Source organism: Candoia aspera, chromosome 11 (assembly GCF_035149785.1).
Source record: "Candoia aspera isolate rCanAsp1 chromosome 11, rCanAsp1.hap2, whole genome shotgun sequence".
In the NCBI taxonomy this organism is placed as follows: domain Eukaryota; kingdom Metazoa; phylum Chordata; class Lepidosauria; order Squamata; family Boidae; genus Candoia; species Candoia aspera.
In genome coordinates, this window is record NC_086163.1 from 23905723 (window position 1) to 24466067 (window position 560345).

General features: G+C 51.1%; 16 protein-coding genes across 24 annotated transcripts; 6 read left to right on the forward strand and 10 right to left on the reverse strand.

Moving 5' to 3' along the window:
* Nucleotides 1–32854: 32854 nt before the first annotated feature.
* On the reverse strand, nt 32855–395664 carry PIEZO1 (piezo type mechanosensitive ion channel component 1 (Er blood group)). The gene is given in 53 exon segments (XM_063313055.1): nt 32855–32870; nt 325180–325496; nt 326242–326437; nt 327197–327276; nt 327509–327631; nt 327945–328117; nt 328319–328411; nt 328800–328988; nt 329361–329508; nt 330119–330277; nt 330372–330586; nt 331121–331268; nt 331865–331991; nt 332459–332717; nt 332950–333138; nt 333749–334007; nt 334643–334812; nt 334814–334828; nt 335533–335661; nt 335753–335925; nt 336770–336856; nt 336992–337100; nt 337720–337820; nt 340269–340340; nt 341011–341099; nt 341744–341833; nt 342469–342637; nt 343441–343537; nt 343723–343966; nt 344274–344427; nt 345243–345347; nt 345925–346129; nt 346884–347084; nt 347354–347479; nt 347763–347939; nt 348447–348610; nt 349501–349598; nt 349783–349938; nt 350830–350978; nt 351640–351818; nt 352325–352436; nt 353568–353828; nt 354937–355040; nt 355599–355683; nt 356071–356154; nt 356785–356956; nt 358138–358351; nt 359566–359737; nt 363243–363387; nt 363623–363665; nt 365292–365414; nt 372740–372835; nt 395350–395664. Coding segments are annotated over 52 exon segments (7542 nt in total). The 5' UTR covers nt 395414–395664; the 3' UTR covers nt 32855–32870; nt 325180–325246.
* ZNF469 (zinc finger protein 469) lies at nt 83792–97455 on the forward strand. The gene is made up of 2 exons (XM_063313152.1): nt 83792–84005; nt 84051–97455. The coding sequence occupies exons 1-2, from the start codon at nt 83913–83915 to the stop codon at nt 96483–96485; spliced, it is 12528 nt and encodes a 4175-aa protein (XP_063169222.1). The 5' UTR covers nt 83792–83912; the 3' UTR covers nt 96486–97455.
* On the forward strand, nt 106617–183229 carry ZFPM1 (zinc finger protein, FOG family member 1). Of its 2 annotated transcripts, XM_063313046.1 has the most exons (10): nt 106618–106775; nt 144002–144133; nt 148490–148573; nt 166922–167055; nt 174357–174462; nt 175958–176167; nt 176560–176784; nt 177761–177856; nt 178755–178895; nt 179330–183229. In XM_063313046.1, exons 1-10 carry the CDS (start codon nt 106736–106738, stop codon nt 181618–181620), a joined length of 3459 nt encoding a protein of 1152 aa, XP_063169116.1. In that variant the 5' UTR covers nt 106618–106735; the 3' UTR covers nt 181621–183229. The 2 variants fall into 2 exon arrangements, with proteins under 2 accessions (XP_063169117.1, XP_063169116.1); XM_063313047.1 differs by lacking the exon at nt 178755–178895 and having other exon boundaries at nt 106617–106775.
* Nucleotides 201450–203961, reverse strand: LOC134504119 (thyrotropin-releasing hormone receptor-like). The gene is made up of 3 exons (XM_063313153.1): nt 203579–203961; nt 202409–202829; nt 201450–201836 (listed from the first exon to the last, which is right to left on the reverse strand). The coding sequence occupies exons 1-3, from the start codon at nt 203959–203961 to the stop codon at nt 201450–201452; spliced, it is 1191 nt and encodes a 396-aa protein (XP_063169223.1).
* ZC3H18 (zinc finger CCCH-type containing 18) lies at nt 211798–256314 on the forward strand. Of its 2 annotated transcripts, none has more exons than XM_063313048.1 (19): nt 211798–211917; nt 216140–216756; nt 220659–220743; nt 221469–221623; nt 222470–222562; nt 224792–224949; nt 226894–226926; nt 227861–227987; nt 228744–229024; nt 240479–240679; nt 241511–241636; nt 245056–245157; nt 247218–247361; nt 248020–248172; nt 249058–249218; nt 249963–250153; nt 251314–251407; nt 253138–253234; nt 255495–256314. In XM_063313048.1, exons 2-19 carry the CDS (start codon nt 216154–216156, stop codon nt 255697–255699), a joined length of 3009 nt encoding a protein of 1002 aa, XP_063169118.1. In that variant the 5' UTR covers nt 211798–211917; nt 216140–216153; the 3' UTR covers nt 255700–256314. The 2 variants fall into 2 exon arrangements, with proteins under 2 accessions (XP_063169118.1, XP_063169119.1); XM_063313049.1 differs by having other exon boundaries at nt 249094–249218.
* On the reverse strand, nt 273166–282540 carry LOC134503904 (cytochrome b-245 light chain). The gene is made up of 6 exons (XM_063312853.1): nt 282431–282540; nt 279489–279558; nt 277404–277478; nt 276563–276646; nt 275386–275467; nt 273166–274334 (listed from the first exon to the last, which is right to left on the reverse strand). The coding sequence occupies exons 1-6, from the start codon at nt 282486–282488 to the stop codon at nt 274152–274154; spliced, it is 552 nt and encodes a 183-aa protein (XP_063168923.1). The 5' UTR covers nt 282489–282540; the 3' UTR covers nt 273166–274151.
* On the reverse strand, nt 283884–292040 carry MVD (mevalonate diphosphate decarboxylase). Its single transcript, XM_063312958.1, has 10 exons — nt 291799–292040; nt 290857–290927; nt 289460–289574; nt 289075–289233; nt 288373–288572; nt 288124–288198; nt 287106–287324; nt 285986–286101; nt 284894–285002; nt 283884–284036 (listed from the first exon to the last, which is right to left on the reverse strand). The coding sequence occupies exons 1-10, from the start codon at nt 291878–291880 to the stop codon at nt 283956–283958; spliced, it is 1227 nt and encodes a 408-aa protein (XP_063169028.1). The 5' UTR covers nt 291881–292040; the 3' UTR covers nt 283884–283955.
* SNAI3 (snail family transcriptional repressor 3) lies at nt 296250–303341 on the reverse strand. The gene is made up of 3 exons (XM_063312988.1): nt 303150–303341; nt 299717–300343; nt 296250–296740 (listed from the first exon to the last, which is right to left on the reverse strand). Exons 1-3 carry the CDS (start codon nt 303262–303264, stop codon nt 296556–296558), a joined length of 927 nt encoding a protein of 308 aa, XP_063169058.1. The 5' UTR covers nt 303265–303341; the 3' UTR covers nt 296250–296555.
* Nucleotides 309523–316793, reverse strand: RNF166 (ring finger protein 166). Of its 2 annotated transcripts, XM_063313054.1 has the most exons (7): nt 316573–316652; nt 315362–315417; nt 314415–314571; nt 313476–313588; nt 313166–313280; nt 311886–311993; nt 309523–310757 (listed from the first exon to the last, which is right to left on the reverse strand). In XM_063313054.1, the coding sequence occupies exons 2-7, from the start codon at nt 315403–315405 to the stop codon at nt 310692–310694; spliced, it is 603 nt and encodes a 200-aa protein (XP_063169124.1). In that variant the 5' UTR covers nt 315406–315417; nt 316573–316652; the 3' UTR covers nt 309523–310691. The 2 variants fall into 2 exon arrangements, with proteins under 2 accessions (XP_063169124.1, XP_063169123.1); XM_063313053.1 differs by lacking the exon at nt 315362–315417 and having other exon boundaries at nt 316573–316793.
* On the forward strand, nt 316949–324769 carry CTU2 (cytosolic thiouridylase subunit 2). Its single transcript, XM_063313052.1, has 15 exons — nt 316949–317116; nt 317583–317657; nt 317894–317972; nt 318079–318138; nt 318275–318335; nt 318920–319029; nt 319788–320095; nt 320529–320664; nt 321190–321321; nt 321442–321533; nt 321948–322051; nt 322499–322625; nt 322820–322880; nt 323293–323351; nt 324144–324769. Exons 1-15 carry the CDS (start codon nt 317052–317054, stop codon nt 324193–324195), a joined length of 1521 nt encoding a protein of 506 aa, XP_063169122.1. The 5' UTR covers nt 316949–317051; the 3' UTR covers nt 324196–324769.
* Nucleotides 395665–397655: 1991 nt separating the features above from the next.
* CDT1 (chromatin licensing and DNA replication factor 1) lies at nt 397656–403576 on the forward strand. The gene is made up of 12 exons (XM_063313154.1): nt 397656–397790; nt 397980–398126; nt 398372–398475; nt 398543–398692; nt 399191–399435; nt 400725–400916; nt 401235–401380; nt 401531–401616; nt 401732–401920; nt 402055–402186; nt 402444–402645; nt 403203–403576. Exons 1-12 carry the CDS (start codon nt 397658–397660, stop codon nt 403364–403366), a joined length of 1890 nt encoding a protein of 629 aa, XP_063169224.1. The 5' UTR covers nt 397656–397657; the 3' UTR covers nt 403367–403576.
* Nucleotides 403577–404049: 473 nt separating this feature from the next.
* APRT (adenine phosphoribosyltransferase) lies at nt 404050–407620 on the reverse strand. The gene is made up of 5 exons (XM_063312667.1): nt 407487–407620; nt 406936–407039; nt 406355–406488; nt 406143–406221; nt 404050–404996 (listed from the first exon to the last, which is right to left on the reverse strand). Exons 1-5 carry the CDS (start codon nt 407573–407575, stop codon nt 404854–404856), a joined length of 549 nt encoding a protein of 182 aa, XP_063168737.1. The 5' UTR covers nt 407576–407620; the 3' UTR covers nt 404050–404853.
* Nucleotides 407621–409068: 1448 nt separating this feature from the next.
* On the reverse strand, nt 409069–444955 carry GALNS (galactosamine (N-acetyl)-6-sulfatase). Of its 2 annotated transcripts, XM_063313050.1 has the most exons (14): nt 444576–444955; nt 441178–441301; nt 440645–440719; nt 439123–439225; nt 436425–436568; nt 435074–435140; nt 434855–434982; nt 432021–432160; nt 430353–430456; nt 427631–427767; nt 425943–426045; nt 417760–417881; nt 412780–412897; nt 409673–410400 (listed from the first exon to the last, which is right to left on the reverse strand). In XM_063313050.1, the coding sequence occupies exons 1-14, from the start codon at nt 444705–444707 to the stop codon at nt 410314–410316; spliced, it is 1584 nt and encodes a 527-aa protein (XP_063169120.1). In that variant the 5' UTR covers nt 444708–444955; the 3' UTR covers nt 409673–410313. The 2 variants fall into 2 exon arrangements, with proteins under 2 accessions (XP_063169121.1, XP_063169120.1); XM_063313051.1 differs by lacking the exon at nt 425943–426045 and having other exon boundaries at nt 409069–410400; nt 444576–444951.
* A 161-nt stretch (nt 444956–445116) lies between these two features.
* On the forward strand, nt 445117–448617 carry TRAPPC2L (trafficking protein particle complex subunit 2L). 2 transcript variants are annotated; one of them, XM_063312949.1, is made up of 5 exons: nt 445117–445209; nt 445343–445515; nt 446337–446424; nt 446532–446611; nt 448449–448617. In XM_063312949.1, exons 1-5 carry the CDS (start codon nt 445177–445179, stop codon nt 448492–448494), a joined length of 420 nt encoding a protein of 139 aa, XP_063169019.1. In that variant the 5' UTR covers nt 445117–445176; the 3' UTR covers nt 448495–448617. The 2 variants fall into 2 exon arrangements, with proteins under 2 accessions (XP_063169019.1, XP_063169020.1); XM_063312950.1 differs by lacking the exon at nt 448449–448617 and adding an exon at nt 447376–447559.
* A 2130-nt stretch (nt 448618–450747) lies between these two features.
* Nucleotides 450748–463058, reverse strand: PABPN1L (PABPN1 like, cytoplasmic). Its single transcript, XM_063313155.1, has 9 exons — nt 462972–463058; nt 462613–462854; nt 456356–456527; nt 455958–456063; nt 454310–454377; nt 453944–454050; nt 453349–453436; nt 452470–452615; nt 450748–450787 (listed from the first exon to the last, which is right to left on the reverse strand). The coding sequence occupies exons 1-9, from the start codon at nt 463056–463058 to the stop codon at nt 450748–450750; spliced, it is 1056 nt and encodes a 351-aa protein (XP_063169225.1).
* A 3478-nt stretch (nt 463059–466536) lies between these two features.
* On the reverse strand, nt 466537–515425 carry CBFA2T3 (CBFA2/RUNX1 partner transcriptional co-repressor 3). Of its 4 annotated transcripts, none has more exons than XM_063312814.1 (12): nt 515129–515425; nt 492248–492394; nt 486317–486394; nt 480689–480930; nt 479442–479531; nt 474636–474817; nt 473549–473799; nt 472626–472711; nt 471444–471642; nt 470533–470601; nt 468858–469048; nt 466537–468562 (listed from the first exon to the last, which is right to left on the reverse strand). In XM_063312814.1, exons 2-12 carry the CDS (start codon nt 492366–492368, stop codon nt 468233–468235), a joined length of 1839 nt encoding a protein of 612 aa, XP_063168884.1. In that variant the 5' UTR covers nt 492369–492394; nt 515129–515425; the 3' UTR covers nt 466537–468232. The 4 variants fall into 4 exon arrangements, with proteins under 4 accessions (XP_063168884.1, XP_063168885.1, XP_063168888.1 ...); XM_063312815.1 differs by having other exon boundaries at nt 471444–471639; nt 515129–515282; XM_063312818.1 differs by lacking the exon at nt 486317–486394 and having other exon boundaries at nt 471444–471639; nt 515129–515282.
* Between the last annotated feature and the right edge of the window lie 44920 nt (nt 515426–560345).

A 560345-nucleotide genomic window follows, 5' to 3' on the forward strand; every position in this document is an offset into this window, starting at 1 on the left:
TGTGTGTTATGCCTCCTTTCCCGCTGCTAATTTTAATACACCCTGGGTTACCTCGCCTATTTATAGGCCCGAGGACAGAGGGGCAGAGCAAGCAGCTTTTTCAGCTTTCAGGAACTGCGTTTATGCCAAAGGTTACAGACAAACAGCCCTTGGCAGGACTTTTGAGGAGAAAGAAGGCCATTGATCAAAGTGCGTGGATAACAGAGGATGAACCATCACCCCAAGAAGCCAGCAGCGGGATCTTTGCTTGTGCCGTCAGAGCATCAGAGAACCTGTGCTAGATTTGACATGGGTCCAGTGATTACTAGAGCCAAGCTTGGCATGACTTCAGGGGGTACCAGAGCGGCTGCTCCCCCACAAAGTCTGCCTCTGGATCCCCTTGCAAAGGATCCATCCCCCAAGACAACCGTGGTCAGACCTGGAGACGACCCTTCTGATTTCCCAAGAGACCTCACGGACCCCTCCTTGTGATGGCAACACCCCAGTGGAAGGTGCCATTTTACTTTACCACTGTGCCCCAGTAATGGCATGTGGCCCTGCTGCCTAGGAAATGCTGGGCATTGAAGCTGACAGATCTGGAGGGCACCCAGCTTTGAAAAATTTGCTTGGGGGTTCAGAGCAGGCTGTTGCGTTGCTACAACTGAGGAGACAAGGGACCTTTGGCACACACGCACACCCCACACACACATTTAAAGCACCTCTCCCCTTATCCCTTTTCTCTGCACCAAAGCTGCTGCTTGTTCCTGGCATCTGGGTCCTTGGTGAGGAACTGGAGGAGAAGTGGGGGTGGATGGGGCAGGACAAATCTGCTGATGTTTATTATTTTTTTTTAAATCTTGTGGCTCAAATTTGAGACCTCCCCTTAGCTTCAGGGCCTCAGACCTGCTTTGTCATTTTATACCCCCACCTGCCTCTGCAGCCCCCACACCAACATAGGGCCTGCCCTCCCCATCTATAATAGAAAAAATATTTCAGGGTTCCAGGGTAGTGGGTGATTTTTAGCCTACCTCTTCTGGGTGCCGAAGAACACAAGAAATCCAAATATGCAGTTGTCAAGTTGAAGTTTCCAGGCTGTCTCTCAGGGTCTCCAGTTCAAAGAATTGGGGAGCAGGTGATGGAACCCCCACTTCTCTGCAAAAAGCTTTGGAGAGTTAGTGCCAGACAGAGGCAGGATGCAGCTAAGAACGGAGGAGAGATTACTTTCATTCACTTTTTATTGCAAACTGAACTTTGCCCTTTCAAACCAACCCATGAAGCAAAACCATTATCCTTTGAAAGTCAGCTTACCTAAAATTTGGAATGCAGTTCTCCAAACTCCCCTACAAAGGGCATATGTTAGGAGAAATAAGTTGCAAAAAACATGTATCTTGATTTATTTATTCGTGTCAGAAGCATCACAATTAAAATAAGGCATACTGTAAAACAGAATTTAAAATGTAAAATATAAAAGTTAAAATATATAAAAGTTAAACAGATCTTGCCCAGAAACTGGCAACATTAATTGCGTTCTGTCGCGCTGTCATGAGGTCCTCATGTATCTTGATCAACAGCATGTTAAAATATGAGCAAATTTATTGGAAAACAGCACCCTTTCATGCTCAAAGATGACAAATAAGAAAATAGATCCAGCTACCAGCCATGATATATTTCAAAATGAACTAAATGCATTGGAGGCATTGTAGGAAAAGAACCATGTTAGTCTACTTAGTCTACGGTAGCAAAAAAAAAAAATCAGGAGTGTGGCAGCACCTTTTCTGACTAACAAATCTTATGAAAAAGCAGATGCTTTCGTGAGCCTTTCATGCTTTTCATAGAATTTGTTAGTCGGAAAAAGCATTAGCAGATGCTTTCTGATCAACTACATTGGAGCAATTTTTGTTGCTGCTGCTTCTTGGTGGAACCAATACATTTATCATTATTTAAAGATCAGATTTCCTTCTTCCTTTAATTGTGAGCAGTCCACAGACAGTAAGCATTTGCCTCTTTATGAACCCACTGGTTTGAGAAGAACAATTCCATTTCTTGCAAGAACAGGTGACTCCAAGGGCTTTCTTCCTTGGATATCTTTTTAAAAAGTCCTTTTGATTATCGTTCTTGTGTTGAGCATCCACTGAGCTCCTGAAAGGCTTGCAGGCCCCAGCGTGTCAGCAGCCTTCCGGAGAAAAGGAACTGAAGCAGGTGTGACTAGAAACCATGGCCATACTGAAGAAGTTCAAATGCAGATCTGAAGCCCCGGGCCTTTTGCTGCTACATAGACTGGAAAAACAGGACTTGGCAGCAAGCCATTGGTGACAGAAGCTTCCACACTTGCGGGGAATCACCTGCTGCTTCAGATCCAGGGTCTTCAAAGAGCTGCAGCTACCTGCTTGAGAAAATTCATCCCATTTTTAACTTTTCTCTCTCAACATTTTCCCTCTCGAGGAACAGCCAAATCTTGACCTCCCTCTGTGGAACTTCTAATATGGTGGCCCAGGATATAAGTATTACAAACCATTATTAATTAACCTCAGTCAACAAGAGAAATGTCTGTTGTTGAGTAAGATGCTCTCTGCTATCACCCTCCAATCGGTGGCAGATCCTGGTGATAAATTCTCAGGGTGGGATACAGATTTCCCCAAATCAGAACAGAACATCTTCATGGCATTTTAGGGAGGAAAAATAGCAGTCACGTTGGTCTTGGTAAGTATCAAGTCAACGTTACCTAAGGGACTGTCTTCTCCCAGTTGTTTCTACCCGTCTAATTCTATCTGGTAGATTGGGCATGCTACGGATCCCGTCAGCCAAAGAATGTCAGTTGGCGGGGACTAGAAAGTGTGCCTTCTCCTCCATAGCGCCTGCCCTCTGGAATATTCTCCCCTCAGAGATTAGGATGTCCCCGACCTTGTTGGCCTTTCGTAAGGCTGTGAAGACCTGGTTATGTGCCCGGGCCTGGGGCCCCGAGCACGGTAATGGTCCCATTTCTTGGCTATATTAATCATTTTACATTGCTTACTTGGCAGCCATGTATATTTATTTTGTACTGTAACTGTTTTAATTGCAATTGTTTAATTGTTTTATAGTTTTTTATTGTTGTAAGCTGCCCAGAGTCACTTGTTGAGATGGGCAGCTATAGAAATTGGATGAATAAATAAATAAGTAAAAATGTTTAGTTCAACCATTTCTTAAAACATATTTTATTGTTAAAGTTACGGAACACAAAATAAAATAAGAAAAAAATACAATGGAACAAAAGAATAGAATTTTTAAAAAGCATGGTGAGAAAACTTTCTAATAACACATCCTCCTCATCCCTTCCATTTATGTCCCTGACTGCTAACCTCATTTAAATATTTGTGCTTTACACTGAACATTAATGATTGTTGGTTATTTTTGTTTAAGTTCTAGAAGCGATATTCCAAGTGTCTAAATCTGCCTTGCTGTGTAGTATGTTGTATATAGGGGAGCCATTCAATCATGGATCATATATAGAAACCAAAAGTAAATATGCCAAGCAGAGATCAATAACATAGGAGCAAATGTCAGATCATCCTGCTATTGACCTGAACCTGTCACATGTGGCTTTCCCTCAGAAGAAATCTTGCAACTTTCAAAGCAATTTTTCATATTGATTGGCTAAAAGGCAAGAAACGTAACGTGCAAAACATATAGCAATAATGGATTGCGGTTTGGTCTATTTTGTTATCTTTGAAAATCAAAGAGTGCAGTCTTCCAATTTGATATGGATATTTGGTTGAAGAAGGGGCTGTATATTCTAAATGAATGTCTTTATGGCAGTTGCAATGGAATATGGGCCATTGGTTCACTTGGCCTAGGATTGCATGGTCATTATTTTTATGCATACAGTAACTTCCCCTGGGAAATTGCTGAATTGGTATCTTACAAAATTTGGGCACGGTGAGCTGATTGATTAACTAGCTGGCCTTTTCCTACAAATCTATGCATCTGAACAGCCTGATCCTGCTATCCTGCTCTGATCAGATTGATGATGTATCTCAACAAAACATGGTTTTAGCTGATCAGATTGATGATGTATCTCAACCAACATGGCCTTAGCTCATGTTTAGCATGATCATAAGTCACTGCTCTTAAAGAAGAGCTATACTGGAGCAATTTCTTCTCCAACACACACATCTAAAGTTAGAGGAATTTGTCTTCCAGTGTCAGATCAGGTTTTGCTAGCGAAAATTGACCGAGTGGTTGGTCTCCATTCTTTCTTCTGTCCCCCTTCCATCCAAATTCAGGTGGGAGGCCTCTCATCAGGGGATGCTCAGTTCTGCCCTCCACAAAGCATTATTCAGAGTCACCCCCCCATTTCCCTTTCCCTTTTCTCTGTTGACCATTCTCTTTCCCTCACCTTTCCTCGATCTGTCTACCTCCTTGACTTCTGAGATCTTTAGTAGCCGTGATGTTGTTGAGGGATCTTGAGAATGTTTTTCCAGCTGGATTTTTCATCTTCAGTGAGCCAGAAATATTCTTCCTAGCTAGCATTAGTGGCATTTCTCTGCCCCACTTTAGGATACTTGAAGCCCTTTGCACAGACCTAAACATGGTGGACATGGTCCCATGAATCATCACTGTCATCATCTAGGCTGGTTTTTGCCTTAATTGTTAATTGTATACATGCAAATGCTATTACGTCTTGACAGCTAAAAAGATGTGAGAATACAAAATCAGAACTTTCTGTTCTTTTTTAAAGTAGTGTTTTGTAGTGCCTTAGCTGGTTTTATTAAAGCTAAAAAAAACTTGTAAACCAGAACGGTTTTATCACCTCACGCCAGTAGGTAAGGTTGAGGCCCTAGCCTAAAAGATGAATCAAGGCAGTCAGCATGGTAATCTGAACCCCAATTCTTGCTAGTTCTCCCTACATCCCATAGCTGAACTGATTTTGTATAGTTCTTGGATACTTTCATTACTTTTTATATGCTGTTTTAAATAACTTGCTGGTATTTGTTAGGCACGTTGACATCCTCAAGGAGAATGGTAGAATTCAAACCTTTTCTATCAGAGGTTATCAAGGTGACACACAATGGATGCCTCAAAACACTTCCTATTTTATACACCTAAAATAAAAATATGCAATGTTAAGTTTTCAATTGTAAACTCCTTGGAATGGAAACACGCCTTTCTAGTCCCTCTGCACTTATTGCTCCCAAAAGACCAAGGAATGCTTCTTGCCTGGTTCTCTTCTACGCCCAGTGTTGGAAGAAGAAAGCGTCCAGTTGGTTCCCATCAGCTCCAAGGATCTACAATGATCCATATGCCCTGCTTCCCTCTGGTGCAAACTGAAATACTCTGCAGCATCACCTTGACTCTCTTTTTATTTTGCTGAGCACATGGGTGTTCCTACAGAATCCTTTTCATTTCTGAACCTGGCTTGTTCATTGGAGATTTGGGGGTTGCAGACTTTTTTTTTTTTTGCAAGAAGGAATGGCTGCGTCAATTAGGAATATAATAACCAGACAGCAAAAAGCATGGGAGTTGGTCTGGGCTGCAAACAAAATATTGAGCTAAATTGAGCCTGGCTGTTTGTAAAAAAAATAAAATAAAATAAAACACTTTACTGGATATGTTTAGCCTTGTTTACATCAAAAATTATCATGGGGTGACAGTCTCTCTTTTCCAACATGCGTATCCAGGATCATAGCACGCAAAGTGCAATGTTTGGCACTGGGTGTTCAACTCAGCCTCCGAGAAATTCCAAGCCGTTCACGGCCACAGAGATGAAAATGGAAATGCTCAGTGGAGTTTCTGAAGGCAGAAACTGGGGCAGAGTTTGATCTTTCATAAAGTTCACATGATACCCTGAGGCACCAGGCAGCCTCATTTTAAACCAGCCAGAGGTGCAAACGCAGATTGTGGGTGTCGGCAGGTAAGGGATCCCTGCTGTGCAAACTCAGAAACCTGGGTTAATGGGTTCAATGGGTAAGCTTGTTGTCGGAGGCCATCCAATCAGCTGTGTAACTGGGTAATTTCAGAGTGGAATGAATGAACTTCTGGGGGTGATATAAAGGTTTTTTTATTGCCCTGTTGGAAATCAAGGATGCATCATCCTTCTTGTGATGAAGGTTGGAAGTCACTTCTTTATATATTTCTTTTCTTTTCTCTTTTCTTATTATATTCCTACTTTACTCTTTCTTCTTCTTTTTCTTGCACTTTTTACTGCTTCTTTCTATTCTCTTTTTTTAAAGTTTAGTTTGTATTAGATTTTACTATTATAATCAAAATTCCTTCTCTCTCTATCTGATGCTCCCTTCATCTTTCTTTTCTTCCTCTAAGAGGCACCTCCTCTCCTCAATTTCAGAAGGGTCTTTCTGCCAAGACAATTGGGTCAAATACCTGTTGTCTGTTTTGCCTGCTTTTCCTGTTGATTACAGCTCCCAACACTGTAAGGCTCTTGAATGTTTTTAGCTGTGATGTTCATTTGTGATGAGCAAGTTAACATGTCGACTTTTCCATCTTGGACGGCTTTTTCTGCAAAGGGTCTAGATCAGCATTACTCGACCTTGGCAACAATAAGATGTGTGGACCTCAACTCCCAAAATTTCCCAGCTAGCATGTTGGGGAACCTTAAGATGTGTGGACTTCAACCCCTAGAATTCTGGGAGTTGAAGTCCACACATCTTAAAGTTGCCAAAGTTGAGAAACACTGATCTAGATTATCCCCTTTTTGAGTCCTGTGCCATCTACCGCTCCCATTCAAAATGGCTTTTCTTTTCCATTTTTCCCAAATGAGCCTGGCTCTGCCTTTCCAAAATTCAAACTATACCCATGGGGGCCTCTTGACAAAGATGTCCCTCTTGACAGAAAGGAAAACAGAGGGAGAGCTCAGATACTGTTGCAGGACATTTGTGCCCCGTAGTGGCGGGTAAGGGTGAGTCACCCTTTTGGCATGGACCGTGTTGTGAGTACAGATGTCAGGCTGTCAGACTTGGGCTATTTTAACATCTTGAGAGATTCTCCAGCTTTGACAGTAGTATGCTGAGGGTGGAGAAGGGAAGAAAGAAAGAAGGAAGTGCCAAGGGAGGCATGGGGACTGAACCCCTGCCAGTTTCGAAGGGAAGGTGGCAGTTCTCCAAAGCCGCTTTCAAGTGGTTCAGCCTGGAGCCCAGAGTGTGTTGGTGAGAGAAACAAAACTCACTCCTTCACCCATCAGGAATGTCTGGCTTTTGGCTGCTGGAAGGGTGAAACTTGCCAGGAGGCACCAGAGAGTTGCAAAGCCTTCTCCTGGCGAGGTCGCGTGGGTGCCTGGTCAGGACCAGTCTTGCAACCTCCAGGGACTGTCCTCCTGCCCTGCTTTGCCAAAACAGTACTTCCTCTGCGTGGGAGAGTCCAGTGGGACTCTCAGATCTGGATCCCATATCTGCCTGGAGGATCCTTCTCTGTCTAGAGTAGTGTCTCTGGGGAATTCTGGGAGTTGAAGTCCACACATCTTAAAGTCACCAAGGTGGAGAATCACTGCTCTAGACTCTTTACCATTTGCTTGAATGGCAGTTCAGTTGTCACTAGAGACTTCCAGACCACATGGAAGGGTGGCAGGAGCAATGTTTTCCCTGGAGAACATGGCTCAAGGGAGTCTCAATGGAATTGCAGATTGTGTGGTGCCAAAACTTAATGGGCATGAGTATAATATATTTCAGAGAATCTCCTGTACCCTGGGACTCAATTTGCAATCTCACTATTATTCTTGTTATCTTACTGGTCCGTTGTGTTTATTGCCTTTTTTATTCTATCCTCCAAGAAGCTGAGGTCCAGGGGCTGAACTCTGCCCCTTCCTCCTCCTGTTTTCACAGCAGCCCTACAAGGAACATTAGGTGAGAATCAGCGACCAGTTCAGATTTTATGTGGATCAAGATCCTTGAACCAGCATCTTCTCTCCTTGAGTTCCAATATAGAGCAATATATACAGTGTATTTACAGTTTAGAGTACTGTCAACCTTCCCGGGTGGACCAGACAGGAAACATGACCAGATGAGCTAATTCTACATTATTGAAAGGCTACATTAACAGAATCTTGCAAGTCTGAAAGCACAAACCTCCCGCTGTCTCCTTTACAACCTGAGAAGCTCGGGAGGGTCCCTTCTGAGCCTCTTTCTCCCCCCATTATGCAGCTGCGGGCTCTGCCCTCTTTTATCTGACTGTTCCCTAGGCAGCATCTCTTCCCCCCATCTCCCAAGGTCTCTCCCACATACCATGACAGGTACTTAGTAAATTCTCGGCTTCAAAAAGACTGTAACCTAAATTGTAGAAGAGATGGAACAAGGGGTAGGAAGTGGCAACGGCACTAAGGTGTGGATGAGATCAAGTGTCCTGACATGCATTAGGCCTGGTTTTCATAAGGAAGGATATGGGAAGGGGTCATTGACCAAAGGAATCATGAAAAAGGTGGGTTTTGAAGTAAGACAGAAAGGTAGCATCTTTGAAATATTCCGAAAAGAGCCTTTAGGCTCTGCCTTAAGACTTCTTTTTCCTCACTTTTATCACTTCTTCTGATCAGCTATGAGTCCCTTCTGCCTTTCTGTTCCTTGGGGCAGAAAGTTGGGGATCAGAAAGTCTTTGGAGGAGGGAGTGAAGACACTGGGCATGTTTAGCACTGAGTGAGTGTTGATGTCACTTTTTAAGTTCCTGAAGAAGACCATGGCCTGTTCCAGTGGGCAGGATGGGGAAGAATGGTTTGATGTTACAGGAAAGCAGATGAATGTCAGAAAAATCTTAACAGGGTTGGAACTGATGGCCTCAGCTGTCCTTTCAATTCTGGGACATGACTGAATGCCCCTGGCAAGGCTCTACTGCCCTAGTGCGGTGTTAAGCAGATTGATTAAACGAGACCACGTAACATCTGCCTGAAAATGCTGCTGTGGCCATGGATGAGCTGTTAGGCCCATGGCAGCCCATTCTATACGATGCAGGCATTAATCTTGGAAGCCCTAAATAGCTTAGGATCCAGGTACTTGAAAGATCATCTCCCCCATATTGCCCAGCCGGTCCACTGAGTTTAGCTAAGGAAGTTCCCTTGCAGTAGCCAAGGGAAGAAAGTTTGGTCATGGCCCCCACTGAAGACACCACTGTCTACCCAGGAATTGGCAGAATATCTACTCCAAGACTCAACTGTCTTTCAGATTCTCTGTTGGAATCCTTGGTGCTCCCTGAGCTTGGCTGTTTGCTTGCAGACGTTCCATATATTCTCTTCTATTGGATTCTCTGTTATTCTCCTTTTTCGTTTTTCTAAATCAACTTTAACGTTTGCATGTCTTGTTCTTAAGTATTGTTGGTTTTGTTATGATACTTTTTTACATTGTTTTCACTCTTCTCTTGTAAACTGCTCTGGATTCCTCCTGGAGGAAGAACAATAAAGAAACAAAATATATAATAATAAATAGCATAATGCTAAAATGCTATGAAATGGGGCTCAAGGGAGTGAAAGTAGGCTGATTCTCTGAGTTCCCCAGTCCTTGTTTTCAATAAAGACAGATGTAAGTTCCTGGAGCCAAAAGATGCTTCTGGTCTCATGGGTGACTCTGAAGGAACTGATGTTTGATGCTTATGAGTTCCCTTGCCATATCCAAGTCTCTCCTACTCCAACCCTTTTCATGGTGCTCTCTTAGGGTGAGGATGAGAACATGTGTTGACTGATACCAAGAATGGACAAATGTTTGGAAGTCTTCCCCTCTGCTCTCTTACTGTTGCAGCCAGGTTGTCTGAATGGGTTACCCAAGAATAATGCAATCAAGCAATGGCTAGTTTAGCAAGCAAGAAAGGATGAGGCCTGGTGATATTGCTTATGGGATAACTCTGCCAACAAAAGAAATTTAACAGCACTCACAGATGGTAAACTCATCAGTGACTCATGGTCAAGTTAAATATATTGGAATATTACGTATCAACTGAAGATGGGCAGAAATGGTGGAGGACTCAGCTAGTAGGTTTCTAGACCAAACGGACTCCGAATCTGAGCCAACTTCAGGTTGACAAGATTGAAGAAGCTGGGAAGTCCATCCAGGCAAGCTGACCTTTCCCGTGAAATGTCTTCGAAGGATGGGAGACTCTTGTTTACCAAGGCTGGAAATAAAGCAACATCTACAAGAATCAATAGGGAACAGAGAAAACCCCACATTTTCTCAGTCGCTGGAACTGGGCAGTTAGTCAAGACTAAGCACAGGTCAACATCTGTCCTTTGACTTATTTAGACATTCCACGTTTTGTCCGAGGTTAAAAAAAAAAGTGTTATGCTTGTTCTGTTCTTCTGTTCTTTTATTGGTTGCTTGCTTTCTGGCAGTTTTTTCATTTCATCTGTTGGCATGGTTTTATCAAATAGTCCTAATTCCCTCTCTCCATCCCTGTTTTATAGCTTCTTTAAAGCCAAAGCCCGTTCCTCGAATTTGCTGTCCCAGCCAGGCTCCCGTGTCATGCTCCGTGGCGTGCATGCAATTTCATGACAGCATCTTGCTTGGCTCTGCTGCACCTCAGCCTCATGCGACCTGCGTGTGCAAGCCGCAGCAGCAGGGTGGGGCGATCCCAGCCTGTGATCACCCCTGTGCTGTGGACTGGGCTGGGAGGGAGGGGCAGAGAAAGACTCGCCCCCTGCCCCTTGCAGCAAATCTTCTCTTGGACAGAAATTTGGAAACACACAAACCCAGGGTGGAATCTTCCTCTCCATTGTGAGTTTTTCAAAAAATGCTTGGTAAACAACTGCGAAAACTCTCTAGCCAGACCAGGAAATCACTACAATATGTGTATGAAATAGAGCATCTGCTGAGAGAGTCTCAAACAGCCCTCCCTCTGCACGCAGCCGTCTCTCGTTAAGGACAGCCCCTCGCAGGCCTTGGGCTGGCTGTTCAAGCTGGTCACCTCCCGTCTAAATAGCATGAAGAGCGCACAAGCCATCTCCTTTCTCGCCTGCAAGGAGCCTCTGCCAGGCCTCTGCCAGTGCCAGTTTCCTCCAGGCCAAACAGTACGGTCCTCTTGCTTGCAGCCCCGGTTCTCCAAAGGGTTCCAGTCCCCTTCAAGCCCCAGAGAAACATGGGTATTCAGGGTGCCCTGTGGCGGTAGCAGAGGAACAAGGAGCACACCATAAAGTGCTGCTTTGTTCTGGCCCACACGGCAGGAGTGACAGAAGTGCTACTCCGGGGGAATCTTTCTTGGCACTCCTGAATTCCTCAGTTCCTGAATTCCCCTACCTTCTTCATTCTTCAGTTCTTGCATTCCCCTGCATTCTCCGGGGGAATCTTTCTTTGCACTCTTCCTTGCAAATCCTTCTTTAAATTACATCTCATATGAATTATGAGACCCTGTGCCATCCCTCTCTATTTACTCACCCCAGATTGGCTGGTCACTGGCGTCTCTGTTTGTGAGAGGTAGCTGGAGTACCTGCATGCACAGCCCGGTGCTGTAGTAAATAGAAGAACCAAGCGTGGTTTTACTGTCAAGGAGGGAAGGAGGGAGGGAAGGCAGGCAGGCTCATGGCACTTTATAAACTTCATTTTCTCCCTTCTCTCCAAAAAACTGAGAATTGAAGACCTTTGCGCTTCATGGGGCTATTTCTGCTGGGATTTGTTGGTCCTCACAGAAACTGCTCATCCTCTAAAAAAAGGACCTTTCCGGTCAGGGGTTTCCTCAAGGCGTGGTCGAAAAAGTCGAGGTGGTGGCCATGATGCTAGGATTGAAGCTCTGCCTGTTTTTTTATGTGGGTTGCACTAAAAGCAGGCAAAGCTTCTATTGCATGGCCGTGGCTGCCATCTTGACTTTTTTTACCATATCCTGTGGACAGTTCTGCTTGAGGTGCTTCTCCCTAGCCAGCCCCAGGCGGCCTTCCCCAGCCCTGCTCCCTAACTCAGAGGAAGTCAATCAATCAATCAATCAATCAATCAATCTTCATTTTACAGCCAAAAGGCCCGAAAAGTCAAAGGAAGTCTATTGCTAATCCTTTTGTGGGCCAGGATAGACAGCACAGCCTCCCCATCTTGACAGCTTCTTGTCTCTTTATGCATCCCAGGACATCAAATTGCACGCAAGGGTGTGCGACTCCACCCTGGTGGGATAATCCCACAGGCATGCAGAATATTTGCTGAAGAGCTGGCCACACACTGGAGCTGTGCTCCCCCACCCGTCTCAACATACCAGGGTTGCCTCTGTTCCAGGTGTGGACCCGGAAAGGTCTCCAGCACCAATGAATGCCTTGGGAATGGAGGCAGCGTCGCACTCCACAACACTTGGGCTCCTGGCCACGATCTGCATCTGGAAAACTTGCAGATGTGACTCTTTCAGAAACCTGCTGTGCAGCCAGGGGGTGGGGGAGTGATGGTCTTGCTGACACACTCCATAAAATATGTGACCTGGACAGGGAGGTGGTCGCTGCAGCAGGCTGCGGAGTCTGACCGCGGTGTTTTTCTTCAGAGGGGAGCAGAGTGAGATCTTTGATGCTGCGACTGGGGCTGTGTCCTTAGCCTGCTCTACCGGGCGGTGTCTTCTGCAGCTGCGCAATTTGAAAGCAAGCACATCCTGAGGCCGAGAGAAGAAAACATCCTCAGGTTTCTGGTCTGATTAGGAATGTGAATGTCATCCCATTTTCTCCCGAAGCTTTCTTGCAGAGGAGAAAAGGGTTTCCATGAAACTCTCCGGATGTCCTTGCACTAAGTATAGAAGTGGCCAAGGGAGGACCCTCCACTCTTTCGCTATACGGTCTTCTCCCCAGACCCAACCAAATCTTCAAAAGTCCCCTAGATCTCACCACAGTGTGATCTCCAACTTCTTCGTGGCCCACAGCGCCTTTTCGGAAGTGCGGCACCTTCCCCCAGAGGCTGAGAAGCAAGATCAGGATGGACTTTCCCCAAGCCGCGTTTTCTTAATCCTAAACAGGTTGCATTTTTTTCCCATCCGAAATCACATTCCCGTGATATTTCCCAGAGGGATAGACATTCCTCAGGCCCCTGAAATAAGGCAAAACTTCACCTATTTTATAAAGCTTTACGCATCTGAAAAAGAGAAATCTTGCAATGCTTTTTAAATTGCGGCTAGATCTTCCCATCCTTTTGGTCAGCGCTTCATTTTACACAGCGGGCTCTGCTTTCTGTCAGGGCAGTTCTGGGCAGGCAGGCGGGAGGGGAAAAAGAAAAAAAAAAGACTTTTCGATGCAACAGGACCAGGCCACGGTAGAAGCCTTATGCTTTCTTCCAGAGTGAGTCCCGTGTTCCCCTGATCTTGGATTTCTCTCTCCCACCCAGAATATTTCAGCCCTCAGCTGAGCCCATGAATCAGTAGTCACATACACAGGTCATCCCACATTCAGACAAGGGGTCCTCCAAGGCGCCTCCGTTCCTCCCATGCTGTCCTAACTCGGTCTCCAGTTTGTGGGGCCTCCAGACATTCTCACGGTTGCACCTTTAAGCACTCTCACCACCGGGCGTCTGAGGCTTCCGTTAGGTTTCCACGCTTTGCTGGGTCATTTTGTCGGCGTTTGTAGCACAAGGGTGCTAATCGGATAAGAGTGTGCAAGGGGAGATGCTGTTCTTGTAATTCCACTCAGCGGGCCTCAAGGGTTCCAGCGTGCAATGGGGCAACGACGATCAAGCTGTGAGCATTCTGGGCAAGGAGCCCAGGGCTCCGTGTGTGGACGAGGACACACACACACAAAGGCGCCATTTGTGTTTTGCTGGTTGGGTCCCACCACAATAAACAAGGGCTGAAACTTGATTCTGATTGAGAACTGAAGGAGAAAAGAGTTTGTGACAGGTGAATGTCGGAGGCACCAAGTGTTTTCTTCAGCTGGCCAATGTACGCAAGCTCTTATGCACATATTTTGCCTCCCCCCCCGCAATATTAAACTGGGGCCTGGAAAGGAAAGAGATACAACCTGTGTGGTATTTCTAAATGCCGTTCAAATGCTTACCAGGTCAATGCAGGGCCCAACTTGCTAGCTGCACTGCATGCATGTAACCCCATCCTGGTCTGAGAAGAGAATACTCTTTTTCATCCTCTCCCCCAAAGTTGGAGGGCTTTGTCCGCTACATACCCACACACACACCCATTGCACTGCCTGTAAAGGGGGCGAAAAATGTCAAGAAAGGGATTTTGAACAGCTCTAGCAAAAAATCTCTGATGCTGAATAAGCCCAAAATGGCTAGGATCAAACACAGGGGTCAGTTTGCACGCATTTTCTCTCCAAAGTGCATGGTTTGAAAAAGCATGTCAGCATCCCAGGAGATGGACAAGTTCCTACATTCAAAGGTGAAGGTGGCTGTTCCCTGTGCCAGATCTGCTGTCTGAGTGGATGTGGGAATGCAGATCTGAACGTCTGTGCTCCACCATCCTCTCCTGTAGCTGAGATGAGTTTGCAGCCTACAGTAATTAGATTTACACGTGGAAGTCGCCCTCTGGAGAAAACGTGGCTTGAACACTGCCCCCAGCCAAGTGAGGAAGAGAACTAATCCCTAATCAATAAAACAAAAGGATTGGGTCTACCTACAGGAGTCATTCCACTTCTGAGCCTTTAATGTGCGATTTAAAAACTGGCAGCCCTTAACTCTACTTTGGATCCTATTCAAGGACGTTTGAACAGTTACATGCCTACCGTGGACCCCATTTTTCCAGCGGGTGATCATTGCGGAACATTGACATTTAAAAGTCTGTTAGCAATTGGGGTGTTTCCGGGTGGGCGACATTTTGAAATTAGCATCCATGCCAGTGATTTTGGCCATACAGTGTGAAATTGAGATGCCTACATTTGGAATAAAAATGGAGTGTTTTTGTTCTCAAAGAATGCCTGTGGGGTTCCTCCGCTTCTTGGAAACGAAAATAACATGGGAAGCTGCTACTTTGCTCTGCCACTTCCCACTGAACAGAGAAAGAGTCAAAAGTATGTTTTAAAAGTCAGGTGGGAGCAGGGGGTGGGGGGCAAGAACCCAATTAGGGATGGGAGCATCTTTGGACCCGCAAGTCACAATCTTGGGAACACTTGGGTAGTGTTCAAGAGCTTAGCAGCTTCTGCACCAGAATGAGGCTGCATGTGACAGCAGAGATGTGTGTGCACGTGTGTGCATGCATGCACACTTTCTTGCTTGTCTGTTGGCCGTTTCACAGATCAGTGAAGGGCAGCAGAGCCCTTGGCACAAGAGAAGGTCACCAACAATGTTGCCAGTTGTGAACGCCTGCCATCTGGATTGCTTCAAGGGTGGAAGAGGGGCCCGTGGCTCCCCCCACCCCTTTCATTTGGCCCTGTGGGGTGCAGCAGGGAGAAAAGTACAGAGCGCAGGGCCCAATCGTATCTCAGCCAGGGTTTCCCGTCTCATTTCATCCCTGGCGGAAAATGTCTTCCGGGCATGAGTTGTGGACGCTGCATGTATTAATTGTTCTTGGCCCAGATTCAAGATGCAGAATTGCCCTCCCTTCCTTCCTTCCTTCCTTCCTTCCTTCCTTCCTTCCTTCCTTCCTTCCTTCCTTCCTTCCTTCCTTCCTTCCTCTTCTCTAGTGAGGAAACAGTTAATCACTCAGAATTTTGATGAGCAGGGAGCCTTAAAGTCAGTGAAAGAACCAGAGGAAAAGACACTCCAAGGGAACTATCAGAAGCATGCTAATGAGGTGAAGTCATCAGCAGACACCAGAGCGCCTTTTCTCCATGCTGCTTCCACCAAAGGGAACCGCTTTGCAAAAAGATGAGGGCAGGTGGGCTGCGGCCCCGCGGAAGGCCAGCGGAGAATATTCCTGGACTTCTTGCCTGAACGAGGGGGGCTCCCCTCTCAAAATCCTGGACTCTCGTGCTTTTTGACTCAGTCGTACGTATTTCTCTACTGAGTGTGAGTTGATTCCCCCTGTTCAGAAGACTCTTGAGGGAGGGGGCAGAGCAGAGCTGAGCAAAGAGGACTGGCATCTGCAAAGGGAAGCAGGTGAGGACCACCTTGTCTTGGAAAGCCCTGCTCCTCCACCTCTGGATTGTGGAGTTGTTTGCCTGCGTTGTGGGTGTATGTGCGGGTCTGTGAGTTCCCCCCCACCCCAGAAGAGCGTCCTTGCAAATGTCAGCCCTTGAGGAGCTGCACACCTGGAGGGTTTTTAACTCCAAAGATGTCCGGTGGGGTCTGTAAAGCTACGTGGTCAAAGAACACCCACTGATATTGTCTGCTTGGTACACCCAAGGAAGGGAATTGACCACCTGGTGGAAGAGGGGTCGGAAATTCCCGCTCCCCGCTTCAGAATGGAGCACCTCAAGGAAATATCCCAGAAAGGTAATTAAGATCTATTCTCCTGGTTTGGCTTCTTTGTACATTGCGGGCTTGGTTACTTTCCTGTTGGCAATGAACATTAAGGATATAGTAGGTCCTTTGCACCTGCATTCTGAGTTGTTTTGGTTTTTCACTCTTAATGTGTGCTGCATGTGTAAGTAAGTGGACAGTTGTAAAATCTATTTTCCTCTCCTCCTCCTCCCCTCTCTTGAAATGCCTGAGCAGAATCCGCCAATATCGTCTCTTTCGCAAATAGCCTTAAAATTAACGGACGCGTATTAATGCTCCGGTTTCTTTCCATGAAGTTTGCTTGACTCACTGAATTCCGCCCCTTGTCCTAAGGCTAAAATCCACAGCCTGCTTTCAAAGAAAAGTGAGCAATGCTTTGCAATTCCTCAATGACCGTATCTTGCTCTAGTCAAGTTTCCCTGTCCCCAGGCATCCCTCTTCTGCTCCTAAAACTCTTGGAAAAGCAATGTGCAAGCAAAACCTGCCACTTAACCTATGACGATGTGTCAATTCATCAGACATCTTTTCGTTCCCCAAACATTGGTTGCTGTAGGCGGCAGTCAAGGCTGTGCCAACTCTTTTGCACCAAGGAGCATTTTGCAAAGATGGATTGTCTCTTTTGTTATTTTATTTATTTATCTGGTTCATGTTGCTCTTGCAGGCTTAGGATGCAGGACAAAACCCTTTGAAATCAAACTCATTTTCTACAGGAAACTGTTCCTCCTGTGGATATTCAAAATAACTATACGTGATGAATGGCAAAGAAACTTTAGGACAGGGCATTTCCTTTGAATGTCCTTGCAACAACAATTCTACCTGAAGATATTGTGTGTATAGTTTTATTTCACAGATCTGGGCAGTGTACTGTTTTACGATTATTCTGTTATGCAGAATATGCACAACCAACTATTCGGCTGCACAGTGCTTAGATAATCACATTCCTTAAAATAACATGTATCTAGGGTTGGTTTCTGGAAGATCTTCTAGACTAACAGGTTTATAGTGACAGATGCTTTGATTCACTTGAGTCCTCTTCATCATTCTGAAGGTGGGAGTTGCATCCTTCCCATATCTTCATGGACAGCCAGTGAAGCTCAAAGTTTCTGAAACTTTCTGTCTTGGAGAGCCCTGCTAAACTGCACCCATGCCCAGGGTCAGGGCAGTGGACGTCCTACACCCTTTCTCACTTCCATAGAACGGAGTGATTGGAGGCTTCCCTCTGAAATGTAGCTTCTGAAAATGAAACAGCAGCTTCCAGGCATCTAAAGAGAGGGGAAATTGTCCTGAATCAGGGCATTCGCTGTGGAGTCAAAAATGTGTCCGGCTAACCTCTTCCATCCTTTCTCATGCACATGTCCTTGGAGGCAAACCTGTTCCAACATGGGAGAAGAGTTAGCTTTGATTATAACTCTTATTGATGGCAGGGCTTGAACATTCTTTCGGTGATGAGGTCTTAAATGTTTTTGTGGGGGATGCTAGTACCTGGTTATTTGAAAGGCTTTTCTCAGGAAGAACCACTGTTTATTAATTCCAGAGTCCCAAATTTCCTAAACATTCCCTCTGCGTTTTGGCCATGTTCTTTCTGTTTGTTGAAAATAAATGGGGGGGGGGTTCCCCTCCAAAGAGCAGAAAAAGTTGGTGCAGCGGGGGGGGGGTTCCCTTGTGTTGGCTGAAGGGTGAGTGTGAATGGTTTGTCTTGAGCAAAGTCCTCCTGGGAAGAAGGGCTGCCAAGGGGACCACCCGGGGATAGGAAGAGGAAAGGGAACGTCCGTGGTCCCTTGAAAAACGCCACCAAAGGATTAGAAATTGCTGCGAGAATGAGATAGAAAAACGGAAGCCTGCTGTTATACAAAACTTGGGGAAAGGGGAGGGCAGATTTTAGTTTTTTCCAAGCACATGTGAGATCCATGTGACACAGCTGCTCGTAGGAGAGTTCTCCCCAACCCCCCAGGGAAGGGCCCAGAGCAGTTGCTTCCTTCTTGCCTATGGATCGCGTGATAAAACAACTTTGTGTGCATCTTGGAAACTTCCCTGCGAAGTTGCCCGGGAATGCGTCTTTGCATAGGACCAAGCTCAGCGATCTCAACATGTGTGCAAACCCACATACCTGCCACAAAGGGAATCCTGCCGTGAATTTTTGTCGCTCTCATGTGGTCCACCCATTCAGGGTCATCATTAGGATTTGTTTTCTTATTTGAACGATGTGCGTAATTGCAGCACGAATTTTATACCAATCGCGATTGTAAGCGGCCCGGCAGAAAATAGAGTGCCGGTTAAGAATGGTTTAATCATTTAAAAATAAATAAACCCAAACGATTATGGTTCTTCAGATATTGCCTCTGCAAGACGTTGGGAAGGCGGAAAGTTTAGTGATTAATGGTATGCAGGCAGGGGAAATCACAGCTCACATCTATAATCTTTCACATCTGCAACATGGGAATAATCAGAGATGATGGAAGGATTGTCATAGTGATGCATGTGGAGTTTTTGGAGAACTTGAAATCTGTTATGTGGCTATTTTCTTTTGCTTTATTTATTTTATTTTATTTTATTTTAATACATTTATGATTTTTAAGGCCGCCCTTCAATAAAACTGTCAGGGCAGCCTCCGCAAAAAATGATTTAAAAAACACAAATCAGCTGTAGAGCTATGGACAGAGCCATAAAAATTTAGCAGAGGAGATAAAGCCCAACCTAGATTACATGGTAGAAGGTTTTGACAAATAAACATGTCTTTGCCTGATGCGGTAATGCAAAACCAGTTGGCACCAGCCAACCTCTTGGAGATGGCACGGTACTCTGGGCAGGCATTCTGCTAACAGTGAAAAAGCCATCTGCTGAGCTATCACTACTTCAGATGACAGGAAGGGATCTGGAGAAGATTTCAGACAAGCACACCATCTCCCACATCCACGGGTTTCCTCTTTATCTCCTACCAAATGTGGCCTGATACTCTTCATCTTTTCCAGTTGCCGTCTGCAATGCACAAATCTCTTTGCTGCGTCTCATCACCCAGATGGTTTCAACATGGTGTTGTCGGCAGACTGGGTGGCTCTTAATGGCCCTGGTGGCTGGCTGATGTTGGTGACTTTTTAAATTTAGTTTATGGTTTAACATCCACCCTCAGAAAATGAAATAATTGAGTAGCCAATTTAAAGGTCTTCTGCAAATCCAGCCAGTTATTTGTGGAGGCGCACATGAAAAGTTCTCAGCCTTACGCAATTATTACTTCTCAGAAGGAACCCCATCAGCAGGAACCTATTCTGCTAGTGTGGATGGGTGTCAAACTCGGATTTGGGTGTGAACTGTCCTAGCAATGCGTGTGCTTCAATCAGAAATGTCTGCACTAGCACTTCCATGGAGATTTGGGAACTGGCCCTGCCAATAAGTCAACCACATGTCAGCTTTGAGCGCTGTGAATCACATAAACCCCCTCCATGCAGACAGAGTTGGCTCAGTGCATTGCTTGGCCAATCTTCTTGGTTTCAAAGGTGAATGCTTTGCGGTTTGTTGTCCTGCTCGATTTGGGGGCCAATCTAAGGAACTGGAAGAAAGCTAAGTCCTGCCTCTGTGGTTTCTCTCCCTCTAACCAAACCACGATGCTTCTTCCGGAAGGTCTTCCAACAGTTTTAGCTCCAGCTGGTGTGGAAACCAAAATCCATGCTGGGTTTTCCACCACAGATCTCCTGCCTTTGCCGTGTGCCACTTGCGGAACAGCAAAAATGGAACCCAGCACTTCTTCATTGCCTTCCGAAGAAGAGCAGGGAAGCTGTTCGAAAGAAGAATGCGCCTCGCCCTTTCTGAGAGGATGGATTTTGACAACCCGCCCAAGAATAAATTTCAGACAAAGTCCAACACACATCCAAAGTACAATTGGGCAGGAAATGACATTTTGCTTTGGTTGATGGCTGCTTCCCAATCTCGCGTTCTCTACCGACAAAAAAGGATCTGAATGCCAGGGTGCTTTGTTCTGTGGTGTTGAGTGTCTTCTGGGTGGAATGGATGCCAATTCCATGTCCAGCCTTTGGAAAGAATCCCTTAAGAATTGCTCCCTTGGAATTTGGCTGGCAGGGGAGTGGATGCCCCTTGTCTGAGCAAAAGTTAAAAATTTATTCTGCAAATAAAGTCTGTGCGACTCTGAAAACAGAGGAGCGGTTTGAATTTGTCCATCATCTCCTCTGCATGACTCAGTGGTCCATCTCTGTGCTTTGCTGGAAAAACGGCACTCCAAGCATTGGGTGAAGGCTGCTTAACACGTTTAGGAATCTCAGGTGGCAGAGAAGCCTTTGTTCGCCACTTTTCTTTCTGCCCCCCCCCCCACAACTGCTTCAAAGGATGTAGGAAGTCAGGTTTTTTTCCTCCTGCTCATAAAATTCTCCAATCAGTGGTGAGGGTCTTGGATCGTTTTCCCCCCTCAACAATGCCAGCTCTAAGGATCCAGCAGGGACCAGAACAACCAACGGAGTGTGGCCCGAATCTTGTTGTCGAGGGAGGAGGGATGCTGCAAAAATAAATGAAAGATCATGGAACAAACAGGGGAGCAAACATGTGGATCATGAATAGGATCATTCGGTCCATTCTCGTTGGAGGGGTGAAAGGATTCTGTAGGTTATGCCCAGAAGGAATGTGGAACATTTCAAAGATCTGCTCTTGGAAAGTCCTGAATCCAATAGAATTGTTACAAGAGGGGGTGGCGGTGGCAATGCTCGGAAGTTCCCTTAAATGTGAGTCTGGTGGAATGGGGCTGGTTTGAGAGGGGGGAGGTCCACCCCCTGTTTTCCATGTAAACAACTCCAGGTATCCCTAATGAGAGGGTCAAGGCAGGGCTGCAACGGGGGGAGGCACCACGCTGGGGGGCGCCAAAATGGGCGTGGAATCCATGTTTGCCCCGGGTGACGCAGGCCCCAGTTGTGGGCCTGGGTCAGGGTCTGGGGCTCTGAGAGCAGACGAAACGACGGGCCAGAGGAACGGCTGTCACAGTCCCCTTAAAGGGCTGCCGCTGCTGAGTTCACAAGAGCTTGACAGTAGGCCCGCGTGGCCAGCCTCAGCTCTGCCATCCCATCGTGGGATGGCACTCCAAGCCTGCAAACGTCATCTTTTATTTCCATCCATGTATTTACTGGTATATTTCTACGCTCCTCTTCTCAAGAGTCACCAGGGTGATGTGCGACGATTCAAACAAGTGCACTTAAAATGGCAATCCCACTAGAGCGGTAAAGGGAAAGCCAAGGCTGAGTCTTGATGAAAAGATCTAGTGTCCAATGGAGATGAGAAAAGAGGAGGAGGAGGAGGAGGAGGAGGGAGGGAGGGAGGGAGGGAAGGAGGGAAGGAAGGAAGGAAGGAAGGAAGGAAGGAAGGAGGGAAGGAAGGAAGGAAGGAAGGAAGGAAGGAAGGAAGGAAGGAAGGAGGGAGGGAAGGAAGGAAGGAAGGAAGGAAGGAAGGAAGGAAGGAAGGAAGGAAAGAAGGAAGGAAGGAAGGAGGGAAGGAAGGAAGGAAGGAAGGAGGGAAGGAAGGAAGGAGGGAAGGAAGGAAGGAAGGAAGGAAGGAAGGAAGGAAGGAAGGAAGGAAGGAAGGAAGGAAGGAAGGAAGGAAGGAAGGATTTGCACCTGCTTGGCTCTGGCCCTACCCATCACTTGCTTCAGCTCCATCCTCCACGTGAACTCCCCAAAGATTCCCCCCTGAGAATGTGACCCCCATTTTAAAGGCCCTTTTAATTAGATGCTCTTCCAGATGAGGTGTAGCTCCATCAGTGGGGAAAGGCAGCCCCCTCCCAATGTTCCTGTTGGCCACTCCTGAGTGCCAGGTGCTGAGGCTGGGTTTGAGTACATTCACCCCCATCCAGCAGCAGCAGCAGCGTTGTGGGAATGCAGGGAGGAAGCATCCTCTTATTCCATGCTGATGGGTCTGCATTTCCATTTGAAAGCTTCCCTAAAGCTGTTTAAGAACTCTCTTGGGAACATCACCATGATTGTTTCATGCTTTGGGGGAAAAATGTAAAAGCAACATTCTCTTTCATCAAACGGAAAGAGAATGGATAGAAAAAATGGCAGAAGAACCTTTTTGTGTAACGCTAATAACTCCTGGCTGATTCTTCTGGACAAGAAGCAGCCGGGCGTTTCAGTCTTTGGCCCTGCTGAGAGGCAGATTCAAGGGGCAACAGCAAACAATACCTGGAGCATGCAGCTGGGGCAAGATCAAGGGGAGAGAGGAATTACATTGTTGGAAAGCGTTCTGAGCAACCTCCTAGATGAAACGAAGACCATGTTCTGGGCAGGGTTAACCCTGCAAGTGAGACATAACACAGGCTCTGTTCCTTGTCTGGCCAACCGCCGTGGAGAGGCAGGAAGGTCCCTCTGTTTTGATCCCATTGTGGACTGCAGAAATTATGAGCAGGAGGAAGATAACTCTATCTCTTCCTTCGAATCGGAATCATAAGGGCGGAAGGTGCAGCCCTAACTCAAAAGGGAGTCAATTGTTGGAGGTCTAGGACCTTCTTCTGGAGGACAGGATCTTCAGCTGTGGATTCCACCAAAGAGCCAAAAAAGGGAAGTAGCGAAAAGAGGAAGGTGGGGAGAAGATATGAGTTTGGGCACAATGGCAAAATGGACTCCCTTCCTTCTGGAAGAGTTGGACATTTTGGCTCCTTAGCCTGAGCACCCTTGGTCCTGCATCCTCCGTGCCTTGCAAGTGGAAAGACATCTTTGCAGCTTTTCCTGAGCTGCAGGGGAAGTGAGGTTGACACCCTGAGTTTACCCACACTTCAGACCTGGGACCTGTTTTGGCTCCATCTGGAAAAGGGTGAAGGCAATTTAGCCATGGGGATGGACAGATGGAAAGTTCATATACAGAGCATGTTCATCAGCCCAAGCCAGTCTCCACCTAACTGTCATCTCCCACTGGAAACTGTGCGGGTTCAAAGCCCTCATTTTGCCATGCACCCTAAAAACAAGGCAGTGGCTTTCTGCAAAGCCAGAACCATCTTTCTGAAAGAGGAAGCTGTGGTTGTATTGACCAGTCCAAATTAGGCAGATAGAGAAAGCTGGAGACACAGTATTCAGGTGAGCCTCTGGCTGTTGAACTTTCTGCATCTCGTCGGAGGACAATCAGGTGAAGCTTCCAGGTACCTCTGAGGCACAAGGAGGGGCACCACATCATGGCTGCCCTTTCAGAGCTCAGCATGTTCTTAACTCTGCATGATGATTGTCCAGCCAAGAAATTTCCCCAACTGCCTTTTGAGATTAGGTAGTGAGTGAGCAGAGAAGGCTCAGAAAGGCAGCCCTTAGATTTTTCTGGCAACAGCAAGCCTCTTCTGATTTCCCTGGGCTTTGCAAATATGAGTTCAGCTTGATTTTATTTGATAACAATATTTCTCTTTCCCTTGCCCTCTCTCTCCATTCATATTTGCTATTTAAAAACCTGTGGTTGGATTTTGTGGACATTCTGGCTCATTACGATGATTGGAATTTTTAAAAAGTGATGTTAGCTTTTCTAAAACACACACACACACACACTCCCTTTCTTTTCCTCCAAGGCCTTTTGATTTGTTTTCACTTCTAAGCCAATATCCTGCACAGCCTTACCTGGAATTAAATCCACTTAATTTCAATAGGTCTTACTTCTAACAGACATATATAGGATTGCACTGCAAACTTGAGTGTAGCCTTCACCAGGGGCATCGCTAAGGGAAGGAGTCAAAAAGGTCAAGATGGCGGCTGTGACAATGCAATTGCAGTCATCAAACTGATTTTTCGGTCTGCCCCTGATGGTTTTATGCTGTTTTCCTTTATATGTCTGTCCAGTATTTACTGCTTTTATTCTACATTATGTGTTTCTGCAAACCTATCTTTATACACTGTTTAAACAGCCCTGGAGACTTTGTTGCTTAATTATTATTTTAATGATTGAAATAAAGAGAAATAGTGTATTCATGCTTAAAATATACCAATATTGTAATGCAGTGTTTCTCAACCTTGGCAACTTTAAGATGTATGGACTTCAACTTCCAGAATTCCCCAGCCAGCAAGGCTGGCTGGGGAATTCTGGGAGTGAAGTCCATACATCTTAAAGTTGCTAAGGCTGAGAAACACTGCTGTGATGGAAATGAAGTGCAATTTTGTAACTGGTATAAGCTTTATTGGGTTCGCCTGAGCTTTAATGCAAGAAAATTGATAATACGTACCTTCAAATTTTCCCCCTTAAAATTGGTAGAGATTTATTCTTGGTCAACCACAGTGAACCTGTTATAAATGTGCTAATAGGGTAGGAATTAGAGGTAGTGGGGGTTAATAAAGATTTTCTTCCAGAAGTCAAAAATGGCATCTTAGATTGTAAGAAGACCACTCCAGTCAGGCACATGTTATGACGGGTGACTTTGATCAGGCAAGCAAATTAATGCTGAAACCTCTGAAAACTCATCCGCCTAAATGCATGGTTATTCTCCCTGTGTTGAAAGACAGTATCCAACATTTATTTAATCCTGATCTTACATGGACTTTGATGGTAAGCAGCTTACTAAAAGATTTTAGCATCTTATTGTTCCGTGGTTAAATATTATCTCTTTCTTAGTGAGGATACAGTATTTAAAGCAACAGTTTATTTTAAAAAAAGATCAAAGAAACTGTGTAGACAACAACTACATTGAAAAGAGTGTTCCAATGTCCCCCCGTCTGATGCTTTGCAGATGTGTTGGGACCAGAGTCCAGAACATCTGGACAGCTGTAGGTCAGGAAAGATTGAGTGAGCCTGAGCAATATCTAAAATTTCTTGTCCTACTTTCTGCTAAGGCGGTGCCTGGTTCGAATACAGCAGAAATAGTTGCCCGCTTCCTAATGTGAAAAATTAGGTTTCCGTGCCCGTCTTGCAGAGGGCAATTCCATGTGGAAAGAAATGAACCGGAAGCAACTGAACTCATCTCTGAGCGAGTTTCGAAATTTCGTCTTCAGGTGTACCGTGAGGAGGAGAGAAAGGTGAAATTTGGAGGGCTGCAGCCGTCCGTCTCTCTCTTCTTAGCACTATTTTCTGGTGTGCTAAATCCCTGCGACTGCAACTCTAAACAGCTGCTGCATCTTTGGACCATGCAAAAACAGCCCTTGGGAGACTTTTGCAAGTCAAAAGGCAATATGTGAATCCGTCTTGGGCCCCTGGGTAAAGCTCTGGTCTCGGTGGCATTCCGGTCCCCAGAGCAGTGTTTCTCAACCTTGGGGACTTTAAGATGTGTGAACTTCAACTCCCAGAATTCCCCAGCCAGCCATGCTGGCTGGGGAATTCTGGGAGTTGAAGTTCACACATCTTAAAGTCCCCAAGGTTGAGAAACACTGCCCCAGAGTATCACCAATGCTCCATGGTAGGGCAATCTGCTTCTTCCAGATGCTAGCAAAACTGTCCCCAGAATTCATCTACCGGCCGTTCCCGTGGTTTCTGTTTCCACTTCTTGTTTTTGCTCAGTGCCACTGAAACCCAAGGAAACTTGGCTTTGCTCTGCTTTCTGCCATGCAACTTGGCACGGAAGCCAACCTGGGGACTTTGGCAGTCAAAGGGGTGCTTTTGAAGGTTGCTGGCAAGCCTTGCCTGCCATGGCACAGAGCAACTCTGGCCCCAGTGCAGGGCTCAAATATTTGGGAAGGGGTCTTCAATGGAATTGGGAGGGGGGCAGGCTAGGTTCTAGCATGAGACAAAACAGAGAGGCTGAAACAATGATATTAATTAAAGGAAGCTAAAAATATTTAAAAAGTCTGCGAAGGAAAATAATGCATCAAAAAGGCATTATGTTTGGGAACTTTATGTAAAAATGTGTGTATTATGAGAACCGTACACAAAGAGTGTGCAATTGTTCATGAGGAGGGGTTTCCCTTTTTTAATTTCTGTTCTGCATGGCGAATGGATGTGGACACAGAATGACATGAACTGGGAAATGAGAAACAGAGTGAAGCTGGCAGATTGATCCACATTTGCTCAACGGTGGGAGGGGGGACACTTTCAGATTTTGTTAAGATTACATTATTGAGAATGAAGGAATCCTTTCAGAGCGCCCAATGAATACAGAATTCACCACCGGAGGGGTGATGTTACTCCTTGGCTATTGATGGTTTTAAGAGAGCATTTGGGAAGGAAAATATAGCAGTGAGCAGAATTTCCAAGTTCCAGGAAGAAGAAAGGCTTTGGGGATCCCTGAAACTAACATTTAGTTTAGTGACAATACTCTTGAAGGCAAATACAACATGCATGTTAAGTGAAAAGAGAAGTTACAAACATTACAAGTTGGGACGACCAGCATTTAGAATTCCCAGTTTGTTATGAGAATTAATACCCAGTTGAGGGCAAATTTTGGAATCTGCCTTAACTGATGCAATAGTTTTATAGGTTGTTTATATTATTATTATTATTATTATTATTATTATTATGGTTGGTTGCACAGTCTGCCAGATGTTTAGACTGGATTTGGCATTTTTGTCCACCTATCGAGTCCTTCCCAAGAACCTGGGATTGGCAGATGTTGTTGCATAACAACATTAAAGGCACCATTGCAGGATGCAAGCTGTTCCGAGTAAAGCTGCCTTTTGCAATTGACTGATGGTGATTTTGTCAATGCCGCTGGTATTCAAGTGGTGCTCCAGATGTTTTGGAATTGCACCCTATTAGTATTGGTACTATTTTTGCTTTCTTTTGCCACAGTCGTTCTATTTCTACTTGCAGGTCTTTGGGTTTTGTGATTTTCTCCAGTCCTTTCTCTTCTCTTCTGCCGTCTCCAGGTATTGCAATGTCCACTCTCCAGACCTTTCTGTCTTTCTTATCAACACTTGTTAAGTCTGGGTTATTATTATTATCACTATTTCCTTTTTATAGTTAGTGCAAAATGGTTACTCATTGTCAAGCCTATGCAAAAATATGGGATTAATTCTCATTTAGGAGGAATGGAAGGAAGGTAGAGACAGAGCAAGAAGAAAGAAAAAGGAGGGAGGGAAGGAGAGAGAGAGAGAGAGAGAGAGAGAGAGAGAGAGAGAGAGAGAGAGAAAGAAAGAAAGAAAGAAAGAAAGAAAGAAAGAAAGAAAGAAAAGAATTCAGCTGTCAAACTGGCATAGCCATATGTTGTTGAATTAAAAACATCCTAAACACTCAGGGGATTTCAAGTATGCTGATTTTTTTCAGGTTCCCATGGAAAATGCAAAAATTGTTTTGGTTCAAAGTTGACCGGCAAGTTAGGCAGCTTATTTGTTTCGAGCGAAAGCCACAACTGCGCAGAGGGTTCATGAGGTCTCTTCCCAGCCTATAGCAGCAGCTACTTCTCAGATACTTCCACAGGCTTGGTTTGGTTTGGAAGAAGCCCAGGAAGAGCCAAGAGAGAAGCAGCAGGAAGGGCCGAATCCTGCAGCCACCCTCCGGGATCCACCCCTGGAAGCGGCTGCCCCTGAAATGTTTCAAAGGGTTGAGTTCTTTCCACTGGCTTCAGGTCGGCTTGAATTAGCTCAGAAAGAAAAAAAGCCCTCAATATTCCTAAAGAGTAATCGGTGGCTCTTTAAAAATAATAATTTTATTTTTCACAAAACTTCATAGCATCAATCTTGAGACTGTCAGTCTGGACAGTTGCTGATCCGTTCCCTTCCAGAGAGCAACACTGCCATCTGTCAGAGAGAGAGGCCTCTGCAGTCCCAATCTGTGGAGACTGGGGTCAGCTCCAAGCAAGGGCCAGCCTTTCCTCAGTAGGAAAATCTTAGGAAAACTCTGAGCTGCGGATGCATTTGCATGCAAGCTGAATATCTAATTTTGCAGTTTGGATCCAGCAGGCAAAGAGAATCGTTGCAGTCTGTCCTTTTCCCAATTCCAGTATCCTGTTTTTCCCATTAAAAAGGCACAGCCAAAGAGATATCTGTGTTGCAGAAAAGGGCACACAAAAATACACAGCTTAATGAAAGCAATGCAAAGATTCTATTAGCAGAAACGGATTGCAAAGGTAATCGTGTGTCTAATGGTGTACTGTACAAAAATAAGAAATGTACCTCAAATAGTTAGGAATATATCTCCATTAAAAAGGGATCTGGGAGCCTGTGAGGGGTAAGGGGAAAGTCTGGCTGTCAGCCTTAGCGAATTATGTTGCACTGGGGGACAAAGAGTTTTGCTAAGGATGCGCCCAAACTGCTTTGCAGTTTCTCTGCAGCTTCCAGAACTTGGAGGACAAATTTAAACCTCATTCAGCTGGGTGAATTCAGCCAGTGACTTATCTCCCAACCCAGCACAGTGTTGTGGTGAAGATAAGTGAATTATCTGTGGCACATCAGGTTTCTCGGGGACAAGTGATGTATGAACACAATCACACTGAGATCATATAGCTACTGGAAGACTGATTTTCACATGTCACTGGAATTCGTTTTAGCATTTTTGGACCTGGGTATTTCAAAATTCCTATAGATGCAGACCAGGTTTTCAGGGTCTAGATATGTCCCTGGAAAGTATTGGGGGTCAAACCCTTCTCAAAGGAGATTTACCTTTTTCTTGTGCCAAAAGCCCAAGAAACATTGTGGGAAAGATCAAGTTGGGGAAATCTGCCTAAAGATGATGAATTTGTCTCCTAACATGATAACTGTGCCTAGAACAGTTTCTCTCAAGAACTGGAGACAAACAATAACTCCCAACTATTAAGGAGTTGTTTGATAAGATCTGGAAATATGTTTTCATTTAAGAAGTTACCCAATCATGCTTACATGAAATAAAGCAGGAACAGAGTATTTTTGTTAAGACCTGCAGCCTGTATATTAATATTTCTCATGACAACCTGATGCAAATGGGTGCCCAAAAATTTTTTTAGCAGTACAGTATGAAATTTCTTGGACAGTAAAATGAGGAGGATTTTGCGTGTGTGAATGTGAAATTAGACATAATTGTGATCTGAACCAATAAATAAATTGGAGTCTCAGCCTCGCAAAAGGTTGCGAAGGCAAAATGATAGCCCTGCTTGCTTTGTATGCCTTGTGGCTGGGTGTCAAGAGCCTTATTCCATCTGGACTGCCATTTCTGGGAGCAGCGAGTTCCCAGTTTATTTATAATCTTTTTTTTCCCCCTGTATACTTGTGCTCTGGGCCCAAAGCTGCAATTTTTGGAGCAAAGGGAAAAAAAAAAGATTACAGGGTTCTGTTTTGTTTTCTCGTTTGTTTTCGGATGGCTGTAACTTCAAAGCAACGTGAGTTCGAAGCAGCCTTGTTATTATGAAACGTACAGTTGGGGTCAGGGGTGTCCTTGTTGTGTGTCTTGATGGCCTCACCGCAACTTCCTTGAGTCAGAGGAGAAGAAGGCTGCCCTGACTGATTTTCTCCCTGGACGACTTTAGGGGTCCCCGCCTTCCCAGCCCAGAAATTTGTATCCCTCTTGCAATGCATCCCTTGGGTAGCACACTCCAGACATTCAAAATGTTCCTCATTGATTATTTCCCTAGTAGGAAAATAGTCCTCTTATTTCCTAGCTCTTCCAACAGCCTTGGTGGGTAGGCCAGGATGGATAACTGAAGGTCATGTGAAAAAGGTGCCTAAGAATTGCAGAGGGGGTTCAGTTTGACACCACAGAATTTCAGCTCTGGGATCTATGGCTGGTACTAGGATTCCAGATTTCATTGCACTACTAGATCAGTCAATCAGATTACCAGTGCTGGATTGTTTATGTTTTCAGTAAGGCTGGATAGAGAAATTTTCCTGTGGGTTCCCCCCTGCCCCTCCACCAGTTCCCGTTCAATTTCCTGAAGGAGAACTTTCTTTAGCAGCTCTTTCGAAGTAGAAGAGGATTTGGGAGAAATATTCCTGGGGCAGTTGATGTTCCTCCCTTATTTAGCGGACAGCTCGCCAGAAGGGATGGGTGGGTGGATCCCTGTCCTCCTTGCACAATCATCTTCCTGGCCATCCACACCCTTCCAGAGGCCTTGCCCTTGGATTCAGTTCCCAGGGGAGGTAGCCAGAAGGGAGTCATCTTGGGGCTTTTTCAGTTATGGGGCTCCCATCAATGTGGGGGGGAGGAGACCTGCCCTTGAGAAATGGTTGGAAAACTTCTCCCTCCCTTAGAAATTCAGTGAAAGCATCCACCCAATTTTTCTGCCCATAAGTCTGGTGGAGAATTACTCAAAAGTCAGAGATCCAACTCTGATTTTTCTCAACATGAGCTGTCTCTTCACCGCTCTCCGTTTCCATGACACCAGCAGCAGAAAGGTAGGCATATGTATGTCTGAGAATTTAGGGCTCCCTGAAATATTCACAGCAAATATGGGTTAATTTTGGAGGTGCTGCAAGGTTCTGTTTTATTTATTCTGCACTCTCTTGCTGCCTTTCGGACTTTTTAGGGTTACATCTTTCATTGTTGAATGTTCAGTGTTTGCTTTTCAATTGATATTGTTCACTCCTGTGCTCCAAGGCAGCCAACACACTTTCCCATATCTCAGGTTTGTGACAATTCTACTGATTGATTGATTGATTGATTGATTACATGCCATGAAGTCATTTTCAACTCCTAGTGACCACAGAGGTAGATTTTCTCCATGACAATCTACCCCTAACCCAATGTTTCTCAACCTTGGCAACTTTAAGACATGTGGAATTCTGGGAGTTGAAGTCCACACGTCTTAAAGTCACCAAGGATGAGAAACACTGCCCTAACCTGTTCTTTCAAGTCTCCCCACGGTGCACCAATCACCACTGTAACTGAGTCCATCCACCTTGCTGCTGGTCGTCCTTCTCCTTCCTTCCACCTTTCCCAGCATTAGAGCCTTTTCCAGAAAGCCAGGTCTTCGCATAATGGACAATTCTACTACTGGGCTATAAATCCACCTTATTTTATTTGTGTATTCAAAATACCTTTGCACAGACCTTTTTTTTTTCTCCTGAAAGTATAGAGAGCAGTGAATGAAGTCCTTTCCTTTGCAGGCCAGGAATTAGACCTGACTTCAAGAAAAAAAAAAAGCAGTATCTTGCCTGCAAAATCAAAAGAGTAACTGAGACACTGGTGGGCTTTCCTCTTCTCTTCCCACAAGAAAATAGTCACAACAAACCTGACTCCAGACATTAAAATTGTGGCCAGTCGAAGCTGTAAACATACTATTCCAGCCCAACAGACAGGAGAGGTGGGTGGCCAGGGAATGTAGAGAAAAAAGCAAATGGAGACATTGCAGAGGCGGGAAGGTAAGAGGTTGGGATGTGTAAACAGGTGACTCAAAGCTAAGGCAACAAGCTTGGCCCTTCTCTGCCAGGGCCAGGACGTGTTGCCATTCCCACGCCAGAAATGAGAAGAACCTCAGTGCCTTGAGCCCACACTGAATAGTCTCAGCTAAGAGGAACTGAAGTAGCTGTGGGGAAGAAAACCCCACTCTAGGGTCCCTTTGACTTTTCTCTCAGGAGCATTTTTGGCCATCTCAAGAGACTTGGTAGCCAACATCTGAGATACCTTTAACTTCAAGGTTTAGACTGTCCTTGGTTTACCAAGATGATATTTGGGGCACTTCTGCCCAGGGAGTCTGTCTCATTGTCTTCACACACACACACACACACACACACACATTCATTTCGTGGTTGTAGTCCTTGACTTACGACCATTCAGTTAGCAACCGTTTGAAGTTACGATGGTGCTGGGAAAAGTGACTTGCAACCGGTCCTTGCCCTTATGACCATGGTATCATCCCTGCGGTCACATGATCAAAATTCAGGTGCTTGGCAACCAACATGTATTTACAATGGTTACAGCATTCCAGGGTCACATGATCGCCATTAGCAACCTTCACAGCCAGCTTCCAAAAAGCAAAGTCAATGGGGGAAGCTGGATTCATTTAACAACCATGGTGATTCACTTAACAACCACAGCAAAAACTGTCATAAAATCAGGTGTGACTTAACAACCACCTCGCTTAGCAACAGAAGTTCCAGTCCCAGTTGTGGTCGTAAGTCGAGGACTACCTGTAAGAGTGTCCTCAGTGGTGTTCCTTCTAGTTGGCCAGAAGCAGAACTCAGAAGGAGAGGCAGTTAGTACCCTGCCTCCATCTTCAATCTTCATCCACTACACTTGAGGGGGGAGTCTTTAGAGAAGTCTTCTAGCCTAAAGCTTTGGAAAAAGTCTGCATAGTGGTCCTCCCAACATTTTCCTGGAGTGGAAGCTGAGCCAACTTACTTCCAGAATCAGTTGACCCCACTTTCCAAGACTGCCAGCAGGAGTCCCACAGTGTTGCGGGGCCATGCAAGAGTGCCAGATAAGTGTGTCTCTTGCATGTCGAAGGGGCCTCAATGTACCCCAGTCTTTCTGCAGGAAGATGTCCAACCATCTTGCAGGATGGACTGATTGGCAAGGAGAGGGCTACAAAGACTTTTTCCTGCTCAGAAAAAGTCATCTTAGTCCACGCTAACCGGTCTCCCATTATGGTAGCCTTCCCCATCCTTTTGCCAATTTCCACTCCCACCATCCTGGGATGGCACAGTGAACATGTTGGAGCCCGGCACTGCATGCCAAGGATTCCTGCTGCTCTTCTTCCTGGTCAGTTTCCTATCATGGATGCCGTGCACTTTCTCCATAGGTTTCCTTCCTCCTTGCTTCTTGCTCTTCCTCCTGCCACCAGCTCAAGGCCAGCTTTAAGCCAGGATCCCCGATTCCTGATCCCTTGTTCTTCAGTCCCTCTCGGCTTCCCCACATCTTTGTCATGTAAGTCTTATCATCCTGGGTCCAGTCCACAGAGCTGGAATAGATGCCCTGCCTGTCCCTAAATCCCTGCTAAATGAAGGCTCAATTGTCTTGGCTCTTATCAAGCCAGCCACCATTTTGATGACTCACCTAGCGGAGTCTGGATGGGCAACCTTGATGCAACTCGACACTTGAAACCATTCTGATGCTAATCAGGAATTTACTGCTTCACCAACTTCAGGCAATGCAGCCCTGATGCCAGGGACTGCAGCTGATAACAGATTGCCAAGAGACTGGATATTGAATATAACATTCCGGGCATATCTGTGGGCAGTAAACCAGTCCTGGGCACCAAGCCGCAAGCTGGCCTATGCATTACGTCATCCTTAAGGTCTTATTCCTGCACTTTGGTTGGTTGATTTGTGTGTTTTGTTTTTTGCCCCTGAGATAGTCAGACATTTATCTTGTGGAGGAGGGGCAGAAGAGAAATTATGGAAAAGTCCCTAACCATTTCTGTAGTTACATGAATATGGTGCAAATATTACCTCTGACAGATGAAACTAGCTGGTTGGCGAAATGCAAACAGATTTGCCTGGAAAATGATCAGTTTGACAAATTAGGTCATTGACCAAGAATGCTGTTTCATTGCTTCCCTGAGCCAAGGGCTTTTTCAGCTACTCAGGGCTTTTTCAGAAGTTCCACGGAAAAACCGACACAACTGCAGGATTCTCTTGTTCTCGAGCCCTATTGTGCATCATGTTAAACACAACCAACGTCTCAAGTCCACACACGTGTCATAAACAACAGAAGAGCAGTGGGGCTGGCTCAGGGCAAGGGTCCACCTCACCACGCGATATGATCGGATTCTGTCATGAGTAAGGATGGCGAGCAGGGGGCTCCCATCCAGACTGTTAAGCGCATGCGTAGCACTGAGGAATTGGTCAGCCATTCAAAGAGACACAGATCGGGACCGCCTTAACCCTTGGGGGTTATATGTCTGGGTTTTTCCCACGCTTCTTCAGTTTGTTAGGATTCCTGTTAAGTACTAGCAATAAATATTAGAGACCAGTTCCTTGTCTCAGCGTGTTTCCTGGCTGTTAGGACATATTCATTCAGGAGGAGCACAAGAGAGCCATGTCCTCTTCCCAGCAGCTGACATTTAAGATCTCCTGTGATTCAGGATTCTCTCCTGTGATTCAGCTTAGCAAATGGGCTGGATTAGTAGCTACCAATAGCCGTATTGTCTAAGAATTCACCCCTCTAATATGATTGCCGCCAGCACAACGGATGGGAGCAAATTATTGAATTTAAATTCCAGGTTGTCTCCTCTTTGCTTCCAGAGACATGAGACAAGTGCTGCTTAAATTAGATTAGAATCCGTGATAACCCTACATCTTCCTCCTCCCGAGGGACCGGCCTAGTCAGAACTTTGATCCCAGTGTTAAGCTATGGAGGCAGCCTGAGACTTTGAGGGGCTGTTTGACCAGACCAGGAAAATAGGGCGCTACTCAAGACAGAGCTTAGTCTTAATCCAGCATGGCTCTTTCTAGATAAATCATGGAAGGAACACATCTCTGCTAGATTGCTTACACAATCCGATGTTCTGGACCAAATCTCTGGGGTGCTTCCATCAATAACTGAAGCCAAAAGCTCCACCTAAGATCCTGGTGCCCAGAACAGCATCATCAAAACCACCAGAGGATGCAGTGCAAGTTCCTTTTAGCAAGGCAGTCAATGTTTTAGAACTGGGTACTCACTCATTCTCCCTTGGAATGAGTCCCAAAGTGTGTTATTGTTTAAAGCAGTGTTTCTCGAGCTTGGCAACTTTAAGACTTGTGGACTTCAACTCCCAGAATCCTGTGATCCAGCTCAATTCTGGGAGTTGAAATCCAGATGAAGAGGCATGTGCCCCTCTTCTGTCCATTCCACAGGCTGGTGGGATGCTCACCCTCCTTTCCCCAGGATGCATTGTACTTCAAAGCAAGCCAGAGGAACCTTTCTACAGGTGGTCCTTGCTTAATTAATTAATTAATTAATTAATTTTCTATCCTGCCTTTATTATTTTTTTATAAATAATGACTACAACTGGGACCGGAATTTCAGCTGCTAAGCGAAGTGGTCATTAAGTGAATCTGACCTGATTTTACGATCTTTTTTGCAGCAGATGTTAAACAAACCACATGGTCATTAAGCAAATCAGGCGGTTCTCCACTGAGTTTGCTTGCCAGAAGCCAGCCAGGAAGGTCGAAAATGGCGATCACATGACTACAGGACACTGCCATAGTCATAAATGCAAAACAGACACCAAACACCCAAATCATAACGTGACCGCGGGGGTGCTGTGATGGTCGTAAGTGTGAGGACTGGTCACAAGGCAGTTTTTCCAGCACCATCATGTCTGAACCATCACTAAACGAATGGTTGTTAAGTGAGGGCTGCCTGTATGTCCATCCTTCCCTCCTCCCACCCCAGGCCCAGTTTTCTTGAAACCTCTGAAGGCAATAAATGGGTGAGGAAGAGAAGGCTGGTGTTGTTTCAGACCAAACTCCCATCAACACTGCTGTTCCCTTGACTTTGGAGTGGCTTCAGTCATGCATGTCTGCATATGTTAAAAATATTTACTCCAGTGCTTTTAAAAAAAATGCCCCAAAATGTTGGGCCAGCATGCCAACACGCCATCTATGTGTCTAGGTGAACTTTGCAGCACAAAGCCATCTATCGGCCCGGTGAGGTTGGACATGGCCAGACTGGGTGTGAATGAAAGGTATCTCCCTGAATGGGTCCAAGCATGCTTGCTCCAAGAAATTCAAGAAACGCCCTGTCTCCCCTGCATTTTGTTTAAACAAGCAAGAAGCCTGTTTCGCTCCAGGAAAAGAGAGAGGTGAGCGTCATGAGAGGTCAGGGATCAGCCAGAGTTTCTGTCCCCTCGCGCTCAGGCGAATATTAGATGGGTGCTCAGGCTAAAGCTGCAGGTATAAGTGACGGGAAGGATCGATTGCTGATTCTTTTGGCCTGCCGCTCTTGGCTGGGGTCCCAGGGCTTTCCCAGCCCCCAACTGCTGAGCTTTTTCAGGGTCTTCCTGGGTAGGGCAGTGGGAATACAGCAGGGTGCATGGAATTTTGTGCCGGAGTGACTCTGTAGGTTGCAATTTTACATTCGCCTAGTAAAATACCGACGGTATTAGGAAGGCAAAGGGGTCATGCCTCTATCCAACTCATCACGCAAGTGAAACCTGAGCAGAAAAGAAAGACATCCCAAACAAAAAAGTATTTGAAGCTGTTCGTGTCCAGCATTCATCCTGGGCTGGTGAGTTTCCACATCTCCACACTGGCTCCTCTTCCCAAAAAACTCCATGGGCGAACTGGCCTTCAGAGATTTATTTTTTAAAATTCCAAAATTCTTAGCTGAGTTCCACCTTTTCTAAGACCGACCCCAAGTATAGTACACAAGAGGGCAGGCAAAACTTTGGGTCCTCCAGAACTCTTCATCTGGCATGAGAAGGGGAGACAATGAAGCCATTAGTGGGTAGCTAGGGCCACCAAGTGGAGCAGAGCTTAACACAGCAGAGAAGCTGTGCACAGAAAAAGAATATTAGAGTAGACTCTCAGTTAACCGTAACTCAAGCAACCAGCACAAAAATTGAACCAGAAAAAAACTGGCACTCTCAAGCAACCAGCAAAAAAAATCTGTATCTCTCTGCTGCCATCTAGTGGGTATTAGGGTTTAATAGTAACTGTCAAGCAACCAGAAACTACATGTATCTGGCATTTACCAATCCCCATGGGTGCTCGTTAACTGAGATTCTACTGTATCTTAAATAGCTTTAATGAGCACATCAGATAAACACGGGTTATTGATGTTACACACTCAGCCCTCCCAAGCATAAAGAATCACACACTTAGAGTAAGTTTAAAGGTAAAAAGAGTCTTACTGATTTTATTCTTGGTTCAGTTACATCCATCTTCAGTGGAAAAATTAAGATTCTTTGTTTCTTCTGTTCCCTAAACTTAATGAACTCTTAACCCTCATGGCTGCTAAGAGCTGTGTGCAGAAAATGGGATAAATCCTTCTTCAAGGCCCAAGCATGTGGCCATAATGGAGGGAGAGAGAGCAGCATGCATGCTGCCTCCTCAGTTGGTGGAAGGAGGAGGAAGAGAGAGAGAGGAAGTGGGAGTGGCAACGAACAGCTTCCTCGCACATAGAGAGTTGCATCATGAGATCAATTCATCTATATGCTAATGAGGCATGCTGATTTGTTAACATCTCCAACAAACAAAAGGGCACAGGTTAGACCAATGGTTTCAACCAAGATGGTCTGCACTTCAGAATCAGCCCCAAGATGGAACTGGTTGATTGCATGTGGCTTGCATTATGTATATATCACCTAGCGATGGGTTTGGGACTGTTTATCTCCCGGAACAATGCAGCTATAATTGTTTTATTTTGACAGTATGTTTGGTATGTAAAGAGCGGCGACACTGTCACAATGAGTGGTTTCTTATTTTTCAGCATTTTCTCTGAGATGGGGAGGTTTCACTGGCTCTGCAAGGGCAAACTTTGAATGGCAGCTGTTATTATTACTATTATTTTATTAATCTTTTGGAGAAGGCATTGAAGGGATCTTTATTTCTTCCTCTGCATGCCTCCTTTCCTGCAAACATTTTGAGAGCAACTGTAAAATCCTATCCAGGACACTGTAGCTATTCATGCCCTGCTAGGGGAGTAGCAATGTGTGGGTGAAGTATATATAGAAAGTGGAAGAAAGAGAGAAGAAAGACGAGGGTGTGTATGGATGGGTGGATGCATGCTGTTTATACAGAATTTTTTTAAAAAAAGACCCAGGGTGCATGGCTTAAAGAATGACTTGTTCACGATATGACCAAGAGAAAAATAATGACTCAGTTGTTTTAATGGATGCCTTCTGTGATACATGTGGAAGAAACTTTAGGCCATGTTTTGGAGAAGCAGAACTATATGGGAAACAAGCCATTAAGCAAAGAGGGGTGTTAGAATCGGGATGTAAGTTTTGTTCTTCAAGTTTAGGATGTTTAGGAAATGGGGCGGGTGGGGGGGGAGCTGGTCGATCAGAAATGTTGCAAGGAATGGCTAGGTTTTTGGAAAGGGAGATTACTGTCCTGAAGAGTGGACTTTGACAGTCTGAGAATTTGTGACTGCCTTTGCATATTACCCTTAACCAAGTCAGTCAAAGGCCAAGCCTGTTGGGTGAACCCTGTAGCCCACTCATTGCTGGGTGAGGGTCATGTCCAGTCTATTCTGAGGGTAACTCACTGAACCCGGTGCCTGGAGACATTGCACGAGAGGCTTTCAGCAGAAGAAGCAGACAGCTGTTCCAGATTTCCTTGCTTTAAAAAAAAATCAAAACTCAGTTTTCAGTCCTTTTCCCATGCTTCTCCAGCCAGACCGCCCCCAGATACCCAGGCTAAGAACTGTGGTGGTTGCAGTCCACTCCATCTGGTTGTGGATAGCCTGCTTTTGCTTCAGTTTTCTTGAATTGCTCCTGATGTTCAATGTCTCTTCTCCAATGTGTCCACATCTTTCTCAGCCTTTAAGAGATCCACAGCCCAGCTGGGCAGTCTCTTATTTCTGAGCAGCAATGGCTCCATTAGCCCAGAAACAGTCTCCCCGCTGTCACCCGCCAAACTGGACCTGCTAATTAAAGGAAATTTCTCTCCCTGATTCCAGTGGGTTCCTGCTCACTTTGGACGCACAGGAGTCTCTGACTTCCCCCACATGTCTGTTGCCGGCATCCTCCAGATTCAGTGAAAGGTCCCATTCATCTCGGCTGCCTGGCCTTCTTGAAGAATGCAGCCCAGGCTTCCACAGGATTCCCAGACTGAATGTCCGTAAAAATCCAGAAAGAGAGATTGCCAGATCTCCAATAGCTCACCCGACCTTTTGCAAGTGGCCTGGCTGTCCGGGGTATCAGGCAGGGCAATTTATGTCTTATGCCCTCAACCCTGATTTCAAGGAACGTGTCCTTTAGAAACTGGTGTGTGAACGGAGAGGGAAAAATAGACAGTCTGCACGTCCTCCCAGTAGCTACTGATTTCCCTTTAAAAAAAATTGAACAGGTAAAGGAAAGTTGACTGAAGAAACCAAGATTTAGGGCTGCACCTGTTGCCCTGTACCGTCTATTCTACCATTTCCCACTGGATGCTCCCAGAATTCCTATCATTTTAGCCATAATTCACTGGGAATTCTGGGCCAGATTGGAACAGGATTGTCCCTTCAAACCGGCATCACCTCTTGAGGGAGTCTTACTAACACTGGTCTCCTCTTTTCCACTGGATATGCCGGGGGTGCACCTGAGGTGGAAACGTCCCCTCCCCACCTTGAGGGACAGCTTCTCCTTGTACTTTCTGCAACATCCCATCTTGTTTGGAAGACTCTCCTGGTGCTGAGCCCCAAGACGGTGCAAGAAGTGTCATCCATTCTCTGGACCAAACGCTGGCTGGTGCAAGGATGGTCATGGAAATCAGATGATTGCAGAAAGCCGAACCCAGGCCACTGCGGGTGATGTCGTTCCATCGCTTTGCTATTTTGGTGGAATTGTTTCTAGCTGTACCTCTCTCTAGTCTCTGTCCTATTTTAAAGAAGTTTCTCCTTGTCTTTGGTAATATGTGAGGGGCCCGTTTGTATAGACCAGCCTTTCTCAACCTTTTGACCCTGGAAGTATTTCTCAGGCCTCGGGGAACCCCTGGACATTCAGGCTCAAATAGAGGCCGGACGTTGCACAATTATTATATGGGTTTCGTGGGTAGGCCTGTGTATATGCACTAACAGTGTTCTTCACCTAAAGAATGAAACGTACCTCTTTAATGTGAAGTTGCCCAGATTTGAAATATAAATCGTGATCTCCCAGGGTGCCACAGAACCCTGGTTGAGGAACCCTGGCACAGACGGAAAATGGTCTTGGGGGAATAGCCCCAGGTTGGAGAAGATGGTTCCTAAAATGCCTGGTTGCACATCTCAGGGTCACCTCCTTCCGCACCCTCAAGTGAATTTAGGCCAGCGCTGTTCATACTCAAGTCACCAGCTTCAGCCTGCATCTCCTACTGGAATCCGGCCTGGTGGCTTCTTCAACCGACTGCTTAGAAACGAACCGTGTCTTAACACATTGCAGTATGTGAACGCATCCATCGTGGCTGGTAACCAAGGATTTATGCCTCAGCTTGATATGTCGGAATGATGTAGTGAGGAGAGCTCAGTTAATTCCTTCAGGGGTGTTGGGTAGAAGCCACGATGTTGTCATGCAGGCCATGATACAATTAACGTGCAGTGGCGTCGTGATGGATGTGACATCACAAAGGACCAGTTCCACGTTTGTGCCATTCTGGCCAGCCTTGATTGACAGCTCCTCCCTACCAAGGAAAGGAATGCCTAATCATAGAAGACCAGCATCTGGGGGTGGCCTCTTCTGTCCTCAGCTTGTCTGTGGCTTCTTCGTAAAGGCCTCTTCCCACAGACAGAGCAGCGTCCTGCCTCCCCATGCCGTTCTCTGCTGCTCTACAAGGCTTGGTCAAGGGCGTGCAGGGTTAATCCATAGCAGGATTAGGAGCAGCTCTGGAGTGGTCAAGCAACAGAGGCTCGCCAGACTATACAAGACCATTTTTGCACAAGGCAGCAGAGGCTCAGTTGCCCGTCCAGATGACGCCACAGCTCAACAATGCCAGGCTGCTTCCGAGGATCACAAAACGATACACATTTTATTGCATACAAAGCGGAAAATCATGCTCGTCTTGACATAACCCCAGGCCTACATCTTCAAACCATGGAGCTGTTATGTCTGGACCTAATCCTCTTGCCATCAAGAAAGCCCTTTCCCGTCTGGGAGGACTTTTCTGTCCTAAGACCGTTACTGAAATTCTCCTTGATTTCCAAGATTACATGGCAATAACTTTCTATATTTATGGAACTCTGTAAAGAACCAAGTTTGAAAAGGAATCTGGCCACATCCTACAGAGAGCCAAATGTCCCCATATGGGGGTTTCCAATGACCCACATCTCTTCTTCCACCAGGAAAAGGGTATTAATTAATTGAGCGCCCTTATTTCTAAGTTGCCCCAATCACTTAGGACTCTGGGCAGTGAACAACACAACCGGTGTACATAGTTAAACCATAGTGACTAGTCCAAATAAATAAAATATGCCAGAGGACAAACTGGGGGCTGAATATCTGCTGGAATAACATGGTTTTAACTTGCCTTGTAATTCGGGGGCGGGGGGCGGGTGGGTGGTGGTGGCTAGGGATAAGATTACGTACCAAACTTCTCTTTCCTTTTCACAGTAAAAAGCCCAAAGCGGAAGATTGTTTCAGGCAAGCGCACTCTTCATAATTACCTGTTTTTATCCTCCCTTTCCTTATTTTGATGTAACCGGAGAAGGGAGATGCAGGCTCATTTTTCAGTGTGTGTTGCTAGAAAGCAAAAGTTGGCCTCCTCACCTGGAAAACCATCCTCCGGATCCCGGGCACAGAAGGAACGAGTTCAGTTTATTTTTTATTTTTGTGCGCCTTGAGGAACATTTCTTCCTTGTTACATTTCGTGTTTCATGTCTGGATTAAAACAGATTTGGGGCAAGGTTTTGCAGAGTCTGGCCTAGAGCACCCTCCAAGTTGGTGGATCTAATCCAAGATTGTGATCCGGATCCCTTCCCCATGTTGGTAACTGTAGACCCGATAATTCTGTCTCGACCCTTCTGGATCTGCTCCCTGTTGGAACAGTCTTTGTTAGGCCAGCTGCCTTAATGGTGGTTTTGTACAAATCAGAGTTGGCTGGGTTTGCAGGATATGCCGTGCCTTAAACCATGATTCGCAAACCACCGTGGCCAGGGTCTTTCATACACTACGCCGAAGTCGGACCCAGCCAAGGTATCAGATTCAGAGGGTGTCGCGTGCTTTCAACCTTTATCCCGTTTTATCGGAGGCTCCGGGGATAAAACACAATTCTTGGGAAGGGCCAGCGCTCCTCTCTCAGGTCCCCTCCACCCCCGCCCCGCCCCGCCCCGCCCGCCGCCGCCGCCGCCGCCGAAGATGCCTCCGAAACGCCCCTGCCTGGGCCGGGGGGCGGCGGCCGCGTTTCTCCAGCTGCCGGGGAGCTGGAAGCAGCGGGGGGCGGAGGGGGGCGGCCACTTGGTCCCCAAGATCTGGTCTGCCCCCTCCCCTCCCTTCCCTCCCCCTTCCCCCCGCCTCCGCCGGCCTGGCTTTGCAAGCCCTCTGTACATGGCCAGGAGGCTCTCTCCCGTTGCTGCTTCCGGCTTCTTCCCTTCCTGCGGGACGTAGCTTGGCTCGGGGCCGCTTCGGCGCCTGCCCGCCGGCCACAGCGGGGGCTCGCGGGGCTCCGGCGTTGCAAGGAAGCTCCGGGGCCCCTCCGTCCCGCTCCCCCGCATCCTTCGGCAGCCGGGCTCGGCGGTGGGGCCCGTCCCGCGGTTCAGACGAGCGGGGGAGGGACGAAGGGACGGTCCGGGCCCTTCGCCCGCCGCCTGCTTCTCCTCCCGGGCGGGCGGCCGGGCGCCCGGACGCGGCTTGCTACTGGCTGGGGCGGCGGCGAGGAGGCGTGTGCGCGGTCCCCACCCGCCCGCGGCCGCTCTGCAGCCTCTCTCGCTTCTCCGCGGCGGCAGAGCGCTGAGCCAGGCAGCTGCGCGCGGGGGCTCTGCCCGCCGCCTCTCCCGAGCAGGCTGCCGCCCCCCCCGGCGCCCCGCAGGACGCAGCAGCCCCCCTGCCATGAGGTAAGCCCGCTTCCTTTTGTCTCCGGTGCGGGGGGGGGAGGCCAGAAGCCCGCCTTTGCCCCCCTCGCCGCAGCCCCCCCTCGCCCTGAAGTGCCAGATCAAGCGGGGGGGGGGGTTTAACCCTCAGCCGCTTTGCACAAATGCAGGTGCGACCCTTCCTATTCTCCCCACCTCTTTTTCATCCTAAAGGTGATGGATTCCTCCTCCCTCTCCCCCCCCCCCATTTCTGCAAATAGAACAAGTTGCATCACTATTTGGGCAGGAAAGTGCGTGGGGGGGGGGGGGTTGACACTCTCTCTTGCCATTCGCTGCCTCAACCCGGGGAGACCCCGAGAGCGCGAGGTTTTGCAGAACGTTTAACAGGCGGAACGCGGCCAAGCAGGCCACCTTCTCCGTCCTCTTGCAGTGGAAGTGCGGGGGCCCTGCCTGCTGCCCCTCCGCCCCCCCCCCCCCGAGAGAAAGCCGGGCTTCTGAGCCTCCTCCCTCTCCCATGACAGCGAGCCCACGAGGACCTCGGGAGGGGAAGAGTTAATGACTCCTCTTGCCCCCCCTTCCAACCTTCTGGACTCATCTGCAAAAAATAAAAAGTGAGGATAAAACTGATCATCTGCTGAGCAGGGAAGCTGCCTTTGATCTGAGATGTTCCTCCTCGCAATTTCCGTCTTTTTCTCACACTCTTCTTTTAACCCTCCCTCTCCCTGGCTCCGGATGGGAACTTCCTTTTTTCCCTGGGAAGGAAAATCCAGAACCAACCTAGGAGGGACGTTGTTGGCCCTGGAAAACCTCTCTAAGATGTGGAAAGTGCGTTCCCAGCTAGATGGGAAGGGAACTCTATTTTCCTTCCCCTGCTACAGAAGGAGGTGTCTTTTTAGCATGTCCTGAGGGGACAGTCCCTGCATGATACTTCTGTTGGGGAGGGATGATTTAGAAGAGAAGCATGTAAGTCAGAGCCCCTAACCCATTGCTTGTTCAGTTCAGCTCTGGGTGTCTCCGTTATGTTCTATTTTTCACATTTCCAAGCAGTCGAAACAGAGACGCATCAGAGCCGAACACCGGGGGTTCTTTTAATTAGTCCTTCCCAGCCAGTATTTCTACAGTGTCTAACGGGGCAGTTTTGTGTGTGTTCATTCAGAAATCTGTCTCTTCCTCTCCTATGAACTATATCGAGCAGTGTTTCTCAGCCTTGGCAACTTTCAGATGGGTGGACTTCAACTCCCAGAATTCCCCAGCCAGGGGAATTCTGGAAGTTGAAGTCCACACAGCTTGAAGTTGCCAAGGCTGAGAAACACTGATGTACAGAAATCCCTTTCATTTACCATTTGGGACAAACACGCTGTGGGTTGCAGTGACGCTATTGACAGCCTTGAGGGGCACAGGTCGAACTGTTGCCCTGCCTCTGAAATGATTGTTGCGAGGAGCGGAAAAATCTCTCTTAAATGTCTCCACCAAAGGGCGGTCTTAAGAACAGAAGGGAACAGTTTGGGTTAAATGGACTCCTGTGAATTGCCCCTTGGTTGAATTCCTACCGCTTTTGCTGCCAGGAATGGAAAAAAGGATGAATGTGCATCTCATGAGCTGGAGTGGTGTGATGGGGAAGGACACAGGCCAACAGCAGGAGGGTGTTTCTAAGCTCACCTCCAGGCCACCGCTTCTTCTGTCCTCCAAATTCTCTGAAGCACTTTGAAGGCAACCCACAATTGTCTCTGATGTCTTGGCTTGGATAGCAGGACATTGGTGGACTCTTATCAGTTTCACTCCTGCTCAGTTCCCTGGCTGTTCAGGGGAGCTGCAAAGCCATCCAACCAGCTTTCCTCTTGCCAGACCAGATGGGCAGCTGAAGTTCAGGAGCCAAGAAGAAGGTGAGGGGAGAGTTCCCTTCTACAGGGAAATGGCCCACCCCCAAGATCTGCACATCTCCAGTCTTCCAGTTGGAAACTGCCTTGTGGGGGGTTCCTCTCGTTCAGCCAGATGCCATTGGCTTCAGCTGCTAAAAAGAGAGGATGGGAGGTGATCGTGGTGTGCAGGGCAGATCTGGCAGACTACAAAGGCTCTCAGTGGGGAAGGGCCCTAGCTGGGCTGGCACTGTTGGGAGTCTCAGAGGCTGCTGAAAACTTGGATGGCTTGGTGCCCAAGTGAAAATGTGGATGCTGCCAGAGAAACCACAATGTATGGAGGATTTTTGTTTATATTGCCACCATCCTTAATGTTTTAATGTAAATTTCAGCGAGGGGAGGATGCACTCTCTACACACCCAGGGATTATGGCCCGCTGGTTGGGGATGATGGAGTATTGTGCATGTATGGATGACGTTGGTTTGAACAGCTGGCAGACCCAGTTTCAAAGGCCTGCATTTACGTGTGGGCACTACAAGCCCCCTCCCCCATTTGAGGGATCGCCTCTGGAGCAGGAGTGACCCTTGAAGCAGTCAAGGGGGCTTAGCGTGGCCTGAAGAGGGACTGTGGGCATTGGATTGCCTTTGCCAACGCAACCTGGTTTGAAGTGTGCCAGGACCCCCATGCCACGAAGAAGCGTCCTTTCCCTTGGCCCTCCATCCAAGGCAGAGGCTCTCCTTAAGTGACTTTCCAGTTGTTTCTTGTGCTGAGCTGAGAAGTTTCCCAGATTTTTTTTCAACGGGAAGCAAATTTATATCTAAAGGGACGGAGGGAGAGAAAGAGCCAAACCTTTGCCCAACTGCCGTATTCCCAGTTGGGAAGCATAAGCGGGCATCGGTCTTTCTTACTGGGGATTTAGACCAGTGTTTCTCTTCCTGACTAACTTTAAGAGGCATGGACTTCAACTCCCAGAATTCCCAGGCCAGCATGCATCTTAAAGCTTGATGGCTGGGGAATTCTGGGAGTTGAAGTCTTTGTAACCTAAAGCCTGCTGGCTGGGGAATTCTGGGAGTTGATGTCCATGCCTCTTAAAGTTGCTGAGGTTGAGAAACACTGATTTAGACCTCCAAACTTTGTGAAAGGCAGAGGGGTTCTTGTTGGAGTCTTAAGGCTCACTGGGGATGGGGATGGGGGATGCAGGAAAGGGTCACCCGGTCTCTGGGTGACTTGAGGCCTTTTGCTGTCCCTAACCCAAACTAGATGGTCGTGCGGATAAATGGGGGAAGGAGGATAATTGTACTGTTGGAACTAGGAGAACGACAGGGATGGGGGGGTGGAATAAGACAGGCTCCTTATCTAACTCCATCTACCTGGTGCGGAAAGGATCAGCGCGTGCTCTGTGCCGCACGTCGTTCCTCTGTCCTTGCGCCTGGACCTCCTGCGCAGATTTGCTGCGTTGGCCGTGCGAGCTCTTCTCCGGAAAAAAGGGAGGACTTTCGCCCTGCTGGGATCAGGTGTGCCTCTGTGGCTCGGTGTCTCACCCCGGCCGCACACGCCCCACCTGGGCTCCCGAGCCGAGAGCAAGCGAGTGCTCCTCCCGGCTGGAACGCGTCATAAATAACCTGGGGCTGGCCGAAATTAATTTTCATTTTATTTTCATACTGTCTGCTGCTGGAAACGGAGCAGAGGCAGTGGGAAGGGTTCTGTTTCCTCAATTAACTGGGATTTGTCTCCCTCCCTGCCTCCCTCCTGTCAAATGGGAAGCAGTCCTTCAGCTTCTGGATTTGTAAAACTTTCTCTAAGTGCCAGCCCTGCTAAGACGGGGTGGGGGGTGGGGGGCTGAGCCTGAGTGTTAAAGAAATCTGAGTCCTTTTTGTTTTGTTTTGCTTTCTGCTTAACTCTTCACAGGCCCAGCTTTTTGCGGGGCAGCCTCTCTGGCGTACAGTGGTAACTTAGAAGAAGAATTCTGTAGCGTTTGAGAGGGTTGGGCAAAAGATGCCAACTTAACTGGATGGGGATTGGGTCCCAGCTCGTCATGCTATTTTTCTTTTCTTTTCTTTTCGGTCTTTTGTTGATTCTAATACTTCCGTGTCGTCCTCTGAAGGCAGCTTATGTAAAACAAAATTAAAAAAATAAGGTGCAGGATATACAGACTATTAGATCAACTAAGAACCAGCCTTATATAAACCAGTTTGTGGCATCCTGAGAAAAAGATTGAAAAGGTATGAAAATGGGCCAGTTGGATATCTCTTGGAAGGGTGGGGGTCCCACCAACCATCTGCTTAAAAGTCTCCCCCACCCCCGTCCCTGCCAGTGCCATAAAAATTAACGGAGGGGCTGATGAGGAAGGGGCTTGGAGGCTGAGCTGAAGACCGGGCTGGTCTCTAACAGCCTTCCTGGTCATTCCCTTTGGCCTCAGCCTCACAAACGGGTGACTCAGGCAGGACATCCCTCTGCCAAAAAAGAAATTGTTCTAGGGAATCACAAGCTGGTGTTGAGCACCGTTGGCATGCTGCATTTATTTATTCATTTTCTTCCCACCAACATCACAGAGAGTGGTCAGCAAACAATGCCAACAGACCCTAACTCTTTGTCAGTTGCCAAAACCATCAGGGACTCCCAAACTGGACCGGAGACACTTAGGAATCTCCCTGCCCTAAGATGTGATGGTAGCTGGCTGGATAGGCACCTTCTGGGAGGGTGGGCGGTATAGATTGTTTTGTGGAGGCTTTTGAGCATGGAATTTGTGCAAGGGAGTGCTCAGCTCCTGCCTCAACCCAGTGCGCTGAGCTGTCATTGGGATTTGCAAACTCAGCCATATTGTCCCATTCAACAAATCATAGTCAAGCCAACTGGGGAACAAGGAAGGGATTGCTGAGTGGGGTGGTGGGTGCAGGCAGTTACCCTGTCACTTGCTTGCAAGGTGTTCAGAGAAATGTGTTGCTTTTGGAACTTAATTTGGAAACTTAGGGCCTTGGATATTTGAGAGGAAGTATGTGATTTGCTTCCCTGGCCCCCCTCTTGACCCTGAGCCCCTTTCATGAGCACTAATTAGACAGTCAATTCTCTGGCTTGTTCTGGAAGAAAAGCATATAAAACTAAGCCTGGTATTGAAGTATATTTATATTCATTTGATTATCTTTCCTTACATTTTTAATATGAAATTATTAGTGAGCCCTGTAGCGGCATGTCAGTTGTTACACCAGATCGGAGTTTGTTTGCAATCCACCATAATTTTTCAACTCAGTGGATCATTTATACTTCACCTGTTGCAAAGTATCCATTCATTCGCAGAGGCAAAATCCTTGCCAGACATCAGGGGGACCCCCCATCTCATTTAGCATATTCTGTCCTCATTCATACTCGCTGAGGATGGGTTATTGGTTCCTGGTAAATGTTCGCTGGGCTGACTCTTGAGTTATTGCTACTACTATCTATGTGATGGTTTGAAATGGTTGCCTGACCATGTGGTTGCCCGTAGTACGTTGAAATCTCTAGCAGGTCTCCAAAAGGCTGTTAAAATAGCATAGCACCAAGAACAAGAACTGATTCCAAGTCGGAAAGAGCGTTGGGTGCCAGTTCAACCCTCTTCCAAAGACTGTGGTGGTAAATACACGGAAGCCCAGCGTCTAGAATATTCTGCTTAATCTGATTCATAGTTCCAAAGCACTTTGTTTGCCAAAATGGTACCAGTTTTCTAAAACAGCCAAGGTAGGCTCACACTGGCAATAGAGGGGTAGACAAGTAGAGAAGAATTTTGGCCCTCAACGCTGTTGTGTTTAGAATTCTGAGAGAGCATCGTTTCTTCTGTGGGGCTTATGGATTTAATTCCTGCCCCAGTTCTGGGCCGTATAAAGTCTTAAAGTTCACTGGAAAGGATGATTTCTAAGTGGAAACTCAAATGTTTGGGGCAGGTGGTTGATAGGCTAGAAAAAATGTTAAGCTTGGTAAGGTTGAAGGAATGAGGAGAAGGTGACAGGTTTGGTGGCTGGATGGATGGAATCAAAGGAGTCGCTGGAATGTCCTTGGAGAGCTTCAGCAGATTGTTGGAAACCACGTAAGTCAACGGGAATCAAACTAATTTGATGGTGTCTAAGTACCCTCCTCCCCTAACAATTACCTCAGGCCTCTTGAGCACAATGCTTCATCAGCACTCATCCCGTGGTAGGGCTTTAATGAGACTGTGTAGGATGGTGCAGCACGCGATGAGCTCTTGGGGCCTGGAGTAGACCCCTCCCGCTGACGGCCAAGGGCCGAACAATTCCTCATTAGCCCTCTTGCTCACCCTACTTTACGATGTCCATCGGTGAGTCATGCTACATTATGCTGGGCTTGGCATTTTTAATGATGCTTCCTGCAGTTTTACGCCCACTTCTCTTCGGAACAGCTTCCTGGGAAAGCTGATACAAATTTTGCATCCTCGTTATCCTGGACGAAGCCGAGGAATTCTATTGTGTGCTGTGAAGAGAAGGAGAAACGCGGCCTCTCTCCGCTCTCATTTCCCCTTGGACTGAAAGACAGGGCCGGTGCTTATGGGCTTTGAGATGTTTTCCCCTTCTTTCCTTTCTCCCTCCCCACCCTAAGTGGTGTTGGGACGCCATGGCACTGGAAGCAGCCTCTGGGGAGACGTTTTGCAGTTCTTAAGATTACGCATTCCGCAGGTGCAGGACAAGCAAGGTTATCCTCCCTCCTCTCTCCAACGCCCATCTTCTTATTCCCCACCCCATTTCCATAACAAAGACCTCAGCATTCAAACTTGCCCTCTCTTGACCTAAAAAGTGGAGGAGTTGTATTATTGTCATGTATGGTTAGCATGGAAAAAAGCGACTTTTTTCCTTCCACAGTTCCAATACAGTATATGCCCACACAATGCTTTTGAGCTGAAATGTTGAAATTGATACCGGTACAAGCGGCATTCAGACGACACACTCAGCGTGGTCTCTGAATTAACTCATTTTCTGGATTAACACAATACCCTGGACCATACATTAACCAGGAAGGGTGGGTTCACCCGGCAGGCTGAGCCCACGAAACTGTCAAAACTAAGCTTAGTGTGTTGTGCGAATGGAGCCATTAGGCTTTTATCTGGTTAGGTGTATTGTATGAACTCACAGCAGATGTCTGCTCAGAGGTGAGCACCATGCTGAATTTCTGGGCAGTGCTGAGGGTTGTCCTCTGCTTTCAGATCTGGTTTCATGGGACAATCCCTTTGAAGCCCCTGCAGTGTAATGTTTTGAAGGCAGCCACGTGAGGCTGAAATGGACTGCAGTTTGCAAGCCCAGCTGAATTCTGCCTCTCTTGCCCAGATACCCGGCTGCTACGGTACGCGTTCCTCTCCTGCAGTTTTATCATAACATCCCATTACTGATGGGGTTCTCTGTTTTTAAATGAGGTCCGGGAGCAATTCTTTCTGAAGGAAGAACATTTTGTCCTGAATGACGGATCTGCGTCTTATTAGCTCCATCCGTACACAGCAGTCCCTTTCCTTCTCGGTCACCTCAGTGTTTGTCAGCAGTCCTGGGCCTGTCCAACTTAATCAGGGCTAAGTAATGTGCAGGTTTAAACACTAGCCACTGTAGGTTTTGTTGCTTGAGCCTTGAGGAAATTCCTCCAAGGGCAGTGGAATGAAAAGGCAGAGAAGCGCTGAGTTCCCTTCCTTTCCGCCAGTGGGACTCTTGCCCTGAAAATAGGCCCGGGCCTCCTCTGTCCATCTGTCCCTGAAGGGGTTGGCTCAGGACCATCTATCCCCCCGCTCTTTTGGCCAGATTGCTTCCACCTCCCCCCCCCCCAATATCCTCCTCTTCCTCTCCCCACCCGGCCTTTCCACCAACAAAGCCTTGAACTGCACTTCAAAGTTGGGTTACGAGAAAGAGTCTGGCGTACCTTTTTAAAAATAGCTTCCATGCCCTGCCAAGTGCTAAATGAGTTGCAGGGGAGCGAGGAGGGGGCACGTGGAGATGAGTCCCTCCACATGGTGCTTTGATGGAGCAGCTCTGGAGCTGAGGCAGCACAGCCTTGCTGGGATCCCGAAGGTTGAAAAGTTGAGAGGGTTGAACTCCTGCATCCCACGTTTAAAAGGAGTTCTGCAAAACGCACGGACACCGCAAATGACCCCCGTAAATCTGCGCAGCTTCCCATGCTTGTACAGAACCATCCGTAGGTCCTTGCTTTTCCTTTCTTTAAATGGTTAGCTACCCTGCGTGGCCGTGAGATAGAAACGTGAGGTATATGTCATAAATCTGCTGCGTCTACTAATGAGGACGATGTGCAGGGAAGTTTGGAGAATATGCAATGGCAGGTTTATCCCTCCAACAGCCTAACCATCTGTCGTTTGACCACGGAGGCAGCAGAGGGGATAGGGGGACAGGTAAGCAAGAACAGCCCAGCTGTTTATTTCGTTTATGCATATGGGAGCTTAACTATAACCGGGGTGTTGTGCCCAGAATTCCGTAGGAAAGGTAGGCTTTGAGGGTGGTTCTGAAGGGGCCAGGAGATCCGACTCACCAGAAAGGATTCCAGGGAAGTGGTCTTGCTCCCAAGCAGAAAGCGGAAGAAAGGGTGCCCTTGAATGAAGCCGAAGATCTTCAGATTGCTAAGAGAAACAAGGATTCAGGACAAAGCGAGGCAGACACTCTCAACGCAGACAGAATGCAAGGGAAGTTGATATAGGTAGTCCTCACTTAACAACCATTTGTTTAGTGACAGTTCAGACTTACGACAGTGCTGAAAAAACAACTTACGACCAACCCTCACACTTATGACTCTCGCAGCGTTCCTGCAGTCATGGGATCACCATTTTCGACCTTCCCAGCCAGCTTCTGGCAAGCAAAATCAATGGGGAAACCATATGATTTGCTTAACGACCACGTGGTTTGCTTAATCCCCATGGTGATTCTCTTATTGACCGCCACAAAAAAGATAATAAAATCAGGTCAGAATCACTTAAGGACCACTTCGCTTAGCAACTGAAATTCCGGTCCCAATTGTGGTCGTTAAGCGAGGACTACCTGTATGCCCAGAGAAACAGATGCCTTGGGTTCTTGAAATGTTGGAGGCCATTGGCTTAGCTTGTCTGTTCCTAGCCAGGGGGGCACAGGATGCTGTTGCAGGACTCCTGCCCTGGGAGCAGCCCAGGGAGAGCATGTGGAGACGGCCTCCCCCAGCTGTTTCGGATGGACCTTCCTTTGGATGCAGGCCTACCTATCCCAGGTGGTGCAGAAAATTGGATCTTCTTCTTGCAGGCTTCTATACTGGGATCCTGGAAGGTCATGACTGCTGGTGGTCTCCCCTTTTTCCCTACTGGTGGACAGGAAGCGTGCCGAGGGCCCTCTTTTCAACCAAGTGAGCAGCAGGAGCCATGAGGTCTCCACAGCAGCTTCTCCTGAGCACTTTTCCCTGCCCCGGACCCCATTTGTGAGACACCCATGGGCAGGTCCTTTTGCCTCCCGGGCCCCAAGAGTACAAATTTCCGTGGTAATGCAAACCATTGTTTGGCCTTTCTCTTGCCCAGGGTGGGGCAAGTTCCCAACTGGAGGGAACGGCTCTGAATCAGGGCCCTTGAGGCCAAGTCTGGCCAGCCTCCATTTGCCCTCGCTGGAACTTGGCTCTCCAGGAACAGGGAGCCTGCATTTAAGCCTGGGAACAGCTCCCCTCTCCTGCCATCTGCTTTTCTTGGACAGCTATCTTGTACTTAGGGAGGCTGCTGCCTTGAGTAGTAATTATAATACCGTCCTGGCGTTTCAACCAGCGGGTGTTCCATGTGACATGCTGACAGGTCGGGGTGGGTCGGTGGGTGGAGGGACTCGGTTCCCTCCCCAGCTAGGTCCAGAAGCAAAACTAAAATGTGGGTTTTTCAGAAACACCACAGAGCAGGAGTGATGCAGTTAAGCCTTCGGGGAGAGTTGAGTAAGGGTGCCCCTCAGCCCGTTTCTTGGTTCTGGGCAACCCACAGCCCCGAAAGTGCCCCATGGGGGATGGGGGCTTAACGTTCTCCAGGAGGGCGATGGAGGCAATGGGTGGGGCCATGCCAGGCATGCAGGTGGGTTTTAAGGGGGGGCTTGCTTTCTGAGCACTAATGTATGATTTTAGGGGTTACCCTCCAGGTTTGGCGGGTATCCAAACCAGGAGTAACCTTGCTGCTGACTTCTGACAGAGTGGTGGGAGGGGGGCTGCCTTCAGCTGGGGACTTGACTGCACGCGCTGCTTTCTCTGAATGGAGAGACACTTAACTCCCCAACAGAGCACGTGACTGGCCTGCAGGAAGTCTTCGATTCAGTCCTTGGCATCTCCAGTGGAAAAGAGAAAGGAACGCACCGGGAATGCCTTCCTTTGCCTGGAATCCTGGTGAGATTTCGGCAGTCAGAGGAGATAATGCTGGGCTAAGTGGACAAATTGTCTGGCTGCCTGGCTGTGTTTGCGTAACGTAGGTTGCCAAGTCAGCCAGTTGTCCAGTTAACCGATTCGTCCCCCTGCATCGGCAGCAGCCACAACCCTCCGTGGCCTGGTCAGGTGGGGAGGGCCATTTCTGAAGGCGTCTCAGCGGCTGCAAAGGGTGGGCTGCTGTTTCATCTCGCCTCCCCCCTCCTGAATAAACAATAACTAGGGGGGGGGTTCCCAGTGGCATGGTCAGAATCAGCTCTATCGAGGACAGAATCCTGTTCTGTCCTGTTTTCACCCCCTTAAAAAGACGGGAGAGATGGAAGGCCTTAAGAAAAATGATTTTTTAGGATCTTCTAGAGCAGAGTTTCTCAACCTTGGGAACTTTAAGATGGGTGGCTGGCTGGGGAATTCTGGGAGTTGAAGTCCACACATCTTCAAGTTGCCAAGGTGGAGGAACACTGCTCTAGAGTGCAGGTGGATGGGAGAAAATGTTTAAAGAAACCAAATATTGTATAAATAAATAAAGCAAGTGGAACAAAGTCCCATGCCATACGATTTAGAATTGGGGACTTACGCCAGATTGATGCTTTGGATGATTGTGCAACATCATAACTTTCTGATCCTGACATTCTGATCAGGCCAGACCCACGAGGAAAATCAACTCCACAGGAAGGCTAAAATGGCTTTTATTGAGATTGACTGTAAGAACAGAACCTTGAAAGCCGGATTGTGCTGCACCTCCTCCCCCCTTCTTATACTCCAGCGGATTAGGGAGGTGTTTGCCTGAGCCAATTTTGTAGTTCTGGACTTCAGCCCCTTTTGTCTAGGCAAAACTTCCATCAAGATCCTCTTCCGACTCTCTATCATCATGTCACCCTTCAGATGATTAGAGTTGCTGCCCAGTACATCTGGAGGAGGGCTTGAGGAAGGCTGGTCAGGTAGTCCTCAGTGTATGACCACAGTTGGGACCGGAATTCCCATTGCAAGTCATAACTCGAGTCACCATGTTACTGGACCCAATTTTATGACCATTCTTTTGGTGGTCATTAAGCGAACCCAGCTTCCCCAAATGGCGAAAAAGTCACAAAACGTGATCACGTGACCGCAGGACACTGCAGCCGGTCGTAAATGCAAGCCGGTTGCCAGCGCCCAAAATGCGATCATGTAACTGCGGGGGGGTGCGACGTTTTGCCATGCTTGGAAGTGCTTTACAGGCCATAAAGTGCCTGTTCTGAAGCCATCATAACTTTGGACCGTTGGTAAAACAAAGGTTGTAAATCGAGGAGTACCTGCAGAGTTAAACTTGGAGCAGCGGGATTTGGAGAGCAGAGGTAAACAGCCTGAAATTGCACTGATGTTGTGGTTTTGGAGATGGGGAGAAGGGTCACCTGCTTCCTGGCATTAGAGCTGGTGGGTGACACAAATAATGCCCCACTTTCTGTCTGAAGGGGATTGCTCTTCCTGCAACTGGTTTCTCGAGCGCTTACACCGCAATGTCCATTCTTGCTTGAATTCTGACCGTCACTCAGACGGCAGAGCATCTCGAGGGCAAGAGAAAGAAAGCCTCAGGGCCAAGAGGGTTGAGGCAGAGGAGCATTCCCACCTCCAGGCAGGCAAGGTTCTTCTTCCTGGAAAGGCCTGCCGTTCCCCACCAGCCACAGGAAGTTTTCCTCGCCTGCATCTGTTGCCATTCCACACTTTCCTTTGTGCTTTCTCTGAAGGTCCTCCTTGCAACCCACAGATGCAGGCGGGATGCCCAGATGGAATGAATTAGACATCTGTTCTGCCGCAGCCTCTGATGAAGACAACGTGTTGATGGGGGGCTGTGGATGGAGAGAAGGAGACAGGAGCTTAACGATTGAAACAGCAGAGCTGATCCTTCCAGAAGAGCTTGCCGTGATGAGAGAAGGTGGCGGGGTGTCCAAAAAGCAAAATTCTGATTTATCTCTGGAGGTGAGTGATCAGAGTCCAGAGTAAATCAGGAGAGCCTAGCAGAGGGACCCTGCTTCTGGTTTCCTTGCCAACGATAAGAATATATAAAGAGTCCTACACTGTCCGGTTCATCACCTTGCTTTCTTCCAGAAGGCTTCTGGAATATCTCAAACACGTGGTGGTGGTCCTGGTGGTGGGGAGATCCCACCTATTCTTGCTATCATTCCCCAATAGCTGGTTGGCTACTGCAAGGTGTAAAAGGCAGGACTGGTTTGGTCTTGGCCAGATCCACCTTTAGGAGCAATCTTCTTCTGTTATTTAGACTCAGAAAAGTCCAAAATTAACATTCTCATGGAAGTTGATCTCTCTCAAGCGTTGTTAGCCAGTCTCACTTTGGGGCAGGCTCCCTGGTATGTGTGGCGTCCTCGGTGCTCTCTGAGCTGGGTGGTTGGCTTGCAGACGTTTCACGACCCAACTAGGTGACATCGTCAGTGCTGGTGAGGGTGGGGTTTGCTCCCTGCTTATATACGGTGGCTTGCCCTGCCCGTGATGGTGGGGTCTGGTTTCCCCGCTTGGTAGTTCCTCAATCAGGGCACTGTTGGCCGCTTGATTGGTTGCCTGCTTGGTGGTTCCTTGGTTAGGGTGTTGTCTCCTGCTTGATTGTTTGTCTGGTGTTAATCCCGGCTTATCTGGGTGTTGGATGCTGGAGAGGACGTGTTCTGGTCTCTGGGACATCTTTGGAGATTAGGGAGACCATATTCTCTGATGGCTAGCAAGTGTCAGCTGCAGCAGGCTAGTAGTCCTAAAGACTACGATCCAAGCCCACTTTTAGGTGAGCTTTATTCTTCAAAGGCTTCCTTTTTAAAAAAATCTGGCAGGTATCTGTAAGCAAAGCCAAGGACAGGCTTACTCTGCAACACCCTTGGTTAGTATGTTACGATTCAGCACAAAGACTTTTATCAACTTTCCCTCCCTGTGTATTTTTGCTAAGAATGACCTAAATGCTGATTGTATGGTGCGGAAGGTGAGGCCCGGCATTAGTAACAGAGGTCAGAAAAAGTTGAAGGAAGGGCAGCAAATCCTGCTGTTTTCACAGAGGCTTGAAAGAAAGCCCTTCTTTCTGCCCTGCGTGACTCAGAAGTTTGCATATAGAAATTGATATAAACAATAGCCTGGCTCTCATTTTGTCTTTGGTGTCACTTTAAAGCTTGCACCCACAAATGAGTCCATCAAATGTGTGGTAAATAAAGTTTCTCTCTTATTCTTGAGGGAGAACACAGGGGTGGTTTTCCAACTTCTTTAGTGTGTGCATCAAGACAATAAGCACCGATGCCATTTCACCCTTTTTGTTGTGTACCTTCAGCAAACTTCTGAGGTAGGCTCGGGGCAGAATAATGCTGGGATCGCCTACTGTTGTGTTGAATGAATTAATTGCCGATTCCTTAATGATGTTGTTGAGGGGGTCGCGAAGAGTTGGAAGCAACTGAATGACTGATCAACCACCAAGCTTTGGTTTGAGAGGATTTTTTCCGTAGACCCAGGGTCTCTCCAGCTGACTTTATAGAGCACGTTGGGGGCAGTGTCTCACTGCCATTCATTTTATTTACCTTAATTTGGTTATTTCCTTGTGCTGACCTCCCTCCCGTGTCATGTGGCCGGGGCATTAATCAGACCAAAGGAATTCTCGGTGTCAGACTGAAGAAGCTGATGAAAATATTAGCTTTTTGCTTTCACAGAGTTGCTTTTACGCTGTGATTCAATCCCTGAACGTTGTGAGGCTGTAATCAGTGGGGTCCTGGCACTCTGCCTCTCTCTGGGCCTGCCTGGCAGCTCCCTTTTCCTAGCTGAAAAGGCTCAAGCAGGGAACGTTGACCTACCAGCCAGCCAAGGCTCATCAAGCTGAAAAATGCTGCCTGTGAGGGCTGATCTCTGTTTCCCCAGAACACCAACCTGCCCTTGGTGCGCCTCTCCAAAAGCGTGCCAGTTTCGTTTCCATTCCCTCTCCTTCCCACCAGGAAAGTTAAACCTAGAATTTGCTCACCCAGATTCCACCCACGTCCCACCCGCCACAGAAACCAGGAGAGGGCCACAGCTCAGCCTCAGAGGGATCACACCTGTGCAAAAGCACCCCCAACGTCCACTTGTTCCCGTTGGCTGTGATGACTTAACAGAAGGGCCCAGACGGGGAGAAGGGAAGACAGGTGGTCACTAACTAACTAACTGAGGAGGAGCAAAGGAAGATGAAATGCCTTTTTCATCATGGAACAGAAAAAGAAACTGTGGCAGCGGCGACACAGAGCGGTTAGCTTGGGGCTCCCCAGTAAACGAAATGGTGGTGCTTCCACTCTGGAGGGTTTCTAAACAAACATCAGGCAAGCTTTGGGTTTGGCCAATTCTCAGCTAGTGGGCACAGATGAGTGGGCAGGGAGTTTACATACCATGTTTGGAATTCACTGTCTGTATAAGAATAAAAAGCCACTTTATTTAGGATTTGTCTGGTTCATTGGTTAGCCCACTTCTTGTGAGTGGTGTAATCTAAAGGGGAACAGGCGTTTACCAGCAGTGAGGGTTTAGAGCCATTCCTAACTTGCCAAAAACATTAAGTACATTCTGCAGACATTTCATTTTCAAGGTTGGTCAGGTCAGTCAGTTAAATATGCCTTGATTGATCGATTGATTGATTGAAATGGAGCCCAGGTAGATGTAACTGCAATTTTCAACCCTTATAAAGTCTTGTTCTTCAGAACCCAGTACAATTAAGCTTGGAAGACAGCAAGAGCCCTTTCCAAAAGAGAATGCCTCTTTTATACATGAACCAGGAACTGGAATAATGCTTTTTTCAGAGTCATGCTGTATCTTCACAGGCATCTTTTAAAAGTCAAACAAGCATTCCTTCCCAGTTTAGAATTTTTTTTCTCTCGTATGGAGCTTTATGGAAGTGGAATGGATTGGCTTGTTGACTGATTGGCAAGCTGAGTATGGCTAACCAAGAATTATATAACTAAGTAATGAAATATTCAAAACCATGTCAGCAAATGCATAAAATCAGTCAGGTCTCGGAGACCAGGTCCTACAACAGCATCTTAATGTCAGAATAAGGATTAAGGATGTCAGAATATTGTGCAAAAGAAAAGAATATCAAAGTGACTTGTTTGATCAGGGATAAGATAATACACATTCTTATGAAATACTGTAAACCCTTTATGGACTTTTTGCTGAAATTGGATAGAACTGGTAATGATTTTTGGATTTGCAGATGGAAAAGGGTTGAGATATGGGAAGAAGTGATCTATGTAATGTAACTTCAAAGCGGGAGGAGAGAGATTAAGCTTGCTTGTAACTGCTGTAAAGAAGATTGGAGGTCACTTCTTCAAATACCTTTTTCTTTCCGATTTTTCTCTTTCTGTCTCATTTCTTTTTTCTTTTCTGCACTTTCTATCCCTCCTTTTTCCACTTTTCCCTTCTTTTCTAATTTCATTTTGTATCATCTTTTATTACTGTTAACATTTTCAGTAAAAAGTATTGTTTAAAAAAAATCAGTCAGGTCTTCATGCTTGCTTCTCTGGAGGAGAATACCAAGGGTTTTCAAGCATACTTCTTCTCATTCTCTATCCTTCCAAAATTAGTTCTCTCCATTTCCAGGGCCTTAATTCTTTTCAGAGGAATTCAACCCTTGGCATAGTCCTCATCCTTCCCCAGGAAGCTCCAAGGAAAGATCTGATATTTTCTAGGATGGTTCATCCTCCATCTAGGTTTGGAGCGCAGAATCTTCCCGGGAGCATCCCAAGGCTATTCCTTTTTCTGACGAATGACCGACGCACCGTTGCCTCCAAGCACCAGATCCTGCTTTCCCCCAGCAGGGTCCCTAACCCTTGGCCAGACGACAGCTCGTTACAGCCCCTCTCGGCCTTCTGATCCCGCTGCTGGGAAGATGCCTGGAGTAGAAGCAAAACTGTTGTTGCTGAAAAGGTCGCATGGTGCGTTTGCAAATTGTTTCAGTAGTAGCTGCTTGCAATCAGAAACATCTGTTTGAAAAGGCAGCTGGCCATCGCTTGAAAGGAAGGTATCCACTTTGTTCGCAGTTATCTCCTCCGGAGCATCTAATAGGAAACATGAATTATGTGTATCCAATTATAAGCCCTTCTCCTTGAGCTTCCTGTCAGGCCTGGGATGCAGAGGGGGCTTATGTGATTACAGAGCCCCCTTGGGGGGGGGTCCACAGTAGCCCCACCTGAAGGATTCCACACTTGCTCCAAAGCTAAGCCTCTTGCCCCCCCCTTGTCAACTTTGATTTGCAACCCAACGCTTGGCATCTGTTTCTCATTGCAGCCGAGATCTCTGCTCTAGCCCAGAGCTGTTCAGCTCTGAATTTGTGGGGCAGAAAAAGTAACTGCTTGGCTAATTTCATGGAGGAAGGTTCACGGGGTCAATTGCCGAGTGGGGAGTGAGAACAGCTCCTCCCTGGAGCATCTCTAGCTGTTGGGGTTGGAACTGGGAGGTGGAGGAGCAGCCTGTTTCTGGTCTGTTTCAGTCTGATGCATCATTCACCCTTCAGTCTGCATTCGCCACATCGATTTCTGAAAATGGTTTGTCACAAACAATGTCTTCAGGGGTGGAAATGCAGAGCAATTTTTGAGAGGGACAGTGTGTAAAAACTATCAGTCACATACAGTCCAAAAGATGGTAGTTTGGGAACTAGAAGTCAGGTCAGTTTGCTTGGAAGAACAAAACCTCTTGACGAAGATTGGGGGATCTTCAGAATCTCCATTTGGCCATGAAACTCACAGTTGATCCTCAACTAGTCATGCGCTATCTCCCTCTCCCTCTCTCCTTCTCCTACCTCACAAGGCTGTTGTGGGGTTAAAGCAGGAGCTGTGTGCATGTTGCCTTGGGTTCATCGAAGGAAAGGTGGAACAAATGATTATGACCCTAACAAATGGGTTATGAGCATCTTCCAGATGTGTGGGCTTCTAGGCCAAGAACCATCGACAATAACCATCCTGGCTTGGAGTTCCAAGACTTGGTTGACACATCTGGAGAGTCCCCAGGCCGGGGTGCCTGGCATGGTCCGTGTCCCCATCAGTGGCTTAAAGCACCCAACTGCTACTGCACGTCAGGAAAAAGACCGTAAATGGTGGTCCCCACATCTGTCCTGGCTGTGCAGCAGCTTGGCCCTGAATTGTGCTGTCTGCTCAGGTGGCTTGGAGCAAGCCCCCTCCCTCCTCACCTGCATGCCCGAAACAGGCACCCTTGCACCGTGCAAATGTGCTGCAGTACAGAGGAGACAGCTCAGCTGCGTCTCGCCTGTCCCCGCTTCTCTCTTGCACCATTTCCCCTTTGCCCCGTGTCAGTGTGGCCCCGTTCAGTTTTGCACCAGTTCAGCTTGTGCAGAGCTGTCTCCCCGCCCTCTGCCATTCAGTCCTGAGGCTTGTGGCCCTGTGCAGTCCAGTCCAGACCAGTCCAGACCAGTGCAGTCCAGTTTCCTCTTCCTCTTTATTTTTAGAGGCTTGTGGCACCTTATGTTGGAGACCTTTCTCTCTCCCAGTCTGGCTTCCTGATCGCTATACTTAATTGCTTTGTGAAGGCCACTCTTTTCTCTGACGTGTTTTCCTTGCATGTGGTGGTGGATAGGGGGGGCACCAGGGCAGGAGGCTGGCTCTGACCATATATACAGCTAAAGGTCCTGTCCACCAATACGCAGCTTCTTTGCTCAGAAATGCAATATTAAACACAAATGATAAGCTAGATTAATGGCAGTGCCATGCTCAAGTCTGGTTTTAAACAGCAGCGGGAGGCTAAGGAAGCGGTATCCAGTCCAAGTACCTGAAAGGGCAAATGCTAAATAAAAGGTGGAAGATGCTGGCAAGGACTATTGAGAAGGGGGCGTGGCCACACCTCTAGACACACCCCTCCTGTAGCCACTCCCAGAAAGAGGTCACCTGACCTGAAAGAGGCTGCAAAGCACTGTAGATTTCACACACCACCTTCTTATGACAGGACGCGGATGGTTTAAATCGAAAATAAAACTGTTTTGGATCTAGAGCTCAAAGTAACAGTATAAGGTGGGCTAAGTATTGAGCTGGGAAGTAAACAAGGCCAGGTTTCTGGGTTCAACAGAAGTCCCTGGGTTGGCAGAACATCCTAATGCTGATTTAGACCGCTGGTGATGAGGATGCCCTACACCGTCACTGAATAGAATCCCCAAGTAGATTTTCTATTCACCAATGCAAGAAAAGTTGGGCTATACAATAGAAAAGTTAAACCGTCCCAGAAAGGTTAGCCTTTGTGTTGGACAAAGGTAGGATGTCTAGTGATAAGATGTTTTTTTTTCCTTCGGATGTGGCTGCTGCTCGGGATCCCTACATTTCATCCAATTTACATTTCCCGTTGGCTGCTGCTTCAAGGTGGGCGAACTCTGTTAAGATGAGCCGCAGAATGAATTGCTTTATGTGGGTCTGACGCCGATGCAATCAGTGCTGGGGAAGGTTAACTGACTTGGTGACATGTTTTAGGCTCATTTAAACTCCTGACAAGTAGAGAATTGCAATTGCTGAAATGTCAGTGGTGCTCGGGCGTTACTTCTGGCTGCCGTTCCTAAAGTCTCACATCTGTGGATGGCTTTGAGCAACATATTTGTGGAAAGTGAGGCACATAAATAAAGCTTCTGTGCCTTTGTGCCTGTATGTGTGTGCATGAAAGAGAGAGAGAGAGACAGGAAGAAGTATTTGGAGCATGGGACAAACACAGCAACTGGTTAGCATTATTTGAGGAATCCGAGGCAGAGAGATTCACTCGTTGTCAAAAGGTGGGGCCCGATCAACGTAAGAAAAGGGATTTGGGCTCCTGGATCTGGTTTTGGTCAACGCACTTCAAGAAGGATTCAGACAAAAGGGACGGGGTTCAAATAAGGACACCGAGGTTAACAAAACGGGGGGTGTTTTGCCATGAAAAGAGAAGACGGAGAAGGGATGGGGAGATGGGAGGGATGCTCTGGCCCTCTTCAAGTATTTGAAGGGGCATTGCACCAAGGAAGGCTGCTGTTCCCTATTGTCTTTATTACAGGATATGCCCCCCAAAAAGATGAATTGGCCAATGGGAGTGTTCCCTAATGGCTTTGGTTTCTGAGGCTGCAAAAAGGACATTTTGCTGCCATGTCAGCTGTAGGGAATTTAGCTGCCCCTTCCCTCATGGGTCTGGCTCATATTGTACTAAGCCCTCATGTGATTTGCTTGGTTTTGGCTTGGTGTGTTGTGTGAACCCAGCCAACTGTGACTTGTAAGCCACGGCTTGTGGCTTTTGATGAATCCAGCAGTTATGGGCATCTCGTTGAGCGCCATGTGTGAAGAAGCCTGGTTTAGCACTGGATCTAAGATACCCTGCAGGACTCTGCTGGCCCTTCCTGGCTGTTGGTATGGAGTCCCTTGGCCTGTGGCTATCTCTGGGGGCGGCTTGGATGTGCCTGGTGTCCCCCAGCATTGGCAGCTATGTAAGACCCCTGCTGTTCCAGCTGTTAGCAACTGGCTAGATGGCTGAGGCTGTGAAGCCAGGGAGGTGTGGGGACAAGCTCAAAGGAAGGAATTAGGGAACGATGGCTCCTCTTAGAAAGTCCTCTTAGGAAGGACCAGTCTTCCTTTCCGGGCCTTTAATTAGCCATCTGATTTGATGGTCGTCTTGAGCTGAGTTCTTCAGATGCTGCTTGAGTAATACTGGCTCAGCCAGCAGAGGAAGCCTCCAAGTTCTTGTTCATTGCTAAAGGTCAGATTCCTTGAGGAGGTTTCTCCTGAGCTGAGCAAAGGAGACGGGAGCCTAAACGCTCCTTGTTGTAATTTGCAGTTCAAAGTCAATTTCCCTGTGTATGCAAAACTGATTTCTGAGGAGTTTTCCAAGTAGGGCAGACCACTGGGAAGGCAGCAGCTGGGAGTCACAACAGAGTTAGAATGAAAAAGTGGTAGCAGCCCGGCCCTGCCTTTCTGTGGCAAATGCACACACACTGAGGGTGACTGGGTGTGCACTGAGATCTGTTAAAATTAATCGTGTGAGCCCTATGGGCAGGCTCCATCAAGTTTAAAAAGCAAAGAAGTGCTTCCAAACTAAACTTCCAAACCCAGAAAAAAGAAGGAAAAACTGATTCTGTCCATGTCTGTGACATGCTTCACCCACTTGGCATCATTGCCCGATGCCCCCTCCAAAAGGGCCCCTTTTATGAGAGGCTCTTTCTTCCAGGCTGAACTGAGCTGTTCAGGGAGTAACTGTGAAAACTGTTATCAGGCCTGGAAAGGCAGGAAGTTTCTCCCAAACTTTTCTTCGCATGGTGACCAGTTGGTTTCTGGCACCTGCTGCCACAAGGTGTGGTGGGAGCCAGGCAGAAAAGTTCCCCTTTTCCACAGTTGTTTTTTTTCCCCTCTCTCGGTTCTCCTTCAGTTTGTTGGAAAAATTCTCCCAGTCGCCTCTCTGGGAATTTGGAATGGGGTGTGGGAATGACCTTGGGAGACAGGAGGGAGGGCCACAGACTAGAGAATGGTCAGATGAGAGGCAGATGAGCCTGCAGAAGGAATGGGGACATGGCAAATGTCTCAGGAGGGACCCTCCCTAGTTTCTTGGGCCGTAAAGGTGAGAGGGAGGGAGAGACGTACTTCCAGACTTGCAAGATTCAATCAGTGTAACCTTATGATAAAGTTAGAGCTAGGACTTCTGGGCGTGCTTCTTGTCTGGACTACCTCGCAAGGCCGCAGAATGAGTGGAGGAGCTGGAAGATTCCAGTCAAAGATTTTGAAGCGCTTTGAAGAGGGGGAAGAAGGTCCCCGTAAAACATCTGCTCAAGAGCCCCCTTTAGAATGGTGGGGGATTGTGGAGAGTAAGGAGGATGACCTTGCCGGAGTTACGCAAGCTCCCTTACCAAAGCAAGGAGGGGAAAAGTGTATCTTAAGTCTACAACCGGCAGAAAATATGCGGAAGAGGCTCAGGCAGACACCTCCCTAGTTCACTGGAGTATAAGGAGGGGGAGGAGGTGCCGCACAATCCAACTCACAAGATTCTGGTATTAGAGCCCATCTCCATCAAAGTAGTTTTAGCCTTCCTGTGGAGTTGATATCCTGGTCTGGTCCTCCTGGTGGGGCTGGCAGTGATATTCCAGCAAACGTTGAATCATGTCAGAGGGGCTGAAATACCAGGCCCCACCCTGAGGTGTCTCCCTCCCTCCCCACGTACGTCCTCGGATTGCTCCGGTAGAGCCGCAGCACTCTCTTGAGCCAAGGAGATGGATTCAGATGCTGCCACCCCTCATGTTGACATAAGCCTGGGATGCCTCTTTGGCCGTTTAAGAAGCATTCAAGGAAACAATTTTTTTTTTTTGTCCTTTCCCTCTGTGCGGGCAGCAGGAAGAAAGCCTTTGATTCTCTTACCTCCTGATGTTATCAGCTGGGCAGCTGCAGTCCTTTGAAGTTTATTTAAGGGACTCTTGTTAATGTGTTGGAGGCTTCCAGGGTTGGGCTTAGGGGCCTGGGCAGCCCCACTGCCCCTGTGCCAGAAACCTCAAGGAGGACCCAAATGCAAGTTTTTGGTGGCAGCCCTGGCGGACAGGCCTGGGAAAGGCTCTTGGCTGTTGCTGCAACGCGGCTGTTAGTGGTCTATTTCCAAAACGTTTTCTTGGGTGCAGAGATCCCAGACTAGAGACAGAGACTCCTTTCCATTTTACAGTCAAAAGAGATATGGTGTGGAAGAAAAAAGGGGATGGGGTTGGAAAAGGAACATAGAAATATGCAGGTGCCAATTCTTAATGTTCTAACGATCAGACGTTCCTCTCTCTCAAAGCCTGCTGGGGGTGCTCCTGGAGGACTGTTGGAAGGAAGTCAGTGTTCAACATCTGAAGAAGTCCTAGCAAGGGCATCCAAGATGTGGGCCATGACCATGTAAGCAAAGGGTAAAGGCTTTGAGCATCACATGCCGCCTTGACCTTTTTGACACACACACACACCCTGAGGATGTCCTTGAATCCTAATACGGCTACTGTTTTCAGATGTCTGTGGCAGGCTAGCAAAGGCTTGGAGAGGGGTGACCTTAACATAACAGGTAGACTCATGGCTTTAAGTCAGCTTAGGACCATTTCTTTGGGTCTTACTAGATGTGGCTTCAGGTCCATAGTTGCAGAGTTCTTTGAAGACCAGCCGGTGGGTAGAAGAGCAGAAGAGGGTAGCCATTCTCCCATCTTGCTGGTGAATTTTCCAAATTCCTCTCTGGTTACAGTAACGCAGAGCCTCATCCTTTGACCATTAGACAAGCTGTTTCAGCTGAATGGATGGGTCTCTTGGGAGAGAGCTACAAGGAGCGGGTTTGCTGTTTGGTCCTGCCCCTGATGGTCCTCTGTTCTCTTTCAGCTTCTCTTGCAAAACCTTCTATTACAGAAGTCAATTCTTGATGTGTTAGATAGGTCCCATCCTTCCTGAATGTGATTGGTCACCTTTCATTCATCTCCTATGTTTGGTCTCACACCAACCCTGTGAGCAGGTCAGGCTAAAAGAATGGACTGCCCCATCCATCCACCCATCCATCCATCCATCCATCCAGGGCTCCACCACAGAAATGCTGTTTGAACCTGGGACTTCTCTGGTTCTTTGTCTGATGCTGTCGTCATTAAGACATGCTGTCTGCATAGGAAAATGGACTGGGCCCTCTATGCCATACCTTGGTCCCCACTAGATCATGTTGGCTAGGGATTATGAGCATTGGTCAGAGACTGATAGGGGGAAGGCTCACCTAGGAATCCATTGGTATCCCTTGCATATCAGGGCACGTGCCTGCCTGTGTGAATAGACGTGTGCCTCCAGGAAGCAGAGGCCTTTGTCTCTATGAACCGATCATTGTTCAAGGGAGATCTTTGCTTCTGCCAGCATCCTTGGCTTTGCTTTGAGTCCTAAGTGGAAGCAAATGGTTTAGAAGAAATTAAACATACCGCTCTATTTTTCTCCCATTAAAAATACATTTTATTGCTTTGCTTTTGCTGGGAGATAAAGGAATGTTCTGCAGTTGTTCCTCGTTTAGCAGTCCAGAAGCCCCGTCAATAAAGAAACAAACAAACACGCAGCTAAGTGGGCCCCTCGCAACACACAATGATGGGGCGCCTGCCAACCCTTCTGATTCCAAGAACAGGGACGATGGCTACTTTCTGCTGATTCAAATACGGGTTTTTCAAACTCTTCCCTCGGCGGCACCCTTTCAAGGATCTCTCTGTTCACATTGGGTAGATCTGCTGTACATCTGCATTCCGGTTCCGTGATCTGAAAAGAGATCTGCAGAAACAGCCTTACATGGATCTAGGTCCCATCACGCTAAGGCATCATGCAGCTTGATCATTCTTGGTTTGCTGTGTTGTGTATACTCTGCTGTGGGTGTTGGTAAGCTCGGGGGTTGTAGCTAAATGCAACATGTGAACCAAGCTGCTAAATGAGAGCATCTGCCCATCTAGTATTACATTCCTGAATTAGCCGTTTCAGACAGGGGTCTTTCCTACAGGTGCTGAGGACTGAGCCTTGGACCTTTTCCATGAAAGACAAAGGTTCAGAAATCAGCCCAAAGCATTTCAAGACTGTCAGGGTCATCCCACTGCCGACCGTCCAGGTGGCATTGACTCTCCTGGGACTCAGTTCAGCACCTCTTGTCTGGAGATGAGGGTGGCCTCTGACATTCTGTAGGAAAGAGCTAGTTTGTCCCCTTGGAGCTGTTCTCTCACACTGGTCCTGTCAACAGGTGTCCAGGTTTTTACCTGGCCCGCCCTGGAGAGCTTTGCCTGTCTGTTGTGGTGCAGAGGAAAAGAACGGACGATGGCCTGCCGCCTGCAACCCTGCACGAAGAGAGTTGCTAGCCTAGACTTAGAAAGAGACGAGTATCCCAGAGCATGTATGGATTGCAGTTTGGCAGCAGAGGGGAAATGCTGCCTCAGCAGATCTAGGCCTTGGATCTGAACTCAAGAAGAAAGCAAGGGAGCTCTTGGGTGGCATCTACAGGTGGGGCGGGACGGCCTGGATTGCTGCTGCCAGTCGGGGTTGCAGTCGGGGTTGGTGGACCAGTGGATCAGTTTGGGAGGAGGAATCCCCTGTGCTCCTGTTTAGGGCGGAGGGTCATTGTCCCCTCTCATCAGAAACAGAAGAGAGGCTTGCTTGGAACTGCTTCTCCAGGTGGCCAAACTGGTCCAGGTGCAGCCACAGCGGGGCAAGTGGAATTACTACCTGCACGTGAAGGCGGGGATCAGTTACGGGATTTCAACAGTGTGGGAAAGTGGTTTGCTAAAGGCTACAGTCAAGATGGCTACGTAGAGCATGTTCAGAGACAGTCTACCTCCAAACCCCAGGTGCCAGGGAGGAGGGCAGTGGAAGGATAGGGCCGGACGCAAAGTTTTGTGCAGAGTTCTTCCTCAATTTGGGATGGAAGAGAATTATCATCAGTGGAGTCCTGGGTGCTCTCTGAGCCTTGTTTTCTTGCAGACGCTTCATTGCCAGACTAGGCAACATCTTCAGTGCAAAAAGGGATTATCTTCAGAAGGTGAATTTGGGGGAGGGTGGGCCTATGTCATGTTTCCCATTTCAATGTTCTGTTAACATTGTAACGTTTCACATGTCAACTCATTTTCGGTGTCCATTCGCTTCGCTCGTTCCGGGTTTTTCCATTCCTCCGCCCTCCATTGTTTTGGAGCTTTGGAATGTGTGTTTGGGTTTGCGATCCTGTTCAAGGTTACTTTCCCAGGCGTGTGTAACGGTTCCTAGCACCTGGGAGGTGGTGCATACTGACGGGTGCTTGGGGCGGGACTAGCTTTCAGGCAAAGCTTTTAAGTTTGTATTTGGCGCGCTTTTGCTCATTCTCAGCTTTCTCTGTATTTGCATACTATTCCTTTAATAAATCAGTTATCTTTAAGCCCGAGCTTGTGAGACTGAGTATTTGGGATTAGGCAACCATTACAGCCTATGACATCATGCAGTTGTTGGTCTTTTACGAGGCTCAGACATGTTGTTAAGCCATGGTTTGCCCAACCAAAGTTTGCTGAATAAGCCACAGTAGCTGGTTGGCATACCTTATTCAGCTTACACTGAGCATGGTCAGCTCAGATAGGCAGACCACATGATGGCTTAATGCCCTGGAGCATCATTTACAAAACAGGATGTGCTGTTTTGGTGTGGCTGGTACCTTGGCTAAGCTCAAGAAGCGGTCTGTGTTGGTCTTGGTTAGAGCTGGGCTAAGATACCAGCCCTGAAGATAACCTTGGGGATCCCGTGGGGAGCCTGCGCAATGGTCGTACTGCATTTAGAGGGATGTTCTTCTCCCACCATCTTGCTTTTATTTATTTGTTTTAAAAGAGTTTTAACAGTTGCGATATTGTTTTAGTTGTCGGTTGTACGCGGCCCAGAGTCATGTTCCATGAGGCATTTGTTAAATAACTAAATAAATAAAATACCACCAGGGAATCCCAGGGCTGCACACGAGAAAGGAAGTGGCAAGCTCCCCCCACCCGCCCCCGAAGGAGGAAGCTACATGAATCAGCTCAGGAGTTGAGCTTCACTGGGAAGAGATTTTACTTACTGCTTGCTTTCTTCCGAAAAAATACAGAGGGGGGGGGGAACCCAGCCTCCCAAAACTGCTGCCAGGGGGCAGGGGACAGGCGCAGCTCTTGCTCCCTGCAGGCTCCCTCTGTGAGCTTCCAGGAGTTGCCAGGTGGGGTCGCCCTGGAGAAGAAGATGCTGCCCTGGGGGGGCCCTTGTCCTAGCCCAGGTTCAGGGCTCTTCCTGCACCCGAAGCGATGCAGCGGCCGTTGCTCCGAGCAGCTGGACCCTCAGCTCCCCGCCCCGTCGACCGCTTTGGGGGAGGAAGGGGCTGCTGTTTATGGGCTCTCCCCTCCCCACAGTGGACCCTCCTCGGGAAGGAGTCGGGTCGGTCCTTGGGCTGCTGCAGGCCCCCTCGCAAGGGAGGACCCGTCCCTCGGCTTCCTCCTCCCAGCTGTGTCAATACTCCCCCAAGAAGGAGCTCTTTGAACCCCTTTGTTTGGCCGGAGCGGGGGCTGTTGGGACACTGGCTGGATTTGACCTGGACAGCTGCGTCCTACGGGGGGCCGCCAAACAACGGGAACTGGAGCTGCCAGAAACTGCTCGCCAAAAGCCCTGCACGCGTTTTCCCTCCTCGTTACAAAGAGAGTCAGGCACATCAAAGGGAATGCCAGGGCGCAATAGAAGGGTGCCCTCCCGCCTGCCGGCCCGCCCCCAGAAGCTTTCCAAGGAAGCCACAGTTGCAATGTGGGGGAACGCAAGACTTGCAGACTTTTGGAATGCCCTGCTCTCTTCCCGTTCAAGGGCTGCTGTGGAGGGTTCCAACCCGGGACGGCTGGGTTCCGACCCTCTTACGCATGTCAGGTTCTCTTCTTGGTTCTGTGCTGAAAATGTGCGGCCCGTATTGTTCTACCAGCAACATTGGAGGGACTCCGCATGCTGTGGGGGAGTTGGAGGTCTTCATCTGTGCAGCTGCCTGATGCAAGAGGTACAGGCAGTCTTTGTTTACCAATCATTTAGTGACGGTTCGGACTTACGACAGTGCTGGAAAAACCAACTTGTGACCGGTCCTCACACTTACGACCATCACAGCATGCCCGCGGTCACGTGATCATGATTTGGGCACTTGGCAACCAGTTCACATTTATGACCATCGCACCATCCCATGGTCACATGATTGCCATTTTCAACCTTTCTGGCTGGCTTCCGGCAAGCAAAATCAGTGGGGAACCACGTGATTCGCTTAACGACCATGTGTCTCGCTTAACAACCACCACAAAGGTCGTGAAATTGGGTCAGATTTGCTTAATGACTGCTTTGCTTAGCAACCAAAATTCCAGTCCTAATTGTGGTCATTAAGTGAGGACTACCTGTACGACACCCATTGCCTGCCAACAGAACTAGCGCTGCCTTGGAGCTTTTGGATCCCTTGCGCTAAGTTGCTCGAGGGCTTCTTGTATTAGCCAAGGAAAGATACATGGACGAGGCGCTGGTCTACTCTCGCCTAACAGGTAGATTGGGTGATAAAGATGACGCTGCTCGTTATTCAGAAGTGCTTTTCATGCACCACGGCGCTATATTCACATTAACAGGTTTTGAATAATGATCCATGGTTTGCTGTCCCAGCTTTGCATTTGTAGAAGGCGGTAGAAGTGAGAAGAGCTGTGGATGGCTGTTTGATCCCCGCGCAGGGAAAGGAAGGGACAAAGAACGATGCCTGCTCCAGCTTCATCTTAGTCATGCAAAAGTTTGCACACACCGGCCAGTTGGGCAGCCTTTGACTGAGGCAGTCGCTTCTCCTATGAACTTGCCTGGGGAAGGATCTCAGAGAATGGCGGCCCCTCCCCAGAAACAGGATCTTCATCTGATACCGACCCGATTAGTTTTGGGGCACCTGCCAAAAATAATGTGAGTTTTGCTTGCAAATAATCTTGCCCTTCAAGCGGATCCTGAGCTTGATTATGGCTGTCTGAATTTAGTCAGTGTGAGATTCTTTGCTGCAGTCTGTGTTTGTGTTGGTTTTTTTTTGCGTTATGATGGCCTGATATATTAATGGGGTGCTTTTTTGCTGTCACTTTAATCTGGATTTCATCAGGAGAGTTTTGGCGGATGGCAGATCGGCTATGATGTCCTCGTTTCCCTTTGAGCTGAATTGTGGCCCTCTTTTTACCCTCCTGGGCCCTCCCATTTTTAAAAGGTAAATGCATAGGGCCAGGGACAGTGAAGTTGCTTTGGGATTTTCAGCACAGATGGCTCAAAACCAGGAGAGGAATTTCAGCCATTAATTCCCAGTTTCCTGCATACAAATCTGGGCCAGCTAGAGCTGTGTTTCTCAACCTGGGCCACTTTAAGAGGTGTGGACTTCAACTCCCAGAATTCCCCAGCCAGCATGGCTGGCTGGGGAATTCTGGGAGCTGAGGTCCACACCTCTTAAAGTGGCCTGGGTTGAAAAACACTGCTCTGGAGGGAAAGGTCATTTTAGGCCACAAAGCAAACCTGAAGGGATGGTTCTGTTATGCCAACCTACCTAGAGAATCTCTTGTAGTTGCTTGGGCATCCTGGGCACCTTTTGGATAGACCACCCCTTCACCCTTTGATCAGCTGGGCAGTGCCAGCCATTCTGGCCCATTTCCAAGCCTTCTTCCCCAAACGTAATGCTACAGCCCACACTTCCTCTGCTTTCTCAAGCTGGGGGCCCGAACTGTAGCAAGTGGGTGCCAAGGTTTTGGCTAAGGAGGGACCAACCACGTTCTGACTTGGCCCTTGGGGTGTAAGAGGGAAGGGGGGGAAAAGGCTGGGATGCTGAGAGCTGTGACTCCTTCAGCAGGTCTGCCCAGCTGGGTAAATATGTCTTTGAAGGGCTCCCAAGGACTCTTAGGGCAGTAGGCTGCAATCTGCTGCATAGTTGGCGTTGCATCCTCTTGCGCTCCTGAGTAAACCCGCACGGAGTTCTGTTGCAAGGGGCAAGGCTTTTGTCCTGCCAAATGGCCATCCTGGCTGGGCACCACGGGCGGTGAGCATCCGACGCAGGGGGAGGAAAATGCCAGGCTTAATCCGTGCCTTGATTAAACAGCAGCACCCTAATTAGGCTAGCACGAAAGGAGTCTGCTTTGGAGGAGAGCAAGCCAGTTTTTGCAAAGGCCCGTGTTTTGATTTTCTTTGTCACTCTTGATTTAGCAACATGTGGAGAAGAAGATTAAAGGCTGCTGCCTCTGTTGCCTGTTGAGGTTGGAACAGGCGCTGGACAAGCAGGTCTCTCGAGTTTTCTTTCTTGCTCCGGCAACTTCCTTCAGCAATTCCTTGGAATTTTGTGTCTGAAGCAAAAAAGAAGAGGAAAAAAAAAAACCCCACAAACACACACCAGAGAAAAATGGGCCTGAGTATGCCTGGCCCCTCCTGGTTTGTTCTCCGGAGGGAACCTGCGTGGGCATCTCTTCAGCTCTTACTTAACGTGTCTTGCTTGCTTTAGCAGTTGAAAGACGGGAGCAGGCCGTGTTGAAGCGTTGGGAGCGCTGTTTGAGCCTGGGCAGTGGTTCTGGTGGCGCTTTCAGCTTCTGGATGGGGCGTGCTATAAGCTGCCCACCACCTTTTTGGAGTTGGGTGGCCTTAACAAAACCGTAAATAAGTAAATAAGGATTATCTGAGGTTTGCAGAGTTGAGATTAGACTCCCCGTGTGCTGTTTTATTGTCATTCCAGCTTTGGGAGAAGGAGAGCGTGTGGGTGGATGCCCTCTTTGCTTGAGGGGTGTGGTGCTGGGCAGGGAACAGAACAGGCCCAGAGCAGAAACCTGCAGTCTGGATCAGGTTAACACAGTGTTTCCGGATAAGCAGACGGAAGCCAGTCGCTTAAGAACCTGGTAAGCGAGTCTTTGGGTCAAAAGAAAGCAGTAGAAATAGCTTGGCCCTTGCTAAGCCAAGAATGGACTTAGTGTGTCTGGAACAGTGTTCCTCAACCTTGGCGGCTTGAAGAAGTCTGGACTTCAACTCCCAGAATTCCATGGCTGGCTGGGGAATTCTGGGAGTTGAAGTCCACACATCTTAAAGCGGCCAAGGTTGAGAAACACGGCTCTGGAGTGTTGCCGATTTAGCATTGCCAGAGCTTAGATTCTTGGTGGGACCACTGGGGAGATGTGACCAGGACATTGGTAGCCAAGGAGACGATCCTTTCCCCCTTGTCATAAGCCAGAGCCCATTTCCGGGCCTCTGCATCTGTTTTTTCCTTGTTGTTTTATTCCAGCCTTTTAAAGAACTTCTGAGCTGCCTTCCCCTGCTTGGAGCCCTCCAGATGTGTTAGATGGTTCCAACACATCTGGAGGGCACCAGGTTGGGGGAGATTATTTTTGATTGTCATTTTCTTCCCCTCTGCAGGAAAAGAATATATATATATATATATATATATATATATATATATATATATATATATATATATATATGGATGGAAGAAGAAAGAAAGGGAGGGAGGGAGGGAGGGGATAGCTGTTTGGAAATGAGAGTGCAACTTGGAGAGCAGGGCTCTTCCAGAAGGCTTTGCACACTCACCCGCTAGCCTCTGAATTATCTAACGTCAGGCTGGCGTGCCGGAACAGTGAGCTGCCGCTATGCTGAAAATACTTCTCTGGCATGCACAGTGGCAGCAAAAGGAAAATATTTTCACAGTCCCCATTCTTTGGCCCTCTGAAATATTCCATTTTCATTCTGCGTCGGATGGAAGAAGAAAAATACACAGGGCTTCAAGGGAGGGGACTCAGCCCGCCGGGGAAAGTAGCCGCCCAACCAAACAGTGGCTCGGCTTGTCTGGCTGATGAATATCGGTCTTATTCCACCGGCCTCTTTGGTGGACGTTGCCTGTTTCCAGAAACCCCAGGCATCCCTAGCATTTCCCTTCCTCGGATTTTTTGGGTCAGGCCGGTCTGTGGCGTGCCATTGTCAGAAGACACGGGTTTCATGAAAGGCGGGCTCTGTGCTGGCCCTGTGGGCAGCTTCTGAAGGGTGCCTTTGCTTGCTTGCTTGCTGCAGGCGGCGTTTTCCCAGACAGATTGGCGATTCACGCTTTCTGACACTGATGGACAAGGAGAGAGGCTGGGGAGAAGAAGCCTTCTTTTTGGGGGGGAGGGAGAGGAGGGGGGACACTGGCAGGGAAAGCTGCTGAATTGCGTTCACGCTTCCTGGCCTTCCTTCTCCCTTGGCGTTTCAGCACGTGTTTCCAAGGGTTGTGCGGTGGGCAGGCAGAAAGGGCGGCTTGTGCCCTGCAGTGTGCCCGTTGGTGCAGGGGTGACGATTGGCTCAGGCTCCAGGGCCCATGGACTCCCCAGACAATTCCCCCCTCAGGCCTTTCCTGGGCTGGGAAAGTCATGAGAGATTCCCACTCCCCAGCATCCCCTGCCACAAAGTTCCTGGCATGGCTGGCAGGCTGGCAGAGCAATGCTCTTTTACAGCAAGGCTTCTGGGCCATCTGGGAAGCCCCCCCACCACCACCCCATGTGCCACTTGCCTAGTTTTTGTTCTCCTGAGTGGGTCTGGGGAGAGTTGTGCATCCAGTGCTGACTCGAACCTTGGAAAGAAGCGCCCCCACCGCCAACCCGGTGTCCTCCAGAAGGGTTGGCCTACAGGGGCCCCTGGGCACTGACCCCAGCCAGCCTGCCCGTCAGAACAGTGGAGACTCTAGTCCACCACATCTGGGGGGGACCAGCTTGTGACACACACTCTAAAACTCTAAAGCGCCTTGTACTCTACGGATTCAGTGCTTCCTTGCCATCTAACTACGTCTGCTTTTGCACAAAAGAGAGTCCTACCCTCTCCTTACCTGGCCCTGGTGCTGTCAAGCAGGGTGCACATATCTCCCCTTCCCTCCTCCTTCCTTCCTTCCCTCCCTCTCTTCTTCTTTCTCATTCTCTTTCCATTTTTTAGTCTTCCTTTTCATTCACTTTTCTTTCACTTTTCGTTCCTTTTCCTCTTTCTTTTCCTTTCCTCCTTTTCCTTTTTTCTTTGTCCCTCTTCCCTTCCCTTCCCTCCTTTTGCACAACCTAAATATTAGTGGAATGGCCCGGGGGTGGGGAACCCTAAATTTAATTTTATTTCAGCTACATTTAATTAAAACTGAATGTACTTGTTCCTATTATTCTCCAGCTTTATATTTCATAATTTCTTCCCCTTTTCTGGGTTTCAAAATTACAAGATTTGGGAACAGTAGAAGTGCTGGAGTGGTTTCCTTTAACCTAACATCACCCCACCCTCAGAATGTGCATTCCCTCTCTCTGCCTGTCATGAGTACTGATGGTGAGCTGGAAGGGGCCTCTATCCAGGGGGGAAAACGCATGCGTAGTACTGAGGAATTAAGCAGCCATTCAAAGAGACACAGATCAGACCCGGCTTGACTTTTGGGGTTTATCTGTCTGGGTTTTTCCCACGCTTCTCCAGTTTGTTAGGATTTTCTGTCTAATGTAGCAGTAATAAACACTAGAGACCTACTCCTCGTCTCAGTGTGGTTCCTGACTGTTAGGACACTGCCCCCCCCTTACCCCCCCCCCCCCCAGCATCTCCGATCAGGATCCAATGTCTCTTTCTGGGGTGTGGGTGCAGGAAGTGTCCCTAAGTTCTCTTGAAAGTGCTAAGCTGCAGATCAACATGTAAGGCTGGCGTGGCACCGGGCCAAGAATTAAAAGTTGGATTTGGCCTCTGTGTTGAGTTTCAGCCAGATGTGGCAGGACTGGCAAGTCTCGAGGACACGTGGGACATGAGGAGCTTGCAGGATGGGCCTGGCCGGGATTTTGCATTCATGGCTGAGCAGCAGCCTGCTGAGTGGCCCTGCAGGATTAATTCTGAAGAAATAGATAAATTGCAGCGCAGGAAGGCTGTGTGCAAGAGAGATACTGATCTCATGCCCTCTTTCCTTGGCAGGCAGTGGTCTGTGCACTGTACATTCAAGCATCGTTTTTAAAGGGGAAAGGAGAGAGAAGAAAATCAAAGGTGGGTTTGCCTCGAGTTATCTGGGGAAGGGCAAAACAAAACAAAACAAAAAACTTATTTAAGTAGGGAGCAGATGAACATTTGAACTAGAGAGTGCTGGGGGTGGGGTGAGTGTGTGCGTGTAGGTGTGAACTGGGCCATATGAAAGAGAAGTCCCATTCTGCCAAATGTTTCTAAGGTTGCTTAGTATAAGTTCCACTGAATCCAAATGGGATTCCTTTGCAAACATTTTGCAGAATGGGACTTCTCTTTCATATGGCTTGAGAGTCCAGCCTCTCAGTTCTGGGACACAAACCAGGGATGAATGTTCTCCGTCTCCTTTTAGCATTCTCTTACTGGGGGCCTCCACAGAAATGTCAGGTCCAAACTCTGTGGATTACTACAGGTGGATGCCGAAAGTCACCTTGATCTCTAATCCTAACCTGTGTCATTTCACTCTGGTTAGACAAGAGTTTCTTTTGGTGCCTGCCATCCTTTCATGGAAAGGTCACCTATTCCATCATTCCAGAAAAGCAGGGCAGACTGGAATTATATTCCTGTCCCAAACCTTTGCTTCTGGATGGTTAAACAGCAGAAGGATGCTTCAGAACCTGTGGAAGTGAGAAAGCTGGGGCCAAGGCATGTTACGAGTCTGTTTGTGAGTTCTCACTGCATATGAAGTTTGCTTTTGAAAAGTTTGACTACTTTTGCATAATTCTCCAATAATTTATGAACCTTTCCTGAAGTGACATGCCCTCTTTCTAAAAGCTATTCTTTGAACAGTTTTCATTAGGACGCATATAGAAAAGGTTATCATAAACTGTCCATTTATTGCTTTGTTGGATCTATAGCCTGGCTGGCTTTCTAACATTTGTATAGTTAGGTGTACATGTAAAAACAGTACGAAATTCTTTACATTGTTGTTTGGGTCTAAAGGGTCCAGGGCCCTCTGGGGGTGTCAAAAAATGTTGAGATGCATCTGATGAAGTGAGTGAGTTACAGCTGACAAAAGCTTGTGCCTTTTCCTAAAATCTGTTACTCAGAAAAGGAACTTGACTTTTTGGGATAGGAAGTGGAAAGACCTTCTCCTTTTCTTTTGCTGAAGACCGCAAGGGGCTTTTCTCAACTCAGCACCCTTCCAATCTGTTGGGACTGAGCTTCCAGAATTTCCACTCTGGTGGGAACTTGAGAAGTTGGGGCACCAGCATCTCTGGAGGGCCAGACCTTAGGGAAGGTTGCACCATGAGGACCAGCTGGCAGAGTGACCAAAAGCTGCTGTGTTTTTCTCCTGCGCTCAGAGCTGCCTTCGGAGATCAGACCGATGAGGTGACCCTCAAGAAGACAAGCAAGGCCCTAAGTCCTCTTACAGGAGGGTCAGACTCAAGGGAAGCAGAGCTTCCTATGGAATTCCACCTGGAAGACACAATTGGCAGTGGGCGAGTGGGGTGGGTGGTAGGAATGCATCCTTTCCCTTCTGTGCAGTTGGTTATGGACTGGCAAAAAAGGTTTTAATCGATTGAAGATCCTTTCCATGAAAGGACAGCTCCATTCACAAAATCTGGGGATTTACTAGTTTTGGGATTGTCCTGCAGGATGGTTTCATTCTTCATTTCAACTTGAGTAACCGCAGGAGGCAGCATTCAGCCGGCTTTGTCTCCATCTGCTGGAAATTTGTACAAACTCAAAATCACCCCACGCTGTTTCTCCCAGACTGGCCCTGTCCCGCTGCCCAGTGTTGATTGATCAGGAATGGAAACAGAATTTGGAATAAGTGCAGAATGTTTGGCTGAAGTGTTGAAGCTCAGAAACTATGGATGTGTGGGATATGCCTCCGAGCCGTAGGTCATTCTTGCTCACTCTGATGCCTCCAATATTGGTGACTTCAGCAACCAGGCTGGCTGGGAATTCTGGGCATTGTAATCCCAACATATCTGAGGAGGATGGGAGGGGAAGCGGGGAGGGAGAAGTAAGATTGTAAAATTGTGATGTTTTACTTAATGAACACTTTGTTTAACAACTGAGTTGCCAGTCTCTATTGTGGTCACTAAACGAGGATGACCTTAAAATAGAGTAATGTGGACTCAAAAAAGAGAATCCAGAGCTGATGTCAATTCGATGTGCACAACCATCCTGTGAGGTGGGCCAGTGGGGTGAAGCAGTGACTGCCTGCCATTGAATGTCACAAGCGTGAGGACATTTGCACCTGAGTCTTCTTGGCCCCACTGTAGGGAGGGCTATGCCCCCATCAGGACCTTGTGCCTCCTTGTTGTGTCCCTTGCTGGTCCTAAACCCTGATCTGTTTGAACATCTCAAACCTGTGATGGGACAACGGCAGACTCCCGTTCAGCCGAGCGCATCCCTCCTCCAGATTCTGCTTCTGCTGATGAAATTACGATGAATGCTGCTGATTATGGAGGAGGGATTCTGAGACGTAGCTTTTCTGGCAGCCCTGGAGATAGACCCTTACCTTGCAAGATTTATCAGCACGCTTCAGTAACTGACAATTCCTTAGCAAACGGCAAGCTTTAGAAGCAAAACGAGAGATAGTTGTTTTCTTAAATAATTGCCAAAATAATTCACCGTATATCAGCATTGAGGAACATAGAAGGGGCCGTAGAAAAGGTGGTCAGAAGCTCTTTTGCGTGGCCTCAGAAACCAGGTCCTGAAGTGATACTGTATGTTGCTGCTACCTGGATTTTCCTTAAACATAAGGAAAATGCCTTGATGGTAGGATCCGTGCCAGAGTGGAACTGTCCACTTGCAGAGGTTGCGGGATCTCCATCTCTGGATGCTTTGAAGAAGAGGACGGACAGCCACCACCTGAGGATGGTCGGTAGGATTTCCTGCACATTGCAGAGGGTTGGACTAGATGATCCCTGGGGTCCCTTGGAACTCCACCGTACCATAATTCAGTGATATGACAGCCCCTCAAAGGTGCTGCACTCATCCTGTTGAACTCACCACTCAGGAGGAAAATGGTTTGTGCGCTCGAATGCTTGTGTGAACCAAACGAGTTGCAATTATACTTGCAAGGAAGATGCATGTGGTGATGGGGGAGTTGTATAGATCCCAAGCTTAGGAGATGATGCTTATGGATATTTGCGTTTGGGCCTTCTCTTTCCTTGTAGGGCTCTGTGCTAAAACCCCACTGAGGGCTGCTATATAAACCACTATGACGTATTATTATTATTTGAGATTGCCATATTAGCTGGCACTAAAAGAGCCCTGCTGTTTGTACGCTGCCCAGAGTCACATGGTCTGAGGTGGTACATAATATATTTATTATGGCAGAAATGTGCATGGCTAAGAGTAGCCTTTTCCTGTCTATAGATGGAGCTGGAACGTGAGCTACTACACCCCCATACGCTGGAAGCCAGCGTGCTCTTACAGAGTAAACCAGTGTTTTTCAGCCCTGGCAAGTTTAAGATGTGTGGACTTCAACTCCCAGAATTCCCCAGTGGGCTGATATAAACAATGTGGACACCTCTGGAAATGCTGAGAGCAGATTGTGAGAACTTTCACAAAATGGCTGTCATGGGGAAGGGGCCAGCTGGCCAACTGCCCATCAACCCCTTTAGCCTCTAGTACCTCCTTAAGCCTTTTACCTGGGCAGGTGGTCATCCTTCCAGGTAAAGCTCTGGACTGCAGCCACCCATTTTATTTTCATACATTCTTCGGAGGTCCATGAGGCTTCTGGAGACATTTCATAAATAAAAATGGTGCCAGGGGGTGAATGAAAAAGTCAAGAGGGTGGCTGCAGGCAGGCAGAAAAGCCAGGCAGAGCTTCAATAGCACCATCATGTCATTTTTGACCACACCCTGCAGACACCCCTGGACTGGGTTTTTGCTCAGCAGCAGGACAGTTCCATTCATCCATCATCTATGTATCATCTATCAATATATCTCATGGGGAAAATCTATCTTTGGGGTCGATAAGGGTTGACACTGACTTGATGGCACATAGATAAATGGAAAACTTCTTGAAGAACAACGCTGGGGTGGGGACCGAGAGCCAGGCAATGCCACGGAGGGGGCTTTGGGCCCTTCTCTCCCTCTGCCTTGAAATGCCCTTCTCTGTGGCTGCAACCAGCCTCGCCAGCTCGTCTGCAGTGCCACTCCCAAACCCAACCGCCGTCCCAGCCCGGTGGCGCATCCAGGCCAGGATCATCCTGCACCTGCCCTGGATCCCTTTTCCAGCCCTTCCAGCCATGCAGCTGTGGGAGAACAGACTCTCCACACCCCACACCCTCTTCGGGGCTCGAAGGAGTCTGTGATCTGTGGCTGCAGCTGTGGCCAAGCCAAACAAAAATTCTTGACATGTTTTTCACCTTCCTTGCAGCCAAGAAGTTTGTCCTCCACGGGAAGTGAAGCTGATCGTCTGCAACAGCTGAAGAACGGAAGTCATCCAAGGTATTGCCAGTTGACCAGGAGGACCTGGCGGGTGGGCTGTCCTTGCCACAGAGGCACATTTTTATTCTTCCTCCAGAATGAAGCCATGCTCCTGCCACCCCCATATCTTTCACCTTCTCTGTGTAAAGACTCCACCCCAAGCCATCCTGCCTCTTGGCTGCTTTTATCCGTCCACCTCGCCAGCTGCCTGGAAACATTTTTTTTCCTCCCATTCTCTCTCTCTCATTCTCTCTCCCTCCCCCACACCTTTTTTTTTTTACAAATTAAAAAAATGACAACAATCCTCCAGGGCCTTTTAAAGAAGAAACTGAATGTTTAAGCTGTCTAGACACCGAAGAAGGGTTGGGAAAGGCACTTTACAAGAGAGGAAGCAATTTTTCATAACCTTAAGCCAAAGTTTGGAGTCCAAAAGCTTCTGTTTAACCTGCCTGGATATAATTTATGTCTTGATGAGCCAGTCCCTGCTTTTCTAGAGGTGCATCCTGCACCAGATGGAAGGGATGGCTTCTCCCCCCCCCCCCACACATACACACACGCCCCGCAGGGAAAGTGTTTAGAATGGATTTGTGATTGAAGGAAGGGAAGGAAAGAGGTCCTTTAATCTCTAAGGCTGACTTCCTTGGGTAAGGATGTGGAAAGAGGGCAAGGGGTTTTCCTCTTCTGAGCCAGCCCCGAGTGCCCTCCAGTGATTGTAGCTGCCTCTCCCCACCTCTCCCTGATATTTGGATATTTCAGACACCTTTCCAGACATCTGGCTGAGTTATGCCTAGGAGATGCCTGGCGCACTGTGCATTCTTCTGTGATCTAGTTCACACATTGCACTAAGCCCTAATGTGATGAATTTGATTTGGGATGCTGTCCAGCCTCGCCTTTGGGGGGTGATTCAGGACATGACGGTTAGCCAATCCATGGCTTAGCCTGAGGCCTGAATCTGAACCATGAGACCGGTTTTTGGTTGTTTTGAACGTTGTCTGCTTCCAGGAGCTGGATCCCAGGTTGCAGCAAGTTGGGCTCAGAGGTTAGTGAGGATGTAGTTTGAAAATGGACTTTTGCGCAGGCCTTTTGTGACTAGGAAAGGGAAGATACGCAGCTGAAGGCAAAGCCGCTGCTTTGTTTGCAGCAGGCCTGTATTAAATCAAGGGAAAGTCGTTGCTTGCAGGAGTGAGGAAGACCTTCGGTGGTGCTAGAAGAGGTGGCCAGCCAGAGTGGACACTGCTGGACGTAGATGGGTGAGAAGCCTGCCTTAGCTCAGAGCAGTTTCCTGTGCTTGGCTTCAATGCTTCTGTTTTTATTTTTTCTAATTTTTGTGACCTTTTTCCTGTTTACTGTCTGTGCTTACTTCGGCCCTGCTCCCGCTTTGGACAGTTTTTGGACTCCACTGCCTGAGACAGAAGCCAAGCAGTTATTTGTTTTGGTTCCTGCAGTCATGCAAGAGTCTGTGATGTAACAAATGTTGCACATTTCTTGGAAACCAACACTTCCTTTTTTTTTTTAACTGTTTCCAAAATGTGTCCTCTATGCAGCTTGATAAGCCCAGCTGTGACAGGGTAGCCCCTCCTGGCCTCAGCTGGTGAATCTTGGCCAGGAGCATCTCCGCAGAGTTAAATGTAATTCAATTTTAAACAGCAGTGTGCAGGCTAACCGTTAACGGTTCCCACTGGTGCACAAACATGGAGTTGTTGTGAGTGCTGACGGGGGTAGCATCAGCATTGGGTAACGGGGAGGAGGAGAGGGGTCTTTCTCCACTGTCTTCTGGAAGGAAATTCCTCCTGTCTGGAGTTTAGTTTGGGCAAGCAAGTGTGAAGCCCCAGAGGCTGGGCAGGTGGGCAGGGCAGGTCAAGGAACAGGGGGCGATGCTCCGCCCATCGTTTCTGCCGCGTTTTAGATTCCAGCTGTAACAAGAAGGAAGATGCGTGGAGGTGATGAGCTGGTCCTTCCGGGCCTACTGCATTGCCCATCAGTCCAGCCAGGTATTTCAAACAGCCCAGACATTTCCTTTGAACACCAAACTTAGTGGTGGAACAAACATTTCACTCTGCCCAGAAATGCACCTTGGAATGATGCATCAAATCTAGACGGGGGGGTGGAGGTGGCGTCTGGGCTTTGGAAAAACAGGGGGTTAGAGATGGGCCAGTCCAACCTTCTTTCCAACTCTCCTAAAGCAAACTTGGCTGCAGATATGGAGGGCGTGTTCATAAGCAGCATCTGCACCCTCCAAAATCAGCTCTGTGCCCCTGTGACTTCATCCCTGTCTGGCAGATGACTCCATTTCCTTCTGGCCTGGCTGCACTGGGGTCAAAATCCCTGTGAGTTCAGTTTTCCATCTGAAATGCTGCAGCTCCAGAGGCCTGGTGTTCTCCTCCTGGTAGGAACTCCTGCCACCCAGTGTGTGGACCAGTGCTTCTCAACCCCAGCCTGGCCCAGTCTGGGAGTTGAAGTCCACACATCTGGAAGTTGCTGAGGTTGAGAAGCACTGGTGTGGACTGTTCCACTTCCCTGTTGTTACCTTTTCACTGTTCCTTTCAACTGTGAGCAAAGGGGGGTGCCCTGGCAGCTTCCTCCCCATTTTAGCAGCCGCATTTATTTCTCCAAAGCGCCAAACAAGTGATCACAGGATGGATGAAGATGCTGGCCAGGTGGAGGGAGCTCCGAGGGCTTTCGTGTTTCAGGGCTGGCAGGGAGGAGGGAGGAGAGGAGATCAGATGCTCCAAGGGTGTGTTCTTGAGACACAAGCACACTGGATTCACCCTTGTGGGAGCTGGATGAAGACAACCAGTGGTTGGCGTGTGCATGGGGGGCTTTTCATTACCGTCTGCAGAATGGCCTGGCGTATCATTTTTCCGCTTGGCCAGGGGCCTTTTTCACTTGCATCTCTGTATTTGTTGTTTTTCTTTTTTATCTGTAAGCTGCCCAGAGTCGTCAAGGGGTGGGGCAGCCTCTAAATTTGAAGAAAAAAAAATTAAAAAGTAACTGAGAAGGGATGAGTCCTCAAAGGGGCAGAGAAGAGGACTTGAGGGAGAGAGGAAATGAGCTCCCGTGCTTTTCACACCCTCTGAGAATTGCTGACTTGTTTTTTTAATAGAGTTAAGTTAATCTCTGGCAAGGAAGACCCGAGAGACATGAACAATTCATCGCTTGGGCATCCATCCGTCCGTACGTCAATTTTTATTTGGTCATAGACCAGCCTTGGGCATCTCAGAGAGAAATGTTCTCCTCCCGCTTTAAGCCTGGCTTTTCTCCCAGGTTCCTTTTCATGAATGCACAGGGTGGACAGATTGCTCAGATACTGGGACATGACGCAGCCCTCATATCAAGCCGACCCTCTCCCGTCCATATCGATCCCTCAATCTCAAGGCAGCAGCTCAGGACTGCCATCCAACCGTCAGCAATCAAGTGCATGGAAAATGCAGGAGTGCCAGCTCCAGAAAGGAAAGGATGAGCGGGACGCTCATGGCAGAAGACTGGGGTTGTGGGGTGGGGGGGCAGGGGAGATAGAAATCCACAGAGCCGGGCTTATGAAATCAAAGCTGTGAGATAGAGGTTTCGCCTGACAATGAGCCTGCAGGCGGGACCTGTCCATCATCATCTGCTGCCGAGAGAAACATCTTGTAAGGCGAAGAGAAGAGCCTGCCTCGGCATTTTGCCAGCTTGCCCCTATTTTCCCAGTGGCCTCTCTTTCAAGCCTGCGGCTCAGTCCCTTTGCTCCTCTTTTAAAGTATTTGTTTCAACATGGCCTTGTGTAGCTCAGTTTCACTCTCCATAGCTAGGGTATGCTAAGCCATAGTTTACCTAACCACGGTTCATTGGATCAACCACAGTTGCCTGGATTTGCACAACAGGCTAAGCTGTGAGTCATGATCGACACAGGTTTGCATATCACCGTATGTCCAAAGCCAACTTGGTGGCTCAGCAGATTGTGTGAAGTAGTCCAAGGGTCTGTAAACCTTTGCCTTAGTTCTTTAGCCCAAAATCAAGAAGAAGATAGTCCTTAAGCTTTGAACAATATCTGAGTATTGTGAATCCAGAATTTCATGTGACCACAGACCTCCTGAAAACCCAGGTCTCACGTGGACCTTCTCTCTTACAGGTCTCAGATGGAATGATGTGACGAGCCCTCCCCGCATCCCATCCGCAGATCCTCTCCCGCAGCCAGGATGGAAGTAGGAGCTGTCCGAGAGGCCAAGATACCTCCCAGCCACTGGAGAAGGAAGGACAATGCTGGGAATGGAGAATCCTTATGCTGAGGGGCTGAAGGAAACAGGCTCTTATTAAATCTGGTCCTTAATGACACCATGGGAGAAAGCCAGCATGTTTATGCCACCCGTGATATTGAGTCTGGTGCCCAGGACAAAGTTCTCAGCTTCGAGCCGTTCAGCAAGAAAGATGTGGGTAAAGTTGAAGGTAGGCTGCTTGGCAGCTCCGAGTCCCAGGTTCAGAGCAAGAACGATAACGGGACCAACTTTGTCAGCCGCAAGGGCAAAGAGCCTCACAATCAACGGGAAGCTGTGATCCGCCCCCAGAAAGCGGGCAAAATAGACTTCAAGTCCCTCACCAACCGCCCCAGGTTTCCCAGCGCCAGACCATGGGGTGCCGCCACAGGAGCCCCCCCGTCCCCCCCTGGAAGGAGCCGTGGACGAGAGAAGAGCAGCAGGCGGTCTGGGAAGGGCGAGCGGGGCCATCAGCAGCTCTACCGGCTCACCGTCAGCAACGCCAGGCCCAACCCTACCATTGGCATCGCTTACCCCCAGCAGAAAATCACCCCGCCCAAGAAGGTTGAGGCTGACCAAGGACCGGCCGTGGGCAGCTACCGGTTCCACGTCCCCAGCGTCCCCACGAGAGAGCTGAAGCTCCAAGAGGAAGAGCTGAGCTTTGCCCGCTGTTTTCCAGAGGCTGCCCCCAGGCACATCTCCAGCAATTATACCTCGCAAGCTGCCGCTGCATGTCCGAACCATGGTTCAAAGATACGACCACTGGGTAGTGTTCCTCATGAAAACCCTGGCACCAAAGGGCTGTTCCCTTATTTGGAGTTCCAAGCCAATGGGGGTAACCTGTGGCCTCCCCCCGACAAAAGCTATCCTGGTGCCAGTAACGGACTCCCGGCCCCCAAGCTGAGCACACCCCGCCTTGGGCCCCTGTCCTTCCAGTTCCCCTTCTCACCTTTGCACAGCTCAGCGACAGACCCGTTCCAAGGTGAGGCTCATACCCAAGATTATAGCGATGTACCACGGGCCACCAGTCAGCCTTCTCATGGTGCTTTTGCCTTCCATTCTTCCTCCAGGGACTGGAAGGAGGAAGTTCTTGGCAACGGCTCCTACGACAGTGTGGAGAGCAGGACTTACGGGCTGGCTCCTCAGCCCACCCCGTTCCTCCTGCCACAGGCTCCGGGGCACTTGCCAAGCTATAAAGGAAGGAACGAACATTCCACTGACCGCGATGGTGCTCTTTCTCCCTCTGGTGCTATTGACCAAGTCCCAAGCACTTTCCAAGAAAACCAAGCTGTTTTCCCACCTGGTTTACATGCCTCTGGTCTGTCAAAGCCGATGGGTAAGAGGCCGACTTTGTCGAAAGACAGTGTAGCTAGTCCAAGGATACTGGATGCAGGCAGCTCTCTACGAAGGGGCGCGCTGTCAGTTTCTCTGCCGCAAGTGCACTTTCAGAGCCAGGCTTCAAACGAGCCCTCGGCTGGGAGCGCCCCTTCTGGCTCGGTGCCTTTTGAGAAGAGCCTTCCCACCAGCGTTCAGGCCCACCCCCGGCTCCTGCAGACCTGGGAGGGGGGCAAAAAGACTTACTCCCCCCTGGAGCAAAGCTCAGCAGTGTGTCCCAGTCCAGGCGGCACTCAGCTCCCGTTCGGGTACCCTTCTGCTCTGGAGCAAAGACAACACGTCAAGAAGGCCTGGCAGCATCTGCATCTCGCTTCTGGGATGCCCGGTCAGAACAGAATTGAGCTGTCCAGAAAGCTGTCCAGCCAGAAGCTCCCTTTCCCCCTCAGCACCTCAGAGTGGGATGGAAGCAGGAAACGGCCCCAAAGCCCCACCAGCTATCCCAGTAAAGCTCTGGGGACTGAGGAAAGGCAGTACCCAGCCCCTCAGAGCTGTAGCTCAGCAAGCAGCTTCTGTTTCGAGGGGTCCACGGAGGTGGAGACGTCCAAGAGCAAGTCCTTCTTCTTCAGCGTGAGCCCAGCACTCTCTTCCATCCCATCCCACCACCCTTCCAGTCCCCACATAGTATTGCCCCCATCCGCCTTAGCGCCATCCCCAAGTGGCTCTCCTCTCCCATCCCCTGTCCCCAACCTCACCAGCAGCTGCTCCTCCCTCTCCCCAACATCCAGCAGCCCAACCAGCCACAGCTTTGAAGATGAGGCTGCATTGGCCACATCCACCTGCTTCCACCATCAAGGCCACCCAAAGGATGGCAGTAAGCCCTTCCATGCCATGGAGCTGCTGGGTTCCAGTGCAGCCCCCTACCAGATGGCCAATCCTATCAAGGCCTTTCACCAGGAGCTTCTCTACAAAGGCATCTCGGAGGACAGCCATCTCCAAAAACCAAACACGGATGCCTCCAAAAGGTGCCCAGAGGGTTTTGAGAGCGAGCTGCCCCCACCACCTTATCCATATTCCTCCCGTCACTTCCTGGCCAGCTCACTGAGCAGCACGAGTCTTGACCAGCTGGATGTTTTCCTGACTTGCAAGCAGTGTGATCAGAACTTCAGCAACCTTTCCTCTTTCTTGGAGCACCGTCAGTTCTGCAGCTCTCATGTGGTCCTCCAAGGTCAGGCCAAAGACACCTCCCGAGGAGCAGAAGTCAAGAAGCAGCATCATGTCTCTCCTGAGCCTGCAAAGCACACACAGTCTAGCCTGGGAATGATCCTCCCTCCAGATCCGCATTTGCAACTGCTTGCTTTGAATAAGACTGTTGATTTCCTGGTGGATGTAGAGGGCAAAGGGGAATCCAAAGATGATCCTCTGAAAGCGAACCAGCTCAGTGGCCTTCCCGGGAACTTCTTGCCACTCAACACTTCCGACTTGGAGATAGATGATGCCAAACTAGACAGTTTGATCACAGAAGCTCTGAATGGACTGGGATACCAGTCGGATAACCCAGAAATTGACAGCAGCTTCATCGATGTGTTTGCTGATGAAGAACTGGCATCTGTGAAGGTCACCAGTGCTGGGACACCTTTCAAAGCAAAAGAGAACTTGACTTTGGGGAAGAAAGCCAAACATGTTGCTATGGATGAAAACACGAAGATGCTAAACTGCTGTGACAACCATCCTAGTGGGGAGCTAGCAAAAAGTAGGACATCAAAGCAACGTAAAGAGAGAGGAACAAACTGGCTCTCAGACCTTGGAGAAGAAAGCCTTGAAACAGTCAAGAGCACTGAACTGGCTCGAAATAAGGTTCCGGAGCCAACAGTATATGGGGGGACAGAGCGTGATGCAGGTACCCAACTGAAGATAGGAAAGAAGAATTGCAGAAGTTCTTTCCTGCCTATGAAGCAGGGGGGCCACACACGGTCAGATGTGAGGCAGACCGAGAACCCTGACTGCGCTTCTCTAGTGAGTGAACTCGAGCCTGATGGTACCCACAGTGTGGCAGGAAACACCATGCGCTCTAAGAAAGATGCCAAGAAGAGGAAGCTGCGCAGTGGCAGTTGGAGCAAGGAGCTTATTCATAAAATCGTCCAGCAAAAAAACAAGTTCCATAAACTGCACACCCAGAATAGCAAAACAGTGCCACTTTCCTTGCTCACCAACCGGTTCCTTCCAGAAACCAAAGACAATAAATTTAGCGAGTATGAATACATTTCAGAATCAGACGACGAGAGAGTGGAATATGCCAAGCGACACTGCAGGAGGAAGCTGGGCTCGAGGTTCAGTGGACGGCTAAGGAGTAGTTTGAGCAGAAGGGGCCAAGGAAGAGGAGGAAGGGAGAAGGAGAAGGAGCCGATACGGAGGAGTGGTCCAGGGAGAGGGCGGGAGGAACCCAAAAGGTCCGCAGGCAAGGAGCTTGAAAGGAAGGACGGTGTTGTAACGAGAACGAGGAGGAGAAGCAGCCAGTCTTCTGCCAGCAGTCGCCAGAGCACGGGCGTGTCTAGTGAAACCAGCAACAGCCCCCAGAGCACTGAGAGGGGTGACTCGGACACCGAAAGGGAAGGTGAGCGGAGGAGGCAGCTCCTGCAAGTTTCCAAGTCCATTGGACCACTTGATGTTCCTCAGAAAGAAACAATAAGAAAAAGCCACCGTGTCTGTTCTGGCTTGTCTGGAGAGCCAGATAAGGTCGACCCACCCAAAACTCAGCCAGCAGATAACGTGTTTCAGAAAGACAATCCAAACATTCCCCCAGACAAGGAAGGTGAAGCTTTGCTACAGAGCAGCCGGAAGCCACGTCACCCTGAGGCCACACCTGGAAAAGGTCCAGAGACCAGACGTCTCTGTCCTGAAGGTTCTGACCAGTGCAACAGACGCTTCTGTTGCAACAGTGAAAAGCCAAAGGTGGTGTCAGAAGATGCAGGGTGGCAGTCCGAGGAGACGGGGGATCCCCTCTGCTATCAATATGCTGCTGGTAAAGGAGGGCTCCTGAAAAACCACGTGGAAGAGCTCGCCGGCTCACCATCCACGGGCAAGCAGAACATTCCCAGTGAGGAGAGCACCAGCTGTGAACAAGTGGGCATCAAGGGGTTGAAGAGACAGAAGGAACTCATCGTGCCAGTCGGCTGCTTTGGTGACAATCCTGTCAGCACATCTGGGAAAGGCGTCAGTACGCTTCTGGATGCTGACAGTGCGTTTTATGACTGCAAAGAATTATCCAACAGCTATGGGACACCCAGTTTATTCTCAGGGCCACCAACCATTGAACCTTCCCCTAACGAAAATGTATACTTGTGTCAGGGAGACTTTGATGTCCCCTCGTTCAAAGAGAAGCACCATGACATCATGCCCTGTGAGTCGGATAATGCACCAAGTAAGGTCTCATCGCCCCTTAACTTTGATTCGCCATCAGTGTTTGGAGAATTCCCTATAGCTGAGTTTGATGCCAACTTATATGACAGCGTGGCTTCAAGCAAGGACAGTTACATTCCCTTTGAGTGTGCCAATCATCAGCTTGGCAAGATAATCCCCTTTGACCAGCAATATTCATCTTTTCTATCAGAAAAGGACTGGGCCTTGATGGAGGAAGTGTCCCCTGTGTTGCCCGAAGATATGCCCCAGATTCATAGACTGTCTGCTGAAAAACCAGTACCAAAGAGGTACCCCAGTGAAATCAACCCGTTGTCTCTATCTGAACGGCTTTCCGACTACAACATGCATTTCGTGAGTGGTTTATCAGACGATGAGCTGGAGATTAAAAGGTTGGTCACTGAGCTTGAAAGTCAGCTGCAAGCAAACAAACTTAATATGCAGGCCTCTGATGAAGACCAGGCTTCAGTAAATCACACCAGCATGGAAGCAAAAGAATCTACTCATGAGTTTTTGTCTTTAAGGCTGGACCAGCAACAAAATGGAAAAGGGTTATTTCTAATGGAGGCTGAGTATGAGAATGCAACCCTTCTTTCCACAAAAACATTTAGCTGTGAAAACGTAGCAAGTGAGAAAACACTCCTCCCAACTTTGGACGCTAAGTATGGAAGTCCCAACAATCCTTGGCCATGTGCAGGGTCCTTCAGCCCTTTACAATCAGCCACAGATCTGATTCTGGTAGGCCCTTTTAGGTCCCAAGGGGACCGAGACAAAACTGCTGAAAATCTGAAGGATATTGAGATCTCTGCTGAAGCTGACTTTGAGGAAATCAAAGATGCATCTGCTAGAATCATGCCAGATTCATGCCTTGAAGACCTATCAAACAGCACTGGGGTTCCAGACTATCCTGAACATATTATACAAAGTCCTGATTCAATCTTCCCTAAGTCCCTGGAGGACAGTGAGTTAAATTCACATGAGAATTTGCCACTGAGACCAGATGTGTTCCCAAAACTACCATCAGGGGAGAAAACATTTGATGACACCACAGAGTTAAAATCATATGGCCATGAGGTTCCACATTTAGAACCAGAAGTTGGCTTGCAAGATATTGACACTCTAGAATCAGATGGCAATGTGTCTTCTAGTGCACAAAGCCAAAATCCAGAAAATCATTCACCTGGAAAGCTGGAAAGCACAACGCTGTTCCAGAACAGTAAAGATGAGCATCTAGGTAAAAATGAGGAGACTGGAAGCCAAACTGTTTGCCAGGTTTTAATGCTAAAGGCCAAAGCTGACAATGGAAACACTCCTCACTTTGATGTGTTGACCTTTTCCAAGGAAATGGATGGAGAAGTCGTGTTCAAGTCCACTACGCAAGAGAAAACAGCTAATCCTTTGCAGCAGCTGCAGTTGTTTGTGGCTAGGACAGTTAAAAACAATGAGGAGGACTTGGGGATTTCCTCGTTCCCAGCTCAGCATCCCATTGCTCACCTGCCCACAGGTCAGAGCATTCCTCCAGAACCAGAAGAGGAGCCTGTGGACAAAGAGCAAAATGAAGAAGTGACCAGTGGCCCCACGTTGGAGAAAATGAGAGCGACTCTGTTAAAAAAGACCGGGAAAGCCGCTGAGCAATCTGTTCCAGCCAAACTGCTTTCCGAGCCAGAGAAACAGGCAGAACATTTTGATGAATGGGTCTCAGGCGTTTCAAAAGACTTGGCCCCACTGAACCCAGCACAATACAGTAATGTTGCTCAGCAGCAGCACTTAAAGGCTGAATGTTTGGAAGTGAATGGCCACACCGCACGCGCAGATGGTATCGCCCTGGAGCACAGTAACCTCTCCACGCCCGGCAACTCAGAAGTAGCCTCAGCACTCAGGGAGAAGAGAACACAGCAGAGTCAAGTTACAGGACAGGCAGGGGGGGATCAAGGAGAGAAGACCTTGGCATTTAGAGACTGCAGAAAATCCCCACTAAGCCCTGGATCTTCTGGGAAGAAAACATCACAAAGTGCTTTACCAGCCGTGCTCCAAATACACATGGCCTGTTGCGCTTCTTGGAACAAAGCCTGCTGTGGGGACCAAGAGTTGGGGACTGCCAAAGCCCACCAGGTAGAAGAGAGAGAAGAACAGCTGAAACATCTGCAGCTTAATGTGTCTTTGGCTCCCAACTACTCCCCTGAAAGTCAAACTGAGGATGCTCATCTCCTGCAGAGAAATGGCTTCTCTTCAAGAAATAACTCAGGTTCAGCAGAAGGCCATGACTTGGAGAAGCAAGTCAGTTACTATGCAGAAGGCTCTCAGGCTGGTTTCTCTCAGGATGTTGGCTTTGCTGATCAGGAAAAGCTACTGAAAGCTGACCCAGGAAATGCAACAGGCTCTGACTTCGGAGGGATTCCATCTGAAGAAAGTACAGGGCAGATCACTGCAGCAAGCCAGCAGGTTGCCTTCCTTGCATGCAGCCGCCCCTCTGTGCCAGAGAAGACCGCAGTTCCTCAGCAGAGTCCATCAGAACAGAAGGAAGGCAAAGGAACCCTTCCATTCTTTCCCACCTCTGACGCCATTTCTCATCTGCCCTCAGATGTGCCTGGCACTCTGGCTGAAGACCTCAACTGTGACTTGATGGAGCCTCAAAAGAATATCCCTCTACGTTACTCCTCATCAATCTGCTCCGGCAAAGTAGCCCCTTCTTCTGCTAAAACAGACAGACGTTTGAACTTACAAATGCATGACTGCAAATCTCCCAGCATGCTCCCTCTGAAAAGCAAGAAACATTCTAAAGAGCCCTCCAAGCATCCAGCTGATGAAGACAGTGGCGTGTTCTCTGTGAGGGATGGACCCAGTGGTTCTCAGGCCGCATCCCTGCGTGGCATCTTGCTCAACCAACTTCCACCAGGAATTGATTCTGTTGAGCTTAGAGGCGCAGTCTGTAATAAAAATGTGTCATTAACATCAAAACCCCAAGGGGGAAAGGACATTGGAAGAGAACCCCAGGAAGGAAGTAAAGATTCATCTCAGCCAGGATTTTTCGAAAAAGATGTTGATGTTCAGGAGGTGCCAGTTGTCATTCTGACTAAAAAAGCTGATGCCACTAGTCAGTTTCCACTGAGGGGATCCTCCAGGGGCCCACAGGATAGAAGCAACCATTTGGAGAATGAAGACTCCGCACTGAATGAGAATATGAAAAAGTCTTCTGAGTGCATGGAACAAGAAGGTAGCAAGGGTCAAAGTCTGAGAAATTATGCTAAGACTGGGCAATCAAAAGCAAAGAAGAGGAAAGGGTTGCAGATCACTTGTGATATTTGCTCCATTTCTTTTAGATCCAAAACTGGGTTGATGAGGCACAAAGCTGTGAAACATCAGAAGAAAAAGGATAGTGTTTTGTTGCCCGACAATAATTCGGCTCCACTGGAAAAAGCCTTAAAGACAAGCAAAGTGCTCCCCAAGAAAAGCATAAAGTCCTTCATGAAAGAGAAATCTGGTAGTTCAGACCTTTCAAAAGCTGTTGGCCAGTCCTTTCCTAAATCCTCCAGAAGACAAAGGAAGGAACCAAAGGGACCAATTCATGGACTATGTATCAGCAAGGAACTCAATGACCTAAATGTTATTTCATCAGACATAACTCATGAAGTCCAAAAGACAAATGAAATACGGCCCACCAGCTCACAAGGAGAGAAATCAGATGGGTCAGAAATCCGGTCCAGAAAAAAAACAAGTACAGAAAAATCAATCAGAGTGGTCAGTACCAAAAGATCAAGCCGTGGTGTTGGGGGGAAAACAAAGGAAAAATCAAGGCAAGCAAAAATAACTTCAGACAAAAATGAGGTCACTGTCTCTTTTCTTCAGGACTCTGAGATCCCTGCAGTTCATGGTAATGCCACTGGCAGCACTGATGACCACATTCTGGCCACCATCACAGAAGAACCAGGGAGCAGGTCAGAAGAGCAGGCCAACATATGTTTGCCCTTGCTTCCTCAGCCCTTGACAAACAAGGAATTAGAAAATGCTGGTGAAAAAACACCCTCAGCTCAAAGGACGGCTGAATTGCAGCTTCTTCAGAATGTAGAGAGCTATAGAGAGGAAGGGGAAGATGCAGAGCTGGAACAAAAAGAGAAAACCCAAGAGAGATGGTCAAGTAGGTCTATGGAAGAAGGTGAGAATGAACTGAACAAAAAGCCTGCATCAAAGGAGGGTCTGTTAGAAGAGATGGACTGCACAACTCAAAATAGTCCATTGGTATTCCTCACGTGCCCCAATAAGCTTTCACCACCCTGTCATCCTGGAACCACTTCTGAAAAGGGTTCCCCTAAAGCTACATCTGAGAAAGCATCAGGTGCCGATGCTCCTTATTTTGTGAATCCAGAGCCCTGGAGGATGGAAGAGCAGCAGCCACAGAATGAGTCTCCTGTTGATAATGCAGGAGAACCGGATCTGCCGAGCTTGTTTGATGATGACTCCACGTTTTCACAACTTTTCCCCAGAAACGACCAGTTTGCCCGTAGGAAATGCACACGGGTGTATGGGAAGCGCTCCAAGAAGCCTAAACCTATTGCGGAGATCATCGCAAAGCCAGAAGGCACGCCAGATATCTTCACGATCCGCATGGCTTCTGATCTTGGTGAAACCAGCTCCTTCTGCGTTACCCGGGAAGACCCTTGTGAATATGATACCATCTCCATTGACGATGCTTTGATGCTCAACATGTGTCATGGGAGTAAAGCAATGAGTGGCGACGTTAATTCCAGATGTACCCAAAACACAGTCCTGCAAGTGGATACTGGGGAAAAGCAAGTGGCTGATGATTTGAAAAATAACAGTGCCTTTCTATGCCCCAAATGCCCAAGTGGGTCTCTCCCGTGCTTCCAAAGCTGGGGTAACCTTGAGGAAACAGCAGAAAATAATTCTGCTGATGGGACGTTGCACAGCTCAGCCGTGGAGCTTGCTTACGGACATTCAGCTGTGGAAGACAGCCCAGAACCTCCTGGTCTGGAAGAAGAACCCTACAGCGCCAAACAAAAACCACCCTCTGCCTTTCGTACAATTGATGTGGAGATGTTGAACATGAAGTTTGAGACGAGGGACATATGTTTCTGCAGCACTGGAGAAGATCGTCTGAGTCCTACAGATGACGATTGCACCTTAGGTTTCAAGCCTACATCACTGTTGCAGGTCAGGCCCATAAAACGTAAGCTCGAAGAAGGGAAGCCGGGGAAACCTCGTAGTGATTTGAACCTCAAGAATAAGGACAAGCAGTATAAATGCAAAGTGTGTTTCCAGTGGTTCCTTACTTTAGGGGAACTGGACTTTCACAAGCTCACCCACAATCCCTCCCCGCCGCCAACCTGCTACATGTGTGTCCAGAGGAAATTCAGCTCGAGGGAACAGCTGAGGGACCATTTAAAGGAGAAACATGCCAAAAACAAGGCTGGCCTTTGGGCCTGTGGGATGTGCCTGAAGGAAATCTCAGAGGTCTGGATGTACAATGAACATCTGCGGGAGCATGCCACTCAGTTTGCCCGCAAAGGCCAGGCTCAGAAGTCCGTCTTGGGCCTGCCAGGCTGTTTCAGCGAAGAGGACGCTGCCGTCACCCATTTCCTGAACTCCATCATTTGCCGGAAACCCGGCAAGTTTTCCAAGCAGGCCGGAGGGGGAAATGGAGCACCTGTTGGCAGTGAGAGCAAAGGTCCCAAAGGGTTCTCTGGACAGGATTCCGTGCTCCACAAAGACTTGCTGGAGATCCCACTCAGAACCAGGCCACCCAGAGCCTCCCTCAGAGCACCACCAGTTCCATCTCCTGACCCAATCCCTAAGGTTGAGGGGGCCCAGAAGTCAGTGCCCATTCATCCTGAGTGCAAAGACCCCTCTCGAGATTGCCACCACTGTGGGAAGCAGTTCCCCAAACCCTTCAAACTCCAGCGACACCTCGTGGTCCACAGTCTGCAGAAGATCTTCTTGTGCCACAAGTGCCCCATGTTCTATCAGGAGACCAAGGAGCTCCGGAGCCACCTTGGCCAAGAGCATGGAATAGCTGAGGAAACAGATATCAAGCACACCACTCTCTACGCCTGTGAGCTCTGTGCAGACGTCATGCATGTCATCAAGAAGTCTTTCATATGCAGTACTTGCAACTACACCTTCTCCAAAAAGGGGCAGTATGACAGGCACATGGAGAAGCACCTGGTGGGCAGCAGCAAGACCTTCCGGTTCCGGGGCGTGATGCGGCCAGGCGCCTTTGCAAAATGCAGGGATAAGGAAGCCAAAGAGGAGGCCCATGTAAGAGCAGATGCTCCAGCAGCCAAAAGGAAGAAAGTGTCCCACCCCTGCAACTCCCCTGAACTGGCTTTGCCTGTGCCCTTGGATGGTGCCCAAGCATCCCAAGAAGATAGTCAGCCACTGCTGTCTGTTGGTGAGGTTCTGTCCACAGCCACTAGCCTGACCGTGCCGCCTTCAGCCCAGACCCCTATGAAAGCAGAAGGCCCAGGAAGTGATTTCTCCAATCTCTTGGTGGAAAGGGGGAAATCGCCACTTCACCACCTACTTCCCTCCCTTCCCTTTGAGCCCCAAGATGAACCAAGCAGCCCAGAACACATGGCTGCACTTTCTCCAGAAACATGGGCACATGGGGAGAGCCTTGAGGACAACCCAATTCTTCCCTCAGGCTCACCTGATGCACTTAGCGTTGATCTGGCCAGCATCACACCGAAGAAGACAACCGCTGCACAGGAAAAGCTGCCTCCAGCTCATCTCTCTGAGAAGTACAAGGGACTCGGTGTTCCAGAAAAAGCCACACTTGGCAGAAGGGTAGAACACAATGTCGGCACTTGGGAGACCCCATATCTAGAAGATCTTGCCAGCAAGGAGCCCAAGCTTTCTCCTGGAAGTCTGCGGTCTGCAGAGTGTAAGTGGTCTCCTGAAATACAGTGGGGCAGCCGTTCTAATATGAATGGACCTGCTCCTCAGGATGCTGTGAGCAAGTTGCATTTGCCAGAAACTGGTTTCCATGAGTTACCACTCAAGGACAAGACGACATCATCTGCCCTAAACCAGCCTGCCAAGGAGATTCCCTCAAAGAATGCCATAGGTGGCCAGGCCAGTGCTGAGAATACCCGTGATGTCCACTGCTCCCCAGGCAGTGCAGAAGAGGTTCAGAAGTGTTCCCTCCCGAAAGGCAAAGCCTTCCCAGAAACGGATGCTGCCGCTCACCCCAGAGATGGCAGCTCCAGCACTGGCGCAGAAGAGGCGGAACTCCGCTCGGTCAGGCCTGTGGGCGGCCATCTCCAAGGCGAGGCAGGGAGTGCTCAGAAGAACAACCCTTCTGATCCAAACAAGTTCCCAGAGAGACTGGCTGCGAATCGGCTGGCCAGTCTTCACTCCAAAAAACCAAAGGAGCATAAGTCTTCCCATCGGGGGAGCTCGGCCTCCCGTGAGAACATCGAGGGAGACGGGAGCAAAAAACGGAAAGCCCGGATCCAGGATTCTGTGAAAGGGGACAATGTCAGAAAGGTTGACTGGCCCACTACTGAGGCATTGGCCCTTTCCCCCCGAAGGAGGGACGCCCATTCCAACAAAGTGACCCCTAAGCTGAAGGTGCCTGTGACCGACAGCCAGCTGAGAAAGTTGGTGCTTGACCAGGGCTTCCAGAAGAAGGTCGAGATCTGCCACGCCAACGGAGAGTTGAGGCACAAGAAGGAGATCTTGGGCGGCAAAGCCCTCCACCCACTTCTAGCCAAAGACCCCTCCGCCTCCCTGCCCAGCTCGCTAAGCCGGCGCAGAGCTGTCCACGGTGCTAAACTCCCCAGTTCCCACAGTTACAGGACAGCTGAATCACAAACCCACCTCCTCAACCAGCTGTTTGGACAGAAATTAACTAGCTTTAAAATTCCTTTAAGAAGAGATACTTCTGAGTAATTTATGAGTGACTGATGGTGATCCTTCGCTGCTTTCATGGGGTTTGTGGGGTGGGGGGGAGAGAAATTATCAAAGCATTACATTCATTTGTGTAGCTCGGTTTCTCTGTCTAGCTTAAATGAACTTGCACTGCAGACTTTCAAATAGTTTTGCTTTGGGTCTTACTAATCTACTTTAATTCACCTGATTTATCATGCAAGCGCTAGAACTTTGATGTTGCTGATCATTCTCATGAACTCAAACGGTAATCGCTTTGGGCAGGGCAAAGTGTCAAGAGGAAATGTTTTATTGGAGACGTACTGAGGTTGCAAGGGTTGCTTGCAAATCCCAGCCCCTTTTCAGACGGTGTCTCTGTTATCTTTGTGCAAAGGATTTGAAGCCATGAGCTTCGTACCAGAGACAGCTTATTCATGAGGTGCAGTACGCTGTAGAAAGCATTTCCCCCCCTCCTCCCGAAGATTTTGCACAAATAATCCTGAATGATTTCATTTAATTGGGAACCAGCCTTAGGCAAGATACTTTTTATTTTAAAAAAAGTTATAAAATGAGCAGGCCACAGTGCTGACAGACAGCTCTTCCCAAGAATGTTGTGTTAAGGATGAATTGGTTCATTCAACAGACCCCCTGAAATTCTTCGCCTCTCTTAGACCACTGTGTAGATGTTGCTGAAATTTTGTTTTTAGAAGAGAAATGGGTGTGCGCCCTTTAACCTAGCTAAACTGCACCTTGAAGATGTATGACATGGTTCAATACTTTTAAAATATTGTTTTAATATTTTCCAGTGAGACAACTGTGCCAACACCACTCCCAGCCACGTACTAATGATTTCTTTGAAAAAGATTTCTGAAAAACCCAAACGTAATCATTTTTAAAGGCTTTCTGTATTGAGGTAGTCGCTAAACTTGGTGTGGCTTTACACTATGCAGTTAAGTGGTGCTATTTTTATTATAATGTGAATTCTAACAGGAACACACACAAGCATGTGCACAGACACACAAACGGAAGTAAAAGAAGAGCAGCTGCCTTTATAACCTGACACCCAGGGTGCAGGGCAGCATTGTGCACACGTTGCCCTGCAGTGCTCAACTCTGCAGCGTGTTTTACAAAGGTTTTGTCGTGAGGTTTGGTTCTCGGGCTGATCTGGAGGGTCCAGGCTGTTCTTGTGAGCTCTGTGGGGAGGGAGCAGAACAGTGCACTGAAGTGGTTCTGGGTTCCCACTCAGAATAATTTGCATACGTCTTGCAGACTAAATGATGTTTGTCTTTAAGGTTTTTTTTAAAAGGAATTAAATGATTTTATCTTGTTAATATCTACCTTTACAGTTCACTGTTTAAAAAAATAGTTCGATTATACATTTGGGTGCAATGCATTGCGTTAAAAGTTTTATTTTGGTATTTGTCAGAACGCAGAGGAAAGTGATCTTTTGAACTGTTTTTATAATGTCGGTGGGGTGCCGTTTGGGCCCTCCTTTTAATATTGTCAAATAAAATAAGGGATGAGCATACAAGACAGTACTGTAAAATGGGGCTGAGATTTATCCTCTCAAATATAGTCCAATATTTTCCCAGAAACTTGCCAGTCTGTGTGGCGTTTTTCATTCTTTTTTAAAGTAATTTTTATTATAGGAAGATTTTACATAGACGTAAAAAGCTACAGAAACATTTTTAAAAAGTAGGAAAAGAAAGAAAATATAAGGAGTAAAAGAAAAAGATAACAAGAAAAGTATCTAAAGAAGTGACTTCTCATCTCCTTGCAGCAATTACAATCACAGTCATCACCATCCCCACCTTCCCAACTTGCATATCATGGTTCCCTTCTTCCCATAAACAAACCTTTTTAATCAATAAATCCCGAAATCTCCAGTTCATTTTTACCCACTTTCAGCAAAAAGTCCATAGAGGGTTTCTGGCCTTCCACGAATGGAATTGTTCTGCGTGGCGCTTTCCAGGCAGCAACTTGCAACTTGCTCCAGAAGCTCCAATTTTCCATTTCGCCTACTATTGAACCAGCCATTGAAAAAAAGAACGATGATGTGAGGATGCCACATTCTGCTTTTTTCAGACATAGAAGAAGGAGGTGCCAGCCTGGGAAGAAGAAGACCTCTGCAAAGATGAGCCATGGGGCCTTCCTTGCGGGGGATGCCGCTGTCCAGGCTGCTCCAGGAGATCCCTTTTTGCACCATCGCCTTGGCTTGCAGATAGGAGCCCGCTGCTGCCTTTGGGAATGCAGGCAGTTTCTAAAATTTTGTGGATTGGCCCCTGGTAAATTGACTCTCTCGGGACAATCCCGGTCCCCCCTTTCTGGCCTCAAAGTGACCTTTGCAGGCACGTCCCTGAGGTTCGGGGAGAGGCCAAATCACAGAGACAGGATATTCTTCCATTAATGTTGCAATCGAAACATTTAAATGCAACGAGAGAGAGAGAGCCCCTGACGGTGGGCTCGAATCTGGCCACTTGGGGCTTGTAATGAAAACTGCAGGATTAATTTGATGCATCGATAGAATTGTTTTCCAAACTGTCCCTTTGTTTACGGCAGCTGAGAGTGCTCACCACCCACCTCTTCGCAGCGTGTTGCAAAGCCGAGATAAACCAGTCTGAAAATAATTAGTATGGCTTAATTTAAGGAGGGGAGGGGAAGAAAGAGCTGGAAAAATTTGCCAGGAAACGTACACTGGCTTGTGTTTTTTGCCAGCGGACTTGAGCAAGAAACCCAAGGCCGCTGGAAGTGGGGCCCCAAGGCCCTCCCTTTGCCAAACTCCGCTGCAGATGCAAAGCAAAGGAGGAACGTTTGCACCTGTGTGTTCCAGCGTTCTCTGGCCTTTAGATTAATAGCACTAAGTGGTTTTGAAAAGCAACAGGCTCTTCTGGAAGTCCTCAGGGAGGCTTAGCAAAAGCGGTTTCTCAGCGGCCAGTGAGGTGGGAGGGTGGCTGGGCCTCCTGTTCCTCGTCTTATCTGATTTCTTGCTTGTAATACCAGGCACAAGGGCTTTGCCTGGCCTGCAAGCCGTCCCCAGCAAGCCTTCCCTGTGGTCTCCACTTAGGGAGCCCTGTGAGGAGAGCTACCCATCAACAAGGGAAAGGCACAGGGATTCAAGACGGAGTTAGGGTGTTCACACAACATGCATAACGGGCCGTGGGAGGAGAAGGGTTCGGTGTGTTGTGCAAACACCCTAACTCAGACAACAGATCCAGACCACCAGCCAGGATGGAGTGGGATTTAACCTCCAACAACTCTGCGCCTTTGAGGGGCTAAAATTATTTTCCCTAGTAGTTGGGTTGCCCCTTCCCAAACAAAAATAAAATCCTAGAGAGGTCCATCGAGTTAGGGATTCTCTAGGACAGTGTTCCTCAACTGTGGGAACTTTAAGATGTATGGTCTTCAATTCCCAGAGTTCCCCAGCCAGCACCCTCCCTGTTTTCTCCCAGCTGGGCACGCTTGACAAAAACCTGGTACATGATATGGAGATTTCCAGGATCTCTGCTATAGCAAGTAATCAGTTTAGATCTCAGCTCTTGCTTGGGGAAAGAAAAAGTCCAGTCCATCGGTCAGACTCAGCTCCCTAAAGCCCTCAAGTTTGCTGAGCTCCACTTTATTGTTGAGTGCTTTGGGTGGATTTGACACTTAGAAGATTGCAGAATGCCAGTGCTATAATTCCAGTGAGGAAGGAAAGCAGAAAGGCTAAAACAAATGATGATTAATTTGAGCTGTTCTGTGGATATGCATTGGCCACAGGGGTTGAGATGGGTAATGGGAGACCCTGCCTGGGGAAGGGGGAGCAGGAAGATAACCTGGATCACCAGCTAAACTTCCCTAGTAATTGGAAAAATGCTGGCTTTCCAGTCTGCCAGGCTCTTCACTATGTGCCCCAGTTAAGCAATCACAAAGTTATGTGCTGGCCTAACTTTGGATGAGTTGTTTGCTTTGCTGAATGCACGTACCACCTCCTTTCCTTTCACTGACAAGATCACTGCCATCTCCCAACCTATTTGAGCATCACACAAAAACAGTAACAGGTTATAAGTTAATTAAGGAAAGGAAATCAAATCTTGAGGAACTTCTGAAGACCTTTGGCATGTTGAACCTGAATAAGACTAGGTGGGGATTTGAAGATCGTTTTCTTTAAAGAACAAAATGGGATCTAGTGGGCTTGAGATACAGAAGATGTATTGAGGCTTAGAAGCAATATTGTGTTGGTAAAAGCTGTCAAGCTATGAAACTATTTACCAAAGGATGGTGGCGATGAGGATCAAATAAGGCATTTCCGGGTGTTCCATGTACTTCCCAAGCATAGTCTAGTGATGTTCTTTGCATTACCCCTTTGCATTAAGTAGCATTATTTCCCATTCTGCAGGACCAGAAGGGGCAGAATTTGAATGTGGCTTTAAGCTACCAAATGCATTTGTAGCAGGAGTCAGCTCCAAGATGGGGACCTCATCTGTGGCTTTGTCTCTTAGCCCGTGCTATATTCCAGCGTGTACATTTTCATCCCCCACAAGCATCAGGCATAGAGGAGAGCATGATGCATTTGTAAAGCATTTGAAGGAGCTCCCTAGAATTCTGTAAGAAACTCTGGAGGACCCTTAGCAGGTACAAAGCCACAAATGGTTCTCTGTGGTCTCCAACTGAGAGCCTGCCCAGCCCACGGAGAGGGGCCGGACCCACCTCTCTCGGCGTTGTCATGCTCACACACACTGCAATTATCAGAAGATGCTCTTGTGCTGAATTGTTCTCAGCAGCGGCATCCTAGTGTCTTCCATGAGAAAAGAGAGTTGAGATGGAAAAAAGGACTCTCTGCCCCTCAAGGGGTCTTCACTGTCAAGGGTGTTGTGTCAGGACAGAGACCTGGAGCAGCAGTTTAAGCTGGCCAACAGATGGGGCGGGGAACAGAGACAGGCGCATCCTCCTGAGGATTTCAGGGAAGTGAATGGCAGCCACTTCCAAGGCTGGTTCCTGGGCATTTTCAGAAGGTGGCCCAGCCAGTAGATGGCAGACTTACCTATTCCAAGCACAGCAGTTGATTTCCAGCCTTTTCCATTTCATTTCTCCCTTTGTGAAGCAACTCATCCAACGTCATAGTAATGATGAAGCATCCCATTCGTTGATCCTTTCATGGCCGTTCCCCATTTTTGTTCCTTCAAGCAATGCCCCCTCCCAGCCTTTTTTTTTTCCTCCCAAGATTTTGCAAGGGTTAAACTGATAGGTCCATCCCAAGCGGCTCCAGGGCCATTTGTTCCCCAACTTAATTTGGGATGATCCCTTCAGGACGCAAAAAGGAGGCTTGAGTGCTGGGAGGCAGACCTGGTCCTCCCCTGCTGTTGTCAGAGAGATTGCAGTGACCCTGGCCTCTTATCTGCAGTGCATGCCTTTCACCACCAGGGCTCTGCCTTAGGCGTGCAAAGCGTGTCTCCAGCCGTGTGAAGGCTCCATCTTCTTCTTCTTCATCCCAGAGTAACTGCTGTCTACACCACCATGTGCCTGAGCAAGGCTCTTCCCCTAGCCCCCTCTCCCCCACCCCCAAATGAGTTTGACAAGTTACGGAAGGATGTAAATTAATTAAGGTACGACAATGAAGTCCTGCCTACAAGGAAAAGTTGGTGGAACTTGGTCTATTGCAGCCGTTCTCAACCTTTTGACCCTGGAGGAGCCCTTGAAATATTTACCAGGCCTCGGGGAACCCCTGCCCATTCAGGCTCAAATAGAGGCCGGAAGTTGCACAATTATTGTATTTGTTTCATGGGTAGGCCCATGTATATGCACTAACAGTGTTCTTAAAACTAAAAATAAAGAATGAAACTTACCTCTTTAACGTGAAGCTGCCCAAATGTGAAATATTTTTTTAAATAAATCGTGATCTCCCAGGGAACCCCTCGGGACCTCTTGCGGAACCCGAGGGTGCCGCGGAACCCTGGAGGAGAATCCCTGGTCTCTTGAGTAAGACTGAGTGAGAATACGATGCCTTTTTCAAACATCTAAACAGCAGGATGAAGTCTACTGTTTTTTAAATTCCAAGAAAGTAAATATGAGCTGGACCTAAGGAGAAACATCTTAACGATAGGAGCAACTGCATAACAGAGCCACTGATCTACAAAGCAGCCGTCTCACCTTTGCTGGAAATCTGGAGGCCTTGGCTGGGCAGCCTCACTTAAAACTCCTCTGCCTTTGATTTCTTGCACTGACCGTCCAGCGCAGCCTTCCCCAACGGGGCCCTGCAGATCTATGGGAATCCTAGGACTTTGGACCCAAGAGGAAGGGGTTGTCATTTCAGTTAACCCCAAGCTTCTTGGGAGGTGATTTTTGGCTCGTTTCCTACGTGAATTTAAAAAGAAAGAGATGCAGCATGGGCTGTGGCAAACTTTCCGTAATTTAAGCATAAGAAGCAGCACCAGGAAGCTGGGAAGGAGGTGCTTGCGATACAGCTCCCTGGCCCCAACCCTGGTCTGAGCATTGTTGTCAGATGGGTTTGGCTAACATTCAGCCATTTCTCCCCTTTCCTTCTTCACCTTCGGACATTCTCCGGCTCCGCCGATCGGCTCTTCCCCTTGCATGCCCCCCAGTTCCTCCCAGCTACGCACTCACCTTTCTGCATCATTCTGAATATTATCCCTGATTAATTGGTGCTAATACAAATGTACACAGGTCCATAAAAAGACGTCATTTTGCACACAATGGGAATTGCAATGGCTTGCATATTATCTCCTCTGCAGGCATGTAATTCAGTCTGCGGGAAAACATTCTATTTATTGGCATGCATTAGGAATCTCTACAGACACGGTCGAGCAGGACCATGCACTCTGATGCATGTGCATCCTTCCTTTTTCTGGCCCTCTCTCTCTCTCTCACCCACGCACACACACACATGCACACTCACAAGCATGACTGAGCTACACTAAGTCACTTAGAGGCATTCTTCGTATGGAAGTGGGAGGGAACATTTGGCCTTTCCAACTCTTTGCCTGCGCCCATCCCAGGGCTGAAGCAAAAATCAAAACGAGCTGAAGCAAAAATCAAAACGAGCAAACTGCCCCACTTCAGCAGGGTTTTCGGTGTAGGCCTTGTGCTGGTATCCGAAGAGATCATGTAACTCGGTGCCCTTCTCTAAATGTCTTGTCTGGTTAGCCATGTTGGTTGTGTGAGTGGTGATGGAATGGTGGTCCTAACATCTCAGGGAAGGCTGATGTAATAGTTTTCCTTCTGTCAGACCAAAAAATGGAGACTTTTCCATAACTGTCCAGTCAGTTACCATGGCTTGCTTTGCACCACATCCTATCCACGAAAAACGGGCGGTCCCTGAGAGTGGCCAGGTTCAGCCTTTGCGCCAGAAGGGCTCCAGCCAGGGGGGTTTCTAAGCATAACTCACGGCTTGGCATAATGCGTGAACTCAGCCACTTGTGGATTATTGTGCAATATGGGTGCCTTTGGGGAGGAGAACCACCACAACAAAGCTGCAGGAGTATTATTTTCAGTGTTATAAAGACTGAAGTATTTATAGAAGTACTTAGTGTTATACATATTAAACATTATTTTCAGCGTTATACGCACCAAAGTATTTGTAAGTATTCAGGGCTATAAATACTAGGTATTATTTTCGGTATTATAGATACTAAAAAAGAAGATATGTCAATAAAACATGGTTTTGTGTGATATTACCGACACAAACAGAAAGCAGCTGGAGGAATCGTAGTTTGGTCTGTGAGCTGCTTCCTGTATTTCAGCAGAGCCCAGGTGAACACGTGGAGTCTGGAATCTGGAGTATTTGCAACACTAGGGAAAGGGACTCCATTTTCCATGCTGAATTCACAGAGCTTTGCACCTTTGCAGCTGCCATCTTGCCTTTTTGACTATAGCCTGCAAAAATCCCAGGAATAACGCAGGCAACTGTGAAAGGACCATCCTGCATTCACTTCTGGGGTACAGGAAGGCAGGCCTCTTAACCCAGGGTTTCTCAACCTCAGCAACTTTTAAGATGTGGGGACTTCAACTCCCAGAATTCCCCTGCCAGCATGCTTTAAGATGTGTGGACTTCATTTCTGGGAGTTGAAGTCCACGCACCTTAAAGTTGTTATTAAGGTTGAGAAACCCTGTCTTAACCCCTTGCCTTTGAGTGAATAGGCTAGCCTTTGCTGCCCCAAACTTTAAAATCTTTATAGATTCAGGGTAAGATCTACCCAGAGCTTTATGATGCTACAGGAAAAGTGTGCTTTTTCAGGGTAGGGAAATTCGCATTTATTGCAAGGGTTACAGCAGTGTTTCTCAACCGTGGCAATTTTAAGACGTGTGGACTTCAATTCCCAGCATTCCCCAGCCAGCATGCTCCCAACATTCTGGGAGCTGAAGTCCACACACCTTAAAGTGGCACAAGTTGAGAAACAGTGGATTGGAGGACATGTCCCCATCAACTCCTTGTGTATTTTTTTTATACTAGTATTTCTATTATATTATTGTGACACTTACTTAATAGATTATATTGTTTTGATACAGTGGTGCAGTATTGATTAAAGTTTATTAACACTCTAATGCTTAGATAAAAAGGATACATATCAGTATTCATTATGACTTAGAATGTCATTGTTAATGAGCATAAGATTGTTTAGCTTTTTTCATCTGGAACTGAATATAAGTCCTTGAACTTTTTTAGCCTCTCTTCCCCTGTTCCCCCAGAAGGAAAGGGTATTCGCAGGATGAACCACCATCAGTAGAAAGTCCCATATGACGAGAGACCTGAATGGTACATTTTGGGGGATTCCTAGATGGGTGAAGAAGCAAAATTGGCCTGATCAGGCCATACAGGAAGGGAAAGAGTGGCCGGTCTTCTTTGCAGGGCAGTTACCCCGAATTCTCATCACCCCAAATTCCCTTCCTCCAGCAGCTCGGGGGCGATTCCAGAGCAGGCTTGTTCCCTTGATTGAGATGCTTCTTTGCAGGTCAGGTGATGCTGCTAAAAACGAGATCAGTTTCCAAGATTCAGGAAAGTTTGGGATTTTAGAGCATTGGACGCTGCTTTACCCACATACCAGACGCCTCTGCGGTTGCTAAGAGTCGACATGGACTTGATAGCACATAATCAATCAATCAATCAAGCTCTATCCAGGCTAGCCATACAATTCCCAGAGAAGTCCATGACCGTGGAGAAGAGGATGGATGGATGGATGGATGGATGGATGGATGGATCTTATATGGCCACCCATCTCACACACACGGGCTCCGGGCGACTTACGGAATCAAAGGCGGCTGGCAGCGGCGGTCGTCCCTGGCCGGGCCGGGCCGGGCCGGGCCGGGCAGCCGCTCTGGGCCCACGGGCCGGCTCGGCGGGTCCCGGCGGGCGCCGCGCGGTCCCTTCTGCCCGGGGAGGGCGGCTCACGCGGCGGCGGCCGCGCTCCTCCCTCCGCGCGGGGTCGGCAGAGAGCTCAGCTGCGGCCGAGCGCTGTTTCTAACAAGGATGTTCGACGATACTTTTAAACGCCCGCTGTTGCACGTGGGTTACTGTGCGCGGCCCCGAGGCCCTTCTCCCGAGCGGGGCGGCTGCGTGGATCTGGTCAGTCAATTCGGCCCGGGCCCGGAGGGCCGGCCACGCGCGCCCGCCGCCCGGCTCTCCCGCCCGCCGCGCCCCGGGCTTGCCCAGCCGTGCGTGGGCGAGCCGCGGCCGGGTCTCCCGGGGGCCGCCGCGCACCCCGCCCGGTCCCCGCACCTGCCGCGACCCGGCCCGGCCCGGCCGGACACGCGAGCTGTCTGTCTCGGGCGGCCCCGCCCCCGCCCCCGCCCCTTTCCGCGCGGGGCCGCCCCATCCGGGGGGCGGGTGCGGGCCGCCCTATGAACTGGGAGCTGCCGGGCCGTGGCCACGCCCCCGCGAGCGTCCGGAGCGCCGGCTGCCGCCCGGGCTCCATTGAGAAAAAGCGCGCGCGCGCAGAGGGCCGGTCCGGCGGCCGCGGCGGCGGCGGCGGCGGCAACAGCAGCGGCAGCAGCGGCAGCGGCAGCAGCAGCAGCCGAGGAGGCGGAGGAAGAGGCGGGGAGCGGCGAAGCCGGAAAGCCGCGCCGGGTGCCGGGGCGCCAGCGGGGCGCCGCGGGAGGCGGGCGGGCGGGCGAGGGAGCGCCAGCCGGCCAGCAGCCAGCCAGCCCGCCCGCGCCGCCGCCGCCGCCGCCGCCCAGCCCTGGGAGCGCCGGGTGGGCATGAGAGCCGCGTGCCGGCCGCCCCCCGCCGCCCGCCGCGCCCGCGCCCCGCAGCCGCCGGAGGGACTCGGAGCCGCCGCGCCGCGATGTCCAGGAGGAAGCAGAGCAAGCCCCGGCAGATCAAACGTGAGCGCCGCCGCGCCCGCCCCGCGCCCCGCGCCCCGCCGCCGCCCCCCGCGGCCTGGCCGGGCGGCCGAGCGGGGGCGCCCCGGCAGCCGGAGCCGCGGCCCGCGCGAACTTTGCCTCGGCCCGCGGCGCCCCTCCCTCGCGGGCCCCCCGCCCCCCCAGCTGTAACTGCGGGCTCCGCTCGGGGGATCCCGCCGGTGCGTCCGGGCGGGGCCTCCCTTCGGCCCCTCCCCGGGCTCGGCGCGGGAGGGGCTTCCTGACAGCTGCCCCGAGAAGGGGGCGGGCGGGGGCCGCCGCCTCTCTGCCCCGCCCCCGAGCGCCGCGATTGACAGCGCCCGTCCCGCTTCCAGGCAGGCCACCGCGGGGGGGGGGGCGGGAGCGCGCCCGCCCGCCTTTTCTCCGGGGGGCGTCCTTGGCGTCCCGCTCCGCCTCTGGCCGCTTCCCCGGCGCGATCGCCGCCCCGATGAGAGCCGCGATAAGCCCTTAAAATATTCCTTTCTGCAAGCCCCGCCGAGATAAGATCGCCCTGTCGGGACGGGCTGAAATTACGATCTTATCGCGCGCTTGACTCACTCCCGTTTGTTGCGTTGGGAAGTTTCATCTTGAGGGACTTTTGCAGCTGGGGAGGGAGGGAGGGAGGGAGGGAGGGAGGAACTGTGGGAAGAGGAGAAGCGTTCTGTGAAACTCCTAAGCTTGCATACTCCTGAAAGTTTATGTGGGTCGCAGAATCTGTCTGGAGCCTCTCTTAATTGCCTCTTTCTTTCTGTCACTTGTTCCACCTGACCCAGGTACCGCCCACCTGTGGGGGAAAGCCTCACCTGAAAAAACAAAAATATCCTCACCCTTTCCAATTACACCCAGAGAAAACCTTGCGCCGGGTGTTCTCCCTTCCTCCCCTCCGCAATTCCGGATAAAATCGCGCCTTCGGAGGTCCCGGGCTGACCCTGATTTTCAGCTCTGGGAAAGCAGTTAGAGGGGCCTGCGGAGAAAGAGGGGGAAGGACCGGGGTGGTTGTGCTTTTTAATATCCACCAGAAAAACTTTTCCACTGGCAGGTTTGGCAGCTTTTCATGGTCCCTCCCGCGCTCCCTCGCTCTCCCTTCCTGAGCAGATCTCAGCGACTGATAAGGCAGAGGAGATCTGGGGATAGCGAGGCTCCCTCTTACCCCCTACCCCGAGTGATAATGTGCTTTTATCTTCACTGGGAAATAATTGCCATTCTAAGCTGCATCTACCTGTTTGCCTGCTCAGGCGATTTATTCCGCTGATAAGACCCAGGCAAACTTTTTTTTCCTCAAAAAATTGGATGAAAGTTCTTCTCCTCTTCTGCCCCCACCCAAATTGAATTCCCATTAATTTTTCTTGATATTGAGCTATTCTTGCAAATTCCTTCTCAACCCTGGCTTCTTCCCTCCCTGGGCTGGGAATGAAGTGATTCTGTGTGTGAGCCAGATTTGCATAATAAGGTAGACCTGCTTGATGATTTTTGCTGGAATGAGATGAAATGCTGGGGGGTAACAGGGGAGGCAAAGCCCTATCACACCGGGTCCCCTGTCCTGCAGGGGGTGGTCCGATTCCCTCAACCAGAGGACAGGCTGCGAGGAATTTCCCGGACTTTGTTTATGCTGCTGTTGGGCCTCAAATGCCTTTTTCCTGGTGGTTCAGCCCTGGCGTTTATGGAACAGCTGCCCGGGACAGCTGAGGGCTTCTGGGTTGAACCACGGCTGGAGTCCCTAAAGAAAGCGTTTGCAGAGGGTTACCTTAACCACCATGTCGCCCACTTTGCTGGGCATACACAGTACATTGAACCTCATAGTACGTTGATGCAGGTTTGCAGAACAGGGCTATGCGAAGATGTGGGGAGTCTGTGCTTCAGCGTCTCGTGTAAACCCAGCCTGAACGGGAATGCCCTGGTCCAGACGTTGTACCCAGCCTCAGCCTGTTTGATTTGGACTTTCCGTGAACCAGGAATAACAAGCCACCATTCGGCTAAGTGGTGTGGATGGCACCAAAATAATCCCCATGGCTGAAGTTGGATACTTTTGGACAGGATTTTTTTCCCCCTACAAATGGAAGTGGGATGCGAATCAACCTGTACAACTCAAGAAAGCTTCTACCTTTTAATAAAACGGGTTAGTTGGAAAAGGTGCTACTAGGCTCCTTCAGATCTGGGGGGTTGTGGTGGCGGCAGAAGCCGCCGAAGGCCCTGCACGTCTTGCAGCAGCAGACTGCGCCGGCACTTCCAGGGGTCCCCGTCCTTCCTTCCGAGCAGGTGTTGCACTGTTCCCCTCTTTTGAGCCACCTGTCTTCCCCTCTCCCCCTTTCACCTTCCTAACCTGCTTTGCCCAGGGAGAGCTGTTAGCTTTTTGCCGGGCTGTACATTAATTTGCCCCCCTTCCTGGCCAGCCCTGCCTGAGAGGGAGGGAGCCAGAGGCGATCCGAAGATGGATCGGGGCCTTTGCCGAGCTGGGCAGCTCTGGGCATCTGCTGGCTGGCTCCCGCTTCAGAGCAGCGGCTCCCCCCCCCCTTTTTCCTGCTGCTTTCCAGAAGGGAGGAAAACCAAGGACAGCAATGGGGGGGGGCAGAGAGGTGGGGGCCAAACTGGTGGAGAGAGCGCAAGGGGGAAATCTGACCCCCGTTGCCCCTTCCTGTGAGACAGAAAGCAGAAAATGGCACTGGGGGGAGAGGTTGGGGAGGAGAGACCCTGTTTTCCTCGTTCCTTCGTTCGGTTTGGTTTCTCGCAGTCCGTCCTAGCAAAGGGGCAGCTGCCCCTTTCTCGTTTTTGCCCAAAGGCTGGTCATCGCTGTCCCCCCGGTTCAGAGCAGCCCACTTGTTTTGCTTGCTTCCTGGCTGCGCTTCGGTTTGGCCCAGGCTCCCCCCTCCAGCTGCCCCGTGCTGGATGTGAGAGGCTGATAACGTCAGAAGAATGGAAGAGCCGAAAGAATGGGCGATCTCTTTCGGAGGGAGGAAGTCTGTGATGGGCCAAAGCCGATTAGATAAAGATCTGCTGCTGGACTATATTTAAACCAGTGAGTTGGTGCCATTTTATTTTGGATGGCGTGCTGGATATGCCGCTGTTTGTTTGTCCTCGGTCTTTGATAAGGGAGTTACTGTGCCCGGTCTTCCTTGATTCGGTTGTCCGAAAACATTGGATTCCAGGGGATGACGATAAATATCTTCTCGGCCCCGCCCGTCAGAGACGTCCATGTCTCCTGGGCCCACGGCAGTTCACAGCTGCTGCCCCCCCGGAGACAGAGACAAAAGTCACCCACGGACAAGACTTCCACATCTCCCACCGCAGCCATCTCCTTGGCTCTTGGCTCTTGACCGTGGGATCCATGGGCAGTGTCCAGCCAGACCTAATTCTGGTCCTTCCTAGAAGAGTAAATCTCAGAAGGCCAGGCAGATAGGCCTCTGCCCCGGGACGGCCTCCTGAGCTTCAGCCTAGGGCAGCGTAGGAAACTCATGTGGTATCCTAAGGCCCGTGAGCGACATATTCCTCTGCCCCCTCTGGGTGGAAGATCAGTAAGACAGAGGGATCCTGGAAGCAGGCGTCTTCGAATAGCCTCTTCAGCTTGTGGAACTCGGGAAGGGCGGTTGGTGAACTCGGGAAAAAAAAAGACGCTGAAAACCATCCTTTTCAAGTGGCCTTTAACTAATGCTTTGTATTAGGCATGCACCCTTTTAGGTGATGTTTAATTGCTGTGGTGCCAGGAATTTTTGAAATATAGTTGACTAAACTATAGTTTATTTATTTTGTGGGGTTTTCTTACGGGGTTATATTACTGTGCGGTTTTTTCTCCCTGTTTGTTCATCACCTGGTACAGTTTTTTTCTCAGCCTTGGCAACTTTAACACTGACCTGGCATATACTTCATCTAGAACAGTGTTTTTCAACCTCGGCAACCTGAAGATGGGTGGACTTCAACTTCCAGAATTCCCCAGCCAGCATGGCTGGCTGGGGAATTCCAGGAGCTGAAGTCCACCCATCTTCAGGTTGCCAAGGTTGAGAAACACTGTAAATGCTAAATAGAATTAAACCTCCAGTTAAAAGAATTTCAGGCTGCTGTCAGGCTAAAAATCTTAAAACCCAAGCAAGTTGTTGTCAGAAAATATCTATTTTCAGTTTCTTATAATAAAGTAAACATAGCTTGATGTAAGCTGAGTTTGTACCTTGCATAAAGTTGTGGCTTGCTTTATTATGAAGAAGCCGCAATTAGCTGGGGTCACAGTGTACCAAGCCATTCTAGGTTTGCACTTTTTGGGAACCCAGACCTAGCGTAAAGCTTTTTCCTATGTGATACCATTTTCATAAATCACATTTAACACGACTGCATTGTAGCATAAAAGTTTGTCTCTTTTAGGTTAAGACCACAGTGGAATCTAAACATCCGTGGGTCAGTCCAGGTACTCAGCATCTCCAGTTTTGGCCTCAAGCTGGGGCAGACCGGGCTGTTTTCCCCCTCTGCTGACTATCTTCAGTCAGTAGCCATGAGGGTTTGATGGAGATTCCAGGCTCAGGAGCAGTCTACCTTGGAATAATGTTACTTGTGAGTCATGGAAGGCAAGCTGTCACATTTTGTGTGAGTGCTTTGCAGAGGCTTGGCGGCGGCTTCAAGAGAAAATGGTTATTTGAAGGACCGCCTCTTCCCATCCGGTTGGGCAGGAGAGCCATGCTCTGGGTCCCATCTGTTAGGGAGTGCCATCTGGCAGGGCCCAGGAGGAGAGCCTCTTCTGCCTTTGGAACCCCATCCCCCTGGAGATCAAACTGGCCCTGACCGACGCTACTGGCTTTTTGCAAAGCCTTATAGACTGGCCTGGGGCTCCAGATGTGGGGCAGAGCCAGGCTGTGGTTGGGTGTGAGCTGCCCAGAATCCTGAATTTGAAATGGGGAGGCCATATAGGTGGAAATAAATATATCAACAGGGAGGGAGACAGGCTTGACCTGGCTGCGAGGGCCTGGTTAAATCAAGAACTCTGGGCTGGGGCGAATATCTGTAGGACTGATCAAGCTTCCCAGGATGTCCGGCGGCCGAGAACAGCCTCCCTTCAATTGCCAAAGGGTAACCTGGCTGGCAAATCATGATTCAGGACAGTGGAGCAACTGGTTCAGTGACCTGGAGATGTAAGGGCACGTGCCCTCAGCATCTTCCTCGAGCGGATGCCTACCAGAGCCAAGGGCCTCCCCACGCCTGCTTGGGTCACCAAGATCCCTGCCCTCCTCCTCTCCCTGCTGGGAAGTTCAGAGAGTTAAGGAGAAGGAAGAGCTGGCCTGGTGACATTGGGTCGCAGCCCCGGCTGGACTCTGAAACGCCGCCTCGAGCATCGCCTGCGGGACCTTTTGGAGAGAGCCCTGGCCAAGGAGAACGGAAGCCTCTGGAAGGCCCAAGTTGGCTAGTCAGGAGGGCACTAAACAGCTGCTGAGACACCGAGGAGCATCTGCAGGCAGTCCTTTCCTGCCTCTCCTCAAGGCTGGGTGGAGATCGATGCTGCTAATCCATCACCATGGGAGGGGATGGAGGACACCGGCCCCTGCTCGTTTCTCCCTCTGCCTGAGAGCCTTCTGGGTCCGTCACTCTGCCACACAGGTTCCTCCAAGAAAGGGCTCCAGCTAGGTCTGGGCACAAAAATCCCTCGGCATATTTTTGGAACAGGTCCTCATTCAGCTCGACCAAAGGAAGCTTCCTTCCTAAATGTCTTCCCTGACCTCTGCGCGGATGGAGTGGGGGGCTTTTGCCCACTTGTGCTGAGTGTCGGCCCCGTGACATCAACAGCACCAGCTTTGTGGCCACTGGGGCTAGCCCTCCGCTGGCCAGGATTTCTGGGGCGGGGGGCGGGGGGGTCAAGCCAACATGCACCTCCTTGTACTGGGCCTGCTGCAGCTGCCCCAAAGCTGCCAGATGAACCATGAAACGATCTCCAGGTTTGAGTGGAACTGAGTAATCTTACCCATGGATAGCGATTTGTGCCCGGGCCACAGGAAGACCCAAGGAAGGTGGCTTTGGTGGTGGGGCGGAGGGGGCACTGTGGTATCTCTTGTCTCTGCTGCCTTCAGCTGGGGGTGCGTAGATGATTTTGAGCTTCCATCTTCTTCAGTTTTCAGGGTCAGAAAGCAAGCCTGTGGGGTGTCCATAAGCCACCCACGTGGGTTCTCCTTTGCCGCAGGCAGGTCGAAGGGGCATGATGCCCCCTGGCAGTTTGGTCGCGCTCTGCTCAGACCATTCGCTGCTGTCCAGAGAGGGGGGCCGCATGCGGTGGGCCTCCCTTTGGTCCCCTTTCTTGGTGGGCTGGAAGGGGCAGAGTTGCAGCATTGAAGGCTGTTGGCAGCTGGTGCCTGGCATGGAGGGATCAAAACATCCACTTCTGAGGAGGACGTTCAGTGGCTTTAATTTTTAAGCCCCCCCTCCGCCGTTTTACCCTGGCAATTTGCTACCATGGTTTTTTTTTTTTTGGTGGGTTGGCAGAAAGGAAGGGAGATTGCCACCATCTGTCAAACAATTACCGTCTTAAAGAGGAAAGATATTTATGTTAATCCGCCATCCTCTCTTTACACACCTCCTGATCAAGTTTTTCCTCCCTCCCTCCCAACAAAAGCTGCAGAACAGCATCAGGACGCATCTGGCAATATTTGTTTTGTTTCCCTCGCTCTCCCCCTCCTCTCGTGTCTCTTTTGTTCTGCTGTTTGATAGATGTGGACAGCTGATAATAATATAAAAAAAAAAAGGCCAGGAGCTGATCCTCGGCTGAGATAGCCGGGTACATTTATTAACTTCAAACATGGGAGTGTGGGCAGAGGGAAGAAAATGATCCTGTGTGTGTTTCTGCGTGCAGCTCTGATGGGGGGGGCTGATAAAGCCTGCCGAGCGATCTGATCTGCTGGGGGGGGGCTGTGTGTGCGCGTGTGTGGTGTGTACACGCTCTTCTTGCACTCCAAAGCAGGCACCCTCAACTTGGCTCAGAGGGTGGCTTTAAAAAACTCATTGAAGTTTGGTAGAAGTTCTCTTTCTCCCCCCCCCCCCCCACTTTCGGCCCCCTCCCTTCCGCTGTTGCTTTCTGCCAAAGAGATCAGAGCTGCTGATAGGCAGGGTTCTTGATCTCTCCCCCGATAAAGATTGCAGAGTCAGATAAAACGCGCTTTATCGCCACCAAGCAGATGGCAGAGGGATTGCCTACTACAATAGCAGACACTGGAAAGGAAGGGGGGGGGGCTGTCGCTATTTGTTCCATGGCCAATGTGATTAATGCATTAATTATCTGACGGAGGGGGGCTTTCCCTTACGCTCCCTCTGTAATAGATGGATAGATACAAAAATTCTTCTTCTATTTTATTTTATTTTTTTTCCAAAAAGCTCCACTCCTCTTCTGGGTCTGTTTATCAGCCCCAGATGTGACTTCATTCAAAGTAAGCTTTTAGATCCTAATCGGTGGTTCTGCTAAGTGTAGCAAATAGGTCTTTTAATAAACTTTAAAAAGCAGGTCTCCCAGGCTTGGGGATATTCCCCGAACATCCAGGGTTGGCGGCGCGCTCCAGCCAGCAGGATGGCTGTCTGGGGGTCCTCCTTGACCGGCACCAGCTCTCTCCGGCTGGAGTTGAACTCGGCCCTGGGCGTCCTTTCTGGGCGAGGAGCTTCTTGACTTGTGAGAAGAGGCCAGCCCCCGTGAAGGGAAGTGCAACGCGCCCACTGGGCCTGGCGCTGCCGCAGTTGCAGCATGAGAAGCTTTTTGCCCATGTCTGCAGCACAAAGTATCTCCCATTTGCACACTTTCCTTGGGTGAGCAGAGCCTGGGAAGGCGCCGGCGTTTCTGGCAGCTCCCCAGGAGCCGGTAAAAGCCCACAAAGAGGGGAAGTGCTCTGGAGCAGCTCCTGAATTTGGGTTCACCAGGGCATTGCCATGGGCCACCCATGGACCTCCGCCACCACCACCCATTGAGCTTGACTGCCTTCTGATCCCTGTGTGCTCTTGACTTCTGGGCCTTTCTGGCTTTGCCCCGTTAAATAAGGAGCGTCTGTCCTCCGAGTGGGGTGCGCGCATCCTGAACTGATGGATCCCAATGGCTTTGGGGGGAAATGACCATCTTGAAGCAATATTGAGGGGATATTTTCATTCTCATAGTCCTCCAAGACAAGCTCCCTGGCTTTTTTTTTCAATCCTCAGAACAAAATAACTAAAATGGACTAAAAAGGAGATTGGGCCCAGGCACAAAGAAATACATGTATATAGAAGTTACCCCAAGTCTCCATAAAGGCTGAAGATGCTGGCAGAAGAATCATTTCTAGCACGGGGTGGCCCACGGTGCTTGTTTTGTGACTGCGGAGTTCGCTCTGCGCATGCTCAGGGCATCCCTTTCTGAGGCAGCATATACATGTTCTGGCTCCCAGCCTAGAGCCTTGTTTGAAGCCTTGGTCATTCTCAGCCACCATACCGCGAAATGGCTTTGCCTTCAGCTTGGCTTCTTTGCGACGGAATGTATTTGTTGGGAACAGGAGCCACAGAAGAAGCGGGTGTTTTTCTTTTCTTTTCGCAAAAACCAATCCAGCATCTGTTTTTAGCTTGCTTCCTTTCTGTTTTGGTTTCTGGCCTGTCATGGGCAGTTCGAGCGTTTTCGTGTTGTATGATCCGTGGTCCCCTCGTAGTTCTCTTTGTTGACAGTAGAGTGTGGGATTCTTTACGGCGCTGGATGGTAGCATTGCAAACAATTGTGTGCAAATGGCTAGTCCCAGAGACACCTTTTTCTAGTTGGGCCACGAGATGGGGAGAAAGGAACCGGTTCGCGGGCAGGTGGCACTTTTTCTCCAGGCTGTAACACGGTTGATTGTTTTCCTGCATTTCCTGAGTGGCTGAAAGCGTGAATCCTGCCCACTGTATTGATGGCAGTAATGAGGTGCTAATTAATACACGGTGGGGAGGGTGGCGGCTCCGGCTTTGTGGAGCTGGGCTGTTTTTCCTGCACTGAGTGCTGACTTCACAGCTTCTTTCCCACAAGGACCCACAGGGAAGCTGAAGCCTCGTCAGCAGTCTCGGTGTCTCGAGAGACTGCTGCGTGGACAGTGGGGAAGCCCGGTGGAGAAGGGAGCAGAAAGGACTGGGTTTGAGGGTGGGGTGGGGGGCTGGAGGTGGGCTGCAGCTACGTCTCAGGAGCCTAAGGGGGCAGCTTTAGAAATGGGGCGTTTTTGTTGGTGCTCCTGGTGCTCAAGAACAGGCTGGCGTCCTGAAATTATGGTGGGAAATTGTCTCCCTTGCGACTAAGCCCGAGGAGCAAACTGGAGGCGTGGGTGGAAACCCCTAATCCACCAGAATGGAATTTGGAAGGGATGAGGATTGGAGGCTTTGAGGATCTGCAGATTTCCTTGCCCAACCTGGCAACTTTTGAAGGTATTCTGGTAATCTGTTGGATCTGAAGAGACGTGGTTCCTAAAATGAAACACAATAAGGCGGTGGAATGGATTTCATCTGCAGATGGAAGGTTCTGTGTTCCCGGGTTTTATAAATGCCATTCAAATAGAAAACTAGCAGCCCTTTCTGCCTTATTGCGGGTCCCCTAAATGGAAGGAGGGTTGTTAAAAGTGTGTGGATTTTAAAAAGCGGTTGGTCTCCTTCTCCTTGCATTATTTTCCTCTGTCTGCGGACTGGAAGGAGGGTTTCAGTCTTAATTGTCCCAAAAGGCAGATGAAGGGATACATCCTCTTTCTGGACTGCAGCACTTCTGGTTGCAGGTGGATTGAATCCTCTTACACACATGGATGTGCACGCACATGTACAAATTTTGTGTGTGTGCGCGCATGTATAGATAGATAGATAGCCATCAAGTCAATGTGATCTCTTAGCAACCACGGAGATAGGCCTTCTTCAGGGAGGTCTCCAGCCTTGACCTTCAGGTCTTCCAACAGGGCACTCATCACCACCATAACTGAGCCCATCCCCCTTGCAGCTGGCCGTCCTCTTCATCCCTTTCCTTCCAGCTTCTCCAGCACTGGAGGTTTTTCAAGAGAACCAGGTGAACTCGGTCCTCCCGTGTACACACACACACCACGTGAAGAAAATTGTTCTGTTACCAGAAGAATGATCCAGGTCCTTTCCCCTGGGATACCTGTTCCTTATGTTTCATTCACAGGAGGGGCTGGCTTTCATCGGTCAAAATGAGGCTGCTTCCTGGTTTCTGGTGTGTTCAGTCTTATATAACTTTACTGCTTTTTTCCCTACCGTTTCCAACTCCATTTGGCAGCAGTGGGAAGGTGCGCAACTAACACGCTGAGCAGGAAGACAAAGGCTCTTGCCGGTTGGATCATAAAATTGTAGAGTTGGAAGGGGGCTCCCAGAAAAGCCACAAGAAGTGGCTGTTCAGAGCCTGATGGCTGAATGGCGCCATCATCGGAAGCATCTTGCCATCCTGAATCTCTCTTGGCTGATCCTCAGCTTCAGGCTTCTCAACCTCTTTGTCAGTCTTCTGGTCCCAATAATCCAGACGCGAGGCCAAGACCCTTTTCTTGTTGTGGCTCTCCAGCAACCGGGAGGTAGACTGCCTATGCAAAGAGGGGTAGCCCTTGATGCCACGGCTATGTGTCCTCCCCCACCCTGGGAAGGATTTTCCCCATTCCTTCTTTCTCTGCCAGCAATGAAAACCATCAGGTGTTCTGGTATGGAGGTTTCAGCCTCTTCCATGGTGCCTCTGACCCACTGGCTCTCCTTTGTAGCCATCCCAGCGTGGAATGAAGTGGGAGCTGTTGGCATTGCCAATCTGTTGCTGCAGCCCCGGCTGGCAGCAGAACCTGTCCTGCAGAATGACAGGGAGGTTCTCCCCACTGGCAGCTTCCTGGCACCAGAATTGCCTCTAGAGTTCATGGGGCTGCTTCCAGACTGGACAGCAGAAGATTTACAAGCAGGGCTGTGCAGTTTGGAGAGGCAGAGAAAAAGAGAGAATCCGGTTTGTGCTAAGCTTGCTTGCAGCCACTTCAGAAGATGTGGGAAGAGCCAAACCCAGCCCACCAATTTCACAGGACACCATGTGACTGATCCTTTGCTGATTTGCTCTTAATAAGCAACTCATGCTTGTTTCATTATTTGGCAGAGGGACCCCTTGTTTGATTCAGCTACCCACATAAGGCTGACAGTGAAAATCCCGCCCCTCTGGAACCCTGCTCTTGGCCCTCTTCCGCTTCTAAAATTTGACAGGCGACCTCAGCACCCTTTCACGCTGACTTGTGACAGCAGCTTGGTCTTAAAAGTGAGCTGGTGGGAAAGTCTGTGCTCGGCGGGAACTCTGCTTGCCCGGGACCCATCCTTCCAAGTTGATTCCCTCCAGATGTGCTGGACGGCCAGCAGGAATTGGAGTCCGACCCATTTGCAAGATGCCTGGTTGGGGAGGGTCACTGTGGATGCTCCTGTGTTTCGGTTGGTGAGAACCCTGCCTTCCCCTGCTTCTGAGTCACTGGCCACCTAGTGAGTAAAGAGTCCTCTGGGCCATGATGCAAACGGTCCAGGCGAGGTGTAAGAGCTTAAGGGAGAAGGCTGAGCAAGAAGGGCTAATTGTACAAAGGCAGCAACATGATGGTTATCTCGGTTTTTCTGGTGGGACTGGCCGGGCGTTGAAGTCTTGGCCCAACCCAGCATTTCTCCAGGGATAGCATCACTCCAGGATCCTTGGGGCAAGGGGAAAAGCCAGTTGAACCATTGGGGAGCCCTGAAGCCGGGCCAGGTTGATTCTTTCCAGCCGGAATCACAATTTGACACGTTCCTAAGACAGTAACAGATCCAGGAGGGAGTTTTTGTAGTGAGAGGCAAAGAAAGCTGGATGTTTACGTTTTTGCTCCCCCCAGTGTGGTTGCAGGCTCTCTGGCTCTAGTCGTGATCTCTTTGCAAATCTCAGCGTGTGTCAAAATAAAATCACATGGCATTTTGGGCACATCTACTGGAAGTTTCATGTCAAGAAGTTTCCAGTGATTCATGGCCATAAACAGCTTGCAACTGGGGTTTTAAATCCAGATGTTTACCCTGTGTTTTCATGTCCTCTCTGACCCATGCAGGAAGCACACAGCAAAGCCATAAGTGCAGGCCGGAAAGTTGAATTTGAATCTTTGTGTGTGCGTAGTATTTGTGCTAGTCTGTGATTGCCCTATTAGAAGCAATTTTCTTTTTTTAACCGTATGGCATCGCAGTTCGGTGTTCATGCTGCTTTTTCTTGCTGGGAAATCCTTGTGAGGTCCAGCAGCCAGATGTGTAGACTCTTTAGCCGTGACGAGTCACGTTGCCCGGGGTGCACCGTGAGGAGGCTGGTCTACATTGCACCGAGTTGGGCTGAGAGAGTGCCAAAGGCAGGACTAGAACTCATGGACTCCTGGTTTCTAGCCCAGAACCCTAACCACTAGACCAAACTGGCTCTCATAAGAAGCAATATGCCTGCCCATTAAAACAGATCTGGGACTCCATTTTCTGAGAGAGAATCAGCAAAGAAACCTGAATGTGTAGATTATCTGGCAGATTTTGTAATGGGGATTGATCACAACTCTAAGCTGTGGGAGTCAGTTTTAGGGTTACAGCTTTCTGCTGCAAGCAAAGTGTTCCAACTAGTTCGCACGGTGTTTGCAAAGTTCAACTTGGAACCACATTTTCCTGAATCACAGACTGTCACAATTCTGCCTGCGAGTTTTCCAAGGGCAGATCCTGGCCCTTAAGTTCAAAGCCCAATTCCAGCAACCCTGTCAGTAAGACCAGTATGAAGCCCCATCTGTTGATGCATCTATGGATTTCTGACTTTAAGTCCACATCGTCTTAAAGCTCATGTAAACTTTTTCCTTCCTGGGCCGTTCTTAACGCAAGAAGGTGGCGAGGGGGGTTCTCTCTGAGGGAGGAAGGACTGTGTGACCGCGGTGGGATGAGAGGCTGGTTGAAAATACATGTTTTGTGTGGAGGAGTGAATAAGGAGTATTGTATTTCCTGCTTGAAAGCAAAAGAAGCACAGATTCCGGGATTCAAAGTGAGCGATATATATTATCAGTGAATAAAAGACTCAGAAATAGGACATGCCTCCTCGAATGCGTAGGGCTGGTCACCTTTAGATAGGTGAGTCCCTCTCGAGTGGGATCCCAAATATATTTACGTTTAATTTTATATTGATTTAAAACATTTATATGCCACCAGCTTTATTTGTTTGTTCATTGTAGTTATGCTCACTGTAATCACAACAGTCTCCCTAGTACGGGAATTACAAGTAATATGAGCATTTATTTATTTATAAAACACCGTTCCAGGGCTAACCGACTCCAGAATGACTCTGGGCAGCTGACAGCTTAAAAAAAGCAAGAAACATCACAAGATCAGGAAAGGACAAGGTTTAAATAGGACATCCACGGTGGGAACGGGAATCTGTGAAATTCTGAAGCCCTAAATGACATCAGAACAATTGAATTGGACACCCTTGGGCTTGCCAGACACTCTCCGGAGTAACTCAGTTTTCAGGAGTTTGGGGAAGATGGGCATGGTGGGGCCAGCCCTATTTTATTATTAAGCTTTAGAGCTGCTGGCATTTGTTTTTTTTTCCCCCTAGGCTGTTCAATCTTGTCCAATTCTCGAAGGCTGCCTGGACAAGTCCCTGCAGTTTTACTCCAGTGTGTTAAAATATCTGTAATAATGATTGGGAAAACAATAAGGCTGAGCACAAAAGGCCTAGGCCGATGCATGGGTTTTTAAGCCCCCTCTTAAACTGAGCTGCGGCCCCAGTGGCAGGCTGTTCGCCACCTGGGCCTTGTCTGTCGAAGATGCTTGTGGGCCTCAACGGTGCTCTTCTTGAGGGACAAATGGCCCTTCTGGTACCTCTGGAACAATGGCATGACTGAGGACTGGTGCCTTGATTTGGGTTTCAGGGAATAATGGCCATCTCTTGGTTCCCCTCTGAGCAGCCAAAGAGTGCCCTCATAGCCATAGAATGCTGTCCTGCACAAGTTCTTAATTGGGTTTTCTCTCTGGGCTCAAAATTCTCCGTAATATTGGCAAGCCTGCAGTTCAGGTCCCTTCCCGATGGGGACCATGAAGGCAAAAAGAATTGGCAAGGTGCAGAAAAGGCCAACCAAAAGTTTAGGGGGCTAAAATATCTCCCCTTTAAAGAAAGCCCATAGCAGTGGGGCTTTTTAGTGAAAAACCAATGTAGGTAAGGGAGATACGACCCAGTATATGGAACCACCATGATCTGGAAGGTCATGCATTTCCCTCTTGCTCGTAAAGCTACAGATCCGGGTTATCCATTGCAATTGGGTGTGCAGGAATCCAGGACTGAGCAAAGGAAGGACTTCAGAAGCGGTGGGTGGTGAGTTTTTAAAGGGGCTGGAGAATGGGTGAAGGACCAGGTCCCAACTGTTTCTACTCTTGATGGCTGTCTGTCTTCCCTGAATTTCCAGCCAGGGGACCTGGCAGGCCAGCTGCTGGGGACCTGCAGGAGAAGAGGGCAGGAGCCCCCCATCCCTGTCAGTGAGCCTTCAGATGCTTCTGGTTGGCCACAGAACACTGGGCTGAGCAGCCCTTGACCTGAATAACTTCAGGGCTCTCCTGAAGTTCTTGCAACATCTCAGAAAGTGATTCACTAGACCTTCCCATAAGACACTTGATTCACGCATCCCACTGAGCTGTAATTTTCTTTTAACGGTAGTTTGTTTATTTATTTATCTATCAAATTTGTCACTACCCATCTCCTCTGACCGGAGGGACTCTGAACACGCCACAGTGGCTGGCTTTCCACGATACCTACCTAGAACCAGGGCCAGACCAACCATGTTATGGCTTTCTACAAGACGCGCGGCCAGCCATTGTGCTAACGTGGAAGTGTTCCCTTCTGCCTTGGTGGTGGTGAGGTTTCCTGGGCTGAGCAGAAACCCAGCTGTTTCCCAGACGTTGGCCGTCTGTGTCTCTTTCTTGCTGCCCTTTTGGAGGAGGAGGAGGAAGGGAGAAGATGAGTCTTCATTGTTCTGTAGCAACGTGTTTTGGGGAAAGGATGAAACAGAGAGAGGAATGCAGCTGTTGACCTTGGCTGGAATAGGGTTAAGGAATGAATGTTTCTGAGTCATTTCAGATAAGGCCCACTGCCTCTTCCCTCTCTCTCTCCTCTCTCCAAAATATCTGTTATCTCTTCCCTTCTCACATCAACGAGTTTTGGTGACATCTCTGATTTGCCAGTAGAGAAAGGAAATGCCTTTTCTCTAATTTGTTAACAATCTCTCTGACTATTGCCCTGATGATTGCTTATTATGAAAGCTAGCACATTTTTCCCCCTCTCCCCTAGAGAGGGGGAAATTGGCCAGAGTCAGGCGTTTGTGTGCATCACGCCAGGCATCCCTTTTGTGAGACTTGATGGCTGAGTGTGTGAACAGGCCGCATCAGAAAGGGCCACAGATGCTGTCTCTGGCTGAGTTCATGCATTGCACAAATGTGGCAGGTTTGCATGTGGCTTAATCTGTTGTCTGAACCCAGCCAATTGTGGTGTACCATTAAATTATAGTTAAACAAATCTTTATTTAGAAATCAGCCCAGGTTGGCAAATGATGCTGAGAAAGCGTTGGATGCACCTCAGCCGTCTGTCCCAAAGTACTACGGTAATGTAAAATTTAATATCTTGTTTTCATTTGAATGCAATTAGAAAGAGGGCAGATTAAGTTTCTTCTCACCCTACTGGTTTTTGGGGGGTGGCGGCCAATTCAAAAGCCAAGTGCAAAGCTTGGGCTAATAAATACTGCAGGCCCCTGGCTTATCAGGTGTGTGAACCTGTTTTTTGACTGGGAGAGCGGTCCCTTGAAAGTCAGCAGTCGTGAGCTAGTGTAGAAATTCCAGACGCAGGATGCTCTTGGTGATCATCAGTAGGATGCAAAAGTCTGTTACTTTTGCAGAATCAGGTGGCTGAAATGAATGCTGTACACAGGCAGTTAGGCTCAGCAGCCAGCATCAGGATTTTAGGAATCGGTGTGGGGTGGAAATGAGGGTGTTGCATTTAGGAGCGCAGTTCAAGTGCACTGGGAAATTTTGGACCCGAACAGGGTTAGGGTGAAAACTAACTCAGCCCAGCCAAATACTGAAAGAGGAAAACTGATCTAACTCGGGACAAACCAGCTTCCTGTGTCCCTCGGATAAAGCAGGCGCTAGCAAGTTCAAAACAAGAGGGGGGTCTGCTTGAGGGCCCAAACAAGGGCAGAATCATGTATCTTTTCCTCCTCCCCCCCCCAATATTGATCCGGTTTGGGTAATCCAGAGGCCTCTCTGCTAAAGAGACCAACCGGCTGGCTGTGGGGTTCTTGCAGGCAAAGCTTGCCTTGAGGTGGGGAGGCTGTTCCTCCCTCCGGACAGAATGTTGCTCTGGGTTCCCGGTCAGAGCCTGCAGACTGGCTTGTCCCCTCTGCGGCTCCTTTCCAGCAACCCGGAAGGTGAGCCTGTGCGCGCGCGAGAGAGAAAAAGTGAAATCGGCATGGACACGTCTTTGCCTTTGGCCAGGCAAACCAGTTCCTTAGGACTGAGATGCCAACCAGCTGTGGCACCACAGGTCTCCCAGCCACCGTTAACGGCAGCCTTTGATTGACACCAGGTTGTTGACCACTTCCCAAACACCACCACCACCACCACCCCAGGGGCTTCTGGTAGATCCGATGTGTCCTTCATTTGGGGAATAACTCTTTTCTCCCTATCTGTCAACATCAGAGATGGCAATTTTGAGTTTGGGGTGCAGTTGAGGCAGCCGTTAAGCAGGGGGAGGGGGCATCTGAGAAGCAAACCTTGAATGTTTTGGTTGCTCTCCTCCAATGAAGTTCTGCAGTCTTCAGGAGTTTAGGAGGCAAAGGCCTAGTATGCATTCCATTTTTCTCTCCTCTTTAATGCATGTTTGTTCCACAGGGGCAGTCAGGGGGAAGAAAGAGAGGAAAACAGAGCAGAGTCATCAATGCAAGTAGTCCTCGCCTAACAATCATTCATTTAGTCATGGTTCAGACTTACAGCGGTGCTGAAAAACCAACATGCGACCAGTCCTTGCACTTACAGCCATTGCAGCATCCCCACGGTTACATGATCACGATTTGGGTGCTTGGCAACCAGTTCGCATTTATGACCATTGCATCATCCTGCAGTCACGTGATCACCATTTTCGACCTTCCCGGCTGGCTTCTGGCAAGCAAAATTCAAGCGTGATTTGCTTAACGACTGCCACAAAAAGGTCGTAAAATTGGGTTGGATTCACTTAATGACTGCTTTGCTTAGCAACCAAAATTCTGGTCCCAATTGTAGTCGTTAAGCAAGGACTACCTGTAGAAGATGGCAAGATTTGGATCAGGGATCCCCAACCTTTTTGGATGTGTAGGGGAATTGGAGGGCATGCTGGGTGCACTGTCTCCAACTGGCCAGCGACAAAAGTCACTTTCCAGGGACCAGTCTTTCCCGCATAGTGCAGGGCTGCCGCCCCTGGTCATTTCCATGTTCTAAGACTGCCTGTGGTCTATCAGGGCTCCAAAACATGCTTGGAAGTAAAGATGAGGCTGTAAATTAAAGAACCCAGAAAAAGTTCAGGCCTGGATCCTGGAAGCCCCCAAAAGAGAGATCCATGAGCACACTGGGGACCAAGACCCCACACCGTCTGCAAGCTCTGGGTGTCAGTGAGAGCTACCCTATTCAGGATCTCCCTCCTCCCCCCGTCTGTTGCCTTTGAAACCATCGTTTTTTTCCCCGAGAAATATTTTGATTAGTCTGCAGCAGCAAATAATGTTGCAAAACAAAACCCTTTTCGTAAAGCAGTGCTCTAGGAAGCCTCTGTGCGAAAGATGCCTAGGCGAATGGTTTAGCTGACACCACAGGACCCCCTGTTATTTCTTAGTGTGCTTGCCACTTGTTTCCTTGTAATACTGTTGTTCCTTTGTTTAGCCCTTTTGTGGTGGTGGTTCCTTTCTCCCTGCATTCATAGAGGTTCCTTGAGAGCCGTCTGGGGAAAAGGTGGCAGAGCAAAGTTCCTGTGCCCATGTGCAGCACCCTGCTCAGCAAGCTGAGTGTGCCCACGGGCAGCACCTTGGCAACTTGAAGATGGGTGGAATTCAACTCCCAGAATTGGCTGGCTGGGGAATTCTGGGAGCTGAAGTCCACCCATCTTCAAGTCGGCAAGGTTGAGAAATACTGGGCTAGAGAGAAGTGGGTGGCCTGTCTTCCCTGCATCCAAGCCAGAGGATGCAAGGGAGGGACTGGTGGTCACCCAGCGGTGAAGGCATCCTTGTGGCAAGTCTGCTGTGGTGCCTTGGGTCAACGCTGTCCACAGGACAAAGATGGAGTGGGCCCCAGAGAATGGCCCGTCCTTTCCCTTGCCTTCCTCATCCAGGGATCTGCATGGGAAGGGAGTGGTATTTTGGCCCAGGAGGCACGGGGCGCAGATTCCCCAAGTGCCTTTGGGAGGCCGTGTTGCGACACAGCGTTGCATCACCCTTCCTTCCTTAAATTAGCAACAGGGGTATTTTTTTCAGGTGCACAGGCAGCAGTCTTGCAGGGAGGGGTCAAAAAAGTCAAGATGGTGGCCACAACCATGCAACGAGAGCCCCACGTTGCATGCAGAAAAGGGGTAGGGCTCCAGTCGGACGTTGCAGCCACAATCTTGACTCTCTTGACCCCCCCTCCAGAATTTGAAGGAGATCTTTCTCAGCCTGATTTAGATATTTTGAGGACTGAATCCATATCTTGCCTTATTTGGATTCAGTCCAGGAGTGGGGGGGAAGAGATACCCCAAGGCTGCTTTCCACCCCTGAAGTTCTGGAGATGTGCTGGGTTTCAGCTTGCAGGATCCTCAGCCGACGTGACCTTTGAAGTCCACCTTGGCTGAGCAGCACTAGGTTGAACAAGGCTGACCCAAGCAAGAAAGACCCAGCATTGTGTCTGGCTGTGGGGAAGGTTCCGAAGTGGGGCTGAAGAGGGAAACGAGTGGGCGCTCTGTGGAGGGCTCAAGGAGGGGGTTCCCGTTCCAAGGGCCAGCAGCAGTCCTGGTGTTCAGTGGGCCCCCCTGAACCAGCCCGTTTGGGGGTGATTCTCTTGTCTTTACAAAACACACCACATTCCAAAGAAAACAGGCCCTCTGGCTCTTTGGCCACTCAGGAAAAGGAAATGGCCCAGCCCAGGAGACAGCCAGCGAGCGTCCATGCGAACCTGTTCCTTTGCTCGGCCCGGTGTCTGGGCTGACTCATCTGGTCCTCCTTCCGACGCAGCCCACTTTGCCTCCCCCACCACCCTGGTCCCCTTCTCCCCTCTTTTCCTCCCTTCCCTCTCTCTGTCTGTCTTGGCCAGCTTGAAGGAGCCCCTGGCTCTCTCCCCAGCCGAGGCCTCCCTCGCCGCTGGTTTCAGCGGATATGATAATGCGGAAAGTTGAACTGCCCATTACTGCACCACTGATGGGTGAATTGATAAGGCTTTGATAATGGGGGAGATTAGCCGCTCTCAGTAGCCAATCGCTCAGCCCCTTCCCCCATTAACATTCCCCACCACCGGCCGGCTCGGAGCTGCCGATCTCCTCCATTTCCACTCCTCCACTAGATAAGAATGGAAATACTGACTTCATAGCTCACTGATTAAAGTGTCTGGATTTCTTGATAATACACAGATAAATTATGTTTTTCAAAAAGAAGGTAGGGACGGAGTGGGAGGGGAAGGGGAGGGGAGGAAGAGCCTTGAGTCCCTTTCTTGGCCCTCCCTCCTCCTCCTCTTGGGCTCTGCCCCACGTTCCCACTGGCTCTTTTGTGGCTCTGCGCAACGTAACTGCAGCTGGACAGTGGCAAGGTTTTGCAGACACTGCAAAGGGAGGGGGAGGGAGAGAGCATAGGGTGCCCTTCCGCTGGGGAGGGGGGAGGCTGTGCGTGTGGGTCTGTGTCTATGAGTGCGCATCAAAGTGGGGAGGTTGCAGCGATGCAGGGATTGCCTCCCAGAGATACATGGTTCTGCACCCATGCAACACACAAGGTCAGCGCCTGTGGGTTCCTGTGGCTGGGTCCCCACTGGGCAATGCATGGCAGACAAAGGAAGCCTCGCTTCCTTCAGTCTGGCATTTGCAGATCTTCTAGTAAATGGCCCACCTGGAAGACAGATCCATGCTGGCTTCCCATCTCCAAGCAAAGGGTGGGATATGCTGGAATACTTTTCCCAGTCTGGCGTTGCCCTGTATCTCCCATCAGTCCAGAAGTACCATTGGCTGGTGACGATAGAGATGTAGCCAGACATCAGATATTAAATGGCAAATAGCCCCCCAGGGAGAGAGGGCCACTCGTCACCCCATAAAACCACAGGCTTGGGATTCCAATTGGATAGTTCAGCCTGGTTCCCGACTGGCCATTGCTTGGCGTTTTTCCTCCTCCTGAAAGGAAGGAGGGTTAAGTGCATTTAAACACAGGAATAGACCTGACATCACCACCACCACCACCACCACCATGAGAAACCTGCAGCTGCTGTTCAGGCATTATACTTTATGGGCTGCCTAAAATCAGGGAGGTTCTGTCTGAAAGCAAAAAATGGGGGCCCTGGACTAAGGGTCTCATTCGCCTGGCATTTGCTCCGGCCACGAGGACTGGGTCCCAAGAAGTGCTGTCTGCGAAGCTCTCTCTTTGCAGGTGCAGGATGAGACCTCCAGCCGGCCAGGGATCCATAATCTTTCAAAGCTATCATGTTGCAATTAAAAAAAAAAAAAAGATTCTCTCGAGTGCGGTGCAACTTTAAGGGGTGGATCTGCCCCTAATCTGGAGGTGTCAGGCAGCCCAAAGCATCCCATCTCTTTCCACCTGCCCCTGCCTTTTTAGGGGCATTGAGATGGGCAGGTCTTGGCTCTGTGGAGTAGGCCTCTAGGGTTTCATTATGAATGCTTGCAGCGCCTTGTTAAGGCAAGAGTGCCTCTGGGCTTGCACAGAGAGTCCTTCAGCTGTGAATAATCCATCACTGAGCAGGGATTAAGGGTAAAGCTTCTGCTACATCCTGCCTTGATATGTAAATAAAGAAGCCACAGTTCCATGCAGCTGTGTCCAAAGCTTGAGCACCTCTCCCCAAGAATAGGAGAAAGCTTTACCCTCTGGGGCAAGGCTGGCTGGGGAATTCTGGGAGTTGAAGTCCACACATCTTAAAGTTACTGAGGTTGAGAAACACTGCTCTGGGACATCCTGATTTTTTAGGAGTGAAGGAATGGCTTTGCGGACCCTGGCCACCTCTTTTCTCAGGGAGAACGGCTGTTCCTTCCAGAGGAATCGAGCCCCCAGGGAGGCAGGCAAGGCTCAGTTTCTAATAAATCCAGAAGTGTTTCTCTAGAGGCAACCACCTTTCAGCCTTGCAGGCGTTCTTTTGTTGCAGGGCACGTGATGCTTAAGGGCAACCTGCCCTCCCCACCTTTGCCTTCGAAACACGTTAGGGCTGTATTTCTTTGAAATCCATCAGTAATCCCTTTGAGAGGATGCAGGCTTTATTTCTTTTTATGGCAAAATAAACCATGGTTGCTGGACATACTAAGCCAGCTGACCTTTGAAAGCTGGGCCCTCCCATCTCAGATGTTCTCACTGCTAAATTTTCTAACTAAGGACAGAGCAGTATAAAGTTCATTTCCAACACGCTGCCCCATTCCGGTTGGGCTGTTCGTTTTCTCCCTCGCTCTTTTTTAAAGGAACTGTGATAAAAAGCAGAGATAAGTCCAGGGCTGTTTTGTGTAGGAGTTGATATCTTTGTTATCTATCTCTCTTTTTCACTCTCTGAGCAGCTCTGTTGTTTTTTACCCTTATCTCACTCCACCAAAATGCCAAGAACAGAAAACACACAAACCCTAGTGCCTTGATAATTCATGGAACTGGTGATAAAATGTTACCATTAAATTAAAATTGTACATTATATTTTTTTTAACCCCTCTTTGCAAATGAAGTCAAAACAACCCTGGGAACAACGCACATAACACGCACACACACGGGAAAGGGAGGAGAGAAAAATCCGCTGTTAATGTGAATAAAATAGCTGACTCCATAGTTCGGGGTTGTGTATCTGGAGTAGAAGGGCATAAATGAATATATTAGGAGTTGCAAGTCTCCGGTTGCAGCCCCACAGCATTGGGAAAATAGGAAGGAGTTGTTATTTTGAACCAGTCAGGACTGGGCCCTAGTCAGTCAATAGGGGAAATCTGGTTTCTCTTTTTATAGCTTATTTGAAGAATGCATAAATGTGGGATTTTTCCTCCTAATTCTCTTTGCTTCCTGTGTGCATTCTGTAATTGGAGGATACAAAAGTGTCAGATTTGCGGCAGGAAAGAGATGGGGTATGTTTACGTGACTTTTAAAGCCAAGTTTTTCTCTCCCTAGGGCAGTGTTTCTCAACCTTTGCAACTTTTAAGATGTGTGGACTTCAACTCCCAGAATTCCCTAGCCAGCTAATGCTAATGCTGGCTGGGGAATTCTGGGAGTTGAAGTCCGCACTGCAAACGTTGAGAAACACTGACCTAAGGGGTGCCCAACTCCTGTATTTAGAAAAGCCACCCCCTCCGTTTTTTGAAACAAGGGAAAAAAACAGAAATACAATACACACAGAAAACTGTATAAGCCTCAGAGACTTTTCTATTATTACGGGGCCCTAAAGAAATCTCTGTGTGAGTTGGAGCCGTTGGATTCTTCTCCATTGAAGCGAGTGGTAGTAAAGATTACGCACGCTGTCTCCGAACTGGCATCTTCCAGACCCTGGGGGACTGCAACTCTCAACGTTCTGGAAGACGTCACCCCAACCCCTGGGGAGGGCACCGGTTTTGGATAAATAGAACGCAGTTGAGCTAAAGAGTTTCCCAGGTGGGGGGCAGCCCCTTGGCGCTAGCGTTCTTCCAAGGTGTATGTGCGGTTCTGAACAGCTCGCCATCGGAGAGATTTTATCACAGCATTGGAGGCTTCGGAGGGGAATTGTTTTAGAGTGTATTTTATTGCAATTTTATTATATATATATTCTATATTGTAAACCGCCCAGAGTCCCTCCGGTCGGAGGAGATGGGCAGTGACAAATTTGATAAATAAAATAGATTTGGGTGGCCTTAGGAGCGTCCAAACTCCGCTCAGTCCATTGACCCGTTTGGCCCAGCTGGCCCTCTGAGGAAGAAAGCTGGAGAGAGAGAATAGCTGAAAAAGTACAGCTCTCCAGTACAGAACACTGCCCAGGTTTGTGAGGTCCCAGAGGCTGTGGTGGTGCAAGGGTCGTGCGGGGAAAGTCGGTGAGGACCATGTGTTCCCAGCTGGGGTGAACTGGATGCCAGAATCCAGGCTCCCAAAACAGGTCTGCAAAAATCCCGATCACCACTAACGGACAGCCAAGAATGAGAGTTTGGAGTCTCTCTCTCTCTCTCTCTCTCTGTCTCCTCATGTTCTTCTGGATTTTTGCAGCCCCTATCTGGGAGCCTGAGCCAGAACCCCCAGCAGGAATTCACCACACACCATCGTGTCATGGAACGGGGCTTTTGTGCTGAGGCGGTTGGCAGAAGGCCTGCGGGGAAGACAGTTCCCTGACCCACGCCGTCCCTTCCTGATCGGATTCTGCTTCCAGGCAGGGGTGGGGGCACACTGCAGGAATTTGCCAGAGTGAGCGCTCTTTGCATCGACGTAAGCTCTCCCTCACCGACAGCGGTTTGCTTCAGTGGTATTAATTGGGCAAGGAAACATCATGCCAAGATCGCTTCTAATGTCTTGCTGGTCCATTAGATGCAACGTATAATCCAACGAAAGAGTTTACATTAGCTTCGTGCACGCTTGGTCGCCTTGGTGTGGCTCGGGACCCTCCTGGTCGTGTTGTTCTCTGGGCTGTTTCAGTTCCTTACGACGCAGAAAGCCATGCTTTCCGCAAAACCTGGTGGTGGCACCTCGGGCCTGATCATGAGATCTTTTCTTGTTATTTCCGTGTATTGGGCATTCGCCCACAGCTGCACCCGCTGCCCCTCCTGCAGCGTTGGCCGATCCGTTGTTTGTGGCGTTTGTGGCGTTGGCGTAGAAGGATGGGGCGTTTCGAGAGCCCCGTTTTGAGATAACAACCAGAGGTGGATCTTTCAGATGGCGTGGCTGATGGGAAAAACCCCTTGCTTAGCTCGAATGCAATCTTTCCCCCGGGTTTAAAAAAAAAATAATATTAATAACGTGAGGTTTGCAGCATTGGTTCAAAGGGAAAGTGCCGCAGGGCGAATCTCCTTCTCTTCTCTCCCTTCTTTTCGGCTTCTCTCCTTCCTTCCTGGATCGTGGCCTCCCCAACTCCCCCACGCCTTGAGTCCCCTCCGGTCTGTCTGATGTGCTGGAGAGCTGGGGGCCCCTCCCTTAGCATCTATCAGTGCCTTATCGGGCCCCATCTGGAACGTAAAGCACTTCCTCACTTTCTATCGGGCCTCGTATTTTCTTCCCTATTATTCCTCCTCTTCGCTCCTCTCCCTTCCCTCCCCGGCTTGGTACGATGCAAGCATTTTCTCTCTCTCTCTCTCTTGCACTATTAGTATTAGTAATCGTGTCCCCTGAAGTGAAACAATCTTTTGTAATCTATCAGGGGTTTATCGGCCCTATCTGAGAGCCGAGAATGGCCGGCCCCTGAGATGGCGCCACACTCGAGCGCTGATAAAGTTACAGAGTTCAGTCCGTGATGAATGTTAAGTAACTGCACCCGTCTCCGATAGGATATGGACTTGGCAGAGGGAAGAGCCTGCCTGAAAGCAATCTGCCTGATAGCGGGGGGGGGGGGCTGCTTTTTCTCAGGCGCTGCTCCCCACCCCGTCGCTTTCCTCCCCCGGGAGCTTTGGGGCAGGCCGGCCGGGGAGGGAGGCAGCCGTGGCCGAGCCAGAAGTTCAGCTCTTCTCCTGACCTTTGGCTGCCATCTTGTCCGGGCAGCTCTCAGGACCGGTTCCAGGGAATTTTTCCGGGTTCCCCGTCTCCTTTCCCGGAGACGTCCACCACGCCGCCCTGCGTCTTACCCACTTTGGGAGGTGTCCCACGAGGTCTCGGCGTGGCCAGTTTTGCAGAAGGAGCAGAGCACAGCTTGTCTGCGGGGAGGGCGTGGAAGGTCGGGATGGGGGCTTTGGGGCTGAGAAGAAAGCCTGTTTTTCAAAGGCAGCCCCCTTGCTGGATTGTCGTGGCGCATCCGGAAGGTCTGGCTCGGTTCTTACCGTCCTGCCCTGCTTCTAAGGGCCATTTTGCAGCTTGGAAAAACTCCATGCCTCCAAGGTGTCTTCTCAGAAACGCAAAAGGCAATGCTCTTTATTAGCTGCCTGTGTGCAAGGAACAGCACTTGACCCAGCAGGTTACAACCTTGGAGAATAGCTTGGGAAGCATACATAGGATATACTTAAATTCAGTGCTTAAAGAAAAAGTGTTAGGTTTTTTTTCCCCTAGCCTAATGCTCTTTCCCCACATTATATGGCAGAGGTGCGCAACCTGAGGTTGGTGCAGCCCTCTAAGACAGCGAGAACTTGTTATCCAATTATAATTATTGATGGGACAGAAGGGAAGAATTATGATCACTCAAGAATAATCATATTCGCTATATTTAATGTTATCGTAAAAGGAAACGTTTAACTTTTGACTTAGCCGCGCCCATTCCTTTTTGGAATGTACCTTTTAGAGTCTACAGAAAGGCCAGCAAGTAACGTCACGTGCATCCTGACATCTTCATTCAGACGGCACCAATTCCCTAACTCACATCAGGTGATATGATGCAGAAGCCATGATTGTGCCTTTCAGCAGACACCCGAGGGCTGTTCTCTGTTTGGAAAAAAATAGTGCACCCTTGGAATAGCAAGGGTAGAAGTTCAAGTGTGTGTGTATTTCACTGATTTTAACCTTCAGGCAAGCCAAGCCTTGTGAGCATTCAACATTCCTCCACTTCACCTCTAAGTGTGAATGGTTTGAAGGTGGGCTTGGGGTGTTGAGCGAGTAAGAATTAGCTTCTTCGTATGCTGTTTGATTAAAAACATGAACTCAAAAGGAGTGATGGTTCTCTGGTAAATACTGATTGTGAGCCAGTGATCTTCAATCTTTTTGCACACAGGAAATGATTTTGCACCTTGGGGAAATCCACGGAGGGCTGTGTCCTCCTTGAATTTGTTTTAACCTCTATGACTCTGTTTCTCAACGTGGGCAAACTTAAGACGTGTGAACTTCAACTCCCAGACTTCCCCCACCAGCCATGCTGGCTGGGGGATCCTGGGAGTTGAAGTCCACCCATCTTGGGAGTTGAAGTCCACCCATCTTCAAGTTGCCAAGGTTGGGAAACAGTGCTCTATGAGATGCTTTCAGCTGGGCAACCATCAGAACTTGTAGCCGAATTTCTAGATCATGGGAAGAAATTCTTCCTGCTGTTGCAAGTTTGGGAATGTGATGGCTTTTCTTCAAGAGGCGGCGGTTTATGAGATTTCTCCTAATTGCAAATATAAGCCGTGGTCCCCAGTATACTTAGCGTAGCTAGACCCTAACCAACTGGGTCAGATCTCCCAATGAGTAACTGAGTCATCTGTGGACCACATTGAGTCTCCAACCCCTTTTTCCAGGAAGGGTCCTGCATCCCATGGATCCTTGCACCTACTGGCAAGGCTTCATGGCATCACCGGCCCCTTTGCCATTGGCCTGGTAGGCAGCAGCAGGAGTGGCTTGGCCCCTGCCACCAATCAGGGTGGAGGAGGTGGGCTCCGGGCAGCTGGGCATGGGCTTTAGATTGTGGAGAGTTGCTTTCTCAGCTGTTCTCTCTCTCCAGCTCTTCACACTGTTTTGGCAGTCCCACAACGCAGCACGCTGGGCCGGCCTGGGGCGAAATGCCCCCCGCCCCACCCCAGGGACGAGTTGGCCTCTTTTTTTATTGTTTTCTTTTATTTTTGATTAGGCATTAACCTCCTAAATGACCCAGTTAAATGGGAACCAGGCCATCTCATCCTAAGAAAAGACAGAGTCAAACCTAGGATGGAAATATTCCCTTTAGGAAAAAAAAAATGCCATGATGGGGGAACAGGGAGAGGGAAGCGTTGAGAATGAGACCAGGTGGAATATTTATAGGTTATGGAAAAGCAGATGGTCACCGGCATCTGGATCTTTGAGCCCTTCCAAGACGATGCCAAACCCTGAGCCCCTGCAGGGAAGGGGAGTGAAATTAATTGATTTTGCAGCCCTCCGCTCATCCCTTTCATTCGTGGCATGCTTAGTCTCTGGGCATGTGCGGAAGGGAGGTTCCCCTGTTGTCGCAGGGACCCACATAGGAAGACAGCCCCACTTTATCATCTTTGAGCCACAGCAGAGGGCTGATCATAACAAGTACACGTAAGACAGAGGAAAGATCTTGTTCACTTCTGGGATGGGCGTCATCCACATATTATCAGTTGCTCGCACCAGACTGATAGGGACATTTATCTTGGGACAAGTTTTCAAGAGTTTGGAGAGAAGCAGGAGGGCTCGAAACAAGCCAAGGCTCTTTGTGCCAAGGCTGGTGCGATCATGATAGGATGGGGCGGGGGACTTCATTTGTTCCCCCACTGTCCCCCAGGAGGTACCAGATCCTCCCTTTGCTTCCATGGTCGTCTTCATTTTAGTTAACTTTGCAGAAAAATCTAAAAGCTCAAAGACAATGAGGCTGTTTTGCTTGCCAGGGTGTGGCATAGTGGATATAAATTGGGGGGCTGCTCAGGAGAGGAGGTTAGAGCTGTACCTGTTGAATGTCAGAAATGCGGGGAGGGATGTTCAGTGTTGTGCTCCTGGCATTCTGAACTCCTCTCTTTTCTTTCTTGGCACTGAATTAGTGGCAACCTAGGAATTGTAGCCCTTGTATCTGCAGCAAGCCAACATTGTGTTAAAGTAACATGTGCAGGATGATGTCACGAGGCAAATCCTGCCTGCTTAAAGAGTTGTTTTTTGCATGGTGACACATAGTCCCATCATTCTCCTCTTGTCCCCCTTCCGACTTCCAGAAATAATAGCTTCTGTTGTCTCCACAACTCAGATTAGTTCAGATGTTAGAAGCTGGATACTGGTCTTCCTCAACAAGAGGCTTTCCAGATGCATTGGACTGCCAGGCCCATTTTCCCCAGCCTCCATGCCATTAATAGATTTCTGTGTCCAGTGGTGTTGGAACACAACTCCCGAAGTATTGGACTTCAAGGCCTCTGGTTCTAGAGGGCGCACTATTAGAGCATTGTTCCGTTGTTTCTGGAAGGACTAGCTGGGAAGAATGTGTGGCTGCCAGCAGATATGCACACGCGTCATAATTTGCACAGGGTGGGGATATCCTCATAGGAAGAAGCTTGGCTTCTGCAGGAGGAACATGGCTGCCCCATCAAATTGGCTGCTGGGGGCCAAAATGGAGAGAATTTAGGAAGAACAGGCAGGACAAGTTCCTTCTTCCTAGTTCATGTTGGCCATGCTGAACCTGCACGCTTCTTCCTCCTCCTCCAAGGGACATATTTTGGTATCTGTGAAGACATTCAGATGCGCAGGGCTCCCTGTTGGTTACTCCCCAGAATCCTCCTCCTCCAGCATATGCCATGTGTTTGTGGAACTTTCTGAAACGTCATGCCTCTCCTCTTACTGACGTCTTGGAAGGGGTTAGAAATGGGAGCAAGACAGAGGCTGAATTTTATAAATCCACTGTGCGTCAGGTCAAAAGGGTACTTTGTTTGGGTTGCCAGGAACCTATTGCTCACCTGTTTCACTGGGGAGCCCTAATTTCTCATCCTGCTGCTTTGCCACCCTTGGAATTCCCAGGCAGGAGGGCCACACCAGGTTGAGAAAGGCGACATGAATAGCCTGCAAGGGTGACGAAAGTGTCTTGCTTTTCACCCCCGTCCATAACAGTCTTGCTGCCTCCAGAGGGAAGGGAAACCCACTGTGGGCGGTAGATTTCTGATCATTAACAAAGTTGGCATCCTGTGGCCTCTTATCGGAGCTGTGTGTCTGGCCGAGAACTCTTATTATCTACCCAACATCCCCTTTGGTGGTCTCCCTAGCTGTCTGTTCATTTACCCATCTTTGACACAGATAGGCATGTTGTCAGCACTAAGTTGGTTGGCCTTAGGCTGCTTCTGTGGCAAGAGGCCTCATCCAGCGAATGAGCGGCATGTGGATCCTGGAGGAGTTCATGAGGGCACGGTGGAATTCCATTGGGTTTTGTGAATGGAACAGTTTTTGGTCAAGCTGGGAACATCAGCGTCCTGTCCGTGGTGGATTTTCCCCTCTGCAGATGCCTTTGATCAGCCCCTCTCTTTAGTCGCATTCCCACAAAAAGACTTGCGCTGCCCCTTTGCTATGAACAAGTAGTATGCTAGTGTGTGCAACCCACTAGCTCCCATTCCCCCTGCTAGCACAACCAGCTAACTCTAATTTAATTTAATAAATTGATTTAGTTCTAAGAAAGAAGACCCTCGCCCTCAATGGGCCTTCTCGCGAGTGAGAACCTTGGTCCATCTTGTCTCCTGGAAGGGATCTCCAAAAGCCAGATTTTTCCAGCCTGCCTAGATATACTGAGCAGGCCTTCTGCTCAATACCAGGGTCTCAGGAAGAATATCCCTTGTGTAACTTTCTTCTGAACTGAACTGGCATCTTATCCTTCCCGTTTCAGTTCAGAAGGGCAGCCCAGAGATTGTTTTGTCACTCTTGGCTGGTTTGAATAGTACCTTGAACCACTATTTCTTAGCCTTGGCAACTTTAAGATGTGTGGACTTCAACTCCCAGAATTCTGGCTGGGAAATTCTAGGAGTTGAAGTCCACCCATCTTAAGGTTGCCATGGTTGAGGAACACTGCCTTAAACCAGTTTTGAGAAATACTGCCTTAAACCATTCCTGGATTGTTTGGTAGTGACTCTAGTGTGAAAACTAAGCAAAAGTGAAGAAACTGTCAGCTGAAGCATTCACACAATCTATTCACAGAAAGCTAAGACCTCCAGATCCTGTTGAGCAGACTTGCAAATTATAAACGTATAATTCCTTTCACCACTGCCTACAAGTCAAGTAATCTATCCAGCAAAATTGGCATTTTTAGGACTGTACTTCTTTATAGGATGGGGAGACTTCCTTGTTTGCAAGCTCCCTTGCATTTCAGAAAACAAAAACAAAAAACGGATTAATGTGTCCAGGGCAGCAGTTCTGACTGGTCCATCTCTCTGACTGACTGGTTTTCTGCATGGTTAAATGGATGAGATTGAACCCACCATCGCTGGGCTGCACTCGTACGGCCCGGAAAGAATTTTGCTACATAGTTTTCCTAGATCCTTATTCCAGCAGGGAAGATCTCCACTTGTGCTGTTTATGCAACAACCACACCTCAGAACAGAAGCAGATTAAAATTTATCTACTACAGAATAAGAGGGAATTTGTTCCATCTCCATCTTTCACTTCATTTTAAGCCACCATAAGATTGTATTTGTCATGTGGGGGAATTCTGAGCTTTGCTGACAGCCGGACCAAAACAGACGGGCAGATACAGGAGAGGGGTTGAGATGACTCCCATGGATCACACCTTGTCTAGGTCTACATCAGTGGCCTGATGTTTTTCAGAGGGGAAGGGAAAACCCAAGCTGAAGATGCGGTGGTGGCGGGTCGTATCGGTATCTCACCATCTTCCAAGCCTTTACGGGTGGTGCCCGAGGTTTCTTGTATTTTGCCCTTGCAGTAGTCCTGGGAGGTAGATTCTGCTGAGGCAGTGCCCTGTCTGAAGTTGCAAGGTTGAACTTCACACCTGTATTTCCATGCTACAAATTCCCAGTGTTTTTATGTGCTGATTGGATGGAGAAATTACAGACAGCAGCCCTGGCTTGGGGTGATGTGAATGGTTAATTAACCCGTGGGCGTCTGGTGGAGGGAGGACAAGATGCATGATGACCCTTGCTTGCCTTCTGTTTGTCCTGTTTCCAAACGCCTCGGCCTTCCTCTCTCTTCCCATCCATCCAAAGTGTGCGAAGCCGTCCCATTGAGTTAAGAATCTTTGTCTGGTGGGAATGACCTCGGATAACAGCTGGGAGCAGGCCTTGTCCCCAAGACTTGGCTTTATCTCTTCAGGGAGGGTATATCTCTGCTGTCCTATCTTCGGCTGCACAGTGCAGTTCTGTTTGTGATCTCCCTGTTCCCCTACCAGAGAGGGCCAGGCTTTCATGCAGAAGGCTTTGCAGGGAGTGAGGAGGTCCTTCGGCTAAGCGTTCCCACCTTTGCAAAGGTTTTGCAGAGCCAAAGGCTTTTCCCATCCCTGCATGAAATTGCTCCAAGGAAACAGGTGTACTGCAGCCCCCGAGACGAGGCCAGGCTATTGCCCTGCCACCCCCACCCCGTTGATGGGTATGCAGAGGGAGGGAGGGGGAGGGAGTTGTCAGATTTGGCATGGAGTGGCTGCCTCCCTGGTCTCCAAGCTGGTGGGAAAGTTTGAATCTGTTGCTATTTTCTAGCTCTTATCAGACCGTCTTATCGGCGAGTTCTTGTCTGCAGGCCTGGTTTGGGATTGTCAGGGTCTCTCTCTTGGCAGCCTGGAAAAAAAACTCGCACTCTGTCTCTCCAGATAGGGTTGTTTTTTTTTAATTTACTGGATAAATGAGAAAGATCAAGAAAGGTTTTATTGTTCAGGCAACAGAAGAAGAAGTTTGGGGTGAGTGGAGTGATTGAATAATTAAACATCGAATGGAGATTTTGACGGAATGTCTGCCTCCTCCAAGTTCCTGGGGGAGATGTTTCGTGCCCCTCTCTCCGGATCAGGCCTCCCCCAGACCACCCTTTGGGGGCAGCCCTTGATTGTTTTGAACAGTTGGAGGACTTGGAGCCAAGTCGTGGCTCCTGCTAGGTCAAGGGACTTGCTGAAGGAGGACCCATCAGGGTGGGAGGGGAGGTTGGAAATGTGCACCTGAAGCCCCAGGAAAGGAAGAGTGATGTGGAAAATGGAATCCTTTCAGCTAAAGGCACAGGATGCTGGGGTGTGTAGTCCCACGTGTCTGGAACGAAACAGGTTTCCTGGAATGCTGCTCTCTATAGAAGACTGACTGTGTTTCTAGGAGAGCAAGGAATCTGCCTTAAATGGGGGGGGGGGCTTTGATTTCAGTTGCCACCTTGAGCTTAAGGAAATCTTTGATGATTCTTTCATTTGCAAAAAAAGGGAAAGGAAGCATTTGCACAAATGCTTGTGCCATCCTGGACAATAACGGGTTTATCTTTAACTCCATTCACCTAATTTCAAAAGATGACAAAACCAACATTCAACATACAGAGTGTGTAAGTGCACTAAAGTTTCAGTAAAGTCAATTTCTTCCCCCCTTGGCTGGCATTCTTACGAGCCCCGCCGTCTTCCGTTCCAGTTCCCACTGCCGTCACCCTCTTCTCCTCATCTTTTGCTTGTCCCACAGTGGAGCCAGCAATTTCCTTGCAATTAGGAGGAAAGGGGCTAAATATGAATATGAATATAAATATGGCTCTTCAAAATGGCTGTTTTCAAGGGAATTCTCTTGGCTGTCTTGGGTTGACTGACAACCCACCTTTTTTAGTGTGTCACCCGCTCTGTTGGCAGTACGTTTTAGACAAAAAAGGGAAGTGGATGATCCAAACTGGCCTTTGTGAAGGTTTAGAAAGGAGATGGAAGGCAGGCTGAGCTGAGTCCCCAGTTCTTAGGAAGGTGGGAGCCTGGTTTCCCTTTATTGTGGGAATGATGTACGAAGAAAGAATAAAATACAGCCCTATCTGCAAGTCAGGCAGGAAGGAGAAAAGGCAGGCTTGTAGAATTCTCGGCAGAATGCATTTCTTCGTGTTTTCAGATGTGGGGGCATTTGGGCAAGTCTCCTGATGAGCACTACATATCTTACTTCCGGAATTAGCAATTAGTCCCACCTTACCAGGTTTTCCATAACTCTTGAATCCTCTCAGTTCTAAAGTTTTTGCTACCTGGAACTTTTAAGATACATTCCTTAGCTTACAGGATTTGAGGAACACACTCAGCCAAACCATCCAACAGGATATGTACAAAGTGAACAAGTCCATGCACATCTGCGCCCTCGGGAGAATCCTCAATTTCAGCTAAAAGAAAAAAGAAGTTTTAATTTGTCATCCAAGGCTCTAGATCTGCTAAGCTGGGTCAAACTGCGGAGAAAGGGCTTTCTGATAGGAGCAGACTGAGATGGTCAGAGGATGGAAGTGGAGCGTGGGTATTGGACCCCTGCCCCCCAGCACCCATGTTTTTGTTCCAGCAGGAGAATTGGCTGTAAAACAGGGTGGGGGGCACAGAGGCAGGGAATCAGATATGGCACAGGGAAGGGCAAGAGCCATCACCAAGGGATGTTCATTCTGTCCCCGAACAGTTTGAAAGGGACATTTGCTGTCCATCGCTGACTTCTATCTTCTGCAATAAGGGAGATGGTTATGAAGAATGTGTAGGACGCACATCTTCGAGTTCTGGGCACCTCTGCAGAAGTGGTTTGGCACTGACATCTTCTGGGATTTTCTTTTCTTTTCACTTAGTCTGGCATGGAGATTTGGGGTTTTCTGGTACTCTTCCAAGAACTAGCCAGGTTTGACCCCGCTTAGCTGCAGCCAGGCACATGGCGCAAGACAGAACAGCACTTCGTTCTGTTACGCACAGGGCCACCGTGAGTCCTAAACGACTCGACGGCAACTGACAACAACAACAACGACAAGCTGCTGAGATCAGCCAGGGTTGGCCAGGTGGTGGGTCCAGCTGCTCTGGGAAGAATGTATAGGGAGCAACCTTGTCCCAGACTGACCAATCTCATCCTAATAGCTCAGTGTATCCAGCCCTTGTTCCTCTGAACCCAGAATCCAACCCCAGGGCTGTCTAGATGTGCAGCTCATGCTCTGTCCACAACGTAGGCGTCCTTCCCCAGGGCACCAGAGGACATCCTCTTGGGGGTTCTGCAAATGCTGGGCCTTCCCCTCTCTCTGCACTGGCACACCTTCGCACTCCTCCATCTCTCCCCACTCCCCATGGAGTCAATGGAAGGGGCAGAAAGCTGGCTGGCATCTGCACGGGTAACTTGGCCGCATCACCTCCGAGTAGCCCGTTCTTCCTGACAAGGGCTGTGCTTTTAAAAAGAAACCCGTGTTGTGAAAAAGAAGAAGAAGGGGGGATGGAAGGAACCCCAGTTTAATCGTCTGAGCGGGAGAATCTGGGAAGTGAGTGTGTTTCTGTGCTCCTTCCCACTCTGTAGAGCCAGCCTTTAGTAATTCAGTTTTAAAGCATGAAAAAAGGGAGTTGATGAAATTCTGCTATCAGCACTGAGCCAATATGCAAAATATCTCACCAAAAATCAAATAGCTATTATGTTTTCATTTCCATTTCAGCGTATTTGCTTAATGAAGAATAGACAGATCAGGCTGACGGAAGGAGTCTGCGTGAAGTGATAACTCCTCTAGGCTTCCAGCAATCCCACAGACATGATGCCCAACTTGCAGCCTGCTCCCTCCCTCCCTCCCTTGCGCCTCTTCCATGCTCTCCGTTCCCCATTTTCTTTCTCTTTTGCCTCCTTTCTCCCTCCTGTCTTCTAAAAGAAGAGCTCAGCTAACCGACACAGCTCGGCCCGGAGAAGCTGGGGGGCAAGGTCTCTGGGTGTGGAAGAAAGCAGAGGGGACCTTCAGAATAACAGCCCTTGTTTTTTCCCCAAGAAAAGAGTTGCAGATGTTTTAGGGGTAGTCCCGACCTGCCGAGGTCCTCTGCTGAGCGAGAAGCCCAGTTATCAGGTTCCCCAGGAGATTCACTGATTAGGTAGCAGCATTTTTAAGTCATAAATTATAGCTTATAAGCCACAAGGGGGTTACACGTTGTGCTAAACTGTGGTTTGCTGGATAAGCCACAGTTGGCGGAGTTCACTTATCACACTAAGCCATAAATCACAGATATCGAGCTGTATTGTGGCGAAAGGTGATGTGCAGACCCAGCTGCAGACAAAGAAGCATGAATGATGCGACCCCAGTTTTTGCATGCAGAAGTATGTGGAGATATTAACCTCTGGACTTGGCAGGCGGTCTTTGCAGGCACCAGATGTTCCCTCCATCTTCCTCTTGGCCAGCCCGGAAGGTTTGCTGAACCTTTCTGCATCCCAGGTTTCATAATGTGTTTCCAAGGCTTCCTTCTTGGCCAAAAGAGCTCTAAACTTGCTTTCAAAAATCAAAGTGTGGTTGGACGCTGTGCTTCGTGCCAAGCTGGGGTTTCCACATTGGGCAGAGAAGATGCCAGGGGAGGTTTTGAACTCCAGGTCTGATGTGCTCATCCTCTTTTGTATTAAGAAGAGAAGGGCCTGTACCCCTGCTAGGGGTCACCTACATCCTGTCCCTCGTGGGCCCCCCAGAGGAAAACAAAGCCCCCCCCACTGCATGAGAAGCCAAGAGACACCCCCCCCCATTCTTCCAGACCTCAACCACTCTCTGGGACTCCAGGCATGTATATTTACTCTGTGAGAACAAAGGGCCCATAATCTATACAAAGCAGACAACAATGAGCGTGAATAAAGAGCCTGCCAAAGAAGAAAAGGCAATTTATTCTAATGCTACTAATTTCTGTTCCAGCACAATTAAAAAAGCTCTGATAATATTCAGAAACAATCACTAGCTAACAAATCGTTTCTCTCACTGTAAATTCGTTAGGCTAATTTTTTCTTTCACGCCTTCACGCTCCTGGTTCTGATAAAGTTAACCCACTCTGTCCTCCTCCATTTCTCCTCTTGCCCTCTCCCCTTCCCCTGGGACAGAGGGAGCTGGGGGGCAGAGGTTACAGCCCCGCCCTCTGGACCAGCATCTCCCCAGTGGAGGTGTCTCAGTCTAGCAATAATGGCTAGCGTAGCTGCTTCTGAGTCCCCGGGTCAGAGACAGTCTTGGCTAGGACACCCTGATGCTTGAGAAGGCCTTGAGAAGGCCAGCGTTCCTCCTCATTGGAACCATGGCCTCCTGAGACTTAGAGGTTCTGGCATGTGTCTGCTGACCTGTGGAGGATTGAAAAATGTTTTCCTTCTGATTATGAAGATTCTAGATCAGGCATGTGAGCCTTCCCCTGCACTGTGAGGCCTGGTCCATCGGGAGGTCTATCTGGAGCCTTTCTAGCCTTGGGAATGTTGTGGTGCCCCATGTTGCTTCCTCATCTTGTCCTTGAAGCCCCAGTTGCAAAGGGAGTCAGTGCTCTTGGTTTGCTATACTAGAAGCCAGGAATCTGTAAGACAACTGAACATCCCCAGCAGCCTTCGCGGCCTGCGTATTTGGACATAATGCTGCCTGTCTCTTGAGTAGTACTGCCACAACCACGATTGTGTGCCTCGGTTCCCCTTTGACGTGGATTTAGTCTGTAGCTCTGGGTCCTGTATTTTGGCACTGTTGGGCAGATGGTGCCCCGTCAGCGTAGGCTGATATTGGGACAATGTATGGGTTGCGCAATGCTACCTCTAGATTATTGCTATTCTGCCATAGTGGGGATGGTATTTCTTCGTACTGGTTGGAGTGGTCTTGTAGCGAGACCACTGTCGTCCATCTGGGAAGGGGACATGGCTGACTGCCGAGGATGTGTTTTGCCTTCAAAAAGTCTCTGTTCTTTCCTGGTATCTTTGGTTTGCAAAGGAAACAGAGTCAGCTGCAAGATAGTGGCTGGAGGACAAAATGTCTCGGGGATCGGGCAGAAGAGAAGCTAATGACTTGATCTACTTAAGAACCCAACATGGAGAAAATACACATACAGGAATACATTTCTGCACTGAAAGTACTGCAAATTCTAATGCCAAACTAAAACTCAATGCAAAGCATCTGGCCCAAAGCACCCAGTTAATATTCTTTTTTTTTTAGAGTAAGGGATTTAACTCTACGGCAGCAATTTTTAAAATTTGGTTCTGGGGATTTACTGCAAATCAGGAGCCCTCCTGTAATTTGCCCAGAGATCAGCCACGTCTGCTTTTTGCCCTCTCCTGAGCAAAAAGATGTCCTTCTGCACTGCTAAAAAACCCCCTCCCTTTCCCCCTTTGTTTTATTTCCTCCTCTAAAGTAAATGGGGGGAAAAAACCATCAACCACGGAACATTTAATAGTAGGCTCTCTCATTGCTTTTGGGTGTCTCTTGATATTTTTTTGCCCACGGCGATCTCGGTTAGTGGAGAAAATCTGTCTATGGATCGCTAAGAGTCAACGACTCGATGGCAGATAATCCATCTGTCAGCCATCTCAGGGCTGTGGTGATTGTCAGGATTTGTTAGTGGGTAAGATGCGTGGTTGTCATCCTGCTCCGTAGGTTTTTAAGGTGGTGGGATCAGCACTAACCCCGGTCTTTCCGTTGCTCCTGCAGGCGCCTTGGGTGAGATGGGAGAAGGGACCGGTGCTCCGCTGGAAGACGACTGCCTGTCCGAGAAGGAAGGAAGCGCTTCGGATCGTGAAGGCTCCGTAGAAGGCGAATCTTCGGCCTCCACATGTAGCGACAGTGAGTGCCTTTGTCTGCTTCTGTAGTGGGAAGGGGGGCGACAGCTTGCCCATGCTCAGAGGCACCCTTGGATATTGCTGTTCGACATCTGCCAGTCCCCCCGGGAATGGACACGTGCTTTGATTGCAAAAGGTGTCTCCACGGAAAGGCTCCGACAGAAAAGTCCAGGTGGATGTCACCGTTCTGAAGGAGGTGGGCCAGAGGAGCAGCCCTTGAGATCCTGATTCATAGAGTCATGGGGTTGGAAGGGACCTTGGAGGTCTTCTAGTCCAACCCCCAGCCCAAGGCAAGAATCCTCGCGCCATCGCGGACAAACGGTTGTCCAGTCTTGTCTTGACGACCTCCAGCGATGGAGCAGCCACCGCTCCGGGAGGCCAGCTGTTCCGCTGCTTGACAGTTCTCGCTGTCAGGAAATTCCTCCTGGTTTCCAGGTTGGGTCTCTTTGAGGAGCTTCCACCCGCGGCTTCTTGTCCCACCCGCAGGGGCCACGGAGAACAGATCGACGCCCCCCTCCCTGTGGCAGCCCTTCAAGTATGGGAAGGCTGCTCCTGTGTCTCCCCCCCACCCATCTTCTCTTTGTTAGGCTAAACATACCCGGTCCCTTTAGCCGTTCTTCATAGGATTTGGCCCCCAGACCCCTTTTCATCTTTGCTGCTCTTCTTTGCACTCTTTTTTATTTTTATTTTTAGTTTCATTCTCGTGATACTGCTCCCCCTGATGAAAAGTTTCAAGGCCCAGCCCCGTGGACCAGTTCAGAACTATGATCTCCTTGCCGCGGTTGGGGGGGGGGGGTGGGAATGGCTGCCAAGGGCTGCAAAGGACGGGTGGCATGGGCAGTTGCACCTCTCAGCCGCTGGCCTGGGCTCAGCTCTGGCTCAAATTACAATCGGTGCACGTGGTGCTCCAACGAAGAGCTTGGATTTTTTGTGACTCCTCCCGGAAAGACGGCTAGGTGAGCGCTGACCTCGTAGCTCCCCACCACTTTCCTTTTTGTCAAAATCACCATTTGCGTGCAGAAGCAAAAGAGGCGGTGTTCCTTTCCTACGGGAGGAACAGAAGCCGTACTGATGGAGAAAGTTCCATGAGATGAACAGGGCTGGCTTCTTGGGCAGGATCCAGGCATGCCATTCTGCCCCTGTGAGTCAGTTCTTATCAGAGGGGAATGGTGGGGGGGTTAGATTTTTTTATTCGGCCTTTATTATTTTTATAAATAACTCAAGGCGGGGAACATACCTAATACTCCTTCCTCCTCCTAACTTTGCTGCTACCATGGCTGAGCAATGACCACCAGCATCCCTCATCGTTGGCACAGATGGCAGAGGCTCCTGGAAGCTGGTTCAAGCCAGGCTAGAGCTCACGGGTTCCTTGCCCACATCAGGCAGCAGGACCGCGCTCTCTGAAAAGTGGCTTTCTCCCCCTTTGTATCGCAAGAGCTCCCCGCTCTTAATTTTGGTTATCTGTCAGGCTTTTGAGCAGTCGAAGGCCAACAGGCAATCCCTCCCCTACGTATGTGGATATGCACGCGTGTAGCCGGACTGTGGGTGTAATATGCATTGGGTGCAGGAAGCGTGAGTGTGTATGCATTTATTTATTATTCCAAGTCCAGCAGTCTGGGTGGATATTTGGAAAGTCTGTGTGGAGTTTGGGGCCGGGGGCCCGAAGGTGGTTTTTGAAAGGCCAAGTGCCTCGCTCAGTGGCAGACTTTGATCCACCAAGTTGGTCTGCGGAAGGGAAGTCAGAGGTGCCTTTATCTGATGTTGAAGCTCTCTTCAAAAGCCTCCAGCGGAGAGTGGTGGGGAGGCGGCGGGGGGAGAAAGAGGCGAGCCGTGCGAGAGAGCTACAGAGGGAGAAATCTTTCCCGGCTGAGCGGCGCACCTGGCACTAGCGCGCCGTGATAAAAGGAGGCGATAGCGCGTGATAACCGGCCGGCTGCAATAACTGTTGCTCCTGTGGTGCATAGCAAAAAGCTTTCAGCGCGATGGATAACAATCAATATGCCAGCCACTTTGATTTATAGCCCAAAATAATGGGACTTTTATACCCGCCGATTGATTTATTTGATGTTAATCGCCTCCCCACCCTCATCACCTGTATTAATAATCGCCCATGGCCAGTGACGTCACGCACGCACACGCACGCCCCTCGGCGCCGCTTACGGGGCCCTGGATTGGAGCAGAGACGCAAAGGCAAACATGCCCTGTGTCCGCTAATCTTTCCCGCTGCCTTATGCAGATCGGCTTATCAGCTGCGTCTCGACCAGCAGGTAATGGAGAGAATGATTGCCCAGGTAGAACTGGCCCAGGAAGGTGGTTCTCCTTTGGGTCAGCCAGCTTGAGGGTGGGCCTGGGTTGTGGGGAGCCCCGGCCCCTGTCCTCCTCGGGTTGAACAATTTAAGCTCTCTTGCCAGCCTGTCCCAAACCTGTTGACGATTCCAGCCAGACAACATGAAAGTCCCAGCCCAAAAAAGCTTGTTCTGCTCAACCAGTTCTTCTCTCATGCCCACCAAAATATGTGTGTCTAGGCGGTGTGAGTGTACCACGGACCTTGCATTGGTGCGTGTGTGTGTGAGAATGAGAGAGGGAGAGAGAGAGACCTGGGACCAGGCTTCCCACATGTCCATTCTTCAGCTCATTCCACCTTCTTTCTGACAGCCTGCTTTCTGCAGAAAGTCCTTCCTTCACATCCAGTAGCGCTGAATCCTGTTTTAGGGGGTTTCAGTTGATTCTCCTGCTATTTTAGCACTGCAGCTGTTGTCGAGATAATCCTTTAACTGCTGGGGGACGCATGCATTATCTTTGATTACTAAGTCTCCTCTCCAAATTTATTTGCCGTTCTGTTATTTCGTCTTATCGTGGTCATCGCTGTTTTTAAGTATTGTTAGCCATCCTGGAGGGCAAAGGGGAAGGATGTGGCTTCTGCTGTGGCTTTAGGGCTCGGTGGCCCTCCAGCTAGGCTTGATAAGAGGCGGCTAGTCACTGGCAAGCCAGAGGAAAGGCGTAACGAGGGTCAGAGGGGCATACCTCCTTCAGCTTCCTCGTTGACCAAGTAAATATATAAATTGCCCAAAGATTTCTTGTTTCCAAATTGGGTTTCTGGGTCATGAGATGCCCCCCAACGTGTTCTTGGACAGCACTAAAGAAATTCCGTGGATTACGAAGGTGCTTTCTCTTGGTGTGGAACATGGGCTTTGTTTTCTTCTTCTTCATCCCCACCGTTTTAGGGGCTGTGCCAATGCTGAGCCCCAGAGCCCCAAGTGGAGCCATATTTGAACTCGAGGGGCCTTTAATACCTTCTGTTTTAAGGGGCTTCATGAGAGTTCGGTGTCTTTCACTTTCCTCCCCCGCCCCCCAGCCTGCTTTTCTGTGGCATCTTCCTGATCAAGAGGTCCGGTGATCAAAAAAGCTTACTCGTTTTGGTGGGGACTTTGAATTGGCCCAATAAGGGGGCTGATTGGTCACGATACGGGCGCTGGAGTTTTTCTTGCCCGGTTCCTGTCTGAATCATCTCTTGCCTGGCAGCTGGCATTCTTCCCTCAAAGCCCTCGCTGCAGTAGACTCCGGGTTCTTTCCTGAACCAAAGCCAAGTACATGCTGAGGATATATTTATTATTTATTACGTTTACAAGGCCACCCAACTCCGTAACAACCCCAGGCGGCATACAATAATCAAATCATTGTCAACAAAAGGTATAAATAGTTCCGTGTCGGTCTTTTTCCTGTTGGTCCTTCGACATCAAATGACCCAGTCCTTCCCAATGCCAGAGTGCTAACCCGGGAGCTGGGCTGCATTAATTCACAGTGAAAGTGGATGGATGGTCCTTTATTAAATGAAGAAATCACTCGGAGACCAGGTGTGCCAGGGAGAAAGTTATGTATAGCTCCCTTGGTACCAAGGATTTTTAAAAATGTGATCCCCATTCTAAGGTTACTATCCCCACCTTCAGTTTGATGTGGTACAGCCCCCTTCTTAGAGGAAATGATAGGTAGGTTGAACACCTCACCTGTTGTTTGGGGAAACCAGCAGTATTTCTGGATAGGAGGGTCCTAGCTCTATTAGTGCTATTTCCTTAAAGGATTTCCTGCAGGAAGAAGAAAAAGATAAAAGAAACCATGGGAAAACAAAGGAGGAATCCTCATGGGAGATCTCCTTGTGTGGACCTCCTTCGTGGTTCCATGCCTTGCCTGGAAATACCCCAAGACTTGGCATTCTGATGCCAACTCCTACATATTCACGGGTACGCTGGGTGGGATGGTGCCATGCAAACAGCTGAGCAGGGAACCTCCTGCCCTAACCATTGATCATACCTTCTTTGTGGGTTTTGAAGTGCGATTGTGATGTTTCCTCTTTTGATTTCAGAGGCTGAGTCCAAAGAGAACATGGAGAATCCAGAAGAGTCAGATAAGCCACAAATGCCAGAGATCGAGCTGTGGATGGGACCAGGTAAATTTCTTCCCTCTGTTTTCTCAAAAGAACGTGGTGCTCGGAATGGAATGTGACTATAAAAGCGGGTGCTTCCCAGCGGGCCAGACTCAGGTTGGTTCTGTCTAGCCGTGAAGGCTCATAGAAGACCAAGCTTTGGCATAGGAATTATCTTTCAAAACCGGTATTTAAAAACTTCTGTTAATATGTTTGGAAGAGCTCTGAAGGAAGGGAGCCTTTTTAAGAATGAACGGACTAACAGGAGTCCCCTACTGTTAGGGGAAGAAGGGCCCAATTGGTTTGCTTTCTCTCTGCGTCAAAAGCACGCCTATTGACCGTGGCAATTTGTTTACCGTAACTCAGTGGCAGCGAGCAACTTCCAAATACAGGTAAATTCAGGAGCTGTGAATATTGTGGAAGAGCCTAGTTCAGAGACTTAGGAAAGCAGGATCCTGCTTCTGGTGTTTGGTTTGGACTTTAAACTGTAAGTTGACACGGTGTGCAGGGAAACGGTTGGGTGTGCCAGTCTCCATCTGTTAACCGAAGAGTAAGGAAGTGTAAAAACAGAAGTGCAGATTTATGTGATATATACAGTGGCTCCGATCTGCGTGATGCGTGCAGTAGCTTGGATATAAATGAAGTGGCTTGGAGGATGACTTCGGTCATGCGATAGCACATGCCTCCCCAGAAGGAGATCCCAGGCTCAGCTGAAGTCTGAAGATTAATGCTGCCTGTCAGGGTAGGCCAAAGTGAGCGGAATGGACCAATGATCTGGCTCTCCATTGGCTGGTCCCATAAGTGAGCACCTGCCTTGTGGGCAAAAGGTCCCAACCCTGGCAATGCCTGCTTGCTGGAGAGCATCTCTCAGCATACCATCCAAAGGTCAAATGTGGGTCCAGAAAAGGATCCTGACACACCCTTTGTCTTGTTTGTGGGATGGACACTCAACATATACTGAGCCAGGCTGGAAAACGTCTTCTTTCTGCCTAGGGCCATAGTGAGGGACCGCTGGTCTCAGGAGATAGTGGGCCAAGCAGGCCAACGCTGTCCCGTACAGTTCAAGGCGGTTCCCAGTGTGTTCATCTGTCTTTCTCCAGGCAGCTTGGGGATACGTGCCTGGAAAATCGTTTTATTTTACCTTACGACGACTTTGCAAGATGGGTTAGGCCAAGGTCATCGAGGAAGAGAAGAATAGCCGTGCAGCGCCACTGAACTTCTCAAATCATTTCATTTGCGCATATGAACACGCATGCAGTTGCAGCCACATACATGTGTGGTTCTTCTTTCGTGGCTGGTAGAAAAAAGTCCACGCTTGCCTAAAACTGCCCACAAGCCTTACATACAATGAATGGAAGGTGGTGGCGAAGAGGGGGGGAGAACATTCTCCTAGCAAAGTCAGCTTTGTTCGATTTTCTGCTTTTAGAGCTTGAATACCTTCATCCGTTGTTTTTATGGGTTTTATTTCTTGAATCGCAAGGTGGGAGAATTACCAAGAAGATCCCCCCTGCTCCTCCTTGACCTGGGTCATTTTGGAAACACGCCCAACATGCAGGTGGCCTGGAGATTTCTCCCATGGCCTGAAGGCACTTTTCCACTCTTTCCCCTTGAATAGCATTTCTGACAATATTCATCTGCTTTCCCCTTTTCTTTCTTCTCTAACTCCCCTCCCCACATCTGGCTCCTAGTACAGGAAGGGAAATGTGTGTTCACAGCCAGGCTGATATCCTTGGCTCTTCCTGGATGCGTTGGTCGGAAATAGATCTGCAGAACTTCCGCACCTTCTCCTTGGTTATCGCTTCTCTCCCACCCTGGCCTTTGCCCTCTGCGAGCCAAGCCTGCTTGGCCCCTGGTCGTCAGTGGCAGTGATGGTCCTTGGCCTGGCCACACCAGGGCCTCCTTCCCACCACACTTTAAGCATCCTGGAGAACGACGGTTGGGATTCCTGCCCCCAAAAACACTGATCATGGATCTAATCTTTAACCAACGTTGCTTGTCGGATCTTCCCCCTTGACCGGATGCCCAATTTAGGACTCATCCACCATCATTCTTTTTTCCCTAATGGGACCAGATGTCGCAACAAGGACGGCGTAAGCAGTGAGTCCCCGTCACTGATTTCGCCACCACCTTCCATTCATGCTTCCCCACTTTTCCCAGATGGCAGTTGGCAGCGGGGGGGTGAGAGCTGGGTGTGCCCTCTGCCCACGGGCCGGACGGGAGTGAGTGGCTTAAATTCAGGTTCCACTCGTGTCGTTCTCGGTGATGGTAGGAGCAGAGCCTTCTCCCCTGTTTGGAACAAGAGAGGAGATTCTATCCAGGCCTTTGGGGACAGCTTTGGACCGAGTCCAGGAAAGGCCTGGAGCCCTGTGCCAACAGGTCCGGTCCCCTCTCCCACCATTTTTATTTAGAACCCCACAGGGTGGGAAAGGCTGTTCCCTGCTGGAGGCTGCCAAAGATTTCTGGGCTAACCAAAGGTTTAGCCCAGCAGCTGCCCCTGCATTCACCCCCACTCTCTGCCGCCCCTTGATGGATTGGTTTCCTGTCTGTTTTAAGCATCTGCCTGGGCTGCCAGGGACCCCCCTTTAAGGGCCACCTCCCCTTGAATTCCCTGCAACATGTGCCTTTTTCCTGACCTCAGTGTGTCTTGCTGACCTCTGTGCCCCACCCTTTGGCTGGAGGCTCAAGCATTGGCCATGGGGCTTGTGTGCCAAGACCCCCTTCGCATGGATTGCATCTCGGGGCCAGAATGGCCCAGATGGGAGCTCTCAATCAGGATCCAAAGGGCCTGGCTCAGCAGCAGGCGAGGACCCTGGTTAGGTTCCGATTCGCTTTCCCCTCGGAAAAATCCCGCAGGCCGGCCTAATTGGCCTGCATGTTCCCTGAGGCTGAAGACGGGGCTAGGAGATGAACCCTCTTTCCCGTAACTGAACTCCGGCTGGCTGTTTGCATTCTTTATGTAAAAGAGATTTTATTATCGCTCCGTGCAGCTCATCTCCGCTGCGGTAATTGGAGTGATATTAATTTCTGTGTGGCTGGGAGTTGATCTCGGTCCGGTGATGCCGGGTGATAGAGCCTTTCCTTTCTGCGCTAACCACCGCGATAGGCCTTCTATCAGTCTCCGCACAGGCACCGCACTTATCAGGAGGAGAATGGCAGAAAGAAGAAAGGGGAGGAAAGAGGACACTTTCGGTAGCCTGAGTTTTTTCTTTATCTGGCAGGATCCACTGTGTGTCAGCTCCGGCAGGCAAGAAAGATGCTGCGTGGAGGCCAGGCAGGGCAGTGGGGAGTTCGGCTTTCCTTCCTGGGACCAGCAAGTTTGGTCCATGCCAAACCAAACTTCCTCCCTCCCTCCCTTCCTCTCATCCCTCCCTCCCTCCCTCCCTCCCTCCCTCCCTCCCTCTCATCCCTCTCTACCTACCTACCTACCTTCCTACCTTCCTGTCATCTCTCCCTCCCTTCCTCTCCTCCCTCCCTCCCTTCCTTTCCTCTCTCTCTGTCTTCCTCCCTCCCTCCCTCCCTCCCTTCCTCTCATCTCTCCCTCCCTCCCCCCTTCCTCTCCTTCCTTCCTTTCTTCCTTCCTTCCTTCCTTCCTTCCTTCCTTCCTTCTTTTCTCTCATCCCTCCCTCCCTCCCTTTCATCTCTCTCTACCTTCCTTCCGTCCTTCTGTCTTTCCTTTTATCCCTCCCTCCCTCTCCTTCCTTCCTTCCTTCCTTCCTTCCTTCCTTCCTGGCAGCTTCAGGGAGGGGTACTTTCATGGCCCAGCTTGGCAGAGTTAAGTGCAGCCCTCCTCCAAGGTCGGATCCAGCTGCCTGCAAAGGCCCGGGGCGGCAGTGGTGAGACTCCCCGCTGAGGGGCCAGGCACGTGCTCCCCACTCCAGGCTGAGGCGCAGCTCCCGTTTGGCACGTTCTTCCTTTCTGGGGATGGGGTGGACTCTGCGGGACGGGCACCAGGCTCTTGAGACCACTTTGGGGTGCCAGCCACGGCTCCCTTTTGTCCCTGGAAAGGTGCCACAGATGGCTTGGGGCTGAGGACTGCCCAGCAACCCTTCCAGTCCAGACACGTTTGTCACGGCGGTCAGGCTCCGAGTTCAAGTCCATCTCTAGGTGCCCCGATCAGACCAATCACAGATTTATTGTTGCTGCCGCTACTCGGATAAAAGGAGGAGGGTCTTCTATATGAGCTGCCTCAAGCGTTCAGAGAAACAGCTGGATATAAAGCAAGCCAAAAGATGTGCACACGACCCAGCCAGGTCACAGGATGCACCTAAAACACCAATCAGCGCGTTGAGTGGGAAGAGACAGGGAGGTCTCTGAATAGCCCTGTGTGAGGGGAATTGTGTGGAACCTCCATGTTCAGAGGAAATCTACCTCTGAATAGCTGCAAGTTGGCAGCCAATCTCAAAAGAGCTTCAGGGATCACAGCATGGCTTAGGGTCGCTCTCCTGCCCTCTGCAGGCCCCGGGACTTTGCCCCCAAACTAGCAGACACGGCTGCAGGAGAAGCTCTTTGGGCGCCTTCCGTCCAAAGCCCCCTGCAGTTACTAGGGACCATCTCCCCTTGTTCCCCAATGAAGCCGCCTCTCTTGAGGCTTTTGCCTCTCGGTCCCACAGGCACAGACTCCGGGGGGCAGCAGAGGGGTGGGGTAGGGGGGACAGGAAGAGTTCTGTGCCACTGCTGCCCACTGTGCCAAGCGCAGTGAGAAAGTCAAGGGGAATGAGAGGGACGGGATTTTTTTTTTCCTTTCCTTTTTAATCTTCCGTTTGACCTTGCTCGCTGGAAGGGTCTTGGCCGCTTTAAAATTCTGATATGCAAATCGGTGATAGCTCCAATCTATAATCCTCAACTTGGGCACTGTCGCAGATTAAACAGCCTCTTGCGTTTGTCTCCCTGTCTCTCAAGCCGGCTGGCGTTGTCCTGAAGTGGGGGGACTTCTTGTTCTCTCGTTGCCCCCCAGGTGGAACTGGGATAGGAGGACGCTCCCGGCCCCGTGGAGCTTTGGAGCATCTTCCCAGAGAGGCCCCAGCGAGCAAAAGAAAACTGGTTGGGGCTCCAGAAGGCTGCCCACTCCATTTCCCCCTTTGCTGCAGAACTTCAAGGGGATCCTTGAGGACCAGCTGCTTGCCCAGGCATTGGGAAAAATAGAAAACAGATGCTGACGGGCCTTTGGGGGGTGGGGGTGGGGGTTTCATGTTCATCTGGAGTCCTGCATCCAGCGGTAGAGGTACCCCCTCCCCGGAAGAACCATTTCTTTTTCCCACCACATAGCGTGTGCTATTGCAGTCGTTTCAGGCACGCGTCGGCCCGATGCAGTGCCAACTTTTCTTCCGTACTTAAGTGCTCCTAGATTACTATTTCTATGTGTTTTTCAAAAGGGCACATGGATGAGCTCAGGCAATAATAGAAGAGGGAGGCTAAGTCCGTTTCTCAGCTCCAGCCAGGCAGTTGGCCTTACCTTGGAGTGGACCTGATTCTGGTCGGTCCCTTAATCTGTACGTCCCTTCCTTGCCTTGAAGTGCAACAGGAACACAGCCTCGGGAGGCAAAAAGCTTAGCAACTTGGAGACCGTAAACCAGATTTTTAAAAATCCTGAATACTTGATAATCTGAACCTAGATCGGTATGGTGTGAAACCTGCAGATCCTTCTTGATAGAGAAATGAAAATGGGTTTCCTAGGTTCTGCAGAGGTTTCTTCTTTGTCCTTCACTTGGCAAAGATGACCTCCCCCCCAACTTTGGGTGCTGGACACAGAAGATGGCTTCTGCTTCGCGTACTTAATTGTCCGCAGCACCATCGGTGTGTAGTTTCACGGAGAGAAAGGCACGGCCTCCATCCACGCCCTGGGATATTCTTGATATAACTGTAGGGACAGTTGTTGTAATACTAAAAAAATAAGCTGAAAATAATGGGAGGAGTCATTTGCATTCTCCTGCGACTAATTGCAGATGGATTGCAGCAGTGTTTCTCAACCTTGGCAGCTTTAAGATGGGTGGACTTCAACTCCCAGAATTCCCCAGCCAGCATGCCAAGGTTGAGAAACACTGGATTACGGCCTTGTTTTTATCCCCAATTAAGAACTTCAAATTGGCAGCAAAATGCAGAATTGACTTAAGACATTTTTCCACAAAACTTCAGATGTGACCACCTTAACCTTCTCACAGAATTAACCCAAAACAAAAAGAATGCAACTGGAAACCACCAGGAATCTGTTGTTTGAGTGGCAAGACAGATGGAGGAGCAGGCAGGAGAGACCAAGCTCCCTTTCTCTTTCATTGGCATGTTGAGCCAAGGTGGCCGCACCCTTCCTCTTCCTCCTCCTCTTCCCATCAAAACTCTTGATTGATTCTTGTTGGTAGCACACCTTTCACCTGCTACCAGTTTAGGTAAAGTCAAGTTTCTGAGGAGCTCTGCGTAGTTTCTGGCCCGGAACGTGAGGGTGGCCTTGGAAGACGGGGGGAAGAGATGCCACCTAGGGAATGATCAGATAAAAGAGAAAGGAGCCCAGGACAGAGTAATGGCCAGAGAAAGAAAGCTTAGGAAGGGCCCGCCCTAACTACTCTGGCGGTAAATAGGGAGGGTGGGAGATTTGCACTTCAGACTTGCAAGATCCTGTTTAACGTAGCCTTACAATAAAGTAGAATTGGCCCATCTCATCGTGTTTCCTGTCTGGTCTGCCTGGGAGGGCTGACATTTTCCTTGGCAGTAATACGACCTTCTGGGATGATTTTCAGCTTCCCAGCCTAGTCCACAGGCTGAGATTCCCTGCTGGCCCCATCCAAGTATTAACCAGGTTTGGCCCTGCTTAGCTTCTGAGCTCAGAAAAGATCCGGCTGGTGCTGCCCCCTCTTGAGGTTCTGTCGAATTACTCAATGCAGGGGCCCAAGAAAGGGGAAGGGGCTCAAGTGAACATTTTGCCCCCGGGGCCTCTCACAGGAAAAGGGTCCTGGACTCCGACAAACACCATTAATTGGCTTAATACCTGGCAAAAAAAAAAAAGCACCCCTCCCATACGGTGCTCTGTGTTCTTCACAACAGTCAAAATCACCAAGAGGACCGCGTTCTGCGGCAGCATCCCTGCTGCCTGAGCAATGCTCCTGCCCTGCAGATCGTTCAGGCTGAACACAGGCTTGGGTGCACGCCCACACCACACACGCCTTCAGAATATCCATCGGCCTCTTCAGAGAAAGTGGGGGCGAAATAATTAAAAAGTGTTGAGCCGCTGACCCAACCTGTAGCCTGGCGCTGCATTTTATTGTCCTATTCCCTTTTTAGGGGCTCCTTTCTTCATACACGGGGACGCAGTGGCGCTGCGGGTTAAACTGCTGAGCTTGCCGATCGGAAGGTCGGCGGTTCGAATCTGCGTGACGGGGTGAGCTCCCGTTGCTAGTCCCAGCTCCTGCCAACCTAGCAGTTCGAAAATATGCAAATGTGAGTCGATTAACAGGTACCGCTTCGGCGGGCAGGTAACGGCGTTCCATTTAGTCATGCCGGCCACATGACCACGGAAGTGTCTACGGACAAACGCCGGCTCTTTGGCTTTGAAACGGAGATGAGTACCGCCCCCTAGAGTCGGACACGACTGGACTTAATGTCAAGGGAAACCTTTACCTTTACCTTTTTCTTCACACACACCATCAGATATTCAAGTATACTTGCAACCCTTGCGTCTCTCTGCGCAGCTTCATTTGTCACCTCTTGTGTCTGTCTGTCTCTGGGTAAAGAGCTTTTACCATTAATGGCAGAGACCAAAGAGCTTGGTCCTTCTTTCCTTTCTCTTTCCTTCAATAAAATTGGGGGACGGCGGCTGATTTTTCAGCCAACCCATGCTGGACTTTCTCAATCGCCTTAAGTCACTAAAGTAATCTTGCAAGCAAGTCTGCAAGTGTTCCTAAATCATCTTCCACAAGTTATTTATTATTATGAGGCTGTTACATACAGGCAGTCCTCACTTAACGACCACAATTGGTACTGGGATTTTGGTTGCTAAGCAAAGTGGTCATTAAGCAAATCCAACCCAATTTTATGACCTTTTTGCAGCAGTCTTTAAGCAAATCACCATGGACGTTAAGTGAACCACGTGGTCGTTAAGCAAATCACATGGTTCCCTATTGATTTTGCTTGCCAGAAGCCAGTAGGAAAGGTTGAAAATGGCAATCACATGACCACAGGACACTGTAACAGTCATAAATGTGAACCAGTTGCCGAGTGCCCAAATCGTGACCATGTGACCACGAAGACGCTGCGACAGTCACAAGTGTGAAGACCTGTTGTAAGCCATTTTTTTCAGCGCTGTCGTAAGTCTGAACCATCACTAAACTAATGGTTGTTAAGTGAGGACTACCTGTATTTGCTTTGTTCCCATTAGGGCGGTGAAGCATTGTCCCCAGATGAAGTCCCACCCAGGTGCTGACATACACTGGCATAGTTTCAGCTCGATTGGCACACCTCAGACCCTCAGTGAGTGACTGGAAGATGGGTTTCCTGGGGAAGTCATTCAGGAAAGTCAAGATTCCCCCAACTTTTCTAAAATCTGCAGGCTGATCGCCTGGAGGTGACTCTAAGCTTGCTGTAGGTGAGCAGGGGAATAGCTCTTTATCAGCCAGTCCTGCTAATGGATGGGGCACGCTGGATATTTACGCTGCTTCAGCATTCCCGGCACAGTTAGGACATAGTAAGCCACCATAGGCAGGCGGGGTGTGTGTGTGGCCTAGGATATTTTGCATACGTGCTAACTGGTTTAATTTAAACCTGCATGATTGCTTTTGAGAAGAAACAAATGTTTCTATAGGTGGTTTTTTTTTAACGCAGGCCTTTTTTTAAGGGGTGCCCCCCACCCTACATCTCCTACTCGGAGGGCATGTAAAACGGTCCTTTTTTTTCCTGTAAGCACCTGCTCTAAAAATAATGATTGTGCTACCTGCTGATTAATGGAGGCGCCTCTTTAAAGGTGTAAAATGCGCGTTTATCAGTTAATGGAACTGATACGTGGACTGAGTGTCAGAGCCCCCCCACCCTGCAGCCCTCTCAATCTCAAAGGGCAACGCGATAGCCATCTGCCCAGCCATCCCGCTGAACTATTTGAAGTTGGGAAGGGCTCGCCCCAGCCGCGTCCTGAACGAGAAGGCAGGCCTCACCCTGGCTGGGGAATTCTGGGCCTTGAAGTCCACCCATCTTAAAGTCCCCGAGGTAGAGGAATATGGGAAGAGTTCAGCCTTTACACACACTCACTCTCACACACACACACACACACACACACACACACACACACGTCTCCAATGCGTGCCTTGGGGGTTGGTGTGTGTGTTCCATTTTGCCTTTTCAGCCAAACTACAGCGTGTTGCTGAGCCCAAAACTGCCAGAAAGCCTTTGCTGCGATCTCATTAAAACCTGGCGCTCTTTCTTTCCCTTTCCCCCAACCTCTATTTTTGCTCCATTTCGCTCCCCACCCCCACCCAACTCTCTCTCCTTCCTTCCTTCCTTCCTTCCTTCCTTCCTTCCTTCCTTCCTTCCTTCCTTCCTTCCTTCCTTCCTTCCTTCCTTCCTTCCTTCCTTTATCTCTGTTGTGACTCCTGTCTTAGCAATCTCTCTCTGCCTGAAGTTTTCTATGCAGACCCCCAAAGTTGATTATCGGGTGGCCGAGGGCAGCAGGAGGCAGGACAGCCCGTTCTGATGGACGGGGCAGGGTTGCCCATGATCCTCTTGATAAGCGTGTCTGTCTGTGTGTGTGTGTGCCTGCACACCCCTTTCTTCCTCTTCTCATTGGTATGTGTGGGTGGGAAAAATTATTCCAGCTATTTTTCTTTATCGCTCGTAGCAGAGTTTTACATGAGATAATCGTATTTGTTTTAGATTACCACGCTGGGGAAGAGGGCCAGGCGGTGGGAGCCCGTTGCATGCTGGGGATAACGTGGCCTCAATCCACCAGGCACGGGGTGTTTAGCACACCGCCACCCATCCTAGGCACCTCGTATCCTTGAAGGGCTGGTCCCGGGCAGGGTGACAGAGCCCGGTTTGAACCCCCGGTAGCCACCCACACTCTGCTTAGCCTTCCTGCAGGGCTGTGGCTGGAGCAAAGAGAAGAACGCACATGGATCGGCCAGGCGGCCTAGAGGGGGCATGAGCTCCCCTCCTCTGGACATCTCTGAGAGAAAGCTGGACAGCCAGCCCAGCGGTCAACGGAGGTTGACCAAGCAGAGTGTGAAACTCCACGGCCCCAACATCCAGTTTAGCCTAGCCATCCACGCAGCTCACATCACCGGGATGCCGCCGTTCAGATGGCCGCCCTCTGGCTCAGGGTTCAGGATCGGGGCCAGCAGCCTCCCCTCTGGCTGCCCCGTTTCTCAGCAGCCCCCACGCATTTCCCTTTCTCCAAGACTGTTGGCACCAGCGGTGTTCAGCTGAGGGAGGAGAAAGCCCCTGCCCCAGATGTTCCCATTTGGCAGATCTGAAATTGAAAGTCCTTTGGCAGAGCAAACTCTTGTGGACTTTGCAAAGCCTTAAAGCAGTGTTTCTCAAGCTCGGCCACTTGAAGAGGCGTGGACTTCAACTCCCAGCATTCCCCAGCCAGCTATGCTGGGAGTTGAAGTCCACGCCTCTTCAAGTGGCCGAGCTTGAGAAACACTGCCTTAAAGCATCAGGCATGTGGGCACATTTATTAAAATTTCCTTCATAAGTAGGGCTGGCAAGAAGACTCACGCCAGAGTAGCCTTTGAGTGCTTTCACGTTTTATAGCCCCCACCAAAAAATTGCACAGTTTGTAATTTGGAGAAGGACCTGTCGGCCCCAGCTTTTTCCATTCCCTAAGACAGATCTGAGGCTGGTTGTTCTCAGGGTAGAGGCAATGCCAGTCAGAAAGGCCATTCTGTTCCCTGCCCAGTGCACGGGGCTGCTCCTTGAAAATGGGATGACCACTGTTGGGAACGTGAATGCTTTCTCCTAGCCCTAAGCCCCAGATCTCACTTAAAAGCCTAAATCCCCTTGATCAGGGAGAAAATGGGGCTCAGATCCAGCCATGCCAAGAGCAGCTGCCCGGCGAGCGAGAGGGCGCTTAGATGCTGCTTTCTGTCATCTGGGATCGACCCTTGGCCTAAAATTTCTGCTTTCGAGCTGGGGCAGATAAACGCTGGGGGCGGAGAGGCGGGCCTCGGTTGCTACACAGGCTTGGTAAGAGCGCCTCCATTAATGGGGTCAGGGTTGCTGCGATAAAGATTTGCTGTTGTTAACTGTGTCAAAAAATCAATAAATCCCCAGCGATGCTCGGTTGCGATAGCAGAAGAGAAATCCCCAACCAGCTAAGCCGCGGGGGCTGGACGTACATTGGCTGGGGGGGGATGACGTTTTGCCGAAAACCACCCTCCACCCGAAGCAGAGGGAGGGCGGCTGAGGGTCTGGGGTACGCCGATCCACAGCCCTTCCTCCGGCCCTCTAGCCAAACTGCTCTCGGCCAGCCGGGATGCCCTTCTGAAGCAGAGAGGAGATCGGTGGTGAATCGGGTGCCCATGGAGGGCAGTCTGGACCATCAGCTGCCGAGCGGCCCAGGTAAGGGGCAAAGCTCTGCCAACAGAGGGGAAGCAGGAGCTGGGGGGTGAGTGCGAAACGGGCTGCACTTTGCCCCACTCTGCCACCTTGCAGCTTAAGCATGCGAGGGCGCAAACGTGCTTCCTTTCAGGGTGGCACCGCGAGTGGCTGCAGGGCCATCTTGGCCTGCCGGAGTCAGCCCTTTTTGTCTTTGTGCCACCTGTGGGTTGAGGGGGGAAGAACTTTTGTTAAACTCTGGCACTTCTTCAGCATGCAAACCGCTTCTCCGTTCACAGTGAACCAGGGTCAGAAAAGACAATTGGCATTTGGATTGTGCAGACCACATAAAGGAGTGTTGGTCCCTTTCAAGTTCATTGGCCGGGAATGAAATGCAGTTAACGGTTGGTTGGAGGTCTACTGAGCATATTCTGCCTGGTGGGCTGCCAACTGGCCTTGGCCTCCAAGCCTACCCAACCGGAGAAGCTGCCCAGAGCGAGGAGAACAAAGAGGAAGGGTCTCCCCATCCCCTCTCCCTTTTCTCCTCCCCTAATTTTCAGGGGCGGGGGACGGGGGCACCTTGGTTATTCCAAGTATTGCCCCTGATTACTTGGGCAAAGCCGGGATAATCCCTTGAGCCCCTTGAAGAGATTTTCCTTTTGTGAAGGGAGCTGAAGAGTGAAGGCAGTGGTGGTTGCAGGCAGCTTTAAAACTCTCCCAATCACCCCCGCCATCTTATCAGGCGATTGCGCGTCATTTTGCTAGTTGAGTTGTCAGGATTGTGTGAGTGTGCATGTGTTGCTTTAATTCTCCTCCCACATCAGGTTTTCTGTTTCCTGAAGGAAGGCCAGCTTCTAAAAATTCAATCTCCGAAGGCAGCGTTTGGCTTTCCCTGTCATTCATACCCCCTTTCCAGCAGGGCACCCCACCTTCCGAAGTTTGGTCCTGACCAGCCTTTTGTTGACTGTTCCCAGCATGGAAGGCTTCCCTGAGCTCTCCTAGTTTTGTTCTGGAGTTCCTTCCCTCTGTCATGGTGCTAGAACTTGGGTTCTCCCCATTAAACTGACCAGTGGGCAGAAGAACATCTACCTTCCCATCACTCAAACCATGGGGGTTTGCTTAAAGCTAAGTTGACTCCAAGGGAGGGTGGCTGCATCAGCTCCCAGAGGCACAGTGGTGAGTTAATGGCAGTGAGGAGACCCACCACCAGAGGATGGCTAGTCTTCACACACTTCTGAGTTCCTGTATAATACCTGGCTGAGCTTCAGCCAGGCCAGGAGCACAGGAAGGTGACGGTGGTCTTTTGAAGTCGTGTCATGGATTACGATGAACTTGGATGAAGCTGAGCGAATGCAGTTGTCCTATGCATGATTGGGTGCGCTGAGATCTGAGGGTCTCAGAGGAGATAGTTGCTTCGGGTGCTGGTTTTAGTTGTTAATTATCTCTGCTTGCATAATGCTCACAGGGGAGCAACCTAAGAGAGGGTGGTCTTCTCTGTTTAAGGAGGGGCGCTGAAATTTAAGGAGCGGATGAGGTGGTGAAGGACAAAGGACCAACGGTTCCATGTGGGCACAAGAGGAGCTGATTTTCTGTTGACTCCAGCCAGATGATGAAATTTGGCAGGTGCGCTTGCCAAACCCTTCCTGTTGCGCGTTCTTGCTGGACATGGCATGCTGGCTAGCCCCCCACTCCCAGAACTGGTTCTCAGCTGATCCTTTTTAGGGTGAGAAGAGCCAAGCTGATGGGTTGGGCAATCTGGGCTCTTCTGCAGGCTGTTTGGGTTCCCAGCATCCGTCACCTTTGTCCAAGCTGGCTGGAACCGCTGGGAATTGTAGTTCAGGGCCATCTGGAGGGTGGCAGTAGGTGAGATCAAAGGAGACATGGAGGGGCCGCAAAATGAGCCAAGTCTCCTCCTGTGAAGTGCACCGGGTCAGCTGGTTAGCAGCAATTTCGAAATAGGCAAAAGGCCGGACTTCGCGTGGATATTTATTATTCTTGCATTCATCTCCTGTCTTTCCTCTAAAACCATGTTTCTCCAGCTTAGCAACTTCAAGATGGGTGGACTTCAACTCCCAGAATTCCCCAGCCAACCACAGGGAATTCTGGGAGTTGAAGTCCACCCATCTTGAAGTTGCCACAGTTGAGATACACTGTTTAGATGCTCAGGCTTTGCAAAGATGCTCAGGCTATGCTGGCTGGGGAATCCTGGGAGTTGAAGTCCACCCATCTTGAAGTTGCCAAGGCTGAGAACCACTGCTCTGGGAGGTTGTGCCGTTTTTCATCCTCACAACAACTCCTGAGGTGGCTTAGACCAGGAGAGCAGATCTGGCCCAAAGCAAGCTCCACGATTGAGTGGGGACTTGAAATAACCCTGGCTTCTCCCAGGCCATCATCCAAGCTCCACCCACCACCCAATTTTCCCCCAAAGATCTGCAATGCCTAGGTGGTACGAATGATGCACATTGGCAGGGGACTGAGCTGGGTCAGGCCACTGAGGAGTAGTGAGAAACCAGATTGTATGAAGGTTTGTCTGGCTGGTCAATGCAGAGAGTTTGCAGGCTACCCAACCTGGGTCACGACACGGTACTTCTGAATGCTGACTGGCCTGGGTTGGGTTGGGCACCCATCCTCCACCAGCCTCACTGAGCTAGCCAGGCTCAAAATGGAGTCGCTGCGCCCCATCTCCCGGCCCCGCCATGCCAGCCGAGACCCTTCCGTTGTGCCACGAGGCACCCAAGGGACGCGAGCCTTCTCAGACGGCATCCCCGCGCCATCTCCTCCTCCATTCCTTCTGTAACTTCATTATCACAGGCGCAGGCCGATACCAGCCCAATTTGGTTAATGATCCCGGAGATAAGAATTATTCTGATAACTTCGGGCCAGCTGGCTTGCGGGAGCCAATCGGAGGCAGCTTGGCCAGGAAACTGATGGGGAGATAAGATAAGGGCAGAATTGTATTAACCTGCAGGGTGGTGAAACTGAGTGTCAGCACTACCGATCCCCAGATTAGGGCAGCGAGACGCAGGCACACACAGCCCGCGGGGGGTGGGGGAGAAACGGACTTTGTTCCTCGCGATAATCTACAACATTGTTTTGGCCATTAGGCCCGGCCGGACTGTTAATTGATGCATGCTCTTCTGGGTGTGTAGACCTGCGAGGTGGGGCCCTTGAAGGAAACTCAGATGGGGACATCATCTGCTCTTTGGAGGCGTGGTCCTTCCATCACTCCCAGTCTGTCTGTCTGTCTGTCCAGGCTCTGCAGAGCTTTTGGGTGGAAACAAAGGGGCTTCTCTCACAGTCCTTCTGGGCTAGGACAGGTCAGGGGAGCTTCCGCGGGTACCTGGCTGTTCCAAGTGGCTCCTGCACAGCTTTTCCTGGGGTTGTGAAACTGCATTGTGGTTATAAGCCCCAGCGCCTTTCCAAAACTCACCTGCAAATGGTAATTTTTAATAAAAGAAAGGCGGAGGTGGATACGTAGGGAGAGCACCCATATTTTAGGAATCGAATGCAATTTCAGTGAAAGCCAGTTTAGGGTTCACCCCACCCATTCCTTTGTCCTGGCCTCTTCTGCTTGTTGGCATGCTGCCTGAAAGATAATGCCCATCCCATACCAAGCCCTGATTGATGGTGGGAGACCCAAGCATGACAAAAGGCAAAATTCTGGGCTCGGGCGGCCAGCGTGGAACACGGATGGACTGGAGACTTTTAAGAGAGCAGAGGTCAGGTGGGTACAAGCCAAGAATGCCGGCCGTATCCAATCCCGCTAAGCACAAAAAATTTACACTGCAGCAAAGTTGTGTGGCAGTTTACTGACAGCCCCAAAGGGGAGAAGGCTCAGGGTACCATGAAGTATAGCCCTTTTTCCCCACCCAGCGCTGAATCCACCAGCAATACAGGACATCTAATAAATCCCTGGGGAAGTTCTTACAAGAAAGGCCAGCAAAATGTGGATTATTGGAAAGGCTCCGAATGTGAGATGGCCTTCCCTTGGGGTTGGGGGGCAGCCGTCCCAAGCCTGGGTCCCCACCCCTCCCTCTCTACACAGTGGGGTTTCGGGGCACACAACTGGGCTTGCCTGCTCCTGGGGTGATGGTCCATCTGGGTCCTTTGACCCATGGCCCCAAGAAGAGCAACCATTGGGCTGTTCTCTCTGGTCTCAGAGGGAGGGTGTCTCCTGCATTGCCCCCAATGTGGGGAAGTAGTTTGGTGGGCCCAGGGAGATGGGCCTGCAGTGATGAGCTGAAGAGTCTCTGGCAGGAACCGAGAACGTTCAAGCTGCGGGCCTTTCTCCGCCCTACCCAGTTGGTGCCCCCTGGCATCCACTTCAGCCCGTCACCAGGAGACCAGCGCTGCCCACTGTGCTCCTTCCTTTCTTTCTTCCTTTGCAAAATCCAGCAGGGATGGGGGGGTGAGGTAGGGAATTGCCCCTCCTCTCCGCTAGCCCTATTTTTGTCTCCTTCTGTCTGGAACGGCTGCCTCCTTTATCAGCGGCAGAGAGTTTTCTCTGGTGGGGATTGATACACAGAAGATGCACTGCTCTGACATGGAGAGTGTCAGGCAGAGGCTCTTATCGCCAAGCCATGGTCTCCTGACCCAAACGCAGCTGATTAGCCAGCAAGAAGCCGAAGGAGGGAGGGGGCTGTCGGGCATCCTGGGAGCCAGCTGGAAGTTGGAGCGCCGTGCAAAGTTGGCAGCAGCACCCCGTGAGGATCCCCGTTGCAGAGATGGAGATACTTCTGGCAGGCAAAGGCCCTGTTGAAGCTCCTCCTTCAGCAGATAGGGGCACAAGGATTGTCTCCAGTGCCCCATAGAATTCGGGGCAGGAGTTGACAAGGATCTTTGCTTTATAGGCTGTTCACCCACGTTTGGGGGTCAGACTGTATGTTGGTGTAAATCCTGACTCTAGAAGGGCCAGAAACAGAGCCATCCATTTCTGGAAGCCAGAATGGGAGAGGGCTGTGGGGAAAGGGCTTGGCGGGTACAAACATCCCTAAGGCCCAAGGAGCTCCTCTTTTCCCTCTGACTCAGATTCTCAAAAGCCCACGGGATTTTGCTCTTGATTTCTTGGGGGGTGGGCACAGGCAGGCGCGGGGCATTCAGAGGTAGACCTGGGGGAGAGACAGCTGCACCTGCCCTTCACACTGATCACTGACGAGAGGGTTGGAGATGCCCAGACCAGAACTGAAAAGGATTGTTCCTAACGGATTCCGTGTTGAAAAGTTCTTTTGCATTTTTTCTAGCTGTTCTTGTGCAGTTTCTTGTGCAGCTGGATGAAAGGAAACTTACTTTGGAGCCTGTGCTAAAGGAGAAAGGATTTGGGGGTGGCCTGTGGGGTCCTTGCAGTCACTAAATGCCAGGGGGTAGTCAAGGAGTGTGGGGGAACGTGTTGCACCATCCTCCGAGAGGAAGGTGCATCACAGGGCACCCTGCCGTCCAACCCAAGAAAGCCGGTCCCGGTGAGAGTGGCACACCCGGCCAGTGTGGTCATGAAAGCTGGTGGTGCCCACGAAGCGGGCAGAAACGTCTAGCTGTGGGGCCCGCTCCACTCCCCTCCCCTCTGATAAGCCCTGGCATTCAGGGACTTCTGCCTCCCTTCTCTCCCCCACCCCCTGTGTGTTTGATCTGCCCTGGTGAGATGAGAAATCTGATCTCAAGGACTTGTTTCCCACGCAGAAGGTCAGGCTGAACCCCTGCCCAGCACTCTGCTGTGAGTCCGTCCTCCTTCCCCGCAGTGGGGTTTGGAGAAAAGGGGGGGCACAAACGGGTGCCCCTTCCTCCATCCCCAGATGTGGAAAGAGGGGGCCTGGCGTCTTGCTTCAGCCTGCCTTGAAGTATTGCTTAACTGCCATCTTATCACAGGCAGCAAGATGGAGGTGCAGCTAAAACATTTTTAGGCCAGTCTTTCCAGCCAATTTACATGCTATCTACCCCATTAAGCCGAGAGGCTTATCAAACCATCAAGGCTATTACAGCTCGGAGCTGCCTCAGCCAAGGGTCCTAATGAAGCCCTAGAGAGACTCCCTTTTCAGTGGAGGGACGCCAGCAGCCTTTGACCATCACGCCCCCCCCCCAAAAAAACACTCTACAGGGTAACTCGAGAGGATCCTCTAGGAAAGTGGTGACGTCCGAGGCAGGATGGACAGAGGGTGCCCAGGCAGGGCAGAGACCGTCCTTGCAAATGTCATAGCTCAGCTCGGGTGATGGGGACTGCAGCCTGCCAATTCCTAGCCAGAGGCCTGGGATTGCGGGAGTTTGGGGTGGGCACCAGGTCAAGGAAAGCGGGCCGATCCAAGATCCTACGATCTTTGTGTGTTAGAAGATCTTGAAGGGTTTTGTGCAGCCCTCACAGTGGTGGAGCCCTATACACAGACGGCCTGGGAAGGCCTGGAACGGGTCCTTTTCCTCTTCTCCCTCTTGCCCCCTCCCTTCCCTTCCCTTCCCTTCCCAAAGGAGCCAGTGAGGAAATGCAGAAGTTTCCCAGGGAAGGCAGAGCGATGGATGGCACGCTAAGAATCTTGTGGCTGGCCTGATCTTCCATGCCTTTCTGAACTGGGGACCCTTCCCACCCCAGGAGGCACTCCATCCTTTGCCCGTTTTCCAAGAGGCCCTTCACCCTGACTGTCACAGCAGGGCAATGTTGAAGCGCACACACTTGCCCCACCCGCCCCCAAAGCACGTGGTGGTCCATGTCTGACTGGCAGAAACACTTCTTGCCACGGCGAAAGGCCAAGGGAGTCAGGTGCGCCTCAGTGCCGTGTCATGGCACCAGTGTGACCCATGCAGGATGGCCCAGGATGCCGCGTGTACAGGTTCTTCGCTGAGCCTTCTGCCTTCCCCAACCTTCTCTTTCCTCTCTTTCAGATGAGTTGGAGCTTCTGACCTTGCAGGCGGAGAGCAAGGTGTGCGCCAAGTGCAGCATCCCCGGTGGGGTGTTTTGGGGCCCATTCCCAGGAAATATCCACAGTGAACCGTCTTCTCCAGGACTGGCCGAGTCGGTGAGGTTTCCCCACGTACAATAGCTGATAACTTAGAGGAGAAGGAGAGTCCTTGCAAGATGAAGGCAGGATCTCCTGTCCCCAGTTTCCCCCCCACCCCCATGGTACAACAACCCTGTGAGGTGGGCAAGGCTGAGGGAGGGAGTGATGGCCGTGACCGGAAAATGTATCCAAATACAGGTAGTCCTCGTTTAGCAACCACAATTGGAACCAGCTTTCCTTTGCTTTACAGACCTGCAAAGGTCATCAATGTGAAGACTGGTCATAAAGTTACTTTTTCATCACCGTCGTAACTGCGAATGGTCGCTAAACAAGGCAGTTGCTAAATGAAGACTACCTGTAATAGTGATGACAATATTACACAAGGCTACCCCAGAATAACATTTCATTTACCTCACCAACTTTTTAAATGTTGCTTCCTCGGAGCAAACCATTGCCCAGCCATATATGGTTACAGAAATTAAAACAGTTCGGGTAAAATATTGACGGCGTGGCTAGCTGGGGAACTCTGGGAGTTGAAGTCCACACGGCTTAAAGTCGCCAAGTTTGAAAAACACCGCTTTAGAGTGTTGCATGCCACCCTGGTCCCTTCATTTGGGAAAAGGGCATAGTAGAATTACAAAAACCCCAGGAACGGAGGGGACCCAAATAATCGGGGTGCAATCCTGTCTACGAGGACCATCGCAATGTTTGGAGACTTCAATTCAGAAAGAGCCAAGGACAGGGGACATGCAAAACTCTGGAGGGGGTTTCTGGGAGCTGTAGTGCCAACATATTTGGGAGACCCTGGGGGCGGCTGATCTCCTGGGTGGCTGTTACAGAGGAATTGGGCAGAGGGCACGCCCTTCCCGAACCCCAGAAGTCTCTCTCCTCTCCCCGCCCAGCTTGGCAGGAGAATGGAAGGGAATCAAAGCCAGGGGTGGAGGAGAAAGGGGCATCGGCGGGTGGATTATCTCTCTTTTGGGGCACAGGCCCTTGTCCAGGAAAAATACTGCAAGATCGCTCAAAACCCAATGATAAGGCAACCACGGGGCCCGCCAAAAAGCCCGGCTGCCCAGCGTGATTTATAAGCAGACGCCAAGCACTCTGAAACGCCCTGGAATCCAGAAAGGGAATCAAAACACGGCTGAGCCTCCCCGCCCGAGAGAGACCTCCTCGTTCGTTTGGGCTCTGGAGAGAAGCAGGATGTTTTGCTCCAGCCCCGGGGCCTGTTGGGCAGCCCTTCCGCGTGGCTTGTCTCCCCCGTGGAGGTAATCCGGTGCCGGTGGCGCATCCTCCCTCCCTCCCTCCCCAGCGCCATCCCGGGAATCTTGGCCCGGGCAGAGCCAGGGGAGGCGGCAGGACATCTTGGGAGCCCTTCCAACTTCTCCCGGAGGAATATCGGCAAGCGCCTCGGCCTCCCTGCCTTCTCTCCCTCTCCGTCTCTCTCTGCTCCCCATTTATCTTTTTTTGTGCTGAATTAAATCCTTGATTAACCCTTATCTTGCCAGTTTGGCGGCTATCTCTTCTATGGCGCCGTCTGTCCAGACAACCGGTACAGGATGATTGATTTCTTAAAGATAGGCTGGTGCTTTTTTCTGATACTCCATTTATTGTCTAAATATTTTCGCTCCCGTTTCAGCAGCTTCCCTTATCCAGCCACGTTGACGATCCCCAGCCCTCGCTTTCTCTCCTTGCCTGCTCTCCTTTCCTTGGCATTGCCACTCCTGGGGGGGAGGGGGGCCATCTTGACTCCCACCTTGCCTCCATTTCTGGCCCTTTGGAAGAAGCCCCCACCTTCAGCAGTCCTGGGCAGGGGGAGGTTTCCCAGTTCACTTCTCCCTGAAGCTTTTTTGAATGGAGTGGCCCAGGATGAAACATAGTTCCTTGGGGGAGGGGGCAAAGCAGGGGCTACAGGCCCCTCCCTCGAACGGCTAGCAGGTATCGACTTATGGAGTGTCTCTCAAAGCTGGGATGGAGCAAGTCTGGCAACCAGCTGGTGTCCCCACCTCATTCATCTTTGACATGGAGATCCATTCCATTGGTAGGGAAGACCCTTTGAAGCAGAAGACGGGTGGTCGGTGGGCCTGTGTTCGTGGCACTGCATCAGCCAGGAAGCAGATCTGCAGTTAGGTCCTCCGCTGACCTCAGTTGAATGAGTGTCTCGTAGAGAGGGACAGTTGCCCAGTCTTCTGGAGAATGAAGCTGGGAGAGGTGGTAGGGTGGAGCAGGGTCTTGAATAGGCTGGAAGACAGGGATGAAACAGGCATGGTGACATTCAGCAGAGCAAAACGTTTAGCATCTGGGTACCAAAACAAGACACTGAAGACGTAGGTGTGAGATGGAAGAGCAAGTGTGGCATGTGTGATGTGGGGGAAGAGCTGGAACAAGCAGGGTGGCAGGTGGACCAGGTTTTGTAAAGCAGAGCTGAGAGACTGAGGATGCTTCCTCTCGAGAAGATTCTTGAGTTGCAAGACTGCCATTCAGAAGGCGGAATGGACTGGTTCTAGTGGGTGTGACCTGGGAAGAAGCAGATTTGAACTGAACATTAGGGAAAACTTCCTGGCAAGTGAGAGTTATTCAGCTGCAAACCGAGGGGCCAGAGGAGGTGGTGGGCTTGCCTCCCCTCGAGACGTTGAAGCAGAGGACAAAACGCCGCATTAATAAGCAGGGTTCTGCTTTGGAGATCCTGCCTTTAAAAGGCTTGATGATCTGAAGCAGTGTTTCTCAACCTCAGTAACTTTAAGATGCATGGACTTCAACTCCCAGAATTCCCCAGCTGGCAAGTCCGTGCATCTTGAAGTTGCTAAGGCTGAGAAACACTGATCTAAAGGGACGCTTCAGAGTCTGTCATTCTGTGAAAGTCCTCTTTTCCCTGGTCCTCTGGACTTGGGTGGTGCATATGTTCTTAGCATGGGCTTCCGAGGAACAACTGGCTGGCCGTTGCAGGGATTCAGGATGCTGGATCAGACAAGGCCTTTCCGTGGACCCCAAAGCTCCCTTCTTAAGCTCCTGGACGGGAGCAAGTGGAAGGAAGTCAGGTGTGCCTCGAGATACCAGTATTGTGCCCCTTACTGAAAATCCACCACCTCTGGAGGGAGTCCTCGCATGCTTCCAGTGTGATTCAGCAGCCCTCTGCAAGACGGAAATGCCGGCCTGGGCCTGGGCCGTGGGGACGTTCCTTTCTCTGTGCCCGCTTCCTGCAGGGAGATGGAATCATCTCCACGCTTAATGATTAACCAGCGTGACTGGCTCTCCTCTCCCTTGTTTAGCAAGGGGTCCGGGCTGCCCCAGATAAAGCCTCCCAGGCGGGCGTTGCTCAGATACAGTTTCTGATGGTTATCAGGCCCACTGCCAATCGGAGACACTGACCTCTTTGTTGAGGGGGAAACAAGGAGAGTTCTCAGCATGGTGGTGCTGCCCCAATCCCACTTCCTGCAGAGGGGCTGGCGTGGAAAATGGCCAGCAGGGAAGGCGCAACTTGGTGGCCGGTGTGCGTCTCTTGCAGATCTTGGTGCTTGCAACAGACTTAGGATTGCAGACCCAAATGGGATGCTGCTTGGAGCCGGACTAGCCAGGCGGTGGGCCTGAAGGACACGTGGCACGGAGCCTTTCTAAAGGTGGAGGGGGAGCCTCGTTGCCACACCGGGGAATCTGGGGGGAGTGCTGCCCTCTGAAATGAGCTGGTTTGGCCCAAGGTCCTTGGGGGTTTGTGCCCTTGTGCGTGCATTCCTTTCATGGCTGCACAGAGAGAGGTCCCTGCCCCAAGCAGTTTCCAATCAAACCCTTAACATAAAGGGAACCACAGCTAGAAAGAGCCAAGCCTGGAAAGAGGAAATACATCACATGCTGAAGTGTGGGCTTTTCCTGACTTTGTGATCTGGATTGTATCTCCCGAGTTTGGGATGCAGGAAACAGTGCAAGGAAAAATATACTAAGGAAGACACATTAGGGTAGTGCTTGTCAACCTTGGCAACTTTAAGATGTCTGGGCTTCAGCTCCCAGAATTCCCCAGCCAGCATGGGGAATTCTGGGAGTTGAAGCCCAGACATCTTAAAGTTGCCAGGGTTGACAAGCACTGCCTTAGGGAACACTCCTGCAGTACATAAGGGAGCAAGTGCATGCAACTGCAGACACAGGCAATGATACGCATTCAGATGTCTAATTGTCGTGCTGAGTTCTGCCCATTTACACCCGTTCGGTGCCAGTGGCCTAATTTCTCGCCAGAATGGAAAAGACCAGGAAAGCGTATATTCCTGGAGATGAGTGAATGTGTGAATCCACTTGCTATGGCTTAGAATTGTTTAGTCATCGAGTCGTAAAGTTGGATCCACATTCGCTCCCCAAACTGTCGATGCAACCACAGCCCATTAGAGTTGGGTGGTGAATAAATTAAAATAAATAAACGTATAAAATCCTGTATGGTGGACTGGGCTGAAAAAGAGGGGCCGGGGAGCTTGGGTCTGTCCTCAAAGTCCAGCTTCTTAAGTTCTACATTGCCCCAGCTCTTAATGATTTGTGACTGCTATGGTTTGTCCAAAAAGTAGGTTTAATTGATCCTGGCTTAGCATTCCCTGTGAACCAAGCAAGCACCCGGTCACTGAAGCCAATTCACTTGTTTAGGACTCAGGGGTGTCTCTGCATGAAGATCCTGCATCTGAGGCTCTTTTTTGCTCATTTAAAAAATGAGAGCCAGATCCTGGTCCTTAGGGCTGTGAAGGGACAGAGCACAGAGGCCATGGGGGGGGGGCGACCCGAGGGCTGAACCGGCCCCCGCCCAGTTCCACCCTCCTGACGGCGCTGCACCTTCCTTCTGCGCTGGGGTGGCTCCATTTTCCCACGCGCGCACTGGCCCACACGTTGTGGCAGGATGGCTACTATTTTTGTACCGTCAGCAAAAGCGTGGGTGTCCTCTGTGTGCGTGTGTGTGTGTGCAAGGAGGGGAGAGAGAGGAGCTTGCACGTGCGTGTTATTATCAAGCCTTGAGCACTCTGCTCCTTGGAGTGATAAGCCTTAAACCGACCAAGACTGTCAGTCTGAGTTGAGGGTTTAGAAATATTGGGACGAATAATTAGATTTCATATCGTTACTGCTGCAGCCATTGAAGGATCAGGCAGATTAATTTTTCCCCTCTCCCTCCTTCCTCCTCATTAATATTCATTAGCAGCACAGGGAGGCAGAGCGGCGCTGGGGCTGGGCAGGAGCGAGATGGGGCAGACGGCAAGGGGGAAAAGGGCCCGGGGCTTTCCTCCTTCCCCAAGGAGCCTTCCTCTCCCTTCAGAGGTGGGCTCCCTCGGGGTCTGTCAAAGGGGGCGCGTAGCCTTTCGTGGAAAAACAGTCGCGCCGTGGAACTGGCTTGCCCTCCAAAGTCCTGCTTTGGCTCCTGGGCCTGGACCCCTTTTTCACCCTCAGCTGCTTGAATGAAATGCAAAATGGAACCTCCGGGTTCAGGAGCAGTACGCCTCTTCCCCTGAATGCCGAAGAGGAAAAGGGGGCGCTTTTGCCCCTTGCTAGAAGAGCCTGTGCCTGTCCTGTTGGAAAGGGCAGGACGTTTTTTCCAGGTTCTGGTGGGCATAAAACGGGGCCTTGGAAGAGAGGAGCAGATCTCGGGAGCAGCGATGCACACTTGCTGCTGCCTGGCTGGAGGGTCTCCCCAGCCCACGGTGGGCGGCGGGAAGCAAAACGAAGCCTGCCTCTCGGGTCTGAGCCCCCGGGCACGAACGCTCGGGCACGTAAGCTGCACACCAGGTTAATACCCAGGGCGGAAATTACACTGTTCTGAGGAACCGCTGGTTTAGCTGGAATTTGGCAGTGGAGTATATTTTGCTTTGACTCGTACCTCCTTTTGAAAAGGGGCAGGTTGCTGGAACAAGATGCACCTAGTTATACGCGGTGGCCTCGTGTGGAACATGGAAATCTACAGGAATCCCAGCGGCTGGGCCCCATGAGGCGGTTCATGGGACAGGGGAGCCTCCTGGGGCCGGGAGGGGGCTCATCCACGGCCCCCCGACTCTCTCTGCCTTGGAAGCAGCACCCAAGGGGGCCCAGTGGGACCCAGGGGCCGCCCGGCTGTTTCTTCCCAACCTTTTGATTCTCCTGCCCCGCCTTTGGTGTCTCCTCCGCCAGTACCCTGCACTCCCCAGAGGGACCCCACGGGTGCCTCTCCCTGGACGGGGCTTTCCAGCTGCCTCTCATGCTGCAGAGCGGATGGCGGGTGGGAGTTCCCAACGAGAGAAAACTCAAGCCTGGTCCTTCTGCCATCCTGATCTCCTCCAGGGCAGAAACTTTCCGGTCCTTCTGTGGGATGAAGCCCACCAGGCGTGGGGGGGGCTCAGGCGACTGGCTTCTGAGTCCACGCCTGCCTGTCCTTCCCATCTCCGCTGAACATCTGTGGCTGTGTCACCAGGGCTCCATGCCGGTCAGAGGCAGGGCGCTTCCTTTTGTCTTGTTAAGTAGGGCTGAGATTGGCCACCCCCCACCAGCAGTCCCGTCTCTCCTCCTCCTCTGCCCCCTCTAATCTCCTTTCCTCCCTCCACACAACCAAGGTTAGGGGTGAAGTGCCTGTTTCCTCCCCAGCCAGCACGGCTTGGCCCGCGGGTTGCAAAGAAGAGGAAATAACAAGCTTGTTGTGTTCGTGTTTGGGCTGTGGTAGCAGCGGGGTCACTCTCCACAAGGGAGGCAGGCTGCCTTCGGGCGGGGGCCCGCGTTGCCCCTTGGGTCGGCTGTGACCCTGCTGCGGGGCAGCTGCCCTGAAGGGAAGTGAGCTCTGGGCTTCACTCCACGGCCACGTGGATCGCACCGCTGGAACGAGGAAGGAAGCCACCCGCTGACCCAGGCAGACGCACAAGACACGGGTCCGCATATCCCAGAACCCCCCAGCATTGATTGATCGATTGATTCAATGTTGATCTCTGCCTGTTGGGCCAGGAGGGGTGGGTGGGCTGTCCCTGGCATCGCCATCATTACCCCACTGGTCCAAGGCTGTTGCAGTTCTTGCTCCCTCGAGGCTGCAGCAGGCAGCTCAGGGTGGAACAAGGCCAACTCCCGAAATGGGAAGGCGCCCTGGTCTGAGAAGCACCCCTGATGGACTGGGGCAGTGTTCCCGTCCCAACATTTCAGCACTTCGGTGCAGAAAAAGTGAGCATTTCCCGGACTGCTGCCTTCCCAACCTGGCTGGTTCCAAGCGTGCAGGCCAAATGTTGAGATGGTTGATGAGATTTGCCACCTCAAGGTGGTCCCACGGTGGTTTGCTGGAGTTGAACCTGCTTTACCAAAGGGGAGCGTGGCTTGCACGTCCGACCCTCCTCTTCTTCTCTTCCCAGCTGAGCCCACCAGTGACCCTGATCCTGCGGGATGACACTTGCTGGCTGGCAAAGCTGTCTTTGGTCTCTGGAGAAGGGGACGCCAATTCGGTGATCTACAAGAAGGGTCAGTACTTGGGCAGCGACCCCTGCCTGATTTGGGGTGGGGAGTTGGACGAGAAAGGCGTTCATTCCAGTACAGACAAGGATGCTGAAAAGAAACCCCACCAAAGAGAAATAAATGTGTAGCGTTTTCATAAGCTAATTCTCCACAACCGGATGCTCCCCCCACAAAAAGGATATTGGGGAGAATTCCCAGAATGGCCACTGGCTAGCCTAGCCAAGGCTTGGCGGACGCGTTAGCCCAACATACCTGGAACACGTTGATTCGCGGAAGGTAAGTTCCATTTTTCATCAACAGCCAAAGGACACTTGACAGCAGAATATCAGTGCCCAGTCCTGGTGTCTGTATTTGCTGAAATAATGCCGTTAACTGTACTTGGGTCCAACGGTGTATCTCCGGCAGCAAAGAGGGCCGACAAATAGGAAGCGTCCTAAGGCAGATGGGAAGACAGGGAAGTGGGTCTACAGTACTGGATGTTTCCAGGGAGGACATCCCAGGGGTACATACCCACAAAGGGGTATGGGCCAGGGGCTTCCAAGTGGACAGGTTGGGTGAGCTCTAGAGGATTAGCAAGAGGGCCAGAAAGAACGTTGTGCCATTTTTTGTGAATGTGTGGTCCAACGCTGCCACCTCTCTTTGGCTGGGTGCATTGCGCAGAGTAGTCGTGCAAAGTTTCGGAAAGATCAGACAGGCATTTTGCGGCGGCGGCTGCTAAAAATGGACAGTGACGCTTCTGCCTGTCCTTTAAAGCTCTTATGTCAATTAGTCGTTCTTTAATTTGAATCCACAGAGACACCAGCTTTTCTCAATGACTAAGCAACTTCATCCTACGTTTTTGATGTGTAATTTTTGCTCAGGTTGTTTCAGTTTCTCGGGACACATGGCAATATCAGATTTTTTAATTCTTCCTGGCACATCATCCCAGGAAGCCTGGAAGGCAGAAGCCACTTTTTATACATTTAATAAATAATGACCTCCCTGACGCCCCTCTCCCCACACAATGTATAGATAGGGAGAGAGAGAGAAATGTAGATATAGATATAAAGTTTACATACAGTCTTTCATGTATAACTCTTATTTTTCCTTTCCTCTTTTTCCATATGCTGTTGGACGAGCCAATGAGCAACAGGTGGTTAACACATTTTTCAGGTCATTCTGCTGTTCATCGGGGTTGCTGCAGAATTCAGTTCAGAAAAACTCGTCATCAATTCAAACAGTTCCACGTCATAACATTTATTCTGTAGCTTTTCTTTCTTCATGCACCAGAAAGAAAAGCTACACTCCTAGATTTTTGCTCCGGGGGTAGCACTGTGAGACCAGCTGCCACAGTTCCCATTTTGCAGCCAGGAACGGAGGCTGAGGGAAGGTGACTTTAGGACATCTCCCCGGGGCAAAAATTGGCCATTTCACAAAGCAAGCAGGGCCGAGGCTGGACGATGCTGTGTCTTCCGACGTGTGACACCCATGATTGTATTTTTCTCTCCTTGTCAACCCCCAGATGACGCCATTTGGTGTAAAACCACCAAGCCTCTTTCAGAAGGAGAAGCGCTGAAGGCGTTTGTCATGGCTGAGCCGATGGGTATCCCGAACCACGCTGGCAAGACCGAGGGCGGGGACTCTGCCCCCGCTGTAGCTCTGCCTCCCGAAATCCAGCTGCTTCCGCAGCAAGCTGGGATGGCAGCCATCTTGGCCACGGCAGTTGTCAACAGTAAGTGATTCGTGTGGTGGTTAAGGCTTTGACGCAGCCATCCCCGCCAGAGGTCTGGATGCCAACTCCCAGGAATTCTGGGAGTTGGAGTCCACGCATCTGGCAGCTGATGTTGCATAGATGATTTCTGCTGGATTAGTTTGTCCGGTCTCCATCCCATCCCCGGTGCGGAGATCAGTGGTTCCTCTCATTATCAATTGACTTCACTCACCACTTCAGCCAAACTCCCATCGGACTTTCTATTTCACCCCGCCGATCCTTTTGCACGCCGTAAATCACTGCAGACCCCCGCTCCCCGAAGTCCTGCTACGCCGCCTCATAGTGGCAGGGGGATGTTCCTGGGACTGTATCCAGGTTCTCAAATTCTTCTCAAATTCTCCTCCGCCTTCCAGAGGATGTGTTTCCCTGCAAAGACTGTGGCATCTGGTACCGGAGCGAGCGGAACCTGCAGGCCCACCTGATGTACTACTGTGCCAGCCGCCAAAACACCACCTCACCCACCATGGACGAAAAGCCCAAGGAGGCCTACCCCAACGAGCGCATCTGCCCCTTTCCCCAGTGCCAGAAGAGCTGCCCCAGCGCCAGCTCCTTGGAGATCCACATGCGCAGCCACAGTGGTAAGAGCTGCGCCGTGCCCAGGGTGACCAGCGTCGGTTGGGAAGGAGCAGAAGGGGCCAGGAGGCTGAGCCGGGGGAGGTTCAGGGAGAAGGGGTCCCAATTCAGGCACAGAGTCTGGATGCGCACGCACAAACTCACCACAACTCTCCAAGGCCTCTATCTGCACATGTTCAAAGCACGGAAGTGACAGGAGGTCTAGTTAAGGCTGTGGGGCTGTCCTCTAACATGAGCAAACAGTAAAGTGGGGAATTCCGCCTCTGCCACGGGAATCTCCTGCAGCCCTGCCAAAGTCCAGCCTTCCTTTTGTTTCTTAAGATTTTATGAGTAGAGAAAATTAAAAGGGAAACTAAGATGATACAGAGCAAAGCTCCTAATGTTGCTGAAGAGCAGGTCCCAGGGCGTTCCTTGGAAACAACCCAGGTGAGCGCTTGTAGCTTAAGACTCGGTCTGGAAATGGTCCTCTCTCCTCCTCCCAGAAAAGGGCAAATAAAGCCAAGGGAAGCTGTGTGGGGGGGCCCTGGGGTCTAGAGAAGAGGGCAGGGAACCACCTCGTCAATCACCTTCCAGGAAATGGGGGGTTTGTGTCTGGTCCTGCCCACAGAGCAGCCACTTCATGAGTAGACCCTTCCATCTGCGTGGAAGTCATTTTGTGAAAACAGCCACAGCGTGCCCTTGAAATTCCTAATGTGTCCCCTGACCCCAAAAGGTTGCTTACTCTTCATGGATAGAATTGCAGCCCATCCATTAATAACGAACGGCCAAGCGTGTTAGCAGAGCAGTAGCATCCTGTTAGGAAAGACACCCGAAAGCGTGGCAAAGAGAAGAACCGGGGGTTCAGATGCGTCAGCTGTCCCTCAACCTTCTCTGCATCAAGCTGCAAAGCTGTGCAGAAAACCGTGGGCCGGCTCTGCCGTTCGGGCAGTGGGATGACACCGTTGTTGTCCTCGTGCTGTTCATGTCTGGCTTCTTTTTCAGGAGAGAGGCCGTTTGTTTGTCTCATCTGTCTGTCTGCCTTCACAACAAAAGCGAACTGTGAGCGACATCTGAAAGTACACACAGATACCCTGAGTGGTAAGTGTGGGCTCAGGGCTGGAAGAACCGCATGGAATGAATCCTGCTCCGATGCAGTCAGTTCTCCTTGACTACTCTTCCTGGTTCCCTGACACTTGTGGAAGCCCAACACAAGGCTCCGTTGCTGGGGGCGAGGGCTTCGGTTTTACCCCGGGTCCTGCTCCCAAGAGCCGCCTGTTGAACCCTCTCATGGTCGAAGTTAACTGGTTATGAATTCGAAGAAAGTCTTCGGCTGCAGCCACGGGGGCAATTGGATGGAAGATGTTGGCATGCTGGGTGTGGGCAGTGAAAAGCTGTAAAACATAAACGTGGTGTCTTGTGTTAGGAGGGAGGAGCGTGTTGGCCACTGTCAGATGCCTCTTTGGAGAGGCCGTAGCTCAGTGGCAGAGCCTTTGCTTGACGTGCAGAAGGTGCCAAATTCAGCATTCAGCATCTCCAGATGGAAGAGTTTGGCCTGAAACTCTGGAAAGCCACTGGTACTCATATCAGTGCTTCTCAAGCTTGGCCACTGGAAGACATGTGGACTTGAGCTCCCAGGATTCCCCAGCCAGCCAGCTGAAGTCCACATGGCTTCCAGTGGCCAAGCTTGAGAAACCCTGGATTAGATGGACCAAACACATCTAAATTAGTATGAGTTCATTTACTACACTTCTAAGTAGGCTTTGTCCATACGTGCTGCCGCATCCCGCCCACTGCACGCTTGCCCCTCACCGGCATCCCTGGCCCCTGATGTAGCTGGAATGTGGCTTATTGGTGGACCACCAGCTTTGCATGCAGGTGTCTCCAGCTTCAGGGCCTGGTGCCCATCGCCAACAACTTTGTGAAGAGGCATTGGCAGCCCAAGCAAGTAGCGCTGCGCTGTGTAGACCAAGAGTCAGGCAGCTTCCTGTGCTTCCAGGTGTCTGCCACAGCTGTGGCTTCATCTCCACCACTCGGGACATCCTCTACAGCCACTTGGTCACGAATCACATGATCTGCCAGCCGGGCTCCAAAGGAGAGGTCTACTCCCCAGGCCCCACCACTAAATCACTAGCCCCGGGTAAGTGAGGGGTTTCCAGAGGCAGGTGTGGAGCCAGCCTCCTATCGTGGTTAGAATGTCCAACCAGGGCCAGTAGAGTTCTGGGCCCTTTAACCTATTTCATAAGGTACTTTTTTAGCTCCCTGGTGAATTCCAGCAAGTGTCCGTAGGCAGATTGGTACTGGCGGTGGCCGGGTTGCCTGGTCAGGTTAATTTTGGGGTTACATGAGAGACGGCTTGCTCTGGATTCATCCTGGTAGGTCTGACCTTGGAGAGCAAGAAGGTCATTGAGTTCACAGAAGATGCTAAACAAGATGGCCGTTGCTTGATTTGTGCAAGCCTGGTCAACTGTGATTTACGCAGTCGGTAAATGGTGGCGTAGTGTGACGCGTGACCCCAGGCACCGCGTGGGTTTCACCAAGGCTCAGCCCTTCTGTTTGTCTTCTCTGCTGCAGGCTTGTCTTCTCCCGGCTTGTCCTCTGCGCTCAAGTGCAGCTTTTGTGGCTACGTGGCCAACTGCTTGGCCAGCCTCCAGCAGCACGGGGCTCTGCACAGCACTGCAGCGACGGCTCTGCCCAACTCAGAGCCCAAAGCTGCCCAGCAGAGCCAGCCAGAGGCCCCTGCCAAATCACCTTTACAAGGAGCAAAGGGGTCCCCTGCAGAGGAAGCGGGAAATGGTTCTCCTTCACACGAAAAAAGTCCCTCTCCTGCCTGGGTGGATGGGGCACCCCCCGTGCGAATCAAGGAAGAACCCTTAGATGAGGGGGAAAACCCTCAGGGAGTGCCCCAAGAGGAGACGGCTCCTGGACCTGAGGCTGAGCCAGATGCGTCCCCCGGGGTTCCCTCGCCACACAGCCTGCACCCCGTGAAGGTGAAGTCTGAGATCGCCAGTCCCACGCCAGGATCCAGCCCGGTGCCCGGCGAGCTTGGTTCCAGCGCTCCCGGAGGCCCTGTCTTTCTACCACAGTACGTGTTCGGCCACGAAGCCGCCGTGATGCCTCAGGCCTCGGAGATCCTGGCCAAGATGTCCGAGCTGGTTCACAGCCGCCTAAAGCAAGGCCACGGTGGGGTGCCGCCCGCCCTCTTCCCAGGCACCCCGGTGCCCAAAGGCGCGACCTGCTTCGAGTGCGAGATCACCTTCAACAACATCAACAACTATTACGTCCACAAGCGTCTTTACTGCTCCAGCCGCCACCTCGCCGAGGAAGGGCCCGCCGGCCCCCGCAAAGCCAAGCTGGCTCCCGCCGCCGCACCCAAAGGCCTGAGCCCTGCCGGGCCACGTCTGTCACCCCCGCCACCCGGAGAGAGCCACACAGCGCAGGAGGAGGAGCCCGAGGGGAACGCCACCCCTCCCGCCCTGGAGGTCAAGCAAGAGGTCAAAGCGGAGGAGGGGGCAGCCAAAGCCAGCCCTTCCCCCGAGGCAGATGGAGCCGGGCGCATCAGTGAGGGGAGCCAAAGCCCAGGGGCCAGCTCTGTGGAGGAGCCGGAGGACGACCCCAGCCGGACCGTCTGCGAAGCCTGCAACATCCACTTCAGCCGCCACGAGACCTACATGGTGCACAAGCGGTACTACTGCGCCTCCCGCCACGACCCGCCCCTGCGCCGGACCAGCGCGGCCAGCAGGCTGCCCTTCCTCCCGCAGCCGATCCGCACGCGCAAGCGCCGCAAGCTGTACGAGATCCACGGCGCCAGCAGCCAGGCGGGGGCTGCCCCGGAGGCCCCACGACCCGAGGCGCCCCTGGTGGTCCCCGCGCTCATCTCCATGGTCAGGGCTGCCCCGTCCCCCAGCTCCAGCCCAGATGCCGAGGGCCCCATCGACCTCAGCAAGAAGCCGCGCCTGCGCAGCGGGGGCTGCGTGCTCCCGGCCTCCCTGCCCCCCCTGGCGGACTACCACGAGTGCACAGCCTGCCGGATCAGCTTCCACAGCCTCGACAGCTACCTGGCCCACAAGAAGTACTATTGCCCAGCCACGCCCTTGCAGCCGAGCACCGTGGAGCAGCTGCAGAAGACCAAGGGCACCGTCCCGGCGCATCTGCAGCCTCGGGAAGGCCCAGAGGGCCTGGCTGAGGAGCCCGAGGGGGCTCCCGTCAAGACGGAGAAGGCCGCGCCTTCCTCGAGCCCTGGGGCAGCGCCCGCCAGCTTCCCTGGGGCGGATCCACTCCAGCAGCGCTACCTGGAGGGCAAAGCCCAGCAGCTCCAAGGTGCAAAGGTGCCCCTGGCCGTGTGCCCTTACTGCCCAATCAATGGCACTGTGAAGGGGGACTTGGTAGAGCACTTCCGTAACGCCCATGGACTGTTCATGGCCAAAACAGTGGCGGGGGCCACGTTGATCGAGGCCACCCGGACGCTGGCCGACGGCAGCCTGCTTCCCCCGCTGCCAGCCGCCTCCCCGCCACAGCCCGCCCCCCAACTGCCCAAGGACAGCTTCAATGGGAAAGAGGCTCCTGCCCCCCCCACGTCCAACGGGAGCCCTCGCCCCACGGCTTCTCCCCAGCCCCTCCTGCCCCTCTCCCCCTCTGTCCCCTTGCCCCTGTCGCCCCTGCCCGAGGCGCTCCCCAGCGCCCTCCCTCCTGGCTACACGGACAAAGCTGCACAGGCCCCTCCGGGCAAAGGGCTCCCCGCCCCCATCGCCAACGGCAGCCACCGGTATTGCCGCCTTTGCAACATCAAGTTCAGCAGCCTGTCCACCTTCATCGCCCACAAGAAGTACTACTGCTCATCGCATGCCGCCGAGCACATCAAGTAGCGCGCCAGCCCTGCCCCTCGTGCCCAGGCAGTGTTGGCCTTCTGGGAAGATGGGCCTCGTGGCATCCGAGGGAGCTGCCACCCGAAGTGCCCTCTGCCCTCAGGTCTGGGACCAGGGAGGGTTTGGGCTTGCCCTGGGAGTGCACCTGGAGGACGGGGTCTTCCGTAGCAGAGCCTGAGAGAGAGGGAGACGAAGACCCAGGGGGCCTGCAGGGACCCTGCCTCGGCTGAAGCCCAGAGCCCCAGTAGGCAGGCCCAGGGACCACCCTCTTATGCCCAGCACAAGGAGGGTGCCCCCTTCTCCCTGTCCTCAAGGCCAGCTTGTTCAGGGTCAGCTGAGGTAGGACCTGGTAGGGATGAACCGCAGCTGAGCAGCAGCAGAGCCCGAATGCGATGGGCTTTTTCAATTCCTCCGACCCCTCAGTCCCCAGTTCTGGCGATTTCGCTATCGGCCAACTGCCACAGCGGTGACCCAAGAGAAGTCACGAGTCGCAGAATCTGGGTCTCGGATCTGGCACGCACGTGTTTCCCTTGCTCTGGGCCAGGTCTTCGTTTGGGTGGCAGATACGCCTCGGTGTGCCTGGCATGCCCCCAAATGCCCAGGCCGCCACGCCCCAAGATCAGTGGGCCAGACCCTGAGCATTGCCAGGGGCTCAGTGTGTCTTAGAGCAGAAGGAGGGAGCACAAGGCGGCCCCTGGAGGATTGGGGGCTCTGATGCTGAGGATGAGGGGCAGCCATCCAGGTTCACGGGTAGAATCACTGGGTGCTTTGCACCAGTGGTCCGATGTCTGAATCCCTATAATTTCAATTCTTTTCTGAAACACATACTTAAAAAAGAACAGAAACTGTGAAATCAGTCTGATGGTGCAAAGTCCTCTTGTTTTTTGGGGGGGAGGGGGGAGGAGACCACCTGCTGTCCATCCATCCATCCATCCGTTTTTGTCTCCTTTCCCTGGATTCCTTTTTGGTTCCGGACGTCCCTCCTTCAGTTGGGACCGGCCCCTGTTCGGCTTGCCCCAGGCCCTTCCCTTCGAGAAACTACATAAAATTGAGGAGGGGGGAGAGCCAGTGGGCTGTTCCTGGGGATGAACTCCCAGTTATCCCCAGAGCAAGAGGAGAAGTACGGCCCTTTAGTAGTTGGGAGTGGGGGGCGGGCCTGCCCCCTGTGTATGCTCAGAGACCTTGATTCTTGGCCTGCCTTGCCCTTTTTCTAAAGCACAACCCCCTCCCACTTTTCAGGGAGGTGAGAGGTCATGCACCCCTCCTCCTGGAGCTTGCAAGGGGCAGAGGCTTTTCCAGGCCCCTCCTTGCAGATCCCAGCGGTGAACGATGCCTCCCCACTGGCGGCCTTCTGTGACGCTTCCCGCCAACTGGAGGCACAAACCAGCCTTCCCTACAGAAAAACTCAGCCCCAGTTTGCCTTCTGCTTCTCTGGGCTATGTGGGCTTTCTGAGGCGTGGTGCAGCTGCTGCGGCTTCCTGGCCTAGCAGAAGACCCTTCGGGGTCCGTGCCCAGCACCCTTCCCAAGCATTTGAAACTGGCACTTGCTGCTGCCACCCGCGGGTGGCACCCTGAAGGTCAAGTGGGTTCTCAGGCATCCTGCAAGCAGGTGGCTGGCAGCTTGTCTTGTGGAGGGCTGGGGCGCCTCCCCACTGATGGGAGCGAGCAGGCGAGCGGTCCTCGGCAGAGTTAGACGAGTTGGACGGGGCCGCTCTCCTTCCTTCCCTTTCCCCATCGTCGTCCGGTGGCTTTGTGTGGAATTGATGTGGACTGTAAGTGAAATGCAGGAAAGACAGCACTGAATGCGGAGGGGAAACCCCTCTGCTTGGGAACTGTGTGTATAAGCCTGTACATAAATAAATGTTCACTAAACCTGCGCCTCGGACTCGTGTTTGCACGGACTCACGTGGGGGGCCGAGGAAAATTAGGGGCCACGGTCCAGGGATTGCAATCCTGGGGCTGGATGAACAGGTTGAGCCTAGCTGGGCAGATCCTTCTCCACCCTCTCGCCCCGCCCTACCCCTTGCAATGCGTTCCCCTTAACGGAGCATCTCCTGCAAAAGGGGATATCTTGATGACGCCAATTCAAGTGGTGCAAAAATCCCTGCAGGATATTCTGTTTCCTGAACCACCAATCAGGCAAACGAGTCAGGGAAGAAACCAGCGGGGAAAGAAGGCAGCTCAGATCCTGTTCAAGACGTCTGGCTGGTAGCAACGGCGCCTGCAGGTTGCGATTCTGGCCGCTTGGCGTCACCAAAGCCCTGCTGTTCATCTCAGGCTGGAGTGGGTGGGCGCTCGGATGGGCTCAAGCAGGCACCCTTTGACCCAGGAGCTGTTCCGATCAGGGGATTTCTCGGTTCTGAGAAATCCATCTTTGAGCCGGAGTTTGATCCCGGAACCTCTGAATTTGGGGACGCACGTCTCTGAAACAAGACCTAGGCAGGTGCTGGGCATTTTCCTGTCCCAGCGAGAGCTCTTTAATTAGGGATTCTGTTCGGGGCTTAGACTTAAAAAGTGATGTCCTAGATCTAGTGTTGGGAAGGAGTTCCTGCATTCCCTGAATCCGCTGGTCCAAAGGAGAGGGATCAAGTCTGCACACCGCTGGCTGGTCTCGGGGCGTCCAGGAAGCAGAGAGGAAGACAGACAAGATGCTGATGACTCAGAAAACGTTTCCCTCGCAAGGGGATCCCTGGAGGGAGAAGAAATGGCCCTCAAGAGGCACTTCGGAGATCGCGAGCGGGGCCAGTTTGGGTGGCTTCAAAAGGGGCCCGCCTGGAAGTCCTTCAAGCCAAGTGAGAGGCACAGTTCAAAAACAGCACTTGAAGACAGAGGAAGGAGGGGTAGCTGAGTCAGGCAGAGCAACGTGGGCAGGAGTGTTGTATGGCACAAAGACGACATGTTAACCCATTCAGCCATCCTGCAGCTCCTCCACTTTGAAATCCTCTCTGGATTTTGCCCATGATGTCAGGGAATCTTTTAATAGCCTTTTTTTTAATAGCACTGTTATTTAAATCTTGTTTCCAAATCCATACCCCAAAGATGAGCTGTCTAAACCAACATGAGGTACCGTCATCTTTTAAAGGAGCAGCATGTAGACGGTATTGTGATCTGCCTGCGACTCACAGATCTGAGACTTGCAACTGGTATTTTGGGCAAAGCAGAGAGAGAACCCGAGTGCCCCTCCAGGCTGACCTGAGAACTTAAGGTAGCTATTGGCTATTGCAAAGTGGTGGGAATTAGCTGTGATGCTGCTCTGTCGCACAGAATATTCCTCCTCTTTGTTGGGGGGGGGGTCAGCATAGAGGATGCCCCCACCCTTTTCATCTGCCCCATCCGGGCCATCACTGGAGCATTTTTTCTGCCTGAGGTGGGTAAAAACAGCCCCTGCTTCAGATGGTGGCCTTACTACCTCCACTCATCCAGATTCTTGTTCTCGCATGCTAAATACTTGGTTGTAGGTTTATTTTAGAACAGTTGATTCTCTGAGGAGGTTTCCCCAGATCAGAGAGGAAGACCCCCTTATTCCACACCTGCCCTCCCCGCTTCCTACTAGGACCATAGTCTCTGTGGTCCTAGTCTCTGTGGGAATCCCAGCTGGGGGCAACACGCCTTCAAAGTCAATCGGAGGGATCACTGGCACGGCAGGGTATGTTTCTGCCTCCTGCTTGTGAGCACCCCAGAGGCTTCTAAGCTGGCTGTTGTGAGAAACGCTACGCTGGGCTAAGGTCGGCCTTCCCCCAATCCAGCAGGGCTAGTCTTACATTCAGGGGGATGCTGACACCTCAGGACCATGCTGAAGATCACAGCAGGGGAAGCACTAAATGGTTCTCACTGACTTCATCCCTCTGCGCCAGAGCCAAAGGGTTCTTCTCCATCCCTCCAAAGAAAAGGGTAGGAGGAGTCCCAGGCTGGACCCCCCATTGTCTGGCAGCCAGCCCTACTCCTGAGAAAAAGCATGCCGCTTGGGGCCAGGAAGGTGGTAGAGCAGCACCACCATTCTGAAGATACCCAGTCGTTCTTGGCACAGCATCACCTCGCTCTCTCTGCTAAGCTGAATTTCCCATGCTTGACCCACAGGATGACTGCAGGTAAGGTAGGATTCAGTCAGGCAGGAATGAGGTCAGCTTGGTTTTCTGTGATGGGTAACTGGTGTAAAACACTGGTCTTTTGCACGGCTGGGTACTATGGCCACATTCTGGGTCTTGTGAATAATTCTTTTACTGACTCACCTTTCCGCTCCGTTGCATCTGGGGGTGTTCACTGACTTCTTTCACTGTGCTTTAGGCAGAAGAGAATTGGCCAAGGGACCAGTCTTCCTACATCAGGTCCCTCGGCTGATCCAAATTCACACGGCGGCCTTTTCTGCCATCACTCCGCACTGCAGTCTGGGGGACTGGGAGCCCTGTGGCTAATGGCTTTGATCACTTCCAAAATGCTTTATTAGAGCTGATAGTTACTCATTAGCTGTCCTGGAAAGTGGCAGTGTTTTGATGTGGGCCGGGCCTCCTGATGCTCCGTGATACACTCTCAGCAGCTTCCCTTCTGCTCTTCCAGTTGGCTGGCCAGCCCAGGGTCTCTTGACTGGCACGGTGAGCCAGGGCTGTCTGGCGGGTGGCTGACAGCAGCGAAAAAGAGCACTGCTGCCAGGAGCTGGGGAGAAGGCAGGGGCAGCGCATGTGGCAGCTGGAAACTGGCCCAGCTGTGCCTGCAAGAATGGAGCTTGGTCCAACCCCTGACAAGAGGCTTGCAGGGGAGTTGGGGGCGTGCAGGGCACTTGGCTGGCAATCACTTTGCACTCACGGTTGGGCATTTTAATGATTTGCTTTGTCGTTTGACTAAATGAACATAAAATATCACTATATTGGCGGGGAGGATGCCCAAATGCACCTCTGGTTTTGCCATCATAGTATTTCACAGGGATGGATAACATTTTGGATTCTATCTCCAAAAAGGGTGGGAGGGGAGGATGTTTGTGAGGGGTTTGTTGAGGGAATCTAAGCTCAGAAGCTGTGCTGGTTGGGGAATTCTGGGAGTTGAAGTCCACGCATCTTAAAGTCGCCACGGTTGAGAAACACTGAGCTAGAGAACCACTAGTTCACTGTTCCAGATGTAAAGCAATGCTGCATGGGTAGAAATAATCCAAGGAAATTAAAGATGGGTAGAGATTTCTCAGGAGTGCGATAAACATTATGAAGGTCCTTTCAGGAGTTTTCTAATGTGTGTTAGAAATGGGGATAAGCACAGGCCTCCGTTGTGAAGGCTGGAATCTCGGGATATGGATCAATCTTTTTTATGGTCATAGTGCAGCAGAGTGGGAAATGCACTGCTGCACTTTTGGGATGTGCCAGGCCGGGGAAGGCTGGGGAGCCACATGCAAGGCCCTGCAGCTACTTCTGGGGTCTGCAGGCATGACTGTCTCATTGCTCCCCACAAGGCATTTTGGCTATGGGAGGCTCAAAACTGGGATGTTCCTCATTGTGTGTTTTACCCTCTCCAATTCTGGGCCAAGCTGGCTCCCAAAATGGGCTGAATTCCACAGCCTGGACAGACGATGCCAATGATACGGTCCGCAAATATCTGACCTTCGGAATACCTTTTTCTGCTGCGTCATCTCGCAGTTTCCAAGACCATGCATCGCCAAACTTACATTTGCAGCCAAACAGACATTATTCTTCTGATTTAAAAAGGGAAGATTGCAGAATGGGATGTTGTGTTTACGCAACATGCCCGCAGAGAAACAAATTCCAAGGCTGTCCTGAGTTAGCTTTGCCATCCGTACGGAGTAATTTGCAGGGTCTGACATTTCTGGAGAAAATAAGACTTTAAGTTTGGAGAGCTGTGCTGGAAGATACACGATGCCCCTTGGCCAAATTGAAACGGCATAAGCCCCCAGAGGAGGAGGTGGGCGGGCGGGTGCTGGCTAGAATGAGTCATTTTGTTGGAAGATTGAATCAGAGATTTCTTTTTATACATTAGCGGCTTGAAAGAGTCCGCCAATCCAGATTGGAAATTAGGGATTCTTTTTTTAGCGAGGTTTTCAATGTCATGGCTTCTTCCTTGAAGGACAGTTAATCACAAATAAGAGTAATAGTAATATTTTAAATAGCAGTCAGTTTGTGGGCGTTACAGACCACAGACCAATCTGTAAGGAAGCACAACCTTTTTATTATTTTATTTTATTTTTTTAATGTTGTGGTTCTGGGAGAGTAACCTAGCACCCCCTGGACCGAGAATCAGCCCAGGGCGGGAAAGATTGCTCTTTGCTTTCCATCTTTAAGAGCTGCTGCCAATTCAGAGCCCTCAAAGGACAAGAGTGTCCGATTTTATCCTGGGAAGTCCCACCCTTTGCATGGTATTAAGCCAGAGTGTCTCCAGCCAACGACCTGTGAGCCCAAAAGCCAGCAGTTTGGAGAGGGGATTGTAAATGGGAGAATGGAAAAAGACTACTGTGGATGTGATTTCAACTCACTGGAGGCATCCTGCTGTGCTTTGGCTCCCAGGCTGCTGGTCCCGCCCGAAACAAGGATCTGAGTAAAAGCCCTTTGCAAGAGCCCTCAACTCCCCCTCCTCCCTGCTATAAGGAGAAGGGGAAGGGCTCTCTCTGCTTTAGCATCCTTCACCATTCCAGCTCTGGGGGATGCCCAAGTAAGATCCTAGAGACCCTGCACTCTGGCACGCCCCAGCATTCCCGGCCATGGCAAAACAGGATCTACTTCTAACTCCTTAAGGACATCAGGAGAGTCTCTTCCTAAGGCTTAGCCAGCATCTCTTTCCTTGGGGTTCCGTCCACTGAGGCCCCTCCTGTGCTTGGTCCAACCGACAAGCCCCTCCGTCTCTTCTGCCCAACTCTGATGCTCATCCACACATCTCCCCTCCTTCGCTTCTCCACGGGCCCAGCTCTTTCAACCACGGGGGATCTGATTTCCACTTCCTTCTCCAGGCTGGTTGGTCTTCCCTGGCAGGTGTTCAGAAGCAAAATACTTCCATCTGGGAAGCCTCCCGTCGGCAACGGTGAGTTCCAGGTGGACGCCAGCCATGATGTGGAAGGGTTGGCTAAATCAAACAGATGTGAACTTGAAGTGGGTAGGCTTCCAGGCACAAATATAGGCTGTATCACTAAACAATTTATTCAGTCAATATCAGGAAACTGCTTTTTATTAAAAGAGCGTTGGCAGGCCACAAAGGAGTCTCCAACCAGCAGAACCAAATGAACCAAATTAATTAACTTCTTTTTCCCTAAGATTCTTTTTCTCATGAACTCTCATGAAGGGAGTTTTTGTTGCTGTAATGGGTGGAGTTTTTTCCCCACCATATGTTAGATAACTTTTAAAATGTTTCAAGGAAACACTCCTTTGCAGTATTTGCAGTAATGGCAAATTATAAATCCTTTTCACAGGAGATTGCCCAAACGTGTGTGTGTGTGTACTTTTCCTGAAGATCATAAAATGGAATTATAAAAGTACCGGGAATTGAATTCTGAAACAAAAAGGTAGATAGCCATTTCTGCAAAGGAAATTAATATCTCTGCAAGACAGTTTGAATGGTAAGTCAAAAGTTGCTGCTTTCAGCCTGGTTTAGAGCCTCCCCCCCTTCCCATTTATTTGCCAACATTCCAAGTGGGGCATCCATTTCAACAGGCAGTTCCATGGAAAATGCAGTACTTGGATTAAACGCAGTGGGTGATTCTGACCAGATTTTCACATCACATGTTACGTTGACCCAGTAGCTCCACCTTTTTTGGCAATGGAATGAATGCTGATCATTCCCAAACCTCTGGCCATGTGTCCATTTCCCAAATTTTCTGGCACAAGGCTGTGAGGGTTGTGGGTGGTACAGGGCTCAGCAATTCTGCGAGGATGGCATCAACACCTGGGCCTTGTTGTTTGGCAGTTGGCTCATTGCCCACACGACTTCTTCAAAATAGCCTGCTCTTAATAAAATCCGCAGGGCAACCTCTGTGCAGCTCCAAACGGCTTTGTTCCTTCTCTTTATTGATAGTTTCTGACATTCAGCCTCCAAAACACCCACTGACACTTATTGTGTGCAAACTTGGAGGAGACCATTGTTGCTGGAGATAATTCAGCCCATTAGTTTTGTCCTGTCTGGGGTTTTTCCCCCTCCTAACCTTGTTCTTTTGAGAGCCCTGACATGCTTTCTTTTCAACCAACATTTGTAGAACGCACTTGGCTGTTCCTACATTTCCCTTCTGGATTTTCTGCAGAAGGCTCCAGAGTGAGGCACAAATATATTCTTCATCTTCTGCAGAAGGTGGCTGCTGTCCACCAACCTGGAACTGATCATTCTAGACAAATTCAAGAGCTAAATAAGTCTTCCACTTTGAGAAATAGTGAATCTCTGAATGTCAGGTGCTTAAAATGGGTAACCACAAATATCTACATGCCCGGCTACTGGATTTCTCCTTAAAGGTGGAGCAAATATGGTGGACATTTGCAAGGAAGCTGGGGCAAAGAAAGGCCTTTTTCACATCATGTATCATTGGCTTGTGGAGTTCACTGCCACAAGATGCACAGGTGGCCACTGGCTTAAATGGCTTTAAAAATGAATGACTCCAGGAACTCAAAAGAGAGATAAGATTGGTCTATATGGAATCTCCATGCTTACTAGTTTTCCTCTTAGTAACGGGTCTTGGAGGACAACTAGGGGTGGATGCAATTGAGGTGCAGTCTTTAGACCCTGTGCTACTGGATTCCCTGAGGAATTTGGTTAGCCAATCCAAACAAACCATGTTGTCATTAGCTACTACGTGGAGCTGTAAATTTAACTAATACTTTGTATGTCCTTTGTAATCTGTGTTATGAGGTCATCCCCTAAAATAATTTATGAGAAAGAAAGGACCTATTGAAATAAGTTGGCCTTATTTCTGAGTAGGCACCCTTAGTAGTGGATTTCTGTCACCCTTCCTTCAGTCTGATGCCCTCAGACATACTGGACCTCAAATCTTGTCCTGGAGTCTTTTCAATACTTCCTAGGAGGGAAATCCAGCATTGGATACATAGTTTAGCTTGGAATGGACACTGTTGGTTCATCTTGCCCAGCGCTGATGAGTTGCAGGTAGCAAAGAGACTTCCTTGCTCCTGAGCTGCTCTTGAGCTGCTCAGGGAGATGATTAGGCTTCTGTGCTTACAGCCAATGTGGTCTAGCGTGTCTTGCTGTTCCTCTCCTCTAGACTCTTGTTCAGAGGAATGTGGAGAGAAAATCCCAGGCTGAAGACACTTCCCAACAAGGCAATGCTCTTGGATGGTTTCAGAGGTGCACAATCTGAGACACCCCAAACCTTGGATCTGGCCCCTCAACTTTCCAGAATATAACCACAAGTATGCCCAGGAACCAAATGCAGCCACCAGCCTGAAGAAGGTGGTGGGCTTCCAGTTAGATCCACCTGTGTCCTGATTTCCAGCAGAAGCAACCCTCTGTGGGGCTACCAGGCACCCCCCGTGCTACAGTTGTTTCAGCCCAGTTTTGCCTCTTCCCTTGTGCATTTGGCCTCTTTCTTCTATGGGGAGACAGGGGGTGCCTGTCTTCTGGCCAGCAGCTCCCCTTTGCTCAGCTCTGATCTTAATCTGCAGCCTTCCCCTCCCCACGTTGGCCATTTCAGCGTTTGCAGCCGCTCTGGCTGCACACCTAGCAGGCGGACGCAGTGCTGCTAATTCAGCACTTGAATGGCCTCCAAAGGCTTTGCCGTTTCATTCTTCCCAGCTGTGGCTTTCGCCCTGCTGCGTAAAAACCATTCCAGAGATGGCTCAGGTCCCAGCTGGGTTTCTATCAGGCCCCCAAAACAACGCTTTAAAAAGCAATTTATGGAATTGCCATTGATGAGACAATTTATCCCATCCATGTGTTGGCCGGGGGAGGGGCGGAGCTGAAAGCCAGCTGCAGCAGAGGGGGTCAGCCAAAGGTTATTTGGGGAGGGGGAGAGAGAATTTGCAGGTGACGTGGGCTTCTGGTGTGGCACCTGGCTCCCATTCCTTGGCATCTTTAAAAAAATTTTTTTATTAAGAACATTATTCACTTTCAACATATATAGTTACAATACATAAAAAACATAGAAAGCAAGAAAAGACAGCTTCAGTTTCTGGTGCCCCTCTGGGCAGGGTTCCCAAAACATTGCCGCCCTCCCCTCGGGAGCGGTGCCCTTAGTCATTCTTGCCACCCATTCAGAGGTACTGAATATATGCTCTCCCCCCACCCACCCACCCACCCCTGAAGTCCTTGAAATGGGCCAGCCGCTCACATGCTGGGGGTTGCGCACGAGTCCTCGGCAGCTCTGGCCCCTGTCTCCTCATTGCCCCCCAAGCCCTTCGTTAGGCCAACCGGTGGCTTCCCTTGTGGATGGGCATTGTCAGGGTATCTGCCTCCAGTGGAGCCTTTCTTGCCAGCCCTGCTCAGCTCTGAGGCAGACCAGCAGCTCCAATTTCCTCACAGCACTGAGTTAATCCATATGATCATGACTGACGACTCTGCCACCGGATTTAGCAGCCCTGGGAACAAACAGGGACCTGTGGGCAGCAGCGACCCCGCTCCCTTCTCACTGACCTGGCATGGAGGCAGTGGGTCTTGCAGCCCTCCGTGGGGCAATGTGAGCTTGAGGAGGGAGGAGGGCATTGCAAGCATCCAACGAGTTAGGGGCCACAGTGTCTGGCCCCAAAGTATATTTCTTGAATTCCACAGAGGCAGTGTCCAGCTAAGACTGCAAAATGGAAATCTGGGATGACTTTACATCTCCATTCCTAATTATTCAGTCCTGGAACCTGGACTGCCTACATTTGGGAAATTTTGGCTCCTTGTGCCGAATGTTTATGAATTCCGAAGCAACCTCGGTGCCAGGTGCTCACCTGCAGTTCTTCTGAAAGCATCTTTCCAGTGAATATTCTGAGCTCCCCAATACGAAAAGCAGGTTTCAAAGCAAACCAATCTCTTAGAATATCTCCTCACCCTTTTCTTATGAAAAGACTCCCCACTGGGAAACAAAAGTATCAGCTGTTACAGGTCCAAATCTTGTGGGATCAACAAGCTTTCACTTTGGCAGACCTCTGGGGTGCAACCTAGCACCATTTCTGACCCTGCTAAGACCGACTTTGAGAGTCTGGAGATTCAGTGGTACAGGCATGGTGGAGTGAACCTCAACTGCAATTTCGCTGCTCCTGCCCCATGGGACAGCATCCCTCCCACCCCAGGATCCAGCCGGCCCCAAATGTGAGTCATTAAAAGCTTTTCCCCCAAATATTGGACCAGGACATTTAGTGAGCCTGTTTTTCAAAAGGTTGAGGATGTGGGCAATACAAATTTGCTTTTTGTATTTCTGTTGCTGATGTTGTTACGATTAATTGTAATTGTTGTTTGCTATCTAGAGTTACCTATTAACCTGAGGAGAGTCGTATGGCTCAGCTAGTCACCGACAGCTGCTGTTACTGATCCATGCAGGCAGCAGGCAGCAGAACCAACCTCTTGTAGAACCAACTTGAGCAGGGTCACCTTCCTGGAGGAGGCAATGGCTACAGCTGAGTGATGGGACCCTGTTTGCATCTAAACCATCTGTTTAAATTATCTCTGGAAACAGAATTCTGCAGGGTCTCATCTGCATTAGGTGAGCAAATGTCCCAAGAGGTTCACTTGTGGGTGGAAGCAGCTTTACCCATTGCTACCTGCGGGCTTTATGGTGGGTGGAAGGCTGGTGGCCTAACTGTAAATAGTGCTTGTCCCCCACCCCTTCCCTAAGACACTTCTGATGATGCTGTTCTTGAAATGGTTCCTACCTTTTTGATGTAAGCCATCCAGAGTCATCTGGAATCAGGAAGCCTCTAAGCTGAGCGAATGTTCACATTCTTAGGGAACGCAGGTTTGGCATGCTGGATTCTTCTTTTCTTTTGCATCCCAACCCAGGCATTTGGGTGGGCTCGGTGTGCTCTTACGCTTTTGCCAGGTCCCCACCCCTCCATTTCATTTACTGGTTGGGCCACCCCTCTTTTTGCTTTCTCCAGAAGGGACCGTTTGATTGCACGGGGTGTGAGAAACGCCTCTGCTGAACATGATGGATCATTAGCTGCCAGCCAGAGTCAGCATTTCAGAGGGTAAATAAAAGGTCCGGCCTGGTACAAAGCCGTTTCCTGGGTCAGTTCCCCTGTGCGGTTGGCCCTGGAAAGCCACTTCTGTCTGCATCGATTCTGGGCTTGGGCCACTGCTGGGATCGCTTGAGTGGCTCGGGCAGGTGGGCAAGGACTCTGCCTTCAGGCAGGGGTGTGATCACAGAACCACTGCTCACTTCTAGTTGTGTTTCTCCACGTGCACAGCTCTGGCCAAAGGAATTTTCTCTGCTGTAGCTGGAATTCTCTGCATCTGTACAAGAACTAAGAATGGCAGATTTCTTGTTTTCTCTGTTGTCTTTTTGCCTCCTGCAGACCCTCTTTTCTCTCTTTTTCCCTTCATGGCTTCTCTCTTGCACACACACCCTCTCCTCATACCAACAATTTTCCAAACTGTAGTTAGACCGTGCTTTAACACTAATGGAATGGACAATGAACCAGTGCTCCAGCTAATTGAAAGGAGATCTGCTTTGGCAGACCTCATCTTTCTTAAGGCTCAAAAATAGGAATATCCCTCCACCCCCCTGGATGCACCTCTCAGCCTGTGAAAAATGCAACAGCTTGGGAAGCAGTTAACGACACCATCCAAATATGACTCTCTTGCCAGAACATTAACTCTGTTATAAAAGGTTAGGCAGTCAATCAGATGTTTAAAATGTACTTTCCCCACTGCTGGAACCTGGAAGACTCATTCAGTGTATATATTACGTTATAACTGCATCTCTGGGCCGAAGCACAGTTGGCTACCCAAAATTCCAACCCAGAGGGCCAGCAAAGCCAGCCAGCAACCCTGTGGGCTGGTTTCATCCCAACATCTCTTCCAGCCCACAGCTCTCAGTCCCTGTGGCAGAATGCCTTTGATGCATTTCCACTGGTCTGCAAGGAGCTAACTTTCTATTTTCATTTTTTTTTACCTGCTGTAAGACCCCACTTGTCTTTACTGCATTGGGTACTACCTTCAGCCTCTTGAAGAAGGGGAAAGTAACAACAAAACCCTAATGCAAATTGGCTCAAATGTTACGGTGCCCAGACCTTGTTCCTTCTGGTGTGATGAAGTGCAGGGTTGGTGGGAGGATAGCCTGGGAAGTTCCCTTGTGTCCCGTCCTGTGCTCCTGAGGAAGAGCAGGATATAAAGGGGACGGCCCCATAATGCATCCCTGTCTGGCTGCCTTGCTGGTTGTTCTGGAAGCATCTGCTACTAGTTTTGCAGAGAAGGGAAACACTGCCTCTGTTGTTCCGTGTCCAGCTCTGCAAAACCTTTGCAGGGGCCAAACTACAGAAGCAGAAAGCTTGTCCACGGTTCGGAGCTCAGATCAAAGGCTCAGCGGCAGACCAACCTGTTATGGACCGTAACTGCTGCAAAATGAAACAGAAGCACAATTACTGTGCATATGAGGAGCATCAAGTGAGATGAGGAGATAAAAGACTTGTACCTTTATAAAAATTATGTCCTCTTCTTTCCCGTTACTACAAAGTTTCACCTTTTGCCTTGCTTCTTTCTGGTTTTTTTCTGTTTTAATTATGGGCCTTGCAGAGGAAAACTAAGATCTTTATTCCTATCCAGTCTAGCAAATAGAGGTGGTTTTTAAAAAATAAAAAATAAAAGCTATGCAGTACCGCGTGGGTCTAGAAAGTGCCGGACTCTGTCTCCCCACCCCCGCCCCATTTTGTGGTTCAGAACCATGGACAGTAACCCAGAGTTGCCTTTTGCTGCTGTGAGCCACAAATTTTGCTATGATCTTCCATTATCTTCCGCTTCCTTCCTCGTAACAACAACAACAACAAATGAACCCTTAGTGGTAGTTCTTCTTTCTGTGAATGTGTCGTCAGAACACTCTGCCTGATTGTGATCCCTGATTTTTTCCCCTTTTTCTGGACTGTTTCATTTGCCATATCATTCCACATTGCTGGTGGGTTTTTTATGCCTTTGAGTCGGTGTGGACTCCTGGTGATGCCCTGGACGGGTCCCTGCAGTTTTCTTGGCAAGATTTTGGGAGCGGCTTGCCATTGCCTCCTTCCTAGGGCTGAGAGGGAGTGACTGGCTCAAAGCCACCCAGCTCGCTTTGTGCCCAAGGCAGGTCTGCCTTTGTTAATATTTCAGTTGGAGGCTACAATAGACATTAGGTTGTGTGAATGTGAGCTGGAAAAGCGTTTGAAGTGTGGATTGGTTGCCCTGCTCTCTTCACCAAGATCTCTGCAGGCTTAAAATGCATCCTTCGGCGTTCACTCTAAACCAAATGAGAGTTGGAGAGTTTCACAAATGCAAAAGTGTGCAGCGTGTTCAAAGCACCATCTTGCTGTCTGCAGCAGACCTGGGGGAGATGGCTTCCCCCCCTCCCCCCTGGTGAGTGGAGGTGAAAACACCTCTGCATGGAAAGATAAAGCACCAGCCAAAGCGAAGGGAAATGAAACACGTCTGCATGTGGGGAGGCTTTTGCATTCACTGACATTGCTGCCTGTCCAACATCCATCTTGGGGATATGGAGCCAAACCTGAAGGAGCTGCAGGTGCCCCAGAGGCATTGGGCACTTCTCCTCTTTTCACAAAGAAGCCGCCTTTGACAGGAGCCTCTGAGCCCCAGGAATGCCCAGATAATTACTGCCTGGCACCACCTCCCCCAGATGTCTGCAAGTCTCTTTTCCGAGAGCCTCTTGACGAAGCCCGACTGGTCAGCATGCTGCAAATGTCCAGGGACTGCCCAGTTCCTCCCATTCTCAGCCACCTCTTTTGCATCCATGCCATCACAGTTCTCCTCTGCAGCTACTTCTAAAATAGCCTTTTTACTTTTGCTGTAAGCTGCCTTAAAAGCCTGAACTTTCAAAACATGTAACCTGAAAATGAGGCAGAGCACTCCAAGAGCGGGGAAATTCATCCCTTCTGAGCAGGTGTGTGTAGGACAGCTTCCCCGTGCATCATTCCCCGGGCTCTCATTTGTCTTCTGTCCTGTCTGCCTTCAGAGGGACCAACATCTTCCAGCCAAACTACTGTATATCTAAACAAAGATTCACTGGGCTCCTGCTCAGCAGTATCCATGTAATATCTTGGCAACAGGGTAGAGCTGGTTGTCAGTTGGCTTGCTCTGGAATGTTTTCCTGGCTTCCCAATCTAGCGACAGCCCTGCATTTCCTGGTGGACGGCCGTCCCCCCATTCACCTGGTGTGCTGAGAACACCACCACACTCCCAGAGTGGTTTTCGACATCCCACGAAGTCAGTTCACAACTCTCAGTCGTGAGTTGCCTCTTTCTCCATTTCTCTCTCTCTCACTGCTAATGGCTCTGCAAATGCATTTTGGGTGTTGAGGTCCTGAGATTTTTCCACTGTTGCTCTGAAAGAGCAAAGAGCTTGCGGGAAGCAGCGGTGAACGAGAGACTTGGGGTGTTCCTGAAATGAATTGAATGAATTGAAAATCAAACTGCTAAATCCCGTTTCCTCTCTTCGGCGCTTTGGACAGAAGATGCTTGTTTGCTGGCTTTTTCTTACCTTGGTCTGAGGGACAGGCGTGAGCCGGTCTCATCAAGATTGAGATTGCTCTGAGGGACTGAAATCTGCCCTTCTGTTTTACTTTTGCTTTCCTGCCTATAAAATGGAAACCGCGGTTTTCTTTGCAGGCCCCTCTTAAGGGAGGCAGAACAAAGACTGGAATGCTTTGCCCGCTCAGATGCAGCCACGCTGAATGCCACTCACAGGTTTAAGCCCCAACTGTTATTTCTGTAAATGGATCTGCTGGAGAAACAGCAAGGCAAAGGACACTGGTCCAGCTTTTATTCTGTCACCAAAGAGCTTTCAGTTGTGGTGGGGCTGATGCTGTTCTCCATCTTAAATACTCCCAGGACCCAATTTAAGCCAGCAAATGGGATAGCAGAGCTGCCACTGGAACCAGGGTCCCTGCGGATTTTCCATCATTCCTTGTGCAAACTGTGAGTGTGTTTATTTGAAATTCAATTAGAGAAGTCTAATTGGGGGGCAGCTGGGTGAGGAGAAGGGTGACCAATGTCTGGCATGCACAGCGAGAGGCTGTGCATGAATCTCTAGGTTTCCTGAAGGTCAGCAGAGCTATCTCTTTTGAAAGGACGAAGACCTTAATCAAATCCTGTCACATTAACCATTTATTACAAAATTTGCAGGGCAGACCCAGAGATGGTGGGGAGGAATTCATGGCAGAGGCCACCTTTTTGACATCTGTCACTGATGGGACCTAAGCCACACACTGCATCCACTTTCCCTAGCATTGCCTCCTCCAGATATGTCTGCTTTTCAATCCCATACTTACTGGGAGTGATAGGAATTGTAGTAAAAAAACTGGAAGCTGCCGGATTAGGTTAGACCAGTGTTTCTCAACCTTGGCAACTTCAAGAGGTGTGGACTTCAAGTCCCAGAATTCCCCAGCCAGCATGGCTGGCTGGGGAATTCTGGGACTTGAAGTCCACACCTCTTGAAGTTGCCAAGGTTGAGAAACACTGGGTTAGACAAAGTTGTTGGCAGCCCACAGCTAGATTTCTCCACCAGCACCATTTTGTTGTGTTGGTAGGTTGAATCAATAAATTAAGGCTCCCTGTTCAATGCCACTATGAAAGCACTGATGATTGAAATAATTTGGAGTGTGACTCTGGGGGCGGGTGTGTATATGCACAGATGCACAGTCTAGCTTGAGTCCAGCTATTTTAAAAAAGGAAATTCAGTCAAACTTGTTTTTGACTTAACTATGACAAACCTTTCGCCAATGACCATCACCTCTGCTGGTGGCACAGAGTCCTGTTCAGGAAGGCACATCCTTCTTCTGAGAAGAACCAACTGATTCCTCCCCTTCGGACTTAGCATTCAATAGCAGCCACCCTCAGTGGTAGATGCAAATTAAAAAGGAGGAAGACATGCCGGTATAAGATCAACAGAACACATACAAGTCACTACACGGACTTCTCAAATCAGGGCCTTTTGGTTGCCAAGGACTGAATTCAGAAACCAACTTGTTAAATCTAAAAGGATCCCTCGCTGTACTTTACTCCCCATCATCCTTAGCTATAGTTGTCTCCTATCTGTCTCTGGAGCTTGGTTGCCAGCTGCCTGCATCCCTTCTCCAGCCAGCAGAAACCAGGGGCAATTCTCAACCTGCACTCCAACTTTGATTAGGGCATAGCCCATGCGAATGGGCAAATGGTTATGATTTTTCCCCTTTTCCATGAAGTGTGTGGCTGGTTCTCTCCAGCTAATGAGAGCCTTCTTTCTTCAGAGAAAGCAGCGCTTCAGTGTGGAAATGAGTGGGGGCTTGCTCCAGACACTCATCGGCCCACCAGCTTCCTCCCTCCCTCGATGTGTCATTGCAGGCCCATTGGTAAGGACTAATAATTGCAGCTTTCATCTGGACAAGCCAGCCAGACATGCTGCTTAATTGGGGGTGGGAGCCCAGAAGACAAGGCACCTTCGCTGATGGGTTGTGGGTTGTAAACAAAATGCCCAAACAGTCTCTGAAATTCAGGGCTTTCTGCCAGCATCACCTTCCAACAAGAAACCAGTGTGATGTCGCTCCACTTCAGTGACTCTTGGGTGGCTGTTGCGCTTGGGGACAAACGAAAGGGGAATACCTTCTCCGACCGTTAGGAGACAGTCCTAACAAAGTTGGCCTGGATATCTTAACTTATGGATGGAAGTTTCCTAACTAGTTGATGTGTTAATTTGGGGGCAAATAAAACATTCCAACAAGTGAGGCCTAATCCATTCACTTTTCATTTATTGACCATGAAGAGAGATACAAAGCTAATCATGCCCTGGAAGGTTGGCGATTTTTTAACAGTTTCCCCAAAATGAATTATGGACAATTTCCTAGAGTAAAAAGGATTGTTTTGAGCTTCTGAAGCTGTCCAGGGGCTGTCCTAGAGTGTCACAAAGTGAGATATTATTTCATCCCTGGATTCAGAAGATCCTACGTTGGGCTGGCTACAAAACATGGCACAATTTGATCATTTCCTCTTGAAGATGAGAGACTGCCTGCTAAGGTACTTGCAGGAAAAATGGTGTGTGTCATGCTAATTATATTTCTCACTCATCTAACGGGAAGCTCATCTTGACAATATCTCAGATTCTACCCTTCGTTTGAGAATTCCCAGAAAAGCTTTTCTCAGCAAAGCTTCTTCTTCTCTGATGGATACGTTTTTGCAAAAGCACACCTCCCTTTTTGAAAAGGACCAAAGAGCTTCCCTTCCTCACTTCTCTGGGGATTTTTCTGCACTGGGGCTCAGCTGCCACTGCGATCCAGACTTTGCTAGAAACAAGGGCCAGGCTGGGTTCTTTTCATCACGAGACAGACAGAATCCTCCAATAGCACCCAGGATTTTTCTGCAGCAAGAGGCAGAATGGGGGGGTCTCTCGGCATGCTTAGTGGGCAAACATCCTTGTGACCTGGTACCATAAGCAAGACTAGAGAGATGTGTACTTTTTCAATTAAGCATATTTGCCCGAGTTCAGGATGGAAAGCAATGCTCAACCAGAAAAGGCAGCATGTTCCCTTTGGTGAGGAAGCACAAATAAGTTGCTTTTTCTCAGAAAGCTCCTACCCAATTACACCTGGGAGGAAGACTTTATCCGTCAGAGCAGCTGCAGCTTCTGAAGGAATAAGAGTTCCAGCCTTAGCTTAATTCTGTTTTGCTTTTGTAGAATTGGAGATTCGTATTTTACGAAGAGTTGGGAATATTTTAGACCTTGCTTTACATTAGTCTGGAAAGTGGTATTCTCTGAGCCCTCAAAGCATGGTGGCATTTTTAATACATTTAGAAAGGCAATGCACATAACCACAGTTTTCCCTTCTGGCTTATTCTAATGTATCATTTTGTGCTCACAGATCATCTGTTCAAATGAAATGGATGGTGACACAGAGAAGTCAGTTCCTTTGACCAACATTTTGATCTCCAGGGAAGGAAAGAAGCAAGGGGGGCATAAAAAGTGGACTGGTCCGTGAATTACACTGCAGACACCATGCTGGGAATTGAACATTTCCCTAACATTGAGATCCCTGTATCCTGTGCAAAGGCTTTGATGGATCTTGTGAAAGGAAGTGACTGCAAAAACATTCCGTCGGCGGCAGCTCGGATTTGTTCATTGCTGACACCCAACAGCTAGAAGTCAAGGAAAAGGTGATAAAAGCCTTGGTGTATCAGGCAAATATACTGTCTTGTCCAGCATTCCTGACCTTTGCAGTGGGCAGCAAAGTGCCTCCATAAGGCCATGACTGGGACATGGAGATAAAGACATCTGCCATGGATGCTAGATCTGGAGTAACCTCTCTCTCTCATTCTGTCTGGAAAGGCATCTGACTAAAGGGGTGCCCTCCCAACTTGGAGGGGCTGCTCCAGATAGGGCTGGAAAAGGCTCCACCCCAAATCCCTACCTTGTTCCACAGGGACCCACGATCTGACTCCAGTAAAAGGCGGCTTCCCATGATGGTGGACTTTGGAGAATCACCTGACCTGTGGTGGCCTGTCAGACAAAGAGATCCTGAAAGGTCTGCCCATGCTTCCCTCTCTGGGCCAAAGCCAGGGGCTGGTTTGCCCCGAGTGTCCCTTATATGGTGGGGGGCTTTTCGTCCACAAGAAGTCTAGAATGGCAGCACAGTTCTGCCCGAGTTCCTCAAAGGCTTCTCCTTGCGCTGGGCGAGAGGAAGCAAGTTTCTGGTGTGGCGCCATGAAAAGGGAGGCAGCAGGACCTTGGGGTGTTCAGAGCAGGCTGAACTGCATCTCCTACTCTTCCCTGCTCAGGGTTTCTCGCTCAGGCTCTGCCCTGGTGGCTACGGCCAGCCGCCCAGCTTCGAGGTTGGCCTGCTGACAGATGGGGCCTGCCTTCCTCACGCTGCCCTTGCCCGAGGCCATGTAAAAGCTACGCTGCCGCTGCAGATCCTCCTCCGGGTACTTGCAGAGCCGCTTGAAGGCCAGACGGAACTTCTGGGACATGAGGTTGTAGATGATGGGGTTGATGGCGCTGTTGGTGTAGATGCAGACCCTGCAAAAGAGGACGAACCAGCGGTCCAGGTAGGGGTGCTCCACGAAGGAGTTCACCAACACCAGGGTCCGGTAGGGCATCCAGAGCAGGGCAAAGAGGCCCACCACCACTGCCAACATCTTGGTGACCTGGAGGAGAGAGAAAGAGCTCAGAGGTCTTCAGAGGAGATGGGGCAGCCCTGGGCCTGTAAGGCTAGCCACGAGGCCAGGAAATATTACATGTCAAACTAGCTTTCAAAGTTAAGATACATGAAATGGGGCCTTTGGTCACCGCACATGGCAGCACCTAGCCAGCCATCGCTGACCTCACAGAGCTAAGCAGACCTGGGTAGGAATTGGATAATGCTCCAGCTCAAAGCTAGCCACACCAGTTGTGCTCAAGAGGGATCACAGATGCTTTATTTTTGCAGGTATATCCACAGTGGTGATGGTGACAGGACCTCCTGCATGGAGCTGGCCCTCCCAAGTGCTTCGTCTTATTTTAGCATACAGCAGCGTTCCGCAACCTCAGCAACTTTAAGATGTGTGGACCAACTGGGGAATTCTGGAAGTTGAAGTCCACACATCTTAAAGTTGCTGAGGTTGAGAAACGCTGGCTTACAGGGTCAAAGTCACAAACCTTCCCGAGTGGCTGCAACGTTGGGCTGCTTTTTCCCCTCTGCCCCCTGACGGACCCTGGAAACTCAACCACGTCTGCCCACCTGTTTCCTGGAAGAGACAGGCAGCCTGGTTCTTGAGCCACTGGCTCTGCTCTGGCCAGCCTCGGGGCCATTCCTCTCCTGGCTGCTTTGCTCCCGCCAGCCTTCAGCTTGGGCAGCGGGACAGTGCAGGACATGGCTCTGGAGGAGGGCTTTTCCAATGAGGCCGTAGAGCACAGTGGTGAGTAGCAGCGGGGTGATGAAGAAGAGGGCAAAGTCCAGCAGGTAGATGGGCAGATAGAGGTTGCGGGAGACCTTGTAGCCACACTCCAGCTGCTGGCTCTTGTTAGCAGCCACGTCCACCAGGAAGAACCAGAGCATGCAGTACACCGAGGTGAGGGTCCAGACGAAGGCAATGATGCGCTTGGCTCGAGACCTGGTGCACACTGTCTGTGCCTTTATTGGGTGGCAGATGGCAATATATCTTGGAAAGAGAAGGGAGGAAGAGGGAAGTAAGAGAGGAGTTGACCTGAAAGGCAACATGGGAGAAAGAGTCCTCTCCATCTAGCAAGGGCTGCTTTGCCTGCTTCCTTCACCTGGGTCACTCCCTGCCTTGTGCAGAAGGGGGCACCGAGTAACATCTCGGTGCCCATCTGGGATGGCAGTGCCTCATGCGTAGCCCTTTGCACACACGCCCTTTGGGACAGCGTCACTCATGGCTCAGGAGAGAGTTTCTACCTGGCCTTCAGAAGGTCCCTGGTTCAATTTGCAGCATTTCCAGTTAGAAGGACCAGATACAGGTGATGGAAAATCTCCCAGAGACCCAGGTAAACCATTGCCAGGCAGAACAGAGGCTTTCTCCAGCATTCTGGCTGGGAATTCTGGGAGTTGTAGTCAACCTAAGTTGAAGGTTGATCTAAGAGAATGAAGCTCTTATGATCCATTGAAGGCAGTAACAGAAGATATTTAGTGATTACTGACCCAGACGAATCAACAAATCAGTGTCATACTTGTTGCATAAGTCCATCCCATCCTACAACCAGCTTGTGTCTGAAGGACAATGAATGTTTCCTCCCCTTCTCGCACACCCACTCAAGACATTCAGCCTGACAACCTCCTGGTAGGTTGGATCTACAACTCCCAGCCTTGAGCCATGCTGGCTGAAATTGAGGACCGTCCCCTTTGGAGGATGCCGAATGGGGGGCAAGATGGTTTCCTAATGTCTGCCCTTACCTCTCCACGGTGAAAGCTGTGATGGAGCAGGATGACGCATTGATGCCCAGGTACTGGAAGTAGGTAATGCCAAGGCACCCAGCAAATCCATAGATCCACGTTCCTGCCAGGCTGTCAGAGACGTTGGGCAGGCCAGCTGCCACCAGAACAATCAAATCGGCCACAGCCAAGCTAACCAAGTAGCAGTTGGTTGGCGTCCTCATATCCCGGGTGGTCAGAACTACGGTGACCACCATGGCATTGCCAATAATGCCAATGCCACATATGGCCAGCACCAGGAAGACTGAGATGGTCTTGTATTCAAGGATGCTGAATGGCAGACCGCTGCTCCCCAAGGAGATGTTGGTGGGGGTGTCTGGTTTGCTGTTGCTGCCATTCTCCATGGCCAGAGTTAGAGCAAGATGCTGCCTGGGGCGGTAGAAAATAGGGTTTCCCGAAGCAAGGACTCTTCTCTCCCGCCAAGACCATCAGAGGTTGTTTCCACTGGCCAAACTGGGAAGTCCTGGGGGTATGCAGAGCAGATGTTAAGATGCGAACCCACAGGAATGATTTCCCTTGCATGCACAGATCTCTGCCTATCCACAAACACAGCTGGAGCAACTGGTTTTGAAATGCTTTCCGCAGCTAGCAACAAATTAAAACAAAGATGGTAAAAAAAAACAACCTAAATCATTGGTCCTTCCAATGGCACTAATCATCAATTCCCAACATTCTTCCCTTTTGGCTCTAGGAATGTCTGGAGGGCCACAGGTTTCACCCCCTCTCTGCCCCTTTGTCCTTCCAGATTCTCTTCCAGGAACCCAGGAATTTCTGCAAGGAGGAAAACTCTTGCCACCAGGGAGCCCACATCCACATTCCAGAGCCCCCCCACTTCTTTTTTTTGCAGTGCATTCAGGCATTTAAAAGTAATTGAGTAATGATTGGATTAATCCATTTAAAGCCAGATAATTGACCAATTTGGAAGCATTCAGTCACTGACAGCTCTTGTTAGATCTTGACACCCTCCTTCTTGCTCTGTGTGTGTCCAGAGACCGAGTGGGTAAGAGAAATTTGAAGGGGGGGCTCCTGCCTCCTGATCTTAAACATGTTTTTTATGCTACCTTCCAACACCCCCAACTCAATGTACAAAAACCTATAAAAACTCCAGGCAGCAGGAGGATCAAAGGTGGCCTTCAAGTGGAAGATACGTTTCTTTTGGGTTTTCCTATCGGACTATTTTACCCTATCCCGGAGTTATCTTTGTTCAGTTTAGATTTTGCCCTACAGTTGGGGAGAGTGTCACACCACCTTCCTGGGGTACTTTGGGCAGAGTTTCGGAAGAAATGCACCACTGCCAGTACCAAGAAGGAGGTTCCACTTCTGACGACCTTCCAGCCATAAATACAGCAGCTGACTGCAGGAGCAGAGGGAAATATGCAACAGCTTCCAAACGTTTTAGCCCCATGAAGCTTATTTGGCAAACTTACCCCAAAGTCCTGCTCCCCAAAGCTCATTTTCTCTTTCTCTCTTCCCCCCCCCCCAGGGGAGGGGGAGAGCAGAATAACCCACTAAAGCAGGTTTCCCAAAAAATTGCCTTTAGGTCGTGACTACAATTCCCATCCCTTCCACTCAGTACGACGGGGGTCTCTACCAGCGGAGGACAATGGCAACTGTAGTCTGCGGTGTTTAGCAGGCATTCGAGTGAGAAGACAGGGTTAACAAATAGAGCCCGCAAAGTGGCCAGGCTTGATTAAAAAGAGAAAAAAAAACTTTCGTCAGCCAGCCTCGGTAAGGACGCAGCACACCGCAAAGTATCTGAAAAGGGAGCATTTTGAGGGGAGATTGGGGAGGGCAAGGGGCGAAGTCTCCGTTTTCTCCAAGCTATTCTGCCAAAAACGTGGCTGGGTTCAGCGCCCTGCCTTGTGATCTGGTTGATCTCAAGGCCGCCTGAAACCTCATCTGCCTCCCCTCCTCAACAGGCACCAGGAATTCCCCGCTGGCTTTTTGAGCCTGGATGGCCCAGCCTTGCTCAGGCATCTGCTGGGTCTTGAGAAAAGTCTGCATGGACTTTGTAGTCTTCTGAGGCAGGCAGATAGCCTCCCCACCACAAAGGGATGCCTTCCTCTCCTCCCTTCGCCCTTTTTCCATAATACACACGCACACGCACATACGCACGCGCCCCTTCTGTCACCAACTAACTTTTTCTGCAGCGCTTGCCTTTTTCGCGCATCCTCTTCCGATTCTGCAGAAGGGTCGCCAGAACGTTAAGAGAGGACGACAAGGATGCCCGTCTTCCCCCTGCTCTTCTCCAGCCCGCTTTGGCGGAGCAGCGCCCGGAGCCCTGCCCTTTCAGCAGCCGCCTCTCCTCGCCTGTGTCTGCGTCGCCGGCGGGGCTGGCTTGGCTCGCGGCTGCAGGGGGCTGCCCATCCCCTGAGGCGGCTCCACCCCGGCAGACTAGCCGGTAAGCGGAGAGACCCTCTCACTGCCTGCAAAAATCAACGCGCCCGCCCGCCCGCCCCTGTTTATTGTGCAGAGAAGCACCGCCAGACAGCGGGCAGCAAACCAATGGAATGCCAGCGTTCCGCTTCTGGGTTTTCTTGCCTGCGTTGTCCGATTATACGGAGGGCGTTTTGACGGCTGTAACCAAGCGATGGCACAAGGGAGGAATGCCTGAATTCTGACCCATCCTTAAATGCAGAAATTGGGGTAGGCAGCTGAATGCTGCAACCTGACAAAAAAGGGCAATATTTCCTTCCCTGGTGAGGTGGGTGGGATTCACCATTATCCTTAGTAGTTCCCCCGCCCCACCCTCCTCCCCAGGACCTAACAATCTGCAAACTGGAGCCCAGGGCAAAAAATGCCAGCTGGGACCACACATTTCATTAAGCCACAATGTGGTTTGCAGTTTATTTGGTTTGGCTTGGCTGCCCTAGTTCTGCATCATGTTTCCTTGAGGTTTAGCATGTCTGAATGCAGCCATTGTGGTTTTTAAATGTTGCATGTGGATGTATACAATATTTACATTTCTGATTAAGATCACATATGCATTTATATGTTTATATCAATATGCATATATAGTCTTTGGTTTTCTTTTTTCCAGCTGATTTTGTCTTTTTTATTTTTTTGGCTGGTGCCTTTTTGCAATTTCTTTTTCTGCTTATCTCTCCCGGGCACACAGTTTAGTGATCTATTAGTAGATCCTAACCTTCCTTTTTCCCATTCTAAGGAAGTTACAAAAAAATATTCTTGGGTTTTAATAATATCCCAAAGTGTATCATTTTCTGGCTTTGGAAATTGTTCCGTCTGTTCTTTGAGAGAAAATCTAGGAACCAGCCCACTGCTTTTTTCCCCCCATGCCTTGTTGGCAGTTTCTGGTTTCTTTTTTGGACTAAATCCCATTAATAAAAGGAAAGGTCTACAATAATGGCAAAATAGGTTCTCTTCCATTTCAGAGTAAAGGTCCATGTGAACTGCAGCAAATTTAAGAAACCTTTCGAGGCAGACTAAAAGCTGCCTCTGTTGAATGCTGGGTTGTTGTTATTGTTTTAATGACAACAAAATGTTGCAGTTCAAGGTGCTGGCAAGTCAGCCATGCACTTTTTCAGGATATTCCATCTGACAATTCCTTTCTTATTCCAAATGTCAGCATTTCACCCTTGCTGCCCAATTGCATTGTCAGCCTCCAGACTCCACGTAGTGCATCCCTTTAGTTGCCCTGATGTAGGCCAGGACTGGACCCCCAGCCAAGGCAGCTGATGGAGCCTTTTGCAATCCATCTCTCCCATCAGTACCACCATTATGGAATGCCAGTTCAGAACTTTGTCTTCAAGGAACTTCAGAACATTCAGGTGGTGATAGTGATCCTCTGCATTTCATTTCTTGCAAGAAGGCATATGTAAATTGCACTGAGCATACCTGTACATTCAAATTGCATCTTTATATGTAGTCCTGGGTATGACATGTCGCCCATAATAGTGAGCCAGGCACTCCCAAATTCCTAAGCCTTGTTCCTCAAAGTGATGCTCTTGCATTGAGAGCTCTGGGGGTCCCTTGTGTTTATTTTCTCCCTTGTTTAGGTGCCCATGTGAGATGGGGGAGTGGAGGGGGAGGGAAGCATCTTCCAGTGTCCAAAGTGGGCAGGGAACTCTAATGCTGGCGCTATTCATGAAGGGGGTGCTGAAACTGAAAGTGTCCAGCAAACACAGGTGCTGAAACCTGCCACCTCCCTCAGACATTTGCCGTCTTGTTCTTAGCCCTGGACATGATGCCCACTCCTGATTCTTGCTACCTGCAGGTTCCTGGAACTCTGTCTTAGAAAGCTGACTTTTGCCCCCTCTTTCATCTTAGGTAAGTGGCTCAGCCCAGGAGGGACGTTTCAGCCCAAGGAACATGGAAAATGACTGGGGAGTACTGACCGAGTTGGAGAGGCGACTTTAAGGGGAATAATGTGAAATCAGCTCGCTCTCTCTCACTTGCTGAAAGGCCTGGATAGATAGATGATTGACTGATTGACAGATGATACTGTAGACGATAGATTATAGAAAAGAGGGATGGCCTGCTTAATTTGAAAGTGGTTCGTCTTTGTGCTTCTCCTGTGCCAGATATGGGCAGATTTTGGCTCAAGGGAATGAGTTTTCCACTAGCACTCTGAGATCCAGCAACTAAGACCATCTGGAGGGTTGCAGACAGCCCTCCATGGCTCTCTCGTGCCCCCCACCCTCACACTAGCCTACGCCTTTTAACGGAGAATGAAGTTTCATCTCCTGGGGGGGGGGGGGGAGATGGCGTCTGTAGATGAAGAAGCAAAAATGCTGTTGCACTGTCAGTTCTTGCACCTGATGTCCCCACTGTTGTCAGCAGGAAGGCTGACATTCAAAGAATCCAGTGAAAATTGCACGACGGTGTCGTCTTCCAAAACTGAGATGCGATCGGTATTCTTCTCTGGTCCTTCAAAGTCTCTCCCTGTCGTCCAGTGCAGAATTTCACTCTGTCGGCACTTATTTCATTAAAGAAATTCTAATCTTACTTCCAGCTCTTGTTCTTCACTTCAGGCTAACGAAGCAATTGCAACAGGACTTCCAACCCAGACCTAGCAACATTTGGCCTCTTCCTTTCATAGATAATGTACTTTTTTTTCCTTTAAAAAATGATCATCATTTGAGCTTCTCTTGATGACTCGTGAAGAGGAGGCCTGCAGACAATTCTCAGCAGGCCACTTCTGATTTGTTTATTCGGTCTGGAGATTCCACCGCCCTCGAATTACACAGGACGTTCTCCTCTGGCGGGGAAGAAAACTAGAACTTGCTTCGGAAGTCTTGGAAGATTTGCAAGCCTTAGAAAATCTGCTTTTTAAAAAACAGCACCAGGAGTAAATGTGATCTACTCCTTTTGCACTTTGGGAGAAAAGGGCAGCGTTATAGTATGTTCATCCTGAGATAAATCCCATTGGGTTTATTGTGTTTTGCTTCCAGGTATGTCTGCAAAAGATAATCTTGATATCGATTCTCACACGGACAGCCGTGCAGATATTTACCACCACCAAGGCGGCACGGCGTATTGTGGGGGTTGTCGGATACACGTTTGGGTAACAGGCACAAGCCGCAGGTTCACCGCATCACAGGCCTCTCTTCTTTCTTGCCTAAAGAAATGGTGCCACGTGGGATTTCCAGAAAGCAGTCTTTGTTATTTATGACAAACACCCAATACGGGTCCTGTTTTCCGGAAACCCAAAGGGCAACCCTTTCACATTCAGAGGACAGGTATGCACCGAGATGGTTAAAGAGTTGCACGTAATCAGCAGAGGGAAAGAGGTGCAAATTATGGGGTGGGTGCCCTTCACTAGGCCTTTGGGGGGCAGTAGGTCACACAAAGCCCCACTTCCTTTAAGTAATTAGTTTAAGACTGAAACCCTTATTATATAACAAATACTATGACTCAACATCAAATGAAAAAGCCCAATCATTTTAGTGCATGTCATATTGATATCCTAAATTGTAACTGATATTTCTTCTCTCTTGTTTTCAATACTCTTATCTAAATAACAGAATGTCAATAATCTATAATTGTATTATATAAACATCATTGTACTGAAATTTTTAAAAAGCCTCTTTTTGATAGAACAATATAGAAAACACAGTACAGTATGCTCTACTGTTGCACTAGGCAACAGTCAAAAGATAGCAAGGTTCCCTGCAGACCCACACCTGCACTCCAGAGTGCACAAGAGTCATCCAGGCATAAGAGGGAATGTAGCTTCACTTTCTAAAAAAAAGGGAAAAAAAGGAGGGCAGTAACTCTTTTTCTGCTAGCAGTGCATTTCTTTGGAGATGGGGAGAATGGAAATAGGACTTTAGAAAATTTGCCTGTGCCTTTCTATAGTTTCATGTCATACATATATTCCTTTGATTGGATACCTCCTCAGTTATATTTTTGAGGAGGCTTATTAAAGTGAGAGCCGGTTTGGTCTAGTGGTTAAGGCAACAGCCTAGAAATCGGGAGGCCCTGAGTTCTAGTCCCCCCCTAGGCATGAAAGCTGGCTGGGTGACCTTGGGCCAGTCGCTCTGTCTCAGCCCTAGGAAGGAGGCAATGACAAGCCACATCGGAAAAACCTGGCCAAGAAAACTGCAGGCAGTCGCTGATTGAACAGCAAAATAAAATAATTAAAATGTGGAATTTTATTGCCACAATGCTGTCAATAATTTGAATGCTCAGATAATTTATCCCTTTAATAAAATGGCAGATTCAAGGATAGGGGATGTTGCCGTGGTACCTCCAGATGTTTCTTTGATCCCCCCAGGGGTTTAAAGAAGAAATGGGGGCCAAATGCCAGAAACAGACTAGGAACGAATGGCGAGCGGGCTACGCCTCCTACCCCACCGTCATAATTTATTCCAGAAGAATGTCTGCAGCGAACTGGTATCCTCTCCCCCCACAGCAGAAATTTTCTTTTTTATGGGCTTTTCGCAGCAATCTTTTACACCTGCTGATTGCCCATAAGAGGGAGGGTTTGTGAGCCTTCACTCTGCAACTCTGCAGCACCGTTAGCTCTGAGCTCCCTCTTCTGTTGAATTCGATAACCACCAACAGAAATGCCGGAGCACCTTAAAAATAAACTTATGGCGGCACAAACATTGGTCCAGGAGGGCTTCGTAGGAGTACCCGCATGCAAATCGTTTCTTTAAACGCAGAAAAGCTTATGAATGAGCATTAGAAACGCTGCAATAAAATTATATATCATTTTAAAAATACTTTATAGGCAGATACTGATGGCGGCGTTATTGGTGAGCTGCCCGGCCCGCGGTTCTTCAGCTAGCTTTGCTTCCTTCCGGCCCCAGCCGCTGCCCTCCCGAGCAGGGAGGACAGACCCGGGCGCGCCCTCCGTGCACCCAGCGAAGACCGGGCCGGGGTCTCGCCATTCTTGACCGCCGCGTTTGCACGGGGCTCCGCTGGATCCTTCGGCTAAAGGAATCGGACCGGGGACCGGGAGTCCGGGATCTCCGCTCTGGCCCCGAGCGGTTCCTGAGCGCAGCCGATTTCGGGTCTAGCGGCTCTGCTCCGCTCAGGAACGGCCGAAGGGCCGCGGAGGTCCGGCGACCGCCCTGGCTGCGGAGGATGGGCATCGTCGCCCCGCCGCCCGGGCGGCCCCGCTTGTCCCCCGTGGGGGGAAGAGGCGGAGCAGCTGCCGCGGCGAGGGGGCGCCCCGTCCGAGAGGGGGCTGCCGGGGGGATCCGGGGCGAGGGGCGTCGAGGCATCCGATCCGCCCCCCGGAGCTCCCACTTCGCGGGCGCCTCGCCAGCAGCTCAGCGACGTCGGGGCGCCCGGCTTCTGCCGCGGAAGGAACGAGCCGCTCGGCAGCCCCGCGAAGCCAAGCGAGCTCTGCACATGCTCAGCCGATGTCTTGGTTGCCCACACCGGTCGCACTACAAAACCCATCCCCCCCACCCGCCGCACTACAAAGCCCATCCCTGCCAACGGGCAAGGGGCAGAACCATCCAACACCTCCAGGCGCCGGGAAGCGAGCCCAGAATGCGCGGGCGCGCGGGCGCTCCCTCCTTCCGCCTTCTGATTGGTTAACCCAGGCACCTAAGGGGCGGGCCACGCCCGACTGTCACTTTCCCGGGGGCGGCCCCGCCCTGTTCGGCCCCGCCCACCTCTCCCCCCTCCTGGTTGGCCTCGCGCTGGCCGGGCGGCGCAGGCGTGCTGAGTAGGTGGGCCGCCGTCGCCGCTGGCGGCGTCGCGCGTCCATGACGTCACGCCATGGCCGCCCTGCTCTGCCGCCAGTAGAGGCCTTGTCTCGCGCCTCGCCGCTTCCCGGAGCAGCTTTCCCCGCTCCCTCCCCCGACCCCTTCCCGTTCGGCCAGGTGAGGAGCGGCGGGCCCCGCTGACGGGCCGCGGGGGCCCGGGGATGCCGGGGCCGGCGTCGAGCCCTCAGGGAAGGCGCCGGGGACGTCGCTCGCTTTCGCTTCGCTGGTCCTCCGGGGAGGCCCAGCCTCGCGCCTCGGCCCCGGGCGGGCGAACGGGGTGTGGCCTTCCCGCCCCGGCGCCGTCAGAGCGTCCTTCCGGGGCACGGAGGCGGTGACCTCGAGGGCACTCGCGGGCAGGAGGACTGCCGCCTCCGCAGGCGCCGGACTACAGATCCCATCCTTCGCAGCCGGGCGGGCGTGGGGGCTGGGTCTGACCCCTCCGGAGGGGCGCGGCGGGGCCGGCTGGGTGCAGCCCAGAGGCGACATTTGCACCGGCGGAGGCTGCAGCCCTGGCTTCACCATCCTTAGCCAGCGGGGCGAGCGTCCTCCCGTGCCCGGGGTGGGGGATTCGTGTTTTGACACATCTGGAAGGGGGGTTGGCGACGCAGCTGCTGCTGAACGGGGAACGTGTGGCCTCTTCCCAAGGGTTTTGTGTTACGTTCCCATCACCCTCTGCTAGTACGGTGGATGCTTGTGTTGACAGGGGGCAATGGGGGTGCACTCTTAACATGGCTGCAGGAGGAGGGCGTCTGCCTCCCTGTTGACAGTAGCCTTTAACTTTGGATGGGCTCATTTATAGGCAGAGTGCCTCATTTGTGCTCAGAACGGGACAATTTCTGGTAAAAAATTAAAAACCCATTAGAAAACAATTGGTAATGAATGTTTCTGACTTTCACTTTGGCCTTTGGGTGCTACAAAAAAGCTTATCTTTGTGAATCTCATCCGCACTGTTTTATCAATCGAAGCAAATATTTGTAGCTCAGGGTTGGACTGTGGAGTCCTTGGTGCTCTCTGAGCCTTGTTGTTTTCTTGCAGACGTTTCATTGCCAGACGAGGCAACATCTTCAGTGCAAAGAGGGAGTGGGCCTTGCTCTCTGTTTATATATAGTGGTTTGCCCTGCTTGTGTTGGTGGGGGTGTTGTTATCTCCTTGGGAGTTCCTTCATTGGGCTGTTGTTTGCTGCTTGATTGATTGACTGAGTTAATAGTTCCTTGATTAAGGTAGGATGTACTGTTTGATTGTTCATCTGGTGTTAATCCTGGTGTTAATCTTTGCACATCTGGGTGTTGATTGCTGGCGAGGAGCTGTTCTGGTTTTTGGCTTTTCTATTGTCTCTTTTGAATGGCATGTAAATGTTGTTTACTTCTGTGTGTCTGTTGATGGCTGCTTTGTCTGAGTGCCAGGCTTCCAGGAATTCTCCGGCGTTTTTGGATTTGGCTTGGTTCAGGATGCTCACAGTTTCCCAGTTGAAAGTATGGTTGAGTCTGTCCATGCATGGTGAGATTAAGGAGTTTTCATCGTGTCTTCTGACTGCTAGTTGGTGTTTGTGGATGCGCTCTGCTAGTCTTCTGACTGCTACTGTAGCAGCCACTCTGAAGGACAGACAGGCAGAAGACTAGCAGAGCGCATCCACAAACACCAACTAGCAGTCAGAAGACACGATGAAAACTCCTTAATCTCACCACGCATGGACAGACTCAACCATACTTTCAACTGGGAAACTGTGAGCATCCTGAACCAAGCCAAATCCAAAAACGCCGGAGAATTCCTGGAAGCCTGGCACTCAGACAAAGCAGCCATCAACAGACACACAGAAGTAAACAACATTTACATGCCATTCAAAAGAGACAATAGAAAAGCCAAAAACCAGAACAGCTCCTTAGAACACCTCCTCGCCAGCAATCAACACCCAGATATACAAAGGTTAACACCAGGATTAACACCAGATGAACAATCAAACAGCACAATACACCCAAATCAAGGAACTATTAACTCAGGCAATCAACCCAGCAGCAAACAACAGCCCAGTCAAAGAACCCCCAAAGAGAGAACAACATCCCCACTCACCCAAGCAGGGCAAGCCACGGTCTATAAACTGAGAGCAAGGCCCACTCCCTCTTTGTGCTGAAGGTGTTGCCTCGTCTGGCCATGAAACGACTGCAAGAAAACAACCAGGCTCAGAGAGCACCAAGGACTCCACACTGTTTTATTTTCATGGGCCAACATTTAAATATGGGATGATTAAGTGCACTCTTTCAACTTTTACTACCTTATTTGTTCTTTGAATGAACTATGCACATCCAGGGTCTGGAAATTCAAGTCTACCTCAAAAATTAAATCCCATTTTATTCTTCATCCTAAAAAATGTGTCTATATGTTATGCTGTATCTGGCTTCCAGAGTTAAAGGCTTTAAAGTTTGAACTTGCTATTTACCCAAATAACTTCAGTGATTCAGTACAAGTTTAGATAAATTCTAAAAGCCATAATGGAGCAATATTGTTCTTTTGCAAACTTGAAGTTGCAAAATCATGTGCAAATCATTATGTTTTCTAGAATTTTTCATGAGTGCAAAGCATTTTAAATACTGTTTGGCAGTTTTTCCCTCATCATACTTCGTGAATGGAACTTACTTGCTTTTGATGCCCCCTGAAGGAAGAAGGCTAATTTGGAGGCTAATATGCAAGCCACAGCTGGATCTACTGGCTCTGGAAATTTCACCAGTGATGGTTGATGCTTAGAAAACGCCAAGCAGCATGAAGGGAAGTTTTGGCTTTCTCAAGGAAGTTTACAGGGTGAAATACGGTGATTGAAATAGAAGGGTTTCTTTCTTCTACATTTCACTGGATTCAAGAGAACAGTGAGACTAGCAATTTCAGAATTAAAAATATTTTTTTTCAAAAATCTCTTGTAAGATAGCACATCACTATACAAACAAGTTTCCTGTTCACTGTCTAAACAGAAGAAGGAAGAAAGAGAGAAATGAATTAAAAATGCATACCCAAATATGCTAATTCAGATTCCAGTCCAGAATTAAAATTGTATTCCTATTTGCCATTGACTTTATGGTTCCATTTTCTTTCTTTAATGCTAAGTATGTCCGTGAAAAGTAAAGATAAATGGTTTGGAAAGGCTAGGTATGCTGGAATTTTAGGTTCAAAGACATGCAGATATTTAATGGGCCAGCTTCAGTTAGGCTTTGTAATTCCCCCCTACTTCTAACTACTACTGCCCTGTGTTTGAGATGGAATCAATACACTGTGAGCTTTTGAAAGAGAGATGAAGGTGGAAATATAGAGAATAGGGTGAGATTTGGTTGCAGGATGCCCATTTCTCAAGTTCTGTGTTGCCTAAAATTTGCTTGTTCTCAGTTAGGCTGCTTTTGTGTAGGTTTTGCCAGAAAAAAATGTGGTAATGATAGAACTGGAAGTGCAGTTTCCTCTCTCTCTCTCTCTCTCTTCTGTTCTCACCCCATATAGCTCTTGGTAGATGCATTTGCTTACCTGACAACCCCAAGCTGGGAAGTTCTGTTGCCTACATCCCTCAAAACAGATTCAGCTCATGGTGCCATATGTCCCTAAATGTGTGCATTTTTCTCCTATGTAGCTGGGCTTGTGACTGCTACTTTATGAATCTTTTCATTTGTCCAGGGTTCTCAGAACAGAAGTGCAATTGAAGCCTGTGTGTATCATCTGTGTCATGATTTCACACATTCTATATTTTGAATAAACTCTGAATTAAGTAAATGTCTGCATATTCAATTGCTTTTCTGTATTTTAAGTGGGGTGGGGGAGTTAAAATGACTTTCTCCTGTTCAAATGGAGAGGGCAGGGGTAAACAAAGGAGACGTACAGAAAAAGGGGCAGGAACAGATTGGTGTTGCAGTGTTTTAAGTTGGTGTTTTATACCTAATGCTCCCTAGGACCAGCAAATGGCTTATACCACATTTTTCTCTCTGATAAAAATCTACTGCTGAGACTATCAATGTATCAGTAAGAACTATGTGAAGTCAAGAACGCAGGAATTTCTAGTTTGAAGGCTGCAGTCATAAGTCATACTTGCAGACAGATATGCCCAGTCTCTCTAAGACGTTACATTTAGGCTGGATTCAAACATTACTCTGAGCCGTAGTTGGTTGAGTAAGCCACAGAGTTAATTCACAGTACTAAGACAGAACCAAAGAAACCCACATTAGAGCCACAGTGCTTTACGAAGCCAATCTTAGGCTATCTGCACTTGCAAGCTAGAGGTGTTGGCAGAACAGCTTAACAATCTGTAGTTAAGAAGAGCTGTGGATCCACTTTCATCCCGTTTTTTATCTGAGCCTTTTCTCTGTTACAGACTAGCGGGTCCCGATGGATGTTTCCGAAACACTTGAGCAAAACCCCCGCTCTCCCAGCGAGAAGGATGAAGAGGAGGATGACCGCCCACCCTCTGATGATGAAATCCTGAAAGAGAGTGGTTCGGAGCAGGATGGGGAGGAAGGACGGGGCACCTGTTTGGGGGAAGGTGCAGGAGATGTAGCCAGAACGTTGAGCCACAGGGAGGAGGAAGGCGTTCCTTCGGAGGAAGAGGAGCGCTTAAGTGAAACCAAGTCTCAGAACTCTGACCATCACGATCAGAGCCAACCGCTCAAGCCCTCCCTGCATGTTGAGGAAGAGGAAGATGCAGCAAATGACCTGGGTGATGAGGCCTCCTCGGTCATTCGGGAACTGGATGAGCACGAACTGGACTATGACGAGGAGGTTCCCGAGGAGCCCAGCACGGTGCCTGCAGACGATGAGGCTGACAAGGCTGTGGGAGAGGAGGAGGAAGAGGAGGAGGAGGAAAAGGGAGCCGAACCTCCGGGGGATGAGAAAAAGCCTGCCCCCAAAAGCAACAATGAGAAGGACGGGCAGGAGCCGCCCAAGGAGAAGAAGAAGGAAGAAGATGGGGAAATCGATGACGGCGAGATTGATGTAAGTTCAACGCCTTTCTGCAATCTCAGGCTCCTCCCCGCCCTCGCCCCCGCCCCACAACAGTGTCCCTGGACGAAAGCAGGCCCCGACAGCCCTTTGGAATACAGGAGGGCCAGTAAAGGGCTGTTTCCTCAAGAGGAATCCCAACGTGCTTTTCCAAAAGCACAACACAAAAGGAAGGGTGTCGCAGCTGAGCTCAGAGCTGATGGGCTGGTTTGTAGAATCTGCCGAGCCGTTTTCTCAGCTGTCTCACATTTCCCTCCCTTCCCACGTCATTTTCCCGGGATTTGCCAAGCTTAAGTGGCAGTTGGACAATGAAGCCCTGTGAAGTGGACTGTTGTGCAAGTCTCTCTAAATCAGTGTTCCTGAACTTTGTCACCTTTAAGATGGGAGGACCAATGCCCAGAATTCCCCAGCCAGCATGCTGTAGTTGAAGTCCACGCATTTTAAAGTTGCCAAGGTTGAGCAACACTGCTCTAAATGTATGCATACACACAAACATAAATAGCCTTTCAGGCGTTACCTCTTGACTCTTATGCCAGTTCTAGTCAAGTAAGTTAAGGTGGGTACCCCACTTTGTGGAAGGGAAGATTGAGGCTGAGAGAAAGTAACCCAGGGCTGTGGCAAAGGTGGGAGTTGAACTGAGGGCTTCTGGATTGGTTGCTCAGTCTCTTAGCTGCTGCATTTTTCCCCCCTCTGCACTCTTTGTCAGTAGCTTTTCTCTGTTCCTTGACGTTTTGTTTCCATCAGTCCTTCTCCTCTGCAGATTCACATGTTAAACTGAGCCAGAGGCGTGCAAATTGCGTTGTTACATGTGAACAGGGCCACTGGCTCTCTGATGAAAGCATTATGGATGCCTCATCCAAGCTGTTTATCTGTCAGTGACAGTAGGGTGCTTTATTCTTTTTCATAATTACGTTTAGGAAATGTTAAGGAACAGCCGCAGCTGAAAGAGGTAGAGCAAGTGCTTTGTGGAGAGAAGACTCCAGTGCCCCCTTAAAAGGGGACGAAGCTTGGAAAAACCTCTCCTAGCCTGAGAATTGCTTTCTATAGAAAGAGATGCTTTTATACCAGATGGATCAGCGATGTAACTCAAGATAATAAAACTTACCCTGTTTTATTCTCAGTGGTTGACTTTTAAAGTATCTGGGTTTACATCTGGGTCTTGGAAGGGAATGGCCCTTCCAAGGGAATATCAGGGAATATAACTGGAGAGTTGCTTGTCTGTGGTTGTTGTGTGAGGAAGATTGGCTGGGTGTACACCAGAAGATTCACACAGCTTGTATCAGTTGCCATAAACTTTGCACGTCTGCGTTGTGAATTGGCTCAGAGCTGCCTGGTCGCAGAGAGGTAATGGCCCACAAAGAGAGCAAGCCTCAAGTGTAGCTCTTCCAAAGGATCTTTTAAGCCAGCACTTGAGATTTTCAGTTCCATCAGGTGTGCTCTGATAAATACAGTATCAGGCGGTCTCCTATGCAGCTCCCAGATGTATTTCTGAAAACATCAGGCATCTCTGCTGCCTCTGACACAGTATTTTTCTTTCCCTCTTGCTAGGGTTGCACATTTGCAGAAAGTTCACGCAGTCTTGTAGAGAACGTTGGTTGTGTCCTCTGCTAATTTCAGGCACAATACTGAAGTCTTAGGGAGTGTACTAAATAAATCCCGGGGTCCCTGTAAGGTGCTTTTACACTGATGTTGGGAAACAGGGCTGGTTTTGCAGGTTAAAGGAAAGTGACCTTTCTAATAAATAGAAATGAATAAGAACTGTGAGCCAGGTCACTCTAGGTTAGCCATTTTCTGACTTCGGTGAAAGCACACGTGTTTTAACTGCTCAGAAGAGACAGCAGTATTATAATGGTTGACTTGCATTGCTTCTGTGAAAAAAAAGGCATTGGTCAGTCTAGGTTGTGGAAAGCCGTTGTGTAGGACTAGAATGTTGGCCTTTTTTCCCAGAAAAGCCTTTCAGTTGCTATAAACCTCATAAGCTAAGGAGCAAGCAGACCAAAAGGTGAGAGGTGGAGTTAGTCCTCCCAAACTGGGCACCCTCCCACTGCATAGGTTTCAACTGCCAAACATCCCACCGTATGGCCATTGCCAAAAATGGGGGAGGTGTCCTAACTCTTCAGCATTTAGCAAAATTTACATTCAAAGTCCTAAGAGCAGTTGCTGAATCTGAGCATCGAAGCCATGCTATTTTGTGCAAAAGCAAAAAAACTGTTTTCTGTCTCTTCACTGGCCGAGCTCAGCCCCTGATGGCAGTTGGAACTGGTCTGTCGTTTCAAAGACCTCCAGCTTGGCAAGTGATTTTGATCTGGAATGGAAAGGAGTGGTCCTAAACACCCTGTAGATAGCAGGCAACATCTGAGGCTGCAAGCAGCAATTGTGTTCCTCCCAGGAGAGGAAAGAGAGACCTGTTGTGATGAATACTTGAGGTAGTAAGGGATGAGGAAGCCGACTGCAGCTGGGAAGCTCTGAACCACGGGTGTTCCTGCCCACTGATGGTTGGTTTCTAAGCTAGATGCTAAAAAGCCACCTTAGGCCTTAGTGGGAAGTGTCCTTTGGGGTGTGTGCCCAATATCCACATTGGTTCAGAACTCAAAGGAGTTTCCTCTTGCAACATGATCCCCTCTGAAATGCTTAAGGAAAGCATGGCTTTCATTGACATCTTTGGTTGTTGCCGGGGTGGGGGGCAGACAGAGGGAAGGGAAGATGCTGAGCTAAATCCTTGGATTGCCAAAGGCAGAGATTCTGGAGGAATGATGCCACCATCTTATTATCTGAGGCCTCCAATATTAATTTGGAAGGATGTTGCCAACAACTTTCAGTTTTCTTTCTCAGTATGTTTTGTCGGAGGGTGGATTTCCATTGTTGTGTAAGGAAAGTAAGAGAGGGATTCTGGGATTCAGGGACACCTCCCAAAGGGGGGGGGGCGGGGGGTAGAAAGGAAAAGGAAACCGGGCAGTTGTTCATGAAGTGATTTTACATCCTCTCCTTGAGGTCCTTTGCAACCTGGTTGCCTTTGAACTTAATAGAGTGTGGCCTCTTCTGCATACCTGGCATACTCTGGATCCATTAGTAGTTCTTTTTTTTAATCCGTTCAGTCGTGTCCAATTCTCAGTGACTGCCTGGACGAATCCCTGCAGTTTTCTTGGCAGGTTTTTTCAGAAACGGATTGCCATCGCCTCCTTCCTAGGGCTGGAGAGAGCGACTGGCCCAAGGTCGCCCAGCAGGCTTTGTGTCTAAGACAGGACTAGAACTCACGGTCCCCCGGTTTCTAGCCTGATGCCTGAACCACTGCACCAAACTGGCTCTCTCCATTAGTAGTAGAAATCCAGAAATACAGGGAGGCATTGAGGATGTGGGTAGGGAGGGGGAAGCAGTTGGCGTTCAGTTCCTGTTTGCTTATCCTATCCCAAGTTGCAAATCGGGCAAGATCTGCTTTACCTTTTTGAAGATTAATTAAGAAGTCATCTCCTGAGTCTTTCGAAGGGTAGCTGGACTGATGGTATTGCAGCTGACCCTGCAACGGTGAGAGCAAGAAAGGCATATCCCTCGGTGGTTGGGCTGGGGAGAGTCGTGGCAGGGGACAGACAGGAAGGCAGAATTGGCATTGAAACCAAAATGCCACCTGGACGTACTGCCTGGCCACTCTCAAAGGCATCTCCTGGGCCTAGAGGGTTAGAAGAGAATGCCAGCAAGGAGCCACAGAAGACACTGGGGAGATCTGGTGTGAGTGTCTTCTTGTGATCTACCATTCATGTATTGAGGAGCACCTGGGCAATGGGAATTCATCTTCCTTCCCTTGTTTCTCATCCTCTTGGGTTGCTCCAGTTCTCATGGTTGAAGGCTTTCTGTCATTGCCACTTCTGCCTTTTAAGTTCCTGTCTCTGTGTGTCTTTCAGGATGATGACCTGGAGGAGGGAGAGGTGAAAGATCCCAGTGACAGAAAAGTGAGGCCACGTCTTACCTGCCGTTTTTTTGTGAAAGGTACAAATTAAAGCCAAACACGTCCCTTCCTCCTGAGCAACAGTGAGGAAACTCTGTTGACAGCCACCCTCCAGAGTCTTGTGGCTTCTTTTCTGTTCCATTACTTATATGGTTTCTGTCTGTCAGCAGTCACCTTACGCCAAAACGTCTCTCAGCGTTCAGATGTTTTAGAGAAGCCCAAAAGTGGAGCATAAAGGCAACGGCCCTCATCCAATATGTGACCCAGGATTCTCTGATACTTGGAGGAACACTTTCTCAGCATATGGCAACCTAGTTTAGCTATCAGCATTGTCCAGCTGTTTTGATCAACATGAATTCAGCACAGTTTCCTCCCCTCTGCAGCCATTGCTGAAGTTTGGGTGGCAACCATTTTTTTTCCTTCTTTTAAATCTCTGGTGTGGGTTCTCATGCTGATTTGCGCTGCAGTTTCAATTTTTGAAAGTGTTTTATTGCATGTAGTCTTTTTCCTGTTGTTTTCCTCCATTGTGTAAGCAATGCAGGGAAAACTTTAGAAGTGTGGGCTATAATTTCTTCAAAGAAATCAAACAGGGCTCTAGAAGAATCTCCTTTACAAAACACAGTGGTCGAGGAACAAGACAAGGCAAGAGGGAGGTAGCTTGCGCTGGCAGACTTTTTCAGTCTGGTGTGTCCTCTGTTCTGTGGTTTGAGTGAAGTTTGTTTTGTTTGCAGCTTTTTTTTATCCACACCTGCTCATTTCTCCACAGGACACTGTACTTGGGGCATAAACTGCCGATTTATTCATCCTGGTGTGAATGACAAAGGAAACTACTCTCTGATTACCAAGCCAGATCCTTTCTCTCCTAATGGTGCCCCACCTATTGGTCCTGGTCCTCACCCTCTGATGCCAGCCAACCCTTGGGTACAGTATAATATCAGCGTTTATATCCATGACTTGTTCGAGGATGCTGAGTGGGTGACCCAGTCCTGTTGCATGAGAACCTGGGGAAAACAAGGACCTCTGGATGGATGTTAAACGTGTTCTCTTCCTTCCCTTGTCTTGAATGGCTAATGAGCACGGGTCCTAGAGGAGGAGGAGGTGGCAGAGCCATGCCACTTGGCCACATAATAAGCGGTGGCATGCACCTGTGACACGTGGGTTCTTGTTTTGGAACATCGTAGCTCTAACATTAGAAGAGCGGTGATACCTGAAGCCTTGTGCAGGCAGCCCTGACTGGAGCAGACAGGAGCCATGCTCGATCCTGGCACTTCAGTGCTTGCATAGTTTCTCTCCTGGGCTACGAGTATGTACTTGCACCACGGAACCATGGTATATTCGTTGGGAGCACTGTAGTCGGTTACAGAGTAGTAGGCACCCAAGGAGAATGGTGAGAAATGCGTATAAAAATAGTCACGTTCGCAGACGTGCAACCTGAAAAGCTTGCCCGTATCCCTAAGCTAATGGCAGTCTTTACTCCGTGTCCCTTGGCAGCTGTTTGCATTTGATACCTTCCAGTAAGTGGGTGATACCTTCACCTTGAGAAGCCTTGAGATTCCGCACTCCTTGATAGGAAGTTTGAGTACCTGACAGAGATGTGCAAAGACGGATTTTGCTAGCCTTTGTTGCTAAATGCCCAGTGTTACCAGAGTAGAGCTGATGGGCTAATCAGTCACCTAGTAGCTGAATCCTTCTTTTCTGGAGTGAAAGTGGGCTTGGTGAAAATGAGCACAATTTCATTTGAAATCTTTCTCCTCTCTTTCCCAACAGGGAGGACCTGGTGTTGATGAAATCTTCCCGCCCCCACCTCCTGACCCTCCCACAGAAAGTGCCTGGGAACGGGGCCTCCGTCATGCTAAGGAGGTAAACCGGCATTTCTTTCTCCCTCTGCAGAACAGGGGAAAGGGCCGAGAAGGTGCTTTGCAGGTAGTCCTCGTTTACCAACCACTTGCTCAGCAACTGTTTGAAGTTGCAACAGCGCTGAATGAGTGGTACTTACAACCAGACCTTGAAGTTCTGGCCGTCACAGCACCCCCGCAGTCACATGGTCGTGATTTGGGCACTTGGCAACCGGCTCGCACTTACAATGATTGCAGCGTGCTGGGCTCACGTAATCACCATTTGCAACCTTCCCTGCTGGCTTCCCACGAGCAAAGTGCATGGGGAAGCCGACAGGGAGGGTTGCAAGTCGCTCTGGTAAGTCCCTCCAGCCTTCCTGCGCTCGCACCCTGCCTCACCATTCCCCCCACCCCCGGCCTTCCTGTGCTCACATGTGGCCTGCACTGGGCCTCCCAAGCCCTCCTCTGGCCTCCCCCAACTCGCACGCGGCCTGCACCGGCCTTCCCTTAGCCTCCCCCTTCCTGCCCCACAGCACCCCCATGCTCCTTCCCTGGGACTCCCGCCACTTCCTGCTTAATGACCTTCTTGGGGTTACGACAGCTGCCAGGATTGTCATCACTAAGCAATGCAGTCACACGATGTCACGTTTTACGACCTCATCGCTTAGCGGCAGCAATCCTGGTCCCAATTGCCGTCATAACCCAAGGTCTACCTGTACGTAGTTCTTCAAATTGTCATCTAAGGATGCCCTTGCCCACTTGGTGCCCTACAGAGCTGTTGAACTACCTCCTTTCACTCCCTTGGACTACCTTGGCAGAAATACTCTGGCTGAGGTTACAGATGTTGAAGCCCAACATACCTGGGAAGCCTCAGGTGGGAAAGGTTGTTTGAAACCTTGGATCAGAAGGTTCAGCAGTGGTAGGCACATGCCTGAGCCTGTGGAAAGATACACCCCACAAGAGAGGGTCTGTTTTGACTGACAGTTCTCCTCCGGTTTCTCTGCTGGAGAGCCTTCCCTTCTTGGTTTCGAACACTGTGGTCCTTGGGTGCAAAGCAGGCACTGCTCCGTAATTGTGGTACAGCCTGTTGTTCCAAGCCACATGAAGCTCTCCATCATTTGGAGCAAGTTCCCTAGGAGTGGATATTTAAATATTACTCTCCTGACAAATGGTGCATGTGTCTGTAAAATCCGAGGATGCTGTGTAGGTTGCCCTTCCAAACACAAAACAGCAAAAAATGTGTTAGTGAATGCAACCTCTGCTCCAGCCATCATGCGGTCCCTGTGGCTGATACATGGTGCGCGTGAAAGTCCATCATGAACTGGAGTTGCTGAGCTTGGATCAGTGACCCTACCGGGGTCAATTGATGAACCTTGCAATATCCAAATGAAATTGGCAAGAATGGAAAGTTTCTACCAACTGTTTCGGGGAGGGGAAAAAAAGCAAGCACGGTGGCTTTCTGAATCCGGACTAGGGCACCCAGCTAGTTTTCTTTTGAAAATACACAATCTGAGGTTGCTTTTTGTTTCCTAAAATCTTGTTTGTGCTTAAAAGGGTCTTTGGAAATAAATACTGTAGCACCCTGAGTTTGGGAAGAAATAGTTGTGGGCCCAGAATAGTCAGACTTGGCACCTGTGACTGCTGTTCCTTCAGAATAAAAGTGGGCTGCTTAAGTCAACTATTTAAAAAAGCATGTTTATTTCAAGGTGTGTGGTGCACATCTGACATAAAATACCAAGTTTCAGCCCTTGTGGTTCTAAAAAAGGACCTTGTCCTAGGCGCTCAGCATCATAATCTGAAAATTCCCTGTGTTCTAAACCACGAAGCAGCTTCCCCAGCCAGTGGCTTCCAGATGTGGTGTTCTGGGTGTGTGTATTGGTATGTGGGAAAGAGCTTGGGAGACCGGGCCCAGAGACGCTGCCTAGGGGACAGTCAGGTAAGAGATGGCATAGTCTGCAGCAGGAGAGCGGGCGAGGCAAGAGGCTCACAAGGGACCCCCCCTAGTTTCCTGGGCTGTAAAGGAGACAGAGGGAGATCTGCCCTTTCAGAGTTGCAAGATTCTGTTAATGGAGCCGAACCATAAAGAAGAATTAGCTCAGCTAGTCGTGTTTCCTGCTTGGTCCACCTGGGAAGGCCGACAGCATGCCACTCGGCGATTCTGGAGTTGCTGCCCCAGCACTTCCAGGGGTGTCAGGCTGGGGAGGTTTTGCCATCCCCTTGGGAGACTAATCCTCCTGCCCTCTCTCCCCACCAGGTGCTGAAAAAGGCTACCATGAGGAAAGAGCAAGAACCCGATTTTGAAGAAAAACGGTTTACAGTGACCATCGGGGAAGACGAGCGCGAATTCGACAAGGAGAACGAATTTTTACGGGACTGGAACTATCGCATCACTCGGGATGTGCGGGACTCCACGTAAGGCGCTGCTGGGATCCTCTCCCTCTGTGCCACTGCCCATGAGGGGGCGGACTGGCACGGTAGAAATGCTCCCTCTTTCTTGCGCCTCCCTCTCCAGTCCTGCTGTCATCCACCAGAGGGCGGTGTCAGCTTACCGGCTAGCAGGCTCTGCCGCCTGGTCCCATCCTGGCTGGGGCGGCGGCGGCGGTGGCGGCTGCTGTGTGCAGGGCCTGACCCGGCGTGGATGCAGCCTGGTGCTTTTGTCTTCTGCATGGCAGTTCCCAGCCACAGCGCTGTGCATGTGAAGCGGAATGGCCGCATTTCGTAAACTGGTTTTCCGTCTCGCTGAAAATCGGCCCCAGGCCTGCCTGCTTTGGGTGCCTTGCCTGGAACACGTTTGGCCCTGCTGGAGCCTGCTCCTGCTTCCCACGTGCAGGCTTTCCTCTGACCACCACGTGCAGTGCTCGGAGCGCTCTCAGTGCGATGGCTGTGCTTAAGACACGCCCCTCCACTCAAGAAGCGGGTCGGGCAGGTGTCCCTGGCAGCCCTGAGTGGATTCGTGTGTCCGGGTCACAGATCACGTTTGACATGGGGCTCATCCCAGCCTTTCTGAGCCTCTCCAGCTGACTTAAACCTCCTTCACAAGGCCCTCGCTGGGAAGGCCCTGGGAGGATGAAGCCGAGGAAACCCTTTCAATGCTCAGTGTGGTGGGACAACAGCCTCTTCTTCGCATCCTCGGTTGCACTTCACGTAAATACCGTAGTTGCTCTCTGAGTGAGATGGGTTTTTTATATATATATATATATATATATATATAAAAATAAAAATGCAGAAGTTGGCATCAGGAGTGGCATTCTCTCTGCTCCTTCTTGTGGCCAGAAACAGTAAATGAATTCTGCAAAGGTACATTTTTTTTTTAAAAAAAAATGTTCATCATTAATTCAAGACCCAGACAGGTTGACAAAACAGCTTTGGTAGTGTCCTCAGTAATGGGTGCATTTTTTTCTTACTTCTGAACATTACTGTGAAGAGGCTGTTATTCTAAAACAGCCTTTCTCAACCTTTTGACCCTGAAATATTTTTCAGGCCTTGGGGAACCACTGTGCATTCAGGCTCAAACGTAGGCCAAAAGTTACAAAATTATTATATTCGTTTCATGGGTAGGCCTCTATACAGTATATGTTCTTAAACTAAAAATAAAGAATGCAACTTACCTCTCTAATGGGAAGTTGCCCAAATTTGAAATATTTTTTTATAAATCGTGATCTCCCAGGGAACCCCTAGGGACCTCTCGCAGTACCCTAGGGTGCCATGGAATCTGGGTTGAGAAATCCTGGTCTAAAACATCGCTTTAGATTTCTTGAAATATTATTTGCACTCTCCCCAAGCAATACATATAGGAAACTTTCTAGGGTGGATGATGTTTCGTTGCTATCTTTTTCTGAAGGGAATGTCTCTATTTCTAAAATTGGGGTGCAGTATCAGCCAAATTGGGCAAATTCCCAGCTGGAATTCACTTTTTTCAGATGATGGTCTTTGCATAGTATGTCTGTGTTCTCCCAACATGCTAAAATTAATATATCAACATTTTTCAAGGCCTTCGTTTATCCTCATTTTAGAATTTGCTGGATTCTCAAATGTTAGATTATAAAATTCTGAGCAGGTTTTACTGATTTTTTTTCCTACTCAAATACTGCTTTTGACTAAATTAAAGAATACTTCTGAGATTAAAATAAAAGTTTTTTGGGGGGAGTAGCTCTTGGTGCTAAATGTATCAAAAGTGCTAATTGCAATCTCCACAGGTTAGTTAATTGGAAAATTGTCCAGGTTTGCATCATCACTTCCCTAAGAGTTTACTTTTAAAACAATTTTAGTTTGCGTTAAGACTAACTTGCGACATGTGATTATGGCTTACTGATTTGTAAATCTCTTTTTCCCCACTGATTTCCTCAAAAATACCAGTGAAACGGACATCAAAGAAAACGTTAATTATGGGTAAGCAGTCCCTAATTGCTTTTGCAGTCATAACAGGGCAAAGTTAGTTTCATTTTTATTCTTCGGAATGCTTAGCTCAGCATCTGCTGTCGCAGCATGCTTCGTTTCCAGCTGGCCCTTTCTTAGTTGCACACCTCTGTCTTTGGAGGTTGCCCTGCATGGCGACATCTTGGTGACATTTACGGCAATGGCAAGACTTCTGAGTAATTAAGTACAGACAGTGGGGTGCGTTTTGTGAAGATGTCCCAGAAGGAAGGGGAGTGAGCGGAACAGCAACCCTACCCTTGCTGCCTTTTTCTTGTCAAGTCTCTTTGTTGTTGTTATCACACAGTGCAGTAACTAGAATGGCCAACCACGATCAGCGTCTCTGGTGGAAAATTATTGCCATTCTGTATCATTAATCGTGTGCCGCATGAAATATGCTGAGTTCAGGATTAATCCAGAAAGTCTTGTTTTCACGTATTTGCTAGGGCTGATACTTAATGTTTTTTTAAAAATTGCATTGGTATCCTAATCAAGTAACTAATAATGTGTTAATAGTCCTGGTCTAAACTCTGCTTCATTTCTCCCTGAGAAGGGGAGGCATTGGTAAAATAATAGAAGAATCTAAACTGCATGCTTCTTAGCGTGAGTCGAGCATGGTCTACCGACCCGTTAAAGCCTCACCTTCCTCAGAGCCTCTTCTGTTTCTAGCCCCCGTTGTTGTTCAAAGAAAGGTCTCAAGAGGCTGCTGAAAAGGCAACATGATTTGCCTGAACCTGGAATTTTGGGGGAATAGTTCTTTGTGCTTGTATGATTATTGCAGAAACCTGCGAAACCCACTTCCTGCTTCCAAGCAGCGGTTGCTGAATGTGACCCTTCTGCCAATAACTGATGAGAACGATACATGACTGAATTTTATTTCGCTGCTTTTGTTCTTTTAATTGCTCTGCAGGCTCGATCCATACTCAGATCCCTACTATGATTATGAAATAGAACGCTTCTGGCGGGGAGGACAGTACGAGAACTTCAGGGTACAGTACACCGATCCAGACCCATACCGCAATTACAGACTGAGTAAGGTAAATGCATGCACCGTGCCGGATTTCCTCTTTTGCTTGGGTCAGGTGCTTGTTCTGAGGTGGTTCAAGCCTGACGACCCATTTGGCCGTAGCACAGGCGAATGCTCCATCCATTAGCCAGCTGTTTTTGCCCGTGCGTCTCAAATTGCTCCAGGAATTTTGAGAAACAGCAAGTGTGGCTTCTCTGCGCACACAGGATTGGAACGAAGCAGGGAGAGGAACAGCCATGTAATTTTAGTGGCTTAATAGCTGGCCCCTCGGAGTAAATACAGGTAGTCCTTCACTTATGACCCCAGCTGGGCCTGGAATTTCCATCATAAGTTGTTGCAGTTGTAAGTTGACTCACCATGTGACCGGCCCCGATTTTACAACCATTTTTATGACACTCGTTAAGCGAATCATGGGTTGTGCCGGAAACTTGCAAAAAGGTTGCAGATTGCAATCATGTGACCACAGGACACCACAATCGGTTGTAAATGCAAGCTGGTTGCCAAATGCCCAAATTGCAATCACATGACCACAGGGGTGGTACGACAGTCATAAGTGCGAGTACAGGTCATAAAGTGCTTTTTCTGAGGCCGTCATAACTTTGAACCATCGTTAAACAGCCATAAGTCGAGGACTACCTGTATCTAGTGGAATGAAGTTGTTAAGCACTGTAGAGCTAACTAAAGAGTTTTAATGGTATGATACGATCAAAGGCTTACTACGGGTCAAACATTTGTAACCCGGCTTATTCTTCCTTTCTTTCCCCAGGAAAGGGAACGAGAGAGGGAGCGGGAGAACCGGCAGCGCGAACGGGAGCGGGAGAGGGAGCGAGAGCGGGAGCGAGAGAGGCGGCAGAGGGAGAGGGAGCGCGAACGGGAACGGGAGCGGGACAAGGAGCGCCAGAGACGGAAAGAAGAGTGGGAACGGGAGCGGGAGCGCATCAAGCGAGATGACAAGGACCGGCCACACAGGGACCGAGATCGGGACCGGGAGAAAGAGCGGGAGAAGGAGAAGGAGAAGCCGAAGCCTCGGTCGCCCCAGCCGCCCAGGTACGGAGCGCTTCTGACAATCTGGCCAGCGTGAGCCTCGGTCCCAGAAGAACGGCTCCTAGATCCGCTCTGGGGGTGGCCGGACGCAGCCAGGGGTGTCGGCTGGCAGGGCACGAATTTCTCCCCAAAGGCTGGGGAGGCGCAGGCCTTCGCAGGGAGAACTTTGCCCTTTTGGGAAGGGGGTCCGAGGCCACGGTGAATTACAGACGGGTTCTGAGGTTCGCCTGTATCCTTGTCCTTCTTCCCCAACGACTGGCCGTCCTCACCCCGCCCTTCTTTCCCAGCAGTTTGAATGATTTGTACAGAAGGTGGGCTCCTCTTGGTATCGGTGGGGTGAGCAGGTCGTTCTGTTTTTACGAGAAAGTTCAACAGACTAGAAGCATCCCCCAGGGCTGCCCCAGACACAGACTTTATTTCTGCTCCCCGTGGTTCGTGTCTTCCTCAATGCCGGTTCCCTCTCTGGCTTTCAGCTCTTGGCAGAGCTGGGTCTGAGGACTGCCAGACCCCTCCCCTGGCATTCTTGGCATTCCTGGCCTTGAGTTGCACCAGCAGCCTGTTGCCTCGCCTTGGGATCTGCCCAAGCGTGCCAGGAAAATGCACTGTGTCCCAACGGCTGCTTCACTCTCATTATGTAACTCGCCCAGCGGATGAATAATCCGGTGAAGTAATGTTGGTGTAAGACTGAAATGTACACAGATTGCTAAAAAGTCAGTTTCCCCAGGCTGCTGAGCTTTTCCCCCTTTGTGAGGAAAAGCATTCTGCGCACTCTGAGATTTATCCCGTGGTTCATTTTCCACAAAGACCCCAGATGGGCCCCCCTCCCCCAGTGGGGGAGCTGATGTTGGAGAAGATTTGATGAAAAAGATTGGTTTTCGCAGCTTCCCGAGGTTGCTCGGCGTGGAAATGCCTCCTTTGTAATAATTTACCTGTGTGGTTTTAGCAATTAGCTCTTCATTAGGAGGAAGGCACATCCAGAATCCCTTACAGCTTCAGCCTGGGTGACGTTTTTTCAGCCGCTTCTTTGCCAGTTTAGAAGGGACTATTCCAGTTGCCAAATTAAAATGCTGGAGGGGAAATGAAAGAGGTGTCTTTGATGTTACCTGGCTTTGTGGGCTGGCTTAAAACCAGCTTGTGGTTCTAAGGAACAAAAATGAACAAAAGAGGGGCCTATCAGAATTTGCCAATAATTACAGCCTTCATCTTCCAGAAGTTGGGCCAAATTTACATGCCTTTCGTTCCAAACAATCACGCTTAAATCCTCTGCCAGTTTTCTTGGCAGTAAGTTCCATTGAATAGTTTGACTTACTTTTGAGTAAAGATTCACCTTTTGAGTCATTCAATAAACCTCCTGAGTTGGGGGGGGGGTTTCCCCCAAACCAAGAGGGAAATTAACAAGGAAAGTGGCTTCTTACTTTTGCAGCTACAGCAAACAGCATCTGTTTTATCTGCAAACCTACGTCATAGGTTGACGTTGGAACAACTGGGCAGTATGTTTTATTTTTGTCCTTTAGGAATGTTTATTTTTATTGTGCTGTATTTAATTAGTTGCAGTCCTTTTATTCGGTATATGGTGCTTTATTACCCACGGTCAAGATAATATGTCTCTGTGCTTCCCATAAATTGATGTTGAATTATAAAAGCTTCTAATTATAGTTCTTAATTCCATGCTCTAAGAAGAAAACAATCTAGAGGCTTGTTTAATGTGTAACATCTTTAGACATTCGGTATATTTAACTAGCTGGCTTCTTCCTTGGAGTGGAAGTGGCTTCACATTAATTGAGTTTATTTATAGACTTCTGTGCTTTCCCTAATCATTAAACCCTGGCTCAGCTCTTGGCAACTTTGTCCTCTTGCGTAGTTTTGGATGGAGGCTGCCCAAAGAGTCATGTGACTTGGTGGGGATTCCAGAGGGCTTGTTGTGCAAGCCTGCTTCCCTTCCTGCGATCTTCCACGAGGCAGATTTCCCTGAGTCTAAAAACCTTGCAGCAGCAAGGGCCAAGATGTGGGCTTCCGCGAGAATGCGTTGCTATCAACGTTACGTTTGTTGCTGCTGCTGAGTGGAAAGAGCGAAGCCAAGGAAGCCATGTTTTGGGCAGGGAGCCGGCTGCCCGGGTGCAGCCAGTGAATGCGAAGGCTCTGCCTGCTTCTGCTGCTCCCTGAGAGCATTTTCTGCCAGGGAGGAAAAGAAAGGGGGTGTCCTAAGGGTGTAGTTCTGTGACTGAGGAAGGACCTGCTCTGCAGAGAGAAAGTCCCAGCCGTGATTTGCACTAGAAAGGGCTCTGGTGATAAGGCTGGGGAAGGCTGCAGGCTCAGCTCTGGCAGGGCTGTTCCTGCCAAGGTGGGCGGTTTGGGGCTTGAGGGAGAAGTGGCTCGGTGCAGCGTGAACTGGAGGCTCCTGTTCTGTGCAGCCTGCCTGCCTTCAGGAGCTCCTCCCACCTGGCCGTGCTCTTTGCACGCTGCCTCTTTATGGTTAATTGATTTTATTTCTTGCAGTTGCCTCCCCCGTTCCTCCAGGGGCTCGAGGGAGTGCGTTCTCCCTCCTCACACCACCAACTGTGTCAATCAGGCTGAGAGTTCACCGTCGGTTCAGTTTCACGCCCCAGGAACCTCCTGTCGAGTGGAGATTTGATTCTCCCCACTTCTCCAGCTTTCTGGCACCCTCATATTTGTCTCCCCTGAATCCGTTGGCACAGGGACAGGTGGTGGGGCTGGCACTGGTTTTCCCATTGTGTTGGAATGGCAAGATCTTGTTTCAAATCCCTTTTCGACCACACAGTGGTCGTATTTCCTCTGATAAGCTGCTGTCCTGGCAGGGTAGTTGTGGGAAGATCGTGCCAGATGATCCCCTGTAAACCATCCCAAGTGACTTGGCAGAAAACGGTGATACCTAATAGGGTTTTCCTTGCTGCTTTGTCATTTATATCTGGTTGTGAAAACTGAAGTCGAGGCAAAAATCCAGGCCAGGAAATGCAGGTGATGCCGTGTGGCTGTTTTTGCAGGTGAAGCATCCCTCCCAGGGGTGTGTTTGATCTCTCCATGATTTCACCTAAATGGACTTTAGTTTAATCCATAGAAGAATTCTTCCCCTCTCCATGGCCACCTAAGGGGAATGAGGTGAAATGGAGAGGGCAAGAAGAGCGGCTTTCTGAAGGGCAGATGTAGCCAGACAGTCAGTGGGAAAGCTGCCAATCTTTGGCAGATTAATTTACTGCCAAAGGAAGGTAAAATTAGTTTGTTTGTTTTTTTTTAAAAAATTGATATATTTAAGCAAAGGTTGTTCTTGCCTAGTCAGATTTGTTTGAAGATTTTTTTTAATCCATTCAATTGTGTCTGATTCTCAGAGACTGCCTGGACAAGCCCCTGCAGTTTTCTTGGCAAGGTTTTTCCGAAGTGGTTTGCCATTGCCTCCTTCCTGGGGCTGGGAGAGAGGGACTGGCCCTGGGTCACCCGGCTGGCTTTGTGCCCGAGGCGGGACTAGAACTCCCGGTCTCCCGGTTCCTAGCCCGGTGCCTTCGCCACGACGCCACACTGACCCAAGACCATCTCTGCTAATTGAAGGATTTTGCCAAAGTACACACAGGGGCCTTTAAGAAAGAAAAACCCTGCCCGGTTGCCTATTTTCTCCTAATTGCCTATTATATTTTGCTTCACACATCCTCTACGGAGAAGCGTATTCGAAAGGGCAGTTGACTGACATGATTGGGTTTTGTACACGTACCCCCATTTGCCCATGTTGGACTTTCTAGAGGCAAAGTGAGCTGTCTTCCGCAAAGCAGATGGTTTGTTCAGGAGCCCCCATGGTGTCTGCCCCAGACGGGCCACCCCTGCGCCCACTTGGGGCCCTGCACAGCACACCTCCCTGGTCCCAGAGAGAGTGTCTCCCACTGGCGAGTGCTTCATTGACATTTTTAGTTCTCGTTGCACTCGGGTTGGGTTAGCTCTAGGTGTCTTGTCCTTGGACTTCAGCTCATGTTTTGATGTGATTTGATATATGCGTACCCATTTATAGATCAGGCTGATTTCCTAGTATTTTTAGTTTTGGATTAGCACATTTAGATTTAGAAAGTGAGCTAGACAGTTAATTGCTTCCCACGTCCTAGGAGCCTCTTGTCAAAAAATAAAGCTCCAGGTTGGGTTTGTTCTTGTTAGGTGTGAAAAGGGGTTACCCAAATGATTGTTGTTGTTGTTGTTTATTCGTTCAGTCGCTTCCAACTCGTCGTGGCTTCATGGACCAGCCCACGCCAGAGCTTCCTGTTGGTCGTCAACACCCCCAGCTCCCCCAGGGATGAGTCCGTCACCTCTAGAATATCATCCATCCACCTTGCCCTTGGTCGGCCCCTCTTCTGTTTGCCCTCCACTCTCCCCAGCATCAGCATCTTCTCCAGGGTGTCCTGTCTTCTCATTATGTGGCCAAAGTATTTCAGTTTTGCCTTTGATATCATTCCCTCAAGTGAGCAGTCTGGCTTTATTTCCTGGAGGATGGACTGGTTGGATCTTCTTGCAGTCCAAGGCACTCTCAGAATTTTCCTCCAACACCACAGTTCAAAAGCATCCATCTTCCTTCTCTCAGCCTTCCTTATGGTCCAGCTCTCGCAGCCATATGTTGCCACGGGGAACACCATTGCTTTAACAATGCGGACCTTTGTTGTCAGTGTGATGTCTCTGCTCTTAACTATTTTATCGAGATTTGTCATTGCTCTTCTCCCAAGGATTAAGCGTCTTCTGATTTCCTGACTGCAGTCAGCATCTGCAGTAATCTTTGCACCTAGGAATACAAAGTCTTTCACTGCTTCTACATTTTCTCCCTCTATTTGCCAGTTATCAATCAAGCGGGTTGCCATAATCTTGGTTTTTTTGAGGTTTAGCTGCAAGCCAGCTTTTGCACTTTCTTCTTTCACCTTCATCATAAGGCTCCTCAGTTCCTCTTCACTTTCAGCCTTCAAAGTGGTATCATCTGCATATCTGAGATTGTTAATGTTTCTTCCAGAGATTTTAACTCCAGCCTTGGATTCCTCAAGCCCAGCTTGTCGCATGATGTGTTCTGCATACAAGTTGAATAGGTAGGGTGAGAGTATACAGCCCTGCCGTACTCCTTTCCCAATCTTAAACCAGTCCGTTGTTCCGTGGTCTGTTCTTACTGTTGCTACTTGGTTGTTATACAGATTCTTCAGGAGGCAGACTAGATGACTTGGTATCCCCATACCACTAAGAACTTGCCACAATTTGTTATGGTCCACACAGTCAAAGGCTTTAGAATAGTCAATAAAACAGAAATAGATGTTTTTCTGAAACTCCCTGGCTTTTTCTATTATCCATCGGATATTGGCAATTTGGTCCCTAGTTCCTCTGCCTTTTCTAAACCCAGCTTGTACAACTGGCAATTCTCGCTCCATGAATTGCTGAAGTCTACCTTGCAGGATCTTGAGCATTACCTTACTGGCATGTGAAATGAGTGCCACTGTTCGATAGTTTAAACATTCTTTAGTGTTCCCCTTTTTTGGTATGGGGATATAAGTTGATTTTTTTCCAATCTGATGGCCATTCCTGTGTTTTCCAAATTTGCTGGCATATAGCATGCATTACCTTGACAGCATCATCTTGCAAGATTTTGAACAGTTCAGCTGGGATGCCGTCGTCTCCTGCTGCCTTGTTATTAGCAATGCTTCTTAAGGCCCACTCAACCTCACTCTTCAGGATGTCTGGCTCTAGCTCCCTGACCACACCGTCAAAGCTATCCCCGATATTGTTATCCTTCCTATACAGGTCTTCCGTATATTCTTGCCACCTTTTCTTGATCTCTTCTTCTTCTGTTAGGTCCTTGCCATCTCTGTTTTTGATCAATGATAGATGTATGTATATTCTGAGTAGAGAGAAAGATGCAGATGAGGAAGGGAATATTTTTGCAAAATGGCATCAAGGCTAAGCACGAAAAAGGGTTTCTACCCAGAGCATGAATGAAATCAATGCCTAACTTAGAAAAATGAAAGATCCAGTTAGGATGGGCATGGTGAAACAAGGGAAGGTTCCTTTCTGTGGTGAGCAAGTTGCTTCCAATTCCTGCGAGCCCAAATTGACTATTCCAATCAAATTCCAGCTCCGCCACTTGATTTGAGGTCGTTACCAAATATTCAGAGATATGAAAATATTTCTCCCGCTGTTGCTGAGCTTTTAATACTTGGTTTGAATGTTTGGGTTCCTAGTGCAAGTTTGCCGGTGGCCTCATCACCAGTGTCAGGATAACAGAGAAGCACTGCAAACACTTTTGGTTCTTTTCTTGTAGGTATATCTGGCAAAATAAATTGTTTGTTAGCTAGCACCTGGGAACATAATGGCAAGATTTTTGTAGTATCCCCACAAAAAAGGAGATCTAAAGTTTTCCAGCTGCTTTAAGTCAGAAGGCAGCATCTGAAAGCTGTTTTTATTTGTTCTGTTTTGGGTGACTGAAAAGCTCATAGATACCAATTTCTGATAATACTGTATAGTATTTCTTGTCTATAAGAAATTCCGTGTGGATTTAAATTCCACATTAGAGGTTCCATTAGAGATTAAAACTGGCCTCCCTCTCCCCCGCCCCTCCCTCTCTCTTCCTCCTCTCTTGAATTCACGATGCCATTATCTTGTCCAAGTTGCTTTTTAATTTATTGTAAGGCTCATTCCTCAAGAGGAAGAGGCCTGGGTCTTCATCTTGCTTCTGCCCTCACTGAGGGCGTAGCCTAGTCCCAAGCCAAGCATAGCAAATGGGAAAGTGTTAGGCTCTGCTGCCAGAAGGGAGTGTCCCCGTTCAGGTCATGCAACTGGAATGACATAATTGTGTTTTGCATACATAAAGAGTCATGACCTTGCAAGCAGGGTTTAGCAAGAATGGGCGCATGCAATTCTTGGATTCCTGGGTTGTCGTTACTCCCCTCCTAATTAGTAACCTGCTGGTCCATGCTGGTCCAATTTCCTTCCCTGGATCATGCTAAGAAATATTCCTCCCCCACAGGAAATATTATGCTCCAATGAGCAAGAGTCTTTTTCTTCATGTATCAGGTCTTGTATACGATTCTCTCTTAAGTGCCTGAAATCCAGTTGGAGCCATCCATGTTCCCATGATACGTTTTGACCAAGCATATGGAAACCTAACCATCTGCACAGTGATGCACAGTCCTTTTGTTCTTTCGGCTTTCTTTCTGGCATCACAGTCATTTTGCTTCTTGGTGGTGGAAGAGCAGCGCACTCTTCAGCTCAAAATCCCAATGTCTGTTGAAGCCGTGTGCTCAATTCAAGCAATCAAGCTCACCTAGAAGGGCAAAACCTTGATAGCTTGGACACGAACGGTCCAAAGATACAGACCAGCAGACTGTGCTTGCTCATGCTCTAAGCTCGACTGCTTGAATTGAGGATGGGGCTTTAGTACCTTGTTGACTCCTGTGTAAAGCAGCCTTCACAAGCTGGCTTTAAGGGACAAGGATAGAAAGCACAATGATGTACTTGAAAGCCAATTGTTAAAGCTATAAAACAACTTAAAATCAACAGTTGTTTCACAGATACATCTAAAGCAATGTACGATGATTCAATAGTAGTAAAACCATAGGGAAAGATTTTTTAGGACACGTTTTGGTGTATTTTTAAAAGGAATTTATCCTATTCGAATGTAAACAAAAGTGTTTTTAAAAGAAAAGCAACACCCCCTCCCAGTTGTTTGAAATATAGCATAGGAAGCTGCAGTTTTGCCTAAGAAAAATCAGCATGTATTTCTGATTTGTTGGACACGTCGCCAAAATAGCTCTTTTGAGCTCCAGCCTTTATTAATAATAATAATGCTCTGTTAATACTAATTATGTTTCATAAAGGTAATGCTTAAAAGCAGTAATAATCGTCTGCCTTTATTAAAACAACTTTAAAGCCACTATAGTGTAGGCTACATTTCCTTCTGCTGGTTAAATGGCAGGCAGGCAGGCATCTGTCTGTCTGTCATCTATATCTGTCATCTATCTCTATCATCTATCATCTATCTGTCATCTATCTCTATCTTTCTGTGTATCATCTATCTATCTATCATCTATCTATCTGTCTGTCATCATCTATATCTATATCATCTATCTATCTATCACCTATCTTTCTATCTGTCTGTCTGTCATCTATATCTATCTACTGACAAAGATGAGTAAGTGACAAGAGACAGTGAGAAGCCATGGATAGAAGCTCTTTCTGCAGTGTGAGATTCCTTCGCACATGAGTGATTCTGGAATCCCTCCCTAAGCAATTAAGCTCATGTGTGCCATGCGCAAAATGTCTCGGTTTCATCAAAATGTATGGGACCAAGACTAGCCAGCCCTGTTCCTTTCTGGAAACCAGCAGCCACCCAGCGCTCTGGTCTGGGGAAGAGTTCTCGTAACTTGAAAGCTGGTTCATGGCTTTGTTTGCTTTGTTTTATTTTACTTTATTTGCACCAAGCAAGAGTGCTAGGAGGTTACTGCCTTTTGGATTTTCCCCTCCTTGGGCCAGTGCAACCTTCTGCATCTTTAAAAATCTGTTTTAAAGGTTGTTTGTGATATTTAAAAGGGAACATTTTTAAAGTGTGTGCAGATTTAGTTCAGACTTTTAAATTAAGTATCTGTTGAGCAACTGTTTCCAGACCTCTTCATTTCCTGTCATCAATCCTGGGAAATTTACAGTGATGTCACTGTGTCACTTTCTTAATTTTTTTTTTTTTACTTCCTTTCTAAGCCGTCTTCCTACCTCTGAAAGGTGCAGATTGTCTCAATACTCCTGCATCAAGATGCCGTCATTCAGCCTTCATCCTGATAAGATTGAGCCATGAGTGAAAGGGTTTGGTTATGTCTTACGAACAGGAAGGGGAAGGATGGGGGAAAGTAACTTTCTCTGAGTGGAATAACATTCTCCAGGCTGGATAATGGGATTGCTTGATCACTTGCGTTGGAACACATTGGAGGGAATTTTCTCCCCCTTATCTATTGCCCTGGCACAGCTCCACGTATCTTTGCTCGGTTTCCTTCTGAACTGAAAGGGCCTGCCTGACAAAACAAACAAAAACATGATTTGTGCATGGCAGATTTCCACAGCAGTTGATTATTGAAGAGTGCAATCTTCATTCTTTCAGCAGAACTTGCTTGCTGAAAAAGCATGGCTGGGACCAGGGGTGGAAGAAGGGGTCTGTTTTCACGTGTTCCTTCCCTTGAACAGCCAGCTATTTGAGATCGTGGGTGAAGCTGAAGGAGGTTCTTGGCCCACTGGCAGATATGCATGCACTTCTGCTAGAATCTGAAGAATCCATGCAGGAGAATGTCAAACCAAGGAAACCAAGACGGACTCTGGGTTGAGCAAGGGTTAGTTATCAGAGAAGAGACGCAGTTAGGGAAAGATACTTGTGGGGTCATGAAGATAAGGAATATGACTAAGAAAAAACAAATACCTGTAAAAGCTCCTTTGGCTCCCTGCTTTCCAAGTTTCTATAAAAACTTGCTTTAAATGAGACCTAGATTGATGACTGGAAGCTTACGAGTTGGGCTTGCAGATTGCCAATTCTAAGACCATTTCAGGGGAAATGCTGGGGCAGAAAAATTCCAAAACCCACACTTGGTCCCATAAGATTCCTTACATTGGTAGAGACTGTTCTATAAACATTCCTGTCCATTACTTAATTAGGACACTGAGAAACTAGCAGCGGTTTGGGCTGAAGGCTGTCACAGAGCCTCTCCCTCCCTCTGCCTGATGCCCCCTTTCTCCTTCCTTGGGATTTTGTACCTTCAGTAGGCAAAGTTAGGGGATCACCTGGCCAGAAGCAAAAAAAAAAAAGATGTTGGGTTTCCCCTTGGTTCTCCATTCACAGAAGTTGTTTCTTACTGGTAAAACTCCCTTTTCTTCCTGTCTGGTCTTACTGATGATCACATCGCAAAGGTCTTTTTCTTCTAGTGAAAGCAAAGGCATGGAAGGAGTTTTTAAAGAATTAATTAAACAATAAAGTATTGTTGTCTGTGATTTGCCCTTGGGCTAACTAGAGTAATAAAAAAACAGGACCCCAGGGCAGCAGGGCATTCCTGTCTTTCTCTGCAGAGTGCCTGTATTGCCTCCTTCACCTGCAAAGCACTTTCCAAGCATTACACTTTCCAGGGATTTATTTGGTTGGCCACATCGCCTTGCAACATGTGTAGCCCAGGGCAAAAAGACTGGTACTCTGAAGGGAACCACAGAGTGCCTGAGGATAGAAGGAAGGAAGGGAGGAAGGAAGGAAGGAAGGAAGGGGGAGGGAGGGAGGGAGGGAGGGAGGGAGGGAAGGGAGGAAGGAAGGAAGGAAGGAAGGAAGGAAGGAAGGAAGGGGGAGGGAGGGAGGGAGGGAAGGAGGGAAGGAAGGAAGGAAGGAAGGAAGGAAGGAAGGAAGGAAGGAAGGAAGGAAGGAAAGGCAGGCTCAGATTGGCTGCTTTTCCTATACCTGTGAGAAATAATGTCAGAGTGCCTGCCTCTCCTTTCCCTGGCCCCTACTGCCAAGCATCTCAAGCCATTGGAACCAGCCCATTGCACGTCCTGGCCTTTTTGGAAGGGGCAGCTGGGACATCCCTCTGTTGTTGATTTTTGTCTTTCCCGAGCCATGGGGCAGTTAATGGGAGGACTTATTTATCTGAGATGCTAGAGTTAGTCTGATCCTCTGTGATTTAGGCAGATCTAGCCCCCTCCATCTGTAGCGGAGACATCTGGGCATCAAGTTGCAGAAAGCTGATAAAGGATTGGAGTAGCAGCCTTAAGAGAGCCGGTTTGGTTTCATGGTTAAGGCATCAGGCTAGAAACCGGGAGTCCGTGAGTTCTAGTCCCACCTTGGGCACAAAGCCAGCTGGGCGACCTTGGGCCAGTCACTTTCTCCCAGCCCTAGGAAGGAGGCACTGGGAGGCCACTTCGGAAAAACCTGCCAAGAAAACTGCAGGGACTCGTCCAGGCAGTCTCTGAGAGTCAGACACGATTGAACAGATTAAAAAAAAGCAGCCTTAGAGGTCACACATCAACCTGATAAAAGCCTTTTCTCCCTCCTGCCTGTTGTATGGGCGGTCAGAAAAGCCGGAGTGATGGCACCCAGCGTTGAGCTTCCAGCTTCTGTGGGGTTCCCTGTGGCCTTGTCTCAGTCTCCCTCTACGCCAGCTGCCCAACTGATCTGCACTTCAGCAGGTTTCAGTGATTAATTCTGTGCTCAAGGAATTGTTGCTTTTTCGATTTGCTGTGCGTAAGTTCCATGATTACTGTTTTCACGTGCTGTGCGTCACTCTCTTTCCTTTCTGATAAGCCACTTGAAAAGCCACCTGTGAACGGATAAGTAGCCCGGCCCGTGGTTAGCACTTCCAGACCTTGGCCCCTCCTTAAACATTGTCCGCAGCCCCAGGAGTAGGGTAGGTGGCGGCTGGGCCCCGGGCGGCCCAGCTCACGCTGCCTCCCCACCAATTGCCTGTTTGCTCCCTCTTCTAGCCGCCAGCCGGAGCCATCCAAGAAGGAGAAGGAGGCGGCTACGACTACTCCCTCTCAGTCCAAGAGAGCCGATGAGTGGAAGGATCCTTGGCGCCGATCAAAATCTCCCAAAAAAAAGCATGGCATGTCCGCTTCACCCAGCCATGCTCGGAGACGCCGGAAAACCTCAGCTTCGTCAGCTTCTGGATCAGGTTCTTCAAGGTATAAAGCTGGAGGGCCCCCGGATATTTCTTGCAGTCTGCACCCTACTAAGGCATTCACTGGGATTTTATAGAAGAAGCGGGTCTGGAAGACAGCGTGTTAGCTAAAGGTTGCGCGAAAGGATCTTGGGAACCGGCAGTGGGAAAAGCTGTTTACAGGTAGTCCTCGACTTACAACCATTTGTTTAGCGACCATTCGAAGTTATGACAGTGCTGGAAAAAGTGACTTACAACCAGTCCTCTTACTTAAGGCCATTGCAGTGTCCCTGTGGTCACATGATCAAAATTCAAGCACTTGGCAACCAGCACGTATTTATGATGGTTGCAGCATCCTGAGGTCACGTAATCGCCATTTGCAGCCTTCATAGCCAGCCTCTGACAAGCAAAGTCGATGCGGGAAGCCAGAGTCGCTTACTGACCACATGATTCACTTAACGGCTGCGGTGATTCACTTCATGACTGCAGCAAAAAAGGTCGTAAAATCGGGCGTAAGAGCCGCCTCACTTAGCGATGGAAGTTCTGGTCCCAGTTGTGGTCGTAAGTCGAGGACTCTCTGTACTGAGTAAACAAGGATACAGCCAAGAGCTTTGGGGCAGGTTGGTCTCCCCTTCTGCAAAGGGATGGTGTTAGGGGAATAATTAATGTCCCCCGAAAGATAGCTTTTAAGGATGCACCACCATAGAGCAGGACACGGGTTCCTAAGTTTGGTATGAACCGGGAACAGTCCCAGAGTATAGAGAAGGTGACACAGGCCTGCCCGTTCTTCAAACCAGAATAGGAAGCCAGACGGTTCCAGTTGCTGAACCCTTCCCTCCTCCTTTCTTCCCTTCAGGTCGTCCTCCCGCTCCTCCTCCTATTCGGGATCTGGTTCTTCGCGGTCACGCTCCAGATCGTCCTCCTACAGCTCCTATTCTAGCCGCTCTTCCAGACACAGCTCCTTCTCGGGCAGCCGGTCCAGGTATGGCTTCTCCCAGCTCGCCATGGCAAGCTTTCCTGAAGCAAAACTGGGCTCTGGCTGGTCCTCCTATTAGCTTCCCCCCACACGGTGTGCTCCTGATGCGCTGGACTGTCCCCCCGTCAGCCCTGGCCGGCTTGGCTTTTGGCCAGCACTGGCTTGGAAGAGGAAGAGGAGGGGTTGGGGCTGCGCTCCAGCAGAGCCGTTTCCGCCACGCGGGTTGCGGTGCAGTCGTGGGTTGGGGCTCTCCCTTTGGAACGGGCTGTCCTGGTGGCCTCGGTCCGAACGTGCTCGGGCTCCAGCTTGGCCTGACCCTTCCCCATCACCCCTTCTGCCTCGCCCGTCTCAGCAGGTGAGCAGAGAATAGCCAAGGGAGGCTGTGCTGTCTTGCGGCCCCGGCTCACAAGTTGCTTCAGCATAGTGGCCTCCGCTTAAGGCCAGTCCCGTGCTTTGACAAAGGAGAGGCTTTTCGCCAGCCGCATCACCGCCGGCTTCTCCTTTCTGTGCCTCGGGTGTCCGAGGAGAGCCAGCCTGCTCCATGAGTAAGAAATTCGCGGTGGCCATGTTGAATCCCACAGGAGGATCTGGCCCCTTGCTTCCATTGGGGCTGCCGGGCAGATTCTCCTTGGAAGTTCTCAGGCAGAGGACTTGGAGGGGTTGATCCCACCGTGAGCCCCAGCAGCTGGTATCTCTGTCCTTAGACAGCCCTTCAGACCACTGTGACTAACAGTAGTGAATACTAAGCTGTCCTGGCCATCTAACCCGGTGTCACGGCCACGTTATTGTAGCCATGAAGTCCCTGAGTTACCTGCCGAACAGAGGACTCATAGATAGAACATAGTCAAGAGAAAAACGGTTAATTGTCTGGATCTGGCCAGGAAGGTGGCCAGAGACACCTGAAGGGGCCAAAGGTTGAATCCCGCTGTAGTTTTTGTAGGGTGCAGTGTAGATCTCCCATGCGAGCCTTGAGCTCCTGGCCCCTCCCAATAGACGAGGACGTGTTCGTGAGGATGACTCTTGCGTATGCCGAGAAGCAGATTCCAGAGCTTTACAGAGGAAATTTCCGAGCAGGCACGGTGCCAGTCGGCTTTGCGTGTTTGGATTTGCAGGTGCAACTGAAGGTGATAAAAGGTGATGAAATACCCAGGTTTAATCCAGCGATCGTTGCTTATCACAGCAAAGTGACAAAACAGGGGAGCTGAGTAAACGAACAGTGACAGTCCTGTGACCTACGTAAAATACTGGCATGACTTGTTGAATTGTAGCAAAACGAATTGCCAAGATTGTTTCTGGCGTCTCATGACTGCCATCAGGTCCCGTGACGCTGTCTGTTCCCCCCACCCCAGCCAAGCTCTTCCTCCTTTCCTAGGGAGCTTTTCTTCAGCAACTGCCAAGGCGAACTTGTTGGAGACTCCCTTTGGCCCAAGCCCCGGTTTGCCTTGCTCTTGCCAAGAATGGGGGGGGGCTGGTCTAAAATGGGGGGGCAGGGGGCTCTGAACTTCTTACCCCACCTCCACCCCACGTTCGGAGTCCTGAACAGGGCAGAGCACAACTAGACTTCAGCTGTCGTGGCACCTTCACTTTTCCTGTTCCAAATTTTGCCTTGTTCAGAAATGTGGGCCAAAAATCTGCTTTGCTTAGTTAATCCCCTTTCCAGGATTCCTGTTCCTTTCCTACTATATACTCACTGGCAAAGTCTCAAGGGAACCAACAGTGGTGCATTTGCAGCAGTGGTAACACAGGAGGGCTTGCGGGGCAGACATCCAGGTGGCAGCACCACGCCTGGTTACTGGCAATTGCCAAGGTGTGTTCCTTGATTTCATCTTTTCTGGAATATGCCACCCACACCCTTGGGAACTTCCTGCCTGCCCTTCAAGGGCTAATAATTGGTGTGTATTCCCATATGCGTGCACGATACTTGGAAAGCACAGAGTGGGTGCTCATTCATTTTCTCCTGTAGTTCCTAAGTGTGGTTTGTCATGTATCACAAGCACGCTTACACAGAGCGTGGAAATCCACAGGCAGCTTCCAAACTATGTGGATAATCTATTGGTTGATTATTTTAAAAGGAAAGCAGTATAGTTAGTCCTCAACTTACGACAGTTTGTTTAACAATGGCCTCCGAATGGGTTGCCCCCTCCCCCGCGGTCACATGATCACATTTCGGGCGCTTGGCAACCAGCTCACATTCATGACCGGTTGCAGCATCCCACGGTCACATGATCACGTTTTGCGAGTTTTTTGCTGTTTTCCAGCAAAAAATGCCCACTGGGGAAGCGCAGCGATTCACTTAACTGCCATAAAAATGGTCGTAAAATATCGGGTCCAGTCATGTGGTGACTTGACTTACAACTGCAACGACTTTCCAGTCCCAATTGTGGTCTACCTGTATTTGCTGAGCAACTTCGGGCAGCTTGTCAGCTTGCTCTTACTTGAAACATTAATTGTAGGACTGGGGAATCTTGGAAAGGGGGTTTGCGTGAAATCACGGCTTCTCTTTCCTGCATAGACCTTTTACCATGGCCGACGGATCCTCCAGACAGGCTTTCAGTGAGGTGCTCTCTAAGAGAAGCACCAAGCGTGGGCAAACTGATCTGTGGCCCATCCGTTTAATTGTAGCCCCAGACCCAAACTTTCCACAAGCTATTGTAGTCGTGGCTGTTGCTTCCTTGATTTACCTGCCTTCAGAATGGGCATTTGCTGTTCACTTGCTTTATTTCCGCTTTGATCTTCGTGATGAAGTAATGATGTAAGGTATCCTCCTCTTCCCCCGCAGTCAAAGCTGAGAATTCTCAGTAAGCCATGAATTCACCTTACCTATAAAAGAGAAGATATGTAGCTCAGGCATGAACTGTGTTGTCCTTGGTGCTCTCTGACCTTGGTTGTTGAGTCGGGGTGTCAAGCAGGGATTAGCACCAGACAATCCACCAAGCAGACAACCAATCAAGCGGCCAACAGTGCCCTGATTGAGGAACTACCAAGCGGGGAAACCAGACCCCACCATCACGGGCAGGGCAAGCCACCGTATATAAGCAGGGAGCAAACCCCACCCTCACCAGCACTGACGATGTCACCTAGTTGGGTCGTGAAACGTCTGCAAGCAAACCACCCAGCTCAGAGCACCGAGGACCCCCACTTTACCTAACATTCAAAAATTGTATCCGTTAATTGGAGTTTGTTCATGCAAAACATTTTCACTGTTTCATAACCATTCCTTGATTTACATTTTGTTAAGCACACTAAGTATCCAACCCATGGTATCGATCCCTCTTTTCTGCTGTTGACTTCATTCAGTTGGCCAACTCTCCTGAGACAGCTGAGCCCCTGCTCCCAGGAGCACTCACCATCAGAGCGCCTTCGGTGGGTAACATGGTGTTCCTCTGACTAACCCGGGTTGCGTGCTGTCTCGCCTGACTTTGCAGGTCGCAGTCCTTCTCCTCCTCGCCGTCTCCTTCTCCCACGCCGTCTCCACACAAGCCTCCTCCCAAAGCCAAAGGGGAACCTGCAGCTCTGGCCGGAAAGGGGTAAGAAGATGGCCTCTCTGGGCCTGGCATTCCTCCTGTGCTCGGATACCAAAGTGAGGACGGTTGGGATGATTTCTCCATCATTCTCAGGGGCCAAACCCAGAATACAGGAAGGCACATTCCGGTGAATGTTAGGGAAGGGCGGTTCGGCAGTAACACCGGTGACCCAGAGAAGTGGGGCTCTCCCTTTTCCTGGTGGCCTTCAAGCAGAGGCCCGGCAGCCTTCCATCAGGGATGCTGATTCTGAATTTCTGTAGAGAGCAGGGGGCTGGACCCCACTTCCTCCAGGGTTCTTATTCTGCAGCAGAGCTCTAATGCCTGGGCTTGGTCTATGACGTGGGCCATGCTGATAGCTGGACCAGGAGGTAAACTCTGCGCACACGTCGCATTTTGCTGTAGGCCAAACTGTGGCCAGTAGCGGAAGTAGCACGGAGAGCTCTTTCTGTCATAACGGCATCCACAGCAACTCTCTCTGTTCATGTGCTTGACTTCACTGCTTAGATTTGTTTGCTTGTTTGTGATGCGGTCATTAAGCGAATCCAACCCGATTTTGTGACCTTTTTTGCAGTGGTCGCTAAGCAAATTGCTGCAGGCATTAAGCGAACCACGTGGTTGTTAAGCGAATCACATGGTTCCCCATTGATTTTGCTTGCCAGAAACTGGCCGGGAAGGTCAAAAATGGCGATCACATGACCACAGGACGCTGCAGCGGTCTTAAATGCGAACCCGTTGCCGAGTGCCCAAATCGTGATCATGTGACTGCAGGGACACTGCAACAGTCATAGTGTGAGGACCGGTCATAGGTCTTTTTTTCAACACCTTCATAAGTCCGAACCATCACTAAACGAGCAGTTATTAAGTGAGGACTGCCCAAAGTTGGATTTTGATAGAAGTATAGAACGGGTGTTTCATTGCATCCGAATACTTAGGCTCAGTTCCAGTTAGGCATGGAAGATAAAAGTTTATGACAGGTGATATTCTGGAATGTCGTCCAAGGCATGAGAGTAGCAAGGAGGCCAAGGTTGTGCTAAGAGACCAGAAGAAAGACCTTCAGGTGGTTGAGAGTTGTGGAAGGGGAGGAACAAAATCACCCCGCCTGCCTCCGGAGGCTCACTGGAAAGCCTTAGGAAGTCGCTGGTGGAAACTCCGAGCATCCCAGGCACTTCCAAGGCTGTGTTTCGGAGTGCTGCATCAAGTGCTGCTCCCCAAGGAGGAGAAGGACAAAACGCACGTGGGAACAATAACCTACGTATCTTCGAAACCCCATCCCTCTTTTTCTTCCGTGAGCCCAGTTGGTCGATGTTTTTCTCTCTGTCCCTGTGAGGCAGTCTAATCAGACAGGGAAAAATCCCCACCCCCAAACGGCCTGGGAAGCTTCGTGGTGAAGGGTCAGTCCCAGACTGCCCAGTTGGAATGTCTGTCCCATGGAGGAAGGCGGAGCAAGCTTCTCCCTGCCCAAGGCCCAAAAGCTGCCAGTCGGAGCAGGCAGAACTGGGCTCAATGAACCAACAGACAACTGGCAACGTCATAGATTCAGCCTGGGCTTCCTGCACCCAATCCTAGGTCATGTTCCTGCCATGTTGGTTTGCCAGAAGGGTGATCCAAGAAAAGCTTTGTGAAGACGCAAGTCTTCCGGGAACCAAAACAGACTGGGACTTTCCCAAGTCTCGGCTCTCCTTTTTCTTCTACAATAATTTTATTAAAAATTACAGTTGCAACAATAAAAACTAGTACAAACTAGAAGAAAAAAGTAGAAGGTGCAGAGAAGAAAAAATAGAAAAGAAAGAAGAAGAATATAGTAAAGAAAAAGAAAAGAAATATATAAAGAAATGACCCCCCTTTGTCACAACTTACCACCTTAAAATAAAACAAATGACCTCTCCTTCCCATATCCCACCTCTTATCTATAAACAACTCTGTAAAGCCGCGTCATTTCAGTCCTGATATCAGCAAAAGTCCATTAAGGGTTGCCAGAGATAATGACACGTATCTGTTTTAACCTTGATCACAGAGCCTTGGCTTTCCTCACTGGCTTTCTCTTATCCTTCATCCTCCTACAGTGAAAAGCTTGTGAAGAAACTGCCTGCCCCACCAGCACCTCCCCCGGTGGCCAAAGTCGCCCCCTTGGCCCCAGAGCCGGCCAAGCCAGGGGACAACAGGGAGGCCAGGCGGAAGGAGCGGCAAACAAGAACGCCCCCCAGGAGGTAGGAGGGGACACTCTAGGGTCCCAGCAGGTGGCTCTGAACGCCCGTGGGGGTGTCCTTCGTGGGCTTTGTGCAAGGTCAGCAGCCCAGGCGGTTGCTTCGCGCCGAGACCCTCCGCCCTCTGTGCTTGACCAGACTTCACTGGGGATGGGCGAGACTTGGACCTTGAAGGTGTAAAGGCAGTCTTGGGAGCAGCGTTGACTTGGTCCTGGTCCAGTGAGGACGCACAGGGTTAGCCAGATCCCATTGCTGTATGCTGCCCTCCAGCCCTGGGGAGTTCCCTCCCATCAAAGACAAACGAGCACCAGCTATGGGAAGCCTGTGTGTCTTAAATAAATGAATAATCCCACTGAAGGCTCTCCAGCCAACTTGGAGATGGGCTTTCCCCACTGCCATCTGCAGGGGTTCTTTAAGCCTCTTCCCTTTTGCTCCTTGATGCTCCCAACGCTTCCTTCCCATTAAGTGGCAGGATTAGCAAAAGGCAGTTTGCAAGAACGGGGAGAAAACTTAGATTTGCATCGGAAAAGCTTGTCAGCGTTTCAGATTCCCGGGCTGATAGATTGTCCAGATGTCCCTGAATGCTGACCCTTGGCATCTCCTGAAAGGGTCTCCTCCCGGCCACCAAAGGGGGCCTAAATGGGGGTACTTTTGGCTGCAGGCGGGCCATCAGTTGCAGCGCGAGTGGCAGCGGCAGCAGCTACAGCGGTTCCAGCTCGCGTTCAAGATCCTTGTCTCGGTCCCTCTCCCGGTCTCACTCCCGGTCCTCCTCGGCCTCTCTTTCCCCGTCCCCGTCCGGGTCCAGGAAATCCAGGTAAGAGCCCTTTTGCTCCTCTCGGAGCCAGGAAGCCCCAGCCGACGGCTTTTGCTCTTTGCAGCACCAGGCCCGTTTGCTGGAAGCAGCTGGGTGGTTTGGAAGCCGCCTCGGTGGCCCTTCAAATACCTTGAAGAAGAGGAGGCGTTTCGCACGCCAGTGCGTCCTCCTCCGCCTGGGCCCTCACAGCATGCTGGGTTGGATTAAAACGAGGCAGGTTTATCTGGGGCTCAGCCTGTTGGGTGAAGCCAGCCTCTGGAAAGTTTTCACCTCTTGGTACTGAGCATCCAGCAAACTTGTCCTTGCCTTTTTTTTTTAAGTATTTTAAAAAGGGCGGGGGCCCTCCCTGGGAGTTGCCAGCCTCAGGAAAGAGAGCTGGGGCCAGAACATCCTATGAGCGCAGCCTGCCCAGGAACCTCCTGGGGCTCCCTGAGGGCTCACCCACTGCCCAGATGAAAACACATTTCCTGTTAAGTGTATCTGAGCGCCCATCTTGACATCTGCTGCTCTGCGGTGCCCTCTTTAAATTCCCAACACTGTTGAGGGGAGACTAAAACTTGTAACGGGTCGCCTTGAGGGATTCCAAGGAGAGCCAACACTACTCTTTGCCCCGGGGTCTCCCTCGTTTGTCCCAGCACCAGCTTGGTGGCATGTCGGAAGCTCCGGATTTCCATTCCTCTGCCCGGCCAGGGGCAGGGACGGCCTTCACTTCCCCACAGCTTGTGACGGACACGCAGGCAGTGAGCAGAGACCCCTCCGTGCCCTTGAGAGGAGGACGAGAGGGTCTCCCGCGGTGACGGTTCAGCCGTTCCTCCTGGCTCTAAGGGTCCTCGCCCTCTCCTCCTCCTCCTCCTCCTCCTCCTCCTCCTCCTCGCTGCCGGCCAGGTCCCTGAGCGTGAGCAGCGTCTCGTCCGCCTCCAGTGCCTCCTCAAGCAGCAGCTCCGTCCGCAGCGCTGACTCAGAAGACATGTACGCGGATCTGGCCAGCCCGGTTTCTTCGGCGAGCTCCCGGTCCCCAACCCCAGCCCAGCAGAAGAAGGAAAGAGGTACGGCGACCCCGCGTTCCTCCCTGCGCAACTCTCGACCTGGTTTCTTGCATGCGCCCTCTCCCCCTTTCTTCGCAAAACCTGCTGGGAGCTGGTGATTGGGCTCCGTGGACAGCGCGTGCAGGGACTGCCTCGCCCTGAGGAGGCCTCGCCGGGCAAGTCTTTACAACACACCCGGTCGGGATCGTGTTGCGGAAATGCAGGGGGCGGGGGTTGCGCCATGCACGGGACCCAGGAGTTACCCCTGGTGTTTGGAAACACGTCTTCCTTTCCCCTGCAAGGACAGCGGGCCCAGCCCCGAGCCATCGGTGGCCTCACGGTGGGGTGGGAAGGTTGACTAAGGCCGTTGGGGGAGAAAGTTCCGATGAGCCAAACAAAGTGAAAGATAGCTAATAAAACCCCTAATGCGGATTTTCATCCCCCCCGTCCCCCCCCCATTAAGAATGCCAGGATGACTTTCATAGGAAGGAAAAGATAAGCGCGCTAGTCTCAAATGGACTCTCTCAACCGCCTTTATTGGAGCCCACCCACGCCTCTCCCCCAAAGCCCCTCGCCTTTTGAGTGCACCAAGCCTTTCCTCTGAGCTGGGGAGGGATGGCTTGAAGCCGAAGCACAGAGGTCTGTCTCGGTCATGATTTAGAGGGGGCACCCTGGGGCCCTCCCTCCAAGGTGCCACGAGCCGGGGCGGGGGAGGGAACCAGTCTACCTCCTTCCTCTGAGTCACACCGCGTTTGTTTGTCGCAGGAAAGGCCAAGAAAGACGGCGGTGCGAAGGAGGAGAAACGGAAGCGAGACGTCCCAGCGCAGCCGGCCAAGGCCGCCAAGCCTGTCCAAGGGGGGAAGTCTCAGCAGCCTCCTGCCCCTCACCCGCCCCCCCAGACCCAGCCTGCTGGCTTCAGTGCCCACAAGGAAATCAAGCTCACCCTCTTAAATAAGGTAGGGCCCTTCTGAAAGGGCACCTGGTTCCCTCCTCCTCTTTCAGCTGACCGAGGCGGAGGCCGCGCAAGGGAATTGCCAGCCTCGGGAAAGGAAGCCAGGGCCGGAATGTCCTCCGAGGAGAGCCTGCCCAGGAACCGCTTGGGGGTCCCTGAGGGCTCACCCCCTCCGCAGATGTGGGCAAGGGAGGAAGGTTACTCAGGCCAAGAGGGAGGAGGGAGGTCCTGGAGGTCTGGAAGAGAGAGTTTGCTCCCCCCTCACCCCGCCAGCTCTGGGTGGGGGGTGTCTCCCGATAGGATGTGATTGTACACAAAAGGCAGCCTCCTTTCTCGAGGGGCGCCCACTAACTTCACTGCCACAGGGTAGAGTTGGTGGCTGCTGGCCTTTCCAGGACCCTCAGGGAATGGACTCTTTGGGTCAGGGTTTAATGGGATGTGGGAATGACCTCGGGAGACGGTGGGAAAAGATGCTTCCGAGGGAACGGTCAGATAAGAGAGGGCATAGCCTGCAGCTGCACAATGGACGGAGCAAGAGGCTCAGAAGGGACCCTCGCTAGTTTCTCAGGCTGTAAAGGAGACGGCGGGAGATCTGTACTTTCAGACTTGCAAGGTTCTGTTAATGTAGCCTTACCATAAAGTAGAATTAGCTCATCTGGTCGTGTTTCCTATCTGGTCCACCAGGGAAGGCTGACACAGCGGGCATTTAGGCACACGAGGCGGGCTGCCACCTTTTCCTGTGGGCTTGCGAGCATTCATCCTGGAGAGCTGCCCCACTCTGGGATCTGCCTGCTGCTCTCGCTGCCCCGAGATGGGCTGCTGGGGAGCAGCAACAGCTCCTCTGCTTTGGGGAGGAAAACACAGCCCAGAGGAAAGAGGGGCAGACTGGCGGGCGGTTGGCACAGCAGGAGAATGTCAGGAGGGAAGGGCAGGAAGTTGTGCTGTCCCTTCAGGGCAGCCGCCTCTCAGCCCCCACAGCCTCCTTGAAGCACAGCCGCAGTCCACCCGTGCAGAGAGGCAACAGTGCACATGCGTGTGCAGAGCAGAGCAAGGGCCTTGTCCCAGCAGGCACCCTGTAGGGTGCCCCAACGAGCAGGCCACCGTGTCCCCACCTCCTTGGGGTGTGAGGCTGGCTCCCCACAACCCCTCCGTTTCTGCTTTCAGGCAGCCGACAAGAACAGCAGCCGGAAGAGGTACGAGCCGTCCGACAAAGACAGGCAGGCCTCTCCCCCGGCCAAGAGGATCAACCTGTCTCCAGGTGAGGAGCCGGGCACGGTGGAGTTGGCTGCGGATCGGAGATCGGAATGGCCCCCCCTCCCAGGCAGCGCTCAGTTCCCCTCCAGAGCAGCACGTTGGCTCTCCAGCTGTTCTCCTAGCTGTGCCTTGGGCCCGCCGCACTGAGCTCAGGGCAAAGTTCAGGAGCCGGAGCCAGGCACATCAGGGCGGTGCCAGGGCCTTTATCTCCAGCCATCCTCTTGCAGACGGGTGCAGCGAGTGAGCGAGCATCTCCGTGGGGTGGGGCTGCGTAATTCGCTCTACCCGCCAGAGCGGGAGGGTCGATGCATCTTTGTCTTGAGAACTCAAAGCCGAGCGGGTGGGCGGTCAGCTGGCTTTTCAGCAGAGCGCTTTTTAATTAAAAAAACAGGCTAGGCTCAGCCCAGATTGGCTCAGTGACAAATCTCCTGGCGTTTCCTGCCCTTGTGTCAGAGGATCAGCTGGCCTGCCTGGCACTGCTCGGCACCCGCTGTTGCTCATGCAACCTCAGGCACCGGCATGGCCCCAAGCCCTGTTGCTAAAGCGATGGCGCTCTGTTTGAGCGCCAAGAACGGTGCCACATTCCTGTTGCTGATCTTGCCACCTGAAAAATGTATTGTGTAAATCAGAGCTGGTGTCGCTAGAAGAGTAGCAATGGGAAAATCCCCAGCCCGCCTCACACCTCTGCTTTGAACTCTAGGTTTGCTCAGCCTTCCTCCTGCACTGTGAGATAGGATCGTTGGCCTACCTTACAGAGTTGTTGTACAGGTTGCTAAGAACCTAGAGGAAGTGTTGCCAGCACTTAAGGCACTGCAAGCGATTGCTTATAATCCTAGTCCCTGTTATTGGTCTGGACTGGCCCCTTCCTGTGTCTCCTTTGGGAACACAGGGCCTCCCCATTCCCCATTCTTGCTTTCCTGCTGAGACCCTTAAAAGGCTCGGCTGAGCCACTCGGTTTGTATAAATATATTCCTACCCCTCAGCTAGTTCCTTTCCAGTCAGATGTGATGGGGAGAAGGAATGACCTTGAGAAAGAGGAGGAAGAGCCGCAACCAAGACAACAGTTAGATAAAAGAAATCTGAGTCTGGGCCAGAACTGTGACCTGAGAAAGCCTCTCAGGCAAGACCCTCCCTAGTTCTCACCAAGATAAAAGGGAGAGAGGAGGGAAATGCTTTCAGACTTGCAAGACCCTGGGATTGTAACCGTATAATAAAAGTAGTACAAGTACTCCTTGCTTAACAACCACAATTGAGACTGGAATTTCAGTCGCTAAGCGATGCAGTCATTAAGCAAATCCAACCTGATTTTACAACCATTTTTGCAGCCATCATTAAGTGAATAACATTGTTAAGTGGACCACGTGGTCATTAAGAAGATTGTGCGGTTCCCCATTGATTTTGCTTGCCAGAAGCCGACTGGGAAGGTCTAAAATGGTGGTCATGTGATCGCGGGATGCTGCGACAGTCGTAAATGTGAACCGGTTGCCAAGTGCCGGAATCATGATCACAGGGATGCTGCAACGATTGTAAGTGCGAGGACCAGTCGTAAGTCGGGTTTAGTGCCACCGTAAGCCTGAACTGTTGCTAAACAAATGGTTGTTAAGCAAGGACTACCTGTATTAGCCCTCATGATTTTGGTTTCCTAGCCTGGTCTACCTCGAAGGAATGACATCAGCTCCTGACATATTTTTAAATGAATCCAAGACCCTTGACTCATTTTTCTTTTTGCCCCAGGTACTCGCGACAGGAAACCTGCAGGAAGGCTCTCTTCTCCTAAACAGGACCGCCAGCGGGGCCCCAATCCAAAGCCCTCCCCAGCGCAGGCTGACAAGTGAGTTCTGCTCTGCCTTCTTGGCCCGCTTTGCCCGGTTGCTCCGCAGGCTCTGCCAAGGCTGCGCAGCTCGGTCTCTCCCAGCAGGCGCCCCTTCCCCAGCAACAGCACGGCAGGTCAGGCCCCTCGCGGCTTTCCCTTGTCTAGCAAATGAGGGCGATGGAGCCCTCCTTCCCCCCCCACCCCCGGAACAAAGGGGGCTATTCGGCTCGGCGCGTGTCCAGGCAGAGGAGGGACCAGTCCTGACAGCCTGGTTGGGCCCCACCGTGGGTGGGATCGCCCAGGATGCCACTCCCATTTCAGGGGGCTTTGAGGGCCTGGAGCCGCTCCGGAGGGTGCGGGGAGCTTGCCCCGGCGGCTTGGGTGGGTTCTTGCGGGGCATTGCCAGCGGGACAGGCGAGAGCTCCTCTTCCTGGCCAGTAGGGAAGATGGTTTCTAGCTGTAAAGGGAGCAGCTGAATGTGTGGGGGATTGAACAGGGTGCAGCCTGCCTCCGCTCATGTCTAGCAGATTGAGTTTTCCTTCAGTTCCGTGATGCCAGGAAGCTCGCGTGTGATGCCCAAGCCGGCCAGGATTAGCCTGATAAGAAGATGGCCTTTTTTCTCCTTTGTCTAAAGCTGGAATCAGGGCCTGCTTCCCCCGTGCCCTCCATTTCCCTGCCCAATGTGGAGCAGGCTCGGTGGAGCTGCAGTCCGAAACAGCCATTGCACATCTGACCCGGCCGACTCATTTGCCGATTGTGTCATTAAACCCCATTTGCTGGTTGTGTCATCGATTTTGTTGTTTCTTGCTAAGCCATTGCGATTGTGTCATGTGAAAAAATGTCTGAATGTGTGGCATTCCCTTGCATTAGTCATAATTATCTGAGGTATCCATTAGTTAATCAACCTGCAACCATTCAGCTGAAATCCAAGCTTAGATCCCTGTTTCAAGGAGCTTCCGCCCACTGGCCGTGGGCTTATCCAGGAGCTGCTGCAGAGCTGCAATTCCTGGTGCTGTCATTCATCTGGGTTTGATGTACTAGCTCTGCACGGTGTCCCCGCCGTCAGGATGGCAAAGTCACCTGCCACTTTTCCTTGACGTGGTTTTCCTCCAGAATTGCTTTGGTTCTTAGGGTTTGGAGAAGAAAGGCAGTCTCCAGCACCCTGAGTTGCAAGGTCAGATCTCTCAGCTTGGAACTCAAGGACAGGGGATCAGCAAAGCCCTCCCATTTCGGACCAGCAGTTCTGCTCAGTTAGTAGTACAAGTAGTCCTCGTTTAACGACTGCCTTGTTTAGTGACTGTTCACAATTACAACGGTGATGAAAATGTCACTTTGCGGCCATTCCTCGCACTGACGACCTTCGCGGGCCTGTAAAGCAAAGGAAAGCTGAAGGAAGTTCATAAGCCATCACGGTTTCACTTAGTGACCGCCTTGCTTAATGAGTGAGTTGCTTGTCTCAGTTGTGGTTGTTGCTAAACGAGGACTCCTTGTAGATACACCCCCGAGAGCAGAACTGGGAAAGACCCCCAGCAGGAGACCCTGGAGCCACCAAAGGTCCAGTTCCTGAAGCAGCATGTGGCAACTTCCCGGGCTGGTTCTCTCCTCTGGAACAATTTCCCCGCCAACTCCTAGTTTGGCAACAAGTTTTAGACTTGTGGTCATGTCCGTTTTTTTTTTGTTTGTTTGTTTGTTTGTTTTTAAAGATGGTCAGAATTTAGCTTGTAAGTTTCTCTGAACCAGATAGTTTTCTAACAGCAGGATGAGGGGCTATTTGTAAAAACATTTGTACCCAGAGACTGCGCATTATTTTTCAAGATGAATGGAAGGGAACTGCATTCCCATCTCAGACCCTTAGATTTTGGGTTTTTTTTTTAATGTCTGTCTGTCTGTCTGTCTGTCTGTCTTATTTTGGCTCAGCAGAAAACAAACTAGCCTGGTGGCAGCTTCTTTTGTGCACTTGTGAGAGTAAGTGGTTTAACTGGTTTTCCTGCACATTACAGAGAGTTGGACTAGATCAGTGTTTCTCAACCTTGGCAACTTTAAGAGGGGTGGACTTCAATTCTCAGAATTCTGGGAATTGAAGTCCACCCCTCTTAAAGCCACCAGGGTTGCGAAACACTGGATGATCATTGCCACTGCTTCCAATTCTGTGATTCTAAGATCTGTCACGGGCTTGGCAGAATCTCCTCACTGTTGCAAATCTACAAGACGATGGAGGCTCGCACTCCCCCTCCCCATCCATTGTCCCCCCCACAACCCAGCACTTTCTCTGTTGCAGGAAGCGCCCCCTGTCTCCTCAGTCAAAGACCTCCAGCAAGATTACAAGCATCCCCGGCAAAGCGGCCGAGCCGGTCCCTCCAGCCGCCACGGCCAAATCGGGCAAGTCCAGCACGTTGTCGCGAAGGGAGGAGCTCCTGAAGCAGCTGAAGGCCGTTGAAGACGCCATCGCCCGGAAACGGGCCAAGATCCCCGGGAAAGTATAGTCAGAGTCGGTCCGGCCAGGATGAGAGACTGCTCCTGTGTTTTTATAAATAGCGTACAAGCAGCCACTTCGGATTTTGCAGTTCTGTTTTATTTTGGCTGTGGTCCTTTTTAAAAGAAAAAAGAAAAAAAAAAACGACAACAACAAATCGGAAAAGATAATTTTTTTGTCAGCTGGAACCCACCCCTGCCCACTTCCTGGGTTGGAGATGGTCCCCTGATTTCCTCTCTAACCCAGGCGCTGCTGGCATCGGGGCACAAGCGGCCGCCGTGATCGTTTTTCCTGTTCCCCACGCACAGCGGACTCTTCACTGCAGCCCTGTCAGAAGCCGCCTCCTCCGCCCGGCCCGGCCCACCTCTTTGCTAGCTACAAGTTGCACCCCCCTAGTTAGCCATGCTGCGTGTCAGGTGTCCTCAGCAACGCACTTCTGCACACGTGTAAGAAGACGGCCCCAGACCACCATCGCCTGCCGGGAGCATCTCCCTCCGCCGTCTCTCCTCCACCCACTTTGGCCCCCCCCCCAGGAACCAAACCAGCTGCGTAGAGATCCTTGATCGGAAGATTCCACATGTCTTTTATTTTAACCAAAAGATTGTTTTAGTTGATTTAAAACCAGACGAAAAACAAGAGGTATCGTCAGGATTTATGTCTAATAAGGAGGGAGTTTTTTTTGTTTTTGTTTTTTTGAGGGGTTATGCTGAAAATAAAATATTTTGATAAACATCTTCTTTCTTTGACCTGTTTTAACTTAGGATACCAGATTGGGGCTATCAGATTGGAGAAGGTCTAGAAATATATTCGATAGATTTTTGTTTTTCAGAACGGCAGTGGGCAGGTTAAAGTCTCTTCCAAAAATAGGGAAGAAATTCCAAAGGAAAGGTAATCTTGCCTATTCCTATTTAGTTGACAGCTGAGTGTTGCTAGATCCTTGGCAGGTCATGGGATTTTGCTCAAAGAATTATATTCAGCTGTTGGTTCCAGGACCTCCAGGGGATTTTAATTTTAATTACGCCCTGCCTTTATATGCCATCCAAGAATACACCTCAGCATCGAAGCCTGTGCTTAAAAGTGCTGTTGAGAATTGAGTGCCCTTCGCTGTCTTAATTCGGGAAATCTGGATAATCGTTAACATCTCTCGCTCTCCCTCTTCTTCCAATTGCTGCCCTGCCAACCAAGATGCTGGTTTTGAAATTCAGGAAAGGGAGAAGAGGACGTAGAACTGGTAAGAAAAGGGCTTCGGGCTTTCCTACTTAAAGAGGTCTCACAATCGACTTGCGTGAGGTGACATCTGTCTAATTTTGGCTGTGTTGATCAAAGTGATTGCAGTCCGTGTGAGCTGAGCTCTCTTGGTCCTCTGAAAGAACATGGGACTTTAATTTTTTGACCCTCTTTGCTGTGTTGCTGTTTCAGTGTCAAGGCCCAAAGGGAGCTTTAACTCCAGTCAGGCTTAAACGTGTGTGAAATCGGCTGGTCCTTGTATCACAGCAAGAAGCTGACTCGTTTTAGATGCTTACAGGGATCCGTTCTCTGCCTGAAACTCTGCCAACATGCACTTTGCTGCCTGGAGCAAATGGGAGGTGGGAGTTTAGCAAAAGAAAACATAGCATGTTCACTGCTTTTCTCCCAAGTTAAGCTAAGCAGGTGAAGCTAAGGCCATCATCTGTATCACGGGGCATGTAAAGATTGTTTATGTCAGTGGGACAGTGACCAGAAAAGCTTGTGTGATCATAAACGTGCCAGACTTAAAGGCATCCCAAGACCCTTTCCAAGGGAGAAACAGCTCCTATTCCTCAAGTAATGATATAGCCGAGTTTGTGAGCATGTCCTCACCTTATGTGCTAAGCTACGATTTGCTGAAGAAGCCGTCATTTGCTGGGTTCCCGTGACATTCTAAACCAGGGTTTCTCAACTTTGGTGGCTTGAAGATGGGTGGATTTCAACTCCCAGAAATCCCCAGCCATCTTGGCTGGCTGGGGAATTTTGGGAGTTGAAGTCCACCCATCTTCAAGCCACCAAGATTGAGAAACCCTGCTCTAAACCAACATAATGTGTTATGGCTTAATTCACTGTGTAAATCAAGCCACTAACGAGCAAAGCTGCACCAACTGAATTTCTGCCATGTTAATCTTAATGATGGATAGGAGGAAAGGGAGGCTCCCTCCTCGAGATTAAATACAATCCATTTATTACTAATTCCTTTATTAGTAAATGAGACATTACTAACCTGGCCAGGCTGTTTAAGGGGGCAGAAGGGCTTATCAGCTTTGGTCATCACTGCTGAGCACCCATTAAAAAAAAACTTCTTTCTGCTCCAGCCCAAACATTCCCCCCCGCTCCAACGCCACCCCTTGCAAGAGACGGGGGGGGGGCAGCCTGGCATGTGTCTGTGCCACACAGCAGCCCAAAAGCTGAATGGCCTTGGGGAGGGTGCCGTGCTTCATCCCCCTCTGGCCATCTTAAGATGGTGTTCCTTTGAAGAGAGAGAAGCTTTTAGTTTCGATTCTCCCTGGCCATGCATAAAAGCTCCATCTGGCAAAGATTTTTCTTTTCTTTTCCCCCTGCCTTTTAACTGCAAGGACAACAGGAATTCCTATTAAATGGTCATAATGTATGTATGTAATAGCGGAATATAATGCTTGAGGTGCTAGCAACCAACTATTTCAAAAACAGAGCAGGGGAAATGGTCATCAAAAGAGGAGTAAAGGCCAAAATAGGGGACACACACACACACAGGTAAGTTGAAAGTGAAATTCTTATGTGCAATTAAAAGTGAGCCAAAGAAATGGGTGTTGTGTGGGTTTTCCCAGCAGAGTTGCAGTCCTGGAAAAAGCTTCACTTTTCTCTTTCTGCCCCTGATTAGCTATTTACACATTTGTTTCTTTGATCATTTCAAGGTGTGCTTAGTTGAGGCATCTATCAGGTTCCCCTGTCAACTGGATTCAGACTATATCAGTGTTTCTCAGCCTTAAGACATGTTGACTTCAATTCTCAGAATTCTGGGAGTTGAAGTCCACCCAAGTTGCCAAGGTTGAGAAACACTGCACTATACTAATCCATACATAGCTGAACTATGGCTACCAGAATAAACCACAGTTGAATGGAAGAGTCATGAATACAGGAAACCATTAACCATGGTTCACCAATCACCACTTGTGGGGGTCACCCCACAGCCTGGATCCCCAACAAGCAAGCCTCATTTTGGCTGAGTGGGTTGTGCAAGTGCAGGTTGGGGTTGTAGTGCTCACACAACTGATTTCCACACACGCCGCCCAAGTGGGGCTCCTTCCGCCTTCGTGTTCTGCAGTCCCTTTCATTCAATGTTGCGCTTGCTTCACCTGGGCACCGAGAAGGTGGCTGTGCTGCTTCACACCGAGGCCTCAAGGTGGCTGAAGACCATCTTGGGGAGCGGGGGATGCAAAGGCACGTGCTGCTGAATTCATCATTCAGACTTCAGAAACTAGTCCTGCATCAGACTCAACATACGGACATTCAAGTCCTCAAAAGTGCCATAAAATAAACAGATAAGATCTATTGGGAAGGGGAGGCACCCAGACCCATCCAGAAAACCAAAAGCAGAGAAGGGAGGGAGGAAGGTTGCTTTCCTCCTTACTTTCCTTCCTTGAGCTGCTTAGGAGAGTTGCAAAGGCCAATTAATACTCCTCCCCGCCCCCTTCGGGTCTTCTTTGATCTGATTTTGCAAACAGCTGGACAAAACCAGCCATGCATTTAGGGATGCCTTAAAGGAAAACCCATCCACCAGGACCCAAAGCACAGCTCCCTCCCAAGATAGTGACACTGCATGCACAGGCAGCAGGGGAGTCTGCAGGGTATGGGCAAAAAAGTCAAGATGGTAGCTGCAACAGGGCATTCAAAGCTCCGCAAACAGGCTGAGCCTACCATCCTACCTTTTCTGACCATACCCTGCAGGCTGCCCTGCCAGGTAGTGAGGCCAAATTTGGAGAATACCCAACTATCATTAGGGCTGTTGCCATAGTCCATATTATTTTAGAACCATAAGCTACAGTTGGTTGGCTTCACACGATACATGAAGCCACAAACCAGCAAACTTCATTATGACTGAGTGTGCCATGAGAATCCCAGCAGGACTGTCTTTCAACTGATTTTTGTTAGCATTCCCCTACACACACACTGGCTGGGGAATTCTAGGAGTTGAAGTCCACACATCTTCAAGTTGCCAAGGTTGAGAAACACTGCTCTAGAGACACCATGCCTTCTTCCAGCCCAGAGAGATGCAAGCAAGCCTCAAAACCCATGAATGCACACAACAGCCAAGCAGCTCCTTTTTCCTTGTAACACCATTTGGTTTTCCCCACTTGCTGGCTCAGATCCTCACCAACCGGGTTGAGGCAGCTGCTGAGAAATCAGGCCAACCACCTTTGCACGAATCTCCACAAGAGTCTGGGCCAATGAGCCCTGTTCAAGATGTTGAGCAATTGCCCAGGGATTTCTACACCTGTTGAAATGCTGCTTTTCAAAGGGACACCGGAGGGTGACCCAGCCAGCCCAGCCCCATGGGGCAAACCCCCATGTGCTAAGGGCCCCAGGGCACCTGAGGGCAAGGGGGATCTTCTGAGCAAATGCAGGTCGAAGATCAAGTGGCAGGAGAATCTTTGCAGGAAAGAATTCTGGAGCCATTGCATTAGCTGAAAGCCTGAGTTTCTCTGTATTATGTCTACAAAAGTATAGCCTGATCTGACAAAAAAGCAGTGGGATCAACTAATGTTTTTATTCCAGAGTTTATAAATCATCAAGAATTGAAGTTGATTATCATTAGTTTCTTCTTCTCTTCTTCTGAAGACAAATAAATACATCATCATCATCAAGAAAAAGAAAAATGGATAAGAAACCACAGTGCAGAGCATGTGTTTATGCACACATTCATGAGAATGGACTCGGTTTAAAAAAAAAAGAAAGTATGTTCTGAAGAACAGTAATGTAAGGGAAGATCTGGTTATGACCATTGCAGGAGAAGAGCGGTGTTAGTGTATTGGTGGCCAAAAATCAGGAGGAGTCGGGTAACACCTTTTCCTACTAAGAAATTTGATTAAAAGGCAGAAGCCTTTGTTAATTAAATCTGTTAGCTGGAAAAGGTGCTGCCAGACACCTTCTAGTTAAGATCAGTAGAGCCTGGAGCAGAAGAAGGGTTGGTATCACGGCTTTTGATCCAATCCACAGTCTCTGAAGGCCATCTCTTGGCCTGCCTCCAACAGCCGCTGGATGCACTTTTCATCGGCCCCATACGGGAACTGAACCGCAATTCCTGGAGACATCCTGGCATTCCTTGAAAAGCATCTGCAGAGCAAAATGTCCCTATTGGAATGAGGAGGATCGCAGCTTCCAGCCCCGGTAGAGTCTCCAGCCCATCTTCTTTGGAGAAGCCATTCAGGTCAAAGCAGAATGGCCTCTTTCCAAGCTGAGGTCCTTGATGGGTCCTGGACTCCAAGCCCCCTAATTCCTGGCCAGTTTCGGTGGGGACAGAGGCAGCTAGGATGACGTCACCTCGGAAGATGCTCCGATGCAACCCAGAGACTTCCTGCTCTGGCCTCTCAGTTCCTCTTCTCTGCCCCACCTGATGCCCACAAAGGACTGTTGGAAGGACCGAGCCCAGAGGCTTGCTATGGCGAATTTGGCAATGTCTCTTCCTGTTCTCTCCAGACGCACGGGGCAGTGTGACACCATCCAAGCCACGTGGAGGGATTTTCCCTGCGTTGGACAGGTAGCAGCATGTCATGTGCTTCCCAGGGAATGACACAAACAGGATAGCGACACCAGTGAGAGAGCTGGCCTTGTGAAGCCGGTTTGCAAAGATTGCATGACCCAAAAGAAGAGAGGGGTGCCTGCTCTGACTCCAGCTGACTTTTCACCTAATTTCAACATCCCTGCAGCACATCAACCCCTTGGGCATCTGCTACCAGGCCATCTGAAGAAGGGCTGTCTGGCTGCCAACATCAGGATCAGAAGAGAGGAAGGGCTGCTGGCAGGCGTGCTCAGCAGAGGAGTTAATCATATCAGCCACTGCTGGCAAGTGGGAGGGGCGACTAGGACCTGCCTCTCAGCATCCTTCCACCGGGCTGGCGGCTGAAATCAGGGAAAGTACAGACACGGGCGGAAATGGGCTTGGCAGGAAGAAAATTTCCTTTAGCCAATAGCCTGGGCTTGGTCCTGGATTGGGCATGAGCCCGTGGCAGAGGGATGCTGCAATGGTGCTTTTTCTAGTGAATGGGACTGGCGAGATACACAAATCTGCAGAGGTATAGCGCAGGTGCCATATGCACCTCAGGATGCCCTTGTGGCTTGTCCAGACACTGACACCTGCAGGCAAGGGACACCATACAAGAGTTTGCAGCAAGGGAATTTGACTCTGTTCACATATGGGTTCACACATCACACTAAATGATTCCTTCTCCTTCTCCGAATCAATTTCTATCCACTGGGGTGGATTAAGCACAGGAGGGATGTAAAAACAGAGCCAATTCCTCCACAAAGCAACTAGATCAAGTCAAGAGAAACCTTAAGGACTCTTTCCATAAATTTGGAGAGGGGGCTCTCACCCGGCTCAGGAACAAACTCACAAGTAACCCAAATCCAACAAAACACAGCACATTTAATTTACCACTGCCTTGTCGCTTTTCAGAAACACTGAAAAAAGCATTCATCTTAAATGTACGCAGTGACCCAAATACTTTTACAGGGAAACCTAGCTAAGAAAAACTGGATGTTGCCAGCTTCTCGCTTATTCCCCATTTGGTGCAAAGTGTCCTTTTTCCTGCTACCTTTCTTCTTCCAACAAGCCTCTGTTACTAAATAGCCCGGAGCCCCTTCACTTCAGCTTCCCTCTTTGCCCTGCAGATCATCCGGATAGCACAGCCTGAGACCAGAATGAGCCCACAGCCTGTGATCTGGAGAGCTAGTCGCAGGTTTCCAACAATCCTATTTATTCAGACTCCTGGTATGTTTGCTTCAGATTGTAAATTTAAATCTTGATTTCTAAATGAGATTTATTTCCAACCCCTTGATTTGAGCCCATCGGTTTGACTTCAAGCCTATTATTACCACCACCACATTCCTGGCAATGAATAAATGTTAAAGCAGCAGTCGCCATGAAAGTTAAAGTGGCAAAGAATTAAATGTTTGCGACTAATTTATGGGATCACCACAACTTGGGATTCAATTCCCATTTTTCAGCACCAGCATTTAGCACAAGCATCCCTGTCCTTGCACTTGCTTGTGAGCAGGTTCATGCAATGGAGACTTCTAATTTTGCTTAATCTTCACCTTCCCACCAAGGTGCTTGGGAGAGGTGCTACTTAGAGGTGGATGCAACAGCGGACAAGGCCATTATCCCAGTTCACCCTTGCACAAGGGAACTGTGAATTATATGTACTATTATTAATTATTATTATATACAACAGTGTGTATAATGCCGCCAGTTCTTTAGCTGGTGTTGGCCTTCGTATCGCATTCTTCCCAAGAAACTCGGATGTCATAATGTGTCAGCATAGTATATGTGCAGATCCAGGCAGTGTGACCTTTTGTAAGAGACAGATGGAAATGTTGTCAATGCGCAGATTTTCTAAGTGCTGTCCAAGGATTTTTGGAATGGCACCGAGTGTGCCGAATAACCACCGGGAATACCACAACCAATTTATGCCATAATCTTTCAACTTTGATTTTCAGATCTTGATACTTGGTGATCTCCTCCAGTTCTTTGTCTTCTGTTCTACTATCCCCTGGTATTACCATGTCAATTATCCACACTTCCTTCTTTTCAAGCACAGCTAAATCTGGTGTGTTAGGCGCCGAGACTTTATCACTTTGTGTTCAGGGATCCCACAATATTTAATCTGCTTTAGCCTGCAATAACTTTATTATTAGTAGTAGCAGTAATAAATATGTACTCGCCTAACTGTAGCACACAGGGATTCTCCCCATTCCTAGGCTGCAGAGCTAAACACTCCGCAGAGAGTAAGCCAGTCACATCCAATAGATCAGTGTTTCTCAACCGTGTCAACTTTCAGATGGGTGGACTTCAACTCCCAGAATTCTGGGACTTGAAGTCCACCCATCTGAAAGTTGACACGGTTGAGAAACACTTCAGTAGACATTTGTGCTGTGAATGTGGCCAGCGTTGTATAAAAGAGGCGATCGTTACTACTTTACTGCCCTGTTTTTTGAGCTGGTCTGGCCTGAGTTTCTCTAAAGAGCCTAGAAAAATGCTGGTCTCCTCTCCCCTGGCCCCCAAATGGACCAGGCAGGTAGGGTGGGCTTCAATTAATCAGGGGAGGGAGAAAAGTGTGTTGTGCAAACACAAGCAATATTGTGTGACCTCACATTAACAACATCTGAATTCAGATATTCTCTCGAAGAAGGCTTTGTGTTTGGCTGTGGGTCAGGAGTCAGGATTTGAAGTTTTTAGCTAAACACTTTCTAGCTTGCCTTTTTTTTCCCCCTTACATTTGAAGACATCTTGTTTTCCCTTTGGAAGAACCTGGAGACTCAGAAGGAGGGAAGAAAGAAGTGATATATATACTTCACTGAGATTCTTTTCAAGAGATTCCATTTGGTCGTTTAACAGAAAATGGGAGATTTATCAATATATCTGCATACACATGACACATACATGCAAACATGACACATACATGCACATTTATCAAGCCAAATATGTACGTTGGTTGCAAAATAGGGAGGCTTTGGGTTTTCACAGAACTCTTGGTCTGGGGGACAGAAATGCCTTTAAGCCAGCAGTGTCACAAAACCTCCTCCTATTGCTGAGCTGCCTTTGTAGCCCATCCCAAGCCTTCTGCGTTTCCACTACGTCCGAGGAGGATGTCAGCACAGCTCCCCGAAACAAGCCCAGGGCAGCTTGAGACAGGAGTACCCCACTACTTCTAGGATAAACGAAGGAGAAATAGAAACCGAAACAGCAAGCTAATTAGTTGTCTATCAGGAACTAGAGAAAGAAGAAATGTCCTCTTTCTTTATAAAGGGGTGGAAGTGTGGGAGACCACCAGATTATTTGTGTGAGCCATTAAACCTGGTTTGGCTAAATGCTTGCCTGTCCCCACCGCCCACATTCTAGACAGAGGTGGAAAATGGGTAGCTTCACACGTGGCTGGACTCCAGTCCCCATCATCCTGCCCACCGGCTAGCCTGGGAGCGCCCACCAAAAGCCGACCACCTCCTGGCCCAGGATCAGGGCCGGAGGCCTTCTGCTCGGGGCGGGGGGCTCAGGATCCGCGTCATTCAGTGAAGGCGAGAGGCTTGCGGGGTAAAGAAACGGGTTATTAAACCGGCCACCGAGGAGGAAATGAGTCGACTCAGCTATTTCCCCGAGGAGAGGGAGGAGAAGCGGAGTTTCCAGGTTGTAACATCCCTGTCCCGGAAGGTATATAACAGGTGGCAGGTATCAAGGTGCCTCATCAGATCCCTGGTCCTGCAGCGGACTTTCGTCTCCGAGCAGCAGCGGGCTACGGCAAAGCGACTCCGGAGCATCCTCCCCTGCCCGCTGCCTCTTGCCGGGACGCTCAGCCGAGATGGTAAGAAGGCGACCTCTGCCACCTCCAGGTGTCGGAAGGAAGTGCCTGGGAGCAGGCCGGGGACGGTCCGCAGCGCCTGGCCAGGGCCCCCCGTGCAGCCGGCGGACGAGGGCGGACGGGCCTCCGGCTCGGCCCGCCCCGCCGGTGGCTGGAGCGCGCATGGATGTGCTTCGTGCACCGGGCGCATGTTCTGGTCCAGAGGCTGCAGGTGCAGAGCGGAGTGGAAACGGCAGGAGGCGTCTGCAAGAGGCTTTTTCTCCTCCTTAATTTATTGCTTTGGGGAACTGGCCTTTAACAAGGCAGAGCATCTCACGTGGCCCACCCGGTCCGGCGTCTAAAACTCCGACGGCACTTGCCGAGAGACGCACTGAGGATGCCTCGGTTTCTTTCCAGTTGTGTGGCTGCCTGCATGGAAGGAACTCCTATCCAGCCATAGATTGCTGGGTACTCTCTAGTAGGTGTGAGTACTCTCTAGTACTTACTCTCAGTACCTGCTAGTTCTCTCTAGGGAAGTACCTCTTACTCTCTCTAGGGAGTGTGAAGGGGAGCACAGCCTTACTGGAATCTGTTCCGTTGCTCAAATCGGTGATAAGGAAATAGGTTGTAAAGTATTGGGACTGTAAGGTTCTAACCCCGCCCCCCATTGGAGAGAGAATCTTCCTGATAATAAGGCTTGGGAGACTTTGACCGCTCCAACAACAGGGTCTACCCAGAGAAGACAAAACGCTCCTTTTCTGATGCTGGAAGAAGGACGGGGTGCAAGGTGAAGCGCCCCACCGCCTTCTCTGACTTCAGCGGGTTTCTCCCTCTCTGTCCCTCAGCGGGCCCTCCTGGTTGTCCTCCTGTGCCTCGCCTGGACCGATGCCCGGCGGCAGGGGTGCTTCAGGGCAGAGGAGCTGCAGGACAACCAAATGCCCCTGCACTTCCGGAGCCGGGAGTCCTGGTGGCAACGCCACGATTCCCTGCAGCTGGTCCCCTTCCTGGAGAACGAGGAGAACAGTCAGCGGCGCCTGCAGAGACGTCACAGCCGTGGGTGCCCCAACCTGAAGCTCCAGGACATGCAGAACGGCGAAGTCCACGAGCGCTCCATCTCGCCCTGGGAATACCAGTAAGGCCATTGGCATTGAGCGGCGGAGGCGGCATGGGATCGCAGGGAGTCGTGGGATGTTTTAAGCACGAGGGCCAAGCTGGGATTGCCCTCAGTCTGCTGCCACGTCTCCTAATTTCTCCTTGTTGGGATTCCTGTGAGGGGGAGATGGGTAGTGAATAAATTTATAAATAAATAAATAAATAAAATTCCTTCTCGGTGTATCTGGGTCTAAAGAAGTCCACAGGCTGCGGTTTACTAATAATCACTGGGTTCACCCCATACACAGAGGTCAAGCCAAACAACCCCCATAATAGCTTGCCCTGTCAAGGGACAGTAACTTCTTGGGTATCTCATGTCTTAGGATGGAGAAAGAGAAGCGTTCTAGCCTTCTGGGATGTTGGGGGGCAAATGAGTCCTTCTCAGTGTCCCACTTCTTGGCCTGGGTGAGCCTTTGGTTGGCCTGATCATTCCCAGAATTCCTTGGGGAGGGAGGGAAGGCTGGAGAGACAATGAGGTGGTGGCTTCTGAGGTCTCCTAACCTACTTCTGTTTCTTCCTATGTCGAACAGCATTGATAAAGATGAGGACAGGTACCCGCCCAAGCTGGCCTTCGCCAAGTGCCTCTGCAAAGGTTGCATCGATGCCAAGACCGGGCGGGAGACGACCTCGCTCAACTCAGTGCAAGTTCTCCAGAACATGATGGTGCTTCGCCGCAAGGCCTGCACGCACAATGGTGTGGATGGGTTCTTCTTTGAGGAGGAATACATCAACATCCCGGTGGCCTGTACCTGCGTCCTCCCACGTTACAGCAGCTGAGCAGACCCCAGGCTGGGTCTCCAGGGCTTTGGTCCGCATCCCCTCACCCCTCCTGTATTCACCAGCGAACAGTTTTGTTGAACAGTGTTTGTTTTAAAGCACTTGTACATTTCAGCCTGTTGGCTGTGACACCCTACTTTCGGGCAGGCAAGCTGACCAGCACCCATCCGGGGAGGGGAAGCCGGTCCTGAACTGTCCTTGAGTGTCCATCCACTCTGCTGCTCCAACAGGGAGGAATTCTCGTTAAAAAGCATTTTGCCCGCTTTAGGAGATATGAATTGATGAAAAAGAAATGCCTATTTATTTGTATTTGTATTTATGTTAACTTATATTTGAGATTTCCAAGCGCTTCACACTATTGTATTTATTATTTCCCAACAGAGTAGGGCCAATTTGCAGGACAAGCCTTTGGGTCCCCTTCAAATCCTCTTGGGGGCAGGGTTCTTAGCTGTCCCTGGGTCACCCCTGCACCCCAAAGGACTGGCCCTGATCCACCTTCTGTGGGGGGTTTGGGGGCGCCTTCATGGAAGGGAGATGTTGCACGGGTATCTTAGTGGTCTTCCGGGAACTCACAGGGTTGATGTGAGGCTCTGCCTTCATTTTATCCCAACAACAGCCCCATAAGGTGGGCTGGGCTGGGATGTGTCGCCCCCCCCCCCCCCATGAGCTGTGGTGGCTGGACTGAAGCAGGTCCCTCTACCCCTGGCGGGCCTCTTGGCCGAGCTTCAGTTTGCCCTTCGAGATGAGCCTACAGGGGTTGGAGGGCAGTGGGCGGGAGGGCTTGCCCTCACTCTAGGCTTGGCACCCTATTTATTTCCTTTTTCTAATGAGGCCTTTGCTCCCCTCTTGGATTGTGATGTGATTTAAATTATTGAATTATTTATATGTATTTATTGTAACCCAGTACAATATTTATTGTTCCTCGGGTGTGGACATTAATAAAGTTTTTATTTCTGTACAGAAAACAGCTGATTCAACTCCCTAAGTAATACAATTTTATACCTTAACTAAATAATTTCTTTTCACAATTCACTAATTTGGTTACAATAATTCTACGGTTCTATTGAGATTATATAAGTCAAATACATAATATTTACATCTTGTCTTATATTCATATGTTTTGCACATTTACGTTAATTTTTGGGTCGATTCTACATAGTTGAAGAAGGGGGTCCAGTCATTTTGAAAATCTTCCACATTTTTATCATTTAGTTGGTCCGTAAATTTTGCCGCCTGCCTCAGATCCAGGGATTTAAATGTCCATTCTTCCATCGAGGGGGTCAGTTCTTCCTTCCACTTTGATGCATACATAATTCTAGCTGCGGTGATCAAATATCGTAAAAGTTTTCCATGTTCATGTTCCAAACCCTTGTCCATGATGCCCAATAAATAGAGTTCCGGTGTTCTATTAATTTCTTTAGTCAACATTTTACAAATTGTATTGTGTATAGATGTCCAATTTTTTTTCGCCTTCTTACCCATCCACCACATACGATAAAATGTCCCTGTTTCTTTTTTACACTTCCAGCAGACATTTGAAGTATTCTGAAACATTTTGGATATTTTGTCCGGAGTAATGTACCACATGTACCTCATTTTGTAAAAATTTTCCTTTAAGTTATAATTTAAAGTAAATTTCAGCCCTTTGGTCCACATTCTTTCCCAAACATCATAGTCAATGTGATGTCCAAGATTTCTCTCCCATTTAATCATACATTGTTTAATTTGTACATTTGCCATTCTTATTTGTAATAACATTTTATATATTTTGGAAATCATGTGGTCATTGTTGGCATAAACTAAATTATCCCACCAGGTTAAATCTTTTGTGAATTTGTAACTTTGGGCATCAATTTTAAATTGTTCCTTTAACTGAAAATACAAAAACCATTGGCATGGATGTCCTTCATTTTCCAATTCATCTTTTCATTTTATATATAGCCCCTTCAAATTTTATTAGGTCCAAATATCTTAGCCATTTGCAAATTCCTGTTTTTTCTCTCCTACTATAAGCTTCTTGCGGGGAAATCCATAATGGTAGAGTGGGTGTTAGAGCAGATTTATATTTTTCCCAAATTCTAAGAAGGGACTTTCTAATACAATGATTATTAAATACTTTATTTACTTTCAATTTGTTATACCACAGGAATCCATGCCAACCAAATTTCAGGTTGTGGCCTTCTAGATTTAATAATCTATAATTTTGTAAAGTATTCCACTCTTTTACCCATAATAATCCACATGCTTCATAATATAATTTAAAATCTGGAAGACCCCAGCCTCCTCATTCTTTAGCATCCTGCATTAATTTAAGTCTAATCCTTGGTCTTTTCCTTTGCCAAATGAACTTTGATAGGTCTTTTTGCCATAATTTAAAAGTTTTGTCAGTTAATAATATTGGAATATTTTGAAATAAAAATAACATCCTTGGCAAGATATTCATTTTGATTACAGAGATTCACCCCATAAGTGATAAATTTAGTTTTTCCCACTTCCCTAAGTCTTGTTGAATTTCCTTCCATATTTTTGCATAGTTGTTTTGGTACAGATCGTTAGTTTTAGCTGTAATCTCTATCCCTAAATATCTGACTTCTTTAACACTAGAGAATCCTGATTTATTTTCTAATATATTCTGAATATTTTGTGATGTATTTAAGTTTATCATTTTCGTTTTTTGTTTATTTTGAAACCAGCTAATTTTCCATATTCTTGTAGCGTTTTTAATAAGTAGTCAAGAGATGTTAGTGGATTTTGTAGGGTAATAACTAAATCATCTGCGAACGCTCTTAATTTATATATTTCTTGTTTTACCTTTATTCCCTCAATTTTCCTTTCTAATATTCTCTGTTAAGACTTCCAAAACCAATATGAATAGTAAGTGGGAGAGTGGACAACCCTGCCTGGTACCTTTTTCTATTACGCGTTCTTGTGTTGTATCTTCGTTTATCACAATTTTGGCTTTTTGGAATGTATAGATTGCCTTGACTGCCTTTATAAATGTGTCGCCAAAATCCATAAATTCCAAGGTTTTAAGCATAAAATTCCAATTTAAATTGTCAAAGGCTTTTTCTGCGTCTAAAAAGAGTAGCATAATCTGTTTTTCATTATGAATTTGGGCATACTCTATTATATTTATGATAGTCCTTATGTTATCTTTTATGTGTCTTTGGGGTAGGAATCCACTTTGGTCATGATCAATTATTTCTTGTAATATAATTTTTAATCTTTCAGTTAGAATTAATGTAAATATTTTGTAGTCATTATACAGTAGCGAAATAGGCCTATAATTTCTGCATAGTGTTGGATCCTGTTTCTCTTTTGGAATTAATATAATATTCGCCTCAGACCAAGATTGAGGTATTGGATTTCCTGATACAATCATATTCAATAAATCCTTAAATGGTAGTAGTATTTGATCTTGGAAATATTTATAGCATCCTGCAGAAAAACCATCTGGTCCTGGGGCTTTGCCTGTTTCCAGTTTTCTAATAGCATCTATAATTTCCTGTGTTGTAACGGGGTTGTTACTTGTTGCTTTTTGATCTTTAGTTAGTTTCTTTAAATTGTGTTTTAGCAAATAGTTTTCAATTTTGTCAATTTATATTTCTTGTTTCTTATATAAATTTGTAAAAAAAAGATATAAAATGCCTTAATTTTTTCATTGTCAACTAATTCTTCCCCATTTTCTCAAATTTTGGTAATGTTTTTTTTCCCTTATCTTTTCTTAATTTATATGCCAACCATTTACCCGCTTTATTAGCATGCTTGAAGTTTCTTTGTTTGATATATCTCAGTTTCCTTTCAATTTCATTTGTTGTAAGAATTTTTAATTGTTGTTGCAAAATTTTTATTTGGCGATTTATTTCCTCATCAGATGGCTTTAATTGGAGCTCTTTTTCTTTTAACTTAATTTGATCTAAAATTATTTGAGGTATTTTCCTTTTCAAACACCTGTTTCGATACATAAAGGACCCTCTCATATAGGCCTTACTAGTATCCCACACAGTACCAAATTAGTGAATTGTGAAAAGAAATTATTTAGTTAAGGTATAAAATCGTATTACTTAGGGAGTTGGAAATCCATTTCCTTTCTTTTAAACCTCTTCTTCTCTTTCTTCTTTCTCCTTTCCTTTTTTCTTTCTCTTGTTTTTGCATTTTATGTTTACTGTTGATTTGTCATCTTATGTTCGTATTATTTGTGTAAATAATTTAATAAAGACTATTTTAAAAAAAAACAGCTGATTCAGACGGCTTTATTCACAGTGCGAGAGCATTATTTGTTTCGTTTATATAATTAGATTGAGAGGAAGGGTTTTTGATTTTGTGGTTTTGATGATGATGATGATTTCCAGGCCACTTTGAGCATTGCTGGAGTGAGCAGCATATATTTTATAGTAAACAAATTTGGTGCCTGCCAGGATTGGCTTTCCTAAAGCCTCTTCTCCCCTAGCTGGTCATTAGGGAAGCATGGAAGTAAAAATACTGCATGTCTGAACCAAGAAGGGATAACTTGCAGCGATAACAAACGAATTATTACCCAGCAATGGGCAAAGGCACATCCTAGGAATTCCTCTGGATCATAAGAGCTCCCAACATCCTGTCTCTGACATTTTTCAGCCCTGTTCTGGTTCCCCAGCAAAATAGAATTTCAAGGTAGACTGCTTTAAAACATGAAGGGTCCACTGAGCGACTTGCCAACGATAGCCCTTGCGAGCTCTTTCCTTCTCCACTCATTTGGCCACCCCCTCTCCTCCCCTGCCCCTTTAAGACCCATTTTGAGGGCCGATGCATCCTGCAGGGGCATTCAATTCATGATTTCTAAATGGGACAAACAAAGCATTTTTGTCAGGCTGGATTGTTAATCAGTGCAAGAGAGATTTGGAGACCAACCAGGTGGGCTGCCCCGTCCACCCTCTCGGGACCACCAGCCACTTTCCTGCTCCCTAACATAAGCAGCCAGTCTTGGTCCAAAGAGTTGTGTGTGCTTGCGAGGGGCTTTTTGGGCCCCTTTTGGCCCTCCTTTTGAGGTCTTCAGGGATGCAGTATTAAAGGGCACGTCCTGCTGCTCGAATCTTGGCCAAGGAAGGGCTGCACTTCTAGCACAGTGCCAGTCCTCCACCCCACACACACACACACCGAGTCTTGAATGCACACACTCCAGAGTGCACAGAACTTCCTTGGATTCCTCTTTCAGCAGCCCGGAATGCTTAAAAGGCAGCAACTGTGTAAGCCCTGTGCACAAACAGGATTTCCCATGCACACGTGCAAGTGAACCAGGGAGGCAAAGACTTGTGGATGGAGTGCAACTGACAGAGTCCAGCACAGAGGGAGGCTTTCCACAGCGCCCTCTCCCAGCAACTTCCAGAGATGCTAAGAAGGGAGGATGCCCCAGATGCCTCTGGATGACAGGGCCAAGGCAGGAGGGAGGCATCGGCAGCCAGGAATCGGGGACAACCTTCTGCAAACCGTCCAGCAACCTAGCCCAAGTGCATTGCCCCCTTTCTGCTCTGCCCGCTGCTCAATGCATCAAGAGCCCAGCGCCCAGGAAAGAGCCAGGCCAAGGCAACCCAATGCAGCAGGGGAGGATTTGACTGTGGGCCAGGAAGACTGGCCCTACCAAAAATGCTGGCTTCCTCTCAGCCCACGTGGCAATCAAGAACCTGGCCAGTGCCCAGCTGAGCCCAGCAACAGGTGGGACGAGGAGCCACAGGGCCCGAGGAGCTGGGTGGGGTGGAGGAGCTCCCAACATGCTAGAGAGCCCCAGCAATGCCAGGCCATGTGTCGCCACACATCATCCCCCTGCATGGCAGCAAAACAGAGCTTTCTGGAGAAACCCCGCAGGCCTTCTCCGTCAGCTGCTGTGCATCACCCACATCCCTGAATGGGCATCAGCTAGAAGTAAACTGAGCACCCAGATGCAGGATCTTGCGATGCCGAGTTACGGATGCATACGGAAAATCTCGTATTCCACACAAACACAAACACCGGGCAAAGAAATCACAGCATTCTGAAAACAGTAGTTTGTTTATTGGAGAACTGAGCTAGTTCAAACAAGTCAGGGGGGATTAGACTCAGCATGTTAAACTGAGGAATTTGACAAAGCGGGGGAATTGGAAGTCTGGATAAAACGCAATAAACAGGGAAAGGGTGGTAAGACAGCCAAATTCAATAAAAAAGGAAGCTTGCGAGAATGACTAAAAAATGACGTCTACATGATTTGTAGCAAAAGCATCTATCTGAAACGGGAAAACAATCGGAAAGCCAAGAATTGCCGAGGGTTGAGATGAGATGGGGAAAAGGAAGCTAGGAACAACTTAAAAGCAGAATAAGGGAAGGAGCTGAGGGGAAACGGTGGGCACCAGCTTCAGGCGAGTTTGGGGCAAAAACTTTAGGGAAGAGGAACAAAAATCATTGGAAGGGCAGGTGCAAAGGCCTGCTCACTTGTTGGCTGATTCTGGCACAAGAGAAGGAAGGGAGGAAGGAAGAGGAGAGAAGGAGGGGGGGGGGGAGATGGAAAGGGGGGCTTTGCCCCGAAAGAGGAGTGACTTGATCCCTTCCAAGTGGGGGAGACGAAGCCAAGAGCTTTGATGGTGCGGCCAGGTCTGCTGTGATCAGCAGGAATGACTCAAGTTTTAAACCTTTTCTTTTCTTCAAATTCAAATCCAGCCTCAGGAAAGTCATGTCTGTATAAATACACCTACCTAAAGCTAATTTCCAACCTGCTTCCTTCTGGCTTAGTCAGCATTTTGTATACTGGTATGCAAAGCCTGCCTGTTACAAACACAGGGAGGGAGGGTGCAAGGAAGCGCAAAGAAAGACCACAGATGGCCCTCAAGGGGCTTGCAGAAGTTCAGGTGCAGCCATCCTTCTGCTTGGAAAGCCCCTGGCCCAAGTTTCAATTCTGGAGGGCATCTCCCGTGCCTTGGTCAAGCGGCACTGGAGCCTCCCCTTCCAACTGCAGTCTATCTTTAGCAAAATATGGGGGAGCCTCCTAAGCAACCACTTCAATGGGGTTTTCATGGCCAGTCAGCTCTCCCTCCCCTTGCTTCTTCCGAGCTTCGGCAGGGGGCCGGGGCGGCGGGTTGCTGGGGGGGTGCTTGATAGTGGCTCCTATTTCGGGCCGCTCTTGAGGCCTCAATTCAATGGGGCGCCACTCTTCGCCACGTGTGGCAGCCTGAAGAATAAAAGCCAGAGGGGGTTGATCATAGAAAGGAAGGAACATCAGGAAACGTCCCTGTTCTGAGTTTCAGCACCCAGGAAAAACGCCAATGAAATAAGGAATGATGGAAGAAATTGAAAGAAAATGCAATACAATTAACCAAGTGAGATAAAGAACTACAGGGTGCATGGGCAGAGTGCACTAAGCTTTGGATTTTAATCTCTGTTAGTTGATTTATTGATTTGTGGTTCGTGTTGGAAGAAAAGAGCCCACGGGGTTACTTTAAAGCTCAACGTATTGTGCAATCCCCCCGTGCCCCATTCAGTCACTGGGCTCAGGGTGGTTTGGAAATGCAGCCAACCAAACACTAATTTTAGACCCAAAGATTCACGTACCCATTTCTTGTTACTTGTGTGAAACCAAGAACTCGTTCACGACCATCTTCAAAAAATGTCTTCTTATTTAAGTGTCCCATCTGTTCCAACCAGGAGAGGGCGCCAGAGGACCACAAAAGGCTTTTTCCAACCTTGCGCAGGTAAAGCCCCCTTTGGCATCCTTGGTGCTTTCTGAGCCTGAGGGTGGCTTGCTGATGAGCAGATGATGCTACTTAGCACTGAAGATGTTGCCTAGTTGGGTAATGAAACTTCTGCAAGCCAACAACCAAGCTCAGAGAGCACCAAGGACTCCACAGGTCAACCCTGAGCTACCGAGAAGCTCTTTGATTAAAGTCCCTTTGCTGCGTGGAAGGGCCACTTAAAATTCTGGCCCAAAATGCCCGAGCAGAGAAAAAGCCTGGCTTAACTACCTTTTAACTGGCTAATTAATGGGCACCAAAGGAGTAGGCATCCTTTAAAAAAAAAAAAGGGTTGCTACAAGCAAAAGATGGAAGTACTACAAATGATTCCAGACTTATATATTCCTACATTTTATCTGTCTCACTCTCTCGGTCTAAAGTGCTCTATCGATATAAAATGCTCTCAGCTCCTTCAAAAGGAGGGGGATGAATCCTAATTATGAGAACAACAGTTTTCATCCTTGTGGTTATGGCAGTCTGTTGGCCACTTACCAGTAAGTAGATGCCACTTGCTATGGCCAGGCAAACTGCCCCAAGGATTGTGGCTAGCAAATATCCTGCGGGAACTGCGAGACTGAAAAGCAAACATTGAAAAGAGAAAAAAGTTAGCTAGAAACGCAGTCCCCGTGGCTGTGGGAAAGACTCCAAGGGTTTAATCTAGCAAGGGTTGAGTTTGGTTATCCAGAAGATCTTAAGCGCACAACGCCATCAAACCGGCTTCCTCAAGCCGGACATCAGCTCCAGAGCCATGTAGTACTGAAAGGTATGTTCCTCTGAAGCCAGAGCTAGTATTTAGCCGTGATGGGCATCTGTGGGTTTAACCTGCTTAAGTGTGATCTTCTTTTCAAGAAGCTGAGTGACGCCAGGCAGAGAAACCTGCTCTTTGACACTGTGCGTTGTTAAACTATGGGATTTGCTTGTAGTTTTAGCAGCCAAAAATCAGGACTCCCTGCTGTAACCTATCCTGGTTTGTGATAAGTGAGGAGGGTTTACATTTAAAAAATGCACTCTTGTCCAGCAGTCTCACCTCCTCCACTCACCACACACATTCAGAAGTATTTTCACTATGCCCCGCCAGTGTCCTTGAAGTGCTGGAAACTCCCCATCAGCAAACACCCAGCACACTTGATCAAAGGGAAATGCCCAAATTGGCACCCAGCCAGTGCCCCACCTCCTTTTCTGGCCTCCAAGGTGGTGGTGGTGGTCTGGGGAGAAGGGAAAACATGCAGAGAAATCTGCTCTGTTTAAGAATCTGACTGGGGGGGCAAGATCAGGTCGGTGTGCTTTCCCCACAGCTGCAGTGACAACACTGCAGTATTATTTATTTGTTTGTTTATCTAATTAATTTCTATAGCCGCCCATCTCAACAAGTGACTCTGGGCAGCTATCTTTGTGTTATCTTTGCCAAGGTAAACCTGCATCAGCTCATCTGGAATTTAACTTCTGGAAGTGGCAGAAGCTCCCCCAAGTTATGGGAATACAGGGGCACAGGGGCAGTCCTGGATCCACACAACCCATGTGTGTGTAAGAATCTTCAACCTCCCTCTCACCTTCACATCCACAAATCCACAAACCCTGAGCAGGAGACCTGCAGCTGAAAGTTCGGCCCTGGGTTTGTGGATTGTTTCAAAATGTGCCCAACTATAAAAATGGTGGTGATGTGAATTACCATGCATGGAGAATGGCCCGGACATAATAATTCCTAGTTAGGGGTCCACACGTCTTCACAGCAGCTGTGAAATACTTCTGGCCACTGTGGGAGACCAGAATAAAAAGACAGCCAGAAGAAGAAAGCACAAAATTAGCTGATACTCAGAAATGCACACCCTCTCCCCAACCCAATCAACAATGGCTTTTCTGCAGCTACTAAGTATCAGTTTTGCACCACTGCTGCTTCAACCCCACGGAGCGAAAGTGCAAGCATATCTGGAACAAGGTGCCCTACAATCAGCATGTGCAACAAGCAGATTCGCATCGTTCACCAAAAAGTTTCTTAGGCAAAATTGATTTGTCCCTGGGAAAAACATAATTCTGCAAGAAATGATCCAACTTGCTGGCATTCTGCTTCATCTGTAATTTTTAATATTAGTTGTATCATACCAACTGTTTTACTGTAGTTATTTGCTTTATTTATTTTCTAGACATGTGATCACTAGAGTTTTGTAAGGAAGAGCAATCTGGGCATTTATCTGCACTGAACACATTTTCCCTCGCCTCCTACTTTAAAAAAAATCCAGAGTGATCTGGGCATCCTTCATTTAGATAATTTACCCTCAAAGTATTAGCAACCAGGAGGAGTAGAGAATAATCACATCCTGCTAGCCTCTGTCCAGTCCCTGATATTTCCCTAACATAAAGGTCTGTTTTTGCAGCATGAGGACTAGAAGCTTCACTTTTGTTTCAGAGAAGCTGTCCTTCCCAGCAGGTGGAGTTCTTCGCCCAGCACCAGGTCTGCTATTCACCAGCTCATTGAGGGCCATCATCACAAAGTCAAGAAATGCAACACTCACCACCTCTCTAGAGTGGATCCTTTTTTCCTTTTCCCTCGGGGATACTCCAAAAAGCAAACAAACACTCCAGCAACTCTTTAGACAGAGGGGTTAAGGAGGGAAAAATAGAAATCATTCTTTTTAAAGCTTCTCCAAGGCAGCGGGGAGGGAGGGAGAACGAGAACTTTGGGAAACAGCCTTGAACTGCCGAATTTAAGCTGTAAACCATTTGGGGCAGAGACCTCTTGAAAGACAACTTACAAAGGGTCAGGCCCACCGGTGGTTCGACAGCAAGCATACATTTTTCCCCTGCCCAGGGTCCCACTTCTTCCATGCCATCCCCAGAGCGGGAGGAACACAAGGAAGAGAAAACCCATCTTATGGGGATGAACCAGGCAAGGAGAGGGGCATTTCTATGGGGAAGAAGGAAAGGCTGCCCCCCCCCCCATCCAGGGACAGGAGGAAGAGCATCCCTTGGGGGGAAGGAGATGGAAAGTGGGAGCAGGTCATCCAAAGAGCCCAGGGGCTTGCTGGGGTGGTCAGCCAAGTGGCAGACAGGTGGGAACATCTCCACCCAAATCTTGGCACATTTTCCTGTTTTGTTTTTATTGCTCCTTGTCGGGGGGGGGGGGCGAAGAGAGAGGAGTTCTGGCTTCTCCAGGAAGTAGCATCCCTTGATTTTACTTTCGGAAACAGAGAAGTTGGCGTTGCAAACACATTCCCAAAGGCTACGGCTGATAATCAAGCTTGTATTTGCTAGTCCGAAAATCACTGGCTCTGGATTGGGTGACTTGGGCGAAGTCAGCACCACGTGTCTGCAGTGGCAACGTGGAACACCATTGTATTTCGAGGAGTTTAAGTGACATATTTTGATTTTCTCCTTCACATGAAGCTTAGAGTTTATTTTGAGTTATACTAATGATTAGCTGGCTTGTTTGTTTTTTATTTCTGTTTGAAATGGGAGGGAGAAGAGAAAACCCCAAGATTGTTTTTGTCAAGGACAAGCTTATCTGTACAGCCTCCCAGGCTCTTGGATGATGTCATAAGCAGGTGCTCCAGACCCTGGGAACTCTCCCATCAAGGTCGGATCCTGCAGTCTCTGTACATGGAAACAGGATCACGAGGCTTTAGGGCCAGACCTTGATAAAAGCCTTGGGATGGCTTCTTGTGTTGGGAGCTTCTTCACAGACCCGAGTGTGCTGGGTGCTGTGGAAATGCAGCTGCCCTGGGGTATCTCCACTGTCTTTATTAAGGGGCTCCTGACAGCCTGCCAAATTGCTGGGTATGTTATGATTTTTCTTCCTTTATGTTATGCTTTTTAGGCTTCTGTTTAATCCGCTTAAACTGTGTTTAAATCTGTTTGCTTAAGCTAATAATAAAGCTAAAAATCTCTTTATTCACTGGTGTGCTTATTGTCTCTGGATCCAAAAGAATCAATTGTCCGGGCACCTGATCCCTGCTTGGACACTTGGCAGAACAGGGCCACGCTCAGATTCTTGGGCAGATTATTTCATAAACCACGGCTTTAGCCCAGTGCATGAAACCAACCAATGTGGGCTTCCCCTCCTCATGATCTACAGTATCGATGTTCCTGCTGGCCTCGCCCTTTTATCAATCTTCTTCCTCTTGAGACTTCGCAGAAAACCCAACCGTGAAATAGTTACCAGTGACAGAAATGCAATTTCCTGGACCCTGTTTAGCAAACAGAACCTGACCTTCACTCTTCCATCCTACTCAGGGCCACGACATTGCCAAATTCTTCAACCACAAACATTCCAAATTTTGCAATCAGATTCAGCAGGAAGCAGTGCAATCTGATTTCCCTAATTTCTACTTTCTGTCCTGGAACGCAGAGCAATCATTTATTCCCCATGTTGCAATATTATAATCCTTGCAAGCAGCTTGTAATAAAAAAAAATGTGATGATTGTGGGCTACACTTGACATAACCTTTAGTGAGTTATTGCAGTTAACATTTAGACTCTTTTTAATATGGGTATCATTTTAAAATAGATATAGCCAATCCATCCTGCGAGGGCACTATTTGTCCTAGGAGGCGACAGGGACAACAGAATTGTACGAGGACACCATTTTCACAGAAGGATACATCGCATAAGCAGCAAACTCCCACCTTTTGAACTGGCCCGAAACAGCCACAATGCCACCAGTCACTAAAACTAGAAACAAGAGAGAGAAAGAGAATTCATTGTTTGTGGTGGCAGCATTCCCTTTTCTATCCACGAGGCACATTTCAAACCCAAAATTAAGCAAACAAGGATCTTGCATCAACTGCTGACCCCAGATGAAACAGCAAATCTTTGCTGGCTGCTGGAGAGGAACTTCTGGATGTACACATTTAACAAATATACGGACCTTGCTTTTAATCCGCTTGCAGGCCAAAAGTAACGAAGGTGCATGTCAAGCAGGGGACAGAGTGATTCGACTGATTTGTAAAGAAGCTGCCCAAAAAGAAGTCCTCACTTCTTCCCTGTATTCCTCTTTGGAACTCCTTGCCACAAGAGACAGGCTACTTCTGAATACCAGCAGCCGGGGAGCAGCAGTAAAATGCGGGTCCAAAACTCTTGTGCACTTCTGTGCCATCCAAAAGCATCTGGATTTCTGATCTGATCGGGTAGGTCTGACATCAGCCCTGAGAACAGAATGGCTCACTCCCCACGTGACATCCTCAGCGTGTCGGGCTCCAGCCGCCGTCATCCTCCAAAGAGCCAAGTCCCTCACAGTCCCATGATGCTAAATGACCGTTTGGGGTGGGGGTGAGGGGATAAAATGGAGCAGAGCATCTTGGGAAAGGGCAGCGCTGATGCTCTGCGCTGCAACATTCTGCTGTAGGCATGGGAGGGTGGGAGGTGGGTGCGCCCTCCTTGGGGGTTCACACTCCTGGAAGAATTGGGATGCTGGGCTGGACCAATGGGTCTTTTCTGCAGTCGAACCTCAGGGCACCTCCTAGGCCGTTATGATTCACCCGAGACGCAGGCAGCTGCTCTGCTTGGCCCCCCTTTCAAGGAGGAACAACCAGAAAGGGGGAAGTGAAATCTGCCCCCTCCCGCAGCCTCACCATCTGCCTCCTTTTGTCGAGTTTCCACCAGGGAGCCCACATGCAGGTCATTCTCATGCGAAGATCTGGCCCAGCACTAGAGCGTGAACATTTTTCTGCTTGCCTGGGAGGAGGGGGGTCCAATTCATTGCTCAGGCTGGACCACAAGCCCGTCATGGGCCTACTTTGAGGAGGAAGTGCTCAGCATGCATGTCTCCTAGCAAAGATGCTAGGGGTGGGGGGTGTTGGGATCAGGGAATTTCTGCAAAAATACTTTGTTTCCTCTTGGGTTTGAGAAGACAGGTAATGTCCTTGGCAACTTTAAGATGTCTGGACTTCAACTGGCAGAATTCCCCTTGCGGGCTGGGGAATTCTGGAAGTTGAAGTCCACACCTTAAAGTTGCTGAGATTGAGAAACACTGTCTTAAAGGAAGGAGCCTAAAGGTCCCTCTGAGACCCCACTGCAGGAAGAAGGTGGGCAGAGCCTGGGGGGCAGCTGAGGAGGAATGGGGGAGGCAGCCCAGGGAAGGCTGGTTGGGGCCTTCAAAGACCCCTCTGCCCTCTTCCTGCCTCACCATTTGGTCTCCTCTGGGAGAAACCTGGCCTTTGCTTCAAAGGCAGAGAAAGGTTTCCTGCAGATGGGCCCCTTCTGCCCCTCCAATTTAGCAGGAATCCCGGCTTGTTCAAACACCCCACGATCTCCTTTTCCCATTGCCCTTGGACTTTGTTACAAAACATCAGGGTACAAGGGAATTAATGGATGCACTCCATATATTAAAAAACTTTTGCTTGGAACCTGAAGAGTTTTGGGATACAAGTTTGGTATAACAATTGCTGGAACTACAATATAAACAATTACACTCATCTGTTCTTTCGCTCAGTAATTCTTCGACACCTCTAAGAATTCAAGGGATGTTACTTCAAAGGAGAGCAAGTGATTACTTCTCTCCTTATAGAATTTTGGGGGATATTTGGTAGATTCACACCTGCCCTTTAACCAGTTGCAATAGGAAGGGAGCAGTGTGCTAACGCCCCACTGCAAGCCACCTGGCTCACTTGGGCGAGTTATCTGCCTGTTTACTTATCCAGCCACTCGCTGCTGTTAACCTGGGAAGCTGAGCTGTGACTGAAAGGTGGCAGGGCCAGGCGGGTTTGGGGTTAAAAAGAAGAGGAGAAGTTTTGTTTCCATCTTTTCCATCTCCCAATGGAGCTTGGTCCCCTGAGACTGGAGGGCCCAGAGAAAGAGCAGCAGTGCCAAAGAGGACGTGCCAGATCACTCCTGAGCGATGGCACAGGTTCTTCAAAACTTCCTTCCCCTTCTTTCTGTTGGTTCTACTTCCTCCCTCCGGCAGCTGAAAGCAGGTCTTCCTCTGCAGGGGAGCCCGCCAGAGGGCCCGGGGAAGTGTTAACGGGGTGGGCAGCTTCTTCCTTCCCCGATTAAAAAAAGGGGGAAAGGTGGGACTAAGGGCCAAAGCAGAAGAATAGTCTCCTGTCTCTGCAGGTTAAGAAAGGCATCTGCCAAGCATCACCTGCACACCTGAAGGCCTCACCTGGACCTCTCTCTCTCTCTCTCGATCACACACACACACACAGCTGCACGGGAAGGGCTGCAGCTTTAAGCAAAGCCCCCCCCGCCCCCCCCCGCAGCACTCATTTCTGTCGAACCTGCGGCCATCCAATGTGCTGGACTCCAACTCCCACCTGCCCGTGGATGATGGACAGGGGTACTGGGACCGGGACCCCTTCCCACCCCTCTTTCCATTCACGCTCCGTTCTTCCTCCTAAATCCCCTAAGTTCCCCCCAACACTTAACCCACGGGAAAGCGCAGGTTGGCGCGCGGGGGGGGGGGGCTTGTAGAAACTTCGTCGCGAAAGGGGCGCGGGGGGGAGAGCGAGGAAGCTCCAGGGACCCAGCTGTGGGGGGGGGGGAGCCCGCGCCGCCGCCCCAGCGCCCTGCCCGGCTCGGAGGCGCCTTCCCCGCGCGCGACACTCACTCAGCCCCGAGGCCAGCGCCTGCTCGTTCGCCCACATGGCCCACTCGATGCGCCCCATCGCGCCGCCGCCCCGGACTCGGCCGGTCTGCCGGCGGGCGGCGCGGGCGAAGGCGAGGGCGAGGGCGCGGGGGGCGGTCGCCGCCACGTCCTTCCTGCCCCTCCTCCGGCGGCCGGGCCGGCAACGCCCCCCACCGCCCGCGCGTCACGGGGCAGACCCCGAGCAGGGACGGGGCTCCCGCTGCCTGCCAGCCGCACGAATGCCCGGCGCTCGCGCGGGCTCCGCTGGCCGCACCGGGCGGGGGCGCGTCCCGCTTTCCTTGGGCTGGCCAAGGCCGGCATCCCGCCAGCCCCTCCGACCCACCCGGTGAACCTGCCCTGGGTCCCCGGGGGGCCCCTTCTGCCACCGGGCTCTTCTCTGCGCCGCCTCCTGCGGCCGACGCCCTCGTCCCCGCCTGCGCCCCCGACCGACCGACCGACCGGATCACTCCCAGCCCTCCCTTTCCCCTCCGGGTGTGCTTTGCGGGTGGATTTGGGCAAGCGCAGAGCCGAAGATTTAATTTTGCTTTCTGGAGAAGAGTTTGAACAAAGGCTTTTTCAAAACTCTGAAACTTGCCTTAACTTTTCTATCTGTGCTTTTCTCTAACAAGGACATTTGTGTTCTCGGTGAATTGTCTTTGTGCAACATCTTTTTTTTTAAAATTGTGAACGCCCTCAAGCGCTTTTCATTTGGGGGGAAAAGGCAGAGTTTACAGGTAGTCCTTGCTTAACGACCACAATTGGGACCGGAATTTTGATTGCTAAGTGAAGCAGTCATTAAGCAAATCTGACCCAATTTTGGACCTTTTTTGTGGCGGCCATTAAACAAATCACTGCAGGGATTAAGTGAATAATGTGGTCATTAATTGAATCACACAGTTCCCCACTGATTTTGCTTGCCAGAGGCTGGCTGGGAAGGTTGAAAATGGCAATCGTGACCCCGGGATGCTGCAACGGTTATAAATGTGAACCGGTCACCAAGCACCCAAATCGTGATCACATGACCGCAGGGACACTATGATGGTTTTAAGTGTGAGGACCAGTCACAAGCTGCTTTTTCAGCACCATTGTAAGTCCAAACTGTCACTAAACGAATGGTTGTTAAGCGAGGGCTACCTGTAAATCCAAAGTACAATCATGAAAGGAGAACAAGTGGGCAACGAACAACAAACTGTGATGTCTATAACTGAGGCAAGTTTCCACAAGCGCACCCGTGCAGAATATCTCCCTTATTTATTTCAGAAACCTCTCCTAAAAATAAAACAGTATCAAAGAAATTGAAGCTTATTTATTTACACAAATAGTTATGGGCAGAGACTTCCGCAAAGGCCTTGCATCAAAGGGTGCAACATGAAATAGGTAGCAAGGGTAGGAAAAGACAACCAAAAATTATCTCTCTTGGACGCCGCAGGAGGCAGCAATGGGCCAGGCCCGCCTCCCTCCCACCGGCTGGCTCTGGGGCAGCCCCAAAGTGGGGGGAGGTCTTGGCTCAGCTGCTGCTTCGCGGCATCCCGTCTGCCCCCAGCAGATGGCAGCTCCCATCTTCCACAACCGCTGGTCCCGGGCCAGGCTGAACCAACCGGAAAAGCAAGAGGGGAACAAGTGAGACAGCCGGCAGACAACGGTGCCAGGGGAAGACAGACAAGAGGAGACGGTAGGGCAAAAGATATTTCGGTGCCATGTTATAACTGTCAGTTGCATCTTATTGTTTCATGTATTGATCACGTCTAATTACTGCGTTATCGGCCTGAATGGTGGTGTTTGTAAACTGCTTCACGTGACTGAGGCAGCATAAAAGGCACTCCAGATAAATACCCAAACACATTCTGCAAGTTTTCCCTATTTTTACATCCATCTGTATTTAAATGCTCTGATCTTTGAGGGGAGGGGTGTCATCATTCTGGCAGAAAATAAGAGAATTCCCCCAGTGCTGGTATGGCCGGGCAGGAGGGTCACCACAGGGACAACAGCTGACGGCATCCCGGTTAGCACCCCTGGAGGTGGGTTTAGAAGGCAGGAGCCTCGCCCTGCACACTCGCCGTACTTTGGTACAATCATTCCAAGTGTTTTCAGTGCAGGCAAATATTTGTTCTTCTTTTCAGAAAGGGAAGACAACGAAGAAAAGGAGCAGGAACGTTGCCCTTGATGAAAAGCTGGCACACAAATGGGGAAACTGGTTTCTCTTTCACTTCTTTCCCAGAAGGAACGATGCCACCCAAGGAATGTGGCCCCAAGAAAGACCCAATGAAAGGGAAGCCATCTGCCAGGCTGTGAAAGGACGCAGGTGCTCAGACGGGCAGACCTCCCTCTCGGCCCGCTTCTTCCCTCAATCACTGGCAGAGCCTTTGCCAGCCCGGGAGGGACAGGCGGCCGTGTGCCCTGGGGCCTGAGCAGTGTGCCCTGGATGCGGCCAGGCCCAGCTCCTACCTTGGTGACCAGCAGGTACCGGATGGCTCCCGGGGTGGGGTCCCGCACCACCGCTGCCAGCAGATCCTCCGAGGGGCTTGCTGCATCCATGGGAAGGCCTTTCAGGAACCTAAAAGGAAAAGATGAAGGGAAAACCCTGGCGTGAAACTCTGCGGCCATCCCACGCCACGCCGGGGAAAAGGGACGGGGCTGAAGGAGCCGAAACCCACAGAACTTTTTCCTGAAGAAAACTGTGCATTATTTACAAATGGCTTCCCAGGAGCCAAATTCCTAAGCGTCTATTTTCTAAATCAGCCTTTCTCAACCTTTTGACCCCGGAAAAACCCTTGAAATATTTTCCAGGCCTCGAGGAACCCCTGGACATTCAGGCTGAAATATAAGCCAGAAGTTACCAAATTATTCTATCCGTTTCATGGGTAGGCCTGTATAGATGCATTAACATTAAGTGTTCTCAAACTAAAAATAAAGAATGAAACTTACTCTTTTAATGGGAAGTTGCCAGAATTTGAAATAATTTTTTTTAAAAGTTCTGATCTCCCAGGGAACCCCTAGGAACCTCTCACGGAACCCTAGGGTGCCATGGAATCCTGGTTGAGAATCCCTGGTCTAAATGAATCTGTGATTTTGGGACATCTCCAACAAGCTTCAGCAGTTGCTGCCTCTTGCTATTTTTGAAGACTATTGATTACCAAAAATAAATACATTACCCTTGTTGCGTTTGCCATATGATTGGCTATGGGATTAAGTGAGATAGATAGATAGATAGATAGATAGATAGATAGATAGATAGATAGATAGATAGATAGGGATAGATAGGGATAGATAGGGATAGATATTGTGCTAGTAATAACAGAATTAATATTTCTGCATAGAGCCGTTTCCTGCCAGAGGTATTCAGGGTTCTCTCCTGAGAAAGAATAAATCCCTACAAATACCAAGAAAGAAGTCGCTGTTTAGTGCCAAAAAGCCAGGCTTAAGAATAACCATGAGCACTTTTAAGAGGGGCTGTAAGCAAAGACCGTTTTCATCTGCAAGGGGGTCGGGGGTGCTACTCGGACTTCAAAAGTAAGTGGAAAAGCTGGCCTTACTCACTGGCCTCCGTTATTCTTGGGGGGGAAGCTGCGTTTGACCACCTCCACAAACTCCTCCAGCGTCTCATTCAGCAGGAAAAGAACTGCGTTGGGACCAGCATCAAACGTATAGGCCACCTGCCAACAAGCACAGAGGTCAGCAAAACCAAGCCAAGCCTCCCTCTCCTGCGCGTCCTGGGGAGGGCGAGGGAAAGGCCCTGCCCCAGGCTTAGAAACCAGCTCTCCCCGGTCACGTCCACCCGTTCCACCAGGTCCGGCAGGAGGGCTTGTTGAGGGTCCCGTCCACCAAGGACTGTCACCTGAGGGGACCTTCCCTGCCGTGGCCCCCACCCTTCGGCACACCCTCTCCCAAGGGCAGACTGGCCCTGACCTTGCTGGCCTTCAGGGAGGGCCCGAAACAGGGCTTTACCAGTTGGCCTGGGCATCCAGTAACATGGGTACGGAGCCTGCCAAGTGACTGGGTTGCTAGGCAAGCCGAGGGCACTCTTCCACAGATTACGTTTCTTTATGGTTCTAATAATTCTTTTATGGTTTTAACTTTCTTTTAATGATTCATGTTATTTTAGGGTTATTTTGTTCTATGGTTTTGCTGCTCAGAGTCACATATGTGGGGAGAAATAAACAGAGTTGCCCATTTTATTTATTTTATTTGGTAAGGGAATACAATACATAAAATGGACAACTCTATTTACGGATTGCAATTTATATGGCTGCCCATCTCCACCTTGTGATTCTGGGTGGCAAACAGCAGTTAAAAACATAAAATACAGTAATATCGTAATAAATACAACCGTGCAGCTAAGGGTTAGGGTCAGCGGCCTGAGAGCTCTCAAGTGCAACCTGAGGTGAATTGGCATGTCTGATCTTTTTTCCAGGTAACGTCCATCACCTCGTGATTCTCCAACACTTGATTTTTTTTCTGATTACAGGATTGTCAGAGCTGAACTAGACCTGGGAGGTTAAGGATACGTTTACAAAGATAAAACGTAGATGGGATAATTTTTCACAGGAACTTTCCCAAGCCACAATCTTTTGACCTGCTTCCTGAAGACAGGAATTGCTAGGCCTGCCCCGAGGGGCCCCCCTGTCCCACTCCTGGGCACTGCAGCTGCCCCACATACTTTCGTTTTCCCGTAGTGGGCATTGAAACGGTGCACCAGGGCGATCACTTGCTTGGAGGTGTCGTTGAGGTAGAAGAGTGGGGGGAAGGTGTCCAAGCAGGTGGCATGGAACTGGTTGCTCTCCTTCATGGTGAGCTCACCGAAGGCCTCAAAGTCCCTCTGCCGGATGTGGCGGATCATCTGGGCCATGCGCTCTGGGACGACAGCCTTGGCACGGTGCTGGAAGCGGAGAACAAGGTGCGGGGAGCGCTCAGGAGAAGCATCGGTGTGAATGAGTCTCCTGGTGTTTGATGCACTTGGAAGGGGAGATTCCACGCTTCCCCCCGGAGCCCCCATCAGCCCCCATGGAGATGCCGTGTCTGGTGGTCCTTGTGGCCACCAGCCCTGCGGAATTTACCTTTTGAAGCCAATGTGGATTTTAATACATTAGGCCAATGTTTCTCAAGCTTGGCGACTTGAAGACGTGGACTTCAACTCCCAGAAGGACCATCTTGATCTCGGTCCTCTTCCAGGCCGACAAAACCATGTTCTCTCCTCTACACCCAAGCTAGCTAGTTGCAGCTGCTGCAGGTGAAGGCAACTGGATTACACGGCCCTTAGGTTGGTCTGATTCCGGAGGTCCATTACGGACCCTGTGGTTTCGGCTTCCTTCATTTCCTGGTTTGCAATCGTTTTAACAGCAGAGAGTTGCTTTAAGATTTTTAGGAGTTTTAGCCACCATTTGCCTAATACAGTGTTTCTCAAGCTTGGCGACTTGAAGACATGTGGACCTCACACCCCAGAATTCTGGGAGTTGAAGTCCACACGTCTTCAAGTCGCCAAGCTTGAGAAACACTGGCCTAATATATTAAAATCCACGCTGGCTTCAAAAGGTAAATTCCACAGGGGTGGTGGCCACAAGGACCACCAGACACAGTATCTCCATGGGGGCTGATGGGGTGGAAGGAAAGCAGCAAGCTAGGGAAGGCCCCCACAGGGATACGTGTGGGGCCACAGAACAGGCAGCGGGGTCTCCTACCTTCAACAGGAGGCTGGTCTTCACGCTGTTCTGCATTCCCGCTGTGCTGCCCACCAGCTTTTTCTCCGCACTCACCTGCCAGGGAGGAGGAAGAGGAGTGGGGGGGGGCGCACAGGAAGCCCCAACAGCTCAGTCCTGCAAAAAGGGTGCTTCTGCCTCCCCCCACTCCTAGGGACCAGGCTGGCTGAAACGCTGGGCAGCCGCCACCACCTGGGCCCCCAGTTTCTGTAGCGAGGTCCCCTCACTCACCACCAGGATCAAGATCCTCAGCTCAGGCCAGTGCGTCTCCGGCACCACTTGTTGGGCGACGCTGTCCTTGCCGTCGGGATCATCCCCCATCACCCACTGCACGAAGCCCCCGAACATACTGCGGCAGGCACTTCCAGAGCCCTGACGGGCAATTTCGGAAAGGTCCCCCTCCACGCCGTACAGCCGGGCCAGGGTGTGGACTGGAAGGGAAGCCAGAGGGCACCCAGTCCCACAGCAGAACTTCCCAAGGGCTTTGGGGGCAGAACTCCCCAAATTCTTGCCCCTGGGCAGGCTGGCTGGGGCAGATGGGAGTTGCAGTCCAGCCCAGGTTAGCTAACCCTGTCCTAAACAGCCTGCTCGCCCTCTGACTGGCCATGGTGTCCCTTGATACAACGGGATCAGCAGGCTCGAGAAATCAACAGGCTCCATTAGGCAGTGACACAGAACCGTCCAAGGATGGCTCGGTGGAAGCCCCCTGGAGTGGGCTGGATGGAGGGGAGTCTCCTGGAAGTAGGCAGGGCTGGCTGGACTGTCATCTGCGCCCCAGCACAGATTCCCTGAAGCTGCTCCCTCTGGTTCCAACCTCCCCCACCCACTCTTGGCGTGCGGCTGCCATTCCTTTCCAGCCGTAACAAGGAGGCCACTCAGAAAGCCAAAGGCCCCCGGTCTGCCTCCTGTGCCCACCCCACCGGCTTCACTCACCCAGGCAAGCGTAGCCGGCGGCAGAAGATGCAAGGCCCGCTGCAGTGGGAAAATTGTTCTCCGAGGCGATGTGGACTTTGTAACCCTGGCTCACGGGGGGAGGGTCCTGCTCATCCCCACCACTGACCTCGCCACGGCGCTTCCTAGCCAGCCGGCGGACTGCAAGAGAGAGCACAAGGGAGCCGAGGCCGCTCAGGAGGAAGACTGAGAAACGGGCATCCCCGCAGGGCTGGCTGGGGTCTGGGGTGACCTGCCAATGGCTGGGGAATTTCTCACCAGGACCCCCCCACAGCTAAAAGAAGGCTTAAGATGCCCATCTGCCTGATAGCCAGCTGAGCAACCCAGTTTGTACCCAGCACTGCCCACCGCCGCTGCCTCCACTTACTTTCCCACAAACACGACTGGAGACGGGGGTGTTCAATGTCGCTCGGCTCCCCGTTCAGCCAGAGGCGGTCCTCCGTGAAGTCCCGGCTGAGGGCGGCTGTGGTGGTCGTTTTCAGCTGGAACAGAACGACTCATTCAAACCTGACCCACAGAAGCCAAGACGGGCCACAAGGCTAGCTTGGAGGATGTTACGATCAGCTGACCGTAAGCCTACCGAGCATCAAATTTGGGCTCACCTCCATGAATAAACCCTCACTGGATTATCCAGTTAAACCACTGGATTTCTTCTGATTCTCTTTTAGTGTGGGGATCTATAACTTGCTTCCAAACATTAAACAAAGGGGCAGCCACAACAGTATGGCAGACTAAGCAGATCAGCACTCAGAAATGAGCTAAGAACAGCAGCACAAGGAGACTTAACCATAAATATTTTCAGTTAAAATTGTAGCAACAGCTCTTGGTAAAGTAGCATCAAACGAGAAGTTTGGTCTGCTTTAGCCTTCATTGTTGCTCACTAAAATAATGATAATTAAAAAAAAACCCTGATCCTTGAGGCACAAGAAAATAGACACCAGCAAATTTCTGTAGGGAAAAGAACAAACAGCTCCCTTCTCAGTCCCTGGAAAGCTTTAATATTTGCAAAACCCACTGAAAGTCTTTAAGGTCTAAGGAGGGTCAATGCTGAGTTGTAGATTCCAAACCACAGAGATTTGCCTCCATGACTTCACAGTGGGGAAATACTACTTTTTCAAAAGGGTTTTCAAAACTGCCATGTAGGAATTGACTCAAACTACAGAATTTGGCTGATTCATGAACTTGGAGAGGCATTTTTCAGGAACAGCTCCATAGCCTCCCTCAGTACTCCAGAATATCAGTTGCTGTGAGGGCTAAATCAGAAATAAAAGGCCCGAGACCAAGCCAGTCATTTCCAGAACACCCCACAGGTGTCAGCTACTCAACCTTAGGATGCACAGGCGAGAGAAGGAATCTTAAGAGGTGACCCTTGTGTTTCCTATGTGGGTGGCTTAAGTCTTACAGTTTGCAGACCAGTTTTCTTTGCACTAACCCCTTTTCCTAATATCTGTAATACCAGCTGTCTTACCAAGAGTAAGTTTGTTTGTAGCTGTGTTTATGTTTTTTCTAGTTCTGTGTGCCGGCCAGAGCCCATTGGAGTTGGGTGGCCATAAGTAAACCAAACAGCTGAGTCTTTCAGCCCCTACCTGCTAGCCTACTTCAAGAGCGGCCTGGCGAAGCCCATCAGCTGCCTCCTGTTTTAAAGACCTTTTAAGGAGTTTCAACTTGTCCTAACCCAAAAGAGCTTCCTTCCGCCATGTTCAGTCTGGGGGCACATCAATCACCCCAAACAAAACAGGTCACTTGTGACGGTCTGGGACTAACCTGATCTTGGTGCAGGGTGACGCTGAGGGATGAATTAATAGGCAGGATCAGCTTTTCGTCACGTTTTCCCCCTGGATGATGAAAGGAGGACACAGCCTGAACTGAGGAAAAACTGGCCCCTGCAGGGCAGGTCACTGAATAAATTGCCGAAGACCAACAGAGCCGTCCCAACCTGTTCTCTCAGGTGCCAGCAGGCAGGACTTAAATTACAGCTTGCAGACACACCTATTATTTGTGGAGCATCTTCCTCCTTCTCCTGACTTCCCACTTACTGATTTGGTTGCCTGGGTGAGTGGGTGGGTGGGTTTACCACAGAAAACTAGACGTTTCACGAATTGCTTCATGGTATATGGGTACATTCAACAAACAAATATTCAGTGGAGTTGGGATCCGCTCCAAAATAAAGACACACAGAACTTCAACCTTATTCGTTTAAAATGGGCCCACATCTGCCTCCAGCTAATTAATCCAATGCAGATGCACACATGTTTATTCCCAGGAAAGTATATAAGATTACAGCCTAAGATACTGGTTTCTCCCTATATTTATTTCGAACCTGTATTTGTAAAAGCAGTTGCACACTTTAAGCATTCTGGAACAATGCTAGTTTTATTTTGGGAAAATAAAGTTCTCACACCATCTATTCACTCTCCTTACTCTTCCTGTCCCCATTGTTTCACCCCTTCTTAGTTTCCCAGGCCCCTCTTTCTTGCAGGGAATGATTTTTCATCATCGTAACAGCAAAGGCTTCCTGGAGCCACCTCGACTCCCCAAGACTTCACGGCCACAACGCCCCAAGGTGCGTTTCGACCGCCTGATCTAACCTACAGCTTTGACTTGGGATCTCCTGGTGGTCTCCCATCCATGCCGGATTAAGCACGACCAACAGGCCTTAAAAGCCCCGCTTGAGCCACGCTTTACGGACTCTACTGCGATACTCACAGTACTTGACCACCGCGATGTTGACCGGCGCCGTGCAGGTCAGCAGAGCCGGGCGCTTCTCTCCGGCCACGGGCGGACTCATGATGCGGCTGCTGCAGGGGACCCCAGGTGGTTGCTGCCGCTGCTCGCCCTTCCGCGGGACCCCAGCCCAGCCTGCCCAGCGCTCGCGCTCCTTCCCCAGTACGCCCAGTCGCCCTTACTGGGAGCGGAGGCCGCGCCTCCACCCCCATCTACCTCCTCCGAAGCGCGCGCCACGCCCCCGCCCGCCATTGGCTCGCGGCGCTCCAGCTGGGGCAGCGCCGCCCAATCGGCGCGCTCCCCGCCCGCTCCGGCCGCCGCTCTCAGCCAACCGGAGCGCGTCGGACGATGGGGCACCCGGCTCGCCTCATTCAGGGCCGGAACCTTCGGGGCTCTCTCGGAGCAGGACAGGTTTCCCACCCGGCGGCTTCTCACGTGGCTCCAGAGGCGGCGCCATGACACCAGAGGCAGAGCCTGGGCGCGCATGCTCGGTTGCCCTCGCCCCGGCCGGCTGGTGGGCGGCGCGCGGGACCGTCCGCCGCAGCGGCGCCTGCGGGCGCGAAGGGCGGGCGCGCCGCCGTCCAGTGCTGGGGCGCGGGGGCCGCCCGGCCGGCGGAAACCAGCCCTGGGGGGCGAGCCGCAGGGCGATGTGGAGGTTGCGGGGGGTGGGGGGCCGCATTCGCCCCAGCAAGGGCCGCGTCGCCGAGCCCCGGGAACGGTGCGCGCGTGTTGCCCGGCCTCGGCGGGCTGCTCCCCTCCCCCTCCCCCTCCCCCTCCCCCTCCCCCCTCGTGCAACTTCGGTGAGCCCCCGACGAAAAAGTTGGCCGGAGCTGCGGATCTGTCCTGGTGGGACCTGGAGCAGAATCCTGCGTGGGCACAGCCCAGGAACCCCGCGGCCGTGCCCGGTCCTCCCGTCCCGCGGCTGCCCCGCCTCTGTTTGCCTTGGCGCTCCCGCGGGGAGGTCCGCGCGCCTCCCCCCCGGGGTCCCTGCCCGGTCCACGCGAGGCGCCGACCCGCGGGGCCGCCTGTTGAGGAAGAGCGTCACGCGGGAGCGCCCCGGCCCCGGTTGTTTTTCCACTTGCTCGCATGCCAGGCATGAGCGGCCCCCGGGCTGGGCTCCGGCCCGGTTCCATCGAGGGCGGCCGGCCAGTTATATATAGACCGGCCGGCCGGCCAAGGCGGTATAGATAGAAAGCCCCGGGCTATTTCTGCCTTCCTTGGCCCGAGTGCCAGAGCGGCTTCCTCAGCCAGAGGCAGGCAGGGCTATTTCTGGGGGCTGGCATTTAAGGGGGACAGCGAGGGCTGCTTTTCCATTTGTCATGGGAAAAAGAAATTTGAGCTGGAGAGACATGGGGCCTGTGAGCAAACCCTCCTTTTCTCCTATTTCAAAGCTACACTTAATGGTTCCTTGGTGCTGACCCATGCCACTGTACATTGAGGTTACTCCAGTCCTTGGATGAGTTCATGCCCGCCCGTCCCCCCAAATCATATCAGGGCCAGCCTCTGTTATCTGGTCCCTGAAAGCAGGTGCATCTGTGTGAAGAAGGCTGTTTCCCCTTCACGCATCCTCTTTGGGAACAGCAGCAAGACTTTTGGGAGGAATAATTTCCAAGTGGACTCAAGTTCTGTATTAAAAACAAACTAAGCAATGTGGCAAAGACGGTCGGTTCACACCGGGGCACACTAAACATATGTATACCATCAGTTCTTATGAAGGAGAGTTTGCATGCAACTCCTAGCCCATAAAATCCACCCCTGTAATGTAGAAACTCCAGTTTGCTTCTGTCTGAGGTGCCATCCTAGACAGAGCAACATCTTATTCCTGAGTGACAAACCTATTTAAAAAAAAAAAACTAAGGCTAAGCAATTATGGTTTTTTACCCTATAATCATGAATAGTAAATGGGGTCATACCTATATGTCTTCACCACTCAACAGTTGGTTTGCACAACATATTTATTCTAGCTACCAAATTGTTCTGCATTTGTACTATACATTGAAGCAGGATAGGAAAAGTATTGATGGTTTTGAACTCCAGTCTTGGAGAAGACTCCTGAGAATACCATGGACAGCCAAGAAAACAAACCAATGGATCATCAAACAAATCAACCTAAAGTTCTCATTCAAGGCACAAACGACCAGGCTCAAATTATCCTACTTTGGACACATTATGCGAAGACCTAGCTCTCTGGAGAAGGCTCTGATGCTGGGAAAGGTGGAAGGAAGGAGATTGAGGGAAGGTAGCTGAGCCCAGACAGCTGAGCGGAGCTGAGGTTTGAACCCAGGACTTTCTACACTCCCTTGTTTAGATCCTGGCTGCCTTTGCGCAGGTCAGCCAGGCAGACGTTGGGGAGACAGCTGAGCAGGAATCACTCCAAAGGCGAACTATCACTCTTCTTTGATTCTTATTGATTTATCTGAGGAGAGAGAGCTCAGGCAGTTTTCTTCTCAGCCAGCAAAGTCACCTCGTGAGAAGGACCCTTTGCGGACCAAGGAGAAACCGAAACAAAGGAACCCAGATGGTGCCTTCTGCATTTCCCAGCTTCAGCCCACCTAAGAAGAATGGAAAAACGAACTCATTCATTTGATCCTCACCTTCCCCCTCCGCTGGCAGATTGGCAGGTGGGGGTCTCGAGCCCCCCTCTCCGCTCCGCTGCTATATTTACAAGCACTTTCCATCTGCTGCAAGAAAGAGGGGAAAAACACTTGGCTTATTTTAGAAGCAGCAACATACTTTCCTGCTCTGGCCCTCGTGACAACAGGTGGAAGAGCTGTTTTTAGACGTTTGGGGGCTCAAAATAGCGCAGAGTTTACAATGCAGCTTTCTTGAGGCATCTCTCAGCCCTATTTACGCCACGGGGAAGGCTGTCCTCCTTCCCTATTGCCCAAATTGTAACTATTCCTGTCGCTTCCCCGTCCTGCCAGACTGACCTCACTGCTGCCTACAAGTTGCACAAACATCACCCACTTTGGTAGCAGCTTTGATAGAAACAGAAGCACATAATGCTCCAGATGTTCTCCTGCGTAAAAAATGGGTGCGTGCCAGAACAACACTAGCGTGGGCAGAAAAAAAATAGCACTCAAAAGCTGGTTGCACGGAGAGCTTTTCCACGAGGAACAGAAATCATGCAGAACTTTTTCCAGATTGAGGGGCCCGTTTGGCCTTGAAATAGCTCATTGGGGGTACACTCAAAAAAGTGGGTTGCACCATGATGAACAGAACCTTACACTTTATTTGCATTTTAAATGAAATGCCATTCATTAAATACTGCTGGTGGGGCTACTCCCCACCTTCTAAAAAACCTTGCCCCTCTTGTCACATTAAAAATGATAAACTGGTGATCACTGTGGGATGGGCTTTGGGAAGCTGTGCTGCGCCCTTCACTCCCACACCAGAGAAGTCACACGCTGGGAGCCTTTGCCTGAATGCAAATTCCTTGTACGAGCATCAGAATTAACGCCTATCGTATAGTCCACCAGCTCAGAGGAGAATGAAGGGAAGGCAGGCAAGCTGTGAAATTTCACCTGCTTAACTTAATTTTTGCTCTGCTGGTTGTGCAAATATGTGTCAGAGATACAAAGATCACATATCCAAAGAATCAGCCAGTTCAAATATGGATGATTTGGGAAGCAGGAGACATATGCTACATCCATTCAGTGGCAGGCATAAATGAAGAAAAGAGGAGCCATCCAGATCCTTCCAAGAAATTCAAGAAGGTTAAAAAAAAAAAAAAAACTCAGCTGAGAAGACCAGCAAATAACCACACGCACTTCTGCCCCCCCACCTGAGTCTTTCTTCATCGCAACTAAAGCTTAGCTGCTCCAATCCTCCTACCTACACATTCACACCTGTCCACACCTACACATTCAGTTACAACACTCACTGGTGCCATTTAAAAGGTTAACAGATTGATTTCAAAGTATTCCTGGTGTTAAAACTCATCTAGTCCCCTTCTTTTTCTTAGCTTAACCCTTTTCTCAGAGACCTGGCAAGTCGCCCCTCCAAATTCCAGGGGCAAAGGAGGAAGGGATTGCCAGAGGACCAATAAAGGCTCAACCCCAGATTGTGTGGGTGCCGCCTTTCCCCAGAGGGGATTTGGGCTTGGCCTGAGGAGATCCTATTGAGCCACGCCTTCGTCACCTCTGTCAGGGAGAGGCACCTGTCTCGGCCAGCCCTCTGCGTGGCTCCACAAAACAGGAGGACCTCCCGTGCATGCCAGCTCACGATTGGCCGGATTCACCAGCATCCCGAAAAGTTGTAATAAACTCAAGCCAGGAATTGGGGGTGAGCCTCTTTTAATGCCAAGGCTGGCAGACAGAAGCAGATGGCGCATTTGCATTTCTTCCTGCTGCTCTATGAAGGAAGCCAGCTAGGGAAGAAGGTCTGTGGTGCTCAAGCGACTAAGCCATCCGGGGTCCAAGATGATGCACTAGCACCAAAACTGTCTTATTCAGGTAGATTTAGATGAGGAGAGCAATTCGTGGAAGGGGTTTACAATCAGCCTAGGACACAACTCCTTTTACTGCTTTATTGCACAGAAGAGTGGGGCGCTTTTCCTCTGTCTGAAAGCAGAGAGGTACCTAGATCCTGCTGGGGTCGAACCACACTTCTCCAGAACGGAGGTACACATGGTCAGCTAACCGGCTCCTGCTGCAGGATGCAACCCAGCCTCCAGCTTGCGGGTCATCCCTCCTCCACAGCTCTTCCTGCTGATAAACAGCCACACTCTGTGCCTGGCCTCAGGATGCCGGAGCACAGGATGCGGCCTCCTTGTGCCTCAACAGCAGGGACATCCGGGAGAAGGTCTTGGAGCAGGCGCAGCACTGGTACCTTTTGATCTCCGCGTGGGTCTGCAGGTGAGCTCGCAGGTTGGAGCGGTCGGCAAAGGCTCGGCTGCAGTGGGAGCACGAATAGGGCTTTTCACCTGGAAGGAAGGCAGATGGGTGAGCCCGGACAGGGCAGGCAAGGGCTAGTGTTGGGCGGAATCTCTGGCCCTTCCAACCTCCAAAATCAGGAGTCAGGTCACATGTTTTCCAACTAACATGTTGAATTATAAGGCAGCAGTTTTCATGAACTTCAGCTCCCTTCACCAGGTGCACAGAATGGCTAGCCCAGTGTTTCTCAACCTTGGCCACTTTAAGATGGGTGGACGTCAACTCCCAGAATTCCCCAGCCAGCATGGGGAAACACTGGGCTAGACAGATGGAGGATTTAAATTGGGGTGGGATGCGGGGAAAGGCAGGAGAAGATAGGCTGGTTATGCAAATTCAGGGGACGTGTGAGACAGATGACAGGTACCTTATCAATTAATAATTGCAGTATGTTAAATATGCATCCAATGAAGTGAGATGCAGCCTTTAGGGTTCTAATACCTCCAAAGGGCACAGTCTGGGGAAGGCAGACTTAGCAGCTGCGTAATTTTCCACCATAATGGGAAGATCCGCACCACAGAATTTAGAAACTTCTTAATTGAACCAAGGCAGATTCTTTGTCCCTGTAACCATCCCCTCTTTTCGAATAAAATTCTCTGTGGAGCCCAGAGACTTGATCAGACAGCCTCAAGTTGTATTTGGGAAGCAGGCGAGTAAACTGGGAAGAAATCATTGTTCTCTTTCCCTTTCACAACTTCTCAGCAGCTGCCATGGAAGACACAGGATGCCATGCATTCAGGAGGAAGCACTTCTGCGTCAGACCAGCTCGATGGCAGCATCTGGTCAGCTCAGAAAAGCTAAACTGTGTCAGACCATGGTTTGTACCTGGATGGAAGACCATCAGGAGATCACAGAGCTCTAGACAAGACTGAAAAGTTGAACAGCCATGCAAACACTGTCATATATCGTTACCAAAAAAAATGAAAGGGGATGTCCGTGTAGCCACCAGCAGTCCTCAGCTGAACTCAAAGAAGGTTGTATCTTTTACACAGCTGCCAAAGGCAACCCAATCCTTTGTGAATGATTCCATCTCTTTTGAAAGCATGGAAGTCAACCATCTTCACATCAGAAGGCAGCAAATCCCACCCTGTAACTATATGCATTTTACAAAAAAGTCCTTCCTCTCATCAGTCCTGGATCTGCCCCCATTTAGCTATGGTGGACCACCCCGAGTTTTGAAAGCAAGAAAGCCTCTCTGTCCATGTTTTCTAGCCACGATTGTTACATACTGCTATTGCTCCCTCCTAAGCTAAAAAGCCTAAAATGTTGGCCTCCTGCCTTGCGGGGGAGTTGCTCTGGCATCCCCACCCCATGCCAAGGAGACACCCTCGAGGTAAAGCAGGAAGGCCAAGGAAACACCACAGCCGAGGAGCCCGCTGGCCTCCGATGGCAAAAGTGCATCTCGCCTGCATCGCTTCCTCTGCAGGGGCTCGGCCAGAAGGAGGCCTCCCCAGCCACGCCTCCTGCATCCTTTGCGGGGGACGTTTTGGTGAACCGAATCCAGGTCTTTGCCGGATGAAAGCGCCATGGCCCTTCCCTTGCACTGTGGCTTATCTTCCAGGGAAACAGGGGTTTTGTCTGGGAACTGGAACCCACCACCTCTCACCACCCAGTGAGAATCATGTCCCTCAACCCACAAGCTTAGGCAACAGGACTGTTACTCCTCCTGTGTCAAGACTAGAAAATCCACTGTGGAAAATTTTCAGAAACCTGATCAGCACAGCAGCATTCCTAGTGTGAGGGAGAGGAAGGAAGAGGAAACCAGGACAGGTAAACTTGGTTCTGATACCATTTTTCAGAATGTTTTTCCCATCAAAACGGGGAAGAACATTCGGTTTTCTTCTTGGTCCCTAAGCTTTTAGGCATGGGCTGGTGCTGCTAGATTCCACAGGGTGTTCTTAACATTATTTTTCATCTTGCTACTCTCTCCATGTAATAATTCTTGTTGCTTTTCATGTGAATAGGTCCAAACAAGTTCTAAGTTCGTTGCTTGTTTTGCTGTTATCCACACTGTAATGTTTTTAAGTAAAGCAAGGATTTGTTTGTTTGCTTTTAAAAGATTAAATAATACATAACCTCGAAGAACATGCTAAATCGCATTAAGGGTTTTCAATGGCCTGGTGCAGAGACCGCGTTCCAGCCACTTTGCAGAACCAACCAGGTTCTGAATCCAGTTAAGGTCTGGTTAGAGTGGGAACTTCATCTCTGCTGACTTGTGCTCCATAATGAAAGAAAAACGTAACGGGCAAACCTAATATAAGTAAGAGCACCGAAAAACTCTTTGAAGAATCATACAAAGGGCAGAGGTGTTGTGGAAACAGAGCAGCAGATACCTAGCTACGAGTCACTATGCTGCAAAACTGGGGAACACTCCCCAAAGCATACAATCTCCTGGTTGATAAGAGGAGCCACAGGTTTGGGACTTCCCTATCAATCTTTAATTTTGGCCAGGGGGTGCGACATCGCTGTTGGGTTGTTCAGCTTCTGGTGACTACAGCTTTTGGCTTCCTTAAAGTTCAATTTCACCTTGAACCAAAAAGAAGGGTAGCCCAGACAAGTCACTCTCACTGCAGATGGATTTCTCTCCAGATCAAGCCCAGAATCTGTTTTTAAAACCAGGATTCAGTCTTGGCTCATGCAGGGAAGGGCTGAGAATCCAAAGTCAAATGTTGAACTGGAGAGGCGGAATAGGCCGAGGGGCCACACTCTATTACGAAACTCTTGATTAATTTGGGCGCACGCACACCCTTCTCTGCTCCACAGGACTGTTGTAAGCCTAACACAGCAAAGGGAACAACCTTCTGGGCCACCCTGGGTTCCTGGTAGAAAGGCCATGGTGCAAACATGGTACGTCTGCACGCACGGCTGCTCTCCAGCCTGCATTTCACTGCAGCAGCGTGCAAAGATTCCCCCCTGCCCTGCTGTCCTTTCTGTGCTATTTCCCCCTCCTCCAGGGCACCCTCCCTCACCTGTGTGTGTCCGGATGTGCCCTTGGAGCAACCAAGGCCGGGAAAAGGCTTTGTTGCAAATCTTGCACACACAGGGCAGGGTGTGCGTTCGGATGTGCATCTTGAGGGCCCCCAGGCTGGTGTACTCCTTGTCACAGTATTTGCAGCTGAAGAACTTTGTTGTCGCCACAGCTTGCAGCTTGCAACGCTGCTGCTGCCTGTGCCGGGCCAGGCTGGAGAAAGTGCTGAAGGGCTTGTGGCAGTCCAGGCATTTGAACCTCTCCAGGGGACCGGTCCTCCTGCCGGGCTCTGCCGGCAGCCGGTGTCCTTCTGCCTCTGCCAGGCGACCCAGACCAGGACACGTCCTCCAGGGGAGCAGGCTGAAGGCCGGCGGGAGGTTGAGATTGTTTAGGTTATCCCGAAGAGGGGTGGCCGAACCCCGGCTGCCCCCAGGCCTCTCTCCACTATGGGGGTTCACGGTGGGCTCCCCTCTGGCCTCCCTGCCCTGCAGAAGAGGGGGGGAGAGGCTCGCAGGAGCAAGGCCATGGCTCCTCAGAGGGCTGGCTTTGCAGGGTGCCAACGGGCAAGGCGAACCATCCTGGATCAAAAAAGACCACGTCATCCAGGTGTGACATGGCCTGTTGGATTCTGGGGATGGAAACAGCACAAAAGAGGTTGGTAAAAAGGGCACTCCTGCCTTCCCTTCCAGACACCCTCCACACACCTTTCATTAACCCTCTGCACAGCAACAGGCTTCCGCGTGCCAGCAAAGGTATGTTGGGCTGCTGTGACATCAGAGACACGTTCCTCTGTCTTTCCCAGCATGGTCCGAGGGCAGAATGGCCCCCAGGCAGCCTTCCTCTCTCCCATCCAAGTCTGATCCTGCTTAGCATTTTTGTGACTGGCCCAGGTCAGCTGGTGCTCCCCCTAATACCTGCCCGGGGGTGCTGAACATGGGCTGGGAACCCTTTGCCAGCTGTCTCACAACGTAGTTCTCGTAAATGCCACTCTCAGAGCATTTTTGCCTCTTATTCTAAACAAGCTGTCTCTCTCCTAGCTTAACTTACCACCGTCTTTACACACGGCCTTGTTCCTAAAAAAGAAAGACAAAGGCTGCACTTCACACAGCCCCATCTGGGTATGGAGGTTTTAACTCAAAAACCCACTTCCAGGGCTCTCCCCTTGGAACAGAAGTATCCCTTCATGGCTTGTTCAGATCAACGTCTTTGCACGCACATGAAAAAACAGAGTTGAGTAATCAACTCACGCATGTGCCCACATGCAAGACACATGTGCCTGAAGGTGAAAGAGTTATATATATATTTTAAGCAAGTATCCAGAATGGGCATTGAGACACCCCCAGTTCAAGCATGGCTTTGATGTGATAAGATGTCGTTGCCTGCCATAACATTCTTGAGTCCCTCTTATGACTGTTAGAAGTCAAGCAGGATCTTAACACCAAAGAGAAGGCACTTGGAATATTTTAAATAACTGCATGCCACCCCCTTCCAGGTGAATTTGCATTCTTTTCCAGGGTACAAAAAAGTGAAGAGTGAATGCCAGTTAGCCTGCCCCACTCAGAAACATTTACATTCAAAAGCCCTGAGTGGGCAGAAGCCGCTGGGGAAAGAGCCAGGGAAGGGCCCATCTTCCCCAGCGCAGGGGTTGCAGGGCGGCCAGCCAGACCTGCCAATGGGAAGCCCACGTGAACTCAAGGGTGTTTTCCATGCATGTACCCCAACAAGTGGCGATCAAACCTAGCCATTCCTGGACCCTCCGTGATCACTAGTAGCCACGGACCGCCTCACCCTCCTTTTTGTCTCTGAAAGCCACAGAGGGAGAAATAATTGGTTATGATTTTTTTTCCCATGAGGAATTTAATTGACCTATAAGAACAAGTAGAGCAATTGTTCTCAACTTGCAAAAAAGAAATTGCAGTTCACTTCATCAGACGCGCAGGGTGGCATCAGTTTAGCCACTCTGCACACCTGATAAAGTGAATTGCAATCCACAAAAGCTCCTGCCTTTGAATAAAACGTGCTAGTTGGAGAAGGGGCGACCGGATTCCTCCTGATTTTTTGCCACCATGGACTAACACGCCTCCTCTCCTACAGTTCCATAGTTTGATTTCAGCCAGCGACGTATTCCGGGTGGCAGTGAAAGGCGACGCTAATTCAAATCTCAGTGGGGCACTGGGGATAAACAGAGGAGTCGGAGAATCCTTCCCATAAATTTGGACTGCAGTGCAGAAGGCGGTGTGCTTTATAAGGGCAGAGTTGTAGAGAGCGAAGTGGAATCACCTTGCTTCTGAATAGTTTAACTGCCCTGGGGCCAAAATTGTCGCTTTCATGACTTCCATCTCTGATACCTCATTTGTGCCCAAGAGGAACATTAAAAATTGGGCTCATCATGCCCCTTGCTGATCCCTCTCCTGCCTCTGGCCCCAGTCGCTGCATGGGTGACAAAGCCAAGGCCGGACAGATTTTGCGTGCCCGGAGGCTGCTTTGGGGGTGTCCTGGAACGGGGGAGGGGGGAGCAATTCTTTAACACTGACCCAGCCAAGGACAACTGAAAGCCGGGCCATTCATGGGCTGGGTGGGATGAAGGCAATATCATGGGGACTCGGTGGAGAAAAGATGGGTGTGTCTGTGCTGAGGAAGGTGCCAGTGAGGAAAGGCCCTAAGCGTTGCAAGAGGTGGGGAGAACACTAGCTGGGCCCGATGCACCCTTCCCTGCCTCGCTACAGCATCTCCTCTCCGCTCCCAAATACTGAAGTTTCTCCAACGTAAAACGTTCCCCCCGCGGCCGCTTCTCCTCGAAGCAAGGCGCTACTGGATGGCTACCAAGGGCAGGGAGAAACGTCCACCCCAGAAGGACGTTTCTAGGCCAGGGCGGCAGGGCAGCGCTCCGTTCCCGGGAGCTACTCCGGATCCACCGCGGGGAAGCCTTCCAGCCCCGAGAGAGCAGCCTGCGGACCCGCCGGGAAAGAAAACTGCCGCGCGGCCAAAGACTGCAAGACAGGCGAGGCGAAGCTCTCCACCAGGTTCCGCCAGCTCTCAACCTCTCCGCAGAGCCGCGGGGAGCCTGAAGGGCGCGTGAGCCTGGGGGCGGGTGGGGAGCACCTCCCAAAGGGGTACCCTGAAATGCCAGTCGCCAGCCGCTCCTGCTTTACGAGAAAGAGGGGTCCCTTCGCCTCCGCCGGCGCCGTTCTGCGCGGGCGGGCGGGCAGCTCAGACAAACTCGGACTGCGGAGCGACCGGACCGGACGGGGGGGGGGGGGTCGGCTGGAGACGAAGCCGGCCAGCAGCAGGAGCAGCAGCCCGGCGGCGGAGGAGCGGCGGAGGCAGGCGGAGGAGAGCGGCGGCAGCGCCGGAACCGCCGCAGCTCCAAAGCGCGCCGTGCGCCCGGGCGCAAGAGCGCCCGGAGCAGCAGAGCCGCGCGGCGCGCCACTTACCTTGGCGCCGCGTCTCCAGTTGGCCGTAGTTGGGGACGCGGGTGCTGGAGGGCTTCTTGACCAGGAAGGAGCGCGGCATGGCGAGCGGCGGGCGGGCGGGCCGGGCAGGTGGCATAAAGCCGCGGGCTCATTAGCATGGCCCCGCCGCCGAGCCAACCGCCGCCCGAGGGGCCGTCCGGGCGCCTCTGCCGCGCCGCCCCCTCCCCGGCAGGTGCAAAGGCGAGGGGGCGGGAGGGAGCGCCGCGCTCGGGTCAGGGAGTCCCCTCCAGCCCTCCCCGCCCTCCCCCGTAGGGTCCAGGCCGGTCACCGTCCCCACCACTTTGGCGGAGGGAGGCAGCCCCCCTTTAAACAGGAAGGCGCCCGCCTTGCTTCTATTCCCCCCCCCCCCATTCCCACTTGAGGGAACGATATTAAAGGCAAAACTGAAATACTTTGGCCACATAATGAGAAGACAGGACACCCTGGAGAAGATGCTGATGCTAGGGAGAGTGGAAGGCAAAAGGAAGAGGGGCCGACCAAGGGCAAGGTGGATGGATGACATTCTAGAGGTGACGGACTTGTCCCTGGGGGAGCTGGGGGTGTTGACGACCGACAGGAAGCTCTGGCGTGGGCTGGTCCATGAAGTCACGAAGAGTCGGAAGCGACTGAACGACTAAACAACAACAACAACAAGAAATTCTGGAGCTGCGCAAAGGAAGGGAGGCGCGTCTGAAAGACCAGGCGCAGGATCCAAGGGGGGGGGGATTTCTACGAGGATTGAAGTCCCGCTCCCGAGACTTACCTTTGAGTAAACGCGAAGGAAATGGTGCAGTTTCTGCAGAGAAAAATGTCCTGCTTGACCGTACCTTTTTGGAAGAGGCGGGGGTGGGGAAGGCCCGATTCCCGCGGTGATAAACTCGAGGCCCAATTGATGGCTGGAACTCACTGCTACCGGATGCGTTTGGAGTGGACCAGTCCGTGGAAAAGGCACCTCTCAAAAGCCATCTGCCCCGGGGCAGAATACGTGGCACCATACCCACGGGAAGCTGTCCCACTTCTTGGGAGGGATTTGACTGGGGTCCTGTCTGGCAAACAGGATATGGGACCACTGATCTTCCTGGAAAGACCATTCCAGTTCCCAGTGACCCTAAGAGGGCCAGGCAACTAAGGGGGGCTGGGCTGGGGGCAGAAGGAGTTGTTACTGTTACCTTGTTGCTCGTAAGCCACCTTTGAGAAGTGGACTGCAAACTTGGCCAGCAGAAGACGGGAGCCCTGAGGAGGACTGGCCCCCACTGAGTCCACCTTTGGTGTCCTGCAGCACCAACTAGTTGCATCCAGGAAGCTCCTGCACTGGCAGAAGGGTGCTCCTCCTCCCCACCAGTTCCCCACTTTTGCTTGGATCCAGAAGAGAGCAGGCAGCCACGGAGAGCTGCTACCACTGGCAGCCTGATCCTCCATTAATTGGTCCACTTCTCTTTTAAGCCTCTAAGGTGGCACCTGTCCACACCTGATGGCAGGGAGTCCCTGTGGTGCAACAGCTGAACTTGGGATGTTTGGGGGGTGCGGGGCACACTTGTCTAGCAGACAGAATTCTGCTATGTCACAGAAAGGGAACTGACCGAAAAGAGTGTTTTCCACTGCTTCCCACAGGCTGATGCATCGAGGAAGGCACCTGTGGCCTTTTGCATGCTTTTGCACCAGCCCAATCAGCTGCTACCAGTGTGGGCAACACTCAGGAATGATGAATTAATGAAAGATCGGACTCGGAGCCCAGACTTTGCCAGGAGGTCAGACTTTTAGTGCAGCAAAATAGAGTTTGGCGTTGATTTGTATGAACTAAGGGAACACACAAGGCTGGGACACGTCGTCAACCATGGGGGCGGAGGGGACTTTAATCTGGACCAACATTCAGCCTTAACATACTGCAGAAACTCACTTCTCTTAACAATAACACAGTCCTGGGTCTTCACTGGAAGATACAGGGACAGATTTGCAAACCCTCTAGGACAGTGTTTCTCAGCCTCAGCAACTTTAAGGTGTGTGGACTTCAACTCCCAGAATTCCCCAGCCAGCACTGGGAATTCCCCAGCCAGCACCCTAACCTTAAAGTTGCTGAGGCTGAGAAACACTGCTCTAGGAGGAAGGGGGAGGGATTTGCAGCAGAAGCATTCATGAACAGCTCAACAACCCCGCCAGAGCATCACGGAATTCCTCTTCTTTCAAGTTCATTCTCGGAGAACCAGCCCAGCACCAAGATTTTTTCTCCCTTGCTTGCTCAAAAGGGGGATGCAATGGACTTTTTTTTAGTTCCAGATATGTATCAGCGGTCACAGGCTGGCTCTATTTTTAGGAATAGAGGAAGCGCATTCCTTATGCGTCAGAAGGGGGGTCAGCCAGCTCTCTACTATTGTTTACTCCCCTGCAACAGGGAAGGGCTTTCCAGGCAGCTGTTACTAGATGGTTCCCAGCAGAGGAAGCCTTTGCAGGCCGGGGAGATGCTCTCGCTGAGCTGCTCCTGCCTAGAACATCTCTGGTCAGACCCTTCAGCTCTGGACAGCCTACAGTTCTGCTAGAAAATGGGGCAGGGTTTCCAACAGGATGGGCTGCCCATTGGCTCCTGACAAGTAATTTGATGCCTAACACTGCACCACCCACGTATGTGGGGGGCACAAGAGCTGCAGGTGGACCCATGAGGTTGTGGCTCCAGAGCAGTCATGGTCCCTCAGCGTGAAACCCCTCCTAAGTGCAGGTGGGCAGTGGGGAAGCCCAGGGACACGGCCACCCCCAGCAGAGCTGCCCTTGGCAGAGAGGAAGGGCTGCTCCTGGTGAAAGATGGGCCGGCAAAAGAGGGCTCCTGACCTACAAGGGGACGTGGGGTAGGGCGGGCTCCAGAAGGGACAGGTTGTTTTCCTCTCCCTTCCCGCTTTGGAGGACACTTGCACAACCTCACTGGCCAGCCCTTCTACCTGGCAGAGAATGTTAAGTGGCACTTTGTACGGATCAGGTCTGTTCAAAGGCACAAACAGCCTTGAATCAGAGGCTATATAAGGCCGAGCTGTCTGAGGAATGCACACTTTCCTGGAGAGGCTCCAAAGTAACCATCAGGACTGGGAAAGCATTTGGAGGTGTGTGTGTTGTGGGGGTGGGGGGTGGGGGGTGGGGGTGGGGGGTGGGGGAGAGAACCTCAAATCATGTCATCGAATATTGGTGGGTGGGAGGGAGGCAGGAATAGTCCCTCCCTCTAGACAAGACAGACTTTACCCGACGCTCAGAAGGTCTGAGTATAATGTCTTCTCTTCCGTCAGCCAAGGAAGAGCAGCCAATAGCTTGAGATCTTTGGAGAAGGACGTGGGGCACAAATGGAGGGAGGTGATTGCAATGGCACTCACATACAGTGTATCTTTCCATCACCTCATCTGTCAGGTGAGTGTGAGAACCTTACACACCCATGCAAACAACTGAAGTATCTTTCAGCTTTGGGAAAAAATAAAGCCAGCTTTCCCCCCCCCCCCATATCAGATGGAAGAAAGGTTTAACAAGTGAAGGCCAACCCCTAATTGTCAGCCAAACTCGAGTATTCCCGTTTTTCTCAAGAGAGATGCATTTTCCCTCTGCACACTTTCAGGCGGCCAAGGGGAAGCTACAAGCAGGGTGGATGCAGGGAGGGAGGGAGGGAGGAAATGTAATAAAGCCATGAAACCCTCTGGCTTCCTTAAAGGAACTTGCCAAAGGACACAAGGCCTTGAAGCTACAGTGGCCAGGCTTGGTTGACAAAGAAGCCACAAGTCAGGGCTGTGATGCTGACAGAAGCGGGGTAGCAGATAAGATGCTTTGGGAGACCTGCGTCACCCTGATAAATGTCATCAGAGCACCAATACAGCCACCTGACTGGAGAAGGAGAAATTACAGCAGGTGATTGAAGGGGGGTTGGGGCAAGAGGACACCCAACTTGTGAGTTTCACTGGTGGTTAACGAGTGTGTTTAGACAAAGGAGATGCTCTGTGAGGCCCTGCTGTGTGCTAAAGTTATCTCAGCCGGTTTGGATGCTGGAAACCATCCCGCTTCATCAGACTGGGATCCGGGATCACTCGAAGTAAAAGCAACTCACCGATTTTCCAAAGTTGACTCAAATGTGTTAGATTCCAACGTCTTGGCCTGCCCGTTCTCTCCAACTGGGATGGAATGTAAGGGTGACCTTGGGGAACAGAGGGAAGAGATGCCGCCTCGGGAACAACCAGATGAAAGGAAAGGGAGTCCACGAGGGTGACCATCTAAAGAAGAAACTTAGGAAAGACCCAGCCTGACCACTCAAGCGATAAATAGGGAGGGCGGGAGATTTGTACTTTCAGACCTGCAAGATTCTGTCAATGTAGCCTTAAATAAAGTAGAAATAGCTCATCTCATCATGTTTCCTGTCTGGTCCACCTGGGAAGGCTGACACCAACCCACCCCCCCACACCCCAATCAGGTGTTGACAGACCCCATTTCTGGTATCCCCCAACGGCACTCAGAAGTTTCCAAGATTGTCTTCTGCTCCAGTGAGGCCTAGCAGCTTGATTTGTCAGGACGGTAACACCAAAGCCACATCGTTAAATGTGCTCCATGCAAACTGCTAAGCAAATGGAAACGCACGCAGGGACAGTGGGCTTCTTCTGCAGTTGAGTAATGATTACACATTTCCACACCCTCATGACTTTATGGTGGTGAAGTGGTCATGCTCAAACTAGCCTGGGGAAAAGAAGCAGGAATTAACCACTCCATTTTCTTTACGGGCAAAGAGGCAGAGAATGAAGACTTTTTTACCCGGGTTCCACCATGCTAGCACTTAATCTCTCAGCTCAGTCAGTTTGACTCAGACCGTTGCTTCACCATTTTGTCAGCTGCCCTGTGACACGCCAATAGCCAAAATCCAGACTTTAAAAAATCCAGACTTTCAGGAAGATCAAATGGAAGCAGATATCTGACCCTTGATTGATGCATCTCTCCATTTCTTCTTGTGTTCCTGGATGGTCAGTCTTAACCATTCCATTCTTCAGAGGGGGTCAGCAATGATTCCCTAGGGCTTTATTTGTTGGGCTGCTGAGAAACCTGGCTGAGAATCCCTTGAGGCATATCTGCTTCTGCTTAGAGCCTTTGCTGAGACCAGAAGGATCTTAGGAACCTTGGGCAGAATTTATTTTAGGCCCCCGCAGGCTCCTCTTTCTTATTTCCATCCATTCCTAGATTCCTTCCATCCTGTCCCATAGATTCCTCACTCAGTCCTACACCTGGAATGAGAGTGACCCCCGGACAGCCAACTCCCTGTGAAATCGGGGACTGGGTTCCTGCCCCGACATGAAAGAGCTGGAGAATCTTGACAGCGGAGCTGGGCTTAAGTCCGCCTGCATTCCATTCCAGGGATGCTCCCTGCCAGAGAAAGGCATGCCTTTAACCAAGGCAAACGAGGAGGGAGGGAGCTGCTCCCTCCGCGGTCCCTAGTGGTTATAGCAAGAGGCTTTGTCTGAACGTCCCAATCCAGGAGCATGTTGCTCCCTTTGGTCCGAGAGGCTGGACTGAGCCAGCAGACTGCCCCCCATCCCTTTGAGACTGCAGCGAGGAGCACCTTTGTCAGAAAACCCAGCCAAACAGTAGCTTGTAGGTGACCTGGGCTGATCACAAAAAGCTAATCGGGGTCGGATCTGATGAGTGCTTGGATGAGAGGCCAGAGGCGACCTTGGTATGATAGCTGAGACTGGGAAATGGGGGCGGGGGGACAACACTCTGAAGGCAGTGGCAACTCTTTGCCTGCTGTGACCATGGCATGGGTGGCATGTACGTTTAATATGCTATTACTATTACTGAAATGACATGCTGTGTCCAGGAGTCCCCCAGATGCTGAGGCTAATGCGAGGGAGTCTGGTATTCACTACATGAAAAATAGTGCCCTGCAAGGAAGATGCACCTCAGGGATGGAGCTTCTGGCCAATGGCAAGTGAGTGCTAAGAGAAGCGCAATCCGATGTGCCTGCTCTTTTTAAAATGCCACTGTATTTTCACAGCTAAATGCCTGAGGCACAATGAGGCGTACCAGCTGCCCCAAAGTATCACCCTTCCCTGACCCCTGAGAAACCTCCGCACACCCCAGAGGGAGTTCCAGGAGCAGCAGCCAAGCCGCAGAGGAGCTCAGCGCGCTTGCAGGTCAGACACGACTCTACCAGCCCAGCAAGCAAAGACAAGCCAGTTTCACCTGGGGGCTGGCTCGTATAGTCACACCTTGCTGCATAAACCACAATATGGCTTTGCCCAGCTCAGAGATCCCCGTGGCTGGATTCACAAGATGAGCGAATGCGAAAGGAAGCCCAGCTGGCAGCCTTGAAGAGCTCTTCACCCCGAGGACACACATGTGCACCGCGGCGGTAGCTTATTCACAGCTTTTATTTCTTTCCAGTCTCCTTCAGGCCCACCGACCCACAATCAGAACACCTGGATAGTAAAGCCTTAGCAGTTTTGCTTAATCACAGCTTGCAATAATCCCCTAAAAGGTTACAACTTGCAGTAATCCCCCAAAAGTCATTTCATTTTTTCCTCTTTCTTTTCTTGCAGGGAACGAAAACCCCCAAACCCTTAAAAAAGACCCCCGACCCACTGCTCGGAAATTAACAAAAGGAAGCGCCTCCTTCACTCCAGGTTTGAGACTCTCCTCCTCCGCAGAGCCCGAAGATCTGGAACCCAGGCCACTTTTCTTTAAAAAATATACTTTGAAAAATAATGTTCCATAAAAATACTATTGTTTCTAGTCAAACACAGATATTGCGATATCAAGGGTTAACTGCTTTGTATCCTCGCTATAAAATGGGAAGAGTATTTGTTACATGGAGAGATGTAGAAAAAAACCAGAAAGAACTTCTAGAGTATCACAAAAGCAGATACAAAATGAACAAGGTCAGTCATGGGGAGGGGAGAGGGGCACTTGGCCAAACAACTTGTGGCCAGGAACGGCAGTCTGTTCTTGCCTGGGCGTCGCCCGCCTCTCTGAAATGCAGCTTTCCTTCCACGCAAGAGCCTCGCCCAAAATTCCTTGCCCACAACGGCTGAGTAGCAGGCAATTTGCACCCCGGCGCGTAATAAATATTCGTACGAGGTTGAAGTCTCCCATGCTGATCTTTTCCCCCCAAATTAAAAAAATCCAGTGAATTAACCAAAAGACACAGGCGATTAAAAAAATGTAAACTACAGTTTCCCCACAAAACGTTTTGTTGCAATATAAACCACTAATGGAATGAGGGCCGATGGTGCTAGGACGGTATTAATAAAGGGTACCGCCTGTACTTAGCTGTGCGGGGAATGTCCAACGGGCAGGACAGAGCGGGTCCGCCAAACCAGGGAGGGGAAGTGCCCTCTTTCGCTGTCCCCGCCCCGAGGAAGAGGCTCCCTGACCGAACGAGGCAAGACAAAAGCGGAGGAAAGGGCGGCAGCCTCCCTCCGGGCGCCCACGGGCAGGGCGGGCGGCGCATCGCTCCACGGGAGAGAAAGCCGGGCCAGGTCTGCAACAGCTCCTGTCTGCTGCTCGGCGGGTGGGCGGCTCTCAGTTCTCCGAGAGGGAGAGCGCCAGGGCGGCCTGCAGGGCGGCCTCCTCGTCGATGTTATAGTCCTGGAAAGAAGGGGGGAGAATGCCGTTGCAGGGAGCAGAAGAACCCCCGCCCTCCACGCGCGGCACCCTGGTGTTCAGAATGACCCGAGGTGTCGCCCAGAGCCCCCTGCTCTCTGCAGAAGCAGCCACCGGAGCACCACTGATGAGAGGCCCGCCCGGCCTTGGCTTCACCATTTCCAGTGGAGGAGGGCTCTTCGCTTCGCCAGGCCGCCTGTTCCTCTGGCCGACAGCTCACTCAGCCAGGAAGCTCCTTCCCTGCAGTTTTGGCCCTCTGGTCCCGCCCTCCCTCTTCTGTGTGACAGCTCTTCAGAAATGTGAACGCTGCTATCACAAGTGCCCTCGGTTCTCTTTATGGCAGGCTAAACATGCCCAGATCCTTGCTCAGAGGGCTTGGTTCCCAGACCTTGCACCATCTAGGCGGTCTTCCTCTGAAGTCACCCTAATCCAGGGTTTCTCGGGTTCCGCGGCACCCTTGGGTTCTGCGAGAGGCCACTAGGGGTTCCCTGGGAGATCACAATCTATTTAAAAAATTATCCCACATTTGGGCAACTTCACATTAAAGAGGGAAGTCTCATTCTTTATTTTTATTTTAAGAATACACTGTTCGTGCATGTGTACATGAAACGAATATACTAATTTTGTAACTTCCAGCCTATCTTTGAGCCTGAATGGGCAGGGGTTCCCCGAGGCCTGAGAAATATTTCCTCCAGTCAAAAGACCAAGAAAGGCTGCTCTAATCCGCCACTGTCCTTTTGGAACTGTGGTGCCAGGACTGGACACAGTATTTTGAATGGGATCTGACCAGGATAGAGTAGAGGGGAACAACAGTTTTTTGAGATCTGGACTTTGTGCCCCTATTATTGCACCCACAATGGTGTGGAGGCACATAAAAACACCTCTGTGTGCCAACGAACTCATGCAAAGCTCGTAACCTTATCTGAGGCCACCTACAGGGCAGGCACTTCACGAGAGCAACATCAACGGAAACCCCTCTGATCTGTCCCCACTCCTCCTCGAGAGCAGTTTGGATCTGCTTTTATTACTGAGGTTGATTCTTGAGCTGCCTTTCGGCCTGGAAGCGGCAGACCCAATCTATGCAGATAACAGGCTACAGAGCAAAGTACCCACCACAAATGTGTCATAGGAAAACTTGTGCCTGTGCAGGAGATGCTGTAGGAAGTTGGCACTCTTGTAACTGGGGTCCCCCCAAGGCATGGCTGAGCACACCGGACAGACCTGGAGCACCGAGGAAGGGGGAGAAAAAGAATACTGTCAAGACAGGAGAAGGAAAGCCACTAATATTCAGGATCAGAGTGATGCCTAAAAGCAATGGTGCGATGGCTTGATAAAAAAAAGAAAACAACACCAGAATGATTTCCCATTGCGCAGCACGCAGAAGCCAGCTTAGAAAAGGCACCCTTTGCTACCCACGAACCACCCTAAACACACATGTATTAATATTCTACGCTCCACAAAATTTCAAGGGTAAGTATTAAAACAACCAGTAACACCACCGACTAAACCAGTAAGCAACGGGAAGCACACGCCAACCGTCGGGATTGGCTCCGACCATCTTGATTACAGAGGCTCAAAACAGTCGCAAGGCCCTGAGCAAAGCGAGCAGGGAAACAAAGCTGGTACCAGGCAAGGTCTGCTTTTAGATACCCAGGGCACTTCCATGTTCTTACATGAGAGGTATACATCTGCGGTTTGTTCTCGGGACACACGTAATTTCTTTCTCAGCTCCCACACAAGGAACGAAAGGTGCGAGGTAAGCACAGCCTTTGCAGCAGCTGGGAAGCATATCTGCCGCTGCAGATGCAAAGGTGTGTTTTACTGTCCCTGGTTCACCAAAGCAGGGCAGGTCACTCCAGCTACGGCACAAACGGGGATTTGGGGAGGAAACAGGCAAAAGTTCTCCCAGTCTTTTCTCTAGCACATACTCTTTCGTATACATGTAGTCCTCGCTCAACAACCATTATTGGGACCGATATTTCGGTCACTAAGTGATGTGGTCATTAAGCGAGTCCAACCTGATTTTACGACCATTTTTGCGGTAATCGTTAAGTGATCATGCAGTTCCCTGTTCATTTTGCTTGCCAGAAGCCAGTTGGGAAGGTTGAAAATGGCCACCACATGACTGCGAGACATTGTACAGGTCGTAAATACGAACCAGTTGCTAAGCCCCCGAATCAAAATCACATGATCATGGGGATGCTGCAATGGTCATAAGTATGAGGACTGGTCATAAGTCAGGTTTTAGCGCAGCTGTAAGTCCAAACCATCACTAAACAAATGGTCGTTAAACAAGGACTACCTCTAAGAGACAACTTCATTCTTATTCCTGTTTCCTGCTCGTTTGGCTTTCCCTTTCACCACAACCAAACAAGGACATGTATGCAACTCACCACTTTGTTGGGGTCACTGCGGTGGTTCTCCATGCAATGCTTCACTAGCTCCTGCTGATCCAAGTTCCGTGCTCCACAATAGGGACAGACAAACGTGGACCGGTTTGGAATATTGCTGCAAGGGACAACAACACTCAAGAGTGTCACCTACAGCAGCATTTCTCAACCTCAGCAACTTTTAAGAATGGTGGACCTCAATTCCCAGAATTCCCCAGCCAGCACGCTCTCCCTTAATCCCACTTGGCAGTGCAGGAGGTATTCTAAAGCCTGGAAGCCAGAGAGAGGCTCCAGGCAACAAAGAAGGAAATACCTTGGAATGGGTTGGGAAGTTGGGACCACAGGCACGAACTTCGGACAGTTGGCCATTTGTTCCTGGACTTTAGCACACGATGTGACGTGGGATCTCATCTTTGCAAGGGTCACCTGGGATACAAGAAGGATTAAGGGAGAGGACGGATATACATTTTGAGCTTTCCGTAGTGGTTTTGCTCTACTGCAGACCACTCCCCAAACCAGGACGGTCAAAACTGCCTAGCCCAGCTGCCTTCATCGTTCCCACCCCTCTTCCTGACCTGCAAAGAAAACTTTGCCTGAACTAAAAAGACAGATATAACTGCAGCTCCCCCTTACGGAAGGAGGGCAAAGACGTATTTTTAGGGGGATTTTAAGGGGTCCTGCACCAACCCCTGCCCGAACCTTTTTAAAGGAACTTTTCTCCTCCAGAGAAGGATCCCTGCACAGAGATCTCCAGAGGAAGTGACAAATAGAAAGAACCAGAGCTACAAACACAAACAAATCTATGGAGACACGTGGGAGGTAGAAGAAACCCACTGGGTCCATTTTTTCAAAGGAAGCACAGGTCTTCTACCTAAGTTTGCAAGGTAGTTTTGATCATGTGTGAACAATACGTAGAAATCCCTAAATGCTGTCATAGAGCACGTTCACCTCGAAAAGTAGTTTCGCTGCCGCTATAGCAGTGTTGATGAGAAAACGCTCTCTTCCTGCCAAAACAATCCCTTTTCTTTAAAGAAAAAAATCTACAGGATATACACAGCCATAGAGGTGTAAAGCAACTCAGCTTCAGCCACACGTTGTTCCTTGTGGCACTGAAGCTTCCCAGCCAAAAAGGTGGCAAGACGTGCTTGTGGTGCACCAGGCTACCCATCTGTTTCCAGGCATGTCTTAACTTGGCCTGGGAGGAGATGCACCTGGGCACAATTTATCTTCACCTGTGTGCCCTTAGGATTACCTTTTTACTGCAGCCTCGACATGGTGCCTTGAAGGAAGACAGCTGCTTTTCCACACTGGAGGCCTTCTCCACCTTTTTGGGGTCAAAGGGCATGCGGCAAAGGGGACAGAGAGGAGACGGAACCTGGAGACATGGCTGCAGGCATTCCCCACAGAACCTATGGAAGAAAGAGGCTGGGTTTTTCCCAGAGTTGTGAGAGCTGCCCAAAATTTAATGTGAAGAGGGGACGGATTCCTCTCCCACGATGAGGGACTGGTGGGCTTCAGCCAAAAGGGGGCCCAAAGGTACAACTTAATATGTACGAGATCATGAACTATGCACCAACAGAATTGACAAGATACGTTAGAGCATTTGCTGCATATATGGAAGAAGGTCTTCTGATTTTAAAGCATGCCAAATGGAGCCAAACGGTTTGGATTATAAACAAGAAATTTTGTCAAGTCTGAAGAAGACAAACACCAGCGCTACTTGGTACCTGTCATTTGTTCAGAAAGACAAGAAGCAGCTTGCAGTGATTTACGGAACTGCTTTTGCTGAGATGTTTATAGCCTCTCATCCTTCACAACGCTAATGATCACAAGTGCTCCTGGGTATTCATCAGAAAATCTCTCTCCAGGGATGCAGGACTACAGACAACAGCTTTCAAAAACCCAAGCAAAGCCATGGCTCAGAGACGACAGTTCATGACAATCTAGAAATTCTTATACCTGCAGAATGAAAGCTTTCTAATTTGAATAAACTCTACAAAATAACCACTGGAGTGGAAACAGACTATAATTCTATGTGAGCAACAGAAGAAGTAGAAATAGTGCCCTGGACTTTCAACAAACATTATCTAAGCAGCCAACTGGCCTGCTTCTTCCTTAGCTCCTGCTCCAATGGGCAGACACTGAGTATGCTTCTTTAAAACAATTCTTTCTCCGGAAAACTTTTCTACCTTTACTTACTTTTCAGGGAAGAATTTTCTGGGCTGCTCCATACTTAACAGCATCAGATCTAGAAGCTTTCACAAGAGGTAAAGCTAAAAGGCACAGCAGGACATGGGGAAGGCCAGCAAGTGGTGACTGGAAACAGCTCACCCAGGGCCTAGAGAACTTTGGCTAAAGAGCAATGTACAAATAATTTTAATGGACAGGTAAGCGAAGAGTGGAGAAGTGGACCAATCTAAAAAGGAAAGCTACTTCTCCCACTGTGTGACAATTAGTAGCAACTGCAACTAATTGCGATGTAGCAACTGCTATGCCCAGTTGAACAAATGAACTTACACAATAAGGGCATCTCAGATAGTAGGGACAGTCTGAAGTCCCAGGACACTCCCCCCACCATTCTCTAAAAACAGTAAGGGTTCTGGCAACGATGCAAACCCGTTTTCAAATCACAGCTGCAGGGAGGTGTGTTCCTGTGCTGCAGCTGCTGTCCTGCTTGCAGAGAATCCAGCTGTGTTCGTCCGTCAGTCAGGATGACTCAAGTCTAAGACGGCCGCCTTCGTATGTACACCTCAATTATCACTGACCAGGGTTTTCACGTAGTTTTGGCTATTTATCCTGACATCCACTGTAATATTTCTGATTTTTTTTATGCTTGGGCCAGTATCCACACTAAGCTACTAACGACAAAGCATCCGTCCTTCACTTCAAAATACCAACGAGCTTCTGCAGCCCATGCTGCTCTCTCTTTGGACTTACAGATACTACTGCACCACCGCATTTTCTTCGGGGACACATTCACTTTTCCTGAACCGCATCTTCCGCTCTGCAGAACACTTCACTCCAAGGAAAGGATTGCCGGGTGCACTAGAACACAGCCCTCAATAACCTTCGGGAGCGGGGGTGTCCGTCCTGCACTGTCCTTTGCTTGGGCATCCTGGACGCGGGAATTCCTCTCCAAGAGCCAACTGGACCACCCCCCCAGTAAGCGTACTAATCAAGAATGCAGGAGCAGAACCCCCCGGGTGGGAGGGAAAGCTGGACTCCCTGGATCCTTCCCCGGAGCTGCTATCTGTGGGCCCACCCAGGAACTTCAGCTGCCCCCCCGCCAACCACTTGCACTTGGAAGGCCAACTCTGCTGCGCCCCCACGCGCGGGGCCTGGGGGAGCCCCCCGTGGGCTGCCTCCCGCCCCCAGACCCCCCCGCTCCCCCCGGCCCCCCGCCCGCTCACGTGTGCCTGCAGGGCGCGATGCGGACGGGGCGCTGGTAGACCTCCAGGCAAATGGGGCAGCTGAACTGGGCCTCGAGCGCGGCGGCGGGCTCGGGTGGGTGAGGCGGCGGCGGGGCGGGGGCGGCGCCCGGCGGGCCGGCCGCGGGGGGCGCCTCGCGGGACCCCCCCGCCGAGACCAGCAGGCTCCGGAACATCGCGGCCGCCATCGCGGAAGGGGAGGCAGGCAGGGAAGGCGGCGCATCCCAACTACGTCATCGCCCCTGCGACCTCGCCGCATCCCAGGCCGGGACGGTCCCGGCGCTGCCTCCACCGCGGCTCTCGCGAGACTTCCCGGACCCGGAGCGTCATCGGGGTGCGCGGCCGCGCCGAGGTTCCGGCTGGGAATTGTGGTCTCCCGGCCGAGGGAGGCCGCCGAAACGTCAGCAGGAGGCGCCGGCGGAGCTGCCTCGCTCGCCCCACGGGCCGAGGGGGAGGAGGCGATGTGCGACGGCGGGGAGGGTGGCTGCGGCGGGGGGCGGCTCCCCAGGGAGAGGCCCCGGGGCCGGTAAGGAAGCTTTGCCCGCTCCCCCTTGGTACCCGCCCTCATCGGCGGAGGGGCAGCATCCCAGCAAGCCATGGTTTGTTGAACAAGCTACCATTGCATGAGTTGGTGCAGGGCGCTCGCCGAACCCATAATGAGAAGCAACAGTCGTACTAAGTCTAATGGTAATGGGGTAGCTTGTTCAGCAAACTAGCCTTAAGCAAACCATGGTTTAGCATGCCCTAAGGCAGTGTTTTTCAAGCTTGGCAACTTTAAAATGGGTGGAATTCAACTCCCAGAATTCCCCAGCCAACATAGCTGGCTGGGGAATTCTGGGAGTTGAAGTCCATCCATCTTAGAGTTGCCAAGGTTGAAAAATACTTTTATATTAAAGAGGAGTTGTTCTTTGCTACTGTTTCAACCTCTGTATCAGATAGATGAGAATAAAATTTGGGTGTCTGGTCAGACTCTTTGCTTTCTCTTCTCCAAGCTGCAGCTCCAAATGCATGAAGTGCGAGGACGGCCCCCCCGTGGTGATCATTCGTGCTGGAGACGCCTTCTGCAAGTAAGTGCAACAGGACAGCTGAATGTGATGTGGAGAATTTCTGAATATTCCCCACCTCCCATCCCCCTGCAGACTTCTTTGTTCCTGGCAGCTGCTGCAATGCAGATTTATTCTTGAGCCTTTCTGCTAACCCTGGTCACCAAGATGCTTATCTCTGGCCCGCTGAAACTTAGGCTGAGGCCAAGGGTCTTGAATAAATCTGGATTTTTCTCCACACTGTTTCGTGTGCTTTGCAGGGCCTGCTTCAAGGACTACTTCGTTCATAAGTTCCGTGCCATGCTGGGCAAGAATCGCTGCATTTATCCTGGAGAGAAGGTCCTGTCCTATCATAATCTTACTGCTTCAGGGCAAGGGAGGTGGGCAGGATGACTAACTAACACCAGGAAACACATTTTATGATATTTTCTCCCTACTTTTGCAGGTTCTCCTGGCTTTTTCGGGTGGTCCTACCTCCAGCTCAATGTTGCGGCAGGTGCAAGAGGTACGTTTGCCCATGACTTCCGAGCAGGACGGGCAGCCAAACAGCAGAAGCTCCAAATAGATAAAGCATAATAACCCCAGCAAAGTAATGCATCTCAGGTTTTTGAACTGAAGCCTGCCTGCCTTCCTTTTCTCAGGGTCTGAACCGAGAAGCAGCAAAGAAACTTCGCTTCAAACCAGGAGTAATCTACATTGATGGTTTGTGTCAGCAGCCCTGTGTGTTCCCTCTGCATTTGGGGACTGGGTCAACGTGGAGGCAACTTGTTCAGACTGAAATAATGTGGCTAATGGCCACTTCCCTGAGAGCTGCAAAAGGGCGCTTAGGGAAGTTGATCTCCAGAATCGATTCCCTTTGATCATATTAACCATGGAGTATTACTGTGTGTTGAAAGGTTGAAATCAGGGGCAACCCATCCTCCTAGCTCAGTGTTTCTCAACCTTGGCAATTATAAGATACTGAACTTCAACTCCCAGAATTTCCCAGCCTGCCATACTGGCTGGGGAATTCTGGGAGTTGAAGTCCACCTGTCTTAAAGTTGAGAAACACTGTTCCAGATCGATAGGCAGTTGCTTTTTTTGAGAAAAAAGAAATGGAAGCTTCCCTTTGGGTTGGGGCACCAAGATTGCGTAGGGTACCTGTCAGTGGCTGCAGGTCCAGCACCACCCCTGGTTGAGGAATCCATCATAAGGAATGTTTCCGGGGCTGTAAGAAGAGAGTGCTCTGTTGAGGTTCTCTCAGTTGGCCACCTCACCTTGCTGACGCTTTTGGTTTTGCTATGCAGAGGGAGCTGTGTGTGGACGGAGCTTGGGCGAGCGGGAGGACACCTGCGGGCAGGTGGAGGCTATCGTGCAAGCTACAGGGTTTCCCTATCACCTGCTGCTCTTGGAGGAGGTAACTATGGCTGAGGTTCAGCGTCTTCATAGCAGGACACTTCAGTGGTATGGCATCAATGTCAGCCTTAGCCAGCTGGCTGGCTGAATTTGACTTGCCTGTAAGGAAGTTGTGTTATTACTCAGCAGATTAAATTAGAGCAGTGTTTCTCAATCTCGGTGACTTTGTGGCTGGCTGGGGAATTCTGGGAGTTGAAGTCCACACACCTTAAAGTCTCTGAGATTGAGAAACGCCAAATTAGAGCATCAGGAAGGTAGACCCTCTTCAGCTGCCTAGGAAGACCCCAGGCAGGACAAAATTATCATTCTTCCATAAAATGTTGCCAGTGTAACTTGCAATGTTTTATGGAAGAATGATAATTTTGTCCTGTCTTTGTGTCCCGATAGTGAACTTTTGGCCCAGACTTTGGCCCAGAAAGTGACAGTACTAGAAGTGCGTCTGTGCCTTGGCCTCAGCTTCCCTTTGCCCAATAGGTTTTCTCTGATCCTCTTTCGCTTCTATAACGCAAAAGAGGATCAGAGAATACCTGTTGTGCAAAGGGAAGTTGAGAAACAAGGCACAGATGCACTTCCAGTACTGTCACTTCCAGAAAAGTGAAAAGTAACAGTAGGCTTGACAGGGCAGGAAGGAAATACAGTTCCTAATTCTGAAAATCTGTCAAAGCGGTTGTTTTTTGTGTATGCTTATCATGGTCTGCTTGAGGCACCGTCCTTCAGGCAGCATTTGACCTAGCTCATGCCCTGCCTGCTCTTTCATAGGTGTTTGACCTTCCCGCTTCGGTCCTGAACTCGCTTTCCCACAGTCCTGCTGACCAGGCTCACAGCTACAAGGAAGCAGTGGCTGATTTTACAAGGTGGCAGCAGCAGCAGTGGGAGAAGACGGAGGATGCAGCAACTTCCCTGGAGGACCAGCTGGCAGAGTGCAGCACACGAGGCAGTTCCTGGAAGGAGCGGCTGGCAGTTCTAGCCACTAGCTCTTTTCCCGCTTCCCACGCAGAAGCCCTGTCCCGCCTCTTCGGGGCTGTCAGATCCTTAACTGCAAAAGAGGAGCTTCTGCAGACCCTCCGGTGAGCAACTTGCCCAGATCCTGGGTGAAGGTGATATCGCCAGCACCGTGGGCCGAATGAGTTCTCATCAAGGGTTTGTCTTGAGAATGGAGAACTAGAAAGAAGCCTTGCCGATGTTTTACGTGTTCTTGTTGTCTGGTGCTCTTACTTAATAGAGGGTCATTCAGTCCCAGATCCCAGCTCAGGATCCTCGGGAAACAGGCGGACATCCTTGGCGGCAAGTTGGCTTTGTAAGCAGCAAGCCCCTAACTAGTCTTAGAGTGGGTTTCATAGTCATGAGGCTGTTCTAGACTGTTTCTAGGGTTGATTCTGTTGTTGGACGTATTCTGGGCTGCTGTTTCTAGGAAAACAAGAACGTTCAGCTGTTTTTCTGGGCCCTTGGCTGGATCCCAGATTCTTGGCCGGAATGGGAGAAAATCCCTTTGCTTTTCAGGACTCACCTGATCCTGCATGTGGCTCGGAGAAACGGATACACCAAGGTGATGGTGGGAGACAGCTGCACCCGTGTGAGTGTCAAGCTGTTGACCAACCTCTGCCTGGGACGGGGGGCCTTCCTGGCCATGGACACGGTGAGAACAAAGTGGGTCATGATTTTCCCACCCACTGGGCACAGTTTGCTCCACGTTTCGGTCTCAACAGGAGATTCCTTGCCCCCCTCAGGGATGGCATCTTCTTTGGCTTAGACATGTCCATCCTTGCAAGCAGCTGCCCTGAGCTTTGTAAAGCCAGCATTAAACTCAGGCCTGGCCCCTGAAGAGGGAAGGAAGATCCTAAACTCCTAAAGCTGCGTAGTCAAGTGGCTAAGACTGCACATTTCACCCAGGACAAGCCCACTGAGGAATATCTTCCAGGCAAACACACACAAGATAATATTGTAGAAGAAGGGCAAGGTTTTAGCGATTTAGGCTTCCACCTGTGGCCAGATAAACTGGTTGGAGCCTTACCCGTGTTGGATCAGTCTGTTTCCAGAATCCTCCTGAAATGTTCTGGGGCTGGGGTGTTAGTTGCCTATGACTGGTTCAGCCTCTCTGATCTGTTTGGTCTCTGATCTTGCACCGCTCGTCCCGCCCTTTCCCATTTCTTCTCCCCCAAAGGGCTTCTTGGACAGCCGCCACGGTGACGTTCTGATCCTGCGCCCGATGCGGGAGTATCCCGCCAAAGAAATTATTTTCTACAACCACCTCTTTGGGGTGCCCACTGTCTTCACGCCTGGACTGGACACCAAAGTAAGCAGTTCGGAGCATGGTGGGAGACAGAGCGGAGGGTCCTCTGCCCTTACTGGGTACCCTTCGGTGGGTCAGGAGGATCTGGGTGGCAGCTGTGACAGATGTTTCCACCTCTCCTAGGCCTCTGACAGAGCCAGCATTCACCTGCTGATTGAGAGCTTCCTCTGCAAGTTGCAGTCTGAATTTCCCTCCACCATCAGTACAGTCTACCGGTGAGTACCCTCTGCCAGTCCGATAAAGCCCAAACTGCTTGATGATGTTCCTAGTAAACGCTCAGCAGCGTTGTCCATTAAGCCCAACTCCCTCCCAACACACTCTTGTGCCCTCTGCAGCTCTGGCTGCATTTCCCAGCTTCTGGGGGCAAAAAAATACAGCAAGCTAAAGAACGTGCCAGTGTTTTGGCCTGCTCTCTACAAATCCAGGTCAGCCCTCTGCCTGCGTTTAACAGGCAGGGCCCTTTCAGTCGCCAGGTGGACTACAAGAGCACTGTAAAAACAGCGGGGTCTAATCCCAAAGTGGGTTCTGTGACCTCCCTGCACAAGGTGCAGGTAGCTCGAGTGGGTCAGGCCGGAGATGGGCTTCCCCTCCGGCTCTCTTCCTGATGTCCCCTCTGGTCCCTGTTGCAGGACAGGAGAGAAGCTCAGTGCGGCTCCCCGAGAAGTTGGCTCGGATGTGCCAAGCGCACCGGCCCAGTGCCTCCTTTGCCTTTGCCCTCTGGACACCAGTGTTGGTACGTGGCCTTCTCTGCGGGGAGACTCGCTGCTTGATTAACGTTTGGTACCTGCTGGGGATTCCGGAACTGACAAGAGCTGAAATGCTGGTCAGAATTCCACAGTGTCAGAATTATAGCCAGTCCTCCTTGGAGGAACCTGCTCCCTGGAGCTGAAAGTTTTTTGTGGGGGGGCTCTTTCCCTCCCAGTTGCTTTGCCAAACAGGCATGGCGGCAAATGCAAAGTTGTTGGCTCAGCAAGGAGAGTTTGCTCACTGGAACTGAAAGATCAAGAGGCGACTGCCTCCTGGTTTGATGCGTCGAGGGGAAATGTCCAAACCTTGAGTTCTGGATGCTGTGAAGTTCACTTACACGCAAAATATAAACACCCGGTTTCAGCTGTCAAGCTTTCTCGCCTGTTGGCCTGAGGACCGGCTTTCAAGGTCTGTAACTCTGCTTTCCTCACAGAGGACGGATCCTCCTCGCAGGCCAGGCTGTTATCGGAGGAGCTCTGCCCGAGGCCGCCAGCTGAGAATAGTTGCTGTGAAGGGGGCAGGACCCAGGCAGGCTGCTGGGGGAGACCTCCAATGGGGGGGTAAGGACCCCCACAAAGAATGTACTGTCCTGTGTGTGAATGAGGCCCCCTGCTCTCCATAGCCCCCTTCCCCAAATAAACCTCCCAGAGTCACTCTGAGTGAGATGGGCAGTGGCTAAATTCGAAATATAAATAAATGACTAGTCCGCGCAGGTGTAATGTAGAGGCTTGATGTTCTGGCTTTCCCCCAACAGAGACTCCTCCCCACTTCTCCCCTTGCTCTGCTACGGCTGCCGTCTGACACTCAAGGAGCTGGTAAGTGTGCAAGGAAGGGTGTGTGTGACCAGAAGGACTGCTGTGCCTGCTGATGTCAAGGTGTGCAGCCGCTCCAAGGCAGAAGCAGGCAGGCCGAGGACAAACAGGTCTTTGGGCTTGAATTAAAATCAGTGCTTCCTGCTTGCGTGTTCAGTAAGTCGGCCCTTCCCCTCGGGTTAAATGTCTCAGTTGGGGGAATTTTGCAGAATCTCTGGGGTTCCATCCTGGCTTTTTGAGGAACTTCAGGTCGTGCTGCGGGTGACTGTTGAGGTGCCCTGCCGTGGTTTTGTGTCCCGGATTGTGCATAACCTCCCCCTGTTGGGGCCACCATTTGTAAAAGGAACAAGGCTGGTGGGTCCTGCTCCCCACCCAGGACAGGCTGGTTCTACTCACTCCAACAATTCCTTTGCAGAGCTGCACGGAGTCTCTCCCTCCATACATTCATGAGGAAGCTGGGCACCAGCGATGCAGGTATGGGGCAAAGCCATTGCCTGGAGGGATTTGTGCTGGAGGAAACCCTGGGGAAGGGGCCTCAGAGATTGTGCCATTCTCCTCCAGGGCAGCAATATAGCCCAGAGACGCTGCTGGGTCCTTGCTGCCGTTTTCCCAGCGCATTGATGTTGTTACCTAACCTAATCACGAAACGGCTCCCGGAAGAAAAGCAAGCTCAGAGACCCAAGGCCCCACCAATTCAGGCTGAGTTACATCTTGCCCTCCGCCTTTGCAGCCCAGAGATGGGTAGCAAGGACGGAACTGGCGAAGCAGCGCAAACGGGGAAAGAATTGTAACAATGGGACACGGCTTGCGTTCTTGTAGCTGTTGAGGCCGAGGCAAAAAGGTCACACCCTTAAGCGTGCATTTGTTCCTGTCCCTGGAACAGGCGGTCATCCAATAGACCAGCGCATTTCAACCGCGGCAGCTTTTTAAGACGTGTAGACCCCAACTCCCAGAACTCCCCAGTTCTCCTCAAAACTCCTCAGTTGTGGGAGTTGAGGTCCACACATCTTAAAAAGCTGCCAAGGTTGAAATGCACTGCAGTGGACCCCAGAGTGCATCCCCACCGATCCAGAGACCTGGCAGGGGAATGTGGTGTTGGAGAATAGAGTGCAAAATGCCAGCCGTGTTTCCACAGTGAATTTAAACGAGCCCGGATCTCACCGGGGTCAGTGGCGGGGAGGGAGGGATGTTACCTCCATCGGCAGTTGGTTAGGGCTAAGCGCTTCCCCCCTACGGCGGCTGTCTGTGTGTTTCGACTGTCTGCAGGGCTGCGATGAAGGAAGAAATCCAGGAGTTCCTGCTTGAAGATGATGCCTAACTTGTGTCAGGTGCTTTATGGCCCAGAGGAGAACACGCCAGGATGTAGAAGCCAGGAGGCACGTGGGAGAACTGTTAACGCTCTTGATGGCCTGACACACTCTGTTTCCATGAGTATTCCTCAAGCAAGTAAATAATTTTGGATTCAGCAGTGGCCAGATTGAGCTAAGGAGGACCCAGATCTTTCAAATGTGCCCAGTTTGACCCCTCAGGCTCCTTGGATGTGCAAGTGAACTGCATTTCCACTTCTGTACACAGGACTCAATTTTAGAACATAAGGAAGGGAGCAGCCTCGCTCACAGAAGCCTTGTGGAAGATCCCAAGGAATAGAGATTCCTTCCTGGCAGCCACCCCCATCCAGGCCTCCTGAGGCTTCATCTAAATTCCCTCTCGGTCCAAGACTGTTCCAAACCAGAGAAATCGAAGCTACCCCAAAGCATCATTGCTTAACCAGAGGAATTTCGCTCCTTCGTTCCCTGAATTCCACCTTGACTCCCCACCGGCTTTTAAAATCACAGCTTTGTTTTTATTATATAGACCTGTATAAATAAAATGACCTCCTATAGAAAAAAATAGTTTGTAGACTCCCAACGGCCCCTCGTTCCCAGCAGCGATGGCGCTGCTTGCCGAGAGTGGCGGGGAGCGTGTGAGGAGGGGGGAGGCTTGAGAGCTGCAGAGAACAAGTAGTGGGCGGCATCTGGGCATTTCAGCAGCAGGACAGCAATTTGTTTCCAAACGCTTCCTGGTCCCCGCGGGAGAAGGAAGCAGGAGTCCAGGACTGGGAGAGGGAGCAGGCGGTATCTCCGTAAAAAAGGGGAACGTGTTTCAAAAAGTGGCCGTGTGTCTCCCCCTCTCCCACCGCAGTGGGCTGCAAGGGTGGCTCAGGTTCTGGGCTGCCCCACCCCCAGCACCTTCAGCGGAAGAGGTGGGGCAGGAAGGGGCGGTGCCCAGGACCAGCAGCTGGCCAAGCCCGTTCTCTGGGCAGCTAGTCCTCAAAGGCTGTTCCGGTGGGCGAAGGGAGTTCAGTCCCGTTCTGGCCATCCCACCTCCCCTCATTCCTTCTCCCGTGTCCACTTGATCATCGTCTCCGGTGAGCGGTACAGGAAGATGAGCTTAGCGTACAGCTCCTCTTCTAACTCCAGTTCTCCGGTCTCCCGAACCAGAAAGACGTTGTTGCACAGCTTAAGGATGCGGTCGACGCAGGGCAGCTCCTCAAACATGATGGAGTGGGAGATCTCGCTGAAGAAGCCCCGCACGAACTTGCCAATCACCAGCACGATGGAGACGTAAAGACCCAGGATCCTGAGCAGAAACAGAGTCCGCACAGGGCTCCGAATGTGCCCCCCTCCCGCTGTCCTCCCACAGTCTATTAAAGGCCTTTAGACTCCTCAACGCATCCACATAACGCACGAACCACTGGCAGACTGGCTAAGCAGGATCCGCTGTGATCTGAAAGCCTCGATCCCAGGGCTTAGTGTGTTGCACGATCGCAGCTGTTTGCTCCTCCGGGTGGAATTTTGGGAAGGGACCGGATGGCCAACATGGCCACCCTGATCAATGCGTGGAGGGGCTGCATTGTTCCAGAGCACAAAAGGAGGTGTCCTAGTTCTGAACCCTGCTGTTATTTTTTAAAAAAGCTTGCTAGGTGGCCATGCAAAGTAGGAGGGAGACTGGGGAGCATCCCCCCTGCTTTTTAGGTTAAATTTTTGCAAGCTATTAAAAGCTGCATGCAAAGAAAGCCTGGCTGCATTCCACCCACCAAGGGGCAGCATTTAACCATCTCCCAAGGGCTGTCTTTTGGGTGGAGAAATCCAGTAAATGGGACCAGCCAAAGCAAAGCCAGGTGAGCCCAGAGAGCCCCATTCAACTTGGTGGGGGGGACACTTGCTCTTTCCTTGGGATACTCAGGCACAGCTTTTCTGCCACGTCCTTGGATCGGAGGAGCTGAGTCAGCCTACCCTTGGGACGCTTACCTAGGCCACTATCCCCGCTCGGAACGCGCCTGGTTTTCACCGGTGGGACGGGGCTGGTGGATTCGATCACTCACCCGTATCCTGCCAGGAAGCCAAGGCTGGGGGGGCTGACTTTGTCACTGAAGATGACCATGGGCAGGATGTGGCAGTCTGACTGGCAGTCAGCCAGCTGGATCATCCACCACTCCAGGACGCTGGTGCTGCTGTTCCCAGGCTGGACCTGCTGCTGTTTCAGCTGCACTTCAACATCCACGTAGCTCTCCTCCCCGTCTGGAAGAGGAGGTGGGGAGAGGAGAGAAGGCGCTGAATAAGACGCCGGCCCCACTTATCGACGGCTGGTGATCTGGGCGCGGAGAAAGCTGCTCCCATTTCTTTAGAGTCCTCCCAGCCCCAATTACACCATGGTTTTTAGGAACTGCATCAAAGGCCTATCTATTCATCTGTCCACTTTAATTGCTTCTGTGTTCTTATTGTGGCTTTCAAGCTGTATTACTTCTTCCTTTTTAAAGGGTTTTAATCTTTCCATCGCCTGCCTCGATTGCTGTGGGTAACCCGGATATGGGCCCTCTGGACTTCAAGGGAAGCCTCCAGCTGGGGTGGATGCAGCTTCCCCCAACCCCACTGGCCATCCCCCAGTACCCCCCAGTTGTGCTGCCCAAATTCAGGAGCAAAATTCCTGACTTTGCGCAGTACTGTTTTTGGAGCTCCGTTTCAAAATTAAGGGAGAAAGCAGATGCGAGGCCAGCCGCTTCTACTTTCACCTTTGAAAACTGCCCTGCTGGAGCCAGAAATTTCTGCAGCATGAATCTGGGAAGGAGGAAAGAGAGCAGTTTGCCTCCTCTTCCCATTCCCACCTGAAACAGCCAGGAAAACATCAGCTCCCCCAGCTCCTCCTATGACGTCTGGTGGGCATTTCTGCGTTCTGGCCCCGGCTCGCCTCTCAGCGAGCGCAAGGAAGCCCCATCAGCTCAGAAGGAGAAACTGGGGGACTGAGTTTGTGCAGAGGCGGCTTCCACCCGGCGTCCTCACCTGGGAGCAGGGCCTCAACGGGGTCAGCCTCGGGGCCACTGGGCGCCCGTATATAGGGTGGGAAGAGATGGGAAATCCGCCTGGAACGAAGACAAACAGAGCAGGGTAAAGAAGACTTTGTAAGGAAGCTGAAAACAGGCTGCGTCTGCACACTGCTTAAAGCCAGCATGTGCTTCAAGTTACGCCTTGGCGCAGCGTGTGAACCTGGACCCATGCAATCGGATGCCCCCTTTCCCACCTTCCGGGCTCCCCAGGCTCGCTCTGGCCCCCTCGGCAAAGGGGGCAAGGCCGGGAGGGGCGGGGAGGACTCACACAGGGTCACGATGGGTGCCCTGCAGCAGCCTAGCCAGATTTCGCCTCACGAGGCTGTTCTGGCCCAGATCCATGGTGTGCTTCTGGGTGGTGTATTCCGTCTTCCCTCCTTTGCGGAGATCCCTGGCGGTTGAGGAACAGGAGGAGGACGAAGGGGAGGGCGTTTTAGGAGCAGGGCGGATCAAAGAGCAGCAGAGGAAAGGGGTCCCTGTCACCCTCCTTCGTCCATGGTGCTCTTTTCCACCCAGAGCCCCCTCTGCCCCTAGGAAGGCTGATCTTTACAGTGCCGGAAGAAGCGAACGTCTGAGTCCCACAGGCAAACCACACGCAGCTAAAAGGTTGCATCTGTTGTTGAGCAGGAAGAGCACCACCCTGCAAAGGGCTGTTTCTGGCCACGGGCACTGTCTGGGCTGACCCAGTCTTGATCCCAAAGTACCTTTGGAAATTCCAGGTGAAGCGCAGGGTGATGTCTGAGGAACCATCGCGCAACTCCTGCCAAAGCTGCTTCCGGCTGGGAGGGCTGATGCTCCACAAGGACCCCGAGCTTCCCTCGATGCGGGCCCAGGTGATGTCCTCGTAGCCGTACTGGGTGATGAACTGCATGGCCAGCTGGGGGCGGCAGAGAGCGCCAGGGCCAGGTCAGCTGGGCACAACCCGTTCAGTCCAAGCCCACCGTGGCTTGGCTTGGCTTCCTCCCATGGTAACAGCATGGAGCGGTAACTTTAATGAGTCAGGGGAGATGCCTGTCCTCCCACCACTTGGAGGAGGGGAGTGCCCTCCTCCCTGCCCTACCCTCTTGCTATTGCTCACCGGCTGCCGTTCAAACTTATCCGTCAACTTTTCATAGTCCTGGGAAGTGAAAGCTTGGATGGACTGCTGCTGAGCACTCATGGTGAAGAGGGGCTGGAGAAGAAACGAGGCAGAGGGACAGCGGGGAGCAAGAGTTTCAGGGACACCATCGATCCTGATTCAAGAGAGCCTGGTGTGCACACCCTCAGTTCAACAGCACGGCTCTCGTAGCTGCTGTTCCCTCATCAACCAAGAGGGAAGCACCCAAGCAGCTGGTGGACACTCAGCCCGCCCAATCTCAGGGCGCCCCTTGGGGGCCTGGAGCTGGCAAGGCACTTGGGCTACAGCTGCTGTAAGAGCTGAGTCCAACTCTCCCCTAAAATCAACACGGGCCACTGCCCGGCCACAACGGCCAGCAGCTCCAGCTGGGAGCCGTGGTTCAGCAGCATCTGAATGTCTAGCGGCCTGTTGCTTGGCTTCTCCACAAGGCCGCTGCTCTCACCTCGTAGCCACCCAACTTGAGGGCGACGGTGACGTCGATGGGGTGATTGACCACACCCACCACGGAGCGCACGAGCGACATGAAGAGCAGCGGGAACCAGATGATGCAGATGAGGAAGAGGATGATGAGGCCCCCCATGCCGTATTTGACAATCTTCTTCTTTTTCTGACCCTTGGGTTGTGGGTATTTCTGCAGGGTGAGAGGGGCACAGCACTAACAGGTCCGTTCAGGGCATCCTAGGCGTTGTCCCAAACCCCCTTGCCTCCCATTCAGGTGTACTGGACCACGACTATCATTCTCCTTACTATTAACAGCTGGAGGCCATCATGCTGGCTAGAGACCAAAGCAGTGTTTCTCAACCTTGGCAGCTTGAAGATGTGTGGACTTCAACTCCCAGAATTCCCCAGCCAGAGAGTTGAAGTCCACACATCTTCAAGCTGCCAAGGTTGAGAAACATTGGACTATAGGAACTGAAGTGCTGGCTTGGGGAAGACCCCCTGAAAAGCTTGCTCTGGGAGGCCCAGCCCCACTCATGCTTCCTCCCCCTCCACGGTGGCCCACCTTCTCTGTCTCTCGACTACACTTGATGATGAAGATGTTGGCATAGATGTCTTCCACACACATCCAGTTGGAGAGGGACAAGGTGGTGTCAGTCCAGACCCAGTCCATGACGGCTCGCAGCTCCACCAAGAAAGGCACCAGGCGAAACCTGCGAAGCCAAGACACGTATCTTCAGATCCTCCAGGCATGGATACTGGTCGTCCCTGGACAATTCTGCGGACCTTTCCCCCAACCATCCTCTCTGCTGCTGCTGCTGCACCCTTATTCTGAGAGCCGTGCGGTGCGGGGCTTGGGTTTGGAGTAGGGACACTGATTCTACTCCGCCCTCAGCCACGGAGGCCTTGGGCCAGTTGCTTTCGCAGTCCAACCTGTGCCACTGGGCTTTGCGGTGGGGAAAAATGGGAGCAGAGGGCTCGAGGTATGCCATCCGAGCTCCTGAAGGAAAGGTGGGGTATGAATCCATCAAACAATCCTGACCCGTGTTCACGTGATGTTCTACATGTAGCTAGAGCACTGTGTGGTGAGCAAACAGGGTAGCAGCTGTAGGGACACTTGCAGACACAGGATGTGGTGGGATCCATGTTCTCACTCCCCCCCCCCCAAAAGATCTGCATGTTCTACATTTCTGCAAAGCATCCCAGTTCCACCACAAAGTGTCCCGCTGCCTGCCAGGGTGGACTCTGCATAAAGGGCCCCACGTCAAGCTGCTCCTTCTCCCAGCACCCCCCACCCCATTTTGCTGGGGGCTCAGCTGTTACCCTTGGAAGAGGAAGAGGTTCAGGTGGTTGTATTTCTTGGTGAGGAAATTCCCCAAGATGCGAGTAGGGTAACCACAGCGAATCTGGTAGGCGGAGAGGCCAAAGTAGATGCACTTCACAAAGTACCACAGCTGGGCCACGGTATTCAAGCTGAACCTCCTGGGGAGGGAAACCAGGGGTGGTCATGCCTCCACTCCTCTTACGAAAGCAGGCCCAAACTGGGGCAGGGGGAGGCAAGGAAAGGGCCAAGCACCTCTCAGTGACTGCAGGTAAAATAAAGAACATCCAGATGTGAATGCCGAAGACCAAGATGATCTGGAAGATGAGTTTACCCAGGACACTCTTGCGCAGGTAGAGCGCCCGGTCTACGACCATGGTGGAGAACTGAATCAGCAGCATCACCAGGAACGCCTGGGGCACCTGGTCTTCGGAGAGCGAGGACGCGATGTCGGCTGCCGCAGAGTGTTTCTGCAGAGGAAGAGAAGCTCAGGTAGGGAGGGCTGGCCAACACAAAGATGCACCCCACCCCTGGATTTCCCTAGGATAGGAGATGCTCTGCTTCTGTCCAGGGTCCCCCAAACTAGCTGTCCCTGGCAACGCCAGGAGACACAGTGCTGTCCTTCCCCTTTACAAGCGGGGCGTGTGTGACCCTGTGTTGAATTTCAGGAGCACTTGGAATTTGTCGCTCTTTGTTTTGTCCAAAGCTCAGCAAAGCAAAAATGAGGGTTGTCCCCAGGCAGCAGATAAGCCCACTGGAGGACCCCTGTTCCACCCCCTCCTCCTCTTTGTCCCTCCCCAGCTGACAGAGTTCAGCCCTGAAGCACCTTGAGGGCAAAAGCTCTACTGGAACAGTCCAACAGGTGCCTGTTGGGATGACCAGTGACTGCAACTCCCAGAATTCCCAACAGCTTGACCAAGACTTCTGGGAAGCATCACCCCACCAAAATAATCAGCAGCAGCTTGAGGAAAGCTGCAGATCCCCAGGGGCACCACCAGACTTACTCCAAAGGCCCAGAAGCCAAAAATGATGATGATGAAGTCTACCACATCAGCCAGGAACATGAGAGCATAGACATCCGTGGCGGCGCGGTACTTGCTGTGCAGAATGTCCTGGAAGAACTGCCGTGCTGGCCGGAGCATGCGCTCTGCTCTGGAGGAAGAGGGGCGAAGGGGGTTGAGTAAGAGATATGAGATGTGTTCTCTTGTGCAGCACTGCCAATGGCCAGCATGTTCAGAACCAAGCCGCCTCCAGAGGGTGCAAGGAAGGGCCCAGCGACAGACAGCCCAGCAGGAAAGAGAAGGGCTTCTGGACAGGTTGCACATTGAGCTGAGCCATAAACACAATGGTTGTAGAGAATCAGAAGAGGACCTTGCTGGAGATATGCAGGAACTGTGGCCTCAGCAAAAGGGGCTGAAACATATTTTAAGTCCAAAACAAGCAGAAAATATGCAGAAGAGGCTCAGATAGACACCTCCCTAATTCACATGAGTATAAGAAGTGGGGGAGCACAATTCAAATTGCAAGATCCTAAATAAAGCAGCTTTAGCGTTGCTGTGCAGTTGATTTCCCATTTTGGTCTCCCTAGTAGGGATAACAATGGCTGAATACAGTGTATGAACCTGCCACAGCCTAACCCATGGGAGGAAGACCCCAAACATGACGACCTGTTTCTTGGTGGGAGAATCAACACAAAGATTTTTGCCTCCCCCCACTCCACCCCAGCAGCCCAGTTATCCATCACTTACGCAGAGACAAAGAAGTATGTCATTCGGCGTTTGGCAGCCTTAACCTTTTCTCGGGATGGGCCCGATTTTTTCTTCTTCTTCTCCTTCTCTTCCTCCTCCTCTCCTTCCTGCTCCTGAATTTCTGGGGCTGGGAAAGAGATGAGCAGGGGGAGAGTGGGATGAACTCTTGGCCACTCTCTGCGCACAAGGTCTGCCAGGGTGGGGATCCTCTCTGTTAACCTGGGCCATCTACTGGGACCCAGGAAGTGAGCCTCCTCTCCCACCGTGCCTGCCTGAAGGAACACCATCCCGCCTGGGATTCGGAGGGCCCCAACCTTGAGGGCCTTCCCTCAGGCATTCAGGACCTCACTCTTCTTCGGAGCACTGGGCCTGGGGAGTGGGTGAGCCTGTTGGGTCTTGCCCCATTCGCACGTGTTGATTATTTACCGCCTTCAACCATTCCTATGTTACTTTGCAGACGGTTAGCCGTCTAGAGTCACGTGTCAATCGGATGGTTGTATAAATCTGTTTAATCAATACCTCTGTTTAATCAGCAAATAAATAAATTCGGTGTCCTGCCTCCCACCTTCCAGCCCCCTCTCCAGTGGGGAGTACCTGCTTCCCCTTGCTCGTCTGGAGATATGTTCAGCTGCTGCTTCTTTCGCTTTTTCCTTCTGAACCGTGAGCGGATCCCCTTCTGCACCTCTGGTTCTGGCTTCCCCTCTGCCTCCTCCACCACGTTCTCTGCCGCAAGGCTGGCCGATGCCAAAGGCTCTTCCAACTCTTCCTTTTCCTTGGTTGACACTGGCGATTCTCCTCTCTCCAGCTGAGGTTTGGCCAGCAGGTCTTCTCCGTGGTCCCACAGGCCGTAGCTCTGGAGAGGACAACTCTTTCAGAAAGGGACCAAGGCCTGCTGTGGAATCCAGATGCCGTGAAGCACGGGAGAAACCAGCCCAGGCCACCCCAGCTGCGTCTCTCGCTAGAATTACTTGCCACTCCCCAAATGTCATGCTCTTTGCCAGATGTCCCTTGGTGCCCTCCAAGGTTGCTCTCCCGGCCCAGATGGGAATTCTAGCTCCAATTCAGGAGCCCGGATTCTCTCTTACCAGGAGCAGGGAGCGGTGAAAGAAGAGCACCAACAGCTGGATCAGGTCGTATTTGATGTAGTTGTCGGTTTTCTCGATGCCCAGGATGCGAGGGGCAAAGAAAGGCTTGCCCTCATAGCGCACCATAGTGGTGTAGCTATTCCAGGGGAAGAAGCCGAACTGGAAAAGGTACTTCAGCACCACCATCACCTGTGCAGGAAGAGAGGTGTAAGAGTCTGGGGGAGAAGACCTCTACCATCTCAAGAACTTCCACAGGGCAGGGAGTTAGAACAAGAGCCAAGATTTGCTTGCTCTGCCGTCTTACTTTCCACTAGAAGGCCCTTCCACCAGTACGGATGGAAGGCAACAACTCTGCAACCCAGCAGCTGGTATATTCAAAGATGAACTGCCTCTGAATGCGTAGGCTCAATTCTCAGCCATCAGGATGGGTCCAGAGCACGGGGGGTTCTCAGCCAACAGGTCCAGCCTTTGCAGCCCAAGCTTAATCTCTCCTGCACAGGCCCCTCTTGACTTGAAAAAGCCACAAAGGGGGCTCCCACTGGGTTTGGAGCTGCCTCCTCCTCCTTGGGGGCAGCTGTGCTTTGTTCTTCCCCAACACCGTGGAGAGCCATGAGCTAGAGTTCCTCAAGCTGGCCCCCTCCGGTGTGGCACACCGGGCTCCAACTCCTGCTGGCAGGGCAATGCCGGCAGCCCAACCCACCGGGCGGGCACTCGCCTGGAGAGAGCCTGCTAAGCCATTTCTCCCAAAGCAAACTCTGAAGACTTGCGGTTGCCCCCCCCCCCCGAGAAGGGCTCCCACCTCTGTGAACACGATGGCCGTCATCCAGAAGCACTTGCTGGGACGTGGGATGGACAGCATGGCCCACAGGAAGACGAGGATGGGCAGGACGATCGAGATGACCGAGGCCGTGACCATGTTGTTGAGGACGATGATGAAGTAGCACAGCAGGTCCGAGTGCCCTGCCACGAGGTGGTAACAGGCCAGCAGCAGCTGCACAAAGCAGTTCTGGGAACGGTAGAACTCCTTGGATTCTTCCAACTCCTCGAAAGAGACGTGCCTGGAAGGCAGAGGGGTCGGGCGGGAGAAGCAGGTCGGGGGAAAGCTGCGGCACGGAGCAGAGTTCCTCCAGGGCTGGACTCACAGCGTCCACCCCGGTCCGCAGCTTTCACACAGCCCCCAGGTGTATTGTACTGAGCCTGCACCTCCCACATTCCCCACTCCGCCTAGGAATTCTGGGAGTTGAAGACCCAACATCCTGGACAGCAGAAGTACTGTTCCGTATTTCCCAGTAGGATGTTTTTATACTCCTCCTCTTTATCTACAAAAGGCCGTCCAGCGATCAGCAACTGCGTCCTTTAGCGGAACAGCAACCTACGTGGTTCTGGAATTCCTGTGTATCCACTGGAGGACTTTTCCACACAGTCCTGGTGTTTATCTCTGAGCTGTGTTTTCCCCCAGAAACAGTCCGATCCACAAGCTTTGTCCGAACAGTCTCACGCTATGGGTTGGGACACCCTCGGCCCCCAGAAATTATTCTCCTGAACGTTTTTTTTTTCACATGCTAAAATGGGGCACCGATGCCACTTTTGAAGTTGTGCATCTTTAACAGGATGACGTGAAGCACTTTTCCCCTGGCACACGTGACCTTAAGATGCCGAAGTAAGTAAGTCCTTGCTGGCACCAATGCAGTACCTGCTCAGTAGCAATTCGCTGGCGGTGCGGGGTCGGCCCTTGGCGCAAGCCAGCAGCTCCTGGGAGCTGCTGGGAAGGAGCCCCGCGTTGTCCGGAGGATCCGCAGCTGGAATTTGCTCCTCGCTGGCGCTCCGGGAGTCGTAGCCGGTACTTTCAGCGCTGAAGACCTCGGCCCCGTCGCAGCCACTGCGGAAGGCACGATGGTGGTCACGCAGCCTCTCCCAACAAGGGGTTTCGGTCACCCAAAGGGTCAAGTTCAAGCAGTAAAACCTAAGTTGACTGAGTTCACCCTATGGCCCAGTTCGCACAACACGCCACACGAGGAGCAGCTGTACCGGCTGGGACGCCTAACACCGGAGCCGCTAGGAAAACTAACCCAGCCTGTAACTGGGCTTAGTGTGCTGTGCGAATCCACTGCTGAAAGGGCTCCAGAGAGGTCATCCAACCCCACTCCCCAGGCAATGCAACAAATGTGACTGCCGCCTTCCTAGCAGATGGGGAGGGCATCGGCCACCCGAGGACCATCGGTGCAGCTGCCCCTGAAGCAAGGCTACAGGACGGGGGAGGGAAAAATGATGATGATGATGGAGGAGGAGGAGACTGAGCTGAGGGCTGGAAAGCCTGGGGGATGCACGTTCAAGGTCTACTGCCAGGATGGGCTCCCGTCCCGAGCTGGCCTGGACCACTGGTCCCAGATGTTTCCTTGCTCTTCCTGGGAAGACTGGCCCTGTTTATACTTCCGGGGGGATCCTTCCTCAATGCCTGCTTGCACCTGGGCCCTACGGGGAGCAGGCGCTGGGGCAGACTCTGCACCCACAGCCCCACGTGCTGCAAGGCAGAGCTGCCCCTGGTCCTTGCCTTCTGGCTTCCCTCCCCAGCCCCATATGCACCTGCCTGGAAGCCATGCTGTTGGGCGATTCTGCCGCTGTCCCAGGCAAGGCTGTGTCCTCCGAGGTGTTGTCGGCCGGTGGGGGCGGCTGGTACAACCTGTCCAGGATGCCCCTCTGTACTTCCTCTGCCTATGCGGACGAGGCGGGAACGCATCTTGAGCAAGCAGATTTCCCCTCCAAGCTCCCCAACCTGGCCCAGGCCTGGCTGACTGGCGCTCACCTGATCCAGCTGCTGGGCGAGCACAAACCTCTCCAGGCCCAGGATGGTGGACAGATGCTCATGCTCCTTGGTGAAGGCCTGCAGCCACCGGGTCAGGCTGTCCACCATGGCCTGGCACAGCACCCACAGGAAGCGCAGGCCGTTGAGCACCCGCTGCACGACGTGGCTCTTCCCTGCGGATGAGACCAGCCCAGGTTACTCAGAAAATCTCCGGGCAGAAGAGGGAGCCAATATTTCCCTCCTCCAGTTTCTTGCAGCCAACTGCCTCTACCCATGGAGGATCCAGTTGGTTGCAAGGGACTCTCTTCAATCAGTCTACCTCCCTCCAAAAGCTGGCAACCCCACTCTTTCCTTGGGGCAGCAAGTTCCTATTTAACTGTGTATGCTATGAAAAAAAAAGGACCTTCCGTCGCTCCCCTCTGGTCAAGTGGAGCTACCAGATCTTTGGAGTAGCACAGAACAAATCTTTACCCGCTTCTCTGTGACATGTCACCCCAGGCCAAGGCTTTTTCACCATGGTTTACTGAACAGGCCATAAATGCCCAACTTCTTCTTTATGGGTGCCCTTATCTTGGAGGACTTGCGTGGAAGAGCCAGTGACCCAGCACCTGCCTGCACCCAATATGGCATACGCTTGCATCCAGGAGCATCTGTAGGAACCCAACACTTAAAAGAAAAAGTGGCCAAGCTTTTGTTAATTTCCCTCGGTGTGAACTGAAAAGGTCACAGATGGGAAGTTGCTGCACTAAGCCATCATGGTTGTTGTGAGGTAAGAAATGGTCTCGCTCCTCTTCCTAAGGCAGTGTTTCTCAACCTCGGCAATTTTAAGATGTCTGGACTTCAACTCCCAGAATTTCCCAGCCAGCATGGTGGCTGGGGAATTCTGGGAGTTGAAGTCCACACATCTTAAAATTGCTGAGGTTGAGAAACACTGTCCTAAGGGATTGGAATCTGAACATAGGGGTCAAAGGTGACCCATGCAGGCATTCCCTTCCGCTGAGCCTTGCTTCCACCTACCTGAAGCTGTCTCCTCCTCCTCCTCCTCCTGGCTGCAACTCTCATCTGGCAATTCACCTGGCTGAGTCTCCTCTTTGGTTTCATCACCTGCAAGAGGGAGAGCCGGTGAAGCCAAGCTCCTTGGACTACCGATTGCGTTCAGCTCGGTACACTGTCGCCACCCGTGTCCGGAAACATGGCAGGAAAGCAGCCCCGTGGGGTCCCACAGCAAGAAGATCTCACCTGGGGAAGAGGCGTCTTGGGCTGGATCCCTCTCCTGTTCCTCTTTCTCCTGGCGCTGGTGCTCACGCAGCACGGACTTGGTGTTGGTGACCCAGGCCTGGTAGGCCAGCTAGAACCGGAAAACAGAGCGAGGTGAGAAGGGAGCCAAGCTGCCTCCACTCAGCCCCTGGAGAAACCTCAAGCTGAGAACATCCCAGAAGCAGGAGATTCTACCGCCGGGAGAACCATCTCAGGACAACGCAAGGCGGGCAAAGGAGGGACAGGCAGCTTCTGGGATCCCAAACGCTTTGAAGAGAACTCCACAATTCCTTGCCAGTCATGGTGTCGGCTGAGGATGTTGGGACTTAGAGTCCTAAGCTCCTGGAGGGCACCAGGGTTGCCTGCCTCAAGGATCTCGGCAGCTTTGCCAAGGAGCAACCCAGGGATGCCGGAAGAGAAGCAATTAGAACCGAGCCCCTTGGAGCCTGTGCAGGGCGTATTCTCATTAATCTACTGCATTCATGCAGCAGCCTATCAGGGCTTGGGAAGTAGGGAAAACTGTCTTAAAAAAAAAAGACGGATATATTTATCCAGTGTCTGTGAGTCTAGAAAAGAATTGGGAAGCTTCTGTACCTTGTCTTGTAAAACAATTCTGCAAATTCATCCCAGACGCTCCTTAATATCTGTGCTCCCCACCTGGCTGCTTCTCTGTACAAGGCCTCGGGGGGGTCTCCTACCCCCATCCTCACCTGGAAGGCACTCTGCTTTGGGGGCCTCGGATCCTCCACGGCTGATTCCTCATCCTCCTCGCTGTCCGTCTCAAACAAGAAGTAATCCCCTGAGTGCAGCACTATGGGCCCCACAGCAAAATGCAGCATCAGTCCATGCCCTCCTCCTCCTCCTCCCCCCCCCTCAACCGCCCCACGGGGTTTGGGGAAGGCCACGGCTCCCTCAAGAAGAGAGGCATGCAGGGAAAGTGACAGAAAGACAAGAGTGCCTCTGGGCATGTGCAGAAAAGGGCCACTCTATAGGTCAAGGACAGGAAAAGAGGACAGGCAAAGACGGCAAGAGTCCAGACTGGCTACAGATCGCAGGAGCTGAGGCTTCAAGACCCACACGGACCGTCTCCTTTCAACACAGGGACCCCAAGGGGCCCTTCTCAGTGCCGGGCCTAGGCCTGGACCGACTCCACAGTGCTGGAAGGCCGGCCGGAGCATCTGGGATGGGACGGAAGCTGGTTGGGAGTTGGCTCTTCCTTCCTAATTGTCCTCATGGTGGTGATCCAGATGGGCCCAGCCAGCTCCAGAAACCCCCCCGCATTTGTCAAGTCATCTTGTTGCACTCTGCTAAGCTCCTCTGCCATGTTGTGAGTTGCAGCATTTGGGATTTGATGCTTCGGGCCGTTTGTTGGCTCCTCCTAACTCTGATGTGGTGCTTTTGGCTGGCAAACTGCCTCGAAACGCTTTGTCGATCAGGCAGGACTCTGCGTGGCCTAAACACATGGGTGCGCACACACGCACAGGGATCTTGTGCCTTCCCCTTTGTTCTGTTCCTTGCATTCCCCTAATGACCTGAAGTCAAGATCCAGCCCAACCAGCTTGCAAATGAACCAACCCCCTGCCCCCCCAGTAAAATCCAGGAAGCCCCGAGGGATGTCCTTGGGGGCAATTCATGGAGGGTTCCAGCCTGTGGCTTGATCTCAAAGGGAGTTCGAGTGAGCAGGGGGGAAGATGCTTCCAAGACAGAGCCCCCTCCCCTGCCCCCCTCTGCTCGTGCAAACGCATTACCCCTGAAATGGCCCTGCCTCCCCCGGCAGCCTCTGTCCACCCGAGAAGGAAGGGCTACTTCCTCTTGGGAGAGCACGGCCGGCGATGCGGGGCTGCCCTCCACAGGACGTGGCTCGCCTTGGAGGGAAGAAAAGAGAAGCAGAGAAGGTCAGAAGCCGCACGGAGCCGCAAGGCTTCTCAAGAGGTAAAAGCATGCAGACGCACTCCCGAGCATGCAGGCATAAGCAGCTGGTGATGGGGAGCAGGAGGGCTCGCCACCAGCTGTCCACGCAGACTGGCAACATCTCAGTGGGGTTTCTGGCCACTGACTCTCCCAGCCTGGCTGGGACCTTGTGGGTGCCAATTGGGTGCTCTGGATGGTGCCCAGGAGGCCCTGGGTCCCTTCTTCAGGGAGGGCGCCTATCCTGTCAGGCAAGGGCTATTCCTGGGTGGACCAGATTTCTCTCTCTTTGGAGGTGCTTTCCAGCAAGCCAGACCTCGGTCCGTCAGGCAGAATCCGTACCATATGCTAAGGGATGACGCTGGGTGAACATGCCAAAAAGGCTGCCCGCAGCCTGCGATGCCAAAGCAAGCCGGCCTCTCACAGCTCAGTCTGGTGGTCTGGCTCAGGTGTGGAGGGAAGTGGGAATGGCCTTGAAGGACAGGAGGAAGAGTTGGTTCCAAGCCAGGGGTCAGAGAGGAGGGGCCTGAGCTTGGGGGGGCAAGAATGTAATGCAAGTAAATGTTTCAGATGAGCCCCTCCCTAGTTTGCCCAAAGATGGAGGGAGGGAGGGGGAAGCACACTCAGACTTGCGAGATTCTGCTAAAATCAGGACTGACCCACATGTCATTGGCTTCTTAGTCTTGTCTACCTAGTTGGGTCAACAGCAAGCCATGATCCAAGACCATTCTGTGCTCCACCCAGTCCATGTGCTATAGCAAACCATAACTTAACCTCAGTGAATCGACTAAGCCACAGCGGCTAAGCCAAACACAGGCGAGTCTCAGGTGTGAACCAGCCAGTGGTTCAGCTTCTGGGCAGCCCACCAAATAGGTCAGAATTGAACCTGGGATCTGCGTGCAGCACAGGGATCGGCCACACAATCAGGCCTCCTCGCAAGGTCTCAGCTATGAGCCTGCTGTGGTCCCTAACCAGAGGGGAGCTTCCCAAAGCCTTTGGCAGCCACGAGAGACGAGCAGCCAGGGTTTCTGGGGCTTCTGACACCTGACACGGCCTGCAGCTGCCGTGTTCTTCAGCCGTCTTTGGAAGGCAGGGAGAGATGCCGGCTCGGAAAGGCAGCGCATGCAAGAGGAGGCTGGAGGACCCCGCAGCCCGCAGCCAGAGGAAGGAGAGCGACCTCTGAGGCCCCCCCCAGAGAGAGGCGTGCAGAATGGAGGTGATGGATTCCGAGTCCAGATGGAGCCCTGGTTAGCAACTGCAGCGGCCTCCGCCAGCAGAATGAGGGCTCGCCCAGAGCCGAATGAGCCAGGGTTAGTATGCCCGCCAGCCCTGAGCCAGGGCCAGGCTGTACCTGTGGCGTGATCCAACCACGGGCGCCACCAGCGCTTCCTTTGCTGGGCAGGGTCCTTCCTGGTGCCTGAGGCTGTGGAACAGGGCACAAAGGCGGTTGAGGGATGCAGGAAGGGCTGGGGGAGGCTGCCAGGGGATGCTGCCAGCCGAGCCCGACCAGGTAGCCGCTCCACTTCAAATGCACACCGATGCCTTGCAGGAGCCCGGGCCAAAAAGAACCTGGTGCCACCACTTCTATCTCCACCACAGGCCTCCTCTGCAGACGACCCGTAACCTCTCAGGGGCAAAAGCCGTGCCTGCTTCGTGGGGCCGTGAGTGGGTGAAAGAACAGCGCGTCTCCCGCTCTTCACAGAGCCCAAGCCGCGTGTCATAAAATGCCACGCTGTGGTTGCAGGCAGGACGACCCCAAATCATAGGAGGAAGGCGGGCGGGCTTGCAAGAATAAAGGGAGACCCACGTCCTCCCCCATCAGCCTTCCCTTGGTCCAAACTGCATCGAAGGGTCACTCTTTTCAGGGTATCCTGTGATGAGGATTCCGCAAGTTCACGCTGCGTTTGTAGGGACATCTGCCCAGAACAAGGGAATTGGAATTGCTTCAATGTGGGCATCCAGTAAAACCACATCTGTGGAACGTGCCACTTTGGGGTCTGCTGCCCTTGGGGAGGGCCAGAGGGCCAAACCACGGACTTCCTAGAGGGTTTTCACAAATGTTCCCCAGCCCGGCCCTGAAACCCACTTCACACCTGGCGTGTCTGCCTCCGTGGCCTCCTCGGAATCTCTGGCCAGCTGTCCCTGGTGGTACTTCTCCTGCTTGGCTCGAATCCGTTGCATCCTGTGGGCACATGGCAGGACTGAGCAGTGGCGCTGGGTTTCCATCTCCCCATCCCAACTTCCATCTGGATTCTCTTTTGCCTGCAGGGTTTCCTCGCCCCAAGTAATTCCTCCGGGCACCAGGAGCCAAAGTCCATGGCTTGGTCCCGCAAGACCCTTCCTCCCCAGGTCCCATGTGTCTCCCTGCTCCACCCTGCCAAGGCTGCACTGGCAGTCCCCTCCAGGTTTCCCACAGGCATTTTCTCGACCCTGCCTGAAGGAGCCAGATTTGCCTGTGGAGCTCTGTCCACCACTAAGCAATCTCTCTCCTCCCCCCGTGGCTTTGAGCCCCTCAACAGCCCTGATTCCCATCTGCAGATCCTTCAGCAGGAACTGCGGGCTTGAGGGCAGGCAGATCCCCCATCTGAGTCCTGGAAAGGAGGGCCAGACCAGCTGCTAAAGCCTGAGATCGCACTGATGAGAGAGCTGATGGCTGACCCCCATCTCAAGCTGCAGGAGGGCAGGGGTGTGTAAAACGAAATCCACTTTCTTGGTGACTGCCCAGGGGAGGGCATCTCCTGCCCTGGTCCTTAAAGCCAGCATAAAGGCCTGGGCTCTCTTCCCTGGCTGGGCTGTCTTCCCCTCCCTCCCCTCCCACGAACTCACTGCCGCTTAAGTTGGACCAATGATTTCTTTTCAGCCTGGTGGTGGGAGGTCATCTGCTTGATCATCCTGGCTTTGAAAAGTGCAAAGCCCCTGCAGAGAGACAAATCCGGATCCATGACATGCAGCGCACACAGAGGAACTTGGAAAAGCCTGCTTTCTGCTTCTACGCAAAAGCTTCTCATTCCCCTAAGACGACTGCTACACAACACAGAGGTTCTGTTCCCATTCATTACAGCTGGTAAGAATGTCAGAAAGAGCCCTGCTGAACTAGGTTCCTGATTCCCCAGAGTGGCCTAACCAGACGGGGCATGCTTCACTGCTCTTCAGCTTCAGCCACAAGCTTTCCATGTTTACTGCAAACTGCTTCCGTGTCCGTATGACTACAATATCCAAACTTTCCGGTGAGGGTGGCTGGGATTTCTGGCAGTTGGAATCACAACAGGTGAGGTGGAGACAGGCCAGGGCAGCCTGCAGGATCTGCCTCTTCCCTTGACATTCCAGAGAAAGGGGCCACAGGCTTACCAAGGCCCTCTTCTACTTCTGCCTCTCCCCCTGAGGTTTTACACTCTGCATTCCCTGCAGATGTGCAAAGTTCTCCTGCACGGCCAATACACCCCTCCAGATCTCAAGTGGTGCTGCAGTGCATGGCACTGAGCTGAGAGCAGGCTTGAGCTCTGCTGCGGATGCCCCCGTTTCTCGCTTCACCCCAGCCCTTCCCTGCTCACCTGGAGGCCTGCAGGGCTGAAGCCCTGAGGTCAGCCAAGACATGCAAAAAGTAGTAGCTGAGGAAGACTCTGCGCTGGAGGAGCAGAAAAATGAAACAGATGCTGTCCCAGATGATGCCGGCTTCCTCCACAGGCAGCGTGCAGTCCTGGTTCTTGTCCACATCCTTGGCTGGCAAAGAAGGAAGGAGGGAGGGAGGGGCTCAGACGTGGAGTGGAGCAGGAGTGGACCCTGAACCGCTCCCCGCTCCTCAGGGCCCAAACGTGGCTCTCCCCCCAGCTGCTCTCCATCAGAAGGGATCCCTGGCTCTTTCACATTCCCAACCCCCAGGGCAACTCTAGAGTAGGGGGGGCTCTTGCCGTGCCCACTCGAATGGACGCGTCTTTACAAGCCTAGCAGGTCAGAAATGTCATCAGGTGCAAAACGCAGCTTTCGTTCAAATTCGTTTCTTTACGATTGAATACACAAGCCAGCTCAGACAGACTGGAAATAACAAAAACCGCAATGAAACGTATCCTGAAAGGTCAGGTTTTGGATCTTGTTTATGCAACACGTTCAATGATACCTTGGGTAAACAGACCAAAAAGGCTATCGGTAACATGGTGCCAAAGTAAACCAACCATTTTGTGGCTTAATCTGGTTGGCTGAATCTCATCCAACATGCCCAAAGCAAGGTTTGTCTTTCTCCAAATTTTTTTCCCTACAAGCAGCTGCTGGAGCCCTCCAGCCATGGTTGTGCCAAGACCACAGTAACGGACAGGCCTTCTGTCGCTTCAGGGACAGCCGGGTGGTGCTGTGAAGACGTCACAAGTCATCGGCGGAGAAGCAGCTTAGCTCCTGAGGTTTATAAACCCTTCTGTTCACACACTCTTCCACACCCAGACTCAACATCTACCAACAAAACTGGGGAAGGGAAGTTCTCACATCTCCTCGCAACTGCTGCAGCTCCTTGGGTGCCAACAGCAGATACTCACGGTCATAGTATCCCTTGACGGTGCAGGCCAGGCTGAAGAGCTGAATGACCCAACAGAAGCTGTTCTGCATTTGCTGGACGAAAACGCAGGACAGGAGCTGGCAGAAAAAGAAAGGGAGTCACACCCTGCCCAAAAGGAGCTGTCAGATCCAATCTTTGTGCACAGAAAATCTGGATCCACCAGGCACTTTTGAAATAAATGGCCTGGACTTTGCCTCATTTGGCCTGCATCGGCAGGTGATGGTGAGGAATTGAAGTGTTTGCACTTCAACTTAAGTCCTACCGAGAGCATATTCTTGGCGATGATCACCGTCACATTGTAGAGAATCAAGCAGTCCCACAGTATCAGGCGGGCTCGCAGGGACCAGCGCAACATGGCAGTGCCAAAAAGCAGCAGATAGAAGCAGGCCATCAGGTAGCCCAGGCCAAAGATGCTGATGCGATTGGCCCCCGCGACGAAGACGATGACCAAGACGAACCAGAAGAGGTAGCAGAACACACACACCTTGACCATGTCCAGGTAGGACCTGGCAAGTGGGCAAAAGGGGAAGGAGACGTTGAGGACACAGGAAGAGCCTAGCTGAATCACATCAAAATCAGTGAAAGTAATTGATCTTTGATGGCTAGGCAGACTGCCCCGAACCTAGAGGGTCCATACGGTTTCTCAGCTGGTCTAATCCTGGTTGTAAGATATCTAAATGCAGTTCTGATTAAAACACCCTGCATTCTCCTTGGCTAGGACAAATCATCCTAGTTAACGTGAAGCAAGCCAGGAAAAACAAGCTGGTGGCAAAGCATGGCTAATACTAGCCTAGGGGGCTGCTTGGCACTCACCTGCAATTGACAAAATTGGGCACCGGGTTTGGCTCCCCCTGCAGGGGCTCAAGCTGCTCCCTGTTGTCACCAGCCAATTGCACCCACTCCTCCGTTTGCTCATTGGCAAAGACTTTCCACTGCTGAGATGCGCAGAGCAGCAAGAGGAAGTCGCCTGTGGGAAGTGAAGGGGGATTTGAACGCCCACCACACCAAAAGACACGGGAAAGCAAATATGGCTGTGGCAAGCAGAAACACCTCCCCTTTCAGAGAGGGGGCAGAGCCCACCCCAAAGGGTGTGGTCTGCCATGACTCCTCCCCATAATTGGTGCAACCTACACATTGCAGCTCAGTGGGTGCGTGTGCGAGTGATGGACACAGACTGCATTTAACATGTTTTGTTAGTTGTGGCCGCAGCGGACATGGTGATGATGCAATATGGATAGAGGAAGGATTTTCCAAGGGGAGGGGGCCCTTCAGGACAGCTTGGGGGATTTATTTTCAGCTTTTAAACACCTCCCACCCATTTTAGGGTTCATAGCACAATTTTGGGGTATTTCCTCTCTCGGAACAGGAAGAAGCTAAACCACTGATGTGCTAGCTCCTCAAGGGGAAGTGTTCCAGATGCCGAATTCCCCCCCTAAGGGGCAAGATCCACAATGGCTTCGATCCCCCTCCCCCAAAACTGGCACAGCCCAGAGACCCCAGCCCAGCTTCCCCACAGGAGCTGTTCCTGGTGCTGAATGTGGGTCATTCCTGAATTAAGGCTGAGGCTGGCAGTGGATCATGGAGAAAGATTTTAGTTACCCCAGTCAAGCACCAAAATATTACACCCTTTCCGAATTCACTTCCAGAATTGGGAAGGTATTTGCTTGCTCCCATGTCTTGTCTTGCCACTGATTACTACACAGTGAGGTTAAAAACGAGACCGCCACCACCACTCTTCCGCCAGGTGTTCCAACAGCAGGAGGCCTGTCTCAAGGTACTCACTCATGAGATTGATAGAATTGGGTTTCACGAAGAAGTCAGGGAAGTACATCCACTTGATGAGAACAGAGGTGATGGGAAGGGTGTGGCTCCACCTCCAGGGGTAATCTAGACGGGTAGGAGGCAAAAACACAGGCATGCTGGGAAAAGCTCCTGGATCTGTAAGTAACTGATGGCTGCCATTGCTTCTTGAAAAACTCAACAGTTTAACTGAGAACCAACTCCCCCCTTGTGCCCCGAATCTCCCACTTCCCACTTTTTGTGAATGACCTGCTGGTTCAAGGAGGAGAAAATTCTTTCCCTGTCCACATCTTCCCGTTATGCAGAATCTGATAAACTTCTAGTGTCCCTTGCTCAGCTCTTTCCTAACCTAAAATGCCCCAGCTATTGCAAGCCTTTCTCAGTGAGCAACTGTCCACTGGATATTTGGGGTGACTTTTTTCTGGTTAAACAATGTGCTCGCGACGTGAGGATCCGAATGGTGCTACGCAAAACAACTGCCTTCTTTTTGTTGTACGATGCAAATAATTGCTTAATGTGCATTTTATGGTAGCAGCTTGTAATGATTTCCAAAAATGGCCCTGTGGGGATTGAGGAGGAGTGGAGGGGACATCCAGCTACACGTTCTAGTTGGAAAGGAAGACCAACAGCGACACCTGGCTGGCTCCCTCAGCTGGAGTCTTACCGATGCAGAGAACTGGAGGAATCCCAACACAGAGAAGGTACTGGAAGATGAGGAAGAGGGCCAGGAAGAGACAGTACTTGGGCCAGAGCTTGGCAATGGCCTGACGCCGCCTCCGTGTCAGGATGACAACCAGCCAGCATCCGTGGAAGATCACCATGAAGTTCATGCGCTGGCCAATCACGTTCACCGTCACTAGAAAGCAAATCTGGGGAAAGAGAGGGGAAAAAGCCAAGGAAGAGGCTGCGCTGGAGAATTTTGGCCTGGTGACATCTTGGGAGATGCAGGAGAAGTCTCTGCTCTGACATTAAGGACTGTTCCAAGACTTAAGAAGCTTCTCCTTCTCTTCACCAAACACCACACCTCTTTCTTTTATTTATCACTGCATTTTTATCCTGATTTGAGTGGGGGATCTGCTTTCGTTTTCTCCTTATAACCACCCCTGTGGGGTGGATAAGGCCGGTCCAAAGCCATTCTGAGAGCAACAGGGCCAAGGAAGAATTGGAAGCCAGGTTCCAGTTTGGCATTCTGAGCCTTATACCCCCCTGGCTTCCCCTCTGCTTTCCCGGATTTCCACAGGCGTGGGGAGAGGAACGCTTGGAGTAACCCAAAGGAAGAGCAGGGATAAAACAATGAAATGCAGAAAAGGGCCGTTCACTTGTAAGTCTCCTGTGAAATATGCCCACTTGCAGGGTCCCTCTCCAAAAAATGTTCCTGCACCCCCTATTGTGATGACCAGGAAATGCCCAGAAAATATGATGGAGCGGGAGGGTCATAAAAGTCACAAGGGTGGTCATGACCATGTGATCAAAGCTCCACCCTTTTTCATATGCCTTGACTTTTTTGACACCGCCCCTCCCCATGGACACCCCTGCTGTCTTACTGGCCAAACAATTACTTTTCCAATTAACACAACTTAGCTGGCATCTTCTCCCTACTCCAGCCAGCAGGGTCCAACTCACCTCAAGGCCAAACTTGTAGAAGAAGTAGTTGATGAAGTACTTGATGCAGTTCAGCAGGCCTTTATCTAGGTTCTGCCGTGTTGCATCCTCAAAGATGGTCTGGGTGAGCGGAGGCACCAGCTGGTGTTGCTTGCGATAGTACTCCTGGCATCGATACACAACAGCTTCAAAAACCAGCAGGACCAAAACTTGCAGATGGTTCTGAAGAGGAAGAAGAAAGAGATGAGCCAACGCAAGAAGAACAGGAAAGAGAGACCGACTTGCCTTTGTACCAAATAGGTCCCCCTCCAGATGTGCTAGACAACAACCCCCATCAGGCTCGCTGGTAATGATAAATGTGGTAATCCAACCTCTGTAGAGCAGTGTTTCTCAACCTTGGCCCTGACCCAGCCGTTTTCCACCCCCCACCTCCATCCCCACCCCCAGAAGCCAGAAGAGAGACATGCTAGGAGAGAACAGCTGCTACACACCTGGATGTAACCCAGGTTGGGGTATCTCTTGCGGATACCAAACCAATTTGCTGGGTCGACGGGTCCCTGGTAGAGGGTAGAATTGCCGATCTCCTCTGGCTGGAGGTTGGTGCTATTGAGCAGAGGCTAGGGGGTAAAAAGGAAGTATGCTAAAATACAATACAAAATAAGAAGCTATGGTGTCATAAGAATCTACAGCTCTTCCAGGGAGGTTAGGGTAGAATGTAAACTCTTGATCTGATCATCAGCCAGCATTTGTTCAACCTATTTCCCTGGTGACCACTGTTTTTCCCCTTCCACATCTGTTTCTGGGACTCAGTTTCCCACACATACAGTGCATCCTGAGGTCTGAAGGCACCTTTCCTCCCATGCACACACACTTCTGGGTCTAAGGTTGGGGCACATTTACCAAGCTGCAGTTATTGGCATAGTCTTGTGGGTTGACAATCTTCAACTGGTACAGCATCTTGCAGACAATGATGATGCAGGCCCAGATGGTGGAGAGGCAAGAGGCCATGTGGCAGAAGCGGCTGTAGGGCACAGCAAAGGCCCAGAGCACCACCAGCAGGAAGTTCATCACCGACACCTGGGTGAGAGGAGGGGAAGCGAGGATGCACAGCGATTACAACACTGGGCTGTGCAGGGGAGGCCAGGGGACGGCAATCTGATACAACCTTCCTTTATTTACTTTACCCCTTATGGGGCAGAAAAGGGCTGGAAAGCTTATCCTGGTGCTTAAGGATGCGTCCAGGCAAGACTCCTGCAGCCTCAAGGGGTAGTTTGGTGCCCTGCATGGCCCACACCAATGATACTTTCCTGGGCCAAAGTAAATCTTTTGCCTTCCCTTGCTACTCTCAGTTAAATGACCGAGACATGCTTTGTGTTGAGATTTCCTTGGGCAAAAAATACCGCAGGCCCTGAATTCCTGATAGGGACTGTTTTGCAGTGTGCACCTCCTACATCCTACTGACCTCTACGGTTTCCTGAACGAGCATTCTAAAGGCCAAATGGTTTGATTCTTGGGTGACTTCCCTGCTAAATCGAGCCACACTCTCAGCCTTCAGCAACTTCCATCCCGGGTCCAGCCACTCACCTCCTGCAAAGTGACCCAGATGATGTACAGAGCCACCAACTTCAAAATGTGCAGCTCCAGCAGGCGCAGGACAAAGACCTGGATGTGGCCGAGAATGTCCGAGAACCTCTTCCCCAGCACCAACAGACGTTCCAGCACAAGGCCCCACTTGCCGGGCGCGCCCTCTGAGGGAGAGAAGGGAGAAGGAGGCACCGCTGGGAATGTCCAGGCTTGATGGGTTGTTGGTTCTTTAGAAGGCTTTGCCCTCCCCAACTTTTCTGATGGCAAGCTGAACGATAAGGCAAGCTTGGAATACGAGTAACTCTCCATTAGAAGGGTGCAATTAGTTGAAATCAAAACACGCATAGCACTTCCAACCCATCCCCACTTATTTTCTCTGCTTCGCCTTCTCCATGGACCCATTTTGGCAGTGCTGTGAAGTCCACAGAAAATCCCAAAAGCAGTTGTGAGAAAGGAAGGTTATAATCTTGGGGGGAGCTGCACAATTTCTCTTTGCATCTTGATGGGACGCTTGGTGGTGAAAGAGAGCCAGAAATGCTGGGGTACCATTAGCAATGAAAAAACAAACAAGACACCCAGTTTATATTCAACCAGCTTAGTTTCCTTCTTGGATGGTGTACAAGTAGTCCTCAACTTATGACCACAACTGGGACTGGAACTTCTGGCGCTAAGTGATGCGGCCATTAAGTGAGTTGCACCTGATTTTATGACCCTTTTTACCATGGTCATTAAGTGAATCCAGCTTCCCCCATTGACTGTGCTTGTCAGAAGCCCCTTGGGAAGGTCACAAATGGGTGATCATATGACCCTGGGATGCTGCGACCATCATAAATACATGCTCATTGCCAAGCACCTGAACTTTGATCATGTGACTGTGGGAACACTGTGACAGTCATAACTGCGAGGACCAACTGTAAGTCACTTTTTCCAGCACCGTTGTAACTTTGAATGGTCATTAAACAAACAGCCATAAGTTGAGGACTACCTGTACCTTCTGGAGAGATGGACCCTTTGCCTCCCCTTGGTATCTTCTCCTTCAGTGTTCTCCCCTTACCCTCCGAAGAGGCATCAATGTCGTCTTCTGGCTCACGGTCTTCTGCTTCGCCACCTTCAGCCGGAAGCAGCACCTGGCTCCCACTAATCTCTCCCTTCCTAAAATCAAGAAGACGACCAGCAGGACTTAGAGCTGCAAGCCTCCCTGGGATCGGGAAAACAAGACTTGGGCAGTGGCCAAGACTTCCTTCGCCTCCAACCAGCAATGTTGGGGAACTCAGCAAATTGATTGAAAGCTGGCTCTGGGGGCAGGGACGTACCCCCCTGAAAACAACGGAGATACCCTGGTGAGATGATGCGCTCCAGGTCGGTGATGCGCATGAACGGACGGTGGAAGTAGTGGAGCTGAAGGATACAGGCCAGCAGGAAGAAGCCGGGGATGAAGATGCTGGAGAAGAGCTCTGAGACGCTGAATTGCTCCAGGCCGAGGTCACCCAGTCTGGACAAAGAGAAAGGAAGGAATGTGGGCGGGGTCAAGGGACCTGGAAAAGATGCAGCGGTATGAATGCAAAGCAGCCTGGACAACTGGGCAGCCTTCACCTGGAAAAGGTACAGTGGAGAGGACCATCCCTGTGAAGTGCAACGAGGGAAAAATGGAGAAACACCTGTTTTCTTCCTTCTTGGTTCCCGGACATGAGCTCAGCTGAAAAAGGGCCAATTAATAGTGGAGTGGACCCTTCCCACATCTCCCCTCTTTTTCTCCTCATCAACTTTTAGTCTCATTTGGCTTCTGGGCTGTTCAGCCAGAGAGAATTAGAGCAGCGCATAGCGGAGAATCGACTCTGCCTTCAAGGTGCATCAAATGCGGCGGGATGTAGAACAGGTAACTTCGGCCACCAAGCCAATTCCACGCAACGCCCCCTAAACCCAAACCGACCCAAAGTCAAATGAGATCTGAGCCATGGTGAATTAGGGATTCTTAGCATAATCCAGATCCAAATCTAACAGCAGATCTGACCTTACTGGAACAATCCTGAAGATTAAGGCCATTCTACTTGAATCATCAAATTCATTTGGATACGTTCAATTTGGATTTTCAAACTGAATCTCTAGGTCAGACTGAGGTGATTTGGTCCGGAACATGCAAACATCTATTGAACCGGCAAATCAATCTGGAAGCGTCCAATTCACTCAGATCTCTTAAGATGAACTGAGTGCCCCAGTTGCCTACGTGGGAAGAGGCGAGTGTTTTGATCTACTGCAAACCAACAAGAGATCCACCCCAATCTATCCCCTGTCCTAGACAGGTCCCGGAGTTTCAGGACCAGGTGAGGGGCCTTCACCCACAGATCAAGGTGGCCTGGGGCTGCAAAACTGTGACTCCACTCACTGTTCATCAGTCAGATGGGTGAGGTTCCTCCAGTACATGGGGAAGTCCTCGAACTGGAAGGTGTAAACAGCTATAAGAACCAGCATGGTGTAAGCGACCACAAACCACCAGAAGGCCTTCAAGAGTTTCCGCCAGAGACTGTAGTAGACCTAGAGAGGAAGTTGGGTGCCGGGGAGGTAGGCAAAAGTGGCCCAGTCATTTTCACACTGCGGGGTATTTCTCTCTCTCACACACACACACAGTCTTGTACTGGCTCAGATAAAGACGTGTCAAGAAGTATCTTGGAACAGTCACCAAGATCACTGCCTCATCTGATGCCCGCACCCTCTCTATGACTCCGCAGCCTCCCTGGCTGCTCACCCTTCCCAATCTGAAGAGAGCCCTCCAGAGGTCTTCCCCATGGATGGGAAGACAGGGAGGCTGCAGATGGCTGGAGAGGGGACTGTGTTTCCCTCTTTCTGTGTCCCTCTGTAGCCTCCTTGGCTGCCCCCAACTTTGAACTTTGTTCAAACTCCAGTTCCTTTGTTTCAAAGATAAGGTAGAAAAGGGGGAAAATTCTCCTTTCCCCAAATTCCCAGAGATCTAATGCTAGGGATCTAGGTGGACCAGTTGTCTGGCTCCAAAGCCACAACGGCTGGGAACTCTAGGAACTGCTGTTGCAACACATCTGGAGGTCCACAGGGTGAGGGAATGCTGGCAAAAAGTAGATGGTTTTCTCTGTTTCCTTCCCCTTCTTTCCACCCTTGTCTTTATCAGCCCCTTAAACCCTGAACATCCCGACATTTCTCTGCCGTGAGGTTAATCAATCACCTGGAAGAGGGTGAGGAACAGGAGGAAGAGGAACATGTAGACAATTTTGTAGACCACCAGGCGTCCAGCAAAGCTGACCACAATGAACATGCCTGCACAGACTAAGATCCAGAACTTGGCGTAGAAGCCTTTCACGTAGCTCCCCAGGACCTTCAGGACATCACGCTTGGGGCCTGGCCCTGAGAAGAAGAGGGGAGCAGAAAGGTGGGGCTCAGGATGACCTGGACACCAGGGTAGAACTCGGCCCTCATTCATGCATTGGCAAAAAGTGCTACAGTCCAGTTGACCCACCACACACAGCCGGAAGGTGATGCACTGAGTTTAGGCTTTGTGAGTTTTGAGAACCCAGCCCACTGCCACCTATTCCACAAATGATGGCTGAGCAAACAAGGGCTTGGACAGTCCCTAAGGTTGGGTAGGCACAGCCCTGAGGATGGATCCTTCCCTCCAGTGTGAGTTAACACAAGGTTTGCAAGTTGTCCGGACAGAAGGCTGGGCTGCCAAGAGGTCACCAATATAACCCCCACAAATGCGGAAATGCATCTGGATACCCACCTGAGGGGTAAAACGGATGGTGGGCTCCTTAAAATCCCACCTAAGGACAGACTTTTACAAGTTAAAATATATATTATTATTTACTGGATCCAGCTTCTCATCCCAGCGTGTTTCGAGCCTCGGTACTCACCAGCCTCTGTAACGGTCACTTCCATCAGCGGGGCAGAAACAGGTTTCTTTTTCAGCAGCTTCTCCTTCACGAATTGTCGCACCAGAAGCCAAAAGGTCAAGGTATAAAGGAGCTGTGGGGAAAGCGGGGTGGAGAAACCGAGGTCAGAGCAGTTCCTCAACGTGTGGTCCAGGGACCCCTGGGGGTCCCCCAAGACCCTCTCCGGTGTCCGTGAAATCAAAATTATTTGCCAGCCTACGCTGAAAAATAATACAGTATTAAAATCCCATCAAACAATCCTCAGAAGCGGTAGCATAGCAACTCGGTCCATTGTAATTTTTAATATGGTAAATATCAATAAATATAACCCATACAAGCAAAAGCTCTTTTGGGGTCCCCATAATTTTAAAAGTAGGGTGCTGAGAACAAAACTTCAGAAGAAAACAGGGCACAAGACTGTTTCATTAGGATGAAACCCTCTAAAGCCACAAGCTATGAAAATGCATGTGCAGGTTGGACTTTTTGCTGGGAACGGGAAAAAATGAACTTGTGATTTATGGGTTTGATGTTTAGAAAGGGTAGAATGTGGGAAGAAGGGAGCCGTGATATAGAGAGAGGGAGGATAAAATATAAGTGTATTTATAACTGCTGCAAAGAAGATTGGAAGCCGCTTCTTTGTTTCTTTTCTTGTTCTTTCCTTTCTTTTCTTTTTTATTGCTTATTTATTTACTGATCACTTTTTCTTATTTTTTTTTAAATTTGTATTGCTTTTACTCTGTAAAAAATGTCTCCAATAAAAATTAATTAAAAAAAAGAAAAAAGAACACACATGTGCAGAAAACCAGCCTCCTCCATTCTTGCTTTGTCACACAACTGGGTGTCATTTTCAGTCATGTTCATCAGTGTTTCTCAGCTTCAGCAGCTTTAAGATGTGTGGACTTCAACTCCCAGAAATCCCCAGCCCATGGATGGGCTGGGGAATTCTGGGAGTTGAAGTCCACACATCTTAAAGCTGCTGAAGCTGAGAAACACTGATGCACATCACAGCTATGTGCTGAGCGTGCAAAAGCCCGATGACGGCTGGGAGGACCTGCTTTGGAGTCCCACCTTTTAGCAAAGCATCACCTGAGAAAGAAAGAGAAAGAGCCAAAGAGCAAAAAGAAAAATAACCTGTGAACAGTGAGAAAACCCAAGATGATGATAAAAGAAGAACCGAAACAATGACAGATGCACAGGACAAGCTTGGCTCAGGTGTTGACTCTACCTTGGCTCCTAGGTACAGGCAGGGGTACGGGGGTCGCACCAGCCCCAGCTGCTCCAGGGGCATGAAGCCAACCTTGGTTGGCAGTTCCCGTTCCAGGTCCATCCCCCACACGTATTGCAGGCTGCAGAGGGTGATGCCATACAGAAGGATGAAGGGGGAGCACAGCATGGCAAAGTGGTGCCTGTTGCGCACGATCCAGATGAGGCATGCCCACAGCAACAGCACAAAGGTCAGCCAGCTGTGGTAGGTGATGCTCCACACCTGGAAAGAACAGTCAACACCAGAGTGAGCAGACTCGAATGTGCTTCTCGATGAGCCTAAGAATGTCCAGCATGGTTGCATTTAGTGGCTCCAGATTATTTTATGTGGCCCTGAGAAGCTGGATCTACTGGAAAACAAAAGGCAAAGGATGTGCAGCACTTCAGGTTTGAAGGGAGAATGTGATTCAGAGCATGCAAAAGTGTGCACAGAGAACCAGCTTGGAACACTTTAAATCTGCAATGGCTTTTCCCAAGATCAGGGGGCCACTGAGAAAGGCAGCCATACAATCCTGGGAAAAGATGCAGGTGCTTCAAGGTGTTGCCAACAGGTGCCCTGTGCACACCCACCCATCCTCCAAATCACATTTTCCCCGTCAAATCCGAAGCAAAACCGTGCATGGGCAGGGGTCGGAGGAAATCTTAAAGATCTATTGAGGGTGGCAGGAACAGGAGTGTGAAACCTCAGGATGCCATCCATGAGCCGGTTTTTTTCTACCCCCCATGAACAGAGGTTCAGGTGTTGGTCTAGGCTCAAGCCCATCCTTGTCCATGGTAGCTCACTGGCTGACTTCGGGCCTGCCGCTCTCTCAGCCTAACCTATCCACAGATTGTTGGGGAATAAAATGGAGGTGGACGTGATATCTAGGTTGTCTTGAGGTCCTGGAGGAAAAACAGAATATAAATATAGCACACACCTCCAAAGAATGGATCTTAGATTTTGAAGGTTACAATTTTCACTCAGTTGGACTTCTAGCATCATTCCCTTAATTATCTTACAGCTCTCTTAATAAAAGGATGGTTGTATTTCTTTTTATATCTGCTTTTGGACCCACAAGGAACCCAACTGAGGTATTAGACCAGAATGACCGGTTTTGCCAAGAAGCTAGAGTGGCCAATGCCAGCCCACTTCAGAGCCTGCAAAGAGGGCAACCGGATTGTGGGCAGTGTCCCTTCTAAAATTTTTAGACTATTAAGTCTCATTAAATATACGCTGCCATGGCATTTCTTCAGTTTGTTGTTTTTCTAACTAGCAACTCAGCTTCCAGCAACACCCTGCCCTTCAGTGCCACCCTCTGCTGCTTCCCGTCCAGGTCTCCCAACTCGCTCACCATCATTGCAATGAGGGCGCAAACGTAGCTCTGCTTCATGACGACGTGGCCCAAGGAATGAAGCAGCTGCAGCTTCTCCTTGTGACGCTCCTGCTTCTGGATGGCTGCAGAGGAGGGATTTTTAGAGCACAGTCCAGCCCCCCAACACGAAGGCGGGGGAGGCAGGGAGGGGCAGGTTGGCGGCTCCTAACCCTGAAAGCCTCCTTGAGCTTCCGGTTGCCTCCGTCCTTCACTGGAATCCAGGACAGAAAAGACCGAGCTATTCAAAGGGGGAGAGGGTCTTGTAGGAGCCTGGCTCTGCCTCTAGAGCAGCGTTCCTCACCCTCAGCGACTTCAAGATGTGTGGACTTCAGCTCCCAGAATTCTCCAGCCAGCATGGGGAATTCCCAGCATTCTGGAACTTGAAGTCTACACATCTTAAAATTGCCAAGTTTGAGAAACACTGCTCTAGAAGGTCAAGTGGTGCTGGTGGGAACTTCCAGCTCGCAGAATCTGTGCTAGGCAGTTCCAGACAGAAGACTGGGGGGCGCATGGCCCTAGAGGAGCAAGGACCGGGGCCGGGGAAGAGCTCGCAAGGTGTCCCGATTTAAGGGAAGGCAGGGGAGAGCAACTGAATGATGGTCCTGCTGCAGCCTCCTTGTCGTGTTGACACAATGCTTCACCTGAGTGATTGGTCCCCTCAAGCTCATGCACAGTGTGGTCCTCAGGGTCTGCCCCAGAAGCCTCGGTCTCCTGGATCAGCATCGGCTGTAAGCATTTTACGAAGTGGATTAGCAGGATTGAGAGAGAAAAATCACGGGGCAAAGGAACGCCCCAAAGCAGCCCAACTTGGATACGTTCCCCCAAGTGGTTCTAGGCCTGGAAGCCTCAGGAGACACGGTCCACAGGCGCTGCTCCCCTGGAAGCAGCCCATCCTCAGGCCCTGGGCGGTCGCCCATCGAAGGGTGCTATATGGTGACCCAGGTCTTCAGCCTGAGGTGGTACAGTCCTCTCCACCACCTTCCGCTGCACATATGGACCCAGCCTGCTCTTCAACCCAGCTGCTTCCTTGTTGGTTCTGAACTGGATCGACCCCCACAGCCTCAGCCCTCGTCCCTCCTGACCGCTGGAGCAAGAATCACACCCTCCCCTCACCTTGGCGTCTTCAGGCAGGTGGTCTTTGCGCTTCGACCGGTTTTCCAGCTCCAGAACCTCTGAGGTTGAAGACTCGGAATCTCTCTGTTTTTTAATGGTTTACAAGGGAAGAATGAGAGGAGGCGCACCACAGGTCCTATGACTTCCGGTGCGCTGATGCCCCTTGTGCCCTGACACTCCTGCCAGACATCTGACCTGATGGAGCACCATGACCTAAATAACGAGGTCTGGATCGGAAGGTCCTGCTGGGATTGACCCATGTGGTCACCGGGGTTCCTGCACTAAGCAGGGAGTTGGACTCAAGAATCTCCCAACGCTTGAATGCTTTGAACCTTGCAAGGCAGGACCACAGTATCACCCTGCATTTTAGCTGGGAGGACTAATATTATCAATCAATCCACCCACCCACCCACCTCAACCCTAGGGATGCTAAGCACTAATACGAAGTGGAGTCCTTGGCGCTCTCTGAGCTTAGTTGTTTGCTTGCAGGCATGTATTCTCTTCCATGGTACTAATACGAAGTTCTCGGGCTTTCAGCTCCACCCATATCATTGCTCCGACCCTGTCCCTCCCCTCCCACGATTAAGCCCCATCTGAGAACCTCTCGCTTCTGCACTGCATTGCCCTCTGCGAGGCAGCTCCTCGTGTCTGCAGAAACCCAAGTTATCCGAGGTACCGAAAGCCGCCCAGGCCATCCTTAAAAGAGCTGCTTACCTGCTCACAGGAGTGCAACCTTCGGAGCTTCACCAAGGTAGCCAAAACGTAATAGAGCAGCAAGAGGATGCCCGGATTCACATACACAGGCCAGGGGAGGCTGACGTCGAGCAGCAGCAAGTTGGGCTGGCTGCAGTCTGCGGGGAGGATGATGGCCTTCAAGCCAAATAACCTACGGGGGAGGTAGAGAAAAGCAGCGTTCAGACCCCGATTGCCCATAAAATGACTGAAAAGGCATCTAGTTGCTCTCCAGCTACTTCTTCAAGGGGGAGGCCATGAGCCCAAACCTTGGGGGCTTCAGCATGCAAAGAAAGCAAGGAGTGGGTCACTGAACATGCTCAGAGCCTCACAATAACCAGTTATCCTTTGCAAGCCAAGCGCTCTGTGTTCCTCAAGACCAGCTCTGGCATACAGAAGCTTGCTTATTTATTTATTTATTATTCGCATCTCTATTACTGCCCATCTCCTCCCAAAAGTGGGAGGTGGGCGGTAATAAACTCCCCCCAAGTTCGTAGCTGTCCTGATCTGGTACGGTGTTTGATTCTCAGAAGCCATCATTAAGATGGAAGAGGACAGGAAGGGAAGCTCCCTCCCACTCTGAAAGGACTTTCTCATGGGAAACTTGGAAAGTTAACCAAAAGGGTAGCAAACACCTGCAGCTGTTCATCTGAAAGGCCAGGAGGTTCAGGGTGGATCTTGGCTGTGATCCTGTGCTGTTTTCCAAAGAGAAAGGAGCTGCATGTCTATTTACCTAGGAGGTGCCTGGAGTCAGGCTGCCCACGGGACCAGGGAGTGTCAGCAGCAGGACACTGCCCACCCCCAGAAGCCAGGGAAGTGAAACTGACTGAGCGAGGTTATCTTGGCCACTCAGGTGTCATAGGGACTGGTGGGAGAAACCAAACTGGGCAGGCTGGATTGGTCCTGACAACCTCAGCTGCTTTCTTGCTGTCAGAGGTGGGACCAGGATCATGAGGGAACTTCACAACAGATGGACATCCCAACACCCTCCAGCTTTTGCCTGGCATATGGCCATGGGAGGACCTTCTAGCTTGTGGGGAAAAACTGAACCTCTTTAGATCCCCCACTTGCCACCCTGCAGGCCCAGAAGATCACCATCTGGGGCAATAAAGAGGAGATTCCCCCCCATTTTAAGAGGGATGTCTGAAGAATTACAGTGTGGACCACACAGGGTGACTCTTGCTGATCTGCAGTCCCACCCCACCAGCAAGGAAATCTTCCAGGCACAGAATCCTGGGGGTGGTGCCCCTACCTCCAGCACCTACTGTACCTGCACAAGGCAGGCCACCAGATGCTGCGCCTTTCCAGAGCAAAGAAAAGGACACCCCCACTTACCGTGCCCAGAGGCCAGTGGGTGGAAAGACTTTCTGCATGAAGGGGGTCTGGTAGCCATACAGGCAAATGAGGTGGCCCCCGGCAAAGACGTCAACCATGACGCACAAAGTGTTGAAGGCCAGGTGGCTAATGGAGAAATGGCAGGCCCACCAGGTGCTGAGGCCCACAAACAGCAGGTAGTAGACACTGGAGAAGGCGGAGGGCAAGGTGATCCCTGGGATGTGGAGAAGAAGAATCAGGGTTACTGGTGTTTAGAGGCTCCTTGGCATAACGGGCCTCTGCCATGGAAGAGGTCATGAAGATTGGAACCTTTCATTTTAAGGCAAGAAATAAGAGCAAACATCAACAGAACAGAATAGATTCAGCTCAGGGTTGAACCGTTGAGTTGAAGGGTTGAAGAGTAAATATATCATCCTGATCCAGCTGCCATTATCTTCTTCGTAGTTCTCTAAGGTTTTGGGTGGCTGAGGCCTTCAGAGCTCCACCAGCTCTGACAGACTGGCACAGGCACGTCACTCTCTCCCTGCTTCTCTCCTACGGCCAATCCAAACCTTATATTCACAAGAGGAATTTGGAGCCACAAAAACAGAGTCAACCCCTAGTTGAACTCCAAACTCATGTCAGGAGGAGTCTGGGAAACTCTTTTAAGGACCAACGTCAGAGCTGCCAGAACAGTGATTCAGCTCCACGTTCCAGATGGGCCAAAAGCAAAGCTTGGGAGCTGCCAGCTCCCTTTGTTCCTGCAGTCCTGATGAGCAATCCTTTCCAGGGCCTGAACGTTCATGAGGCCATAGCACATTTCCATGGTCACAGGCTCCAGTTCCACATCCCCAGAGACCCCCCCACCCCCAGCCTGAGACCTTGCAGCTGGCCTGGAGAACAGCTCCATCATTCCCAGCCAGATGGATGAGAGATCACCGGGCATCAAGTTGGAAGCAGCAGCAGTAGGTGCTTCTGGAGCATCCCAGAAGTAGAATTGTCCTTTCTGATACAGCACTGGTCTTCTCTCTACAACCGGAGAGCTCAGGTCTCCCTTAGTTCTAGTTAATTAAAAGTTAATTAACTTTCAGTTAAAAGCTAATTTACTTTTAACCCCAGTTAATTAGATGTTTCCTGTTTGTTTCCTATTGAACTGGGATGGGAAGGGTTAGCAATGAGCTCCTCCTTCGTTGCCAGGGCTCGATAAAAAAAAAAGTAAGTTGTAAACGGGAAGCTTCTAATTAACAAGGTAAGAGAGCTGGGCTGAGTCCTTCCATATGGGAAAAGGTATTGCCGGTCAATATTCTTGTAGGTAACGTATTGGGCAGAACTTCTGTTCTCACTCCACTTCTAGCTCTAACCAGGAAGCCCTAAAAGGTTCCAAGTAGGGAGCTTCTTTGGAAATGCATAACAGAGGAATCCCCTTTCCACTAATTCCTTGACACCTACCTGCCAGTGCAAGTAGCACAAGAGCCAAGATTTTTCCAACCACCATCAAGAACCCGTGAGCCGTTACCCGGAGCCGAGCGGCCAACTGCGCCCGCTGCCTCAGAGAGTCCGGGGCCAGAACATCAGCTCCTCCTTGGGGCTTTGACTGGCCCTCATCTATGGCCGCTTCTTCCTGAAGAAAAGGGAAAAGCCACAAGGGGTCACCCACTGCCTACAAGACACCCAGACGCCCTTTCGCGAGAGACCCCCAGGACCCTCAAGCTCTCAACGGGGGAAGAAACCAGTTTGCCACGTCCCGGGAGCAGCTCAAGGTAGCCTGGCAGAGTTCTGGAAAGGCTGATCGAGTCTCTGAGAAATCCAATGCATTGTGGAGGAAGGGCCAAAGCTCTAACTAAGTTCTTAAAAAGGAAAAGAAACGGCAATAAAAGCCTGTGCAAAGTAAGTAAATCTGCTTTTTTTTTTTGGGATAATACTTCTTGGGTTCTGAAAATGAGGAGTAGCTGATGTCCTGCTGGCTCCATGATTTTGCCAAGCGCTGAGTGACTTTCTTCCAAACTGAAACGTGGGAGCTGAGAACTCCTTGCTTTTCAAAATATTAAAACATGCACACACAAACACACATATCCTAAACGCTGACGCCGAGGGATCCAACCCCCTTTGAATACCTCTCGTATGATTGAAGACTTTGCATGTAATAGCTGCTTCTCTCCCTAGACCGGTGTTTCTCAACTTTGGCCACTTTAAGATAAGTGGACTTCAACTCCCAGAATTTCCCAGCCAGCTGTGCCCACAGGGATTTCTGATGTTCGCATGACAGCAAACGGATATTCGGCCTTCCCCAGGGAACTGTGACACCCTCTCTGGTGGCTGCTAGGGAATGCAGAAAGGCCTGGGATGCCCTTCCTGATGCCCATTTTCTGTGGTTCAACTGCCCAACGACCCCTCGGCTTAAGGAGGGCGAGATTCAGCAGCTAACAGCACAAGCCGACGCGCATCTGCTCAGAATAAGACCTACTGAGTGGGTCGGCGTTGGGGGGGGCTCCAAGTGGAATAAAATAAAATAATCAAATACTGAATCTAAAGGGGAAGGGTCTACATCTGGGTGCAAGCTTTGCACTCCGAGCCACAGAAAGGAAGTACCCTCCTCTCCCGTTAATTACAGGCACCCTTTGTTTTTTAAAAAGGTTTTAAAGTTTCATTAGTGGGGGCATGATTTAAAAAAAAAGGAATAAAGCCACTGTAAAAAATCAAAGCCGCTGGCACTGAAGGCACCAGGCCCCCTCCTGGTATCTGTGGTTTATAGATCAAGGCATTGCCAGTTTAAGCTGCGGGCCAATCCAGATGGTTTGACAGTCCAAGAGGGAGGGGGGACAGAGAGAGAGAGAGAGGCCCAACTGGTGCTCTCTGATGGACAAGGGCCCCCTTCCCTCCCCCTGACCAGCACCTGGCCTTGTTTATCTCTCACAGGTTCTTTGGAAAGTTCATCCCGCAAAGACCAGCTTGTTTTGCTTGGCTGCCTGGCTCGTGTTCCCAACTCCAGTGTGATTTTTCCAGGGGGGGGGGGTTGCCCAGCAAAGCTATGTGGCTCTGCCCCCTCAACCCCCAGCTCTGAGGCCAGCCCACTGTGCCAAACATGTCCAAAGCAGAGAACTCCACTCTTTCTGGAGGAATGAGCACTATGGACTGGGCACTCCCTGCCAGCAAGGGAGAAGATTGAGGAGAGAGGTGGGCGGAGGGAAGGAATCCTGCAGACAAAAGGCTGGGATGAAGGCATTTCCCTTCCATGCATGGGCAGAATCTTGGTGGGAATGCACTCTGCTGATGCTCAGAGATGTATTCCTCTCAGAACTACTGCCCTTACTTCAGAAAATCAGCCCTTAGGTTTTCTTCCAAGCTGACTTTCCTATCAACTTTGGGCTCCAAAGCTGGCCTTGCTTCTGCTGGTTCTGTCCCAGGTCCCAAACCCTGGAGGCGCTTTGCATTGCAAGCCAGCAGGCTCCCCTTCCAGGCAAAACATGGAGGATGAAATTGGGGGCTGGCAAGGCCAGTCCATGTCGGGGTATCCCGGGAGGATTGTCACCCTTGGTTGATTTGCGCGCAGCCTTTCTGGCTCCTGTCACACCAAGCATTAGCAAGAACTGACGCCCGGGAGGGAGTGAATTATCTTGTGCCCTCACAGCAAGACACAAAGATAGAAGAGGAGACAACATCCTGGTTGGCTGCGCTGGGCAGCACCAGTGGCCATTCACGGACAGCTCTGGTGCATGTGCACATTGGTGGGTGGACCAACCCTTGCTGGTCATAGTAAGTATGATCTACCCTGCAGTCTTGGCAGGACCCTTGGGACAATGGCGTCTGGTTTCCAGCCTCTCCCCATCGAATGACAGCATTGCTTCCAAGCCCACCTCCTGGCACCCCTCCTAAAATTGTCCCGGATCCTGCACAGGTTTGGGAGCCCCTCTCCTGCTCCCTCCCCTCCCCTGAAACCAGACCAAAGTCTGTGACTTCTCCAGCTGCCCCATTCATTGTACTTCTCCACATTCACCCGTAGGCTTCCTGAAGCAGAGTGGGAATATTCCTGCAGCTCCCAACGTGTGCCATGTGGGAATCGGTGCCAGCAGACAGGAAGCTCCTACACTCAGCTAACCAGTTGCTCTTCCGTGGTCTTGCCCAGCCCTGCACAACGTGGTCTTTGTCAAGCCCTGGTGTTTGTTGGGCATCTCCATGACAATCTGGGAATGGTCAAAGTCACTCACCCCGTTGGACAGACCTGGGAAAGCTGTTGGGGAGGCTGCTGAGCCACGGCTTAAGCACCAAAATGGGGATCTCTCTCCCCTCCAGGGCTCTGTAACTGTGGGAGATGGGGAGGAAAGGGAATTTGGGGTGCGAGGAGGTGGCACAAGGCGCCTTCAGCCACATGGCAATTCCAAAAAGACTCTGCAGGCATAGAAGTGGGGTGAGCAACTGGTACTGCCCTCCTGCCCAATGAAGTATTCAGCAACTTTCCCAATGGACAGCTGCAGACAAGGTGTTCAACGCTATCCTTTGTGCAACAGCCAGGATCAGCCAGAAACCTGAAAGAGGCTGGGGGTGGGGGTGGGGGGGCAGGAAGAACCAAGGCTCTGCCGTCACAGGCCCCGCAGGCAGACATTCCCAGTTTCTGCACCACGTATTTCTGCATTTTAGAAAAATCAGATTCTGGGTGGCAGGACTTGCTCCTAATGGTTTGTAGCTGTGTGTTCTTCCTAATGGTTTCGAGCTGCGTTGCTCCTTGACGCTGTTCTTTACACCGTCGATCCTGTTTTATTGCAAGCTGCTTTACAGGCAGTGGAGAGGATTTGGGGGAAGAGGGGAAAAAGGTGGAGATTTTAAGCATGGATTCTAAGACGTGGCTCAGTTCCACTCAGGCAGAGCTGAAGATGGGCAGGTGCAGCGAGAAGCCATCAAAAACCAAGGATGCATTTTCCCCAGCTGGGGCTCACCTGGATAGCTTGGATGATGGCTCTGCCCCTGCTCCCAGCCAATATGTCAAGGTGGCTGGGGATGATGAGAGTTGCAGTCCAACAGGTTGGGACGAGCCTGGGCTGGGGAAAGCTGCTTCAGCCAACAGAGAGGAAAGCCCGGAGAGTAGAGGGCCAGCGGATCCCGGCTCTGACCTCTCCCCGCGCCAAGCTCACCTGTTCAGACGCCTTGCTCCAGGGGATGGTGCCTCTTGCTGGCTGCAAACGGCTGCAGACGCCAAGGCAGATGGCCGAGACCAGCAGGATCCCCACGTCGGGGGCTACCAAGCGCATCGAATTGGGGATGTCGTTTAGGTCCAGCCTGGAGTGGGGAGAGAGAGAGGGCATGGCGTCTTCAAACCGCGTCATCTGTAGGCCTATGCCTGACAGCACCAAAGCAAGCCAAGGATGAAGCTGAGGGCAAGGTCTGTTCCCAGCTGCCCAAGGGGAGATGATCGAAAGTGTGAGCATAACGTGGAACTCCAGAATCCCCCTCCCTGAAAATGCTGTGGCCGCCTTTGAAAAAGCAGCCCCCCCTCTTTTCCCTCTGCTCTTACCTTGTGACCCCGATGTGCTGAGAGAGTGTTTCCCACGTGCTGCCTGGGAAGTCAAGGGAAAAAAATAAAATGGAATCAGCCACCGGCTCTGACCTCGAGCGGAATTCTGAGCAAGGCCATTCAACTGGCAACAAATGAATTGAGGCATTGAGGACCCAGTTTCTGTCACCCTTAGGCAAGACGAACCAGATCCAGCCTCTGGGCTGCTTCCCTTGAAGAGAAAAGATCCTTTCTCTGGGGATCCAAAACTTTCCACGTCTCTTTCTTACAGAGCTCAGAGTAGAGGATTTCTGAATAACAGCAGAGCAGTTACCAGCAAGTCCATGGAGTCCCTAATGGGCTGAAAGCCATCTCAGATGTTCCTTTTGAAATCAGAGGGGCAGACTGTATTTCCAAATCTATTGGTAGGCCTGTTTTTTTCCCCACTTTTAATCAGTTTACAGTAGATCTCTCTTTCTTATGATCTTTTCACTTAGGCTCTTTATCCTAAAACTCTGCTCTGTGACTATGCCAGATGCAGCTCTTTCCACAGAGTGTCTGGCTGAGGACCACAGGCTGAACTCGGGAGTCACCATTGTCTATTTCTCCCACCCCAAGGACCTCTGGCTCTGGCTGATGGAATTCTGCATCGACTGAAACAAGGTGGAGCAACTTAGGAAGGTCTTCAGTAAAATGAAACTGAATTGCCCCCCGCCCCCCGTAGGAACAGGGCCCACCGGTGGTTGCTAGACCTGTAGCTTCTGCTACATTTGTGCGGGGGCGAAAGGACTCAGAGCAAGTAAACAACCAACTCACTTCCAGACATGGTAATGTGGAGCTACGGGTTAAGCTCCACTGGTTGGGGGGTGGGGGACAGGTTATATAGATCCCCTGCAGATATGGGTGAAAGAATCTGTTCCAGGTATGGAGGGTTGCAGGCAAAACAGTGGGGAAGATCATGACATTTCTCATCACCAAGAAACCAACATTATGTTTCAGGAATATTTTGAATCTTAAAAAAAACAACATGTTTAATTCACAACTTTTAGCTGGGACAAAGGAAGCCCCATTTCCTGAAGAGTAGAAATGCCAAGCAAACTTCAGACAGGCGGTCTGCATGAGGAAGATCAGGAGGAAACAACAGTGGCATTTCTCTGATTCTAGGGTGTGAAGTGAGAAAGGAAGCTCCCGCCCAGCAGATCCCAAGGCAAGGAGAGATCTCCAGGAACAAGCAAGACCAGATCCCAGACCTTCCACCAGAGCAGTGCCTGTGCTCACAGTCCAGTTTCTCAAGCCTCTGCTGCAGAGCTGCTTGTAAATATTTATATACCCAAAGGTCAACACCAATCTGAAGCCTGGTAGGGGTCGGCCATTCCCTTTGACAGGATTAAACACAAGCTTGACAGCTGCACGAGGGCAAAACACCCTCATCTTTTGGCGAGCAGCTGGAGAACAGACTAGGTGGAGGGAAAGAATTAATGATTGGGGTTTTAAATGAATTTTGGTATGGAAGGAGATCAGTAAGTGGGGAGGATTAAGCCTCCCCCTCCTGGCCCTCCATTCACTGCTTGATATCCTGTCAAGCACTGCACCCCATTGCATTATTCCACATTTTCCCCATTATTTTGTCCTGCTCCTCATCTCTCTCTAAAACAAGAGTCTGAAAAACAGGAAGGGACAGGGTACTCACAGTTGCTCCCCAGGAGCTGGTCCAAGCTGGGCACAGTGTAAAGGCATATTTGGAAGATCAAATGAGCAAGAAGGAAAACAATGCTGGTTCCCAAGACAGCGCGGAGGAGTCGTCCAGTGTGACCTGCAGGATGGAAAATGGAGCCATTGTGTGGCACCGTCAAGCCACTCATCCCTTGATACTGCATGGTAGTCTTATAAAGGGCTGGACACAGTGGACAGTGATCCCCCTACTGCAGATGTAGCTGAGGTTAAGAGGGGGTAAAAGTGGCTTGGTTAAGATCCCCCAGCGTGCTCACCACAGAGACAAGTTCTGAACTGGACCAGCCTGACAAAAATGCAACCACTTTCACCACAGCTGGGACAGCCAACTTCTCAGCCCCTTGCCAAAACATTACTCCAAACGGCTCACGCCCACAAAGCAGCAATGCGTGGAAAGCTCCAAAGTACCTCTAGTTGTTGATGAACTACGTGTTCCATCGTCCCTGACTCTTGGCCATGCTCACAAGAGCTGGAGTCCATCAACAGAGGGCTTTCTCTGCCGTGGTCCCCGCCACGTGGAACACCATCCTGCCAGAGGTGAGGCAGGCCCCCCCTTCTCCCGGCCCTCCAGAAAGGGGTGAAGACCTGGCTCTGCCGTCTCGCGTGGGGTGGGACGGGGGGGTAATCAATCCTGGGGGGGGGGTTAGTGCCTTGAAGACGCCCCCGTGAATTACATGAATTTAATTAAGAACTTTTTAACATCCCCATCTTGATTTTATATTTATATTTATATTGTTATTTAAGAATATTGTTTTTATTGTATTTTAACCTGTATTCATTTTAGTTTTACTGTAAACCGCCCAGAGTCACTCTCAAGTGAGACGGGCGGCAACGAAATTTGAAATCTAAATAAATAAGTAAATAAGTAAATACCCTGGACCCCAAGCCCTTCTCCTTTGTTGAGACTTGAAGAACTGCAGCTACTTCAGTCAAGGGCTGGTGAGAACTCTGGGATTGTAGTTAGCAACAGCTGAACCTCCTAACCATGCTGACTGTAGGGACAAATCCCCAAGGGGAGTGTGTGGGTGTGTACACGCAACGACCTACCTACTGAAGATATCATGATGCCATCTGACCAAGTGGGCACTAATCTGTGTAAGTGGATGCCATGAAGCATCTTTGGCTTTCAGGATGCTGCAAGATGACCAACACAATGAGGTCCTTCTCCTTGAAGCTTCCATGGGCCCCACCATGGGCCCCATCAAGTTGAATTCAACAAAGAGCGCCCTTACAGTTAACTAGGAGCGCAGAGACACTCTAGGAAGCGGCAAGGGGGAAGACTGGCACCCCATGGCAGAGGCCTGGCATACACAGGGCCAGGGGGACCCCTGCAGGATCTAGCCCCCTGGGGCCTCCTCGCTTTGGCATGGATGCCCCTTATGGAGAACCTTGGCTGGTTGGTCTCCTGTCCTGCTCTGGCTGCTCACCTTGCAGCCCACGAGTGGGAAATTCCACCCGCTCGGTGCTTCCAGCAGGCGTGGCTCAGGCCCTGGTCCTCCTCGCAGCCCACTCATAAATTTAGGACACTGCCTGCAGGTGAGGGAGGGGAGGGGAGGGGAAAAGGAGAGCTCACCTCTTCCTCCCCAGCCTGTAAAAAGGAAAAAAAGACTCCCCCCAGAGGGGATCTTTGGAAGAGAGGCATGGAGCAGCCCTTTCAAAGCTCCTCACATTTTTTTTTTAACCCCAAGTTTCGTGTTGTTGGGACAGAGACTGACATGGCACAAGAAGTCATGGAATATTTAAGCGGGCCGAGCCATTATCGGAGTTCCCAGCTCTGACCTGGCTTGCAGATGCTGGAGTGAGCAAGGGCCCAGTTCTGGGGTGGGGGGGGGCGTGGCACAGGAAGGAGAAGGGGGCTGATAAATGAAGGCTTCTCTGCACCTGGGCAGAGGATGCCTTTCTGTTTTCTGGGTCCCTTCCCTTCCCAGCCAGGAAATTCATCAGCCTTCCCCGCAAATTGATAGTCTTCAGTCCAACCGAGATGGGGCTTGCAGGATTCCCATAGGAATTTCAGAGGTTGCAATCCTCAAGGCTCTGGATGGCGAAGCACCTGGTTGGGGATGCTGGGACTAGTCCATGTAGAAAGAGGCCCTGCCAAGCCACCCGCCCATCTCAGCTGACGGTGCCAGACCTTCAGGTGGGGATCACGGGGTCCACAGGGCAGTCTCCTGGGGAATCCTGCCCCAGCCCGGACATGCAAGAGGCCCTCTTTATCTTGATGCCATCATCCAGAGCTCCACATCGGGCTTAGCCCTTGACCCAACAGACTCAAAGTACAGGGTCCAGCCCAACCAAGGATTACAAAATCCATCCTGCAACCTGACTCCAGACACTCATAGCCTGCTCTGCCCAGCCCAGACAGTCTCAAAGTGGAAGCATTTTTCACATCCTGCAGACCCAGCACAAAAACATCGCCTCCCTTGAACGAACAGATAAGACCATCAGGTCCGGCTCACCGAAGCTCTTTGTTGTAACAGTCTGTCCTGACCCAAGGCCTTCAAAATGTATGTGATTACAGCTCCCACCCTCCCCAGCCAGCATGGCCAATGGAGACAGCAGTCCAACATCTCTGGAAGGTTCCAGAATGGGACGGGCAAGTCGCACCCCCTAGGCTGGGTCATAATTTCTACTTTCCCCATAATTCCTGCTAACCAATTTGTTATTTCCTCCTTGGCTCCACATCTCTGGGCCAAGAAGAAAGGCCGCTTCCCCAAGCCCCTTCCTGCCCCCACACCTCCTCCTTCCTTCCAGGTATTGAGCTGACAACAACTTACCCAACCTCCAGGTTAATTATTTGGATTAATTATTCCTTCTTGGCTGTGCTCAACCATCCCACAGCCACACAGCTATGAAAGTGGGGGAGATAAAGCTGATTTATAATTTAAACTAACAACTCCCCCACCTCCAAGAAGAGACAGCTTGACCGGAAAAGGCAGGAGAGAAAACAAGGAAGAACCTCATTCAGCTTCAGCCCCCGTACATATTCCTAAATATATTTGGGGGGGGGGGGAAGAGAGGGAGGAGAGGGCTATAATGACGTTCTCTACAACTGAAAGAAGGCTGATGCTGCGGTGGCCCCAGGATGGGAAAGAGAGCCACATTGTGCTGAAAAATACATAAGACTGGATCGCCAAGTCCTGCAGCAGCCAGGGACTGATCGCAAGCACCGGGCAAGCTGCTAGGTCTTGCCCTTGGTAATTCCAGTCGGAATGCAGGCCAACCTTGAGGCCGCTGCCACCTCAGTGCGTTGGCAAGCAGAGCCACTTCCAAGCGACCAAGTGAGGCCGCTTTCAAAATCTTGGTTCTCTCGTTGGCTTCCAAGGCGCAGATAACATCCGAGTCAGGGGGAATAGCAATTTTTGTGAACTTCCTTGCAAAGCTGAATAAAGGGATGGGACAATTCAGGACTCCAGGATGGCACTTCAGAGACTTCCCAAATCAGTGAAAAGCATTTCAAACCTCTTGGCAGCAAAGTCTCAGCAATCGGAAGAGCAAAATGACTGTACAAAATTTGAAAAGCACCACGGAATGCATTCACTGGATTTACGAAGTTTGGCTTCACAAACGGGCTTCACATAATGTGGTCTGTTTTGGTTCCATCTGCCAGCAAATCTAACCAAGTCTGATTTCACCATTAGACATGGTTAGCATGCTCAGTGCCAACTCTAAAAGTATTCTCTGTCTTAACTTACCTCACTGAACATTTTCAAAAAGTAATGAAACAGAAAAACATAAAAAGTTAAAGTGCAAATAGTTTTAGCTATGTTCTTTTTTATATTCTTACTTACAGAGATTATTTTACATTCAATTGTTAAAAAGCCAAGATGGGAAAAAGCTTTAAAAGTGTGGGCAAAATGCTGCCTTGGAATCGTTGAAACCAGACCAGAAGAAACGACATGAGCTAATCTTATTTACGGCCAGATGCTTTGTATCCCAGAACGTAGATTATCTCAGGCAGGTTTTAAGTGACCACGGCCCTAAAATGTCTTTTAAGTGCAGAGGCACCAGTTTTTGGTAGATCACATGGTTGGCTATAAAGCTGAAGTTACACAACATGGGCTTTTTTGATGTTTTGTGACAGCGGAATCAACTGGAGCTGAACCAACAACTCGGCTGAACTAAAAGCCAATCCGTGGAACAATTTGCAGCAACTTCTCCCTTGGATACAGCTTGGAAACTGCTGGTGTTGTTTGCCCCAACCCTTGAGCAGATCTCCATCCATCTTGCCTGCCAGTTTCGTGGAAGAAAATATTTGTTCAAGAGGCCTGTTTTTCCTTTCCACATGATGGTTGATTAAACATGAGCTGGAAGAAGCTTGCTGCACCCTGGGAGGGCTCCCAACTATCGTCTGCAACCAAGACCTCCCCGTGGCACAACGGCCTGCAGGCACTGGTAAATTTGCCTGCTTGTGTGAATGCACACATGCACCACCTGCCCTCCTGGTCTTCTGAAATGTGCTTTTGAAAAGCAAAGTTGGGAAGGTGCCAGCCAATCTGCTGGCCAAGAAAAACTCTTTTTTCATGCTGAGGCACTTCCCCACCAGCAGATGCGCACACAAGCCGTCAGAGTTGACACCCGCAAAACAGCAGAAAGTTCCATGGAGAAAATGGAACAAGGAGGAAGAATCCGGGTTTCTTCCTCCTGGAAAAGACTGGTGTGATGCAGAAACACTGTCTGCGCTGGTGCCAAGCTCTATCTGTGTTCCTTATAACTCTATTTATGCCCGAAGCATTTCAGGCAGCGATCATGATCTGCAGCAACCCCCAAGTTAGGCAGGAAGCAGTTCTGCTTGGCAAAACAGTCCCTCGGTGCAAAAGGGGATGCAAAGGTTCAAGGGTTGTCCTGCAAATTAGGACAGCTGGGTGGTGGCTGGGTGAGGCTCTCTCTCCAGCTTTGACCATCTCCTGGGACTTCTGGGGGCTCCACAAACCAGTTGTCCCTTTGCTCTGCAAAGGTTTTTTTTCTGTCTTCTTCCCTTTTGCAGGAAGAAGAAAGTGAGCAAATCCAGAAGAGAAAGAACATGGTAGAGAGAAAAGCCCTTACACGGCAATTGTTTTGAGGCTAAAACAGAGAAAGCCACCTTGAGCTCCTGAAGAAAGGGGGGGGTATCAACCTAACAGTGAGCAGATGATCATCATCATCACCACCAACATCTCATGAAGGGGGTTGAGTGAAGAACCTTCTGTTTGCTTTGCATAAGTCCAGTGTTTCTCAACCTTGGCCGCTTTAAGATGCGTGGACTTCACGCATCTTAAAGCGGCCAAGGTTGAGAAACACTACATTAGTCGTAGAGCTCTCCTGTGCTGTAAGCAGGTATGGGACTTATTATGGCTGGCTGCAGTGGGCAAACTGCTCCAGCCCATAATACAAGCATGCCTGGGCAGGGCAGGGCCTTCCCAACAGGAAGCACTAATTCCAACTCCCACCGGAAACCGGAGATGTTGTGGCCCTTTGCCAGAGCACAGCCAGAGAGTGGCCACAGTGAGGGGACGTCACCTACAGGCCTCTGGGACTGGCTTCAGGAAGGAAACCGGCTCCAGCCTGGGGTAGGGGCAGACCCAAGGGCAAGAGAAAACCAGGGCAGGAGGCCCGCGGGGGGGGGGGGGACGGACAGACTTGTTCTGTGCTCCCATCAGCAACGGGCTAAGGAAGAGCAGGACGTGGGCATCCAGCAGCTTCTTTCTCCATCTCCATTATCTAGGCTTTTCTCCAGGCAGCCTCTGGAGGGAGAAACACATGCACAGTTGGGAAGGTCGCATCCTTCCAGGGTGCAGATCCACCTTCTTCTTTTGCTAGGTGGCTTGTTGGCCCTGCGTGGTAGTCCAGACAAGAAGCACCACCAGGAGAACTAGCGCTGTCTTTATTGTACGGTGACGTGAACAGGATCTTGCACGACTGAAAGCATTTCTCCCCTCCTCTCCTTTAACTCTCCAGAAAACTAAGGAGGGTCCCTTCCGAAAGGCTTCCCATGCCCTCCTTCCTTCGGTGGGTTGAGATACCTTTTGCACGACCGTTGTCCAATCTGCGCTCTTCCTCCTGTCTCCCAAGGTTATTCCCACAAACCATTATATGGCTTGAAAAGGGGACAAACTAGGAATCCACAATCTACAGCCATGGTGACCCCCCCGTGCAGAGAGACTATAGCCCCCCAGTACAGTCCAGGGGTCAAGCCCTTGTCCTGCTCCTGGACCTCCCCATGACGCCTGGTCATCATGCTCTTTGGGCCTCCTCTTGGGGTCTCCTCTCCTAGGCCCCCTTCTAACAAGCGCTAACCCTGGGCCCACTGCAGGAGAAAGATGCTCCAGGGGACAGGCAGAGCAGAGCAGAGAGTGTTGCGTACGACTGATGCTCCAACTCACCTCAAAAGCTCTGCACCGAACTATAGAAGCACACCTCCAGAAGAAGTGCAGATCTGTGCCCTTCCTCAGCCTCCTCCTGGTAATCAGTGTTTGAGTTCCCATGACTTGCTTAACCCAGGTTAACAAAAGCCAAGTGCCGGGTTCACATAACATGCCATGCCATAGCAAGTAGACCCCATCACTTTTAACGCGATGGCCTGTGTTTGTACAATATACCAACGAGATAGTTTGCTTCCCACAGTAGGTTGAACCACAAGCTCTCCAAAGTGTCTTAGCCTAGGCGAATGTTCCACATGGACCCAAGCAGGGCATGACTCTGATTGCCATTCTGCCCTCTCCTCAACACAGTCCTTGCACAGCTGACCCTCTGTAGAGCAGTGTTTCTCAACCTCAGCAAGTTGAAGATGGGTGGACTTCAACTCCCAGAATTCCTCAGCCAGCACGGCGAGTTGAAGTCCACCCATCTTAAACTTGCTGAGGTTGAGAAACACTGCTCTAGAGTTAACCTAGAAGAAGAAGGGCAGTTACGTAAACACCAGCTTAGCCCTGAAAGAGAGGAAGGAGTGAGAAAGAAACTCAAGATTGCCCTGACTTGATTCTATTGGGTATAAGAGTGGGCGGAGGAAATCTCTTTCACGCTTCCAAGATTGTTATTCAACCCTGCAACAGTAAAGGGGAATTCCAGCAATCCTTGTAGGCTCCATTTCCTGACCTGGCCTCCCTCAAAGAGCTGACAGCAATCTTGAAAGCCTGCCAGAGATCCTTCCCCTACCCCCACACCAAAGAAAACCACTTCTTTATTTATTTCCTACTTTTTCCAAATTTAAACTAGAACATACGTTTGGTTGAGTTTTCTGAACCACAGAGCCAAAATGAAACATGCAAAAACGTAAGGAGCAGGAGAAAGAGGAAAGAACATCATAATCATTTGCAGAATTATTCTAGTGATGAACAAGAAAGTTAACATGTTCCGAATGCACAAAGTGGGGAATTCAGCATCCTTGTTTCTACCCAGAAGAAAGAAGCTGGAAGAATGCAGATTCCTTACCTTTAATAGTTTCTTCTGTCGGGCCCAGGAACCACGGCAAGAGCAGGAGGTAGACAAGGTACGCAAGAGAGAGGCCGTTGAACCGGAAGAGGCACGCTGCAGAGTCAAAAGAGAGGGAGATACGATCAGCACAGATCAGGCTGGATCACCCAGGATTTCTCAGGGATCTGGGCTTCTCTCCCATAAGGGGGTTCTGGAAATACAGGAAACTAACAGGAGCAGAACAGGCAAATTTGAGTCCTGGCTTAAATAGGGAAGCTCTTCAAGGCAACTAGCATGGCCCAGCAGAGCAACCATGAGTGGAACAAGACAGATGTGGCATTTTTCCACTTCTGGCTGCAGCCAGCGTTTATCGGGGGCGGTGTCTAAAGATGGGAGCAGATGAGGAGGAGACACCAAGCTAAAGTTACTGAATATTCCACGGATACAGCATGCTGGCTAGGGAATTCTGGGAGCTGATTTCCACACATCTTAAAGTTGCCAAGTTTGAACAACAGTGCTCTAAGCGTGTCTCATGGTACGTTCTTTGAAAGTGCCCTGGAGCTGAGGCTTGCTCCTCTGTGGCCCATGAGAACTCAGCCTTCCCCCACCTGATGTCTTCCACATGCATCAACGGCCAACCCCATCCTCCCAGGTTGCCTTCCTGCACAGCTGGCAGACCAAAAAATTATGGCCTGGCTTAAACCACAGTGAACATAAAGGGAGAGATCAGACAAGGAGCCTTAAAGCGGGGCAATTTCTTCTTTGGGGCTTTCCAGGTTCCTTCTGCTTATGTTTTTCCATCCCCCCCTGCAGGCAGAAACCTCAAAGGGGGAGTGGGGTGCCAAGCCAGCCAAACAAGCTGTCATTTTCCTGGGTTGCACAAAACAGCTGCAGCTAAGCTATCCAGCAAGTTGGCAGAGAACCCGGAGAACGCAGATGTTTCCTTCCTGTAAGGGTTACAAGAATGGATCCTGGACTGGAAACAATGGAGCAGGCCTTGCTGAACCCAGTGTCCTCCAGATATGTTGGACTCCAGCTTCCATAATCCCTGGTAGCAGAAGCTGTGAGACGTTAGGTCTGATCCAGATGCCCGAAACAAGGTATTAAAGCAACCTGCTCTTTGCTCCCCATCCCAGATAGAAAGAGTGTCCACAGGGTGTAGTCAAAAAAGTCAAGATGGTGGCCATGAGGATGCGATCGAACCGGCCCATTTTTATGCGCACCATCCTGACAAAACCCAGCAGCAAGAGTTGGGGTTCCAGGCCCTGCTCAGGCCCCCGCTGACTCTGAAGGGGGTTTGTGCCCCTTCCCCTGCCATACCTTAGCTGCGGGGGGGAGATGGCACCGTTGAGAAGGGATTACAAAAATCGTTTTGTGTTTCTTCAAACCGGGGGTGCAGCGCTGGCATTCCCCTTCTGGGCACGGGTCAGGCAGCAGTTGGGCTGCCGAAGGAAGGGGGCCCTGTTGAGAGCCAGGGCTGCGCTCAGCCCCTCCAGGATCGTGACACCTTTCTCCTCCCTCAGGAGACATCCAAAGCCCAGGGCAGAGCTGCCCTTCTGGGGTGGCCAGCTAACATGCTTGGGGGGAATAGGCGTTTGGCTTTGGCTGCTTGGAATCTCCTGCCAAATGGTGCCATTCGGTGACCTGAGTTCTTGGGTGGGGAGGGGTCTTCTCTTTGGTCCTTCTCCAACCACGGCCCTCCAGATGTTTCAAAGAAGGGGATGAGTGGAATCCAAGAGGGCAGGTTGGCAAAAGCTGATCCAGAGGAGAAGGTGGAAGCATGGGGATTACAGCTGTTCCCCCCCCACAGGTGAGGCTGAAAGCCCTATTAATTCCTCACCCCATGCCCCCCTCCCCCACCTGGGGTTGCCCCTTCTAGGCTACAGGTGGGAGTTTGAGAAGTCAATTTATTCAAGAAAGAGGACGGTGCTCCACTTCTGCAGCTTCAAGAAACGGCCCCTGAATTGCTTGGCTCTCCTCTTCCCTCCTCACCCCTTTTTCCTTTGGTAACAGGCCCTTCAAATTCTAAATCTGTCGAGAGGAGGGATGGCGTCCTGTTCTTCGACCTCTGTGGCAAGACCAATCAATGCGCAGGGGCACAAGAGCAGCAACGCAGCGCAGCTGTGGCTTGGAATTCAAACCCAGGGATATTAATGTGCAGACATTGATGTTGCATTTGCTGCTGGGCTGTGAATTCCTGGCCCTCGACGACGACCTTAATTTAGAAATCCACAGCAAAGGTGAAAGCGGAGAGAAGCCAATGGCCGGGTATCGCTTTTCAAGACAGGAAAGACGAAAATCAACCTGCCAGGAATGGGGAAAACACACGTCCTGCTCTGCCTTTGGCATCGTCTTCGGCTGGTCAAGAAGCTGGGATCCGTTTCTCTCAGCAGGTGACCGATGATGCTCAACACCCCCCCATGGGACCTAACAGAGGGCTCTCCCCCCATTTTCAGTCCCTAGGAGCTGCCTGCCATAACCAGCACACCGTGGGCCTGGGCACAGCCAATTCCCTTACAGCACCCCTTGTAAGAAGAACCACAAGGCTTGGCAAGGAGACCGTCTCAGAGCCTCCCTCCTTCCTGTCCCCCTCTGCCCGCCCAAAGAATGACGACTGCACGAGACCTGGGCACCCAAGCAGGAAAGTTCTTGGTTCTGCTCCCTGGCCAAGAAGCAAAGGTCTTTTTCTAGGTGGGGGAGGGGGAATCAAGCAGAATAGCTGGGGTTGTGTTTCTTAACCAAAAAAAAAAAGGCCTGTTTGATGCTCAGAGTCAAACCGAGAGAAGAGGCGGTTGGAGGGACTGAGTTTCAAAAGTGTGTGTGCGTGTTGCAGGAGACGGGGAACTTTTGCAAACTTCCAGTGCGGAGTCTTACACAGTAACAGGCTTCCACCCCGACACTGCCAGCCCCACCAGCTTCCCGCCCTCCCCAAAACCCTCCAGAGCTCAGCCAAACTAAGAAAGAAGCTGGGGAGAGAAAGGAGCAACGGGGAAGCTGTCCTTCCTAATCATTCTGCTTTGAATCAAGCCTTTCCCTGTGAACGTTTGGGGAACAAAAATATCCCTAACCCACCTTTCATAACATCAGGCTTCCCAAACTTTTAATCCCCAGCTGGGAAAGCTCTCTTGACATTGTAGTCTAATTGATCAGTGGGCACCACAACAGGGATGCCAAGGATCTGGAATGGCCCAGACTTTCTTCTCTTTCCATCCCCAAAGCAAGGCCCGGTAACCACAACCTCATTTGCCAAATGCTGGTTTAACTTAGTGTTCCTCAAACTTGGCCACTTTAAGCTGTGTGGACCAACTCCCAGAATTCCCCAGCCAGCAGAGGAACACTAGCTTAACTGTATGCATATTTCAAAGGCAAGCTATATAACTGCAGCCCAGGCAAGGTGGGAAAGCTTGTATGAGGCACTGTTTGCTCTGGTTCAGAGTTAGATTTGCAGCAGCATCCTGCTGTTTGGAGTCAGCAGCAGTTGTGTCCACACAAAGACAGCACCACAAACTAGCCAGCCACATTTTACTCGACCTTGCTGTGCAAACCCAGTGCACCTGTGCAAAATAATCCGGGCAATCGGATTATCCAAGTCAACCATGGTTCGGTCAACCCCCGGCAAGCATTTTAGGCAAGCAAACGAAGTGAGACCTTCTTGAAGGAACATGCTGCTCTCAAGAGTCTCACTTTTTAAGGTTCCTGGATGCCTGCCTGCTTTCTTTGGCCAAAGCTCTCTGCAACCGTAATAGCCGCAAAGGATCTTTCCAATTGGGAGGAGGAACTGAGGAGGTGGTTTGGGGAGCGTGGCTGAGCAGCACTCGGCATTCGGGAGAGGCCATAAATTCTGCCCTGGCTGCAGATCAAGCCAAACGCTTCAGTCGCATCTCTTGGGACACAAACACGAGTGAAAGGGGAAGCAGGGCTAGAGTCATGGGGTTGGAAGGGACCTTGGAGGTCTTCTAGTCCAACCCCCGGCCCAAGGCAAGAATCCTCGCGCCATCGCGGACAAACGGTTGTCCAGTCTTGTCTTGACGACCTCCAGCGATGGAGCAGCCACCGCTCCGGGAGGCCAGCTGTTCCGCTGCTTGACAGTTCTCGCTGTCAGGAAACTCCTCCTGGTTTCCAGGTTGGGTCTCTTTGAGGAGCTTCCACCCGTGGCTTCTTGTCCCACCTGCAGGGGCCACGGAGAACAGATCGACGCCCCCCTCCCTGTGGCAGCCCTTCAAGTATGGGAAGGCTGCTCCCGTGTCTCCCCCCCACCCATCTTCTCTTTGTTAGGCTAAGCATACCCGGTCCCTTTAGCCATTCTTCATAGGATTTGGCCCCCAGACCCCTTTTCATCTTTGCTGCTCTTCTCTGCACCCCTTCCAGGGCCTCAGCATCTTTGCTGAGAAGAAGGACAGGTAGAACTGGTGGCCAGCTTGCATTTCTTCACCCCTGCAAGCTCCAACTGCTCCCCCACCCATGTTGGCTCCCTGGCAGGCCGGGTCCACCTCAGCTGTAGCCTAAGCAGAGTGTTCTCCCCCCACCCATCCCTGTACGCTGCCAATATCAAGGAGGCCAACTTGGCTCTGCTTTCTTCCAACCTGAGTCGATGGCAAATGACCATCAAGAGTCTCATCCGTAGCATTACCCGGGGCTGCAAATGGGTTCAAAAGGAGAAGGCTACTGAGCTGGGGGGTTGGGGGACAACTGGTCAGAGGAACCGGCAGAGTGGCAGGGCCACCCTCCTCTCCAGCTGGCTGCATCACACGCCCCACAGAGCCCCACCCCAACCAGCCAAGCCACAGTTTGGCACGGCACGAAGAGCAAACTGGTTAACTAAATGCTGCCTCGCGGCAGCAGAAGACCAAACTACAGATTTTTGAAAGAGAGTTGTAAGGAGAGACCAAAGCGGCGGGTATAATTTCTGGTAATTCCCAAACCTTTTGCTTAAGCATCTGCACCCTTTCTTCAAATTCCCTTGTGCCGAGATTGTCCCCTGCCCTGATTTATTCACACACAAATTAATATTTCATCTTAAAAGTTTCCCACCACCACACCCAGCAGCCTGCCCCACGGCCGTGATAGGGCAGGGGGGACAGGGGCTGCAGTCCAGCACTTCCGCAGAGTCCCAGGAGGCGAGGGCCGATCCCAGTTTGGCCACAGCGGCTTACTGGCCGTGGTCGCGCTGTGCCAGGTCAGGATCCTGCAAGGAGGCGGCTGCGATCTTTGCACCAGCCGCGAGCAAAACCGCCTCCCTGCTCATCCTCCGGCCCACCCTCCGTCCTTTGGGCTCCAGGAGCTGCATCCAAGCAGCCCAATCAGCCATGCAGGCGGCTGCAGAAACGCCAGCACCATTTATCACGCCTCTCAAGCCGCTATGCACCGTCCAAGAACGTAATTATGCGCAGGCCAGTAAAGCCAAATAGGAAATAAAACAGGAATCGCCAATTCCAGCTTCTGGGGTGAGGGGAGCTGCCACAGGCTTAATTTATCCTAAGGGAAAGCTCTGTGGGGAGACCTGACGAAGCCGCCCCTCCTGCCCCAGAGCAGGGGCCGCCGTCTGCCCTCCATCCCCGGCCCAGGGAGGGCTCAGCCACAGCAAGGGCCAAAGGGCCAGGCGGCCCCAGGAAGCCCAGGGATTGGGGGGCTCCCGCACTTGCATGGCCGGGCCGACAGCCGACTGTCCGGAATCCGCTCCAGAGCTAATGGCCATGTTATTCTCAGCAAAGTGTTTTATTTTGGAGGAAGCTGCAACGATGAAACCGAGGCAGAAGGCCCCTTTTACTTAGCAGCAACTGGAACGCGGTTCATCCCTTTGCACCCATCTCATTTCTGGAAAGGGGTGCTGTGACAGGTCTAGCATGCAATCAACAAAGGCCGACCTGGCCAATGCCTCTTCCCCTTCCTCGGCGCCTCCCACCTTGGAACCCAGCAGACTCCGCCCGGCCCTGACCCACCTGCAGAGGAGCGTTCTGCAGCCCGCGCGGACCAGGCTTGCTCACGCTTGGCTGCAGGACCTCAGCTGCAATCACAAGATCAACTTTCCTCACTGCTAAGGTTTATTTTTAGGCAAAAATTACAGTTTAATTTTGGGAGTGAAAACCATCTGCCCGGTCTTGAACTTGGAGGGAGGAGGAATGTAGAGCAAGGGTACAGTCTGGTGCCTGATAAACAGCAGCAGCTGGAAAAATTCCCAGCTGGAATTTTTCTTGGGCCAGGCAGCTGCATCTTTTTGCAGTCAAAAAGGCCACAAACGCACAGCCCAGGCTCCCCGCAGAGAGACCAGCACCTGGACTAGTAACAACAGTAGCAAATTGGGAGGGGGGGCTGCAGGCAAATCCACCTCAGATGTCCAGGCGTCCAGCTCAGCACATGGTCTTCAGGGACACAGGACATACAGGCAAGCAAACAGCAAGGCTTCGTTCCTCCACATGCTCTCCCCCCCACCCCCAAATTGCTCATATCATGCCTCCCTGTGACGGGATGTTCCCACAACTCAGTGAAGCCCAAACTAGCTTAGTGTGCTGTGTCTGAACCCAGCCAGTAGCAACCAATGTCTTTTTCTTGAACATGGAAGCAGAAAAGTCCTGCTGGATCAGAATGAGCCAATCTTCCCCAAAGCCAGGCTTTGTTCCATGTTGGTGGGAGTACTGGAATAGAGTGTCCAGTACTGGTCATCACAAATTAGGGAGGAGATGGACAACCTGGAGCATGTCCAGAGGACAGCAACCAAGGTGGAGAGAGGAAAATCTTAGGAGGAACAGTTGGAGGCGGTGGGTACGTTTAGCCTGGGGAAGAGAAGCGGGTGGGGAGACTGAGGGCCACCCTCAAGCATCTGAAGGGCTTTCGTGGAGAAGACGGGGCCGAATTGTTCCAGAAGACAGAGAAGGAGCAATGACTCAAATTACAAGGAAGCAGATTCTGGTTGGACGTCAGGGCAGGTTTCCTAAAAGAAAGAGCTCTTCAGCCACGGAATGAGCTTCCTCAGGAGGAGGAGGACCCTCATCGCTGGAAGTGCTGGAGAGAGGCTGGGGGGCCACCTCCCATGGATGCTGTAGTTGTGGATCCCTGCACTGGACAGGAGGATGGGCTAGCGGATCTCCAAGGCCCCTTCCAACCCTATGACTCTAAGATGCATTGGGATTAACACCCATTGTCCATGCAGGGCGGGGGTTCTTGGAACGATAGTCCCAAGACATGTGGAGAACACCAGCTTGGGATAAGGGGTCAGAAAAGAGAAAGGAACAGCAGGAATCCTGCCCTTCCATCAATCGCAAGGTTTCGTGCCTGGTCCCTGGACTCAATTTTGAGTCACGGTAGACAACCAAGCAAGTTACTCTTGCAAACCTCTGGCTGTTGCCCAGAGAAAACATTTGCTTTTCCAGATGTCACCATTAGTACGAGTTTTCATTGCCTCACCGTTCATTCACAAAATATTAGCCCATATTTGGAAAATTCTGCGTGCCCCAACAAAGCGAGAACCGGGCTGAAGCTTCTGTCGCTCTTCCTCCTTGCGTGCTGTGCAGGAAGAGGAAGGCCCCAAATGGCGGGGCCGTTTCAGGCTGCCCTGCGACTAGCTGTCCAGTCACTCCAAGGCCTGCAGGCCAGGCCAGGCCAGCCCAGCCCTGGGGCGCAAAGAGGGAGGGGGATCAGCCTTTCCCGTGGCTCTTCAGGCCACTCCAAAAAGGCAGGTTCTGCAGAACATTCCAAACGAATTCCAGAAGCATGGTGCTGCTCTGAAAGCAGGCGCCTGACTGTGTGCACACACAGCACTGGGCTAATCAAGCCGAGGAAGAAAGGCACCAACCGTTTGCTTGCAATTTCCAAAAGAACGTACGGGAGGAGCGGGAGAAAAGGATTTCTCGGAGGGCCTGGTTGTCCCTTCGCCACAGCATCCAAATCGTCATTCCGGGAAGGCAGCCTCCCCTTCACCCCCCACCCCGAGACGTGCTGGGATTGCAACTCCAGCGAGACCGTGAGCTCAAATCCCAACATTTCTGGATGGCGAGGGGCCGGATTCTATAGTATGGCTCGACGGCCCCCCTCTTTGGGGGCTCCTGCAATGCCAGCGGTGGGCTGTCCTGGCTTGCAAACTGGCCACTGGACTTCTCTTGGGTCATCGCTGCCCTCCCTTTCAAGCCCCCCACCTGAGCCCTGTCAGAGGCTGGGGGCCCACCTGGTCTGTTCTCCCTGCCCCCAGGAGGCAGCCAGGGGCACCTCCACAGTGGCTGGCGCTAGGAGGAACTGCCACCCCAGTGCAAAGCCCAGGACTCGTTGCCCAATGCATGAGCTCAGGGAGAAAAAAATGCCTCTTCCTGCGCCAAGTGGAGCTGGGATCACAGCGGCCTCTTGAAGCTCCCCACCCCCTCCGGCTGCAGGGTCCCTTGTGGAGAAAACCAAGAGTGGGTGCCAACCTCAGACCTGCTGGGGGAAAGGGACTGTGTGAATCCACCCGCCCTGAGGCTCGGGCAAAGCTTCAGCACCAGGGATGGGTCTGGCTAGCTTGCTCTGGTGCAACACTTTGCTTTCTAACCCACTGATTTATTTATTGCAGCCATTTATATCACGTTTATCCCCCACTGCCTTCCAAAGCCCGGGAGGTCATGCACGTAATTCTCCCCCACACCACATTCTAGCCTCCAACAACATCCCTTTGGAGTAGGCTAAGCTGAGGAACGGTGGGTGGCCAGGGTCTTCTGGAAACCTCGACCTACTGACCACCACATTGCCCCTCCTATATTTCTCTCCCCTCTTTGGGCCCACGTGCGAATTGCCCCCAGCCCAGCCAAAACTGCCCTTCCACTTCCTCCATTCCAAAATGCAGTTTATCCACATTCTTGAGCCACCTCTGGCCTCTCCCTTGACACAGCCGGTTGCAACAAGTGGCGGGGGGAGGCTTTTCCTTCGGTCCGTGTCACAGGTGGGCAGAGGTGCGGGCAGAAAAGAAAGTTCCAGCAAGGCAAAGACCTCCACTGGGACCCCCTTTCCTGGGGGGGGAGGGGTCGGCTCCAGGCAAAGCAGAAGACGACGAGTCCTTAGATCAGATCAGCGTTCCTCAGCCTTGGCCACTCTGAGATGGGTGGACTTCAGCTGAGGAACGCTGCCTCAGATGCCGGACCTTTTTGTCATTTAATTCTACAAAAGGAAGGTTTTTCTAGGAAGGCCCGTGCACGTTCCCTTGCACTGCAGCAGCTCCGCTATTAAGGTGGGATTTGCCGTAGCAACCGTGGCTTGTAATGGATGAATCAGAGCTTTAACACGATGTGGAAGAATCAGGAATGGCTAAGAAAACACAGCTCGGCACAAGTGAACTCAGCGGGCCCGTCCTGTGCTCTGCCGGCTACTGAGAGGGACAAAGCCGCAGCGCTGGCGCCTCCCAGCTGAGTTGGACAGCTGATGGCATCGCGGCCCTGACATATTTAGAAGACCTCCCCAGGTTAGCAAAGGTGAGAATAGAACGTTACAGAGGAAGCTGGGAATGTGGTTCAAATGCAGTCCCACCCAAAGGTTTGAAGCCTGAGTCACATCTGGATTGTTTCCTCCTCACTGAAACACAGAAGCTTCACCCCAGTGGCAGCATTCGCCCTTTCTGTGCCGAGCATGCAAGCCAGAACAAGACCCACATCTCTGGTCCTGCGAACCAGTGAATCAAAGGGCAAATCGACAAGCCTTAGGGCAGACGGCCACTGGCCCAGGGAAAAGGCCAGCATGCTCACAGTGCAGCCAAGAGTGGTGGGGAAGGGGCTGCTGATCCCCTCACCCCACAGGCCCCCGGCCCTTGGGGACCTCCGCAGACTGGCCCAGAAGTGGGTGAGGTGCAGACCGCAAGCCGCCTCCTTTGGACTGCGGCTTGTCAATGGGGTTGCCAGCTCAGTAGCCCTCCCATCCCCTTGGCAGCCCGGCAGAAACTCACTCCACTGCTGATCTGATGCTCCAACACCATCCTCTGAGCCAGATGGCAAGGTTGGAGAACCGCAAATTGACAAGCCGGGAAGGAGCCATTTTAGACAGATCGGAGCTGAAGGAGGCAGCCAAAGAGACAATACGGCTCTGATCTCTGGATCTTCAAAGCAGGCCAGCAAGGCTTAATTATGGCAGCTGGAGGGACTGAGCAGCTTCCTGTGCATCCCCCCCACCCTCCTGTCTGCAGCTGGTTCTGGCTGAGACTGTCCACAGCAAAGGGAAGCACCTTGCGCATGAGAATGCCTCCTATGTGCGCCCACCATACAGCAGACACCCAGGTTTCCCCTGCCCTCCATCTCAGAGGCTCCAAATGTTGGAGATGGAATTACCAGGCCAAACAAAATATCCTGGTGCCCCCGGGCTATTACTGCCTGAGTCCACACGACCACCCGTTCCACATTTTAGCTTTGCTTGTTGTGCAAATCCATCCAGGCCCTGGGCCAAGGATGCTCCAGAAGGGCCGATCTCTAGCACTAGAAACTGACCAGGTGAAGAGCCGTGGCAAAGACTCTGGGCCTTCGTGGCTATGAGTGGAGGATGGAGCTGGGGGATTCTGGGAATTGAAGTCCACCCATCTTAAAGTTACTGAGGTTGAGAAACACTGAGCTATAGTGTGGTTTGTCGTACAAAGAGAAGCAGGGTTATTAATGTATGGTCTGGGGTAGAGTACAAAGACAGGCATTTGGGCTAATTCAGTAAACCACAGATTAGCGTGTTGTGAAAACACAGACTATAAGATGTTATACAGCTCTGGCCCCACAAAACTGGAGTGAAATCGTATCTCTTATTCTCTAGCATTTAAAATCGGAGGGTTTCTCATGCCAAAAGGAGCCAGGCTAACTCGCTACTTAGTTTAACCACGCAGGAGGATTAAACTGAGTGGGGCTGGAAGTCTGTTTGTCCCAGGTAACCTTTGCATGTCGCTCTGGTCACGACTGCTGCAAAGTCTACCTTTTATTTTCTTGAGCACAAAGGACTGGTGGAATCCAGAGACAGCATACCTCCCTAAAGCTAGTCCTTCACTGCAGCCCCCAAGGGCATGATTCAGCCTGAGCCTTTCCCCAGCCAGACTGGAGGTTGTCCTGATGTAGCACCAGTTCCTGCCACATTATTAAGAAAGTTGCATAGCTCAGAAACATAAGATTTAGGGGAGAGGGAAAAAAACAAAACAAACAAACAAAAAGCCCCAAAGAAACTTTAGGTGCAGGATTTCGACACAAAAATGGTCTAAGCCAGCCTTTCTCAACGTTTTGACCCTGGAGGAACCAGGGCCTCGGGGAATCCCCTCACATTCAGGCTCAGAGATAGGCCAGAAGTTACAAAATCGTTATATTTGTTTCATGGGTAGGCCTGTATACAGTACATGCATGAACAGTGTTCTTAAACTAAAAATAAAGAAGGAAACTTCCCTCTTTAATGTGAAGTTGCCCAAATTTGAAATAATTGTTTAAATAAATTGTGATCTCCCAGGGAACCCATAGTGGCCTCTCGCGGAACCCGAGGGTTCCATGGAACCTGGTTGAGAAACCCTGATCTAAGCAGAAGTAAGACAACTTCCTTTTGGGACAATTGCCACCATCACATATAGCTTAAGAATAGAAAATTTAAGAATAAATAACATTGCACCATATAACATTACTTCAGAGCATCAAGCAGTTTAAAAATATACACTGCAATATTTCCAAAATAAGGAATGGAAAGAGCTGTCGCGCATGGTCTTGGCCAACACCTAAGCTTCTAAGTAAACATGAAGTTGCCAGGCTAAGCGTACACGAACGCCACTACTGTATTCACTATCGGAAATGTTAATTCCCTCAGGCAGTGGTGGGGGTGAAAAAGGGGATTTTCGGGGTCAGCCATCTTATCTCTGGCCCCCTATATTAAATGTCATCCCTAAAACCCAACACCCATTCTGTGAGGTTGTCACAATCCATCCACTCAGCGTGTGAAAGGGGGAGCAAACCCATAGCAGAAAAGGGGAAAAGAGAAATGGGAGAGTTATGGATGTGACCCACCTCTCAGCTGAAGCCAAACAGACTGAAGAAGAGAGGTCTGGAATATTCCCTTTCTATTAGAGAAGAGTGAGTCTTGGTAACTTTAGGATGTGTGGACTTCAACTCCCAGAATTCCCCAGCCAGCCTCATCAGGGAAACAGGGGCGCAAGTCGCTTCTGGAGAAGAGCCACCCAAACAGGATCAGCAACACCTTTCAAGACATCCCTTTGTAACAGTCCCTGTTTCCAGGCTCTCAAGCCCAGCCATCAAAATCATCTGGAGTCTCCTTGCCTGCGGCAACTGAAAACTGTTTCTGGGTACCCAGTTTTTAGGGATGAAAAGCAATCCAGATGCTTTAATGCTCCTTGCAAGTCCTGGGTAAGTTCAGCCAGTAGGAATGGCCCATGGCCTTATAGTGCCGAAGACAAGGCCAACTGGAGCTCCCTTCTTGCCGCGAACGTCTCACGAGGACTTCCCATTTGCCAGTACAGCAGGGCAGGTGTTCAGAGAAGCCACCTTCCTCGTTCCAGGCCTGCCCTCTTCCCAGACCAGGAGAAAAGTGAATCAGCAAACAGGATGCCCCCGAGAGCCATCGAGTCATCCGTTGTGCTTCAGAGAAGCATCCCATCGCTTTTTGGAAGACAGGAAGCCAAGTCTATCTGGTGTTACTGACTTCAAGGAATTGTGGAGCACACAAAAAGAGCCTCCCAAGCAAAAAGCAGTTTTTAAGAAGTCTGGACTTCGTGGTGAGGAAAGAACAGCGGCGTTTGCAAAAGCACATGGGAGCAGGATTCAAGCCAAGGCAGAGGAAAGCTACAATTTGCTTAACTGGATGTTTCCTCTGCTGACAAGGCCACCGGCATCCCAGGTGGTCAGATGGGGATGCAAGAGGACAGGCCCTGTCTTGTGGTCACTCTCAAAGGGCAGGTGAAGACTGGACTGTCCCTCGTTACTGCACAATCCTGCCCGAGAAGCTTGAAACGGAAAGCAGGACAAACTCCCAGGCCAGGGCACCCCCGGCCAAGAAGTGGGCGAGAGGACAGCGTACCAGAAGAAAGGGCTGGAGCCCACACAAAACAGCTGCTTCACTTCTCCAGCTGTCCAAACAGCTGAATACCAAAAAAGGGATCTGGGACTCTGCCCAGAGGCAGATGCACTGTCGTGGCCCACTGCAGGACTTGCGAAGAGCCACCAAACTCGCACTGCACGCCATCCGCTTTGCATAGAAATGTCACTTGCCACCAGTCCATTTACACCTCCTGCCTTTGGGGCTGCAATGTTCGGCATGGTCCCCTTCCTTGAGGGCACCCTTGCCCGCGCTCAACACAACCCGCTTGATCAAAGGCAAACTTCATTCGGGGGACAAAGTGGACAGGGTTCCTCAAACGGAGCAGCACAAGGGCTAGGCAAGCACGATGTAGTGATTAAAAAATGGGAGTTCCTGAGGAGGTGCCACAAGGACATTTGTTTCAGTTGCAACGGGAAGAAGGAAGCTGCAGACTTTGGCATGAACTTGATGCCCCCGCAGTGCTCCCAAAGAGGGGTGACTTTTACCTGGCTACAGATGAGTAGCCACTGCAAATTAGCCAGTCCAGGCTACCAAACGGGGCTTTCTTCCCACATCCGAGTGGCATTTAATGAGGTTGCCTGACCTCATTCCATTTGGAGAGAGAGGAAAGGCTGGCACAAAGCGCTGTGTGAACCCAGGCAAGACGGTTTCTAACCAAGGCTAAGCCAACGGTGGCTTCAAGGGATATGGAAATTCAGCCTATGTGCTTTTTGCACCAAATGCCAGCTAATGGAAGTCAAAAGTTATTCTCAAGACCCTTTAACTGATCCCACAGACTGAATCTCTGGAGGTTGGAGTGTAGATTAGAACCTATTCAAAGGTGGGAAGCACAGACGGAAGTGCAGATTCCTCACTCCTGGAGCCGTGGGATAATCCAGAGAGAAGGAACATCCTCATTCTTAAGGGGAAGCGCTCCCCAATCTGGTTTGGGGAGAGGTGTGTGCAAGATGCCCTGCTGGGTGGGTGGGGGATAATTCCTCTCCCCTCTTGAGGCAGAAGGGCTCAGCTTCAGAGAAATCTCTAAAGAGGTGCCAATTTCCTTTGACCAGCCAGAAGAAACGCCAATTTGGGGCTTATGAAAAAGCCCTGGGCACCACCAAGAAAAGATGAGGAAGAACTCTACTCATGCTAAACTGGGAATATTCTGAGGAAGCAGCAAAAAGGAGTGAAACAGAACAAAAACAGCCAGGCCTTGGTCTAGATTTCCGGCTAAACGGAAAAAAATACAAATAAGCGGAGGGACCATCTCACCCACAGCATCCTGTTTTTATGGAAAATAATTCAATTCTGAGATGCAGGCATCCAGCAGTGGTCTCGGATGAGATGGGGGAGGGGTGACAGAGACCTGGGAATAGCCAAGAGCAGAGAAATCCCTGGACCGTGAAGAGGCCAGCCGCAGGAACGCAGCCAACAACCAAGCTGCCCTGGACACCAGCTTGCAAACCTGAGCCTGCCCTGACCCGTCCGCCGGAGGGGCTATTTCTAATGCACGGAATGAGAAAATGCTGCAGGTGGTGGTCCTGCTTTAGATAGCCAACCCTCGCCCAGGAAATGGACAGGTAGAAGCCTGTACGGTTGGCAGCGGGGCGTTAAGAGGAAGCCTGGGTGGCACTGAAGGTGAGCCAACAGTGTGCTACGGCTGCAACAAAGGCCATCTCAGGCTGCGGGAACGGACGCACTCTGGGCTGTACAGACTCAAAGGGCAGACAGCAATCTGGATCGCACACAGGCATGTCTGTCTCACTGGTCACCCTGCAATCCCAGGAAAAAGGGCATTTGGTGCATGCTAGAAGCGGGGCTTCTAAATCTCAGCAAGGCTGAAAGCCTGCCCTTCCCTAGTTCTGGCATCACATTGGAACTAAAAGAGTGGACACAGAGTCACTTCAGAGAAAGGCAACCGGATGACCAAGGGATGTAGCACCAAAGCCTTCCTTGGGGAGGCCGAGACGGAGAAAATCAGCAACGGGGAGGGGTGTGAGCTCATCCCAAGGACACAAACAGGCATCCCATGGAAGAAAGGCCAGGCCTGTGCTCAGTCTTTGTCCAAAGTTACAGAAAGGCAGATTCTGCCAAAACGTCAGGAAGAGGTCTCAAATTCAGAGCAGTTCAACAGCAGACCTCATTTACAGGCACTGCCTGGTAAACTCTCCTCCCGGCATCTGTTCTGCCTGGGATGCCTTCCCCGCCCAGGGAGCAGAGTGGAGGAAGCAGGGCTGGACCAGAGGACTTTCTTGCCCCTTTCTGAGGGCACACAGTGGCAGACTCTGGCCACGAGGCTGGCAGCCTTCCACCCCCCAAAAAACATGCCCAGCTGAAAAGCCTCTGGGTCCACCCGACCCAGCACCGAGGCAGGAAGTCTCCAGCTCTGCTGCTGCCCGGCTGGGGAGCCTTTTAAAGTGCCCTGCTTTGCTCAGATGCCAGTTGGCAGCTCAGCAGAGTCTGAACAGGCCACTGGGCGAGGCGGGGAAAGGGCTGATTCAGACTTCCATAATGAAGCAAGCAGCCCTTTGCGTCTGGGGAACCGAGTCAGGAAGGCGGTGGCTGCCGCCTCCATGTTAGTCACTGGGCGTGGCAGGGATACCCCTCCCCTGCTCCTGAGCCCCGATCCCCCCTCCAGCCAGTGGCTGAACACACTCAGCACAGAGGAAGCAGCATCCCAGAAGAGCCACTCTCTTCCCCAATTCCTCCCGCCCTTCGAACTCAGAACAGCCAAGCCGCCACAGGGCAGAGGAGCGGAAACCCACCAGCTTTCTCTGCCAGAGGCTGCCGATAAAAGTGGCACTTGCAGCGTTCATCGAAAGCTGCGTGAGGATATTAAGGAAGCGGGGAGACATCCTGGGCTTGGAAGGCGCCAACGTCCCTCCGTCGCCTGCATGTGGCGGGGCGGGTTTGGCAACGCAGGGGAAACAGCAGAGGGGAGCCCCATGGTACGAAGCAGAGGGGCACACCTCATACATAAGCAGAGGCAACGTTTGGTGATGTTAATTCCTGGCGTTTGGGGAAAGGTTAGAAGGTGGCAACATCTAGCCAACTATGTCCGATCAAACCTGGTTAAACCTTAGATGGGAGACCAGGAAGCAATCCCAGGGCAGCAAGACAGAAGTTCAAAAAACAAACAACTTGAAGAAAACTACTGAAAGCCGTTTGTCAAGGGAACCACGTGGATGAGTCCACAATGTCGCTGTTTTTTCAGCTTTTTAAAAAGTTATATCACGTCTCTTTCAGAGCGTACGTTACTGTTACTAGCATTACTGTTACTGTTTGTTCCTAGCCTTGCTGGCTGGGGAATTCTGGGAGTTGAAGTCCACCCATCTTAAAGGTGCCACAGCAGAGGAACGCTGCTCTAACTGCTCCACCCCACAGCCAAGAATCTGCGTGAGTCTGATGGACTTCACAAGATGCATCCTGGAAGCAACTTCGGCGTCCCTGAAGGCTGGGGGTGCGTGCCTGTGCGTGTGCATACAGGTGTGGACTAACATCCAGAAAGGAGTGGGAGGAAGACACAAAGTAACAGGCGCCGCAGAAGGATCAAAGGAGCAGGTCTTTGATCTGCCAGCCTTGACAGCCGAGCCAAAACTTAATCCGATCCGGGCTTCAGCCTCAGCACCTTTTGGATCCAAGACCCTTTCGTGAGTCACACCGGGGGCTTCCGGTGGCCCCAGTCCTACAGTTCCCAGAATTCCCAGCCAGCCTGGCCCCAAACATTGGAAGGGCCCAAGCTGGGGAAGACCCCACCCACTTGCATCGCTTGACTTTTTGACCACTTCCCGCAGACGTGCCTTCCGGGGCCTGGGGTAGAGCAGGGGGGGGGCAAGCTGGAGGAAGCTCTCCCCTTGTTTCTTCCAGCTCACACCCCCCCCCAAGAGGTGCGGGGCTGCCTTTCCCCGTGAGAGCCTGTGACCCCCCACTTCCCTCCTGTAAGGTCCATGACCCTCCCCAGTAAACTCCGGCACCTCGTGAGAGGGCCAAGGCAACCAAAACTGCCTTGAGAACGTTTTCCATGCCACATTCCTGAATGCCACAAGAGGAAAAGAATAACAACGGCTTTTCCTTTAAGCTTAAACCGTGCCTGGCTGCTTTGTTTGCCCAGTTGCACGTTCTCGTACTTAACAGCGTAACCCTCGCTGTACCTGCTCAGGAGTTTGAGGAGATTTTCTTCCTGGGCTCCCCCACCAGCATTTCCCAAGCCCCCCATCCTCCACCAGTGTTGGACGACAACATCCGTGACACCCTCCCCAACCCTGTCCTTAGGTTTCAGAGAATGCCCTTCTCCCTCTAGGATTAAAAAACAAAACAAAACCCTAAGATCTTTATGCTGCAAGATCGTGGATCAGCAAACTGTTAAAAAGCCAGATTGATTGATTGATTGATTGATTTTATACACACACACACACACACACACACACACACACTAGAGGTGATGGACTCGTCCCTGCAGGAGCTGGGGGTGTCGATGACCAACAGGAAGCTCTGGTGTGGGCTGGTCCATGAAGTCACGAAGAGTTGGAAGCACAGAACAAATAAACGACAACAACAAGTGTGTGTGTGTGTGTGTGTGTGTGAGGCAACCTGAGTAAGCAGTAAGGGCCTCTGCTCTTGTGTGCAGCACAAACGTATGATCCATAATGCCAGCGTTACCCCCGCGGTTGAGAGAGGCGGAGCTTCTCGGCCGGCTATGCGAGAGTGAGACCAGCTCCAGCTCTCCTACTCCTTACTGTGAGCGCAGGAGACTTTCGAAATGATTTCATCAGCAGACCAGGAAAGCCCCCCCAGCCAGCCCCTCCCCCAGTCCTAACCTTCCTCCTTCGGTTCGCTTGTTCAGGGCACAAATCTCTCCGGTGGGCAGGACGAACCGGCGCAGCAGGTCACAAACCCTGGAAAAGAGGCGACGGGGTGCCCGATGGAGCAGCGGGTTAGGGAAGAAACTCTGACAACCTGCGCTCTTGCTGTCCCACGCCTCTCTGTTGTTACTAACGCAACACGTGCAAAAAAGCAGTAAAAGCTGCAGGAGCTCAATCCACGGAGCCTGACTGGAATGCCGTGGCACAAGCTGGAGGGGGGGAGGAAGAAAAACGCACGTCCCTCAAAGCAGAGCGGCTTCTATTCCGCAGAGCTGACACACGGCTCACACATCCGGGAGGAACGAGGAACGTTCCCGGTCGGAAGGGAGAGACAAGGTCCCAAGCCAGCTGGAATCCCAGCCCCCTCCTTTTACGTCTTCCCAAAGTAGCCGCGTCCCTCTAGAGCCTAAAAGCAGCCCCCAAGCACAGCTCGGAGTTAAAAGGGGTGTGATAAAGGGAGCCAACAGGCGACCTCGGCAGGAACGGAGAGGCCGGAAAGCAGCCAAGACTGACTGAGCGGGGGGCGTGCGGGGGTCTCCCTGTAGCAGGACATTTCCCATTCCTGTTCCAACTCTTACACCGTGCCAGCTCATTGGGAGATTGTACCCCCTCATGAATTTTACATCAGAAATACAAAGTTATGGTGAGGTCTAAGAGTATTGCACAAGAAAAAATATGTCCCGCGCCTCTCTTTACGTGCAGCCCCACGACACGGCAGGAGATATTTTCCCCCAGCTTGCTTTTTCACAGACATAATGCATGAAAAAGCCATTTACGTAAAGACTCTAGAGCAGTGTTTTTCAACGTTGGCAGCTTGAGGAGGTGTGGACTTCAACTCCCAGAATTCCCCAGCCAGCATAGCTGGCTGGGGAATTCTGGGAAAGCTGCCAAGGTTGAGTAATACCGCTCCAGAGTGGCCTGCCACACTCAGAACAACAGAATCCCCATCTAAGTCAGCATACAAGACTGAAGCCTGAAGGGGGCCATGGGATGCTGCAAATCCAGCTGGAAAAAAGTAGGCTCCGTAAACACGGCAGCACCGAAAACATCTCTCTGATTTGCACCCAGCCTTTCAGCCGAAGGGCACTCAAGGCAGCTGACGCCAAACAATAAAAGTATAAAAAGTTGCGACGCATCCAGGCTTTAAACTGCAGAAAAGCTACCAGATGGTGTACACAGGGGAGGTAATCAGGTCCACTGTTTCCTGTAGCGTGTTCTGATCAGGACCAGTTGCTGAGAAAAGCTCATTCTTGACAAAGCCAGAGTGGCATTTGCAGGCATAGTTATTATTAAACTTCTCACATCCTGCAGGCCCTGTGAGTCACTGGTGGGATAGGCAGCAGGAGGGAGGCTTACATGAATGGGGAGAAATAGGAACTCCCTGCCTGTCGAAGAAAGGAGAGAGAGAAATCTTACTTTGCCAGTCAAGGAATTAGCCCTCGATTGCCAAGGCCAGTGTTTTTCAACGTTGGCAGCTTGAAGAGGTGTGGACTTCAACTCCCAGAATTCCCCAGCCAGCCATGCTGGCTGGGGAATTCTGGGAGTTGAAGTCCACACCTCTTCAAGCTGCCAACGTTGAGAAACACAGTATAGACTCTTAGGCTTGCATGCAAGACCATCAGACAAGGGCTCCCTCACTGGAATTTTACGAACTTCTACGACAGAGCCCATCATTCCCAGACAGTCTGAGCTTCCGAACATGGGCCATTTGAACCTTTGGCGTGATAGGATCTGGCCTTGCTGGGGGGCCACCGTGCTCAAGGGTATCATGCCCCACATAAAGGCACGGTTCAGTCGCCCACTCGCACAAACACCGATATAAAAATCATGTATGGCAAGAGCTGTTCTCTCGGGTCAGGTGAAAGACACCCTTCTCTTCCAAAATGCATGCAGAAGGACACATTCATGGCAGCCAAACAGGTTTCAAGTTGAAGTGTGGTTTGGAAAGAACTGCTGAAAAACAGGTTTCTCGGCAAGAAGCAAAGCACCACCAACAGTGTTTGCAAAGGTGGGGGTGGTTGGGGGGAGAAGGAAGTGTTGGCTGGCCCCTTTTTTCCCAGTATGTAAGCATGCAACCATTTTCCAACATGGGGGATTAAGGAATGCCTCGCACAGCCAGAGTGAATGGACTGCCCCCAAAAGCTGAACCAAATCAGTAGTGCGCGCACTGGACATGCACAGTCGGAGGACCCCAAAGACTTTCCTGCTTTCCTCCCTTCCTGGCTGGCACAACAATCTGGAGGGACACAGTCCCCCCCTTCCCTTCTTCCTGCTGCTGTTGCAAGAACTGACCGCTGTGCCTGAGTTTACCTTCATAACAGTCCAGGGATGGGCAGGGATTTACGCACTGGTTAAATATTTGTGTAAAACGGGCTGGCTGCACAGGGACTTTCAAACACAGGCCTCCTGGTGTAGGGTGGGAGGAGGAGGGGGAAAAAGGCTGAATCCCTTTGTGTGGACCCCCCGGACACCCAGGAGGCGTAGCCAGGAAAACCAAGGCAGACACGGGGCTGTAGAGAAGCCACCAAGCTTCGTAACGTGACAGATTGTTCCCAGTCAGAATAATCCCCAAATGGAGTAGGAGGCAGACTAAGAAACTTGCACCCTCTTACTTCACCCAAAGCAGCTTTTAGGGTACTCAGGTCAGTGAACTCAGCATGCACGTGGGTGTGGGTGGGTGCGTCTGTTTCAAGAGAGATGCAAGGAAAAGGGATCATAAACGCAAATGATTTGAAACACCTCCGTGATGCAAGGCAGGGTCCTGTCCCTCCAGGGCTGAAGCATTCCATCCCCGCTAACCCACCCCACAGTCAGGAAGGTGGGAAGTGCCCCTGGAAAAACCTGACAACTGGTTGCAAGGCTGGTCCAACTATGATGTAAATAGGAAAGAGTCCCCAGTGCTGAACAAGGGCCTCCTCGCACCTTGGGAATTCACTTCTGGCTGAAAACAGGACCCATCCCTAGAACAATGCCCTGGAAAAAAATACTCCAGGCTCCTGGAAATGCCTTGGAATTGTTGACAGTGCCAGAGACACGGAAAGCCAATTCTTCTAAAAAATATACACCAGGAGGCCTGTGTTTGAGCACTGACAACTGAGGCCACCAGGTTCTTGGCTGACAACACACCTTGGCTTCTCTTGAGATTTTGGCTGTTCCCTTTGGCTCTGGGGAAGCAAAGCTACCCCACCCTTTGAAGCCTGCTGGTCAAGTTCTCCACAGCTGGAAAGGCCACATATTGAAATCTCTTCTGGCACACCCTATTCGAGCCACAGTTCTCTCCCGCATCTTGTTTTCTACAGCAAGCAGCCAAAGCAGGATGCTTGGAGTACCCTCTGTCTGTTTCCTTCAAGCCCAGAGGATGGGGCTGCATTTGGGGGCCACCTGAGCTTCCAGGAATTTACCATTCTTCTTCCACTGGATCCTCTGGCAGTGAATTCCAACCCCGAGTTCTGCACGAGAAAGGCCTTCTTGGTCTGTTTGAAAACTTTCAATGCTGAGATGCTACTTCTCAAGGGTGAGGGGAAAGCTCTTGCTCCATGCAAAATCTCACATTTCTATCATCCCCTGTTTTTCTCTTTCCTTTAAGCTACAACTGTAGCTTAAGCTGTTCACAAGTTTTCCTTCCAACCAGCCTCTGGTCATCGGAGTTAACAATCTTTGTGACGACCCTTAATATTTAGACTGCAACATGCATTTGAAGGAGGCGTTTATGCTTCCAGCAATTTCAGTTCTGTTTCTTCCCTGAGGATCCCCAGGATGGGACTTTGCCTTTTGCAATCTGCACCCCACAGTTTTAGTGGCCTGCAAAATCCACTTCCCCATGAAAAAAAATCCAAAATCAAATTCAGTTCCCTTCAGTAGGTAAGTCACCCTAATATAGGGATTATAAAGGTTTTGAGACTTGTTTCCACTACTGGCACTACTTCCCACCACACGCCTGCCCAGGCCAATTACTTTCACAAGGGGAGCTGCTGGGCCGACTGGCATAACCCTTTGTTCTGTTTTGTGACTCTGTTGTGCAATTCCAGCAGCCCATCTGGCCAGTTCACGCTTCAACATAACCTCAGCAACCAGGTCAAACATGCGCGAGTGGGGCCAGACTGCTTTTAACTAATATTCCACTGATAGCAGGAGCGTCCACACTGGACGCCCGCGACGCCCCTCTTTGGCTTAATGGGCTGGAGCGGTTCCCACCGCGGAACCTGGAAGAGCCGCGCAAAGCGCAGCTCCCGAGGACCACTTTCCCTCTCGCTACAGCCGCCGCCTCGGCGGGCACAACACATGACACCCGGCGTGCGCGCAATACAAATCCTTCCCAGGAGAAGCGCAGCTGCCCGCATACTCTGCGGGGCTGGGCGGGGGGGGGGGGCAGCTGCCATCGCAGCTTTTATCCAAGCCCCGCCAGACCTCCGCCTGGGTCGCCCGCTCCCTCGGAAAGTTCGGAACCCGTTCTCTCGTTCGCGGGATTGCATTACCCGAGGTCACAGGCCACCAGCCAGCCTCGAGAGCTTACGTTGCAGCTAGCGCGTTTCTGCGGGCTCGGGAGCGATCTTAAAGGTCATTTAGTCCAGCCCGCCCCAAGACAGACCCTCCGCAGCATAAAGTCCCTTTCCCTTTCCGAGAAGATTCCCCCCTGCCCCACTTCAAATGGGAAGCAGCCCCGCGGGCCGTGGCGCCGGCGGGGCGCAGCCGGGGCCGGGCCGCCAAAGCGCAGAGAGAGGCCGGACGACGCCCCCCGCCCGGCCAGGAAAGGGAAAGGAAGGGAAGGGCCCCGCTTACCCGCCAGGAGCGAGAGCGGCAGCAGCAGCCAGTAGAGGACGCCGCACAGGACCCGCAGCTCCATCGCGGCGGGCGCTTCAGCGGTCGCGGGGCCGGCGGGCGGGCGCCGGCATCGCCTCCGCTCGGTGCTCGAGGTCCCGACGCGGCGCCTGGCTCGGGCGCAGTGCGGCGGGCAACGGCTCCCTCGGCTGCGCGCCCCGCCCGAGCCGCCCTCCTCTCGCTTTCGGCCCGCGGGAGCCGCAGCCCGTCCCCCGGGGGAGGAGCGGGGGGCGGTCCCGGACTCTGCCCCGCGGCGAGCGCTGGCCGGCCCGGGCTCTTCCGCGCAGCGCAGCCCCCGCTCGGCGGCGCCGGCCCGGCCTCTCTCTGGCCGCGCACGTGCCCACCCCGGCGCTGCTGGGCGTCAGACCCGCCCGCCTGGAAGAGCCGCCTCCCGCCCGGCCCGGCCCGGCCGCCCCCTCCCTGGCGCTATTCCCCGGGCAGCAGCACCACCTAGCGCCGGCCGCCTCTCTAGCCCGACACGTCGGAAGCAGGCGGGAGAGCCTCTGGGCGCGTCTAAAGCGCCTTTGCCACCCCAGGAAGGAAGGGACTCTGGGCGGCGCCCCCGCCCGCCCCTGTTCTGCTGGAGGAGAGGGGAGGGGAGGGGAGGGGGCCGCAAGAAGCGGTTTCCCCACAGCGGCCCCGCGCAAGTGGCTTCCGTTCGCGGATCAGCGCCCGGCGGGACCCGCGTGTTTCTTCCGCGCGAAAAAAGCCCCCGGCGCCAATCCGCAGTAGCGCCCTTCACACGCTTCCGTTGGTGGGCGCGGCGGCGGGTTCACGCAGCCAGGGGTAGCTGGCTCGCTCCGGCTTGTTCTGTGGAAAACCTAGCGGAGTAAACTGTGGCTCAGAGGAGGACGGGGGGGGGGCAGCCATTCTTTCCCAGCGCGGCCGCCTTCCCCGCGGTTTGCGAGGAGCTGCGGATTGAAAGACCCCAGCGGGTCCTTTGTGGCCGGGGAGGGGGGCCCGTTTCACCCGGGCCTTTCCTAGCGGAAGGGAGAAGCCCCCTTCGCCTCCCTCCGGCTCACCTCCCAGACGGGTCGGCAGCGGGAGAAGCCCCTGTCCCCCCTCCGCCTGGGGCGCCCCCCCGGGATTCCGCCCAAAGGCAGCCGCGGCGCCGCAGCAATTCCCGGGTCCGGCCGGGAGCAACAGCCCTTTTCCTTGCGCAACTTCCTCGGGGGGTGGGGGGCGCCCCCACTTCCACCCCTGCACGGGGGGAGGCTTGGCCCCGCTCCCTTCCCGCCCTCTTCAGGCTCGCAGGTGAAGCAGCCCCCTCCCCCCCCGCCAGGTGGCCGTCGGGGCTTACGTGGGATCCGCGGCCGGTTTTTGCGGCCGCTCCCGGGCGCCGGAGGTTTGGAGACCCCGAAGCGCGGACCGCGGCTCCCCGCAGTAACCGGGTTTCGTGGCTTTAGGCTGAACACCGGGTGTTACAGGAAAAAGCGCCGCAGCCGTCCTTCTGCGGAATGAATGGAAGGTGTGAGCGGTGTTTACAGACGCGTATTTGGAGACAGTCTCTCCGCAAAGGCCTTCAGCGTTACGTTACGCGGTAGAACTCCGAAGCGAAGCCAAACCGAAGAGACAAGGCTCTGGGTTGTTCGGGTAAACCAGCGTGTCTCAACCTCGGCGACTTTAAGATGGGTGGACATGCCGTCTGGGGAATTCTGGGAGTTGAAGTCCACCCATCTTAAAGTCGCCGAGGTTGAGACACGCCGGCGTAAACCCTGCCCGAGGCAGGCTAGCAAGTTACAAACCGCAATTAAGGGGCGGGCGGAAAGCAGCTGGCGGACGAGCTGCCACTCGGCCGGGGGCCGGGACGAGGCGCCCCATTGCTTGGGGGGGTGACCGCGGACGCTGGCGCGGAATAGGCCCGTCTGCCCCCAGGCTCTGGGCGCGCTGCCCCCTCCTTGAACGGGATGAACGGGTGGCAGAAAACGGGGCAGGGTTAGTGCAAAGGCTCTGGGATGAGTTCACACGTTGCCCTAAGCCCGGGTGTGAGAAGCGGCCCTCTCCACTGGCCCCAGCCCGGCGCATGAACGTCCTTGAGCTGCGGGGGTGCGGCCTAAGGCGCGCCGGGTGACCGCTACTGCCCCCGCGGCCTCCCTGGGGCGCGCGGCGGCGGCGGAGCGTCGCGCCCGGCCTGGGGAGGAGAAGGAGGGGCGCGGCGCCTTTAAGAGCGCGGCGGCGCCAGCGCGGGAAAAGCGGGGGCGGGGCTGCGGCCGGCCGCGAAGGTGGCTACTTTGTCGCGCCGGGCCGAGCGTTCCAGCGCCGCGGCGGGATGGCGCAGCTCCGCCTGACCGACTTCTTCGCGCAGAGCCGGGCCGGCCCGGCGGGGCCGCGGGGCGCCAAGCGGCGGAAGGTGCAGGCCGGGGGCGCGGGGCAGCCGGAGCCGGGCGGCGGCGGCGGCGGCGGCGGCGGCGGCGGCGGCAGCAGCAGCAGCAGCAGCAGCCCCGAGCGGAAGCCGCCGCTGGCTCCGCCGCGAACGCCGCTCGGCTCCGGGCCCCCGCCGGCCGGGCCGCTCAGCCGGAAGAGGCGCCGGTCGGAGCCGGAGCTGGCAGCGGAGCAGGCTCCCGTCGCCCCGCGCCGCCGCCTGCCCGAAGCGGGGGCCCGGAAGAAGCTGCTGATGCCCGAGGACGAGGCGGCGGCGGCGGTGAGCGGCCCCCTTTGCCGTCCTGCGCGGAAGCGGCGCCCGCCGCTGGCCGTCCGGGGCCCTGGTCCGGGCCGACGGCCTGCCGCCTTGCTGCGGCGTGGGCGGGAGCGCTCCCCGGACGGGGCTGCCGGCCGAGGGGCGCTCTGGCCGCAGCCATTTTGAGCCCGGCCGGATCAGGCCCCGTGCCCGCTGGGGGGCTGCCTGGTGCCCGCACGTGGCTCCGATGCTGCTCCGGGATTCCGAGTGTTGTTTTTTCCCCCGAACAAAGCTGTCTAACCCGTGCTAATACTTGGTCGTGTGAATGGGTCCCCACTCCCCCCCCTTCCTGCCAAACTTTTCTAGGCTGCCTGTTCTTGCCCACTGACAGGCCCGCACAAGTCTCTGGCCGGCTGGGTGCCCTCTTCCGCTTTGCCCCATCTCAGCTTGACTGCCAGGACCAGGACCCCGTGGGGTGCAGGGGGTGAACCCCGATGGTGGACTGGTTGTGGGTCTGAAGGTCTGCTTCCCCTTCAGGTCTCCGGCTGCCTGGTTTCCCCTGCACCGTTGGGCCCTCCCAGCCCCTCCACCCTGGATAAGAAGGCGAAGGAGCTTGTGAATGGGATTCTCTCGCCACGTCTGAAGTTGGGGGCGACCTCAGTAAGTGCGGCCAGGCTGGGGGAGGAGGTGAGCATCCCTCCCCTTCCTGTTTGTAATGGGGAAGATGTTGGGGCGTGTGGGGAGAGGAATGGCACAGGGTGAACCGCAGCTTTGCCAAATTTCACCTTGGATGTTGAGCATCACCTGTTCAGCAGAAGTGGGCTGAATGCTACCTTCGTGCCCACCCGCCAAGCTGTTCCCTTTCTAGCAAGCAACATTTTGCACAGCCCAGAATAGGCATGAGGAAGAGCCAGATGGATTAAAGGCTTGAGCTGAGCTTGAAGTCACAGGTGCCAACCCCGCTCACCGTTCCTCTCTGTATCTTTGTGTCCTGGCCAGCCTCTCTTGCTTGCACGCACGCACACACACACACACAAACAAACCCCGTCTATAAGCAGCTTCGTGTGCTGCCTTTTCCCGGAGGCAGAGGTTTTGCAGAGGGGGGAGAGGGCATTGCACAATCCTAGCCCAGCGCAAAATTGGGGGACAGGCAGCCGCCTTGCTGAGACCCCTTGCCTTCTGCAGGATGAGTCCAAAGAGCGGCTCCTGGAGCTGAGAGGCCATCTGGGAAAGATCCACAGCCTGGTGCAGAAGGTCAAGGGGGGTGCTACTGGCCTGGAAGCCGGTGGCGACCTAAAGAGCCGACTGAAGCGGGCCCGGTTGCTGGAATCCAGGATCCGCGAGAGGAAGCTTTCCCTGAAGGAGGAAGGGAGAGGGGTCTCTCGACCCCAGGAAGAAAGAAAGGATCTCAAATTAACAGCAGAGACCAGGTGGGAAAACAGCTCTGTCAATCGATCGGCCCACTCGGAAGCAGAGCTGGGGGGCCCCAAGCCTATTGATTGTAGGCAGGGAGGTGTCACACGCAGGACGTGTTGAATAAGCCATGACTAGCTGGCTTTGCCCACGTTGCAAGTCAGAAGAGGTCCCTTAGGCTGTGGCGTAGGGCAAAAGCTTTCTGGATCCCTGATTCTTGTCCGTTGGGTGCAGCGGGAGAATGATAGAAGAACAGCTGGCTTAAGGGTGTCCATAAATGATCATGGCCAGAGGTGACAACTTTCTGTCCCAAGGCCAGGCTCCTACTGAGGAGGGGGCACATGGCCTCTGCCCGGTTTCTCACGGGATGGGTGTAGAGCAGCCTTTCTTGACCTTTTGACCCTGGAGGAGCCCTTGAAATATTTCTCAGGCCTCGGGGAACCCCTGCCCATTCAGGCTCAAATGTAGGTCAGAAGTTACAAAATCATATTCGTTTCATGGGTAGGCCTGTATAGATGCATGAACAGTGTTCTTAAACTAAAAATAAAGAATGAAACTTACCTCTTTAATGTGAAGCTGCCCAAATGTGAAATAATTTTTTAAATAAATCGTGCTCTCCCAGGGAACCCCTCGGGACCTCTCTCGGAACCCAAGGGTGCCGCGGAACCCTGGTGGAGAGGAACATGGAGATGGCCTTGACAAAGGAGTGACAAAGGAAATCACAGCAACCCTCTCTTGGTTCTCTTTGGTATAAGGGGGCCAGAGGGAAGCTCCGGGGGGGGAGCGGGCTTTCAAGAACCTGTCATCGTAACTGTCAGCCCAACAAGATAGACCAGACCACGAAAGCAATACGATGCGGGCCAGGCCTACCTTTCTTGTAATTGCTGTAGTAACAGAACCTTGCAGGTCTGAATGTGCTTCCCCCTTCGTGTGAATGAGGGAGGGACGCATCGGCGACATTTGCTCAAGCTATTTTCTTGGCCCGGGCCCAAGCCACTCTTACCTAACTATTGCTCTCTCCTGTCCTTCAAGGCCATTCCCATTTCCCTCTACAGTACCTCAGGCCAGCGTCTCTCAAGCTCAGCAACTTTAAGATGGATGGACTTCAGCTCTTGAAGTCAGCATTGCTGGCTGGGGAGTTCCAGGGGTTGAAGTCCATCCATCTTAAGGCTGCTGAGGTTGAGAGACGCTGGCTTAGGCCGTGAAGTAGCGTTCCTGTCTGCTTCCTCAAGTGGCCCACCTGAGGGGGCTGACAGCAGGCTTGAGCGAGAGGCCCACAGCTTAAAACCTCTCCCCTTCTTGCTAGCGGGGTGCCGGCCCACCAGCGCTTCCACACCCTCGCGGAAGCTGTCCCCCCTGGTCTTCTGCTGCCGTACAAGTACAAGGTGCTGGCTGAGATGTTCCGCAGCACAGACACCCTTGTGGCAATGATGTTCAACCGCTTGGAAACGGTGACCTTTGCCAGGGTCAAGCAAGGCGTGCAGGAGATGATGCACAAGTGAGTTTCTCTTTTTTCCCTAAGGGCGGATGGAAGGCACAGAAAGAGTACCTCATTTGGCCCTTTGGGGGCAGCCAGCTTTTCCCCCAAATGCAGAAATGGCCATCTTTTGACCTGGTCCTTCTAGCTGGGGGAGGAGATCAGGTGCCGGATCAGCCGGACTCCTGGGCACCAACGTAAGCTCTGCGTGGCTTTGCCTCTAGACCCAGGACCTTTCCTTGGGGCTCGCTGCAGGGCACCGCTCCCCATCTACACAGGGTTCGCCCGCTATCTTCCAGAAGGCTAGTGTTGCCCGCTAATCTGCTTCCTGTCCTGTAGGCGGTTTGAAGAACGGCACGTGGGGCAGATAAAAACGGTGTATCCGAGTTCTTACGTTCTGCGCCGAGAGAGAAACATCCCCACCTTTGGCGGAGGGGACAGGCGAAGCGTCTACCAGCTGACCATCGAACCAATGCTGGGGGCAGGTGCGCATGGGCAGCAGGCCATCTGCATCCTACAGAAGCCTCCGAGAGCCCAGGAGGAGACAGGCTCCGTGGGGCGGGGAGGGGAGGGGAGGGGGAAGGGGTTGGCCTCAGCGTCTTCCCTTGTGCACTGATTCCTCTGCTCACTTCTAGGCGAGAAACTGACCGCATCCCTGCTGATGGAACGCAGAGGCATCTTCTGCAGGAACTTGACAGCCATTGTCAAAGAGCACCACAAGGCAAGCGCTTCTGGGGCGCAGGCCAGCCACCCCTTCCTCCCTTGCTAGCGGGAGGACACCAGGGGCAGGAATGTGGCATTTCCCAAGCGTTGACTTCTGCTGGGTCCCCTCCCAGGCGTTCCTGGCTTCTCTCAACCCTCCGATGGCGATAGCGGAGCATGAGCTGACACGCTGGCACCCTCGGTTCCGAGTAGATGAGGTGCCCGATATCGTGCCCGCTGAGCTGCCCCAGCCTCCCCAGGTGGACAGAGTTACCACAGCACAGGAGGTGCTGGCCAAGGCTCATGGCACGCTGACACCCAAGGTATGGCCCGGTGGGGGGTCAGGAGAATGTGGAAGAGTGGAGCTGGGCATGGTGTTGCCCCGGTTGGTCTATACTCTGCAAGCCTTTGCAGTGATTTTAGAAAGAGCACGTGCATTTCTCACCTCCCCAAATAGATGGGAAAGGCCCTGGCTAACCTGGTTCTGAGGACGGCAGAAACCAGTCCCTCGCCCTTGCAGCCTCCTCGCCCAGCTCCGCCTGGAACCCCCAACAGCCTGAAAGGCGTCTCGCAGTCCTTGGTAGAAAGGGTGAGTTTACGGTCTCCTTGAACCGGGGCTGCTGCTCGCGCGGGGTGCTGCCAGCTTCCCAGGGTGGCTCTTGGCCTGTCCCTGAGGTCCAGCCACCTTCAGTGCCTTCGACTGAGCTTGTGTCTTCCTCTGAGGTGGGGGGGAGGACAGTCCCTTTCTCAGCTGCCCCCGTCCGCCAGGAGAGGTGGCTGGTCGTGGCCAGCCCTGCTCTGTGGGAAGCCCCAGGCTGCCCCCTTACCCACCTCCCCTCCCTCCAGGTCAGAGCCAAGGAAGCGCAGAAGCTGCAGGCGCTGATGACGCAGAACCCCCAGCAGGAGCAGCGGCTGGCGATGCTGGGCCGCCTGCCGGACATGGCGCGCATCCTCCGCAACGTCTTTGTGGCGGAGAAGAAGCAGGCCCTCTCCATGGAGGTGGCGTGCCAGCGGATGGTGGAGAGCTACAGGGCTCTCATGCCTGTGGGTAAGGAAGGCAGGCGGGCTCCAGGGGTGGGGAGGGGAGGCCCCCTGAGCTGCACTCTGGCAATAGTATTTGTCCTGAATTACTCAATAACCATAATGCCAAACCATCTTTGGCTTAGCGTGGAGTGAAGCTGGTCAGCAAGAGCAAGGCAGCCCAGGTGGCTCAGCAGCTCCCCACAGGAAGACCTTCTCCTGTTCTGTCGCCCACCTTCCAAGATATTTCCTGCGCTAACCCCTCCAAGCCTTTCCTAAACAAAAGTCCAATCTGGTTGGTCCATCCAGCGCAGGGTGGCTTACACCGGCTGGCAGTTGGTTTCCAGAGATTCAGCAGGAAACACCCTGGGTTGTAGCCGAAAGGGCCAGAGGTCTGATCTGCAAAAGAACTGCTGTCCTGCTAAGCCATGGGTCAGTCCCTCCATGATGTTCCCCCTGGAGGGGCTGTAGGATCCCCCCTCCAGCAATGGCTTCCCTGGTGTGCCTGGGAAGATAACTGCCCACTGAGCAACACAGGAGATGCAGGCACTGCTGATCTAACCCGAGCCCCCCTTTTCCCTGCAGGAGAGATGGAAAAACACCTCCACCTCTTTGCGGAGCTCCTGCCGGACTGGGTGCGCATCCTTCCCATCCGCAAAGAGAATTATGTGAAGCTGGACAAAACAGTCAACCTCAATATTGTCACCAAGAGGCTGGCTGCGAGGAAGCAGGACGAGGAGAAACTCTGATGGGGGGGGGGAGATCCCCTGAAAATAGACTTGCTGAGGGGCTCTGTTTTCTAGGAAAACTTCCTGGGGGAGCATGCCCTTTCTTGTCCTTGCTCTAGAGGGAAGTAAGAGGGTGGATTTTTCCCTCCCATGGAAAACTCCCCAGCTTTTTCAGCACAGCCGTGACTTGACGGGCAGAATAAGAGGATTCAACAAAACACTTTTTTTTTTAAAGGCACAAAACATTCTGTCTCTGGGCAGCTTGGAAAAGGTGTGGCTGCTTTTCCAGGAAGGAGTGGGGAGGATTGGAATCTGGCATTTGCTTGATAGCAACTAGGGGCGATTTGTTCTGTTTTTTTAAAAGAAAGGCTTGCTCTGTCTTAGGATGTGATTTGCATGTGAAACTTGGCATTAAACTCCACTTATCAAGCTGGACAAGCACATCTCTGCCCACCCCCACCCCCTGTTTTAAAGGCAAGCAGGGCCCCAAGGCTGGTTCCAGCCCTACATTCTGCTGCATTGCTAACCTTAACAGCCACACAGAAGTGCCCCAAAACACAGACACCCTTGGCCAATCCGTCTCCTTGCAGGTTTTGCCCCAGAACAGCAGCACAACGGAGACTTCTCTCTAGCAAGATGGTGCCCCATCCTACCCCCCCAACTCCTGCAGCCACAAGACCTTAAGGAAGCACGCAACAGAAAGGTAAAAGAGCACCGTGTATTTAATAGCAAATTGTTACTACATCTTTTATGCCATCAGAAGTGTTTGCTCATTGAGGTGACTTCTAGGGTAGCAGGATGGGGAACCCTCCAGTCACAGCGTAACTCTATCCCTGCAGGGGAGCCTGCCTACAAAGTAATCCAGACCATGTGCACAGACACGTTTAGCCTCTACGCTAGCTGGTCTATCAAAACGGAGCTGCCAGGAACATGCACAAGACCAAGCCTGTTGCAAGGGCTTAGAGCGAAGATAAACTGAAATGGTTCTGTGGCTGGGTTGCTTAAGACCCCGCAAACTGGCTGCCTGGGGGTGGTTTGCCCAGCCTATTTCCTTTGCTCTGTTTAGCTCCTGGGAGAGGAGGGAAGAAACAGTCTGCGTGGTAGTTTTGGGGGGCAGATCCATGTGTGCCCTGGCTATAACCCTGGCACAGCAGGGTTCCATTGCAAAAGCTCTTTGGCTGCCAATGACTCAGCTTTCAAAGTGTGTTTAAAATGCCTGGCGTGTTGTTTAACTGTACAAGCACTGCATGGCACATTCCTGATTGCTCAAGTCTGACCAACCTGCAAGGAAGTGGCAAGGCCCCGCCACTCTGGTAAAGTCCAAGACTCCCTTGGCCCTTGACCCAAAGACTCTTTCAAAGTCCAGTTGTGCAGCAAAAGCTGGGTGCCTCCAGTTGGAGCCCAGGGCCAATTACTGAGGGGGGCAGGGGTAAGACAAGCCGAACTAGAGATTGGACTAGAGATTGGGTTGCAGGGAGAACTACCAGAAGGCACGGCTTCTCAGGACATCAGTTGTATTGCACTAGAGAGTAGAGAGGGAAGGGCTTGAGCGCCTCTGTGCCTTTGAGGAAGGTGAGCTCTATGAGGACCAGGCAATCCAAGATGTCAGCCTGGAGCTTCGTCATCAGCTCGCAGGCGGCTCGCATGGTACCTGGGGGGGGGCAAGGGACGGAGAGATGCTGTTAGGTGGGTCAAGAGGATGATGGAAAAACATTTTGATAAGTTTGGATCCCACCTTTCCTCGAGGAATGCAAGGCGCCGCACATCACCCTCCCACCCCCAGTCTCATCTCTGCAGCAACATCCCTGTGAGAGGCGGTGAGCAAGAGAATGTGACCGTCCCAAAATCCCGCTGTAGGGCTGCTGTGATCAAAGGGGGCCTGAACCCTGCTCCCGACGGAGCACCTTGGCCACACCACTACCCTGGGTGCTAATCCCGATGGCCGCATTGCCTCTGGATTTAGATGCCATCTCCCTCTCCCCACCAGTTGGGGGGGTGGGACTTGGAAGGAAGGGACCCTGTCCCACCTGTGGGCCTGCAACAGGCACGTGACTGCCATGAGAGCAGAAGGCTGGGGGCATTAACCCTTTGGTCGGATCCTCTACAGTCTTTAAGTGCCAGGAACAATGCCGTGGCTAGACACACCATGCTAAGACCACCCCCCCTTTTTTTTCTTTTGCTGTAAAGGTGAACTAAATTGCCATGCCAGGTCCTGGACTGAATTTACTCCCCCCCACCCCTCCTTCCTTTATTTTGCAATTTAGTCCACTTCCTGGGCACTCCTTCTGGGAAATCCTCACATTTCCCCCAATCCCCCCTGCACGGCACGGCACAGCATGTTCTTCTACAGCAGCAGAAGTTGCAAAGCATCTTGAAGCAAAATTGAGAGATTGCAAGATTTGTCCTGGTGTTGCAAGCAGCCTGGCTAAAACGCTGCAGATCGCTCGTGTGTGGCAAACAAGCACATCCAGTGCTGCCAAGGGAAGCCCTTATTAAGGCATATGGTAAAATAGGATTTTAAAAAGGAGTCGGGGGGGGGGGGAGAAAGCCAGCCCAGCCTTGAAGCATTTCATTTTGCGAGCCTTGAAATGCAAGGTGTTGCGGATGTTGCCTTAAGCCCTGCATTCAGCCCTGAGGCTGGGAATGATGGGAGCTATGGTGTGCTTCTTTATGGAATGCTGTGCCTCCTAGAGCCAGCCCTGAAAATATAGAGAGCGCCCGCTCCCCAGCTTGGAATAAAAGAAGCCTATTGCAAGCCCCCTTCCCCACCCGGCCAGCAGCTGGGGATTGGGCCTACCTCCTGTTGCAAGCAAGTCGTCCACTATGATGACCTTCTGTCCTGGCTTCACTGCGTCCTTCTGGACCTCCAGCTCGGCCTGCAGGAAGGAGGAGAACAAACCAGCTTTGATCTTAATCCAGCAGATCGCCCCTGGCAGGCTAAGCGCCACTTGGGTGCTTTTTATTCTCAGAAGCACATCTGCCAGAGCTGGGCCTGCATCGACAACATACCTTGCCATATTCCAGAGCGTAGGAGATGGATTCTGTGGATCCCGGGAGCTTCCCTTTCTTGCGGATGAGCACAAATCCAACTCCCAGCCTCTGGGCCAAAACTGGCCCAAAGAGGAAGCCGCGGGAATCAAGGCCTAGCAGGAGCAGAGTGAAGAAGGGGTCACCCCAGCGGGCAAGTCCATTGGGAGGCTAGAGGTGCCTCTACAAGCGGCAGGCGAGGTGACGCACCCCGTGCCTGGCTGGAGAAACGCCAAGCAAGCCACTGTGCCAATAAAACCCGGCACGGTGGGGAGAAAGCCAAGCTCGGCCTTTCACTGGGGTGGACAAGGAAGGCTCAGGGGAAAAGTTTCCCAGGGAAGACAGAAGTGGGACGTGAGTCTGTAAAGAATATTTTAGACAAAAGCTAAAACGCTAACCTATTGCGACCCTTTGAGAAGTATCTCGCCGGACTGCGAGAAGAGGGGACCGCAGACCCGCAGGATGCCGGTTCTCCCCAGACTGGAGCGGGCCTTTGTCTTGGTAAACTGAAAGCTACACGAGGGAGGTCAAACTCACCTCCCCGGCCGGGCCGTGTGACTCACCTGCAATGTAGTCGATGTGCTGGTGGGAGGCCCTAATATGGGATTCCAGCAGGTCGATGGCGGCTCTGAAGACGAGGGGGTCCTTCAAGATGGGGCTGATGTCCCTGGGGGAGGGGGAAAGGATGGCGAGGGATGCCAGCCAGTTGGAAGCCCCCCCTCAGGAAAGCAGGAACGCCCCCGGGGGCGCGCTTTTCTGCAGCTCAAGGGGCGGGGGAGGGCCTGCCTCACGCGGGGCTGCCCTGCGAGACCCCCGAAGCCTGGCTCGGCTCTGCGTGGCTCCCCGAGGCGATTCAAGGGGCGCCTGAGGATCCCGGGACCACCTCCTCTTGCGGGGGGGGGGGGAGAAGCGGCCGGGAGTCCCCACTGCCACGAGGTCCCTTCAGCCCCCGGGGCTGGCCTTCCCCTCGATCCACCGGTAGGTTCTCCTTCGGGCTGGGGGCGGCGCAGCGCGGCGCTCCCGCGTGGCTCCCCCCCCCTCCGGGCTCTGCAGGAGGGCAGCGCTGGGACGCCCCGCCCGCCGCCGCCGCCGCCGCCGCCGCCCGGGCCCTTACCGGAAAATGACCCCGGGCGACGGGAAGTCCGGGAAGTCGCGAATCCGCTCGCGGATGAGGCGCCGCTTCTGCTCCTCTTCGGCGCTCATGGCGAAAAGGAGCCAGCTGCCTGCCAAGAGCAACTCGCATGCGCGGGGCGGAGGGAGGGTGGCGCGCCGGGAGGAACCATTGCTGCTGGCGGGGGGGAGGCAGGCGGGAAGCAGGCGGGGGAGGGGCTCGCCGGGCGAGCGCAACATCTGGAGGGGCGGCGAGCCTTCCTCCGCCCCCCCCTTTGCGGGACAGGATCGGCCATTCCGGGAGGGCCCCGCCCCAGGTGAGCCTCCCTGGCAGCGCCGAGGGGCTCCTTCCTTCCCTCCCTCGCAGCCGGGACGGGCCGCCTCCCCCGGGAGCCCCTCCGCCCGGCCTGCAGCGCCGCGAGACCCCGGGCTCTCGGCAGCCCCGCCCGGCTGCGCCGTCCCCGGCCGGGCCGTGCTCGCGGGCCACCGGCGAAAGCCCCGCGAGCACGGGGGACCGCCCGCCCGCCCGCGATCCGAAGCACCCGCGGAACGGCTGGATTCTGGCTGAAACTTGCCCAGCTTTTCCTCGCACGGGACCCTGGGTGGGTTTGGAAAGCCGAAGGCTAAAACGTACCGCACTGGGGTGCAAGTCGGGAGCTCGGCTGTGCCTTATGGGCGCAGTTCTTCCAAGAGTGCCCGCTTGCAGGCCCAGGCGATGGACAGGACGGGGGGGGCGGGTGGACGCAACCCCTCGGTTGCAGAACCTCATCGAATGACTTTGGGCCCCCGATTTCCATGCAGCTTTTTTTTCTTCTTTTACAAAGCTGGTGTGGAGGAAAAATGGAAGAGGAAGAATCCGATCTAGTGCACCGCTACTTCCTGATAATTAGGCAGGACATGACCTAATCAATAAAATAGTTCTGTTTCCGTAATCTGCTGCTTGAGGTCATTAAAAAATTAATGCAGTTGAACGAAAAAGACCTGCAGAGGCTACCCCTGCAGAAGAATTTGCGTTTCTTAGAAAGCTTTTTGGGGGGTAAAGCAGGCCAGGCGAAGCTGTTTTTCACAGCTGCTCCTGTGGAGACCCAGATCTTCCCAAAGACAAATTATTTCCATCAACATCAAAAACAGTCTAACAACCATCCTGAGCTGGCTGGCCCTTCCCAACCTGAGAAACCATCACTGACCAAGCATGTGCAGAGAATTTTCACGGCTGTGCAGCATAGCTGGGAAGAGAGAGACGAGTTGTGGGGAAGGCTAGCTTCCTGCAGTTCTGTGAGCAAGTTCCTCAGTGTTAATCTAGTGCTCTTACTCACTGGAGGTGAGTTTGTTGACTGCTAGGTCTTCCAAACAACCTTGCAAGGCAGACTATTGTTTTAAAGTTTGGTGGGAAAGTGGCTTGCTAAAGGAGATGCACATCCAAGGGCAATTTTTAAGTTCCTGCCTGCACAGGAGTCTCCTTAAATGAAAATGAACCACGCAGCAGCACTGTTTAAGCAGGAACATCAAGAAATCAACACCTTAGCTCAGAGTTCAGTGCTCAGATGCACTTTGAGCAACACGTGCCACACTGTGATGCGGCAGCTCTGCCTTTCCCGGCATCTTGGAGTGTTCAAGCACCAAAGTCAAGGTCTCCGTTTCAAAAGCAGGGACTTCTAGCATCCATTGCCTTATTTTGGCAAAGAATTCCAGGAAAAGACACGGTGACACCACTCAAATATTATATCAGCCTTCATTTCTTACAATTGCACAGCAGTATCTCTTAAAAATTGGCATCAACAGATATAAAACTAATTCTGTCAGAATAGTTCCTTTTTTAAAAAAAAAACACAGTAACAGTAGCTCCTTCATGGAAGGATTTGGCACTTCCCGAGAAGCGAGGGGTTGGAATACTGGGGACCTGCATCTTGAAAAGGGTGTTAGTCATGGTTGTTGCATAGAGTAAAAGCCCCAGAATTCTGGCTCTTGCCATGAGCGAGCCAGGGGTTTCGATGGCACTGGTCTGTGGACAAGAAGGCAGGCGCAGCCTTGCCTTCTAACTTATTCTTGAGCATCTGTTCTGCATAGCCACACTGCCACTGAATGACGAGGTCCCATTTTGGTGTTGGTATAAGGCAGTGTTTCTCAACCTCGGCAACTTTAAGATATGTGGACTTCAACTCCCAGAATTCCCCAGCCAGCATACGCTGGCTGGGGAATTCTGGGAGCTGAAGTCCACATATCTTAAAGTTGCCGAGGTTGAGAAACCCCACTGTAAGGAGCTACGGACAGGCGAGTCGCTTCCTCAGTCAGTGGTTCCACAACCCTTTTCCAGCCTGATTCCTCTGTGCCCCCCAGCTGCGCTCTTACACCCCACAAGCACTGCCGGGGCTCCTCTTGCAGAAGCAACCTCACGCCCCGTGGGATCACGTCGTGGTCCTCAAACGTTCCCCTGCACAATGGAGCCCAGCATGGTAAATCTGCTGGAGCTGTGGAACCCGCACGCCTTCTGGTGGCACCAAGATGCCCCCTCCGATCCGGGTGCGCACACCCTTCTGCCTCGCAACCGGTTCAGGGGAGGCGGTTTCTTGGAGAGGAGAGCTTGCAGCTGGCAAGGGTGAGGAGCACTCCCGCATCTCCTGAGGGGCTCAGTTTGGAGAGATTAAAGTCACCCGAGATCAAGGACGAAGACCCACGGGCCAAGGCGGCCCTTCTGAAACAATCCTTGCCATGCCTTCTTCTGAACGAGCAGCAGCAGCAGCAGCAGCAGCAGCAGCCGGCCTCACCTTCCCCAGGGCTGGGTGGCCCCAGCTGCTGGACAGCGGCGAGTGGGGCTTGCCAAGGCCAGGCACTCAGTGAGGCCAAAAGCACTTCTTTGGGTCGGGAGGGGGAGGTTTCAAACACTTCCCCAGCTTCTCACAGCCCGGAGGAGCCCAGTTCTGAGAGAGAGAGAGAGGGAGGGAGGGAGGGAGGGAGAGCAGGTGTGCGTTAGCCATCATTACACATCACTGCAAAAGCGAGGGCTCTTGCGCTACTGTGAAACCGGCCCTGGATCTCTGGGCTTCCACGAAAGTGGCACCCTTGGGAGCTGAGCAGCTGAAACCCCTGCAAAGCTAGTGGCTGAGCAATAATACCGGGCATAATGGGCAGAGAAAGACCGGAAAGGACCCTCCCTAACCTTTCAGGCTGTATAGGAGACAGCGGGAGATTTGTACTTTCAGACTTGCAAGGTTCTGTAAACGTAGTCTTACAGTAAGGTAGAATTAGCTCATCTGGTTGTTTCCTGTCTGGTCTGTCTGGGAAGGCTGGCAGCTGGCTGCGGCTGATGGCCCATCCCGTCGGATGGGAAGAGAGGTGCCGGGCCTCCCTGCGGCCATTCAACACGCCAACTGGAGAAGGCTGCGCTCTGCAGGCCCTTGAGCTCCTGAGCGAAGCGAGAGATCAGCGAACAGACCAAGGGAGCCCTGCCCGCAAGCGTGCGGCTGCCCTCTTAGTCTTGCTTCTTTTGCGCACTGTCACCCTCGGGGCAGGGCCTTTTTCGCTTCAAGATACTCCTTTCCTTATAACCTGTATAGCACAGCACGTGACACGCGTGGGCAATGATCAATCCTTAGCAGAGGGATACTTGGGAAGGGCTGCCCCGTGATCGGGATACTCGGCTTGCTGCGCAGCAAAAGCAGCACCCGGATCCGGCAGCCCGGTCTTCTTGGCGTCAGGTTCAGGCATCCCTTTCCGCCCGCCCCTGCACGATTCGGGGCAGACTCGAGTCCTCTTCTGGTGTCACAGTCAGTAACAGACCTTTGTGCAGCTGGCAGGAGGAAGGGCCAGCCCCAGACTCAGACAGGCGCCATAATTATTCTGCGCAGGCGCATTTGCAGAGATCATCCAAGGAGCACAGGGGAAGACGGCAGTCTCAGAAGGCCAAGGGTGAGACCGATAAGAACATTCTGCGTTAACGAGCAGTGTGATGGATTAGTCTGGCAATTGATGGATTAGAAGGCATTTACATAGCGACACTGAATGGGGGAACCGAGCCTCGGTCCCTCTGCGGCTTGCTGGAATTAGCTCAAATTTTGCAGCGGAGAGGCAATGTCAGGAAGGAGAGAATGCCCTTCTGGCTTCCAAGGAAGAGACGACTCCCTCCTGGGCACGGAAGCAGGATCAGGAGAGGGAGGATCAGCAGCCACTGGAGCGACCCCACGGGGGGCAGAGTGTTGCTCTGTGTCCCACGTGCCATGGGCAGCCCTTCCTACAACACAGGAGGAGGAAGAAGCTTCTCCCGAGCCAGGTACCGACACTGGGCACTAGGAGAGAGAGCTCTCTGGTAGTACCTCCATTTGCCTTTGCCCGTCTCTGGCCGCCTCCTTCAACCGCAGCCTCTTCCCCTTGAAATTCATTTGGTCAAAGCATCTCTGGAGAGGGGAAGTGCCAGCCCCCACGCCCAGCCCAATCTCCCCACGCTGGCTAATGCGGACAAGCCCTGGACTGCAGCATACAAACCACATTTGGATCCCAGTCAGCCCAGCGGACCTCCCTGGCTTGCCTCCTCTCCCCGCTCCTTGGGCAACCTGTGCCGTCTTCCACCTCTCTTTCTTGCACGTGGGTAAAGACTGCCTCACCTCCACCTCCCGCGCAGCACTTACAGCATCTTCTCCCCCCACGGCTCCAACTCTCCCTCTCTGCAGCCCACCTGCCCGCGGAAGGACCCGGCTGCTGCTCGCTAAAGGTCATCCTTGCCCGCTGGCCTTGCTTTTATTGGTGTTGCTTAGCACGAGAATGAAGGAGAGCGAGCGTCTGCGCGTGTGGAAGAGCGCCTCCCTGGGCTCTGAATTCTGCGTGGCTGACGCCAGGGGGCAACGGCGCCCAGCCAGGAGAGCAGGAGGCATCCGAAAGCCCACGCTCTCGCTCTCTCTCTCTCTCTGGGCGACTTAAAGAACAATTAGCGGGGCTTTCAAGCCCATTTTTCACTTCCAAGATGCCAAGGGGAGGAACTGAGACCGTGGGGCAGAACGCATTATCGTCCCATTACGCTCAGCCTCTTAAGAGAACCGGAGAGAAGCCTCGTGTACCGCAAAAGCTATTTGTGTGCTGTCCTAAGCCATCCTGTGGTCTGTGTGGTTTTGGCTTGTAAATCAAACCATTGTGGCTTGTAAACTATGGTTCGTGGCTTAGCCCAATGTAAACCTAGGGAATTGTGGTCTGTTCAATAAGCATGGTTCCATAAACCTTGGCTTAGGGCTCTGGGTGAACTAGAATACCCTGACTTAACTGCTGCAAAGGCCGGGTTCTTCAGGCTCATTTATGTTTTGGTCCCTTACCATGACCGCCTTGTCACAGACGTTCAGCTGAGGCTGCCCAGGCACCAGTGTTGCCTTGTGCTGTTGGACAACGGGAGAAATTCTTTCCAAAACAGATTGGTATTCAGCGCTGGAGAAGCTGAAATAGAACAGCAGCTGTCACAGACCCCAAAATGCAGGGGATGCTGATATACCTGGCCAGAGATACGCCATGCCCCAGCTCCAACTGTTTACTAAGCCACACATTGGTTGACGACACACTAACCAGTGTGCAAACCCAGCCAACTGAGGTTTTGCAGAACCCCAGAACTGGATGAACCCCTTTGAGGCAATCCAGTCTAACGCACCATTCAGTGCAGGAATCCAAATGAAAGCCCCCCCCCCCCAGATGACTGTCTCATATGTGCCCAAAGACACCTAGTGAAGGGGAACCTCTTTCTCTTTTGGGATCAAGCTACGCATCCAGCTGTGCCAGGTTACTCTGTAAAAGGCAGAAGAGTGTTTCTCATCAACTGCTTCCTGATCCTTTTTAATTAAGGATCTCAGAGACTGCAAGTGAAGATTTCTGCCTCCAGAGCAGATCCCCCACCACCGGGCTGCACATCAGCAACCAGACTTGTCTCCCCACTCCCTGGCAGAGCAGCGGCTCTGGGGGACGGTCAACAACCCCCCAGCAGGAGAAAGTTCCCTTCATCCCAACAAAACTCCCTGCGAACTAACACAGGGCTCCTGAGCTAACAGCTCTAGTCTGGGGACAAGGGAGTTGCTATGATTTTATCCTTCTGCCTTAAGGAGAAGCTGGAAATTGCTCCCCACTCGGCCCCCTTATTTTTATCAAGATTATAAACTTGGGCAGGTGTTTAAGTGGCGTAATGCTCCTTTTCACCGTATTATTTCAAGCACATCTTAAACAAGGGACTGATAGCCGGCAATCTCATTCTGTCCATCATATTAAAAGTCACTTAGGGAGCAAAGAACTGCAGATTACATTTAGGGAGAAATAGAAACAATTGCCCACTCAGGGCTCCCTTTTGCTTCTGGTCTGAGTGCCCCCCACTGCCAGGCTATAACTAGCTCACGTCCTTTCCCAAGATCAGCCTCATTCATAAACCTGGAACGTGGCAATTTCCAGTAATCCCCATCAATACCATCCTCGTGGACAATCTTCCAGTGCCCCCAAGCAAGCACGTGATGTGTGTGCGCATGTTTGCAATCAAGCTCAGTGGTGGGGCTGGACCACAACCCAGAGCAAAATGGAAGGATGCATGCAAGGGGAAGTGGTTCAAGCTGGTGAACTGATCTTGCTTTCTCAGCTATGAAGCCGATTTCGAGGGATCCCCTGCAATGCAAAACGGGCCTTGGGCACAGCTGACTGGGGAATTCTGGGAGCTGAAGTCCACTCTTCTTAAAGCTGCCAAGGCCGAGAAGCACTGTTCTACAAGGACAGAAGAAGCTGCCCTAGGTGGAGGCGGCCCACCCATCATTCGGTATGCATGGCCCGCTCCTCAGCTCAAGAAAGAACTGAATGGTGGCTCTTCGGCAGGCCAGCCTTAGCCTCCCATCCCTCCCAAGGTGGAAGGCCAGCAGCAGCATCCCAGAGCCAGCTGTTCCCGCTTCCTCCCCAGAGCGGCATGAACTGACAGCAGGCCAGGCCAGGTCCACACTCTGGCTCCCAGGGACATGGGCACGGCACAGGAGCATCGGGTCTCAACGGCAAGCTGCTCAACCCCCGGGAGTCAGAGCCACCTCCGCAGCACGCAAGGCCAAAAACGACAAGGGCATTCATGTCTCGCACCCACAACTTTCATGGTGGCAATAGGGCTACGCCTGGACAGGTGTTTCAAATGCCTATCGCCTTGCAAGCAGCCAGGCAGCTCTGCCCCCAGGCCACCCTACATTTACATTCCATGTCTTCAAGCCTACCGAGGAGAGGGTGGGAATTGCAGTGGAGGAATGAAAGCGAAGAGCGCTCGGGTGAGCAGGTGGTGCGGAGAGGAGTCGGCTTGCAAGATTCCCTGTGTGCATGGAATTATTCCAGGCGCAGGATGAAGGAGCAGAGTGGACGGAGTCCAGGGTCATGACGCTAATTAACACTTTACCTCTGGGAGGTCCCCAGAGAGCCAGTCGGGGATGGCTTGGAGGCACGAGGTCCCAGGCACAGGTGTGACGCGTGTTTAGTTCATTTAGCATAATCGTGTTCCTGCAATTTGTTCCCTACTCCTCCCACTTGAGGCAGATCTGGACAGAGCTTGTTCCACTGTTAACCCTGCTGTGGCCTGCAGCATAAAGTCAGCTTGGAGCGGACAGGAAGGGGCTGGGGGAACATACTGCCTCCACCCCAGGCGGTCCCAAGCTTCGTGTCCTTTGCCTTCCCTTCCCAGCCTCACTCATCACACGGCTGCCTGCAGCCGCTGAATCCCAGGGACGATAACCCAACTGCCAACACAATTGGGGTTATCTGCAGTCACGTGTGTGCATATGACACAGTCAGGACTTGGTAACGGTGGCAGGAGTGGGCCCCAGGAAGGCCTCACGTCCTCTCCTTGTTCACTATTCAGATTCTTGTATTAAAAGGAAGGTGCCCTTCACTCACGTGGCTCCACTGCTTCAGCTGCAGGGAAGGACCTGAGGGCCCGGCAGCAGCTTTTCCGCCCTTAAAGCCTGCCAGTTTGGACCCCAAGTACCCGGAGGATCCCTTCCTTCAGTGTGAACCTGGTTCTTGCAGGCCACCTTCTCTGCCTCCCCCATCTCAAGAAAATGGGGAGGGGGCTTCCTTGGGGGTGGCTCCCTGCTTATAGAATGCTCTCCCTGGGAGGCTGACCAGGCTCCACTTGCAGCCGAGCAAGCACAGTCTCATGCTCCCTCATCCTTCACACCTGAGAGCCAGTTGGGTGTAGCGGTGAAGGCACAGGCCAGAAACTGGGAGGCCGTGAGTTCTAGTCCTGCCTTAGGTGCTGGGCGACCTTGGGCCAGTCACTTTCTCTCAGCCCTAGGAAGAAGGCAAGGGCAAACCACTTTCGAAAAATCTTGCCAAGAAAACTGAAGGGACTTGTCCAGGGAGTCACCAGGAGTCAACACTGACTTGAAGGCACTTCCTTTACATTTTGATTGATGCTAATTTCCAGGCCCTACCTTAAGCCAGCCTTCTCCAACCTGGCACTCCCTGCTGGGACTGTAGACATTACTGACCCAATAATGGAGGTGGCCAAGTTAGGGGCAGGTGGCCTGGATGGTTTTGAAAGTGGGCAGGGAAAGTTGTGTAGGAGGAGGAACACGGTCTGCGAACATCAAGTTGTAGCTTTGGGAAGCCAGCTGCTTGGCCTCTAGTCCAGTCCAGACCTCAGCAACTTTAAGGTGTGTGGACTTGAACTCACAGCTGGTTGAGCAGTATCGCTCTAGTCTAATCTAACTTCATAGCCTGCTTGCATCCTGATGGAACAAGCCTACTGTCTCCTCGATGGCAGTCTATGGAAAAAGGGGCCAGGAGGTTGGTACTCCCAGATGGAAAGCTTCCCATAGACACCAGCATTCTTCCCCTTCCCCGTGGACAGAAATACTGACTGTTTTGCTCACTTGCAGGCAACATGGCCCTTGCTGGTACATGCTTGGAGTCAAATTATCTCTGGACAATAAAGTGCTTGTCTCCCCCCCTCCCCTGGCCTCATAGGGATTCCCAACAGGCTGGCCACCAAAGGGGATAATTAAGTTAAATTAACAGACACACCCAACATGCCCGCTGCCCTAGAACATCCCTGCAGCTGAAAATGACTGAATTGCAATGAAGAAAAGAAAACCTGGGATGTTTCTGCCATGACTGGAGACCTGAGGGGGTTTCAACGTGAGCACCTCGAAGCAGCAGCAAGAATGGACAGTGAGAGAAGAAAGGCAGCAGCAGCAGCAGCAGCAGCAAAAATTTGCCCTGGTTCTTGTGTGGTTGGCCCTGTTCCTTGCATTGGTCTTTTTTGCTTCATTCCTCCAGACCCTCCAGCAGGAGTAGAGTCTTCAAACAACACACCAAACTCGAAGATGCCCGGTTAGCACGAACACTTGTCCTCTACCTTATTTATAGGAATTCTACGCAAATTGCCAGCGTGTAAAAACCCACTGGGTAGCCCTAAGTCCCCAGCTTGTGATCACATCTGAATTTCTCCGGCCTGCAATTATTACAGACTAAGAGAGAGGCCATCGCAAGAAGGACCTGACAGTGCTGAAAAGCAGGAGGATTTGAAAAACAGGCTTCTGGAGTGCTGATTAGCTGCAGGGTTGGAAGCAGCAGCAAACCAAGGGCCTCTGGGGGCGGCACAGGCTCCCCTTTCACCCGAGGAAGGAAGCACAAAAGCTCCGCTATTTAAAAGCGGGGAGGGGAGGAAAGGAATTCCAGCTCTGCCCCTTCCGAAAGCACCACGTGGATGGAGCCCTGCTTCCCCCCTCCCGCCGGCTCCAGCTGGCAGTCTTGGACACAGCTGCTGGTCTTCTCTGGAGCTGCGTGGCTTTCCTACCATTCGCTATGTTCCCAAGGCGGCTGGGCGAAAGAGGAGACAGGGAATATGCTGCCTAGGGAACGATCAGATAAAAGGCAGAGGAGCCGGCAACTGAGTAACATCCAGAGAAAGAAAGAAACTTAGGAAGGATCCGCCCTAACTGATCAGGTGGTAAATAGGGACAGCGGGAGGTTTGTGCTTTCAGACGTGCAAAATTCGGTTAATGTAGCCTGACAATAAACTAGAGGCAGTTCATCCGGTCGTGTTTCCTGCTTGGTCTGCCTGGGAGTGCTCACACTGTTGCAATGGGGGCTTCCCATTCAGACTGGGGGCCTGCCAGTCCCCAGAGGAGGATTAAAAGAGGGCAACAAGAGGGTCTCAACCCCCCCAAAGGAAAACCAACGAATGGTGAAGGATCATACGCGGTCTCCTTGTCTTCCCTCCCCTGAAGGTCCACATAATCTCTTACCCCTCCCTGGACGGAAGGCTCGCCTCTCTCAGCTGCCTCCCCAGGCCTCACCTGATCGGATACTTTTCTCCGGGGTCCCTTCCCAAGTGGAACAGCAGCGGGAGCTTGGAGTGTTCTTCTTGGTCATGGGTGGTGACTCCAGAAACGTTCTGCCCAGGGCAGAAATCGATGCCCTGCAGTGCCAGAAGAGGAGGAGGAAGTCAGTAGTGAAGCCGGGTAGCAAGGGGCTGGGCAAAGGGGGGCAGAGAGATGCTCCCTCCCCAGGGGCGGCCAAGGCCCGAACGCTCCTGGTTTCTTTGGCCAGAACCTCTGGGTGTGAGATTCAGGACACCCAGAAGCAAATGAACACAGGCCAGGGGTTGAGATGACTTTAACCTTCAACAACGAGATTGTGTGCTTCAATCTAGGTTTTGAATGAGTATTTGCCTCTTGCTCTTTTAGTCACTTCTGTTTGTCCTGTGTGTGCAGAAAAAGGGAATACAGGTATTTTAGATGAATAAATAGAAATACTAACGCCCCTCCTCCGCAAGTGTGCATCTGCACACAAACTGGCTACTAGACTTAAATTGATGGCAGAAGATTTCCTAATTTATTTCATAAATGTTCTTATTTCCTGCTGCTGGGAAGCTCAAGAAACATCTTTCCAATTGCTCTCCATCCAGGCATTGACCATATCCGGACCTCTGGGTGCATCAAGCTAAAATGTGAAGCGTTCCTTCTCAGATACTCTCTCCCTCCCTCTCACTTACTTACTGTAGTATTCACTCACACACACACACACACACGATGTTAGGAACTGCTAGGAGTCCACCCTCTGGATTCATTCAGCCACATCTGAGCACAGAAGCGTGCAGGCTGGAACATCTCCGGTGGCAACCCAGACTTCTCAGGCACAGCAGTGATTCATGGCAACCTGCCTGGCCAATCACCCCTGTTCAGAAAAAGGGCACCCCCCTCCCACTCCCTATTCGGGTGGAGGCCCTGCTTAGGAAAAGACAGCGCCCAGTCTGAGGGTGCCTTCACTGCTTCTGGTGCAGTTTTAACCCTGAGCCTAGAACAGAAATACGCCAAGAGACTTCATAACCGATGGAGACCTTCCCGGACCTGAATGTACCAAACATCTCACCCCTGGCAGGCTGTCTGGATCTATATACGTGGCAAAAGGAGAACAGGCACGGCAGAAAAGAGGGCAAATGGGTGGCTGCGTCTGAGAAACCTAATTCCCAACTCTCTCAATTATCAAAGGGTAGGACAGATGATGGGGGATGGGAGGAAGGGAGAAGGTTCCACAGGAAAGTGCTCAAGGATGGGAGTGCCAGTCCTCTGCTTCAAATGGCATTCTCCATCCTTGCACTTCAGGACTCTACGAGCTTATTCTAATCTTGCTTAACCTCGGCAGGGGACAGAAAGGAATGAGGGTGCCTCTTCCAAGAACTCCCTCCTCCCTATCGCTGATGGTTGCAGCAGCTCAGCCGGTCCAACCGGATTCCCCACTGAAGCTGGCTTTCCCGGACCACCGCTGCTTCCATAGGAGACCCAGGGCAGCTATTTAAGGGAGGGTTGAGAGGTGGCGCAGCTGTACTGCTTGCACATAAAACAAGCATTCAGCTGAAAAGTCTCCACAGACGTCATCGGAGGGGATTTGATTGGCAAACAATTTTCTAAAAATATCCTGTGTGTCTTTAATGGATAGGCTGGTCAGTGGAGCAGTTAATATTCTGCTTTTCAATAAAGTGAGAAAGGTTAGAAGCTCATGAAATCCCATTTACCTGCACAGAGCTATAGATTCCTGTCTCAGTGGCTGGGAAGAAAGAAAGGGGAGAGAGGGGCTTGAAGGGCTGCAGCAGGCAACCCATAATGGATTTTAAATGGCTATGGAAGTGATTGACCTTTTCACCTTCTGCTGCCCAGACCTCGGAGACCCAGCAAGCTTTGCTTTTCCACAAAGTAAAAGCCCAAACCTATTTAGGAAGAAAAGGAAAGTAATACGATGACAGCGACAACAGCTTATAAAAGCCAAGACCGGAACACACGAGTTGCAATTTGGATGCAAATCAAAAAGGCTATTTAATTAAGAGTGTGCTAATGAGTATGGAGCTCCTCTGGTGCAAATGTTTTCATTCGAGGTAAGAATTTATTCTCTGGGTATTTGCTGCCATGCTGTTCTGTTTACAGAGCGCCTTGCCTTCTCACGTTAACGCAGGCTTGTAATTAGGCATTTGACTAATCACCTAGGGTGGGCTAAAATCTATCTCCAGGTCATCAGACACAGGCCCCACCCCCACCCCAGTCAACAGACAGGTTAAGACTGAGGACGCGCTGTGCAGCACTGGGGCTGTGGCACCGCCCCCCCCCCTCGCAAAAGCCTGCTTTTGCTCCCAACACAAAACGGACCGCTTGGGCCGACGGGCAACCCTCTGGCACCAACCGTATTTCTCCCAAGGGAGACTGCAGCTGCTCCTTCTTTCCTGAAAAGAAAAACCTGAGGAGCATCCTGCTCCCTCCGCATTCCTTAATGCCTTTGCACATCAGCTCAAACGCAAAGATCCTCCACTGCTTCCGTACATCTAGTGCACTGCTTAGAAGCCTACAGCAATCTATTTCAGTAGCTGCTAGCCCAAACTAACAAACATCACGGGACATCTGGGGTGCCAGCTTGGAAGCTCGGCAGCCTAATCCCAGGTGTAACCCAGAATGTAAATTCTTATTAAAAGAACCGGAAAGATTTGCCAGACTTAAAAAACAGCCGAGAATCCTCCAGCCTGCCTGTCCAAGAACGCAACTGATTTCCCCTGCTAAACAGCAGCCTTCTTTCACCCTACTGAAATGCTAATGACTTCCCAGAAGCTTCCCGAATCCATTTCGCAAGTATAAGGAACTGCCAATCCTCTTCAGGGGCCGGGCATGCCCTGGTCTGCCTCTGTGCTGCTTCTCAACAGCTTAACTTTCCCCCTTTCTCCCTAACACATACAACAGTCTTGGTCACCCTGCTCTGGGGTTGCTATGTTCCTGCATCTGTTTCCCAGCCAACAACCACAGATGCTCAAGGAATATGAACATGAGGCTAAGCAGCAGGCGGGTGTCAGTTGGCTTTCTGGCAAGTACGTACGTTAACATCCTGTGACTTTGGCAACCCATCACCTGGGCACCAACCCCGATCATTCTGTTGTGGATACGCTGTCCACTCAGCCAACCGTGTCTTCCTGCAGAAGCTTCATTTTCCAATAGTCACGGAAGACAGCACAAGAAGAGGAAAGAGATACTAAAACTAACAACAACAGTAACAACAGAAGTGTCTCATGGGCTGAGCCAGGAAACCTGGTGACCACATTGGCTCTTAGGCTGCAATCATTCCATGGAGCAGGAGGTTATTTTCATGGACACAGAGGGCTTCCAGTAAAAGGAATGATAACCTGTGCCCTCTGGAAATTTCAGATGATAAATCCCACAATAAGGTTTGGTTACTGGCCATTCCGGCCAGGGATGGAGATGGAGAGCACCAGGTTGTCTATGACTGCTCTGGGACGAGGATACGGAATGGGATCTTCCCACACAGAAAAAGCTCCTTCCCAGCAGATGCTGTTGAACAAAAATCGCCTCCCCCACGTTCACTGTCTGAAAGGGGCTTGGGGGGAGGGGATCAAATGTCTCCTTCAAGCAGAAGTCAGCGCTGGCTAACCCATGCACTCACAGGACCACAATCAACCGTCATTCCTTGTGATGTCCTCCTTGGCTTCACACCACCTTCTCTCCTCCCTCGGCAGAAAAGGTGCTATCAAATGCTTCATGCTGGATGACAACAGCATGGAAAGCTTTCTGGCATTTTGTGTTAAAACAACAGGAGTCTTGATGCAACCACAGGCAAAGACCTTTTAAAAATGCACAGTAACTGAGTTACGGAGCTGACGACTCCAGGGAGAAGCTGAAACGATCAGCTCATGTGAAACCCACCCAGAGACTTTGGCCAAGGCATCTTCTCCTCAGGTCAGCTCTTGGCCCCTTGGCAGCAACAGAAGGTGGGGAGGGAGATCAGAGCCTGGCCTTTCATCTCTCTGTCTTGCTACTATGGGGAAGCCCCAGAGGCAGGGCAGGTTGATAAACATAATGGAGGGCTGGGCTAAAAGCAGGGAGCTGCGGGTACGAAGCTCATCTGATTTCTTTCTCTCAGTTCCTTCCCCCATCCTAACCCTTATTCATAAGCTTATTGTGAGGTTCAAATGGGGAAATAATCTTGTATGCTCAAGGACCTTGATTCCCCTGAAGGAAAAGTGAGCTAAAACATGCCCTTTGCATTCCAAGCCCAGAGCCTCTACTTGCATAATGTGAACCGCTGCACTGCTGTATGAGGCTCAGAATAAGGTAGGATCGGATGGGGGCAAGGGCGGAGGGGTTACCCCGTGGGAGGCAGGGGTTGGGCACCAAAGAGGCCAAGAGCCACACACCCCCTACGGTTATGCCCCAAGACTCCTTTGGTCCCTTCACGTCTGTGCAAGACTGCTTGGGACCTGAGAGGTGTGAGTGCCCAAGGGCGGTGCACTCCTCTCCCCCACTCCAGAACTGTGAAGGGAAAGTGCAGCTGGCAGAACTCCGCTTAGCCCACAGCAGCGACCGACTCGAGAACAAACCGGGAAGACAGGCTGGGGGGAGTCCTAACATCTCCAGAACAACACGGCATCTGTAGGACTCTGCTTCCTTTCCAAACCTCCAAACTCTCCGGCATCTCTGATTGATTCTCCAGTGCATCTGAGATGTTAATCTGTCTACCCAGATTTAAAGAGTTATCTATTATTATGCTCAGCAAACAAATACATCTCCGGAAATACAACATTTTCCATACCTCAGTTATTTACAAGCATCTTCTCACCCCATCCTCCACCCGCACTAAACTTCCCTTCTGCTCAACACAACCCATTAATCAGCTTCGGAGTGTTATGACAACTTAAAACTGCACAGACAAGAACCACTTGTAAATCACAATGGCCCTTTTACAGTTTCTGGATGGCAGCTAGGTAAATATTCTTCCTGCACAACTTACAGCTGCAAAACAACTCTGCCAGGTTCTCCTCAGCCAGGTGGATTTCCCGTTGAGTTGGTTTGCATTTCTTCTGTTGGCATTTTGAGAAAAACAGGTGCTCACAAAGAGCATTTATATTCATAACTGAGCAAGAGGAGAATTTCAAAGTATTCCACCCAGAAAACAGATTTTTTTTTTAAAAAAAACTTTAAGATGTGTGGACTACAACTCCCAGATTTTGACAGGAAAAGGGAGATTCTGAGTTAGAATCGCCAGCTAAGGATGGTTTGCGAGAGTCTGTGTGTTTGGGGCAGGGGGAGAAAAGCGTGTTAAAAGACAGGAGTCTTCACCAGAGACAATAATGCTGATCTGAGAGACCAGCTAGGATAGGCTAAGTATAACAAGAATGTAAGGAAGAAAGAACCACCCCCGGTACTCTGGTGTATCATAGCCCTCGGATTTTAGGAGCACAATTACTAAAAAAACTGCCATTATAGGGGAGCCATGTTAGTCTATGGTGGCGAAGAATCAGGAGGAGCCTGGTAGCCCCTTTTCCAACTAACAAATTTTATTAAAAGGCATTAAGTATATGTGAGCTGCTGCAGCTCACTTCACCAGATGTACAGAGTGCCTAGACCGATGTAGGATTTAAAGTGGGGTGGGGTGAGGGAAAAGATTGCCTTCCTCTACTGTCCACCCTCTGTAATTCGGGCACTCTGGCTAGGAATCCTGGAAAAAGAAATTCGGGGGCTCCATTTCCAAGAAGGTTACTGAAGAGAAAATGAAGTCAAAAAACAAGCAGTTAAGCGGGACAATCGTGAGAAGAGAGCTCTCAATGGATAAGCGAAGATAAACAGAACTGGGTGAATCAGGGACCAAGTTCGACATCCAGAGCAAAAGCCTTGAATGACTGTAGTTCCAACAAAGATGACGACCCAGAAGAACCTGGGAAGGGAGCGAGATCCCTGGAGCTGCCCACTCCTGTCGCTGCGCACAACAGAGAGGGCACCGTTCAGGAATTTCAGAGCCACTTGGCCTGGCTCACCAAAGACCCAAGGGGAACACCCGTTTCATCCACCATCCCAGTCTTGAACTGAGGCATTCCAGCCAGCTCAGGACGTGTGTCAGCTCCAAAGGAGCATTCAGGCAAATTTTGCATTATTCCCTTGGGTCCAGCAGAGCAAGACATCCATTTAAGAAGCCAATTAATATTCCGCTGAGGAGGTCCAACAATGACCCTGGACAGAAGCTCCTTTCGTTACCAGACGCTCCAGTGGGTGGCAACTCAATGTGTGTTACTGCTGGCTGTTGGAATTCCTGTTCTCATGTTCCATGTAGGTGTTAATATTCCCTTTTCACAAAGGAACAACCACCTCAAGTTGCTTTTGTTTATGTATCTCCCTGCCTCACTATCAATAATATTGATAAGAAAACTGGAGACAGCAAAAAGGAGATTATATAGCCATAATACTTGGGAGTGCTTCAAGTATTTGCAGTTGAAAACCTAATGATATTCAGCACTCTATTTTTTAAAAAAGACTACTAGCTAGTGTTGCAATTAATATCCGAGCACCAGAAAAAGAACAACTTTTAACCCCTGCATGATCTGCCTGTCGTTAATGGTGGTTCTGTCCACTAACTTGGTGCTCCAGTTTTACCCACATCAACCACAAGCAACACAAGCAGCAGGAAAGCAATGAATTTTTAATCATCCTGTGATGTACAGTACAACGGCTGACTTTTATCAACTAGCAGTTAAACAAAGACTTAGCAAGGAATAAACACTCCTTAATGGCACGTCTGCCACCATTCACAGGAGGATAACCCTGGGAACGAGTCACTCTTCCCACTACCAAAGCGGTGCCCTTTCTTACAGGCACACAAGGCAGACAGGTCGCGAGAGACAGGCCTTTGTTTCGGCAGGCGCTAGATGCTTAACCTGACCAGGGAAACAAAGCGTGTCTGAACGCGACTGGGAAAGGTTCCCCTCCTCCTCTCCCAAAGGGCTGTTACCGAGACTTCCTGGAACAGCAAGTGGCACGTAAGGGAGAGAAGCAGAGGCCGCCTCCAGGAAAAGTTGGGCGCACTGGAAGGGCTGGCCCGGTGTTTTTCAAAGTTGGCCGGCCACTTTACGAATTTTGGGTCCACACGTCTTAAAGTTGCCAAGTTTGAAAACACTGGGTTGTCCAAATGCTAACTTTTCCAAAGATGCAGTCTGCGTTGCCAGACCGCCTTAGCAAGTGCAGCTGAAGAGGTTCGCCAGTGAGCAGCCAGAGACAGGCAAAGCAAGGGGTAAAGCTAAACACAGAAGGGGAACGGGGGGAGGGCACAGTTCAGAGGACCAAGGAAACCACCAACCGGCCCTCTCCCATCTATAAAACACCATCTGTGGCCCACAAGGGGCAGAGGCAGCGCTCCTTCGACCGCACGCTGTCTTCAGCGTCTCCCCGCTTTCTCCTGACAGAACTGGGGGTGGAATGTGAACTTGCATCCCTGTGGGGGCCCCAAGAAGAGTATCCGGTCCCCTCTGGGAGCCCCCGTGGCAGAAATCCCCCGCAGTTTGGCCTGACAGAGGGCAGAATATGGCAGGGAACAAAGGAGGGGGTGCCGGAAGCCCTGCCCATCTTAGCAGGGATGGCCCATCTGTACCAGCTACAGAGGGGTGCATGGAAACCTGGCAGTGCCCAGTAAGGAGAGACGTTTTGGACCCAGACTGGCAGCTCAGGGGGCTGCCCTACTGCACCGATGTAGCCAGGCACAGAGTGGGGAGCCCTGCTAAGTTTTATTCAGCCCCAGAAGAAGAGGGAGGAAGTCCTGCCTGAAGCGTCTCCTCTTCCCTTTTTAAAATATATTCTTGTTGTCTTTTTTACCTAAAGCCATACATTCTGAGGCATTTCGCCAAAGGCCCTGCCACAGCTCTGGCAATGCCTGAACAGTGAGATCCTTCCCATCCTCCAGGGTAGGAGAGAAAACAGCACCTTTGCTGGAATCAGCTGGACAGCCGTGGCAGGAGTTAGTGCCCATTACTCCAGTTGCTTGGCAATTGTGCTCCCCGCACTTTTATACAAGCCAGATCTCCACTAGAAGTGTTTTTAACACCTTCCTAACTTCCCTAAAACTACATCTCACATTAAAGTGCATGTTTTGATGAGGGAAGCCTCACTTCTGAAAATAGTGGGTGTAATTCTGTGGGAGGGAGGGAGGGAGGGCTTTCAATTACCTGGCTGAACTGCTCCCAGGAATTGCTCCAGGTCCAGTAATGGGCCTTGTAAAGCCCAACCCGCACTGCCATCATCTCGTTGCCACGGTAATAAAATATCGGTCTGATTGAGAGAGGATGAGGGAGGGACAAAGAGATGTACAGCCACATGAGAAATGTAACATGTCCAAACGAGCTGCTTTTCCCCCCCTTGGCAGCCACAGAGATAAGGGAGACAAACTCTTTAGCCAAGCCTCACTGGCAACTTAGCTATCAGCCCGGAGCAGGTTGCCTCCTCATGGCCTCTGCTGCAAGGTTTTCAATTAGCATTTTTAAAAGCATCCATCAAGATGAGAGCTTGCATGGCAAAGCAAGGATGAAACATTATGCAAGTTGTCTTGCCAGTGACTGTTAATCCTTGAACTACCAGACTGTGTAATTTCACAGAGTCTGCTGACTTAGAATACTCAAAAAAGGAAGGCACCTGCGCGATGGAGACGCAAAAGATTCAGGAGGCCAAAGTTTCAGCAGACAGTCAGGAAAGACCTAGCTGCGGAAATTTGCTTTGAACACAGGCAGATGGGTCACCGAAAGGGGAAAAACTGGCTTAATGAGACAAATAAGGACCTTGTTACCTGTCAATTGACGGGCATGCAGAACTACTTCAGGACAGGTCACAAATATGTAAAAGAACAACATTTTAAAACAATGTCCCTGCTGAGCCTCTATATATGGCACACAAATAAACTTTTCCTATCTGCACTGGTTTTGACACTCAAAAGCTTTTAATGCACAGAGACTCCAAGGCCTGCTGCCTGGGGAAGATGACTCAGATTGGCTTATAGGTCCTCTATTAAAACACGTTAATAGAAATATTTAGATATACATATTAAGTATGGGAATGCTGGGACCATGAAGAACCACCAGAAATCAAGCAGCATATACGTTTCATTCAACTGTTTTTCAGAAGAGGAATGCATCACATTACTCCTACAAACTCATTATTATAGAGTTGGGAGACTGGGGGTAAGGTGGCCTTTCCTGGGAATTGTGTGACTTCTAATTAATCAAATCTAAAGATAATTAGGCTGGGCTAAACATTAGGCCAACCATGCTGCTGTCCTGTATTCCTATTGTATCTGTAGCTTGACCTAAAACCTTAGAAACAGAGAATCGCAAGGTTGGAAGGGACCATTTAGAAGAAGGCCACAGGCCCATAACTTGTGCAGAACGGTTTTGGTGAAAATCAAGAACACCGAACACTGAAGGGGAAACTATCATCTATTAAATCTACATGCTCAATGCAGGTATGAACAACATCTGGTCCTCCAGAGTCGCTGAACTCCAACACCCTGTCGTGGCTCATGACTGGAAGGTGGAAACAGCCATGCTCACTTCTGATCTAACAGAAGGAAAACAAAACATGTCTTACTTTATCCGTATCCCTACAGTTATTAGGGAGCGCTACAGAATACCAATGTAACGCTACGCTATATGGAGCGACAGTGGAACCACCGCGGTTGTTTTGAACTCCAGAAACAATATCCGCAAAAGCTTCAGAAAGCAGGTGCTTAATCCTCAAGAACAAATGACAGTAACAACCCTTCTAAAATAAGAGGCCCCCAAAATAACCAACTATTTCTGCTACACATCAATAATGCTGGTGGGAGGGTGGACAGAGAGCTGCGAGAGGGGTGCTCATAACTCACCTGTCAATTGACTTGCCTTGCAGGAGGACAGGCAGGAGGTCAATGCCGTCGATCTGCCTGTCGTTGGGAGGCTGCAGCCCTGCCAGGGAGAGGCAGGTGGTGAAGAGATCCATCACACTGGCCGGCTGATAATTCACCTGCCGACGACAAGGCAAGAGCGCGTGCACCAATCCAAGCAGAGAAGACGCTTGCTTCAATCATACTTCTAGCCTAGCCCCAGGCTTTTGCACAGACACTTCTCAACCAGGGCCCCTGCGCAGGAAAAGTGGGGTGCTCTGTTGCTAAGCTATGGTGCCTCTTCAAAGGGGTTGGCTTTGTTATGTCCAAATTAAGCACCCAGATTCTTGATATCCCAAATAACTTTGAGAGAGACTGAGGACATCCTTGCGTCTTCTGTAGAGGACTTAAACTCAAAGCAATTTGGGATGCTGTAGCCACAATTACCAGCAGGGTTCTCTAGATCAGTGTTTCTCAACTGTGGCAATTTGAAGATGTGTGGACATGGCTGGCTGGGGAATTCTGGGAGTTGAAGTCCACCCATCTTCAGGTTGCCACAGTTGAGAAACACTGAGCTAGACAACTGAAGAATGTCAGGGATGCAGCAAAACCAGAGTTTCAACTCCACTCATAAAAATTCTAGGGCTGAGATTCTGGGATGCAGCTACTGGGGAAACACCTGACCAGCAGCAACACTTTCCCAAACGAGGAATTGATGGGCAACGGGAGATTCTATGTTTTTTCAAGCTGTGCTGAAGTTAAAGATCACTGGGAGTGGAATGTTTGGGTAAATTCCAAGGATCTTTTTATTCCTGCGTTGCATAAAACAGTCCACCAGCACCAGACTGCCAGCCTCTGCCTTGCATTTGCTTCTGGTTATTCAGCAGGGCCCAGAGCAGATAGCTCATGTTCAACAGCCAATTATGTCACTAGTATCCCAGCCTGTTCCCTGCGTGGACAGAAAACTTCTTAAAAGGAACTAAATGCCAATGTTACAGCCACTTGGATTTATCTGCAGCACCATATTGGAGAGATAAAATCTGGGGTGGGGGGTGGAAACAGGAGGAGGTTGCTAGTGGGTTGTTTTTTTTTGCCCTCTCCTATTTTCAGAGGGCTAAAAGAGGGTGAGTTTAGCACTTCCTTCTGTCAACAGTCTCTCTCGTTCTTTTGCCATCCCCACAACAAAATGGGGGAGAGGGAAGAGAATATTCTGAAGAGTAATGGCTTGGCAAAAAATAAATAATGAAAAACAGAGGAGCAGGATCAGATATTTTCCATATCAGCCAACAACAGCCAGTATAAGAAGAGGGGGCCTTATATATATTTTATAAACTCCCGGCATACACAGAACGCCTTTAAGAAAATGAAATCCTTTTTGCTGTGGGCCACATCGTGAGAAGAAACAGCCGGCACGGGCGTTATCAGCGCTTTCAAGCTCTAGCTCTGAATCAAAGGCGACAATTAATAAAGCTGCCCCGGCCAGGAATGGAAAGGAGGAAAGCTAAATATTTGAAACTGGGTGAACAAATGTCAGGATGTTTTTAAATAAAACCCTTGTACATTTATCACAGCAAGCAGACCTGATATCCCTGTCTAATTCAATTTCAATTTGTGCCTTGTGGGAGACGGTGAAGAAAAGGTTGCAGTGCTGCCTTTAGGTTGATATGTTCTTTTCTCCTTCAGGGAGCAGATCTGGGGAGGGGGGAGGAAAGGAGAGGAAATGCGGGGGGGGGGGGGCTGGAGCAAGGAGAAAGACTCGAAGGAGCACAGAGAGACAAACTCCTGCAGCTGGATCCTTCAAGAAAGCAGAGGCCACAGGCGAACTTGCCCAGAAAATTCCGCTTAGTTTACTGGGGGGGGAGAGAGGATTGGGTTGCTGATGCTCAGCAGCCTCCAAAACACCCACATGCCCACTCACACCACCATTACTTACGCCTTAAATAAGAGGAGAGCAAACTTTCCAGCAACAACAAACAAACCTCAACAGATGGAGAAACAGACCCGCAGGAGGAAAATTCCCATTCAGAAAACGCTCCTCGGTGATCAACTCAAAGTAAACTCTCCCACGATCACTACACATCTATTGTGCTGTATTGTTACTCTTTGGTTTTTTCTTTTAGACTTGTTTCAACTGGAGTGGATATCCTGAGAATGGTGCAAACCTCTACCCAGAATGCACCTGTGAGAACATCCTACCACTCAGAACTTCACCCATACCTGCAAATAGTCGTACCTTCCATCTTACCATCTTGAAAATATATACGCCTTTGTGCACCCTCAGTCCCGACTAGAAGCGTTTATCGTATTAATAGCTGCGAAAATGGTTTAAATCCTGCCATAAATGTATGCCAACTGTAATCCGCACACAAAATGTAACTTAAATAGCATGCATTGATTTGATTTCTCTAGCTCAAATGTTGATAGCCTCACCTCTAATAAATATATATGTTAAAGAAAGAAAGAAAAAAACACCACCACCCAGGCTTATTATGAAACCCTCCAGCTCAACAGGAGGTAGATCTGATCATCTGCCAGACCCATTCTTGGTGACATGTAGTCTTAGGCCATTCATCTGAACATGAAAGAATTCAAAACCATCTATTTTCTACAACCCAACAGTGAATGCTGTAATCACGCTTATAGATCTGCATGGTGCCATAGAAACCAAAACCACTTTAAGTCTACAGAGACCACCTTATTCTTTAAGATTCCCCCAGGCTCTCACCTGTCCTGCACGTACATGTCCTGGCCACCAGGCGATTGCTGGTTCTCTCATGCCACCTTCAAAAGTCGTTTCCTTGCCACATAGGAAAGGACCATTGCTGCCCCCTGGACAAAGAGGAAACAATTCCAAAACATTTCTGGGCAGAGAAAGCTAGAATTTGAACTAAGACGAATGGGCTAACAGTCACTTCAAAAAGATCCTGTCAAAAAGTTCCTGTTCTTTCTCCAGTCCTTCAAAAGTGTCATTCACCTCCAGCTACACACGTTAGAGTTGCAACACCTGCTGAAAGGGAATTAGCATGAGGCCATTAAAACTTCATCATGACACTCTATACTTAAGTGTCAGTCTCACTCTTAACTGCAGGTGGTGGGTAAAGCTTTTCCACAAATTTTAAATCTGGTTTAAGGCTGGTCTTTTAGTAAATGAAATGTCCCAGAAACACCAACACATTCATAATTTAAAAGCCTCTAGAAGGTAGGCTAGTATTATTGCTACTCACATTTTTGCAAGTGCAAAAAGGAGGAGAAAGTGGGGTTGACCGAAAGCAATTAAAATTGGGACAGAGAATCTTTTTTCACCTCCAGCACAATGGGTCAGTTAACCAGCATCCCAAATAACTTCCAAAGGAACACGTCAAATTTTCATTGTGTTCCATTTGCATCGCCACAAATAAGGGTTTGAGTAAAGCAGGAGCAACGAACAGTCTTCCTGTCTCTCAACAACTAAAAGTGTGGCTGTCAATGGATAAATCCTGCAGCTGGTCAGAAGAGGCCCTTCCCAGCCTCCTCCCTTCCGAGCCTCTTCCCAGTGGGCAAGGCTGAAGGTCCAGCCTTGCCCAGTCACAAAGGGAACCCGAGGCTCGATCGACTGAGGATTCTGCAGCCTTGCAGGCTCCTGCACAGCCAGCCTTGGGGAGGTCTGGCCCAGGGCCGGAATCAGGGGAAGAGAGGCAAGTAGGGCAAAAGATTTATGTGCAATGACTGTGACTGCAGGAAGTAAAGAGCCCAGACCGCTGAAATCAAGCAAACCCAGAAATGCAAAGGGACGGTCATCTGAACAGCCAGCTGTTCAGGGGAGGTCAAGGGATGTTCTTGTGCTCTTGCGCTTACTGAGATGTACCAAGGAGAAGTGACAGATTCAGGGTAAGATGTCAATCGACTCCTCTTTATCTGGCTGATCTTAGAAACACAGCAGAGCTGCGGTGGGGAAAAGTCTGCCTCCTCCACCCAGTCCGTGCTGAAATGCTTCGTGCTGGGCCGCCCCATTCCAATCTCGACTTCCTGAGCAGCGTATTCTTCTTCCGCCAGGCCTCTTCCTCACATCGGGATAAAAGGGGAAGGATTTGGCTCCCGAGAGAAAGGCAGACTGTAAACCTAGTGAATAAGCGGAAGCACCAAGACGCCCAGCTTCTCCTTCTTTTAGTGCTCTGTCTTACTGGAGGCCGGTGACCACCAGTGCTATTTCTTAGCCACAGATGACTTTCCTGGGAAAATATAGTTTCTGTCCCTTCGGCAGTGCTGTATGAATGGATTACTTCTGTGCCCCTGTATATATGTCCCTGTGAAGCTGACCTAAGTATTTATTTACGAGCAATGCCTTTGGGAGAAAGCAAACCAGCTTCTAATACTCTGCCCCAGCCCTAACAAGGTCCACTCCAAGAAAACTGACCTTGTTCTGGGGCGGAAATGAGGGCAGCCCCATTGTCCGATGTAAAAAACACAAAGGTGTTGTTGCTTATGCCCAGCTTTTGAAGGTGCCTAAGAATTTTTCCAATGCTGTAGTCAATTTCTCGCACAGCATCGCCATACCTAAGAGATAGGGAGAAGAAATTACAAAGCAGTCAAGGTGGACAGGAAGGTATCTGGGGGCACTCTGTTTGTTTGTGCGCGCACACACATACACGCATGCAGATGGTGCATAGCATTTGTGGACTCTCTAATACATGACAGTACAATTTATTTCTTTAAAAAAAAAAATATATAAATTTATTTCTTTTAAAATATATATATAAATTAATACAATTTTTTTCCCCAACTGTATTTTCATTTATAAAATTACACTTATACAGAATGTTCATTCTAACTAGCCAGGCAGATGAAAGATAGAAAAAGGAACAGTTTCCCCAGTAAAGTAGCAGTGAGGAGAAAAGAACAGGATTGGGAAGACTAAGCTGGGGACATACCATAGTGAGACTAGTAAGAAGCAGGGGACATAGTAAATTAGTAATTGTAATAGTAAATTCCTGTGTTGCATAATTTGAGCGTCATTTCTCTGAAAGGAAGAAAGTAAGACTTTGGCGGGGCCCCCAGAGGTCCAGCTACAGTGGTGATTATTGCTGGCTTTAATCATTAAAATGAAAACCAAAAGCAAAAATATTGTTAAGCGGCTTAATAGGCTAGTTTGGGAAAAACCTGGCTGATTATTTTTCTTCCCAGTTTAAGCAAGAAAGTAAACAATTACAGACAGCTCGTGACCCTTTTACAACCGGCAATCTCAAGCGCAATTGTTATTTTGCAAGTGATATCCAAGGGAGAGGAAGAGGTCAGGAGATTAAGGCTGGAGAACAATGGATCTGTCAGAGAAGGGCCCGGTCTTTTGCCCTGCCAGTCTTCGCCTCCCTTCTCCTTGACTTTTTCCAAGCTGGCATCATCTCTTTTTCCAGCTCCAAGCCATGGTGTCAAAAATAACTATTGTTACAGCAGAAACTCCTTGGCTCGGAGCCCAACAGGCACTATGCCGAAGTTAGACCAGTCACCTTTGTTGTTGTTGTTGTTGTTGCTAAATCAAGTTCAGGTTAACAGCAGGGAACACGTATCAGAGCTGTGCCCATTTGATACCCAAGGAACAATTTCCAAATACACCTCTACAGAAACCAAGAACTCAGCCCCAAGAGTAGCCATTCTTATGGGCGGCAGCTTATGTCCAGTTCCACCTCTGGACTTGTTCCTACCAAGGTACCCAGGAACCAAAATCTTTTATTTCCTTAACGCAGGTGTCTCCCACCTATTGCCCCCCAGGTTGCCTGGGGGTTATGGGAGTCTGTCCAATCCATCTGGAGAGCACCAAGTGGGGGGAAAAATGGCAAGAACCATGTTAGTCTTCAATAGCCCCCTGCTGCTCTTTCTTGTTCTTATGATACAAAGACCACCAAAAGGGCTTCTTCAGATTAATTCAGAATAAAAGGATAGGAAAAGCAAGAGTACAGCAGCTCCACGGTGAGACTGGCAAAGATGTTAAAAGCCTGGATAACGCAGTCTCTATTTTGGCAGTCTTCTTTGAGAAAAGAATGGGTACTCCAACAGGCAACTGGCTGAAGGAGGCAGAATTCCAGCTCAGATTTGACAGAAACCCAGCCGGGGAATGAGGGCACCTGGCGGTATGAAGGGACTTGCTAAGGGTCTAGCCATCACTTACTTTACTGTATGATTTCGGGAAACCCTAGCAAAGGAATAAAGTGCCAAATGACTGGAGAAGAGCAGAGATCCCTATCATCAAAAAGGAGACCAGAGTCTACAGTTGTTGATAAAGGGATTGGACTGCAAACATTCCAAAAAGAATGCAGCAATTATTCGGAGTCATTATCAGCCTCACAAGAACTTTTGTTAAACTAAACTTAGTTCAGCTTTTGATGGGGTTACCGCCTTAGTGGTTTGTGGGAATGCTGTGAACATAATGGTTTGACTTCTGCAAAGTGTTTTACGAAGCACTCCATGACAGTCTGATTAGTAAACTAGTTACCTAGGTGCTGGTTGGCATGCCTATCTGATGGATCCACAGCTTCACATCAGGTGCCAGAGGTTCAGTTTTCGGCCTGGCATTCTTCAATATTGCTATTAAATCACTTGGAGGAAAAGTTGGAGGAAATGCTTATCAAGTTTCCAGATAGCACAGAAAGAGGCGGGAGAGGACACAATCAGTATGAGTCTGATAGGTTAGGGAAATGGGCTGAAAGCAACAGAATGAAATTTAATAAAGACAAATGTAAAATTGTTCAGTCAGGAAAAAGAAGTAAAATGCACAAATGTAAGATGGGGTGAAAGGTCATTTAGCTCAGAAAAAGTATGGGTGAAAAGGATCTTAGAAATACGGCTGATGACAAGCAGAATAAGAATCAGCAATGTGACACGGCTACTAAAAAGGCAAGTGTGATTTTAGGCTGTGTCAATGCAAGCATAATTTACAAAAAACAGAATGTAACACATCCACTATATCCTACTTTGGACTGGCATCACTCTGATTATTCTAACCAGTTCTCGGACATGTTTTAAGACAGATTTAGAGAGCGGGAACAGGTGTAGAAAAGGAGGGCAATGCGAGTGATCTGGGATTTGGAACAAAGACTTACTCGGGAAGATTAAAGAAACTGATTCTACAATTCTGTAGAACACACACAGTTTAAACCCAGGCATCAGATCTCCACCGAGTCAGACTATAAAGGCTGCTTTGGGATTTTCACTTGGGACAAGGGAAGGGGAGAATATTTTTGCTCAAAAACAACTTACAGCCCTCTTTGGCTTGTGCCCAGGAAGTCCCTGGAGGCATACACGGGGGCATGAGTGGCATCAATCGCCCAATAGAGGAAGAATGGCTGGCGGCTGGCTTGCTGACCACTGATGAAATCAAGGGCTTCCTGGAAGAGACAAGCAACTTTCAGCGCGATTGCCCTGGCTGCAGAAAGGACCTGTGGATTTGAAACAGGTGCCCTCAGAATAAAAAATTACCTGTAAATACATTTGAGTTAGGTTTGCTTCCCCCGACTTACGATCAATTTTTATATCTTCGTAATACCTAAAATATAAAAGACAACCAGAAAAACATTCCTTGCATTTTTAGGTATGCAAAAATAAAAGAATAAGGGTTTGCTCCCCTCCTGCACATTCCGTGAGCGACAGTCAACCCAGTTAAGTCTAGCTCAATTTTGCTCAATTTCTTCTCGTTCCAGTCTTCCCTTCATTCTGTCTCATTTTCTCATCAACTTGCTACTTTATAAAAAGCTCTATGAAGAATTGTATATGCTCTCTTCCACACACAAGGTACGTATGTTTTTGCAAGCCACTTTCCCCAGTGTGTTTTTACATGCACTTTTCAACGCAGGTTTTAGGGTTCTGTACCAGCTGCATCGGCCAGAAAAGTGTGGATGTCAGCTTATGACTGACTGAATCTCAGTTCAGATACGACTTCAGGAGTTGCAAGCTGGGGAAGTTCATGTTGAAATATGAGCTTTCTCTCCCAACTTAGGAGATGTTGTTGTTGTTAAGGCATAAATTGTATTCGATGTTTGAAGCTTTTATTGTCAAATGTGAACTGCCTGGAACCAGTGGAATAGATGGCATACAAATCTATAGATTAAAAAATGAAATAAAATGGGTGCAGCTTCACCTATTCTCTGAAGTGACTTGTTCCTAAACAGAGTTTAACCTAAGCAGAACTAAATTATGCAAAGTATGAACTTTCGGTGGGCTTCCCCCCACCATATGGGTATGTAGTAGGCAGGTTGACAAAAAACAGCACCCACCACGCAGTATGCAAAGGCATTTTTATACCTCCTTCCTTTTATCTGATGATGTACTACAGTTCTGTATGGAAAAATCTAAATTGGAAAGTGGATTTCAGAGTGATTTTATCAAGTGTAATTTCAGCTGGTAGATTTCTAGCAGACAGACAAGAAGCGAGGAGGAGGCTGGCCTTTCCTAACTCCTCCGTGATTAACGTACAACCCTGTTGCTGTTAATGGAGCTCAAACATAATTCACTGCATGCAGTAGTTTCTCAATGAACGAGGCCAGACCTCTCAGTGCTTTCAAGGTGGTGCTTTCATCATTTCAACTTTGAGTGTTCATATGTGGCAGACATTCTAGAACATGAGGTCCTGCCCAGGTATTTGATCCAGAGGCCGATAGCCTCAGGGCCTTTCAATGAAAGGAAAGCAGTACAACCACTTCTCAAACTTGGCCAGAAGAAGAGCAGCAGAATGCGGTCCAAGGCCACACACAGCAACAATGCTCAAAACCAGCACTGAACAAAACTAGAACAGAAACAAAGAGAAGTGGATGATATAAAAAAGAAAGGCTACCTGCCAATCATTTCCTCATCTCTATATACTGGAATGTTGGGGGTGGCTTTGTTATCATACGGTCCAAAATGGCAATTGGGAGATCCAAACCATGCGTCAAATCCATGCCTCAAGGGATGGAACTGAGGCTGATGGCCCAGGTGCCTGGAAAAGATTAGCAAAAGAGGGGAAAAAATTATGTCAGAGGGCATCAACAGCTCCTCAGTTCTGTACAAAAATCGCACTTAAGGGAAGAGGCTGATGGCAGTAACACCCACAGCCAAGTAGCAGACACTTGCTTCTTCAGCCTTTCTAGTTCACCCCCGCCCCCACTTCTCAAGCTTCTTTGCTTGGCTCCTTCCTCTTTGCCCTCACCCCATTCTGCCCCCAGCAATGCTTCTTATCTATTTTTAAAATTGGTATGCCACCCATCTTTTCAAACCAGGATTTCCTAGGGCAACTTACAACCCAAACATTTTTCTACTGCTAAAGCATGCATGAGTAACGTATTACGCCTTGCCATTCCCAGGGAGCTGCTCAACATCCCCTTGAGTTCTTTGGCTGGTCCCTAAAGGGGTAGAAGAACTGCATAAAAGGATGGAAAAGAAAATGAGTTGCTCACCACTTGGCACAGGAGAAAATATTAAGCCATACAACTACAAAGTGCTCACTGGACCTGCACTTGTCTGCCAAGCCCAATATTGCATGCAAGCAGAGAAAGCATGCAGGAAGAAACTGGGCGGTGCACAAGGGGCACCACATTTCCTCTTCTGCAGGGCATGGACACTCAGATGGGGGGGGGGCATCTGGCACTGGAAAAAAGCTGACACACCAGGAGTCTGGAAGCCTAACAGAGGCTTCTCAATTTCTCAAGAGGCAAAAGGCTGCAAGCTCCATGGCTTCAAGTTGGTTAAGATGCGCTGCTCCCCAATAACACTTTGGAACCAAACCAATCAACAGCCGTGTTGCCGTGTTTCCCTTCCCTTCCCTTGGTTTATTCGTAGGATCAGCCCTCAGGAATGGTGGGGTTCCCCATTTGGTAGGCACTCTCTAGCTTTGCTCTTTTTACACCAAGACCTGCTATATATTTTGATGGCCCACAGCTTCACTAGTAAAGGTTTGCTAGCTATGTGCAGCCTCTAGAAAAATACCAATAGTTGGCTTGTGCTGTCTGTCGCTGATATTTATGCTGCTGTTCCTTCAAGGAGCAGAGGGCAGCAGGCACTATTAGCTCCCCTTTTTGATCTCTGGGAAGACCGGGTGAATTTGGCCCAGGGAACGCGAGCAGTCAAAGGTCAAAAAGTGGAGCAGCCGCTGGGGCCCAGGTCTGCACAAACCACACGTCTTTGGCCTTTGAAGCTATTCCTGAAATAGAGTTGGTTATAATAATCACTCATGGATGTGACACATTTATTGTCACTTTTGCGTAACACACTTTCCAAGTCACAGTGATGCGCAGCAGTTCGGATCTGAAGAGGAAAAGGAGCTTCGGAGCAGACACAGTTCTCTCTCTGAATCAGTTGGCACCTTCGTAAGGAAGTGGTGCCTTCTCCTGGGCTCACACAAGAGCTGTGCGACTCCCAGAAAACAGGCATTCGCTGTGCATTCTCTCCCTGCCACCTCAACTGGAACGCCTGTTTTCCTGGAGCCGTGTGGCCACTTCAGAGTGGCGTAACTGCACATCCCTCGTCAGAGCTTCTGTTTCGGTCAAGTTGTGTGTTCCTCTGAATTTTACTAGAGAGAAAAGCAAACTCCTGGCGCTCAAGCCAAGAGGCTTCTGATCGTGGCCTGAGCAACTAAAACCAGCAGGAGAGCGGTGGACCTTTGGCCCTGGACTGATCCTGCCCACCCAGGCTGGTAATCAGCTCCCAGGAAAGGAAGAGTTCCACAGCGCTTCCTCTTCCAGCCAAGCCACCTCCACGCTGCTGGAAATCTGTTACCCAACACGCCCGGAGCCTCCCCGGAGAGCGCCTGCTTGGGGAGTAATCTGGCACAGAACAATCAGGGACATCAATAAACAGGAGATAAATAGCGGGAGCACCACCACTTCGGTCTCTCTCCTTCTATTTTTCTTTCTAAAGTGGATCAAAAACCACATTTTTTTTTGCAGCTGCTGCAAGCTTCCTTTTAACAACCGTGATTTATGTAGGCGAATCATTTCCAGTGGCCTGGCCATTTCCGTTCTTAACACCTGCGCCAGCACTACGGAGGTGGGTCATCAGTTTAAATGATCCAACTCTTTGCTCGTTTAAAGCAGCTCCCAGGATGCAGCACAGGCAGATTGAGGTCAATATTTGTTCACTAGCACTCCATTTACCCTCTGCCCATCTAGATTATGGTCTGACTCTTCAAAGGTGTGCTAACATCATCAATCCTTTTTCCCATGGGAATGGAGTGAGTCTCAGAAGGCCGGCTAAGCCGGGATCAGAGACAGGCAGTTTCCACTCTGAGAGGAAAGTGCCGCATCTCAATATTCCACAGGGGTCAAAACCAGGAGAGCTGAAGACAAGGTACGAGCCCTGCAGCTTTGTAATTTGTGATGGAAAGAGAAAAAAAAAGCAAGATGTGCATAGATAGCTCTGAAATTAAGCCCAGCAAGCGGCGGTCCAGACAGCTTGCCTGGATTTCTGAAGACAAGAACTACAGACTGAATGAGTGTGTATCCCTTCCCATATAAGATAAAGCCCCAACCAATAAAGCAGCCAGAAGAAAACTTTACCACTTGCCAACGATCTTATTGGCATAGCCTTCTTTCTTCAGCAATTCTGGGAGGAGGAGTTCGGAATCCGGGATGCCCCCCGTTATGTCCTGGGGCGTGTAGGCTGCGCAAACACAAGAACACTTTAGCTGGAGGAACAAACCGCAGGAACAGGGTTTACCTGCCACTTAACAAACCTTTCAATTATGCTAGGCAGCACACCTCTATTACTTAAACCATCACCAAAAAAAGGAAACGCAGAGACCATTAGCTGATTTTAGATGCTGCATACGTTCTTCCATAACTCTCTTGCACGTCTGTTCTATGAAACACCCTTCTCCTTCAGTAAAAAGATAAACACCCACACTTGCCAGCATGCAGCATGCATCAATCTGGAACTGTAAATGCATGCTTCAAAACATATGGTTTCCTACAGCATCTGCCATTTTGGAACAAACAATTCTAACGCCAACTAGATTGGCCTCAAATCAGCACAAGCTGGCATCTCCCAATAAAAGTCCTGGAGCAAAGTGCTCATTGTGGGCAGCTGGGTGATGCCCTCCAGATGCCCTTGCCGAGTTTACAGAAGAACATGTTTCTACTAAAAGAGTAAATTTCAAACATATTAAGCTACAATAGCAGCATACCACTACTTTATCTCCTTTTTAGCTGAATGTTCCTTAACCCATTCAGCAGCTTTAACAGCAGAAACAAGCAGAGACTTATCCCAAGTTCTCAAATATGAGCTGCAGTAAGACTGTATGGAAACATTCTTCCTAGGCCTCAATGGAGATCATCTCCTAATGGTAGTTTAAATGATCATGCAGAACTCTGGGGTTGCCTGTTCCTCTCTCTTTGCATGTTAGCAATGAGAATGTGCCCATTTTTACTCTAGAACTGCCATTTCCAAGGAAGAAATCCAGTGGCCCTCTAAATGTGGCTGAACCAACAGCCCCAGCCAGCAGAATCAATGGTAAAAGATCCTGGGGCTTGTATCTCACCAACTTTTAGAAGAAATGAACAAAAGGAACTATGATTTATTCCAGCCACAATTCGTTAGCAAGATATCAAGCCAATGCTGATCTTGGTTGGTTTCAGTCAACTGGGACTAGAAATAGCTAGTTCCCCAAGTTTCAACACAATGGAGAACTGCAGTTTTCTCATGGGAGAAGTTTCAGCTTTTCTCTCTCTTCCTTGCCCAGAGGAGAGGGGAGCAAACAAACCAGGAAAATACATAGATGTGTTCCTAATTCTCTAAACCCTGATTCTGATGATAACCTGAACCAGACCTTATCTTACATTCATCGCTCACGATAACTGGACTAATACATACCAGGCCAATCCATTAGGAACTCAACCAAACTTCCATTCAAAGCTTTTTATTTAGCAGTAATCTCTACTGGTTCCAACAGGACTGATTTCTGAGTTGGATGTACTCAGGAAGGCATCCTGTAAGTCTCCCTTAACATGCGAATATGAAGCCAGACCTTGCACTTGGCTTCGCCCGCATCAGCAAGTGTTCGCTTGCAGGAAGAGGACTTACCGTTTCTGGCATGGGCATTGGTGGTGTAGAAGCCATTCCTTATAGGGAGACGGCCTGTCAGGAGCGCTGCCCTGGCTGGAGAGAAAAGAGGAACACGAAGACTATGGCAGATCCCACAAAGCCTGGCTTTCTTCCAAGCACCAACCGGATGCCCCACCCTACTGTTTCAGCACAACTAACTGCCACTATTCCAATCGGTAGAACTTCATCCTAATTGCTTCCCAACAGCACCCAGGCTGATTTGAGCTGGGCGTGGATGGGTGGACTACCTGGTGAAATTGTGGGGATCTGAACATTTTCTCAGGCACTTTCTTGGTCCACAAACATTTAATCTGTAACCCCAAAGACCTGTGGCTACATAGTGGTTTTGGGTAACGCTACACTTTAGCAGAGCACTTCTAATATCTGATCCTTAAACCATGGAAGGTGTACCTTGCCTACTGTGAAGGAATGGTGCAGGGGAGGGCTGTATCAAGCCCATCTCTTCACCCTGAGCCCAAGGCTGTTTCCCTGGAGCTCCGAGGTTCACTTACATGGCGAGCAAAGAGGGCTGGCGGTGTAGAAGCTGGGCAACAGCATCCCTTCTGCAGCCATCTGGTCTAAATTAGGGGTTTCCTTGGAAGGGTTTCCAAACACACCTAGGTCACCCCAACCCATCTGAAAAAAGACCAGCAGTCAAGATAAAGGAAAGCAAGCTTCTAGAACTAGAAAGTTAGCGCCTGACTTTTACATTTTTCTCATTCGGGTATTTAAAAGCATTGCTGGAGCGTGCAGAACTGCGACAGCCACTTGAGAGGGGAGCAGCCCTTTTAGCAACTTCATGGAAAAGGCAGGGAACCCTGCAACTCCACCACACCCCATATCAACAGAGCCCCACAGAGATTATCAGCCCAGGGTGGATATTTGCTGATTTCTCTGGGACAACAAGGAGCACAAGCAACCAAACCAGGAGAATGATTGTGTCACAGCTGACATCCCTCTGCGGGAACATTTACACCCCAGTCTGAGACAGACTGTCGCGAGGCTGCCGTGCTGGGGCACATCGGAGTCAACGCAGCTCAGCCCTTGGTCTCCACCCACAGTTGCCACGGGGCCCAGCGCAGCTCAAACTAGGATCATACTCAAGTAAGTTTTTCCTGCTATTTTTTTCTTACAGGAGAGGGACTGCTTTCGAGCAAAGTTTGGTTTTAAGCTAAAAGGGTGAAAGGCTATTGGCCCACTGGTGACTATCGCAGCCACCCAAGGTGGGTAATTCTGCGAGCAAATTATGTACTCCATGTTGGAGTAAGTCATTTTGTGGCCGCTGTGTGAATTTCCCATTCAGCATTATAAAATTAAAGGAAAATCCAACCATTTGGGAAATGGCGCCAGGCCTCGCTTTTCTGTACTGGCACCTGCAGCTCACACTTAGCCAGACCTCATCTACAACTTTTATTATTCCTGAAGAATAATCAGAAAGGGAGAAAAAATGAGATTGTTTTTGTCGCACAGAAAAATAGGCAAAGCAACAGGAAACGTCTTCTAAGGAATACACACACACACACACCAACAATTTCCAACAACAAAAACAGGGCATAAGAATAGTTTACTAAAAAAAAAAAAAGAGGTACATTAGGAAGTCCTTTTCTAATAGAACAGTCAGCAGAAAAATGGAATAATTTTCTTAAAGTGGCTGATGAATCACAACCACAGGAACAGATCACAAGCCCAGGGCTGAATTCTAAAAGCATGTATACATTGCTAGGCCTTTTCCTGAAACCGAAGGGCGGCCATCAGAGTAAATTCTGACTTCAGCATGTCTAGGCAAACCGTGCGACCCTCACTTGTTGAGAGGGCACAATCTTTCTTCAGATACTCCAGCGGAGATGCTGAGAGAACAGGCTGCCCCATCGCAGCAGGGCAATGCCATTACCCTGTTCAAAACTGAACACTTATTATGGCTTAATACTACTGAGAATAGAGGAAAAGTGCAGTGGGGGAAGGTCCCAATTCATAATTTAACAATTTTTCCACAGAGAGTAACAATTTTGGGGATCCTTGTCTGCTAAAGTAGTATAAGCAAGGTCAGCCCTTCATATTTCTTCAAAAAATCTAGTAGTATCAAAAAGGATTGGAGTTTGAGCTGTCCATAAAGATTTTCAAGCTAAAGCTAACAAAAACTTAAACTTATCCCTGGCAGAAAGATGTAGCAAACAACCTGAACAGGACAGCAAGAATTCCAAGACTCCATATCAGGCAAGAAAGGCAAAACAAGTTGCTCAGACATCCAATGAAATTCACGTAGACTAAGACTCCAGCACAATTCATGTGCCAGATGTTTCTATCCATTTCATGAAAAGTGGATGAGACCTTGTACTTGCTGCTCACAATTTCCAAGAGCTACATTAAGTGGAAAGGTGAGAGACTTTTTCCCCCATGAAATGAACTGACAATTTGCCTAGTTACTGAAGAAACACTGACGTGATTTTCAGTAGTTTCCAATTAATTTTCCATCTGGTGTAATGGCTGAGGTGTTGGACTAAGAGTGGAAAGGCCCAGGCTCGAGAATACCTTCAACCATTAAAATTCATGGGGTGACTTGGAGCCAGCAACTCTCTCTTAGCCCAAACTACCCCACAGAGTTTTTGTCATCAGAAAATTGGAGAGGGGAGAGCTACATATGACTCCTTGAGCTGCTGGAGAAAAGCCACAACAAATGCTAATAAATAAATCTCACAATAAATGGGCAGATTCCAGTTGTAGCTGCACATGCCCACTGTTAGCAGCCACCTGCTATACAGTAGACTAGATCCTGCCCCTTCCTGCAGTCTTCTGCTCAAGAAGGGGGAAAAAGAACACAACAGGTGTTAAAATGAGCATTAGAAAAACAGCATTAGAAAGCAGGAAAAGGGGTATCAGGGAAGAAAGGTGCATCCCCACTCACATGGGGCTCTAAGTGCATCAGATGTTGATTTAGCTGGCTGGGGAATTCTGGGAATTGAAGTCCACGCATCTTAAAGTCGCTAAGTTTGAAAAACACTGATTTAGCATCCCTGACCATGTGGCCCTGGATAGACAAGCTGCTGCCAATCCCTGTTTCAAGCCACGTAACATACCAGTTACTTTTTTCTTACTGTAATTGTCTACAACATGGCAAGCATTTGTAGGTGAGGCTAACGGTGAGATGGTTGGTATTATTCTTTTCCTTACGGAATTCCATGCCTTGATCAAACTTTGCCTGATGATACATCCTCTTCTGTATCTCTGTACTGTACCATAGATATCTGGGAGTCCATGGCTAGGCCAGCATCTTCCAATATAGCATCAATATATTCTCATTATACTGGAAGGAGCTGGCCTAACCAAGATTTATTAATTTATTATTCCAATTTTGCTACCGCCCATCTCCCCCCAAAGATACCAGTTACTTCCAGAGGTTGGTTATTCTGCCAGGCAGGTCTGCATGGGGTATAACCATTCTTTATACAACATGCAGACCCACAAAGTCACTGAGGCACCGGCATTCATTTATGTACCCAAAGAGGCGTGTTGGTAGATATTTGATTTCCCTCAAAGGAAGCTGCCCTTAAATTTAAGCAAAGGAAGATTACTCCTGCTAAGGGGCAGCAGCTTGGATCTCTGAAAGCTTTGAAAAGGAGACCACCAGGAAATCCCTGGGAAATTGGAAAAGACCTCCTTGAAAGCTGAATAATAATAATAATAATAATAATAATAAAAATAATAGTAGTAGTAGTAGTAGTAGTAGTAGTATAATAGATCCCCCCCCCCGCTGTTTATCTAGGTACTCGAAGCGGCCTGTCCGGCCACCCCCAAGCCCGGAGGTGCCCAGAGCCCAGCTGGGCCGGCCGAGGCTTCCTCTCAGCCCCGCTCCAGCCAACTGCGCGACCCTCCCCCTGAACAGGTAACTCCGCGCCCTCCTCCCCGCGCTCACGTCGTCCATCAGCAGCAGGACCAGGTTGGGCGTCGGCGTCGGGGGGCGGTTGGCGGCCGCCGCCAGGCCCCCCCACGCCGCCAGGCCCCAGAGGCCCAGCAGCAGCAGCAGCCGTCGCCGCCGCGTCTCCATGGCAACGCCCCGGCCGAGCCCCCGCCGCCGCCTCACCGAGGGACCGAAAAAGCCTAGCGGAAAGGGGCGGGGAGGCGGCCAGGCAGCGGGTCGCCCCCTCTTCCGGCTCCGCTTCGAGGCGAGGGCTGGAGCCCCCCGGGGGGGTCCTCCGCTCGGCAGCCCCTCCCACTCTCACGGGCTGGGCCGCCAGGGGAGCTGCGGAGTCCCCGTGCAATAAACAAGCCCTCGGCCTGCTCCGAGCCCCGCACAGGCCTTCGACGCGAAGCCGGAAGCGAGAAGGCTGCGAGGGACTCCCGCCGCTCCTCCCCCCGGGGCGGTTAGCCCTGCCCCGGAGGGGGGGAGGCGGGGAGGCGGGGAGGGCGGGTCACGTGCGCCAAGCCCGGGGGCGGAGCCCGGCGCGGCTGGCGGGTTCTGGGTCACGTGGGCGGAGGGGCGGGCGGAGGAAGCTCGCCGCCCGCCCGGAGCCAAGATGGCAGTGTGCATTGCGGTGATCGCCAAGGAGGTGGGCGCAGGGGGGGCGAGGGTCTGCCGGGGGGGCCCGGGCCGGCCCCCGCGCTGCCCACCCCTCCGGGCGGGGCGGGGCTGCCGGGGCGGGGCGGGGCTGGCCCCCTGACCGCCTCTCCGCTCCCCCGCAGAACTACCCGCTGTACATCAAGAGCGTCCCCACCGAGAACGAGCTGAAGTTCCACTACACGGTGCACACCTCGCTGGACGTGGTGGACGAGAAGGTCTCCGCGCTGGGGAAGGCGCTGGTGGACCAGCGGGAGCTCTACCTCGGCCTCCTTTACCCCACCGAAGACTACAAGGTGTATCCTTGCGGTGGGGGGACCCCCAAGCGCAGCCCTCCCGCCCGGAGCCCGGCCTCCGCCGCCGGCTTTCCCGGGAGCCGGCGGTGGAAGGAACGCTCTACGGTCGTGGTTTTCGAGCCGGGCAGCTTTCGGGTGGGTGGACTTCAACTCCAGCATTCAGAATGCTGGGAGTTGAAGTCCACCCACCTGAAAGCCTGCTGGCTGGGGAACTCTGGGAGTTGAAGTCCACCCATCTTGAAGTTGCCGAGTTTGCAAAACTGCTTTAAGATGTTACTTAAAACCCGTTGTGCAAAGGGGAGCATACGCTGGTACTGAAGCCTCTCTCTAGTTAGGGTGAGGAGACTCTCCCTGTGGTGAAGATACGAGGTGAGGGAGGCTCAGGCTGCAAAGTCCAAGGGACCCCTAGATCGTAGCACGGAATTAGGGCGTCTGTGTCTTTTTTCTGGACTATCTGGTAACATCCAGATGTTGCATTCCGGACCTCGTAGGCCTGGCGATGGCGGAATGCTGTAGCTGAGTGGCAGAGAAGACGCTCAGCACAGAGAGGGGTCTGGCCTCAGGCTCTCAGGATGAATTCTCATCAGAAACCATGGCTGTCGTCACGAGAGCAGGCTGTGGCGATCCGCTGTCTGCTGTGGCTCCAGAGGTGCCGCAGAGTATGGTCAGAAGGCCGTGTTGGCAGCCACGGTGCGATCAAAGCTCTGTCTAGTTTGCGTGTCGCGCATGCGCCCTAGTGGCCGCCGCCATGAGCATCCTCTGGACACCCTCCCACGGCTCGCCTCCTGTCTCCAAAGCGTGTGTTCCTCAACCAGGCAAGCAGCTATGGTTACGTGACAAATTCCAAAGTGAAGCTTGTGATGGTGGTGGATTCTTCCAACACAGCGCTCCGAGACAACGAGATCCGCAGCGTAAGTCCGAGGCGTCCGCCGGGTGCCTGTCCGGGGGGAGCGGGGACTGCTTGGAGGCAAGTAAGTCCGTTTATGGTTAAATATAACGGAAGTGGTTTCTCCTGCAGATGTTCAGGAAATTGCATAATTCTTATACAGATGTCACGTGTAACCCCTTTTATAATCCTGGAGACCAAATCCAGTCCAGGTGAGTAGACTTGTAAGAACGCCCCTTCCTCGGTTTTGTAGATCTGACCCGAAACCTTGTGTGTAGGTTTAGGCCAGTGTTTTTCAGCCTTGGCAACTTCAGCAGTTGAAGCCCACACATCTTAAAGTTGCCAAGGTTGAAAAACACTGGCCTAAACCCTGTCGCTGAATTGTTGTATGACTGAATTCACACGCTATGCATAACCAGGCCCGTTAAAGATCAAATGGCCGCATTGGCCTGACACCGGATGAATTTTAACCCTGGTTATTTTATGGCTTGGGTTGTGGTGTAAATTCATCCTGTTTGACGAATTTATGGTTTGGCAGATGCAGAAAATGGGTCTGTTTAGTTACTAGTTTAAAGACGGTTAAAATCGAGCAACTTCGTAGTCTGCCTATGGCTCGGCTGGTACCTTCCGAGAAATGTTCTTGCCATTGAAGATCTGCGGATCTTAATTTTGCTGAGGTCTCTATCCCACCTTTTTCTTTTTTTTTAAGTGAGGGCAAGAGGGCCTTCTGGAGAATGGTCCTTCATCTGGTGTGATGAATAAATGATCCTTCTTCCCACCTAGCCAGGCCATTTTTCCTGGCCCTTCTTTTCTTGGGGCATGGGAGGTATTTTCCTGATCGATTCAGTGTCTCCTGGCTTTTCTGATGAACAAATCCTCACCAGCTTGCCTCTAGAGTACCTGCTGAAGCATGCCTAAGTTTAGTTGCCGGCTCACTGGCATTTTGAGTGGTCGCTTTGTAACTTTTGCCTTGCAGCAGAAGGCTGGATAGAAGTCCCTGAGACAGCCACAGGACCCTGCGCGCCTGCATGGGAAAGCAAATGCAGACAGCAGGGGGAGCAGGGGAGGTGATGACCACCTTTCACAAACCCTGGGATTCATACATTATACTAGCCCTAAGTTGCTTAGTTCTGGCTTAGCAAATTAACATGATGCCTGAACGCAGCCTGACTGGTTTGTAACCTAGAACTCAGGGCATAGTGCAAGTGGCACAGTCCCAGAAACTGAATGTCCTTTTGGGGGAACGGGAGTTTAAATTAGGGAAGTGCGAATTGTTTTGTGTACGGAAGCACTCGTTTGGGGTGGTCCACTCCCAAGCAGACTGCATGTTTCAGAGGTTCTGTCTGTACCAACTGGGGCTGCTTGTCCTTGCATTTGGGCCAACAAGGCTCTGGGCAGAAGAGTGTGGGAAAAGCCAAGGGTGGGCATCAGCTGGGAAGGGAGAGGAAGGTGCTGGGAAGGCCAGGAAGCAGATGGGCTGGTGGGATAGCTGGCTCCTTACCGCTCAGATCATTGGAATAAGGTGCAGGCGCGTAAGTGGTGGTGGTGACAGCTCTGGGGAAGGAGGGAGGGGAGGGTCAGGCATGGCACCAGGAGTGGCTGAGGGAAGGTCCTGGGGAGATCTGGGCTGGGCAGGCCATGGAGATAAGCCATGGAAATAGGCTGCCTCAGTGGCAGCAGTAATGAGGGGAGAACGGGGGCTGCTGGGAAGAGGGGGGGTGACAGGGACCAGCCTTGTCTATTCACCCCGTAGGATCCCTGGGAACCTTTCAGGTGGTGTTCTGTCCAAAACCAGGGTAGCCAAAACATTTCAGCAGAACTTCCAGAACAGGGTGGTTTGTTCTGAGCGCACAACCCTGTTTTCTGTTCTTGGTGTGTGTAAGGCCATTGGGCCTGGGGTGGGGCAGAATGACGATCTAGCTGAGGCACGTGGAGCCCCACAAGTGGAGAACTGCCCTTCTTGCACCCCTCAATTAGCTCATCTGTCAGGTGGGACTTGGTGGCCTGATCCGGTTCCTGCTTTAAAGCTTCCTCTTTCTGCGTTTCAAGGGCCTTTGATAACATGGTGATGTCCATGATGGTGCAAGTTTGCTGAAGGTTCTGCCTCTTCTACCAGCTCCTTGGCCGGAGAAGACCTGCCCTGTACAGACTTGATGTTCTTCCTGTGTATTCTGCCCTTCGGTGTTGTATCCTGTAAAATAAACTCCTCTGCTCAATCGGTCTGAAGTGGGTGTTTGCAGAGCTACCCAAGGAGCAAGATACTCACCTGAGGAGGAGGAGGGGCTTGGGTTGAGACAAACTGGCATCCTAACAGAAACCTGTCTGTAAGCCTTGGAGTAAGTTTATAGTAATACGTATTTGGGTTGAGCAGACTGGCTGAGGTTCCGTTCCAGGGCGAGCCAAGACATCTTGGTGCAAGAAGCAAAGGTGCAGAATTCTTCTCGCCATTTGAGGGACAAAATGGGTTTTCCGTTTAATGACTGTAGCCCCTGAAATCTCTTATCTCTTTTAAAACGTTTTCACACGCGGTAAGTTAGGATGTCAGAGAGCTAGGCTAATTGTCTCTCCAGCAGGCTTGCTTTTTGCTAAGACTCATCTTTAATAACAACAATAAAGCCCCAGGGTGAATCAATAGGGCAGCTATCCCCAACTTACACCGAGGGGCAAATGTGCAAAGGCTGCTGTTGGCACAGCTCAGCTCTGAAGATGCCCTTGGAGGGGCCGGATGAGTCCAGAGAGACGTCCGCAGCCAACCACTGTTGTTGTAAGCTTAATTTTCAGTAGTAGGACCATTTATTTTGTAAAAAAGATAAACGCCTTACAAAATGGAGCTTTATCACAAACTACATCTCTGTTCATAGGTACATTCACTGTAATACAACCCTCCTTTTTCATTCTGCTTATTTCAACCTCTGCCTGTTTATTCATTTAGGGCCCAACTCCCAGGAAACTGCCCCATGTAAGCTGCCCAGCATCTGGGGGAACTCTCTTCTGCTCCAGCACTTCCAGGTCAGCTTCACGGGGCCAGAACCGGGGGGAGCTGTTTTTGCTTCCTTAAATGCTATCAACAGATCAATCCCATCTTCCCACTTGCAAAAACGAAGGGAAATTTTTTTTTAAACATGGTAAAACTCACTTCCAATGTTTCTAGAGCTCAGAGAACGTCTAGGCAGAATTTACAGAACCGAGGACAAATTCCTTTTTAAGATATTTTTTTTTTGCCTGCTGCAAGAGGACTAAAGGGAAAGATCATTCCAATAAAATGTGAACTTGACTGGTCTATTCTGGCACAATTCACAAGTTGCTGTGCTGGCTTTTCTTACAAACTCCACAATAGTTTCATGATAAAAGGTTTCATTGGGCATGTTCTCATTTAAGGGGACAGAAAGCTGCATCAGCAGCAGTAATTCATACACCAGGCTTGCTCTGGAGTAAAAGGGGCGCAAAACAAGATTGCAGCAGGTGAGCACCATAATAAAAATTCATACTTTTATACTTGTTATTTTGAAGAAACATCTTAAATTAGTTTAAAATGAGGAGCGGGGTATGTCAGGGTTCAGTGGCCAGCAATAATACCCTGGGAGCCAAGGCTTGCTCTGTTGCCCTCCCGGCTGGCCCGTCTCTTGCAGGAAATCCCTGTCTCCAGCCGGTCTTCGCAGCCCCTTCCAAGCGGCACAAGGGATGGACATTTAAAAGTGCTCAACGAGACCCTCAGGATAATCTCAAAAGGGCAGGAAAGGTGCTATTCTACCCCTGTGCTGCCAGTGCCTTGCACGCACACACACACTTCCACAGATCATAACATGCTGCTTGTATAACTGCCTAATGGGATGCAGAGAGGCCCTGTACCAAACAACCCACTCCTAATGATTTTACAAAAAGGTTTGGCACACGAGGGCAGAGGGGATTGGCTTCTGCCCAGGATTGCTGGTTAACTCTGGATTTTTGTTGAGCGCACCCGCCCTCATTTACCTCGCCACAATGGGCCGAAGTAAGGGCCTTAAGCATCCAGGCAAAAGACGGCATCAGCCTCACTCCCCAGAAATAGTACCATGTATCTCAGAAGTTGCTGAAGAATGAAAAAGGGATCCACGCCCTTGCAGCGCTGCAGCCATTTCAAGAGAAAATGATGCATCCCTCCAGCCGGGCCGGCCACACCCCTCTGCCGCCAGCTGCGTTGATGACCAGGCAGAAGAAGGGGTGGTGGGCTCTCTCTGGACAAATGGGACAGGGCTCCTCACAAATCACTGACAAGTAACAACAAATACAGACAGGCTTCGCTTTGTGTTTGCTCCTCCTCCCCTTCCGAGTTCCTCCTGGTGCGTGCTTGGGTCATCCCGTTTGCCCGCTAGTAAGGCATGTACCAAGCAGGCATCCTTCCGCGGCCCCTGGAGAAGAAGCGGGTGCACAGAGAAAGCTCTGGTCATCAGTTTTACCATCCTACATCTAGTCCACCTGCGTTTTTATCCCCAATTCAGAACAATAATGCCAAAGATTATTTCCACAGTCTGCTTGTTGAGCTAATCACCCAGGGAGGTGGCATTCTACCCCTCCCTGTGGATCTAGAGCATGGTTTCTTGACCTGGGGCACTTTAAGATGTGTGGACTGCAACTCCCAGAATTCCTCAGCCAGCATCGCTGGCTGGGGAATTCTGGGAGTTGCAGTCCACACATCTTAATGTGGCCCAGGTCAAGAAACCCTGATCTAGAGAGAGATTGGTCAGCGATGCTTTAAATTGGGTTCCTGCAATGCAAGGGGTTGGACCCAGTGAGCCCTTCCAACTGCAGGATGCATTGAAGGCATTCTTCCCCAAGATACCCCATCCTCCATTCAAAACATAAACTCCTTTGAGCAAACCTCACTCATCTAAGTAAGTAAGTAAGTAAGTAAATATCTAGCATCCCAACTCTGCAAGCCCCAAGATGCATGAACAACAGGCAATGAAAAAGTGGAACTGAAGGAGGAGGGAGGAGGCAATACAAAGGAGGAGAAAGGGGAGGGGGCGGAATCTAAGGATCTTTCTTAAGGACCTCATATATATACCCTGCTAACCCTCATATTAAGGACCTCAGCATCACACATCAGTTAAACCCCCAAACGCACGGAGGGGAAAATCAGCCAAACTGGTGTTTTATAGGAGCAACCTTTTCATTGGTCAAGGTAACTCAAGGTGGTGGGTCAATTCCCATAGCCACCTTCTGCAATTTACAGAAATGATACCAAGGATGTTTCTTGCCCTATATCCAACCAGAGTGGCATCTCGAGTTGTGTTGGACGGTAACCTGGCATTCTCAGCCATTCTGGGAATTGTAGTCCAGTACATTTGAGAGCACCGGGTTCGGAACGGGTATGGAGGATGGAAAGGGTCATCTGTGCACCCAGGGGAGAGATCTCAGGTATGATATGCTGTTAGGGAGCAATCACTGCTCATTTGCATCCTTCTGATGTGGCAAAAGCCACCAAGAGTTGCCCAATTGGGCACCTGGAGTTGCCACCAAGATGCCCAATTGTCCGCCTGCACGTGCTTGCAAACATTGCTGGCCATGCAAATGCCCCAGTGATGCTAACTCATTTTGACAGCACCACCAGCAGCCAGACACCCATGTGCTTGTAGCAGCTTGGACTTGCTTCCCTGAGTTGGCTGGGAAGCCACGTTCCCCCTTCCTTATCCTCCTCTGTGCCTTCTTTACAGGCAAAGCTGTTCCTAGTCCAGAGAACAAACATGGCTGTGGGCTAAGAGAAAGTTGGTTGTATGAAACCAGGTGTGGCTTTTCCAGCCACTGGGGTGGCCTAACCAGTGTCCCATATTGACAGAAGCAGAAATGTGGATTTTCTTGAAGACCAAGATGACAACTGTAGAGCCAACAAGGTGGAGAAAAGCAAACTAAAAGAACAGAAGACGAAATACCGGACATTTAAAAACTGGCCCTCGACTGTAAAGCTTCCTCCAGCAGCCAGATGTGGACAAGTTTGGGCTTCCTACAAGCATACAGTTAATGGAGCCAGGATTCAGCCTCATCCCCTCAGGGAGGACAGTTTACCAGAAATGGCTCCAAGTTGCCCACTCACCTGAATACTCTGCCACGAGGCCTCGAACGTTGCCCTCCACAGAAGCTGGCATGACGAGGTAGAGCTCCCCGGCCTCGGAAGCGACCCTGGGAACCACCACGGTCTGTGGAGCTGATCCCTGGAAAGTTGGTTCTTTTGGGCAACACCTGAAGCCAAAACAACATGGATCCAAGGAATCAGGTGTGAACATGTGGAAACAGGAAGGTCGACAGTGGAAAACAGTTGCCACCCCAGCTCACTGGAAGGGACATTAAAGCCTGCCAGCATACCAGCATTATGTGGAAGCTGGCTGGGTCCTGATGTAACAGTCAACGGCTTGTCCAGAAGAAATGGGAGAACTGTAAGCTCTGACTTGACAAAGTTTGCCCAAGATTCTCATCTAGACTCAAAGGAGGTTAGGTAGCAGATGGGGCAGCCACAGCATGTTGTGGAAACCAGACTGTCGCTTTCAGACGTAACACAGTTTCTTTGGGAGGTGCATATAGTGTGAATCCTGCCACTGTATCTTGTTAATCTGAGCTTATGGGTTAGCGTTAGTGTCTGAGGGTTGGCATCTTCTCAGCCAGTTCCGTTACCTGCCTTGAGTTCATCCACACAACAAGACTCCCCAAGTTTCCAAGAAGGGCATTAAGTATTTTAAATACGTTCTGCAGAAATGTGTTTTACTGAGCCCGCTCAGAGGAACTACGATGGGTCAGACAGAAGTCCAACTTGGCCAGCACTCAGCTTTTCATCGGCACCAAACCAAGGCTTCCAGGTCACCCAACAGGACCTTACTATTTGCCACCTGCAACCAGTGTTCAGAGGTATCCTGCTTTCCAGCAACAACTCTTGCCAATGGTAGGATCCTGCATCAGGATAGCCCCCGGTAGCGCTTACCTTGATGATGCGGCCTCTGAACGTCCCTTCGTCCAGTTCCATGGCTGCTTTGAGAGCGCTCTGGTCAGCAAATTCTATGTAGGCATACCTGCAGGAGGAGAGGCTGTTAAGGGCTCTGCATTCCAGAGCAAACTCTGTCTCTTGTGAGAAGCTACACTTGCTGAGTTTCTGCCTGAGGCACGAAGGGGCAACCTTGCTGCTCCTCTCACTACCTGTAGTCTCAGCCAGTTGAGAAAATCCATCCAATATTTCAAAAGGGCAGGATTGCTACCAGGTCCTATAGAAGGGAGGGGCAACCTGTGGCCCCAGGCCCCTTTTTGGCCCCTAAAGGCCCTGCTGAAAGTTGGCAACATGATCGCCCATTCTTTTCAGGCAGTGAAATTTGTGCTTCAAGATCTATGGTGTATTAGATGTTACAGGGTTTCAGAACCAAAGAAATCTCTCAAAACTCTTGTGTAAAATTTATTTTTATTTTATTTATCGTATTTATATAGCCCTAGGAAAACAAAGGCCCTGGACTCAGCTGGGTAGGCAGCCCTTTCCTTCCTAACCAACTCTCTCCCCGCCCCTCTCCCCATAACCTCCAGTCACTTGCCCTTTCGGATGGCCTGAGAACTTGTCACACAGGATAGTCACTCGGTTGATCTGTCCACAGCCATTGAAGTAGGACTCCAGTTCTTCTGCAGTTCCTCCATAATCCACCTGTGAAGATCAGGCAGATGCTTCTCCAACTGCCTGTCCCTTGTTTGAGACCCCTGTAGTCCCACCACCTCTAGGACTCCAGCGTGTGGAGTGATTTACAGGCCCAAGGCATCTCGGAGTAAGTTCCCACAGACGCAGGGTCTCGGGTCTCCTTCCCATCACTGGGAGGAAAAGTCAGCAAGAAAGGGAGCACCCCTCGGGCTTGCACCCACCATTCAGTGCAGATTCTGGCACACAAGATTTAATCCCTCTTTCTTACGTTTCCCACGTAGATTGAGCGCTGGTCAGCCTCCACTTTTTTCTCATTTGTTCTAGATAACGGAAGACCTGCACAAGAAAGAGACAACTGCAGAAGTTAGCAGGGAGAAGGCCAGTCTTTGCCAGTCTTTCCCAGCTCAGTGCCCTCCTTTGCCAGCCTTTGAATATGGTGCCCGGGAATTTTGGGCGTTGTAATCCCCATATTGCTATTTCTTATAATGGGCCTGTCTTTCAGTTCTGAAGCCACTGATACCTATTTTTTCAGGTCCACCTTGTATCTCCTACCTTTTCCATGTAGTTCAAGGCAACTTCGCCATCTCCTTCATTGCAGCAGTCTGCTGAGATAGGTCAGTCTGAGAAATGCTGGGCCAAGCTCAGGTCTCTCACAAAACTTCTATGGTCAAAGGGGGACTTTAACCGAGGCCTGTCCCCTCTTGCTATATTCCAATTCTTGTCCCTCTTAAGCACTTCCAAAGGACTCAAATCCCTATCTAGCCTGGAAGCCTGCTAGTGACCTGGAGTCTCTGCCTACCTCCCTGCCCAGGACAGTTTGAGAAGACCCAGCAGCGCTCTCGGTAGGAAAAAAGGGGGCTACTAGTTGCAGCAAAGGTCTCTTTTCGAACAAAACAGAGGCAATCTGGCAAAAAACCCAACAGCCACTGAAATTAAGTTGGGGTGTTCTTTGAACTCCTGCCCTCGGAAGTATAGCTAGAAGCATGTTCCCTTCCCTGCCAAAAAAAAGGCAGTTTGTGGTGACGCTATTGGTCATTTCTTTGAAACTCCCTTTGAATCATCATGTTTGGATACCCAACTCGCCCCATGCTGGGGATAGAGATTTTTTGCAAGAAAAAGGAGGAAGGGCAATATAACATAATCAATCCCATTCAGCTATTCCAAAGTTCAGCACTGTCCTGAAAATCTAAACCACAAAAGCTTCCTTCCCCAGTTGCCTCTGTCTGATGCCTCCAAAGGAATTCTGGGACAGGCACAGCTCTTGTATCTTGCAGGAAAAAAGATTCAGGGTGCTTCCGCATGACCACCGGCCTCCCCCTTGGGCCACCTTCCGCAGTTTTGCATTACTGCATCCCCGTCCCAACTGCTTGCACTCCGCCCTCCCATTTGATCAATGCAAGGGCACAAAAAGTAGGATCCAATTGCTTTTCCTTGGTATTGGCCTTTCATGGCAAGGGGGGAACCCTGAAAGATGCAGAAAGTGGCCATGGGTGGGGGGAATGGCAACAGCACTGCCACTTGGAGAAATTAAAACAGACTCGCATCTGGGGAACCCAACATCTGTTATATGCCTTGATTCATCAGCACAGCTGGGCTTCCCAGGTTTTCCTGGGAAGACAGAAGAGCATTATATGCTTTGTGCTCCAGAAATGGGGAAGGAAGGAAGGAAGGAAGAGTGGGAAGCAGCAGCAGTGCCCCCCCGGATGAAACCCCAGGCCCCTCAGCTGCAGCCAAAGACAGTCCCAGCAAGCTGCTTTGCAGTGCTTCTTCTGGAGCAGAAGATGAAGCTGCACCCAACCCCAAGACGGTTTGGGCGCCCAGAGAGGTGGTGCTGACCTCAGGCCAGAGCAGCCCCCACTTGGGGAAGAGCCCAGGGGGAGCCACTGCTGGGCAGCCCTGCTTGACATGAGCCGTACCTGGGTCTGACCTCACCAGGAGGGACTTTGCTTCATTCTGCAGCTCCTGCAGCCATTCATCATCCTTCTCCATCTCACGGACTTTGGCTCTGATGGCCTCTAGTTCCTTTGAGCCAAGAGAAGCACAAGTAGAGGAGGAAGGTGAGACGCACCCCCTCCCCAGGCACAGGGTTGTGCTCAGAAGAGGAAGCAGCCCTCCTCAGGCTTCCCCGATGCTGTTTTCTCAGATTCCAACCTTTTCGTCCTTGCAGGAAGCGCAGGCCTGCCGCCTCCCTCATTTCTCACTTCAGCGTGAGCAGAGGAGGCCTGGAATCAGGGAAAGCCCTGAGGAGACTTTCACGTCCGTTGTCTCCAAGAAGGTCCCTCCAAGCTGACCCAAGTCTCAGGGCAAGACTCACCGGGTCTTCTGCTTGCAGGACTTCTTTGTTGGCTCCTTCCAGAGGAGCCAAGGCTGAACCTTCTTCCATGTGCTTCTGCCAGGCAGAAATTTCAGCTGCATCCCAGGGGGAATTTCTGGTGTCCAAGTCCGGAGGATCATGCCACCAGGATCCAGAATCAGAGAAGTGGTGGCTTGGGGAAAGTCACACCACCACAGTTAGATGCTGCGACTGCCTAGGAAACGTCATGGGCGTTCCCTGAGCCCCCCCCTCCGTACACTCGCAGGTCTGGCCTCTGCTACCAAGAGGTGAAGGGAGCTGCTTTGCCCCTTCTCAGACTGGGCCCAGTTCATAAGGGGAACCAGCCTTCCCAGTGTGTGTGTGTGCTGAGGAGGCTTAGTCAGTGCCACTCCACCCAATCTGTGTGGAATCCACAAGATCCCAAAAGGTCCCTTAGTCAGATGCCACTCCACCCAAACTGTGTGGCATCCACAAGATCCCAAAAGGTCCCTTAGTCAGATGCCACTCCACCCAAACTGTGTGGCATCCACAAGATCCCAAAAGGTCCCTTAGTCAGATGCCACTCCACCCAATCTGTGTGGAATCCACAAGATCCCAAAAGGTCCCTTAGTCAGATGCCACTCCACCCAAACTGTGTGGCATCCACAAGATCCCAAAGGGTCCCTTAGTCAGATGCCACTCCACCCAAACTGTGTGGCATCCACAAGATCCCAAAAGGTCCCTTAGTCAGATGCCACTCCACCCAAACTGTGTGGCATCCACAAGAACCCAAAAGGTCCCTTAGTCAGATGCCACTCCACCCAAACTGTGTGGCATCCACAAGATCCCAAAAGGTCCCTTAGTCAGATGCCACTCCACCCAAACTGTGTGGCATCCACAAGAACCCAAAAGGTCCCTTAGTCAGATGCCACTCCACCCAAACTGTGTGGCATCCACAAGATCCCAAAGGGTCCCTTAGTCAGATGCCACTCCACCCAAACTGTGTGGCATCCACAAGATCCCAAAAGGTCCCCTGGTCAGATGCCACTCCACCCAAACTGTGTGGCATCCACAAGAACCCAAAAGGTCCCTTAGTCAGATGCCACTCCACCCAATCTGTGTGGAATCCACAAGATCCCAAAGGGTCCCTTAGTCAGATGCCACTCCACCCAAACTGTGTGGAATCCACAAGATCCCAAAAGGTCCCTTGGTCAGATGCCACTCCACCCAATCTGTGTGGAATCCACAAGATCCCAAAGGGTCCCTTAGTCAGATGCCACTCCACCCAAACTGTGTGGAATCCACAAGATCCCAAAAGGTCCCTTAGTCAGATGCCACTCCACCCAAACTATGTGGCATCCACAAGATCCCAAAAGGTCCCCTGGTCAGATGCCACTCCACCCAATCTGTGTGGAATCCACAAGATCCCAAAAGGTCCCTTAGTCAGATGCCACTCCACCCAAACTGTGTGGAATCCACAAGATCCCAAAAGGTCCCTTGGTCAGATGCCACTCCACCCAAACTGTGTGGAATCCACAAGATCCCAAAAGGTCCCTTGGTCAGATGCCACTCCACCCAAACTGTGTGGAATCCACAAGATCCCAAAAGGTCCCTTAGTCAGATGCCACTCCACCCAAACTATGGGCATCCACAAGATCCCAAAAGGTCCCTTGGTCAGATGCCACTCCACCCAATCTGTGTGGAATCCACAAGATCCCAAAGGGTCCCTTAGTCAGATGCCACTCCACCCAAACTGTGTGGCATCCACAAGATCCCAAAAGGTCCCTTAGTCAGATGCCACTCCACCCAAACTATGTGGCATCCACAAGATCCCAAAAGGTCCCCTGGTCAGATGCCACTCCACCCAATCTGTGTGGAATCCACAAGATCCCAAAAGGTCCCTTAGTCAGATGCCACTCCACCCAAACTGTGTGGAATCCACAAGATCCCAAAAGGTCCCTTGGTCAGATGCCACTCCACCCAAACTGTGTGGAATCCACAAGATCCCAAAAGGTCCCTTGGTCAGATGCCACTCTACCCAATCTGTGTGGAATCCACAAGATCCCAAAGGGTCCCTTAGTCAGATGCCACTCCACCCAATCTGTGTGGAATCCACAAGATCCCAAAGGGTCCCTTAGTCAGATGCCACTCCACCCTATCTGTGTGGAATCCACAAGATCCCAAAAGGTCCCTTAGTCAGATGCCACTCCACCCTATCTGTGTGGAATCCACAAGATCCCAAAAGGTCTCTTAGTCAGATGCCACTCCACCCAAACTGTGTGGAATGCACAAGATCCCAAAAGCAACTGCTAAGCAGGGACCAAATCAAACTGCCTGTCAAGCTGGGCTTGCAGAGGAGCCAAGTGAGTGTGGGAGACGCCTTCCTTTCCCCCTGGCCGCTCCTAGCCTTGCCTCCAAAAATATCTTCACGGCTCCCCGCCTGCAAATTTCTGGGGAATGGTTTAAGACCCAACGTTAAGGTGAGAAGGACAGGGAGAAGAGCAGGGCTTAAGAGTGGTTTGTTTGTTTCTGAACGCATAACGACAATGGCCGCGTGGCTAGTTCAGGTTTGGCTTTGGAAGCCTAACCACGAGGGCCACTTCACGGTCCCCGAGAAGGTTAGCGGCAGAGCCCTGACGCAATTCATTCCTAGAGGTGGCCCATCGAACTGAACAGGATTTGCTCAGGCAAGTGCAGAGCACCATGGCAGGAAGCAAACCCAGGGCACTGGGCCCCCTGAGCCCTACACACATCCACACATCAAGGTGCAGAAGAATCAAGCATGACCCCCCGTAAGCACCTGCCTCAAACAGTGAAAAGAAAATTGTAACTGCTCAATCCATTATTGCTACTCTTTCAGAACATTCCCAGTTGGCAGGCATTGGCTGAGTTCATGGATTCCACTAAGCCATGGCTTGCTGTATGGCTTGTAACCCCTAAACCCGAGCTTAGGAACCAAACAGTTACCAAAAGCCGCAGGCCACTCGAGGTCTATGCTTGCAGAGTGAGCCAACGCCCAGCCTTCTGGGATTCTACCACGAAGCACCCTCAAAGGGTACTCTTAGCTATAAAAATGGACCCCTGGGAGAGAAGGCCCCCAAGTAACATTCATGCAAACAAGGAAGCCGAGCCCGCACTTGTACCTTACCTCACCCCAAGTCTGAACATGATTACTCACACCTCTTTTTGCCAGCAAACCCTTGTTTTCCCCAGGTGCCGAGGCCAGGCAAATTTGGAGGAAGCAACAGCTGAGGCAAAACCTGTGGAGCTCCATTTGATCTCTTGACAGCCAATCAGATGCAGCATTTGACCCACTGGGGGCTAGGCTACCGGGGGAGGAGCAACCCCCCCGCCTCCATCTTAATCTGAACAGGAGGCTGTTATTGGTGTCAACTGATTGTTCTGATTTGTATTGTCTTTCCTCCAGAAGCTCAAGGTAACTTATGAAGCATTCCCCCGCTCTTCCGCTTTTTCCCCACAACACTAGGGTGGGCCGAGAGTGACTCGTCCTAAGTCCCCCAGGGAGCTTCCGTGCTGAGTGTGGAGTTGAGCCAGGACCTCCCTGTCCAAGCCCATCACCTCTTCAAGCTGGTCACCCAACTCACCTGGGGAGCAGCCCTAAGGCTCTGGTGTCCTAAAGTAGCAGACTAAAAGGGCTTGATTCACCAGAATGCGGTCTGCCACGTTGACTCCTGAGGCTGGGTACCGCACTGACCCCCTTCTCTGGGAACACTGAAAGCCCATGAGACCTTGTGTGAATGTTGTTGGTTCTGCAGAAAAGACTAGGCAGAGCTGCCTCCCCAGCCTCATGCGAAAGCCCCTGAGGCAGGGCTGGTTTATGTTCTGGTCAAGAAAGAGGACTGGTATTTTTCACAGCTGCCCCTCAGCTGAGTTCCTGTTCCTTTAGCAGCTGCTGAACAGGCTTAGAAGAACTATGGAAGTGCAGCCTCAGTGCTGGGAAAGTTTCTTGTCTTGAACCCGAGGGATTTTGGCTGAGCGTTTTGTGGGCCCAGCCCAGCCGCTTGGCTTTATTCAGCAAGCTTTGGGGGTACCAACTGAGTCCCCTTTGCAGGAGTTAAAGGCACAGAAGCATAAAGGGCTGGCTACCCTCATCCTTGTTGTGCCTCATTCCCCTGATCTTCTCCCACTAAAAACCCAATTTCAGTGTAAGTGACCTTTCACTTTCCTTTCCTTGTCTGTCATCAGCTTTGGCCTGCCCTTTCCTTCACAGCACAATCCCAATATGTTTACTTAGAAGTAAATTCTACTTTCAGGGCGGTTTGCTCATTTGTTGCATTAAACATGGGAAGCTTGGGTTGGGTTTCAGCCACCATCCACGTTTTTGCTGAGCGAAGAGGAACAGACTTCCAAGTCAACCAGGGAAGGGTCACATCTCCACTCCAGTTGTGTAGCTGTGCTGGCCAGAGGAATCCAGGAGCAATGTTCGCCAAGGCCTAATTCTCCAAGGAAGGGTTGGTGCTGCCCCAAATCCCGAGCCCGGCCCACAGCATCTCCCAGTAAGGCTGGAAAAAGGATTTCCTGCCTGCCAGTCAACTGGGCTGGTGGGGTCAATCATCCAGCTCTGGAAAAGGAAGTACCCGGGAGTCTGTGCCAACAGGGGTGTGAGGGGCAGTTGTCTCTCAGAAGCCCAGAATGCTGCTGTGGGTCAGTGTAGCCAGTACTGGATTAAAGCAGGGTTCCTCAACCTTGGCAACTCTAAGCTGTGCAGACTTCAACTCCCAGAATTCCCCAGCCAGCTCTGGGAGTTGAAGTCCGCACAGCTTAGAGTTGCCAAGGTTGAGGAACCCTGGATTAAAGGGACCAGAGGTCTGACTCAGAGGCAGGGTCCATCCATGGTTTTGTGAATGGTTGGCTGAAGGAGGCACAGTTGGTGTGTTCCTGCATCTCACTAAGGCAGACCTAGCCAAACACTTTACCTTGTGCATCCAAGACCCCCTATCACTGCTGGGGTTCAGTGGCTGGACTTGTACAGCTAAGCCCTAAAATGGCAGGTCTGGTTTTGGCTTAGCATGCTGGGTAAGAGAAATCCCCCCCCCCCGGCCCATGCTGGCTATTTATGGCCTGTTGGCATCTTTCTTGACCTAAGGCAGCGTTTCTCAACCTTGGCAGCCTGAAGATGCCTGGACTTCCACACCCATGCAGGCTGGGGAATTCTGGGAGTGGAAGTCCACGCATCTTCAGGCTGCCAAGGTTGAGAAACACTGACCGAAAGTGTTGCCGTGGGAATCTAACAGGCAGTGAGGAAGCCCTTCAACCGTTCCTCCATTTGTGCAAGTGGGCCTTTGTGGCCCCAGGAGGAGGACACTCAAGAAAGGGATGCAGTTGCATGGTATTAAACCATCTTTATTACACAGATACAGAGTTAAGAACAGACGTAACCTGAATCATAATGTTTACATCTTCCACGGGTCAAACATACAGTACATTTAGAGAAAGCAGGAAACCACAAGGGAAAGGGGGGAAAGGAGAGCATGCCGAGAGAAGGGCCCCCCCAACTCAACCCTTCTATCACGTAGTCATTTCTCTGGAATGGCCACAGAAACCCACAAACACCGGGGGGAGGAGGGGACCGGAGTTCTCTTTTGCTCTGAATTTTGATTTGCTTGAATCTCTATTAGCCTCCTCTCTTTCCACATCTTTGCAAACATACACGCACGCGCCCATGTTGGTCTGTACAAGGGATGTCCCTCCTTGTCCCCAAACGCTTTGATTCAAGTATTGCAGAGTTCTGCGCGTGAGACACTTCCTAGGCACCCTGAGAACAGTGCTTTTCCTCCACCTCGGGGGGAGGAGCGGGTCTTGTGTCTGCCCTGCAGCGCTGGCAGCTTCTGAGTCTTGAGGCCTGGGATAAGAACCAGGAATGCGCCACCTCTGACCTGAATCCAGCATGCTTTCCTGCCAGGAGCAGAGCCTGCTTCGAGAAGCGAGCTGGCTGAAGACACAAACGAAGGCGCACTTGGGTTCTCCAGAATGGCTGGGATGAGCTCACATCCACCAGAGTTACGAGGAAAGGAGTGAGAGCCATTGGGAGGGGTTTGGGCCGCATTCTCTACCCTGGTCCTGAGCCAGGGATCGGGGCAGGGGAAGGAGGGCGAGAGTGGTGGTGGGCGGGTTCCCAGCCGATGAGGTTCAGCAAAGTCTTTAAAGCTAGATCGGTGCTGTGTTTATTGTTCCGCAAGCTGCCCTGTGCTGCTTTCCTCTTTTCCTTGCATTCCACTCTCTGAGCCAAGGTTCTACCCTGAGAGACAGAAGGATACCTCGGATTGTGACAATGCATCCATGCCTCGGAGCGTGTGGAAACATCATATGGGAAGAGCACTGGCTTCCAAGAAAACGGGTATGTGACTCTAAGTCCACTCCCACAGTCTTCTGGAAAAGCACCTTCGTTCAGAGCAAACCAGCCTACTCTTCCCAAATCATGTTCTCTCACAAGGAAGTCGTCATGCTGGCGGACATCCATGTCGTCGCCTTGCGCCCCTCCCAGGACACTATTAGGGCCCTGGAGGCCCAACCGCTCACCCACAGCAGGGAGCAGGCCCTTTTCCTTCCTCTTTGCCCAGCAGGCAAAGGGGGCGAATCACTGAGGATCAGCAGGGGGGAAGTTCCCCCATCTCACCTGATGGCTCCTTAGAGCCACTACATCCTGCCACTGCATCAGCCCGTACATGAAGCCCACAAGTAGCAGGGGCACACTGTTCACCATGTCGGATGACAGCGCTGGTGACGCACAGAGAGAGAAGACCCATCTGGGGCTTCCTTTAAGCGAGGAAGTCAGGCCAGCGTGTGCACAGCTCTGGAGGCCAAAGCGGGAGGAAGGACAATCTTCCTGCAGCAGGGAGTGAACAGACGAGAGAAGGATTAAGAGACGGAGAGCCGCAAAGAAGTGGACTCAAGGGGACCATAAACTGGGCAAGCATAGAAAGATGAGGTCTTGTTCTCAAGAGGTGGGAACTTCCATTCTCTGGAAGCATTTCCTGCTGCAGGAGGAAGGGGACAAACAAGGATGGGGTAAGGATTATCATCCGGCTAAAGAAGCAAAGCATCCTTTGATCTATGGGAGAACTATGAAATTCTAGTGTGAGAAGAAAAGAGCAACCCACATTTGGATCAAACTTGCTTTTTCACATGGCAAGTTCAGCACCCACTGCCTCCAAAATCAAAATAGCCCAAATCAAAGTGGCAGTGAAAGAACAACCCCCCGTCCTGGTTCAGCTCGTTCTTCAGAGATTCTCGAGAACCAGGCAGAGCGCAGTTCCCAGATGGAGTCAACAGCCTGTCAAAATCCCTGGGAAAAAATCAACTTGGAAATAGCTGCGTGAATTTGATCTCAGCCAGTCCAAACGGATGCATTATTTCCCACATTTCCAAACTGGTCTTTCCTTTTAAAAAGGTCGCCCTGCTTTTAATTTTGCCATTTGCTTCATCCACAAGGAAGAGTTTGCAGATGAGACTAAAGGCATTCAAAGGCTGCAGCCCGAAACTCACTTGCTCGGATTATGTCCCGCTGAACTCAGCGGCACTTAGTTCAATGCAGTCTGTAGGCCTGCAGCTGCTACATCTGCGACCGACCCAGGTCATCGTGTTGTGTGAACCTAGGCAATAATGTTTTATTAAAGCTATCAGAATTGGGAGAGTTATTTGAAGCTCTTGGTATATTGTAAAGTCCTAAGGATCCCTGTCTGCCTTTGGGTTCCCAGTGAGTTGGAGGGAGGACCACAAGAAGGGGAGACAACGGCGCAGCCGGTGTCCTGCAGAAGGGCTGCCCACAAGCCAAGCAAGAGACTGATCAGCCACACCTGGACGGCCCATGATCCCTCCCTTTAGGCACCCCCTCTTCTCATGGCAATAACCGAAAAGTCAAGACAAAACCATCATGCTTTCTGCTAGCGGAGCAGGAGGATTTGTCTCAAATCCCTCTTGGTTTCTTTCCAAACAGCCTAAGGGTAAGCAGGGAGTGAGGAGGGGGGGTCACAATCTTCTCCCCTTGCCCCCACCGCCACCCCCGAAGGGGAGAGAGCAGGGCGCATGGTGAGAAAGGGGCTTGATGGGGAACCAGCCACTTTCTCGCTCCCCGTGCTTGCTCTAAACCGAGGTCACAAGAACAAAGCCAGGAAGACCCAGTTTGGTCCTAATAAGAGAGCTTTGGCTGTATTTACAGAAAGTGGCCCTTCCAGGTGGGACTGCTCAGAAATCAGCCATACTGAGTTCAGTAGGAAGCCACGCGGGGTTGCAGCGGAAGTTCAGGGAGCACACCGCTGACTCAGTGGCAGGCATCGTCGGGCACGGCAACGGACTGTGTCAATAAACACATTCCCAGCAGTGTGTTCCAGGCCAGCTCCCGTCGGTGGATTTGCACACTCCTCCTCTTTCACCCTCTCACAGCAATACAAGCAACACATCAGAGACCTTTGGCAGAGCACCTAAGATCAATGCGCTATCAGCCCTTGGTAGCAGCAGACACCCCTGCAGCGTAAACCAGGGGGAAAAAACCACCTTTCCAGGCAATGAAGTTTACATTGTGGGAATACTAGCTCCCCATTCTGGAAGAGGAAGAACTGGACGGCCTGCTGAAACCAAGCAAGAAGGCAGGACATTTTCTGCTAGACAAGAAGAAGAGGCTGGCAGAATGGGGCTGGCTATGGCTCGAAAGGCTTCGGGGCCACGTCCTCAAGGGATGCTTGGGAGTAAGAAACAAGATGGACATGGGGAGAGAGAGGGGAGGGTTTCACACGGAGGGCTCTCCTCAGGCCCCCAGTGAATGAACATGCTGTGGATGAAACCGGGCAATGGCATGGATCTCCTCTCCCTTCCCGAGCGTCACAAGTACTGCATGTAGAGCTAAAACTGGGTGGTGGTCCACTGCCTGCCTGCACCAGAACATGTCTCCAGGGCTACAGGACGATCCAGCCCCAACAGCCCAGGACTTTTGAGGCAGAGACCCTGAGGGGACCAGCAGTATGCAAACCACCAATGTTCTATAGATGGTTTCTGGAGGTCTTAAAAAGAACGGCCGAGCATATGCAGATTGCTGATTCGGTTCTTTTGCCAGTAAACAGGCTGGCCAAGGAGGAAGAGAAGGAGAGCCCCTCTCACTAACTTGATCTTGTTTCCCCTTGAAATCAGTGACCGGGACCTTGCGCAGCGCAGGATCAGGACACCAGGGCTTCCAAAGCGGAAAGCTCTCTTCTGCTCAAGGCCCTCCTTGGTTCTAAGGGAGAAAGACCAGCCACAGCCGCGCAAAGAGAACCCACCATCCACATTATGCAACTCTGTCTACCCAAGAGAGAGGAGCCCCTTGCAAGAAGAACCATTTCTTCTGGTGAAGGAAGTGCCTCCAGGGTGGGCGCAGGGGAGGAAGACTTGTAGGGCTGCTGGCATTTGGGGGGAACAGAAGGCCCAGGAAGGAAGGGCCTGAATTGGGGGGGGGTGGAAAAATAAGACAGAGAAAACACCTGCGATGCTCCAGGGAGCTCAGCCTCTTTCCCTGCCCCTCTTTTCCAGGCTGGAGGGGACCCTGTGCTGATGAGGTGGACGAGTCAAAAGAGGGGGAGGGACATAAGATGGACGCAAGGAGTTCCATGGAGGGACAGAAGCTCCCCGGGCAGTGGACGGAGTCATGGCGGCATTGTCCCATTTGATGACCTCTTGAGGTATTGGCTGCAACCCCGATGCAGCCCAGCCAGAAGGGCCTCCGAGGGCCCTGCAGACCAACCGACTGGAAGGGGAGGGAGCTGGACAAGGCTGTTTAAGGGGGATAGAAAAGATTCGTTGGAAAAAGGCCAAACAGAGTTCTGCCCTTCCAGAAAACTACACCTTCTCATGAGCACAGCATTTTGTCTTTCTGGGAAAAACCTATTTTCCCCAACTTTTACATACTTCAGTGGTTATGTTTTCATTATTTGGCAAAAATGTCTCTTTATCACCATCATCCCCACCACCACCACCATTCCTATCATCAGCAGTATACGTGGAACCTTTGCAAAGACTATTTACATTCACATTAAAGGTACAACATTTCTGCCCTGAGCCCCTGGCTGGACAGTCTGTCGGGGGTCCCCACTCCCTGCAGCCATGCCGTTCCCCCCGTATTGCACTCCCGTCCTCGGTGCTTTGTACCGTGACGCAAGGAATGTGACCACTGGACACCGGTTTCCTCCTCCTCCCCTCCTCCCCCGTGGGGAAGCATCTCTTGGTTTCCTCTGGAAAAAGCGTGATGAAACCAGGATGGCAATGGAAGACCAAAGGTGGCAGGAACAGGATGGAGGTGAAGGGTCACCCTGCGAAGTCGCTTGCCATCAGCCCGGGGGACACGGAAGCCGGGCTGTCTCTCGGCTGGCCTGGCACCCCCTCTTCAGAAGCGGAGGAGCAAATGAAAGATGCCTCTCGGTTCTTCGGTGGGTCTGGAAGAAGTCAAGATGGGAACTGCGAGAAACTACCTGGGAAGATGGGTGGATTTTGGAGAGTGGAGAGAGAGGTAGAGGTGAAAAAGTCCGGGCGGTTACAGTGACTTCCTGCTCAGGAGCTGGAACCGAACTAGCCGAGAGCAGGTGGAAATACGCGAATCTCACGGGTCTCTCTGGAACAGGCTGTGTGGTGGGTGTGCAGGTGGCTGTTTAATACAACAGATTTTGATATATATATATATATATAAAAAAGCACAACGGGTTTTTATAATCCACCAAGCAAGGGAGTTTATAGAGTCACTTCTGCCTCACCCTTTCCTCTCTCTCTCTCTCTCTTACACGCACACACACACACACACTCACAAAAGTGGTGGATGCTTTTGTTTAGTTTTTTGCTTTATTCTACGAAAATTTCTCTGAATCCCACAGTTGCACGTCTGTCCTCCGCGGTCACATCGGAACAGGCCGAGGTCCACGTGCACACAGGTCCGCCCCCTCCCGCCCCCCTCCAGGAACACAGAGGAGCGGAAGGCCGCCGCCGCCGCCGCCGCCGCCTTGCCCGGGCTAGAAAGCGGCAGAAAGGTGCGGCGCTCCCTCCGTTCACAAGAGCCTAATAAATAAAGCCTCCGTGCTGAGGAAAAAGAGGAAGAAGTCGACTGAAGGAAGAAAATGGGGGGCGGGGAGGAAGAAACAAACTTTGGCAGTGGAAAAAAGTCTGGATTTTTTTTCCTGTTTTTGGATTTCCTTTGGAGCAGAGGTGAAACTGGTATTTCTTGGCTAACTAGCAAGGTAGTTTACAGGTAAGCTTCCTTTACTTGGTTTTGTTGGGTACTTTTTGGATTTTTTTTCTTTCTGTTTTACTTAAAGCCAAAGAGTTTGATGTTTTTATTGTCTATTTTTATTTTTTTACAAAAAAGGAAAAAAAAAAGGCTGGCTTTTTGTAACTGAAAATCCGTTTTTCCCTGCCTTCTCCCCCTTCTTCTTTCCCGGAAGGGGTTTTCATCCTTTTTATTTCCGTGAACACGCCTCCGGCAGAAGACGGGTGGAAGCACCTTCCCGCTTTCCTTCCCTGTCCCCAAGTCCAGAGGTGGGGATACCTGCAAATTCCTCATCCGAGAAGACGACGACGACGCAAAAGAAAACAAAGGAAGGAGAAAAAAACCCAACAACCTTAAATTCCCCCAAATCCTATGGGCAGGAAGAAGCAGAGTGTTCATCATCCCCGTCTCAAAAGAACGGACGAGCGATTGGAGAAGGTCGGCGCGTGCCTTAACTCCATTTAAAGCCAGGTCTGAGGATTCCGTGTGAGTTAGAGGTTGTTCCGGAGGTCAAATGCGTGTCAGGTAGCTGAGGATTTGCATTGAATGCAGTTCTGTTTTGTTTTTCATTTGGAGAGAAGTGTTAGCAGCAGCGGCAGCAGCGGCAGCAGCGGCGGCAGTGGCAGGGACGGTCGCCTTCCCCTTTCGCCTGCCGCCTAGCGGGACGTGGCGTCCAAAGGAGCCGGGGTGGCCGGCGTGCCCGAACGCGAGGCTGCGGCAGAGCCCGGGTCGCTGGAGCTGCCTGCCACGGCTACGCTGGGGATGGAAGCGGTCACGGCCACCACGTCTGGCTGGGCAGAAGCCACGGGCAGCCCTGCCATGCCGGAAGAGGCTGCCCCCGCCGAAGCTTGGAGGCTTTGGAGGGTCTGTCCACAGACGTGGTGATGCTTCTCCCAATCTTTGTGCTGGCAGAAGGAGCCGCAGTAGCGCGCGGTGTTGCATCCGCTGCAGGTCTCACTGGCCTTGCGCCCGCAGTTCCAGCAGCTCTGCAGGAGAAGGCGAAAGCACACAGATCAGCGTGGACCGAAAGACAAGCGTGGGGGGTCAGAGGCTCTCTACTCTTCACCGGACCACCAGACACACGGTCAGTCTCTCCCGTGGCGGCGTTCACAAAGGGCTGTGGCTGCGGTCCAGACTGTGTGCAACTCCTACATTTTAGGACAAGGCCAAACCAAGGGTGGGGAGCCACGAGACCAACAAACGCCCGCCTCTGGGTCACAGCTGCTTCCAGCCCGCTACTCGGGCGCCAGGCTCCAGGTCAGAACTGGAGAGGGTCACTACCTCACTGGAGTCCTCCTGCTGGTTAATGACGGTCAAGGCGTCCTCAGAGGCCTGGCGCTTGGCTTCGGCCAGGGCCCGCTCCATCTTGGCCCGCTCCGTGGTGATCAGCTCGTGCGCCTTCCGCTCTGCGTCCGAGACAGCCTTCTGCAGCTCAGACATGGCCTGCCGCTTCACCTCGTTCACAGCTTCTTCTGAAAGGCAGAGCGCAGGCAAGGCAGAAATCACGGGGGGGTGCTTGGCCAGGGCAGACACGCACGCGGCAACATCAAGAGAGCAACGCACTGCTGCTCTGAAGGCGGTCTGAGATCTTCTGGAAAAGGGATGGTCAACCTGTGGCCCCAGGGGCCCCCACGCTCCCCAAGGTCCCCTTCTGCGGCTCTTTTAGGCCACCCTGATTGTGATTGCTAAAACTGGCAGCTATTTTCAGGCAAGAAACCTAAAAAGTATAGCATAAGCCCTAAAATAGGCACAACACAGTTAAAAAGCAAATCTCACCATTGAACTCAGCTCCACCCCTCTGTGTGATGCCGCTGCATCTTTTCTGCAGCCCACCCAAGTTTGCCCACCCTGTTCCAGAAGACGGTTTCAGCAGCCCCAGGATACTTTGCAGGCAACGAATGCTCCGCAAAGCATCCTTTCTCTCTGACTGAGATGTGACGAGCAAAAGCCACACAAGATGGCATTCACACCACACAACTTGCCTGATGACTAATTAACCCAGTTTGGGGGTTCACACAACCCACTATGCTGCAAACTAACCAAATGGCCTGGATTTGCCCAAGATGCCAGCCTGCAAGAGAAGCTAACCGAGGCTAATGCTGAACAAGTAAACAGGTTGTATGAAAGGATCCACTAGCTACGTTTTTAACCAACTTGGCTAAGGAGGTTGTGCAAAGACAGTTGCAGAGCACTTCAGGGGAAAGTGGCCACTTTAATTCCACCTTCCCCGCACCTCCCGAGAAGGCCTTCCGTTCCCCATCAGAAGGCCACACTCCACCCTGCGGGGACCAAGCCGCTCACCCCACCCCACTCCTAGTTGTGCAGAGAGAAGGCTGGCCACTGAGTCCTCTGCACCCGTTTCTGGGTGGCGGATGGGCAAAATCCAACCATGACAGAACCACCTATCTCAGATAGCCAGGCCAGGCATTTGCTGCCTTGGGAGGCGGGGTGGCAACGATTCCCAGCCAAAGACGGTCCCAGAGACTGGCCAGCCCAGGGCGCTTCCCGGCTGAGCCCCATAAAACCAGCATCTGATGGACCCCGCGTTACCCTTTCCAGATGTTCCTCCCCTTGCCATGCCTGCCTGCCTGCCTGCTTTGAGGTTCCCCAGACGGCATGGAGCAGAACTATCACCGCTGGTTTGTAGAGCTTGGCGGGTGCGCAAGAGCGGCCCCACCAACACTTCCGACTCTGCCCAAGGGCAGTCCCCAGCTGGGGAAGGAGGACTGTGCTGACCCGGCACAAGGGACGCTGGTGCACTGTGCTGGGCGTGCTCAGCAAAGGGAGGCCTGCAGGCTGGACCACCCACCCGAATTAGAGTAGCGGCAGCCATCCCAGTTCTCGATCGAGGTGATGGGCCAGGCATCGATCATGCCGCCACTTTTTTGGCTTTTGCTTGAGGACACGAGAGCCAAGTTTCTACGAAAAGCATTTCCTCACTTCCCCCAAAACTCACCAGCTTTCCTCCAGATTTCCTCAGGCATGTAGCCAGACAGGGGCCTGGATACGAATTCTCGATGAGCATCTGGGGAAATGGCAGAATGAGAAAAATCTGTTAGGAAACGTTGAACGAATAAATACCTGACTTGTATTTATTGCTTTAAAAAGCCCAAGTGTTGTGCAAGCACACACATCAGCCCCCCGACTGGACCTTTGAGGGTGGGAGGCAGGACAGCGGCTGCGTCTGGTTAAGCATCTGCTTTACGATAAACTGAGACAAGGGGGTGGCAGGCGCCCAGCTGCACCTGCGTACGGGCAGGGGGCAAAATACCATGTGGGGATCTTGGCAGCAAGGATCCGTTCATCAGGTGCAAACGGCCCGCTGGGTCCAGCTCTGTGGAGCTCGGCAGGCTGCGCTGCCTGGAAACAAGCGGATGCCAGGGAGGAAGGCCAGGGGACCCTGGTGCGCAACAGGGTGGTGCCAAGTGGGGATCATGGCTAAAAGCCACACAAAGGCTCCTGCTCAGGATGTGACCCCATGTGTTTGTGCAACCTCCCTTTAAAGCCATTCCAGCTGGTAGAACATACCCAAGAACGGTGGCCAGGACTTCCAAGAGTTCATTAGACCCTGGCTGGGTTAAACCTGGCATTAAGCCCACCACGTGGCTCACTTTGGTCTGTCTCCACAGGTCTTAGCCCAGCCTCCCTGGTCTGCAGAACATGGCTGACGACTTGGCTTGTTCTGCAAACCCAGCTGATTCTGGCTTATTCAGGGGGGCCATTGGAAAGTGCCAACTCTAGAGGGCCCAGGGAGGGTGGAAGGGACACACCTCAGCAGACCAAAGCCTCTCTCTGGGAGCCAGTCAAGGAGCCCTCTGAGGACCCCCACCGGGGCCGCCTGAGCCCGACTCGCCCTTGCTGGGGTACCTAGGAGTGGCGCCTCGACGTTGGCCGTGCTGTTGAGGGGGCGGCTGGCAGGGCTCGACCCCTTCTTCATGTCTTCAGCGTCGCTGTAGCGGCGGATCCAGTGGTTGAGCTCCTCGCGGTCGGCTTCCTGGCAGCGGCGCAGCACCGTGAGCGACCGGCGAGTCTTCTCCACCATGTCCATGATGCAGTTCAGGAGCTGCTGGGAGGAGGCCATACATGAGAGTCTGGGCATCCCAGGAGGGGAGCGCGTTCTCCGCCCAGGCTCCCTTGAGCTTAGTGCGGCCTCCTCTTCCAGTTCCTTGTGCAGCTCACGACGGAAGTGGGCAGGCAGGCATCGTTCTCCACCTCCTCCTCTCCCTTCCCCTTCCCCTGGAAGCTCTGAAGGAGAGGAACTCGCATTTACCCAGCCAGCCCCGGGATCAGCTGCAAGTGGCCAAGGGCACCCTTGGGCCCTTATGTGAGGCGACCTAATCTCTCCTTCTCTTCTGGCCCCTCCTGAACCTTGGGGCTTATTTTTCATGCAGCGATTTATTGCAGTTTGCATCTGCTGAATGCACCAGGGCAGAAATGATTAAAAACAAGGAAACAATCTCTTGTTTGCCATCTTGAGAGTGTTTCATGCAGAAAAGTGGGATGCTAAGTCAAAAGAATGAAGCCAGATGGATTCTTCCAGGTGCACTGGATTGGAGCAGGGAAGGACCTGCTGCTGACTTTTCCCAATTTTGCAAGCCTCTGCTGGTTTGATCAGAAGGCCAGGCAACAAGGTCAAACATTCCCAAAGTAGCTTCTTGCCTAGGAAAAGCCAGGAACTGATGTTGTGGCGCCCACCCTTTGGAGCATCCTTGCCCCAGAAGCTAGATTGGCTCCTACCCTCCTGGCCTTCAGGAAGGGCCCAAAGACTTGCCTGTGGCATCGTGCCAGGGGGTCCCACAGTGGTGGTGAGCCTTCGCTGAGGCTATATTAAATGGGACGTGTGGTTCGGTACTCACCTGCTGGCTGTGATTCTGTTCTATGTTTCATTGAGTTTCTAATAGTGGTTTTTGTATAGTTGGACGTTGTTGGGTGTATTTATACTTTTTACGGTTCCTGATGTTTTTCACTGTCATGGGCTGCCCAGAGTCACACATACGAGATGGGCAGCTAACGAATTTGATAAATAAATAACCAAAATGTTGCACGTACATTGTTGAGGTGTTTCCACTCTTCGGCCCATTCTCGCTCGGTTAGCCGGTGATCGATCACCTCCTCTTGCCGGGAACTGTGAATGCCTGCAGGGATGAAGCGTCATCAGTGGGTGGTGGGAGTGGGGGTGGGAGGAAAGATCATCAGCCTCTTATGGAAGCCTCAGGTCCCTGAGGAACCAGGGGGGCATTTACCCAAGCTCCTGAAAGCTGGCTTGACCCAGGAGTGGCCCTTTCCTTAAACTCTCTAGCCAGCCTTCTCGGTACACCTGGAGGATGCCAGAGTCGGGGTTCTGTAGCTGGCATGCCTCAGGTGGCCTCCCAAAACTAGGCAGGGTGGGGCAAAAGCTGACATTTATTTTCATGTTATTTTAAACCAAATGATGTTCATTAAATAGAGCTAGGATGATTACTCCCTGGGTATTTCATAGTTTCTCCTGTCGTATTTAAAATTAGAATCTGGGAGGAATGGAGGTAGGGTGTCCCAGGGACTCCTTTTGCTTTGAGGGTTTGCAGGGGGCTCTGGGACCCCTGCCAGGCAGGGACATTTGCTAAAGATGACCATCAGGGGCGCCCTTCTCATAAAGGGTGGGAGCTTCTGGTTGCAGAAGTAGAAGCAAGGCATCTTCATCTGGTTGACAAGGGTTGTTTTCCCATTAAAGCCACTCCCATTTAAGCCTGGGGAGGAGACAAGGGTGGGGTGGGCAGCCTAAACTAAGCCCTTTTGTACACCAGGCCATCCTTGCTGATTCTTCCCAGGCCTTCCAAAACTTTGCCTGGGTCCAGTCCTGCAGTGCTGAAGCTACCTCTCTTTTGGGGGGCATGCCCACCAAGCCCACCCTTCCCAGCTGGACCCCTGCCCACATTTGCCTTTCTCTCCATCCCACCCAGCATCCCTTGGCAGCCCCCCTTGCGCCTCCTCACCAGCTGGCCGGGGATGCTCCCGAAGGTCCCGAGGGTCCGGAGGGCGGTAGGTATCCCTGTAGCGATGCGCCACAGCCATGTCCTCAAGGCGGTAGTGCTGGGGGGGAGGAGGGGTGGGGTGGGGCAGCCCATTGGGCTGATGGCTGAGCCCATTGCTGGGGCTGTACCGCTGGGCAGGGCTGAGGGTGCAAGGCCTTTTGCTGAGATGCTCGGGATGCAGGGAGTCGCGGTCCAAGCCATTCTCTTTGGTCCTAGGCCACAAAGAGACGCTATGGTCAATGCACTTTGGCGGATTCACCAAGCAGGCCAGGCCTTTTAAGGTGGGTTAGCCAAACATGGCGCATGGGGTGCCTGAGCACGGCCCATTCCAGCTTCACCCAATGACCAGGTTCACCCAGCTGACTGAATGGCAAATCCCTCCTGGAACACCCTACTCTAATGCTTCTTCCTTGACATCCCAAACCGGCTGGTTCTTGGAAGAGGCCGCTGGGCTCTTCTGCAGGAGGAACCTTTGCAGTTCAGCCACTTCATTTTGGTCATGTCCAAAATGGTGTCTGAAGGCGACAGGCTTTGGGTAAAGGCCGACCTGAAAGCTTGGTGAATTCACCGATACACCTTTGGAGCTGTGGGGTCTCTAAGCCTCTGTCACTCTGCAAATGGGAGCTGTGGGGAGACTGGTGCTCCCTGCTTCCCAGGAAGGGTGTCTTAGTTGGGGCAGGCCAGCCTAACCCTGACCCTCACGCTCCCAGGAGGGAGCTGCCCCAGAGAGCTTGGATCCCCACTGTCTGCCAGAGAAAACCATCGTCCATCCCGACGAGCAGAGATGTCCGGACACAGGTCCCTGCTGACGATGGGCGCCAAAAGGACAAGGACAGAGGTAAATCCGTCTTTTTTTCAGTGGTCACAGTCTGCCTTGGAGACCCTCCTTTATCATCCTCCCTGTTGCTGTTTTCAACCGTAACCTTCCTGGATGAGGGCCCGGCCTCTGGAAGGCGCAATGCCGGTCCAAGGTACTCCCCAGGACTAATGCCGCGCAAGGCTCTCCCACCCGCCCCTCCCTCCTCCCACTTGCTCAAGGCTTGCGCACCTGTCTGGCGTCCGCCTTTTGACCCCTTCGTTGACCTCCAGCAGCAGCTCCGCAGAATCGATGGGGGAGGAGGCGTTGGCATCCAGGAGGAGCTGCTCATGCTGTGCCAAGTACTGGGCGGGGGTCTGCTTGGCCATGCGGGCACAGTGGAGAAGCTCACGCTGCAGCAGGGGCAGGTTGGCCTAAAGGGGCAAAAGAAGGCTGTGAAGACGGAGCAAGGGGGCAGCCTGGTCTTGGTCGGTGCCAACGTTCTCAGAGATATCCTTCCAGGCTTACGCCCACAGGCAAATGTTCAGGAAAGCTTTTGTTAAAAAATGTGGTTTATCGATTACAGGTCAGCAGCTCAGTATCACGGGGTAACCGGTATCACAGACATTATATTATAACCGGTATCATTAGCATTAGAGGGACGCGGTGGCGCTGCGGGTTAAACCACTGAGCTGCCGATCGGAAGGTCGGCGGTTCGAAACCGCGCGGCGGGGTGAGCTCCCGTTGCTCGTCCCAGCTCCTGCTCACCTAGCAGTTCGAAAACATGCCAATGTGAGTAGATCAATAGGTACCGCTTCGGCGGGAAGGTAACGGCGTTTTGTGTCGTCATGCTGGCCACATGACCTGGAAGTGTCTATGACAACGCCGGCTCTAAGGCTTAGAAACGGAGATGAGCACCGCCCCCTAGAGTCGGACACGACTGGACTTTACGTCGAGGGAAACCTTTACCTTTACCTTTATCATTAGCATTATATGGGGAGGCAATTCCATTGGCCCATTGCAAGTTTCCTGTTCTTATTTCCAGTGAATTAAGATGTTTCTGCATTTTGAGAGAATCTCTCTGGTTGGAGAACCCTGATAACACACCATGGAACTGCTTGGAGCATTTCTAGACTGTTTCTAATGTTGGCATAATTAAATATTTTTGCACCTGACCTCTCCCCAGGGGCTGTGTGACCTGTTGATGGCGGGTGAAGACAGCATCTGTGCCTGATAAAAGGAAGTTGTTATTGTTCTCCTCTGCAAAGGGAGAGTAGCAAGAATGCAGTGAATGCAAAAATTACAGAGGATTCATTTGCTAAGTGTGCCTGGGAAGGTTTTTGGCTGAATTTGGACTGAAAAGATACAGGAGGTGACAGTGAGCAAACTAGGGAGGCATGGTGTGGCTTTATAATGGGCACCAGGTGTACAACCCAGATGTCTGCTGTTCAGTGGATCACTGAGAAATGCAGGAATGTGAGAGAAAAAGGATGATTGTATGATTGTAGATTTAGAGCAAATGTATGATAAAGTGAAGAGGCTTAAATGATGGAATGTTTTGCACGAATACGGAGTTGAAGGTAGATGATGGTGGTGAGAAAAGTGATATGTAATGATAGTTAAGGCAGATGTGCTTAGCAAATGGTTCAATATTGAGTGGGGAGAAAGATAAGGGTGTGTTTTGTCCCCTTGACTCTTTACTGTATTTATGGATAAATGGATAAGGAAAGCTTTGGGATGTGAATATACGTGGGCTCTCCTAGGCAGATGAGGCTATGTTGTTGGTGGAGAACTTAATAATAATATAGCCGTAATTTATATGCTGCCTGACTTCCAACTTTATATGCTTTATATGCTCCCGGTTTGTATGCTGCCCAACTCCCCCAAGTGGGGGAGATGGGCGGTAATAAAAATATGACAAACAAATAAATTTGAGTGATTTGCAGGAAATGTTTGGTTCTGTGATGTGATGAGGAGTATAAATGTGAAAATTAAGATATCAAAACCCAAGGTATTTGTGTTTCTATAAAATGGTGAAGATTCACAGTAAGTTAATGTGAACTGGCTTACTTTGGTAGAGGATTTACTAAAGACGGGAAATGGAGAAACGTTAAGACTTGCAAAAACTGGTAGAAAGGCTGTAGACAAGAGGCCATATCTTTGAAGGAGGGAATATTAGTTGAAAGAAGCAGAGCTGGGGGTAAAGCCTGCCTTCTTGGTTATATGGAACCGTGAATGGGGTTGGCATACAGTAATTTTAGCTGTTTCCTTTTGCCTTTAGATCCTTTGCTTTACTCTGTCGCGTTCCTTTTCTGTGCTCTGCTTATCCTGAAAGGGAACTGTGTGATGGGCATGTGTGTATGCACACCCCAACGCCTTGACTCTGCCCCTCTGTAGATTTTCCAGAGGATCCGACTGGATGTGCCCTTCGCAGGAAGCTGCTCCCTTGTTCCAGAGAAACAGGAACCCCTCTGGAGCCTCATCTTACTATGGTTCCGTAGACAGCATTCTGGCCCTCCTCCAACGGCTGTCTGGATCTATGGGGGTCGTCGTTCCCATCCCCAGTGCTTTTAGCGGAAAGTGTTTGTAAATAAACTACGACCCCCCTCCTTTATTCCCCACCCAACGAGTTTCTCACGGAGCTTCATTCCAAGGAAGAGCATCCGTAGAAGTGATTAAGCAGGCGAACAGAGTGTCTGCCATCAGCCAACCCTGGTTTCCTATTTAGGCAGCTGATTGCCAGCCAAATCCCCATCTGTTGAACACGTTAGAGCTGATGAAATGCACCACTGTGCATTCCAGGACAGCAAACATCCTCCTCCTCCTCCTCCTCCTCCTCCTCCTCCTCCACCACCACCACCACCTTTTCCCTCTCTGCCTCCGCTCCACATTTCCAGAAAGAAAAATAATAAAAAGAAATAAATAACATCTCTGGGAAAGGCATGCTGGGGGCCGCCTGGTTAGAGTTAGCATAATGAGAAGCATCTGGAGCCCAGGGTGGAGAACAGCTGGGAGCCGGGTGCTGGAGAGCAGCAGAGGCACGGAGAAGGACTCTGTGTGTCAGGCGTCCTTTGAGTCAGAACGGGCAGAAAGGCGCCGGGGTTTGCAGGCAGCCCCAATCCACTTCCAAAGAGAGCCGGAATGGTGGGCCGGTTCCCCCCACAGGCTGCCCAGACCCAGGACCAATCTAGACATGATGCTGCTCGCACGACTGGCCTCTGCGCAAGAGCCTTTTGTTAACAAATAACACGAAGGAATCAGGGTCGGGGCTGGACCACTGGGGAGGCTTTAATCCTTTGCTCCCACGGTTGTCCAGCTGGAAGCCTTGTGCGTGGCTGTGATTTCAGGGCTATCAGCCTTCTGTTGATGCTGTCTTGGGTTCTGCTTAGGATTAAACTACACACTGCGGCTGAGTTCACCACACACCTAATTCTTAACCTAAGTGAACAAAACACAACCGTCGTGTTTGCACCACATGCTATGTGTAAATAAGTTAAACTTGACCATGACCGAACTGGATTCTGACAACCTGCTGGAACCCCAAACACCACTGAATCAGACACGGCCCCACCCCCAGCCTTGTCAGCCTAGCGTGTTGTGTGAACCCATCCTAAGTCAAGCATCCAATTAACATTTTCATCCTGGTTCTTCCCTTGCTCCTCCCCCAGTAAGCCACAGTTCTGGGACAGAAGAGGAATGACCATCATCATCCCAGCCACCAAGGATTAAGTGCTCTCAATGGTCCCACTGTGGTGGCCCTGATGAGACCTTTCCCAGCTTCTGCTGCTACTTATGCACTTAAGGTAATGTGCAGCTTCACCCTCAGAAATATAACCTTGTAGGGTAGTGTTTCCCAGCCTTGGCAATTTCCAGGTGTGTGAACTTCCACTCCCAGAATTCCACAGCCAGCATGACTATTGATAAGAATGCTGGGAGTGGAAGTCTACACACCTGGAAATTGCCAAGGCTGGGAAACACTGCTGTAGGGTTTTGTGGGAAAACAGAATCTTCTGTGTCCGGAAAGGGTTCTGTGCTTTCTTGGGAAACTAGGACATTGCTGCCCAGACAATTAGGAATGGGGTGGGTGGGAGACGCTGGTAAGGAGGAGAAGAGGAGAAAGACACAGCTTCTTCCTTTTGTGCCTCTGAAGAATGAGGACAGCTGTGCCAGTGGCAAATTCTCCTGAAGAGCAACTTGCTTCTCCAGAAATGCTCCATAAATCTAGAAACTGCAGTGAGTCTTTAGAAAACGAGAAGATTCCCAAACAAAGCATTTTCTTACTGTCCAAAGGAGGTTTGCACTGGCAAGCCTTCTGAAATCATCCGATTCTTCCAGGCAAAACTATTTGTTTTCTGAAAAGAACTTGGCTGGGCTGGAGAAATCAATGCAGCAGGAGAGAAGGGCCAACAGCCAAGTGGGGAGGGAGCTTGGCAAAGCTGCTACTCCTGGGAATGTCTTGATCACCCTCTGCCCCATTAAGTCTCTACTACCTGTTCTGATTGGCAGGAATCCTCTGTCGAGCAAGGGAATGGCTTTGTCCAGTCAAACTGTTTGTCCATTTAACCAGAATGGTCACTTCCAGACTGGCAGCAGCTCCTCAGGCTCAGGGATTGTCCTGGGAGTTTCCTCAGGCAAAACAGTTGCAACAGACCCTCCTTGTCAAATTGGAGTAATTTCCTTTAGGATCTTGCAAGCATCCTTGGGAACACCACCCACTTTCCACGGGAGAAGACAGCTCCTCTCTGGCTCATCCTTTCCCAGGACTCCCTGGTCCTGCAATGAGAACTAACCAACCAGCCAAGATTGCAGGGGATGACAACCTATTGGTGGCTGACCTGACCACCCAGCGGGGTCTTCCAAAGCACGATGCTCTCAAAGACCTCAAATGAATGGGCTTGTGTGTTTTGGGAGGGCTGGAAGAATCACTTCACCCAAATGCACAGGGATCCATCTCAGCTGTTTATGCGAAAAAGGGCTGCTGGGGTAACAGCGCTCCCCTTCCGGAGTGACTGATGCCAGACTCCGTGGGGCTCGAATCACACAGGGTGCAAGCCTTACCTTCAAGAATGGGATGACGAAAGGGCGCAGGGGGAAGTTGGTGGCCTCCTGGAGCTTAGAATGGAATTCTTCAATTGTCAGCGTGGAGTTCTACAAGGTGAAACCCGAAATAGGTCAGTGGATGAACTCATGACGAAGCCACAGGGGGCTTTATCCAGGCTGTCTTCTTCAAGGTCATCCTTAGAATTCTCCGCTGACTCACCGAGGCTTCCTGCTTTCCATCGAATCCTCTTACCCATTTCCATCTTTGTTACTGACCATGGAAGCTCTTCCAACACCCTTCCTGCTGGCTTCTAATTTGCTTCCAGATCCTCACCTTGGAAGGGCTGAGCCCCTTTTCCCTCTTAATTTCTGCCTTGGATTTTCATTCTCCCAATCCCATTACTTTCCACCATCCAGAGGTCTCCTAGTCCCTAGAACAATTCCCCCCTTTCTTTCCCTTCTTTCGCATATTCATCCTTGCATACACACATCGCCAGTACCCATCAAAGAGAGTATCTGTGGCTCAGGGTTGAACTGCGGAGTCCTTGATGCCCTCTGAGCCTGGTTCAGAGGCTCAGAGGGCACCAAGGACTCCACACAGCATCAGTTTCCGCTGCTGTCGAAGACCTAAGAACCAGGGAGAAAGTTGGTGACACATGATATGTTTCAATGCATTTCATAGCAACGTGCTGGAAATTCTGGGAAGTGCAATTTCATCACGTCTGGAAGGCAGCAGGTTGGGTAAGGCAGGCGAACTAAAATGAAGGTCCAGGCATGTTGCATGCCAACAGACTCCAGGATGGTAGCCATGCTAATCTGCTGCAGCAAAAACAAGCAGGCTCATGTACCTTCAAATCCAGTCATTTATTTTCTCTCTGCCCACCTGCCGCTAAACACACACATACTGTAGACACACTTGCAGACTGATTACATCCGGCATTTGATGAGTTAGACCTTGGCTTACACCATCCTGTATGTGCCAGGTTGTCAGGTGTTTTAAGATTTTGCACTGCATGGGGTCAATTGGATTAGGTCAGTGTTTCTCAACCTCTGCGACTTTAAGACGGATGGACCTCAATTCCCAGAATTCCCCAGTCAGCCAAGGAGTTGAAGTCCACCCATCTTAAAGTCGCTGAGCCTGAGAAACACTGTATTAGGTGGGACCAGCAGTCATGTTTTTTACAGCAGTATCTGACTCAGGCTGCTAGTTGCAAATACTCCAAAGAATCTTTGACCTCTCACCACCGAAGTGGGTTGGAACTTACCACCAGGCCCAGCACCAGCGTGCGGACCCGCTCCCCTATCTCCGGAGAGATGTCACTGCCAAACTGCTGCAAAGTTGTGAGGAAACGCTTCAGCTTGCTGAGCTGGCGAGCACCGCAGGCTGGGGGAAGTTGGTGGTTGGATAGGGATGCCGTCGAGGAAGTGGCTGGCCCATTGCTGAAGCCATTGGGGGTGGAGGGGGCTCCGTTGATCGCCGTCGGAGAATGGCTGCTTCCATTCATTACTGTGAGGAAAGAGGAAAACGCTGAGGGAGTTGGGGGACAAGATGGAAAATTCAAAGTTCTCTGGAAGTAGAATTATCAAGTGCATTTTCCCCTTTCCCTTCCTGTCCTGTTATTCCCCCCAGGATCCAGATCTCCCCTAATATTTGTTGCTGGGGCCTGAAGTGCACAGGTGCCCATCTTAGTCGAACACCTAATCTTCCTTCCAAGTAGAACTTCTTTCGGTATTATATTAAACCACACCAACAGGCCCCCAAACCCAATGACTGCTCAATGGCTTTGCCCAGGCCCCCTAGAGCAGTGTTTCTCAACCTTGGCAACTTCAAGGTGTGTGGAAGTCAACTCCCAGAATTCTGGGAGTTGAAGTCCACACATCTTGAAGTTGCCAAGGTTGAGAGACACTGCTCTGGAGCCTTCCCCAACCTCTCATGTGCATGTGGTGCTCACACCTTGGATGAAGTGGGCACTGATGCAAAACCCCGTATGTGATTATAGATCAGCTTTTAAAGCTCTGTGGTTCTTTCTCAACTGGAAGGCGTACCTAAGGGGGGACAAAGTAAATTTTAGTCCAACACTGGAGCAGTCTGGAGAAGGACTGCTCTAGAAAGGGCAGAGAGTGTCCGCCATGAGAGGCAGGTGTACACGGAAGTTGAAAAAGCTTCTCTAGAAGGTTCAGCCTAGAGATGTGTAGAGGTTCCATCCTAACCCTCTCCCCCCTGCCCCAACCCCAGAAGCCCCGAGAGCTGCTATTGCTTTGAGAATGGAACTTTGAACAGAGTGTGAATGCAAATATCAGCTATACCGGGAAATGATTGGCACTGGAAATATCTGCTAAAGACAGCAAACGAGCATTTTTAGCATCCTAGAACTTTAGGGCTGGAAGACCTCCTCAAGCAAAAGGCTGGATTCCATAGTGATTGGAATGACCTCGATGAATCAGGTGGACTGGCCCATTGCAGCAGTGCCTGGTCCTCCGTGGACATGTCTCAATTCACTTTCAGTCTGAAGCTTTGCTCCGGACAAGCTGGAATGGCCAGTAGGAGGCTGGGAGAACAGATCCAAGACAAGAAACGCTTGTTCCCCTACTGCAAGGATGGGCCTAGAATTATGGAGTGTGATACCTCAGCCAGGTGTGTCACCGGGAGAAGGCAGAAGGAGATGTAGCCAAAACAAAGGTGGTCCCTGATTTTCCACACTTTAGCACCAGCAAAGCTGTGGAATTTCCAGAAGGAGGTGATGGATGAACTAACTGAAAAGGACCAAGAAGGCTTTAAGGAACTGAGTGAGCACCACCTGGAGAAAGGAGTAAGATCAAGTAAGATCTGGAAGGTGAACTCTAACTCAGAGAGATTAAGATGGACCCTTTTAAATATGCATTCAGTGACATCACTGTACAGATGAAAACCAGGAGCAGACATTGGGCCTCGCCATGCCTGAGCTCGATTGGGCTTGGAAGCTATAAAGGTTCAAGCTTGGTTAGTACTCAGATTGGGACTGGCAAGGAATCCCAGAGTGGTAGACTTGACTGGGAAAGTGAGCGGCCATCCCAGAAGAAGACATTGGCAACCTGTTTCTGTACAATTGCTAAGAAAATTGCATCCTACCTTTCAATCTGGGGGATGCCAAGAATTCTATATTCATGCAGATACAGAATGAACAAAGGAAAATAAACCAGCAAACCATAAAGTCAGTAAAATCACCCTGAGCATTGAGATATTAAAAATATGTTTTAGAAGAGAAGAGCAACCTATTTTCATAAGGGTTTTCTGGCTTCCGAAAATCAAACTGTGCCCCACCATCTTGAGAAAGGAAGTTGGGAGATGGAAAGAAGGTGACAGGTTCAGTTAAACACCAAGCAGGAAGGCTGACCTCCAGCCCTTCCTGCAGAAACCAGTTCTAAAAGGAGGGGCTGAGCAACTATCCACCCACTGGAGAGTCTCCTGCGCAACCTTGGGAAAACGAGTAGATGGGTGTCGAGAGATACTCCTGGTAGAGGGACCTTGGCTGTGAATGCAAGAGGAACAACAAAGGAAGAAGGACGGTGCAAACTATCCAGCGGCCGGGGTAAAGCCGGGAGAGGAAGCCCGCCTAGGTCGGTGATCTTCCCCCAGGCTACCTGCTGAAGGACAGCCCCACCAAAGAGAGGGAGGTTTACTTGCGTGCAAACATCCGCAGCCCGGTGCTGTTCCCCATCTCCTCAGGAGAACACTCCACCGGGGCTTTCCTCCCAGCCACCTGAGGCTGAGCTCCCATTTCCAACATGCTGGAATAACATCCCAAGTGCGCTTCTCCTCTGCCGCCCCCAGCCCTCCTCGCCATCGCTCGGCAGTTTTTGTTCTCTTCTCGTCCAGGCAGGAAAGGGGAGACGGCGCGCCTGCCCACAGCCCCAAGTATTTCCAGAGCCAACCGAGAGAACGCCAGAAAAACAGCCCCCTGCCCAGCCCCCTCGCCTTGTTCCTCGCGAGCCTCCCCGGACAGCGGTTTGTAAGGGCCGGCTTGACCCAGGCGAACCGCGCGCAGCCAGCCGCATCCTCCCAGCCGCGGGCGTTCTGGGCCGGCAGGGGCGGCGCGGCTGCCCCGAAGAGTCCCCAGGCAGCCCCTCCGCCGATAAGGGCGCTCGGAGAAGGGCCCGTCGGCCCCCGCCGGCTTGGCAGAGGGCGCGCCCCGAACGGCGGGCCCCGAAGGCCCCCAGCCCCCGCAGAACGTCCCCCCAGGAGGCCGGGGGAGGCGCCGAGCTCGCCGGGGCGCCCGCCGCTCGTCCCTCGCCACTGACCGTTGCCGTTGCCGCGACGCCGCTCGGAAAGCTGCGGCCGGCCGGACTTCTGCCGCTTTCCCCCGGCCGCGGCTCCCGCTCCCTCTCCGGCCGGGCGAGGGCTGCCGCCCGCTAAAGAGGTGCCGAAAATAACCTCCCGGCCACAAGTGCGTTTATTCCAGCGACAGGTGCGTTACTAAGTTGAACGCCACACGTGTCTCCGAGGCCGGGCTCCGCGGACGGGGGCGGCCCGGGGGCTTCCCTCCGGCTGAGTCCTCGGCGGGGATTCTCTGGGAGAGTCGGGGTGCCAAACCCCGGCCTGGCTGGCGCGCGCCGGGCAGCCGGGAGGCCCGTCCCGGGTCCTGCCCCGGGCGCCGGTTCCCGCGGCGCGCGGGAGGGCGAGGAGGGGCAGCGCTGCTTGCGGGAGCCCGAGGGAGCGCGGGGCCCGGGCGGGCCCAAGGGCTGCTCCTACACTCCTCTCCCGGCTACCTGATGCACGTTTGTTCCATTTTTGTTCTAGTTAATGCACAGGCCACCCGGGTCCCCAGACGACGCCGGGCAGCTCGACTAAAAACCAACCGAATTAAAGAACACACAACCGACCAGATGACTGAAGAAGGCAAAATCGAAGCAGAGCAAAGCCAAACCAAAAAGGGGGCTTTACAATCAGCTTGTCCTCAAAGCCGGGGAGAACCACCAGCCTTCAACCACTTCCTGAATGACACATGAATTTAGCAAGGTCATCCCCCCCAAATGCAGTACAGGTAGTCCTCCACTTACAACCATTTGTTTAGCAACTGTTCAGAGTTATGACACCGCTGGAAAAAGTGACTCATGACTGGTCCTCGCACTTACGACTGTCGCAGTGTCCCTGCGGTCACGTGATCAAAATTTGGGTGCCTGGCAACCAGCGTGTACTTACAACAGTTGCAGCATCCTGGGGTCACAGGATCGCCATTTGTGACCTTTCCAGCCGGCTTCCAACAAGCAAGGTCAATGGGAAGCCGGATTCACTTAATGATCACATGATTCACTCAGTAACCACAGTGATTTGCTTAACAACCGCAGCAAAAAGGTCATAAAATCCAGTGTGACTCATTGGCCACCTCACTTAGCGATGGACATTTCGGTCCCAGTTGTGGTCGTAAGTCAAGGGCTACCTGTATAACCACTTTGCTCCTTCTTGATCCGTCTTGCCTTTTGGTCATTCATGTTACTCAGAGGAGAATCTCAGCTTTAGCCCTTCCAGCACCTCTGGATGGAGCCAATCACCTTTTCTATCTCCAATAGGCATTTCTTCCTCCAGTCGTTTATTATCTCTTCTCTCCCACCTTCCCACCCAGGAGGCACCCAGAGCCCACCCCCCATGAGTCCAGAACAGCCTTTTCCCACTTCCTCTCTCGTGACCCCAAATCTGCCCCGGTTCTAACACAGGGTCCCCAGCGGTGCTGCAGACGCGCGAGAAGAATTAGAATTCTGTGAGGCTGGGAGGGGGTGGTGGGTGGGGTGGCCAACAACCCTGGGCGGAGGGCGCAGGGGGCGCATCGGCGGCTCAAGTCACTGTTACGGCCCTGCTGGGCTTGTCTCTGGAGGAGGGGGGGCTTCTAGGGAGAATGGTCCTGGGGGCTTGCTGGACCCGTCTCAGCCAGAGTGGCGTTACTGGCTTCAATGCTGCTGGAATTACTCCTTCCACATGGTCTTATACTTGCAGGATTGGAACAGCCTCTTAGTAGTGACTTTGTGGTGGCAGGGAATGCCCACAAACATTTCAGCTGGCCCAGGGAACAACCATGCAAAAATTTTGGCCCAGCTTCCCTGAGTGGCTCATGCAGGACCAGGAGCATTAGGACAGAACTCCACGTGCTGCAAAGGGGCAGCTTGTCCAGAGCCACGAGATGCAGAAGGGCAAACGCCGGAGGGAAGGAACGCAACATGTCTTATACCTGCTTGGTCTCCGCACCGCTGTTCTAGCGCAACTAACAACCGAAACAAGCGTAGTGGAGGATGTCCAAAAGTGTTTTGCTATCCCGACTCGACCAGTTGCGCCCTCTGACGATTGGGAAGGGGCAAACTCTGCAGTGCAGCTGCGTCGGGGTCTCTCTCATAACAAATGTATGTCATGGATCCCTTGCAGATAGGCGCTAACTGAAATGAGTGCCAATTTAACACAGCCTGTTGCAGAGTAAACTGAAATTGTCCAAAAGTCCTAAGAAGAAAGAAGAGCCATCTGGGCTAAACTCCTTGTTAGGCTAGTGAACAGTAATTAGCAGCGGTGTTTGCAGGATGCGGTCCAAAAGGTCAAGATGGTGGCTGCCACGGTGCGATCCAAACCGCACCCCTTTTTTAGGTGCATTTTGTGTGCATTGCAGATAAGGAAACGGTGCCGCTCGGATCGCACCGTGGCAGCCGCCACCTTGACTTTTCGGGCCATATCCTACAGACGTCCCTGCTAACTAGGGACCTGCACGGAGCAAACGGGAAGGGGCCCCGACCCAGGAGGGACCCTCCCCGAGCCCCCACATCCACATGTTGCTGCTTGGCAACTCCCCCCTCCCCCCAGCTCTTCTAAGGGGACCAGCAAAGCTGAGCTCCAGCCTCTGGATCTCCAGATGGAGAGTTTGTTTCATCTTACTTACAGAGACACACCATGGACCATTTCAAGCAACCATGAAAACGGCCGCGGGGGAGAAACATCGGCGGCCCAGCTTCACGATCTGCAAGTAAAATAAAACATACGCTATCAGGAGAGACCAGAGGTGGCGGGATGCCTTCTCCTATCTCTGAGGCCTGGGTCGGGCTGTAGGATCTCAGCGGGGAGATCCGGTTGGGACATACAAGTTTACTTCCGGGGTGAAACCCTCACAAATTCCCATCCCTCTCCTCCTTTTGAGACACTCAGGAACAGCCAGGCTGGGCAGAGCAATGCCAAAACAAGGAACGTCAACTTGGCATATGTGAGACTGTAGTCTTGAAATCCTTCACGCTAATCCAGTGTTTCTCAACCCTGGCAACTTCAAGCTGTGTGGACTTCAGCTCCCAGGACTGAAGTTGCCAAGGCTGAGAAACACTGCTCTAATCTATACAGCAGGTTCAGGAGACCATTCCTAAGTAAATGTCCTGCCCATCACCACACTGGCGTGGCTTGCCTGCATGTGTTATCCTGAAATTATAGAGCCAGAGGTAAGCAACTGGCAGCCTTCATGCCAAATCAGGCTTAGTTGCCCTTTGGCCCACTAATGAAAAAGAAGTCTCTTCTCTTCCCTTCCACATCAGTCGTGCATTTATTAATCTGCGTGTCACAAGGATATTGCTTCAATATAGGCTCAGTGCTAAAACAAGGTGTTTTGCAAAAAAAGCCATGCAGGACTGCCCCAGTAAGGAATTTGCAACATGCGTCAGGTCCCCCCCGCCCCAATTCTGTTTGCAGAAAGCTAGATCCAGGAGTGCAGGCTGCTGAATAGTTACCCAACCCATTATCCTCTTCCATAAGGCTTGGCTGTAAGTGCAGGGAGGGGAGGGCAGGCTGAGAAACAGGTAGACTCTCATTCTGAAAAGCACATTTAACTATCTTATATATTTAGGCTATTTTCAGCCTTACAAATATCCTAAAAGCCTCAAACTTCAAAACATATTGAGAGACACTAAATTAGGTTGGCAAGTAACAGCCAAGGTTGGTAGGCTGGTGAAGGATGGTCCATCCGTTGCTTGCAGGTGTCCCTCCCCAGAACAAAAACATGGCTTTCCCCCCTTCCTGTAAACTAAGAAAATGAAGAATTGGGTCAGCTCATGCCGCAAAAGAGGGAAAGAAGCTCTACCAAGTTTTTTTTTATCTGTTCAATTGTGTCCGATTCTCGGAGACTGCCTGGACAAATCCCTGCAATTTTATTGGCAAGTCTTTTCGGAAGTGGTTTGCATTGCCTCCTTCCTAGGGCTGAGGGAGCGCGACTGGCCCAAGGCTACCCAGTTGGCTTTGTGCCTAAGGCAGGACTAAAACTCAGGGCCTCCCAGTTTCTAGCTCGGTGCCTTAACCGCGACATCAAACTGGCCGTCCCCTCCCACGTTTAGCTGGTGCCTTTTGTGGGGCTCCTGCCTTGAGGATAAAGACTTGGAAAGCAAAGGTTGGCCCAGGCAGCCCACAAAGCAAGCGGAGTCGGCTTTGGTGCTTTAGCGATTGAGGGCCAGGTTGAAATGCAGTTTCTTTGCTTGAGTAGAGCTGGACTGCTAAGTCTAAGGATGGTGCCCAAGGACAGTTGAGCTCTCATCAAGCCTGCGCATGCATGTGAGAGAGAGAAAGTTCAGGTTTCCGGACGAAGCATTCTTCGAAGCTAGCATCAACGTTTTACAAATCTGGGGGATGCTCTGCCTGGGAGGTTCTCCTCCCCATGCTGGCAAAAGGTCCTCGTGTGATCCTGCCCCTGCCACAAGGAGCATGATGCACCGGGAGACAACCCTGCACTGGGCTGGCGGACCAGCCTTTCCCGGGGAGGGTTCCACAGGAAGGCTGGAGAGGCCCCAGATGGGAAGCTGATGTCAGCCCTCCCTTTGCACATCGGTGGCTCCAAAGCAGTGCCTGCTGGGAACTCAGGGAAGGCTTAGGAACCCTCTCCCTCGGCTGGGGGCTCCCACCGAAGGCAATGCCCTAACCCGAGTGACCCTCAACCGAAGAGCGGAACTTAGCTCCGCTCTTAGTCGCCACGGCGGCAAAGCACCAGCTGTCTGCTAAGGTCCCCTCGGATGACATCAACATTCCTAACTTCCCATCCTTCCCCCTTCTCTCCTTCTAAGCCTGTAAATGCATCCACACTTTTTTTTTTTAATCCATTCCATCGTGTCTGATTCTCAGAGACTGCCTGGACGAGTCCCTGCAGTTTTCTTGGCAGGTTTTTCAGAAGGGGTCTGCCATTCTCTCCTTCCTAGGGCAGGGAGAAAGTGACTGGCCCAAGGTAGCCCAGCTGGCTTTGTGCCCAAGGCAGGACTAGAACTCAGGTCTCCTGGTTTCTAGCCTGGTGCCTTCACCACAACACCAAACTGGCTCTCAAAAAACAAAAAAACAAACCAAGAATATGTTTAAAAGGGAAGAAGAAACATTTCAAGCAGGAATGTTGAGGTAGCTCCCTCTCCTTCTGGGGCTGAATAAAATTTAGCAGGGCTCCCAACTCTGTGCTTGGCTGCATCGGTGCAGTAGGGCAGGCCCCTGAGCTACCAGTGTGGGCCCTTGCTGGGCACTGCCAGACTAGAACTCACAGCCTCCCGGTTCCTAGCCTGATGCCTTCAGCACGACACCAACCTGGCTCTATCCCCACACTGCTTGTGGGGAAAACAGCTATTCTGATACGTCTGGGGTGAGTGAGAGGGGCTCTCCCTTACGGGAGTCCTAGAAATGCACAAAGAGCCCACCGTCTGCTGCGGAGGACAACGAAAAGCAAACTGGCCAGAACCCCATTCCTCATTAGGGAAGGTTTGGTTCAAAGGGGAAGGCTCCAACTGACTTAGAGCTGCCACTCAGGATCAGGAAGAGGGGAAAAGGAAGAGGGGGGGGAGAAAGCCCCCCTTCCATAAAAAGGCTGGAGGATCTCTTGGGGCTCAGCAGTCGGACTAGGTGTGCAACCGCAAAACCTTCGGAGCGGGAAGAAGAAAGAGGAATTCTCTTTCAGTTCCGAAGTTGCTAATTTTGAGCTGGGCGCTACAGCTTGAAGCCGCACGGGGAAGCGATCTGGCGTGCTGAGCTGTTCTCACAGCAACTATTTTGGGGCTTCGGCACTGAGCCCTGTGCCTGCAGAGACGGCAACCCATCTGCCGTTGGATCGTTCACCTGCGAGCGAAGGAAAGGCGCCCATCTGCCGCAGCGGCCTCAGCCAGCTGCCCTGTGGCTTTGGCCAGGGTGATGCGGCTCTGAGTCCCACAGGGCCGGTGGCAGCTCCAGAGGGCGGGGCCCCGTGGGCCACTGGGCTGCCAGATGGCGGTCCGCTGGCTAAGGGGTGGCTGCCAGCCAAGCCAAAGAACAAGATCCAGATATAGACAGCAATCGGGCATTGGCAGGCGAACCTCAGTAGCAACGGAGGAGCGCTTGAAAATGCCAACCTGCTTCGGGAGTGCAGGAAAACTCCCCCCGCCCTGTGCCCTGCCTAACCCTCCTCTGGGCTGGGCTACCTTTAAGCAGGAAAGGCAGCTTCCTTTGGCACAATTTCCGGAGGCAGCAGTGAGACGTTGGCACGGGAGCTGTGTGCCATGCTGTTGGCCCTGGGCTCTCTCAGCTAGGCTGCCCCCTGTCCTTGGGCACCTTGGGAGGACGTGGTCTCCAGGAGCTGCTGAGAACACAATCCAGTTGGCTTTCCTGCCCAGAATGGAAGTGCCCGACATTTGGCTCTGGGGCCCACGTCACACAATGCCTCGTTCTGGCCCTTGCCCAGCCAGAGGTCGACTCCCAAGGGGGATCTGGTCGAGAAGCCAGTTTCTGGTTGAAGCACATCCCAAGATCTTCCCTGCATGACTTTCTGGCAACCTGGATGAATCGAAGGCTGCCCAGGAGCAAGTCAGTAAACACAAGATGGTCAGCTGCGAGGAGGAACAGCTCTCCGGTCAGAGAGCCTTTCTTGGCCACTCCTTTCTGGACCCCCGTTTCACTTGTGGACCTTGCCGGAGGATCACTGGGTGAGTCTTTGGGAGTCAAGGATCAGGCACCTTTTCTGACTAACAAAGCTCAGCTTCTTATTTCTTGTGTCATTTGGAAATGCTTTGGCAGGAACCCTCTGAAGCTGCCCTCTGCGAATGAGCGACGCCTCCTTTTCCTGCATTCTGAGCCAGGGATGGTTGTTCCTTCTAGTCCAGTGTTATTGCCTAAGACCTCCAACACCTGGACGTGCACTATCAAGAACTGGATCCACCCCCTTCTTCGGCGTGCAAAGAGCGCATGCAACCTCTGGACCCTGCACGGGTCTTGGCCCCTGGATCATGCGGGAAGCTCCTCGTCCTGGTTCCATCTGAGGCTGCCAGGTGGACCACGAGCAGCTGGTGGAAACCCATACAAGGCGGGGCAGATCCCACGCAGTGCAGGACTCTGCTGGAGCAAGGGGGGCATTCCCCGTGCCCAAACTGCCCAAGCCCCAAAGGGCAGGCCCCCCACTTGTTCCCACAGTGGAACAAGAGAAATCCAGGAGCACAACAACCTTTTGAGAAAGGGAAGATGCGCAGATGGTTCCAGGTCCGTTGAGCCAAAGCTTCCCAACCACCCCCTGGGTGGCCTCCTCTCCCTTTCTCCCATCTCCCACACCCAAAGTTCCCCCTTAGATGGAGCGCAGTGGGCCTAGGCAGCAGAGCGAGTCCTCTATAACCAAGGACCTTGACTTCAAACCCATCCAATTTATTCTAAAGATTATTTGGGGCAAAGCAGCGTGGCATGGGTAATGGGACGATGGGTCACTGGAGAAGAGCATGGCAGACCTTTTGCTTCTGGGACGCACAGGGACCACGGGCAGGCAAACCCACGAGGGGTTCCCTGCCATGCAAATAACACAGAGGCTATTCCATAGTATGATTTAAACCTGCCCCCACCAAGGGCCAAGCCTGGAACGCACATGAAAGCATCCACTCTCTGAGCATGCGCAGAGTGGGTTCTTATCACTGCTGCATGCTGTCAAACATAGGAGATCCTGGACGACGACACCGCTCTTTCTGGAAACTGACCCCAATCTCTCTCTGGCTTGGCTGTCCATCCAGCGCCCACCTCACGGGCACTGGCGCTAACCCGCTGCCCCTCTGCTCGCTGCAAATCCCAGTCCTGCTTTGAAGCAGCGTGAGCAGAAAGCGCCGGCTGGCATCTGCCAAAGCCAGCTCTTCCCACGGGGTGGGGTGAGGAACTGTTTTCTTGGCACTCCAAATGCGGTGCCATATGGCAGTGTTTGAAAGAGGCCCAAAGAGAGAAGAGGGGGGTGGATGGCGTCCAAGCCCACCCGCCTGGCACCCGGAGCCATTCTGGTCCCAAGGCCAGAATCCTCCCTCAGAAGAGCCTGGCTGCTGATCGGGCTGGGGGAGTCCTGCGGCGTGATAACTGCCTGCCTGCCTGCTGCGTTCAGGGGCTTCCTTCAGAGCCTCCCCCCTCCCCAAAGGAAAAACAAGCCCAGGTCATTTCAGAGAACAGAGAGACCCTGCAGGAGGGGAAGGGGGGCGAGGAAGCAGCCTTCTCCACCCAGGCTTTCCACTCCTGATTCCTCCATCAAAGGCCTTCTCCTCTGTTAAGGTCAGGAACTGTATGCCCAAATCCAAGGCCCCGGCCATGCCACGGCCTGTCAGCAGAGACCACCCCAAGGTGCCCTTTCCTTCCATCAAAGCGGTGCGGCAGAGTCCAGGGTGGGAGGAGCTCCCCCTGCTCAAAGGACTCCACCCCGCTTTAAGGAGGTCCCATCGATACTCTTGAACTCAGCCAAGCAAGCAGCTGAATGCCGAGAAAAATGGGGGGCTGCAGCGTGGGGGGGGAGGAGCCGACCCCAAGCCTCCAGCCCCACCCTCAGCAAATCTCCCTCCCCCCACCCCGCAGCTGCTTGGCAGCCAGTACGAATGGGGCTACTCACTGGGGTTTGAGGTAAACGTGGGGGGCCGCGTGGCTCCCTGGGAGACAGCTGGAGAAGGCGGTGGCATGTTCGGGGGCGTGGAGCGGGACTGCGTCTTCACGTCGGCCGGCGAGTCGGGCATCGTGGCTGCCTTGTGCTCTGCGCTGCCTGCAAGGGGGAAGCGAGAAACGGGAGGGGAGAGGTGTGAGCAGCCAGGTCTGAAGGCGAAGGTGCAGCTGGAGGGGGCGCGGAGGCTCTGGGGTGGCGCCGCCTGCCGCGAAGGCTTTTGGGCCAGAGCTGGGACGGGGTATGGGTGGAGAAGGTGGCGAGGCCCCCAACTCAGAGAGACGAGCTGGCACTGGTGTCTGTGGGGAAGGGGCAAGGGACGTCGTGACTGCCGTGACATCATCCAGCAAATTAGGCAAATTACTTAATGGGCACGATGATGGTGATGCACAGAGAGCAAAGCTAGCTGGGCTAAACCATAATTTCCCAGGCTTTTGCGCCTCCTAACACAGACTGCTGCAATTCAGTGGCTGAGTTCTCACAAGCCATGCTAAGCCATGGCTTCCTGCCTTGATTCACTGAGTAAACCACAACAGCACCTGAGTTCCCCTCCAGAGGAGATGGACTGCCCAGTTGGGAGGAGAGGCTGGGTACTGGGAGCACGTGATCCCTGGGTGGTGTCTGGCTCCCCAACCATTTCCAAGCCAGCCTAAAGGTCACATGTCATTCCCCCACCCCCCAGTAAGATTAGGCCTTTGGTGGTAGCAACTGGTTGAAGAACAATTGGCTCACTTCCATCTCTATGGCCTTTTTGATCCCAAGTGAAGACTTTTCTGTGTGTCCAGATCTCTTAAGTAACTCAAGCTGGGTTCACCCATTGCGCTAAATCATGGTTTATTCAGCAAGCCACTGCAGCCTGAGTCACACATAATGCATGTTGCTTGGTCTCCAAGTTCACCCATTCTTCTAAGCCCCAGCCAAGCAGACCACTCAACACTAAATGCGACACGTGATCCGCCGATACCATCTCAACCTTTTCATTTCAAAATCTGCATGTTGAATTCTGGTCTGGCTGCGGACTGTAGTTTCTGCTGTGGATTTATGCTGTGCTGGATGCTGTGATTTTTATGAGCTATTTGGTCTCCAAATTAAATTTGTATGGTGAGGAACTTTGAAAACGCCTGGCATTCTAATGTCACAAATAACGAGTGGCGCCAAGAACACTGAAGCTGGATTGGGGGCCCGGCTCACTTCCCCCGCCAGCTGGTCCCGGATGCCCTGAGAAACAGGCAGCTTGGTCGCTCTTGCCGAGGGGGGCGTCACCTCTGGCCATCGTGGCCCTTCCAGCAGCCCCCCAAGGTTGTATGGGGGTGACCCAGCTGGGGCAGGGCAGGAGAAAGACGGGGTGACTTCAGGGAGAGAAAGAGGGAGCAGCTGCCACATCTAAACAAAGGCACCTGCCACCAATCGCACGGGCTGCCAAGTTCACTTCTTCCCCTGCTCCATTAAAGAGGATGCACTTGAGTTTGACGGCTTGGCGCAAGTGTGCCAGCAGCTGCGGCAATCCATCACCGAGTCTCACAGCCCCCAGCCAGGCTGGGGCTCAGAGGAGGACCAAAGAAGGACAGTCTCCCCTTTGCTGCCCTGCCCGGGGTCAGCCAGAGTCTCCTCGAGGGGACGCTGCTTTGGAAGAGCAGCCAGCTTTCAGGGGGTGACGGATCAGCTCTAATCCATGGCAACTGAAGCACCATTAATTGAACTTCGCACATGAGAGCGCGGGAAAGGACACTGCCTGTGCTAAATAAAGCCGGGAGCCGGGCCAGGGGCAGATGTTCCTGGGGTGTGCCGAGCCTAAGTGCTCAGGGGACAGGCTGACTATGCGGGGAGCTGAGGCTGGGCTGCCTGGCGCAATTTCTTAAGGCAGAGAAGCCAATTTTCCAAGGGTTTGTGAGCATCGTTGCACAGAGCTCAGCCCTGGGCAAGAGACACGGGGGCACATTCCTTCCTCAGGGACACAACTAGCCCCTCTGACTTAGATGGGGCTGCAGCCTTCCAGGGGTGAGAGAGGACTCTTGGAGATGGAAAGGATGGTCCCGGGCCCCCTTGGCATGCAGCAGAGGGAATTGGATTGATACGATATGGGTTGAATCCAATCACTGCGGTTCATTAATTAATTAATTAATTAATATTTCAAATTTCTATCACCGCCCATCTCTCCTGAAAGGGGACTCTGGGCGGATATGGATTCCCTTCTCACCCCTATATATATATGAGATTCCCTTCTCACCCCTATGGGCGGTATGTGTCTTCCTCAGCCTTGGGCCCTCCACCAGAGGCCTGGGAGTTTGAGGGTTCTGCACAGTATCTTGGCTGTTCCTAGCCCTGCACTCTTCCGGACAGAGAGCTCGGTTGTTGCTCTTGGGATCTGTTGGAGCCCCACTCCCAGCTGAGGAGTCACAGCCCGAGTGCCCCTACCACCACTGGGACCACTTTGGCCTTCACTTTCCTCATCCTCTCTAGTTCCTCCTTCAGGCCCTGGTCCTTCTCCAGCTTCTCATGCTCCTTCTTCCTGATGTTGCTGTCACTTGGCACCACTACATCTATCACCACCGCTGTCTTCTGGTCCTTGACTATTACCACGATGTCCGATTGATTGGCCAGTACCTGCCTGTCCATCTGGATCTGGAAGTCCCATGGGATCTTAGCCATGTCATTCTCCACAATTTTCTGTGGAATCTCCCATCTGGACTTGGGATATATGTGTGTGTGTGTGTGTGTGTGTATTAATATGTATCTATATAATAATATACATACATACATGGTTTGGCAAAAGGCATGTGCCACTCATGCCCCTTTGCCCCTCCTTTCATTATTAGGGCATTCAGTGTCTCCTACGGAAAATATTTGGAACTCTTCAAGGCCTGCAACTCTAACAAAGGCATCTTTAACCTGATTGCCAAGCAGCCTCCTTCGGAATGGAATACACCAGATGCAGGGAAGGAGCACCACCTGCCCACAAGCCAGGCTGTGCCCGGGGGCAGGAGGATTCCTCCATTGCCCCAGACAGCCGCAGTGGGAGACTATGAGCCCCAGACCCAGGTCCTTCAGCCCAGCCCCAGCTCCAGGTGAAGCTGCTCAGAAAACGCAGCCGCCGCCCCTCTTCCAGGTTCCCCGGAGTTCCCAGGCAGCTCGGCGGGATCTGCTCTTTCCCAGACAGCTTTCAAAGCCAGCCCTGCCCCGCAAAGAGCCGCTCCCCATGGCAAAGCCCTCCGCAGGAGAGCCAAGGTTGAAGCTGCCTCCTTCACCCTTCTCAGCACGCAGCTGAGCTGGGGCCAACAAACACGAGCGTTGCTGGTTATAAATCAGCTCGGCAGAGGCCAAGGAGAGGGGAAAGGCAGCTTCTCGGAGGCTCTGGAGCCCCTCTGGGCCTTGCAATGCATTCCCACCCTGTCAGTCCGTCTGTCTGTCTGGCGGGGGGATACACAAACATCCCCTCCCACGGCAGTGGATGCTCAGGGTTCAAAGCCTGGAGGAGGCTTTGCTGTATGAAGGGGCTGACCTAGAGCGATACCAGCAGACAGCATCGTACAGAATGGCTTTCCTTCTTCACCGTGAAGCCCCACAGCCTTCCGCAGACTGTCCAGGTGCTGCGAAGTACACGCCTCTGCTGGAAATAGGCGGTTGCTGAGCCACGAAAACGTGGGTGTCCAGGCCTGCGTGCACGCCCCACCAAAGGGCAGTGTGGAACTCAGCAGCTGCATTGACCCCCATGGCCCCGAACCCTGCTGCAGCTGGGCCAAACCAACTTCCTTGATCAGAGAAAAAGGCAGTGTCTACGTTTATGGCCGCCTGGAAACCCCTTATAGGCTTGTTGCGTGAAACAGGAAAAAATGAACTTACGATTTATGGTTTTGAGGAGTAGGAAAAAGAGATACTAGGAAAAAGAGAGGGTTTTTTTGGATCCACAGAGTAGGAGGTAATTTTGTATTTGTACTTCTAATTGCTGTAAAGAAGATTAGAAGCTACTTCTTTCTATTTCTTTTCATTCTTTCTTTTTGCACTTTGGCTTTTTCTTTTTTTCCTTTCTTTCTTTTCTTTATATTAGTTCTTGTTCATTTTTATCTCCTTTTAAAAATTCTTAATAAAAATTATATGAATAAAAGCCTCCCAGAGTCACTTGCTCAGATGGGCGGCTATAGAAATCAAATAAATACATACATACATACATACATAAAAATAAATAAAAACACAAATAAACCATGTTGCAGCTGGGTTTTAATTAGCGTGTTGCAAGAACCTGGACGTCGTGATTTGTAACCCAGGGTTATGATTCCTCGGGCAGCTGGAGCCTAGGGTAGCTCTCCAGAAAGAAACTGTTCTTTCCCCCCGTTTGCAATACTTGTCTGTTTTTCCATTTGTATAATGTGGGGTCAGAAAGCCCAGCTGCTGCAATTCTTTTGCAAAGGCCGCAGAAAGCAGTGGAAAAGTACACGGGAAGAGCCTGCGGCTTAGATAGATAGATAGATAGATAGATAGATAGATAGATAGATAGATAGATAAATAAATGAAATTTCTTCACCGCCCATCTTGACAAATAACTCTGGGCTGGCTTTCCTGCAAAGGAGCCAGTCTGGAAGGAAATGCTGGGAGCAGAAGGATGCTATCAAGGGCATCTGACCCATCAGTGGCCCATGGGGAAGTTCTGGTGCAGTCGAGCTGGATGCTGGGGCTGCAGCACAGATTGTGGAGATGGGATGTGAGTTGCCATGGGCAGAATGGTGCCCGTTGGCCAAAGTTTATATGGCTTGCCAAGTCTGCACGGCACTACCTGAATCAATATGATTTATTACTATTACTATTATTTTGATGCCACCTGACTCCACCCAACAATGCATCCAGAAGGTCTGTGAGCAAGAAAGAGTTGCTGGAAGTCAACCCTAAAGATCCTGAAGAACAGATGTTCCTTCCACAAAACCAAACGAGACCCCTTATCCTCAGGTTGGACGGCCTGTCCACCCGCCCTCCTCCTTCCACTGCAACCTTTTCAATTACAGATGGCCAGGATGGAGCCCGGGACCTGCTGCGTCCAAGGCCTAAGCCCCGGCAGTGATGGGAGGGGGAGGGGGAGCGGGAGGGCCCTCCCAGGCGTGGACCTGATCTACCTGCTTGCCTAGAATTCCAGACCGGTGCTCAGCAAGGGGCAGAGAGCAGCCGGGGGTCCTACAGGAAGATGCTCCCAAAGCAGCCTGGGGGGCGATGAATGGGGACTCTGCAAGAATTCCAGCTCTCAAGGTGTTGTTGCTTGCCCCCCCACCCATGTGAAATTGGAACCTTATCTCAAGAGTATAGCAAATAGCCTTATACCAGGTAGAGCCTTGTTCCATCTAGCCAGATAAATGTATTTATTGATTTGAGGGTCTCAGCAGAGAGAAGTTTTCTTCAATCCATCGTCATCATCTTGGTGATACACCTTTCTACAGGCAGAACCTAGACTCTGATAGTGAAGTCCCTGTTCCTAATTTGCTTCAAGAAAGTTATGATGAAAACGTGCCTTAAGTCAGCTTTCTTGCCTCAAGATAACTTTTTGCCTTAAGAGGAGAGCAACTGCTGTCTGCACATGCTCACACATTCTAGGCTCACTGTTTAAACCAGTGTTTCTCAAGATGGGTGGACTTCAACTCCCAGAATTCCCCATGCTGGCTGGGGAATTCTGGGAGTTGAAGTCTACCCATCTTAAAGTTGCCGAGGTTGAGAAACACTGGTTTAAAATATCCCGAGTCTAAGCCGAAGTATTGATTTTTGGCTGCTGCACAGTCTTTTCCCAGATCCTTTTCATTTCCAGACAGGCTTGCTTGCTCGCTCTCCCCCCCTCCAATACATTTTCCACTCCCCTCCAGTCTCCCATGCTGTTTTTGGAAGTGTTGAGGAGTTACAAGCATCATGTGAAATCCTGTGCACTGCTTTGACTGATGACAGCATTCCTGCAGCCCTGGATGCCTGCACATGGAGCCTGGCATGGTGTGGGACCGCCAACCCACCCACCCCCTTTGACTTCCTGCTGTATTTATAAATGCACCCTGAGTGACAGCAGAGAGCCAACCGGCAGCTGAGAACATCGTGCAGCAGATGGAAGCCAGCAGAAGCCCTGGCGCGTCCCCAGCGCTGTCATCTCGCCTGGCTGCAAAGCAATTGCGGATCGGGAAGGTGGCACGAGGGGTGGATGCCTCCGTGAGCCTGCCCAGGAGTGATGCCCCCAGAGCGCAGGCTGGCAAAGTGCTCAGGTCCTGGGAGGGCATCACAGGGATTCTGTGCCACAGTGTTACGAAGCTACGAGACTGCCTTCCCTGGCACAGGAATAATTCCACACAAAGTTGCTCATTGGTGCTGTTGCGCGCTCTCCTTGTTTCCTGCACATCAAGAAGATCCTGGGTCCGGCCACCCAGGGGGGTTTCTTTCAGAGAAGACTGGCCTCGGAGGGCACATTTTCATGGCCTTTAGGTGGTGGAGTGCTCCCAGACTGCAGCCAAAATGAGGCCACCAGCAAGGAACAAGAGGGAGGCTTGGGGGAGCACAGAGTTGTGTGACGCACCCCCCCCAAAAGCAACAAAGTGAGCGAGGAAAAGCCACTTGCCCCTCCGACTGCAAACCGCTTCCAGCAAGCAAGAGGTCTGGCCTCCCAGGCCATTCAGAAACACACCCGTGCGCTGGCCAGATCCCCACTTGGCAGCACTCAGGGGTTGAGCCTCGCAAGAGATAAAATTCCGGGTCCACCAAGCTGGAAACTAAGCTGACGTTTATCTCCTGCATTTTTGTTTCCAGAGTGGAAGATGCTCCCCACAATTTCTCATTCACACAACAACCCTGCAAGGTCGGCTTAGGCTGAGATGCAGCCACTGCCCCTCAGTCATCCAGGGACCGTCAACGGCTGAGCCCAGGAGGGAGAGGTGACGTCTTTCACATCCAGCCCTGGGGAATTAATGAGGGGAGGATTCAGCCCTCTGTTCCCCTGGCAGATGTGGGTGCGGAGGGGACATTTTCGTCCCGGAACTGCCTTTCGTTTTTAGAGCTTTACTTCTCCAGCTTTTGCCGAGCAGCAACTAATGGGAAACAAATGTTGGAAAGCAGACAAAACTCGCTGCAGTTGGGACAAATTATTTACCCCTCCCCCCAATTCTCTTTCCCACCCCAAGGTGGGGGGAATAACAATGTTCATGCTTTGAGTCATTCTCAGGATGAACCAGTGACAACCGTGGCTTTTGCCTGGATGGAAGAGAAGTGACAGCTCGTCCCCTCTGGGGCTTCTTAACATGGGGAGGGGCCTTCTTTCCCTACACATCGCTCTTCCCCACCTAGAGAGGGGCCGCCATCCAAAGCACCCTACAGTCCTGCCCCTGTGCCCAACTGCAGAACTGGGTTGAATTAAACTGGGATAAGACACCTCTTCGTCTAAATGGGCCAAAGGCAGGTAGATGGTAGTTCGGTTCACACAACACTTAGGCCAGTTAAAAGACAGTGTTTGCACTGTGAGTGATTAGTTCTGAAACTGGTTTGTGTGTGTGCCTGTCTTAGCCTATTGTGCAAAGCTTGCCTGTCTGTCTGTCTGGATTGGCATTTCTCAATCTTAGCAACTTTAAGATGTGTGGACTTCAACTCCCAGAATTCCCTAGCCAGCATGGAATTGAAGTCCACACATCTTAAAATTGCCAAGGCTGAGAAACACTGGTCTTGATTGTGGTTCAATGTATTGTGCAAATGCAGAAAATGGGTCAGTTCAGTCATCAGGTAAGGGTGGTATGAACCCAGCCAGCAAGAAGCTCCAAAGTCATCGCGGGAGATCCCCTAAAAGTCGAAAGGAAAGCACCCCAATTCCCATCACGGCAACATGGACTCTCCACTGCAATGTGAACATTGCTTCCTGAGTGTCCAGCTTTGGCCTCTACAACCAGCACCGTGTTCCCCAAACCCCTCCTGACCACAGATAACCATTGGGCATTAAGCAACAATTAAAATAAAAACGACTTCAGAAGTGCAGTTATAGAACAAATCAATCCAGAGTTCTCACTCAAGGCTCAAACCATCACATTTTGGACACATTATTCAAAGACCCAGCTCCCTTGAGAAGTCCACAATACAGTGAAAGGTGGGATGAAAGAGAAGGACGACCAGCAGCAAGATAGATGGGCTCAGTTATGGTGGTGATGGGGGCACCTTTGGGAGATCTGAAGGACCAGGATGGGGACAGATCATCCTGGAGAAAGTCTACGTGTTTGCTAAGAGATGACACTGACTTGAAGGTATATAATCAATCAAGATGCCATGCTCCACTCAAGAAGCCACATGAGATCTCCTTCCTGTCTTTAGAAGTGTCACCAGCTGAGTGTTCCAATCAGGAATGGGATCATGTCACACCTACATTATGTCAATTCTCTGGGATCCCCAGAGAAATAAAGGCAGGAAGCCAACTAGCTCCCCATTCTGTGCTAAGCTTTCTACCAGCACAGAACCCTTTCTCCAGCAACCCAAGAGAATCTTGTCACCAGGCGCCTAAAAAAAAATAAAACAGTAATCAATCTGTCAATATTGGCTCCAAATCCTGATCTCCCTCCCTGTCCTCCAGCAACCCTCATGCCGGACAGCCCACCTCAGCTCTTTCCCCCAGTCCTGCTGCCCCCCAGAGACACCCCTGGGTCGCTGCCAGTGACAGCAGTAGGAATGTTCCCCCGACGGGAACGCATCGGGCAGGAGTGGCTTTGCTGGGCCCGGCGCCCCAGACCACCAGCCCTCCTTCGGAGGTGGGGGCCTCCAGGCCGCAGGCTGGTCCTCGAGCCCCCCCTGCGCAGCTCTCCTTGCAGCCCCCTCGAAAGCCCCCCTCCCCTCCTGACCCTGAGGGAGGGCGAGGAGGAAAGGGTTAAGGAGGGGAAGGCATGAGATCTCAGCCTCGTCTCAGGCTCCCCAAATGCAATCCAGATGCTGAGCGAGGGGGGGGGGGCGGCTCCGCATTCCAGCCCCTCAGCTGCTGGGGCCAGAACTGCCAAGAACAACTCCCCAGAAACTCGCCAGGGACGGAGCTGCTCCATCTGGATCGCATTAGGCGAGCCCTCAGCACCGGCGGCAAACTGGATAGGAACGCAGACCGCTTGCGTGCGGGAAAAGGCAGAGGACCGCGGCGGGGGGCGGGGGGGGGGGTCAAGCCTGCCTCCTTGGTCTTCCACTCCAAAAAGAGGGAGCAGGACCCCGACTTTTCTTTCTCCCAGCTTTTCTCCCCATTTGCTTGGAAGGATGTTTGACGTCCCCCAATAGCTACGGGGAGGGCCCCCTGGGGGTGCCCCGGGCGTTGTGCAAAAAGCGTTTCAGGAGCTACCGATATTTTTCAGGGAGGCAAACCAAGAGACCCAGCTGGGGAAGGAGATGGGAGGGCAGTGTGTGTGTCTGTGCGCGTGTGCGTGTGCGCGCGCGCGCTTTTCGTCTCCTCTGAGTGTACCTTTCACCAGTGAAGTCCATTTTTCCTACGACTTAAATTTTTTCCCCTTAACACAGTCTCCGAAAAAAGGAGAATCGTGAGGTTAACCATTGGAAAACGTCAGGCCTAGAGAAACAAGAAAAATCCACAGGACTTCCGGGCTGCTCAAACCCCCCAGGCAGTAGACTGTGGACGAAGAAAGAACGCGCCACAAAAGCTTCTGCCTTTGAATCGCGTCCCTTCGTTCGTCGGAAACGGCGCTCCCGGACTCCTCCGGACTTTTGGCTCCCGTAAACTAGCACGGCTCTCCTCCCACAGCGTCTGCAGTCAGAAGGGCAGAAACACAGGCCTCTCTTTCTTACAGGGGGAAAAAAAACGTGTGGGTTATTCTTTCCATCCAGCGGCCTCCTCCCTCACGAAGCTGGCAGCCCCCGTTTCTTGCCGCTGGAGGGGATCCAAAGCGCGCGGGGCTATTAAGAAATGTGCAACATCCGAGTGCTGGCAACGACTCGACAAGAGCGATTCAGTACCTGCTGAGATGGAAAATCAGGGCGTTCAGGAGCAAAGGCTTCCCATCTCGCTCCCTCCTCAATATTCATTAGCGCGGGATGCCGAGTCTTCCCGGGACCGTTCAAGGACTTGGCACACCTGAGGCCGGCTAGCTTTCCCCTCAGCTGGGCTCCCAGCCATCTGCTCGTGCCGGCAACCTGCCAAGCTCGCCGTCCAGCCTTAGCTGAACGTCTCACCGTCCCGTTCCTCCTCCAAGGCAGCCGCGATGCCGAGAGAGCCGTGGGATCGGCGTCCTTCCTCGCCGGAACGAAAACGGGCACTCGCTTGCCAAGAAAGCTGCTGGCATCACCTGGGTTGCTCCCCGCCTGCCCCACACGTGGCCTCGCATCCACCTCGCCACGGGTCGGAGCAGTGAGGAAAAGGCAGAGGCGGTTCTGCAAACTGTAGTCATTTTCAGATTCTGATCTGTTAAGACGCACCAGCCCCATCGACTAACTTCTCCGTTGAAATTGGCAGAGGTGGTCCAACCCAAGGCAGCAGAGGAGGCAGGAAAGACAGGGCTAGCTCGCTTAATCTGGTAATGGGAAGTTCTCCTCTCCCTCGGGGTTCCTCTGGTCTTGAAAGCAAAACTCCGTCCAACTTTAAGTGCAGTCTTGGCACCTGGCTTGCTCTTGGAGAGGCCCACTTCACCTCTTCAGGACCTCACCAGGGGAGGCAAGAGTTAACGCCACATACACACACCCCTCCCCCGAGCCTGCTGTGGTCCTAATAATGGCCACCCCCTCTCCATCCAGGGATGTTCATTGCAGTGTTAAATCCTGCAACTAAAGGGCAAGGACCGAGTTGCAACCCCAATTTTAGTCTGGCTTCGCTACAGCGTGCTCAGTTCACGCTCCCTCTCTGAAAGGAAGATGACCCCAGGTGCAGGTGCCCTGACGAATACCAGGAGAAAAAAGTAGGCAAAAAAATTCACTGTTAGGGAATTTAAGCAGTCCTTTTAAAGTGCATTACTCTAGAAAAATCTGAATAATGTCAGACAAATTGTCTGTCTGTCCACCTATCCATCAATCAGAAAACACATTCTGGGCAGCCAAGTAGGATTGTCGCCACACGACGCCACTAAATAGAGTTCAACCCAGCGGTTTGTATATTGTACATTCATGGGCAGGTCTGCACCCAGCACCCCCGCCATCCCATTGTGTGCAGAAGTTCTCCCCAAAGGATATTTGCAACGGATGGAGAACACACATTCTCACCTTCTTTCTCTCTCTCTCCGTCAGCCGGGGTGTCAAGGAGCAGCCTGCACTCCAATGCTGCTGTCTTGGAAGAAGCATTTGTCCTAGTGCAGATGGCAAATTCCCAAAGTGACTGCATGACTCCCAGGGCTGCTCTTGAGCAGGACAGGCCACTCCACCGAAAACAACCCAGGACAACTTGGAAACAGGACAGAGCTGCAGGAAGGCGTTTCCGACTAGGCTTGAAGCACTGGCTGCATTCACACACATTTAACCCAGTTAATGCCCTGACCCGTTCTCTGGGTTCATACAGGATACCAAACCAGAAATGAACCAAACGGGAGAGGTTCACACCACACCCATTGCCACAGAAAACTTAGCCAAAGTTAACATTAGCGTTATCCAGCCCTCCTACCTGGCACAATTACAGCTGATAAGCCTTTAAGTGACCTGGTTAAGATTATGCAGAACTTGGTGCGGTCTGAGTTCGGTGGCTGGCTTGCGGACGTTCCATTACCCGACTCGGGAGCATCAGCAGTGCCTCCTGGACGATGACGTTCCCTAGTGGGGTAGTGAAGCGTCTGCAAGAAAATCCACCAAGTTCAGAGAGCGCCAAGGACACCACCGTTCAGCCTGGAGCTAGAGAGATTCCCTTCTGTGGGAACTAGTTAAGACAGTCAGCAACAGCCTCGCTAGGGACAGTGCAGAATGATTGGGCGTAACATAAAGCCCAAGTGGAAGAGGGTCGGTCATTTTATTTCGGCCACTGCCCAGCAAAGAACGGGCTTACTGCACGGGTAGGCAATGCGGGCCCAAGAGCACAAGCACACCTGCCCACAGAAACCTACCCATTACGTGCCCGGCTTCACTTTTAATAGATGCGTTTAAGTACTTTTCAGTGCAAATGATTCAACGAGAGAGAGGTGAGCCTCCTGCCAAACAAAGGAGAATCTTTGCCCCTCACCTTTACCTGCCTGTGACAAAGGTGCAGCCCAGGCACCTTCCTGGCACATCCCCCCACACTGTGGCTGCCCACCCCACCCCTGGCACAAGGGGCACCCGCAGGCTCCTGCCCTCCAGGTGTGGAAAAACTTCCAGCAAAGGAAAAGGAACCAGAAGGGCAGCTTGGGTACAAGAAGCCAAGGAGCCGGCCATGGGCCCAGCCGTGCCCCGCGACCCCCGGGGTCTTCTCCCTGAACCCCCTTCAGACCTGCAGAGGGGTGCTGGGAATTCATGCTGATTCTGCCGGACTTGGAAGTGGGGGGAAGAGGAGCCCCTCTGTTTTACAAGCCTTCGTTCACTATTGTTTATATAAACAGGTAAATTGTTTCGTATCTCAATTAAAAACATCTGCCACATAAATGAATACCAATTAACTCATCCTGTTTTTAATTACTCTGTTAATTACATACAGGCAGCAGCAAGGATGGCATGGGAATAAGGGAAAGCAGGCACGTAAAAGAAGCCTGTCCCCCCACCCCCCGCCATGCACATAGAAACCAGTTGGCTGTTGGCTCCGGTCTGAAAGGTGCCCAGCTTGTGATGGATTAAGGGGGGGGGGGCTCCGTGCCCTCATCAGGCCAGGCAGGGAGAAAGCTTTGCAGATGTTCAGAAACTGTATCCGCTGAAAAGGCAGGGCTTAGCTTGCTGCCCCCATGGCTGCTCACCTTTCAAGCCCCGGATGACCAGGACCTCCATGGCGACGTTGCCCGAGCGCCAAGCACATACAAGGCATGCGCCGAGGGCCAGCCAGAAAGCCATGAGGGAGCAGCACAGGAGGGCATAGGAAAGGCTGCCTGGATGTTCAGAAGCAAGTGCAGAAAGGCAACTTCTCCCCTGGGGCTTGGCGCACGGGGACCTCACAGACACACACTTCTTGGTTTCTGGGAAGCAACATGGAAGCGGCATCCCAGTCTAACCTACAGGCTGGGATTTCCTAGTGTCCCCCATCCACAGAACATCCAGGGTCAACCCTGCTCAGCTGTTGGAGACCAGCCCAAGTCAGCTGCTGAGGTTCTGGGCCTCTGTGCTCTGCACTGGGCGATCCTGCAGCCCTCTTCGGCTCAGCTGCTGGGAGGCAGCACTTGTGTATGGCGGATGTCCAGTGACTGGCAACACTAGGCAGCAGGCACTCGCTTGCTCCTGGGCCCTGCCAGACAGGCGGACCCTCATCACCTGCCAAAAGCCCTTGGGCAGCTCCTAAGAATGGTTCAGATTCCCATATCTATGTATATGTTTGGATGCTAGTTTGTTTGATCAATGTACGGGGCTGCCCAGCTTGCAGTTGCAAGCTTGGGTGACCAACATTAGGTTAAAAACAAGCAAAGAATATGGGGGAGGAAATCCTGTTTTTCTCTTTCTTGCAAGGGTAGAGCTTGGAAATCAGTTGAGGAAGAGGAGGGAAAAGAGACTCTATCACAGGCTCAAGAGAGCCTGCAGACCCCAAGGCGGTCTACCTTCAAGGATCAGCCACAAGAAGCAGTGCTGGGGTGGAATTTCCCTGGCCTGCTCAAAGGAGACCCTCCGAGCCACTGTTGAGGGATGGGCGCACAGACGCACACTGCTTCCAGTTCTGGGGGGCTGAGTTCCCCGATCCTCCTCTTCCTGCCTGTTTCCCAGTGGTGGGAAAGATTCCAAGCGAGCAGATGGAGCAAGCTGGTCTCAGTGTAAGAAGCAGGAGCTGGGGGAGGCAAAGAAGAGAGAGAATAGGACATTGCCATAGCAATTCCTAACATTGGTAAAGAGGAAAAGTACCTTCACGCCGCCTGTTTGGAAAGCAAAGCTCTGCCAAGCCTTCTTGCACTTCCCTGCGCCTAAAAAATCAGCTCCGGGGGTCGCATACAGCGCCTGGAAAAGAGCAGGCCTTCCTTGGGCTGGGGAAGGCGAGATGTCCCCCTAGACATGCAAACACACGCAGGGACATTGTCCTTAGTGTACAGGACATAAATAGGTCCCGACTATCTCCCCCCTTCCCAGCCTCCCCCAGTCTCCCTGAGGAACCAGATTCCAAACGCTTATTGCAATTTTGACTCCCAGTGCTGCCTCCTGCAAGCAGCTCAGTCTGGAAGGTGAACAGTTTGACCTCTTGTGGGTATTACTCATCTGCCCTCTGCCCTTGGTCACCTCAAGGCCGCATTTCCCAACCTTGGCAGCTTGGAGAGGTGTGGACTTCAACCCCCAGAATTCCCTAGCCAGCATGGAAGTCCACACGTTGAAGTCCACACCTCTCCAGGCTGCCAAGATTGAGAAACGGGGCCTTGAGAGATTCCTCAAGTCAGACGAGGTCTGAAATGTATCGTTGTCGGAAATGAGGCTTTCCAAAAGCAGCCGCCACCGCCCCATGAACCAAAACGTGTTCCTCAGTCCCGTTGGCTGGCCTCTCTCGAGGCCTGCCCTCTCCCCCTGCCAGTTGCCAATGTGGCCTTACTTTCCAGAGCCACACAAGGCATCCCATAAGCGAAGGGAAGGAAAGAAGCTTCCTTCAGCTCTCGACCACCCAAACCCGATCCGCTGGAGAAAAGCAGGAAGGGTCACCACAGTCCAAGGAAGCTGTGGCAGCTTACAAAGCCAGCGCACTCGTTTGGTGTGCTACTTGCTCTCCAGCCCACTTGCTCACATTGTGCAAATAGCGCATCTCTGTTTTCAGCAGCCAAGAGCATGGCTAAGTGGACCGAGGATGAGCAGCTGGACCTTTGCCTCTCCAGAAGAAGCTGCCGGCCCCACCACCTTGCCGGCCATGCCCAGGAGATGGAGACCAGGAGCCAGGAGAAGCGATGGAGAGCTGCCGGCGCCTTCCGTGATTTTTCCCCTGGCGAGGACACAGGCTTCAAGCCAGCCCAGCGAAGCTCTCTAAGACTGACTGGCACTGGGGGGCACACACATCCTCCTTGTCCCCCCAAGAGGGATGCCCTGCCTGGCCTGGCCCTCAGGGGCAGTGGCAGGGCCCCAAACAGGCCCCAACAAAGCCCCCTGGCTCTGAGCCGCCAAGGAGGCTGATGGGGAGAAACTGGTGGGGTGGGTCATCTCCCAAATGAAGCAACCAGGTCCCCTGGAAGGAGAGCGCAGGGCCTCGGCTTTCGTCCAGGAAGAAGCCAGCTACTAGTCCTCATGAAGCCAGACACCCAAGGATGAACATGAGTGTCACCGAGCCAGGCTTAGGGGCTCACACAGGGTGATAAGCTGTATCCCGGGGTGATTGAGCCACCCTGGATGCACGGTTCAAGATAAGCCAGATCGAAAGAAATCACACCTTTTAGGGTTAGGGTTAGTGCAGCTGTGAATGCGGGCAACGCAGAGAGAATTCTAGGATCCGAGTTGGTCTCTCCCAGCCTTCAAAGCCTTTCTTCATTCATTCATTGCATTTATTTATTTAGCTGGGGGGCCTGCTGAATCATCTGCAAATGCAAACTTCCAGCCCTGGCTGATTCCAGGCAGCCTTGAACCTAGTTTCAGAAAACTTCAGTAAGAAAACAATTTCGGCCTCCAGCAGCATTGCCTTCCCTAAAGAGGAGGAGGAGGGACAAGGGGTGGCCCCAGGAGTGTCCACCGGTTATGGTAAAGCAGTGAAGATGGTGGCCACAATGGTGCAATCAAAGTTTTTTTCACCATATCCTGTGGATGCCAGTCTGGCTGTATCTACTCTGACCTCAGTCGCACTCCCTGCAAGCATGCAGCTCCCCCCCATTAGTATTCCTTGAGGAATGTTGCTCTTGGCAGAAAAACTGTGCCCACCCCAGCTTAGGAAATGGCCACCTCTTCACTTAAGCTGCTGCTTCCTCTTCTCCCTAGTCCAGTGTTTCCCAACCTTGGCGACTTTAAGGCCTGTGGACTTCAACTCCTAGAATTCCCCAGCCAGGCTGGGGAATTCTGGGAGTTGAAGTCCACAGGCCTTAAAGTTGCCAAGGTTGGGAAACACTGCCCTAGTCCTTGCCTAACCCCTTCCCCATTTCTCCCCTGCCTTCCTCTCATTGCAGACATGTAATTGAACAGTAGCTCCAGGGTTAGGAACTTCGCTCTGTCCCCAGCCCTGGAGAGGGGCCAGCTGCTGCAGAGGTGGCCCAGGCCACCAGGCAGGAGCTCCAAATGGTGGGACCAGGTCTTCCAAGCCAAAACTTTGCAGGTCCCCTCTTGGACACCGTGCGAACCCGCCTGCCTGCTTCTGACGCTTGCCCAGGACTGCCCTCTTGGGCTCTGCTGCTTTCTCCTGCATTTGAAGGCCAGCTTTGCCCAAGGAACCCAGGGGAGATTGGACAGCACCCTGCCATTATCCACTCCCGATGACCTACAGCTGACATCTTCCCACATCTGCTGCAACAGGAGGTGGAAAACCAGGGTTCCCCCTTCCTGGAAGATGCTTCCTGTTTGTTTTATTTGAATATATTAGGTCATAGCAGGCCTAAGCGTTGGTGCTTTCCCCCCCCAAGGAGGGTGGGGAACCCTGCCAGTTACCCCTGTGCTTTCTCTTCATGCTGGAAACTGGGGTTGAAGTCTGGCAGCCATTGGCTGTGTCCTCCGTTGGCTTCCTGCCACTGGCTATGGAGGTTCCCCTCTTGTGGTTGGCTTCTTATCAACCTGTGGGCAAGGAGAGGAGTCAGTGGCCCAATTTTCGGGCCTGCAGAGCTCCCCGCAAGCCCCAAATTACCATATGGTGGTTATGGATTCTTAATGGGATCACATTTACTCATCTTTGAAATGACTCCATCACGCCTGGCTCTTCCCTTCTGGAGAGATCAGCGAGTCACTACCCAGCCCCCACGGCCTTCCTGGGCTCGTGAAGGTTCAGTTTTCAAAGGGGAACCCTCTGGATTTTTGGCCTGATCCTGTAAGCCAGGGTTTCCCCACCTCAGCAACTTTCAGATGTCTTGAAGAATTCTGGGAGTTGAAGTCCAGGCAGCCTAAAGTTGCCAATGTTGAGAAACTGCTGTAACCACCCCTCAGTCCTCAACCCTTTTGAAAGGGTTTGCAAAACATGATCCCACGGGGCTTTGCAACGCCACATGGCAGAGTCCTCCTGACATGCACAGCTCAAATTAAACGCCCGCAAGAGAGGCTCAGTTCACACATCTGACGCATCCCTTTCCCTGTGCTGGAGCTTCTCTGAGCCCTCCTCTGGGGATTGATTGACTGATCAGATTTTATTCGAGGCTGCCCGACAACGTGACAAAGAGAAAGGAACAATGCATAGAACATTCAACACAGCCATCGCACTTCCATAAGGAGCTCACCGCCTACCCGAGCCCAAGGCCTGCGGGAGAGGCGAAGTTTCTAGAGACCGTTTAAGCCTGGAGGTCCCAGGCTTGGTCTGGAGAACGTCCACAGGCTGAAGGTGGTTAGTTCCAGATCAAGCAGGGCTGTGCCTTCCATCATGTCTCCAAAACGCCACCCACCACTCCCTTCCCACACCTAGCAGCAGCTGCGTGTTATACGTTTTATTCCTTTCCTGGCTCAAAGTGCCACTGAGTCGCCAACCCAACGCAAAGCTCGCCTTTCAAAATCCGGCTCTGAGCAAGGGAGCGTTTTGTTCATTTCTCCAGCAACTCCAAGGGCCCAAACGGTGCCCAGTTCTCTGCTCTGCCAGCAGAAGCGAAGAGGAGAAAGGCCCGGCATCTTCGAGGAGGCGGGGGTGGGGGACGAGACTGAAGGCAGGACCAGACACATGGCTTTTCAGATAAAACCAAGTTTGCCCTTGTTTGGGTCCCAATCCAGATGAGCTTAGCTAATTTCTTGACCCCCTGAGTTCACACATGTCCCAAGCCATAATCTGAGTTGTGACTTAGCATATTGTGCATATGCCACCCATTGTGGTTTTTTCAACAACTCATTAATAAACAAGCCACAGTTTAGGGCAGTATTAACCTCAGCTGCTGAGGTTGAGAAATACTGGTTTAGGGCAACGTCTGAACACAATGCTACTCTCTATTGCCCGCTGCAGGGAACTTAGGAGCAACTTTCCAGGGAGAATCAACTTATTACTGTTTGCAGCAGAAACACCCCCTGGTCACCAGCTTCACCAGTTCACCAGGTACAGACCTGGGTGGATGCCTGTTCAGACACACTCTGGGACTGAAGGCAGATTAATAGCTCTGGATCCAAGCAAAAGATGAACAGCTCACCGAGCAGACACTAGCTCCATAAGACTATCTGTACAGCGCCTTGCACCCAACACTTCCCTGACGAGGCAAAAGGGAGGCAACGCTAGCTTTTTTGTCGAGCAACGGAGGGATGTGATATACTTTGGCAGAACGGAACAGTCAAAAAGGAAGAAAATGGAGATTGATTCCATCCACTTGCTACAACATTTACCTTCTTGCATATCAACGTCCTACGTGGGCCCGCTATATCCAGAGTCAAATCCATGCATTTCTTCTTGATGTCGGATAAGACGTTTCTCCAGTTACATCACAATATATATATATATATATATATATATATATATATATATATATATATATATATATATATATATATCTCCACATTAATGCACGGGTCATCTACATTTTCACAGTTAGGTGTCACTGGTGCACATGTTTGTGATCGTCCTCTAAGTTGAGGTTAGAATCACTTTTTAATGGTGGGTTGTAGCTGCACAATTTTGGAATGAGTGTTATGATAAAATAAGTGACAGACTGAACCTTTTCTGGGCACAATGTGAAAATAAACAATGTCACCCACCATAAATTCACCCCCAACCCCATCCTTCCAGGTGTATCATGACTACATCTCCCAGAATTCCCAAGCAAGGAAAAGCCTAGGAATTTTGGGAGTGTTAATCCCAACACCTCGGGAAGGTACCTGATTGGGCAGAAAACTATATACTATCATAAAATGATAAACACTTTCACAGGAATTCCATCCAAAGCTTTAAGCAGAGCTTTCCTCCTTCCTTCCTTCCTTCCTTCCTTCCTTCCTTCCTTCCTTCCTTCCTTCCTTCCTATTCTCCCTTACTGCCTCTGCTCACGGGTAAACATCCTTGTTGCAGCTCTTGTTTGCAAATGGTTGCTATTGAAAAGGCTATATTCAGTGCTAACTAACCTATGGCCAAGTGTCGCAGTTCAAGCCATACATTGAAAAGCAATCCATGCCATTCTCAGACCAGACGTGCGTGGCGGGAGGGTGCAGATTCCCAGGCAAGTCCTGTTGCACCCGCAAGGCCTCCGTCTCTTGCCTCCTCCCCCCACAAAAAAAGGCTCTGCTAGGACTGCAGCCTCTCCATCTGCTTGGAAAGTCAAGATGCTGCCAAAATGCCAGGATGAGTTTCAGCACCCCGTAAGGCACCAAGCCCTGGTGAACAAGAGGTGTCCTGTGTGTTGACCAACCATCCTCTGGCCCACCGTCAGCTCTGCAGGCCAGAAGAAATCAGGAAGAATTGATACACTGGGTAACCCCACTGGGGAGAAAGCTGCAGGGAACATCCAGCTCCCCATTCAGAGAAAGCAAATTGCATTCCCCTCACCGAAATCAAAATCAGGGGCAAGTTCATCCTGACAGGACTTAAGCATCACTCTCTTGGACTGGATGGAAAGCTGTGAATATTTAATTGGGAACAGGCAAAAGGAAGGATACAAGCAGTGTTATTAACTTCCAACAAGAAGTTTGTGGTGTCTCAACAAACCTGAATTGTTCCCGGGCCCTTCTGGTCTATTTTTATGGGATGGCGTGCTGTGTGGCTCCCAGGATTTTCAACCACATTTGCAAAACATTTGGCTTAGAATGCTTGCAAGCTGGGAGGGACCACGTGGCCCAGGATATCTGGTTGGCAGTCCCACTGGAAAAGTTGATGAGTGACCATCGGCGCTGGTGGTGGACAGCCTCCTTCACTGCCCACCAGGGGTGCAGCCGAAGCTATGGGTCCTGGGCAGAGCTTGGAAGATGGAACTCAGTCCTCCAATAGAGGGAATGGGGTAGGGGGGCAGTTTCTGCAGGCCTTGCAGAGGGAGGGAGGGTGGGAGAGAAGGAGATTCCTCGGCACAGTCAGTCATCAACTAACCCCTTGGGTTGGGTGTACACCATGCAATGCCCTGGGTAACTGTGGCTAGCTTAGCATCTAAGGCATCGTTTCCCAACCTTGGCAACTTGAAGTTGTGTGGACTTCAACTCTCAGAATGTCCCAGCCAGCATGGCTGGCTGGGGAATTCTAGGTGTTGAAGTCCCCACAGCTCGAAGTTGCCAAGTTTGGGAAACATTGATCTAATGTGAGAATGGCATTGGTTTCTTAAGGGAAAAGGGTGTCTGAAGTTGCAGACTGGTGCCCTCCACAGATACAGAACCATTCCCACATAGAGATACAGATGGCCGGTTTTTTCACTTCGCTAGTTCATTTCATCCTGTAGACCCAAGATTTTGTAGTCAAAGCTATTTCACAGGTCTTCCAGCTACTTTGCCACCAGAAGGACATTCTGGACTCAGCTGAGATGCACACAAAGTAATAATAAAGAAAAAGGGAATGTCTCCCCTCAGCCCCTCTGCCTCTGTGGGGAGCCCCTGCCAGTCTGTTCCCCTGCGATTTGGGGATCAGGGAGCAGCAATTCCACCTGGAGGTGAGCACCAGAACAGCCCTTTGGAAAGGAAAGACAAGGGACCCACCACACACCCACTCCCAGGCCCTGTAGCGAATTGATTTATGACTCCTGCCAAGCTGTAATCGCAAAGGTCTATCTTGCTCACGCTCAACGGACTTTTTTTCATAGATGCTGCTCACACAGCTCCTGCCTGGCTTCTAGAATGAGCGGTCTGGGGCTTTACAGTAAGACCTCTGAGAAGTCGCATTTCCTGACTGGAAGTTAAGATGCTTCTTCCCTTGCACCCGGATGTCCCCAGGTGAGGTGGGAGAAAGCAAGTGAATGCGCATAAAACCAGCTGTTGCGGCTCCCATCGGAGCCTTGCTTGCCCTGGGTAAAGGCATTGTGAAAACGCAGGTTCTGAGCACCACTCAGCCAGGATGCCTCTCCAGAGCAGCTGCCATTGCTCATGGAAAATGACTCTCTGGACTTGACTGGGGTCACCAGCTCCCAGCAGAATGGGACACCAGCCAATTAAATCAATGTTTGTTGGAAAGTTCCTCGGCATGACCCCCACAGACATGAACGGGAGCCACACAAGAGCGGCCCGGGAGGAGAGATCCCTGTGGTTAGTAGCAGGCCGTTTGAGCTTTCGGTCAAGGGCTGGGTTCACACATCACCCAAAGCCAGTGTTTGATTTGTTAGTCAGGACTTAATCAGTTGTATAAACCCAGCAATTCTAGTTTGGTAAATATAGTCTGTAGTTGCATGCATGCGCAAACATGCCAGCATGGCTCCTGAAATAACCATGGCTAGAGCACAAGGCGTGAAAAGAACCGAGTGCTGTCCAAAGACCCAGTGGGACATCTGTACAGGGAGCAAAGCCGGGGCAGGGTCCGGTGGTTGCTTGACTAGAGAGAACCCGATGTCAGCTGAGATGGGAGAACAACCAAGGATCCCTGGATATGGCGGGTGGAGCAGAACTGCCCAGAATTTAAGCCCAAGAGCAGGGACCTCTATCCAAGCTCCGATTTCCAGGTGCCCTGAGGACCAACCTTGGGTGCCTGTAGCTTCCTTCTCCTCCGCAAGAAAGAGACTAATCTCTCCACCTCCTTCTTTCTAGGAAGCCGAGCTCAGAAGAGGTTCGGCTGAAGAAGGAAGCGGTTCTGCTCTGCCAGTTACAGCCATGCGTGTGGGACCCGGTTACAACGCCGAGCTTTTAAAACGCACCGGTGTCCACCGCGTCCAAGACTCCCCTAGACCCATTAACACACACACACAGACACACACACCCCTTGAGGATTTGCTCAGCCGGGAAGACCTGCGGGAGCGGGAGGTCCAGCCTCGCTGTCTCCCCCCGCCCAGCCGCACCCTTGAAGGTCCCCAGAACCCCCCCCCCCACCGCCCTGGGCTCGGGGCTTCGGGAAAATTCTTTTATCCAGCCACTCCGGGGAGGGGGGAGTGGCGCGGCACGGGGGGCAGACAAAGGCGAGAGACGGAGTCCTTCCTGGGCAGGGAGGGTCCCTGCAAGTTCCTTGGCACTCGGGCAGAACCTTCGCTCGCAGCGAGCGCCTCGCGGCGGTCCCCGCGCTCCGCTCAGCCTTGCGCGCTCGGCGGCGGCATTGCGCCCGAGCGGATCTCTCCCGCTCGACGCCGCCGCCGCCGCCGCCGCCTTGCCGGGGGCGCCCGGAGACCGCAAAGAAAGGGCAGGCAGGCAGGCGGGCGCGCGGGGGGCGCGCAGGGCTTGGCCTTCTACCCCGCCGCAAGCACCGAGAAAGGCGCTTGGGGGGGCCGGGCGACAACACGTCGAGGCCCCGGTCGTCCTCGGGTCAACGGCCGGGTGGGGAGCGGGGGCGAAACCAGCCACCAGTGGCAGCGGGTTCTTCCTGCGCCCCGCTCCGGGGCTTCTCCGCCCGGGCACCCGTCAGGAAGGCGCTGGCCAGGGACGCCGGGCGATCCGAAACGCTCCAGGAGGAGGGCGCGCGGGCGAAGCACATCTGGCTGCGCGGGGCTCTGCTCCCGCCTTTGTTCGGAGGTGGGGCTCGCCCGGCCAGGGGCGCCTGGCGGAGCGGGCAGACCCTCGGCGCTGCTGGGGGCGAAGGGGCTCGCCGGGCATGCCAGGGACCCGGGCGGAGGGGGCGCAGACTGGCCCGGAGGCAGGGAGTGAGCGAGGGAGGCGACCGGGAGCACTTACCGTCCAGGGGCCGCTGGCGAGGCGAGGTAACAATCCCACGAGCAGCCAAGGGGGCGGCGGCGGCGGGTAATCCACAAGCCCGGCCAAGCGCTGCGGGCGGGCGGAGCGTCGTAAGTCCTGGCGGGAGCCGAAAACCCCAGCGGGCGGCGGGTCCGGCTTCTCGGCTCGCCCGCCGCGGCGGCTCCGCGGGCCGGCGCCCTTCCTTCCTTGCCGGGCGCCGGAGCGCAGGCAGCGGTGAAGCGCCGGCTCGTCCCGCCGCTCTTTGGTAAGTGGCGCTGCCCAGCGCGCGGGGCGTCCTTCACCTGCCGCTCCCCTCGCCCCCTCCGCCGGCGCCGCCGCCCGCCTGCCCGGGCAGAAGCCCCGCTGCGGCGGGACGTGGCATCTGCGCGGCCGCTTCGGGCGCCCGCCTCCCAGTCGCGGCGGCGGCGGCGGCGGCAACCTTCCTCGACGGCGGGCGGCCGCTCTGGCTGCTGGGCTTCCCGGGTCCTGGCTGCTACTGCAGCCGCCGCCGCCCCCGCCTCCTCCGCTCGGCCCTCCGGCGGGCCATCTGGCGAGGGAAGCCGCCGCCGCCGCCGCCTCGCTCGTCCAGGCGGTGCGGCCGATCAAGCGTCCGGCGGGGCTGGCTCGGACGCGCCGCTGCTCCGGAAGGGGTTCCCGCGGCGGACCTGCCGCCCGGACCAGTCCCCCGCCGCTCTTCGCTGCCTCCCACCCAGAGCCTCGCTCGGCGGCCGGCGGGGGTCGGAGCGCGCGGGGCTGGCAGGCGGCGCTGCCTCCGGGGCTCGGGGCGGCTGCTCGGAGAGGCGGCGGCGGCGGCCCCCAGCTCGCCCGCCCGCCTGCCTCCGTTCGCGGCTGCCGGCGCTCTGGCGGAGCTGAGCCTGCTCGGATGCAGCCCTGGCGGCGGCGGCGGCACCGACAGCTGGCTTGGCGGGGCGGGCGGAGCGCCGGCGGTTCCCGCTCCCGGCAGGGGGCGCTCCACCCCTGCTGCAAGGCCGGCCCGCCCCCGCCGCCCCAGATGCGCGCGCCCCGCCGGCCGAGGGGCTGGGATCGCAGGTCCGCGCCCCCGGCCTCCCTCCTGGCGGCGCGGGCTGGAAGGCGGCGGCCGGGGTGCCCCGGCGAGCTCCGCCGCTCCCGGGCGAAGGTGCGGCGGTTCGGCTTTTCCTCCGACGCAGCTCTGCTGCCCGCTGGTTGCGCCGCGTTCTCCCCGTTTTCCTGCTCAGCGTAACTCGGCTCTCCGGAGGCTGCCGCGTCGAATGCAGGGCTGCGCCCGCCTGGGCTCGGTCGGGTCGCCTTAGCCCCCGCTTTCTTCAACCCTGTTCAACTGGCTGCATTTACGCACAGGAAATGCACTCGGTGCAGGCTCAGAAACCCGCTTACTCAGTGCAGAAGAAAGGACCCCCACCGGGCACAAAACAAGGAAGCCTCCAGCGGAGAGGGCCATTTCCGCCAGTTGGTCGTCTCAGCTGAGTGACCGGCAGGCCATCTGTGGGGGGTCTTCTTGGGGCAGGCCTGTCCTGCTGGATCTATCTTGGGGCAGGGTGTGTCTAAGCTGGGGAAGGGGGTGATGGGGCTGAAGCGGCTGTGCAGGCAGGAAAATGGGGGGGGGGCTTTGAAAATGGGTGGTGGTGAGAAGTTTTGGTCTCAGAACCAGAGACCACTGATTGATTAATTGATTGACTGATTGAGGAAGGACTTATTTAATTGTTCTTTAAACAATTCAGAGCTAAACAATGGAACTGGATGTTGCAACCGCCACTGGCTTGGATGCCTTTGAAGGGACTGAGCAAACTTGGGAGGATCGGGCCCTCAGTGGTTTGTATCCTTGATGCTGCTTGTGTCCTCCTGAATCCTGGAAGATCAGCTGCTTGGGATCTGTAGGGGATGACACCCTTTCCCCCCCACCCCCATGCTGGTGAGCCTCCAGATGCCTCTGGTTGGCCACAGAATGCTGGGCTGAGCAGCCCTTGTCCCAAATAATGCTTCAGATGTTTGGGCGGGAGGGGGTGGATTGTGATCAATGCTCACTTTTCACTTTCCTCCTGCACAGATGAGAATCCTTCTAGGCTCTTGTGCTGAACTGCTGGCCCTGTGACTTGGTGCCAGCCCCTTGGGATAGGATGGCAGGCCCTAAGGTCAGGTGGGAACGGTGCTGCCCACCCCGGCATTTGCTGCGTGCATCCCCTCCACACCCGCCCACCCACTACACATAAGAGGCAGGAAGGCGGCTTTTGCACTGAGGTTGGAATGCCACTGGTGCCGCTGGGCCATGGGAGAGCCAACAGGGAGAAAGCTCTGGATGGTGGCCAAACGCTCTTGGGGACAGAGGATAGCTTGGGCCCGATGGACATTTATCTCTGTGTGCCGGAGAGATGGATAATGCTGCCACAGCAATCCCACTCAGAGGTTATTGGCTGTCAGGATCACTCTGCTGGTGTTCCCACCCAGCTCTTGGGCCTAAACCCCCTGCTTCTGGTGGGACTTAACAGGAGAGACCACACATGTACATTGCTCAGAGGGCCTGTCAATCAAGCTGATTCCCAGCTCAAATCAACCACTAACTTCATTTCTAGGTAGATGTCAGGAAGAATCAGGTGGTATTTAATATTCCTTCTCAGGCTGAGAGTACCCTGACCAGGCTCCCAGTCAGGTAATGCAGTTTTGAAATCAAAGAAGGCCTCCCCCCAGGCAAAAAACCTGGGAATGTTGGAAAATCTGAGCCCTGCCAACAGATGACCTGCCCATTCTGCTCTACACACTGTGCTTTCACACAACCTCCCTCCCTCCCTCCGTATTAAGTATCCCTCAGCCGCCCACCAGCCCCTGGAGTACAGCAAGGTGCCAAATGCTGCCTGGTTGCCCCCTTAAAGCACGCCCAGCAGCAGTCGCCCAAGAAGGGGTCAAGCCACAGCTGATGGGGGAGACTGCCCTGCCGGAGACCCCACTGGATTGCTCCTGGCTGGGCAAACTACAGCTGGGCAAGAAGAGACCGTAGCAGAGGAGGGCCCGATGTTCAAATGAAAACAAGAAAAGCGTTATCATTGCTGGCTGCTTCTGATCCTTCTGGAGGCTGTTGTGATGCTGCTTGGCAGAAGATAAAACAGGGTGGACCTGTTAATTTCCCAAGTGCGGCTGGGGGCATGCCCCCTCTCCAGGTTGCATGGCTCGGATACGCATGCATCTGATTGCACCGAGGAGAGAGAAGGGCACAGTCGTATCATGGCACGAAGGAGCAAGTGGCCTGGCTAGCAATCGATATCTCTGGGCCCAGAGGTCTCCCGCCACGCTATCAGCTGCATCGACCAGGCAGAGGCTGACAAAAGCTTTGTCATGTGCCCAAAAGCAGCACCTCCTGATGCAATATTAGCCAGAGAGATTCAGCGCTCCCGTTCCCAGGCTCCCAAACATCACCCCCACCCACCCCAGGGCATCCCATAGGGGAGACTTTCCCTGCCGTATCACAGATCAACCGCAACTGAACCGGCGTTGTTCCACGGGTCCGGGTTGAAGATAACTTTATGGGCTTCCTTCCTCCCCCAGGGCCCCCTGAATGTCAGTGTGGATAGCCAAGGTCTCTCTTCCCCCTGATTTCTGCACACAGGATGTAATTTCAGCCTATTGAAGTCATAATTTACCACTGGGAGAAATAAAGGTCTGTCGTAGCTGGTTTTGTTCTGCGAGCTGCATAGGAATGTTAAATGCGAGACACACCACTTCAGTGCAATTGCGATGGAACCACTGCTTTTAGCTGGGGGGGGGGCTAGCGGGGGTTTTTGCTTGCCAAGCAGTTACATTGTGCAAGAGGACGACAAGTGTTCTTTCCCAGAGCCCCTGCAGTGGAGCAGAAGATGGGAGGGGAGAAGCTGCGGAGGCTGATCCCTGGATGATTTGCAGCTGCGCCTCATTCAAGAGCACTCCAGTGTTCCCTTAGACCAATGTTTCTCAGCCTCGGCAACTTTAAGATGGGTGGACTTCAACGCCCAGAATTCCCCAGCCAGTCATGCTGGCTGGGGAATTCTGGGTGTTGAAGTCCACCCATCTTAAAGTTGCTGAGGCTGAGAAACACTGCCTTAGACACTGTCAGAGCACCTGCGATGCAACTTTCCAATCAGGCGCAGCTCCTCGTTGGCCACCCAAGCAAAATGCTCTTATGGGGGGGGGGGGGTTGAGTGGGCTCCAGGTACCCACAATGCACCAGAAGCATATTTCTTTGTGCCGCTTCCCACAAACCAAACTTGTTCAGGGCCAATTAGGGCGAATAAGTGCATAAAGGCAAAGCTGCGAGGCTAGCAGAACAAGATGTTTCCTTCCACCTTGACAGCATCTTCCCAGAACCAGGGCCAGAGAAAAAGCTTTTAGGGACCACACTCTCAGTGCATCCTCACAGGGAGGTGTTCCTGGCAGTGGCACGCCACTTGGAAGTGCTGGATCTTGCTCAGGATGGGGAGGGACCGTTAGGGATGTCTAGGGCTGAGCTGTTGTTTTGGCAACGGAGCTGGGGGACGCAAGTTCGTGATAGTGCCTAATTTCTGCTCTGTTTTGTGCGTGCACGAGCTGGTGAGATTGGAAGAGCTCTTTAAAAAGCCGGGTCTCTGCGCCCCTCTCCCTGTCTCTCTGCCTGCCAACGTGAGCCTTTCTCAGCCTTCACGGTGCACTCGGTTCCCGGGAGAGACAGGAGATGATCCACCCAGGGGAGAAATGTTCTCTGCGTGGTCCTAATGCATTGTTGGAAGCTCTTCCATTACTCTGAGGCTGGAGAGGAAATATGAACAACTGCAAGTGTGCAAGCGACCTCTAATTCTTGGTTTCACGGCCAGCCACGGGGGGGGGGGGAAGTTCAGTGAGTTCGCTGTCACAAGGGCCTGCACGCAGATCAGCAGATTGCGCAGTTGCCTGGCAAACCACTTTTGATCTCTTCCAGAGAAGCATTTTACGCAAGAAGTGGCTGGAGAAGCAGCAGGATGGAGGAAAACCTAGCATTTAGGCAGGTGGAGTGACCAGTTCATCCTTTTTGCTGCCAACCCAAGATGATGCTGGGACCTTCCCAGGACTGACAGGATCTCAGTTCTTGATGCAAGGATTGCCCTCACTGTTGCCGGGACCGGCCTGGGCTGGATACGCCACCTGTCCAAGGGGCTTGTCTGGGGTCCCTGCCCTGGTGAGAAGATAGGGACTGGGGGTTGGCCGTCCACCTGGTTCACCGTGTTGGGGCAGGACTGAAGACCACAAGTATGCTTTGCCTTCTGCCCGCTTCCCAGCTCTCTCCCTTGCCTGCACCAGCTAAGCGCTCCTCATCCAGTTCCCCAATCTTCGAGGGGGCTCAGTTCTGGGTCGTGGAAAGGGGGAGGGTTCTAATGAGGTTCAGCCACTCACCCTGATGCTTGATTGGTGGCCACGGGTGCAGGGACTGTTCTGGGGGCCGGGAGGGGATGACCTCTCCACTTCTTCACTTCCTCTCTCCCCTTCTCTCTTCCACCATCCCCAGGACAGCATACAATAAATGCAGTTCCCTCCAGGCCAGTGTTCCTCAACCTTGGCAACTTTAAGACGTGTGGACTTCAACTCCCAGAATTCCCCAGCCAGCCAAGCCGCACTCTTTATTATTTGAGCAAAAGCATCAAATAATACCAGCATCCAAGGCGAAGGTATTGTTTCCCTGTCAAGTGATGCTCCAGGTGAACCAAGGAGGCAGATGAAGCCCAGCCAGTTAGTACATCACTGATGCTGGATTTATTTGGGAGGGATGTCCAGAGAGGGGAAATCCGGATTCAAGGAGGATCATGGCAGATCAAAATGACATCCTTTTATAGCTGAGAAATGTGAGAGCTGCCAGCTGCCCTTCTGCAAAGACAAGACAGCGGGTCCAGGTGCAGACCCCGAGAAACTCTTCTTCCCAACTTGAAGGCTGGGGTCCAAAGCATCTGGAAGCGGATCAAGCCCGGCATTGGAAGCGTACCAGAGGCCCTGGAGCAGACCTGTCGAAACACATCTGGCTTTGCAACAGCCCACACGGTCTCTGGGAAGTAGTCATAAAGTCCTGGGAAGGGATGCAGCTGAGCTGAGTGAAGGCGCAAATTCCTTGGCAAGCAAAATTTCCCCATTTCAGTTCCCAGCGAGAGGGATCTTCCCCTGCTTGTATCCTTTGGAGCCCTCACTAACTGGAAATTCCTGGAGGAGAAAGACAGTCTGACCAGATCAGAGGTGGAAGCTTTCTCGGCCCCCCCCAGTGGTTAGGCATGAACGAAAATAGCCCCTCAACTCCAGGGAGCTCAATCTGGAGGTCTGGTCCTGCCCCAAGTAGGACATGGCTGCACCCACAGCTCCTGCAGACAAGTGGGCTGAAGAATCTTTTGATTGGTTCAGATACTGTGCTAAGCCATAACATAGTTTGTTGAGTTAATGCAGCGTTTCTCAAGCTCGGCAGCTTTAAGATGTATGGACTTCAACTCCCAGATTTCCCCAGCCAGCTGGGGAATTCTGGAAGGTGAAGTCCACACATCTTAAAGTTGCCAAGGTTGAGAAATGCTGAGTTAATACCTTAAGAAACCAATTCTGTTTTATTCAATAGATGTTTAAGGAAACCCTACATGTGACCCCACTCACACACAGAGGTGATCTAGGATTGTGGCCTCCAGTATTGTGAGTCGTTGGCACCGTGGCCAAATCACCAGCATCCCGGTCACATCCATTGGTGGTGTCTGATGACAGAGACAGGACTGTGGGGAAGGAAGCTGGGTCCTGCAGCAGTGGGAAATGGGGCATCTGTTTCTTCTCCACCTGCGAAGTCCTGATATGGAAAAGCTCTTTGGGGACAGGCTCAAAGGAAGTCTTCCAGCTGCTTGCTCGGCTGGGCACAAACGTGTGTGCAGAGTGCGACCCACCTGCCGGACTCAGCTGCTGTGAAGGCAGCCAGGCTCAACGCCCTTCTCTTCCCCTGCTACACACATGCACGCACACCCCTCCTCTGCTGCCCTAGGTAAGCAATTGGTATTCAGGCGGCGACATGCTTCCCCCATTGATGCCTGGATGTGTTTGTCTTAATCTCGGCGTCTAAATCCCAGCTAATCCCAGGAGCCAGGCTGCCGAGGGCATGTTGCAGCCTTTTAATTTCATTTGGAACAGACGCGCTCTCCCTTCCCAGCGTTTTTAATTCGGGCTGGAATGTGTGGAGGAGATAAGGGCCTTGGAGGGAGCCAGTGGTCTAAGGAAGAAGGCAGCTCCCTTCTGCTCAGCGTTATCGCCACTTGCAGCTGCATCCGGCTGGGTGACATCTGCAAGCAGGCAGGAAGTCTCTATTTTGCTGGTTCTTGAGAAGAGTGTGCATCGGAGGGTGGGGGAGTGGGGAGGCAGGGCTGCCTTGTTTTTGTGGGTGTGCTTGCCAGGGCTCCCCAAGGCTCCCCCAGCTGCTACCCCACTTCTGTGGAGTTCCTAGGGCCACAGAAAAAAGGCAGAGATCACACTCAACCATCCTGTGGCTTCTCTGTTGGTGGCTTAGGAGGCTGGGCTAAGTATTCAGTTGTGGTTTCTTCAACAAACCATGGTTAAATCAACTCTAATTTAGCGTGTTGTGTGAACACAATCCAAAAATTGGATTATAAGGGGAAGGAGCTATCGTATTTAGTGATTTTTATAATGTGCTAATAAATTGATTTATAGAAATAATGTGATTTTGGTTTGATACAGAGTAAGGGATTGATTATGGAAATTGCTATATATTCTTGTTAAAAGTCAGAAATCACCTCTTAATGTAATCTTTAAAGTTCTTTTTTTCTTCTGTTTTCACACTTTTTAGTTCTTTCTCTTTTTTTTGTAGGTTGTTTTTTGTTTTTGTTTTGTAGTTTTTATCTTTTTTTAAACCTAATAAAATTCTTATAAAAACAAAACAAAAATCATTGGGGTGGAGTTATTGTGTTTCCTGAATTCCTTTCTCTACCCCACTCCTCACTTTTTCCCTAGACGGTAGGGTTTCTCCCTGAAGTAGGGAGGAGACATGTAGATGGAGCAGCTGTACCAAGCCCACGTCAAGAGTTCTGACTGAATTCTGCAGAGCCCCTGAGAGAAGAGAGTTGCCCTGCCCGGGGGCAGGGGGACCTGGCAGGAGACCTTCTGTAGGGAAAGCCAGCGCCTCGATTGATCCTGAGCTATGGCGGCTTGGCCTAACGGGCTCAGCCACCACGTGCTTGTTGGTTTCTGGCTTGGTGTATTGTATGAGCTGAACCAGGGAGGCTTGTAAATGATGCTGCGGGTTGCTGCCGTGTGTTACACAAAAGCAGCCCTTGGAGAGGAGAAGAGGCGTCTGAAGGAGCATCACGCAGGGCAGGGTCAAGGCTGGCCTCTCTTGTCCAGAGCGCAGGGCATAAAGGAACCGTCTTCAGTCACAGGAGAACAGATTCTGCCTCAGTCTTAGAAAAACCTTCCGAACAGTAAGAGCAGCTCGCTGCAAAGCCAATGTTCAGAGGGGACGGGCTCCCCTTCGCTAAGCACAGCCAGGCAGAGACTAAACAGTGTGTCCTGCTCTGAGCAGGGACTGGCTTCCATGGTCTTGAGAGCCCCGGTTGGCATAGGATTCGGTTGCATCTTAGTCAACAAGCCACGAGTAAAGCAAATCAGGGCTTGGAATCCAGCCACTGTGGCTTGCAAACCGTTCTTTACAGCTTAACGCAATGTATGAACCCAGGCAGAAAAGAGTTTGCCTGGCACATGAAAAATAATCAAGTAGGCATCAGCCCTGCTCCTCTGAGACAGCTGGTTGTCTGGGGTGAGTATGACATCTGTCTCTGCTGTGCTCCTCCTGCCAGCTGTAGATCATGGGGCACTCCGAGGATGCCTGCAAGCAGAAGAAGTTGCTCTCCAGGAGGACAGTGATAGGGGAGGGGGAGCCTCCTAAGGCCAACGTTGTGGACATGTTGACAGATCTCAAGTCTTAGCCAGTTTTTTTGGGTGGGGGGGAGAGTATGTCCTTGAAATGTTAACCCAAAGTCAGAGGTCCACCCGGACTGCTGGGGCCATCGCCCAGCCCAACTATCCACTTTTGTGAATGGAAGAGAAGCGAAGCATTGTGGGAAGCCTGCCAACAGCCTGGCCTGGGCTTGGCCCCTGCCTCCTTTCCAAGTTCCCAAGCTAAAAACAGGGCTTTGTTATCTGTGGCCCGGGGGCTGTTCTGCCCTGCCCTGCCCTGCTGGAATCCGCTTCCCTTTCCCAGTCCCACCCTGCCTACACCAGTGCGCAGGCAGATAACAGGCTAGGCTCTCTGCCCCATAGCAAAGGGGGAGGGTAAGGCAGAATGACTCTCCGCTAAGGACCACACCAGAATTCCCCAGCCAATTCCCCAGCCGGCGGATTCCACTTTTCTCCTGCTGGTGTCTAAACCAGGTCCCACTTGCCCTGCTTATGGTCATCATGGCTTCCAGATACGTCTGCCATTGTGCTGTGTGCTCTAGTTCACACATCATGTTGATCTGTTTAATGATGACTTACTGAATAAACCACAATTGGCTGGGAGCTGTAAACCATGGGCCACAAAGTACAGTGGCTGAATTGGATTGGTTCCAAGTCCAAAGTGGCAGGACAAACTCTGGCTTGGGGCAGAAAGTCACTCATCTCCTTAAACTGGGGTTACTGGGCTGAGTTTTCAGAAAAGGACAAGAACGAAGTGGGGCCCTTCCGAGGCCAGCCTCCTTCCAGCTCTAGTCTGCCAGGGGCCTGGAGGATGCCAGCTTGCAGAGAGGATGGTGACCCTCGCTCTTCTACTGTATGTGCAGCCTTGAAGCAACTGGCATTCACTTGCACTTTCCCTCTGCTCAAAGGGGTTGAGGGCAGCAGGATGCCTGTTTCAACCTTGCTGTGGCCTGGTGAAAAGTGGGTGACATTTTGGGGAAAAAGAACTGCTTGGACTCCAGGATGACAAGAGCCTGCAATTTCCAGGCAATTGCGTGGAACAACTGATCAAGACTCTGAGGCAGCGTCTCTTCCTGCTCAGACTTCACTAAGTTACATGGAGTTAATTACCTAACGCTACCCGTAGTAACATATGGCTGCGAGAGCTGGACCATAAGGAAGGCTGAGAGAAGGAAGATCGATGCTTCTGAACTGTGGTGTTGGAGGAAAATCTGAGAGTGCCTTGGACTGCAAGAAGATCAAACCAGTCCATCCTCCAGGAAATAAAGCCAGACTGCTCACTTGAGGGAATGGTATTAAAGGCAAAACTGAAATACTTTGGCCACATAATGAGAAGACAAGACACCCTGGAGAAGATGCTGATGCTGGGGAGAGTGGAGGGCAAAAGGAAGAGGGGCCGACCAAGGGCAAGATGGATGGATGATATTCTGGAGGTGACAGACTCGTCCCTGGGGGAGCTGGGGGTGTTGACGACCGACAGGAAGCTCTGGCGTGGGCTGGTCCATGCAGTCATGAAGAGTCGGAAGCGACTAAACAAATAAACAACAACCACAACCACAGCCTTGCAAGGTTGAGCAACTGGCCAAGATTGTCCCGTAAACTTTCCACCGCGTGCAAATCGGGTCCGAGACATTCCTGTACAATATCGCAGATCCCAACCCAGCAAAAACCCATTCAAACGGGTGAGCCAAAGGTGCAAAGGTTAATTCTCTGCCCCTTCATTCTAATTTACTAAAGACAGCTGCAGTCTTTAGGAAATTAGGAGAAAACATCCTTCTGGCCCGAAAGACCATTTTATATCTGGGATGAACCCACAGGTTGCTTCTGTGTGTCAACCGAAGTGGGGAGAAAAAATGGGGTGGTGTCTGGGGTGGGCGGCATGTGAACTGATCTCAGGGGTAAAAACCCAGCTTTGCCTCCTTGGATTCTGGAATAAAATAATTTCGTGGAACCAATGATGGGCAGACTTCCTCCTGCTGCTGGGCCCCCTGCTGAGCTGAGAAGGGGCCACGCATCCGGCCTTGGGAGACGTTGACTTCATGAGCTCAGCCTGTAGGGTTGGCTCATGTATCCTACTCAGTCACAATTTGTACAACCGTGGTTTGCTGCACTGGCCACCCACAGGCTCGGGCAAGACCGAGGAGGCCACTCCATGGCTTCATGACCCTCCTGCAACAGAGGCTGGAGCCGCTCTCACTTGCCAGGAGGAGGCCTGTGGGCTGGACCCGCAGCAGCTGCTGTCCACCTGCTCTGGGCCAGGACTGCTTGCAGGTGACCTGCCAGGCCTCTGGAGGAGTCGGGAACAGCCTCTGCCCCACATTTGGATCTTGTGCAGGCTGCGGGAGAAGCCTGCCTGGGATGGCCTCACCAGGCCAGCCTCTGCTCCCTCTCCACAGAAGAGGGGTCAGCTGAAGTTCCAGATGAACCCTAAGGCTCCACTTTCCGCCAGGGAAGGCCTCCTGGGCATCGCATTGCAACACCGTGGGAAAAAACCTGCCCCCTTGGAGGTCGCTTTGGGACACCAAGAAGCAGCTGTCCTCGAGGTCCCATCCCGGGAGACTCCATCTTAGCTTATCGTGCCTGGCACGGACTGCTTCTGCCCCACAGATGGAGGGGCAGGCCAAGCAGCTGCAGAGCTCCAGGGCTGCAGCAGTGAAGCTGGAGGGAGGGAGGGAGGGAGGGAGGCAGCTGCTGCTCCCTTCCCCCCACAGGAACCATCTGTGTCCGTGGCCAAGCTCAACCCTGCCCAGCTGCCCATCCCAACCCATTTCCTAAGAGGTTCCTCTTTGTACTTCCCCAAACATGGAAGCCAGGCCTGCATGTGGGCCAGTTAGCCCACACGGTGGCCTCTTCTGCCCTCAAGAGTGCACGGAGGAATACTTGCCAGGCATTGGTACAAAAGCCCCGCTGCCGCTGTCCCCCTCTTAAATGCTGAGCTACTGGGCTGCGCATAGCCTTTCCATTCATCCCGTTCTGCCCCCTTGGCAAGAGCTCAAGGCTTGTGCCCTTCCCACAAAAAGGATGCCTTGGCAGGCGCCGGGGTTGGGGAGAGGGAGAGAGAGGAGCCCAAAGTTGTGTAGTTGCTCTGGGGTTCCATATGATTGCCCCTCCCTTCCTCCCTTTTGGACCCCAGGCCAGCGTGCCAGAACGTGAGAAGGGGAGCATGCCCTGACTTGGCTTGAAGTGGAAGGGCAGGACAGCAAAGTCCCTTCCTGGGCAATGATTCTGCCCCTCAGAAGCCAAAATAAAGAAGTGCCCCTGAGCATATGTAGAGCTGATCAGTGCCACTCTAACTATCACGGTTTTGTGGCAGGCACCGAAGGATGCCCACCTCTCCCTTTAGCTTTTGACCGAAAGAGGCAGCAGGGCTGCAGGGCCACCTCAGCCATCCCCACCCCTGTAGCACCCAGGCCAACCCACCCCCCCTCTGATATTTGCCAAGGGTGAGCAGGCGGGCACAACTCTGGGGAGCAGAAGGAAATCAAGGCTGGGCAGGGGAAGCCACAGAACAGAGCTGCTTACCACCCCTGCAGCCCTCATCTGCATGCTGAGCCAAGTGGGGAGACCCCACACCTGCTTGGGCCTCCCGCCTTCAGGGGCCCTTTTCGTATGCCCTGGTAAGTCCACTGCGAGGGAAACCTGGCACGGCAGCCGTGCAGTATGCCCAGCCTGTTATCTTGGGGTGGGGATTCCCCTCTGCCCCATCCACTCTAGTTTCACTGTGAGCAAGGAGGGAACACCTTCTGTTGATCTTAGAATAACGGAAAAACCCATTGTGGGCTGAAGGAAACTGCACCGGTTCTCACATCCTCTTCCACACATCAGGCCCAATGGGGGACGTGGCTAAGAGACTCTCCCCTGCCTCCTGAAGCACTGCTGAGCCTTTCGGCTCATCTGCACTCTTTTGGAGGGGATTTAGGCCTTCAGAGGCCATGGTGGTCTCCATGAAGCCCCAGGGATTTCTCTCCCGCAACCCCCTTGCTTTCCATCAAGAATTGCCTTTTTTCTGGCTGCTTTAAACTATTCAATCTGGAGAGTTTGGTCAGATGCAAGGATTGGAAAACTACTGGCTTTCTGGTATCCGCTGGACTCCTCTGGGGAAGATCCTGGTTTGGATTGACTGCAGGGCAAGTAGTTAGATTTCCACGACACGCTAAGCTTTACCGTGTGGTTTAAAAGCCACAACGGCAGAGTTCACACAAGACCTTAGGCTGAAGCCAAGCAAATCCCATTGGCACTGAGGAGGATCTGCCCACAAGAGGTCACCCCGGGATGGGTTGATCCTGCTTTGTTGGAGCCACACTCAGCCTGCTCTAGTGGGCTGAAAGAGCTTGCTAGATGGGCAGTAACAGCCCCCAGACTGGGAGCAAAACAAAATAGCAAACAAGGTTCAGCAGTGACATGAGTAGAAACGGGCAAGGTTCAAGGCCAGGAAATCCCTAGTAGCTTAATAGATCTTCCCAGATGCCACACCAGCCACAAGGGAGCCTGACCTTCAAGGTAGGATAGTTTGGAGCTCAGAGTTCTGGCCAAGGCTGAGTACCATTGACCCCCAGGGGCTCTGCTCTCAAGGAGAGCTGTTACTATCAAGTGTTTTTGAACTTCTGATTCAGATCCTGCTTTCAGGACTGTGGCAGGCACTCCTGCCCTGAGTGGTGTCTGGTTTGCACCCTCTAACATCTCAAACTGAGAATGGCTCAGGGGTGGCTGCATCAAGCAAGCAATCTTCTTGCTTCCGGAGGCTTTCCGGGCCATCCCCTGCAAGGGGACTGACGTCTTGTCTGGTCAGCTTGGCCTCTTTCTGAAGTTCTTCTAGAATAAATTCTGCCTCAAGCAGAATCAGCTGGGGAAAGCTTTCCCAGTGATATGGGTTTTTTTGGTTACCCCACTTTGGGGGCCAAGTCGGGTGCCAAGCTCTCTGATGATACCAGATTATTTAGGTAACAAGAGCTAATAAAGATGGTGAAGACCTCCAGAAAGCATCCCTTACAGCCAAGAAAACGGGTATTAAAATGGAAAGAGCAGTATTAAAAGGATAAAGTAATGCAATTTGCCCCTCTCCAAAAGACTTGACTTCCCCCCTCTCTCTGCGTGTGTCTCTGCTGGGGGATTTTGCTGGCAATGGCTGACTAGCAGACAGATCTCAGGATTGTTCAGTTGCTGTCAAAAAATCCATGCTGAGCATCACTGGGAGAAGGATCAAAAGCGAAGCTACTATCATGTTATAACGCCCAATGGAAGGCAGACAGAAAAAAATGCCTTTTCACACAAAACACAATCAATCTTCAAAATTCACTTTCAGAAGAGGTGGAGACTGAGAGTAAATTTAGTCCAAAGATTGTCCAATGACACAGCAGTCCTTTCCCAGGACAGCTCACTGAACACATCCACTGCGGCTTTTCAGTGTCTGGGGAAGGCTGTTCATCAAATCTCCTAAGGACTGGTTGTTTTAACCTGCTTTTTGCTGCTGCTGCTACTAGTCAACAATTCTTGCATTTCATATTGTATGATAGTGTGCGTTTATTATTCTGCAATCAGTCTGGAAACACCATCCAAAAATTGGCATGCAGTAAGACCTGTGACACTAATGAATGAAGAAAACAGTTTTAGGTACCACTGTTTCATTCTTTGGCCTGGATTTTTCAAAGTACAGCTTTGAAATGTTATTGCTCTCTTGATTTTATTGTTTTATACAATGATCAGAAGTCCAGTATTTTTTATTTTATGGAGGGAGCATGTAAATTCCTTTGGAATGGGCAATTGGAATATAACTAATTTAAGCAAAGGACTGAGTGTGACCCCACCCCCTTTTGCTTAAACAGATTGGCTGGTTCTCCTAACGCATCAACTCAGAGTTGTAAACTGCCTAGAGTCCCTTTGGCGGGAGGAGATGGGCGGTGACAAATTTGATAAATAAATAAACCCATGGTTAACTGAATTATGATTTACTCTGTTAAACCATTTGGGGGAGGGGGGATTGCTCATGTCAGTGATCCATCAGCTAACCACAGACTGAGTTTACAAGACATGCTTGGCTGAAAGGTAGGTGAAAAAAAAAAGGCGAAAGGTCCCCTGTGCAAGCACCGAGTCATGTCCGACCCTTTGGGGGGATGCTGCTTTCGCGACGTTTTCTTGGCAGACTATAGAGCAGGGTGGTTTGCCATTGCCTTCCCCAGTTGTTGCCTTCCCCAGCAAGCCGGGTGCTCATTTACCAACCTCGGAAGGATGGGCGGCTGAGTCGACCTGAGCCAGCTACCCGAGAATCCAGCTTCCACTGGGATCAGACCCGGGTCGTGGGGAGAGTTTCAGTTGCAATACTGCTGCCTGCCACCCTGCACCACACAAGGTAGGTAGCTTAGTGTAATCCTGGGCATCCTGCAAACATGGCCACCAAGACCATGGTGGGGGGAGAGATGCCCTAATCTGGAACCCTTCTCTGCTTGTGTGTAAAAAGGACCTCTTTGGCATTATGCCACACTCTCAGTTTCTCTGGCAGCAGCCCCTGCAATCTCAAGTGACAGTCCCCCCGTCGCCAACTCCTTTGCTTACTTGAGGTGCCACAGGTGGTTTTTAAAATTTTATTTATTTATATTTATATTTCCACTTTAGTCACCACCCATCTCACTCAAAGAGTGACTCTGGGCGGTTTACAATTGGCACCACTGGCATGCAAAGCCCAGGTGCTCTTGTGCAACCACCACCTGCCCTGCTGAAATAGGCGATGTGATCACTGCCAACTCGGGCAAAGGACAAGGATGGTGCCAGGAGAGAAGCCCACAGGGATGGGAATTGCACTCCCCAACATCTGTCCAGAGAGCAGCAGCTCTTCCTCATTTGGGTGATTCTTACTGCAGAGATCAGGAAGAAAACAAGCTGCTTCTAAGTTCCAGGGATGCTTCAGCAGAGAGAAATCCCAAGGATGTGGGGAAAGGGAGCTGGGACTCTCGCACACCCCAAGGAAGCTTCGAGGCAGACGGCTCAGGCCGCATCTACCCTGGCCAGGGTCTCTGCTTGTCCTGGGGAATTTTCTCCGCCACAGCTGCACAGCTGGGTCTGATTCGTCCCAGCCCAGCATCAAAAACAGCCCTCCAGTGGGCAGTCGTGTAAAGACAAGTGTGAATTTGACATTTCTCAACCTTCCTGCTTGATGCGTTTGTGCAACGTTATTTACTGGACGGAGCCTTCTGGCATCCCCAGATAAAACTGGGTTTGCCACTCCTTCAATCACTGCTCAGGCAAGGGAGCTGCTTCAAACCTCAGCGAAGCTTGGCCCCTGAAGAGAGGAAACTGCCTTCCTACTGCGGCTCTCCTCAGCCAGGCGCAGCTTTCCGGAGACCCAGCTGCTAACCGGGAGGACCAAAGTGGGGTCTGAGGCCCTCCGTATTGGCGCGCAGGGAGTCCCCGCCTGATTGAACAGGGTATCCCTGCCAAGGACAAGACAGTCAATGCCTTCCCTTGCTTGCCCTCAGAAGACTGCACAGCTGTATCTGGACAGCAACTTACTACTTTTTTTCCTGGGGAATTCAAGAAAAAAATAGACATACATGAGAGGCTCTCTGGAAATGAAGGGAAAAGTTGTGCAGATTCTCACCCCAGGCCACCTTGATTTTTTCCAAATGGGGCTCACACGGCTTGCTGAGCCATGGGGCTTGCTGACTGACCTGCAACGGGGCGGTTTGTGCAGCATGCCAACTTTGGCTGGCTTCACACAGCGCCCTAACTCTCCCAAGCCTAACAAGCCACAGTATGGCTTAGTACCATGTGCGAACTCACACCCTCTTCTTGGCTTTCCTGGTAGGTGGGGGTCCCTGCACAGAAATGTGTTCCGCCTCTGTAAAAAGGCCAGGCGGGAGTCTGCAAAATCCCCCCTCCAGGAGGGGCTTTACAAACCATTAACCGGCAGCTCTGCAGGCAGGGTGCTCCTGTTTCATTGGCCTGCTGTCCATCATCATCATCTTCCCAAGGAATCCGAGGGACAAACTTACCCTTGAAGATGGGAGGGGGGAGCAAGAAAGCAATGGACAGAAAAGGGACACAACACATTCAAATAAATTATTCCTTTTGGAGGGGGAAAGCAATCAAAGGGAGGCATGGAGTGGGAGATAAGAGAGTAGACAGAAGGAGTGGGGGGGGAAGTGGATGCGATAGGAGAGAGTGAGAAGAACACAGAAGCTGGGAGGAGTGAGCCAGCAAGTTGGAGGGGCAGAGGGGCACCCCCGCCTGGCGCCTATCGCCCTCACCATCACCACAGCCCAACCTCAAGTAGTTTTTCACCAGGATGGGAGTCATCTGCAGCTGCTCTGCCGGTGAATAAGCACCTGCTTATCTCCCCCAACGGCTGTGAACAGCTCCAGATTGCCTGGGCGATGAGGGGTTGGCTGCGCACGGCAGTTTCCATATCAGCCCCCTGCAGCCGCTGCAACGGAATCGACACAAGGGGCATTTGGATGGAGGCTGACAATCAATTGGCGGGGGGGGGGGTTGGAGAGAGGGAGGAAGGCCCAGGCCTAGCGGGGGGGGGGGTGTCTCCGTTCAAATGGGATGGGGAGGCCCTGCCCTGTGGCAGACCAGCCGGTCAGTCTTGGCAGAGGTGCAGAGCGTTTGGGATGCCAGCTGGGAGGGAGGAGGAGGAAGAGGAGATTCAGTGGCACTGGGGTGACCATCTTACCAGGGTTAACCTCCGAGTATCCAGCTGGTATGGTCAAAAAAGTCAGTATGGCAGCCACAATGGTGGCAGGGCCTCAATCTCACCGTTGTGGCCACCATCTTTTTTTGGCCATCTCCTGTGGACACCCCTAGTCAGCCTAAAGGCTGGTGGTTCAAGAGCCCCTGAATTTCCAGATACCCCACACAGAACTGTGGTTTGGGGTAGGGGAGGAGGAAGATGACCTTGCAGAGGGAATTCCGAGAAACTCAAGACTTGACCTGACTCTCTTTGGCATAAGGAGGAGGAGACAGAAACTCTGGCAGCCATAACGGTCCTTCTGCACCAAAAAATTTTCTTTCCCATTGGGCTCCGCCATCGCCTTCCCATGGCTGTTTCCCAATAGCTGTCCTTTGGGGAATTCTGGGAGTCAAAGCCCACCCATCAGGAAGGTGCCCAGGCTGGGGATGGCTGCTGGACCTGCTTCATGAAGATGGCACTTCTCTAGCGCCCGGCTGGGATGGCAGGGCCCATGGGAAGCAGCCCTTTCTAAGCCTTTCCAGCTGGTGCAAGGCAGGCTCAGAGACAGACAGAAGCCGCTTCCCCCCCCCCCCCCGTGGCTGGGTCAAACACCAAGGAAAATGTGGTGTGGAACAATTGGGGGGGCAGGCAGACGGCGGGGGGGGGATGGGGGTTACCTCTCCCCCCTCCTGGCTGCCCCTTTTCATCCTCCCTGCCTTGTGGGGCGGTTGGACTGAGATGGCAATAAGGGTGGAGTTTCTGCAGCGGCCCCCTTCTCGGGGAAGGGAAACCACCGATCAGCTGCGCCGACCACCTGCCTGCCAGAGGAAGGAAGGGACGGCTGACCTGCGCGCGAGTCTAGCCGAAGGGCCTTGGGGGGCCGGGTGGAGACGGATGCCCCTGGCCACGCTCAGCCCAGCTCAGCCTCGAGCCGAGAAGGGCCGGTGGGGAGGGAAGGGTCCCCGCTCCCTCCCCTCTCCCTCCGCTGCCCGGGATGCCCAGATGGTCCTCCCGCTTCTGCCGGATTTATGCCGGGCGGGGGGCCACGGCTTAACTGGCGGAGGGTGGAGGATGGCGGAGAGCAAGCAGGCTGGGCCGCCGAAGCTCCGGGAACCCTGAAAGGAGCCGGGGAAGTTTGCTGCGGGCACCCGCAGGCCCCACGAGGGCGCCGCTTGGCCCGTCGGTAAGCCGGTGGATCGAAAAACCCAAAGCCGCGTCTGCCACGAGGCGGGGGGGGGGGGAAGGGGGAGGCTGGGCCGAGCTGGCGGAGGCTGCGGGCCGTGGGGATCCCGCTCTGCTTTGCTCGGCTGGTCCCCGACAGGCCGCCTTGGTGGCGAGCGGGAGGAAGCACCGAGCCAGTTGGCAACCATTACCGCGATGCATGTGAAAAAGGGGCAATATTTTGCTCCCATGAGTAGGGGCACCATCTTGACTTTTTTGACCACCAGCCCGCCCTGTGCACACCCCTTCGGCCAAATCTGTCTCTCCTCCCCAAGCTCCCCCCCCCCCGCCCAATGCACCATCTATTCATGGTCTCCTGCAGCTTGCACAACGCCTTTCCCAGCCCTCCTCTTAACCCCAATTCTCTCCCTCCTCCTCCGCCTACACTCGCAGCTGGTGCTCTGGCACTTTTGCCAGGAGCTCCCCCACCCCCCGCCAGCCTCCCCTGGCTCTAGACACTCAACAACCAACTAAAAATAATCCGAAACCCCAGTCGCGTGTGAAAAAGCCTGGAGCCGCTGGTTTCCTCTGGCCTGTGTCCCCTCCCCCATTTCCCAGACCCACCGAGGGGTCCTCGCCCAGCCTTGCCAAGGCCTGACCCCGCACTTCCTGCCTGAAAAGCAGCTTGTGTTTTCCACACCTGCGCTCTGCAATCAGTTCACATCAGCTCCTAAATCTAACCGAATCCAAAAATATTAAAACCAGGGCCCATCTGTTGTCCAACTGATGAGAGCAGATGTGTCGAGGATTTCAGAGGGCTGGCTGGCAACTATTCAAAACTGTCAGAACCTGCACCTGTCCAGACACCACAGTTCCCCTTTTTGAATCAATCCCCCTCCCCCCTCGGGTTTCTGCACGGAAAGGGGGAGAAACCCCCACTAGCCAGCTCGCTTGAGGAGCTGAAAGTCTCTTTAACTGATCCAGTAACAATCCCCTCTGCCCGCCCCCGCCAGGGAAGCTCTTGGCAGGCCTTTGCATAAACACAAACATTAAAGCCACCCTGTGGGGAGGAGGGCAGCAAACACGCCTGCCATCTCCCAAACCCCACCCAGGTCTGCCAGCTGCTGGGAAACACAATTCGGGGCTCCTGCCCGGGCCCAGGATGGCATCTCCTGGGCAAAGGAGAGAAACCGGGGCTCATCGAAAGGCGGGGCTGGTCCTTTGCCCTTCGGCTGAGTTGAAAATTGCCACGTTGCTCTCTCTAAGCCAGCCACAAAGGAGCAGGAAGGGAAGTGATTCTAGCCCAGGATCTCCCTGCAAAATGGAGGATCGTTCCCCCCACCAGTCAAGTCACATCCATCCCCTGTTCAGGCAGAAGCGGCCGCTGCTTCTCAGAGTCCCCGCTGGGCTGCTGCTGGGTCCTTCCTAAAACTGGAAGAAAAGCTGAAACCTGGCTCTGAAGCAGAGCATTCCAACAAGCCAGCATCCTCTCCCCGCCCTTCCCTCAGGGTTTCTCCTGCACACCAATAGTCAGTGGTAGACTGCTGTTGCCCCTGAGGGCTCTATTTTGCTCCAGCAGTTGTGACTGGCGCAAACACCCACTCCTGTACAACAGAGGACAAGCGTGGAAGGATGCAGTGGCACACAGGAGACGGCTGCAGAACAGAGAGGCTGGGACGCACCTGCCCTGCGCGTCGGATGCTGGAGTTTGCACGCAGCGCAGCCAGTCTGGGAAGCTGCCAAGCCCCTTGGCGGAGGGGTTCGCTCTCCCTCCCAGGCAAGGGTCCACTCAGGCACAGCCCCACCAGCTGGGGTGCAGAGCCCCCACTCTGCACTGTGATTTCAGGAAAGGAGCCTTGGCCTGGGGACCATTTGGGGGTGGCCCCTCAGCAGGGGAGGGGCTAGATAAGCTGCCTGGAGGACGCGGAGGGCATTGGGGAGAGAAGGCAGGCCCCTGGGGGGACTCGGTGGCTGCTGGCTCTCCAGCAGAGTTTCTCCTGCTTGGGAGTCCAGCCAGGTGAGATGGGGCTTGTCACTGGGAAGCAGAAAGCGGCTGGTGGCACAGCTGGGCATCGAGGGTGGCTCTCATTTCTGACATTAGAGGGGAAAAAGCCCCCCCCCCCCGCCTCCAATGCTGGCAAGTTGCATGACAAAGAGTTTTGGGAAGCAAAGGATGGTCATTGGCAGATGAGCAAAGTTAATAGGCGGGGACTGGAGTCCGGGAAGTGAGGAGGGCAGCTTGCTGTCTTGGTGGGTGCTCCTTGGCCCTTTGAAGTCACCGGTATGAGCCCTTGACCCAAAAGGGGACCTTTTCCTTCTGTGCTTAGCAAGCTGTAAAGAGGGCGGCTCAGTGGAAAGTTCTCACACCAGCGTAAACCACGGCTTATACATTTACCCATGGCTTCCGAGCACCTTTCTTCTCTGGACATCATGCTGAGCCATGGTTTACCAGCCACAACGGCTGGGCTGTCACAAGGCAAGAGCCCCCTGCAGCCCCCCCCATGTGGTGCTTTACACAACAGACAAACTTCCCTGCCCAGGGAGGCCCAGCCCTGCTGGTCCTCCTGCTCCATGCTTGTGCCCATGAGCAGCTTTTCCCAGCAGGCTGGCTGCAAAGCCAGAGCACAGTGGCCACTCGCTGAGGAAGCAGATGGATGCCCAGGAGCCCGGCAGTGCCTCTCAGCAGCCCCCACCCAGCTGCTCTTCCGAGCCAGGCCACTCTGCCGGGCTGTGGAATGGCAGCCTTGCTGGGGTTGCTGGCGAGCGAGGCCAGGCAGGCTGCTCAGAATCTGCCTCCAGGCAGGGCGCAGTGCCAAGGCAGCTGGCCAAATTCTCCACTTGTGAACAATGGGCTGGAAAGGCAGGCGGGGGTGAGGCAGAAGGGGAAGGGCTGGCTCCCTTCCACCGGAGAAGGATGTCCCTTGACCTTCCCCTGGGTCATGGCCTGGGAAAGGCCTGCCTGGGCAGGTCAAGGAGAGAGGACGAGGGCTGCCCGGAGGAAGGGTGCCACGGAGATCCTGTTTCCATGCATGCTCAGGCCGGACTGTCCCAGCCTAACCCAGCCAGCCTGCCAAAAGAGAACCGGCAGAGAAGAAGGAAGGCCGGAGCCAGCTTAAGAAGCCTGGTAAAGGGGCTCACGGCGCGGCGTTTGCTGCCTGCCCATTTCCCTGGCATGGCATTTGCAGTCTCCCTCCAACGTGCAGCATTACCACCAGGACAGCAGAAGGTCAAAGGCCCATGGCAGCAATTTGGTTTTATTTGTCTTGCACACATGCGTTGGCAATGCAACCGTTTTCAGGCTTTTGATACTCCCGTTGATTTCTCAGGCGAGGCGGGGCACGTTTCAGAAGTGCAACGTAGGAAGCGCCCTGGTCCTAAGCCTGGCTCAGTTTCGCCCTGACTCTCTCCCATTTCTACCCGGCCAAGGATAAAACCCAATTGATCCCTAATCCAGGTGAGGCTCCCAATCAGTCCAGAGAGAGATCTGCAACTGAGTGGGAATTCTGGGAGTTGAAGTACACACAGCTTAAAGAGGCCAAGGCTGAGGAACGCTGCTCCAGAGTCTGTAAGTGGCAGATGGATGCCTCACTTAAGGCTGAAATGCTTCTGGAAAGAGCATGCTAAAGAGTTTACCCAGTGGAACTCAGCATTTGCTTAGAGCAGTGGCCACTTGAAGATGTGTGGACACCAACTCCCAGAATTCCCTGGCTGGCTGGGGAATTCTGGGAGCTGGAGTCCCCACATCTTCAAGTGGTCAAGGTTGAGAAACCCTGGCTTAACATATTGCATTGCTGTTAGAGTAGTCAATTTCACTCAACCATAGCAGGAAAGGAAACAGGGCTTGCACCCTAGAGCCCCTCCCACCAGCTTGGAATTTCATAGCCTCTTGGATTTTACATTTATTTACTGCATTTTGTATTTGTAATGTGTTTGATTTTTATGGGATTTAACGCTTATTGTAGCTTGATTTTATTGTAAGCCGCCCATAGTCCCTCTTTTGGGGGAGATGGGTGGTAATAAAATTTGAATAATTAATTAATTAATTAATTGGTCCTGGGGTGGATCTTAACTCCTGCTGATTAGGCAGCTACATCCAGAGACCCTCCTTGGTCCCAGTGCTGTCTTCTGAGATTCTCTTCCTCCAGATTCAGCCCCTGTCCCGTTCCTCACCTGCCCTGCTTTTCTTGAGATCAGCCATGGTTGGCCAGGAGCCACCACTTGGCTGTAAGCACACAGTACATGCGCCAAACAAGCCACAGACAAACCACCCACAGAACTAGAAAGTGGCATAGCAAACCATCCCACTCTGCAGAGCGGTCACCCATCGTGCCCCACTCCAAAGAACATAACAGCAACACCGTTAATCGACGTAATTAAAGGCTTATGTTTGCTGAACCCCCTTGGTTCTCGTTTAGTTTCTAAATCAACCAGTTTTTACTGTCCCCAATGCGTTAAGTCATAAACTAGCCCAAAGGGCTGGGTTTATGTAACACATAAACCAGAAAAAAAGAAAAAAGAAACAAAGGCTAAAACTAACTAGTTTTAGCTTAGTTGTGTGAATGCAGCCAGTCATTCACTGACCTGGTTAAGTGTTACATGCAGACCCAATCCTAGTCTCTGGGGCTGCATATCACCATTTGGAGTTTGTGGATAACAGTGATAGGCTTCCTCTGTAGGAATTAGTGGAAGGGAGCTTTTGAAACTGTCTTTTAAATGCTTGGAACAGTGTTTCTCAACAACTTTAAGATGGGTGGACTTCAACTCCCAGAATTTCCCAGCCAGCACATGTTCCCCTGGCTGGGGAATTCTGGGAGTTGAAGTCCACCTATCTTAAAAGTTGTTAAGGTTGAGAAACACCAGCTTAGAGACTTAGAACAATCGCTAACCTTGAAATTAAGATGTAAATTAACACTTTGAGAGAGGCATGTCTTGTCTCTTACCTTTTCAGTGAAAGCCTCAAGCCTGAATGGTTTTCTGGAGACCCTTCTTCCTCCTCCCAGGAAAGGTCATAACCTGGATGCTTCCTCAGCAAGCAGGTATTGGCCTGTTAATCCCGGCCAGCCTCTCCTAAAGAGATGGAGAAGCAGGAACAGGTCTCGCTTGCCAGATGAGCCCAAGAGGCATTTTTTGCCTTGTGTCTGGAAGGTTCAGAGACGGGCTCTCTCTTCTAAAAGCAAGAAGGGAGAAGGGGGGAGAAGACCTACTATTCCCATGATCCTCTTTCTCCTGTGGATGCTCCTGCTTCTGAGCTGACGCAGTCTATCTGAAAAGCAAAAAATCGCTCTTGCGGGAGCGGAGCAGCAACATCCTGAAGAGGCTGCAACCCTTCTTGGCCAGCCCAGCAGAAGACCTCTGCGAGGGGGAAATAACAGGAAGGAGAGGAACTGGCCTTGGACTCACAAAAGCTCCTGCAGCCCCTCGGAGGCCGCCGAAGAGCCAGGCCCTTCTTTCCCCCAGCCTCCTTATATTTAGCATTCTGTGTATATACAGACGTTGAATTCAGCTTTGGGAGAAGGGAACAAAAGGAAAAATTTAGGGAAGCATCCAGAAAGATTTCAGTGAAGTAAAGTTTAAAAAGTTACTAGATGAGCCACCCCTGCCGTGCCCCAAAAAGAACAGCCCAGTACCATCACCTTCCTTGTAGGAGAGTTTCAATAAGCCATCCATAGACAAGAATACCCAGGTTTACGCAAGCTCACATGTCGGAAGCTGCACTGAAGACAGCACAGAGATACCAGATTGGGGAAGGCGGAAGTTGGCTTCCAGTATATCCTAAACTGAGCACAAAGGGGCTGCCTCTCCTTGATGGGGAACTGAGTATAAAGTGGACCCCCTGGCCATTCTTACTTTCCAGAAAGGGGAACAGAGGCTTCCAGAACACAGAGCCACAATTTCATTGGGCCTTGTTCCCGGCATGGCTTTCAGCATGAATTTGGAGTGGAAATCAGAGTCAACACAGGAGGCATGCCCCTTGAAACCAGTTCTTAAGCACTTCAGTTCTCCTTGAATTAATGTGGTCATATTTATGTGTACCTGAATGCTGCTAAAAAAAAATACCAAACATTAAACAAAAATTGTGACAAGCTAGAGAAAAATAGGTTATTGTATTACATATTTAGTAAAAATGCCTATAATTTTCCATCGTAAAGGAGCTGCGAGAGAATCAAATGAAACCATGAATGCTGTTAATGAGGGGGGTGCAAGATTTCAACCAGCAGGGACTTTTTTATAGTTGAGACACCAATAAAGAAAAGGCCTTTCCCTTTACCAGCCAATTGGCTAGAACAATGTTGCTCAATCTTGGCAACTTTAATACATGTGGACTTCAACTCCCAGAATTCCTCAGCCAGCCAGGGAATTCTGGGAGTTGAAGTCCACACATCTTAAAGTTGCCAAGGTTGAGAAACACTTGGCCAGTCTGAGAGCTAGCAGTAGTCCCAACACCACTGGGTACCTTTCCTGGCCAAGTGAGCTGGGCTTCCTCCAAGCTGGCAAACTCCAAGGGAAGGTGGCAGAATGATGGGCACCTAGTTGGTTAAAACTGTGGAGCACGTGAAGTTTGCAAAAGCTTTAATTGAAGTGCTGGCTGCTGTTAATTATATTGAAGAATGCGAGAGTGAGCAATGGGCTTTTTATTAGCTAATGAGGATTTCCATTTTTGTGCCCTTTGATGTTTGAAAAGCTAATGGCTGCTAAATTAAAACAGTTTGGTTTATTTTCTGCTCCCTACCCTCGCTCTCTTGGTTAAGAACTGGTGAAGGCGGCCCTCCAGCTTGCGGGGAAGGGGAGGCTGAAGTGTGGGGAGAGGAAAACACTGGGAGCTGAGCAAAGAATTGATTTGGTATAATGAAGCAATTTTGCCCTTTTAAGCATCTCTGGCATGCACAGCAATGCCATTCCCCCTCCCACCTTGAGTCTGCTGGCCACGGTATTGTGCATTAAGGAAATGTACAGTAACTGCACCATTAAAATCATTATTCCACTGAAAAGGTTCCCTCTGCTCTTCCCAGGACACAGCGCGAGTGTTTAGGGCAAGGGATTAGGCCACAGGGACCCGGCCAAGGGCATTTACTGCCATCCAGAGAATTTTCTAGCCTTGCCAAGTCCTGGAAGAGACCCACATTGGACTCCTGGGCTTTTTCTTAAAGCACGAGGCAAATGAAGAGGATAGGGGTGGGGAGAGGGGGCAAAGAGGACCCTTCCCCCTGCAATCTTGCAATATGAAGAAGGTTTGGGAAAGGTGGATGGAGGAAACCCAACAGGCAAGGGCCAGAAAGGCCAAGTGCCTCATGCCACAACCTCGCTCTTCTAGCTGCAACGTAAAATGCTCTCGGTATTTCCTTCTGAGCTGCCCTGCAGAAGCAAGAAAGCGAGCAGCCCCCCAAAATCCCTGGGCCCAGAAGGAGCCCCCTCCCTGCCTTGCAAAGCTCACAAGCAGCTCTCCTGCCACCCAGAGAAGGTGCGCTGCTGATGAGAGCCGAACAGACCCCACTTTTCTGACTCTGCCCAACCATGGAGAGACATTGAGTCAGACAACAAGGGGGCCGACGGGATCACTCCCTCCTCTCCCACCTTTGGTCAGAAACCCAGCCCGGTCCCTCCCCGGCTCGTCCTTTCCTTTCCGTCTGCCATGTGGGAAAGGCAAGCGTGGTAAAGCATCAGCAGCTATCGGTGCCCTGCCTTGATGGGAATAAAATATGCACTGAAAGACATTAAAATGGAGTAAATAAAAGAGATAAAAATGGAACAATCAAGCTGGGAACTTCTCCTCCTCTGATTAAAAAGAGAGGGGAGGGGGCCCTGAGGAGGGGGCGCTCCAGCCCTTGAAGAGGCAGCTGTGCAGGAGCCGAAGATTGATAAAGTCTCGGCTGCGGCTGCCTGTTTGCCAGAGATAAAGCCGGCTCCGGTCCTCCCGCTGTCCTCGATCCAAGCCTAAACATCAGTGTTAATACAGCCTGACAAACTGGCATTTAAGATAGAATAAATATGGGCTGGTGCCACTATTACCTAGACCTTATTAATCTGCTTGCAGGCATTTAAATGGCGTTAAAAATATGGAGTTGACTACTCAGTGCTTCAATAGCGGCGCAATTCATCACGTTTCTCCCTCCCCCTCCCCCCCCCCCGAACAATTGTCTCCAAGTCTGAAACGACCTGCCATTCACTCGAAAGGGGCTTTCCAAGGAGCTGGGGGGGGCAGCCAAGGCTGGCTGGGCCACAGGGGGCAATGCTGCCCAGGGGGAGCTGCTGCCTCCAGGAAGTGCTCTGCGTGGGACTGCTCAGCTTTAGCCCAGGAGGGACAGTAGTGCCAGCCCCACTAGGTAGGCCAGTCCAGAAATCAGCTCCACAGGGAGTCTAGAAGGACCCTTTCCTGAGATGGGCTCTAGTAACAGACCCTTGCAAGTCTGGTGCTGCTGTCCCCCCCCCCCCCCCCCCCGTGCATCAGGGAGGAACCTGCCTGAGCTGCCTCCAAATATTACCTTGCTTTCTGGACTGAAGAATGTTTCGTCCCCTTTGCCCAGGTCACGGCTCCTGCAGAACTTCTGCCAAGGTCCTTTCCCTTGCGCTCTGCAGGCATCTGGTGCCGAACTACAACCTGCAGTGACCCCCACCACCCTGGATATTAGCAGTCAGTGGTGGAAGGTGTGGTTCAGCCCCATCTGGAGGGCCACAGCTGTCCCCCTTCCTGTTTGGCACAGGGAGGCTGAAGAGGAGGGGGGACTGAAAGTCTCACCCCCCAGCAGCCTTGAGCCTGTCCTTGCAGGCAGCTTTGCCTCCCCCAGGATCAGAGACGGCCCTTTGGGATCATCTCACCTCCAGGCCCCCTCCAGACCAGAGGATGGGGTCAGGGAGGGAAGCTGCCTGGGACAGGCATCTCTTCCCTTGTGCCACCTGACTAGTGGGCTTCCTCTGAGAAGCCGCCGTGCCATGCTCTCCAGGGGCCTTGAGTGTGGCAGACCTGTCCATCCTGGGCCTTGAAAGGGCTTGGGGGAAGGAGGGGGGACCCCGTTAAAATGGGAGGAGTTAGCAAAGGAGGAAAAGGGGGGAGACGGGCACCCAGCTGAGCCACAGCACGTGGCAGGCAGGCTGGGCCTCTGCTTCTGAATGACCCTCCAAAGGCACCTTCTTAGTCCAGCCTGCAAAGGTCCCTTGTTTGCAGCAAGGGAGCCCCTTCCAGACCTCTGGCCAGTTGCCTCCTTTCTCTGCCATTTCTCCCACGGCCATTAACCACCCTAATGATTTTCCTCCCCTGAACTGAGCGGCTTAAGTAGCATCTTTAATTGCCCCCATTGATGTATCTCTCCCATCCAGGCTTTACTTTATAAGAGAGACACGCAGTCATTAAGAGGAGCTCTTAGCAGAATCAACTATTAATGACACAGCCAGGCCAGGGTCTGACGACAAGGACAATTCCCAGGTTCCTTCGCTTGCTGGAATAACTGACGCTCCCCCAGGAAGCAGCCTGGTCCAGCCAAGGAGGAGCGGGGTGGGCCAAGCCGGAAGTGTGGCTCCTGTTGCTGGGGGGGCCCAAGAGGGACGAGGTTTGCACGGGGCGCTAACGCCTGCTTTGGCTGAACCGGTGTATGTGAAACCATTCTTGGTCCTTGGGTTCACACAGCAAAACTCCCTTCTTTGCGGCTTAGTGTGGTGCATGGACCCAGCCAGCACTGTGTCCTGGAATGCCATTCAGCAGCGTTGTGGGCGCTGTTGATATCGCCCCATATGGGCAAGTCGCAGAAACCAAAGGCTGTGTCTGTTGTGATTTCAGGGGAAAATGTAGGGTCCCGCTGGAACAAATCAAGGTCAATCTATCTGAAGCAGCATCTGCTTCCTCGCCAAGGCCTGCCAACGGCTTCTGAGAAACAGAGGTAGGGCATGAAAACAAAGCTGGAGTGCAGCAACCAGACTCCAGAGGTAGAGGGTTACTGAACCTGGAGACTTGTCCTCTCCTCGCTGACAGCTGTGGGTAGACTGAGCTTAAAACCATTGAACCAAGAACCGGAAACATTCCTTTGGGCAGCACATTTCGTGCATTTATGGCATATGCGTACGTGCAGAATTGGAGGGGAATCACAGTGGCATTCCTAGCAGGGCAGTCCAGTCCTCCAAAGGTCTCCAGTGCAATGGGGCTTTAGACCTTACAAAAGCAGGGCCTGTGTGCATTGCCCAGTTTCTGAAGAGCGGACACAGAGCTTAATCCCCCTGGGAATCCCGCCTTCAACCAGGCTGCTTCACTTCAGATGTGGTTCATCCTGGAAGAGGAACAATCTCGCAGAACCTGTTTTGCCTGCATGCTCCATCCCCGGCACCAAAACCATCCTTGTTTTTCCCCTGTAAAACATGCAAGACCCAGATTTTTTGGGGAGGGGGGAAGGAAAATTCCATGGTGCCGAAGCATCCTCAGAATGAGCCAAAGAAAGAGAGGAACATCCCAGCACCGTAAGCCAAGTCTTTCTTTGTGGAAGCCAACTGTTTTGGGCTGGATCCCACTTTGGAGTCTTCCTTACTCCCAGGCATAGCTTGCAGAAGGGGCAGGAGGACAGTCTGCCTGCTTGTCACAGGGATCACTGATGAAGGCAGGGAAGCTCAACGGGCATGCCCCTTATGTCTTTCGGGTGGACCCCCTCCAAGGGGGACACGGGTGGCAATTTGGGAAGGCAAGAATGCCAAGCCGGAGGCACGGTTGGGTTTCTCACTGTGCATACTGTCAGGCATGGGCAAGGGGAAGCAGGGCACCATATGCCAAGGAGAGGAGACACCCTCTTGGGCACCAGATCGGGATGGCACCCCAGGGAAGTCCAAGAGAGGCAGGGAGGGCTCTGGGGAAGGCGGGACGAGCAAGCAGGACAGTCGGGGGCTTGGATGAGCTGTCCTCATTAGGTGTGGATTATTTATGAGGGATTCTGCCGCCTGCCATCTGCTGCTCCTCCCCGCAAAGTCAGGCGGGCACCCCCACTGGATTCTTGCTGCCCAAAGAGCACAAGGGCTTAGGAGCCTGGGAGAGGCTCTAGGAAACCTGGCATGGTTCCAGGGAGGAAGGGGGCATTGCCATCGCACCTTGCAAAACCTTTTCCCTGGATGCCCTTCAGGGCAAGGGGGTCCCTGTTTGCCTGCCTCCGCCAGCAACCACGAGGCGCCACCGGGTGTACTTCTCATTCGCCCCCTCCGCAACCATTGCTTCTCTGGCGCTCCTCCTGGGCCCTGCGTGTCAAAAGGAACAGTGCCAGAACGGAGTTATTAATATGTGTAGGGAAAGCAGACATTTGCCCTGGCATTAAAATCTATTTAAGACTTGACCCAAAGCAGCCGTTCCTCCCCCCAAATACTTCGCTGACTGACCATGCAGCTCGAGGAGCCACAGAATATTACGTGCCAGCTATCAATGGAGAACATCCCTTTGGGCAGCACATTTTGTGGATTTATGGTGTATGTGTACATGCAGAATTGGGGGGAAATCACAGCTGCATTCCTAGCAGGGCAGTCCAGTCCTCCAAAGGTCTCCAGTGCAATGGGGCATTGCCCAATTTCTGAAGAGTGGACAGGGGGCTTAATCCCCCTGGGAATCCCATCTTCAGCCAGGACAAGGAAAGGCCTGGCTTTAAGCCCTGAGTGCATCTTGGCCTTGAGAGCCAGTTTGGTCTAGTGGTTAGGGTTCTGGGCTAGAAACCAGGAGGCTGTGAGTTCTAGTCCCACCTTAGGCACGAAAGCCGGCTGGGTGACCTTGGGCCAGTTCCTCCCTCTCAGCCCAACTTGGTGCAAGGTAGACTAGCCTCCTCGTGGTGCACCCCAGGCAACGTGACTTGTCACAGCTAAATAGTCCACACATCTGGCTGCTGGACCTCTCAAGGATTTCCCAGCAAGAAAAAGCAGCATGAACAACGAACTGCTATGCCATACGGTTAAAAAAAAAATATTGGCCTTACTATGCCTTTCCAGCCAGAGAGCAGCCCAGATCTGCAACATAAGGCACCTCAGTGGGCACTTGGTACTGTGGTTTTTGCTTTAATTGTGAGGTTTCATTTAAAAGCTTTTTTCTTTCTCTTACAGAGCACTTAGGGAAGAATAGTGTACAAATGAAATGAAGTCACGCCCAGAGACAGCCTGGCATAACAGACCAGGATTCAGGTTGGGAAGACTTGGGTTCAAGTCCACCCTCAGTCATGGGGACTCAGGCATGACTCTGGGCAAGTACTTGCCCCACCCTGGCCTACCTCCCAGGGTTGTTGTTGCGGGGAGAAAATGAAGGGTCATCTCTAGATCCTTGGCAAGGCTCCGATGGTCAGAAGGAGCAAATCCAGTCAGGACTGTGTGTCAACAGCAGTCAGAATAATGCCCCTCAGCCAGCTCTGCCCTGCCACGTTTCCACCCTCATGCCTGCACTGTGAAAAGAGGCATTTCCTTCCCATTGTGCCATTGGCAACCCTTTGCAACAGCTACCTGATCCAAATGGAAAATCCCACCTGGCGAGGGCTTCAGAGACCCAGGGAATGTAAACAGCCGCACATCTGCTGGGAAGTGTGAATACATATTTGAACAAGCCAAGGAACCCTACCGTGGGGCTCTTGGTAGACAGGCACGCATCCGAGATGGTTCCACACCTGGGGCCCCAGCAGAGAAGCCGCGGCAAGAGGTAGTTCCTCCCCCTGCAGACTTCGGCTGTCTGCAGCACTGCGAGGCGGCCTCTTGGCAGGAAGGGGATATTCGATGGTCTCAGTCTAGTCCCTAGTGGAGATTTAGACAAATGACAGACGACACGTTTTGAGGGCTGGCAGGGAGGGGGCAGCAGGATGACCAGGGGAGGAGGTGCGAGGGCCAGGGCAGCCGCTGGCCTAGTCATTCTGCTGCCTGTCTGAGCTGGGGGGCTTTGCACCCCACCCCACCCCTGTTTATGCATTCATTTGAAAAGGGGCTTTCAGCATCAGAGACCAGCAGCCAAAGATTTCAGACTTAGTTTGGGTTTGGGAAGGTTTCGGTTGACCACACGGACTGACTTAGCCACCATTGGTTGGGGCCAGACAATTTTCCAACCCCTGGCCAAACAAATAAGCCACCGCGGTGGTTCACTGAACTTGCGGAAGAGGGTTAAATGGCCCACAGTTGGCTGAAGGACCAAATTGCCTGGGCTCACAAAACACACCAAGCCCCAGATCAGAAGTGAGTTTAGAGCACACACAGGGATGGCATTCCTGCAATGTGCCAAGCTTAATTCTTGCCAGTCTTGGTTAGGCTATTTGTGATGTTGTATGGGTGAAATCAGGCTGTTTGGCTCAACGTGTGAAGCCAGAAAATGGGTCAATGGTTAGTAAGCCACCCCCATTTCAGCCTATGGATGAGTGGCCATGTGAGGCAGGGCAACTGATGGTTCACAGCACATCAGATTGTGATTCGCCAACCAAGTGTCCCCTCTCCTCCCCAAGAGCATCTTTCCAGCTTGGATGCGGACGGGAGGCGAGCTCCTTCACACCACTCTGGTGTGTCCACTTGCTAAGCTAAGCAAAGCCATAATTTGAAGCCAGCCGATTCTATAAATGATAGTTTAAATAAACAGGGGCTTAGCTCATGTGTGAATCCAGCTGTTCCCCCATTCCTTTATCTATGGGCAGGGTAAGCTTCAGTCCTCCGGGTGCCCCTGCCCGCCCGCCCGTCTCTCACTCCCGTTCTTTGCTTCTGAAAAAGAAAGCTCTTCTCCTGGTGATAATTATTAGAAAGTTCAGCACAGAGGCAGAGGGAGAAAGAACCCCGGGAAAGCAAGCTATTAAAATCCATGCACACAGCTTGCCTTTGCAGCAGATGTTGGCATAATTAGAGAGGAAAAAATTATGAAATTAATTTGTGGTTCAATGTAAATTTCAGCGATGGTGGGGGGAAGCATGGCTCCAATCACCTCTTGTGCATACATAGCAGCATGTGCCCATACTCACACGCGCACACACAAAACAGCACACACCAGCTGCTGGGGAAGTGGTAATTGTCAGAAGGTATCCAGGGGGAGAGACTGGTATGAAAAACAAGGAGAGGAAAGGAAATGGGAGACATAATTCATCCTCTTAAAGGGACAGCCTCTTTCTCTTTGGAATGGGGTGGGGGGACTGAATTTTCAAGCATCTTCCAGAAAAAGGGGAGGAAAGAATCAAAAAGGGGGTCTCTAAAACTCCACCCCCCCCCCACTATCATGCTGTCTGGGGAAGGAGACAACTGCAGGGCTACAACTGGAGGCATTTCTGGGCTTAAAATGAGCAGAGCAAGTGCTCTGCGAAGGCATCTTAAAGGCCAAATTGCATCCCGATGCCCCTTGTTAAATAATAACATGCCTCAGTTCATCACTGGTTCCCTTTCAATTCCCTCCAGTATTTATTAAACAAATATTCCATTTTCAGCCAGGGAACATTCTAAAATTGCATATAGTACCATATAGTACTGGTGGACTGACCAAGAATTCAGAATTCTCCTGAGGCTTGGGATGACCTTCAGGTGTTTTCCCCAAAGCCCATGCCTTTAGCACATTGTCAGGTTCCAGGACGAATCCAGCCTCCTGCCCCTCCTTGCTTCACACTCTCTCACACATCTTTCACCCAGCAAATGTGAACCTAGTCATGACTGCTGCAATAAAAGGCACAGCCTCTTAAATGCACTTTTGCTTTAACATGCTCCATCCTGCAAATGTAAGACTGGTAGGAAGGGTTCCTACAAAGCTCAGCCTGGGGTAATTTCATATTTTCACAGAGGGGGGAGCAGCACTTTTGAACACTGTCCCAGCTACCAACCTGGGCCATTCAGTGTTCCACAACCACCGAATGACCTGGGTTGGTAGCTGGAAAAATGTTCAAAAGGGCTGCTTCCCCCTCTTACAAAAACCAATCTTCAAGTTGAGGAGCTGTCCATAGGGATATTGGTGCTAACTAAACCAAGAGATCCATCCTACGAGCTGACAGAAGACCCTGGTGTCTGTGGATGCTGTTTGTTAAGCCACATCTTAAATGCCTAGGCTGTAGACACCTATGGTGCTTGCTTATCGCACAGGGTTGCAAATCTTCAAGATGGACGCAAAGACCTCGGTACAGCCCAGACATGCTGTTATGGTCGTTTTGACTCTGCTCGCTTTTAAAAATGAGGGTTCTTCTGCAGTGGTAGGTTTTGGCAGGACTAGAAAAGCCAACCTCATGCACTCAGGAGGTGACAAGACCTTTCTGGAGCTAAGGCAGTATTTTCAGGACCAGGGCCTGGAGAACAGTATTGCTGTTAAGTTGACCCAGAAAGAAGAGCAGCATCAGGTCCTGAGGAGAGGGAAATGTCCAGAAATGCTAAAGGCAGCCAGACAGATGGAACAATCCAGGCAGAGAAGAGATGTGTGGACTCAGGGCAAGTAGCAGGACCTCTGAATAAGACAGCAAAGGTCTACATGAAGGTGGTGCAGGTTCAGGGAGATAGAATTCAAGGGGCACTCTGGCAGCATTTTTGTAACTGTTGGCAGTGAGTCAAGAATTTGGTCTTTCTCACAGCTACCTGTCCCTTTGTTTTGGCCTTTGATGGTGACCTCCTGTTTTGGGGATCTGTCTCCCCCAGCAACTAGACTTAGAGGCAGAGTTGATTCCTGATATTCCAATTGGCATACATGCAAATCCAGCCTGTTGAGAACTCTCTCTGAGACAGCCCAGAAGTTCAACAAAGAAGAGAAGGATCATCTTTGGAAACTTATCTAGTGCTTGAATCCCAGACCAGGATAAAGCTTAACTTAAAAATAGTCTGTGTGCTGCCATCGTCTTGCTATCTTCAAGCTGAGGAGCTGCAGAGCGGCTCCAGGCTGCAGCTAAGATCCCATACACTTGTTTGGGCTGGAGAAAAGGAGAAGGGCCTTCTGTTGAACTGCTTGCCAAGTCACAGAAGTGACACTGTGGACCTTCTGATGCTCTCCCTTCACTTTTTTATCAGTTTGAAGGCACATTAAATGTCCTACCAAACCGACCACCCAACGTGGCTCATAAATGGCACATCTACCATCACCACCCCATTCTTCCAGTGTTATTTGGTCCTCCTTGGTGCAGCTGGCATTCTTTCACTGGCGTTAAGGCTGTTTCATCAAAGAAGCTTGGCTCCATGCAGCCCATTTCCCAGCCTTGCCCTCTGACAATCTCTTTAGCTACCTTGTCATTCTAGGACAGATAGGACCATAAAAACGGGCCCACTGGAAGCCACCATTTAGAATAGGACTAGTACTGTTTTTCTGGCCCCTGAAAGGATGAAGGGAGAAGCTCCGTTCAGTTTAGATTTCCTAGAATGGGGAGTCGCATCCATTGGCTCAAGACTGTGTTAGTTCAACAGTTCTAGATCGTGGGCAGGGCATGTTGAGGGCCACACTCCAGAAGTGAGGTTGGCCAAGATCCTGTTTGGGGAGGGGGTTCAGAAGTTTAAGGGTTTGTTTGGTTTTGGCTTGCTGTGCTGTGTTGTGCAATCCCAACCACGGTGATTTATACAATAAACCATAGTTAGCAAAGGTAAAGGTTTCCTTTGACATTGCGTCCAGCCGTGTCTGACTCTAGGGGGCGGTGCTCATCTCCGTTTCAAAGCCGAAGAGCCAACGTTTGTCTGTGGACACTTCCGTGGTCATGTGGCCAGCATGACTACACGGAACGCCGTTACCTGCCCACCAAAGCGGTACCTATTAATCGACTCACATTTGCATGTTTTTGACAGCTAGGTTGGCAGGAGCTGAGACTAGCAACGGGAGCTCACCCCGTCACGCAGATTCGAACTGCTGACCTTCTGATCGGCAAGCTCAGCAGCTCAGCGGTTTAACCTGCAGTGCCACCAACCATAATATATTCCAGTGTTTGAATCCTGGCACAGAGACTGTTCTCATCACTGTCATTAGTCAGAACTATCATCTCCTTCCTGGCTGCTCTCAACTGGGTTGAGTTTCCACTGAACCTGAGCACATGAGTCCATCTTCTTTCCCTGCTGGCCTTTCAAGGCTCCCATGGATTGGAGCACCACTGTGAATTCTTACCTTTGTTCAATGCTTTGGAGGTGCGGGCTGCCTCCTCCAGTCTGTCTGTTTGTTTGAAGCCTCTGCATAGCCACCCATCAAAACCAAACTCTGGGTGATTCCCAGTCTGCCTGCCTTTTCTCTGAAATATCTAGTAGAGACCCCATTAAAAGGTTCTGCTGGTGGTCTCTGTGGCTCTGCCTTCCTCTAACGTTGCTGAACCTCATCTTTTCCCTTCTCCTGGCTAACTTTTCACCTGTGGTTGAATAAAGTGATCAACGGACAAAATTGCTCATGTAATTCCCCCCCCCCCATACACACACACCCAATGGCTGTTTTAGCACCTGCAACTCTCCCGTGGGGGTGGGGCCTGTAAAAGGCACCAGTGGTTGGGTGCAAAGTCCCTGATCTGCCCAGGACTCTCAGCAGCTCTGGGCTTGATGTTGTCCTGAGATGGCAACTTTCATCTCAGTATGAGGACAGCCTTTGCTCCCTGTGCCTGCCCCCCAGCCCCATATTGCTCACGGAATGTGGGCCAGAAGGATTGCAGGTGTCCTGGATCCTGATCTGGGTTCATCCACTCCGCAAAGCTCCTCCTTGGTCTCTGAAAGGCTGCATTCTCTGCCGGACAGGATTATCCAGCTGCTCAAGAGGTGGATCAAAGGCCATCTTTGTGTGGAAAGATTCCCTTCCAGGCGATTAGGGAAAATGCATCTGGAGTGCCATTTGCTCATCTGGCTTTGAGATTGATCTGGAAATCAAATTCCAGTAATCTGTTCTGCCATCTGGTGTCCTGTCTACAAAGCCTGTGATGGGAAGTGTGAGGGCTGTGGGAAAGCTGGTAGTTCCTGGGAGCCACCTTAAAATAGGAGAGAGTTCACTGGGTGACAGAGGGATTTTGGACAAAGAGGTGGCTCAGCTTCACACATGTACGTTTTATTTATATCCAGCATTTTCTCTTGAGAGCTTAAGAGAATCCAGTCACCTTAGATAAATGATTTCCACAACCAACCTGTGAGGCAGATATTGCTGAGAGTCAGCAACAGGTCCGAAGTGACCTTGTTTGAAACAGGACCTGCACCTGGGTTTTCCCAGTCTAAGGTCTTTAGCTCTGTTGTAGCCATTTCACACAGCCATAAATCATTCATTACTGACTACACTGTTAAACCGCCATCCATAATACCTTCTGGGTGCTGATGTAAACCGCGATTTGCAAAACACAGTGGTTAGGTTCACACAGCATGCAACACCAAAACTCTACCACCCCATGATGGCTTCATGAGTTATGCCAGCCAGGCCAATTTGGGGGTTATAAAAGTCACAGAGAGCTTTTTGAGCAAACTCCATCAGTACAGTTTTCAGGAGTGTCACATCCTTCTCTTTGTAGGATCTTTATGGAGTAGAATCTGGCGCTCCTTGAGAGCCATTTGGGTTCTTTGTTTGTTTCTTGGCCACCACTGGCGCTAGAATCTCGCGTCTGAGGAAAAGGTTTTGCCTGTGGTGGACATAACTGATTGGAGGAATGTGCTTGTCGCCGTTATGGCACACACATTTGCTGAGGTAACTCGACCATCGATCAATAACTTTAGCCCTAGCCCATCTGATGGAGAAAAGAGGGTAATCGCCAAATAAGCAGATGTGACCGGTGCAGGAAACCCGCCGGTGGGCAAAGAAGCACCCGGAGCCGCCATTTGTTCCTGGGAGTGCTGACCCCGGCCTGGGGGTCCCCGCGGCTGAGGGGAAACAGCCATGGACCTGCCTGCTTCGGACGTGCTTCCCAGGAAGGGGGCCGAGTTCTGCCCCGGCTGGAAGGAGAACTGGCTTCGGAAGGTGCAAGTTCACACGGCTGCACGGACAGGAGCCTCCGCAGAATGAAAAGCAGGGCTCGCTCTGAGAGGTGGTCTGCTGGCAAGGTCTCGCTCCTGCCGAGGCCTTTTGGCTATCACCCAGTAAAACTCGGCTGAGAACCCAGGCTTAAACGTCTCCAGTGCCAGGCTGTTAGTTGCGTGGAACAATGGCTTAGATGGCCCAGGATAACATGGGCCTGTTTGTTTTAGCCGAAGAAGTTGTGAGGAGTCACTGTCGTTTATAAACTATGGCTTAGTGTTTGGTGTGAAACGGGTCCTGCTTTTTCCAGCCATTCATGGTGAAGGAACCATGGTTTAGGTCTATGGGCTGAACCGGTAGGTTGCCACCTTTTTCTTCCCTTCCTGGGCCCTTGATTTGCCACTCTTGGCACAAACACAAGCAGGGTTTGCTCCTCTTATCAGGGAGGCTGCATGGCATGATCCAGGCCAGGAACTGGTGCCCAAGTACCCTCCAGCGCTACGAACCATCGGGCTCATCACAGGAGCTGTTCCACTCGTAACTTTCCGGAGCATCTTCTTTTCCCTTTGCACAGGACTAGGGCTTGTTGTCAGATGCCCCAACTCTCCAAAGCTGGGGCATCAAATGTCACTCTGAGGTCTTGAGTTCAGTGTTGGGTTTACACGTTCTGAATGGGAATTGCAAAAAAAGTTAACCTAATTGGGCCTTCTACGTCATCCAGTCAGGATTCCTCCAACCACTGAGGTTTGCATCCCTGGTCCCACCCGTGAGTGGGTTCCTAACCAAAGTGATTGCCTCCATTACAGGGACAAGTATCTTCCATTTTCACCAATCCTTCTGCAAAGATACATTTCCTTCCTTCCTTCCTTCCTTCCTTCCTTCCTTCCTTCCTTCCTTCCTTCCTTCCTTCCTTCCTTCCTTCCGTCCATTCATCCATCCATCCATCCATCCATCCCCAGGAGTATTTTCTGTGAGTGAGCAGAGAGAAATGTGCTCATGTTAGAGTTTGGGGATAAATTCCTACAGGAGGCAGGCACATACTGTTGTTGTTGTTTATTCATTTAGTCGCTTCCAACTCTTCGTGACTTCATGGACCAGCCCACGCCAGAGCTTCCTGTCGGTCGTCAACACCCCCAGCTCCCCCAGGGACGAGTCCGTCACCTCTAGAATATCATCCATCCACCTTGCCCTTGGTTGGCCCCTCTTCCTTTTGCCTTCCACTCTCCCTAGCATCAGCATCTTCTCCAGGGTGTCCTGTCTTCTCATTATGTGGCCAAAGTATTTCAGTTTTGCCTTTGATATCATTCCCTCAAGTGAGCAGTCTGGCTTTATTTCCTGGAGGATGGACTGGTTGGATCTTCTTGCAGTCCAAGGCACTCTCAGAGTTTCCCTCCAACACCACAGTTCAGAAGCATCGATCTTCCTTCGCTCAGCCTTCCTTATGGTCCAGCTCTCGCAGCCATATGTTACTACAGGGAACACCATTGCTTTAACTATGCGGGCCTTTGTTGTCAGTGTGATGTCTCTGCTCTTAACTATTTTATCAAGATTTGTCATTGCTCTTCTCCCAAGGATTAAGCGTCTTCTGATTTCCTGACTGCAGTCAGCATCTGCAGTAATCTTTGCACCTAGGAATACAAAGTCTTTCACTGCTTCTACATTTTCTCCCTCTATTTGCCAGTTATCAATCAAGCTGGTTGCCATAATCTTGGTTTTTTTGAGGTTTAGCTGCAAACCAGCTTTTGCACTTTCTTCTTTCACCTTCATCATAAGGCTCCTCAGTTCCTCTTCGCTTTCAGCCATCAAAGTGGTATCATCTGCATATCTGAGATTGTTAATGTTTCTTCCAGAGATTTTAACTCCAGCCTTGGATTCCTCAAGCCCAGCTTGTCGCATGATGTGTTCTGCATACAAGTTGAATAGGTAGGGTGAGAGTATACAGCCCTGCCGTACTCCTTTCCCAATCTTAAACCAGTCCGTTGTTCCGTGGTCTGTTCTTACTGTTGCTACTTGGTCGTTATACAGATTCTTCAGGAGGCAGACAAGATGACTTGGTATCCCCATACCGCTAAGAACTTGCCACAATTTGTTATGGTCCACACAGTCAAAGGCTTTAGAATAGTCAATAAAACAGAAATAGATGTTTTTCTGAAACTCCCTGGCTTTTTCCATTATCCAGCGGATATTGGCAATTTGGTCTCTAGTTCCTCTGCCTTTTCTAAACCCAGCTTGTACATCTGGCAATTCTCGCTCCATGAACTGCTGAAGTCTACCTTGCAGGATCTTGAGCATTACCTTACTGGCATGTGAAATGAGTGCCACTGTTCGATAGTTTGAACAGTCTTTAGTGTTTCCCTTTTTTGGTATGGGGATATAAGTTGATTTTTTCCAATCTGATGGCCATTCTTGTGTTTTCCAAATTTGCTGGCATATAGCATGCACATACTGTATGTTCCTATAATAACAATTTTTTCCCCTTCCACTGCCCTGCAGAATATTCTGATCAGATCCTGCAACGACCCAGTGCAAGGCAGTCACTCCTCTCAGCTGGTTTCGGGGGTTCAGTTCCCGACGCTCAGCTGTTCATACCTTTCGATTCCCAATTTTACATGGCAGGATTTATTTCACGGGGGGAGGCGAGATTACCCCTCCCCTCAGAGCATCCGGCGCCTCTGCTTCGTTCTGCTTCCCAAGCTCATCAAGGCACTGCCGTTACTCTGACATTTGTGTACATCACGTACCGGGAAGAAGTAATTTACTTAGAAGAAATTAAAAGTTCATTTTAATTGAGCGCACACTGCAGTATGCAAATGAGCAGTGCATTATGTACACTGGTGCAGAAACAAAGGCAGTAATCACAGGTTAACCCTTTGTGGGCTGAGTCCCTCTGAGCAGGCAGCTCTCCCTCGCTGGGTGGATGGAGGGGATCGAGGCCAAGGCCCTGCAAAGGGACGGGGGGGATGAGATTGGCTTGGCATAGCCTGAAAGGGCTGCTCTCTGTAAGCCGTAATGGTGAAGCATGTGCGGCTGAACACAAGCCTGGTATTGTTTACAGGAGAAGGAATGTGCTATACTTCGGGGGGGCGGGGGGAGAAATGTGGAACTCACTGAAATGTTCTTGACTGCCAGAGAAGAGGGCCAGAGGCTCCCTCCAACACTGTCATCTTCCCAGATGCTGAAACAAAGGTGCTGTTGGCAGGATCTCTACCTCAGGAATAGATCACGTGCTTTGCAGGCTGCTGGGCCTGGGTTCAGCTCCTGACGATTCCAGGGAAAAGCATCAGGTAGCAGGTGACAGTTTGTATAGCAACCTCCCTGTGCAAAGCCCCTTGGTCAGGTCCCTGCCCCAAAGGTTTTGCAACCTGAAATTCTTCTGGGGAGGTGGGGGGGGGGGCTGCGACAAAGGAGAAAAAGGAATCCAGAGCAAATAGGCAGCAAACATATCTCTGTTTTCAATTGCAGCCCATCAAATTAGTTATGTGCAAAAACAACAGAAAGGATCTTTCTCTGCCTGAGATCCAGGAAACAGGTGACAAGGGATGAGATCAAGGTGGAATCCTCAGTCTGCAGACTGATTTCATCAGAGGGCTCTGCATAGATGAACGTGCACACAGGAGTGTCCGCAGGGCGTGGTCAAGAAAGTGAAGATGGCGGCCATGATGGTGTGATCAAAGCTCATGGGCATCAGACACCCCCGACAGGGAAGTTCAGTTATAAGAGGCCAAGAACAGCCTTTCCAAACCTCCAGCTCTGTAGGTTGTCCCCAAATGCTACAATTCCTCACCTGTGTTTGTGTATTATGTGTAATGCTGCTTTATGCCCCCCACCCCAGTCTTCCCATCTGGAGATCTGGAGCCCCCTCAATCTGCCAGCAAAATGCAAGGCCTGCATTTCCTCCTAACTGCCCTCTTTGCTTCTTGGCTAATGGGTCCTTTTCCTTCCTCTCTCCTGGAGCAGTTACACAAATGAGAATTCGTTGCAAGGAAATATAAACAGCCTGAGCAAAAGTGTCCTCTTCTTATACATTTTTCTAATGAACTTGTTTGCATTTCTTTCCTTGAATCCTGGCCAAAAACTTACTCTGAGAAGTAACTCATAGGCAGGCAAATAAAAAAGCCACAGATATATCAGCCTGTAAAGCAAATTTATAATTGAATTTAAAACCTAAAAAATCAGAAAACAGCAATGTAGAACTGGAGCTAAGGTCAGATTTTAAAAGTCGTGTTTAAAACACAGAAATCCAGTGCAGGATGCTAAAGCCACTGTGGTCTAGTAGCTAGAATATCAAACTAGGTAGAGGATGGAGAGACCACTGTTTAGAGCATCTTTCTTCTTCCCTCTCCAACCCTTTTTTCATTTAATATCATATTTTCAATTGCAGCCTCTGGGCAGAGACTATAGGAGAAACCAACGAATGTACGTGGTGTCACCTGCCAGGAGTCCTTATGAGAAGTGTGTCAAAAATAAGAATAAGTGCCCCATGCCTGCATGCTGAGTTCTGTAGGTCAAACTTGCTGATATGCCTCCATGGGACAGAACTGCTTTCTGAGCGGTGTGCCAGCCTTCTCCAGGGAGGGTGTGATTCTCCCCCCCCCCCCCGCATTCCAGCTTCAAGACTGCCCACATCTGTCTGGCACCTGCCCAAACTTCCTGCTTGGACACCCCCAAACCAGAGCAGTGCATGGCTGGTTTGTGGCCTCTTGTAGCAGCCACAACTTTTGAAGAAAAGTGGGTGGTGGGGAGATTTGTGGGGAGAGAGGGGTGCTGAAGCTTTTCTTTTGGAATACCTGTCAAACCTGGCATTTTTTTTTAAATGACAGTGCAAATGAAACCGGCTCACAGATGTGAAGTGACAGCCAGCTGCATGAGACAAGCAAATGATTGCCAAGACTGGTTTGAGACGCCCACAGCCTCCAAACAAAGGGAGCCTTCTTAGCTCACTTGGATGAGCAAGAGGCAGCAGGGAGCTGGGGAGACAAGCTGTGGCACTCACTCCCTGCTTGTGGCTCCCTCGAACTGGCGTTACACTGAACTCCCCCTTCTGTGTGCCCACCCCACCCAATCCCCTTCTGCACATTTGGTGTAAAACAGCCCTACATTGCAAGCCAGTCAGCGCTTTATCCTCCTGCAATGCGCAACAGATGCAGGCTGTTTCTGTGCTCCCTGCCTCGTGGCCAGAAGCTGAGAAAAAGGTTTTGGCTCAGAGCATGTCAAGCACTAGGTGGTCATGCTAGAGGCATGCATCTCTCAGAAGGCACCTGCTTTGGTTCCCTTCTAGAAGGCAATCCAGTAGTGCCCCCAAACAGGGTCCTGTGACCTAGATTATACCACCCCCAGACTAGTGGGTGGGTGAGTATCAAGCTGGCAAATGCAATGCCATTTATTGATAAAGCAATGTGCTCAGAATAGTATGCAGATGTATAAAGTTATGTGTTATGGTATGGTGGAAGTTGATGAGGAGTAAAACATCTCTTTCAATAATACTAGAATCTGTGTTCATCCAGAAATCTGAACGGTTGGAAATTGATCCAAGAACTGCTTCTCCCCACAAATATATTCAATTTCCCCAGATTCACTGCCAAGATGCAGAGGGGGTTATTAGGTGCTTCTGTGTTTCCTTTAATCCTATGATTACCCAACAAATCTGTGAAGAAACCTGCGTGATTTGGGTTAGCTATACTATGCCTAATCTCAGCAGCGTCATACTGCTTGTCAGCATTTAAATCAAGGGAGATGCAACAGCTCTCCCAGAGATGTCAGCAGTTGGCATCCTTGTTAAGCACCTGCACTTACTGTAACTTCATACATTATCAACAAGAGTTGCTCCTTCCTAAAACAGGCTTGATTCCCCCACATTCTAGTGTCACAAAGAAGAGATGTCCAACTCAGTAAACTTCTCCTAATGGGTTATATCCATTTGGATCCAAAGCAGCAAGGACTTGGATTGAGTTAGGAGTCTGCATGGTTGGGAGTCATGCCTAGTGCCTAGGATTAAGTCTGCTTCTCTGCTGATATTACACCAACCCTAACTCTGGCAAACTTTTTGGCCATTCCAGGTCTCCATAGTTGCAGTGTTAGATGAACAAGAATTCCTCTTTTCTTCAAAGTCTGATGCTGATTTTTGATTCATAAGGCACTAGAAGCCCATCTTTCCTTCACTCCCTTTTATTGGGGTTAGGTACTGGTCCCTTTGGGGCAGGGTTTCTCCACCAGGGTTCCGTGGCACCCTAGGGTTCTGTGAAAGGTCCCTAAGCATTCCCTGGGAGATCATGATTTATTTAAAAAATTATTTCAGATTCAGGCAACTTCACATTAAAGAGGTAAATTCCATTCTTTATTTTCAGTTTAAGAACACTGTTAGTGCATATACAGTACATAGGAAGAAATATAATAATTTTGTAACTTCTGGCCTGTCTTTGAGCCTCAATGTTCAGGGGTTCCCTGAATGTTCAGGGGTTCCCCCAGGCCTGGAAGATATTTCAAGGGTTCCTCCAGGGTCAAAAGGTTGAGAAAGGCTGCTTTGGGAGAAAACTTATTAGAATTAATAATAAAGCTTTCAAGCGAGACGTGTTTTCGGCAAAGCGGCTGTTGGGGAGGTTCAGTACCCTGGACAGCGCCACAGCAGGGCAGCTTGGCGAGGACAGAAGTTGAGTACGGTAAAGAGATGACAAATTATCTGTCCAAGTCAAGGGACCTTCAACATCTTTGGGGCTGTGTTGACTTAGAGACAACATTTGCACAGCAGGCTAAGCTTGTTTAGTTTTAACCTTGGTTAGATCTTTTGTGGATTTTGTGAACTCAGCCTAGGCGGTCAGTTAATAATTCATGTATTGTGCCAGCTCAGAAAACGGATTAATCCAATAACTGAATTCATCGTGTGGTGTGACCCCAGTCATTATGTCCTGAATAACTGTGAAACATCCTGAATGCAAGGCCAGCCTTCCCAAACCTGGTGCCCTTCAACTGTGTTGGACTAGAACTCCCAGAATTACCTGCCATCTTGGTCCTCAACGGTCCAGGATTACAGACCTAATGGGGTTATCTGGGATGCCCCATCTCCTCAGCTTACTTCACTCCACTTGTTTCTTACTTAATGTCTTCCCCTTAAAAAGGGGGCAGACCCAGCTAGGGCTGCAGAGAAAACACTTCTCCCTCCCCACCCAATCCCCCAGTGGGAGGGAGTTGGGCAGTCGCTTCAAATGTTGTTGACTCTCCATTCTAAGCCCCCTTCCTACTAGTCACATGACCAACAGCAAACCTTAGGCAGCTGCCCCCAGACTTCCAATGCACACACAGATGCAAATATGCTGATGCCACATGCAGGAGGACAAAAATTCATTCACAGAGAAGCAGCACTTCATACCACGGGGGAAAATATAGATGCCTCTTGAGGCCTTGCCTACCTTGTTACTTTTCCATAAAGATCTCATGAATCTGCTTCTTCATTTATTATTATTAGTAGTAGTAGCAGCAGCAGCAGCAGCAGCAGCAGCAGCAGCAGTATTACACCTAGGCTGGGGTTTTGAAGGAAATGGTGGTTCACCTTCTCAAGAGGCCATTTTTGGACCCACCATGTTGGACAACTTTCTGAAATGGGAAGGTGGAAGAGAGGGTGGGTGATGAGCTCTCAGCTTCAGAGGGCCCTGGATGAAGTGGATTATCTGGACCCTTTTCAGTCTGGCTTATAG

Coding starts and splice junctions, on each gene's coding strand:
- ZNF469 (XM_063313152.1), top strand. CDS start 83,913: ATGGGAGAAAGCCAGCATGTTTATGCCACCCGTGATATTGAGTCTGGT. Junction 84,006..84,050: donor AGCCGTTCAGCAAGAAAGAT/GTGGGTAAAGTT, acceptor TCCGAGTCCCAG/GTTCAGAGCAAGAACGATAA.
- ZFPM1 (XM_063313046.1), top strand. CDS start 106,736: ATGTCCAGGAGGAAGCAGAGCAAGCCCCGGCAGATCAAAC. Junction 176,168..176,559: donor GGCCACGGCAGTTGTCAACA/GTAAGTGATTCG, acceptor TCCGCCTTCCAG/AGGATGTGTTTCCCTGCAAA. Junction 176,785..177,760: donor CCACATGCGCAGCCACAGTG/GTAAGAGCTGCG, acceptor CTTCTTTTTCAG/GAGAGAGGCCGTTTGTTTGT.
- LOC134504119 (XM_063313153.1), bottom strand. CDS start 203,961: ATGGAGAATGGCAGCAACAGCAAACCAGACACCCCCACCAACATCTCC. Junction 202,830..203,578: donor ACAGCTTTCACCGTGGAGAG/GTAAGGGCAGAC, acceptor TCTCTTTCCAAG/ATATATTGCCATCTGCCACC. Junction 201,837..202,408: donor CTGTCTCTTCCAGGAAACAG/GTGGGCAGACGT, acceptor TCTCTCCTCCAG/GTCACCAAGATGTTGGCAGT.
- ZC3H18 (XM_063313048.1), top strand. CDS start 216,154: ATGGATGTTTCCGAAACACTTGAGCAAAACCCCCGCTCTCCCAGCGAG. Junction 221,624..222,469: donor TGATGCCAGCCAACCCTTGG/GTACAGTATAAT, acceptor CTTTCCCAACAG/GGAGGACCTGGTGTTGATGA. Junction 251,408..253,137: donor GAGGATCAACCTGTCTCCAG/GTGAGGAGCCGG, acceptor TTTTTGCCCCAG/GTACTCGCGACAGGAAACCT.
- LOC134503904 (XM_063312853.1), bottom strand. CDS start 282,488: ATGGGGCGCATCGAGTGGGCCATGTGGGCGAACGAGCAGGCGCTGGCC. Junction 277,479..279,488: donor GAGTTTGCTGCTTATGCGAT/GTATCCTTCTGT, acceptor CTCTGTCTAAAG/AGTTGCTGGAGTGTTTGTTT. Junction 276,647..277,403: donor GGATCCACTCTAGAGAGGTG/GTGAGTGTTGCA, acceptor GGTCTCCCACAG/TGGCCAGAAGTATTTCACAG.
- MVD (XM_063312958.1), bottom strand. CDS start 291,880: ATGAGTCCGCCCGTGGCCGGAGAGAAGCGCCCGGCTCTGCTGACCTGC. Junction 288,573..289,074: donor CGCCGGCTACGCTTGCCTGG/GTGAGTGAAGCC, acceptor CTTCCCTTCCAG/TCCACACCCTGGCCCGGCTG. Junction 287,325..288,123: donor AGACCAGCCTCCTGTTGAAG/GTAGGAGACCCC, acceptor CTCCGCTTCCAG/CACCGTGCCAAGGCTGTCGT.
- SNAI3 (XM_063312988.1), bottom strand. CDS start 303,264: ATGCCACCTGCCCGGCCCGCCCGCCCGCCGCTCGCCATGCCGCGCTCC. Junction 300,344..303,149: donor ACTGGAGACGCGGCGCCAAG/GTAAGTGGCGCG, acceptor TTCCATCCCCAG/AATCCAACAGGCCATGTCAC. Junction 296,741..299,716: donor GCACATCCGGACACACACAG/GTGAGGGAGGGT, acceptor CCTTCCTTCCAG/GTGAAAAGCCCTATTCGTGC.
- RNF166 (XM_063313053.1), bottom strand. CDS start 316,778: ATGGCGGCCGCGATGTTCCGGAGCCTGCTGGTCTCGGCGGGGGGGTCC. Junction 313,589..314,414: donor GTCGAGGCTGCAGTAAAAAG/GTAATCCTAAGG, acceptor CTTGTATCCCAG/GTGACCCTTGCAAAGATGAG. Junction 313,281..313,475: donor ACTTCCCAACCCATTCCAAG/GTATTTCCTTCT, acceptor TGTCCCTTGCAG/CAATATTCCAAACCGGTCCA.
- CTU2 (XM_063313052.1), top strand. CDS start 317,052: ATGTGCGACGGCGGGGAGGGTGGCTGCGGCGGGGGGCGGCTCCCCAGG. Junction 318,139..318,274: donor TGTTGCGGCAGGTGCAAGAG/GTACGTTTGCCC, acceptor TCCTTTTCTCAG/GGTCTGAACCGAGAAGCAGC. Junction 322,052..322,498: donor CCCTCTGGACACCAGTGTTG/GTACGTGGCCTT, acceptor CTTTCCTCACAG/AGGACGGATCCTCCTCGCAG.
- CDT1 (XM_063313154.1), top strand. CDS start 397,658: ATGGCGCAGCTCCGCCTGACCGACTTCTTCGCGCAGAGCCGGGCCGGC. Junction 401,617..401,731: donor TTGTCAAAGAGCACCACAAG/GCAAGCGCTTCT, acceptor GTCCCCTCCCAG/GCGTTCCTGGCTTCTCTCAA. Junction 402,187..402,443: donor CGCAGTCCTTGGTAGAAAGG/GTGAGTTTACGG, acceptor CCCTCCCTCCAG/GTCAGAGCCAAGGAAGCGCA.
- APRT (XM_063312667.1), bottom strand. CDS start 407,575: ATGAGCGCCGAAGAGGAGCAGAAGCGGCGCCTCATCCGCGAGCGGATT. Junction 406,489..406,935: donor GCACATCGACTACATTGCAG/GTGAGTCACACG, acceptor TGCTCCTGCTAG/GCCTTGATTCCCGCGGCTTC. Junction 406,222..406,354: donor ACGCTCTGGAATATGGCAAG/GTATGTTGTCGA, acceptor TCCTTCCTGCAG/GCCGAGCTGGAGGTCCAGAA.
- GALNS (XM_063313050.1), bottom strand. CDS start 444,707: ATGGAGACGCGGCGGCGACGGCTGCTGCTGCTGCTGGGCCTCTGGGGC. Junction 440,720..441,177: donor CAGCCCTCTTTGCTCGCCAT/GTAAGTGAACCT, acceptor TTTTCTCTCCAG/CCAGGGCAGCGCTCCTGACA. Junction 434,983..435,073: donor TAACTCAAATGTATTTACAG/GTAATTTTTTAT, acceptor TGTCTCTTCCAG/GAAGCCCTTGATTTCATCAG.
- TRAPPC2L (XM_063312949.1), top strand. CDS start 445,177: ATGGCAGTGTGCATTGCGGTGATCGCCAAGGAG. Junction 445,210..445,342: donor TTGCGGTGATCGCCAAGGAG/GTGGGCGCAGGG, acceptor GCTCCCCCGCAG/AACTACCCGCTGTACATCAA. Junction 445,516..446,336: donor CCCACCGAAGACTACAAGGT/GTATCCTTGCGG, acceptor CCAGGCAAGCAG/CTATGGTTACGTGACAAATT.
- PABPN1L (XM_063313155.1), bottom strand. CDS start 463,058: ATGGTGAACAGTGTGCCCCTGCTACTTGTGGGCTTCATGTACGGGCTG. Junction 456,528..462,612: donor ATGCATTGTCACAATCCGAG/GTATCCTTCTGT, acceptor ACTTTCCCCAAG/CCACCACTTCTCTGATTCTG. Junction 452,616..453,348: donor TCAGAGGCCGCATCATCAAG/GTAAGCGCTACC, acceptor TTTTGGCTTCAG/GTGTTGCCCAAAAGAACCAA.
- CBFA2T3 (XM_063312814.1), bottom strand. CDS start 492,368: ATGCCCGACTCGCCGGCCGACGTGAAGACGCAGTCCCGCTCCACGCCC. Junction 480,931..486,316: donor ATGGTCCATGGTGTGTCTCT/GTAAGTAAGATG, acceptor CTTTCCTCACAG/TAATGAATGGAAGCAGCCAT. Junction 473,800..474,635: donor AAAAGGCGGACGCCAGACAG/GTGCGCAAGCCT, acceptor TTTGTGGCCTAG/GACCAAAGAGAATGGCTTGG.